Here is a 541,601-nt window from a genome sequence, read left to right on the forward strand (position 1 = left end):
CAGATGATTACAAAATAAGTAAGAAAACTTCAGAGTTTCTGACAAGTGCTAGGGAGAACATGAGCAGGAGTGAGGGCTCATGTCAGGACAGGGTGAAAGAGGGTGCAATTTGAGACTGGGTGATGTGGTGAGGTATCATTTGAATAAAGGATCCTGAGGGGAATTTATCTTTAAATGCTTGTCTTTTTTCGGTTAGTGTAAATATTAGTAGAAAGTGACTGAGGATTACCTCTGAAGTCTTTTTGAAACTTAGAAGGTAAAGCCAGCTTGCCAAAAATGATGAGAAGACAATGTAGCCCTGCTCTTGGATCCTGGTACCACTTGCCTGTGCAGTGGCACAATCATGAAGTTGAGTTCCATGGAAAAAGGAAGGGTACTTGGTATCATGTTGTGCACACAGTGAGTGCTCAGTAACTGCTGTTCACTCGTAGATAAGGTCCGTGGTCTTGGATTCAGATCTAAAAGTAATGTTTTTGACAAAAATACTTTCTCCATATTTTTGTATCTCTTCCAGGGGTCTTTGAGTAGATATAGCATACCAGCAGTCCCCAACCCGTTTGGCACCAGGGACCAACGAGTTTTGTGGAAGACAGTTTTTCCATGGACCGGGATGGCAGGGTGGGGATGGTTTCGGGATGAAACTGTTCCACCTCAGATCATCCAGCATTGGTTAGATTCTCATAAGGAGTGAACAACCTAGATCCCTCACATGTGCAGTTCACAATAGGGTTTGCACTCCTATGGGAATCTAATGCCGCTGCTGATCCTACAGGAAGTGGTGCTCAGGTGGTAATGCTTGCTCACCTGCAGCTCCCCTCCTGATGTGCAGCCTGGTTCCTAACAGGCCACCGACCAGTACTGGTTCGTGACCTGGGGACTGGGGACCCCTGATAGAGACAGATGAGACATCACAGATAGTTTCTGGAATTTATCAAGCCATATCTATCCACAATACCATCCCTAAATTCCCCCATCATCGATGTAAATATCTTTAATCTGTCTTTATTTATGACTGTCCTCAAATATTCAATGTAATATGTTAATGGGCTGTCTTCATTTCTTCTATCACATTCCCTTTTCTCTAAGAGGAGACATCCATCTGTACCATTAAACACTGTGCATTTTTATCCTCTCACCCTTCCTTCCTCCTTCCCTTTATCCCGCCTTTTCTTCTTTCCAATATCTATGTTGTACAAAGCATGGTATATTCCATAGGCCCCATCTTAACTGCACTAAAAAATTAATTATTGAACAGGTACTGCTAGAAGCACTGAAAAGAAGAGCATGGAAAGTGACTCAAGGTGAAGGGAGGATATATCATTTCCTTCTGTCTTTTGTCACCATTGTTGAGATGGCAGCTACTACCCATCATATTTGCTAAAGGGGAATAGTGATTACCAAACTCCTCCTGGTTTTAAGGGTGAAGTTAAAGTAACTGGGATAAAATAAAATAAATTAATTATTGAACAGGTACTGCTAGAAGCACTGAAAAGAAGAATGAAAGGATGTGAAAGTCAGTAGTGTTACATATGAGAGAAAATACATATTAGAGAAAATATGTAACTCTACTGACTTTCACATCCTTTCATTCTAAGTCGAATACCGTATGTGAATACTGCTATTAATGGCATTCCCTTCTATCTGTTGTACCCAAGAGTCTACAGGTCCTTTTTACATGTATAATATCTCATATAATCCTCTAAATCTTTGTTTCTCAAATGTGGTCCTCAAACCAGCAGCACTAGCATTTCCTGGGAGTTATTGGAAATGCAGAATCTCAGGCTCCGCTGCAAGCCTCCTGAACCAGATTGCATTACAACAAGGTCTTCAGGTGCTTTGTGCACACATAGAAGTTTGATAATCTCGGCTTCCAGTCAACCTGAAAGGCAATTAAAAATTCCCTTTCACGTTTTACAGATTAAACACACACACACAAAAAACTCAGTTTCAGAGATGTTTAATTAGCAAGTAGGTAACAGGACGTGGAGTCAAAGGCCAATATTCTTTCCACCACCCTATGCCCCCTCTTTGGATGCTACTAGAAAAAAACTACCGCATACCTCCTTTGGGGTCTGACGTCACTGAGGCCAGTATTTCGTAAGTAGCATTTACACAATAATTATAGCCTGATATTGTCCCCTGGTGGTAAGTAGGCCGATGCTAATCTCTTGCTGGATCATACATTCCTTATATAGGCTATTCTTGTCACCTGTTGCCTAAAAGGCCTCAGGTTAATTACATGAAACAAGTTTCATATTTAGAATGTTATCCAGTTTTCTGTAATTACTTACCAAAGAACATTTCACTGGTTAACAGTTTTTGAGGTTTCCATTGCAAATTTTCTTTCCTAAGCAGACTTTTAAGTGATCTATCTGACCACCTTAAAATGAAAGGGAAAGGCAACTAACGTGTCACACGCATTTCCTTGTGTACCAAGCTTGGTGCTTTGTATGTGTTGTCTCTTGATCTTTACAGAGACTTATCCATTTTACAGATGTGGAAGTCGAGATTCAAAGATGACACAGGTAGCAATGCTGGCCATGAAGCTAAAGTGTCATACCGTGCTGGCCTCTTCCTAAAAGTGAGTCTTGCCTGAATTAGCATGGAAAGTGACTCAAGGTGAAGGGAGGATATATCGTTTCCTTCTGTCTTTTGTCACCATTGTTGAGATGGCAGCTACTACCCATCATATTTGCTAAAGGGGAAAAGTGACTACCAAACTCCTCCTGGTTTTAAAGGTGAAGTTAAGTAACTGGGATAAAGTAAAAACAGAGAGGAACCAACTAGAAGGATACAAACTGAGTATGCAGAATCACCCAAAAAGGATTAATCAGCAGAGGAATGTTGCTGGCTAATATTCTTTGAGAATTCCATATCAACACCATATACATTGGCTAAAATCCAGACATATAATCTAAGCAAGGCCCTCTAAACTGGTGAGTTTTAAATTCCTTATGTTTAACAGAGAAGCAGCAGGAGGCCGCCTTATTCTTTAAGAAAGAGGAGGAATGAATAGATTCCTCAAGCTGATAGAGCTGAGAAAGGCATCTCCTAGGCTCTTGCATCACTTATGTTAATATGCAGGTCCTCAGAACTGCAGCTTTCTCATGAACATTGTACTGGAAAGTTCTCCTGTTACTCTCTGGGAATCTGCAGACAGTTCATGTGGAAGTCTCTCTCCCAGTCTGAAAGAATTAAATAGAATATTATAATTACTCAGAGTTTAATATATGCTACAACTGTTTTTGCCGGCTTGGCGTTTAAAGATGCAAATGTTCCAATCGCTTCTAGAAACATGACATTATAAAAGGGACTACCGTAATTAGGAATAAAAACTGTTCAGTCCTCATTAACCAGAAAAGCAGTTTCTAAACCCAGGGAGGCTCTACTTTTATTCCAAGAAAAGTCAGGAAGATGGCGCCGCAAGAGCCTAATAATGATTTTGGGTCAACTTGTGCTCACTGCAGTTGACTAGGATCCATGTGAAATGATTTTTAAAAGGCAATGAACAACAAATACTTCTAACAGAAGAAAACTAATCAGAGAAAAGCCTGAAGAATAATCTTAAGCACACTCTTCTTTAAAGTTTCACTATTATTTTATTCTTGATTGCCCAAATTCATTCAGCCTTAATGCATTGTTAAAGAGCCTGTCCTATTAGCCAAGGATGTTATGGTAACTGGTTGTAAGGCTACTGTTCTCCTCGTTACAACATCTGACTAGAAAAGTGCTTTCTTAATTGAGGCTGAGAGTGATAATTCCCTGGTGACTCAAAATAGTTAAGGAGTGTGTATAAAACTGAGCACAGGCTAGTCTCGAAGATGATGGCAGCCTTTACTTTGGTTCTTTAATCTCCGCATCCATTTCTGTCCTGCCAGAACTGTCTACACTGAGGCCTCACTGTGGCATTAGTCACGGTAAGAGCCAAATGTGTTCTTAGCCTGTGCCTTTTTAATACCTGTCGAAGGGAATTTGGTCACTGAAATCACAAGTGAGCCATGTTATAAGGTGTTTAACTGTGAGGCAGTCTCCCACACAGGAGGAAGGCAAGAACATTTGGAAGGAATGTGATTTATTTATGTTTTCTGCACAGGTACTTGTGACGTGTCTGCTTCTGAGAAAAGCAACGTCCGTAGATTGCAGATAGATAGCACATTATCTAGCCCTCATTCTTTCTTTTAGCTGAAGTTCTTATCACCTATGTTTCAAAACCTAATTAAGCGATGGTTCATTCATAACTAAAGGATGCTGGACAGGAACTAGGCTCCAGTCTCTTCTTTGTCAATAACGAGCGCTGTGGCTCTCAGCAAACTAGCTCTCCAGTGGGACTCTGTTGCTTTGTCTTGTAATAATAACAGTTCTATTTATTAAAGTTTTTCTCTGCAGTAGGGGCTTTAATAAGCACTTTAACTAGATTATTTCATTTAAACCTCATAATAACCCAATGGGTAGGTTCTATTTTAGCCTCCGTTCGGCAGATGAGGGAGTTGAGGCATAGAAAGCTGAAGAGTTTGTCCAAAGTGACACGACTTGGACATGAAAGAGCCAGGATTTGGTTACGTTTCTGCTGAACCTAGAGACTGCATGTTTATCTTATTGCCAGAATACTCCACCCAAGAATTTGTGGGGCAGGGAGATTTTCCTGCCCCACAAATTCTTAATTGTACTTAGAAATGAGTTGGCTTCACTCATGTAGCATGTCTATGCTGCCATATGTAATTTGATTTTTTTAATTTTTTTAATTTTTCTTCTTGTTTTCCCAACCAGAGTAAAATGTCCAGATGAGTTAGTGGAAAGACTACTTCCTATAGGATAATGAGTGAGGTTATCTGCCCTTATAAATTCCTTCCTTTATAAATAGAGATAATAATGCCTGGCTTATAGTGTTTTGATGCTTTAAGTACAAAATGGCTATAAGATGGATAGCAGCACTATATAAAGAGAATTTGTTTCTCGTATTTTAAAATATCAGCTCTCTTGGGAAAGACTCCTTCTTAAACAATGTATTTGCCAGGTCATGTCGTGTTGTGAGATGCTAAAGTAGAAGCATTGATCATTACTTTGTGGTTTTTCAATTTAGAAAATAATTCTTAAACACGCTCTTATTTATCTTTGCACTATTAATTAACGTAACAGGAAGAACAGTTTAATGGTGAATGTGAAACCTTTATTGAGTATCTAAATTTGTCCTAGATGTTAGCTTATTGAATTTTCACCATTGCTCTATGAGAAAAATGTGAGAAAACCGAGACTCAGAGATGTTAGGTAACTTCCACAGGACATACAGCTTTTTGTTGAGAACTGGCACTGAGTCAGAGTTTTATTTCTCTCCAGAGACCAGTTTCCACCATGTCATATTGAAGATAGGAATATTCTTTAAGATTTTTGTGCTTAAATATCTGTGTGTGTATTGTTCATGTACCATTTTACTAAAATATGCAACTGAATAGCCAACATTTTCATCATAAATATTATGATGATAAAATATTATAACTTAAAATCATAAAAGTACATATTGGAAAAGACCTTAAAATCAGCAAGCTCAACAAGTGATTCATTGCTTTTCCAGCTGGTGCTTGGACATTGCCTGCGATGTAGAACTCACTGCCTCAGGGACAAACAATTTCATCTTTAACATTTACAGAGTATTACCACTAGACTGTCCATCAGGGATCTCAAATGTAACATGTTCAATACTTAATTCGTAAAGTTGTTTCATAATTTTGTTTCTAGTTAATTGAGGAGCTGGGCTTACCAGAAAAGAGCAGGCAGTAATGAGGATAACATTATTCCATCAATAATTAACCACAGATTATATTTTAAGCATTCATTTTTATTTTATTACTAAGGCCAAAGAAAGAGGTCAGTAAAAATTGTTACCTTATCTCCTTGGGATTTTCCAAGATCACCTTGTTAGAGCTTAATGCTCCATTTATGTTAGAAGACAATTGCGTCAGTCAGAGTTCCAAGCAAAAAGCAGCTGGTACATTCAAAAGGGTTTGAGGCATGTTAATGAAGGGACATTTACAAAGGTGTGGGCAGAGTTCAGGGAAATTAACAGAGTAGTTGTTCACCACTGCAAGCATTTCAAGGATATCAATGGTGGAGAACCATCAGCAGCTGTAGGCATGAGAGAGTGAGAAAGGAGCAGGTATCAGAACCCAGGGCAAGTGATGATACAAAATGACACCCCATCCCCTGCCTCCAGAAAAACTGTGGCCTCGGGAGGAGGCATGCTGCCTGGAAGCTCAACCAGGAGAACAGATACCCTGACCCCACTGTCTCCACCACCCGCAGAGCTCCTGTTGGTGGCTGAGTTCTCGCTGCTACTAATTGGAAGACAGAAGACAAGATTCCTTAGTAACACAGCCCAGGACACAGTATTACATGTCGTCCAATACATTACCTGAGTCTTTTCTCTTCCTACTCCTCTCTGGACACTTATCCCTACCATATTCTCCCATTTCTATCTCCCAAATCAGCAACAGGAAGGCTAACTAGTTTGAAAGTAGCCTTAGATAATGAAGAGAAATAATAATCCTACAGATCTAGGAGGTTTTGCCATGTGACAATGTTAGCATGTATCTCTTGGATTGAACAAATTAATTCTAAAAGAAATTTTACGACCTTTCTTCCATATTTTTGTATCATAATTAGCAGACCAAACTGGCTGATATGCATGTATAAATTTTATACGCATACCAATGTGTATTAGAGACTATTTAGTGTTCACACATCAAATAAACTTTTTTCTTTTGCTCTGATTCCTTTCTGAGACTTATCTAACTATTCGTTGTTAAAGCCTTTATTAAGCTTTAAACACTGGTAATGTAAGTTCTAATCTCTGAATTACTAGCCTAATTGCTTTATCCCTATCCTCAATATCTTCAAAGCCTTGCCTTTTGGGAATTATGTCTTGACTAAAAGTTCTCTGAGACTAAAATTTTCTGAGCAAGCAGTCTCAGAACCAGATTTTCCAATGGGATCTGTTTACATCATTGAAGATGAGAGGTCTGATGAACAGAATTTATATCAGATAAGCCACGTACATTGTGAGAAAAAAGGACATCCTTTATTTTATTGTAGAACCCTTGAGATGGAGTTGACACAACTTGAAAGACAAGTTCAAATAAACTTTTGGACCCATTTTTCTTGAATGTTGATGTGACAGTCTCTTCATAGGTGTTTTGAGCTTGAGATAGCTTTTCAATTCATTTAAATCACATATTGGTTTACCCCACTGTGCACATTACAACAGATCTGACAGTGAAACATCAGTTAAAACCGACACACCTTGGTGATAAGAATGACAGATTTTTATGCGCATGAGCAGAATGAGGGCAATGTTTTGTCTTAAAAAACAGCTAAGGCATCAGCAAGTTAGGCAGTGAGGTCTTCAGAGTTTCCTAATTCTCTAACATGTGTTTATTTTTACCCCTTGATGTTAGCAGTGTGGCAGGTACACTGAGAAATAAGCCTTTTAAAGTCATATACTTTATTCAAGTATTTATTGAACCTCTTCTTTGAGGCAAACGTGGCAACAGAGGTGGGACATGAAATTGGAAATAAAACATCATCCCTCTCCTTAAAGAACTGGTAGTTTAGATAGGTGACAGTGTCACAACAAAATGAGGGGAACTTCTGGAAGCAGAATGTTGTCAGAGACTCTGTTCCAATGGCGTCTTTTTATTTGTTTAGTGCCATAGCCACTAAGCAGGCAAGGACCCATGAGACAGTAGGTGAGAAGGTACTGGGGTTATACATGTGCCATGGGCTTAGCAAATCACGACTATTGTGACTACCAATTGGTCCTGTCTCAGAAGTAGTATTACATGCATCTCATTCTCCCATCCTCATGATACTGTGTGGTCCGGATCCTCATTAGTTCTCAGGTTGAGCAGTTGCAACTGACCGCTATCCAGCTTCCTGGTTTAATACTCAAGATTACCTTCTATTTACTCTTCTTAAATCTATTCTCTGCCACCCCTGGAATAATCTTTGTAAAATGTGAATCTGGTAGTCACATTTCCCTTTTTAAATGGCTTTACAATTTCCCATGTCCACCAAGATAAAGTCCGAACTTGCCAATGAGCTCCACGGTGATCTGATTCCTATAGACTGCTCCAACACCTTCCCATGGCCTTTCCATGGATCCTGCCATAGTGACCTAAGGGTTCACCAAACTCAACTTCTGCTTCATGCTTTAATGCCTCCATGTCTCTGTGCATGGTGTTGGTCTGCCTGGGCCAGACTTCCCCTTTCCTTTTTTAACTGTACTCCTGTTCTAGAGGTCTAGCTCAAGTTCTCCCCATCTCTATCACCACCTCTCAAAAACACCATCATCTATTCCTGCAAACGCTTCCTAACTTCTACTTCACTCCCCATCCACTCTTGCCCCTTCCAGTCCATTCTTGACTGCTAGGATAAAGATAACCATTATCCATCCCTACTCCTATCACCCATAGGATAAAGAGCAATATCCTTATCAGGGCCTATGTAGGAGGCCCTACCAGGCCCTGCTTGTCTCTCCAGCCTCATCTCCTCTTTGTGCAGCTTGCTCCAACCACAACTACCTTATATTGCATGTCCTTGAATGCCCTTGAATGTCATATTTCCTCTGCCATAGGCTTTGCACATGCTGATCTCTCTTCTCAGATTGCTTGCCCACCTCTCCTACCCATTCCACAGATCTCAGCTCAAAAATTGCTCCGAGAGGCCGGGCGCGGTGGCTCACGCCTGTAATCCCAGCACTTTGGGAGGCCGAGGCGGGCGGATCACGAGGTCAGGAGATCGAGACCATCCCGGCTAAAACGGTGAAACCCCGTCTCTACTAAAAATACAAAAAATTAGCCGGGCGTAGTGGCGGGCGCCTGTAGTCCCAGCTACTTGGGAGGCTGAGGCAGGAGAATGGCGTGAACCCGGGAGGCGGAGCTTGCAGCGAGCCGAGATCCCGCCACTGCACTCCAGCCTGGGCGACAGAGCGAGACTCCGTCTCAAAAAAAAAAAAAAAAAAAAAAAAGAAAAAAAAATTGCTCCGAGAAGCAAGCCTTCTCTGAACCTTAGTCTAGACTAAGTTTCTTTACTCTGCATTTTCATAGAAAGTATTTCTTTACTTCATAGAATTCACCTCAGTCTGCAGTTGGTTGATGACTTGGTTAGTGTCTATCTCCATCCCAAAATCGTTTCATGAAAGATGAACAGCATCTGTTTTTGTCTATCACTGAATTCCTAGCCTAGCACAGTGCCAGTCACAAAAGGGGCACTCAAAAAATTTTTAAACAATGGATCAATCAGTCCACTAAGGCTCTTGCTCAGTTGCTTCATTTGAAAAGCCTTGATACCATCATCACCACTATCATCTTATATACCTTCTTTGGAAAAATGTCTATTCAATTTCTTTGCCTATTTTTTAAGTGGGTTGTTTTTATCTTTTTGTTGTTGAGTAGTAAGCATTCTTTTATATTCTGGATACTAGGCTCTTATCAGATATATGATTTGCAAGTATTGTCTCCTATTCTGTGCACTCTCTTTTCACTTTCTTGATAGTGTCCTTTGAAGCACAAAAACGTTTAATTTTGATGAAGTTCCATTTATTCCTTTTTTCTTTTGTTGCTTGTGCTTTTTGTGTCATACGTAAGAAACCATTGCCAAATACAAGATCATGAAAATTTACCCCTATGTTTTTGATCCATAAAGTTCTTTTGACTTTTAAAATTCTATAAGATAAGTCAATACTGGTCGCCTATTACACACAAAGAACTATTGGGATTTCAGGGGAAACTGGATATTGGAGACTCAAGCATCAGAATGGATAAGGCATCATTTTAGTGTTAGAATCAGATCCCAAGATGGAAACTTCAGAAATGCCAGGATGTGCAGGATGTGATTGAGTTATATGTAGACAAAGAGATTTGGGATAGAAGTGTTTAAATATAGAGTCCAAGGTAACTTAACAGACCTCTAATTAAAACAATGAAAGCAAAATTCCGAAATACATAAAGGCAAATAATAAGCTCTGAAGAAAACTGGAAAAAGTCTGACAAATTCCAAGCCTTGCTTGAACTAAAGAACACAATGCTATTTGTGTAGAGGGAAAATGTTAACAAATGCTACATAAAGTTGTGGCCTGAATATAGAAAAAGCCATCCTAGATAGTTCAGGAAAAGGAAAAAACTTAGTTTCTAATTTAGCTCTAAGCAAGATAAGAGAAAGACTTGCCTGATACATAGTAAATGCTAAGTAAAGAGTTTGTTGGATGTAAAATAAAATTCCTGAAAGAATAATGGAATATCCTGTGCAGAGTAAATGCTCAATCATGTATTTGTTGAATAAAAAGTAAAACTTATAGAAAATAAGTGAATTTGATGTGACCGATATAAATGCTCCTCCATTGAGAAATGACATTTCAAAGTAAATTGTTAATCAAGAATAAGTAAATAACCACATTTCATAGAGTGGCATCTCTGAAAAGAAACAAAAAGAAAAGAAGGAAGAAAGCAAGCAAGTAACTAACCTACTTGTGAGTCTATAGGCATGATGTTAGGCCAAAAAAAAAAAAAACAACTGTCTTGTGAAAGATAAATTATTCAGACCACAGGGATATAGCCATTTACTACAGGAGGAGGAAAAAACAAAATCATAATAATAGTCTAGTGTTATTCTTATTTAAATATGTTAACTTAGAATAAACATACTATTTCCTTCTCTCTTCCCTTCTCTCCTGTCCTCTCCTACGGGCTCCTCTCCACACCTTTTCTATCTTCCTTTTGTGTTCTAAAGAATCTTTTAGCAATAACAGGACAAGGATAAAGATATGGGAGTGATATTGTTTATTACCTGTGAACAGTAGTTTATACTACTGTTAATAATCGTGTATATATACCAGGTTTCTGTTTTGTTGAATTAATTAAGGCAGAGAAGTCAAATAATAACCCCTTAAAACATTCTGTATCACGACCTTGGTGGTGGTTTCAGTACTCCACAGATTTGTCAGAACTCATCAAATTTTACACTTAAGTATATATTATACCTCAATAAAGCTGACAAAAAGGAAATAGAAAGGTCAACCATAAGCAGCTTAATTGTGCAGGAAGAAGCGGCCTACTGCCCTCCAGCTGGAGAAGTTTTACCAAGCCTAGACAGTCCTGCAGGATGGCATTTACCATGGAAAAAGTGGAGAGATGTTATTAACAAGCACATCACAGAATTCAAGTAGATTTTACAGTCTCTGATTTGGTCTTGGAAACCAAGTCATGTGCCTTAGCATAAAAATGAAAATGGCAGTAACAACCAAAATTCAAGGGATTTTGAAAATTATGAGCATAGGATCAACATGGTGAAAGATAGAAATTTGACATTTAGCTTTCTGCTTAAAAACATTCCAGTTTTTAACAAAGATCAGTAATATAAAAATGGTAGATGATACCATCTCATACCCATTAGAATGGCTACTATCAATTAAAAAAATAAAAACCAGAAACCAGAAAATAACAAGTGCTGAAAGGATGTGGTGAAATTGGGAACCCTTGGGTGCTGGAGGTAGGAATATACAGTGGTATGGCCATTATGAAAAACAGTATGGCAGTTCCTGAAAACACTGAAAATAGAATTATGATATGATCCAAAGATTTCGCTTCCAGGTTTATACCCAAAAGAATTGAGAGCAGGAACCAGAACAGGTATCTGTAAACCTGTGTTCATAGCAGCAGCATCATGTGCAATTGCCAAAAAATGAAAGCAACCCAAGTATTTATTAACAGATGAAGAGGTAAGCACAAGGTTGTATATACATAAAATGGAATGTTATTCAGCCTTAAAAAGGAAGAAAATCCTGTCATATGCTACAATATGCAAGAAACTTGAGGGGATTATGCTCAGTGAAATCATCCACTCACAGAAAGACAAACACTCCATGATTCCACTTATATGATACCTAGAGTAGTCAAAATCACAGAGATGGAAAGTGGAAAGGTGATTGCCAGGGTTGTTGTAGGGGAAGGGGAGACATGGGAGGGAGAAGATTGGAAGAGACTTCTGTTTTCTCTAGAGAGGGAGGATTCAAGCAGGCGGCTTGCATGGGATTGTAGACTCAACTTTTCAATGCCTCTTCCATTCCTCCAATGATAAAAGGAGGCACTTGGTAATTAAAAGACTCCCTAGCTGTTGAACAGAAGTAACAAATAGCAACATGAGGAAAGGAACAACAAAGAAAGTGGCTGAGAAGAGCAGGAAGTTCACAAAAGCAAAGCTACAAACCATTTTATGAGTGGGAGAAGGAAATGGTGAATTCAAAAGTTGTAAAACAAAGGAGTGACAAAACATCTGAGCAAGAAAGAACAAGATATTCTACAGAAACATGCTGGGGTCTGGGGTTTTTAGCTGATGAACAGAGCTATTGACTGGCCAACATTTTATTGAAAAACACCATGTTTTCCATAGGTATCCAACGTTTATTGCCTAAGTGTTAGTTCTGGGGATACACCCAGCAAATTATAATATTCATAAGCAGATATTTTGTAAATGGAAGTCATGGATATGCCCACAGAAACCAAAAAGCAGAAAGTCACATTGTCCAGATTAATATATTTTGAGATTCTTTTTAATGAAAATTCTTATTTATTTTGTGTCAGAAGAACACCAGGGAATAAAATTATTTTGAAAAGAGGCTAGGTGGAGTACAATTCATAGTCTTCCTCAAAATGGGGAAAAAGGTAATTGTATCCAAACAAATTTTTATATCTAGTTATTTGAGGTAGTACTTAAGTCTTTCCTAAAATGATTATTCAGGGAAAATTATTCAGTTGGGATTATCCTTACTTTCTATAACTCCTTTTTTTTTTTTCCTGGTATGTGGCTTTAAGCCAGTCCTCTGATTCTTAGAATGCTCCAAAAAAACAAAACAAAACAAAAAAAAAAAAAAAAAGAATTAAGGAAAAGGAAAGAAAATTCAAATAAGTCAATGGGGCTGCTTGGCAGTAGTGAACAAAAAGCATGTGATTAGGAAGGGGCTGAAATGAACTAAAAGCAAGGCAACTGCTTTTTTCAATAATACTATTTCTATCCTCCATTTCCATAGAAGAAAGCAAGCTAAAATGGTATAACAAAAATAGTGAATATTTATCAGACTAAGTGTATGATGTGCCAAGGCCAGTCCTAAGTGCTTTGTATGTACAAACTCATGTAATATTCACAGCAACCCTGTAAGGAAGATATCCGTAAGAGCCGATTGTTACACTTTCAGGAATTTTGTGAGCCTGTTATTGGTAGCTTGAAATCAGTCATTGTGGCAGTACTTACATCATGGAAATTAAAATATGCTACAAATCCGAGACTTTAGGGTGAGAGCCGTTTGTTAAACATCTTCCAGAACAAAACTGCTATTGCCTTCATTCACAGATGGGTAAACTGGGGCACAGAAAAATTGAGTAATTTGCCCGTAATCATGCAACTAGTAGTTGGTGGAGTTGAAATTTTATCCTAGGCAACACCACCTGGGAGCCCAAGCTTTCAGTCATCATGTTACACTGCTTATGATATGACTAAAATGCATTGGCTAGATTTACAAAGCCTGGGTCCCAATTTGGACTCGTCTGGTACTCACTGTTAAAGCTGTCTGTCTCAAGACATTTCATAAGAGAATGCTTCACATTTATCTCTGCTATATCATAAATAAAATATATTATGTGAAAATGCAAAATAAGCCTTGATTCTTTTCATTCCTTTCTTTCCTTTTCCTTTCTTCTTCTTTCTCCTTCCCTTCCCTTCTCTTTTCTTTCCCTCCCTCCCTCTCTCCTACCCTCCCTCTTTTCTTTCCTTCTTTCCTCTTTTCTTTCCTTTTTTCTCCTTCCTTCGTTCCTTCCTTCCTCCCTCCCTCCCTCCCTCCCTTCCTCCCTCCCTCCCTCCCTTCCTCCCTCCCTTCCTCCCTTCCTCCTTTCCTTCCTTCCAACACTGATTATGTCTATGGTATTGAGTAGGATGTATGTGAATCTTGCGGGACTTTTGGCAGCATTTAAGGAGGACTGGAGTGAATTTTCTCCCTAATGCTTTCTCATTATCATAGAAAGCAGAACAGCTGTGCTGACAATGGGCACCATCATCATTAATAAATATTTATTGAGCGCGCCCTTTGTCCTGAACTCTGAGGACATATTAAGGTAGAAGATAACCGTCTTGGAGCTTGTCAAGCAGAGTGTTCTCTTCTCTTTCTGCCTCTAGCTGCATCTCTACCAACAGTTGGATCTCCATCGCTCTGAGAATCATCATGGTTTCAGGTTTCACCAGGAGACTCTGGTCTCTGGGCTTCTTTAATTATCTCTTGGTTTCTCAAAGCCTAGAGGGGATGACTGACACCTTACTGTTGCTACTCAATTCTTTATTTAAGTTCTTAGCTCTTTCATCATCTATGTAACCAATTCCCTGAATTAAATTCCTTCTGTTTTCCTGGTTGGACCCTGACTGATACAATTCACTGTATAAGTATGTGTATAACAGGTCATGATACATAATACATTTCTTACTTTGAGCAGTTAATAAAAGTTTGCACATTAGCATGCAATGGATGGTGCTGAGCCCATTTCTTTAGTTGGTCACTGACGGCTATCAGTGAGTTGCAGAACATGATCTTGGAGACATTTTTCTTCTTCTTTTAAGGAAAACTGTTATATAGTAAATGGTTTACTGACTGGGAATGTGGACACCACCATTCTAATCTTAGTGGGTGATCTTGGGTAATCCATTCAAACATGTGTTCCAGTGTATTATGTTTACTTTATGCATGGAACCAGAGGTTCTGAGATTGATATGTATTTTTTAAACCAGTGGTTATTATAAGAACTTTCAATGGTACCATTTTAAGTAAGACTGATACATAGTCTGCAATAGCTTAAAGACCAGTGATGATAGCATTTGAAGGCTGTTTAAAAGAATAGTCATTTATTTAGAACATTAAATTATGCTTTCACTATTATTTTCCTCAATTAGTAAGTAGTTATTTATGATGTTAGCATTAGAAATAATAGCTCAACATTCTGGTCTTAAGTTCTTGGGAACATAATTGACATTGATATGGGCCAAGAGAACTGCAGAATATTAGGTAACTGTGGCTACAGGTAATGTCAGTTGATAAATGTCATCATAAAATCTACCCCTGATAAGTGGATATATTTTTAAAGTATTTTAATAAAATATAGGTAAAGGTGAGGTCAACCTCTTTAAGATTCAAATATACCCTCCAACCCTAAGTCCTAAGTATTAAACAACCACCACAAAGTTGTATATTGTAATGTTTTTAATCTGATCAGAGAATTCCTTGTTTTCCCCATATTTAAGGAAAGTCTGCTATTGAAAGGTTCCAAATAGTCTTAATAATAAAATTCCAACAGGTATCACAATGTCTCTGGTTAAGATAAGCAATTGAATATGCACAGTTCCAGATCAAATGTGAGCTTTTCCTTTATGCCCAACACTCACTGAAGTCAGTGACTGTTCAGTTGAGTTTATCTGGAGGGGAGATAAAAGTTTCCTGCCTAGCATTAAACCTTGCCCCATGCAGAATCCAGATGCTTGCAACCCTTTCCTGAAACTTCTTATATTTGTTTTATATATTCATTACTTTCTGGCTGGTAACACCATTGAAAACTAAAATAAAGTCATACCGTTGTGGAATGTATTTTGTCCCTACCTGTGGAGAAACTAACTTTATTTTTCTCCAAAGCAGAATATTTATTTTGGGTTTTTAAAGAGTCATCTAATATAATTTCAATAGCTGTATCTGCTTTGATATATTCCTGGCTTATTTTCTACTCATCTCTTGAATTTACATAGAACTTCAAGTGTAGAAAACAGGACTGAAAAAAGACAATAGTGAATTGTGCTTTTGTGTACTGAACTTGAAGTAAGAATCTGGTGGGTGACATAACATAAGCCAAGCTGGAAAAGGGTCACACACCAACAAAAAGCAATGAATAGTAACTGAAAAGATAAGCCCAATAACAGCTGAAGGTGGTCAAAAAGTAAAATACTATAATAAAATATCATATAACAGCATGGGAGATGAATATATGGATTTAGCTGAGGGGCTTAGAGGTAAGCTACAGTGTTACATTGGTACCGAAGCACATTATCAATCAGAGAAGCACAGCACAGAACAAAGGGTAGCAGGTACAATGGCCAAACAAAAGTGAAAATATCTGAACAATTTACGACAGAAAATTTGAGAACCTGAATTCATGTTCTGATTCCTCATGTACAACTGCCCAAAGATGTGTCAAAACCTCAAAGATATATTGATGACAACACAAAAAATTCTTTCTAGTCTAGTCAACAATATATAATGCAGTATTATTGAGGAAATGCTTTAGAATAAACTTATCCTCAGAAAGCCCATCTCTGGAGATAAATGGAGTCCTTCTTTGGGCAGTTAGAATGCATTTGGTTTACCTAAAGAAACACTGAATTAGGATTTTAAAGGGTAGATATGTTTGGATATACAAAATGTGCACACTTAGTTTTATAAAAGTTATGGAGAGGATTAATTTCTTACCAGAAAATTATCCTAGGTTATTGAGGCTGCTGATACCTCTGGGTCAATGACTCTTACCCCTTTCCGGGAAGATCCCCTTGAGAATCTGATGAAATGTACAGACTCTGTCTGCAGAAAGCATACATTAACACGATCCTAGGATTTTGAACACAGTTTCAGGGGATTCTTAGATGTTCCAAAGATCATTTGTATTCCACCCCCATCAACCCTCCATCACGGATTAAGAACCCTGTACTGATGACAAATTTTGGGGCAGTTTTTACATGAGCAACACAGATTACTCTTGAGTGTGGAGTTCTACCAAGCTTAGTTAAAAATTCTGACTTCATCATTTAGTCATCTCCAAGTTGTTTAATCACATACCCCTTACAGTTAAAAAGCAAAAAAAAAAAAAAAAAAAAAAAAAAAAAAGATAGAGCATGATTTATGTATATTTACTCATAACACATGTATTCATTATTAATATATTATGTGCATTATAAAACATACACAAAATAAAAATTGTAAAAGAATAAGATGAATAGAAAATTTTCAATTATCTTGCTAAGCATGCTATCATACAATCAATAGTATCTCAAGGAAACATACATGCTTAGAACAGAATTAATCATTTATGAAAGTTAATATAAATCCAAATTTCAAATAGTCCTGGAAAATTATGAATGTTTTTGACCTATTTCTTTTTTTTCTCTTCTTTTTTTTTGGGGGGAGATGGAGATTTACTCTTGTTGCCCAGGCTGGAGTGCAATGGCGTGATCTTGGCTCACCGCATCCTCTGCCTCTCAGGCTCAAGCGATTCTCCTGCCTCAGCCTCCCGAGTAGCTGGAATTACAGACGTGTGTCACCACGCCCGGCTGATTTTGTATTTTTGGTAGAGACAGGGTTTCACCGTATTGCCCAGGCTGATCTCGAACTCCTTACCTCAGGTAATCCGCCCGCCTCGGCCTCCCAAAGTGCTGGGATTACAGGCGTGAGCCACAGCGCCCGGCCTGACCTATTTCTTGTTAGATCTCATTAGGCTGTCATTGTTTTAGTCCTCAATTTGGCTGGAAAAGAGTTCTCAGAGGTTAAACTGGCAAATTTGATCCTGATTTTCACCTGTGCTTATATTATTGGTATTATCTCAATTTTCTATTTCCTCACAGAAATTGTTTTTTAAGCCACGTGCTCCCCAAATAAGAGAGTTGATTGATATAGGCCGGGCACGGTGGCTCACGCCTGTAATCCCAGCACTTTGAGAGGCTGAGGTGGGCGGATCACGAGGTCAGGAGATCGAGACCAACCTGGCTAACACGGTGAAACCCCGTCTCTACTAAAAATACAAAAAATTAGCCGGGCGTGGTGGCGGGCGCCTGTAGTCCCAGGTACTCGGGAGGCTGAGGCGGGAGAATGGCGTGAACCCGGGAGGCGGAGCTTGCAGTGAGCAGAGATCAAGCCACTGCACTCCAGCCTGGGCAACAGAGCGAGATCTGTCTCAAAAAACAAAAACAAAAACAAAGACAAACAAAAAAAAAAACTAGATGATATAATCTTAAGAATTTATTTAACGTGGAACCTGTAAAATTAAGGCAATATCAATGCTTAAAAAGATGTCAATGACAATGAAAGAACCAGAAGGTGCCAGTATCACCCCTCTGCCTGTGGCGCTTTTTGTTTTTCAGTACTCTTCAGCTACACTACATGACACATGACCAGTTTACTTAGGGACCATGTAAAACACTCTAGGGTCAAGGGTCAATGAGTATAATAAATATACATAAAGCTCTTTTTTGTCCTTGCATCATTACTTTTTTCAATTATTAAAGAAAAAAGAAACAGATTTTCTTCTGTTCTTCCTATTTCACAGTAAATTGTCTTGGTCACTCCGCTTTGGAGATCCCTGCCTTAGGCAAATTACTTCCTGATTCTCAGTTTCCTCACCTGTAAAATGGAGATGAAGTCATAGATCTCGTAGGGTTAAATGGATTAAACAACATATGTACAAGTCTCTGTACAACTTCAGGCATGTAATTTAAAAGAGAAATAAAAAGGAGCTGCAATTATAATTGTGACTACTGTATTAAACAATTGCCATGTATGCATTCATGTTACTCCTAGCCTAATTTAAAAACAAACAAAACCTCTTGTCGGTGCTCTTTCTATGACTACAAGAGCTGTAGCTTCTCCTCATCTTCCCACATCCCCCCTCCCCAAAACAAAACAAAACAAAACCAAACAAAAACCAAACACATTTTCCAAGCGTTTTCAAGCCTTGGCAGATACTGTAAAGATTCGGAACACTTACTGATGTTGTTCATTAACATGATAATTACTAATAGTGAAGACCGGCTAAATTTTCTATGTCAGGTAATTTTATTATCTATCTCTCATCCTTTCCTTCAACAAAGTTTTTTTTTCTTTTCTTTTTTTAAATACAATGTGCTAGGTATCAGGGTAATTGCTGAGGTTTCAAAGATGAATCGAAACACCCTCCAGGCACTAACCATCTAGAGGACAACACCAAACAAATAATTGCATCAAAGTGATAAGTGCTATAATGGAGGCGCACACCGGTTGCTATGGGAGCAGAGTAGGACAAGCAGCTTCCTCTGCCTGGGGAGAACAGGGAAGACCACTAGAAGGATTCTGGGTCATAGTTGAGTTTTGAGGATGTGGGTTGAGGATCTGCACTTCAGTCAGAGGGGAGAATGTCCAATGTGGTCACTTAGGAACCAAACGGTAGACAGGTTTTCCCTGAGCCCAGGCATTTTTGGCGGCAGGGTCAACAACGCTGGTAGAGACCTGTCTATGCACAGCCTAGGATAACATGCCAAGAAGTTTGAAACTTACCGTAAAATGGATTGGGAATAGACAAAGGATTTTAAGCTAAAGAACGATATAATCATAAAGAGAATTGGGGGTGGTATTTTGGGGGAATGATTGTGAAAAACATAATTTATTGAACATGCCCATTAGAAAAAAAAGAGAGAGCGGGGTGTGGTGACTCACCCCTGTAATCCTAGCACTTTGGGAGGCAGAGGCGGGTGGATCACTTGAGTTCAGGAGTTCCAGATCAGCCTGGCCAACATGGTGAAACCCTGTCTCTACAAAAAATACAAAAATTAGCTGGATATGGTGGCGGGCACCTGTAATCCCAGCTAATCGAGAAGCTGAGGTTCGAGAATCCCTTGAACCTGGGAGGCGGCGGTTGCAGTGAGCCAAGATCCCGCCACTGCACTCCAGCCTGGGCAATAGAGCGAGACTCTGACTCAAAAAGGAAAAAAAGAAAAAAGGAGAGAGAGGAGTGTTTATTTCTGTAATAAATTTACTTGTTAATTCTAAACTATTCTTTAAATTAAATGTCAGCTGATTCAATTTGTCAAATCTTGGTTTCCATTACTGAAGATGAAATACTCACTGCCTAAACGGTCTTACCTGCTCGTGTTTGAAGCTAGGCAACATTTCAGGCAGCATTAACAGTTTGTCTGTTGGGACTAGAAGCTTCCTAACGTTGTGCATGGAATTTTTCTTTATGAGGGTGTTGTATCCAGATACCAAGTTTTAAACCCAGTATCTACTCTATACAGAATGTAACCAAAGCAGACTTACATAACAAGTGAATGTGGCCATACAGACATGAAAAAGTGACTTCTATCTTTTGATACCAAACTAGAAAGAGAAAAGCAAGTTCAGAGAACACATTATGACTCATCAAAGTCCAAAAAGAAAAGCTGCGTGTGAACGTAGCACCCTGTGCAGCCTCCTGGAGTCCTTTTACCCTCCAACCACATTTGCTTTTGTATGATTTTCTGCAAAACAAAACAAAAAAAACCCATCATTTTCCTCCTTAACTTCAATTGTTAAATTTCGTTTTACCTCAGAGGTGAAACTCATGCTATATGTTCTACAATCTTCTTTTTGTACCAAGTGAATGACGCTGCCTTTTCATTTCTCCTGTGTTGAGGCCTTATTTTATAAAATTCGTAACTGCTAGGGTACAAACTACAAACAAGACGAATTTTTAGAGGAACAACTTGAAGGGTGATGGGGGAAGGTGGTGCTTTCTTAGACCAATGCGAAGGGAGAGGGAGATGCAATATCTATATTTAATCTCTGTTCCCAACGATGTATTTTAATTCCCATAGCTGTGTGTATACAATGCGTGGATACCAACGCCTCCAAGGACAACATCAAAATTTTATATGAGCTGAAGAATATACACATATAACAAAGGGAATGTTTTCTTCTTTACTTTCCCTGTGACAAAATGCCAGAAGGAATGGACAGTTTCTTTCTCCAGGGACTTACTAATTGATTTGTTTTTGTTTTTGTTTTTTTGAGGATTTGCATGGCAAGTGGAAGTAGAATCTTAAGGGGATAAAGGGCATTTATTCACAAGGGAATAAAAGTGAAGTTATCAATTTCTGAAAATTGGCATGTGAGGCCGGCATGCCAGAGAAACAAATTAGACCCCAAAAAAATTAAAACCTAATACTCTCAATGTAATAAGCATTGCTATTAGGTTAAATCTCTTTATTAGAGACAGGTAGGTTATCTGGCTATATTATTAGTTGCGACTTATTAGGCAGTTAGAAGTTAGTATTTATGTTACACTTTTACTATACTACTAGTCTTGTTTAAAATTTCTCCCTATATATTTCTCAGTTAATAGTTATACCGGCATATCCTCAGGCAGAAAAACAAGTTCTTACAATGGATCCTTCAGGGCACACTATATTCTATTTCTCTTAGCTGTGTTATCTTTCGTTGTCTTGAGGTTCACTTCAAGATAGACAGAAAATGATGAAGCTAAAGTTAACAAGCAAGTAGCAAGACCTTAGAAAGCTATAGGGTGGGTGATCACCAACACTCCCAGCCATCATGAAAATGCTGCCCTAGTGGGCTCTGCTTCAGCCAGCAGTGGACCAGTGATATAAAGAATTCTTGCTTCTTAATGACTACATGGCAGTATTTGGCGTTCTTTCCATTACTTCTTGTCTTCAACTTATCCAGCCTGAAGTTTTAAGCATCCTAGAACTGCATTTCAGACCCAGTTGCTCAAATGGAGTCAATTTTGCAACAGTAAAATGGTCTTAAAATAGGATTTTACTCTAGGGGGAAGAATCCTCAACCAGATAGTCACAGTGCACTTTGAATGACTAATTTAAGCCATTACATTACGAAATAAGGGATAAATCATACTTTTCATAACACTACTGCATAGGAACAGTTTTAAGAGTCAAGCATCTACATTAATCTGAGTCTAAAATAATAGGCCCCTGATTTAAAGTCTCCTAACATTCTTTCACACTTCATAAAACTAAAAATAAAATTGTCTCACCAAACACCGACCTATTGGTCCGGCCAAAGTACTGTATTTCAAGGAAAATTGGAGCAAAGAGGTCTCAAAACCGCGACTTGCCAGCAAATTACAATTTGCAGCCTTAATTGGTCTCAAATGCGGGGTGAGAGGGAAGAGACTACGGTCTGTAGAAAATAAGAGATTTATTCCCCTTTTTAAATCAAAACCAGATTCCATGCTTCAGCCGCCCCCTAACCCGCCAGCCCCGCCCCCAGGGTTTGTTTTTCCATATTTTTGTATATATTTTAGCGAAGATGGCAGGTGAGGGAAGGTTATAGTGCTGTACCTAGTCCACGAAGTAAACAGAGAGGTTAGGGTGGGTTTACTTATTTATAAGGCGTTCAGCCTCTCAGCTGTTTCTCCCTCGTTGGCATTTGGAAGCTTGCAGTCCTTCAGGGAAGAGACAGATTTGGCAGGAACGTTCTTTGTGCCCGCCTCCCTTTTCTATTTTTTATTTTTTTACCTGGAATAGGGGGCAGATTTATAATGACAGCCTTAGGGAAGGGGGAGAAAAAGTTTCAGCCGGCACGACAATGCCCGTTTTTTCCACAGTCCACACTGTGCCACAAACAGCTTTGGTGCCACTCGGAGCCCGTCCCCCGTCCCCTCCCTCTCTCTCTGCAGGCTCGCACTGGCAGGCGGAGGCACAGTTAAATTCCAGCACCTTCTCCACATACCCCCGAACTACTACGCGCTATTACTACGGCTGCCCTCCGTTTTCGCTTCGCCTCCTCCCCTTCCGCAGTCTCCCTGGAGGAGCCCCGCGGCGCCCGAGGAAGAGGACTGCCAGGGAAGGGACAGCGGGCGCCCAGCTCCAGCAGGGCTTGGGGCTTTCTGCATCCCGCGCAGTTTCTCTGCTCCAGGCACAAACGCGGCCCGAGAGCCGGCGCCTTGCAGTCACACACGGATCCACGCATACAGTAGAGCTGTCTAGATCCACATTCTTGCACACCGCCCCCTCCTCCCCCCGCGCTCCCGGAGTCGCTGAGCTGAGCGAGTGACAGGCGCGTCCCGCCAACCCGCGCCCGGACGGGCAGGGAGGAGCGGCGCGCGGGGCCAACTGCGGCGCGTCTTCCGGCGCCCGCGGAGGAGGCGAGGGTGGGACGCTGGGCGGAGCCCGAGTTTAGGAAGAGGAGGGGACGGCTGTCATCAATGAAGTCATATTCATAATCTAGTCCTCTCTCCCTCTGTTTCTGTACTCTGGGTGACTCAGAGAGGGAAGAGATTCAGCCAGCACACTCCTCGCGAGCAAGGTAAATATAACTTACAACTCTTTTCTCCTCTTTCCCCTCCCTTCGGCCGCCCCGCTGCAGCCGCCGCTCAGACCCCTCCGGCACCACGCCGCCTTCGCCCGGGATTATCCATTATTATCCTAATTATTATTTATTGTGCATGCAAGGAGACCAAAACAAACAGGCGGGCCAACCGCCGCGACAAAAAAAAGCCCGCCTCCTCCCCGCGGGCCTCAGGTGGAATGCTCTAACGACAGCTCCCAGGCGGCGGTGGAAGAAACGAGAAAGTTTCAACCGAACCTTGCTGTTCTAATAATAACAGTAATAATTACTACTTCAAGGGGGCAAAGGAGGAAAAAAATCCCAACAAGCCACAGCCTTGATCCTGAGTGGGCAGTCAGAGGCGCTGCCAACTCAAGGTTGCAACACACACATTGGGCCAGGTTGCAATCCCCCCATCCCCTTAAAAGTGAGGCGGCGGGGAGGGGGGTGGCCGCAGGAGGGGGAAGGCCTGGGGGACAGGGGAGGAGGATGGAAACGCTACTGTTCATCCCGGGCAACCCTCCCCGGAAGAGTTGGAAGGGGAACGGGAAAGGAGGGCGGGGAGCCCAGGCTGGCGGCGGGGCGCCAACGGACGCTGTTGCCACCCGCTTCCCAGGGACTTGTTCAAAGGGCTCCGGCTGCGGAGACGTGAGCGGATCGCAGCGGGAGAAGCCTGAGCTGACGCGCGAAGGAGGTAGCGGCCACTGCCGCGGGGCCGGTGCGTGCCTGATCGGAGGTGTCACCTCCACTTTCCGCGTTTCCTCCGGCGTGGATGGGGAGGCTGATTGGTAGGCAGGCCTTTAGGCAAAGGGGCTGCCAGGGGGCTGCGCCCCGGGCGCTGCGGACGTCCCTGCCTCTGGTACCTGGCGGCAGCGCAGGCTCGGGTGTTAAAGTTCGGGATGTCCGGCCCGGGCCGCACTGCTGGAGGGAAGGGAGGAGGCCCCCAAGGAGGTCGGAGGTGCCCGCCAGCCTCCGTTACCCTGCCCTCCCTCTCCCCGGGTCCGTGTTCTTTTGCTTCGCGTCTTCCCCTTGCTTGCGCCGCGGGAGCTGCGGGCGTGGGGCGCCTGCGATCGTCCGGGTGCTAGGGGCGCGCCGGGACCCAGGAGAGCCACGGCGGCGGCTGCGGGCCCGGGAGGCCATGATCCGGATAATCCTGTCTGCCTGACTGTCACAAACAGGACCCGCGCACCACCGGGCAGCGGCGGTGTGGTTCGCCCGGGAAGGGGAAGGGCTGCGGTGGGGAGGGAATAGGGGGGTGGCGAGGGCGGGAGGCGGGGAGACCGGGTAGGAGCCTCCTCCCAACGATGACACGCACTCCTTCCTTCTCGCTCCCTGCTCAGGAGTTTGCTTTATTCCCATCCCAACCTGGTTTACCCCTTCCTTTGCTCTCCCCCTCCACCCGGCCGTCTTCCCTTCCTCCCGTTTGCGTTGCAAAACACGGCCATGCCATCTGCAAAGGTGTCGCGATGCACTTCCCTAAATAACCGGTCCGGCGCGCCAGCCCCTCGGCGCCCTCCGGCCGCAGGGCGCACACGGAGCACAGTGCTCCCGGTGCCCCGCACCAGGCCTCGCAGCCTGGGTGCAGTTACACGGCGGAGGGCGGGGCGCGGCAGTGCGGGCTCCGGCGGACACCCGCGCCTTGGCCGGGGCACTTGGGCCGGTTTCCGGTACACGCGGGGAAATCGCCTCCTGCCAGTGTCTGATCGCTCGCCTCCGCCTCCGCCTCTGCCGCCTGGATTGCATTATTATTTTTATCCGGGTTGCCGTTTGCTGCGGATGGTGGTGAGCGCGGGGCTGGCTGGGCTGCTTGGGGGGTGGGGTGGAGGGAAGTTGGACGTGGATCAGGCAGGAAAAAAAAAGTTTGGCAGGGCGGCTAAGTAGGGTGGAGGGGTGGGAGGGGGCTGCGAGCTCCCGCGGCTCCAGCCTCCGCGCCCTCCCGGCCGGCGCGAGTGTGTCTGCGCGTGAGTGTGAGTGTGAGTGTGTGTTGTGCGCGCAGGAGCCAGTGCGTCGGGAGCAGCGGCTCGGGCAGCTGCTCCTGCCCGCACCCTCCCCTGGAGCCCGGGGAGGACAAGGCGAGGTTTGGTGGCGAGGGCTGGTGGGGGTGGCGTGTGCGTGTGGTTGTGAGTGTGTGTGTGTGCGCGCGCGAGCGGCGGAGAATCAGGAAGTCACAGCAGCGAAGCGCACACAGCACACAGACATGTTTGATTGCCGTGACATGACGCGCGCGAGGGAGGAAGCGGCAGCGGCGGGGGCCGGGCCGCGGGCTGTGGCGCGGGCCTAGAGCCGCGGCTCGGAGACCGGTTCCCGTCCGCCGGCCGCGCCGCCACCCCAAGCTCCGCGAACCCCGCGCCCCTTTTTGTTCCGCGTCCTCCAGGTAAGGAGCCTGCGCAGCCCTGCCGCCGGCTGTGTGCGGAGCTTTCCAGTTCTTTCCCTGCCAGCCCCCTCCGGTCTCCCGGCTCGCCTTTCCTGCAAAGTCAGGCAGGCGGGGGAAATGGGCTCCTTGTCCTCCGATCGATTGCGTGGAAAACTTTCCAGCGGGAGGCACCATGAGGGGGAAGAAGGCCTTGCTGGCCGCTGTTGCTTGTCAGTTCTTTCTCCTCCGGGTCCGGAGAGTGTGAGTCGCTGCGCCCGGGGCTGTTGCACATTCAAACTTCGGGCCTAAACGTACCTCCAACTCTCGCAGGTTTTACTCCAGCAATAAAATAAATATTCAAAGTCGTCCACTAGCTCTTGCTAGGCGTTTGGATTTTTTAAGGGAATGAGGAAGGCTTGGGAATCGAGGGAGTGGGGGTGTTGTGCAGAATCCATTCCTTATTCAATGTCTGCACCGGGTGTTATGTAATTTTAGTGGCACATGGGTGCAAAGCCTAGACTGGGCTTCTCCCCTCCTTTGTTTATATAACTTTTGGGTGAGTTTTGCAAGGTTGTCTCTTTTTTTTCCTCCTCCCTAACCTGATGGAGGTTGGTGCTTTGGAAAAAGCAAAGCGACCTGGGCTAGTAATCTTTTGGAGAGGTGTCATCATTGTCTCCTTTCTGGTCATTATGTAGGCATGTATGACTTTGTATGTGTACTGTTAGAGCTCAAGGAAGACATTAAGGATACACAGTTTGTTGACTGCACTGAGCGGTTATTTTTAACATTTCTGCGTTACCAATATCGAATTTCAAACTTCCATTTCAAAGGACTTAAAATTTACACCTGGTTGTGTGCCTTGCTTGTCTGAACAGAATGCTTGCATAAATAATGAGATTGTTGCTTGGGCGTTGAGTAGCAGAAAATTTCTATCCAACCACCAAAGACTCAGAAACCATTGAGAACCCTAATAATAATTTAAAAAGCCATACCCAATGTTATGTGTGTGTATACTTACATATTCACATTCAAATATTTTCAGTAGTATTTTCCATCTGTTATCAGGGGGGCCACAACCAGAAGCTTGTTGGCCAGCATTGGAGTTTTAGGCTTCCAGGCTACCTCTAGCACACTGGTGAAGTGTTAAGAGGCGTGGCAGATTTGAATCCTAGTTGCTGCATTGTTATGCAAAATGAGACACACTTTTTCTTTGAGGAATCTAATTGCTCTTTTATTCTCTTGGACTTTCTTTCTTTTTTTCCTCAAATGCTTCTTTACAATGCAAATGTTTGCTATTGTAAAGAGGGGATTTAGAGACACCTGTTAGGTCCAAAAGATACTTATTGCGGTAGACTGAGGGGAAAAAAAAAAACAACCCAGTAGATCAGAGGTCCGTCTACCTTGGGGGCATCAGAGAGATGCCATTTTTGTAAAGAACATTTCAAATGAATGAGGAATGTGGGGTATCAGAACCCTTGAAGAGGGTGAGGGGAGGGAGGGCTTCCTTCAATGCAGCCTTTCTCTTATGACTTATATCAGTAACAGCCCAGCATCAGGACTAGGTGCACTGTGGTGTTTCACAGAAAATATTCACCACAAGAGCATGTTCAAAGCAGCCTTAGATCTTTTCTTTTGTTCGTTTGTAAAGTGGTTTTTGAGCATTTCTCGTCAAGTTTCTTGAAAAGTGCTTTGACCAACACCTGAGGCTTAGAATTGACAAAAAAAAAAAAAAAAAAGTGCCTCGGCTTGTATTATATTGTTAATGCTTGAATTCTATTTAAAGTATTCCTGACATGGTATAACTAGAAAGTGACACTTGTGCAGATAAGTATTTAAAATTTTTTTCTTTTATTAAGTTTAAGATAAATCATTCTACAGGCCAGTATAAAAGCATATCACATCCTTTTCTAAAAGGTAATTGTGATGCTCCTTATATTGTTGTAATATTTTGACATTTATTATTATGTATTACAGCAAGAGCATAAAAAGAAGAGTTTTATAAATTATAAAAGTGGTGCTGTCCTCCAGTGTTTTCTTGTTTTTTTTTTTTCTCCTTTAGAAATCTTCCTTTGTAAACAAGGCCTTTGTCAAACTCTTCTAGGTCAGCAGCTTTTTGATACCCCAGAGAAATAATAAATCACTATTTATGACATCTTGACATGGTGCCATGAGGACAACTGAATTATCACATATGTAATACTAAGGACTGTTTCCCAGCATTTGCAAGTGGAAGGAGTGTTGGTAGGACCTGATTTAACCACTTTAAGATTTGATTCTGTTTCTGGTCAAGATGATTTAAGGGACGATAGGGACAAATTCTTTGGTTAACTTGAGTTACCTTAGAAAACTATATGAGTTACATTTCTTTTCTGCTGTATTTCTTGTGAACAGATGAGAAAATTTCCCTAGTATGAAAGCCACATTTAGGGGCTATTTCTGATTTCTCCTTTTTAATGTAAAAGAATTATCTTCTAAATTGTTTTTTTTTCCCCCTTAAATATTGTGTTTTGGAGATGTCTTTGGCCAATAGAGGATGTGAATTTTCTGTCATTTTTGGAAGCGTTCTTATTAGGGGACTCTAACCTTTAGCCGGTTAATAAAGCCATGGGTCATTCGCTAAGTAGTGAATAGAAAATACACATGGTGGTAATTTATTTGATAGCATATTTAGGAAGGCCTGGAGTGATTATTTTTTCTATATAGAAACTTATGACTTTATACTTACTAGGGACTATAGGAGTCTAAAACTATGTTCTGCCAGAGTCATTATGAAAGAGAGCATATTTATTTACGTAAGATATTTATCATTAAGTTAAATGGGATCTTGCAACCTGGGCTGGCAAAACTGCAGCTTTCTTACTGTTTATTATGAGTTTATTATTACCCATGTTAATATAGCACTTTTCCTTGAAAGTGTAGGATATGTTAAAGAGAGCTTTTAAGTAGTAAAAGTTATAAATATATCGTCAAAGATGCTTGAATAATTGTACCTCAGAAAAACATACAATAGAGCCAATGAAATTCAGGAACAAAATAGCTGGTCTTTTGAATGTTTGATATAAACACCTCATTAATTTACACATTTGGAGTGATGGTTTAGATATGGAATACAAGATTTTGGCCTGAAACTCTGACATAATGTCCTTCTGGACTTCTGGGTTTGTAATACATTATTATATAATTGAAGCCTAGTATGAATTAGGATATTTTATTAGATAGCTACGACTTCCAGAATATTTGAACAATTGTAATCTGGCCGTATACCTGTAAGATTTACAACAGTTTTTAAAACCACAATATTCTATAGTATTTTTAGGTGGATTAGTATCAATTTAAGCATCAATCTTATGCCAGTATGTCATCTACATCTATGCAAGCAGTAATATTTTAGAAACTTTTTAGAAACTGGCCTAATTTAAATATGGGCTGGCCCTTTTGTAAGTTGATGAATGGGACCCACAGAAGTTGAAATAATATTTAAAGTTTGAAAACCATTAAATATAATTGAAACTCCCTCCTTTAAAAAAAACAAAAACAACTAAACTCAGAATTTGGAATTCAAAATTACTTAAAAATGATAAAAATCTCTAACCAAAAAGGAACGTCATATGTTGGCTTACAGGTTATCCAAGGGAAATTCTGTATCAGTTTGCACTTAAACTGTATTTTTCTGGTTCAGGATGATTATATATTTCTTTACCTACTTGATGTGGTATATTTCAGTTTTTACCATCCCACTGGGAGATGCTTTATCACACATGGATATTGGATGTCCAGAAGGAAAGCCCTCTCCCATCTTCCCCCCTGTGCTTTGTTGAACTGGACATGTAATAAATGGCTTTGCAAATAGTCACAATTATTTTGTGGCTTGCTGTTGTGCTATACTAAAAGACCATTAAGCAGAGTCCAAAATTCTGTAAAAAATAGATGATCTGTAATTGATAATTTATGTGTCTTAAAGAATGTACCTGAACATTTAATATTGTATTTATAATAGCATATTGAATACAAGTAACAAATGGTAAACTGCATGGGCCATGTGATACAGAGAGAGAGATCAGGGTGAGCTTTCTTGAGCTGATGGGGTAGATAAGGTCTTTGAGATGGGATAAGGTTGCTGTAGGGGGAGGGCAGAGGTGGGGGTGGTGGCATCTGAGCATCCCAGATCAGAAGAAAGCCCCGAGATCACAGAGACCCGGCGAGATCACAGAGACCCGGCCTGAAGGAACGTGGAAAGACCAATGTACCTGTTTTGACCGGTTGCCTGGAGCAAGAAGTTCCAGTTGGGGAGAATTTTCAGAAGATAAAGTCGGAGATTGTGGAAAGACTTGACTTGCAGGTTAAAGCATGAATATTTTATCCAATCTGTATTGGAGGCTTGTCTCAGAAGTTTTGAACAAGGGAATACATGAACAAAGCAATATTTTAGATTAATCTGGCAAATTGTGGATTCAAGTCCAGAGTGGGAATTGAAGCTGTTAGAAGGATCCTGGCAATAATGCGAGCATATAGTAGCTCACAAGGTGTCTTCATATCTCATATTTTATTTGATTCGTATCAAAATTGAAGTTGTAGTCAGCTACTGTTATGCCTATTTTGTAGGTAAGGAGCTTGAAACTCAGAGAGGTTAAATGAACTCATTTGTTGATTTTTTAAAAGGCATAGTAACATCATTAATGGCTATTATCCATTTTAACTGCAATGAACTTGGAGTTCATTGTTGAATTGTTGTTGCTACTGTGAAAGTCAGGGCCAGTTGACATTAATGAGTGCCTATGATAGAACTTTAGTTCATTCAGCATATGATGGTTGAGTTTTACTCTTCAGTAAAAATGTGCCATTTTAACCACAGGTTTTTAAAGTATGTATTTCAGACTCTTCTTTTTATATGTTTAAAGTATAAATAAACTTATCTTGGCAGTCAGAAAAGGAAGTGGCTGTTGTTGATTCTTATCAACATCCAGAATGAGGTTGCTTTGCAAAAGGGCCTAACCTAGGAGAGACAGGCATATGTGTAAATATACGTGACATATTACCTTTCAGGGTGTCATGATTTGAAACTAACTTTTTTTTGTTCAGTTTGTTAGCTTTTGTTTTGACCAGTTTGCCCAGCCCTTTGGGTTCCACTGAATTTTAAAAGTGATTTTCATCTGTGATTACCTTTATAACTACTAATGGACATGAGTCTCAGAGTAGAGGATGCTTTGCTCTAAAGGGTTTCTAACACTTAGGTTTTCTCGTAAATTCCCTTTTTAAAACAATTTTTCCTTTGTGGGATCACTGTCAGTCCTCATGGAAGAGGCCATGAAATTGCATCGCTGGTAGACTCTTTTGAGATGGCAACTCATGGTATCTATAAGGGTGGTAATGTTAAGAGCCAGGATCCTATTAAGGCAGTGTCTGAGGTTCATGGGGGACTAATTAGCTGCTGCCGAGTTTGTTGTTATCTTTTGTTGTGCACAGAGCTGCCTCACAGCCTTTGCCAGGTCTGACTCTGGGCAAGGACCATTCCCAAGGCAGTTTATTTAAAGTGAGGGTAGCAGCTCACCCACATCCTAATTTGTTGCCCTGATTGAAAGATGAAGGAGAGTTCACAGAAGCCCAAGGAACAGAGCAAAGTTTTAATCTAACAACTTTTAAAAAACATATTTGACTTTGAAACGAATGGGAAAGTGTTGTGAATAACCCCAAGAATGCTGAAGAAATGTTCTCAGTGATTTTCTAGGGTCTTGATGGAGCAACTTATAAGGTTAACTTTAGAACCCGGTGTGATTTGTATCTGACAGATCACATTATGCATTGTTTAAAGTTGCACAGCTCAGACCAAGAAGCAGTGTGGGCCTTGGTAATGTTTCACCGCTTATCCCGACAACCTTGGCCTGTAAAAAGGAAACTTCGGGTAGATTTATTTCCTTTATCTGCATTGCTGTTCTCCTTACCCACCCCGCACTGCTTCCCCATTAAGAATAACAGTGCTTGAGGCCCAGTTCTGAAGATGTTGCTACTTCTTGTGGGTGAATTATCAATTCATTTACAGAGAAAGCCACATACAAAACAAGAGGCAGCCCTTCAGGTCAGGGGAGATGTTCTGAATCAGCAAACAGACATAAAAAGAACTCTTATCTTAACTATCTCCTGAACCTTGCAGTTCTCCTGTAACAGCCAGAACACTTTAATAAGACTGGGATATTCTTGGAGATGTGGACTGGGCCTAACTTTTATTTCTGATATTCCACCTTTAACCTGGACCTCCAAGTTTTTCTGTAAAGTGAGCTGTGAAAAAAGACAGGCTGGAGATCCAAGATTTCCTTGTGCTTTCTTATGAAGTTTGGTGAAGAGCAATTTAAGAGATATTGTCAAGGTTGGTGTGCTGCCCCAAACTCTGCGACTAGAAACCAAAAGTTTCTAGGGAACTTTTTTTCTTTTTTTTAAACTTGAAGGCCTTGCTGAAATGCTACCTTCTCCATTACACTTTACCTAATTCCTTTCTCTCCTGTAACCTCTGAGCTAAAGGTAATGTCTCCCATTCTATGACTGTGTTGGATAGTTTGGCTGTACCCCTCCGTGTCCTGCAGGATCTTTCAATATTTTTATCTTGTTGCTACTTACGCACAAGTCTGATTTCCGTATCAGACTTCCAGAGTTGTGGGGTAAGCCTTCTATTCATTTTTGTACCGCCTGCATGCCTTGTACCTAGTAGATACTCGGTATGGTAACTAAAACATCATCGACCTTTTCAGTTGATGACATGGTCTTCTTTTCACATTCCAGGGCTTCTCTTTACTTCTCTAGCCTGTGGTAAGTTAATATATTATCACAACCAAAGCCTAGTCCTTGCAAGATATCCCTTCCACTGTTTCTGACCTTTTTTTCTTTGGCTTCTACTTTCTACCCCTGCACATTGCTCTGGCCTGGTGAAAACTCTGGTGGAAACATGGCTTGCTAGATCCGTGTCATAGCTCAGTGTTGGGCTGGGAGTCAAGGGATAAAAGATTCTGCCTGCGGTTTCTCTCCTGTTGCAGATGTTACTTTGGGCAAGCCATGTTTTCCCCTTCTGCCTTATTGCCCTCATCTTTTCAATGGCGTTGTGGCAAAATGTCTCTTCAAATCACCAGAATTATTAGGAAACACATGTAGGTGTGTTCAAATATTACTCCACATGTGGGGGTCTTTGGTGTTTCTGTTGGTTACAATTAGACTGTAAGACACAAGTTTTGTCATGGTTGGAGTGGTGACCCTTAAAATTCCATGAAGTTGAACTCCTTTTAATATGCAGATGGCTGTGCTGAGCCTTTCAGCTAAGGGCAGAGGAGATTTGGGCTGAGGGAGGATGACTGTGGTGTTTGGAGCTCTGGCAAGCTCCTCTGGGGCCTCTTCTTTTTAAAAACACACACTCTCTAGTTGTGAATGTAGGAAAGTGGGAAGTAAGGACGAAATCAAGACAGAGTATACTGCTGAGAAATTCTTGCCTAAGAACATAGTGGTTTGGCCCTCGGGGAGTCCTGGTCTGGGGGAGGGTGGGGACCAGCAATGCATGTGTATGGGGAGGTTGCTGTGCCCCCCTCTCCCCAGATACATTTTTGTCATTATGTTTTTAGCCACAGACACATAGTTGTGGAACAGGTCGTTCTTTTCTGTGACAACGGGAAACTCCCTCCTTCTCCTAACACAAAATAAAAATAGATTTTGTGTGTTATTATGTGAGCAGACCTACCACTGCCCTGTGAAGTCCATCTGGGCCCTCTCCTCCAGCCCACCCTACTATGCTTACTGCTGTCGTCACCACCCTATCTCTATTGTCTCATTAGTGCTTTGGAGAAGAAAGGGGTAGAGAGTCCAGGGGATACTGGCAGGGCTGGTGAGGGAGAAGTGGAGTTGGCCAATACTGGACTTTAAACCTTAACCATACTAACTTAGTAATGATGTGCTGCTTGAGACTAGCACCTCTTTCTAATTTATTTCCCCAGGTTTCTTCATACTGTGGGAAAGTTTAATTACATACTTGAACTGTAAAATAAAATTGCCACCCGAAATGTAGAGGAAGAATAAGAGGCCAGGATTATAGGCCTCATCTTAGAGAGTCCTCCCCTTGGGTTTACTTGGGTGATGGTAGCCACAGCAGATCCTAGGGCAGCCCTGATTTTGCCTTGGAAGTCCATTAATGGACTTTCCAACACACAGGTTTGGATGAAGTCTTCAAGATGCTCTGGAGGCAGCAGGCATCAAGTCACGGATGGACAGCTGGAAGGGACCTTTGAGATACTCCTATCCTGAGCCTAGAGGAAGTCAGGACCCCAGACGAAAGGCACTTTTCCCAGGGCCCTAGAGTTGGTGGTGACCCTGAGACCAGAACCCAGGTCTCTCAGCTCCCAGTGAGACATCAGTGAATATCACGTCACGTTCTATGAGAGTCCAGATCTCTGCCATTCATTAGTTATATGGCACAGGGTACATTTCTTCATTTGTTAAACTGTACTGTTAGTCTGAGCCACACACATGCATTGAAGTCCAGGCATCTGAGGTTCTCTTCTTATTAAATAGTTTCCTATATAACACGTTCCTATATTAACATTCCAATTATATGCCCGTAATTTTCCACTTCCCTTCCAACATGTTTTCCCTCTAAGACGTTTTTAATAGTTTCCTTTAGCAAAAAAAACGAGGAGCATTTTTATGGGACTATGTATGAGTAATTACAACATTCTCTGAGATTCCCAGGTGGAAATGATAATGCATGTGGAAAGTAGCATTATGGGCTAATGTATATTAGAATTTCATGTTTAATATACATCAATTATATTAAACGTAGGAATATCAGCCTAACTTCAGTGTTTGTATCTTCATTGTTCAAACTCGTGGTATATTACTTTAATACCTATTGAAGCTGATTTCAGTGTAAACCATAACAGGAAGTAAGCAATTTCCTTTTATTCACTAAAAAATAAAAGGGTGTATTAGTGTGCTCATATACATGAAAGAGCATTGTATCTTGTAGTAGCCCTGAATCGACGTCAGCTTCCTAAATTTAAAATGCTGACTGAACCTGTGTGAGGTGGTGGAAAGCAAAAAGAAAAAAAAGTTCCGTCTGCTTTGTTCATCACAAAGAATAAATAATAACATTGGGCTCTCTAGTGAATTCAAGGCTGTAATTCACTGTTGAGGCTCCCCTGTTGTTTAGAAGCCACTTGTACTGGGTTCCCTTAGTCCTGTTTTGATCCCCTGCTTATGATCACTCTGAAGTAGCCTTTGACTGCTTCCTGTTTCAGCTCTAATTTACTTGTCAAAATGGCCTAAATTCTTGCCTACACTTTAAGGATTTCTTTATGGGAACACAACTCAAACACTGATGACTCTGTGGTTTTTATTTATAAAATTAACTGAAGCTGGCTACAGTGGCTCACACCTGTAATCCCAGCGGTTTGGGAGGCTGAGGTGGGACGATCACTTGAGGCCAGGAGTTCAAGACCAGCCTGGGCAATATAGTGAGACTCTGTCTTTACAAAAGATAAAAAAAATTAGCTTGGCACGGTGGCGCCGCCTGTAGTCCTAGCTACTTGGGAGGCTGGTTGGGGAGGATCACTTGAGCCTAGGAGTTTGAGGCTTCAGTGAGCCATGATCTCTACTGTCCTCCAGCCTGGGCAATAGAGAGAGGCCCTGTCTCTAAAAATATGAAAAATTAAAATAAAGTTAAAATTAAAAAGTTGATTTTATTAATAGTTGGCCCTTGAAATTTACTCTGCAGTTGATTCATCAGATAATTTTTGAGCTATGACTATATGCTGGTTGAGGTGCTGGGAACGTGGAAGGGAAACTGAGCATGGCCTGCCTTCATGGCCCTCATACTCTAGAGATTCAGTGCAAGTGATGGGTCGCTAGGAGTGGAAAGAATGTGTTTTGTGTACTGCCCCTCCAGCCCGCCATTCCACTGTGGGTAAAGAGCCCTGCTATGGTGACTAGGCCACCACGGTCTCATTCCATCTCTGCCACTAAACAATGGGTAAGCAAATCACTTAGGGTATGTCATTCTGTATTTTGTGAGGCTGACAGCAAAAAGTTTCTCCATGTACAGATGTGTGCCTCCAAGGTAACATCATAATATAGAACAATTACTGTTGCTAGTGGAATTCAGCTATCTTGCCGGCATCATTGATCTCTATCAGAATGTGGAAAACAGCTTATTTGCTCATTCTGGCTCATAGCCAAGATGCAGTTGTACCCACTCTATGAGGCATTTCCAATGGGGATGCCAAGAAGCCTTGGAGTGTGGGTGGTGGAATATAGTTCTGCTGAAATTGTAGAACCAGAATTTCCACACCTCATCTGTGGTGAGCTCTGATCCAGTAGTCATGGATGACTTCTCTCAAGGATTCTTGACCAGAGCCAGGTCTGGGACAAATCCCTGGTTTTAACTGTCTGAGGGGGTCTCTGCTTCAATTAATTAGCTGGCAAGAGGATCACGTCTTAAACTGTCCCTCCTGATCACTTCTGGTAGGGTGGAGTTGGTGGGGAAAGTAATGCTAAATAAGGGTGGCCGTTTGTTGTGCTGAGACTACAGCTGTGTTTTTCACACATGTCATTGCATTGAAATCTCAAAAGAAGAAACATTAAATAACGTAGCTAGTAATTACATATATGAGTATTTGAACCCATATTTGTCTGATTCCTATAGCCTTTGCTTTTTTCATGATTGGGACTTCTCTTTCATTCTCAAATTAGAAGATTGTATTTTTCCCGGTTTAACTATCTTGAAGTTTTGAATGCCCACTCACTTATGAAAATGAGTCTTGGTTGGATACTTTTTAAAGGGTTCTGTATTTTAATGGCTTTGTGGGGGTTAATGTCTTGTAAGGTGTCCAAGGTAGTAAGTAATGGAGAGCATCTGTTGACTTCAGTAATAAATTTCAAACTTGTTTAGAATTCTGCTTATGTGTTAAATTTGAGTTTCTCCAGTGAGTCCTTTTGTATCTTAGATGATTTATATTTTTCTGGGGAATCATTTAGTGTGTGTGTTTTTTTTAAACAAGTGGTCTTCATAAAGACTAGGGCAGACGGATGTATATCACACTCACTCAAACATCTGGACTAGACAGGGCAGCTCTGTTTGATGTTTGTTACAGAAATGGCACCATCAAATGCTAACAATTGTTTTATTCTGGTCTTAACATCATGTTTAAAACATGCCTTCCTTTTTTCTGCTTTTCAACTTAGCATTACTCTACTGACTGGCAGAGACAGGAGAGGTAGATGTCCACGCCCACAGACCCTGGTGCGATGCCCCACCCAGGGCCTTCGCCGGGGCCTGGGCCTTCCCCTGGGCCAATTCTTGGGCCTAGTCCAGGACCAGGACCATCCCCAGGTTCCGTCCACAGCATGATGGGGCCAAGTCCTGGACCTCCAAGTGTCTCCCATCCTATGCCGACGATGGGGTCCACAGACTTCCCACAGGAAGGCATGCATCAAATGCATAAGGTAAGAGTTTGTTCTCCCATTCAAACTCAACTTCTGATAAGTGGATGGCTAATATTTCTGATAACCCCATCCCCCTTTCTACTGTTGTTAACAAGAAAATCATGCAAGATCTTTGTCTTGTATATCTCATATATTATTAAAAACGCATATTGTGAGGTACTTTTATTGCTACAGATGTTGCATCAGTTATGAAGATCAGATGTTGGCTTTTTAAAATACTGACATAGACTATGCAGTTCTGATAAGTAGATCCTGTGATTTGTGGGTTGAAGGTATTTTTGTCTTGGTGAATTAGTACATTAGTCTATAAGTCTTATTTTTTCCTATCTGTGTTAAGTAACTTATCCACTAATGAACATACTGAAAATTATTCTTTCCTAAAAAGGCTGACATTTATTAACAAAAATTAGATCCCAAAGAGTAGAAGGAAAAAGTCCTTATCTAAAGGATTTTTTGGAAAGGGCTTTATTGAAATTAAATAGTTTCTAGGGAATCCTTAAAATGCACATTGCTGTCTCTCTGTGAAGCACTTTTATTCTGGTTTTGGAAGAAGGTTCTGATTTTTGCAGAGCTCACGTCCAGCTGTTTATTTCTGGACTAAGGTTGTAATTATCCTTTATTTATGAGGCTTGGATTGTTGCTGTGGGGATGATCATATCTGTACAACTTGGCATTATGCCTTCACAGGAGATGCAAAGAAGAGAGACAGCCTTTTGAGAAAGTAAACAAGATCCTCTGTGACAGTTTGCTTTGAAAGTAAGCAATAGCCAAGAAAAATCTATGAGGACATTACATACTACCTGAAGGTTTTGCCTAATGAGACACGTAGAGGTTTTACACTCCTTGGGATGATATCACAGGTGGATAGGGTGGCAGGGCTGCTTCTTGACATTAAGTAGGTGTATTCATTAGGATTCTCCAGAGAAACGGAACCAATAGGAGATAGAGATATATGTAAAAAGAGACTTATTATGAGGAATTGGCTCACACAGTTATGGAAGCTGAGAGTTCTATTATCTGCAGTCACCAATCTGGATACCCAGCAGAACCTGTGGTATAGTTCCGGTCTGAGTCTACAGGCTCAGACCTGAGCCTGAGAACCAGGAGTTCCAGGAGAACTGATGATGTGAGTTCCAGTGATGTGAGAACCAGGAGAACCAGGAGAACTGATGATGTGAGTTCCAGTCTGAGTCCAAAGAGCCAGAAGAGTCAGTGGAGTAAGTTCAAGTCTGAGGGCAGGAGAAGACCCAGCTTAAGCAGTCAGGCAGAGAGAAAGCTTCTCCTTTCCTCTAGCTTTTTTTTTTTTTTTTTTTCTTATTCAGGCCCTCCATGGATTTTGGGTGAGGCCCACCGACATTGCTGGAGGCAATCTGATTTATTCAGTCTAACAATTCAAATGATAATCTCATCCAGGAATACCCTGACAGACATACCCAGAAATAATGTTTAATCAAATATCTAGGCACCTGAGGCCCAGTCAAGTTGACACATAAAATGAACCATTACAGTAGACAAGCCGTGGAAGATCCTGGCTTAAAACAAAAAGATTACCACAGAAAAGAGCAAGTCTTTCCTCCAGTTACGTAGGACTTTAGGTCAGTTTTAGGGTAGGGCATCAGAGCCCAAAAGGGAAGATCCTTTTGTTAAAAGTGTTGTAATTTGATGATTTTTCAAATTAGGAAAGTAATATATGGTTATTTTGAAAAGGAAAACAATACTGAGATAAACAGATAATCTTACCTTCACCCCAAGTAACAGCTTGTTGTACATGCTTTTTCTATCTTGCTTTTCTGTATGTTCATTACAAATACTGTGTAAGCACAGATATGTATATATTGGTGTTTTTTTTTGGTTACTTTTCTTTTGCTATTATAGAATCATGTTGTCTCTGTTAATTACTCTGTAACTTTCTTTTTTCATTTAACAATGTATTATGGATATCCCTATGACATTCTCTAGTTTTCTGTCTCCTCTTTTTAACAGATACATTTGTTAGCTTGTCAGAGATCTAGAGAAATAAAGCTGCTCGTTTTCCATGTCATATTTTTCAGGGGACCTATTGAACATATTGACATCCAAGTCCTGAAATTGTTTTCTGTTTAGATTAAATGAATTTGGGAGCTATATTCTGGATCTGATCAATGACTTGTAAACCTTCCTCTAAGTGGCTTACATAATTTCAGAATAATTTGAAGGTGTCTCACCTTCAAAATGAAAGATAAAATGTGAGGGAAATACTTAGCTAAACTTTATTGTTCTTTAGCAGTTAAAAATTCAATGTGTGAGTGTTGGGTCAGTGTTATGTTTTTCTCCTGGATTGTTTTTATTAATTGTTATCTCTTCTGATCCCTTCATTTTATGTCCTAGCATTTTTATTACACTTTCTCATATTCTCTCTACCCTCTTAAATACTCCCTCTTTTTGTTTTGCTTTGCTCGCATTCTGTGAGTTTTGCATTTTTTGCCATCCTGCTTCTCCTTGGCCCCAGCCCCTCAGATAGTTCCCTGCGTGAGGACACGGGTGAGGGTTTAGAGCTCACACCTGCTGACCAGATGCCTTCACTTTTTTCTATGCTTTTTATAGGCAGTTTTATTTCTTCTCTTATTCTTCCTTCTTCCTCTGAGGCTTCAGCTTTTTGCTTTTCAACATTACTGGAAATAAATAAACAAGTGGCCTAAATACATCTGCTGTGTTGCTTTGATTTCCTCTCTATTATTACTATTTAACAGACTCAGTGACACTCTTTATACCAGATTCTTCCCATTTTTCTTCCAAACATCCTCTTTATGATACATTTTTTCCTCTTTTCAAGTGCATACTTTTGACTCTGCAGAAATTAACTTTCTTTTCTCCAAAACTGCAAACACTCATACTTTCTTGCTTGAAGTCATTTGGTTTCTATAAACTCCTGGAAATATTTCTTTCAGGCTGTTTTGAAAATTGCTATTACAGTTTGGGGAGGAATAGACTTTTCCTTTTTCAAACACATGCTTCATTGCCCAATTCTGGATTGGATTAATGTCGATTCAATAGCTGTTTATTGCATGTCTGTCACGTATTATGCCTCAAGTTTTGGGTCCAGCCCCTGTGTTCGTTTATTTCCAAACTGTGCCTTTAACCTTTTCCGTTCCTCCTCCCTCTGTAGTACAGCTTTATCTATTGCACACACTTTCCTTTTCAGTATTCACCCCCCATTCACGGCTCTGTCCTGTCTGTTCCTCTCTTTCCAACTGCCATGGAACCCTGTGGTTTCAACTTTCAAACTTTCCATGGTTCCTTCCCTTCCAATGAAGAAAAATTACCAAAAACTGGATCATCACAGATGTGTCAAACAGCCTTCCTTCAGACTTCAGACTAACTTCAACATATAACAGGTTTCAAGATTACTTACCAGGGTATGGAAAAATAGCCTATATTTGTCTACCTTGTGACCAGGACTTCATTTTCATTGCCTGTTCTGATATTACAAAAAACAAACAAACAAACAAACAAACAAAAAAACAACCCTCCACTGTTTAAAGACTTAACATTTGACTTACAGATAGTTTGCTGATCCTTTTGGTCTAGTCTCTTTTTTTAACTCTAGAATGGGTAGTAGATGATAGTGCCACACTTTTAAAGAACTTAGGAAGGGGTCTGAAAACTCCAAATAGAAATATTTTACCTTATAGAGGTGTCTAACTAATGTCCTTTAAATGTTTCAGCCCATCGATGGTATACATGACAAGGGGATTGTAGAAGACATCCATTGTGGATCCATGAAGGGCACTGGTATGCGACCACCTCACCCAGGCATGGGCCCTCCCCAGAGTCCAATGGATCAACACAGCCAAGGTTTGTGTCCGCTGCACACCTGATACTGGTTCCCCAGCATAGTCTTTCAGTCTTTCCTGTTGGATATTTTAATTATGAATTCCAAAGAATGTGTCTAAGGAAGGTTGAACCTAGTAGGTTTCTTTTCCTTATGGAAATCTACCTCCGTCCTCACCAATACAACCTGATGATTTATATGGGAAATTTTATTTCCGAAGTCCTAGTAATTTTACTAGCCACCATGTGTCCAAGCAGTCTGCAAAGAGCTCTATGTACTTTATCTAGAATCTTTATCGTGATCTTTTAGGGTAAATTAGGTTATCCCAGTTTTATAGATAGAGAAGATAAAGCTGGACAATTTACTTTGTTTTGCTAAGTTTACATGTCCAATCGGTGACAGGGCCAGAAAGAGAATCTAGGCCTGCTTCCCAGCAACAGTGTAGATGTGAAGGTAAGGTGAACCACCTGTGTCCCTTGAATTGCATGCTTATCCATTGTCTATAAGGCAGCTTTATCTGGCAGTGAAATTATGTGTCATTTCTGGTGGGTGGCTGGGCCTGCCATAGCAAATTACCACAAACAGAAATGTATTCTCTTATATAATTCTGGAGGCAAAGTCTGAAATCAAAGCATCAGCAGGGCCATGCTCTCTCTGAAGGCTTTAGAGAAGTATCCTTCCTTGCTGCTTCCTAGTTTCTGGTGGTTGCCAGCAATCCTTGGCATTCCTGGACTTGCAGATGCATCACTGCAATCTCTGCCTTAGTATCCACATGAAATTTTTCCTGTGTGTCTGTCTGTGTCCAGATTGTCTTCTTTTTATGGGGGCCATTCATTGGATTAGGGTCTTCCCTAATGCAGTATGGCCTCATCTTAATGTGATTACATCTACAAAAATACTGTTTCAGGCCGGGCCTGGTGGCTGAAGCCTGTAATCCCAGCGCTTTGGGAGGCTGAGACGGGCGGATCACGAGATCAAGAGATCGAGACCATCCTGGTCAACATGGTGAAACCCCGTCTCTAGTAAACATACAAAAATCAGCTGGGCGTGGTGGCACATGCCTGTAGTCTCAGCTACTTGGGAGGCTGAGGCATGAGAATCGCTTGAACCCGGGGGCAGAGGTTGCAGTGAGCCGAGATCGCACCATTGCTCTCTAGCCTGGCGACAGAGCAAGACTGCGTCTCAAAAAAAAAAAAAAAAAAAAAAAACTATTTCAAAGTAAGGCACATTCCCAGGTACTGGGGGTTAGGACTTCAACATATTTGGAGGAGGGGGAACACAATTCAACTCACAACAATGGCTAAATCAGTATATGGCATATTTCTTTTCTTCTTCATACGTAACAAGTCCTCTTTCTTTTCTTCACTGGTGAAAACTATTCACGTACCTCAAAGCCTTTTAATACAATGTAGCCTGATTTCAGAGTCATTATGTGGTCATTTCAACATATGACGGACATGAGTTAATCTAGCACTAATTAAAATTAATATGTAGTTATTCCAATTCAAGGTTTATGGTTTATGCGTTGCTATATATAATCCTGTGTAATTAATGTGTGTGTTTCCTCTATCCATGATCAGCTATCCATCCACTCGAGGGAAGACTTTTGGCTGTGAGGATTTAGAGAAGTCTATGCACAGTTGTTTTCTTTTTGAAATATAAATAGGCAAGTCATGGAGGCATAGGAGTGCCTCCCCACTAGTATTTGAACAGGCTTTTGAACATCCCAGACTCTTATCTGAATTTTGGTGGCAGGCAGGCATAATTGTTGCAGATAACTCATAGAATCTTGACCATGTCAGAAGAGCAGCCTAAAAGCACTGGGAATTTTTGCAGTACAAGAAGAACAGATTTGACTCATTCACGGTTATGAATGAAGTAAGACAATATTTCCAGGCTTATCATTTACATTTGAAGGGGCCAAGTATGTTCATGGAGCTAATATAAGCCTTTATTTATTTATTTATTTATTTATTTATTTATTTATTTATTTATATTTTTGAGGCACAGTCTCCCTCTGTTGCCCAGGCTGGAGTGCAGTGGCATGATCTCAGCTCACTGCAACCTCTACCTCCCGGGTTCAAGCGATTCTCCTGCCTCAGCCTCCTGAGTAGCTGGGACTACAGGCGTGTGCCACCACACCCAGCTAATTTTTGTATTTTTAATAGAGACAGGGTTTCACCATGTTGCCCAGGCTGGTCTTTGAACTCCTGACCTCAGGTGATCCACCCTCCTCAGCCTCCCACAGTGCTGGGATTACAGGCATGAGCCACCATGCCTGGCCTTAAACCTTTATTTTTAATACCTGGGAGGTATAGATGAGTAACGTTTAGTGATTCTTGAAGCCAGGTGCTTACTTTTTCTGCTCCTGTTGTTGCAGTAGCTCTAATAGTGGAGTCCTAGGAAAACCTGAAAACTAAAACCACTTTAAATGCACAAATCATAATTGAGAGCATTTTTACTTTTATTTCTGTGATCACTTGGCTCCCCTCTTCAACTTAAGAATGATGTCTTATTTATCTTGGAATCCACAACACTTAGGATGATATCTAGCTAGCACATGGCTAGATAGATATTAGTAAATTTTGTTCAATTAGGTGTGGAAGTTTGTGTATTAAAGAGTCAACAGTTTAAAATGATCTCAACTTTTATATAATTTCAATGAAGTATAATAACTTTAAATGCAAAGGTCTGCATTAAAGGGAATCAGAATTAACATGTAATATTCTCTAAAATAGTGAAGTGCATTGTAGGCTGAGGAATGAGTTATTTAAGGGTATATTTTTGAATAAAGCAATATTAGTATAATGCAGTCCTATTTTATATAATGATCTAAAAAGAATTTAGACTTGGTAATAGCACGTGTCTTTAAAAAACTCACTGTGAAAAGCCATTTATTAATATAAAAACACAGGAACAGAGAGATGTGGTATTGATTGGAAGGCTGCGAGCTTTTAACTACCTAGCAACCTATTAGGTTATTTTAGGGTATTGGTCAAGAAGGAAAGCCATTTCCTTCAATAAATACTGAATTGTGTACCTTATGGTCCCAATGATAACATTGTTTATTTTTAGTCCATTGGATAGAAACCCTTCAAAAGCAGGTATATATTTAAATAGTGTGTGTGTGTGTGTGTGTGTGTGTTTGTATGTGTGCGTGTAGAGAAAATTCATGTAGAATTGGCACTTAGAAGTTCAAGATTATTAATAGGAGAGAGGTTATTGCATCTCTCTGAGGCAAGGTGAAACTGGGGAGATAATAGCCCTTGAAGACTAGGGAAAGAAAACTGCCACTTTTTGACTACTTTCGAATGAGCAAATCAAAGAAGATTCCAAAAAGAGCAGAATCTGCATCAACACTGTCATCCTACAGACCAATGTATATTCACTCTCAGGCAATTTCTTCACTCTGTTTTCTCAACTAAAGATAATTACCAAAATATGTGATGTTGTATCACTTAGATTCTGTTTTTCCTCAAGTTTTATGGGATGCTATTCATGTAGAAATAAAAATCTCTATTTTTAATACCATACGGTGACAGAATGATTCTATTCACATCCCCTACAAATTCTGGGAAATGATTCTTCTCACTTTCATTTTCTTCTGATCAAATTTGAGGTAAAATTTTGTTGTATTGACTAACTCAGAAATGATTTTTATTTCCCTCTCAATTTTCTGATCAAATTTGAGGTAGGAATTTTTTTGTATTGATTTTCCAGTGACCAGGTTCTTTTTTTCAGTTTGAATTCTTATGTTTAATGTAACTGTCTCACCTTCATAATGTTGCCTTGTTCATAGTTTAAAAGAGTGATTTAAGAAATAGTGTTATACAGTTGAATTTAGACTAGGTTGCCTAATATTTTGGTTCATTGTATTAGGCATCTTATGATTTGCCATGAGTGAGATTGTAATTGATGACCTTAGGAAATAGGAAAGACCGGAAATCAGGAAACATATGACTAATTTTAAGCCCTGGTCGTATCTCTTCTACTGTGAAAATGTTAGTAGCTTTGGTGGAAAGATTTTTCCTCTTATGGTAGACTCAGTGCTGGCCAGAAAGACGTCATAATGAACAGACTGCCATTTTGTACTAGCGTTACAACTAGGGGGTTAATGTAAGCCTTCTTAAAGAAGAATGTATGCTGAAGTTAAGTGTCTGTTATTGATATTCTCTAAGTGTTTATTGTTATAATAACAACATGTCAGGATTTAAATTTCTGCTAGTCTTGCAAGCTTTCAAGGGAATTTTCTTGGCTAATTTATATAACCAACTAAAACTGTAATCACTGCATGGTGTTTGTGCTTCCTCACGGAGTAGGGATTTGTGGAATGAAATTTAGCAATTCTTCTATTTACCTTTAGGGCAGGATTCTCCTGAATAGAGTTCTACTTCTCATCAGTTGGTGGAGCAAAACCCATTCTTGGTTTAGGGGATCACGCTAAATCTGCCTCCCTCTCCAAATGACAATTGGAGATAAAAGTAACTGAATCTTTTATTTTCTGTGGTCTTGTGAATTATGATGGTGAATCCCCAGTTGGTGGCGGTCATATATTCTCCGGCCTCTGTGATTCTGCAGATGCACAGAGCTCTTTCAGTTCAAATTTTTCTTAGGTTCGGGCATGCAGCAGGAATTTAATAAACACTTATGTGATGACCTTTGTGAGAACTGTGACACGATTACATTTATTAAAGGGCAGAGACTTTTCATCTATGTATGTAATGCCATATTCTGGGACACCTTTGACTTGATTAATTGGCACTTTGTTTCAGCTCAAGGACACCTTTTGGATTGCTTTAGGCCACTTTGTTCTTTCCTTCATCTTGGAGCTCCCTCCAACAATGTTCAGTCATATGTCTTTCTAGGAATTCTATGGCCAAGCTATGCAGGTCATCTCCTGAAATAAGTCCCTTGAGGTTTTTTGTGCATTTTGATTTTTCTTCCCCAGAAAAGTGTTCTTCAATTTCCCATTTAGATCTCTTATAAACCAAACAGTTTACTCTCATTTTTATGTTATATCACAAGTGGTTCTAGAAGGTTTTTGAAACTTTCAAGTCCCTAACTTATTTTCATATAACCAAATTTGTATTAGATCATGGAAAGGGCATATGCATTAGAATCAGACAGACCTTTGTTTAAATATTAAAGCTCCCAAAAGTTAATTGTGTGACTTTGGGTAACTGGTTTACTCTCTGAGCCTCATTTTCCTCATTTTAAAAAATGTGGTAACAGTATATATCTTTTAGGTTGTTGTAAGGATTGAAGAAATAATGTATGTTCTACCCATATCTTCTTGATTCCCCTTACCATTTCTATACCCCCACCAGCCTGATTTCCTGTGCCCAGAACCACTGTCTTGGTTCACTTCCGTCTACTGACACCTACCTTTCCCACATAATGGCAAAGTCCCTGGAGAATAATAATCTTTAGGGCATTAGTCATAACCAGTGGCTTAACCAGTGACTGCTGATTGCAGGAGTATAAGTACCCCAGCTTCTTTACCCCTTTCCTGAAATAATTTGGAGGCAAGTTATTTACTATATATTCTAGAGTTTCTGCACTGAATTAATCTTCAGGTACCCACTGCAGCAGCTGGCTTGAAAATACCCCCCCTTTACTGGCTGCCTTCCCTTCCTTATATTACCTTTTCATACCCCTATTAGTGTCCCCTTACCTTCCCAGTAAATTACTAGTACTCAATCCTTAAATAAGACTCTGCTACTAGGGAGAACCCAACTGTGACAGTTGAGTGCAAGTCAACTCCTTGCATAGTACCTACAACATGTAGGCACTCAATAATTGCAAGTTATTCATAACATGCATAATAATAAACCAAGTGTTCGCTCTTCACCTAAGAAATTCTTTATTCCCCATTGAGATATATCAGGTTATGTTCTCGCAGTTGGAGCTACTTTTACCATTCAGTACTGTCCCTTGGTTAGTGGTGAACAACAACCACTAACGGTTTACCTTCTAGGACACATGTAGCTATTGATCACTTGAAGTGTGGTTAGTTCGAATTGAGATGTCCTTTAAGTGTAAAATATTTAGTGGATTTCAAAGACTTAATATGAAAAAAAGAATGTAGAATGTCTCATCAACAGTTTTTACATTTTAAAATGATGTTTTGGGTATGTTGGTTTAAGTAAAATACATTTAAATTAACTTTACCTGCTTTTTTTTTTTTTAACACTTTAAAGTGGCTACCAGAAAATTTTAAATTTTACATATATATAAAGCACATATTGATATGTAAAGATCTTAAACTCCATATAATTAATAAATGATATGTCATTCAAATTTCTGTCAGACAGTGTTGCTGTGGACAATTATTAGAGTATTCAGGGATATCTCTCTTTCAGGGTTGTCAGGGGCAGCCTGTGATTTCCTTTTGTGTTTTATTTTAGGTTATATGTCACCACACCCATCTCCATTAGGAGCCCCAGAGCACGTCTCCAGCCCTATGTCTGGAGGAGGCCCAACTCCACCTCAGATGCCACCAAGCCAGCCGGGGGCCCTCATCCCAGGTGATCCGCAGGCCATGAGCCAGCCCAACAGAGGTCCCTCACCTTTCAGTCCTGTCCAGCTGCATCAGCTTCGAGCTCAGATTTTAGCTTATAAAATGCTGGCCCGAGGCCAGCCCCTCCCCGAAACGCTGCAGCTTGCAGTCCAGGGGAAAAGGACGTTGCCTGGCTTGCAGCAACAACAGCAGCAGCAACAGCAGCAGCAGCAGCAGCAGCAGCAGCAGCAGCAGCAGCAACAGCAGCCGCAGCAGCAGCCGCCGCAACCACAGACGCAGCAACAACAGCAGCCGGCCCTTGTTAACTACAACAGACCATCTGGTAGGTTAATACGCAACCAAATGAATAATGCCATGGTCCAACTCGGATAACAAAGACTGCTCACCAAAACACCGGGTTGTTAAAAGCCCGGGGCTGACGTAGCCTTTTGTTATACCTCACTGGCTCTCTATCCTTGCTCCACTTAGATGGCCAAGATTCTTGGTCTTCCCCTGCTGTTGAGACCTAGGGCAGTGTTTCTTAACCTTAAAAGGTGGTTGTGCAAGCTGGAGACCCAGGGAAAAAGCACCTGTGATTTTGCGTTCTCTTTGAAGCGGTTCAAGGTTTCTTGGAAGCCCATCCACACACACAAGGTTAAGAACCTCTGGACTTAGTGCATTTCATCCCCAGAACTCACTGCTCAGATCAGCCCCACTAGAGCCATTTTATAATTTGTTGATTTGTTTATTTCTATCCCTTTTTGTTATGAAGAACATCTGGAGAGGCTTACAAGAAGCATGCCTGTTGTAAAATAATTATGAGTAGCAAAATCAGCAACAAGGGAAAATAGAAAAAAAAGTAAGAAATTGAGGCAAGAAAGTAGGGCTGCAAAAGTTCTCATAGTTGCTGTATTTGCTTCAAAGATGACTTGAGTTTCTTGACAATCAGAGCCAAAAGGAGACAAAGTCCTGTATCTAAGTCTCGCCCTTTGGAAGGAAGTTCCTTACCAGTTTCTCAGAAAAAGCCATTTCTAGCATGAGAGTATAGAGTTGATTTCCCAGGTGAGATTATTTTTTAAATTATTATCATCATCATTATTGTAAGAGGCACTGCATGACAGAAACATCAATAGCATTTGTTCATAATAGACTAACAGATTCAACATGGCCTATTTCTTATACACCTTGGGATGAAGTCTGAAGCTATGACATTATACAATGGGTAGAAATGATACAATCCTTTGCATGGCCTCTTGGTCTTCTGTCTTGATCCCATTGATAGACTTCAGAGGTGCAGGGGACTGTGAAGTGATCTTCCATGAAGGTTGTTTTCTCTAGGAAGCGTTTTGTTAAAGAACTGGAAAAGCAGAGATTGTATGGGTCTACTCTAATGAAAACTTTGGATTCTAGGGAATGAGGTACTTCCTTGACGTTGATACCATTTCCTCTGAGTGGTTTCCATTCATTTAGGCAAGTTCTGACATGCAGGTTGTTGCAAACAGCTAGTTTGGGATATTGGTACTGTTCCTGGGTTTTGGGCCTTATACCATGGGAGAGAGTTCAGATTAGTATTTTTTCATTAATATTCTGCCTATTGAGTTTGTATACGTTTATTTTCTGGTAGAGGCAGCTCCAAGAGTAGGCCTACCTAAGAGATATCCTCATCTTATTAATTGTTATAGCCTTAAGAATGGATGTCTTAGTAAGTCTGAGCTGCTGTAATGAAAGGTCATTGACTGGGTGGCTTAAAAACAGCAAATTTATTTCTTACAGCTCTGAATGCTGGGAATTCCAACCTCAAAACACCAGCAGATTCAGTGTCTGGTGAGGGCCTGCTTCCTGATTCATAGATGGCTTCCTTCTCACTGTGTCCTCACATGGCAGAAGAGACAAGGCAGCTCTCTGGAGCCTCTTTTACAAGGGCATGAATCCCAATTATGAGGACTCTACTCTCATGAAATAGTCACCTCCCAAAGACCCCACCTTCTAATACCATCTCCCTGGGAATTAGGATTTTAACATATGAATTTTGAGGGGACCATAAACTTTCAGACCATGGCAGTGGGTTTTAAAAGGGCAAGAAAGTATCATTTCATCTCCAGAATTTCTGTGTGGCTACCATGGAGGCATTTGGTAGGTGGAGGATCATAGAGAACTGAGATTTGGGAACAGGAAAGGTTATACAAGAAACTATGCAGAAAATGGCAGTTTGAATCCTAAAAGTATTTAGAGGTTTTAAAACTGCAAAACTCCAGCTCTTGAGAATGCAGCCAGATAGAAGAAAAAAGCACGTATGTATATGTGTGTGTGGCTTATCCTCCCTGAGTGCCTGCTGGCCTACTCATGTGCCATTCTCAGTGATAAGTCCTTTGCATGTGTCACACAACTAATGATGGAGAGTCGGGATTCAGACCCCAGGAATTTGACTTAAGATCTCATGTTCTTAACCACTTTCCCATACTGGCTCCTTCATGGCAAAAAGGCTCATGACAAGGAAAAAAACCTATCACAAAGTCTGTGTACCAAGATGCAAGCATTGTACTTCTGTGTGTAAAGAGACAGTATCTGCACACCTTACTTAGATCCTTTTCCCTCTTACTCTGAGACACAATATCAACAAAATTGGTAATCTTTATATCCCATGTCTCAGTATGTGAAGAGTATTAACTAGGAGAATTTCAAGTAGAGGCCAGCTGGTAACTACCAGCTACATGAAAGGCTGATGGAGAGGAGGGATCAGAACTTGAACTCCCAAAAGGTAGTAGTCTGGGATGATGTGTTCTGGGTATGATCTGCTATACCTCACAGTTGGTCCTGGGATATCATCTTGTCACAGACATCACCAAGCATTGGTATTTTTAAGAACGAGCTAGACTCAGTAATAAAAGATTCGAAGATATCAGTTAAGAATGTAGGAAGCAGAATGATTTGTTTGAGAAACCTTTTTCATCCAAGGTTAAAATAATGTAACTGAACACAGTAGTAAAATTTAAAGGATGAAGTTCCATTTATCTGGATACCTGTACACAATAAATGCTTCATGTCCTAATCAACCCAATCCTGAGTGCCTTTTCTGGATCATTTTCAGGAGAGGGCTCTATTTTTTTTTTTTTTTTAACCTGGCTCCGGTACCTACATCTTTCGTCATCAGGTGCCTGTCATTAAAGGGAATTCACTTTATTACTCACTGCTCATGTCTTTTTAAATTTTCAATAGTCGGAGCTTCATTAGAAATGACAATATTTGGGCAGGTAGGGTTTTATGGAAGAGTGGAAAGGAGACGTGAATGAAGGAGGAAAGAAGATATCTCCTTCAAATAGAATGAGCCCATTTCTGTCACTGAGAGGGCACTGCCATTTGACAGCATTGCTGAACTTGTCCCCACATCTCAGGTTTCATTAGAGAAACAGATAACTTTACTTGCCAAAAATAATTTTTTTTTTAGATTGGCTTTTAGAAAAGATAAAATAAGGCATGATTTTCTTGTTAAAGTTCATATTAGTCTATTTATTGTTTATCTCCTTTTTATAAAATAAATTACTTTTAAACACCCCTGCTAATATTTCAGGATATTATTCACTTACGTAGAGGTAGTTGTGTTCCCATTTTGCTTCTGTTCCATTTCCTGGTGTTATTCATGTGTGAAGAGAATCTTTTTGGCTGGGTTGGCCTGCCTCAAAGCTGCTCCAAACTTATAATTCACCAAAAGTGACATCATCCCAGCCACCACCAAAGAATTATGATTGGAGTCGAGGCATTGCCCATGGAACACATAACTCTGCAGTGGTTTCCCCTACAAAATGTCAGCCACTCTTACGATGGAATGTGCCCTTGCCTGCTGTGGGCACCGCTCAAATCTAACCCATCATTTTTCTTTTCATTTTGATTCACTTTTCCTTTCAGAGATTCAAACAAAAAGAAAAATGGGAACTGAAAAAATTTGGGGTTTTTGAGGGGTGAGGGAGAGACCTTATGGTAGAAAATAAAGTGTTTTTTTTGATATCTGAAATTTTATATGCTCAATTTAAATGTTTTATTGCGTTTGTTTTTTCCAACCTGTGGAAACCCCTTAAATTCTTACTGAATGCATAGATCTTTTATTTGCATGAATGTCCTGTATGCCGGAAGACTAAGTGGGAGCACTGAATGCTTTGAAGTTCTGTGCCTGTGAGACTTGGGTATTTTAATACATTGTTACCCTATTGCATCAAATCACGCCTAGGGATGCATTCAATAAAGACTGCCCCCTCCCCGCTTAGCTGCGCTGGGACTCCCTTCTGGAGGGCCAGAGTTTCTACTTTGTTTCTACTTTGACTCCTAAAATGAGGACTGAAGGGAAAGCAGATGGCATTTTGTACCTCTGACAATGAAGCCTAAATTGTTTACGTTGGAGAGGGAGTGGGAGATAAGCTAAAGAATGTGATTTGTCTTCCATTTGAAGATACCAGGGAAAAGTCTTGTCAAGTAGCAGGCCACCGGTGTCTAGTGTAGAGGAGACGATTTCTGTCGATAGAGAGCAAAGCCAGCCAGGCAAACGAACCCGTAAGCCGCCTGAGGGACAGACAGGCATAAAACCTAATGAATGGGTAGGTAGACTTTGGGCAAGGCTAATTGCAGCAAGCTGTGTTCAGTTCCCCGGCCTCTGTTAAGTAGTCATTTTTATACAATCTGTCGGAGGGAAGAGGAAATAGACCCACACGGTAAATGAACTTGTGGTGTTTAGCTAGGAAGTGGAGTTTGCTCTAAGTAGCTCTGGTAGCAGACTCCAGGGAGCACATGGCAGGCGGACTCATCTGAGTATCTGTGCTGAGGAGTTGTGTTAAACTGTTGAAACACTTAGAAATTGCTATAGAAAAAGAGTACTCCCAAAGTTGCCAGCTAATATGGTACCGAATTTCCTGAAAGACCTTTCTTTTGCCATGTGGTTTTTCTATAAAGCTGAGTCAATTAGGCTTCTTTATCTCCCTGTCCTTGGCAATAAAACGACAAAAGCCGAGGGTTGAACAGGTAGACACTGTTATCTCACTGAATCTTCACCGCTGCCCTATGAGGTGGCTATTGTTACTCTCCCCATTCTATAGATGAGGACACTGAGCCACAGATTGGTTGAGTAACTTGCTCAGGCTCACACAACTAGCAGGTGATAACAGCTGAGGTGAAAGAACATTTTTTCTGGGAAGATACAGGGTGTTTAAAGGTACCTGTTTAGTGCACAGCAAGTTGCAGTACTTTTAAATTGGAGACTGGAATATGTAAGTAGATGTTTGAATCTCTCTCTGTCTTTCAGTGTTACAGGTGAATCAACAAAATTAGAATATCTTTCTATTTAGTGACTGAAGAAGGCGGTCCATGCATATATCAGATCTAGTTTGGAGTCACAGACTAGATTCTGGACCAGAGATGAAAGATATGCTTTGGGTACCTCTTTTTGATTAAATGTAGTTTTTAAAATAGTGACTTGACTATACCTCAAGGAGTCTTCATAATCTTCTGCATGGGTATTTATAGGCAATAATGCTAAAGAAGACAGTGCCAGTACAAGTGAAATGATAACATGATTGCAGTGTTACGGCTTTTGTTGATGAATTATTTGAACTGGGAGGAAAAACACTTTGAGAACTAAATTTAAAGTAATTCTTCCGATATTATCAGTAAGACCTAAAGATGGTTGCTTTTAGAGGACCTAAATGTATTAAATTCCTGATTTAGCATGCTTATAGCAAGGCTTCAAATATGTTTAATTCTACCAGCTTCTTGAGCTTCTTAAGGAGAGTCATAGAATCATAGGGAATTAAAATGAATGTTAGAAATCTGTATCTCCTCTGACTTGACTGGATCACACCTAGAGCAACCCAAATGAAAAATGTACCTTGTTTTAAAGCTCTCCAGGGAAAAATATTCTAAAACTTCCCCTGATAACTTACTCCAATGCATAGTAACCCTGAGACTTAATATTTACAAATTGGTTTCTTATATATGGATGAAAGGAACTCTAAATGTATCGTATTATAAAAGGTATGCATTACATAAAGGACCTTTTATACAGGAAAAAAAGTATTTAGATGAAAAAACTTCTTAATTATGGAGGTACATCTACAATACCTAAAATTAAAAATAAAATGAAGTGCATTTTCCTCCTAAGATTTTCTCATCAACCCCGAGAACCACTGCTGGAAATTACCTGAAGAAGAAATCTTACCTTGCTCTGTATCTTTAGGAAATGTTTTACCTAATTTTAGAAGGAGGGGAAAAGAACGATAACATCACAGACACACACACACACACACACACACACACACACGACACAAACACAGGCACACACTGTAGTTTCCTAAGCAGTTTGTTCTAATTCTTCACATCCCCCTGTCAAAATGTTTGCTTATAGCTTTCTTTGTATTGTCATTTAAGCCCATTTCTAATTGGTGATTGTTGGAAATTGAATAAATGTGTTCAGTTTTTCATAATGTATGTCGTTGTATGGTTAATTATTAAATCGCTCTGAAGTATGTAGACTATTATTTTTGTTACCATTTAATAGCTATTTTTTCTTAGAAAGGATTTAGAAAAAATTGGAAAAATGCTCTGGACTTTAACATCTGCTTACTGAGATTCTTTTAAAAAAATTTAACTCATCTGGTAGCATCACTAAAATTATAATTTTAAGGCAACTGAAAATTCATCTAGGAGAAGAAATGGAACACTTAAAAATTTAAGTCTGTACCTAGTAATTAACTTAAACTCCTGAAGTTCAATGCGGAAAATTATTTTAAATTAACTTAATCAATGCACTTTGACAAGCTTTCAGATTACATATTGTTTTATTCTGGTAACATGGGATAATGCTCCCTTGAATCCTAATATTTGCCAATTTTTATTAGGTGGAATGAGCAGATTTTTTTTGGCTAACAATGAATGTTTTAAGAAGTGTTTTCTAATATGTAGTAAGAAAAAATTTAAGTTCCCAGACTTCACTGATTAAACCTGAAATATGCTTTATAGGCCTTAAAAGAAAAAGTGTGTGCTCCTTGTAGTTCACATCAGAAGACTGATAAACTCGTTGCTCTGTTTGTAAAGCATGGGTTCTGACAGCAGGGCTCTTCCAGATTGCGATAGAGGTCTGTCCTAAAAGGGCTTCAGATTGGGATAGAGGTCTGTCCTAAAAGGGCTTGAGGTGCAATTTGCAAGATGTGATTTTAGGACCATACCCAAATTGCATCTGACTGTTGGGTGACTCCCTTTCTTTTCTGAACTCTCAATGCACCTGTAATTAAAAAAAGAAAAAGAAAGAAACCCATTGCAGAGCTACATTAAAAGCTGGCAGTAGTTTCCTTAATCAATTGTATTAAGTCACCGTCATTTTGGGATCATTTGCACCCGTGTTCGTTAGTGAATGCCATTTCCCGATGGGGATAGATGCCAGATTCTTTTTTCTTTCTGTGTCTTTTTCCTTCTCCGTTTTCTTTTTCCTTTTACCCCGTTCCCTGTCTTGCCCTCCTCTCCCTCCCTCCTCTTCCTTCTTGCCCTCCTTTTTTTTTTTTTCCTTCTCTTCCCTCAGGTGTTTAAGACACTTAATGGTCCCCAGCACTGGGCCCCGGGGGGCGGCGGGCAGGCCGGGTGTGGCCCGCGGGGCGCCGTCCCGCCCGAGCTGCCCATGTCGCTCTTGTCCCGCAGGCCCGGGGCCGGAGCTGAGCGGCCCGAGCACCCCGCAGAAGCTGCCGGTGCCCGCGCCCGGCGGCCGGCCCTCGCCCGCGCCCCCCGCAGCCGCGCAGCCGCCCGCGGCCGCAGTGCCCGGGCCCTCAGTGCCGCAGCCGGCCCCGGGGCAGCCCTCGCCCGTCCTCCAGCTGCAGCAGAAGCAGAGCCGCATCAGCCCCATCCAGAAACCGCAAGGCCTGGACCCCGTGGAAATTCTGCAAGAGCGGGAATACAGGTAACGCACCCCGCCAGCAAGGGGCCCCCTGCGGTGTGCTAGCACCTGCCGCCCAAGCCGAGGGGGGTGAGGCGCCTGCCTCCTTGGTTGGCCAAACTGTGATTTTCACCCGTGCGGTCGGAAAACTTTCATCCACTCCTGGGGCCTTCCCGGTGCTGAGGGGAGGCACCGGGGTTTTGAAGATCAAAAGCCGACGGGGACTTCCTGTGGACCCGAGAGAGTGATCATCTCACACTGCGACTGTGGAATACACTGTCCGTGTTTGTGCTTGTGCGGTTCGGTGATGACGGAGGGGCTGGGACGCTGAGTGTGTTGCGCTGGCCTGATTTTCATGTTAACTGTACGTTTCTACTAAAGCATCCTTCGGTAGCTTGGTATAATCTTTGTTTTAATTCACGTGTGTCTATGCAGTGATCCAGCCTTATGGGTATACCCTGTGCGAGTGTCTTTATACAAGGTCTATACTTAAATCATTAGTCCAGAAGCTTAATTTTTACCTGATTCAGCCATTTAGCAGAATCAGGGGTTTTGGTAAACTCTTCCTGTAAAGAGCCAGATAGTCAATGTTTTATGCACTCTGGGGCCATACCGTCTCTGTCACAACTCACCTCTACCCTTGCAGTGTGAAAACAGCTGCAGACAATAATGGGCTGGCTGCCTTTCGGTAAACTTTACAAAAACAGGCTGGAGGCAGAATTTGGCCTGCAGGCTGTGTTTACGAGACCCCTGATGTAAATGGTTAATGTCAACCCAAAAGGGAGTCCGGCAAGTATTAAGTCAAGATAAAATGAAGCTAAGGTTGTGGATTCTGGAGTCTGCCAGAAAGCATACTGTGTCATCAGTAACTTCTTACCGTGGCGAAGTTATGTCTCTTTTCTGTGACTCAGTTTCCTCCTAGGCTAAAAGAAGATACCTCTCATAGTGTTGGGAAGATAAAATGATACTGAAACATTCAATAAATAATACCTATTATTATTTCCCAAAGACTTTAATTTTAAGGAAAATTAGAGTTTAAAAATTATAGAGAATGTTGGTAAACAGTGTCTGGGCTTCCTTTTAAAAGGTTACCTTAATCTTTATTGAAAAGCACATCACTCATTTCTTATCAGACTAAAATACTAAGTTACCAGCCTAGAGAGGTAATCTGAAAGAAATCAGAATAACTTGCCATTAGATGTGTTTATTTTTTTGGATGAAGAATATAACTTTATTCTCATCACTATTAATAATCATCTGTTAAGAGATTTTATATTGCTATTTCCACCATTTCATGTATTCCCAGAGAGCTAGATACTCATTGTCAATTGATATTTCAGTGCTGATAGGCAGATTCTGCTGGGTGAATAATTGCTGTGTGTTATAAAGTCAAATACTAGCATATTCCTCTATTCATGTGCAATAGACTAATGTGCAGTACATTCTGTATGTTACTGTTGAGTTTTTAAAAAGCTAAAAGTATTGGAAAAAGTCAGTAATAGAATAGAGAAATACAATGTGGATGCTCTAAAATTCTGACTTCCTAAGAGCTGATATTTTTTTTCCTACCCTAGGAAAGGAAAAAGCTCTGTACAAGCTCCCTAGTTAAAACATTTTTTTTTTCCATTTGAATTACCAGTACCTTTGTTAAACTATGTGAACTACCCTTAGAAGAGAGATGCTTTCTATAGCTAGAAATTTTTACATATGTCTAGACTTCTTTCCCTTATTCAGCCTGGTATGTGTGTGTGCACAAGTGTGTTTTAACTTTTTATTTTGCTAACTCCTAAATGTTCTTAATCATTTTTTCTGGAATTTTCATTGCAGGACTTTCTTGTAATAAGTTTATTTTAGGAACTTTTTTGGAGATTACCTTAGTGGATGGTCTTCCAAAGTGCACAGTATTAAGTAGTACTATTTGGCCTATTCCAATGTGTAAAAAGCTTTTGTTCTGCCCTCCTATGTCAATAAAAAATGCTGTCAGTATCTTTTAAATTACATGCATTACAAAATGTGGAGAATGGCAATTTTTCATAGTATTATTATTGCTTTATAAATGCCTACTCTTTTGTAAAGCCATGTGGCTTTTGAAACGACTGATCTGGACAACCCTGAATCCAGAAAGGTCATGGGTCCTTTGGTCTGAATTTTCTCATGGCCACCTGGAGAAGAAGCACAGTTTGGTGGTGACAGCATTATGGGGCATGTTTTGTATTCTTTGGTTACAGAGCAATAGCTCTCTTCTGCCTATTTGAAGGTAAGTTGTTCAACTGCAGAGATTAAATTTATCCCTTAAAAGGGTTAAATGAAGTCCCTTAGGCACTTGCAAAAGACAACAAATGAACCATTTTTTTTCTTCTTTTGACCCTTTGTGACAGAATGGCTTACCAGCCTTTAGCATTGATAACTGTTAGGATCCAGTTCATCTTTATCATCCGATCAAAGATTAGAGAGGGGTCTAAAAAACCTCTTTTACAATTTGATAAACTTAGTTTCAGCAAAAATCATCTGTCAGAAATTCTTGAACAGATGTTAATTTCTTTGGGTCTTGTAATATCATTTACCTTGTCTATGAAATTTGACAGGAAGTTTTCAGCATCTTAAATTTTTTTAACGTTTAAGTCAGTTGGCTGCTTTTCCTTGTTCATCATAAAATCAGAACGTTGACAAATTGACCTTCTTTTTCATTCATAGCATAAATAAATGTCTGCCTATGAGCACTTTGCTGCAGCTCTGTACAAGCTCTCTAGTTCAAACATTTTTCCCACTTAAATTGGATCCTTTCTTTTTGACCATCTTTCTCTTATAATGGAACTTTATTACTTCCATAGTAAGTGTCAGAGAGATGTTTCCCTGTACTGCTTTTTTTTTTTCTTTTTTTTCTTTTTGGCACACTTTTGATGCCTTCTCATTGTGCCTAACTTCGCTTTCTTCTATTTAGAGTTAGATGTCTGATCAAAAGTACCTCAGGAATCATCACATTGGCATGTAAACTAATTCCACACATGTTTGCCTGGAAGATGTATTTCACACTTGAAGGGGTTTATTTGGGAAGAACATGTCTGAATTATATCAGCCCTCTTCGGAATAAAGTCAGACTTTAGTATGAAAAGAGCGGTATATCCTCTTTGTGTCAGGAAGCAGGCATAGGCTGCTTACCTGTGATTTTTTTTTTTTTTTGACCTGCCCTTGTCGCCATTGCAATCCTGAAAATTCCTTCTCAAAAATTACCAGTAGCTGCTTTACCAGCAGAGTTACAAAAAGTCACACACGCTCTCTTTTTAAAGTGTCACTCAGCTCCTTGAAGGAACAAAATGTACCAGTGTCATTTTCTGTTCAGATAACTCTCCTACAGGAATCATAAACTTCTCCTCTGGACCTGAACAAGTATCTGTTGCATTTAATGCAACTCTTTTTCTTGCCAGAACAGTAACCCCTCGTGATTTACTGTTCAATCTGTATGAAAAACCTGTGTGACCTAATTCTGCATCAATTTTCTGTACTCGTGAGGACGCTAAATGAGTCCCCTGCAGTTATGCAGTATTACATCTTGTTGTTGTTTGGGGAAGTTTAGAATCCTGAATCTCTTTATCGGACTACCTGCTGAATCTCACTGATGGGGAGATGAAATTGTCTGGAGAGGAACATTATTTAAAATGAAGATTTCTATTAACAACAACAACATCAACAAAGATATAATCTTCTGTGTTAAAGAAGCCCCTCCTGTACCTTTGCTTCTTCCCCACCATGTGCTGAATCAAATGCATATAATTTTACTATGGAGTCTACCTTTCCTCTTCTCCTAGAGTTTGCGCTTTGTACTTCTTGCCTCCCTTCCAGAAAAGGGATTCTTTTGTGCCAGGGAATCAGATTCACTGACAAATAACTGGGCTCCTTGGAGAAGGAGTCATTTCAGGGAGAGGTGCACCCCCCTCGCTCCCACTCTCTCTCTCCAGTGCCTAAGTCACACAGTGCCCCATCTCCCCGGGGTTCCCACCCCCCATCTCCTCATTTCCGCTCCACTTCCCTGCTTCCCACCTCCCAGTTCAATGTGATGTAATCTCTACCCTATCACCCCAGTTATCTGACGATTACTTATTTAGTCCTAGTTCCATGGTTGTTTGGAAGATTAAGTAGGAATTCCTCTAATTTGGCATCTGACCCACTTTGTCAAAGAGAGTAAATCAGAATACCAAGGGATAGTTTGAGTTCTAGGATATTCAAATAAGAAAGATCTGCAAGGAATCTAGAACCAAGGATGCGGAATAACCAAATCATTGGCCATGGGCTCACGCCACTATAATACTTAATTTTCCTTTGGTATGGCCTTAACCTGTGAAAGTAAAGTTGTCTCAGTTTTATTTTTTCCCTTTAAATTATATATTTCAAAAAAAATCAATAGTGGATTTTTTTCTTTACATCTTAATTGTTAAGATGCATCATCTGTTGCTGTATCCAGAGATTTGGGGCTACATAGATGTTGTAGAAAATGAGTAAATGAAGTAGATGTCTGTTTCATATAGTGAAAATTAAAAACCACGGTAATAATCTCACGAGTATCACTAGTACAAGGAATGTGGAAGAAAGTTGGGAGAATTTGAACAATTTTGCCAAAAGAGTAAAATGATGAGTTTATTATTGTTGCATGAAATACAAAACTTTCAGTCTTTTGAATGATTAAACCACTTAAAAATGCTATTGTTTGTGTTGGTATGCATAGTTAATAGCACGGGCCAGGCATGGTGGCTCATGCCTGTAATCCCAGCACTTCGGGAGGCCGATGCCTGCGGATCACCTGAGGTCAGGAGTTTGAGACCAGCCTGGCCAACATGGCAAAACCCCGTCTCTACTAAAAATACAAAAATTAGCTGGGCGTGGTGGCACGTGCCTATAGCCCCAGCTACATGGGAGGCTGAGAGGCAGGAGAATCGCTTGAACCTGGGAGGCGGAGGTTGCAGTGAGCAGAGATAGTGCCACTGCACTCCAGCCTGGCCGACAGAGCGAGACTCCATCTCAAACAAACAAAGAAAAAACAATAACGACAGCACGGTAGCAGTGATAATATTAACACATTATGATGACAAATCATTTAATAAATTAGAACGAATAACGTGCGTATAGCAAATAAAACAAGAATCAGTCTTAGATACTATTTTTAGTGAAGTCCCTGAAAAATAGTTTTCCTTACCACCATTTTTAAATTTTTAAAAATGATGACATTTTATTTCCCTTCCAAACTAAGCAACTGTAGGTTTTTTAAAAAATCACTCATTTTGATATTTGGGCTATATGAAGTATTAGATCTTCTACAGCATTTAGGTCCAGGAGGTTTCACTTTTTCACGTTAATGAAAATGATGGCTGTCGTCATCAGCATCTTGGCAAGGAAGACAAATGGTCTGGTTGCCTTAGGACAGAACCAGAAGTTAGAAAGAAAAAAGTCTGTCCTCCCAGCTCTGTACTCTGGCAACATCATCATGTTTGGAAAAAACTGTAATATTCATTTTTTAAGACAATTTCGACTTTTATTTTAGATTGAGGGGATTCATGAATAGGTTTCTTAACATGGGTATGTTGCATGATGCTGAGGTTTGGGGTGCAGTTGATCCCATCATTCAGCTAATGAGCATAGTACCTAAAAGTTTTTCATCCCTTCCTGCGCTCCCTCCCTCCCCCGTCTAGTAGTCCCCAGTGTGTATTGTTGCCATCTTTATGTCCATGAATACCCAGTGTTTAGCTGCCACTTAAAAGTGAGAACATGCGGTATTTGGTTTTCTGTTCCGGCATTAATTTGCTTAGGATAATGGCCTCCAGCTGCATCCATGTTGCTGCAAAGGACATGATTTGGTTCTTTTTTATGGCTGTGCATAATTTTTAACAGAATTCTTAATTTTCAGCTTTTATAGTTGAGGTCCAGGAAGGTTCTCGGAAAGTGTATCTTAATTATCTATCATTTTATTGCAGTGGTTTTGGTATCAGGCAAATTGAGGTTCCAATCTTGGCCCCCTTCTTTACTAGCTCTGTGGTATCTCCAGGTGTCTTCAGTTTTCCTCATCAGCAAAATGGGACCATTATAACTTTTACCTTACAGAGGCGTGTCTGTGTGTGTAAGAGAGAGACAATTAAATAACATTGTACATTAAAGGCACTTAGTGCTGTTAATATTAGCCTACTTTAACTTATTACTTATTATTATTCTTTCTTTGTTGAAATCTAGTTCAGTACAGTTTGCCTCAGATTTAGGGGATGTAGTTCTAAAAATAGTCTTAAATGGCATATAATTATTTTGTCAGAATAGGATTCAGGTGAACTCTAAAACCAGCAGTTTATATATCTAACAGTAATAGTATCCCAAGTGAATGGCTAAAGTCAGAGGTCTTTTATTTTCTACTCTGCCTTTATTATGAAGAAGTACATGCAGTTATATTTTTGATGGTGTGTAAAACGAGAATCCTCAACATCCTTTTCTAGAAACTCTTGGTTTTTGAGTACTATTTACTGCTGGCCCTGATTTTTTTAAAACAGCCTCATTTGTATTTTCTTTTCTCAAGCAAGCTCTGCTCACAGAGGAAGTGGTTGTGGCTGGCAGAGCGCTTTCTGAATGTTTAGGGTTGGCTGATTTCTGTGGCATCAGCACCTAAAACTGTTCTTGCTCACTGCGCTTTAATGGCTGTCGTCATCAGCATCTTGGCAAAGAAGACAAATGGTCTGGTTGCCTTAGGACAGAACTAGAAGTTCGGAAGAAAAAAGTCTGTGCTCTCAGCTCTGCATTCTGTCTGGCTGGGAGTTAGAAAGCTTGTCAATTGGTTCTGTCTCTTATATTCTCTCTCTGCTAAGAGTGAGCAAGGACATTTGACTTCCCCACTAGATGCAGGGTGAACCTTCTTTCCCTAGTGTTAGATAGAGGTTATGGAGGAAGCCACATTGTTAAGTAACATATACCTGTCTGCATTAATGCAAAGGTAGCTTTTCTCTGCTTAACATCAAAAATTCTAGTTGGGTGTTAGAGATCAACTATCAGTATCTGGAATATGTTTTGCCCCGGACTTAAACCTAATGTCATTGTTTATCATTTAAGATTAAATTGTAATGTGTTTTTCCCCTGCCCCCTTTTCCCCATTTTATTGTTTCCTTTAGACTTCAGGCCCGCATAGCTCATAGGATACAAGAACTGGAAAATCTGCCTGGCTCTTTGCCACCAGATTTAAGAACCAAAGCAACCGTGGAACTAAAAGCACTTCGGTTACTCAATTTCCAGCGTCAGGTAATACATTTTCCCCAGTGAATCTGAGATGTAGGAAATAAATGTAATTGTTCCTAAAGTGTTATCTGTGTTGCCTTTAGTCTATTCAATATTGTTACAAAGATATAAAGATATAAATATAGTAAAATAGTGAATCTTTTAGACCAACAGCTTACAACTAAAAATGATGAAGATGAACTGCTTATTATTCTGGTTTTCTCTTCTGTATATGGGAAAGAGTTTTTCCTCCTGTACTATGGGTTACAAAGTCAGAGTTATGGCGTTTTGTTACCATGGATGAAAAACCTTGGGAACAAGTGGGGTAGCTCATGTTTGCTTTTATGACTCCAAGGAAAAACCAGAAGGTAGTGGATTGGAGCTTCTTTGTAAGCACAGATGTAAAGTGCTTGCCACGACTGTGAAAATAATTTTAACAAATATGGTAGCCACGCTACTGAATTAGTGGTTCATCATTTATAGAAATACATAAAGCAATGTCTTATAGCTTATTTATTCACCGATGTCTAAGTTTGGAGTGTTTGATCACATCAGGCTCATGTATTGACTAATCAGTAAATTATCTGCTCTTGTAGTTTACAGCAGTTATTAAAAGCCAGTATAATGACCTATTTTCTGATTTCTAAATTAGTAAGAGACAAGTGGAATGAGTTAGAGCTAATTTTCACTTTGGCGAGTTTTGCCTTGTGGACTGAAAAGGTTCAAGTTTGCTAGTCCGCAGATTGCCTCACTAACCCAAAGGGGATAAGGAACGTTTCATTGTTAGTCAGATGGGTTTGTTTTGTTAAAGTCTGGAACATGCGAAATGAATAATTAATGAGTCAAAGTAGTTTGGAAGTATTGACTTGGTTTGTTGGAGGATGTGACTAAAATCACAGGCCACTCCAGTTGCTATTGTGGTAGGAATTTGGGTGTATATTTGCCTTACCGGCTATAATCTCACAGATGGACATTAGTGGTGGGTAGGTGCTACTTGGCTCTTGGTTTGTGAGAGTAGATTTCAGCTTAAATTTTAAAAAGAAAAGGGAAAATTCTCTGAGTTCTGTTTACTTCTTTCTTATTGGTGACCTCATAAGATGAATTAATAAAGTGCTGGATAAAATCTTACTAAATGAATATTAACCAAGTATATTTTCCGGAATATGTTTATGTTCAAATTAGCGTTGCCATGACGGACTCTTATTGATTTCTGATTTTTGTTTGATATTATTTTAAAAATCTGTTATTTATGAAGCTTCCTAATTAAATTAACTGTAACTAATGATATTTCAGATGCAGTGGAATGATTATTTAATGTGTATTCTCCAGTCCCTACCCCCTACCACCACATAACATGCAATACAGATAAAAGTATTACATTTGTGATCTGAAATAAGTTCATGATATAATATAAAATGTAGATCTCTTGGAAAGAAGATCATTATTGGAGTGGGAAGAAGCCAAAACTCATATTTCCCATCCTTTGTATGAGACTATGAATTAACGTTGTTTGAGTACCTGCTGCTACCACACGTGAAAGTAATTCTTTTATTCTTTTTTTGGAGCATCATTAAAATTAATCTTTAAACACAAAGAGAATGTTAACATGACACTTAAAACAAAGCGGAAAATTTAAAAAGCTTATTTAGCTAATTGGTATCATTAGAATAATTAGAGAAAATGAAGTTATTTAAAAGGCAAGACAACATCTTTTCTTTCTTTTACTGTTACAGTACTATAATTGCTTTTGATTTGAATTATTTGGGGAGAAAAATCTTGTACCGTTCTTGAAAATATTGCATACATTTGGCATGATTTTAGTTCCTTCATTTAATACAAACCAAAGGTGATTGAGAAGCTTGTGGAGATTCCCCGCCCCACTCTATTCCATTAAATGCAACCGCGAGAAGGCCAGAGTTCAGGAACCTAGCTTCTGTTAGGGAAGGCTGTCTAACTGCTCTCTTCTTGACAGCTGAGACAGGAGGTGGTGGCCTGCATGCGCAGGGACACGACCCTGGAGACGGCTCTCAACTCCAAAGCATACAAACGGAGCAAGCGCCAGACTCTGAGAGAAGCTCGCATGACCGAGAAGCTGGAGAAGCAGCAGAAGATTGAGCAGGAGAGGAAACGCCGTCAGAAACACCAGGTTCTTAGACCCTGGGCTTTGCTCACCCTCACTTTGGCAGAGCTGTCCAATGAATTCATCAAATGGGGTCAGAATGACTGAAAAATGGACCCTTGTGGGTGGTGGGGACATCACAGAACAGAACGGTTCCTTGACATGTACATAATCCAACCACATCATTTTATAGACAAAGACGCTTAAGCCAGGACGTATAAATGACTGCCCAAGGTCATACAATTGCTTAGCAGCACAATGAGGTTTAGTATTGTCTTAGTTTGTCTGGGCTGCTATAAAAAAATAGCACAAACTGGGTGGTTGATGAGCAACAGAAGTTTATTTTTCACCGTTCTGGAGGCTGGAAGCCTGAGATCAGGGTACTAGCATGGCTGGGCTCTGGTGAGGGTCTTCTTCTGGGTTGCAAACTGTTAACTTCTCCTTGTTTTCTTACGTGGTGGAAGCAGGCCAAGAAAGCTCTCCGGGCTTCCTTTATAAGGGCACTAATCCCATTCGTAAGGGCTCTACCCTCATGACCTTATCACCTCCCGAAGACCCCACCTCCTAATACCATTACATTGGGAGTTAGCATTTCAATATATAAATTTTGGGAGGACACAAACATTCAGTCCATAACAGGTGTCATGTTCATAATCCCATGGGAAGTTTTTGAATGGGTGGGCATAGGTGGATTTCCTAGAGCAAAATTCTGGGAGCAGGAACTTGGAAAAGGAAAGTAGAAAGCAAAAAGTTATTTTCATAACAAATATAATAGTGTCCTGGCTTCTCTGAAGGGCCTAGTTGAATGTTTCACAGAGGCAAATATTAAAAACATTCCTTTCTGGGGGTTTGGAAATATTTTGATGTAGGATTTGATTTCCTGTCATAGTCCTGTAAATTGTATTTGTTTTCCTGTGCTTAATTTAGTGCTTAGCTTAGTTTCCTTTTGAAAAAATGTTGGATTTTAGTGTAAATAGAGTATATATTTAAAAAGTGGATACAAATTCTGCATGGCAATTTTAACTTTGTATAAACTTATTTTGTGTCATACTCTAGGGTAGTTAGAGCAGAAAAACATTACTTTTGTGACATACTTTTTGCTGGAAATACTCATGTTCCTCAGGTTTATTTTGGAGTGAATGAGTGGTTTGCTTTACATTTTATCATTGCCATTTTGTAGGTCTCTTTCAGTCTTCGATCTTTCCATTCTCATGTGGCCACACCCTCAAGGCTAAGGAGGCTTCTCTTGCTAAAGCTTACAACAAAAGGAACCCGAAGAGGCTATCTTTCCCACCAGCCCCATGGCCCACACCTTAACTGCAGAGACACCAGGGCACCTATCCCCAAACAGATTCTAGTCTTCCTATGCTGTTAAACACACACTGAGAGTTTTCTTGGACAACACTGATAGCTCAGAGGACACTGGTCATTGGATTTTAAGTATCCTTTTCTTCCCTTTTTGGATCTTCTAGGAATACCTGAACAGTATTTTGCAACATGCAAAAGATTTTAAGGAATATCATCGGTCTGTGGCCGGAAAGATCCAGAAGCTCTCCAAAGCAGTGGCAACTTGGCATGCCAACACTGAAAGAGAGCAGAAGAAGGAGACAGAGCGGATTGAAAAGGAGAGAATGCGGCGACTGATGGTAAGGAACTCCCTGCAGGAGCCCAGGAAACTACTCAACCCACGTCCGTCTGCAATGAGACCATTAAATATGGTGGTAGTAGAAGGAAAAAATGAAAACTGCTTATCAAAAATTTTAGTAAATTTCTTTGAACCTTAGGGAGATGAAGTAAAAACTTTTTCTCTTTCCTGGAGAATGCATGCCAAAAATCTAGGGGGATGACTGATGCGTATAGTATTTCTGTGTCCTGGGGTGGCATTGCGCGGTACACATTACAGCTTCTCTCATAAAAGCAGGTACTGTATTTTGCATGAGTTTGATAACCAGATCTGGAAGGATGGCAAATGCAGTTCTTTTAAAAATATGGCCTCTTTGAGATGAATGACCACGTTTTTTGGAATGAATAACACATTAAGTCGTGTCTTCAAATCTAAGAAGGTCTGTGTTTTGAAGCCTCTGGTGCTTATCTTTCTTTTTTAATGGCAGAAATTATTCTCTAACAGTGTAATAAGTGATTTTTAAGTTGATTTTGAAATGTTGCCTTTTTTGTGATAGCCTTGTTATGGTCAAAGGCTATTCATGGATTATTACATTTGCACTGTTATTTTTTAATGGGCATATAAGCACAGAAGAGATAGGTTTATATCATTGGCCTGAGTATTTGTTTTTATTGACCATTTATTTTTGGAATTGGACCTCAGAGCACACTGTGGATTTTAGAAAAGCGTGTGTGTGTGTGATGTTATAATTATAGGAGACCTGCAGATTCTATCTAGGACGTAATGCCTGCATAGATGAAGATAAGGTCATTAGTCTCAGACCATAATTATGTTCCTGGAAAATTCTAAGTGACACTGTCTTCCTGGCTGGTATTACAGTTTGCATTTTTTTCATTTTTTGGATTCCAGAGAGTAAACACCATGTTTTAAAAGCCTCTGTGTGCAGGTACTACTACATCTTACTACCCTATCCTGCCTCCCTCTCCATACCAGGGAGAGAGGACTGTCCGAGAGGTTTCTGACTAGACCGTTTTTGTAGTAATTTGATCACTAAGCAGTCAAATTTGTCTGACTCAACTGAAGTGAAACTATATTAGAACTTCAGTAACAGATTGGTTTGACACTAATGATTAGGCATTTGCAAATCATTAATTTTTGCAATTAAGTGATGGAATATACAGATAATAGAGAAACTGAAGTTTTTTATCACTCTTTCTTCAAGTGAGTTCAACCATAACCGAAAGCAATTAGAGTTATAATAGCATTTGAGGCTCTTGCTCATCCACAGGGCAGACGGCAGCTAGACTGAGTGATGAAGCTGCTGTCACTCAGGCAGATGCTAGAGTGACACCCCTGGACAAAAGATCCCAAGTTTTTGTTTTTGTTTTTGCAATGGAGTTGCCTCTTAAAGATTTTGCAGCTTGCTCCTTTTATCGTGGCATTACATGATAAAAATAATTTGGAGTGTCCTTTTATTGGGATACACAAAGAGATTTCTCTCAAAATGGCTTAGAGTACATCAGAGTTTTATTCTGTTTAACCTCATCATGTTGCTTAATGGGAGGTGGAGGTGGGAATTACTGTATCTATTTTATTGCTCAGCAGTACCAGACTTCAGGTGCTAAGTGACTTGTCTCCAGTCACCTGGGCCCATTACTCAGTGCAGATCTGTGGCCAAAAAAAAAAAAAAAAAAAAAAAAAAAAAAAATCCCCCAAATTTGATCTTTCCTGTTAACCACAAAGTTTGTAATGCCAAAAAGAAAGACTTTTTAAAATATAAGACATTATTTGTTAAAAGCCCATTTGATTCCTTGCCTTTAGTAGTACTTTTTGAAATATTTATGAATGAAAGGATATTATGTCTGGAATTTGCTTCAAGACAATTCAGTTTGGGTTTAGAAGAAGAGTAGCAATGAAACAGGAGTCATCACAAGTGAATTTTTGTTGTTTGGGGTTGGTTATAGGAGAAATTAAACTATTCTCTCTGCTTTTGATTATATTTGAAAATGTCTAAAATATAGAGTTAAAGATAAAGTTTAGATCATGAATTGTCAAATTCTAAAATCTTTTTGTACAGTTAAAGCAACACAGAAAACAAAGAGCTTGGCTCAGAGTGCTTAATCACACCACACGTACAGTGTGGCTTTGTGCCCGGACTTTGCTGTAAACTCCAGTGTCCTGGGATGTAGGCGTCACACTTCTGTGTGTTTGTCCCACTTCAGACTCTGTGCAATGGCTTGAACAGCCCAACTCATCCAGTTTGCTACACTCCTACCAGTCAAAATGCAGACTGTCAAGGGGAGGACAGAGTGGAGAGTGGAGTTGTCTGCACGCTTATATTATGCTCTCATCCTGCTCTTCTTTCCTTAATAGGCTGAAGATGAGGAGGGTTATAGAAAACTGATTGATCAAAAGAAAGACAGGCGTTTAGCTTACCTTTTGCAGCAGACCGATGAGTATGTAGCCAATCTGACCAATCTGGTTTGGGAGCACAAGCAAGCCCAGGCAGCCAAAGAGAAGAAGAAGAGGAGGAGGAGGAAGAAGGTGCGTATCCTAGTGGTGGTGGCTGAGTCCAGGGTGTATGGGCAGGGATAAGTTTTTAAGGCGAGTATTGCTCTTTAAGTACTACTTCTTACACTGGTGGAAGGTTTAGATGATTGAATTGTGAAAATTGCATAAATGGGTATGGCATGGAAGTGTTGATTAGGTACACTAGACAACTATTGGAGGTAAGGGCATAATAATGGGATATACTAAACTAAAACAATGTTGTTCATAAATCATTGTTTAATAGAAGATTTTAAATTAAGTACATACAGTCAATTGGGAAAGGAAAAACAGACACAAATAAGTGTTCGCTTAAGTTTAATGCTAGGGTGGCAGGGGATTACTCAATTAAGAATGAAATTTAAGAAGAAAATGCAGTGTACAGGTTGGAAGAAGCCAGAGGAAGATATAAGCAATAGTTACTTGGACAGATGGCAGTGCCAAAGCTGTTCATTCAGTTCTGCTGTCCCTGTGTCGCAGTGAGGTGAGTGTGCACATTGGGGTTTTAGGTAATTACATAAAAAAAGAGTCCTATGTGAAATATCTCCTAATTATCATGAGAAATGAAGGGTAAGATTTAGAATCTCTGCAGCTATTATATCTCAATTCAAGAGTAACCTGCTGAGGATAGGCCTGTGAATATGATCCTCTTTGAAGCTTAAGTCATCCAGTCGTCTAGTTAGTGGTTGATACTGTGTGTTCATGATAAATTCTGTTTAGGCCAGGTACAAACATCAACTGGAAGTCAGAATTGTAAAGGTTGAGGATTGGTAGCATTTAATCATTCATTCTGTATACTGAATAAGTGAACAAAATGCTTTTCAAAAAACAATTAATTTCATGGCTCCTGAATCCTCATACCTGTCTCATAATTAAGGAGGAGGAATAAATGATTAAGAAGGCACCTTCTTGCACTGATTTCTTTAGTATAAGATAGCTTACCTCATTGTGAAGATGAACGAGAGATGACTCAGGGCTTGTGTTTAGACATTTTGTTGGTGAGGAATACCTCATTTTCTTGTCAGTGTAGCATTATAGACTGTGCAAAACTCCAGCTCCAATTCCTACCTTAAAAAGATGTTTTCAGAGTTAGTGAGGAACATATACGTAAGGGGGGAGGGAAGAATGATGGGGAAATAAATCATATAAATGTAGTTATTACCACTGAACTGTAGACTTAAGAATGGTAAAGGTGGTACATTTTATATGTCTAATGACTTCCAGAAAAAATTTTTAAAAATTAAAAAGGAATTACTGACATATTGATAGCAGAGAGAGAGATGGAATTCTGGAATATTCTGTAAGTGGACCCCATTAAATGGCAGTTTTAGTTTTTCCTAATTCAGCCATGTGTTCTGCAGAGGTTGTCACTGTTAGTGTTTTTAGTATTAAAATTTTTGTATTTTACATTTCTTTGTGATTAAAAGCTAATGACCCAGTTTTGAGATTATGGCTTACAATTAATAGATTTCTGCCGTGGTGTTAGATAGTTGCATCGTCGTAGGCAGAGAAAGATACACAATTGAGTGTTGATGATTATGCCTATATTTTTGTGTTCATCTGTACAGAACAGGGACTTGTCACAATTGTTTTTCATGGTGTTATTCTGCATGATCTGTAAGTTGGCACGCCCCTTTCAAACCCTTGCCTTCAATTTGGTAATAGCACTTATTCTTTGTGTCTTATGCTTGCACTCAACATGTGTTAACTGAACACTTACTATGAGCTAGGTCGTGTGCTAGAATGCTGGGAGAAGGAGGGGTACAATGGTGAGGAAAAGCATCCTGCCTTCTCTCACAGTTTAATCAGAGAGAGAAAAAGAGAGGCTAGACTGATATTAATCAGGGAGAGAAAGAGAGGCTAGACAGATATTAATCCAACATGCACCCAACTATACAATGACAAGCTGGGATGAATGTTGTGGAGGGAAACTGTTTCCAGTTGGAGGTGGGGCCTGATTTCTTGGCAAACGCGTAATAGTTGTCAAAGCAGCTACTGTCTACCTTACAGATATCTTTGAGTATCTCCCATTGATTATCTCACATGATCAATGTGCAGAATTTTTACTTTATGGTCAGCCATCTACCCTTCCTTGCATGCTCTTGGGTGCCTAGCATTTGTGCCCTCAGCAGGACTAAGTCGGAGGGGCTCTATTTCCTTCCAGGGTATCTTACTGGGAGAAGTGGGACAAAGAAGGGGGAAGAAAAAAAGAAAAGAAACTGAGGCCCTTAGCCCTTCCTGGTACCTGTCTCTTTTGCGGGGCTTTAAGACTTAGTTCAGAGCGAATTATCCAGTTCCAGATGCACTTTTATTCAAGTGCAAAGGAAGGGGATGCTTTAAGAAGCTGATTTGACACTTTGGATTATCTGTAGTTCTTCTTCCCTCCATTGCAGTGAATGATTGGGAGTTGCTTCTTCTAGCTTCTCTGTAGTGGAGGAAAACTTCTGTGTCTATGAGCATAAAAATCTCTGCTATCCTTTTTAGCACTTTTCCATAGTATTAAGTATTATGCTGTACCTATCAATATTTTTTAAATTAACAAATACTTCAATAAACCTTTGTTTTGAGAAAACCTACTTTACTCAGTGAGCTAGTAGTTAATAGCACTGAGCTGGTAGCAACACTTGAAGGACAACTAAGCTACTGATTACTCTAAGAAATGTGCTATTAAAGATGAATATGGTTGACTTTTTCACTTAATTTAATCTGAAAAAGATTACCTTTTATTTTCAGCGTTAAACTAGTGTACAATTTTTTTTTTTTAATTCCCTAGAAGGACAGAGGCCTCTGTCTTTCTTTGGGAGTTTATTGTGTTGACTTGTTGCTCGTGAATAATAGGGTAGGTTTCCTTTAACATGTTATGACCTTGTTTAATTTTCTCATCATTACAGACATTTTTAGGAAGTACACATTTATAAATCATTTTGTAACTTCTCATTTTCAGCCTGGTCTTCCATTAAAGCCCTTGAAATGGAAGAAGAAGAAGTGAACTACATGTATCTCCTTAAGTGTCAGAGGAGGAATAATTTTTAAAGTATTGAAAACCTAGTTATACGAAACTAATTTCTTTGATGTTACAAGATGAATGTGCTATTATGTGCGTTTAGCGTGACCTTGAGGTTTCCTACAGGGTACAAAAGAGAATGGGGCTAGATCAAGCCACCAGGGCCTGTAGAACTAGGATTGAACATGGCTGAATTAGAAAATTGGACCACTGTCTGAGTCGTGTTAGCAGGTAATCTTTTAAAATCAAAACTACATGAGAAAATATTTATACTAATTTGCTATTATTCTCTTGTAGGCTAGTTCGTTAAAAGATCTATTACCATAGTGCTTCAGTCTCATGATCTGTAAGAAGGCAATAGGAATGTTGTCTACCCCATAGATTTGTAGTGAGGATTACACGGGAAAGTTTATCTAAAGCATGTAGAATACACCCTAACATATAGTAAGTGCTCAGTAAACATTATTTCATCAAGCAATTCTATGATACGAAAGTGGAATCATAATTATAATACGGTTATGTTTTTCTGAAAACAAATGTCTTTTTAAACCTTTACTGCATATTCTTTGTGATGTTGAATCAATAATAATTGGTCACCACTTTTTTTCTAGTTGGAAATCAGTTGAATATTAGTGTGTAGGATATCTTTGAGGACAGTGACAGATTCTTTAAATACTGAGGCATGCAGAAGAAAAATGAGGCTTTATCACAGGTGATAAACTCTGCCTACCACCCTGTTCCCCCAACTCCTACAAAGAGAATTTTCTAATTACATGGCCTCTACTTTACTAGGGTTCCTGGCGATTATGAGGCATCTCTCACAGTACTTTAGGGTACATTTTTCCTTAAGCTGTGGTTAGGAGCCCATACCAGGAGCAGCCCTGCCTATTGCTTAAAAGTTTAGCCATCAGCTGGGTGCGGCGGCTCACGCCTGTAATCCCAGCACTTTGGGAGGCCGAGGCGGGCGGATCACGAAGTCAGGAGATCGAGACCATCCTGGCTAACATGTTGAAACCCCATCTCTACTAAAAAATACAAAAAATTAGCCGGGCGTGGTGGCAGGCACCTGTAGTCCCAGCTACTCAGGAGGCTGAGGTGAGAGAATGGTGTGAACCCAGGAGGCAGAGGTTGCAGTGAGCCGAGACGGCGCCACTGCACTCCAGCCTGGGCGACAGAGCGAGACTCTGTCTCAAAAAAAAAAGTCTAGCCATTTCAGAGGTTCAGTTTCCAGAGCCGTTGACATCAGCCAAAACTAAATATTTAATTCTCCCTTCCACATCTTTCAGTGGGATGTATACCAGCAGAACTATTCTTGTGTTATTTATTTGTGACATTTTTTGGAAACATATGATACTAATGGGCACATACTCAGAATCTCTGAGGCAACACTAGACCAGATATAGTCTTCATTGGAGTGTTCGATTTTCTTTCTGAAAGTTCTTTTATCCTGTCTCTCTCTCTCTCTCTTTCTCCTTACCAACCGCTATTATAAGTAAATCTCAGGACTGTGATATTTTGCAGGTTGAACCTTCCTGGCATAATGTATTGGCCAACATAGTGGTAGGAAATGTGTTTTTATCCTGTTTAGATACCAGAATGTCAGAATAGCCTGCCGTTGGCACAGTTTTCAGTAAAAAGAGCTTGAAAAGCAAAGCAGTAATATTGAGACATTTATTTTAAATACAAGCTACTCCCTGATTCTTCTCATTTTTTTTAATCTCTTACAGTTTCCCCAAAGATTATATACTTTATTACAGCTTTCCTCTACAGGATTTTCATAGATGAAAGAAAGGTTCTAATGTAATTCTGGACATTTGAGTGTAGGAACTATTGTAAGGATAGGCGAACACAATGCCACAGTGATTAGATTTATTTGATTAGTTGAGTGTCAAAATGGGGGAGACCAGAAGTTTCGAGAAAAGTCCTGTTTAACTGGATTGACCAGTTACTTGAGTCAAAATGTTTGAATTGATTTTCTCTATAAGAAACAACCCAAGTAATTTGCAAATGCCTGCTAATTTCATATCCCTGGGCATTTTTTAAAATTACCCGATTACCTATCTTAATGCTCAAAGGTCCCCTTAAATGACAGTAAAAATAACTCAAGTGGTTTTTGAAAGCTTAGGTTTCCAGCAAAACAGAATGGATACTTCAGATACCAGCACATTTGAATGTTGTTTCAGTATATTATAATAACACCCACTGGGGGATAAAGTACATTCAGTTTATAATATAGATTGTAAAATATTTGATTTAAAACTTTATGTAATGAGGCTGTTTATAGCCTATGTTAAAGTAATCTAAATAAAATGGCCTACTGAAGTCTTCTTTTGAGTTCAGCTTACACGGGATTTTCATATTTAGAGATTTCTTTCCCTCCTCAGCCCTGTTGTTGATTACTTTTTATACCTTCTGCAAGGAAGATGGGTAGCCATGCACATACCTTTGCTTGTGAACATTGCTAAATGGAAGATATGAATTGACGTTGGCCTTGGAAATTGGGAACACACACTGTCTTTAGTTTGAGTAATTTTTAGTTATGAGTAATCTTTAGTTATGAATAATTCCTATCATGTCCCCTTACATGATTAGGTTAATTATACTCCTCCCTTCCTACATAAGCATAATTAGTTCTAAACTCTTTTGCATGTAGGAAGAAGCCAGTACAAAGTTTCTTGTTCAGTGTTTTGTTTTGTTTTCAATCAATGGAAATAAGTGCAGGCATCAGCCCTTAATATTGATAGCATGTGTCTGCAATTAAACGATGCAGATAACTACATATGAAAATTTCTCAGGTGGCAGGAGACGCTGTAGCAGCTGCTGCATTCACACCAGGACATTTCTTTAGGTGCTTAGAGACTGTCCGAAGTCAGCTCAAACAGTAGACCAATCACAAACTCTTGGGTGTTAATTTTGAACCAAGAAAAAGGGACAGTTGTGTTTGTTTTGCTTTGTTTTTTTAAGTTTTGAGACACAGCATGAAGTTGATGTGAGTACATGTGCGCACCAACCAGCAATGTCATCAAACTGAAGGAATCCAAAGAATGATGGGAGGAGTTGATATCTCTTGTCATAGAGTAGACTGCCACCTGGCCTCTATCTCTTAGAATAACATGGCAGAATTAGGTCCAAGGACAGGGCATGCTTGCGAGGAAAGTCACACAGAGCACCAATTCAATGGCTAATTGTGTGCGTGCTTTTAACTATTTTATGACTTGCAAATGTATTGGCATCTATTTATGATAGTAATAATTTAATGAGCATATGCTAAGTGGAAAGCATTGTTCTTTGTGCTTTCATTCATTCCTTCAATCACCAAATATTTATTTAGCGCCTTTTAAGTGCCTGATGCCCTTGTAGGTGTGGGAATGCACCAGTGAACAAAACAGACAGAAATCCCTGACCTCATAGCCTTATGAAGCAGTTTTCAGGAAATGCGACAGCCAGTCTTAATTATAGACATAAAAGAATAGTCCTCGGACTATCGTTGACCCTTGTACAATGTGGAGATTGAGGCTGGCAGCATATATATTACTTGTGACACTGGATTGTACATGTCGAAATAGTGACCCAGTCCTGCAGAAGCCCTAGGAAGCAGGCACTGTTTGTTACCGTTCCTATTTTATGCAAGAGGGAACTAAGACACAAGAGAAAATGATTTGCTCAAGATCATACAGCTAAGATCTCTTGCACTTAATTACAGAGAGCTAAGATTGAAACACAGTTTGTCTAATTGCAGAACCAAATGTCTTAAATCTAATATTACTCTGTCTCTCAGATTTGATACCTAATAGAACTTTAAAAAATAGTTTTGGGGATTTTAAGTAATGGAAGGGCCTGACTGTGAGGCAGTTTTTAGATAACAATCTAGCTAGTCTATAGGACATTCATAGGAAAGTATCCTTCAGAATAGTTTTGATTATATTAATATATGATGCTTCAAGCTTTTTAATGTACTATTCATTGAAGTGGTGATCCAATTCCACTTGCTAGATATTTGAAATTGGCTTATTCATTGTCTCATTTGATTTTCTTTGTTGGCCAAATTTGTAGCTTATTTCTGATTTGTATGGAAAGAATGGTGGGATTAATTGACTTTCCCCCATTAATTAAAACAGTCCCCTGAGTATAGATTCTGAGAACTCCAAAAATGGAACCTTCAGTGACTGGTAGCAGGGATGGTTTCTTTTTTGAATTCAAGGGTTCTGTTATTGTTCTCTGTGTCACTAGCTTAGATGTAGAGCCTGATGCTCTTTGAAGCTGATCATTTCTTTTGAGCTTATAAATGTTTTTGCTCTGAGGTGACATAAATAGAAATTTAATTACTTGGAAAATCATAACCAAAGGGAGCATTTTATTTCCTACTGTTTGGTGGAAGCTGCATTTTTTTTTATGCCTTGTGCTTTGGCATACATACATACATGTATTTTTGGTAAAAATTGCATTGTAAAGGAACTTCAGAAATTTCAAATGTTGATGGAACTGCCTTTCTTCACTATGACTAAAAGGCTGATTTTAAACTTTAAGTGTTTTCGTAAAAGCTATTTTGTCAAAAGACAGTTGAGTTATTTTCATAGAAGGCAAAACGTATTATATAATCAATATCTTAAGTAAACAAAGTTGAGTTCATATTGATTCTGTATCGTCATTTTTTATTTTTAATTAACTAAAGAGCCCAAGGGAGGAAAGCTCATTTTCTCAAGCATCTTGGCAAAGGAAATGACTAAAGTTTTTTTTTTTTCTCTCATTATACTATGCAGAAATAGTATAGCTTTCCAGCAGTAACTTTAAAATAGTGATTCTGTAGAGGTGATTTTAAAGATTTCACTTGTCAGAGAGGTTATCGTAAGTGGAAGAAATTTTAGATTATTTTGCGTATATTACAGATGAGACTTTCTTGGATATGTACAAGATATGACATAACCTTTTGTTTTTTTTTTTGAGACACAGTCTCTCTCTGTCACCCAGGCTGGAGTGCACTGGCACCATCTCGGCTCACTGCAAGCTCTGCCTCCTGGGTTCACGCCATTCTCCTGCCTCAGCCTCCTGAGTAGCTGGGACTACAGGTACCCACCACAACACCCGGCTAATTTTTTGTGTTTTTAGTAGAGACAGGGTTTCACCGTGTTAGCCAGGATGGTCTCGATCTCCTGACCTTGTGATCTGCCCGCCTCGGCCTCTCAAAGTGCTGGGATTACAGGCCTGAGCCACCGCACCCGGCCGATATGACATAATCTTAACTTTTCATTTAGGTTGTTTTTGAGGCACATAGAAGTTAATGGACTAAGATATTGGGATATGTAAGAAATGGTAGATAGGCTGGGAGGCCGAGGCAGGCGGATCACGAGGTCAGGAGATTGAGACCATCGTGGCTAACACGGTGAAACCCCGTCTCCACTAAAAAAATACAAAAAAATTAGCCGGGCGTGGTGGCGGTCGCCTGTAGTCCCAGCTACTTGGGAGGCTGAGGCAGGAGAATGGCGTGAACACGGGAGGCGGAGCTTGCAGTGAGCCGAGATCGGGCCACCGCACTCCAGCCTGGGCGACAGAGCAAGACTCTGTCTCAAAAAAAAAAAAAAGAAATGGTAGATAACAGAATTCTTCATCAGATAACAATATCTGCATAAAATTTTCCCATTTACACATGGTAGAAATACTATATGTTATGAAAGAAATTTAGGTGGAATTAAAAACATCCAGGGAACTCATAAAGTTTTATATTATGTTTTTATGCCCATGGAGTGGGTCATAGCTTATTCTTTTTTTTGAGGGTGCAATTTGATTTTTATTATTTCAACTTTTATTTTAGATTCAGGGGATACATGTGCAAGTTTATTACCTGGGTATATTGCATGATGCTGAGGTTTGTGTTACAGTTGATCCTGTCACCCAGGTGGAGATCATCGTACCCAATAATTAGTTTTTCAGCTCTTGCCCCACTCCCTCCTTCCCCCCCAGTAGTCCCCAGTGTCTATTGTTGCCATCAGAGCTTATTCTTGATGGACAGTTTTAGAATGTTGTTCTTCATTGCTGAAGAAAACTTGCTTAGGGGATAGGAAAGTTGAGCTAATTATGTCAGGATATATCTTCCCACTCCCAAACACGAGAAGAACATTTCAGATTCTGACCACTGTCTTGATACTGCCCTGTCTTAAGCTCTTTGGGTCCCTGAAGACACAATCTACAAATCTCTAGTGTGCTGGCCTCAGATCACATCTGACTTTAAGTGACTCTCTACAAGTTGCTAATAAAATACATGTTTTGTCTCAGCAAAGACAAATGAACATAAAAGGCATTAACACTTAAGCTGTGTTAGATAATAATGGGGTAACAATGAAATCCTATTACATACCGGAGAGTTACCAGGAAGTCCTGTACCCCATCATCTTGGTTACTTATAACATTCGACATTGTTGTTTTGCAGAAGGCTGAGGAGAATGCAGAGGGTGGGGAGTCTGCCCTGGGACCGGATGGAGAGGTAAGGGATCGTCATCCTTTCCACTGTGTTCTGCTGAATGGAGTCTGTGCCATACCTGGCAGCACCATTCTTCATGCATACTATTTTATTCTTACTGTGCTATTTATTTTAAGTAAAAATAGTAATACATTAGCATAGTAGAAAATTAGAATGATACAAAAGGGATACAGTGAAAAATAATCTACTTACATGTCAGACTGTCAATCAACTGATATTAAATGTCTTGCATAGTATTTCAGAATTTTCTGTGCACATATAATCGTATGTTTACAAATATATAGGATGTGTAAGAATCTTAAATGATTCTATAATTATATTGCCCAATAAATGATACAGAAGCATAAAATATGACACAGTTTCTCTAGTTTATTATTAATTTGAAATTATAAAAATACATAAACTAAAGAAGTCACATATTTGGTTAACTTATTTTTGAAATTTTTAATGGGCTTGCCATATAGCTTCTATGTGTATGTTCATCAGCCTAGTCCTAAAATTCATTTCCTAGTAGTTCCAGTATTCTCCTGAATTATGAGGATACAATTAATTTATTGGATTTTTTTCTGAAGAATTTAAGGTTCCCTGCCAGCGATTCACAGTGAGGAGGCACACTCCCAGAGCAGGATGGGAAGGGAGTTTGTTTCAAATTATCTTCATTTTGTCTCATAAATTCTGATAAACCTACTTGGAGGATCAGAGTGGGTGGGAGGTTGCCACTTCCCATTCTGGTATCACTCTGCACACAGTTGTATTGTGAACTCAAAACAGTGGAGATGCAGAAAAAAAAGATTGAACCACTATTCTATGCAGAAACCTCTTGAACAATAAATGTTACTTAACCACTATAATCTATCACAAGGAAAGAAAGGATCAGGATAAATATCTGATGTGTGAGAAACTCCGTGGGCTGTTACTGGTTAAGAATACTATATATTAGAGCACTTAGAAACAACTCTAATTTGCAAAAGCCCAGCCTTACCTAAGAATGCCTCCCATTGGTCTATAATTAACAAGCACACAGGGAGAGATTTAACATGTTAGCGTAATAGTGTTCTTATATCTTATTATCTGTTGGGAAAATTAGCTACTGATCTTGGACTTGTGACATACATCTTTTTTTTCTTTTAATCTTAACACACGTGTCCTGTTTGCTAAGGATTGCAACGTGGACATCTTGCTCTATTTTGAAATAATGTTCTTCTGTTCTCATTCAGCGCTTTTGCCAAGGTTCTAATTCCATCTACAGTGATTTCCAGTTTTCTTAGAGGCATGACATTAGCACGAAAACAAGCTGTATTATAATGGTTCATGATAACAGAATATGATTTTTCCAAGGGAAATGATAGCAAATTGTAGATTTCCTTCTTTATCTCTTGAGTATATAGATGACCTTTTACATTAATGAGGAAGAAGTGTCATGTTGGCATGCAAAGTAATGATGTTCAAAACCATTGCTTTAGCACACACAAAAGAAAAAAACGACAATCTGGAGTAAGCCTTTTCTCTTTTTAAGGTTATTTTTGTGGATAATTGCTAATATATTGTTTCTTGTGCTGACAGTGCTTTGTTGAGGGTGTAAGGGGAAAGAACCATTGGGTATGTGTTTTTCATTTTGTTTTGTTTTTTGGTCATCTCCTGTAAGATATAGAAGATAAACGATAGCATACTGTAGGTTATCCTATCATTTCTGCTTAATTCCAATTGAAAGGAATCTAGCAAAAATTTTGGAATTCATGAATTGTCTAAAAATTCAATTTTATCACTTTTCAGGAAATAGATAACTTGAACCACTCACAGACCAAGCATTTCCAAACAAACATTTTACTTAGGGATCTGTTCTTAGAAGTACAGATCACCCTGCAATCAGGAGCAGTCATTCGTTACTGATTATATTCAAGTGTGATTCTTGTGTTCCTTGGATATAGTAGTCTAGTAATGAACTTTAGCTTAATTTTTGGTCAATTTGCCAGATTTCAGAGGAGCAGAGCTTTTTTCTTTGTCACACTCAAAGATACCAATAGTTGGGTTAGACCCCTGGGGGGTTAGTTTTGGAAAAAGGACACCGGTTCTGCAGAGACCAAACCAGCCACTCATGAGATGACATAAGTTATAATACCTTTTCTGTTTTTCATTCTCTCTGAAACCATGACTTTGCAATAGTTGTTATCTGGGAAGTATTAGTTGAGGAATGGGGATTGTTAGTTACAAATGACCAAAATCAAGTCTGCCTGATTTAAATAAAAAGGGAATGTATTGATAGGATACTGGGCAACTCATCAGATCTCCAGGGTTTCTGAAGAACCTGACTCAGGGCTATCCCCAATATTATGCTCTACAACTGGTCTAGTGAGGACAGGCTGTGGCTGGGAGCAGGCAGAAGTTTGACAGAGCCATTACCGCTTTCCTGGCATTGTTGCCACTGTGGTCTGCCCTGCACCGGTGCACCTGTTGGTTTCCACACCCTTGCACTTCTAGCTCTTAACTCACAACCTTGGTGATGTATCTGGTTGCTGGAGCTGAGGTTTGTGCCTGTATCTTAGCTACCAGGGAGGCAGCATTTTCAGTTTCTTTAGTGGGAGGTAGCCTCTCACCTCCCACCAACACTCATTAGGTAGTGAAATTTCCAAACACAGAATAAGGTTTCACATGCTGGGCAGCAAAAACTGCTGAGAAACGTCCAGTACAGGACTGGGGGAAGGTCTTAACATGAAACCGTGACATGATTTTCCCTCCTTTGTAGCCCATAGATGAGAGCAGCCAGATGAGTGACCTCCCTGTCAAAGTGACTCACACAGAAACCGGCAAGGTTCTGTTCGGACCAGAAGCACCCAAAGCAAGTCAGCTGGACGCCTGGCTGGAAATGAATCCTGGGTAAGGCATGAAAGCAGCGTTCATGGTGTTCTTTTAGCTTTTTAGATTTTGGTAATCTTGTACGATCTCGAAACTAAAACTACACAGCCTTTGCTGAGATGGTTGAAGTTGTTACTTGGATTTGTCTTTTATACATAGAATGTGCTATTAAGTCATGTGTGTCTTTATTGTATTGTAATTTAAAAAACTAAGCCCCCTCCTCTTCCTCACTCTTTTTCCTTAGTTATGAAGTTGCCCCTAGATCTGACAGTGAAGAGAGTGATTCTGATTATGAGGAAGAGGTATGTATGTATCTCTGTTTGGGGTTTATTGGTTTGAAAGTTATCAGAGGAAGAAATTCTTCCTGAATGTAAGCCCGGGCCTTGGGTCCTTCTATCATTTCTTCCTCCAGGATTGGCCTTTGGGTGACAGCTGGGGCTAAGGATTTACAAATGCTTTGATGGTGTATGCCTAGTGGTACAGTGATCTCTTGGAAGGCCCTGGCTAATGGGGAAACCTGGCACATTCTAAATTCACTTGAAACCAAGAGAAGAGAAGCTGGCATTAACTTGGGAGATGGTGAAGTGGTCTTTTGGGGGAGAATTGGAGATGGATTACCTTGGGAAAGGCCATACCATACCTCTAAGTGGTTCACATTGAGAATTAACTGCCAAAAAGTTCTGAAGTCCTTCAGACCTTCGAGTCTATTTGCAATTCTGAGTCTGGAAACTTTGACAAAAAGGGCAACGTGGGCTTGGTTTAATGAGTTTATTGATCCTCTTGATTTCTCTCCAAATGTGATTCTTGTTTGAATTCCTTAGATATACTTGTTATCCAAAGAGAAGCGCTCAGTCTCTTGGAAGGAATACTTAGTATAACTAGAACCTAAAATGGGAATCTTGGGTATTTTTAATAGAAATTGAGAAATAATAAAATATTTGTTAAATCAGCCACAAAATGTTTAATTTAATAATTACAAATAGAAGGATTAAAAGAAGATTTGCTCTCCTTTATTAGAGCATTGTTAATATATTGTCATTAGATCTGATATTTTTGAGAGTGCCGTAGTATAGGTGCCGAGGACAAGGTAAAACATCCTTACCCATAATAGCTTACCAGGGTCTCAAGACTATGGCTGTTTTCCTTCTATTTGTGGACCTGTGTTTTCCAAATTAGTCTTCCATGAGCACTTAATGCTTTTGTAAAGAGAAAGAATAATAAAAGTTACATTACAAAAAAGCATAATCATTAAAAAGCAAACATGGTTGGGCATGGTGACTCATGCCTATAATCCCAGCATTTTGGGAAGCTGACGCAGGAGAATTGCTTGAGTCCAGGAGTTCGAGACCAGCCTGGGCAACATGGTGAAACCCCATTTCTACAAAAAACACAAAAATCAGCGGGGCGTGGTGACGCATGCCCGCAGTTCCAGCTACTCGGGAGGCTGAGGTAGGAGGATGGCTTGAGCCCTGGGCAGAGACTGCAGTGAGCTGAGGTCGTGCCACTGCACTCCAGCCTGGGTGACAGAGCAAGATCCTGTTTTGTTGTGTTTTGTTTTTTAAAAGCAAATACTTTTTGGGGGATGCTATTTGTTTCCCCCAGCTACTCTATCTCTAAGATATTTAAAGGTGTCTTGTTTACTTGGATGAATGGGCTTATAAGTGACCTACTGGAAGAAGCTTCTCTTTGAATAAGAGAGCCAGAGAGGGCAGAGATAAGATGAAGTAGGCCGCCTAGCCAGCAGGTGCCATCCTGAGAATGACAAGCACAGACAGCCCTTGTCCCTGGGCCCATCACATGGGTCTGCTGCAGGTGAGCCTGAGTGACATGTGGAGAGTCATGTCCCCTCTCAGCGTTTTATTTCCTGGCCTGGAAAATGAAGGAGTTGTGCCAAGGCCTTAGCTGACTCCCTGCTTCTAAATGATCTGCTATCATAAGGTTTGATTTTTCTCCTTGATAGTTTGTCAATTCATACTTTGTCATTTAAGAGTTATGGAAAAGCATAGTTCTCTTTAAACCTGCTTTTCAAGGAAATTCTACTGGATTGTCTGGAAAGATTTAGCCTTCTACACCAGGTTAGTAGTGGACAGAATGGACACTTACTTAGTGATGCTTTCAAATGGGTCAGCTGGATGTAGCACTCGGTTGAGAAGGGAGAGGTATTGAATCCTTCGCCAAGTTATTGAGAGTTTTTAATCTCAGTACTCTGCAATGTGTGATGTGAATCAGCCACAGAAAGCAGTGTGTTTACAAGATCCAGGTCCTCTACAGTGGACATATATGGGGCCATCCAAGTCCCATGGGCATTATCAGAGAGAGTAGATTTTTTTTGTTTTGTTTTGTGTTTTGTTTTGAGACAGAGTTTCGCTCTTGTTGTCCAGGCTGGAGTGCAGTGGTGTGATCTTGGCTCACTGGAACCTCTGCCTCCTGGGTTCAAGCGATTCTCCTGCCTCAGCCCCCCGAGTAGCTGGGATTACAGGCATGAGCCACTGCACCCAGCCATCAGAGAGAGTGTTTTTATGAGAAGGAGGATCCTAAGAGCTCTACAATCTGGCTTTGGAGAGAGTGCTACTGAGTGAGAGCAGATATGCTCTACAGGACTCTGATAACCAAATAATGATAAACATTTATGTTTCTGGCATGATATTTACATACTCATTCTTGGGAGCAAGGGTTCTAGGGGATCCTCAGAGAGTTCCCTTCATTATCTCATTCATGATTTCAACAGCAGTTGAATTGGGGGTATTACCTTACTTAAGTAGATGTTACATTTACTTCCTCCCTGAATTTTATGATCTTACTTCATTTGTGAAGTTCAATACTAGTTTATGTCTTTTCAGAAAATGTCAATCATAGAGATTTCCTTGTTAAAATATAATTTCCTCCCTATCTTTGTTCCTTTTCCAGGATGAGGAAGAAGAGTCCAGTAGGCAGGAAACCGAAGAGAAAATACTCCTGGATCCAAATAGCGAAGAAGTTTCTGAGAAGGATGCTAAGCAGATCATTGAGTATGTACTGCATTTTTCCCTTGGAAATGCATTGCATGAGGATGATGCTTAATGAATTTTCTTTTAGGAAATTTTGTTCAAGGAAGGCAACTAACTTCACGCCTACACTCTGCTTGAAACTGTGCTCCTAGAGGTCACCACTGAGTTCTGGGTTCCCAGGTCTCGGGGTTTCGTGTTGATTCTCCATCCCTCCCTCCCTTCCTTCCTTCCCTTTCTTCCCTTTCTTTCTCACTTCCTTACCCTTCTCTCTCCTTAATCCCCACCTCCAGCTCAGGCTCACTCCTGAGCCTCACACCTGTCGTCTGCACCTCAGTCCCAGATTGAACTAATGAAACTTATCTCCCTAACTGGCTGCTTCGCTGCCTTTCCTGCCTCCCTTAATGATATCAGCAGTCTCCCTGAAACCCAAGTGAGAGACACCATTCCTGTCTTACTCCTGCTGCCATAGCCAAGTTGACCACCAACTCTCGCCCAGTCCCTGAACCCTCTCCAGCCCTCCGAGTGCCCTGGCTCTGTGTCTCATCCATTCCTGTGGGCCCTCTACGTCAAGGGTTTGCACATTTCTTTGCTTGTATAGCTGTACTATTAAAAGAAAACTGTTGTGAAACAATATAAAAGATGAGGTATTTTAAAAACCAGAAATAGACATCCTAATATTTCTCCCTTTTATTCCATGGTTGTGTGCCCCACTTTAGGGACCCTTCCTCCTAGCAGTCTGCCCTGATCCTTCACTGAAGGTGTTAAGAATCCCCCTCAGTGGTTCCTCATTGCCTGTAGAATAGCAGAGTAGCTCATGAACAAGGCACAGAAGATAGAAGCCTACCTTTCCTCCTTCCTACCCCTTTAATGTTGGGTTGCCCTCTCCCCCTGCCCTCCCAGCTTTAGCCAGTGTTCTGTGAATAGGATTTATCTTTGTATTTAACAGTCTAGGACAGCTTCATCGGCAAAGTATTCATCTGCAGGTGTAGGGTTCAGGCTCCTATCTGTCTTTTGGGTCAAGGGGGCCTGCATTCGAATCCTGGTTTCACTACCTTTTATGTGATCCAAACAAATGAAGTAACCTCTCTAAGCCTCGGGTTCTCCACCTGCATAAAATGGGGATGATCATCATAACGCCTTTTGTGCTTGCTTTTTGAGAGGATTACAGATAGTGTATATTAACTGCATGGCAAGTCGTGGTTGATAAATAAAACACACTTATTGCAGCTATTTTAGGTTCTCAAATCATTTTTTGAGTGAAGTAAAACAACACATGCACGCACATGTCTGTGTGTGATTCTCCACTTTTTCCTTTCCCAGGACAGCTAAGCAAGACGTGGATGATGAATACAGCATGCAGTACAGTGCCAGGGGCTCCCAGTCCTACTACACCGTGGCTCATGCCATCTCGGAGAGGGTGGAGAAACAGTCTGCCCTCCTAATTAATGGGACCCTAAAGCATTACCAGGTAATTGGCATGGTTTCAGTTTCCTTGGCAAGTTGTAACCATTTACCTAATTTTGATTGAAGTATGTCGTGCACATGTTGACTAAGGGCTTTTGATGATATTTTAGGCCACATCACTTATAATACTGAGGTTCCTTTCATTGTGCCTATGATTCTTCTTTTAGAGTACTCCATGTTACCATCTTTACTAGGGCATGCCATACCCATTTTCTCTTTTATGCTTTTGGGATGTATTTTAAGTGATCTCTGCAAAATGGAAAACCCAGCCACATTCTATTAAACTGGAGAACATCCACGCCTCATCTTGAAGTATTTCTTTAAAATTTTTAGGTGTGGCTGTGGTTTTATGCCGTGGATTGAACCCACCTAGGAGTAGCTGTCTACTACATTTATGCTTTTTCTTAAGACACAATAGGCCAGGCATGGTGGCTCACTCTTGTAATCCTATCACTTTGGGAGGCTGAGGTGGGTGGATCACTTGAGGTCAGGAGCTCGAGACCAGCCTGGCCAACATGGTGAAACCCTCTCTCTACTAAAAATACAAAAATTAGCTGGGTGTGGTGGCACATGCCTGTAATCCCGGCTACTCTGGAGGCTGAAGCAGGAGAATCGCTTGAGCTCCGGAGGTGGAGGTTGCAGTGAGCCAAGATCTTAGCACTGCACTCCAGCCTGGGTGACAAAGTGAAACTCCATCTACAAAAAAAAAAAGAAACAATAAAATTGTGAGCATCTGTGCTTTGATTAAAAATTAGGCCATTGTTTTATTTGACCTGTCTGGATTGAGGCTAATTCCCTGTGTTCTACCTTCTACCACTTAGTGACGTTTCCCAAATTGTGTTCCATGAGACATTTGTTCTATGAATTGTTCCTTAAAAATTAAAAAAGGAGGCCAGGTGCGGTAGCTCACGCCTGTAATCCCAGCACTTTGGGAGGCTGATGTGGGCCGATCACAAGGTCAGGAGATTGAGACCATCCTTGCTAACACAGTGAAACCCTGTCTCTACTAAAAACACAAAAAAATTAGCTGGGTGTGGTGGCGGGCACCTGTAGTCCCAGCTACTCGGGAAGCTGAGGCGGGAGAATGGCGTGAACCCAGGAGGCGGAGCTTACAGTGAGCCGAGATAGCACCACTGCACTCCAGCCTCGGCAACAGAGTGAGACTCTATCCAAAAAAATAAATAAATAAATAAAAATAAAAATAGATAAATAAAAAAAGAGGTTTGTGGCCAAATACTGTAACTAAGATTACCATATAAATTACTATTTCTAACTTGAATACTTGTGAACGTGAGTCGAGGGCCTTATTATTGATAATAGGCATAACCCTGGACTGTCCCTGAACAACAACCAGATACGGTCACTCTGGCAGTGACCCCTCTTGTTAATTCACATGCCCGTCAGCACACTTGGGACTCTGCGGAAATCAACATGTAACCATAAGGCACATCAGCATCCTGCAGTAAAATCACTTCTTTAACATTGTTTAACTTCATATTTCCCAAATTTCTTTGACTACCAAACCCTATTTTTATATCACCAATTAACATCCTGTAAGACTAGCGTCTTCTAGAATACACTTTAGGAAGTGTACTTGTTGGCATCGGGTCCTCTCTACTCTTAACACTTGGTACTGTGTCTGCTGCCCTTGCATAGGAGTGCAGAATACAATGACTGCCAGTACAGTACTGCCTTGATGGTGCTGAAGCACTAGCAGTTTTTACCTACCAATGCTTTTGCATCATCAGTGCAGACGTCAACACAGTAAAAATGACAAGTAATGCCTTAGTATTGTCATGCTAATCATTTTGACCTCGTGGATCTCCTTCCAAGATCTTGGGGGGCCCTGAGAACCCCTGGAACACATTCTGAGGACCACTGCTCTGGCCTTAGTAAGATCATGTTTTCTCCAAAGACCATGTCATAGTCCTGAGATCCAAAGCAGGTTTCATCTTGTTTGGCCTACCTGACATAGATGTTAACTCATAGCATGCTCTAATAAACTTTTGTATATCTGCATATGGGAGATCCATCTTTTGAATTATTTGTGAATAACTTGTAATGCCACATGGGTTTTCTTCTGTCATCCAACACCCTTCTAAGCAGTCTTCATCACTCTCTTTTCAAACCTAGCTCCTTCGACTTCCATATGTGAGTTTTATGCCTCTGTGTTGCTGAGCTGCTGTAGATTCCCCGAACATGCCTTGCAGTGTCTCTCTGGATTTATACCTTATGAAGTGCCTTCTTCCTGGAATCTTGACTAGCCATGTCCGCCTGATGAGATCTCACAAACCAGTTCAAGTTGTGGCTCAAACCTTCCCTGATCATTTCTCATAAACCAGTTCAAGTTGTGGCTCAAAGCCTTCCCTGATCATTCTCTCCATGAGTAAGCTTTCTATCTTCTTGCTTCTTGACAGGTTTTTGTGTCATTAATATTTACTTAACCTTGACACGGCTGAGGTCTTCCTGCTACTCCTAGAGAGCCACATAAGCTTGGTTCAATATCTAATCCTCCCCCTGGCCAATTCTGCCAGTTTCCAGCCTGAGAAAATCCAAATTACTTCCCACAATTTTTGTGAATTTCTAGTCTCCTCTGCTGCTAGTTTCTACTTCTGTTTTGTATTGAATTAGCACAAACGCAAAATTCAGCCCCTTTACCAATTTTCTCTAAAAAAAGCAGAAACAAAAATTCATCCTACAGAGTATCCAAAATGTTTCTTGTATTTAGTTGACTTTTCTAAAGCTCTAGTGGTTTCAGGGTCACGTTGCAGGCTGACAGCTTCTCCTGTCTACCACTGTTTGTTTTATAATAATTTCCCCTCTTTCCCTCTATCTTTTGCCCATTCTCTTGGAGGTTCTTCCTGTTTCTCTACTTATCTCTTGTTGTTGTTGTAGTTCTGCAGAAACCTTTAGGATGACTTTGGAATCTTGCATGGTACAAAGTATCTCAAGTGGCTTATGGAAGTATTGCTTCAAACCAATGCGGTGTCTCCCTAAGAAAAATTCTTGTCAATACAGTTTTATATGTATACATATACATTGGCACTGTCAACCACTTCTTGGCATATGTGTATATGTGCCTCATTCATTGTTTTCTCTTTTATTTGAGCTTCTGAAGGGAGGCATGCATCTTACAGACCTTGGTATCTATCTGCTACAGCTCCTTGCATGGCCCCTTGCACAGAATAGTCATTTAATAAATATTTTAAATAAACTAATTGCTTGCTTTGTTCTTACATAAAAAATTAACATTTCCCTAAGCATAACATCATTAGCAAGCTAAATTGACTTTAGCAAACATATATATAATTGATCCTATCATTTAAATCCAGCATCTGTGGTATGATGGTGGAAGGGAATTGTTGGTTGGGGGATGGAGGTTTAACAATTTTGTATTTTCACCCAACCTTACTTTTGTACTTAACGTGGGGAATCTCTGGTACAGTGTTTTTGTACTTCAGAAATACGTTGAGCATGTTTCCAGTTGCCAGCTTCCAGTGTGCAGCCTTTGGGTAGTACTCACATTACAAAGTTCCCATGTGCTGTCTGGGAACTTTCTCTCTGCCAGGAAGAGAAATGTCCTCCTGTGGTCCCAGCAGAGTGTCCCTGGCTCCCTGGTCAGTCCGCCTTTTCACTGAGGGGACCTCACCCATATTACCGAAAAGGCTGTTTTTAATAATCTGTGATCTGTGTGCCAAATCTGCCTTCACATTGGCTTTTTATTCTTGGAGTGGTTGGATTAGATTTTGGTTTGGGCTTTTTTCATTTATAATAATTCTAGAATGTCACATACTGTGAAATACTAAGTGTGGATGAGCGGCAAAGCTGCTTTAAAACTCACCTGTCAAGAAGCAAGAAGAGAGAAAGCTTACTCATGGAGAGAATGATCAGGCTCATATTTTACATTCTTTTTGCATTGGTGCTTCCCCCATTTTCCTACTGTGGGAAACCCAACATACAGCAGTGAGGAGTTAAGAAGTCACACCCTCACTTGGGTTGTATTAGGATTAATTACCTGTGCAGATCTTGGATAATTGAAGCAATTACTCTTCATTTCAGCTCCAGGGCCTGGAATGGATGGTTTCCCTGTATAATAACAACTTGAACGGAATCTTAGCCGATGAAATGGGGCTTGGAAAGACCATACAGACCATTGCACTCATCACTTATCTGATGGAGCACAAAAGACTCAATGGCCCCTATCTCATCATTGTTCCCCTTTCGTAAGTAAAGTCATTTATTCCACAGTCATCGTTCTGTATGTTGTAGAGTGCCCGATTAGTAGCTTGTCCTTGTTTTTTACTTAAGACAGAATTGTAGCATGTACTAACCTAAATCCAGATTACCAAGAGCATGTAATCTGGATTTAGGTTTTAATTTCCCACCCCTCCCCATCCTAGCCTGTTTGATTGGCTATTTAAGCACGGGACCGAGTGATTTTATCGGCCATCAGCATTACAGGTCTGCACAGCCTGAACACTGCATAGTGAGTCTTGCTCATCATTATTCCTTAAGTGGCTCACAAAGGGGAAAGGTGTGTGTGTGTGTGTGTGTGTGTGTGTGTGTGTGTGTGTGTGTGATTTCTTTGATTTTTTCCTTATTCCATTTCCAAAAGATGATATATTCTTAAATCTTCCTTTTAAAAGCAGAACATAAATCAAAATCATAACTAGGAGTTTTGCATTAAAATAACCTTAGTATGTGCACTGAGGTTATGTTTCAATGAGTTTGCTGCTTAGTAAGGACAGGAGTTTGCTGTTCGCCATTACGTTCCCAGTGCCTCACCTGCTAGGTGGTTCTTAGAAGGTCCTAAGTGGGCACTACCGAGTGAGGGCACAGTGATTCACAAGCACCCTCCTGGGAGTTCAGTGTGTCTGCCTGTGGGTGTTAGGTTGCAGTTTTGTTCACCAAGGTCTTGTTATAGATCTCAATGCTGATATGAACTTGGACCTTCAGTAAGAAGAAGGATTCTATTAATATTATTGTGTTTTCTTTGAATTTTTTCTAATGAAGACTATTTGCAGCCCTTTTTGTATGAATTATCTGTATCTGTAATATTTAGGCATCTTTTGCATTTGATCTATATTTTGCGTGTTCTGAATCATATATACAGTGACACTTTCAGGGCTTTAAAAAACGTCATTCAATATTTCTTCCCCTGTTCCCTCTTGACAGATTTATTTTATGTTTTCATGTGGTTTTATAATTTCTTTTTCCTGACTCATCTTTTTTCTGAACCTATATGGCTGTTTATGAAGATTCCTAAAATCATTCTGGCAATTGCTCTTTTTTAATATCATATTACAGTTTAGTTTTTTGCTCTCTATATTTATGTATTCTTTAGTTTTTTTCTTACAAGATTTTTTTATGAACCACAAACTTGTCATGTTTTGTGACAGTTTGTTTTGAACTTATCTCCTATTTCCACACCTTTAAAATAAATATCTTGTTGAGATATGTTATATTCTGTAGCCCCTTTCAAGGTGAGGCCTGAACATGAATAAGAACATCTTTTTAACCATTGATTTTTATACAAATGTCTTTTTTCTGTTGTTTTTTTTTTTTGTTCCATAGGACTCTATCTAACTGGACATATGAATTTGACAAATGGGCTCCTTCTGTGGTGAAGATTTCTTACAAGGTTTGGAATGCTGTATTTATATATAAATGTGGAAAAGCAAAAAATAGACCCTATTTTCTTCATTCCATATGCACATCTGTGAACTGTATTTGGTTGTAAAGTTTTGTCATGTACATCATGTACTAAACCGTGAGAGTTAATCATCCCAAGAAGATTACTGTAATAAACCATAATTACTTTCAGATAGTGAAATCCAGAAGAAAATTGTTAATTATCATATTGCAAGGTTTCTGATGAGAGTAATACAAATGACAAATATCACACATTCTGCGTGCTGCTGACTGGCTCGCTGTGGGCTGCTACTGTGCTGACTGTTCCTGCAAAGTCAGGCAATTACCCGGATGCCCGGGGCTGCCTGCTGTACTTTCTCAACAGAACTGGAGCCTTTCAGCAGAGCGGTGGGTTCTCTACTACCACAAATTCACTGTCATTTCCATTTCCCTTTGCCCTCCCACTGTCTTTGGTGGGAAAACCTTTCTAAAAAAAGATCTGAAAAGGGTCAAGACGTGTAATTTAGCCAAAACTTCCTCGTGTATAATAGATCAGTCTATGAGAATGTGTGTCTGTGCATTCTTCAGTCACATGTCTGGGCATCATTAAGCTATGAAAAGTGAGAAATAATGCACATATATGTCCATAGGATCATGCATGTATTTTTTTCTTTCCATTCAGGGTACTCCTGCCATGCGTCGCTCCCTTGTCCCCCAGCTACGGAGTGGCAAATTCAATGTCCTCTTGACTACTTATGAGTATATTATAAAAGACAAGCACATTCTTGCAAAGGTATGTTTTTAAAAAATTATTTTCTCTCTAATTAGGACCATTGCACTGGAATGTGAAGTATTGCCCAAGTCAGTAGTGTAATTGGATCCTTAGATGGCTTGTCCTTTTCTTTATTTTTCTAAAATTTTTTCAGAGTTTGATATGTTTTGGTCGTGGATTTGATTTCATGCATGCTGTGTGTGTGTGTGTGTGTGTGTGTGTGTGTGTGTGTGTGTGTGTGTTTATGATTGATCCTGGGGCGGCTCTTGTCTATCCCCTCAGAGTTGATGAGTTTACATCTCTTAAAAAAATTCACCTGGTTGCTTCTGCAACTCTTTTTCTCTCTAACAGCTTTGCACATTCTCGGGAAAGAAATAATTGTTTTTGTTGCCCTGAGATATTGTCAGTGTACCTTCATTCTTCTTGTGCCTTTGTTTCTCCAAAGATGAGCCAGACACCTCTCCATATGGTCTCCACCATATGAACATTTATCCAAGCCGTGGCTTTTGTGGTAGTCTTGTTTCAGGTTTTTCCTGGTGAAATAATAGACTATCATTGTTGGAGTTACTTAAGGTTGTTTCTGTGACTATTTATTTGAAACTGAGAAAGAGGTGTTTCTGTGACTTACATGTCTCCTAATTTTTATGTCCTAAGTTGTTCCTTAGCCACAAAGTAGAAATTTTTACTCCCATTTATATCATCTTGTCTTCTAATACGTTCATGTAGAAAGATGGAAGTGCTCTCTTTCGTGGAACAAATAATGAAAACTCTTTTTTTTCCTCTTTAGTAATTTTTTTTACCCCATGACGTTTTGAAAGCACTATAATCTGAAACTAAGTTATGTCCAAAATTGAATAGAACCTCTATTTCTGGGGTCTATTCTACCTCTGCATTAAACTCTTGCTCTGGGAACTGAGAGTTCCCTTCATGGCATCATAGGAAATAACAAAAAGGAAATGTGTTCCCAGGGGAGGTTTAATAATTGAGATGGCACTGGCAACAATGCTGTGTTCCACCTCCTCACACTCAGAGATGAATTTGGCAGTGTCAAAAATGATGTGTTTTCAATATTACTATGGGAATGTGTTTGTACATTTGAGATCCTTTTAAAAAAATTCATCTTGTGTCTTCTGCATATGTATTTCAAGATTCATTGGAGACGCCTGGTAATGAGATGCACTGCTTTTATTTGTTACTGGAGAAATGGAGCTATAGAAAGAGGTAGTAATTTTGTCCAAGTGGAAGACCTAATTAGTAGTAGACCCCATAGCAAAATCAAAGGCCTCTGATTCTTTATTATTTCATAAGCTAAATTAGGCAGGAAAGTAGATTTAGGATATTTATTTAAATATATTTTTTGTCTGCTTGCCTCTTTTCATGCTGTTGGTAAGTCTGAGGCAGTTGATTGTACAGCTTTAATTATCCTTAAACACTTTTCTTAGAGGTGGTGGAGGAAGGAAAAAAAATCGAGGTAGTTTTTTTTTTGTTTTTTTCTTACCTGTACATCCCAGCCTGACTGATGATTTTATTCCTTTTCTCCTGGCACGTCTGATGCTTCTAATGAGGAAGGCAAGGACTGTATAGAATACTTTCCTCATCTCCCTTCTCTCTCTAGGAGCTTTGCAGCAGGATCTGGGGACATCTGAGCACCAGATGTTTTTCTTGGCCATTGCCACTGTTTTGTAGAGAATGGATAGGCTTAGTGGAACATTCCTCATTGTTCTCACTTTAAGAAACTGAACAGTGCTCTTAAGAGGACTGAAGGGTAAGGTATGAGAGAGGGAACGTACTGTGTAGACAGGAAGGAGGACTGGGCCATATAAGCATTCTGGACGTTTTACGCAATCGTCATGTTGGGGAAGTATGCTGTATTTAATTCTGCAGTTTTGGCATAAATACAGGAGTGATATTTTTGCAGTGCGCTTTCTGCCAGTGAGTATATTCTTTTATTTTAGATAAAACAGGGGTCCTAGATCTGGCAGGTAAGGAATGTGCGTGTATTGAGGGAGCTTCGTTGTCAGACCTAATTTTTGAAAAGCCGTATGTACAAATTTAATGTGAAATAGTCCAACTTTTAAATGTTAGCAACCAGTCCAAACAAAACAAAACACACTTCCGGGCCAAGCCCTAAAGGTAGTAACCAGCCAGGCTAATAGAAAAGAAGGCATGGAGCCAAGAATATCTCAGCTGTAGAACCTGCTAGGGCCATCTTGGAAAAATCAGTCATTAACCTCTGCTTCAGGTGGGTACCTATATTCTGTGCCTGTCATGAGCTGAAATAGCATGACCATGAAATCTGGGATAGCTGTCATGATAACGTATTAATAGAAGGGGCATTGGATGGGGAGAGGCAGGATCCACACGTGGAAACAACCATGTCATTCTGGACCCAAATTTCCTTCTTTGTAAAAAGTTGATTTGGAATTACGTGGTCTGTAAGGAACATTGTTCCTTTAACATTCTATTATTATAGGATGTCTTATGCGGCCTATCAGGCATGAGACATTGTTGAGATTCCCTTGTCTCAAAGGTAATCACAGCATATCATATACCAAGGATGGGTTCTTTGGTTTTCCGCACCACCACTTGCTTGTTGGAAATAGTTGTATTTTCCCTTGCTTACTACACGTCCGTCCTTCCTCTTGTGTTATAGATTCGGTGGAAATACATGATAGTGGACGAAGGCCACCGAATGAAGAATCACCACTGCAAGCTGACTCAGGTCTTGAACACTCACTATGTGGCCCCCAGAAGGATCCTCTTGACTGGGACCCCGCTGCAGAATAAGCTCCCTGAACTCTGGGCCCTCCTCAACTTCCTCCTCCCAACAATTTTTAAGAGCTGCAGCACATTTGAACAATGGTTCAATGCTCCATTTGCCATGACTGGTGAAAGGGTACTGGTCTGAGTTCTGTTTTTTCCACTGCATGATAATGACATGAAATGAAAGGCCCTAAAGCTGAGAACATTAGAGCCACAGAACACCCGCAGGGTGGTTTCCACTGTTGTTTATTTTATGAAACCCATCGGTGGGTGGACATGGTCTTGTGGTGGGGTTATTTTCCCCTCCTAGGAAAATGGATCTAGTGGTACATGGGGCATCTAACCCCTTTGTCTTTTGCCAGCATGTTTACCAGGCTACCAGAAAAGGGTCCCAACCGGTGGAATGCTTAACTGCAGTGGGCCACAGGGAGGATGAACATGGAGATATTTTGCTGAAGTAATTTAACCAGACCAAATTAACCAACTAAATACAAGCTTTAAACAAATCTTTCCTTGTTACAAACTTGGAGTTCCCTTTAAAATATTTCCACATAAAGATTTTGTGTGTAAAACAGAACTAGTTTTCACACATTTTCTGCAGACCTTTTTTTTTTCTTTTTAGGTTTTAATGTGATTTTCAGTTTTGTGTGTACATAAATAGTCTTCCTGGAGTAGCCATTTATTTTCCAATTTCTTATTGTTCCTTCCACTGTCTTCTCTTAAGAGCTCATTTATGAAAGGTAGACAATGGGCCATTGCAAGAAAAGAAATGGGCACGTGTCATTTTCATAGTGGTTCCTCATTCATAGGAATGAAAAGCCACTAAAAATGCTTTAGTAAAATTTCGGTTTGAATTATTTGGCCCTTTGATGTTGAGGCACATGGGCCCATCCTCAGTAGTTAACTCACTGGCTTGCCCATTTGTAGAAAGTAGTGTCAATCAACTCTGCCCCCTAGAGGTTAATAGGAGAAGGTGAAAGAGAAAGCCGGGAAATGTATAAGATGGACTAAACTTGAACTAGATAGGGCTGAGAAAAGGAAAGGAGTGAAGTTAGAGGGACTTAGAGGTCCACCAGCATAAACTGGATCAACTCTTGTTCCTCTTCTTTATATGTTCAAGCCCCTGTTCCTTTAGTATGTTTCTGTGTCTGAGACAACCAAGACGAAGGGCCTAACTTAAGGCTGCCACTTTAAATAGGGAACATATTAACTGTTGCCCACCTTCTCCCATTCTATCTCAGTCTTCAGTCTGTCTTCATTGACAGTCATATCCCATACAATTTGAGGCTGTTGACACTACTGATAAAAAACTGGTGGCTTCCGGGCTCTTTTCCATAGAACTCAGCGTTAAGACAAAGACACCTATTTAGAGGTCATTTTGTTACCACTTGGTAGGCAGGTGGGAAGATAATTCAGAGGTAGATATGACAGGCTTAAACTTGGCTTTAATGCATGTAAAATGTCAATCATGTATTGAACCACACATATGTAACATAAAGCTTTATTGTATGAAACATCCTTTTCTTTAAAAAATCAAATTCATAATAAGCCTCTCTTACAGGTGGACTTAAATGAAGAAGAAACTATATTGATCATCAGGCGTCTACATAAGGTGTTAAGACCATTTTTACTAAGGAGACTGAAGAAAGAAGTTGAATCCCAGCTTCCCGAAAAAGTATGTTGCACAACCAAAAGTTGTGGGTTTTTTTTTTCCTCCAGCAAATATATTTGAAGTACCTGCCTCTGAAATTGTGTTTCTGAAACAGCAGACTCATATTGTAGTTAATAGTATCTTGAAAATATCTTAAATTGTTTTTTTGTTTGATAGGGCTAGAGAGAGCAGGGAAATTATAGCATTTGCAGCCTGTTTTCCAAAAGCGTTCGAGCAGATTTTATGAAATTATCAAATTCACTGAGTCTCATTTACATTTTAATTTTAGATTTTTTTTTTTTTTTAAATTACGGACCTCATTGAGTTCACTGTTGCAGGCACTGTAGAATTGTTCTGCTTATAAGTGAATGGAAGATTTGGCGTTGGGGACTTGTATCATCATTGAAGGGGGTGGTAAACATTTACAGGTTTTCTAGAAATTTATTTAACATTTGATGTTTGTGATGTCACCATTCTGACAGTAAGTGAAAAAACAGAGTTCCTGCAAATTACAGACACATCATCTAATTATTCGGGGACATTATTTTTGTTCTGTGCCATAAAAATTAAGTTCCTGTGAACATTTTAAGCCAGTATTTTTCGGACTAACTTTTGGAAACTTAGTCTGCAGTACTTTAGAACACCTTTTGAGCCCTTAGCTCCATGTTTTGGGGTTGGATGTGAGTATTAGTTTAATATGTTTCTGATCATATTTTGGAACCATGCATATTTGAATTCTAAGTTTCATTCTCTTAGAGACAGTTTAGCATTGTGTACTATTTGTTGCATGAGGTATTTTGATTTGAGTTTTTTCTTTAGAAGAGCCAATTCTGAAATGTCTTATTTTTGCATGATTGTGGTTTTTCTGGGTAACGACTCTATTTTTGGACAGATTGGTTCATCCTGTTCATTTTTAAGTGGGAGTTTTCAAGATGGTGTACAACGTTGATCACTTTGTTACGAGAGAATTTTATTCCCTAATCCTTTATGCATTGTCAGAAAAAAAATTAAAAATGACTTTTATACCATGCATATCTCAGTGAAAGTCTACGTATTTAAGTATTTTATTCTGCTGGTGAATGCATCTTGGACGTAGAATGCTATTGATATTCCCTTGGACTTCCTGTGGTCTTGGCCTCTGGGTAGCACCCTTTCTGTTCAAGATGGAGTTTAGTTACTGAGTAGATAAATTGATGAATGGGTATAGTGGCCATGTGGGTGCCTTGAATTACTTCCTAGCATACAGTTACGGTGATTCTGCAAGTGATAGAGATGGAATGTTAAACATTTTAATTTATCCCATAATTTCTTTTTTTTTCTTTACAAGAGGTATAAAATAAAAGGCAATTAACTGAAGCCCTTCATTTATTCATTCCATAAGACTTCTTAATCTTGTTCATTCACTTCTAAGACTGGCTAATACAGATAGATTTTTAAAAATATATTGCAAGTTGAAAGTATGTTATGTTGTAAGAAAATCCACTAGAGAAAAATTGAAATTTTTGCAGCTTAAGAATTATGAGGTGATTAATTATATCACAAAGGAATTCTTTGCTTTACAAAAATATTTATTTTATGGTTCTTTCTACAAGAGAAGTTCCTGAGTATACTTGAAGGATGATAAAATTTTTATGAAATGTATCTACCCTCAAATGATCACGAGTATGTCTCTTGCATAAAGTATACATGTATTTATTAACACCCAGAGTATTATATTTGAGGTATGTAAAATACTCAGTGTGTGGTATTATCTACCTTTAGAGGTATCTGTACCTTTAAAGGCAGCCATGTTATCTTTTCCTTTGGTGGAGTGGAAATCATGGGCTCTGCCTGTCAGAGTAGGCATGGGTTTCACCACATTCTCCATCTCTTACTATGTGAACTTGGGCAAGTCTTCTAACCTAAATGGGTCTTAGTGTTCTCATCAGTGAACTGGAAGATAAATGACTCTGTCTTATGGAGTTGTGAGGATTAAATGGATGTAGGGCTCCTAATACCATGCCAGGCACATGGTGGGCACCCAACCAATGACAGCTGCTTCTACCATATTCCTTATTTTCCACTCATGTTGCTGTCTCTGTTATTAATGGGAGTTCCATTTTCCTATTCTTGAAGCTCTTTCTCGCTGTTCTCTTGTCTTTGCTCTCCTTCCGGTAGCCCCCCCACATCTCTCTCCATAAACTTTTCAAGCACTTTGTGTGTGTATGTGGTTGTTGTTGATATGGCTGGGCTGATGTTCATTTTCTACTTTTTCAGCCTTGTTAGGATTTTTTTTTTTTAGCCTGGGGAAAGTTGGAAATTTCATTGCCATCCTAGGGGGTAAAGAAGTTTCTTCTACCACCACTGCTTACAGCCACAAACAATGTGCATGTCTTACTTAGCCTGGATAAAGAATCCAGAAAGGAACTACGGCAGATGGAGGAAAAGGCTAAATACTTTCACAGCAGTAATTCTCAAATGTTTTTATGAAAAAAGAGCCATATAGGAAAGAGGCTTTTACTTTTATTTTTTAATTTATGTGTAGCAAAATTTGCTTCTTTTGGTGTATAGTTTTATGAGTTTTGACAAATGAAGAGTTGTGTTAACCATGCCCACAACAAAAATTCAAAACAATGTCATCATCCACCGCTCCAAAAAAAATTCCCTGGTATTTCCTGGTACTACTTCTTTTCAGTGAAACCCTCCCTCGGCTCGTAGCCTCATGCAGCCACTCATCCGTTCTCCATCCCTGTCTATAGCTTTATCTTTTCCAAAATGTCGTATGAGTAGAATAAGACAATGTATAACCTTTTGCATGGTTTTTTTTAATTTGGCAAAATGTGTTTCAGATTCATCCATGTTGTTGCATGTATCAATAGTTGGTTCATTTTTATTGTTGAATAATATTCCATTACATGGATGCAGCGCAGTTTGTTTGACATTTGGGTCATTTCTAGTTTTTGACAATTATGAATAGAGCTGCTATAAACTTTTCATGTACAGGTTTTTGTGTGAACATAGGTTTGCATTTCACTTGAGTAAACGCCTTAGGTGTATGACTGGTTGATCGAATGGTCAGTGTATACATAGATTTGTAAGAAACTTCTGCATTGTTTCTTAGACTGTCTGAAGCACTGGGTAGTCCCACCAGAAATATATGACCATTCCACTTCCTCCACATTCTCATTAGTGCTTGCTATTGTCAGTTTTTCAAGATTTTTAGCCATTCAATAGGTGCATAGTGGCGTCTTGTAACTTTGATTGGCATTCTCTAATGTCTAATATTGTTGAGCATCTTTTCATGTGCTTTCTCAGGTGAAACTAAAGCAGGTATATAAAGGCCACGGTTTTGTAAATGCAGGTCAACCGCATAGGAAAATTAGCTTTAATATTGGTCTAATGAAACACTTAATGAGCAAGGGAATATACCCACCCCCCAACCACCAACACCGCTAAGCTGTTGTCATAAAATCCATTTCTTATGCACGGGAAAGAATGCCAAATAGAAAAGGGATTATGTAAGAACAACTTAAGCTAAATAAAAATTGATTTTTCTATTTAGCTCACATTTAAGGTTGTCTGTGCTGACTCTTTTGTTAATTCATATCATCAAGAACCAACTATACTTGCAATTGGCTGGGTATTTCTTTATGTCTAAATATGCTAAAATATGTATATAATATCTGAGGTTAACTAGAGGTTGACCTACCTAAAGTCAATCCTGATTCTGATATAATTTGTGAAAAACACCAACAAAGCTTTGCTTACATTGGCAATTTGTGTATTCATTATATCAAATTTTGGAATGCTTAGCATAATTAATCATTACTTTGTTCCTCTCTCATGCCATAGCGTTTAGAACCTGAGACTTTTCATAAATTGAATCATATTGTTTACAAATCTCAGTTCACAAAGTGGTGATATATCGCATGTAGTTTAGGTTTATTATTCCAATAAAACATCCTTTAGGAAGGGGAATTATAAATGAAGAATAGTATTCAGGCAGAAGCTATGAACAAAGTTCAAATACTTCTACAGGGGTATATAAGAAGAAATGCTGAGCCAGTATAATGACCTGATTTGCCTACTTTTAGGGACCAGTTAGGCCATTTACTAACATAAGAATGCTTAGGAGATAATTACCAGATACATGAGGTCAGCACCTCAGTTTTACATATGATTTAAACAAAAATAGCTCCAGTGGCTCTCACAAACCTAACTTACTGGGAGAATCACCCCCGTGAAGAAGTCACAAGTTTCATTTGCTATAGCACCAGTATATTTTGAGGAGCTTTCACATGCATGCTCTAAACAGATGCCATCACATTTTTTGGGGGATGAACTCAGACTCAACCGAGTTGGAGTTGGCACGATTATTATAAAAACTTCTCTCGTCACTGTGATTCAGTGTGGTGGCTGTATAATTGTTCAGTCCATCCCTTTTCTTGATACAAACCTGTTGATTGCCTGCTCTGTACGTTATACTGCACTCAGGCCAGGTGGGAGGCACAATATACCAGAAATGGGAGGCATGGTGTGAGAAGTCAACAGACTTGGCTGTGGAGATGAGGGCTACTCACACTGAATAATAGTGTGGCAATGCAAGGCAGCATCATCCCACCAATCAGAATGAATGATCCAGGCATTCAGGTGGTTTAGGACGGGGTACCCAGTATGTACACATGGGTGTATGTGTTGGGAAATGCTTATTAGTAATCCATTGGGTGGAGAAAGATGTTAGAACAATCATATATATTGATCTTTCTCTTAAAAAGTCTTCACTGATATTTAACATGCAGATTGACACCGGTACCTATGTGGTAGGTACGTATGTGTGTCTGAAAGCGAGTCATGTGCTGGGAGTACACTGTGTAGGTTATCCCAGGGGAAGCGTGAGAGTGGGTTTCCACCACTGGGAGCATCTGATAGTCCTTTCATCCTTGCTGCCTGGTTCATTTACTTTCTGCCAATGGTGGTGAGGCCTTATGGGTTTCCCCGTGCCCAGATAAGGAGATTTAGTATGATCTGATTTTAACTAAACTAACAACCCTGGTCCCCAGAAGGGCTTAAAAGGATTCTGCAAAGGAGTGCAGGTTGAAATCACATAGGCATAGATGAACAATGGGAAAAAGGCCATCTTGTCTCTTTTCCCATTCCTAGTATTGGTTTTCAACAGCCACATCATGGTACATGGGCTGGAGTTGACCAAAAATATTAGATATCATCAAATTGGCAGCTTTAAATAGGGCTATAAATCAACTTCCTTTAACATTGACCTGTGCCCTGAAAGTAACTCATATCTTGAGACATTAATATTAGTGCATGCATATAGTAATTCATAAATAAATATGTAGATATATGTTGGGAAAATGAGCTTCAGCATGTCTTCTTGTTTTTCTTCTCCATTATCAAAAAAGCTTACTGACAAACTTCTTTGAGAGAAATGAAAGGGAAATTGGCTTTGGCTGATAGTGTGATTGGGAAAGATCTTAAAAAGGGCCCTCAAGGTAGAGTAGAGTTAGAAAGGAGCCTTAAGACTAAGTAAGGATATCCCAGGCCTGGAGACAAGTACAAAAACAAACCAAGTGGCCTGGAGTTGTTTGAGAAGGCTCTGGGAGCAAACATAAAATATAGTTGTGAAGCTTATGTGATTTTTGATCCTGTGTATTAAATGCCCTAATTGTGTGAGGAAAGAGACTCTGCCTTCTAAGAGCAGCCATCAGGTCCTTGAGAGCTGCTTGCCTCTCTGCTGACTTGACCTCGTTGAGAATGCTTGGCATCCCTGTCTCCATGGTATCACCATGCATGCCTCCTGCTTTCCAAACTCCTTCACCTCCAGCCCTTAGCAGTGGCTGACTCATAGGAAGGTGCTTGAGTGTTCTTTCCTGAATTCTGGATCTGCCTTCCCCAAATGCACAAGCATCAGCCATGCCTTCCACATTCAGGAAGGTTTGATCAAGCCAGCAGGGAGGTGCAGGTGAAGGTGAACCTCAGGCAGAGCTAGGAAGCCTGAAAATCTCCTCAGTCGTCCTAACGTGGAGCTTAAAAGAGTGGATTCTATTTCAAATCCTAACTGTGCCATTCAATAGCTATATCTTTGGGTCTGTAGCTAAACCTCTGTGGTGCTCAGATTCCTAATCTATAAAATGAGAAGGCTAAATGTGGCTATCCCAGTACAGCTCTTTTGTGTGTTAAATGAGAGAAGGCTCAGAAAGCACTTTGCACAGGGCTTTTTCTGTGGAAAGAGCCCAGTAATATTAGTCCTTGATGTCATTTTACCATTATACTTGTTAAAGTCTAAAGTTGTTCAGCGTTTTTCTTTACCCTTATCAAATGTCACTGTGAGTTAACAGCTCTTGAAAAAGTAGAAGCCTGGGGTAATCATTTCACAATGTTTATGTATATCAAAATCTCACAGACGTACCTTAAATATACACAATATGTATTTGTATATATTATACCTTTCTAAAATATTATACCTTGATACAATTATACCTCAATACAGCTGAAAAAATTAGAATTTTTTTTTTTTTTTGAGACAGAGTCTTGCTCCGTCACCCAGGCTGGAGTGCAGTGGCGTGATCTCAGCTCACTGCAACCTCCGCCTCCCGGGTTCCAGCGATTCTCCTGCCTCAGCTTCCTGAGTAGCTGGGACTACAGGCACACACCACCATGCCTGGCTAATTTTTGTATTTTTAGTAGAGCTGGGGTTTCATTATGTTGGTCAGGCTGGTCTGGAACTCCTGACCTCGTGATTCGCCCGCCTCGGCCTCCCAAAGTGCTGGGACTGCAGGCGTGAGCCACCGCACCGGGCCAAATTATAGAAAATTTTCATAAAAAAAAAAGGAGAAGTACTTTAAACATATAACATGATCAGTTATCTAAAACACAAAGCCTGTATTAAATGCATACTTATTGATTAATCTTGGAGATTTTTCTTTCACCTGGCCAAGAAGGTCATTAAAGACTAAAGCATGTTTTTGGAGGGTTACTTACACTTCTCACCTTTTCTGTAAAAGAGCGGGCTTTTCTCTAATCTCATTTGATGCATGAAAATGTGTGGCCAGAAACTATTAATTGTGCTTCCATGTGGCCTGACAGATTCCTTCGAAAGCAACAATTGAAGGAATATTCAAGTTCTCTGTGACCTCTTCTCCCTGGCCCTCAGAGCTGCAAATAATGTGATCATTTTACATCAGTTTATTAAACATTAGTCAGCTTGCTGATTTATTTTTAATCACATTCTGCATATTTCTAGGCATTAATCTGATGTTTATTATGAGAATTGCACATTTGTATTATTGGGATTCTTTATTAAATAAAGAAAAACAATGGTAGGAAATAAGGCAGATTTTATGTATTAGGAGTATGATAAAGTACGCAGGTGTGTGATAAACCATGAGCATGTGAATTCCCCTTAACTTTTTAAAATTGGATTTTGATGGTATTTCAACTGGAAGCACAGGAGGCCTTGTCCTCCTTTAGATGACCATAAAGTAGTGTCCAATTGTGGATTAATTTCTCTTCCACCTGTTCTCACTATGTTGTATCCTGCCATTTCTCAAGAGTAGAAGTTAATGGTAGTCACCCTAGGGATGTTATAAATCTCACTTTAAGACTAGTATTAGAGATACCACATGTGACCATTTAAAAATGTTTCACAAAGAAAATCACAGGATATTTGCCAGTCACTGCTTTTCCTAAAACCGTTCTGTTCATAGGAAAGGAAGTATAATTGGGAAGTGAAGGAAATGCTAAAAATATCCCATATTGAACATTTTTGAATTTAAACAGTTTGTAAGCCATTCTCTCTCTCAAATTTGGAACCAAGTCAAGAAATTTCAGAAAACATGACCCTAGCATCAATTACATATAACCTTCAGAAGGCCCCCCCATCATAATGGTACCTTGAACAATGATGACTCTGGTCTCTTCTAACACCCCCATCTCACCCCGCACTCCGTGAATCCAAGAAAGAGAAAGAGAGACACCTTTGTGCTTCCAGGAGTGACACTGACTCAGCAGTCTTCTTAGAACAGGCGCCTTCTCCTTCCTGCTCTTGCCTACTTACTGTTCTCTTTTCTGCAGGTGGAATATGTGATCAAGTGTGACATGTCAGCTCTGCAGAAGATTCTGTATCGCCATATGCAAGCCAAGGGGATCCTTCTCACAGATGGTTCTGAGAAAGATAAGAAGGTACGTTGCGAAAGATGATGCAACTCAAGGTGCTGTGGTATGTCTTCTCATGGCTGTGACATTGAATATTCACAGGAAGCATCCCTGCTAATGCTGATTTGTTAAAGTAAATCACTGGACCTCCTTTGAGCTATTATAGCTGCCAAAGATAATCTCTTCACCTCTTAGCTGCATTGGGGCAGGAAGAAAGAAGGAATATGTTCATATTACCAAAATAGTTAGCTCTGCTTATGTCAATTTTGCAGCAAATATATTCTGCCTAAGTGTGGGGTGGCATTTTAGAAGGTTTTAAAATCCAGTTTCACTCCCTGGGCATCTGTTCTGTGCTTCTGTGTTCCGGAGTCCTACGGAATAGACAGTCATGTCGCAAAGCCATATCCCTCACTGGACATAATCCTTCAAGGTTCACTTTTTTTGTAGCGTAAGTTAATCACAAGAAAGACATTATGTCTAACTCAGGAACTGCTATATAATTAAAGAAGCTTTGAACCACAAGGTGTGTAGGTGACTGAAAAAACCTATGGTCCTTTGTCCTTTGTATAAGAAGCCCAGTGTGAAGGATCTGAAATGTCTGACCAGTTAATAATTAATTCTATTTTTCCCTTTCCACTGGTTCTTAGGGGAAAGGAGGTGCTAAGACACTTATGAACACTATTATGCAGTTGAGAAAAATCTGCAACCACCCATATATGTTTCAGCACATTGAGGTAAGTCTGTATTGTGTGTTTTGAGCCTGATTGTGCTAATCATACTAATGCTAGTTAAAAAAAAACAAACAAACAGGAAAAAAAAAAACCAAAATAGATTTAAAACATGTTGGCGGAAGTTGAGATGACATGATCTGATAGCTCGACAAGCAGAATTAACAAACATGAGTATTCTGGTTATGGGTTCTCATTGGCACCAAGCATTTGAGCATCTGGAATTTTATAACCAAGAGTTTAAAGTGGAGAGAAAATGCTATAAGCAGTGGCTCACTTGTGTGGGTTTGGGTAAGTACTGTGAATTACCTTGTTATACTGGGAGCTCTGAAATTGAAGATAATGATAAATACATTCAGCTTCCTCAAAAGAATGCCGTGAAAAATATTAAAATAATGTATTTATGACTTCTAAAGAGAAAGATTTTCTTTAAATATTTTCTTTGTAAAAGACACTGGCTTTAGTCTGTTACTTTGATTTATATTTTTCCTTTCTTGTTTCTGTCATGATGATGTAAATCCAGGCTTTCATCCTGATGCTCAGGTCTCTAGAAAGCTATTTTGCAGGGAGAGGACATTTTCTGCCATGTTCACTCCATGTGAATAAGTTTCCTAAATTGACAGTGTTTCACCCCAGTGGGCACAATTGACTGGAGCAGGAATGAAAAGGAGCCACAATTGTATTCCCCATTTGTCATTGCTGCTGCTGAGGCAAATGGTCCTGGTGGCAATTATTTGCCAGGGTAGTGCCTACTTGCTACTGCAAAATGGGCAGGAGACATAGAGAACATCACTGCAGGGCTCCAGTGTCTGCACCAATTTATTTTAAAAAATACATAGAAACTTCTGGAAAGTTAAAACTTAATCACAGTATAAAAATTGAGTTGGAGCACTCTTCTTTTCGAATATTCTTTTTTGTCCCTTATTTTTGGCAGTTGTACATGTCAGGTCAGAGTATTCATGGCACACCATATCCACATGTCAGAGTTCTTTCCTAGCTGTGCTGGATAATTGGAAAGATTTCTGACACTGCTATTCAAGGAGTCCATAGGAGAAAGTATCCATAGACACTGGGGAGTGTACCCATAGACATAGGAGAGAGTGTGTGGGCATAGAGGAGAATATCCATAGACACAGGGGAAAGTACCTACATACTGGAGTAAAATGACAACAGCAACAACACTTTAAAAATCTCATGGCTGGGTGCAGGGGGCTCACCCCTGTAATTTGGGAGGCCGAGGCAGGAAGATCACCTGAGGTCAGGAGTTCGAGACCAGCCTGGCCAACATGGTGAAACCCCGTCTAAAACTACAAAATTACAAAACTACAAAAATTAGCTGGGTGTCGTGGCAGGCACCTGTAATCCTAGCTATTCAGGAGGCTTAGGAAAGAGAATTGCTTGAACCCGGGAGGTGGAGGTTGCAGTGAGCCGAGATCGCACCATTGTACTCCAGCCTGAGTGACAACAGCGAAACTCGGTCTCAAAAAAAAAAAAAAAGTCACAGTTATTTACATGTATTGTTGAAGGGGATTGCAATGGCCAAAAATGAGTTCATATCCACCAGGTCACTTTGTAACTGTGAACTGGGGTAAGTCACTCAGATTCTTCATGTTGTAATGTGCTTGATTTGTAAACAGGGGTAATAATAGATTATACTACTGGCAGGAGGACCAGCTTTTAAACAATAACATGTGAAGCATCTTGTAAACTGATGATGTGTTATATCAGATTTAAGGTACCAATGAATTGGTGGTGGGTGTATGTTGGGTTTAGAGGAGCTGGGAGAAAAGTCTAATGATGAAACTGTCTGGGATTTTCTTAGTCTAACCTGTTACCCACTGTCCCATTTCTTCTGAAAACAATTTTAAGACATGTATGGTAATCTATGGGGGCCTTTGGGGACTTAGGAATTTTGAAGATTAAGCATCAATCTTACTTCGTTTTGGTTATCATAAAAGAAATGACCCCTTGAGCCATGCTGGGCTAAGTAGGGAAGGAAGGGAGATGATGCCTTCTGTCCTCCAGCTTCAGTTTGGAGGGTGGGAAAGGATAGAGGAGGAGGGGGAATCATGAAGGAAGCGAAGTTGAAGGTGCATGCCCTTCAGTACCTACATATTGACATTTTAAGTAGCAGTTGGTAGAAAGGCAGACTCTGATTTGCAATTTTTTTCCCTAGAAACAAGAGATCCACAGTTATTGGCAAATCTATTGACAACTATGGAACAGAGATGGTGTGTGAATTTGCCTTTGTTGTGTTTCGTTTGCCACACACCCTTTGTTCATACTAAATCCTGCCAGATGCTGAGCCTCAAAATGGGTCTCACTGCCTCCCTGGGGACCTTAAACTCAAGAAATGGAAACAGTATTTTTAACATGATGCTGTTACCTAATCTCCAACAGCATCCATTGACCCCTCTCTTTGGTTTTGACAATCCTGCTTGGAGACAGGGATGGAGCCTAATGGAGACCATGGGTTTGGTTCTAGGGGATGGAGTTGAGGTATTGGCCACAGTCCATCCTGTTAATTTTGCCACAGGGCTGGAGCCTACCGTAGATCATGAGCATATTTGAGAGTACTGTTGAGCCCAGAGGGAAAGATCTGGTCCCCTTGGAGGAAAAGCTGCAGGGATCCAGGGAGGAGGGAAAGCAGAAAAGGGAGACAGCCGGTGGCTGATGTGAAGGTGTAACCTGCTCTCCATTCCCACAGATGGTTGCCATTCCCATAAAGTCAGAATGGAGAAATGCATGGAGAACAGTCATTTCTCATAAAGTCAGAATGGAGAAATGCGTGGAAAACAGTATTTCTTTCTGTGAATCAGAAAGGACGGAGTTATGTGATTACGTTCTGTATTCTGAAAACAGAAGCTGGACACTTGAGGGGTGCTGTACATCTAGGACCTTATTTGTAATGGAGGAAAGCACAGTATAGAGGAGACATTAGGATTTCACCTAACTGGCCAGGTGTGGTGGCTCATCCAATAAGCCTAGCACTTTGGGAGGAAAAGGCAAGCAGGTCACTTGAGGTAAAGAGTTCAAGACCAGCCTGGCCAATGTGGCGAAACCCTGTTTCTACTAAAAATACAGAAAATTAGCCAGGCATAGTGGCACATGCTGTAGTCCCAGCTATTCAGGAGTCTGAGGCAGGAGAATCGCTTGAACCTGGGAGGCAGAGGTTTGCAATGAGCTGAGACTGCGCCACTGCACTCCAGCCTGGGCAACAGAGTGAGACTCTGTCTCAAAAAAAAAAAAAGAAAAGATTTCACCGAACTAAGAATTATAATATATTATATAATCACAATTATTTTTATTGCTGAATTTTTCCACAATACATATTGTATTAGTCCAGTTTGATGCTGCTGATAAAGACATACCTGAGACTGGGTAATTTGTAAGGAAAAAGAGGTTTAATGGACTCACAGTTCCACATGGTTGGGGAGGCCTCACAGTCATGGCAGAAGGTGAAAGGAACGTCTTACATGGTGGCAGACAAGAGAGAATGTGAGGCAAGTGAAAAGGGAAACCCCTTACAAAGCCACGAGATCTCGTGAGACTTATTCACAACCATGAGAACGGCATGAGGGAAACCTTCCTCATGATTCAGTTGTCGCCCCCAGGGTCCCACCCACAACACATGGGAATTATAGGAGCTATAATTCAAGATGAGATTTGAGTAGGGACACAGCCAAACCCTATCACATATATTTATATATACATATTAATTCTGATTTGCTTGTTTTTGTGCTCTTCTAGTCTAGACTCTGTATTCCTTGAGTTCAGATCCACCCTAGAGGGTGGATCTCCAGAAATAACTATTGGCTCCGCTATGGGCCAGTGGGTGCTCAGTGACTGTGTGATGGGTAAAGTAACCCTGTTACCTGAGAGTCTAGAGACTAGAAGAAACTCACAGGATACTTTTCTGATGGAACAAAAGTCTGCATGCAATATACTGAATTTCTGGTTCATTACGTGTGTAAGTTTTTTGCTTATTCATTAATTATTTTGTTTTAACTATAGAAATAGGTAGGATAACCTCACTAAAAGAGTAATCATTAAGTTAATAATTACATTTTTTAAAATCATTCTTTCTATCTCTCTCTTTTAAAGGAATCCTTTGCTGAACACCTAGGCTATTCAAATGGGGTCATCAATGGGTAAATCTCAAATTTTTTTTTCTTTTAAAAAAAAATGTTGTTGGCCTTACATAAACTCCTCCTCTCTACAGTGTTTCCTCTTGTGCAAATACTTACTTCCAGCCCTCTAAGGGCTCTTCAGTGGAGAAGTTAACCAAAACGGTATCAGCATTCTCTTTTACTTTACTGGCATAAATTATTACTTGCCTTAAGCAAGTGGCTATTCAAAGGACATAGATCTTATTTAATAGACTTAATAGTATCCTAGTGTTCTAAAAATGTTGTTGAAGCTTCAAAGGTTTGTTATTTATAACCAAAAGTATAGCTTGGGCTTGAAGAGAATGTATCTTATTAAATTTCACATTGACATTTGACATTAATGTACATGAGAAGAAATCTCTCATCTGCTGTAAATGTTTACAGTTTTATAGTCATTTGTTAGAGTGTGGTCTGTGTAAGAAATGTTTTTCATTAGCAATGGATGTTAAAGAGAATCTTGACTTGCAACAACAAAAATGAACACTGCATTAACAGAAAGTGTGTGTGTGTGTGTGTGTGTGTGTGTGTGTGGTGTGTTGCAAATTTGAAAAATTTATTATTAGGATGTAGTCATCATTTTTGGATCCCAAGGGCGGACAGTTTCACTGGGCTAAGAACCAGGAACTATAGCCTATCCTGAAGCAGTGCTGCTAAGCTTTCCCTACCTCTCCTTGCCTCTCTCTTCTCTGGGTTCTGTGGTTACTCCTGCTCCCATCAGCTTGGCCAGGGTTGCATGGTGAAAACACAGCTATAGGGTATTTGGAGAACAGTTCTCAGAGTGGAGGATGGATGTCGGGAAGACATACGTTTGAAAATGTGTCTGTTAGAAATAACATATCCTGTGTCATAAAATCAACTACCAGATGAGACATTTCAGTACTATAGATTACATGTGCACTGGCAAGTTTTCCAAACAGTATCACCTAAAATTCGGTTTTAATTGTATAACACAGTCCTGTTGATAAAAGAAAAAAATGGGTGAACTGTAGAGGGAAAAGGCCCTGCTTTAGCCTTTCTCCATATCACAGCGTCTTCTGCATCTCATACTCCCAACGTGTTTTTGACTTGTACTTGTATAGTAATCCAAGACTCTTGTCCTCCCCCAGTCCATTCTTACATGACGTCCATAGTGATCTTATAAAAAGGTACGCCAGACCTCATCACTCCCCTGCCTAAAACCCATTGATGACTTTTCATTGCACTGAAAATGAAAACGTTCAGTATAGCTCATAGAGCCCTAAAGAGTCTGTTCCTAGTCCCATCCTCCACCTCTCTGTCTTCATCTCCCAGTATTCTCTCCTCACTTCTGTTTAAGCCATGCTCCCTGTTTTTTTTTTTTTTTTAATTTCTCAAATCCTTCTGTCTCCTTTACCCCTCAGGACCTTTATGCATGCTCTTTCCTCTCCCTGGAATCTCCTCCTCTCCACCCCAGTGCCCCCGTTCTTCACCTGGATGCCTTTTTACTCATTATTTCAGGTTTTAGCTAAAATGTTATCTCTTCAGGGAGGTCACCTCTGACACTCTAAACCAGTGGTTGGCAAACTTTTTCTGTAAAGATCCAGATTGTAAATATTTTCAGCTTTGTGGGCCATAAAGTGTCTGCCACACCTGCTCAGCGTAGCCTCTGTAACATGAAAGCAGCCAGACAATAGAGATGAGTGAGTGTGGCTGTGTTCTGATAAAACCTTATTTGTAAAAACAGACAGCAGACGGGGCCAAAGGTTGCCAAACTCTGCTCCAATCTAAAGAAGGCATCACATGTTGCTGTGAGTTTTCTCATTGGAACTTGTTATTTTAATAGTATTTATTACAGTTTGTAATTATCCATTTAGTAAAATGAGACTCTGTTTTGCTTATTATTATATACATGGCTAGCACTGTGCTTGGTACATAGTAGGTGATCAGTAAGTATTTAGATGAATCTTAAGTGCCCTGAATTAAAAATTTAAAAAGTTATATACTGAATAAGGAGAAATTTACAGAAACATGGCATATACGTGTGTGTGTACGTGTGTGTGTGTGTGTGTGAGAGAGAGAGAGAGAGAGAGAGAGGGCGAGGAGAAAGAATAAGTTGAGAGAAAGATTGAAAGTATTAAGAACATGAAAGTGGTTCCTTTTCTTTCTAGAACCTGTCATCATACCTAGTATATGCAATGCACTTTTCATGGGTTTTATATGAATATATTTTCCTTTTCTGCTAAATATTCTCATTGCTTTGGAGTTCATATTCATTCATTCATTCATTTCACAGTTACTTATTGAATGTTTACAGTGTACAAAGGACTATATGAAAAGCAAAGCAATGCTGGATTTTTTAAGAAGACAGAAGTAATACTGTCTTCTTGTTTTTGCATTTTTTTGGGTTCAGGGCTGAACTGTATCGGGCCTCAGGGAAGTTTGAGCTGCTTGATCGTATTCTGCCAAAATTGAGAGCGACTAATCACCGAGTGCTGCTTTTCTGCCAGATGACATCTCTCATGACCATCATGGAGGATTATTTTGCTTTTCGGAACTTCCTTTACCTACGCCTTGATGGTAAGTGCATAAGGCATTAGGCTCGGAAGCCATACTACTGAAAATGAAGGGATAATGGGCACTTAGGTCCAATCTCAGCCAAAAAGAAGGGGTAAAATTGAAGAATTGACTAGAAGCATTGGGAGCAGTTTTTCTAGATAGCAATTTTTTGCATCCTTAAGCTTTAAATAAGCTGACCTCATTTGTGCAGCTGCATAGCCCACAAATAAACCAACACAAATGAGTTTAGAGTCACTTTTGAGTACCTAAATAAAATAAAATTAAACTAAATTAAAATTTTAAAATCTTCCTTGCTCTTAAAATTGTTACCTATGTGCCAAAGATATAGAATACATTGACACACCTTTAACTTTTTCAGTTAAGGCATATTTTAAGGGGATAAAGGCTATGTCACTTTTCTTTGTAACAATACAATCATTCATTTAAGATTATATTTATCATTAAAGCCCCTCTCTTCCTAAATAAGACGTATCCACATGTTACATTGTTAAGAGACATGACTTCATTGTTTCCTGGATTTTGCAAGCTATGTAAAATATTTGCCTGGTTTTAAGAGTGAAATTTAAATACCGTGTCCTAAAAATTAGTAAGAAAAAATATTAATGGAAGCAAATATGATTTTAGGGATAATCCCTAAATTATTTTACGATTTGGATATCAGCCATAATATATTAGAGGTTGAAAGTATCAGCATTTATACACAATGGAAGGGCATAAATATGGCATTCAAAGAGTGGTAAGTAGGAATAGAAGTTAATTTACAGTCAGGATGCTATTTAATCCCTGGGTAGAAAAGAGGATACTGCTAATACCAGTATTTATCTAATGCAGTATTACTATTGTTAAATGGGAAACTTAAGGTTTATGTTTCATTAAAAGACTTTATTTTCAATCCAACATTTTGTTTTCCTTTTTGCCTTAATTGAACGTAATTGGATAGATACCAAACTCAGACTTGCCGTATGTTCTCTGACTTAAGGTTTTAGGTGAATTCTCTTTATGGTCTGCCTCTTAGGGTATTGTTAATTAATTTTCAAATTAATTATACCATTTGACAAACTTGATTTTTTTTTTTATTTTATTTTGTTTTTATTGAGACAGAGTCTCACTCTGTCACCCAGGCTGGAATGCAGTGGCATGATCTCAGCTTACTGCAACTTCTGCCACCCGGGTTCAGGTGATTCTCCTGCCTCAGCCTCCCGAGTAGCTGGGATTACAGGCATGTGCCACCACGCCCGGCTAATTTTTTTTTTTTGTATTTTTTAGTAAAGATGGGGTTTCACCATGTTGCCCAGGCTGGTCTTGAACTCCTGACCTCAAGTGATCCACCTGCCTCGGCCTCCCACAGTGTTGGGATTACAGGCATGAAACTTGATTATTTAAACCCCTTTACCTCTCCCCTCCAAATTACGTAATGAATGAATGGTTACGTAAATGTCAATTTTTAGTTCACAAATACAGTCCTATTAGGCACAGTTTTTCTCTGTTGGCAAATTTCCTTTATTGTCTCTTCTCCTTTGACTGGATCCCTGCCTCCGGAAAGTGGAAAATTCGGCACTCTTCTTTCAAAAGACAAACTGTCCTTTACCTGCTGCTCAAGTGAGGGGCTGTGGGGTTGTGGGGCTGTATTTTCCCCTGAACTGACAGCCCCACACAGGCGTCCTGCGTAACTATCACTTGCTACTTTGTGGCATTTCATTTCCAATCTCAGGTCTCTGACGACTGCTTCTTTGGAATATTTGCATCTCTCAAACTGGTAAGAAGTGACTTCCTGGAAACAAATTGCTTTCATGTTTTCTTGTCAGCCTGAGAGGTTCTCTTTAATAGTTTATTGGCTGCTGTCCTTTTGTTAGTAATAGTCACAACAGCTAACATGTATGGAACACCGCTCTGTGGGACTCTGGGCCAAGCATTTCATGTGCATTATTAATTTGATTTTCTCAATAAATAAGCTACTGTTATCCCTGTCAACCAGTGTGCCATTATGATGCCCATTTAAGGATGAGAAAACAAAGGCATATGGTGAAACCAGGTTCTAACTTGGATCTGTTTGATTCCAAATTAGCTGAGTTTTAGCAGATCCAGAGAGGTATACCCCATCTCTGAAAATACAGGCTTCTTCTCTAGCTACAACATTTTAAGAATGATTTTGAACTTATTTAAAATTTTCAATTGACTAATTGCAAACCACCATGCACTAGAGATACAGGATGGATGAACTATTCACTGTTGCTGCTCTCAGAGTCCTTACCATTAGGTGGAAGGAGACAGACAAGCAAATTGCCTAACATGTTACAGATGGAATTGAAAAGGCATCTTTCCGTAAGAAACAGCAGCCGTTCCTTTTAAGGGTGGACAGAACTAATGGACAAACAATCAATATACACACAGATAAGTTAGTACACACACTTCCAGCTGAACCCCCTTCTGTCCCCCATCCCACCACCCAATTATTAAAATGACTTCAGATTTTCATTGCTGAATTTGATGTCTCAGATTTTGACTTTAGGGGAAAAAAAATCACTTGATGAGAGCTAAGCAGAAATTTTCTGCAAAGATTATGGTTGCATGAATAGATTTAGCTAATACTCCATATAGTTTTTGTTTTTACTGGAAATGATTTTTGAGTGAGAGCAAGTGGTGAGGTTTTATCCCAGAAGACAACACTTTCTAAAAGCAGGTGAAACTAAGTTAAAATTAGTCATCATGAAAGTCTGACAGTGTGTTCCTTCTGGTAAATTCTGTAATTTTCAACACAGTTGCCCTATTAATTGTATGCTTATAATTGGTTATGTATCAAAGTCTGAAAGACCATGAAACTGATGTTAGTATTGAGCACGTTAAATCTTGAGCCACTTGCAAGGAGTGTCTGCCTTTGGATAGACTGTTACATGGTAGTTTGAATCTCCCTGAACAATATTAAAAATTTTGTTAAATTTAACAAAAAAAATTTGTTAAATTAAAAAAATATTTGTTAAAAAGATTGCTGATGATCAGCAAAGATCTTGACTTGGAAATCTTTGACAGAAAGGGTTTTCTAGCAAATTGCAAACCTTATGATAAGAAATGCCATAGCTTTGTATGAAAAATGACTTAATCTTTTTTGTTTTTTATAATTTGTCAAGTTCCCAGCTATTTATACAGTTTATTTAATTTAATTTTATTTTATTTTATTGAGACGGAGTCTCGCTCTGTCCCCCAGGCTGGAGTGCATCTCGGCTCCCTGCAACCTCCGCCTCCTGGGTTCAAGCAATTCTTGTGCCCCACCCTCCCAAGTAGCTGGGATTACAGATGTGTGCCACCATGCCCAGCTAACTTTTATATTTTTAGTAGAGATGGGGTTTTACCATGTTGGCCAGGGTGATCTCGAACCCCTGACCTCAGGTGATCCGCCCACCTTGGCCTCCCAAAGTGCTGGGATTACAGGTGTGAGCCACCATGCCTGGCCTATACAGTTTAAATACACACCAGATATATGGTTGGCCTGTTTGCTTGAGGTATCTGTTATAGGGTCTGAAAACTCCTTTGACCAAATAATTTTATTTGGATATTCCTTTTGTTTTTCAGTGCTTTATTTTGCATGTAAGGTTATTTCATCTCAGTAGGCATTGGTTGTATTTATATCTTATGTTACTGGCCAGATCCACGTCTGTTCTGCCCACGTGCAGTAAATCAATCACTGTGACACAGGTTTTGCAAAAGAGAAAAGATTTATTCACAAGGGCACCAAGCATAAAGATGGAAGAACAGCCCTCAACTCTACCTCCCTGAAGATAAGGTTTAGGGATATTTATGGGGTAAGGAAGTGGGGTGGTGTAAGGCACAGGGAAAGGTGATTGGCAGTGGGGAAAAATGAAATCACAGGTTCGTTCTACACAGGCATAGCCAGGGTTCATGGCATTTCCTAGGACATACATACAAAAAATGGCAGAGTCAGCATGATCTGATGGTGGAGTTTTTGGCTCTCCAACATCAAAAGGCCATCTCTTGGGCACTTGCGCTCAGGCCCAGTTTAAGGGCCAGTGGTGTCAACGGGTTTGAACTGGACAGAGCTGGCCAAAGTTCCTGAAAAACAACTGAAGTAACCATTACCATGGTGACGTATGCATGTTATCTGTAAAGTAGCCAGTGAAGGTCAAGTTTGAGCATTCAGCAGCAAGACCTTCAGCTACTGCAGCCTTCAGCTTCATGGAAAAAGAGAAAACAAAAATAACAAAAAGCAAGAAACCAGAAGCATGCAGGGCAGGCAGACCTGATGAGATTAACTGTTCGGTTTCATTAATCCGTGTGATTATCAGCTGGTTCATTTTCAGTTAATCAAAACTGTTGAACTTCTATCCTGAGAGTATAGATGTATAGTTTTGTACCCAGTTTTCAGAAACACAGATGCCATGATCTCTTCTTTCCCCATTTTAGAAGAAATTTTTGGTTTCTGTGGCTTTTCATTCAGTTTAAGGCAGAGGAGAAATATGTGAACCATTAATACATGTAATTTTTAAAAAAATTCTTGTAGCTGGAAAGATGATAGAGAAGGTTTCACAGCAGAAATATCTTCCATTAGCGTCGTGAACAGATAGTTCACCATGATCTCAGAAAGCCAATTCTGAAAATAAAAGAAAAAAGAGCCCCACATTTGAAAGCTCACTCATCAAAGCATGTTTAGTGCTCCTCCTCCAAAATCTAAACTCGGACAGTTGATTGTGTCGGACCTCACCAGTTCACTAAACTCGAAACCTAATGTAGAAAGTAAATTGGGTCTAAAGAATGTGACTCCATGTGACTCAATGAGAGCCCCCAGACCCCTCATTTCTAATCCCTGTTTGCTGTATGCAGGGAAGTGATTTGTTTTCTCCCTCTTCAGGAGGGCATTTGTTATTTTTATTAAATGTGAAAAACAGATCGTCCCCATGTTTGAGAACTTGGCCCTCATAGTAACTTGATTTCATTAGCTATAGTCACTTAAATGTTTTAATCCTCTGAAATAAATTGCTGGTATGTTTTCATCCTTAAAAAATGAACAGCATGTAGGAATAATATTTGAAGAGCAGCTGGTCAGAGACTGTCATGTAACATGCATACATATTTCCCAACAGCCTAAAGCCTTCTTTCAAAATTCAGCATCTAAGCTTTTCTGGTGAAATATGTTCAGATGGAATACTGGTGTTTTTTTTTTCTCCCCTTCCACAATGCATTTCATGAAATGGCTGGGTAAATACATTACACATACATAATATGTGATTGAGTGGCTCATCTGGAATGCAAGAATGCCCCAAAAGTGAGCACCAGACTCTGAGGTTTGGTACTGTCTGCTTATTCACTATTTTGGAGCCTCTTCAGACCCCATGGGGCAAACCACCCCCAAGTATTTAACATGCTGCTCTGTTTAGTTGGTTTTGATTTAGCATGCTTTGAACTCAACAGAGCAGGATGATAACGTGAGAAACAGACTAAGAGATTTCTTGTGGGGGGGGTGGGGATTATTGTGGCTTTAAGTCTTGCTAACAAGGATAAAATTATTCCATTTGCAAAAAAAAAATTACATTCATAATTTATGTTTTTACCAACCAGACCATACTTAGTAGTAATCCAAATGGTAAAGTAGTAGAAAAGAACTTTCCTTTTTTTTCTATTTTCTTGGCATAAAAAAAGTCCTTGCTTTAATGCCTATTGGCAAAGTTTATTTAAGCCATTATTACAGTTTTAAGTGCACGTGTGTGTGTGTGAGAGTGAAAGAGACAGGGCGAGAGAGGAAGTGTGTGTGTTCTTAAAATTATTTGTTGTTATAAATCACAGAAATAAATCCAAAAAATGTTTTCATTGTTTTAGGTGAGAGTAAGGATTTTGTAAAATTTGTGAAGTTGCGAAGATGCCTCATTAGAAATGTTTAAGCTGTTTCTTTCTTTTTTTTTGTAATTGCAAAATGTTCAAAGTTTTTTATCCAGAAGTACAAAGCCCTGGAAATTACCTCACCAGTGTTAGGAGGAGTCTGGGTATATTTCTTGAAGGAAGCAAGCCTTTTTGTCTCATTCTGTGCCATTTTCAGACAAGAGTTAATTGGCAAATTAATTTTTCTGATCCCCTCAGGCACCACCAAGTCTGAAGATCGTGCTGCTTTGCTGAAGAAATTCAATGAACCTGGATCCCAGTATTTCATTTTCTTGCTGAGCACAAGAGCTGGTGGCCTGGGCTTAAATCTTCAGGCAGCTGATACAGTGGTCATCTTTGACAGCGACTGGAATCCTCATCAGGTCTGCATGTCCCACTCAGGTGCCCAGGCCTCCCTCTGGAGAGCAACTAAAAGATGATCAGTTTCATTATTCACATTTACAGGACAGAGCAAATATCTAAACGAGTGGGCTGTTGCTTTCTTGGAGCCAATTCTTCTGGCTGTTTTCTTATCTCCCTTAGAGCATAGATACGAGGTCCCACATATGCCTTTGAAGAGCTGAAGTTTGAGGTAGAAAAACTTAGTTTCTCCTTAGTTTTAATCCCATCTCTTGGGATTGCCATTGAACAAAGTATATTTAATGAGGGATAAGTCAAAAATGTTGCAAAATCATAGCAGTAAGAACAATAGCAACCATCATTCATGGGACCCTTAATCTGTGTCAGCCTCTTGGGCATTTTTTCATTCAGTTTTACGACAACCCTGTCAGACGGTTAATATGATTTGAATCTTTGCAGTCAAGGAAACTGAATCCTAGGCAGGGTAAGTAACTTCCCCAAGGCCAAATAGTATTACAGTAGTTAACCTTTTATTTTGTGTTTTATTTAAAGTCATCATCAAAACATATTCTAATGAGCATTTATTGTTGTAAAGCTCTTTTAGCCAGGTAAGTTCAGGGCTATCCTTTTAAAGCAGTACTTTGATGTTTTGTTTTTTTTTTTTTAAATTGAGCGGGTCTCTCATGGCACTGGTTTTCTAAGTTACTCTGGGAGGTGAGGCATCTGCCTGTAGGATATTGGGTAGGGTGATATTGGTCAAGATTTGATTCATACTGGAGCAAATGTTGAATTCAAAACAGTAAAAATGAAGAGCAGGTGTGGTGGCTCATGCCTGTAATCCCAGGACTTTGGGAGGTTGAGGCAGGAGGATTGCTTTGAGCCCAGGAATTTGAGACCAGCCTGGGCAACATGGTGAAACCCTGTCTCTACAAAAAAATACAAAAATTAGCTGGGCACAGTGGCACTTATACCTGTAGTCCCAAGTTCCTCAGCAGGCTGAGGTGGGAGGATTGTTTGAGTCTGGGAGGCAGAGGCTATAGTGAGCCATGATCGTACCACCGCTCTCCAGCCCGGGCGACAAAGCAAGACCGTGTCTCAAAAAAAAAAAAAAAAAAAGAAAAGCAAAAAGAAAATGGCAACTCTCACGTAGGAGTATGAATTCTACATCAGCTTTTCCTAGGCTCCTCGTTGAGCCCTGGTTTTCTCAACAGTAACACTATCTCACTGGGTTGCGAAGACTGAGTGGCAGTGCCATATAGCGTCACTTTTGGCAGGAAATCACATTCAGGGGTACATTAAAATTCTAAGGGAGCTTTTAAAAAATATGCATGCCTGCTTTCTGTTCCCTGCCACCGCACCCCAGTTTTCTTATTCGGTGGAGCTAGGTGCTTCCTTTGAGCGCTCCCAGGAGATTCTGAAATAGATTCTCATACAGATGAGGAGCACTGATTTAAAGACTCAACTGTGGGCCCAAACCACCAACACTGGGCCACTGCGTGTACTTACCATTCTCTGTAGGTGAATAAATTAAAGCGACTATTAAAATTTTCTGATCTTGAAAAGGATTGGGAGCCACCAGCACAGAATATATTAGTTCTAAGTCTTCAGGAAATATGGTTACGTATTTTTATAAATACATAAAAGTGTTTCATTCCAAGGCTCAGGTAGAATTCATATTGATGTGAGAGATCTGCAGTTTTTCTTTTTAGCATTATGGATTCAGTATTTGTTCCACAAACATTTATTGAGTGTCTGTTATGCAGCAGGCAGTGAGCTAGGCTGGGTATCTAAGGGGGAGGAAGGAAGACGTGATGTGACTCCTCTCCTCCTGGTGTGCTCAATGTGATTGGATGTTTAGATTATCCTTGCTGGTACCTAAGTTTTGAGGACGATCTATAGGTGAATGGAGAGTTTGCTTGTATTCTGTCTTCGGAGGTAAGCATTTCCACTGACTCTTAGATGTTTACCTTCACTGGCACAGTATACAGTATAAATCCTAAAAGCCACTGTTCCAGGAAATGCTAATTTAACATGGAAAATAACTCTGGGACATCTGTATGATGTTCCACCCCACCCCGCCTCTCATTTTTTTTTTTCGTACTTTCTCTCTAGCTCTGTTAAAAACTTTGAACTCTAGAATCAAAGTAAATTGCAGTAACATGAAATAGTCCCCTCTTAACTACATGGGAACTAAAGCTTTGGCAGCAAAACACAGGATCCCAGATTTTCTCTGGTGGAATTTACAACAGGTTCCTCACACTGGGCCTCTGCAAGTATTTCTAGCTGCCATAGGTAGATTCACTTCCACCTGATTGAATAAACTGAGCTGACCAGATTTTTCATCTGTCACTGAACAGGACCATTAGTTTGGTCAAATTTTTCTTTTTCAGGAATCAGTGATTTTATAGTGATAAAGATCCATCTGAGTTTTCATTTAAAAGGTACAGAACTCTACTAAATATTGTTAGGCACTTTGCATACCTCACCTCAAGTAATCGTCAAAATATCTTCTACATAAGGAAACCAGTCAATGTTAGCTTGCTCATGAACACCCCACCAGGATCATTCACACCCATGTCTGTTTAGGTTTCAGTTTGAATACTGGGTTTGAGCTCTTTCTACCTTGCACCCTTGCATATAGATTGTATAGCCCCCAAAATGAAAATTGTGAAGGTCTTTGTATCAGGTTAATTTTAGCATGCATTGAAGAAAAATTTCTATAAGTATGCATTATCATGTTGAATCAAAATTAAGGCACATTGGTGAAAATAGGGGATTTGACATAGGTTGACAGATAGAGGCCTTAATGTTGCTGATTGAGGACCCTACCTAGAAGCAAAGATAGAACTCGTGATTGTGGAATTAACAAAAAAAAATCCCACCAGGTTGCCAAGACTCTCATTTCCAAACTGTTGGTTAGAAACATGGGTTGGTACTCGTGTTTTTTACCCACGGAGCTGCAGCTGTGTTGCTATTACGGAATGGTCGACCACATTTAGCTTGCAGACCCTCTTCTCAGACCAGGCTCTTAGCTTCAAGTATTATCAGACCTAAGTCAGTGTGATGAAGTTTCAGACCACCGAAGTGAGACTTCAGAAACATGGAGTAATCCATCCAATAATTACAGCACTTCTTTGTCACAATATTCCCCCCACATTTTGGCTTAGGGACTCAAGCTCACATTTCGTTAAACTTCTCCAGTCTAGAAATATTAGCTTTTGTGACCTTCCAATTAGATGGGTGATCTGAAACACACAAACACACATCACTGCTACCACCACCAAACGAAACTTAACTGCAGCAAATTCCCAAGGATTCTGTAATGTCTGACCGTGTTCCTATGTTGTCCATGTGCCCTGCTTCCTCACCTGTTCTATTCATATTCTGCTGCCCCCTGCAATTAGTATTTTTGTGGTTTTGTCAGCATCTTCTTGGACAAGGGTCAGCAATCTACTACTCGCGGGCTCGGTCTGACCTGCCCCTTGTTTTTGCACCCCCACAGGTGAAGAATGGTTTTCACTTTTTAAAGTATAAATTAGAAAATGGTGGGGAAAAAGAGTATCAGCCTTCTGGTGAGAACAGTTGTTCAATTTTTGCTTCTGGGCCAGACAGCATAGAACGTTTACTATTGCGCCCATTTTAGAGACTGTTGGCCTCTGTTCCAGGAGATAGTGAAAAGCCTCATGACACAGACCTTGTCATCTTGACTGCTGTTAGCAGGTCTGGTGAAGATATGTGGAGAGGGACGGTTGAACTAAAAGCTTAAAAAGGAACTTTAGGGTGTTTTAAAGTTCTTTGTCCCCTTTGGATTTGAATGATCCACCTTACATTCTCCTCTTTAGAAAATAATCTAATATAGATGGGTCCCAGCTGTTTTCATGGCTTAGCACTATGATATTTATATTAACTTATTCAAATATCTGCTGAGGAAGAAGTTTTGCCTAATTGGCTACTTAATTTTAAAGGTCCCTGCAGCAAAAACAAATCTCCAGGGCAGCCTTTTGTCTGCTGCCTTCTTGTGCTACAACAGGTGACCAGGAGACTTGTCTGGTCAAGAAGACGGGTTTACAGCTGTTGAGCATCAGCTCTCTGCAAATTATGGTGCCAGGGATGTGGGATACAGAAAACAGACTTTTGCCCTAAAAATCTATACAGTCTAATGGGAGACATGTGTAAACAACTAATTAGCATCAGCTCAGATAACATCACCTGGACCACAATGAATAAAAGCCACATGCCAAGAAGTTTTTATTACGTAGCTATAAAATTAGGTAATTCTGTTTCATGGGCTCATGAAGGTTTTTATTTAAAAATTTCATGAAAGCTTTTTTCTTATTATTAATATATGAGTAACATTTAAAGCAGAAAAAAAGCAAAATGTAAGCAAAGTGAAGAAAGTGAAATAACACCTATAATCTTATCACCTGGAGATTTACGTTGTTGGCATGTTGGTGTTTGTCCTCCTACCTTTTTCTTTATATAGATAAATTTGCACATGTAAGATCAGAATGCACATGGTTCTTTTTAACTTGTTTTCACTTATGTCATTAAATCTCCTACAATATAATTTTTATGATACTTTGTTGATACATACATATAGTAGGATACTATAATTCATTTAACTAATTCAGTATTGTTGAATGTTTCTTTTTTTAAAAAAAAAGCCATTAGAGAGAGTAAATTATTCTGAGAAGGTACATCCTTATTTCTAAATCTTTGTGCATATCTATGATTATTTGTTTAGGATACATTTCCGAAGTAATATTTCTAAGTCGGAGACATAGACAGTTTTAACACTTCTAATAGGTAGTGACAAATTTCTGTCCCCAAAAGTTTACCAGTTGACTACCCAACTAGCAATCCTTTTGATTTCCCAGATTGAAGACCGAGTCTTTGATAAGGTTAGGTTCGAGGAAATTGACTACCTGAGCAGTCAGTGTGTGTGTATGTGTGTGTGTGGTAAGATGTATGTATGTATAATACCTGAATGTACAACTCAGTGATATTTTTAAAATAATCTTCAACACATCACGCCAAAGAAAAGGCGTTTCTTGCAACTTAAGGTTAGTTGTAGGTGTTATGTAAGTCATAATTCTGACATTGGACATTGGTGTCTTGTTTAATGTTTTAGATATGGACTAAATCTGATGGGGAACCTAGAGACAGATAAAAACAATATGATACCTGGATTTCAAAACCTGAGATGTATTTCAGTTGGCTTGGTTAATTTCAACCCAGGTTTCTTCAACTAGGAATGACACTGAATTTTTCCAAACGTAGCTTGTGTGTTTTTAAAATGTAGGCAAAATCTTACCTTAGTGAAGGTGAAATACAGAACCCTTCCATATTTCCCTCTGGGGTGGGGTCCGGTTTTGGATGCCTATGCCAGGCATCTCAGTCCTCATAGCATATTGACCCCCCAAACAGGATCTGCAGGCCCAAGACCGAGCTCACCGCATCGGGCAGCAGAACGAGGTCCGGGTACTGAGGCTCTGTACCGTGAACAGCGTGGAGGAAAAGATCCTCGCGGCCGCAAAATACAAGCTGAACGTGGATCAGAAAGTGATCCAGGCGGGCATGTTTGACCAAAAGTCTTCAAGCCACGAGCGGAGGGCATTCCTGCAGGCCATCTTGGAGCATGAGGAGGAAAATGAGGTATTAGAGAAAACCCCAAGTTTATGAAATCAAACAGTGGCCTTTTGTCTCTGAAGGACTCAGAATAATCCCTTTGTTTAAAAAACTTCCTGGGCTGGCGTTAATGAAAATGAAGAAATAAACTGCTGTTTTAGATCCCAACCACAGAAAGCCTGTGAAAGTTATCCAAAATGAGTGTCTTAAGAGCTATGGCTGGAGGAACCTCAAGGCTTGGCCTGTGGGTGCTCCCTCCTTTTTCCCAGGGTGGTAAAACCAGCTGCTTTATTGAACCATCAGTGCTGCCTTCTGTAGGGCAGATGCAGAACTGCAGAGGATACTTTAGGGACAAAATCAGCCGGACGAGACAAGACATAAATGGAAGGGGTCCTCTTTCTCTCATCCTCCAGAGCCCTCTCTCTCTTTTGCCTTTTGATCAGGGATCACAGAGCTTCAACATGTTTGTAGGACAAACCTTCACAGCCATCTTCCGCACATTTAGCTATACTTGCTCTTGGCAAGCATGACCTTAACCTCTACTTTAAATTTTTCTTTAAGAGCTGTCTGAAGGTTGGGAAAAATTCTGGTTAAACAGCCTTTATTTGTCAGGGTTGTATGAAGAATGCTTTGATTAGGTTTTTATTAGGGGAATGTTGAGTTGTCATTTGTATTATTTTTAGATTGCCAACGTTAGTAATTTTATAAATATTCATTCCAAAATGGATTTGAAGTAGATTTTTAAACGTATGTATATAGTGTAGCAAACTACAGAATATCAGCAGAAGTCCTTATCATAAAACTGGCTGAACATATTTTTTGTGTGTGCCCATACTTACAAATTGAAGAGTAAGTCTACCTTACATATTCATGTGGAATACTGTTTTCATTGCATATATTAGATATAATTTGATTTTTGCCTTAAATAGGATATGTGTTTTTGCATTCTTCTATAAATTATGAACCTGAGTCTTTTAAAAGTCTTATAAACAAATACTCCTCAACTTACAATGGTGTTACATCCCGACAAACCCATCATAAATTGAAAATATCAGGACATGGCCCCATCTTAAGTCTAGTGGAGTACTGAATGTGCATCCCTTCTGCACCATTATAAAGTCGAAAAATCCTAAGTCCAGCCGTTGTTAAGCCAGAGACTGTCTGTATATTTTTTTTTTCTAAAATGAATCTAAATGTGAAGTAAAGCTTGATATTTAAAGGTATCCTGAAATGAACCCATTTGCAAATTGAAGAGCACTTTTGTATTATGCCTCCTAATTTGTCCGTCTTATATTTTTGATTAGCTATCCACTGAGTTTCATGAAAATGATAAAAAATACATATGCACATGCACTCACTATCCACACACATTTGAAAAATTTTTATCTCAAATTATTTATAGTTTCTGATTCTAGAAATTGAATATTTGATACAGATATGGAGTCAAATTGTCAGGTGATTTTTTTGTTGTTTATACACTTGGACATTTCCAAAAAAACAATATGGCGAATGATCTATCCTGTGACAAAGCAGATATGAGCAGAGCTGACACTCAGCCAGTCGTCTCCACTACATTTTTGCTTATTTGTTTTGTGTAGGCCTTGTGAAAATAGTACCTGATCTGGTTGAGAATCAAGGAAGCCTGGAGTTTTCCAGCCTTCCTAAGCCGCAGGGAGTTGCTGATCTCCCCTGGGCCCGAGGGCTGCCAGGTGGGGCCTGACGTGCACTCCCCTCCCAGTTGTCCTGCCATCAAGGCTAGCTGTGAGCAGCCTTGCTGAGGCTCCTGTCCCTTCTTGGCTGCCAGTGTGTCAGAAAAATGTTGCCGTTTTCAGGGGGGCTTGTGTCCTGATGTAAAGATGTTTGAAAACACTGAGAGACTGCAGTCAAAGACTCTGGTTCTGAAAGATCAGGACAACATAGGCTGGCATCACCATGGTTGATGCGACCATGAAGTGCTGGGGCAGAGAACCCAGGAAGATGCATTGTGCACTTCCAGCTATTTGGTTTTCCATGAAGGTCATAAACAGGCACTTTACAAGAGAATCTTTTCATCTTGGGCATGGGGTTGTCTGAGCCCCTCATGGTCCAGGTGATGAGAGGGTAATGTGTGGTTCTAGGAAGAAAGTAGGCGAAGCGGGACATCTGTTCACCAGAGGAGACATTACCAGATATTTTGTACTGTGAAGTCTGAACCCACTCCCAGCTAGTCTGTGTCCTTGTCAGATGAAATGTAATATTTAGACAAATTGACTTTAATCAATCTGGAGGCAAACTAGAATAGAAGGTTTTTCAGAAATAATTATTATCTTGAATTGTAGATTTTTTTACTTTATTGGATTGCATTCATTTCTAACACTTATTAAGTTCCTGCAGTGCGAAAGACGTTATCTTGGGAGCCGACACAGTCATCTCATTTGAGCCGCTAGTACACTCATACTCTTTCTCTAAAACAAGTTGCCTCTTTTTGAATATACAGTTTGTGAAATTGGATGTCTGAAGTTCTGTGTTTTCCTCTTTCTTCCCTCGACTGATACACTGAAATTCCCCGTTTGATTTCTAACAAGCCCACTCAGCATATGATAAAAATAATTTGGGAAGATAAATCCTGAAGCATATGCCGAACTTTTAGAATCATTTTTTAAGTGTGGAAGTCATCCTATAACATTGCTAAAAATCCTGAGAACTGTTGGTTTCTGAGGAATTAGCAGAGAGATAATGTACCTTTGTTTGACGTAATATAAAATGAAAATTTTAGCCCATATGTAATTGCTTTCTCTGCTTCATTTAAATTATTTTAATTAAGTATAATTTTGAGGTTTTTTTTGTTACTGATACCTTTTTAGTTATCCCATCCATAGCTCCAATCATTAACAATAATACCCATAGAAATATATTAAGCACACTTCAAAGGCTATATATTTGGCACATATATGTGATTTTTATTGTCTTAGTGCCTAGTAACAAGGTTTCACATACTTATGTCTTTTGTAAGGATTTGAAAATAAGCATTTATATTTGGCATAAGGTAAATGGAATTAAAAGAATTAATGTTAGGTACTTTTTCATATGGATGTCCTTATTAAAATCTTACATCCCCATGTGAAATAGATGTCATACCCATATGACCAATGAGGTCACTGAAGCGAGGAGACATTAAGTAACTTGTTGTAAAAGTAACAGAATCAAGATACACATCCAGGAGAACTCATATTTCTTATAGTGGACCACAGTTTCCTCCCTGAACGGATTTTGCTCTGGGAAGATGGTTTTAATAGCTTGTAAAATAGTAACGTCAAGGACTAAATCCAGCAACCCCTTCCCTTTTCTTTCTGCCTTGAGAAATGGGACCCCTCTGGTCTGGAGGACAGATCACTTACTTGTTTGTACCTTGCCCCAGCTGTCCACTGGTTAAAATCACTCTGTTTTTAACCCCAGGAAGAAGATGAAGTACCGGACGATGAGACTCTGAACCAAATGATTGCTCGACGAGAAGAAGAATTTGACCTTTTTATGGTAATGTTACAGAAAATCATGAACACAAATGCTTTATACCTCTGCCCCTTTTTCTGTTAAGCAGAATGTCTGCAGCCTGCGTGCCTGGCAGAACTTCATACGTAAAGCCTATGCCTTTCCTTCAGTTCAGAGGCTGCAAACTGGCTGGAGTTAGCCTGCAGACATATTTTGTTTGGCCCACGCAGCGTTTTTTAAAATTTCCCATTCATTGCCAACATAAAAAAGAATCCTGATTTCTGGCTTCTCTTGAAAAATGAGATCGGGCAGTACCAGGCCCACATCTTTGTGTGGAAACAGTTGGCCAGGGCTGAGTAGCAGCTGCACTCTCTGGACAGGCCTCGCGGTCTACAGCTTACCATAGACGCCCTCCTGTTCCCAGTTCGTTTCTAATCCCAGGCCAGTGTCATTCAGGAAGCCTACCTGGCTCCTATAGGCATTGGAACTTACAACAGTGCCCTTACAGGATCAAAGCAACATGCTCCTTAGGGAGATAGGTGGACAACAGCTAAAACAACACACAGGTGTGCCTTTTCAGATTGTTGACGAGAGCCCGCTTAAATGAATGGGAACCTTCAAGGTGTGCATAAAGGTGTAGCCTTCATTTAAGGATCAAAATCAGTTGGATTTCCCTCCAGTATCTTCAATCATTTTCATCTTCATCAAAGACTGATTACAGAGAGAGTAAATATAAACCACAACTTTGGTGGTTGAATGCTGCAGAACCCTAAAGTTAGAGGTCCCAAATTTGAGTGCCATCAGATCTTACATGAGTAATTTGCATGTGTGAAGCAAGTGGGCAGAGGTAGGTGTACTGGAGATGCTTTGTCTATGGGGGGACAGAGCTGCAAGGTAGAAATGTGAGACCTATGTCGCCAGAAATGACAAATTTTCAAGGGGAGCTTGAAGTCTAGGTGTTTATATGTGATCTCTAGATTTTAAAACACTGCAACTAAATCCAACTTTTTAAGTTATTATATAACACTGCATGCCAAACAAAACACAACTGTGGGCCAAATATGATCCACAGGGTTTGCAATCTCCACCTTTTTAGCCTAGACAGAATGGAACTCCACCTGTTTGGAGAGGCTTATGTTATTTTGGGGTTTTGTGTGTGTGGCTTTTTTCTGGGAACATTGATTGTATATAATGATCCACAATAAAATTTTCTTTCTCAGGAAAATTCAGGTAGCTGTGGGAATAACTACTAAACTGGAATATGCACTTCCCTTTCTCCCTCCGTCCCCGAAATGAACCACCCTTCCCAAGTAAAGCTATTTCAGAGAGGAATGGTAGTAAGAAAGACTTAACAGCATGGTCAATGTAGGGCATTCATAAATTCTAGATTTCTTAACTCACACTGGTCAGCATAATCAAAGATTACAATATTCTCTATTTAGGGAGGTTAAAGATACCCATCAGAAATAGACATCCCCTCTGTCCTTGAAGAACTAATTAAAAGGCAGATTACTGGGGAACACCCAAGCAAGAGACCCTCAGCTGATCACTGTTAGGCAATAATTCAGCACTGCTAAAGCCGCAGATACTCTCAAGACACTGGAGAGGACAAGCTGCTTGCCATTATACAAATTAGATTAGGCCCAGAAATGGAGAATTCTTTCAGCAGCCCTGAAGTAAGGGGGTGAGTGTACTTTCCTGCCTTACTTTTGGGCTATTTGTAGAAATTGAAAACCTCAGAAACAATCTGAATATCTTGGAAGGCACAGCCTTCTTTTAATTTGGGACTATTTTACCACTCAAAGAACAGGGTTGTAACACAGGTGAGGCTGGCTAGGGAACACTTTTTGTAGGCACTTTGATTTTGTGAATTTTCTGCTGGTTTCTTAAAGGCTGGCTTCTATTTTGAGGATTAGACAGATTTTAGGTTTGGTTTAGTTTCTTCTAATCCACCGGCCGCCTTTGGCCAATTCACTATTCCTTAGCACCTCCACTTGGGGGCAGGAAATAAAATTTGAATCTCTGCCAGCTACAGATTAAAAAGTTTGGTGAGAAACAAGAATGGAATGTGAGCTAGAATAAATCTTTGGATTTTAAATATTTAAACTCTTTATCCATTATTAGAAAAGAGTGAGTTCTCTATAAAATTAATGCAAACTTATTATTTGATTTTGTATCATAGACACTGGTTTACACATGATAAGCAGATAGTTTATTTAAAATAACGTCTTTTAAAAAAAGCATGTCTTGCTTTCTCTTTCTAAAAATGTAACTTCAGAAAAAGTATCTTTTATACCAATTACTTAGGAATTTTACCAAAAAGATCTTTGGCAGCTCAAGATAAGTATCTGAGACATTTTGCTAACATACAAACATTAAGCTTTTAGATGCTATGTTCTCTACAAAGGGAAAAAGCACTTTTAAAACTAATTGTACTTGTAAGCATAAGGTTTATAATCAGATCTCAAGACCAATTATTCACAAAGTAACTAAATAGTAAGTTTGACTTTTGCCATAATGTTGAATTAATTATATTGGTATTTTGTGGGTAGAAATCTCTAGGGAGAGATGCAGTTATTAAGACTTTAAGCTTATCTTATGTAATCGAATCTACCTTTCCTAAAAGAAAAAAGAAACAAGTGCATAATTTACTTTTCTATCAGAAAAGATTTATTTTCTCAATTGTGGACAAATATATTAGCAAGAATAATGTCCATAGAAATGTATTGATTAAACATACCTCAAAGACTATTTTTTTGCTGTAGATAATAGTAGCAGTAAAACCAAAGATTGAAATGGCAGTATTTTGTCATCTCAGTATAGGACATTAACAAAATTTTTTTTTTTCTTATTAGCTCTCTAATAACTATTAGGAGGTTGCCTCACGAAGCCCCTCTTTAGAACTGCTGTAAAGAAGGCAACCTCTGTGTGCCAGTTATGAAGGTTTGGTGGATCCATTTCTCATACCAAAACATTAGAAGACAGGATTAAGCATCGTGAGCTAATTATAGCACATGACAGAGCAAGGTGGCCACATTTATCAACCAATGGGACTTCACCTGTCTCCCAAGCCTACCAGATTCTGGAAATGTAATGACTTCCAAAAATGTGGAAGAAGTATAAAGAGCTTTGACCACTAATTTTAAAATAGGTTCTAGAGGTCATATTTGGGTTTGCGTAGATATTTCATTTACATTTTATCAGTTTTAGCTTTTAAGAAAACATAATATTGAATCCCAATTTCAGTATGGTAGAACCAAAGGAAGAAGGAAAAGGTAAATAACAATGATTGATGGTCCATTTCATTGTGGAAATGACACATCTCGCTAGTGTTTATACATAATGTCTGTGGATATATAGTGGCAGTTTATTTTTTAAAAATCCATCGTATTGTTTAGTTATAGATTAAAGCCAAGTGTGTGGCCCTTAGTTTATTTACAAGTGAACTGGATTATTAAAAAGAGAGAAGGTGGGGAAGTAGGCATTTTGAAGGCTCTGAAAGGAATCCATTTCACTTACAACTAGATCAGTTGGGATGCGATTACCTCTGAGCTCTCTCTGTCTGTGGTATAATATATTCATAAGAGCACAAAGCTTAAAATGTAAAGAATTGAAGAGCATTCCTCAGACAGTGCCCATGAGGTATTGAAAAGTTAGTATATTCATGGCCAATGGACCAGTGAAACCATTTATGTCTCTTCCACATGTCCAACTGTGGGTAGCTATTCTGTACTGATACCTTGGGTCCCCCTTTTTTTTTTATTGCTGATTGTTTAGTTCAAAGCACAAGCCCTATTGAATAAAAGGAAACTTTCTTAAAGATCTTTCTTTTCTTTACTCAAAGAATAAGTTTCTTCCAGGGAAGCAATGAGTTGTATAGCCAAGAGGTCATATTTTTAAAATGCATTCCCAATTTGAATTTTTCCACTATTACTTTAAAGAGGGAGCTTTGCATACACACAGACTAAGAAAAGGAAATTCTTTAAAAGTACTTTTTAAATGTATGAATAAGTTTCAAAAGGTGGGTACAGAAAAAGGGAGGGGATTTTACTTAATGGAATCTCTCCCTAGATATTTAGGGATGAGCTAGAACAAGCCAACCAGGATGAGAGAGGTTGAAAGGGACCCTGCAGCCATAGGAAGTGACTTGGGGAAGTTGTGTAGTGCTGGGAAGTCTGCACCATACAGAAGCCCTGACTTTCGGTGACCCTCTTATTAATGTCTCCAGCGGATGGACATGGACCGGCGGAGGGAAGATGCCCGGAACCCGAAACGGAAGCCCCGTTTAATGGAGGAGGATGAGCTGCCCTCCTGGATCATTAAGGATGACGCTGAAGTAGAAAGGCTCACCTGTGAAGAAGAGGAGGAGAAAATATTTGGGAGGGGGTCCCGCCAGCGCCGTGACGTGGACTACAGTGACGCCCTCACGGAGAAGCAGTGGCTAAGGGTAAGCCTAGCTTTTCTAACCCGCTCTCACTAGGTGGAGGGTTTTTGGTGGCTTGGAGAAACCAGGGGCCTAGAGCTGGGATTTTCTGAGGAGGTTGAGTTCGCAATCAAAGGGAAGGGGCTCTTGAACACAGAAGATAAAGTCATTCTGCTGTTGCATAAAGTCATTGTGCTGTTGCATGAAAAGATAAAGGCGTTCTGCACTTCAAGGCGGTGCTTGGAAAAAAATATGCAGGATTTTTTGCTAGAGCAGAATTGGCCATTGGAAGCACAGGATTATGAGAGCTGTGAGACCCACTAATGTTTTATGACCAATTGCCTGGTCATGCCTCACTCTCTCCAACTGAGAATCAAAATGTGGAAGGGCACCTTAGAGATCTTTGTAATTGTTCCCCCTCATTTCATGGTCTTTAATCGAGGTTTTACTTCTGCAAGGTCTGCACAGATCTTTCAGGGATAGCAGAGTTTTCTAACTGTGTGGTTATTTTGTAGACCCATAGTACTTTTAGAGCTGGAAGGTACCTTTGTACTTGCTTGGTTTGATGAAGAAACTGAGGCCCAGAGAGGTGACATGGCTATGCAGGACACACAGCTGGTTAGAAAGCACAGAATCGGTGGGTGCTTATGTGTCTACATGCTCGATTTCCGCTTGATCTGATCTGTCCATCACAAACACAGATTAGAGCCTGGGACTCGGGTCACCGATGCTTGGAAATGTTATTCGGGAGTTTGTTTATGTTGTTTTTCCTTTGGAAAATGGTGATTTCTCATTTTGATTGAGGACTGAAATCTCAGAACGTTCCTTGGGCAGCACAGAAATATCAAAATGCTCTTAGGAGTCGCGTGTGTGAACACTGAGGCCCGGGTGACTGTTCCATTCGAAGGGTTAGCTCTACTTCCCATTTTTGGGAGTAGACTTAGTACCTAGAAAGGCACAGCAACCTGGGACGTGCATTCCAGACACAGCCAGTAAATGCATGCTGGAAATAGTAAGTGTAGTTGGGTAAAAACCAAGCAAAACAAAAGCTTTGGGGAGTTGTTCGTTTTATCCAAGGGGAGTACAGTTCCCAAGCTTTGTGAAACATGGATTTTAGGACCCAGGTTTTAAGTAGGTAGATGGGTAGAAAGGCAGTGGGCAGAATTTTGAGATTAGATACCAAAGGCAAACAGGTCTTGTCACCGCTTGAGATGTGATTTACTCAGGATGTTGTATGATGAGAGGGACGTGACCTGAATTTTGAAAAGATGGGAGCCTGTGATTCTGAAAAGCACTGCTCATTATTTGTGGTTGAACCGTTGTGTATAAAATAGAACATTTGTGTGATTAGTTTGTCGTATCCAGTCAAATATTCCAGTGACCTCAGAATATGATTCTGTGAATTTTCTTTGTTTCACTATTGAGATTATAGTTATGTAATTAGGATTCATTCTGTAATATGAAGAGTTTTTTGGCTAATATATATTTCTGAGCTTGGGAAAATTTTATTTAAGCAATAAATTGAGTACCTGGAGTATTATTACAGCAGACGGGACAATAATAATCTGGGCCAACCTTTTTTTTTTTTTTTTTTGAGACAGAGTCTCTCTCTGTCACTGAGGCTATAGTGCAATGGTGTGGTCTCAGCTCAGTGCAACCTCTGCCTACCGGGTTCAAGGGATTCTCCTGCTTCAGCCTCCCCAGTAGCTGGGATTACAGGCGCATACCACCATGCCCGGCTAATTTTTATATTTTTAGTAGAGACGGGGTTTCACCATGTTGGTCAGGCTGGTCTCAAACTCCTGAGCTCGGGTGATCCACCTGCCTTGGCCTCCCAAAGTGCTGGGATTACAGGCGTGAGCCACCGTGCCTGGCTGGGCGAAATTTTTAAAGCTAAGCTTTGATATGTTTACTCTCCAGACATTAAAAGCAAAATAACCTTGTTTATTGGGCAAGAATGTAGCTGAACTTAACTTCTTAAAAATAATCATTGGGAATTGCCCTGAAGAAAAACAACATTATGAATCTCAGGAAGTTTTCCAGTTTAAGATATCTGTTTTGTTTTCTCTTTTTCATTCAGTTTCTATCCCTGATGAGTAGCACAGTGCCTAGCATAGAGACTCAGTGAATGTTTGTGAAAATGAAAGTACAGCCTTAAGAGGAAAGGGAAAGTGACTAACTTATCAGCAGTGTTAGGAGAGCATTTCTCTTTTTAGCGCATCTAGTAAACTTCCTTTTATCTACAACATGCACATTTAAAAATGGAAAATTAGTTTGTTTTACAAAACTGCACTGTGAAAATTGGTTTTTATAATTGTAATTCTGAAATGCCATGCAACATACTAAGTCATCCAAGAAGGACGAAACTGTTCTCAAAACAGCTTTATTGTAACGTATCTTTTTGTAATCTAATCTTTTGAAAACTGCATGCCCGTATTTGGTATGAAACTGGCAACTTGTTATTAATCAGGACATGCAATGGATGCAACATGCCCCATGGCCTAAGCATTCAAAGTAGATGCTTCCTGTCTTTGGTGTTCACCAGCAGCAATCCTATTTAATATCAGCCTGTTAAGCTTTTTTGATGATGAAATGATATTGAAGGGGTTCTCATGGGCCTGGATGTGAAGAGATGTTCTCTACTGGCTTATGATTTAACACATTGCATGAACCCAGCCAACATGGCCTTGAAAGGGAGTTTGGCAAGGACCGTCGTGTAAGAAATGCTGTAACAGGGCTAAAATAATTCTTCTTTTTCCTGGCAATGTTGTACAAAGCCTGCTTGGCAGAGACATCCAAGATGCATAGCATCGCAGAGCTGCAAGGCAGTTGAATGGAACAGCTTCCCATCCCTTGCTTAAATCACATTCTCTGCAATCTCTGTGCCAGGAGGCTGGCCACCCCTAGAAGGAAAAACTACCTTTTTGTCTGTGTAGCCCCTCCAGTTCGTGGTCAGCTCTGATTAATAGTTCTTCCTCCCTTTGAATAGAATCTTCTTTCCTTGTAGCTTCTCCTCAGAGGCCTTGATTCTTTTCCCTGGGGTGAAGAGAACAATATTTTTTTCTGTCTTTAGTATCACAGCCCCATGGATAAAATGTTTGCAAACTCATGTTCAGTCTGGATTGAACTTTTCTACCTTCCTCTTTCTCTTGAACTTTCCTCCTCCTTCAAGGCCCAATTCAGTTGCTACCCACTCTGTGGCACCTTCACAGATAAATATTAATTGCACTTTTAATTGTCCTCTTAACATTTCTTTGCTTGTCCTTCAGTCACAGTTTCCTAGTATTCTCGGTAGTTGCCAACCTGCCTGCTTTCCTGACTAGTTGATAAGCTGGCTCTGTATCTTGTTAGAATTTAGGACTTCTGTGTACAAATACTAAGTGCCCATCAGTTGCCAAATTAAAGTAGCACTGGATTGACAGATAAGGGTATAGATAGATGTGGGTAATGTTCACTGCTGCCACAGATGGACCTCAACATGCCCTGTCCATGGACCTATCCAGAAAAATAAACAGAAGTTGATTTCTCCCTTCCCTGAAAGTCCATGGTAGGTATACCTGATTGGTGAGGACAGCTGTTCTCCATAGGGTCATTCAGGGCTCCAGGCTGACAGAGCCTCTGCCGGCTTGGTCATCTCCATCCACTTGAGCTGGAAGTGGGGAAAACAACATGGAGTAGTGGGTATGGAAGTCTAATGGGCCCTGCCTAAATGGTTATAATTCCATTGGCTAGAACTTGGTTATGTGGCCACTCCAGCTGCAAAGGAGATGGAAATGTGGTCTGGCTGTGAGCCCAGGAAAACAAAATTTTGGTGAATATTTAGCCATCCCTGCCTCAGCACACTTAGGTTAAATTTAAGTGTTATGGTCACTTTCTTTGCCAGTGGTGTTTTGGTTTCATTGAAGACAGGTTTTATTTTGTAATCATGGCATGCTAAAAATTCCTACAGTGTCCTTTAGAGAATCTGTTTAGTTGGTGGAATTTAGAATTTTTTTCTGCATTCATAATGTTGTTTTTAATCAGGAGGATCACAATTTCAAACACAGTTCAGTTTTTTTTTTAAAGGTATTTTACATTGTTTTGAAATTCCTATTTCCACTGAGGAAACTTAGATGTCCTTAGTGTTAGCTGGTCTCAAGTTAACGTCATCTTTTTGTGGTAGTCAGTTCAACATTCACATTCTGGGCTGTTTCTCTCTTCCCCGGGGGCTCCCATCCCATCCTCCTCTCCAAGATGGCATCTGGATAAAGACGTGGTGTTTAAGCACGGCATTGGGGGCGAGCATCCTGGTTCTCTTGCTCCCCATGGGTCTCCACTGATCTCAGCATATAGCTGCTGGTCTGCTCCTTTCCTGGGAGGTCTTTACATGCAGCTGGTTTCATCTCATTCTTTTAGAGACCTTGATGACATGTGCTGTTGAAATCTGGAGCCTGGCCACAGGCACTAGTTAGAAGCTGTCCTGCATTCTCACATCTCATAAGACCCCTGGCCTCTTTGGCCTCATGGTGCTCTTAGCTCTTTTGTGTTCTGTTTGGAAGTCTGCAAACTCTCCTTGACTGATTTCTCCACACTGTGCTAGAAGATGCAGGGTGCAGTGAAACTGGCCCCTTCCTCAGCAGTTGCTAAGTCAGCACCAGGGGTTGTCAAACCTGAAGCTTCTAGAATCTGATGGTTGGGTGGGTCCTGGAGCTTTTTAAAGAAAGCAATTCAAAAATGTCTTAAGTTTGCAAATTGTATAAAAGTATGTAACTGTATTTGGGATCACATAGTGAGGGATCCTCCCAGAGCTTTGGAAGGAGCTTGTGAGTGAGAGGCCTAAAGCCTAAGCTTCATTAGCTTTCCAATAAATCCACCTTTAGCAGTTTTAGTGCCTCATTATCTTCCTTTCCACTCAGTCTCTGCCTCCAAACACCCCAGGCTTGGATTCTGAAGGGGGAGTATTGCATTTCAACCCAGCTGCAATTCAGTGCTGGCACAAACTAGCCAGACTTAGCACAGACTCCATAAGTTAAAGTGCATAGTCCCCAACAACACTGCCCTGACTTCAGACACCAGCCACACTTTGGGGGTCCCGAGGCCCCCCACACTTTTGACTGACTACAAATTCAGGGGCTCGTGAACCCTTTAGGCTTGATAATTTGCTAGAACAACTCACAGAACTCAGGCAAGTGCCATTAGCAACGGATTCGGATTGATTATGAAGTATACAAATCAAGAGAACTAGGCCAGGCACTGTGGCTCATGCCTGTAATCCCAGCAGTTTGGGAGGGCGAGGCGGGTGGAACATGAGGTCAGGAGATCGAGACCATCCTGGCTAACACGGTGAAACCCCATCTCTACTAAAAATACAAAAAATTAGCCGGGCGTGGTGGCACGTGCCTGTAGTCCCAGCTGCTTGGGAGGCTGAGGCAGGGGAATCGCTTGAACCCGGGAGGCAGAGGTTACATTGAGCCGAGATCGTGCCATTGCACTCCTGCCTGGGCGACACAGCGAGACTCCATCTCGAAAAAAGGGGACTAGCCAAATGAATGGAAGCACAGCATGCAGTCTGGGAGGAAACCTGGGCTCCTCTGCCTGCTCCTCGTGGAGTCAGCGTCCATCAGTCCTCCAGCTCATCAGTGTGTTCACTAACCAGGGAGTGCTACTGGGCCTTGATGTCCAGAGTTTTCAATGGGGTTTCACAATGTATAGGCATGATTGATTAGATTGTCGGCCACATGCTTGAACTCATTCCCCAGCCTCTCTGCCCTCCCTGGAGGTCAGACTGGCTCACATCCCCAACCCTGTAGTCATGTGGTTGGTCTTTCTGGTGACCAGTGCCCACTGGAGCTGTTTAGGGGCCTATCACACATGACACTTCATTATCAGAACAAAGTTACTCCTGTCACTACGGAGATGTCAAACATAGAAACTCCATGTCAGGAACCCAGGACAAAGACCAGACAAATTCTTTTTTTTGAGGCAGGATCTCACTCTGTTATCTAGGCTGGAGTATAGTGGTGTAATCTTGGCTCACAGCAGCCTTGACCTCCCAGACTCAAGCAATCCTCCTACCTCAGCCTCCTGAGTACCTAGGACTACAGGTACATGCCACCATGCCCGGCTAATTATTGTACGTTTTGTAGAGTCGGGGTTTTGCCCCATTTGCCAGGCTGGTCTTGAACTCCTGAGCTCAAGTGATCCACCTGCTTCCGTCTCCCAAAGTGTTGAGATTACAGGCATGAGCCACCATGCCCAGCCTGACAGATTCTTTATTATATAATAGGTAGTAATATATTCAATCCTGACCTTACTTCTCTTCCTCTTGACTCCTGTTTCCTCCATGGAAGAAGGCTCTCCTCCTTGCCTTCCTGTTACGTGGCAACTTCCTGTTCCCGAGTGATAGCACCATGTGCTGTGGCTTCTTGTGCCATTCTGAGAATCCCGGTCCTCGGCCTTGTCGTGGCCGAGTGGTTAAGGCGATAGATGAGAATCCCAGTCCGCTAGGTTTGGCTCTTGATCGTAAAGGTGGTGAAGGGAATTCACTACCCTATTTTGGAAGTCAAAGATGTTGTCATTTTTGTCTCTGCATACCAACTTTATCCTAATTCTGCTCAAGGCAATGAGTAACTCTCCCGAACAAGGGATGGTTCTTTTAGAAAGTGTGAAAGAGAATATTAACATGGTTAACAAATATTCCATCCATTACAGTTTTGTAACTTTCCTATGGTGTGTGCCCAAGGTGATAACAGTGCTATATTACAGATTACATATATATATATTTGCATGCGCAATTATACATATACATACATACATACATATATATATACACACACATATATATATGTATAATTGCGCATGCACAAGAAATGGCCCATCTTGATAATTTCTTGGAAACATATATTTGCTTCTTTATATGTAAGAGCAGGCATTCCATCTACCTAAATTCTGACAAGCCCAGTGGGCCACGGTTTTCCGGTTTAATGTCAGCCCTGTGTACACTGGCTGTGCTGTTTCTAGCACCGTAAGGCAGTCATCATTATTGAGCCAGGGGCTGTGCAAAATTGGGGTGATTGCAGAGCCAAAAAGCGGGCTGGAGGGTGGTTTCTGGAATGCCTGTTTTACTATTCTTCCTGTTCCTTTGCTCTTTCTGCCAACTTCAGAATCCTTCCTTTCCTTAAAACATTTAGTGATATCCCTGAATTTATTTAATTGCTACGTGAGTGATTTTTGCCCCACAGCACTGGAAGATAATTGGAATGCATTCTAGCTTATGTGCTCTGGATAATATGCAATTACCAGCCAGCTGGAGAGTAGTATGCCTTTGTCTCACAATGTCTTGTAATTTTAAAAAGTTTCTCCTATTTGCTGTTGTCTCTTGTTACCTTTCTTACGGCATCATATATCTACTATGGGGTCCTTATGTCTGAATGTGTAGACACTTCTTTTGGTATACTGAATAAGCTCCTGGCGATGAGGGAAGACACCGCTTTGTTTTGTGATGTCCTGTGCAGTTGGGCCCCAGTAAACGCTACGGAAATGATGGTGATGAGACTTATTTCTTTAGATCTTTAAATTGGGCGATAGATAACAGCAAGTTTTAGAAGCCATAGAATTTCAAGAGGAACTTTGCAGAAAGACAGAACACCCTCCTTTTCCTTGACCAGTCTGTCACCAGGTGACAGCCTGAGCTTCCCATGGTGAACGTGCCTAAATGGGGTTCCCATCATCATGTCTGCTGACTACTAAAATAATTTTGGGGTTTTCTTCTTCCCAAAGTTTAACAAAGTAGAAAAAACAAAATGAGGCCGGGTGCGGTGGCTCACGCCTGTAATCCCAGCACTTTGGGAGGTCGAGGCCAGCATGGCGAAACCCCGTCTCTACTAAAAATGCAAAAATTAGCTGGGCGTGGTGGCGGGTGCCTGTAATCCCAGCTACTCGGGAGGCTGAGGCAGGAGAATCACTTGAACCTGGAGGTGGAGCCCGCAGTGAGCCAAGATCACACCACTGCACTGCAGCCTGGCGACAGAGCAAAACTCCATCTCAAAAAAAAAAAAAAAGGAAAAAAAAATGACATTTATAATACTAGGTGCTAATCAGTAAGGTAAAATGTGATACATCTCAAGAGAATTTAGTGTCTTTAAAAAGCTATGTAATACCAAGCTGCAATAAGCTCTCTGAGTTGGCCTCTCATCACAGGAAGCCAAACTGCTAAACTCTACACAGGAAAAGGCAGACAAATCCATGGTGAATTAGTCACAAAAAACTGGGGAAAATACGAAGAAAGGTTAAAGAACAAGACATTTGAAATTCTATGGAAATACACAATGATAAATAAAATATTTCCTCACAGGTGTAAAGAGGTGGGCTGTGGATTTTTCTCTGCCTAGAGATCTTGCAAGCAAGCTAATGCCTCCTCTGGGCTGCATTAAGTATGATCCAGCCTGAAATCACAGACAGGGGCTTGAATCACTCAGCTCTGTTTCTCCTGACAGCATTAGTGATTCTCGTAGATGTACTTTTCCCCTAAAATATTTTATTTTACACTGGCAAGATTTTTTTGTGGGGGGGGATCCTTTTTCTAAAGCATAATGTGCATCATGTTTGTAATATTTGGCTGCATTTGTTTTGTCATTTAAAATCTTTTCTTGCTTTTTCTGTAAGATGTGAGAAGCTTTGTAAACATGGACCCTTTTTTCTTTTATCAAATGGCATTTTAACTTTTAAAATTGGGTCATCAGATTTACTGGGGCAAAATTTTCTAGCAAGCTGCATTTCCGTTTTTATACACAAGGGAGAGCTAAGGCCCTAGAAAATAGATTTGGGTTTTGCCAAATTCCAAGTCCTTCAATACTTTAGGGTGGAAGTACTGAACTAATTAAGAGTGGTAACAGTTGTGAATTGTTTGGAAAAATACTTGATAGTAATAAAATAATTTTAAGAACTTTGTATAATTTTTATTTTTTTCTGAAATCCAGTGACTAGATTGCTTTAACAGCCCATTGGACTTAACATTTCCCATTTTATATAATTCGGGAGAATAAATTTAATAGAATAGTCCTCAGAGGTCTGACGGAAATATACTAAAATAAATAATAAAGGTTGAGGAGTGAGAGGGAATTGTTTTGATTTTTAAAACTTTGATGCTTGGAATTTCTGGTCTTGAGTTATGTCCTCTGAAATCAGGATTCAGCTCTGAAATCAAACTCACTCATCGAAAGTAACCATGGGAAACTGAATTTGGCCTACAGATACTAAGGAGCCCCAATAATTTCACATTATCTTTTAATGGAGCAAACTATTACAGAGAAATCAGAGAAATAATATTTTAGGAATTTGTATTATATTTTAGAAATAATATTTTAGGAATATGTCTATCTGAATCAAGATTTGGTTTTTGACGTTTTCTGCTTTTTTACTTTATTTTTTTAAGAGACAGGGTCTCACTCTGTCACCCAGGCTTACTGCAGCCTCAAACTCCTCGGCTCAAGCAGTCTTCCTGCCTCAGCCTTTTGAGTAGCTGAGACTACGGGTACGCACCGCCACACCCAGCTAATTTTTGTATTTTTTTGTACAGACAGGATGTCACTCAATTGCCTAGGCTGGTCTTGAACTCCTGCCCCTAAGTGATCCTCCTGCCTCAGCCCTGCAAAGTGTTGTGGTTACAGGAATGAGCCACCGCGCCTGGCCAGTTTTTGTTTTGTTTAGTTTTTTTAATCAATAAGGCTACATGTTTCAGTCAGTGTCAGGATTTAAAAAAAAAAAAAAAGTCTACATGAAGAAAATCTTCATTAATTTTCTTAATAAAGAAATGTAATTATTCATTAAGAGGTGGAGGTGGGGAAGAGTACAGTTTAGGAAGCAGAGACAGGGCAGGGTGGCCTCATCATCATTATGCCTCAGGGTTCGGGTGAGCATCAGAAAAATAACTGTGACTTTTGATGGCTCTCTATATGGAGAATTTAGGATAGTGATTAAGAGTACATGCCTTGAAATCTGATGAACCAAGAGGTTCAGATTCCGGTTCCATCTAATTAGCTGTGTGACCTTGGGGACCTTGTGTCACCTCTCATAGCTTTGCTTTCCTCTCAGGGAAAATCATAGAACCTACTTGATAGGGTATTCTGAGAATTAAAGGTGTGTAACATAGAATCTGGCATATAAGAAGGACTCAGAAATACGTATTAGCTATTAAGAAAAAGTTTCCAATTATTTCGAAGAAGACCTAATGGATAATAGAAAAAGAAGAAAATACGTTCTCTTTTGTGTCTTGATGACAAGACTCGGGGTGACAAGAGAAAGGTAAAATTGGGAATCAAGAAGCTCCTTTCGCTTACTCACTAATGGAATTAAAAGAGAACAATATGTTTACTTGCTGAATATGTTACAGGACCACAGGTTTATTCATCTCAAGCACTCCAGCTTGTACTCATTCAGCCATTAAGTCTCTTTACCCTGGTTTTTACCTAGGTGCACACCAACCCAAACTCGCTCGGCCATTAACTCTCTTTACCCTGGTTTTCTCCCTAGCTGTACACCAACCTATACTCACTTGGTTATTAACTCTCTTTCCCCTGACTTTCTACCTAGCCGCCTGCCAACCTATACCCACATGGCTATTAACTGTCTTTACTCTGGTTGTCTCTGTAACCCTGCATGCCTGCAGGAAAAACAATGGGGCTAGCAGTCAGGAGCCTGGAATGTGAGTTCTGACGCTGCTACCAGATAAATATGTGATCTTGGACAGGTCTCCTGACCTTCCTGGGTTGTTATGGACTGATGTTTATGTCCCTGCAAAATGGATATGTTGAAATCCTAACCCCCAATGTGATATTAGGAGGTGGGCCCTTTGGAAGGTTATTATATCATGAGAGCCCTCATGAATGGAATTAGTACTCTTATAAAGGGGACCCTAGAGAGCCCCCTAGGTCTTTCTACAACAGGAGGTCAGCAATCTGCAAGCTGTAAGAGGGCTCTCACAGAATCCAATCATGCTATACCCTATCCTCAGACTTCCAGCCTCCGAAACTGAGAAATAAGTGTATGTTATTTATAAGCTATATTAGGGTTATCCACAGAAACAGAACCAATGGGATATGTGGAGCCATGTATAAGAGGAGATATATTATGGGCCTTGACTCGTGCAAGAAATCCCATGAGATGCCACCTGCAAGTTGGAGACCCAGGAAAGCCAATGGTATAATTGAGTCCAAGTCTGAAGGACTGAGAACCAGAGCAGGGACCACTGCTGGTATAAATCCTGGATTACGAAGACCTGAGAACTAGGAGCTCCAGTGTCTGAGGGCAGGAGAAGATGGATGACACAGCTCAAGAAAAGAAGGAATTCCCCTTTCCTTTGCCTTTTTGTTCAAGTCCAGCCCTCAATGGATTGGATGATTCCTACCTATGTGGGTGAGGGTGAATCTTCTTTACTCAGTATGTAGATTAAAATGCAAATCTCTTCCAGAAACAACCTTACAGACACATCACAAAATAATATTTTACCAACTATCTGGGCATCCCTTAGCCCAGTCAAGTTGACACCCAAAATTAACCATCACATCAGTCACCCAGTTAATGGTATTTTGTTATGGCAGCCTGAACTAAGACATGCGTTGAGTTATATTATCTTTAATTTGCAGGATCCCTTCCATCTATCTAACAGTAACCTCTAAAGTCACCTGAAGCAGCTATTATGGAGTACAGTGGTGCAATCTTGGCTCACTGCAACCTCTGCCTCCTGGGTTCAAGCAATTATCCTACTTCAGCCTCCCAAGTAGCTGGGATTAAAGGTGTGTGCCACAATGCCTGGCTACTTCTTTGTATTTTTAGTAGAGATGGGGTTTCGCCATGTTGGTCAGCCTGGTCTTGAACTCCTGACCTCAGGTGATCTGCCTGCCTTGGCCTCCCAAAGTGCTGGGATTACAGGTGTGAGCCACAGCACCCAGCAACTTTTACTTTTTTTTTGAGACAGAGTTTTGCTCTGTCGCCCAGGTTGGAGTGCAATGGTGCAATCTTGGCTCATTGCTACCTCCGCCTCCCAGGTTCAAGTAATTCTTCTGCCTCCGTCTCCCGAGTAGCTGGGACTACAGGCGAGTGCCACCACGCCCGGCTAATTTTTGTGTTTTTAGTAGACATGGGGTTTCACCATATTGACCAGGCTGGTCTCGAACTCCTGATCTCGTGATCCGCCTGCCTCAGCCTCCCAAAGTGCTGAGATTACAGGCATGAGCCATCGTGCCTGGCAACTTTTACTTTTTATTGTGGTTTTTAATAATAATTATCCCCTGCTTCTTTTTTTTTTTTTTTTTTTAAGATACAGTTTCAATCTGTTGCCCCGGCTGGAGTGCAGTGGCACGATCTTGGCTCACTGCAACCTGCGCTTCTCGGGTTCAAACAGTTCTTGTGCCTCAGCCTCCCGAGTAGCTGGGATTACAGGCACGTGCCACCACCCCTGGCTAATTTTTATATTATTGGTAGAGACGGGGTTTTGCCATGTTGGCCAATCTGGTCTCGAACTCCTGACCTCAAGTGATCTGCCCACCTCAGCCTCCCAAAATGCTGGGATTACAGGCGTGAACACTGTGCCTGGCCTATTCCCTGCTTTCTCATCTTACATAAATGTACTGTGAGTACATTTATGGAGACTGTTGAAAAGCAAATTCAATTCAACATCCATTTGTCAAACATTGATTAGGTTGAGCAACACACTGTGATTGGCCTGGGGAAAGCAGTATTGTTTGGATTCCTTACAGTCATGGCAGACCCACCTTATTAGTGCAATTAGGAGCCAGGTTTGAGAGAGACTATTAATAGAGGTAATATTGCACAGTTAGCCACCTTGAAGAGCTTGTCAAGAGCAGGTCTCCAAGTAGACACAGATGGAAATTGATAGAGATTAAAATAAACCATGAGATGCTCTGACTTTTAGGGGTTTAAGCTGTTCAGGAAATCAGAGTTTAAACAACACATATTTTACTTAATGCTAGAATTTTAGTGTCATTCCTCTGGATGTTATTTGCAATTTTCCCTTCCACCATCCTCAAACTCCCAGAGGAGGAAAGGGCCACTGCCTCTTTGGCCAAGCAGTCTGGCCTCCAGACACAGCAGGCAACTGGGTTTATCTTCCTGGCTACTGCTAGGAGACTCAAGCCTTCTTAACACCGCCAGTGCTCGTGTGGTTTCTACCAACCCTACTTGGCCCAAAATGAAAAAAATGTACAGCACGGCCCATTCATTCACCTTTGAGAAAAGAAAGATTCAGGGCTTTAGGTGCCAAAGTAATAAGGATCTGGAGTGTGTAACATTTGCAGATTTTTGGCATTTTGGAGGATACCTTTCCTCCTTGTTCACAACAGTTCAGGTGGCTACCCAGAGAGGTCAGTGGGAACTTACCAAAAATCGGCCCTGATGACCACTCCTGCATCAGGTTCTCCAGTGGCCTTCCATTGTAAGTGTTATTAAATCTAAACACTTGAACATGGTCTATAAGGCCACAATCACCAGGCCTTTGCCTGGTGCTGGATTCCCACCTCCTTGCCTTCATCTCTGGGTGGCTGCTCCACTGAACTCTCCTTCTAGTCCTTGGCACTTCTAGAAGTCTTTCTCCCAGATCTTCATGTGGCTGTCTCCTCCTTGTCCCAATGATCTCCTTCCAGAGAGACCCTTCCTGGCCAACCTAGCTGAAATAGATAGCCCCTGGCAACAAGTCATATCACCTATGTTAACTTTCTTCATGGCATTTGCCACTATCTAAAAGTTATCTTACTGTTCCTCTCCACTGGTATAAAGCTCCGAGAAAGCCAGGGCCTTTGCCTGTCTTCTTGACTGCTATGTCCTGGTACCTGCAGCAGGACTTTATGCGTGGTAAGCACTCTTTAAATAGGTGTGGATAAGTGAATATACTAGGCAGAAATGAGGGCTAGGAGGGATTTGGTTGCAGCCCCATATCCTTTTGGCAAAGACAGTAGAATCATGTTTTTGTAACTAAGATGAGTCAAGGTAGAAATTGTCATTCTCTCCTGTTAGATTCCAGTGATCTGTGACTTCATGTAAAGATTTCTTAAAATAATTCTAAAGGCACACATTTTTGATGTAACAGTGCTTTTGAGCTTTAAGAATTTGAGGCCTCCATTCTAATTTCAGAACATATTAATGAAGATTTAAATATGCATTAAAAAGTACAAGCATTGCTTCAACCCAGCTATTTCTCAGAAATTCTCATTGATTTTATAACAGCTGTCTTCTAGCTTGAGCCTTCTAATTTCTTCAGCAAAAAACAACAACAACAACAAAAAAAAAACAGATAAATACATCTAACTTAAAATTAAGACAAAAAGTATTAATTGGATTTTTAGTTTTGTGTGTTTTCCGTATTTAAAATGTGATGCTATATGCCTTTTAGATGGCTTCCCTTCTTTTATGTTAAAGAATGAATTGTCAGAATCATGGAAAATTGTGGATGACACCATGACCCTTTCCTTGAGGCAAAACTTGATTCTTGTTCTGTCACTCCTATTGAAATAAGTATTTAAGGTCACTATGCTCTTAGGAAAGCATATTCCTAACATATCATGCTGTTTTGAAGAATATCTTTCCCTTGGACCTTTGTAGAACCTTTTTCCAAAGATTATTTTAAATATCATCCTCAAAAGTTGAGCTTTACCAAGGCTTCCCATAGTCCGTTCTTCTCTTCCACAGCTGCCTCTGATAACTTATGAAAGATGGGCTCAGGTGTCAGATGATCAGGGTTCTGCTTGCAGATTTGTCACTGATTTGCTCTGCAACATCTTGGATAAATCACTTTACGTCTCAGAGCTTCAGTTTCCCTGTCTCTACATTGGAGTCATGAAATGGGGAAAGGGGTAGGGAAGAGAGCACCATCTCTCCTGCTCTGTCATTCTCCAGCTTTGCCTTTGGCGGCCCTAGAAAGAACCATGTGGGTTTGCCTTGGCCTGGCTCCATCTCCGAGAACTCAGCTCTTAGGAACTGAAACTCAGAGGGGTGTGGGTGAGAGATTTTTCTCCCTGTTCTTAGCCGGAGTTTCTTTCAAAAATGCAGGCTTGACAACTAAGGGTTCCCTAGCATATCTGTAGCTTAGTAACTGGTCAAATGTGTAGAGCTTTTGGGGACTCACCTGTAGCATCTGAAGAGTTGAGATGAGTCCTGTGTGCTGACAGGATGTGATGGACAGGACACCAACATGGTGGAGTCAGTAAAGGGAGCACCTGCTTGCCACAGGGGTTTACTGTAATCACCCAACAGGTCTTCCTTCTGGCTGCACAAAGCCAGGCCACTGAGACCGTGGCATTGCGGTAAAGAAAGAGTTTAATTGACGTGAGGCCAGCCACACCATGTGGGAGATGGAGTTAGTACTCAAATCAGTCTCCCCTAAGACTTGTAGGTTTGGGTTTTTCAAGGATTGTCTGGTGGGCAGGGGGGTAGAGAATGGGGAATGCTGATTGGTTTGGGATGCAGTTATAGAAGTGTGGAAAATGGTCCTCATGTGCTAAGTTAGCCTCTGGGTTGGGGAGCCACAAGACTGGTCGAGTCACCAACACTGGTGTGATATTGTGAAGTCCAGCACGCTAGAGTGTCAACATTCCAGGAAGATCACTAAAATGAACATTTGTTCTGCAAGAGAATTAATAAGTCCAGCATAGGGGTTACTGGTATATATTTTTATTTGCTGCCATTTTATCTGATGATTGACTGTTTTGTTCTATTTTTCTCCATTTTTATAATCACTACCCCCAATATAGTCGCTACTCCAGGTGGAGTCAGCTGGTCGTCAGAAATGCAGAAGTCTGAAAAGACATCTCAAGACACCAATCTTAGGTTCTACGATAGTAATATTGTCTACAGGAGTAACTGGGGAAGTCACAAATCTTGTAACATCAGGGAAAAATACCTGGTTATTGTTTCACTTACATACATCTTAGCAGAATTCAGGCCCCTCTCATAATCCTAACCTGTGGGCTTTCATTAGTTTTACAAAGGTTGTTTAGTTTTGGGAAGGGCTATTATCATCCTTGCATGAAGGTTAAACTACAAACTAAATTTCTCCCAAAGTTAGCTTGACCTATTCCCAGGAATGACTAAGGACAGCTTGGCAGTCAGAAGCAAAATGGAGTCAACTATGTCAGATTTCTCTTACTGTCGTAATTTGCAAAGGCGGTTTTGCTACTTTCCTTGCAAATTAGTTGGGGACTTCAGCAGTTCTGCATAGACCAAGACCAAGAGTTTTCTAGTACTCTCATCAAGAAGTCACCTACTCTGGTCCCATTTTAAATCCCCTGCATACTGTCTAGAAGAATATATAACAGATGCTAACAGGATCCAATTTGTTCATTGAAATATATCAAGTTTTCTCCAAATTTTCAAGACCATATTCATTTGCATTTAATTTTAAAATATCAATACACTGATGTCATGGTATATCATTTGAAGGCACAGGGAAGGATATTGTGAAGTCCAGCAGACTACCGTGTCAGCATTCCAGGGAGATCACCAAAATGAACATTTGTTCTCAAAGAGAATTAATAAGCCCAGCATAGGGGTTCACTGGTATATATTTTTATTTGCCACCATTGTATCTGATGATTGACTGTTCTGTTCTGTCTTTCTGCATTTTTGTAATCACAACCCCCAAACGCCTGAAGCTTTGGGTTTTTATGTAAACTGTAAAGTAGAATTTATTTGGAACCAGTTCCCTGTCATAAAAGCTAATGAAAAATACAGAAGAGTGAAGAAAGAAACTAGAATCACCTATAATCTCATTGACCTTCAGGTATCCAAGGTTGGAGAAGGAGCCAAGAAAAATCATGGACAGAGTTATTTTGGTGCCATTACATTCAGAATTATTTTTAACCTGTTGTGAGGCTCAGCTCTTTTGTAGTAGCTTCAGTAAATCCTAACCCATGATGCACACCGAGCCCCTGCCCGTTAGTGGTAATGTGCATGTCTTTCCATTTGGTTGAGGACACCTTGCTGTACTGGGCACTTGGTGCCAGAGGACTTTTTTTTTTAAGGGCCATTAAGGGATACATGGAGACCTGCATTCTCACACTGGCGCAGTGATTTTTGCTTCCTCTCTGAACCGGCCTTTGGTATTTCACAGGCTGAACCCTTCTCTTTTTAAGTGACCTGTCACCTCTCATGTAGTCAATGCTTTCTTACTGCCACCAAGTTGGCAAGTGTCATGCCATTCCTCTCCCCAGGGGAGAGAATTCTTAATCCAAATTTATTCCCATAGGATTTTCAGGACTTTTCCTGAGCCAAATTAGACCCTTTCTCTCAGTATATCTACTATCTCCTCCTTTCCCTGTATTGGCCAGTGCTAGACTGGAAGCTATAAATAGACAGCACCTTTTAATTCCTTTAAAGATTTGGAGTAGGTATTATTTCTCCCATTCTGCAGGTGAGGAACTAAGCCTCACAGGTAGGGAGTATGGTTTTTGGATTTCGCATTTAGTTAATGACAGGTGTATTTGTTTAGTGAATGTTGAATGTAGAGTTTTACCTTCTTTCATATATTGAAGATGCACATCTATGCAAGTCTGTGCATAATGTAATGGCACAAGGTAATGGCACCAATGGCATCCTATAAATTTTATTTAATAGCCTGTAGCATTGAACGTCTTCAAGCCTTTTAACTCTCAAAGCTAAAATAAGAAGATTGTGTAGTTACTAGTTAAAATAAAGGCAGTTTAAAGAGGTGGGGCTGGAGTAGGGCAAACTGAGAACAAAGATCTTCATTTTGCCCCATTTCTCTGGCCTATTTTTATTCACTATGTAGTTGTGTGGCCCTCCCTTGAGCAGTAATCATCCAAGCCATCTATGCAAGTCTGTGCATAGATGTGCCTCTTCAATATGTTAAAAAAAACTATAGGACTATGGGAGTTTAGTGAAAGTCAATCACATTTTGGTTTACAGCCCCTTTGCCCACTGAGCTGATCTCCTGGCTTGTGAATTCTGGCCTCTTCTTGAAAAGGTGCAGGAGCGCGTCAGATCAGCAACAGGTGGTCTAGCTGGCCCGGGGAGGACTTACGCAGAATTGAAGACAGCCTCCTGGGGGCAGGTGATGAGACCTGCCCGTGAAGGCTGTTAACCTGGCTGCTCCTACAGTAGGGGCCCCTTAGTGGACTTCCTTCTGCCAAGCAGTTAGGACCTACAGGTTAGTTTCCCTCTCCTTGGTTGTCTCTGTTTCTCGAGAAGGTAGGGCCCTTAGCTCCATCAGTCAAGTTGCAGATGCTCTACCTTTGGGCTAGTGGGTGTTGGTCTTCACTGCTCCTCGTCTTGGGTGACACTGGACAATCTTTTTTACTTTGTCAAAAGACAAAATGACATCAAATTTAAAGTTTTTAATTGGCTTTTCCTGTTCTAGAATCAGACAACGTCAAGCAAAGGAAGTTGGCTTAATAGAAAGGGTAGAGGAAAGCAGAAATAGAACAAAAAGCATATTGGTTGTTTCAAAGTTAATTTTCCTTTTAAAGGTTAAAGCAGAGGGAACTTCCTTATGCTTGCTTAAACTGGCCTGTTTGGGGATTTGGTATTCTCTCTCTCTCTCCTGATTTCTCAGAAGGTCAGATAAACAGCTTGGTTTCAGTGGTGTGTAACTTCAGCAAGGGTGATTCCATTTTGGTTTGGCCTGTTGAGTCTAGTGCAGGAGGTCAGTCCAAACCAATGGCCTCCTATAAATGTTATTTAATAGCCTGTAGAGTTGAACGTCTTCAAGCCGTTTAACTCTCAAAGCTAAAATAAGAAGATTGTGTAGTTACTAGTTAAAATAAAGGCAGTTTAAAGAGGTGAGGCTGGAGTAGGGCAAACTGAGAACAAAGATCTTCATTTTGCCCCATTTCTCTGGCTTATTTTTATTCACTGTGTAGTTGTGTGGTCCTCCCTTGAGCAGTAATCATCCAAGCCAGTTGTTAGAACGCGTTTCCCTAGCAAGCTCTGTCATCCTGAGAAAGCAGAGGGGTAAACAATAAAGACTTAATTGTATCTCACCAACATTTTTGGGTCCCATTGGTGAGTAAGGCATCAATTTAAGTGCCTTTGGAAGCAATTTTGATTAAAATGATTTTTTTTAAGTTCTTAAACAGATTTCGGGATGATAGGAGATTCGGACATATTTTAAAACAAAAGAAACTTATACAAGCAGAATTAAACAACCTGGATAAAAGTACCTGTAATGTATTGTGCTAGTACAGGGGAAGGAGGGAACTGCGTAGGATGTTATAAAAGAAATGGTATTTTAGCCTTTTCTTAAAAGATGAGGATGCTTTGGGTAGGAAAGAGGGATCAGGAGAGTTCCAGGCCAAGGGAAGTATACGAAGGCTTGGAAATACGTGACCCCTGCTTACTGTGACTGTGTGTTTGGGACAGAGTTTTTAACAGCAGTAGATGTGGGGAGGAAAAATGAGGCTAGGGCCAGACCCTGGAGGCTATGCATGACCAAAGAATCTGGGCTTTATTCTATTTCACAGAAAGAGTTCAAAGCCTGAGCGTATTTGAAATGAGAGAATGAATGATGTGTCCCTCTGTTTAAGCAGAGAGAAGATACCATTTGCATTGAAAAAGATTAATTGAAGAGGTCAAAGAAAGGGCAGGGAAAACCCATAAGGGAGGCCATTTAAATGTGACCCTGTGGGAGAGGAGACCCGTCTGACAGCAGGGAGACCAGGGGGAAAAGATTGCTTATGAACTATTTCAGAGGTAAACTATATGATGACAAATAGGACTGCAGGGATGTGATAAGGGAAACTGATCATTTTAAAGATTTCCAGGAGAGATAACTGGGAAATGATGCTACCTTTAGATGAGACGGACAGGATCCACAAAGAGAAATATTTGCTTGGTTGAAGGAAAAGTGATAAACTTGATTTGTGATGTTTGGTAGGACAGTGGAATTCCCAATTGGTGACTCCAAAAAGAAGCGCAGGCTAGAGAGATAATTTTTGAAGCCATATGCATTGAGGTTGTAGGGGCCAAGGGAGAACTTCCCCCTTTCCCCTCTGAAGGTTCGTTGAGAATCAACTGACAAAGGCAGATTAATAGGAGAAAAGACATACAAAATGTTAACAGGCATAGCACGGGGAACTCACAGGAGGATGATTACCCAATAACCTAGTGCAATACAGAATCGTACATACCCTTTTCATAGGGGAGCCGGGAGATGGGGGGGGATGTAGGCATTTCTTTTGAGGGGGCAGTCAATCATTAGAGGAAATGAATGGACAGAAGTTAACTTGGAAATGATTTTTTTCTTGAAATTTGAATGAGCCCAAGAGGCAGGTATTATCTTGTGAAGGAGTCTTCTCAGATGTGGTTGCATTCCTCAGTCTTCTTTTCTGAGATAATGAAATTTCAGGGAGGAGAGGGAAACAGTTGTGTTTCTGTTGGCGACCCCTGCGTACTGTGACTGTTAAACTTTCTTGGCCAGATGAGGAAATTCCAGAGCAAGTCCGTTCTTGTGTCCTTCGCTGGATGGGGGTGGGACAAGACCAGGTTAGAAGGACCTCGATTCTGAGGCAGCTTCTAAGGCCTCTAAGCATGTCAAGGCACCAGTCTTTGGGGTATCACTTTCTGAGTCCCGACAAGGTCATGTTTGAAGCCATAGAGGCAAGTAGGATCCCCATGGCAGATTTTACACCCAGGAGGAGGGCTTAGATTCCTCTCAGGAGCCTCCCATCAGTAGTTAGGAGCTGCTCAGAAAGCACTCACCATATGGAGGATTGGAGTCTATGATCTAGGCTGCTCAGCAGGAGTCCACAAAAGAGCCCCGTCTCCAGGATCAGTAAAATTAACAGCCTTCCTGAATTATGGCTTATGTCCCCTCCAGGGGGGCAGTAGTGAAGTTCTCTAGCAGCGAGGCCTCCAGAGGTCATTAAGAGACTCACCTGTTGCTGATCACAACTCATCTCACCTGTTGCTGATCACAACTCATCTCACCTGTTGCTGCTGAGGACATCCAGACTTAGTGGTGCCTGGTGTGTACTCAGAAAGGGTAATTGCCCACATTTGACTGCATATTCACAATCTGTGAATGAAAAAAAAGCCAAAAGAAAAGTTGGGGAATCTGCATTTAAGGAGAGAAAAATGTGGCTAGTAAACTTAGAGAAACGCGCTGGTTATGGTGGCTCATGCCTGTAATCCCAGCATTTTGGGAGGCCTAGGCGGACGGATCACTTGAGGTCAGGAGTTCGAAACCAGTCTGGCCAAAATGGTGAAACCCATCTCTACTAACAATACAAAAATTAGCCGGGCATGGTGGTGCATGTCTGTAGTCTCTCTGAGCTACTTGGGAGGCTGAGGCAAGAGAATCATCCAAACTCGGGAGGCGGAGGTTGCAGTGAGCCGAGACTGCAACACTGCACTTCAGCCTGGGTGACAGAGTGAAGACTCTTGTCTCAAAAAAAAAAAAAAAAAAAAAAAAAGAGAGAGAAACCCAAACACTATAGAAAGGAGAGATATTTTAAGTAAGGAGCAATGGAGGAGAAAGTAAATAAAAGAGTTTAGACAAGACTAAGATGTGGGAATTAGAAAGCTTTTGGCAATTTTTTTAAAATTATTAATGTCCTTCTGGGTGCCAAGGAATTTTATTGTGTGGTCAGGCGGTAGAATCATCCGTAAAGGTGACCCTAGACACCTGACAGTAAAGGGGAGGTGAGGAATGGGTGAAGTAGGGAAGATGCAGAGAGTTTGATGCTAGAGTTTATCCTTTAGTACTTGAAGATTGACATTAAAATACCTAGAACAAATACATTTGGACTTAGTGTTCCATAAATGGATATATATCTAAGAGCAGTTTTCCCAGGGAACCCTATCTAAAAGTTGAATTCGTTCTCAACTGTTTTTACAGTATCTAGTTTCCCTCCCTCATTACTGTGCTATGTACTCTAGGGGAATTGAGAAAAACGAAGGCATTATCTTTGTAAGAAGAAAAAATCAAGATGATCTGGCACACCTGGAGGGGTAGTGGAATGGGAGTTGATCACTGAACATGTATGCAATGTGCATAGGCACAGGGGATTGGGAAAGACATCCCAGGCGAGAAGTAAGAGTAATCACAAAGGTGGGAATAAATATGGCATGCTACAGTGTGGCATGGGCTTTGTGTTCCTATTATTTGCAGAATGTTCGCATAGCTGGGTGTCTTAGTCTGGGATGCTATACCAAAATACCATAGATTGGTTTATAAGCAGTTCTAGAAGCTGGGAAGTCCAAGATCAAGGCACCAGCAGATTCCATGTCTGGTGATTCTGTTTCCTGGTTCATAGACAGTGCCTTTTTGCTGTGTCCTCACATGGTAGAAGGGACATGGGAGCTCTTTGGGGTCTTTTTTAATAAGGGCACTATTCCCAATCATGACCTAATCACCTCCCAAAGGCCCCACCTCCTAATACCATCACCTTGTGGGCTAGGATTTCAAGACAGGAATTCTGGGAGGACACAATCATTTAGTCCACAGCAATAAGAAATATGCGAAATCAGGATGGGTAGGATCAGATCATAGAGATCTCTAGATTCTGTTACCGGATCCCACCACTTACTCAAAGTTAGCCTTTGGATCGGGGGTTTCCTAGGTATTGTGGCTTTGTGGTCACCAGAAAGATGTTGCTGAAAAGGGGTCCGGATCCAGATCCCAAGAGAGGGTTCTTGAATCTTGCACAAGAAAGAATTTGAGGCAAATCCATACAGTAAAGAGAAAGCAAGTTTATTAGGAAAGTAAAGGGATAAAGAATGGCTACTCCATAGGCAGAGCAGCTTCGAGGGCTGCTGCTTGCCCATTTTTGTGGTGGTTTTTTGATGATATGCTAAATAAAGAGTGGATTTTTCATGCCTCCCCTTTTTAGACCACATAGGGTAACTTCCTGATGTTGCCATGGCATTTGTAAACTGTCATGGCTCTGGTGGGAGTGTAGCAGTGAGGGCCACCAGAGGTCACTCTCATCACCATCTTGGTTTTGGTGGGTTTTGGCTGGCTTCTGTACTGCAAGCTGTTTTATCAGCAAGGTCTTTATGACCTGTATCTTGTGCTGACCTCCCATCTCATCCTGTGACTGACAATGCCTTAACTGTCTGAGAATGCAGCCCAGTAGGTTTCAGCTTTATTTTACATAGCCCCTATTCAAGATGGAGTTGCTCTGCTTCAAACATCTCTGACAGTTCCATACAGGCAGGCTTGGAATTGATAGACTGAGGAGAATTTAAGAAACTGAGTAGTGCAGTAGCTCATGACAGAAGTGTTTAAGATCTGAGCAATAGGATACAGCTCATAACTATTTAGAAAAAGTACAGAATCGAGCTATTAAGTATTATTACAGGGAAAAAATGTACTGAGTGACCAAAAAAAAAAAAAAAAAAAGCAAGGTACTATGACCTTCTTTATGACCCCCATTCCAAAAAGATGGAAGAGCAGATGCCTTCTTAAATAATCAGAACCAGTGGTGCATTGGTCAACGAAAACATTCATTAGGGTGAGAAAATAATATGTCACTTATATGTACATGTAATTTTTAATTAAAAGCATATATCTGTTTGCCACATCTTTCATTGTAAGGCTGAGATTGCCTCTTTGAGTAAACTGGCTAGAACACATAAATCACACATAATCTTTCTCACAGAAATAACACCTATAATGTTTCACTTAGGATTTCCAGTTTTGGTGTTCTGGGCGTGGTGGCTCACGCCTGTAATCCTAGCACTTTGGGAGGCCAAGGCGGGAGTATCAGCTGAGGTCAGGAGTTCGAGACCAGCCTGGCCAACACGGCAAAACCCTGTCTCTACTAAAAATACGAAAATTAGCGGGGCGTGGTGGGCGGGCACTTGTAATCCCAGCTACTTGGGAGGCTGAGGCAGGGAAAATTGCTTGAACCCGGGAGGCAGAGGTTGCAGTGAGCTGAGTTCGCACCATTGCACTCCAGCCTGGGTGACAGAGCCAGACTCCGTCTCAAAAAAAAAAAGTAGGGCCTCACCCAGGCTGTAGTGCAGTGGCATGATCACAGCTCATTGCAGCCTCCCTCAAACTCCTGGCCTTGAGTGATTCTTGCACCTCAGCCTCCCAGAGTGCTGGGATTACAGGTGTGAGCCACTATACCCAGCCATGAATGAGAATCCTAATATTAACAAAGCATGCTGAGTTTACACTTGCCTCCCAGTTGTAACAGTCTAGCCCTCACCAAATTCAACAGCATTTCTGTTGCTGCTGCTGTTTTTAAAGAAACTCACCTTTTTGGAGTCTTGTATTGTTCATGCTCTTTATAGAACTAAGAACCCAATTTCTTCTCACAGTTACATTATATTCATTTATGTAAGTACTATCTAATTGAATTAATGTAGCTCCAGTAATAAGTATAACTAACATCAACATGTTTGGGAACACAGCTGATCATTGGTATTTGAGCCAAATGGCAAGAGCAGAGTGGCCTAGACAAGGAAGGTCTGTGCAGTAGGCAGAGTCATAAGTAGTGGTCAGTTGAGTGAGCCTCTTAATTTCCTTCAGATTTATTGACTATCAGTTGTATACCCTCTAAAATTTTCTCTAGATACTCCATTTCTGGAACACATTTTAGGAGATGTTTTCTTTTTTTTATTATTATTTTATTATTATTATACTTTAAGTTTTAGGGTACATGTGCACAATGTGCAGGTTTGTTACATATCTATACATGTGCCATGTTGGTGTGCTGCACCCATTAACTCGTCATTTAGCATTAGGTATAAGGAGATGTTTTCTTTCTTTTTTCTGAGACACACGCACATGCCACCACACCCAACTAATTTTTTTATTTTTTGTAGAGACAGAGTTTTGCCATGTTGCCTAGGCTGGTCTCTAACTCATGGCCTCTAGTAATCCTCCTGCCTCAGCCTCCCAAAGCACTGAGATTACAAGTGTGAGCCACGGTGCCCAGCTTGTTTTCTATAGATCTTGCCATTGCCCATTAGAGCACTTTGTGTTTGTCTCTCCTGCGCAAATCCTTGACTGTGCTTCAGTTGACCTGGTCTCCTGGTGTCTCCTTCTCTGCCACCAACTCTTCATGTTGATTTCAGCCATGTATTACCAGCAAAACGGCTAGTCCTGGCTTGGAATACCAAAAAGCTATGGAAGCCATGCAGGGCCAGAATATAGCTAAGTGTGTTTATTAGTAAAACCTGCCTGTATTAGTCTGTTTTCACACTGCTGATAAAGACATACCTGAGACTGGGAAGAAAAGGAGGTTTAATTGGACTTACAGTTCCACATGGCTGGGGAGGCCTCAGAATCATGGCAGGAGGCAAAAGGCACTTCTTACATGGTGGCGGCAAGAGAAAATGAGAGAGATGCAAAAGTGGAAACCCCTGGCTGGGTGTGGTGGCTCACACCTGTAATCCAAGCACTTTGGGAGGCTGAGGCAGGTGGATCACCTGAGGTCAGGAGTTCAAGACCAGCCTGGCCAGCATGGTGAAACCCCATCTCTACAAAAATATAAAAAAAATTAGCCAGGCATGATGGTGGGTGCCCGTAATCCAAGCTACTCAGGAGGCTGAGGCAGGAGAATTGCTTGAACCCGGGAAGCAGAGGTTGCAGTGAGCCACGAACATGCCATTGCACTCCAGCCTGGGCGACAGAGTGAGACTCCTCAAAAAAACAACAACGAAAAAGGAAACCTCTTATAAAACTATCAAATCTTGTAAGATTTATTCACTACCATGAGAACAGTGTGAGGGAAACCGCTCCCATGATTCAAATTATCTCCCACCGGGTCCTTCGCACAACATGTGGGAATTATGGGAGTACAATTCAAGATGAGATTTGGGTGGGGACACAGAGCCAAACCATATCACTGGCCATGTTCACCTTTGTTCTTATTTTTTTGCGCTTTAGAGATTCATTTTAAAGTTTATTGGATAGCAAATTGTCTTTGCCACATATATGTAGCTCTTAGCTAACCAAAACTCAAAATTTTGTTTGGCATTTTAGCTTTATTAAATAAAGTGGGATAGACATACTTGACAAATAACCTTTTATATACTTAGCAACAGCATACAGACTAGATCTGAAATGAGTGTACATTTCAAGTTGGCTTCTCAAATTTAACTAGAACCAGACACTCCTCTACTGACACTCTAATAATATGTGTATGTGCATCTATGTGTATTTATGTATGTGTACATACATGTATGTGAGTACATGCGTCTGTATCTATTGCTAACCAAATACTTGTGTGTGAGTGCAAGGAATTAGAACCTCCCTGGGAAGAGCTAGTCATCTCCTTCACACAGTATACTTTTTGCATATCTCCTGTTGGCCTCTGCTTATTCATGGCTTCTACTCATAACATCCCTAGCATAATGCTACCTTATGACCTATATTCAACTTCTACTGCCATACCAACTGGACATGTTCTTTCACACCTGCAGCTCAAATTCTTAATAGAAGTGAACTGACTGGCTCAGCCAATCACTCTGGCTGTGCTTGTGCAGAGACCCTCATGCCAGGCCCCACACAAGCTTAGAGACAGGGTACTCTGAGAACAGGGGACCATTCCCATCTCCATCAGGTGAGACTAGGACAGATAGCAGCTGCCTGATACAGAAGATGGCAGCGCAGGCAGCAGATGCTGTGGGTGGGGCAGTTTCCCTTAGATTATAGGATGGCAGGAAAGATAAAGCCTGCCATCGTTTACTCCGAGGGGTGTGTTATATGTGCCTACGAGCAGCGTTGCTTTGCACCATTCCATATGTACACATTCCCATCACTGGATATAGTTAAACACCAGTCCCTCAATGACAAATTTTAGTTACCCTATGTAATAGTTTGCTAGGACTACCATTATAAAATACCACAGATTGGTGGTTTAAACAACAGAGATTTATTATCTCACTGTGTGGAGGCTGGAAGTCTGAGATCAAGGTGTCAGCAGGTTTGGTTTCTTCTGAGACTTCTCCCCTTGGCTTGTAAATGGCTACCTCCTTGGTGTATGTATGCGGGGTTGTTCCTCTATGTGCATCTGTGTCTTAGCAGCCTTTTCTTAGAAAGACAGCAGTCATATAGGCCTAGGGCCATTTTAACTCTTTAAAAGCCCTATCTCAAAATACAGTCACAATCTAAAGTCTTGGGGATTAGGACCTCAACGTATGAATTTTAGAGGGATGCAGTTCAGCCCATAACACTATAGTATAGCAATTCCGAGTCACTGCACATAAAACACAGACTTTGGGGCTAACTTCACAAATCACTATGTACATGACACATGTACATTTTGATCAATAACTAATCATATCACTTCTCAGAATCTGGTGGTGATTTGTTAGCGAGCGTCTGTTCAGTTCATGCACAGACAGCAAAGTATGTAGCTGTGTTGCTGCCTTCTTTCTCAGTGAAAACATGACATTTAAAAAAATAGTTCATCAGGAGAGGGAATTGGCCACCAAAGATGAAAGTGCTGCAAAGAAACAGGTAGTAGTAATGAAGGAAGTGAAATTTGTTGTGATGAGATGTGAAAATGGCAACAGGATAACGAAGACAGTACAAGACCCAGGCCAGCATGAAGCTACAGTACGAACCAGATTGAGGCTGGGCACAGTGGCTCATGCCTGTAATCCCAACACTTTGGGAGGATGAGGCAGGTGGATCACCTGAGGCCACGAATTTGAGACCAGCCTGGTCAACACAGTGAAACCCCGTCTTTACTAAAAATACAAAAAAATTGGCTGGGCCCAGTGGTGCCTGCCTGTAATCCCAGCTATTGGGAGGCTGAGACATGAGAATCTCTTGAACCCAGGAGGTGGAGGTTGCAGTGAGCCAAGATTGTACCACTGCATTCCAGCCTGGGTGACAGAGCAAGACTTCGTATCAAAAATAAAAAATAAATGAATTAAAAAATATGTAAACCACACTGAAAATGTCCAATGAATATAAAAAAAACACAGTAAAGTCATCTCAATATATTTTAATTTAAATTGCGCTAGGAACAGAAAACCACTTATGATTGAAATTGAGTATTTTACTTTAGTTGGAAGACCATAATGATTTTTAAAAATCCTGCTTAGTTTGACTAGTATTCAGGCCAAAGTGTTTAAAAATCCTGCTTAGTGTGACTAGTATTCAGGCCAAAGAAGTTAGTTTCTGAATTAAAAGAAAATGGTAATTACATGGAGACTATAGGAGGACTTTTGACTGCCAGTAAAGACTGGTTTCATTGTCTCAGAAGTCACCATGAACTGATGAATGTTAAATAGTCTGATGACACCACTAGTGTAAATCAGGATGCTTCCGTGAAATTTCACCCCGAATCCCAAGATGGAGGCAGGTTTATGATGATCCTGGAATATTTCATGCTGATGAGATAGATCTTTTGGAAGACAACCCTATCAAGAACTTAAGTGAAGAAAGGCTGGGTGCCATGGCTCATGCCTGTAATCCCAGCACTTTGGGTGGCCGGGGCAGGTGGATCACCTGAGGTCAAGAGAGTTTGAGACCAGTCTGGCCAACACGATGAAAGCCCATCTTTACTGAAAATACAAGATTAGCCAGGTGTGGTGGCTCATGGCTCATGCCTGTAATCCCAGCTACTTGGAAGGCTGAAGCAGAATTGAACCTGGGAGGCAGAGGCTGCAGTGAGCTGAGATTGTACCGCTGCACTCCAGCCTGGGCAACAGAGCGAGACTCCATCTCAAAAATTTAAAAAATAAGGTCGGGTGCATTGGCTCACACCTGTAATCCCAGCGCTTTGGGAGGCTGAGGTGGGCGGATCACCTGAGGTCAGAAGTTCAGGACCAGCCTGGCCAACATGGCAAAACCCCATCTCTACTAAAAATATAAAAATTAGCCAGGCGTGGTGGTGCACACCTTTAGTCCCAGGTGCTTGAGAGTCTTGGGCAGGAGAATCACTTGAACCTGGGAGGCGGAGGTTTCAGTGAGCCAAGATCACGCCACTGCACTCCAGCCTGGGCAACAGAGGGAGCAAGACTGTCTCAAAAAATAAAAATAAAAGAATTTATAAAAAATAAAAATAATTTATGTGAAGAAAGATGTAGGATCACAAAGTGGCCATACAGGAGAGATTCTAGATATTCAGCTAGGGAAATTGGTGAAGGTGAACTTACCCACATAAATGAGGGATGTGGCTATCAAGAAAACGATGAAGATGACCCAGAGGAAGTGATAATGGCAAAAACAAACAAACAACCAAAAAAACAAAGTCACAGTAAAGGAACTCAGCTAATTCACGACATGGAAATGGCAAAGGATAAAATGTTGGAAGCCAACCCAAATTTAGGAGTATGGCAGTTTTCCAAGGCATAGAAAAGACGTGTATTCTATATCGTAAGTTATTTGACAAGGAGAAGAAAAGCACTGTTCAAAGTGCCCTCGATAGGCCAGATGTGATTGCTTGCTCCTGTAATCCCAACACTTTGGGAGGCCAAAGCAGGAAGATCGCTTGCGCCCAGGAGTTCAAGACAAGTGTAAGCAACATAGCCTGACCCTGTGTCTACAAAAAAGAAAATCGCCAGGCATGGTGGTGTGCGCCTGTAGTCCCAGCTCTCAGGAGGGTGAGGTGGGAGGATTGCTTGAGCCCACAAGGTTAAGGCTGTAGTGAGCTGTGATTGATTACACCACTGCACTCCAGCCTGGGTAACAGAATGAGGCCCCGTCTAGAATAAAGCAAAGCAAAGCAAAATACTCTGGATAGAGTTTTTTTAATAGGGAAATGAAACATTTTAATGCTCAATGTTTTTAATATTTTAAATTACTGTACTAAGCAAATGCTTATTTTACTAGTTTTTTCCTTCCCCTCTACATGTATGAGTTTTTAATGTTTAGACATAAATTTTTTAAAGTTGTGGAACAGTAATCCCATTGACTATTAAAATGACTTGTGCACTTTGAACTTGCATGGTTACTTTTATGGTTCCACACGTCTATGCAAAGCTGTGTGTGTGTGTGTGTGAGAGAGAGAGATCTTTGCTGGAAGTGTGTTTATCTGTGTGTGATATTTGCTGAAAGTCTTCCTAAGATGTATCATGTTATGTTTTTACTTGAATTATTCACCTAAGCCTGGCAAGTATAACTTAGCCTTTTCCTGATGGTGCAGTCATCATTAATAATAAGTTATTGTTTTCTGCTATAACGTAGAATAATCTGGTAGTTAAGGGTGTGGTTTATGCAGCCAGACTTTGAGTTCAAATACTGAGTCATCTTCTTACTATGATATGATCTGGAACAAGATGCTATATCTCTCTGTGCCTCAGTTTCCTCATCTGCAAAATGCAGAGAGTAAGAGTGGCTACCTTTTTAGGGTTATTGTGAGGTTTAAATGACTAAATGTACCCAAAGCACTGAGTGGCTGTCAACACAGCAAACGTGTTAGCCAATGTTGCTGCTGCTGCTGGCAGGGACAATGGTGGTAGTAGTAGTAGCTGCATCAGTAGTAGTAGAAGTATTAATGATGCTGTGTATCTGAAGATTTATTAAAAGTTGGGGCTATTTTTTTCTATATTAGACAGCCTCAAACTACTATGCTTTTGATTTCTTCTGTTGCTTTATTTACGTGTTTTCCTCTCTCATGATTGGGCTGTTAATGGACATTCTTTGCATTGGACTCAAGCAGAACAACTACCTCATTCTCATCAGTATCTTATTAATTTGATGTTCTTAACCACGATGGGTGTAGTGACCTTCTGAAAGTCTGACTTGTTGCAGTAGCGTGGAACCCTGGATTGTGGCTCAGTTCCTCATGGACGGCCTATCCCAGGGAAGCCCAGGAAAGAACCATTTATTTTGCTCAGGCCTCACACATTCATGAAGGTGCTTCCAAGTTGCCATTTGACATTATCTCCAAATGAGGTTATGCTCTTAATAGTTGTATTTTATCTGTCTTAAAAGCATTAAGTTATTCTTTGTGAGCATTAAAACTATATTAGTTTGTTACCCTCTTTTGGCATTTCATTTTTAATATACTGAGAACCTCGAAGTACAGAAGTGGCCCAGGCCCTTCTGAGGAGCCCTGCTCAACAGACAAGCGGATGGAGTTCCTGACTGTGTTAAGAGTAGATAGTAACTTGATTGATGATCTCGGAATAGGAAAGCAGAACTGTATTTCTTGCAGTTCTCCATTGTTTCTCTAAGTCTCTTGCAGGGTCTCAAGATCATCTCTCAGGTTTTTTGATTCTACCCCAGGGAGCTGAGCATAGCATGTGCCTAACTTGTAAGAACAAAGGTGTAAATACTTCACATTTATAATTTGGTAGGGTCTTCAGGGCCAGACGTTTTGTGGGCCAACCTCCACTAAATCTAAAAGTCATTCTCCAAATAGAGTATATTGTGTTTAATACTGCTTAAAAGGTATCAGTCACATGGGTTCTTAGTTGAACTTATGGCTAAAATAATTTTTAAACTCATTTTTCTTTTTATTTTTTTTTTGAGACTGAGTCTTGCTCTGTTGCCCAGGCTGGAGTGCAGTGGGGCAATCTCGGCTCACTGCAGCCTCCGCCTCCCGGGTTCAAGCGATTCTCCTGCCTCAGCCTCCCGAGTAGCTGGGACTACAGGCACGTGCCACCACACCTGGCTAATGTTTGTATTTTTAGTAGAGATGGTGTTTCACCATATTGGCCAGGCTGGTCTCGAACTCCTGACCTTGTGATCCACCCGCCTTGGCCTCCCAAAGTGCTGGGATTACAGGCGTGAGCCACTGCGCGGGGGCATTTTCGTTTTTCCAACCAAATTGCTTTTAACTAAAATAGTGTATTAATTGACCTTGTCTCAGATGTGTAAGCCGTAGCTCCCCTTTTCCCTTCGTCACCCACCTCCATGTGCTTATGGCATATGGGGAAAGAGAAAACCTTTTTTTTTTTTTTTTTTTTTTTTTTTTTTTTTTTTTTCAAAAGTGATCTGAAGTTATTGATCAGTAAACTGGAAAACCCACTGTACCAGAAATTCAGTTAAGCTGAGGCTCAATTTTCTTCCCCTTTATGGTCAGCTTTGTACATTTCAGTCCCAAATCAGGGAGAACTGGGAGTGCAGTTGGCATCCCAGTTGCCTGACGAATGAAATACGAAACAGAGTCTGTTGAGTTAATGTCATCAGTTTATTGAACCACAGTCGGAGGAAAAAAACTATATCCAAAAAAGTCCTTACCCTTCAGACCAACTCATCTCTTGAATATGGGAAGCATTTGTTAACAAAAGTATAAGGTTTGTGAATAGTTATGTGCTATACACAGTTATTTTCTTACATCATGGATATTCCCTTAATAACCTTTGAAAGAATAAATGGGGATTTTCGAAAAGTTCTAGCCATTGGCCAGGGCAAGACTGAACGTGCTATCTGTTGAAATGTTAAAAGGGTTGAATTCTGAAGGAAAGCTAGCAAGATTTCGCTAATATGTGCTGTGTGTCGAGGTGGTAAGAACATGTATGAACCTGCAGTTGTTGGGGTTTAATTGGGGTTAAGTTGTTCCTTAATTTAGATAATTTGGTTTCTTTTCAGGGACTTTTTTTTCTTATGGGAAAATACCATAAAGTTTACCATTTTAGACTTTTTTTTTTTTTTTTTTTTTTTTTTTTTTTTGAGGCAGAGTTTTGCTCTTGTTACCCAGGCTGGAGTGCAATGGCACAATCTTGGCTAATTGCAACCTCAGCCTCCCGAGGTTCAAGCAATTCTCCTGCCTCAGACTCCTGAGTAGGTGGGATTACAGGGCATGCGCCACCATGCCCGGCTAATTTTGTATTTTTAGTAGAGATGGGGCTTCTCCATGTTGGTTAGGCTGGTCTCAAACTCCCTACCTCAGGTGATTGACCTGCTTTGGCCTCCCAAAGTGCTGGGATTACAGGCATGAGCCACCGTACCTGGCCCATTGTAGCCATTTCAAGTGTACATTTCAGTAACATGAAGTACATTTACATTGTTGTGCAACCATCACCAACATCCCATCTTCAGAACTTTTCCGTTATCTCAAACTGAAATTCTGACCTCATTAAGCACTAACTCCCCGGCCGTCTTCCCTCAGCCGCTGGTAACCACTGTTCTCTTTTCTCATCTCTGAAATCATACAGTATTTGCTTTTTTGCGTCTAGATTATTTCACTTTAGGGAATTTGATTTTATGTCAGTTTTTCTAACAGGTTGCTTGTGGAGACAGTAATAATCAAAAACTTACTGTCCAAAGCCCTGAGTCTGAAATTCTGCATCCAAAAGTGCTACAGTATGCATTAAACCGATTAAAATAACGTAGCATCTTTGAGGACGAGCTCTATGTTCAACTTTGTTGTTGTTTAATATTTATATTGTAAGAAAATCTCTCATATATGAAAATGTAAATGTAAAATTCCACTATTTTGTTGCCATTGCTTTTCTTGTTTGGGGGATCATTACTGTATTATTGGCTTCCAGGATCTCAGCAGGGCACGAGGGAGGTTTAGCCTGTCTGAATTTTGGAATCAAGTTTGGTGATGTGTGAGCTGTCCCCAGAAAGCACCAGTATAATGTAGTGGTCTTAACCTGCATTCTTTAACGCTTAGCCCTGGGCTCTATAACCCCACCCCCATGCCCAGCAGCATCCCAGGGTCCTCTTCTGGAATCCAACTAGAGTTCCTAAGGGAGGAGGATCCCCAGAGGGAGAAAGAGAAAGTGTCAGTGGACAGAAATATGATACTGAAATAGCAGAGTTAGTGTTTGAGTACTGACTTTTCCCGTTGCACATGGAAGAAATTTCCATGCCTTGTCTGGATATCTTTAGAATTGCTCCTTTCAGTGTTAAGATGGTTTGTTCCACTGTAAGGACTGTGCCACATGGCTTGGTGGACTTGGAGAGGCGGAGGTGGAAACGATGCGCAGGAGTTGGCTTGGGGCTTTTTGTTTGCGTGTCCCTGTTTACCTATTCATAATCATGGATCCCCTCTGCTTTGTGATACTGTGAACCACGCATAACAGCAATTCTTTACACCACCGGGTTGAGAAGAAGGCGCCTGAGGCTGACTTTCTGGACCTGCCGTCACGCAGTAAAGATGTGGTTGGTGTGTGTCAGGATGAGAGGGCCACGACTGGACCCACGTGTGGCTGCTTCCCGGGTCTGCCATGTGCTTTGCTAGCTGCAAAGCGTTTCCTCTAGAACAGCTAATCCTGCATGACTGTCTCCTGCATTTTGCTGTCAGAACGTGCACGCCGCTTTCATAAGAACTAATTGAAGAGGGAGCTAGTTTGCATCTCGTTCTTGCACACCCTGAGTCATGAAAAACATTTTCTTTTAAGCAAAATTGAAAGAAAGAAAAGAGAGAAAGAGGGCCAAAAAAAAAAAAAAAAAAAAAAAAGGTTGCCATCCAGTGGAGGAAGGAGTAATTCCCAGCTTCATTCAGGAAAAACGCAGGCTGAAATATGCTTAACTGTTTTAACTTGACTGGGGATTTTTACCACCATATGGGTTTTTTTTCGTGACATCCGGAGCCAAACGGGTGCAGTGTGCCTTTAAGAAAAGAGGTGCCTCACTAAACTTCGCTGTAGTTGTGTTTCACCGTCTCGGTAGGGAAGGAAAGTGTTAATTTCTTATTTGTACACTTTTTTTCCCCGACTTCCTTCCTATTCACTTCATTAAATCTAGAGGCAGTTGAGCATGGGAGCCGTCTGTATGTTGAATTAGGGCTCGCACTCTTGCGCAACACGTCACCAGTCGGAAACTGGGGGTTTGCTTCTGTGATTTATTTCATTATTGTGCTGGTAAAAGGTTTGGAAGGGAATTCTTTTTGGGGGTAGTACTTTAGCATTGTGTAGCAAGTTTTGGGGTTTTTTTTGTGTGTGACCCCCCAGCCCCCAGCGCTGAGTTTGAGTCAGTTGAGCCAGTTTAGTAAATAATTTTTTAAAATAAAAGAACAGTTTAAAATCTCCATGAATAATTTTACTTACATGCAGGAGTAATCTTACTCTACTCTTTATGTGCGAAAAGCATTGGGAAGTGTTTAGTGAATTGATTTCCATTAGAAAAAGACCCTTAGAAATCACAGAACATAAAGCACTGCATATGGATGTGTTTGGGGTCTTTGGGGAGGAGGGAAGATGTTTTGTAGCTCTCTGCATTCCTGCATAAAACCTTAGTTTGAGGGGAATAATGGTCAGTACTTTGTGTGTTTCCTTGTAATTCCAAAACCTAAATTTAATAAGAATCTGCACGTATTAGCAGTTGTAATAAAAATTGTTTCAGTTGTTCTGTTTGCAATTTAATTTGTTTTCGCTTCTTAGCTACTCACAGATTTAGAGATTTAAAAGTCCAAATATCACAAGCTTATGCTTTTTCCCTCTTTTCAAAATTAAGGCGGGGTGAGAGTAGAAATATCCTTTTTACAACTCCCCCCAACTTCATTTATCTCAGTGAGAAGAAAAACAATGAAAAATTTTACAGCATGAAACTGAAAGTGAAGTGTTACAGTTGTTCTGAATTTTCTTTAAAGAGCAGAATAACATATTATGTTAAAATATTTGAATCTTAGAACATGTACATTGCTTTTATTTACATGCATTTAATTTTCTTAAAAAATTGTCTTCTGTTTTAAAAATCATTTAGACTGCTCCAAACCATGCTGCTATTTTTTAAAAAATAAGGTACAAAATACCAAAAAAGCATACCTTGTTTTAATTTTTTAAAATAAATTTGAATATTAATTTGTTTTCTTACTGGCTTAATTGTTAAAATGCGAGCAAGACTCAGAAACCATCTGAGCTAAAATCTCTAATTCTGCTGCCTGGAATAATAAGGGGAAAAAAATATGATAAGTAGTTGTCAATATTAAAACAGGCTGAAGGAGGAAGCCTTCGGGCCTTGTAGTAGGTAGCATGAAACAGCAGATTTGAGTATCCACAATCCTTTCAGTATTAAATTTTCAGTAAAATAAAATTACTTGTATATGAAAACACAGCCTTTCCCCAGCTCTCTTTTTTTTCCTGATCAGCTGATGAAGAGACTAGCAGCTCGCTGCTTTGCTGGCTTGTTAATTTTATCCCCACTAACTGTGATTTCTGATAGCCGGCCTGCTGATAGTGGTAAGGTAAATATCCTTTTTCGTTGCCGTCTTGAAGATTCAGTAGAACTACATCCCAGGCATGTGTAGGTGTGTAACACATCAAAAGCCGGTGTTCTCCGTATTTCTGTGTGCAACTGGGTGCTTGAGGAGAGCAATACCATTAACTGTTGACAGCCTTGCATGCTGTATTTATTATTAGCATGTTCAGCCTCCAAGATATGCGGGACAATTTCCTTTTCTTAATCTTCGCTTAGCTGCAGTGTGTTTAGCTGTATAGTGGGTGTCCTGCTTTTAGGCAAATGAATATTAATGCAATAATGTGAAGCTTTTTTTTTTTTTTTCCTTTTCCTTTTTCCTCATAACTCATCAGATCTCGCCTCCTTCATAGTGGTTATCTGAACACTGTAGGATCGTGATGGAAATTGTCTTTTGATTATTAAGGCCTAGGCTCAGACTGTCCCTTAGGAATCTGTCTGTGTGCATGTTGCTTCTATGGATTTGCACATTGGAGGATGCGTAGAAAACATATTTTTTTAAAAATCCCACTGGCATTTTTAACATGCCAGGTTGTTTTGTGTTCTGCACCAGGTTTTCTTCACAAAACCTTTCTTTTTCAGGAAGCGTTGTACATAAGTGAAAGAAATTATGTCTGAGCTGTAATCACTCTTTATATTGATTGTTATACTCACATGATCATAAATATTAGCCATGTTTGGTGCTGTGGAGAAATGAAGGTAATTGCCTTATGATTAGAGCTCTTTCAGCTACGAGAAAGGATTGATTATCATTTGCATACTGGAGGCAATATTGAGAGGCAGGAGGAACAAATAACAACATTAGTTATTTTGTGTGAGAGAGCAATCTCAAAACGTAATTTAAAGATCTTTTTTTTAGAAAATTTCTTTTCTATGTTCAAATTTTATGTTCTTTTTTTTTTTCTTCCTTGGCAGTATTTTTCCCCTTTATTTTTCTTCTTTTGAGTTTTGAGATTTACCAGGAAAAAAAAAAAAAGTTTAAACTTCTGGGTCTGTCACATGGATCTTTTAGCCCTTTATGAACAGGTTTCTTTTATACCTGGTTGTTTTTATAGCTATTTTATTATCTCTCTGCATTAGTGCTGCTGGCTCTGGTTTAAAGCAAGCGTTTGCAGGTAATTGGAAAAAAGTGTTTATTGTTTGTGAGTGTGTGTGTTCTTTATCGAATGATTTAAGTGCGTTTACCAAGGAATGTGGCTTTGTACTTTCCCGTTTCCTTGTTTACTAATTGCCACGTTAGAACAAAAATCTAGATGGAATTTTGATTTATATTGTTAATCATGAATAAATTGATGCAAAACCTGAAGAAAAGGTCAAAGCTTATATGATCGTGTGGATGTATTCTTAGGGATTGTTTTTTCATAACCCACCCCTCGTTTTGTTTACCTTTTCCTTCCCTTACAGTAATGAGAACATTAGGGTCTTGTTCTTAAACTGAGCTAAAATTTCATCTGGATTCAGTTATCATCAAACACTTGAATTTATAGATCTTTTAATATTTGTCATATTCTCCTTTACTGTGAGTGTTTTGGGCCTTCAGTGTGTTTTGCTCATGAAACAGACTTGAGTTAAAGATGCATTTATCCAATATGGTAGCATTCCTTTTTTCTTCTTCCTCCACTGATTACTGTTAACTTTTACTTTTTTTTGGTTAATTTCTTTCATTTTATTCTAATTGTTGGAGCTATATATAAATATACACATACTTTTTTTGTCTTGGTTATTCTCTTGTCTTGAATTTGTCTCCTTTGTTTCCAACGAACAGGCCATCGAAGACGGCAATTTGGAGGAAATGGAAGAGGAAGTACGGCTTAAGAAGCGAAAAAGACGAAGAAATGTGGATAAAGATCCTGCAAAAGAAGATGTGGAAAAAGCTAAGAAGAGAAGAGGCCGCCCTCCCGCTGAGAAACTGTCACCAAATCCCCCCAAACTGACAAAGCAGATGAACGCTATCATCGATACTGTGATAAACTACAAAGATAGGTGAGTGTTTGGTTCCTTCACCTTGATCATCTCTCACCAAGACGCCGAGTGGCGCTCCCTGAGGAGCAGGAGTTGTTAAGTTGTGCACTTAGGTTTTATTAAGGTTCTTTCTAGTTTGTGTTTTATGGCTTTCTCTCTTTGTACCTGTTTAAAATGGCCACTGTTGCTATTTTGTATGATGTTTCATCAGGTATTATTTAAGATAGTTGAAAATTTAGTTTAGATTACAAAATGTTTAAAATATCTAAATTAGAAAAGGATTCTTAAGGACCTCTGAAATACCATCTGAAAATGAAGATATTTCAGATGAAAGGGATTGGAATGATGGAGTAATATTATTTTTTTTAATTGAATTGTTAGAGAAAGAAGAATCCTAATATATTTAAGGTAAATATTTCATGTTAAGACTGTTTAAAGCAAAATAGATGCTTCATAGTAAATACAGTTTCTCCTTTCCTTCCAACACTTGAATTTCTGAGCACTTGAATTATCTCTTTCTTCCTAATACCACATAGCATGGTCTTTCAGCAAATTTACCTTTTTTATGGGATTTTTGGATACAGACTTTGAGAAAGCTGTGTGGGACACTCCTCCCAGGCCATTTTAAACAGTGAATAATTATTTGAAAACCAAAGACACTGTAGGGTGTCAGTCAGATCCATACAGTAGATGAACTAGTTAGGCTACGTTTTGGTTAGTTGACTTGGTTTCCACTTTATTATCACGTGGTAATGTTTTTATTTGAAGATGGCTTCTCGTTTCAGTTGAAAAATTGACAGGAAACAGACATTTTCACTCTCTCAGTTGCATAGTGGTATTAATCAGTTTTAAATTACCAATTGAAAAAAATTTTTTCTTAAGGGGGTGCATCATTCCTGGAGGTACTGCAGTACCAGGTCGATGTGTGGAGTGGATGAAGCAAGCTCCTCTTCTAGCTCCCTGCTTCCAAAATCCACTTAACATATTGTCCTCGGATAGAGGAGGAATCAGATATTAAGCATGTAACAACAGATACTACACTTGGTCTTAGCCAAAAGGCTGAGAAGCAGTTAGTTACCAGAAATGTTTGACATTAACTAGTGTTGCTCTGTGCACCTGTAAGTGTTTAACATGAATAACTACGTTGTGTTTTTAGTTTTTCATTATGGCTTTGCCGAATACATCATAGCAGGAAGGAAAAATTATTATAAAAATTAAGTGGTATAAAAAGCAAGAAACTTTCCACCATGGGGTTTTGCTGTTAAGCCTTTCTTATCTGCAAGGAGTTTTCAGAAATGGGGAAAGAGGAGTAGGTGGAGATGTTTGTCAAAAGGCCAGAAATTCTTGCTCCATTTTGCCCACCAGGTCTCTCAGATTTTGTGCTGTTTTCCTTTTTTCAAAAAATAAATTAAGTTCATCCCCTTTAAGGCTTCTGAAGTGGCCAGAATGGCAACCCCATTCTCTTGGGTTTGGACCAACGGTTCATTAATGAAGGGGAATGACAGCAATCCAGGAAGGAAATTTTGACCGCAAGTCCATGCTTTGTCCAGAGTGAACATGAAAACTTCCTTGTAAACCATGAATCAGTAACTCTTACGTTTTTACTCACCCCCAAGCTCCCCTTGTATATTTGCCACAGAAAGGGACAGTATTCTAGAAGCCAGCTTGGATTATTATGCCGTATTTTCTCAGTCCCTGGTTTAAAACAAAATATTACTAAGTAGAGAGCATCACTCTGTATATACATCAAACTTTTTTGCCTTTGTCTCAGGAGAGTGTAACGTCTGTTTCTCTGACCAGATGGGCTGTGATGTGTGACAGGCATTTTGTTCATTACTTGCTGAGTGAGTCAAGGGCTGTTATAACACTGAGAAGGGCCAGGAAAGTCCTTGGAGGTTGAGAAGCTAGGCCTTTCATTCTAAGGTGATGGCTGTGTCTTTCTCTAGTGACATAAAAGAAGTCACCAACAGGTGGATGACATACTGCCAACAGATTCGTTTGGTTTTATGCTTTTTTTTGAGGGGTGGGGGTCAGCAAATACATAAACCTGGAGAGATTTCTTGCAAAAATTTCCCTCCCATCCCCCACCCTTTTGAAAAACCAGAAACTCTGGCAGCACTTTGCCCAGCTCTCCCTAAGGTAACAATCAGTAGGCATGAAGAAGTGGCCATCCTTTCATTGGCAGCATCGCGCTCTAGGTTGTCACAATCCCCGTCACTCTGTATCATCTCTTCAGTATGGAGTGCGTCGCCATTTACCGTCATGCTTTTTACGCCCGACTCACTTCATTCATTTGTATTACCTGCTGGCTCCATAGCCTTTGAGTTTATGACTTCCTGGTATACATGGCTGTGGGCTGACCACTTTCCTAGAAACCATCCAGAAATACAGATTGGTAGGAGATTATATGCCTTAAACCTCAGCTAAGCATTGCACAGTGGTTTAGAGTACAGACTCTTGTCTGTCTTGATTTAACCACCTGCATTTGAATCCTGACTCTGACATTCACCAGCTATGGGACAGTGGAGTAATTTACTTAATCTCCCTGAGCCTCAGTTTCCCCATCCCAGAATCCCAGAAATGGGATTCATTACTGCGCCTGCCTCTAGAGTCCTTATGTGTCATCAGGGATTTAATGTAACTCAGGTTCTTTGAACAGTTTCATTATTAATAATCAGCCTTTCAGACTTTGAGGCTAATCAGGTAGGTGAATGGACCTCTGAGCACCAGAAAGAAAGTGTCCTTGCTGATGCTGATTTCCATGGTTTTATTTCTAGAAACAGAAAATGCCGTTTCAGTGGTACTGTTTATTGAGTATGTCTTTAGTTGTACTGTAGGTAAAGGGTATTTGAATATTTCAGCATGCAGATATTGAGTAGCTTTTTCTTTTTAACTTTTCCTTGTTTTATTTGCTTACTTACTTTTCCTTAAAAAGTGTCCTGGTAAGACACATTCTATTAGCTCCCACATTTAGATGCTTTCTGGGGAGTATGTACTAAATTTCCCACCACTGAATGTTTCATATACATTTCATGTTGGTAATCCTCTAGAAAAAGCACTAACTATTTATATTTTGTATTTCTCTTTAACTTGGTACTCAAGTAGGAGGCACTCAAATTAGGAGAGCCTTAATTAGATACAGTATCATATTTTTGGTTGGTTTTAGAAAATGCTGCTGGGAGATGTACATTTCACTGTGTTGAGATTTTTGCACCATTAAAGTCAGTTATTTAAATAGTAACTCAACCCACCTGTGAAAGAAATACCACCTGTGCTAACCTCCTTCCCATCACTTTGGTCAAATGTTAGGGCTCTGACAGTCATGTAGATTAACAGCATATTAAATAAGAACAGCCATTTATATTTAACTGATATATAAGAAGAATTAATTAGCTCTCATGAGACAGTTGTTTAAAAGTTCATGCATGATTCTGGGGCAGATGTATCTTGATATTTTCATAAAGAACTAAGATCATTTATGTGTGTGTTCGTTGCTTTTTAGTCAGTGATAGGACTTGTTTTTTAAAAAGGAGGGTGCTTCTAAAAATCTGACCCTTAAGAGCCAGATATTGTGTGATTCATAAGTGTAAAATCCTTCTGCAGTAACTGCTGTCTATTCAGAGGTAGTACTGGTCTGTTGCTACTGGCCCCCATCATTTTATTTGCACAAATAGAAAACTTTATATCAAGTAGTACCAGAAGGCTTTGTTTTGACTTGTTAAGCATGCTTTGTTTTCTGCTTATTTAGAAGCTTTTAAAAACTCATATTCTCAATTTATGTAATATTTAACCTAAGACTGTTCTTTGAGAAGGGATTCATCCTGTTTGCATTTGTACCCTTGAAAATTGCCCCTGGGATGAGATGTAGAGTTAGACGGTAAAGAGTAGAGTCTGTGGAGCTATTCCAACTCTAGAGACATGGCTTTCAGTTACTTGGATAAAGAAGAGAGAGAGATTCCTAGAGGCATTATTAACGTTGGAAGGGATGTTTAGCTCTGCCTGGCCCAACTTCCCACAATACAAGTAAGTCCCCTGTACCACCTCTGGCATGTGGTCATCCACCTCCATGTGGACACTGCAGTGTGAGCTCCCTGCTTCAGAGCAGTTCTTGACACCAAAGGACAGTTCTAAACACATCACCGTTTCCTACATTAAAAGGGATGCAGCCATCTGACCCCTAGCTATTTGTTCTACTTGGAACCTCAGAGAATAAATCTGCTCTCATTCTGAGAAATATCCTTTAAAATGTATCAACAAGCATATCTACCTCAGGACATTGTCCTTCAGGTAGGAACACTTCACTTTGCTCTCTGAGTGATGCCTAGACATTGGCCACATTCCAGTCTCCTAGTGTCCCATTTAAAACATGGCGCCCAGAACTCCAATGGGGTATTCTGATCATTAATTACAGGGTGGTTAGCTTCCTTATTCTGGACACCAGAATTCTGTTAGCATAACTCAAGGGTGTGTTTACTTTTTCCAGCAACCTTGACACAGAGTTAACTCATTGAATATGTGACTTCTTGAAATAACCCCCACTCCCCACCCCAGAACACACATACACTGCTCTGATTTCACATGAATACTGCCAAGGTTAGCTTTCAGATAAGCATAATTTTTTTGAACCTATGCCTACTGATTGTATTCTTATCCCTGTGTAGTTCCAGCCTTACTACTTTTCATCCCATCATCCTTGCATGATGCTGTACCTCTAAATTTTTATCTATGCAAAAATTATGTTTACTATGTTTATGTATCTAAGTTTTTTCATCCAAAGATTTGATATAAGCTATTGCTTAGAAACTTAGACAAAGGACAGGTCTCTGTGACATACCCCTGAAAATCACTTCAGGTTGACATGAATATATTAACCAGTAATCCTTAAGGTTGGCTACCCATCAGTGAACTCATATAGCCATGCTCTCATGTCACCCACATTTATCCTTTCTCAGCATTTTCAAGAAAGGCTAAAACCATGATACACCATGGCTAGCCTTTCCAATCTATCACCCTAGAAACCCTGCCGAAAAAGTGAAATGAGGTTAGCTTGCCATGGCTTTTTCTAAGAGACCTCCTGCTGGCACTTAATGATGTTATTTATCTTTTCTAAATAGCCCTGTGGCATCTGAATAATTTCTTCTAAATTTTTACCAAGGGTCAACATGAAGTGTAACAGTCTCAAATTTTCTTTCTCATATTGAAATTGGGACATTTGCTTATCTCTAGTGTTCTGATTCCATTTTTGTGCTCTGTGATTTCCTAAATGTTATTAGCAGAAGCAATCTACATGCTTTTCCAGGATTTAATTAGTTTGCAACTGGACACTTGAACTTACTTGAAGTGGCTTGATATGCTCTTTCTATCAACTCTCTTATCAGGAGCTTTTGTTCACCATTTATTATGCCTTGCTTTTCAAATCTGAGCATTGTTCTCATTCCTGAAGAATCTGGAAACAGAAAGTGAATAGGGTGTCATCACCTCCTCCCTCTCTATCAATTGCTCGAAGACAATTCTTTCAGAAGCAGTCCACAGGAAGACCAGCCCTGCTGTCTGTAAAAGGGTTTGGACATCAGGTCTAGCCTTGAAGATGGATGCAGCAAAGTGATGGAGGAGGCAGGAGATACCTGCCTGGTCAGTGCCTGGTCAGTCCAATTGGTGAACACAGCTCCGGGGCACAGAGGGGTGGCAGCCACGTGGCTCCTGCCTCCCTGACACTCTTCAGTCTCTGCTGTCTTCCCCTAGCTGGGAATGTGTTCTTCTTGCCCCTAAATTTAATAAGCCCTTGTGGTATCTCTGGGAATTGTGGTAAGACTCAGCTTGTCCTGAATTTTTAGTTCTCACATTGGAGAAAATCATTCATTCTTTTTAGAAATATTTCCTTCATTGTTTGCTTATTTCCAGGACTGTACTCTTGAATATAACTATAGGGTAAAAAATTCCAGGTACTTACCCCCACTAGCTCATCATGCAGTGGAAGAGATAGCTTTCCTATGGGATATTACTGAAGAGGTAGCTGGCCTGGGGAATTCAGGGAAGTAGGGGTCGTATGAGCCCCATTATCTGAGGATACAATGACATTACCTGGTACTTATAATCAATTCAGGACATTATAATAATATTTACCTGGGGAAATGAGCTTTTTTTCTTTTTCTTTTTTTTTTTTTTTTGAGACAGTTTCGCTCTTGTTGCCCAGCTGGAGTGCAGTGGCAACATCTGCCTCCCGGGTTCAAGCAATTCTCCTGCCTCAGCCTCCAGAGTTGCTGGGATTATGGGCGTGCACCACGATGCCTGGCTAATTTTGTATTTTTGGTAGAGACAGGGTTTTGCCATGTTGGTCAGGCTGGTCTCGAACTCCTGACCTCAGGTGATCTGCCTTTCTCAGCCTCCCAAAGTGCTGGGATTACAGGCGTGAGCCACCATGCCCGGCAAATGATCTGATATTTTATTACATTATAGCAGCTTTCCAAGAATTTGGTAAACTACAAACCTGTGGACTAATTGTAGTTAATTCCTATACACACTGAAAAGTAATTTGCAGCATTTTTCTCATTTTGAGTAGGGCTGAAACTCTGCTGAAGGCCTACATATAATCAGCCCATTCTCCAGAAGGGCAGGGCTCTTATTTCAAAATATTGCCTTGTTCCAAGGCTTCCTCTGTCTCGGAAGTTCTTTATTTGAAGTGCGTTAGGTATTTACTGTGTCGAAGGCTTTCCCACACTGATTATCATCTCAAGGCTTCATCAAACCAATGGATCTTTACACTGGCATTCATACTGTCTTTCTAAAATAAGTTTTCGTAACAAACATTTTAAACCAAATCTATGTCATTATGTAGTTATTATTTTTTGTTGCTTTGTTTTAGGGTTTTAAAAATTTGTATTTTTTTTTCCCCAAGCCAATCAGATGGCTGACCTGCATGGACTCCTTATCAGAATGATTTGAAATTATTCTGCTGGGATCTTTGGTTGTTCAGAACCCACTGAGTTGTAATCTGCGTCAGTCTTAGATGACAGAGCCATACCTAGCTTCTCTGAGTTAGTTACAATCTACTCTGTAAAGCGTTCTAAGGTAGCACTTGTTGTTTTCAGGTTTTCCTCCCGTCACTCGTGCACATTCGGAGATGACATGGTCTACTTAAGCTTCTGTGTCTCCTTGGTCAGCACCATCATTAGCCCAAGGTCCTAAAAGTGAAATAATGAAGACTTTCCCAATTCTGTGCCTTATTGCTGACACTCAGAGTCCCCTCAACCTGCTCCTAATTGTCCCTACAAGACACCCGTTCACCTGCCTCCTCACCCCCTGTCTTCCTGAGGCCCTTGCACTGCTGGCCTGGCCTGGCAAGCTGCAGGGTGGACTGCGTGCCCTGCCTCCAGTCTCTTCCTGTCCTGGCTTCTTTCTGAGGCACCTAACTTGTCATTTCATATTGTAACTTTAGAACTCTTCACAGCGGCCCCGTTGCCTACCCGATGATGACCAGACTTCTTAGCGTAGGAGAATTGTTATCTTCCACAGTCTGAACCTTCGGATCTTCCCAACTTTTTTTTTCCAACGCACCCCTCCCAGCTCTCCTTATATTTCAGACATTCCAAAGAATTCTGTGTATTTTGAAGCGAGCACATGCGCTTCCACCCCTCTGTTGATTTGTTTATGGGTTTATGCTTTTCCCTCTCTGCAACACCCCGACCCCACACTGACTCTAGAGCAGAATGGGGCAGTGACTCCGAGAAGGGATTTATACATGGACAGGCACAGGCTGTGAATCCCAAAGGGTGCTGTCTACACCTGGAGGGAGATCTAGAGGGTATGGAGGGTCTTCCCAGGATCTGTGAAACCTGGCAGCTGCTTCCCTGCCACCACAAAAAGGGACACCAACCTAGCAGTTTCAAAAATCCTCAACTGAAGAGGCTTTTCTAGAGGCTTGTAGAAGTGCCCAAGACGCCAGGTGGTGGTTTATTTTCATTTCCCACTAAAGATCATGAATTCAGTGATCTCTCGAAAAGGAATAGAGCTCTTGGAAGCAGAGCTGACTAGTTAGATGGTGTTCAGACCCAAATTGGCTGATGCTTGGAATACCTTCTTTGTGCAGGCTACTGTAAGAAAGCACTTTATCCTATTTAATTTTTATAACTTTCTGAGGTAAGTATTTCCCCCATTTTACAAATGAGGGGCTAAACTCAGATAGACTAGCACTACCTTCCCAAGATCACACGCACCTCTAGCCAGTGGCTGCCTGTCTCCCACCTTCTGGAACAGTGAATGGAACATGTAAGAGGGAACAGGGTAACAGGAATTTCTGTGTGTGACGGAAGTAGGAAAATCCCAGAAAGGTTAGGAAATCCACTTCCCCCACCATTTTTAGAGAACTATGTTATTTTTCCGAATGAGGTTCCAAACATAACCCCGTGTAATCTTCCTAACAAGGCAGGTTGGTGAGGAGACTGAGGCTTGGCCAGGTCACCCAGCCTAGGAAGAAGGAGCCGGGCGGGGACGAGAACCCAGGTCTTCTGACTCTAGTGTTCTTTCTACTCTACCGCAGGTGTAACGTGGAGAAGGTGCCCAGTAATTCTCAGTTGGAAATAGAAGGAAACAGGTCAGGATCTGTCTTGTATTCCCCTATCTCTAAATACAGGTATCCCTCGTTACGTGAAACAGATTGAATCATATAATCGGCCTTTGGAAGCAAATTTCTTCGGTCACCTCCTGATCACCCCTACTTGGAGAGCGGGATAGAGGCACAGATACTCTTAAACAGCTGTCATGGCTTCTGAAGTTGTTGGTGCTGTATTTTAATCTGGCTGTGCCAATTCTATACATGCACTCCTTACAAGGGTATTGGGAGCTCCTGGAAAGCCCGCCCTAACTGCAGCATCTTGGAGATGGGTTTCTGTTGCTTCCCCCTCCCTTCCAGCGCAGCTTCTGTTGTGTGTTCCTTGGGCCTCTTTAACTCTGTGCTGTCTTGGTTTAGAAGCTTAATGCGAAGCACCTGTAGTGACTTGATCTCCTGCGAGACATGAAGAAGCGTGCATGTTCACGCTGTGTCTGCATTCCAGAGTTGATCATGGCATGCAGAGGGCAATTGCTGAGTTGTCTCTTGTTTGTGTGATGGGTTGGGTTTCAGGGTGTGACTCCTGGGCCTACCTGTTGTGTGTAGTCCCAAGCATCTAAAGCCAGTCTCTTTCAACCTCTGTGTGCCTTTGCTTCTGTTGGGTAGAAAGCAGAAATGCTTTTCTCCTAGAGATAGTGTGAATATTAGATGACATTGGTTGAGCTGGAGAGATGGATGTGCATGATACGCCAAGGCTAGGAGCTCTTATTAATATAAGAGAGATAACATTTCTTTCTCCATTTCGGTCAACCTGTACTTAAAAAAAAAGTTGATACAGTGCTTTACCATCCATATTTCAATTTTTTCAGCTGACCCAATAACATCCTTTACAACATTTTTTCCACCAGCATAGGATCCAATCTAGGACTGGAGAGAGAGAATTGAGGATGTATCGTGTATTTCAGAATGAACACAGATCACTGGTTGTGGTATTCTTCTTTATATAAGGAGATTAAAAACTAGTGGTGATTTATACTTATACTTATCCATTTTTGTGTGGAGATGAAACTGTCGGGCAAGATTGTCAATTTTTGATATTTCTTATTGCAGTCCAGTAAACAATGACTAATCCTGGAAACCAGGCACATAAACTATAATGTCCATTGAGAAACGTCAGGAATTTTGTTCTGTATTTGCCATTATGAGAAAGAACTCAGTCTGGATTCTGACTTGGAGATTGAAACAACGAATAGTTGACTTCATAAGTTTGGGCAGTTTAAATAATCAACCAACTTGGGTAAATATTTCCACCCCTAATACCTAGAAAGGAGGCCTTAGGGCTAAATGGCATGATGTAAGCTGAATGCCCTGCCCAGGAAACAGGGACAGGCAGGAGCTCCTTTCCCTCTTTGCCCTCTTCCATCAAGATGGTCATGTGACCACGAAAAGTAGATCAATAACTTTAAAGGCTATTTATTGCAAGTCCCCAGTGCCATGCCCAGGCTTTTTGAGGGGAGATGACATGACGGTATATGGTTAGGAACTAGATAAATTCATTTTCACTAAAGACACATTTAAACTGTAATTTCCAGAGACATAGCAGTGGGCTTGGTGTTTGCTTCCTCAGGGCTCTCTGGAGTCTGTCTTGTCCCTTGCTGTCTGTCACACACACTTCCTTTTCCCATAAGCCTGAGCTGACAACATGGTGTTTGGAGATTGTATTATGATGAATTAACCCTTTCTTCAGAAGAGCTTTTAAAAAATCTTTGCTTCAGTGGTCAAAAGAGGCTCTTTGTAAGTACTGAAAATGGAAAAAAAAAATGAATTAAATGGAGTTATTTAAAGCACAATTGGAAAGAGCTATGTCAACAAATAATGCAAGTACCTGGTATGAATGACACATATACACAGGGTGGGATGGGAAGGGATGGGGCAGGAGTGGAGAGCGCTTCTAACTGGCTGTGAGCAGAGTGGGAGTTTCTCAAACAGACGGGTGAAGGGAGGATGGGTGGGGGGGCAGAGCTTGTGGTGGTATGTGCGGGAAGGGGGGATGTAGCCATGGAGGCTTGGAAAGCAGTCCCCCTCTAGAGACTACACCATCTCAGTGTGACCAGCTCATTGGAGACGAAGGAAGACTGGGACAGCCTGGATGAGGCTGGAGAAGCCTGAGAACAGATCCCGGAGGGCCTTGAACACCAAGCTGAGGAGGAATTTTGATGTACTCTTCTAGGAGTGGGGTCTTGAGGGCAACCTGTAGTCATCGCAGTGACTGTTACGAGCACTGTTTCAAGGAGGCCAACGGAGAGCACACCTGAGTTCTGGGCGTGAGCGTGCAGGGACCAGTGTGTGATGTCTGTCATGTGGGAGAGGGGAGGTGACACCCAGGGAGCCGACATCAGCCCTGCAGTGGAAAGTAGATAGCCAAGAGAGGATCATGGGGATACAGTGAGATTTGTGTTCGGAAATGTCACTGATAGTCTGTGAAGGATGGATCGAAGGAGGCATACATTAGGAGAATGTTGTCTGGTAGTGGAGGAAGATAGTCCTTAAAATAAGGAAGTGGCAGTAGGTAGGAAGACAAGGGAATAAATATTCAGAGGTAGGATTGACAAGACTTAGGGGCAGTCTGGATGTGTGAGGAGGAGGAGGAAGAGAACTCACATAGCTCTTGGATCTCTGCCCTGAGTGATCAGTGAACAGCGGTGCCATTTACAGAAATGAAGGTGGCAGGAAAATTGGTGTGTGTGAAGGCACTTGTATGTATGTGTGTGTGCACATGTGCATGTATGTAGTTACCTGGCCCTGCATACACCATCACAGGACAGCTGAACTCTCTACTTGGCCATTAGCAGCCCTTGATGTTGTGATGATGTTGTTAGTATTGACTGCTCTTTCAGGACCAGCCAACAGGCTCTTGTAGGCAAAATTTATTTTTAGTACCAGACATCTTGTATTACTGTAAATGAGAGCGAGAGGCTGTAATGATAGCTCTCAAGCCCAAGCACCTCTGCATTTAGTGGCTCTAATTTCATTATAGAGAAATTACCATGAAATAGCACTGTGACCAATTAGATACACTTCTGGGAAATTTTAGGTGTAGGTGAAGCACCTTTTTTCATTCATTCTCTGTTTCTGATAGTTTGGACCCAGAATCAAGCTGACAGTTTATCGTGTAGAGTAGCAGCCTCCTGAGGTCAGCGCCTCATGCATTGTCTGGTGCATGAGCATTTCATGATGCTTCCCAGAGTGAGTTCTTCCAACTCTAGCCTTCCTACTCCTTCTTGGAGATTCCCAGTACAGCCAGAGGCCCTGGGAAGTCTTGCTGTAAAGTCAGCTGTTTAACTGCTTAACCCAGCATCTCCCAAACTTATTTGACCAAAGAACCCCCTTTTCACGGGACACTGTTACTAACCCATTAAGCTAGTGTTCTGTGGAGCACACTTTGGGAAATGCTGAATTGGAGCCCAAATATTACATTCAGTGCAGAGAGAATCTGCTCGGAGATGTGGACTCCAGTGCTTTATTTTGCCCTCATTACAAATATTGATACTTTAAATGTTTGCTGAAACAGGCTGCTTTGACTCTTGGTGACTCGATACTTATTTATGGTGCTCAGCCAGTTATGCCCACGTACAGCAGGTGGGCAGCCCACAAATAAACTTAGTCCGTCTGTTTCCCGAGACACAGAATGCTTCCCCTTATCTTCCAGCATTAGCCTGGCCCTGAAGCCCCTCTTTCGAGGGTCTCTGCCTCTCAAGCTCCAGGCCAACACCAGCATAAAGGACCCCTCTCTGAAGGAAGGGAAGGAGGCTCAGCTGGAAATAACAAAATGGATTTTCTTACAGGGCTGACACACTGTTTTCCAAACCACTCTATAAATGTTTTGATTAAAAAGGGATTGCTCTGAGAGATCGCAGTTATTTGGATATATATATGTCCTTGTATATTAATGGGGGAAAAAAATCTGTCTCACTCCTTTAGAATCACACCTAATATGTCTTCCTTGAGGATTTATTACAACAGCCATTGTAGGAAAAAGCAGCACTCCGGTGCCTGCCACGACCCACCCATTTAACAAAGCAGCGTGTGGGACTTGGGCACAGATGGAGAGGCATTTGATTTTGTCTGCAGAAGCTTTGTGCTTTTTAATTTGGTCGCAATTCAGCCAAAAGCTTTGAAGCATTTTACCATTAAGAAATGGGGAAGCAAAGGCCAGGCACAGTGGCTCACACCTGTAATTCCCAGCACTTTGGGAGGCCGAGGCAAGCGGATTGCTTCAGCTCAGGAGTCCGAGACCACCCGAGGCAAGATGGTGGAAGCCTGTCTCTACAAAAATGCAAAAATGAGGTGGGTGTGGTGGCATACTCCAGTAGTCCTGGCTACTTAGGAGGCTGAGATGGGAGGATTGCTTGAGCCTGGGAGGTCGAGGCTACAGTGCAGTGAGCCCTGATCGTGCTACTGCAGTCCAGCCTGGGGGACAGAGTGAGACCCTCTCTCAAAAAAAAAAAAAAAAAAAAAAAAAAAAGGAAATGGAGAGGCAGGAAAGGATCAAAGGACAGGATATTCAGTGGAAGGGAACGTGTGGGTTCTTACATTTTGAAAGACAGGGACGCTTTGAGTCATGAGCGCGTGTAACGTCTACAAGGTGGGGTGGGAAAAACTGTAGAAATGGCCGGCTGAGGAAGCTGCGGGTCATCCGGTGTCTGTCTGTCATCACATTTAGTCAGATGGGCAGTGGAGTTCTGTACCTGCACCCACTGTTATGAAACGTCAAGTGAGAAAGAGGGCAGAAAAGTAGCCATCCTAAGACAGTATTTCCGAAAGCTGAGTGATAGCTGACAAATCTACTCAAAAACATTTTTTGAAAATGCTTGTCCCCGCCCCCCCCCAACAATACACACACAAAAACACTCTCTGGATCTTACGTCCTGTTTCAAGCACCTTTGCTTTGTAGTAATAAATGCAATGGGAGAATCCTGAAGAAATGCATAGAAACTGAAAAGAAGATTCTGATGGTTGCAACATACAACATATTAAAACTTTTGTGTAATGATTGTATTCTTTTATTTGTTTGGCTTTATGTGATAGTTAAAAAGTGCCAGTTGGTAAAACGTGCTGCTTATGGTGATAAAAATAAAGGTTGGTCCTATGATCCTTAAACGTAATTTCTTTGGAAAAATAAAATTAGATATTTGACTTATGGCATGTTTTCAATGAAGGTAACCCAATTAAAGTGTTTGTTGGGACCTACTTTATTTATGGATAAAATGGTTCTAAATTACATTCAATCATAAATCTTCATTTTGGTGAATAAGAGTAAATTATTATTTTTCATTATGCTTTGGCATATCTCCTTCTGGTCGTTTTTCAATGCCTTTTTTAAATCCTTGTTGAGGTTGAAGTTGTACTGCACTACAATTTGATATCCTCTGTTTTTTTGGGTTTTTTTTGTTTGTTTGTTTGTTTTTTGAGATGAAGTTTCGCTCTTGTTGCCCAAGCTGGAGTGCAAATGGCACAATCTCGGCTCTCTGCAACCTCCGTCTCCTGGGTTCAAGCGATTCTCCTGCCTCAGCCTCCTGAGTAGCTGGGATTATAGCCATGCGCCACCATACTCGGCTAATTTTTTTATTTTTGGTAAAGATGAGGTTTCTCCATGTTGGTCAGGCTGGTCTTGAACTCCTGACCTCAGGTGATCCACCTGCCTCGGCCTCCCAAAGTGCTGGGATTACAGGCATGAGCCACCGCGCCCGGCCTGTTTTTTTTTTTTTTTTTTTTTATAATGACGTAACAAGCATTTTTTTCTTTAAAATACATAATTTTAGACTCTCTTGCATTCTATTACTTGTTCTTTCCACAACTGTTAAACGTTTTGGCTGCTTTGAATTATTTATTTTAAGTAATCCTGTCATGAACATCTTGATGATTATCTGTTTCAGCCCAGAGTAGATTACCAAAAGTAAAATCATGCATCAGAGTGTGATTGTTTTTAAGACTCTAGACAAAGTCTTGGTGCCTTTCTTATTGAGCTGAGTGAACCCTTTTCAGTCTCCTAACAGGGAACTTTGTTTGTCTTGGTAACTCAGGGACATTATTTATCTGTAGTCCTTTATGACTATTAGGGTGATTTTTTTGGTGGTGTTGAGACAACAAAGTCAGCTCTGTTGACCAGGCTGGACTGCAGGGGCATGATCTCAGCTCGCTGCGACCTCTGCCTCCTGGGCTCAAGCGATCCTCCCACCTCAGCCTCCCAAGTAGCTTGGGACTACAGGCACATGCCACCACGCCTGGCTAAGTTTTGTATTTTTTTTTTTGTAGAGATGAGGTTTCTCCATGTTGTCTGTGCTGGTCTTGAATTCCTGAGCTCAAGTGATCAGCCTGCCTCAGCCTCCCATAGGGCGGGGATTGCAGGTGTGAGCCACTGTGCCCCAACATTGGGGTGATTTTAACAGCTACTGATTCCATGACCCAAACAAGTCTACTCCCATCCCACCCTGTTTTGCTCTTGCTTCAAGGGTCTAGGTGATGATATTTCCAAACTTGTTAGGAATTATCACCAATCAATACTCAATAAGGCTGAGATGAGAGATCTCAGTAGCAAATATGGAGTGCAGATGCTTGTAACACCTGCTTCATGACTGGCTCAGGTTTCTGCAGGCTCTCTTGATAAGTAGGGGCACTAATGTGGTCTAGTAAATTCTTCAATGATATATATTAAACTTCATAGGAACCTGAACCTGAAAAGAAGCAGCACACTTCACCTACTGCCCTGCAGTGTTGACCCAATTTTTAAAGTTTTCTTCCCAAACGACTTTGCTATGTTTGATTCCTTTAGGATTGTGATAGCTTTTCTGTAAAATCCTTCCAACCTCAAGTGAGTATTCTAAATCATGACATCATTTTCTAATTGAAGTAAGATAGTCACATTTTAACCCTTATTAATATAAACAATTTATTTCAGCTATGGTTAAGATTTCTTTCTCAGCACTATCTATTAGCTATTCTGGTCAACAGATCAGCTTGAGCAGGTAAAAAAGAAAAACCATAAAAGACCCTCACTAATTATCAATTTTCGCCTGGTCCTGGAAAAAAAAATCATTAAAAGACATAACCAGTATTCTAGAAGTAGATTTCTTTTTTTTTTTGAAACTGAGTTTCGCTCTCGTTGCCCAGGCTGGAGTGCAGTGGCGCGATCTCAGCTCACCACAACCTCCGCCTCCTGGGTTCAAGCAATTCTCCTGCCTCAGCCTCCCTAGTAGCCGGGATTACAGGCATGCGCCACCACACCCAGCTAATTTTGTATTTTTAGTAGAGAGGGGGTTTCTCCATGTTGGTCAGGCTGGTCTCGAACTCCTGACCTCAGGTGATCGGCCCGCCTCTGCCTCCCAAAGTGCTGGGATTACAGGCATGAGCCACCGTGCCCGGCCAGAGGTAGATTTCTTAACTAGCATATCAGCCTTCAGCATGTCTCTAAGCTTAAAATATAATCAAAGCTAAAGCTGACATTTATGTAAAGTTTATAATGTATGCAGTCACCAGTTTAGAGTCATAGTATAGATGTGGAATTATACTTTTGGTTTGTGGAGGTAATGAGGAAAAAAAAAAACGGTTCCCAGATGAAGCATAACAAATTAAATCTCAGTAGTGTGTGTATATAAGCCATGCATACAAGGAGTTCAAACTACCACTTGCACAGTGGTATGTGGCTCTTTTCCATCTCGTACTCTATGGTCTCATGGCCACGTCGCGGTGTCTGTTCACTTCCATGAAGAGGAGAGGTTCTTGTCCACCAACACCTGTGAACCGTAAGACCAGTGAGTGCCTTTAAACTTGTATTTCAAGTTGTACCCCTCCCCCACTTACCCCATGTCTCATCAGAGCCATACTTTCTAGCCTGAGGTAGATCATTACGTAAAATCCATCCGATGTCACAGGCCATCAGTGGTCTTGGGGAGGGGGTCTCATTTTTGTCTGGGAAGTAGTGTACTTTCCAAGTAGCAATTTATATTTAGGCCTTAAATTGTGTAAAATGACATAATGGAAAACACCTTGGGATAGGATAAGCATTTCAACAGAAACAGAACACCTTCTGTAAACAACATTGTACAATTAGACTATTGTTCTGTACTTAAAAAGGAAAAAAGCAACTTTCTGGCCGGGGGCAGGGTGGTGCATAGAAAACCACCACATTTCAAAAGGTGTATTAAAAAAAAGCCCTCGCTCAGCTCAAATTAGAGAAAGAAATGACAAGAATTCAGAACTGTCAGGCTGCTTCACTTCCTTTTTTGTTTGTTTGTTTAATTTTTTTTTAACCTGTAATTTAGGAAAAAAATAAATTACTCCAGCAAGTGTTCGTGCTACCTCAAGGTATTCTATAGGTAATGTGGAAGCTAGGTACTGCCCAGGACCTCCTGGCTTTGTCTGCCGAAGCTGGCCATCCAATCCCTTGCTCTGGGAGGGAGGGGGATGAGTTTGATGTCTGTAAGAGAACCCCACCCTGTAGGGAGGAGAGAAACAATAACACACATGGAAGAATTAGGTTCTGAGCAATGAGGGGACTGAGAGTAAGTGTAGTTGATATTTAGGAGAATTTCCTCCATTTTTCTGGACAATGGGTTCTTGGTCCTGGAGGGATAAGGAAATACTTGGAGAGGAGAAAAAACCACAGAGAACTTTCCAGCTATGGAGTGAGAGCTAGGTCAGGCCTGGAGACCTGGAATGGGTCATAAAGAGGGGATTGCCCATGAAAGTTGGGGGTACACAGTAGAGACTCTCCTGACTAGAAGAGAAGTGTGTTGGTGGTACCAGTTGGGTTTTTAGAGAATGAGGACATATCCTGGAGGGCTTTGGAAGCCAGACTCTGAGATATTTCAGTGATGATGGAAACAACATATCCCAAGAAGTCTTCCATAGATAACTTCCAGGTCCTCCTTTTGCCTTTGTCCTTTATTCTTAGGAGAGGAAAAAAGAAAGTGGGATAGGTATATTAAGTCCAGTGAGCCTTTATTTTTTAAACAGAATAAATGTGTTTATTTCTCATTTTACAGTATTGGCCCCAAGTCTCAGAGCATTCAGCTCTCTTCTTTATGAGCATAGAGAACTCTGGACTTGTCTCCTTATGGGGTTTAGAATTTTTAGGGTCTTACTGAAGACAGAGATGTCATACCTAGATTGTTTTAGCCTTACCCCTTAGAGCTTTGTTGCACTATCGGTCACAAACTGCTTATTTCTTATTTATTTCACCAGTAGCACAGTTAAAATTAAGAGTGTGTCCATCACAGGTGTACAGAGATGTGCCTGTACTCCATCAATAGAAACATGACACCATCTGTTGGCAATGTAGAAGATGACACCATGAAGATGTGTCATTGAGGGAGAGTCAGGTGTTAAATCCGCGATTACAAAGAGGTCTGACTTTTGGGGTGCTGCTAGCTGATAAAGAATGCTCATTAAGCAAGTTGCTCTCTACAAATTACTCTCACTGCATTTCATAGGCACCTTTTCAAACAGATAAAATGTTTGGGTGTATAAATCTCAGAATGGTAGGAAAAGAACAGACCAGAAATTGTGGCCCTGTGTTGAAGGTGATGGTAAATAAAATAGTTCTTGTCATATACTATGTGGCATAAGTTAGGGAAGGACGAACGCATTTCTCGAAGAGATGTGAGGGGTAGGGGTGGTTGAGAGGGTGAGAGAACACCTTGGTTCTTGCTGCAGTGATCCAGAAATCCAATTCCTGAGTAAAATGCAGTCTTCTTAAACCTCTTGCGTTCACCCCTGATTTTCGTACTCATGAGGCCCATATGTGCATTAAAAAAATAAAACAAAAACGATGACCCAGTGTAGCAGAAAAACTAGCCCATCTCTTTGACAGAGGATTTTCGGTTAATTTATGCAGGCCTCTTTGCACTTCAGCATTTTTTCCACTGGTTGCTAAGCAACTGTTTGAGTTACTGCGCATGCCTTTTTTATGATAACTGTCATTATGATTACTTTTTAATTATACAACTGGGACTGTGGATTAAAACAGCATGTTGTCACTCATGCTTTGCCACTGCCTTCTAGTATTCTCACAAGCTCCTAGAATCACCTTCTGAAATTTTTATGGCAGTGATTTATGATTAATTTTTGATATTTCTGGCTTCACAAAGGAAGTAGAGATGGCATCCTAAGGGGAGTGAGACTTTTGTGAAAAATGACTGTATCACACACCACAAGCTGTTATTGATCTGAGTAGACCAAATCAGATATTAGGATCTTGAACCTAAATTGTGAATCTCTTTGTGCCTTTAACCACATCTGCTTCCAACAGTAAGTGATGTTAAAAGCTCATATGCTTTGTAGCCTGTGTTTGAAAATTACAAAAATGCTAAGCATTTGTTGCTATAGAACCTGCTTTCAAATAAACTTACCATGAATTTGGGGGAGGGTACAGCACTAATCCCAGAAATGTGAAGCATCCACACTTAAGCTTGTGAAACATGTTCTTCTTTCACCCAAATTGCTCTACACACACACAATGGCAGTTAGGCAAGATGAAGGGGTTCCTCTGGCAAGTAATAATAAAGGTATGTGTGGTTTACAGTATGTAAAATACCCTAAAGGAATAAGACCAAGAAAATAGTCAGCCAGTAGGTACGTACGAAGGCTTTTCACTTGAGTTTCCAGAGTATATTCTAACATATTATTTTGAGTTACTTTCTAAATACAATGTGAATTTGAAAACAAAGGAGTATGGAAATACAATGTTTAAATATGTATATTTTTATATATATGTACGTGTATATATATACATATATATTTACCAATTCATTTAAAAATGAAATTTTTAGCTAACAAGGATATTTTAAATATTTCTATCAAAATAAAGAGATATATTTGCTCTGAAAGGGAAATCCACAGTGTATTTCCCATATTGTATGTGTGACAGAAGTGGGGACCAAATTGTATTTTACTGTGATCTTAAAATTATCACAAGGGACATCAATCTCCAATAGAGTTGTGGGATTTTTCCTGACTTAAAAAGCTCCATATCTATATGCGTGGAATATAATTTACTTTGTTGACATGTTCTGAAATAAAAATAAAACCTTTCCTCAGTAATGTTTGATGTGGCTTGTTTTTGTTTGTTTCACCCATCCTACAGTTCAGGGCGACAGCTCAGTGAAGTCTTCATTCAGTTACCTTCAAGGAAAGAATTACCAGAATACTATGAATTAATTAGGAAGCCAGTGGATTTCAAAAAAATAAAGGTAGATATTTTGTTTACCAACTTTATTCTTCAAGTAAATAAAGGAGCAGTGTAAAGTCATTGAAATGGTTGTAGTTGGAGCTGACCGCCACTGATGGGTACCCAGGGCTCGCGACAGGAAAGGTTGGGATGTCCTTGTGCTTTTCCGTGAGTGTTACTTAATCATGTTGAGAGCTCACGTTATATTGCATTTTATTGAAGAGCTTTCAGGCTCCCTGCTCCCCCTGCCCACATTATTGCTCTTCTCATTTCCCATCATATGCTCCTCCTTGGCAAAAGGAATGACAGTGGGAGTGGGAGGGTGGACTTGGTGAATGGCGCCCCCTGGGGTTATGCAGTCCCAGATCCCTGGCAGGGCTTTATGCTGTGAAGACAAAGGGAAAATCAGGCTTTGTTAACTAAGTAATGATCGCTGAATTTTCCTCTCCCTCTTTTTTTCTCCATTTTCTCCAAAATTTCCATCAGGAAAGGATTCGTAATCATAAGTACCGGAGCCTAGGCGACCTGGAGAAGGATGTCATGCTTCTCTGTCACAACGCTCAGACGTTCAACCTGGAGGGATCCCAGGTCTGTCTTGTTAAGTTGTCTAAAAGTTCTTAACTGTAAATGTGCCCGTTGTTCTTTTTAAGTAGAATATTTCATTTTCTACCTCTTGAATCATTGCTACTGGCAGAAGAAAAATAACTAAAAGCCTATGTTCCTTGCTACCTGTGTAAGAAAATAGAGGCTTTGGCATCTGCAGATTACCTTTGTACCACAGCTGTGCTAGCGCCTACTCACACTTCTTTTCAAAGCTTATAGTCTTTTTTTTTTTTTTTTTTTTTTTTTTTCCTTTTTTGAGGCAGAATTTCACTGTCTCCCAGGCTGGAGTGCAGTGGTGCCTTCTCGGCTCATGGCAACCTCCGCCTCCCAGGTTCAAGCCATTCTTCTGCTCTCAGCCTCCCAAGTACCTGGGATTACAGGCACCCACCACCATGCCTGGCTGATTTTTGTATTTGTAGTACAGATGGAGTTTCACCATGTTGGCCAGGCTGGTCTTGAACTCCTGACCTCAGGTGATCCGCCTGCCTCGGCCTCCCAAAGTGTTGGGATTACAGGCATGAGCCACCACACCCGGCCTCAAAGCATATATTTTTTTTTCGAGATGGAGTCTCGCCCAGGCTGGAGTGCAGTGGCATGATCTCGGCTCACTGCAACTTCCACCTCCCTGGTTCAAGGGATTTTCCTGCCTTAGCCTCCTGAGTAGCTGGGATTACAGGCATGCGCCACCACGCCAGGCAAATTTTTGTATTTTTAGTAGAGACGGGGTTTCACCATGTTAGCCAGGCTGGTCTTGAACTCCTGACCTCAGGTGATCTGCCCACCTCAGCCTCCCAAAGTGCTGGGATTACAGGTGTGCACCACTGTGCCAGGCCTCAAAGCTTATATTCTAATTAGAGGAGGGATTCAAGTAAATCATTGAAGGTAATGCTGAAAGGCTGGCAGTACCATTTTTGCTTTTTTGGAGATTGTATATTTGATTACATTTACCTTTATTTTTCTGATTGTACTCTTGGATCAGGAGCTGAAACTACTAGAATTTAAGACAAAACAAACTATAGGAAAAAAAGAAACACTGCCTCTAATTGCTTTTTAATCCTTTTTATCAGCCCAATTGCAATTCTCTTTTTACTCCCCTTCTCCACAGTCAACAATTCTAAGAGTATATAAATGAACTGAATTTATTAAAATAACCAAGGTGAGGGCACTTTCATTTTAATTACACCTCAATTACTGTCACCTTATGTAGGACTTTTTTCCTGTCTGTATCTCTGGCCTGATGCCTTCAGACCCATGAAGAAGAAAGAAAAAGACAAAGATGTACCCCTCAACCAATGCAGTGTCAAGCCACCTTTAAATTCCTTAAGCCTGTTTCCTGATCATACCCTTCTGCCTGCACATCAATTTCAGTCATCAAACAAAGGAATAGAGAAATCTTCAGAATGTGCCTTGAACAGACTTAAACATTTCCAAGTTAATAGTAGTAGTATCTTGACCAAAACAGGAGGTCTTGAAAGCAAGCCTTCTGTTACTCAAGACACTCTCCAAGGAAAAAGTTAAGCTTGAAGCCAGGACATAGAAAGTAGAAGAATCAACAAAGAAGGTTTTGTGAATGACAGACAGTTTGTTTTAGTCTCTGGATAGATATTTGGATTCTTTATGTCAATATGGCATTATTATGATATACATCCAGTCCTTTTTTCTACAACCTTCCTATCTGTTTTCACTCTGACTGTCTCACAACTGAAATAAGGTGTCAAGTGGCCTCTTGACTGGTTTCTCCCCCAGGCCATCTGGACACTAATTTGTCTTTCTCTAGCCACCTTCCTATCCTGTTCATTTACTGCCTCTCTTCCCAACCTTTGAGGTTCCCCTGCACTGTCTAGAATGAATTTCATCTCTGTAGACTGCTTGCTGAGGTCTAAGGTAAGTCTTTAGCTTCATCTGCTACTCCTCAACCTAAACAGCCCATAGTCCATTCGGACTGATACTATGATCACCTGCTTCCCCAGTTACATTTCTTTTACTCTTTAAGATCATTCGAGACTCACATGCAGTTGTAAGATACAGTACAGAGAGATTCTGTGTACCTTTTACTTCTCAAGATGGAAACATCTTGCAAAACATAGGATAATATCTTTTTTTTTTTTTTTTTGAGATGGAGTCTCACTCTGTTGCCCAGGCTGGAATGCAGTGGTGCCATCTCGGCTCGCTGCAAACTCTGCCTCCTGGGTTCAAGCAATTCTTCTGCCTCACCCTCCCAAGTAGCTGGGATTAAGGCATGCACCACCATGCCCGGCTAATTTTTGTATTTTTTTTAGTAGAGATGGGGTTTCACCATGTTGGCCGGGCTGGTCTCGAACTCCTGACCTCGTGATCTACCCACCTCAGCCTCCTAAAGTGCTAGGATTACAGGTGTGAGTACCACACCTGGCCCAAGACAATATCTTAAGCAGAAAATTGACATCAATACAATTCCCAGATGCATCTCTTTTATTCTTGCCTCCTCATCTTTCTCATTTGTTTTCCTTTCTAAAAAGCCCCTCATTTCTCACCGCTGAAGGAATTCTTCTCATCTTTAAGATCCAGCTCAACTCTGATGTCTCTGGAAAATTCTGCCCTGATGGTCCCATCCTCTCTCTCTCTCGCGCGGGTCCTTTGTTCTGTCATACTCATACTCACTGCCTATATTGTTCATTTGGTGCAAACTGCAATTTGCCCAGTCACTTTTTTGAACGAGTAGGTCTTCTTTACAATAAAAGGAATATGTTCCTAAAGAGCAGGGGTTGTTTTATTTTCCTTTAAATTTTTAAAACACTGTGATTAAGAGACATAACAAAATTTATCATAATTTTTCAGTATACAGTTCAGTAGTGTTAAGTATATTCACTTTGATGGGCAACAGATCTTCAGAACTTTTTAATCTTGCGACTCTGAAACTGCGTGCCTACGAACAACTAACTCTCATCTCCTTCCCCCAGCCCCTGGCACCCACCATGGCACTTTCTGTTTCTATGAATTTGCCCATTTTAGATACTTCGTATGAGTAGAATCATAGAGTTACTTGTCTTTTTGTGACTGGCTTATGCACTTATGGACTTAGCGTAACAATCCTCCAGTTACAGGATTTCCTTCCTTTTTAAGACTGAATAATATTCCATTAAATGTATAGACTATAGTTGCTTATCCACTCATTTGTCGATGGACCCTTGGGTTGCTTCCACCTCTTGGCTATTGTGAATAATGCTGCTAGGAACATGGGTGTGCCAATGTCTTTTCAAGACGCCTCTTGTGATTCTTTATATACCCAGAAGTGGGGCTGCTGGATCATATAGTAGTTCTATTTTCAATTTTTTGAGGAAAAGGACCATTTTTGAACTTATATCTTTCAGCACCTACCCAGGGCCATGCTCAGACATGTGTATCCATTAAAAATAGAGTGTTGATTGGATAAGTGTTGGCTGCTACTGATAAACTCAGTAATAAGGAATAGCCCCCACTTGCTAGGGGCACTGCATTTTAAAGAAGATTGCTTTACCACAGTCTTACTACAGCATTTGGTAGAACAATTCAAATAAGAAATGTAGTTTTAAAAAATACCATTTTTGTTGTCCAATATGAGGATATTTTATCTACTATTCTCCTCCAAGCATCCATGCACTTTGAAATAATTTCAACTGCATTTGGACTTTCTGTATGAATGTGTATGTCTGTATTTGGGCTTGGCGTTTTGCTACTGGGTTTTCATGTGGGCATAAAAGCTAACGGTGACATTTCTACTAAAATTCATGTGAATTAAGCTGGTGTATTGCATAAGGAAGAGTTCACTGCCATGGTAACTCAGCTTGCAGTTTTAACAGATGCCCCTTTGACCATTTAGATCTATGAAGACTCCATCGTCTTACAGTCAGTGTTTAAGAGTGCCCGGCAGAAAATTGCCAAAGAGGAAGAGAGTGAGGATGAAAGCAATGAAGAGGAGGAAGAGGAAGATGAAGAAGAGTCAGAGTCCGAGGGTAAGCCCAGACATTCGGGTCCTGTACATCTTTGCCCCTCCTCACCTGCATAGCTGTCTCCACAGATGTTCACAGAAGAGACTTTAGAGTGGGGCAGATCTGGATTGGAGCCCTTATTCCACTTTGTCCTTGCTGGGCAACCGGTGGCCATGTCCTTATCCCTGCTCATGCTCAGTTTTCTCATCTATAAAACTGAGGTCATAAAAATGACCTCCAAGCATGTAAAATGTTTAGCATAGGCTGGGCTCCTAGCAAACACTGTTTTATTTCTTTTATTTATTTATTTTTGAGACAGGGTCTCACTCTGTCACCCAGGCCGGAGTGCAGTGGCATGATCTTAGCTCACTGCAACCTCCACCTCCCAGTAGCTCACTGCAACCTCCACCTCCCAGGTTCAAGTGATTCACCTGCCTCAGCCTCCCGAGTAGCTGGAATTACAGGCGTGTGCCACCACGCCCGGCTAATTTTTATATTTTTAGTAGAGATGGAGTGTCACCATGTTGGCAAGGCTGGTCTCAAACTCCTGGCCTCACGTGATCCACCCGCCTCGGCCTCCCAAAGTGCTGGGATTATAGGCACAAGCCGCCACACCTGACCTGCAAACACTTTCTGAATGTTGCCTTTGAATATTAGCCTACTACACATTTTCTACAACACTGCTGCTAATGCCACCTATCTTCTCTTCTTTACCACGGTGGTTCTCAAACCTGGAGGGCTTGAAGAATATGCCAGTGTTTGATCCAGTAGCCTGTTGTGGGGCCTGAGAATCCGTATTTCTGGCAAATTCCCAGGGGGAACTGATGATGTTGGGCCAAGGACCACACCTTGAGAATCACAGCTTTAGAAAATAATTGTCAAACTGAGTTGGAACTGTGAATTTTGCATAGAATTTTTTTTTTGCCAGGGGAAGAGGGGTGATGACAGGGTACTGTCTTTATTTAAAATGTTGATAGTTTGTTTATCATGGATTTGGGGGGCATTAATTTGGGTTTTTAAAATATTTACCTTTTAGGATATTAGTTGATGACTGGGTTTTGGTGCCCCCTTAAATTTTACACCCAAGGTGCGTGCCTCCATTGTTTGACCCTAGTTCCAGCCGTGACTGATAACCCAAATATTCCAAAGGTTAAGGGTGCTGTCAGAAGTTGAAAATTTCTTCTTAGTGAGGCATGTTGGCTCACAAATATAATCCGAGCACTCTGGGAGGCTGAGGCAGAAGGATAGCTTGAGGCTAGGAGTTCAAGACCAGCCTGGATAACATAGCAAGACCCTATCTCTACAAAAATGTTTGTAAAAAGAAATAGCCAAGTGTGGTGGCACGTGTCTATAGTCCCAGCTACTCAGGAAGCTGAGGCAGGAGGATTGCTTAGTCTAGGTGTTCAAGGCTGCAGTGAGCTATGATCATACCGCTGCCCTCCAGCCTGGGCAACAGAACAAAACTCTATCTAAAAAAAAAATTTTAAATATAATTAATAAATATTTTAAAACATAAAATTTCTTCTTTCCTATGTGTGTCTTCACTGTATACCTCTCAAAGTAAAGTACTAAAACCTATGTTTTACAGTATAAGCCGAGCCCAGTGGCTCATGCCTGTAATCCTAGCACTTTGGGAAGCTGAGGTGGCTGGATCACTTGAAGTCACCAGTTTGAGACAAGCCTGATCAATATATTCATAATAAGTACAAAAATCATGCCACAAAACTGTGTGCTATGTTTTTATAAACAAATTTATGTGTGGAAAAAAAGGTAACGTCTCAAAATATTACATGTATGTAGAGATATAGAATTACACGTTTTTTTACCTTTTCAAATATATTAAAAGTATAGACATGCTTTTAAAAAATTATTAGGTTTCTAATTACATGTTAATACAGATGATTTGGAAAATGTAATGATTTTTGTACTTATTATGAACACTTTCCATGGCAATGAGGGTTTTTCTACAGCAACATATATTAATATGTATAATACATATTAACATTCATTAATGAATGTGAATGTACTGTAACGTGTTAATTATACTCTGTTAATCAGGCTGTTTCCCAATAATGCTGTCCTGAGCATTTTACCCATAGATTATTGAAAAGATGTAAAATGTATGTGATGTATACACATTGCCACAGAGAATGGAGTTTCCATTCTTGCCCTCAACATACATAAGCGACTCTTTCCCAACGTCATTTTCTATTATCTATATTCTAGTTAGTGATTCTGCCTTTTATTTGTTATGAATTTAAACTGTCCCAAATTCATGTAGTTATTCCTTTGTTCTAGCATTTGAATACATCTGCATCATCTATTTTAGCTATATATTTCATTATTTTAGAGCCAGATTTCTAATCTGTTTTCAAAGAGCTGCTCTCTTCCCCCATCCATCAATTTAGTTTAATTTCTCAAGCCTTGGTATATTAATTTTCTATTGCTGCTATAACAAATTACCACAAACTTAGTGACTTTAATACAACACAAACTTATTACCTCTTGTGGGTCACAGGTTCAGCATGAGTCTCCCTGGACTAAGATCAATGTGTCAGCAGCCTGCATTCCTTTCTGGATGCTCTAGATAGGAATCCCATTTCCTTGTTCATCCTGGTTCTCAGCAGAGTTCAATTTCTTGTGTTCGTAGAAACAAAGTTCCCACTTTCTTGCTGGCTGCCAGTGGAAGGCTGTTCCCAACAGTGTTCTTTGGCTCATTGCCTCCCCACCCCTACCCCTTGTTCCAACTTTAAAGCCAGCAATGACAGGTACAGTCCTTCTCATGTTGTGTCTCCATGAATCTCTCTTTTGCGTCTTCCTCTTCCACGTTTAAGGATGCAGATGATTAGACTGGGCCCACCTGGATAATCCACTATAATTTCCCCATCTCAGGGTCAGACAATTAACAGTCTAAAATTCCTTTTGCCATGTAATATAACATATTCAGAGGTTCTTGGATTAGGATATGGACATCTTGTGAGGAGATGATATTCTGTCCACCACACTTGGTAGCTAGAACTTTTCATAGGTGCATATGGTTGTATCATAAAACCTTAGGAAGCTGTTTATAGGGCTCACCTAATGGTCCAGTTTATTAGCCTGCTTGTCCATAGTCTGTCAGGTGGGTTTTTTGGAGAGACATATCCACTGACGCGTGCCTGACAGCATTAGAGTGCGCCACACTCCAAGGCACATTTAGATTACGCTCTCAAGGATACATTTTCTTACCCCTATTGCCTGTCTTCTGCCCATTCATTTCCTATACTCCTGTGTCAGGGAGAGCCCACACCTGTATAAATGGACATATTTCACTTTGTCTTTCCACACTGTTTAGAAATGCCCATTATGACTGGCTTCTTTCATCTATTTCTTTCGACGTCCTACATCTTTCCGTTTTCATTAGTAGGTAGGCCTTTTCATCTCCAGTCTCTTCTTCTTCTCCTAAGTTACTCCACCCAAAGCAAAGGGCCCCACCTTATAGCTTGTCAAGCAGCAGACAGTGGGTATAATAGATAGAAGCCTTGGCTAGGAGTACTATTTTGTGTATTAGGATTTGGAATGGAGGAAAGGCAAATGCTACCACCACACTTGAGTTCATAACAGCACAGCTCTCATCTCTTCTGTTAGCTTATGTTTCTGTGGGAGATTTTAGTTTTGGAAATATTTTGTGGGTCCCTCTACTTCACAAAAGAAGTCTGAAACAAACACTCTCATCTCCTTCTGGAGCTAGGATTCCCTCTATGACAACATCTATTTCTAGATGCCTTGAGACCCACCAAACATGGTAGTCTAGCAAAGCTAGCTTGAATGAGAGACCCACATTTTCAGTGCCTTCATCATCAAATACCAAAAATGGTATTCTGTGGATACCTATCCCAAATAGCTACCATGGAGCAGATTGTCTTTGTTCTTTGGGATATGTACCTATATTTGTGATATTGTACCTTGAACTCTTCCAAGTGTTTCCATTGGTATCCCCAGAATAGTCCTGTGAAGGTGGAAATGGGTGCAGTCTTTCTGAAGGCTAATCTGACAGAGCACTGTTAGAAATTTACCATATGGACATGTCCACCATACCTCCCTCAAATTCTACCAAGATACATTGAAATAGGTTCACAGCAGCTTTGTTTATACTAGCAAAAAAAGCAGCAAACTTCAGCCCTCATCATATGAGACTGATTAAATAAATTATAGTATACCATACGATGGAAAATTTTCAGGTATTTAAAAGAATTAGGCAGGTATGTATGAGGCTTTACCTATAAATATCCCACATATGTGAGTAAACAGCCAAGTGGAGAATATGGACATGTATAAAGATCCCTTTGGGATAACTACATAAAGAATTCAAGTATGTACGTGTGTATATATACTTACTTGAATTCTTTATATTCTATAGAGAGACTTTTATAGAATATGTAGAATCACACACACACACATACACACAGAGAGAGAGAAATGGATGTACTTGCAGGTATGGACATAAACATTTTTTTTCCTGGAAATAATTAGTTATAGGGAAAGAGACTAGGAATGGGGGAAAGGAAGCATTCAAAAGTGTTTTCTTTTTACTTTCCATTTTGTACCTTTATGTTAAAAATATGATTGAACTATTTGAATTTTCTTTTTAAGTCAATGGAGTTATCTACATGGTAAAATTATTGGCCTTTAAACTCTTTACATTTATTTATATTTTTAATGTAAAAGTTCTATTAAATGATTGCCCAACACCTCCACAAGTAGAAAACACTTCCCCTCATTATCCTTGGTCAGCCATTGGGAGACAGGTGAAGGATCCAGCCCCACTGTCCTCCATGAGACCTCGGTCCCTCTTGTTGCCTGTTTAGCGTGACTACATCATTTATCTTCCAAAAGAAGACAGGTTGGCAAGTGAAAGGGGTCGCTGACTAGACAGAACCACACAGAACAGGCATAAACCGGGAATGTTCTGGGCACTCTGGGATGTTTGTGTTGTCTGTAGGTTGGTGATAGTCTTACCACCTATACAAAGATCTCCTTGTGATTACTCACTGGTGTCTATTTCATTTGCTTTGGTTTTAGCAAAATCAGTCAAGGTGAAAATTAAGCTCAATAAAAAAGATGACAAAGGCCGGGACAAAGGGAAAGGCAAGAAAAGGCCAAATCGAGGAAAAGCCAAACCTGTAGTGAGCGATTTTGACAGCGATGAGGAGCAGGATGAACGTGTAAGTGTAGCCGACTGGGACTGAAGGCGGAGACGCCCTCTCCCCTGCTTGCTGGCCTCTTGCATTTCCATGCCCCTTCAGCCTTTTCGCTTTATTACCCAGGACTGGAAATGTCAGGATTTAGTGAGATTTCATTATTGAGGGATGTGAACGGAGCTGTATGATTTAGAACAAAGGATTGGGGGCTTTGTTTATTGCCTTTTTAATAGTCTTCAAAAATGAAAAACTACCAAATCAAGCTTCCCTTTCCCCCTTTTTAATCTTCCCACATGCTTTCTTATAAATATGGTTTTCCCCGTAGCCAGTTAATATTTTACATGCATCACAGCCAGCATGGTGCCTGGTACATAACAGTAGATTAGATGGAAGAATGAGAAAAACTGTTATGACGTCAGAGTTATTGGCTCGAGTTGCTACTTAAGGGACCATGTAAAAACTCAAAGGACTTTTTAAGTACCTAGGGGTGTTATTTTTCATATTTGAAAAATTCAGTGAGCATCTATTGAGCCAGGCCTTGTAATAGGTACCTCCCTGTGTGGTAGCATATTAAATACTGATGTCGGCATCGTGAGATAGATGTCACTCTCAAATAACATGTTATGGAAATGGTTAGGTTATGGGTGTTTTGCTACAGATCACGTCGCAGAGGTGGAATTCGGACCCGAGTAGCATAACTCAGTCTAGTGTGCTATGTCTGACTGGGCAGCAAGGTAGAAGAGTGGGCAGAAGCTCCTAATACCTTGCCTTTTGAAATACCCTTCATTTCATCCATTCACTTTCCAGAGGATGGTTTCCTGGCACCCACATTATTTTCTTTCTGGAAAGATAAATTTCCCTTTTCCTAGTTTGATTTTCCTTCAACACATTACCATTTTGGTAAAATTTCAGAATTATGATCTCACCCCAGCCTTAACCCTTGATGCAAGCATTTTCAAATACATTTTTCTTTAGGAGATGTCAAATGCAGGGTATTTTTTTTTCTCCCATGAATTTTCTAAAACCTGGGGCTGAAAAAGAGAAAATATTAGCCATAAACCTTTCAAGCCAAAGTGAAAGGGCACAAACAATAGCTTAGAGGGTGGGCTTTGCTTTGGGGTTTTTCAGTAAGAAAAACTTCTCAGCTTAGAGACTGTCGATGCCTCTTTAATGTGTTTCTGTCCTCCCACGGAAAGAGATTTGGCGAGTTGTTTCCAAAATGTCATTTTTTCCTACTGGCCTCTTGATGGTTTGTTGTTATATCTTCTTTTTCTTGCATGTGATGTTACTTCATTTTATCTTCTTATTTTTACTTTTAGGAACAGTCAGAAGGAAGTGGGACGGATGATGAGTGATCAGTATGGACCTTTTTCCTTGGTAGAACTGAATTCCTTCCTCCCCTGTCTCATTTCTACCCAGTGAGTTCATTTGTCATATAGGCACTGGGTTGTTTCTATATCATCATCGTCTATAAACTAGCTTTAGGATAGTGCCAGACAAACATATGATATCATGGTGTAAAAAACACACACATACACAAATATTTGTAACATATTGTGACCAAATGGGCCTCAAAGATTCAGATTGAAACAAACAAAAAGCTTTTGATGGAAAATATGTGGGTGGATAGTATATTTCTATGGGTGGGTCTAATTTGGTAACGGTTTGATTGTGCCTGGTTTTATCACCTGTTCAGATGAGAAGATTTTTGTCTTTTGTAGCACTGATAACCAGGAGAAGCCATTAAAAGCCACTGGTTATTTTATTTTTCATCAGGCAATTTTCGAGGTTTTTATTTGTTCGGTATTGTTTTTTTACACTGTGGTACATATAAGCAACTTTAATAGGTGATAAATGTACAGTAGTTAGATTTCACCTGCATATACATTTTTCCATTTTATGCTCTATGATCTGAACAAAAGCTTTTTGAATTGTATAAGATTTATGTCTACTGTAAACATTGCTTAATTTTTTTGCTCTTGATTTAAAAAAAAGTTTTGTTGAAAGCGCTATTGAATATTGCAATCTATATAGTGTATTGGATGGCTTCTTTTGTCACCCTGATCTCCTATGTTACCAATGTGTATCGTCTCCTTCTCCCTAAAGTGTACTTAATCTTTGCTTTCTTTGCACAATGTCTTTGGTTGCAAGTCATAAGCCTGAGGCAAATAAAATTCCAGTAATTTCGAAGAATGTGGTGTTGGTGCTTTCCTAATAAAGAAATAATTTAGCTTGACAAATGCAGCCTCTTTCTTTGAATTCTAGAGGATTGAAACCCTTGTGCCTGAAGTGGCAGTTTCCTGCAGAGGGCTGGGCAGGCTCTTGCTACTGAACACTGGATAGGGAAAAAAAGGGAGAGGTCGAGAGAGCCAGTCTCCTTGAAGTGGTCCAGCTATGTCCACCAGGGGAGCCTGTTGCACCCATGACTTTATTAAACAAACAGCAGAAGAGATGCTGCCATGGGCCAAGCCATATGAAGTCCCTGCTCAGCCTTAAATTCTGTTTCTTAGTTGGAAAATCTCTCTCTATTGCTATTTATGCCTTTTGATTTTGAAAGATTTCAAAAATATTCCATCGAAAGACTGGTTCAATGAACACCTATATACCCTCCACCTGAGATTCAACAATGATTAATAGTTCATCCCCACCCCGTTTTATTTTACCAAACCATTGGAAAATAAGGTGCCGTCAGTCATTACGATACTTCGCACCTAGTATTTCAGCACAAATCTAAGAATAAGCGTATCTTGTAGCCAACCACAGTCCTATATCATACCAAAAGGAATTAACTAACAATAGTTCCCTGATATCTAAGAAACAAGCCATAGTCACATTTTCCCAACTGTCCTAACATCATCTTGTATTTGTTTAGTTTTAGCCAGGATCTTTTCAAGGCTCACACTTTTTGTGTTTGATTGTAACATTTGTCTCAATATCTTTTTTAAAGTTCTCAAAAAAATAGCACAAAGATGGGCAATTTTTTTTTTTTTTTTGAGACGGAGTCTCACACTATTGCCCAGGCTGGAGTGCAGTGGCGCGATCTCAGCTCACTGCAAGCTCTGCCCACCTCCCCCCCACCCGTTTCACGCCACTCTCCTGCCTCAACCTCCCAAGTAGCTGGGACTACAGGTGCCCGCCACCATGCCCGGCTAATTTATTGTATTTTTAGTAGATACAAGGTTTCACTGTTAGCCAGGATGGTCTCGATCTCCTGACCTCGTGATCTGCCTGTCTCGGCCTCCCAAAGTGCTGGGATTACAGGCGTGAGCCACCGTGCCCGGCCGATTCTTTCTTAAGGAACTGGTGATGTGATGATGATAGGATCAAAATGGGAGAGTTTTCCTTCAACACTGCTGGGTTGGTGAAAGCTTCCTTTTTTAGAATGATCTAAGGAGAACTCCAGGATCCTTGCTTTTACATGTGAGGATTTGCCAATGCCGCATACTGCTGTGAATCCTGAAGGAAATTTGATCCACACAGAATACAGTCCTGAGAAACTTCTTTGTCTCTCTAAATGTCAACTCGTTTGTTAATTTCCAGTAGTCTGAGAGTTCAGGAGAAGTTTCCCTTCTCGGTTGGTTTCTCGGATTTGCTAACTGCAATAGGATTGGAGACCTCCATGAAACAGTATACCCATATTAGTTTCTCTTACTGAGATGATTTGGTATCAGTTCAAAGAAAACAATCATCTTTGCTTGCTTCTATTTCTGTATTTTCTGTATTTTTTGTGCTCTTTGCAATCTCTCCTTGGCTTCAGAAGCATTGCTGTTTCTAACGCCCTCAAAACCACTGTCTCCATCGTTCAGGATTTCTATTGTGTGAAGAATGTTCTCTAATCCTTCAAGGAGAATGTGTTATTCTCTTTGGCTATAATGGAAATGAGAGCCAGGGATGATCATTGAGAACAGGAGTCTCTTCTCCTTCGGGTGGGACTGGTGGTAAACAGTCCAGGTGATAATTGAGGTGGCAGCAGAGTGAGCATGCACTAACAAGAAGACGGGCCATCGCGAGGGCTAAGGATGGGGCGGGCCATCCCGAGCATGTGCCTATGCGGACCTGTTTACCACGTTGTGGCAGCCTTCTTGTTCAGCTCTAGTTGCTGAGCCCATCAGCGTAGTTCTTTCCAAGGTCAAAGGTGTTTTAGGAACAGAGGAAGGAATCTAAGAGTATCAGGCTATGTACTGATTGCGTTATTTTATTCAATTACAAGAACGTGAGGAAGGCATAGTTCTTGTTCCCATTTGACAAATAAAGATAATGCAAAGAAGAGATTGAAGAGCAAAGAGCTGTGCACCAAAAGTTGGAAGTTAGATTTGTTTGATTCCAGACCCCATATTCCTTGGAGCTTCCCCACCTCCCCTCAGTGAGTGAGGCCTGGAACTGATCTTGTTGATAAGCTTCAGGCACCCATTTACCTGGCACTTGCTGACACAATTGGGCTTACAGAGAAGTCCTGGCTCAGGTTTCTAGTTCCCGTGAGCCTTTCCACTGAGACCCAGTTTTCTTGGCTGGGCCCTGCTACTCTGGCTCTTCCTTCACAGTCCTCTGCAAGGGCCAGAATGGGGTCCTTAGGTCCCAGCTACTGATGGTTCCTAAAGGCTACTGACTTAGATATCACTACTGCCATCATCCACCCATCAGATATAATGCCATATGTATACGTAGTGACCAAGTTCATGTTTGCCCCACACATTGATAAGACCACGTGTTTTCTGAGAAAGAGGTTTTTACACCCCATCATCTCCATAGGTGCTGGACAGAGTAGGCTTAGCGTGCAATTATATCTTCAAGTCCTCCAGTTCCATATCCAACCAGACTGGAATTCCTAAGCACTTCCCATGTGGAGAGTCTAGAGCCACCACCAGTGCCACCTGAAGGAACAGACGCCTGACTGCCCCCCTATCCAAGCCTGGCCTCTTACTCTAGTGTCAGTCTGCTACGTGGACCCGAGTTGGCACACATCACAGCTGGATCTGCCTGAGTTATGCCACCAGAAACATGATTCTCAGACTATTTTCATAGGTCAGACCCTTAAAATGGGGTGTTTTAAATATGAACCTCTCAATTTCCCATTAGAGATATTATATAGCCAGAATATACTGGAACCAGATGTACTGTAGCAGGAATATAAAGGTTTTAAAAGACCTTTTTCCCTCTAAGGCTGCTTATTTATCTTTAAGTGTAATTATTCAGATGAGAAATTAGGATCATGGCCCTTAATTGGGAGTCAAATGTGTGGGTTATTCTGGATTTTGCCACAGCCTTATTTGAGTTTTGATTTCCTCTATAAAACGTGAAGAATAAGTGAGTCGTCCTGTAATTGCAAGCTGTGTAGTTGAGACATACTGTCGTGTTGTCAAAGGTTTGCAGTATGTTAGAAAAAATTGCTTGTAAATTAAATGTCATTAAAACATCCAGAAAGATTCTCAAAGTCAAGAAATAGACTGGAGATGGCTTTTAAGGGCCCTTCAATCATTGACAGTTTTGAAACCAGTGTTTCTCAGAGTGTGGTCCCCAAACTAGCAGCATCAGCATGACTTGGAAACATTGGAAATGCACATTCTCATGCCTCATCCCAGACCTGCTGAATCAGAAACTCTGAGGGTGGGGCCCCCTAATAGAACATACGCTCCAGATGATTCTGATATATACTCAAGTTTGAGAACCACTAGTCTATTAGGCTTTTAATAATCTCTATTATTTCATTCCTGAGGAACAATATGAGGCCATACTGGTCTTGATTTAGATCATCGGTACAGGCATATACACCCAGCACGCAATTGTCATTCTTCTAAAAAGAAAGTCACCATCAATGGGAATAATAGGAAAAGCTGAATATTTTTTTTTTCTCTCTCTGAAACGGCTTTTCTGTCTCGTACATTACAAGGCAGCAATCTTCATTTGTGCTTGACTTAACCTTCATTGAGAGTGATGTGGTGTAATACTTGGGGGAAATATCTTTGGTTTACTTAGCAGAAAGGTAGAGACATACTCTCCCTTTATGAATAAATGTTTTTCCCACAAGAATTTTAGGAGTCAATCTTATTCTTGAAGAAATGGGCACATCTAATCCTTTTCTTAAAATTTACTAAGAGCCTGCATCAAACTAGATAAAGTACAATTTCTGTTCTTATTTGTATATACTGTCATATAGTGTGTGAATCTGTTTTGCCTGGGGAGGAGTAATGAAAAATGATAGAGCATAGGGTCAGGAATAATGACTGATAGGGCTAGAATCGCTAAACCTTGGTCCAGGTGAACTGTATTCATCCCTGGTGTTGTTTAGGACATTGAGCTTCATAGAAGGAAAGTGACGTGTTCCAAATGCCTGAGCCGCTTTATGCAAGAAGGTGTTTGTGTTCTGCGTCACTTTCCGTAAGGGCTAAGTTGAATAATACAAGGCAACTAAGTCTGGCAACTACAGGGAAGCAAGTTTTCCGTTTCTAAACACTAATTTTGCTATACACAAGAACGAGGCCTCTTTGTGAACCCAAACGCAGTTATGAAGCAAGGCTCACTGTGGGATTATAAACCTCAAAGTGAACAGACTCATAGTCCCTCAAGCAAATACATGTATTTCTTAATTCTCTTGTAAAAATTTTAATTAAATTCCTCTTCTAGGATTATAAAATGGACATGTATCCACCACAACCAGCGAAATAATACAAAGAAAATTAATTTAGCATTCACCTCCCCCACTAGGCAATCAGCTTTAATAGTCTGATGTGGTTACTTCTGCACCTTTCTTCTTGCACACATTAACACATACAAGCATAGAGGCTATCAAATGCCACTTCCCCAGTTATCTCAATACAACCTGAGACTGGTGCAGTGGCTCATGCCTGTAATCCCAGCATTTTGGGACGCCAAGGCAGGTGGATCACTTGAGGTCAAGAGTTAAAGACCAGCCTGGCCAACACGGTGAAACCCCCATCTCTACTAAAAATACAAAAATTAGCCAGGCATGATGGTGCACGCCTGTAATCCCAGCTACTTGAGAGGCTGAGGCATAAGAATTGCTCGAACCCAGGATGCAGAGGTTGCAGTGAGCCAAGATCATACCACTGTACTCCAGCCTTGGGGACACAGCGAGACTCCATCTCAACAAAAAAAACCAACAACATATAACCTGATAATAAGATTAAGTTGAATTTATTGTTTACTGTGGTAAGGGAGGCCACCACCTTGATGGAGTTTGGTAGTTTCTTTGAAGGAGGTCAAGATCAGATTTTATTGAAATTTAAAGTGTGTCAATACAGGGATTTGGCTAGGGCAGGTCATGACACAGTTTAAAAATTGTGGAAATAGCAAGGTGAGAATTTTGACAACAACTTGCCTAAGTAAGAGTCTCCTGGAATAGTAAAATGATAATAAACACAATGGAATAGGAAAGCCATTTTAATGTAGCCAGTAAGCTTTGCGAGGGTAGATGGCTTTAACTCTCAGCTCTACTTTAAGGATGTTTCAAGGTTTTATTCTTTTTTTTTGGCGCTATACTATTCTCTGCAACTTGCCTTTCTCGCTTAACAGTGCATTGAGTATTTTCCTCCAAGTCAACAGATAGAGATTGAACTCATTGTTTTTATTTTTCTCTATTTTAAAGAACACTTTAACTTTTTAATTATAAAATGGATTGTAGAAAAGATGGAAAGTAAGGAAAGTACAAAGAAAAAAATTTACTCATAATATTACCACTCAGAATCATTCATACTACCACTCAGAGAGAAGAGATTGAAAGTAAGAAAAGTACAAAGGAAAAAAATACTCATAATATTACCACTCGGAGAGAATCACTGGCGACTTCCAGTTTTTGGTACAGCTTGTATGGAACTTGGAAGTTATCTGTCACATACAACAAGTACAACCAGAAAAAAGCTGAACGAACTGAAAATTAACAACTCTTGTGAGATTTATCAAAGAACTGAGTTCATAGGGCAAACCACTGCCCCCAAAGCAGAAGAGACAGCCAGGCAGTATATTAGTCCATTCCTGCAGTGCTATGAAGAACTACCTGGAACGGGGTAATTTATAAAGAAAAGGGGTTGAAACTGACTCACAGTTTCACAGGCTGTACAGGAAGCATTTCTGAGGAGGCCTCAGGAAATGTATAATCATGGTGGACAGGGAAGGGGAAACAGGCACATCTTACATGGCAGAAACAGGAGGAAGAGAGCAAAGGGGAAGGTGCTACCTTCCCATACTCTTTTAAACAACCAGATCTTGTGAGAACTCACTATCATGAGAATAGCAAGGGGGAAATCTGCCCCCATGATTCAATCACCCCCTCACCAGGGTTCTCCTTGAAAATTGGGAATTAAAATTTGACATGAGATTTGGGCAGGGAAACAAATCCAAACCATATAAGTCCACCCCCAAGCCCTCCCAAATCTCATGTCCTCCTCACATTGCAAAATATAATCCTCATTTCTCAACAGTCCCCCAAAGTCTTAACTCATTTCAGCATTAACTCAAAAGTCCACAGTCCAAAGTCTCTCTAAGACAAGCAAAACAAAAAACAAGTTACTTACTTAATACTCCCGTTCCAAATAGGAGAAATTGGCCAAAACAAAGGGGTTACAGGACCCATGCAAGTCCAAAACCCAGCAGGATAGTCATTAAATCTTAAAGCTCCAAAATAATTTCCTTTGACTTCATGTCTTACATCCAGGCCACACCAATGCAAGGGATAGGCTCTTAAGGCCTTGGGCAGCCCTACCCCTGTGGCTCTGCAGGGCTCAGCTCCCATGGTTGCTCTCAAGAGCTGCCATTGAGTACCTGTGGCTTTTCCAGGTTCCTGGGGTCTGTAGAACAGTTGCCCTCTTCTCACAGCTCCACTAGGCGGCGCCCCAGTGGGGACTCTAAGTGGGGGTTCCAATCCCACATTTCCCCTCTGCACTGCCCTAGTAGAGGTTGTCCATAAGGGCTCTGCTCCTGCAGCAAACTTCTGCCTGAACATCCAGACATTTTCATATATCCTCTGAAATCTAGGCAGAGGCTCCCAAGCCTCAACTCTTGCCCTCTGTGTACCTGCAGGCTTAACACCACGTGAAAGCCACCAAGGCTTATGGCTTGCACCCTCTGGAGCACCAGCCTGACACGTATCTGGTGCCCTTTTAGCCATGGCTGGAGCTGGAGCCCCTGGGATGTAGGCAGCAGTATCCTGATGTGGGGCAGGGAATCAGGGCCCTGGGCCTGGCCTGTGAAATCGTTCTTCCCTCCTAGGCCTCTTGGCTGCCACAAAGGTCTCTGAAATGCCTTCAAGACATTTTCTCCATTGTCTTGGCTATTAACACTCATCTCCTCTTTACTTATGCAAATTTCTGCAGCTGGTTTGAATTCCTCCCCAGAAAATGGGTTTTTCTTTTCTACTACACGGTCCCGCTGCAACTTTTCTAAACTTTTATGCTCTGCTTCCCTTTTAAATATAAGTTCCAGTTTCAGATCATCTCTTTGTGTACACATATGCACATATGCTGTCAGAAGCAGCCAAGGCACTTCTTGAATGCCTTGCTGCTTAGAAATGTCTTCTGCCAGATACCCTAAATCATCTCTCTCAAGTTCAAAGTTCCACAGATCCCCAGATCAGGGGCCCAAGCCACTAGTCTTTTTGCTACAGTGTGGCAAGAGTGACCTTTACTTCAGTTCCCAATGTGTTCCTCAGAGGCTTCATTTGAGACCACCTCAGCCTGGACTTTATTTTTTTTATTTTTATTTTTATTTTTTATTTTTGAGAGCGAGTCATGCTCTGTCACCCAAGCTGGAGTGCAGTGGCGCGATCTTGGCTCACTGCAACCTCCGCCTCCTGGGTTCAAGTTATTCTCCTGTCTCGCCCTCCTGAGTAGCTGGGACTACAGGTGCGTGCCACCACACCTGGCTGATTTTTTTTATTTTTAGTAAAGACGGGGTTTCACCATGTTAGCCAGGATGGTCTCGATCTCCTGACCTCGTGATCTGCCCGCCTTGGCCTCCCAAAGTGCTGGGATTACAGGCGTGAGCCACTGTGCCTGGCAGCCTGGACTTTGTTGTCCATATCGCTATTAGCATTTTTGTTACAAAAATTTAACAAGTCTCTAGGAAGTTCCATACTTTTCTTCATCTTCCTGTCTTCTGAGCCCTCCAAGCTGTTCCAACATCTGCCCATTACCCAGTTCCAAGGTCACTTCCACATTTTCATGTATCTTTATAGCAATACCCCACTCTCTGTACCAATTTTCTGTATTAGTTTGTTCTCACACTGCTATTGAGAACTATCTAAGACTGGGTTATTTATAAAGAAAAGGGGTTTAATTGGCTCATGATTCCACAGGCTGCACAGGAAGCATGGCTGAGGAAGCCTCAGGAAACAATTATGGCAGATGGTGAAGGGGAAGCAGGCATGTCTCACATGGCAGAAGCAGGAGAAAGAGAGCCAGTGGGGTGGTGCTACACACTTTTAAACATCCAAATCTTGTGAGAACTCACTCACTATCACGAGAACTGCAAGGAGGAAATCCACCCCCAAGATCAAGCCACCTCCCACCAGGCCCCTCCTCCAACATTGGGGATTACAATTTGATGTGAGATTTGGACACAAACCCAAACCATATCAGGTGGATACCGAGAATCATGACCTACAGGAGTGGAAGTCCAAGAGTAGCAAACTCACCAGTACCAGAGGAAGAAAACTTAATCTATAACTAATGAATTGCTGGAGGTTCAGTGTGGACAGTTCGAGAGTAAAAAACTCCAGGGGACCCAGTCTTAAGGGGCCCACCCTTTGTGAATTTTACCCCCAGGAGCCTTATTAGATTCTCACAGGAGATTAGAACAGTATCACTTTGTATTTCCAGCAGTGGGAAGGGAAAAGCAAACATTTAAACATACACCAGAATATTCTGTTCTTCTTAATAGGCCTGCCTTCAAGAGAAACTGTTGTACCAGAGCCTAACTCATGTGGAAGAAGGGAAGTCCCAACTAGAGTATTCTCTAGCCTTCCTGTGTCTCTTACGGGGGCAAAATGAAAAAGCAAAACAGAAGCACTCATGAAGGTCACAACCCAGGTGCACAGGCTCACTAAGAGACTCAGACCTAATTGTAAGACGATCAACTGCTTTTTCTCCTCCTAATACCTCATCACCACATCAATAGGGCTTCTGTATAATAACAGGGCAATACAATGGAAAGGACTATACATAGCAGGTGATATTTTTAAAATCTCTAAGGAAACTCAAAAGCAACAAGAAAGACAAAAACAAGGACACCAGAGGAAAGTTTAGCTTCAGATACTTATAGCTACAGCAAACAGTAAAAACAGCCTAACCCCTAGCCAGATAAACATAAAACCTCACACTAAGGCCTATTTATCTCAGTTCTTTCTACCCTGTACATCCTGTGTGGCTTGAAACAAAAAATTACACTAAAATTTTTTTTTTTTAAAACATTTTGAAGAGACAGAGCAAGCATCAGAACCAGACTCAGATATGGCAGAGATGTTAAATTATCGCCATAAATTTAAAAGAACATAAATTTATAATTAATATGCTAAGTGTTCTAATGAAAGAACAAATGGGTAATGTAAACAGGTAAATGAAGACTCTAAGAATCAAAAGGAAATGCTAGAAATCAAAATTACTGTAACAAAAATAAAGAATGTCTCTGCTGAGCTCATTAGTAGACTGGACACAGCCAAGGAAAGAATTAGTGAGCTTAAAAGAAATGTCCATAGGAACTCCCAAAACTGAAATCCAAAAAACAAAAAAAACAAAAAAAACCTCCAAAAACCAATAAAACAGAACAGAACAACCAAGAACAGTAGCACAAGTATAAAAGGGACAACATATGCATAATGGAAATACCAGGAGAAAGAAAGAGAAAAAGGAACAGAATATGTGAAGCACTAGTGTCTGAGAGTTTCCCATACTAAAGATAAGTACCAAACTACAGATGCACAAAGCTCAGAGAACACCAAGCAAGATAAATGCCAAAAAAAATCTACATCTAGGCATATCATAATCAAACTGCAGAAAATCAAAGAAATAGAAAAAATATTGAAAGAAGCCAAAGGGGGGAAATGCCTTGCCTGTAGAGCAGCAAGTGTAAGAATCACATTAGACTTCTCTTCAGAAACCATGCAAGCAAGAAGAGAGTGGAATAAAACACTTAGTGTTGAAAGAATCACCAGCCAAGAATTCTGTACCCAGAGAAGTTATCCTTCCAAAATGAAGGAGAAATAAAAACTTTCTCAAATAAAAATTGAGGGAATTTATCAGCAGTAAATCTGCCTTGCAAGAAATGTTAAAAGTTTCCTTTAGAAAGCAGGAAAATGCTATAGGTCAAAAACTTGGATCTAGGTAAAGAAAGGAAGTATCAGAGAAGAAATACAGTAAAATAAAACCGTTTATTTCTCTTATTCCTAAGAGACAGGCAACAGTTTGTTCAAAATAATAATAGCAATAATGTATTCCACGATTACAGCTTATGGATAAATGAAATGAATGACAACAATGTTATAAGGGATGGACAGTGGCAGATGGGAGCACTTTATTATAAGGTACTTAAACTGCCCGTGTAGTTGCCTAGTATTATTTGAAAGTGAAGTTGGAAAAGCTGTAAAAGTATATTGAAAATTCTAGAGCAACCACTAAAAAAGTAATAATAAAAAACATATAATTCACATGCTAAGAGAGGAGAAAAGATAGAATCATACAAAATACTCAAAACCAGAGGAGGCAGAAAATTGGAAGACAAAAAAAGAAAAAACAAGAGCAACAACTGGAAAATAGTAACAAATATGGTAGGTATTAATCCACCTGTATCAATAATCACTGAAACATCATTTTTATTTATTTATTTAATTTTTTGAGACAGGGTCTCACTCTGTCACCCAGGTTGGGGTAAAGCGGTGCGATCATGGCTCACTGTAGCCTCGACCTCCTGGACTCAAGTGATCCTCCCACCTCAGCCTCCTGAGTAGCTAGGACTACAGGCGTATGCCACCATACTGAGCTAATTTTTAAAACCTTTTGTGGAGACAAAGTCTCATTTTGTTTCCCAGGCTGGTCTCGAATTGTTGGGCTCAAGCAATCCACCGGCCTCAGCCTCCCAAAGTGCTAGGATTACAGGGATGAGCCACTGCACTGACCTAAAACATTACTTTAAATATACAAACTTAAAAGACACAAACTGTCAAAGTATACCAAAAAACAGGACTCAGCTCTGTGTTGACTATAAGAAACTCACCTTAAATATAAAGACATACACAGATTAAAAGCAAAAGGATGGTGAATGATCTACCAAGCTAACATTAATCAAAAGAAAGCTGGAGTAGCTCTATTAATATCAGACAAACCAGACTTCAGAACAAAGAAAATTATCAGGGATAAAGAGGTGCATTACATAATGCAAAAAGAATTAATTCTCCAGAAAGAATCACTCTTTAATATTTATTTCATTTCCATTTTCTCCTGGTTATGTACCTTTGCCCCAGGTTAAGATATAATTCCCAAACAATAAAATTTGTTTATTGTAAAAGTAGAGTTATGGTACTTGTGTACAGTAACATAAGATACAGAGCATTTCAACACCCTAAAAGGTAGACTCATCCCCTTTGCAGTCAGTCTCTTACCCTCACCCCCAACCTCAGGTAACTACTGATCTGCTTTCTGTCACTATACTATTGCTTTTTCTAGGATCTCATATAAATGGAATCACACATTATGTAGTCTTTTGTGTCTGATTTCTTTCAATTAACATAAAGTTTTTGAAATTCATTTATGTTACGGTATTTTTGTACCTTTTCTAAATGTTGTTTCCAGCTCTTGGCTATTAAAAATAAGGCTGCTGTGAACATTGACACACAAATCTTTGTGTGAACATGTTTTCAATCCTCTTAGGCAAATACTGAGAAATGAGATTGCTATATATGGTAAGGATTTAGCCTTATACGATGATAGCAACTGAATATCTGTATGAGAATAAAAATGAACCTCAACCTTTACTTACCTCATACCATGCACAAAAGCTAACTCAAAATGAATAAAAATGGATCATAAAATTAAGAGATAAAAGGTTACATTTCCAGAAAAAAAAAGAAAATTTTTGTGGTATTGAATTAGATAAAGATTTCTTAAGCAGGACACAAAAACATGAAGCAATAAAGAAAATGTTGATAAAATGCACTTCTTCAAAATTAAAAACCTTTGCTCTTTGAAGCAGATGGTTAAGAAAATGACAAGGCAAGCCACAGACTAGGAAAAAACATTCACAGCATATATCTGAAAAAGAGCTTGTCCCTTGAATTTTTATATGTAAAGATCTCTTACAATTCAACAAACAAACAAGCTACGCAATAAAACCATGGGCAAAAGATTTGAACAGATACTTCACAAAGGAAGATGTATGAATGGCCAATAAGCACATGTAAAGAAGTTCAACATCTCTCATCAGAGAAAAGCAAAATAAAGCCACAATGAAATACCACTACATACCTACTAGAATGGCTACAGGTAAAAAGATTGACAGTAGGGAGCATTAACAAGAATGGAGCAACTGGAATTTATACATTGGGCAAAAGGGTATAATCACTTTGAAACTCATTCTTTTTAATAGCTGTATGATATTCCAGTGTGTAAGTGTGTCATGTTTAGATAACCTTTGCTCTTCTAACAGAGATGTGGGGTGACATCAGTTGGGGTTCTTCTCCTCCATTATAAATAATTCTCACAAATAAGTGAAACCCATTCTTGCTACAATTTTTGTCTCTAGTTTTTAAAACAATAAGCCAATTTTCTTTCTTTCTTTTTTTTTTTTTTTTTTTTTTTTTTTTGAGGCAGAGTCTCACTGTGTTGCCCAGGCTGGAGTTCAGTGTCAGGATCTTGGTTCACTGCAACCTCCACCTCCTGGGTACAAGTGATTCTCATGCCACAGCCTCCCGAGTAGCTGGGTTTACAGGCATGTACCACTATGCCTGGCTAAATTTTGTATTTTTAGTAGAGTCAGGGTTTCACCATGTTGGCCAGGCTGGTCTCAAACTCCTGGCCTCAAGTGATCCGCCTGCCTCAGCCTCCCAAAGTGTTGGGATTACAGCCATAAGCCACCCCATCTGGCCCCGGTTTACCTTTATATCATTGCTGGAAACATTGTATTTCCAATTACAGTGGATTAAAATAAAAAAAAAAAACTAACAATGACTGCCTTTTTTCCTCAATCATGTTTATGCTTAGCTAAAGCTTCCAGATACTTATTTTCTTAAAAAGTCCATCTTCCTCTTCTTTTAAAGACGACCTGCAAAATTACGTTCCTTGTCTTCTTTTCCTTTAAGCCTCTTATTTGGTGAAGGAGATGCTGAGTTTTCTCTCAGCTGCTTCTGCTCCTTAATTTAGTTGCACATAGAAAGGGTTTCTTCAGAAAGCAAACAACCCATATTTTCCCTAGCATTCAACTTTGTAAAATGGTCAGTGTGCTTCTGGAAAGCAAAGTTTTCAAATAGCAGGGCCTTGAGTCTAGTTCCTTGCCAGCTCCCTGAGCTGACAGGAAGAATCTCAAGAAAAAGTACAAGCTTTTTCTTCACCCCTAGGCTTCTGGAGAAATTTCCTCAGGCTGGTAGCTCTTGGGAAAACTGGCCCATAAAGGTGATACCAGTTTAAATTACCTCTCTGTGGTGAGGAGACTAGTTTGCTGTTTGCTAAGGTTTAATAGAAATATCATTATTTCACTCATTTTGAGTAGGTTTGGCATGTGGAATATTTGGAGTGTGACTGCTAGTGAATGTGTCTCTGGAGAGGGACAGCCTGATAGTAATAATGTACATTTAAAAAGTCCAGATAATTTATACTCATTATAACATTTTTAAGCTGTTTGATTTGGAAATGTAGGCTCTATTTAAGAGCATTCAATATTACAGATTCAAGCATGAGCGCCATATATAAATAACTAATGCTTCCAGGAAAGGACCACACTAATGGACTGTCAGAAAACACAATGCAGTTTCTTTGTCCTACAAGAGTATTAGAAAGGGATTGCACTATATTTGCACGCCACGATGCATTCCAGGTGTGTAATTCTGAACACACTTTCATCAGTGGGCATTTGAATCATCCAACCTAGCAGAATTTTTTTTTTTTTTTTTTTTTGGAACAGAGTCTTGCTCTGTCGCCCAGGCTGGAGTGCAATGGCATGATCTCGGCTCACTGCAACCTCTGCTTCCTGGGTTCAAGCAATTCTCGTGCCTCAGCCTCCAAGTAACGGGATTACAGGCATGCGCCACCACATGGGCTAATTCTTATATTTTTAGTAGAGATGGGATTTCACCATGTTGCCCAGACTGGTCTTGAACTCCTGACCTCAGGTGATCCATCCACCTCGGCTTCTCAAAGTACGGGGATTACAGGCGTGAGCCACTACGCCCGACCAACCTAGCAGAATTTCTACAGACTTACTGGAAACATCACTGGGAGTCCAAGTTTTTAATAAATACCAAAATAGGGACAGTTTCCCTAAGGTCGAATACCAGTTTCCACTGCTTTCAAAGTCTATTCCCAACTTTCAGCCTGTTTATCTCCTTTAATGATCTTCTTTTTAAAAATATATTGAAGGTACCTGATGCCATGTCCTTTGCTCAAAACTGCGGAAACGACCAAGGCTAGTAAACTCAGTACCTGCATCTCCTGTGTAGAATCACAAAAACCCTTACCTGCCCATTCCAATACACTCCTCTCCAAAGCCAAAGCCAACTTTTTTTTTTTTTTTTGGAGACAGGGTCTCTGTCACCCAGAGTGGAGTGTAGTGGCGCTATCACAGCCCACTGCAATCGTGACCTCCCTGGGCCAAAAAGGTGATCCTCACATCTCAGCCTCCCATGTAGGGGGACTACAGGAGTATGCCACCACTCTTGGCCAATATTTTTTTGTATTTTTTAGAGAATGGGGTCTCACTATGTTGCCCAGGTTGGTCTTGAACTCCTAAGCTCAAGCAATCTGCCTGCCTTGACCTCCCAAAGTGCTGGGATTACAGGCATGAGCCACCGTGCCTGGTCTCAACATTCTTATTAAAAGGAAAATCTGATGTGGTAACTAACTAGCTTAAGACCCCTGCAGTGGTGTCTCATTACCCAATGAGTACCAAAGTCTTTTACCTGCTTTATAAAGCTGAGCAAGTGTAAACCACAGCATCTGGCCTTGGTTACAGAACGGATGATAATCACAACTTGGATTTGGTTCAAAGTTGTTTCACCTCTGTTAACTTCCAAGCAACCAAGCAAGCAGTATATAAAGGTTGTAGACCAGATAAGGATACTAGTACATCAGCACCCCAGGCAAAGATACCAGCATGTGACACACTACTCTGCAGCCTCCCGTCAGCAGCTTACAGAGGGATATTTATAGTCAGCACAGCCCATACAGAATGAGAAGCCCACTGGGTCAGAGCAGCTCCGTCCCCAAAAGACCTTATACGATGTGAGAACTGGAGATATTCCATATAAGCCAATATAAATACACTAAATCCATATATTTTTACATCTTTGAAAGACATCAATGCCTTTCAATCTATGATGTCATAATTTTAATTGGCAACAATTTTCCTTTCTTAATAATAAATAAAATAAAAACACATTTACAATTTATGGTACCTTAGATTGTGGCTTTCTTTTCCTTTTTAAACACAGATTTTATGTAGCATAATATATGCACTTTCCTGCACCTTACTTTTTTCACATAATTTACCTTATCAAACATTCATATCAGTGCACAAAGAGCTGCCTCATTCTTCCTAACCACTGCATGTATTTCATCATATTGACACTTCCACATTGATGGGACAGTCTGGTCATTTGTAGTATGTGTTTATTTATTGCTGCTGAAAAGGATGAGTGCTATAAGGAACTGAGAGCCAAGTGCAATGGGGACACAGAGACCAGGGGTAAGGACTTGAAGGTTTTGTTGTAGATGTAAAATCAGAATTGAGACTGGAAGGAGGGGGAGACATGAGACAGGACAAACTGTTCTTGAAATTTTCATCTTGGTAGGCCATCAGAAAGTAACTCACCATCTGCCTTTGAAAAAGTGGGCTTAGAATGTGCAGCTTTCAAACAATTCACATGAAATGTCTGCCCAAAGCTTCTCTTATCTGCTCAAAGCCCATTCAGCAATCATGGAAGAGTCATTCTTATCTCACTGTCTTCAGAGGGTATTAGAAATAGTCATTACTCATTTCCTTCATCAGGCTGACAAAGGACACGTGGAAATGGATCTGAAAGGGGAAATAGTGAAGGACTTTATTTGATGATGACGATGATGATGATTTCAACAAGACTGAGAAACTTGCAGTGGGCTCTTGGAGAGAAGTGAAAGCATGAGGGCTGAAGGATGAAGGTTGGGGTAAAATAAACTGAGAAAGTGAAAAAAGTTAAATCAAAGTGGCCCCAGCCTGAAGAAACTCCAGCCATCCTGTTCTTGTGCATTCAGATTCAGGAAGAGCAGCATTTTAAAACACCACCAAAACAGCAGCAGAGTAAAGGCTAGCTAATTCCTTAACTTGGCCCCATCTTCCCACTCTAGTTCCCCTTGGATTGTGACAAAAATGGCAATACACACACACACACACTTATTTGAGTCTATGCAATAGATTTATGAGGTAGACACTATTATTATTTCTCTTCTACAGACAAGAAAATGGAGGCTTAGAGAACTGAAGTCACTTGCCCAGGGTCACTCAGCTAGCAAATAATTGAGCTGGGATACAACTCCAGGAAGACCAGCTCCAGAGTCCTTGCTCCTAACTAGTACTTCAATTAGAACTACAAGCTGCCCCTAAGGGTTTTCTGTACTAGACTATACACTCCTTTGAAGACACAGATTATGTTACTCATGTTTGGGTGAAACTTCCCCCTTCACCCAGCTAAGAAATATGCACTGAATAAATATATTAATTGAATATACAGAATGTCAACGCCAGTCCAGCATCTTCCTGCTGGATTATTCCATCCAGTCTCAGTGTGTATAATCTGGCATCCCTTCATTGTATGAGACATACTCCAGTCAGTGTTTGTCTAAAACACCAATCTGATCTGACTTGTCATCCTGCTTAGATCATTTTGAGGGTTTTTTTTTCCTTGCTCTCAAAATATAGATCTTTAGAGCATGACCTACAAAGTCTTGTAAGGCTTGTTGTTCTCTGCCTTACAAAATAGACTGTAGACTAGCACTCGGCAATGGAAATACAATACATGGAATTTTGAATTTTCTAGTAGACAGATTTTAAAAAATAAAAAGAAACAGATGAAATGAATTTCAATTATATATTTTACTTAACCCAATACATTCAAAATATAATTTCAGCATGTAATCAATATAAAAAATATTATTGAGATAGTTTACATTTTGTTCGTACAAAATCTTTGAAAACCCGTATGTATTTCACATGTGGCACACGTCTCAGTGTGGAGAATCAACATTTCAGGTATTTAATGGCCCATGTACCTACCATATTGAATAGCACAGCTGTAAGCCTAGGGGTTCTCAAACTTCAGCTGCATCAGAATCACCAGGAGGGCTGATTAAATCACAGATTGCAGGGCCATCCACAGCATTTTTGATTCATTAGGTGTGAGGTGGACACTGAGGATTTGCATTTCTGAGAAGCTCACAGGTGATGCTGATGCTGGTCTCTGAACCACACTTGAAGAATCATTGCTCTAGATCAGATATTATCAACTAGTAGCCACAGGTTGGATCCAGCTGGCAGACCATGTTATTGGACCACACTATGTTTAAAACATTTCCTAATAACTAACATTTAAAAATTGGCCAATTTCTCATAAAAATCCAGACTCCAAGTTTCTGTTGGAAAATTTATAAATATAATAATATAGGGCTATCCTTCTGCCTGGCAGTAACCAGCAGGAGCTAACTTGCAGGTGCCTTTTTTTTTTTTTTTTTTTTTTGAGACGGAGTCTGGCTCTGTCGCCCAGGCTGGAGTGCGGTGGCGCGATCTCGGCTCCCTGCAAGCTCCGCCTCCCGGGTTCACGCCATTCTCCTGCCTCAGCCTCCCAAGTAGCTGGGACTACAGGCGCCCGCCACTACGCCCGGCTAATTTTTTGTATTTTTAGTAGAGACAGGGTTTCACACTGTTAGCCATGATGGTCTCGATCTCCTGACCTCGTGATCCGCCCGCCTCGGCCTCCCAAAGTGCTGGGATTACTACAGGTGTGTGTGAGCCACCGCGCCCGGCGCAGGTGCCCTTTCTTGAAAGGTCATGAAAGCTCACTTTACTTATTCACATTACTGAGACCCCTGTTGTAATTGGGCTTCCATTCCAAACCCTAGACCTTCTTGGGCTCCTTTCACTTCCTAAACACATCAAGCTCTCTCTCTTGCCTCTGGGACTTTGCACATGTGGTTTTCTCTATCCTGGCTAACTCACTTAGCCCTCTGGCTTCAGAACAGATACCACTCTCCAGAAAGCCTTCCCTGCTGTCTTCATGATTGAGTGTAAATGCTTCTTCCGTGCGTTTCCACAGAAGCCCTGTGTTTTTCCCATCAAAGCCATTACACCTTACTATAATGTCTCAGTGGCTTACCTGCCCTCCCCATCATTCTGAGTTTTGCCATCATTACGAGTTTTCTGAAGGAAGGGAACCACTTCTTTCTTATTCACCACTGTATATTCATAATACCTAGTCCAGTAACAGACTGGCACATGGCAGGTGTTTAATAAATAATTATTGACCAAATGGATGAAGATATAAAACAGCTAGAAGAGGTCTTTAAATGTTACTGCCCAACCTTTGACTTTCTCCTAGGTGGCTGCAATGGAATCTCAGTTTTAATCCTAATTCTAGAAGCAACAATAACAAAAAGCAAATTGCAAATTTTAATTAACTTACTCTTAAAACTGAAGCTCAAGAAGAAAAATGAATTTAAACTCCTTAATTATTTAAAATATTCCACAAGTTTGAGCTTGAGCTTTATTTCACCCTGCTTAGATTTACTTAAAGCCAGAAATAAAGAAATGAAGTACAATACTATTACATGATCAAGTTGCAGACTCCTCCTGCATATTGGCTGTACTGCACCATCATCTTACCAGTTTAAAATTAACAGAAAATTCTTTCCTCAGAATAGAAGAGTCAATATTATTTTAGAGACCCTTGGAAAAAGTTTAGAGGGGCAGGGGAGATGAAATAAGGGAAAGAAATTGAGATTCTATGTCCACACTAACATAGTCAGTGTACTAAGCACTTAGGGAATCGGGAAGATATGAAAGAAATTTTCCTCTTAAGGAGCTCATTGTCTACTAGAGGTGATAAGACATGGACCCAAGTAAATGTAATATAAGATGGGAAGAGGCAAGTATTATGTGATAGGTGAAGAATGTCTTATGGGAATTCAGAGAGAAAAGGCTCTTCCTGCCTGGGGAGAGAGTTGGAAATTTTGCCTGCTGTATGTCACATCTGACCTGGTCTTGCAATAAAATTTAAAATATACACGTCCTTCAGGAAATTAAATTTCTTGTCAAGTACATTCAAAAATATTTTTTTCAAAATGTAAAGTATATAAGAAAGTAGGTTAGCTTAAGAAAAAGGAGCACTGTACAGAGGCCCTGGGAAGTGAGATTTTTAGACCCAGATCTTTCTGGGCCTGAGTTTTCTCATCTGTAAGCTGAGCTGATAATAAATTATCTCTAAAGTCCTTTCTGATGCTGTCATTCAATGAGTGTCTATATTCTATTTTTTATGCTGATTAGACTTTTGTAGTTAAATGCAATTAGTTTTGCTATGTGCTTCATCATAAATCCAGGTTTTTGGAATCCTTCATTATGCAGAGGCAGTCATGTCTTATTGCTTAGGAGAAAAATGAATTGTCAACTTTATACTGAAGAAAATGATTAGAGATTATGTGTCTGGAGGGGAAAAGCAATTCTTATTCAAAAGTTAAATAATAACTTCAGATCTTGCAAAAATATTGAATGTTTGGAGTCAGGTAATTAAAGAAAAAAGATTGCATGTGTGTAAGTTCCCAGATGCAATGGAAATAGGCAAAGCATATGTCATTAAATACACGGTACTTTATTAGTCTTGACTAGGTAAGCGGAGCAAAGGAAGAAAGAACTTGCTGATATATTTTGTCCAATTTATTAACTCCTGGAAAACGGCACTCAGTCTATTGCAAGAAAAGCCTTTGCTGATGAGCATGACCAGAATTTGCATACTTTCTTGTTTACATAACACTTATTCTTTACTAGTGGGCATATTTGCTTATAAGCTGTTAAGCAGGGTATTGGAAGGCCTCTATGGAACTTCACTTATCAGTGATATTTTGCTTAACCTAACTACATGCCAGGTATGTAGTTCAGTGACACTTAAGGACAAAGGTGGAGTCACTCCCCAAACTTAACATCAAAACAACTCTCTAAGAAGCAAGCCTGTGGACATAAGAAACCTCAAATTGATTTGTTATTTTGAAAAGTCACTTGCTTCACTGAAATTTGGGAACACAGGGAAGATTCCCCAACTATGGGATGCCTAAAGCAATACTGACGCAGCATCTTTCCTTTGGAGCCACAGTAAAAATACAGTCTTCTGTCTGATCCATGGAATGAAAACAACTCAAAGGCAAGAGGAAGTATACACAGCTCAGGGCACACCCAGGGGCCTGGGCTCCCTGTTCTTCCCAGCTCAGGCACTAGTTTAGCTGCTTCACAATGGGTTTGGCAGTTGAAGCACCATGGCCAACAGGGTCCAGGGACAGGGAGAAACAGGACCGACATAGTGAGAAACAGGACTGAGATAGGGAGAAACAGAACCGGGACACTGAGGGGCATGAGTATCTGGAGCTGATCTTAGATGAGTCTCCCCCACAAGAAAAGAAAAGAGAGCTAAGGTGGAAAACAGGAGGAGATAGCGGGCCAGGGAGGTTACTCAAGGTCACGATGACTGAGCAAACTCAAATCCACAGTCATGCCTTCTTACACAGTTTACTGGATAAAGTTGGGCAGGAATTTTGTTATATTTGGGAGGGAGAGTGGCACAGCAAGATTTGGACTGTGCAGATCTGGATTGAATGCCATGAACTGTGTGAGTTAATAAGGTGATTTCCATAAAGCGCCTGGCATGTAGATGACCCTCAACAAGTGGTGGTTTTCTTCTTTCGCCCCGTCAGCCCCATCTATCTGTGTAATGGCAAACCTTACTCATAAGTATTTTCCATTTTCACTACAAGGTTTGAGAATTATCTTTCTTGACAATATACAAGCACATGGAAAAGACAGTCGATGTTTACTAGAGAGTGATATATTATTTTTAGGCTTTTCACCTACTTTTTACTAAATGACGGTAATACTTGCTAACTTTATTGTGCTAAGCACAGGTTACGTGCTGTGCTAGAAATAATCCTCAAAATGAGTCTGCAAGGCTGAATATTATGATTCCTGTTTTACAAATGAGGATAGCAGGCATGGAGGGTTAAACAACTTGTCCAAGGTCACTCAGTAAGTGGCAGTGCCAGGATTCAAGTAGACAGTGTGGTGCCAGAGCCCCTCCTTGTTTTTAATCCCTCTGTAAGGCTGCCTCCCAATGCGCACATGTCATTCTTTATTAAGTGCATAGCATCCAGATCTAAGACAATCAGACTAGAATCAACAGAAACACGAAACGTCTGACTGATTCATTATCAACCTTAGAGACAAAATTTATCCTTGGGAAAGAGGATTTCAGAGCGATTACAAATCTTTAACAGTACAATAAATTAATTGACCTATAGCTGCCAGCATCTCCCTTCTTCCTGCATATTGCTAAGTGTCCACAATTGAGCTTCAAGGGAAGCCAGAATTTAGTAAACCACTTTACCCTACAAAATATCATCAATTCACCCCACAAAAGTTATTTAACTTCTAATATGAACAGAGTACACTTGACCCTTGAACAATGCAAGGCTTAGGGGTGCCAACCCCCACACAGTTGAAAATCCATATATAGCTTTTGACTCTCCAAAAACTTTGCTTATAGCCTACTGTTGATTGAAGCTTTAGTAGTAACAAAAATAGTCGATTAATACATATATTTTATGTTATATTTGTTATATACTCTATTCTTACAATGAAGTAAGCCAGAGAAAAAAAAATGTTACTAAGAAAATCATGTGGCCAGGCACGGTGACTCATTCCTGTAATCCTAGCACTTTGGGAGACCGAGGCAGGTGGATCACCTGAAGTCAGGAGTTTGAGACCAGCCTGGCCAACATGGTGAAACCCCATCTCTACCTAAAATACAAAAATTAGCCAGGTGTGGTGACAGATGCCTGTGATCCCAGCTACTTGGGAGGGTGAAGCAGGAGAATCGCTTGAACACAGGAGGCGGAGGTTGCAGTGAGCCGAGATCCAGCCACTGCACTCCAGCCTGGGTGACCAAGCGAGACTCCATCTCATAAAAAATAAAAAAAAATAATAATAATAATGAGAAAGAGAAAATACATTTACAGTACGGTACTGTATTTATCAATACTGCAAATTTATGTTATCTGTTTACAAGATGAATCGCCTCTCTGACACGGTGGGCAACCGCAGCTGCAGACCTCAATCTATGGTACATATCAAGCAGTTCAAGTTTTTCTTGTAAAGCCATGAGTTTTCTCTGCTTCTTGGAAGCACTCCCAGCATCAGTAGTAGCACTTTGTATGGGTTCCATAGTGTTATTCAAGGTTTACGGTATTGCACAAAACACGATGGAAAATACCCAAGAACTTCAAGAGATCACATTTTACTGCAATATGCGATTTACTGGAAAAGCGAATGTTCACGCAGAGATAATTAGCATCAGGGCATTTTAAGCAGATAGTCACAACACTTGAGCTCACTGCAATAGCAACAGGAGGCGGCTACAAAATTCCTACGGTAGTACAGTATGTACTGCAGTTAATTTTATGCAGTTATGATTTAATAATGCAACTATTTCTGTTTGCATTTCTTTCTGCTGTGAATGGTGTCATGTATGGTCAGTAAGTGTGGAAGTTTTGATACATCTTAACTTTTTATAAGAACTATGGTAGTAAATGATAAAATAAACTAGTATCTACGTATATATTATGCATTTATGACATATCTAATTTCTTCTTAATTTTTTTGATATTTTCTAGGCTGTGTGGTTCATCTGTAGGTTTTTTTGAATTATCACAAATCTCCAAAATATTTTCCAATATGTTTATTGAAAAAAATCCATGTACAAGTAGACCCATGCAGTTCAAACCCTGCTATTCAAGGGTCAGCAGTACTGCATAAGACATGCTAAGACATTGTTAAACTACATAGCAAAAGGCCACTGGCCTAAGGCTATCTCTGTACTTCGAGTTTCTACCTAACAAACTGCCACCCAACTTAGTACATAAGCAAACCAGAACATAACTAGGAGTACATTTTTGTGGTAACAAATAGCCCGGTTTCAGCCAGCCACAAATATCCCATCTTCACCCAATCAAAGGCAGCCAACTCATCATACCATGCACAAAGAAGGCAGAAGCCTACCTGTAGCCAATCAGGTGATTTCCTTACTTTGCTTCCATGTTTGTCCTATAAAAGCTCACTGCTCACACTACTGAGTGGAGTGATCTAAACCTCTTCTGGTCTCCATTTTCACTATAAAATTTAGTAATTGTCTTTTCAACAATATGCAAGCACATGGAAAAGAAAGTCTACGTTTACTAAATAGCACTGCATTATTTTTTAGGCTTTTCACCTACTTTTTACTAAATGATGATAACACTTTGCTAACATTATGGCAACTCGTGTGAGTGTTGCCCAATTCATGAATTGTTCTTTGTCTGAATAAACTGTGTTAAATGTATTGGGTCTAAACTTTTTCTTTTAATAACATGTAGAGAAAGAAAATAAACAGGAAATAATATAATCTCTTGTAGTCTTTCATTACAGTATTAACTGAGTTCTTCCAGAAGTAAACCTGAAAAAGGTTTTCAGGGCAAGTAGTTTGTTTGAGAGGTGGTCCCAGGGAACACTGGCAGAAGAGCGGGAAATTGAAACAAGGAAGGAAAGAAAGCCAATGCAATGTGTGTGGATAAGAAGGTTACTGCTGTGGACCACTGGGGTACAATCCCACTGGGGGTCTCTCGCATATGCCTCAGAGTTGTCCCCTGAGAGCAGTGAGGAGCTGAGTTATTTATCCACCAACTTCTGCCTTCCATTGTTTGAGGCTCCTCTGCAGGGATAGATAACTTCCCAACACTTCTGTCCTAGCCAGCATAGACTTCACATGCTCCTACAGCCAGAGATAGTTCTTAGGTGGACTTTCATTAAGAAGTCATCGGCATGTAAGAATCAGGAATGCTGAGGAAATATGCATGGGCCACTGAGAGCATTTGCTATCCTCATGCATGTCCCTTTACTTCAGCTAGAGTGAGTCTCTCTTGGCAACCAAGCCATCTCTTACGAGAACAGTTCCACTAGAAAAGCCTTTGGTAGCAGAGTTCAATTCATGGAATTTCTTGATATATCTTCACTTCAAAAAACGTGTCTTTTATTCATTCTAACTGGTTCCCCTCCAACCCCCTCAAGCCTCTACAGTCTGAATTAGTGTCATTTTATTGCATTACTGAAAGTTGATTCTATGCCGTAAAAATTTCAATAAAAAGTCACAGGAAGGGAACTGAAATTGGACTTCAATCCAATGGGCCTGACAGTTTTCTTCACTAGAAAAGTCCCCTTTCATTAATTATTTATAGGCTAGTGACAGTACTGTATCACAAATTAGAATAGCTTCACAGGCCATCCGTCTCATAAACTATCTGTTAATGACAAAGCAAGACCAGACAGAGAAGACTAGACACCCGATATGCAAATCTCTAAATGTTTACTATAAAAAAAGAGGGATAGAAGTCAATGAGGAAAAAAGTTGATTTTCCTTCACTAAAAAATGGAAGTGACTAAAAAGGCTAGGGCTTAAGTATTGATAATTTATAGTCTTACTTCAGCACTACTCTTGCTACTAGAATGCAAGCTATCACTTAACACTGCTATGTATTATTAAAGAAGCAGTTATCCCCACTATTAAATCAAGGGACGGACTTTATAAGTCATAGAATAATGATATGATTCAAGAATATGCACGGGGAAGGCTAGGATTTACCACTGAGTAGGAGAAAGAGTTGACTATCCATTTCTTCTGACCCTGGGTTATTCTCTCTACTAGTTAGTAACAGGATTTAAACCAAGCACTTCCAAATGACCTGGAAGAAAACCTTCCATATTCTATCTTCAAGGGTCTCTTCATAAAAGAAACACCCAGTTTCTCCTTCAATGTCAGATTTTAGAGTACTTCATCTTCTAGGTTCTAAGCTTAGTAGACCTTGTTTATGTGGCCCCTCATTCTGTCCTAGGGTCTGGCCTAGTGTTTGGAACTAAGGGCGTAATGATGTGTTTGTTGACTCACGGGATGAATGACAAGTGTTAGCCCTCCAATTTAGGGGAATTTCAATTGTAGCAAAGATAAACAATAAATAAATAATAATAAATAAAATAATAATAAATAAAAAAATAAAGAAGAGGCTTCCATTACATCTTTTGGAAACTGATGTTACACTATTTTAATTCAATTATCTAGAGTCCTCAAGCATCTGAGGATTGATAGGGACCTCAGAGTGCAGAAGGTAGGAAAAATCAGTGGTAAAATGCTAGGAAGAATTTCAAGGTCTTGGGGTTCTAGAATAAACTTTATTTCTAATTATGTGGGTAATCATAGATGCATCACTTCCTCTCTCTATTGTGCTAGTTGAGCCCTATTGATCCTTCCAGTTTTATTTACACCAAGCTGTGTGTCATCCTATCCATTCTTCCCCACCATTCTAGGTTAGAAGAGTCAAACATCATGAATTGAGGTATGGAAAGCCAGTGCTCAAAAGTTTATCACTGACTACTAAACTGCTGAACTGAAGGAGGTTACCTCTAGTTCTTCCCAAGACAGATGGGGACTGAAGAGTCATCTTGGTAGCTATGTCTTCCTTCAAAGAGAATTACTGAAGAGAGAAGTTTCTGGTGGCTTAGGTCTCCATTCAGCCTTAAGGCTTCTAATCACTGCTCCCGAATGAGGGAAAGGGATGCTCTAGTTAAGGCAGTAAAACAAATTTTGAATAACTTGAAAACTAGAAGTGGTAAGAAACAGCCACTTTCAAACTTTAAGCAGGTCATCTCTTTTTCCTGGTAGCTGAGTTTTGGGTTCACAATTGTGAGCCTGCGGGGACTTTGGTGGGAAAATGGAAGGAGTGGTAAGATCATGTTTTGGGCCTTTCAGTCTTACAAAATAAAAACCATTATCATGGCATGGTTTGAGAATGAGAAAAGGTAAGTGTTCTCTAGGTACCACAGTGGAACATTTTTAATTTAGGTCCAGGGGTACATGTATATATATATAGGTTTGTTGTATAGGTAAATAAATTACTCGTTGTGGGGGTTTGGTGTACAGACTGTTTTGTCACCCAGGTAATAAGAATAGTACCTGTTAAGTAGTTTTTCTATCCTCACGCTCCTCCCTCAAATAGGCCCTGATGTCTGTATTTCCCTTCTTTGTGTCCATATATACTCAAAGCTTAGCTTCCATTTATGGGTTAGAACATGTGGTATTTGGTTTTCTCTTCCATCGTGGAAAATTTTATCTATGGGCAGAGCTGCAGCTCTGAAATATGCTTCCTTTACTTTTTATTTTTAAATAAACTTTATCTTTTAAAGGAGTTTTAGGTTCACAACAAAATTGAGAGGATGGTACAGAGATTTCCCATCTACTCCCCACTGCCCCTCCACATAAACAGCCTGCCTCATTATCAACATCTTCCATCAGAGTGGTATATTTGTCACAGTTCATGAACCTACACTGACACGTCATTATTACTCAAAGTCCATAGCTTTCGTTAGGGTTCATTCTTGTGGTAGTTTTCACAAATGTATAATGACATATATCCACCATTATAATATCATACGGAATAATTTCAGGGGACTTCCACCCTGGAAGTCCTCCATACTTTGCTAATTAATTTCTCTTTCCCTCATAATCCCAGGCAACCACTGATCTTTTTACTTTCTTCATAGTTTGCCTTTTCCAGAGTGCCATACGGTTGGAATCATACAGTATGTAGCCTTTTTAGACTGGTTTCTTTCACTTAATAATACACACTAAGTTTCCTCCATGTCTTTTCTTGGCTCGATAGCTCATTTCTTTTAGCACCAACTATCCCATTCTCTAGACGGACCATGATTTATTTATCCATACATCTACTGAAGGACATCTTGGTTGCTTCCAAGTTATGGCAATTATAAATAAAGCTGCTATAAACACCCACGCACATGTTTTTGTGTGGACATAGTTTTCAACTCCTTTGGGTAAATCCAAGGAGCACAGTTGCTGGGTTTTATGATAAGAATATGTTTACTTTTGTAAGTAACTGCAAACTGTCTTCCAAAGTGGTTATACTGTTTTATATTTCCACCGACAATGAATGGGAATTCCTGTTGTTCCACATCCTTGTCTGCATTTGGGGTTGTCAGTGTTCTAGAGTTTGGCCACTCTAATAGTTGGGTAGTGGTATCTCAATGTTATTTTAATCTGTATTCCCCTGATGTCATAAGATATGGAGCATCTTTTCATGTGCTTATTTGCCATCTGCATATCTTCTTCAGCGAGATGTCTGTTAAGGTCTTTGGCTCATATTATTTTTATCAAATTGGTTTCTTATTGTTGAGCTTTAATAGTTCTTTGTATGTTTTAGATAACAGTTCTTTATCAGACATGTCTTTTGCAAATATTTTCTCCCAGTCAGTGGCTTGTCTTCTCATTCTTTTGACAGTCATTCACAGAGCAGAAGCTTTTAATTTTAATGAAGTTCAGTTGGTCAATTTTTTTTTCATATGTTGTGTCTTTGGTGTTATATCTAAAAAGTCAAATCCAAATCCAAGGTCATGTTGATTTTTTCTTATGTTATCTTCCAGTAGTTTCATTGTTTTGTTTTACATTTAGGCCTATGATCTTTTTTTTTTTTTTTTTTTTGGCCATACTGACCAAGGTAATTTATAGATTCAATGCCATTCCCATCAAGCTACCAATGACTTTCTTCACAGAATTGGAAAAAACTACTTTAAAGTTCATATGGAACCAAAAAAGAGCCTGCATTGCCAAGTCAATCCTAAGCCAAAAGAACAAAGCTGTAGGCATCACGCTACCTGACTTCAAATTATATTACAAGGCTACAGTAACCAAAACGGCATGGTACTGTTACCAAAACAGAGATATAGACCAATGGAACAGAAAAGAGCCCTCAGAAATAATGCCACACATCTACAACCATCTGATCTTTGACAAACCTGACAAAAACAAGAAATGGGGAAAGGATTCCCTATTTAATAAATGGTGCTGGGAAAACTGGCTAGCCATATGGAGAAAGCTGAAACTGGATCCCTTCCTTACACCTTATACAAAAATTAATTCAAGATGGATTAAAGACTTAAATGGTAGACCTAAAACCATAAAAACTCTAGAAGAAAACCTAGGCAATACCATTCAGGACATAGGAATGGGCAAGGACTTCATGTCTAAAACACCAAAAGCAATGGCAACAAAAGCCAGAATTGACAAATGGGATCTCATTAAACTAAAGAGCTTCTGCACAACAAAAGAAACTACCATCGGAGTGAACAGGCAACCTACAGAATGGGAGAAAATTTTTGCAATCTACTCATCTGACAAAGGGCTAATATCCAGAATCTACAATGAACTCAAACAAATTTACAAGAAAAAAACAAACAACCCCATCAAAAAGTGGGTAAAGGATATGAACAGACACTTCTCAAAAGAAGACATTTATGCAGCCAACAGACAGATGAAAAAATGCTCATCTTCACTGGCCATCAGAAAAATGCAAATCAAAACCACAATGAGATACCATCTCACACCAGTTAGAATGGCAATCATTAAAAAGTCCGGAAACAACAGGTGCTGGAGAGGATGTGGAGAAATAGGAACACTTTTACACTGTTGGTGGGACCGTAAACTAGTTCAACCATTGTGGAAGTCAGTGTGGCGATTCCTCAGGGATCTAGAACTAGAAATACCATTTGACCCAGCAATCCCATTACTGGGTATATACCCAAAGGATTATAAATCATGCTGCTATAAAGACACATGCACATGTATGTTTATTGTGGCACTATTCACAATAGCAAAGACTTGGAACCAACCCAAATGTCCAACAATGATAGACTGGATTAAGCAAATGTGACACATATACACCATGGAATACTATGCAGCCATAAAAAATGATGAGTTCATGTCCTTTGTAGGGACATGGATGAAATTGGAAAACATCACTCTCAGCAAACTATCACAAGGACAAAAAACCAAATACCACATGTTCTCACTCATAGGTGGGAACTGAACAATGAGAACACATGGACACAGGAAGGGGAGCATCACACACCGGGGCCTGTTGTTGGGTGGGGGGATGGGGGAGGGATAGCATTAGGAGATATACCTAATGTTAAATGACGAGTTAATGGGTGCAGCACACCAACATGGCACATGTATACATATGTAACTAACCTGCACGTTGTGCACATGTACCCTAAAACTTAAAGTATTTAAAAAAAAAAAAAAAGAAATACCTGAGCTGGGTAATTTATAAAGAAGGGAGGTTTAATTGGCTCATGGTTCTGCAGGCTGTGCAGGAAGCACAGTGCTGGCATGTGTTTGGTTTCTGGAGAGGCCTCAGGAAGCTTACAATCATGGCGGAAGGCAAACGGGGAGCAGGCATGTCACATGGCCAGAGCAGGAGTGAGAAACAGAGATGGGGGAGGCGCCACACACTTTTAAACAACCAGATCTTGTGAGAATTCACTATTGTGAGGACAGTAGCTGAGGGATGGTACTAGTAACCATTCATGAGAAATCCACCCCCATGATCCAATCACCTCCCACCAGGCCCCACGTCCAACATTGGGAATTACATTTTAACATGAGATTTGAGTGGGGACACACATCCAAACTATATCACTGTTTACTGAGAGGTTTTTTTAATTTACAAATCATGAATGAATGTTGGATTTTGTCTAATGTTTTTTCTGTGTCTGTTGATATTTTATGCAATTTAAAAAATTTAGCCTGTGATGCAATGGATTGCATTAATTGATTTTCAAATGTTGAGCCAGCCTTGCATACCTGGAATAAATCCCACTTGGTTATGATGTATAATTCTTTTTATACATTGTTGGATTCAATTTGCCAAGATTTTGTTGAGGACTTTTGCATCTGTATTTAAGAGAGATATTGGTCTGTAGTTTTATTTTCTTGTAGTATCATTGTCTGGTTTTAGTATTAGAGCAATGCTGGCCTCATAGAATAAGTTAGAAAATATTCCCTTTGCTTCTATCTTCTAAAAGAGATTGCATTAAATTGGTATAGTTTCCTTAAATGTTTAATAGAATTCAGCAGTGAACCCTGATGGGCCTGGTGCTTTCTGTTTTGGAAGGTTATTAATTATTGATTCAATTTATGTAACAGATATAGAACTATTAAAGTTGTCTTTATCTTCCTGTATGCATTTTGGCATATTATATCTTTTAAATAATTGGTCTACTTTATCTAATCTATCACATCTGTGGACATAAAGTTATTTGTAGTAGCCCTTTATTTTCCTTGTAGTGGCCATTGAATCTGTAGTGATGGCCCCTATTTCATCTCTGATATTAATAATCTTTATTGTCTCTTTAGTTAGTTTGGCAAGAGGCTTTTTTATTTCATTGATCCTTTCATTCAAACAATCAGCTTTTTGTTTTGTTGATTTTTTCCTATTGACTTCCTGTTTTCAATTGTATTGATTTCTGCTCTAATTTTTATTATTTCTTTTCTTCTACTTACTTTGAATTTAATATTTTTGAGACAGGCTCTAACCCAGGCTGGAGTGCAGTGGCATCATCATGGCTCACTGCAGCCTCAAACTCCCGGGTTCAAGCAATCCTCTTACCTCAGCCTCCCGAGTAACAGTGACTACAGGCCTATGCCACCACACCCGGCTAATTTTTTATTTTCTGTAGAGATGGGGCTTCACCATGTTGCCCAGGCTGGTCTTGAACTCCTGGGCTTGAGCTATCCTCCTGTCTTGGTCTCCCAAAGTGCTGTGATTACAGATGTGAGGCACCGCTACTTTGAATTTAATTTGCTCTTCTTTTTTCTAGTTGCTAAGGTGGAAACTTTGATTCTTGATTTTAGATCTTTCTTCTTTTCTAGCATGTGCATTCAATGCTATACATTTTCCCCTAAACACTGCTTTTATTGCATCTCAAAAATTTTGAGGCCGGGTGCGGTGGCTCACGCCTGTAATCCCAGCACTTTGGGAGGCCGAGGCGGGTGGATCATGAGGTCAGGAGATCGAGACCATCCTGGCTAACAAGGTGAAACCCCGTCTCTACTAAAAATACAAAAAATTAGCCGGGCGTGGTGGTGGGCGCCTGTAGTCCCAGCTACTCGGGAGGCTGAGGCAGGAGAATGGCGTGAACCCGGGAGGCGGAGCTTGCAGTGAGCCGAGATCACGCCACTGCACTCCAGCCTGGGCGACAGAGCAAGACTCCGTCTCAAAAAAAAAAAAAAAAAAAAATTTTTGAAAAGTTGTATTTTAATTTCCTTTTATTCAAAATATTTTAAAATTTCTCTTGAGATATTTTTGACCCATATGTTTTTCAGAAATGTTTTATGTAATCTCCAAATATTTCAAAACTTGTGTGCTATTTTTCTCTAATTGATTTATAGTTTATTTTTACTGGGGTCCAAGTGGAGACATTGCATGATTTCTATTATTTACAATTTGTTAAGGCATATTTTATGGTCCAGAATATGGCCTATTTTGGTGATTGTTTTACGTGAGCTTGAAAAGAATGTGTATTCTGCTTATGTTAGAGGGAATGGTCAATAATGTCAATTATATCCAGCTGATTGATGGTGCTATTGAGATCAGCTCTGTCCTCACTGATTTTCTGCCTGCAGGATCTGGTCATTTCTGGTAGAGGGGTGTTGAAGCCTCCAACTATAAAAGCGGATTCATTTATTTCTCCTTGCATTTCTATCAGTTTATGCCTCATATATTAATATTTTGACACTCTGTTGTTAGGAGCACACACATTAAAGATTATAATATTAACTTTTCTTGGAAAATGAGCCCCTTTCTCATGATATAATGTTCATCTTTAACTCTAATAACTTTCCTTGCTCTGAAGTCTGCTCTGTCTGAAATTAATGTAGGTGCTTCTGCTTTTTTTTGATTAGTGACAGCCATGACATATCTTTCTCCATGTATTTACATTTAATTTATATGTGTTTTTATATTATAAAGTGGGTTTCTTGCAGACTACATGTAGTTGGGTTTGATCCGTTCCAATAATTTTTGTCTTTTAATTGGTGTATTAAGTCCATTGCCATTCAAAGGCTTTATTGATATAGTTGGATTGTTATCTACCATGTTTGTTAATATTTCCTATTCGTTGCCTTTCTTCTTTGCTCCGATTTTGTCTTCCACTTTTTGTCTGCCTTTTGTGGTTTTAATTGAGCATTTTAAATAATTCAATATTCTCTTCTTTTAAAAAACATTTTAATTATACTTTTTATACATTTTTAGTGATTTTATACTTCTTTTTACACATTTTTATAAAATATTTATAATGAATCCAAGTTCATACTGAAATAAAATTATACCACTTCATAAGTAGTATACCTGAAGTGAGTATACTATAATATACTAAATAATAAATAATAAAAGTTATAATAAAAAATACTAATAGAAAAAATATCACCCGAATACAGTTTGGGTAAACTTTATGGAAATGTAACACATACAGAAAAGTCATACTTGAAAATTTAGCCCCATACATTTTCACCCGATGAACACACCCAGTGCTCAAATCAAAACTCCCCCACCCCTTTCCAGTGACTATACCACCTCCCAAAGGGAATGGCCACTATTTTGATTTCTAACACATAAGTGCATTTTTATTTTTAAAAACTCCTGCAATTCACTTAAACCATGATTCCCCAGTCTCCTTCCCACAATGAGTTTGGTGTGTTTTTTCTCATTCATTTTTTAAATAACATGTACATACAACGTAAGTTATCTACCTGTGGAAATGTATAGTTTTGCTTTCTGAATACATTGTAACTTTTACATTTATTTATGTACAATTTGGTTTCCTGCCTCTGCCAATATCTGCACCTCGTTTTCTCCCCGGCAGCCATACGTGTTCCGTAAACGTGGTAAATAAATGAACGAGTATGCCAGGTGCTGGGGCTATAGAAGCGTACAACACAAACACGTTCACTGCCCCCACCCTCTTCTGGTTTATAGAATGTGATTGACCAGAAATTTGTCCTAAAACCTCTCCGAATGTCCTAAAGTAAAGTCCTACAGCTACAATCTTCGTCCTTCCCTGAGACATCCCATACCTCAGCGAGCTCTTCTTGCTGGCTGACTCCCTTCCTGGGCTAATAAAGGGGCGCCTGCTCAACTTCCCCATGCTTCCCACCCACCTTCACTGAGCTTAGCCCCTCTGTGTATAAATATTGTCCTTCTACCTTCATTCTACAAAGCTCAGCATGTCTCCTAGAACTAGCTAATAACACAAATGCGGTGAATAGGATTTTGTGCTTGAGAGTTAGAAGACACGGGTTCAAGTCCTAAAGCTTTCACTCTCTGGGTAACCCTTGGCAAATCACTCCACCTGTCTGGTGTAAGTTTTTATGTCTATCAAATGAAGGGGATGAACTGAAAAGCTCTAGGGCTCCTTGTAGCTCTAATATTCTGTGATTTTTATGATGAAAACTACCAACACGTAAGTGCAGACAGCTTATTTTTCTACAGATAGCCTAAGTCCCAGTGATCATTTGTTTCTCCTAGGGGAGGCTTAACACTTCTGAATCTCTGTTTGGCTTCTTCATTACACAGGTCTGTCTCACCCTAGCCCTCTACTTTGATAAGGCAGACTGCAAGTGGCAATAGTGGAAGGCAGACAAACAGTTCTTCAGGAAGGTTGACATGGATGATCAATACTATCCTTGTAAAAATGCCAGCAAGTTTGAACACTTCTTTAAAAAACATCTTCCTTCAGAAAATTGTCTTTTGAAACACCATGACCTGATTTTCAGGGAAGGACTGATTACAAAGCCTGGGGTTTCTTGCCAAGGCAGTGAGTTTTTGACTCCCACTGGATGATTAAAGACTAAGGGAAAAGCAAAACAACAAGTGCCTCACATCCCTACTGATTGCATCATGCTGGGTTGAGATCCATGGAAACTGAACTGCTATCTAGACAACAGGCTGGCCAATCAGCACGCACGTGGGATCAGCTGACCATGGGGACCCTGATTTCATAAAAACACCACTTGGCACCTGGCAACACAAGTGCCCCCTGTTCTGAGCCATTCCAGTGTGTCTGGATCTGCTCTAGTTCTACGTATGAGGACTAACTCTCTAGGAGTGGGACTGGCTTGGTCTCAACTCTATTTACTCGCTGAGACAACAAAGACCCTCCGGACTTTGGAGACTGAAAACATGGGTCATATCATCTTCTCTGGGCCATTTTGAAGTTCATCTGTAAATCACTGTCTAATTTTATTCTAACAAAAACATTGAAATTAGCCATTATTGGCCCCGTTTTACATATGAGGAAATTTAAGCCACTTGTCCAATGTCATTGGACTAGGGCAGAGCAGAATTAGTTTTCATTGCACATCTTAGGCATCTTAGCCTCAAGTTACACTAAAGAAAGCTTCCAGGGACTGCAGTCTCCCCTTCCCCTGACCCCTAAATATTAGAAAATTTAGGGTACATAAAGTTTATCATTCAGGCTGGCCTCCGTGGGCCCCTCAGTTCCCCTTATCTGTTAGTGAGCAGGAAAGAGGCCCATTGGGTACCCCTGGGGGGCGCCAAACCATCAGGTCCTGTGGGCTTTGCACAAGAAACAAAACACATGGTAAAAGCACTTCCTCTGACCCTTCTTCAAAACAAAGGAAGTGATAAAGTTGGAAAGACTTGGCTTTGAGTGGCCCTGAGCATGAGGCAGAAGCACACCTGGAAGTGGTTTCTGGGGAAGGAGTTCAGGGAAGAAGAAAGAGTGGAGAGTGAATTTTTTGTGTGTGTTGTCAGGGGACATCATTTTGTTCCAGAGTCTAGCACTGGCCTAGTGCATAGTAAGGAGAATGGGATAAACCAATAAATCAACGTGCAAACACATGTACTGATACTATGGGAGAAGTACCTTGAAAGACACTGTCGGTTTCTCCTCATCCTCAACATGGCTCTATCATTTACTAATATGCTCAAGCACCCTTACCCTCAGACACACACTATAAATTAATTCTTCACTCAACATTGCACTCACCTGGAGCTACCTTTCTCTTCACCATTAATCTTTTGGGAAACAGTAGTTTACATCTCTAGTTTCTTAGCATCACCCACTTCCTCTTTAACCTTATGAAGTATTATTTACTCTATTAGAACAGCACTGAGTCTTATCATTTTTCCATTCCCAGCACTGGGCACATATCTGAAGATAGGGAGGGTTTGTTTGTTTGCTTTGAGACAGGGTCTTGCTCTGTCACCCAGGCTGGAGTGCAGTGGCACAATCCCGGCTCACTGCAGCCTTGACCTCCTAAGCTTAAGCAATCCCCCTGCCTCAGCTTCCTGAGTAGCTGGGACTACAGGCATGCACCAACATGCCCAGCTAAATTTTGTATTTTTAGTGGAAACAGGGTTTTTCCATGTTGTGTAGGCTGGTCTCAAACTCCTAGGCTCAAGCAATCCCCCTGCCTTGGCCTCCCAAATGCTGGGATTACAGGCATAAGCCACCTCACCCAGCTAAGAGAGAGTCCTTGCTTTGACAGTTCCTACATTTTCTAAGTGTGTTCCTCCTGCCCCACACAGGAACTAGACACCCCTTTGTAATTTCCTCTATATTGTTGCATCCGGATAGGACTAGAAAGCATTTTCTTTTTCGCATGAAGCCAGCTGTCTCCCTGCCCCATTCCTCCACCTGAACTAATTTGTTAGCTTATGGGAGACGCATTATCACAGGTATTAGGGAAATGCTAGCTAGAAAAACTGGAAGGTCTACTAGGGACTGACATTGTGACCACAGTGCTATTTTAAGCCACTGGAGTACAATGGTGGTATCTGTAGGAACTGAAACTATTTGTTCAAAGGAAAAAAGCATTTAGTGACTGTTCTATTTGTATATTCTATGACTTGTGAACATTAAACCAAAGAAAACAAGGTTAAGGAACACTGTTGCCCTGCTAGACATCCTCTACCTTGCTTAGACCACCAAATTGTAAAAACCACACATACTTTGCATTCATTCTTGAACCCTCCACAGTTTGTGTCGAAGGTTCTCAGCTTAGCGAATCAAATCCAAAGCAATCGCCAATCAATTATTTACTAAGTGATAGCTTTTTCCAGAGAATCCTATTTTCTATCCCGAGGCCTAGCAAGGCAAAGGAAGCATGACCTTCCTAAGAGGGAGATTTGAAACTCCTCTCAAAGGAAAAACCTGCTGATTAAAATAAAGTCCAAAATCTTATTCCAGTGGAAAAGCATTTAGCTAAATGACTTAGATAGAGGCCTGAAGCATGAGTACTTTCTTTGTCATGTATGGATTCATTGTCACCCTCTGCTTGGCTTAGCTGGAGGGTGAGATGACCTCCACAATTTAGGAAGGGCAAAATTCTTCAATATCAGACCAAACCCAATACAGGTTTGCCGAAAGCAGGAGTTTCTTCTTTTCCCACACCTCTGAAACAATGACTCATATCTGGAGACACCAAGGGGTAGCTTCTGGGAGAGGCATTATAGCAATTTCTGTTAACCCCCAGCCTCTAAAATCTGCTCTGAATAAGCATATAAGCCAAATACAGCATGCTGGCCATGTAACTGTAGTTTCAAGTTTCCTAATTTTATCTAACAAACAGGTTGCCACTTCTAAAACTCTCTTACACAGAAATTCCAGAGGGTCTCACTGCTTTAGAGGTAGCAAAAAAAAATCATGTCCAAAAATCCGTAGTGTTGTAGAATAGATCCAAAAGAAATTTTAGACGTCACTGATGTTAGCCCCTACTTTTATGGTGATGATTCTAACCTAGAACCTATTTGGTTCACTAACCTGGAGAGGGCACCAAAAGGAAGTTGATCATTTGTCTTACCTTCTGCCAGTTTTTTTTCATAAGTAGTACTGTGTAGTCTTAAGTGAACAATCTCTGTGTTAGAGTGCCAGGATTTGAAGCTCCTCCCTTCTGCTAATTATGTAACCCCTGTAATAAAGTGAAATAATAAAATGAGTTAGTTGTTTAAGCACACTGTTGAGTGCTTAAAAATGTCTGGTATACAGTGAATGCTCATAGGATACTAGCTAATTGATCCCTCAAAGGGCTGTTTCTAGGATTACGAGATGACACCTACCAAAGTTTCAGCATAGTACCTGGCATATCATGCTCAATGAATGTGTTCTTACAGCCTTACAGCAAGGGTGGGAGATAGCTTGCTAGAGCTCAGGCCATTTATTGATTAGGGAGGCTGTAGTACTGAAGACTTTTATTTCAAAGTGAGGATATTTTGATATTTGGAAGTACTCTTGTAATTTAGCTAATATTGAACATAGAATGATTAACAGAAAAGCTTTGAACTACTGCTTTCTTTCTAAAGCATGTTTAAGGGAATTCCACAATATCTGTTATCCACGCTTTTGCTTAGTTGGGGAATCTGGACCAGAACTATCTCTTTGGCCACATTTGTTAGAAATTATTACTATTTAAGAAGGATTGAAATATTCCTACCAGAGCCCAGAGTTTGGCTTTTAGTGCTCAATGAATATCTTTATGTTTAGTAAACTCCATATAACTCCCAAACACAGTGAGAGGCTCACATTCCACTGTCTCCCCCTGGGTGTTGTTTAAGTATGTAGTGGACTGACTGAGGTTGAGCTGACAGTTCAAAACAAGGTTTTGGAGCTCAGAGCAGGGCAAACAAGGCCAGAAGTGCCTTCCTGATGGGACTTCTCTTTTGGTGGGCTTCATGATACACAGGCCATTTAAATGTCATGCTTATAGCTATCAGTCTCAGTGAAAAGAAAGCTCCTCTCTCAAGATTCCAGTAAAATTCCCATAACCCAGTTTCATTGGCCTGGCGTAGTCATGTGTCCATCCCTAATCCATGTGTCTGTGACCAGGCTGGGGTCAGAGTTTGGATAAATTACTCTGGCCAGATTGAGTCATGTCCTCACCCTTGAATCTGGAAGCATCAGTTAGTCCCATCCAAACCACATGAACAGAAGGAGGAGGAAGGAGGATACCCCAAGCAAAATCTGGGTACTATTACCAAAAGAAAGGGCTGCGAATACTGAATAGGTAAAATTAACAGCTACCCACTCCACCTGACTCTATCACTACTCACTCTAGGATCATGAATGAGCCATTGATCTTTTTGGGATGTAGTTTTGTCATCTATAAGATGAGAGATTTGGGCTAATAAGATCAGGGCTTCTCAAATTTTAAAATGTCTTAGAACCCTCTGAAGGCCTTGCTAAAACAGTTTCTTAGACCCCGCCCCCAGAGATTCTGATTCAGTAGGTCTGGAGTGGGGCCCAAGGATTTGGCTTTCTATCAAGTACCCAGATGATATTGCTGCTGCTGACACACGGACCACACTTAGAATAACACTGAGCAGCTACTGGCACACAATAATGCTTTGAGCAATTAAAAGTCTTCATTCTGAAGCTCAAGCTAGAGATTCTGCTTCTGTCCCCACTGTAAGAAGAGCAACATAAACCCCTGACAGAAACACAAGAATGGCAGCTGTGAATTCTCAACTCAGGCCCCATCACTGGAGATACTAAGTCATATCCATGACTCTAGTAGTTACTCATTTGAGGTAGGTCACAATGGCTAGATTGGGTGAGGCTGGACTAGGAAAGTCCTCTGACTTCTCAATTCTAGAGCTCCTGGGGACTCTGTCTTCCTGATTCATGCTTGTCCTCATTCAAATCTCTGCCGAGGCAGCTCTGAGGATATGAAGGTTCCACAGGGAAGCAGAGGGCTTTTTGGTTAAGAACACAGACTTTGGTGACAGGTAGACCTGGACTCTACTGCTTATTCGTTCACTCACTAAAGACTGTGTAACCTTAGGCCAGGCATGGTGACTCACGCCTGTAATCCCAGCACTTTGGGAGGCCGAGGCGGGTGGATCAACTGGGCTTGGGAGTTCAAGACCAGCCTGACCAACATGAAGAAACCCCGTCTCTACTAAAAATACAAAACTAGCTGGGCGTGGTGGTGGGTGCCTGTAATCCCAGCTACTTGGGAGGCTGAGGCAGGAGAAATGCTTGAACCTGGGAGGTGGAGGTTGCAGTGAGCCAAGATTGCGCCATTGCACTCCAGCCTGGGCAACAAGAGCGAAACTCCATCTCAAAAACAAAAACAAACAAACAAACAAAAAACACAAAAAAACACTGTATAACTTTGAGCAGATTACTTAATCTCTCTGTCCCTTAGTTGCAAAATTGGGTGTATTTAGAATGTGCCTCATGGAGTTATTGTAGAGATTAAAATAAAGGAGGTTATGCATAGGTGAAGGATTTATCACAGTACTTGGCACAGATAAACTCAATCAATGCTATTAACACTGTAAGTTTAGGTCCAGGATGCCCCTGCACACTACACAGCTGAACATCATTTAACAAGGTGTACTAGCATCCATCCCTGATTATTAACAGCTTCTCAGTTAGGAATGCCCTGTTCCTCTGCTCTGACATCTGTGTTTTCTCAAGGTATCTGGGTATGTTCTGGGGTCAAATGTGTTTGTAAAATGCTGGGTAAATGGATGTTTTCTTGACTGTAGGACTTTTTAGAGTCTTTACTGTGGTAATTCAAATTAAGAATCTCCAAAAGGGCTATTTGGTATTTGGTGGTTCCCAAACCTCGTGGACCATGGAACCCTTTTGTACACATGTTAACATTTTTTGACATTCTGCATGCAAAATGCAGACTTGGAAACTCTGCCCTGGAGCAAAACTCTATCCAAAAGTCTCCAGTATGCTGATGAACAGGCATATTCAGAGATGTCCTACAGGTCCTGTGAATCAATACTGTGACTATGGAGATAAGTAATACGTCATGTTTAGCTAGGTAGTAGTTGCCATACATTCTAATGGATGAGGATGGAGGATAAAAGCTATATTTTGGCAATAATTTAGAAAATCATTTTCAACTAGAAGAGATAAACGTTTTGAAATTGAGGTGCTCATGTTCTAGTCTGTGCTCTGTTGTGATTCAAGGAGAGGGGTAGGAGTTGGGGAAGTAGTGTGTGAATGTCCTGTTCTCAATAGAAGGAGAGCGTGGAAGAGTGTTAGTGGGAACAGGTAACACTTTATGTAAGAGTAGGGGAGGGCAGCAGTACCTCAGGCGGGCTTGGGCTCAGGTAACAGCTCTCATTGCTGATACCTGTTGTGGGTACTTGCGGCATTACCAGGAGGTTTTTATGCCCTACAAAATAATTTTAGAGCGTTCTAGGTCAACAGCCAACCTTAAGTGTGGTGAAGATTATACCAGATTTATCTGTCACAAAAATGTGATCCTGGTGATTAAATCAGGAGAGAAAGTGGCTGCCCTTCTTAGAATAGCACCTAATGCAACTGGGATCTCTGAAAAATGAAACGTAGCTGATGCTTGGGCCAGTTACTCTGATTTGAAGAGTCTCTAGCTCAGCGAAGCTGCTATGTCAGCATACCTTCGTGAGATTATATGTGATTTGCTGAACTCTCTCAATAATATAAAATCAATTAAATTAAAACAACTGATACCACCATCACAACTTTTTGTTCCATACTTCATAGGTCTGGCTGTCTTACATAATTAGGAGGAGCTGAACTTTAAGGAGACCTTGAGTATGGGAAACAGGCTGCTGGTGTTGAGGTGCTCATCATTAAAAAATAAACAAGTTGGTCTTACTGCCAGCAGCAAGACTGTGACTCCCCCGCCTCTCCCTGCTTCTCAGGCTCAACCAGCTCAAACCAGCTGGCCTGTGTCATCTCTCTATTAGCGTAGGGCTTGAAAGCTCCACCACAGATGGACTCAAGATTGGGGGATCTGCCACTTATATTTGCTGAAATGCATTACGCACATTTTTGAGAGTGTGGCACATGAGGTTGCTGCCTTTTAATTGCAAGGAGTGGCAAGGGTTTTTAAGGCAGCTGGCATGTCTCATGGGAGCCTCTGCCAAGGGAGCCTCCTACAGCAAACTTCATTTACCCCAAGGCTGAGGCGACTCATGTGGCTCTTTATTAAGTCATTCTTTCAGCTGCCCCCTTCTCTCTGTGTCTGGCTTTCCTCAGGCTCTTAGATGTACTCAAAAGCCTGCCAATGCTAAACTGGGCTGGGCATAGACTGACTTGCCTCCCTTCTGCAGCAGGGGCTGTTGGTAACTGGATCAGCGTGGCAGGTTGTCCTCACAGCTGGGGAAATCTTCAGCTCTCCTGCACCCAGTGTGCTGACGGCAGGTTCAGCTCAATGCATTCTCATTTCATTTCTGTGTGTCACTAAATGAGAGTCTTAAAAGTTGCTGCCATGGGGCTTATAGCAGAAGAAGGGGTGAGGGCAGGAGAGCATACAAATACTGGGATGGTGGGGAGAAAAGCGGCAGCCCTGCTCTTCTGTATTACGGCAGGATTTGCCAGAGACAAACCAGAGAGAAGGTGGGAACTCGCCATTTCAGATGAGGGCTTAAGGTGACAGAGTTGGTTAAGAATGACATTGGCATGAATAAGGCCCTGGGTCTGCTGAGTGCTCTGCCTCCCTCACTGTTCAATACCCATGTTCAGCTCCTCTTTCCACCGGCTAGCATGTAATTGGAATCAGGAATCTGTGAGCTCAGCGGCCCACTGAGGAGCCCACAGGTCCTTCCCTCAAAGTGTCTACTCTGAATAAAGGACCCAGCACTGACCAACTGGTGTCAGTGGACAAATGCACAGAGCACAACTGTGACAACGTTGAGATACTGCAGCAGCGCTGCGGTTATATACCATAGCACTGAAGATGCATTGGTGATTCCTAAACCAAAAGACAGTCCTGAACTGCAACTGCCTATTCCATATAATACTCACTGTGTCTGAATATTTGTTACTTGATCCCTATCTGTAAGCTTGTCCACCTCTTCTCCTTTCTGGGGACAAGAATTTACATGTAGTGGAAACCACCAATAAGATGTATCGGCAGGAAGGCTGTCCATGGGATCTCACTGAGACCAGAATGAGTGTCGTACTTATCTTTGGGCTCCATGTGTTAAGGGTAGCAATTGGATTCTAGGGGACTAAAAAATATTTGTTAAGTGGCATCAGATCACCATTATCTTTCATCTGTGTAGCACCTTTCTACTTTTATAAATCAGCTTTGTTGTTGTTGTTAGAGATAGGATCTTGCCCTGTCGCCCCAGGCTGGAGTGCAGTGGCACGATCATAGCTCACCACAGCCTACAACTCCTGGGCCCAAGTGATCTTCCCACCTCAGCCTCCAGAGTAGCTGGGACTACAGGCACACACCATCGTGCCTGGTTAATTTTTTAATTTTTTTTTTGGTAGAGATGAGAGCCTCACTATGTTGCCCAGGCTTGTCTCAGTCTCAAACTCCAGACTCAAATGATTCTCCCACCTTGGCCTCCCAAAGTGCTGGGATTACAGGCGTGAACCACTGTGCCCAGCCAAAGACACAGCTTTATATGTTTATTCTTACTGGAAGCCTTTGTTGTAGCACAAATATTTTTCAGTTCTTCAAATGTGACACCAAGGCACAGATGGGTTAAGTGACTTGCCCAGGATGACAGAGCAAGTGTGCGTCAGGGTTGGCACTCAAGCCAGCTATCAAGACCGGCTAGGGGGACACTTTGGGAATGGACGAGAATCACCTACATCTGCATCCTTACCTTATTTATAAGTCTTTAAATGTGTATTTATCTGACATAAATGATAAAATATTGAGTTTTTTTCAGTTGTAAAGTAAAAGTGAAAATACATATTGAGGCCGGGCATGGTGGCTCATGCCTGTAATCCCAGCACTTTGGGAGGCTGAGGAGGGCAGATCACTTGAGGTCAGGAGTTCGAGACCAGCCTGTCCAGCACAGTGAAAACCTGTCTCTACTAAAAATACAAAAATTAGCTGGTTGTGATGATGTGTGCCTGTAATCCCAGCTACTCAGGAGGCTGAGGCATGAAAATCGCTTGAACCTGGGAGGCTGAGGTTGTAGTGAGCTGAGATCATGCAGTGGCGTTCCATCCCAGGCAACAGAGCAAGACTCCATCTCAAAAACATAACAAATAAAAGTAAATAAATAAAATACATAATGATAAGGATCCCTGTAGCTTATGGATGAATAAATGTCTGGTTAACACTCATGCTAAGAGTTTTTTTCTTTAAGCTGGTGAGTAATAGTAAAGCATCGGACACCACCATAAAGCACAAAGCTCCATCAGAAAAAAAAAAATCAATTTTGTTAATAATAAAAAATAAAAATAATGACTGAGTAATTGGGGATTATTTACCATAGAAGCAGTTTCTTTTGCTAGGAAAGTAAACATTTTCACTTCTTAGTACTTATCTACCAGCAGGGGACTGTCACATCAGATAGTGCCTGGTTCAATTAACAGCACCCCTTAATTATTTCTAACATCTATTAACAACATAATCGAGTGAATCCATGGCCACAGTGCTTAATTTTGTACCTCCACTGCTATGCTTACAATGGCAGTTTTGCTTTCAAAGAGTAAATTATTAACACCCGAATCTCAAACTGTACCAAGTATTATTTTTGTTACTATAAATCATTCTCTAAAAGCTATTTCTTGTTCTCTAGATCATGGATTCTCAACAGGGCCAGTACTGCTTTCAAGGGGGTGAAAATTGATCAAGGGCTGTAGGGTGGAGGGAATTGACAAAATCTTACCCTTTTTATGTATAAAGTACAGATATACCTACAGCACATAAACACATACACAGTATATCTGTGGTATTAACATTTCATGGGGTGGCGATTGGGAAAAAACGTATCTTAAAAGGATCCTGGAAAGGCTGTGGTGATGGAGGGTGTGGCAATAATGAAAACAGGTTTAAGTAACACTGCCCTACACCTATGCATCTCAAATCTGGCCTACTCATTGGAATCACCTTGAGGGTTTTGAAAAAATACAGATACCTGGGCCACTCCCAGAGTTTCTGATGTAGTTGGTTTGGGTGGTGCCTGGACTTGGTATATGTAAAACCTCCCCAGATGAGTCCCCTTTGGGGTAGCCAAATTTGAGAACCACCGCTCTAGATTGCAGATGACAGAACTATTCACCCACACCACAGCAGATGTGACTAAACTGTCATGACAGTCTTTCCTAAACCCAGATGTGACTTTGGAATTTTTTTCCATACATTATTGCAAATTGGAATTCACATGTGAAATGAAACCAATTTGCCATTCCTGTTCTAGATGGTCCCCTGGGCTAGAACAGAACCCAAAACCATATCCCAATGTTTTAGCACCTAGAAGGTTCTCATTAAGTGTCATTATGCCTTACATTTCCTCATTATTCTTTTATTGATCAAGGAGGAGAACACAGAACAAAAATTGGTGGCTAGTGAGCAGAGAGTAAGAAGTTTGCTGAATGCCTAAATATAGTGGTGCAAAGGTGTGTTTGGTCATACCTGGGTCGGGCTGGCTGATATTCTGTTTTCATTATATGTTCATTACACATGAACAGACAAATCTACCAGGCAAAAAAACAAAAACAAAAAAACCCACAAAAGTTTTCATTTCATGACAGGCCCTTTTTGAAGGATATTTGTTCAGCTTCATGCTAGCATCTATGGTTAAGGTGTATGTCACCCAACAGGCATGAAGCAAATAGTTATTTTCCAAGAGCAGGGATTAATGTCAAGTTTTAGTGAAGTTAGGCAGATCTTCAAGTGGAAAGTCAAATGAAATAGTTTCAAGAGTAAGAGTTCCTAATTAGCGCCCAAAGTTTTAAGAAATGATACCTGCTGAGGTAAATATAGATTAAACAACAAATGTATTTGTAAGAAAATTTGAACACAATTTTCCTTGAATTTGGTGGTTGAATAAAACATGAAATTTGATCTATTTATTTTGATCATTTAAGTTGAACTGTTAATATACACACATGTATGTGTGTTTGCGTGTGTGTGTGAGAGAGAGAGAGAGAGAAAGAGAAAGAGAGAAATAGTAATTAGTTTTTGGAGACAAATGTCCAATACAAATATGGAAAGCTGCACACCTCCTCAGTTTTCTGGTAATCGTAATAAAAACAAAGTCACCAGATGGGCAAAAGCTAAAAAGATGAAAATATCAAGTTTGGAGAGGATGTAGAATAACAGAATCTCTCATACTCTCTGTTAGGGCAAGTGGGGCTGTAAATTGGATCAACTACTTTGGAAAAACAGTTTGGCATTGTCTAGTAAAAGTGAAGATGTACATAACCCTATACCCCAGCAATTGTACTCCTAGAGATTTCCCCTGGACAAATTTGATTTCATATATCAGGAGACATAAATAAAAATGCTCATAGCAACACTGTTTGTAATATTCCCAGTGGCAACAATGCAAATGTTTGTCAGGTATGTAATTAATAAATAACTGTGATATGTTTACAAATGGACTATCATACAGCAATAACATGGATAACCTACTTCTATACATAATAACATGGATGACTCCCACAAATGTAATGTTGAGTAAAGACACAAAATCCTCCTTCCTTTCACACAAATGTTAAAACAGATGAAACTAAGCAACATGTGTAGGGATACATACATCAGTGATAAAACTGTAAAGCAAAGCAAGGAAATGATGGTCAAGAATGTTAGCAGAGTAGTTAGGGAAGAGCAAGGTGGTTTTATCATTAAGGAGAGGAATGCAGTGGGTTAGAGAGGGCACCCGGGCTACTGATAATATTCATTTCCCAACCCTGGTAGTAAACACATACGTAACGTTCACTTTATAGTTGTTTGTAATACACTTTAATGAAGTTTTCTGGATGTATATTTCACAAAAAAAATTGATTTCTAAACTTGCTATTTTCTGTATGACTTGTGTATTAATGTATTAATTGAAGTTAAGCAAGAACAAAAAATATTTTCTGAAGCCTGTAAAATGGAGAGAAATGCTCAAGAATATGTTTTGGAAGGTACCAGCAACAGGGCAGCTCCAGGGTTCACAACCCTTGGAACCCTGTCCTTAGGGTGTAGTTACGGGATAATTTGTTCAACCTCTTATATCCTGGGTCTCTCTATTGAAAATCCCAGTTCCTGGAAGAGAGAATAGGATTGGCCTGGTCATATTCCCTATTGGTCACATGTCCTGATTTACCAGAGCCATGTGGAGTCAGAGAGGGGTCATTCTTCAAAGGCCAGGGAATGAGAGGGAAGGAAGACTGCATGGATGAAAATAACCTCCAATCTGGACACTGTCAAAGCCAACAGACAGAAAACACCAAGATCCAAGAAGGCATGCAGGTAAGAAACACTGACAAAGCCAAGATTGTTCTTGAAGAATTCATCCCACAGAAGGGCAGCAGTTCACTTGCTGCATTCTGTTGACCTTTGGATTCCAGGACTGGAGTACATAACTAATGTAAAAGAGTGAACAATGACATATGGATGACACTCTTCCCACGGTGCCTTAACTCGCCATATTCCCTCTGTCTGGGAAATGTGTGCCAACCCCAAATGTCACTCTGATCATCTCTCCTGTTCAGAAAACTAGACTTTGATCATCCTTTATGATCTCTTCTCTTGTGAACTTTATGGTGGTCAAAGTCACAGCAAGGTCGATTAAGAAAGGCCAAGAATCAGTGCTCCTGTTTGCTGGGACCAGGAGGCAGAGGACTAGCCTGTCATTCACAGGTCTTCTTTAGGGGAGGGGGCAGGGCTTGTAAATTGGGGAAGTGGGTGGGGTGGTGGGAAGCAGGAAATATTGCCAGGCCGGCAGGAATCCTGACCCTCTTGGTAACTCATCCTGTACCAAGCAACCAAGATAATTTTTTAAAGTACAGACTTGTGTGTGGAAATATATCCTTCCCACAGCTCAACCTCAGCTTTGAAATGATTCTCAACAGAAACACACACAGGTAAACAGTAACTTTCTGAAGCACAATGAGTGGCCTCTGCTACAGAGACCAGTTTGGAGACTGCCACATAATACAATTTAAATTAAGCATGAGTATCTTTTTTTTTTTTTTTTTGAGACAGAGTCTTGCTCTGTCACCCAGACTGGAGTGCAGTGGCGCGATCTCGGCTCACTGCAACCTCCACCTCGCGGGTTCACACCATTCTCCTGCCTCAGCCTCCCAGGTAGCTGGGACTACAGGTGCATGCCACCACGCCCCGCTAATTTTTGTATTTTTAGTAGAGATGGGGTTTCGCCATGTTGGCCAGGCTGGTCTCGAACTGCTGACCTCAGGTGATCCACCCGCCTCTGCCTTCCAAAGTGCTGGGATTACAGGTGTGAGCCACCGCACCAGGCCGCATGAATATCTTTATTCATGAGCCTGGATCCCTAAGAATGAGGGTGCCTCTGACTATTCTTAATTCGTTCAGCAGTCACATTCATCGCACAACACCCAAAGACATATTTGGTCTGCAGTTCGCACCTATTCCTCTGGAGCTTTGAACAGTTAATAAACATTAGCTCGTTAGCATTAATTAAAAGGCATCTTATTACAGCAGGATCCAGAGTTACCACCTAGCCACTCTAAAAACCAGCGGTCGGCTTGACTTCCAGCAAAGCCTCTTTTATCGATGGCTTCTGTGGGTGTAGTTAACCTCCGCCGTCCCCCGTCTGATCTCATTATTTCAGATCCTCGCATCCTGGCTGGCTTTGCCTTCTCTCTCTCCTCGATCCTCCCTTTACATAAATGCGATTGTTTCGTTGCTTCCTTCCTCGGAGCCCGGGTTTTGTCCGGGCTTGGCTCGGTTTGCGCGTTTAAGAACGAGCGCCTAGGCCTCCGGGCAAGGGTCTAGAGCTCCCGCAGCCCTTCACTGGGTGACCTCCTCCTGTCGGGGCCATTTGTCTTCAGGGCCTCTCTTTGAGGCTCTGAACAGGACGCTCCAAGTGGGGCCCGAGCGCTTGGCAGACAAGCCCCTGGATTGTTGCTAGAGACCCTCAGGTCGCCTTGGGGCGGAGCGCGCCTTTCATGAATCCGGGAGCCTGGGATGCGCATGGCGAGGAGGGGGGAAACGTGCTGGGGAGAAGGCAGGCCTTGATGTACGCCCTGGTGGACAAAAGCTGCTAGTGTCAGCTTGATTTGCAAGATCAACATTCATGAGTTTCACCGCTTAGAAAGGGGCATTATCTGCAAACCGGAGACTGAATGGAAGCCATAAACAAGTGATTTCACACTACCAAGCAGGAAGAATATTCTACCTCCTCAATTATTCTGAACAGCATGTTTGGCCCCTTCCAGGTTCCCACCGCTAGCGAGCCCTCCACCCCTGGTGTGTGCAAACGGTGGACCTTTCGGCGCCTAAGAAACCGGGTGCTGAGCCCGGGAGCAGCGCCTGCTTTTCTTCCCAAGATCCACTCCGGGTTTTGCCTAGCGCTGCTCCGGGAACCCATTCCAGACGCAGGTAACGCCAGGCAACGTTTTCCTTCTCACCCGCCCAAGGCCAGCCCCGAGCCGCCGGGGTTCCAGGCCCAACACAGCACAGATGCACGTTTCAAAATGTGCTCGAATATGCAGCCTGCATCAAAGGCGTTGGGAGGCTCTTTCATCCTCTCAGCTGCCTAAGAAGGGACATGCTCCCAGCTACCCTCATTTGTGGCTGGGTTTACTCTGAAATGAAGATGTACCTCTGGATGCAAAAAGAAAGGGTGGAAGGTTTTTTTCCCCCTACTTCTTGCACCCGATTTCTCATTTTGCCTCGCCCTCATCCTCATCCTTTGTGTATGCCAGGCTGTGTTAACCCTTTGAGAACCCCCGTGGCTTGCTCTTTTCTTTCTTCCTTACGGTTGTCATCCGGTTTGTAGCCTGACTTCTTCGGCCTGTCACGTACCCCTTTCCTTTTCCTGGAAGTGGTTTTGTTGTAGGACAGCCACAGGTGGACGGCTGGACCTTACCAAGCTTTGAAGGGCGAGGACCGGGCGAAGGCAAAACCTGGGAAGGCTCTGGCTGCCGCCAGAGGACCGGGCGGAGCAACCACAGTCACTGTGGTTATCATGTCCAGCCTCCTGGGACCTCCACTTAGCTTGGCTGTCACCCTGACCCCCGCCCGCACCTCCCCAGCTGCTGATCTCGGGGAGGCAGCCCTCCCTGAGGTGCTGAGGGCAGGACCCTGGCGAGCAGAAGTGAAGGGTTTAAGAGCCATCTCCCTACTAGAATGGTGCCCTGATGTTTAATGGCAAATTACCCAGCAAGCACCTATTTTTAAAACTTTCACCCCTTTTCCTTGGGAACCCCCCACTGTTATGGAAAATTTAAGCCTTTAAAGAAAACACGTGTGAGTGTGTGTATGTGTGTGTGTGCGCGCGCATGAGCATGAGAGAGAGAGAGAGAGAAAGAGATAGCTGTCGAGGTAAGTTGAGAGATGGAGGGGAGGGGAAGGATTTCAGCATCATGACGTAGTATAGGAGGAAGCTTTGTTCCTGGAGGATTGATTTTGTGAGGGAGGGCAGAACCAGACAACAAGGAACATTTAGATAATACGTCTGTACTCCGTAAAGGTGAGGGTCTACAACAGTCATCTAAGGCAGTGACAGACATGGGTCTGCACACTGAAACCGCAGGGTGTCAACAAGGCACAGAAAAGAATGCAATGTAGGGCGCAGTCCTTTGGCTGGGCTAGGCGTGAAGCATTCCTGAGAAAGGTCTACACTATGAAGCCAGCTCACTGTAGACTTGGGACTCACTGATCAGCCTTGGCTCTCTGTGGAGACTCAGGTGTTTGCTAAATGAACATAAGATACTGCAGAGAAGGCTGCTAGTCTCCAAAGCTCATGGAAAGCGTTTCTTCCTGACCAACTGCAAAAGAGTGGATGTATACTGTGCTAACCTTTGTGAGGAAAAGGAAAAATGGGAGAAATACATGTACCTGCATATCTTTCAAAAAAATAGAAATATAGGAGGAATAAACCAGTAAAGAATGAAGTGAGATGAAGCAGGTCACCTAACAAGAAGGTGGGAAACAGGGTGGAAGGAATATGAGAGGGAGAAACACTTCTATGGTATAGCTCTTTGTATTATTTTTGATTTTTGGAAGTTTATTAATGTTCTATTTATTTAAAAGATTAAACCAAAAAGTATGGGAAGGGAGAAAAAACTAAAAACCAAACTGAAAAAAATAAACTCAACTGTATTTCAAATGAATAACCACACTGAAAGGGGGAAAAAGAAATCTGAGTAGTTTATGAATACCCATTAGACCATATTCCATTAGACTTAGGTAGCGTGGGAGTCAGGAAGGACTTAAACACTAAACTCTTTTTACTGGGTTTGTTTTTGTACAGCATGGACACAGAAGGATTCTGAAATGATTTTAGATATTTCGTGGTATTGAGCAAATCAGTAAACACATTGTTGTTGAGATCCAGAGTTCTCACTGTGGAGAAGAAAGTTACAAATACAGAAAGAGAGAAGACATGGATGTAAGAAGAATGGACTGCAATTGGAGGTATTGCTGTGGACTCATAATTTCTGAAATGTGTATATATGTGTATGTATTAATGTGATACATATATATGTATATCTATCTCCTGGCTTTGCCCACTGAAGCAGAAATCTTGGTAGCAGTGGCCATACCTAACAGCGACACCTTGCTTTTGAATGTAGTATTCTAACTAAGAGGAATAAGGGATCCTTAGAGAAAAAATGTTTCCAGGGCAGAGGCAGGAAATACGTAAGATAAGCCTGGAACTTTTTTTTTTAATCGAGGTGAAATTCACATAACAAAATCAATCATGTTAAAGTGTATAATCCCGTGGCATTTAGTACATTCCCAGGGTTGTGCAACCACCTCCTCTATTTAGTGAGGGCCTGAAATGTCTTGTTATTCCAGAATGTAAGGAAATGTACAAAACATACTGGGGGCATGTCATGAGGACAGAGGAAGCAGGCTGGAACGGCTTCCCCTGCCCATGTCTGGGACAGTTTGAATACCAAAATAATTATTGGTAGCAACAAAGTATAAAACATTGAAAAAGTGTATAGAATCCATTCTATATACTCATAAGCATAGAAATAAATAAGTAAATGTGTGAGAAGGATGGCTCTTTTTACAGTAGACTACTGTTATAAACAGAATTGTGTCCTCCTAAAATGTGTATGTTAAAGCTGTAACCCCTAATGTGACTGTATTTGGAGATAGGGCCTTTAAGGAGGTAAGCAGGGTTAAATGGGGTCAATAGGGTGGGGCCCACATCCAATAAAACTAGTATCCTTAAAGGAAGAGGAAGAGACACCTGGGGCATGTACACAGAGAAAGACCAGCGAGGACACAGCAAGAAAGCTGTCATCTACAAACCAAAGAGAGAGGTTCAAGAAAAACCTACTCTGCTGGCACCTTGATCTTGGATGTCCAGCCTCTGAACTGTGAGAAAGAAATGTCTGATGCTGAAGGCACCCAGTAGGTGGTATTTAGTTATGGCAGCCTGAGCAGGCTAATACAAATACCTAGTGTCAACTGGTAGATGTAGCAGGAGAGCTGGAGTTGGGGGAAAAAAGTATTATTTTACCACCACTGTGTACTTAAGATTGTTTCTGGCAAGAGTCACCCAATGTTCAATTTAGATAAAATTTTGGTGACGAATGAGCAATTTACATGTTCTTAAAATGTCTCCTCATAGATTGCCTTTTGGTTGCAAGGGGAACAATAATAATTACACAGTGCAGAAATCAGATACCCCTTTGACTAGTGACTGAAATGAACATCACCAATAAAGGACAGACAGACATCATGTGCCTCTGGATACGATGCCCCAAAGAGGAGGTAATACTACTCTTGTACTATTTGACTGGAAATGCATAGCCTGAGTTTAATGATGAGGAAGCGTTATAGAAGCCCCAAACAAGGAACATTCCATCTTACAAACAGGAACTGTTTTTAACATGTCAGTGTCATAAAGAAGAAAAAAATCTAAAGAGATATGTCAACTCACTACGATATATGATTTTAGACTGAATCCTGTACTGAAAAAACATTACTGTGTCTGATAGGCAGCCACTAAAATGGTCCCACTTCCAGATATTTGCCCCTCTGTATAATCATTTCCCTTGAATGTAGGCTGAACTAACGACTTACTGACTTGCTTTTAATGAATAGAAGATGGTAGAAGTAATAGAATGTCACTTCAAAGATAAGGTTACAAAGAAATGCTGGAAGTTTCTACCTGTGGGGCTTGTTCCCTCACTTATTCTAAGGTACTAGCTGCCATGCTGTGAGCAGCCCTATGGAGAGGACCATGTGGTGAAGATATGAGAGAAACTTCTGGTCAACAGCCAGTGAAGTACTGAATCCTGCCAACAACCATGTGAGTGAGCAGGAAAGTGGATCCTCCCCACACTGAGCCTTCAGATGAGACCACAGCCCTAGCCTACACATTGATTATAACCTGGTCAAAGGACCCAGCTAGGCCACATGCATACACCTAACTCACAGAAACTGAGATCATAAATGTTTGCTACTTTCAACTGCTAAGTTTTGAAGTAACTTGTTATGTATCTATAGATAACTAACACACCATGTTCCTTGACAAAACTGGAAGCTGCATAGTAGATTATATTAAAGTATTATATCAATGTTAAATTTACTGAAGTTGGTAATCTTACTCTGGATATGTAACACTAAGATAATATTCTTATTCTTAGGAAATATACACTGCACATTGATAAATTAGGTCAAAGGACATGCTATTTCCAACTTTCAAATATATATTATCTGTCTCAAATGTTATATATTGAGATAGATATTTGACATATATGTAAATACAAATAAATTTGTATATATACATAGAGAGAAGAGAGAAAGGGGAGGAGAGAAAGGGGATGGAAAGAAGAATGGAGGAAGGGGTAAGAAAGAGAGGAAGAGAGCACAAGCGCAAACGATAAAGCAAGTACAGCAAACTGTTAATGAACAGTGTATACATAAGTGTTCTCTGTACTATTCTTATACCTTTTCTGTATGTTTGAAATTATTTCTAAGTAAGTTTTTTTTTTTTTTTTTTTTTGAGACAGAGTTTCACTCTTGTTGTCCAGGCTGGAATGCAATGGCGCAATCTCAGCTCACTGCAACTTCTGCCTCCCGGGTTCAAGCAATTCTCCTGCTTTAGCCTCCCAAGTAACTGGGATTACAGGCATGTGCCACCACCCCGGCTAATTCTGTTTTTTTAGTAGAGACGATGTTTCTCCATGTTGGTCATGCTGGTCTTGAACTCCCGACCTCAGGCAATCTGCCCACCTCAGCCTCCCAAAGTGCCAGGATTACAGGTGTGAGCCACTGTACCCTGCCCTAAATAAGTCTTTTTTAAAAAAGGATCAGACTCTGATATGTGTTTAACAAGGCATTTACAAATAATAATTCCATGCCTTTAAGTTATCAAAGTAAAATGACACGTAACACTCCATTTTCACCCTTATTTCAGGTCTATCTTACAGGATTTGTTTTTAATTCTTTGCACAACATTAAGAGAAACAAAGCTCCAGAGAGAATCTTGTTTCTATGAATCTCCTATATTTTTTCCATTTATGTTCTTCATTTCTCAGGTGTCTGTTTTGTAATTGTACTCTTAGGAACTAGCATTCTTAGCAACTTTGAGAGAGCTATTCATTCTAGGCTTTTTTTTTCCTTTAACAACTTTATTAAGATACAATTAATGTACCATAAAATTTATCTTTTTAAAGTGTACAATTCAGTTATTTGTTTTAGTATATTCGCCAAGTTGTGCAACCATCACCACTATCTAATTTTGGAACGTTTTTATCGCCCCCCGACAAAAAACCTCATTTGAACCTGTTAAGCAGTCACTCCCTGTTCTCTGCTCTCTCCAACCCCTGGGGATCACTAATCTGCTTTCTGTTTGTATGGATTTGTCCATTCTGAATATTTTATATGAATAGAGTCATGTAATACGTCATGTTTTGAGTATGGCTTCTTTCACTTAGCATAATGTTTTCAGACTTCATCTGTGTAGAGTGTGTGTCAGTAGTTAATTCCTTTTCCTTGTTCAGTAATATTACATCGTATGGGTATAATAATTTATTTATTCATTCATCAAGTGATGGACATTTAAATTGTTCCCACTTTCTGGCTATTTTGAATAATGCCACTATGAGCACTCATGTACAACTTTTTGGGAGGACATATGTTTTCAGTTATTTTGGGTATATACATGTGAGTGAAATTGCTGGGTCACACATTAACTTTATCTTCAATATTTAAAAATTCTTGCCAGGGTTTAATATACTTTTAAGCTATGTTATTTTTTCTAGCAGTGCCTTGGCCCATTTTATAGCATTGCTGTCCTGTGTATACATGTTTGCCTACATTTCTCTTCATGGATTTATGGTAAGTAAACTTCATCGTGAATTAAAATGGTTTATAAACAAAGACCCACAGGTACTATCATGTCCTTCCTCATCAATGAATCCCATTGCAGCCCACCCTTGTTTTCCCGTCTGACAAATGACTGTTTAGACTCTGCAAACCATTCAGACACTTACATTTCCTGCCTGGGAATATTTAAACATTTTAAATATTTCAAGAGCATGTCTTTCATTTCCCACAAAACCATGAGGTCTTGGAAAGCCAGGTCCATGTATTATCTTCCTTTCATGTCTTTCACCACCTTTAGCCAAATATCTAATTTAATTAGATGCTGAAGGCTAAGTAGGGACTATCTGTTATACTTATTTAATGTCCTTCATAGCACTTAGCTGAGGGATGGGTATCTGGAAGGTGTTTATTTAATGCTAAATAAACAGATTTTAAGTTCCTAAGACTTTACCCTAAAATTATTTTTATTTTTGGGTTTCTTAGCATGACTTCTATTTGACAAATATAGGTATGGCAACCAGCATGTTCCCTCCCCCGGTACCCAGAAAAGATGTTCATTTCTCTACAAAGACACTGCCAACACATTAAATACCAGTCTTTTAGTATGTTTGGAGGGGAAAAGAGAGAGAAATGGGCAAAGCACTTCCCTCTTTTCTCCTGATCCATAGCAACTTCTCTGAGGCGGATCTGCCTCCTCTTTTCTCAACTTTTTCTCATGGTACCATTTCTCAGCAAGATTTTCACCATTCTGCTGGGAACCAAGAAAGAGAAGAGGGAAAATATTAAATAAAAGTGGTATTCTGGAGATTTAAAAACAGGGACTTCAGCTCTAAAACTATCATGTCCAAATGAGCTCTCATATATCCCCTTTTCCTTTCCCACCTATTTCAAACCAAGACATCTTGTCCTGGTATCTAGAAAAAAAACTTACTTGAAAAATTATTTGTTCTGGTGTATCCTAGTTAATGATTATTTAGATTAGTCAAGCCTTACCACACACACACAATACCTGTCTCATCGTTTTTAAAGAACTAGAATACATAATATACTCAACACCACAGCTGTCCTGACATAATTTCAGCCCCTTTTGATGATTCAAAGTATTTTAGGATTTCCATGACATTTAATTATTTCAGTGCATATGTGCAAGAGTGCCAAAGAAGAGAGCCTTGTGGGGAGAGGAATTCCAGATCACAGAAGAATTCCCATATTCAAACAGGATGTCCATTATACATTCCTTGCTCATCATGAAGAACAGAACAATGACAAGGACCAAGCAGAATCAGAAGGTGGGAATGGGACAGCTCTGCCAATCACCATCTTTTTTTTTTTTTTTTTTGACAGAGTCTCGCTCTGTCGCCCAGGCTGGAGTGCGGTGGCATGATCTCGGCTCACTGCAACCTCCACCTCCCAAGTTCAAGTGATTCTCCTGCCTCAAGCTCCCAAGTAGCTGGGTTTACAGGCACGCACCACCACACCCTGTTAATTTTGCATTTTTAATAGAGACGGGGTTTCACCCTGTTGACCAGGCTGGTCTCGAACTCCTGACCTTGGGTGATCCACCCGCTGTGGCCTCCCAAAGTGCTGGGATTACAAGCGTGAGCCACTGCGCCCGGCCCACAGTCACCATCTTTAAAAGTCGTACCTTTCTTATCTCAGAGTTCCCAGTTCTCCCTGTAATAAGATTTCTTTCTGTCCAAACATAAAATAAAATAAATCGGTGAAACTTGGTTTGTTTATTGAAACAAAATACAGTGAAAAAGCATAAGACAGTTTCCTCTGGGTTTTGTGATTTATATTCACAAAGTTATTCTTCACATTGACCTTTGCAAAGATCCTTCTATTTGAATCACTCACTTCTCTTTAGAATTGTGCGATAGCTTGTCAAGCTTCAACTGCACGTGCCTCAGTCTAACAAAGGCTATTATCAGGGACGATTTGTTTCAAGGGTTCCTCCTCTAGCGGGATGATTATTTAGACAGAAGTTGTCCCCCTGAATGTCTCCTCAAGAAATTTGAAACATAAAGACTATAACAAGGTTGAACTTTGTCTTCAATCAGCTATAAACTTTCTTTATTCCTCTTCCATATGCAAACTGTTTACATGTCAGCAATTTGTCTATTTTTATTTTTAAAGGGACTATGGGAATGTATCTGTGTTAAGACTGGATTTGAATTCCTTACTCATTAAAAAACCTTTTTTAAAAAAAGTAATCCACCATTCAATAAATTGGACAGCCGCATTCTCAAATGCATTTGGCTATTGAAGTCATTAGACAATGGAAACATTTAGACCAGGTTTGCAAACCTTATCTGCATGGCTCATTCTCTTGCTGCATTCAGATCTCTGTTGAGATGTCACCTGCTTTGAGAAACCTCCCTTGATCATCCTCTCTAAACTAATTATCCTCATCACACTTTATTATCTTATTCCGCTTGATTGTTCTTTCTAGTGCTTATCACTATCTAATATAATAGCATATACGCAGCCTGAGCAACAAACCAAGACCCCAGCTCCACAAAAAAATTAAAAAACCAGCCAGGTGTGGTGGTGCATGCCTGTAGTCCCAGATAGTTGGGAGGCTGAGGTGGGAGGATGCTTGAGTCCAGGAGGTGAAGGCTGCAGTGAATCATGATCACACCATGCACTCCAGCCTGGACAACAGAGTGAGACCCTGCCTCAAAAAAAAAAAAAAAAGTATATATGTGTTGATTTATTTGTCATCTTTATCTCCCAGAATGGAAACTTCCTGAAAACAGAAATTTATTTTGCTCGTTGCCAATCCCTGGAGCCTAGCGCTTAGTAGATGCTCAATTAATTTTTTTTATTTTTTATTTTTTGAGACAGAGTCTTGCTCTGTCACCCAGGCTGGAGTGCAGTGGCACAACCTTGGCTCAATGCAACCTCTGCCTCTCGGGTTCAAGTGATTCTCCTGCCTCAGCCTCCCGAATAGCTGGGATTACAGGCATCCGCCACCATGCCCGACTGATTTTTGTCTTTTTAGTAGAAACAGGGTTTCACCATGTTGGCCAGGCTGGTCTCGAACTCCTGACCTCAAATGATCTGCCCACCTCAACCTCCCAAAGTGTTAGGATTACAGGCATGAGCCACCATGCCCAGCCAATAAACATTTGTTGAATGAATGATTATTTCAGTCTTATTAATAATACAAAATTAACCTACATTTCAGAAATTCCTAGTTGACGCTAGAAGCAGCAATTTCGTTTTTAAACACCAAAGTGTTTAATTGAAAACAATGTGCTGGCTAGTAGAAAGGGTGCAAGAAACAGGCTGAGGCCTCCAGGCACTAAAATCTAATACATGACATGTGATAGATCTACCTATCAATATGATCAATAACAAAGCCAGAAGCCATTTCCCAAATACTGTAAGATAATTACAGGTGAGCCCTACACAATCTAAGAATTCAGAGGAAGATTTTTTTTTTTTTTTAATTGAGGTGGTCAGGAAAGGTTTCCTGGAGGCAGGGTGTATTTTCATCTTGAATGGAGGTGCAAAAGTTAACTAACTGCAAAGTTAGGGGAACAGCTCTCATAGGAATACACTCTTCTGAAACCAATTGTGAGTTCGAGGTGTTCCCAAAACCACCCTTGGTTTTGATAACTCATTAGAAAGACTCTCAGAGGTCACTGAAAGCTATTTTATACTTGTGGTTATGGCTTATTATAAGGAAAAGATGCAGATTAAAATCAGCCAAGGGAAGAAGTAATTCATAGGGCAGAGTCAAGGAAAGGTAGCTGAAAGTGGAACTTCTAATTATCTTCTCCCCCATGGAGTAAGGAAAGTGCTGTTTTGCAGCACTGATGTGTGATAATGTGCATGGAGTATTGCCAACAAGGGAAGCTTGCTAAGCCTTGATATCCAGAATTCTCACTGGGGCTCCATCATGTAGGCACAGTCAACTGCCCACATGGTTTTTCTCAACATTTAGCCCTGCAGGAAGTCAAGCTGATACTACATGACCCAAAACTCCCACCCTAAATCACAGTGTTGTTGTGGCTCAGGGCTCCAACCTTAAAACACATTGTCACTACATGGCTGACCCAAGACACCCAGACAAACAAAGACACACCTATCCAGCATGATACTTCAAGGACTTGGAGATTACCTCCCACAGTCTGTCTTTGGGCTGGGTTAAATTCTTTACTACACAGGGAAAGAGTTTAGATAAACCTATGATCAGAATAGTAGATCACCCAATAATAAATGATCAGTAAGCCTGTGACTATATTGTTCCAGGATAATTCTGACTGTCAGAATTTGTCAGTTTTACACATAATTTTTATAAAAATAACTGCTTTTGAGAAATGAAGGTGGGTATTCAGAGTGAGCATTTATGAGGGATTCAAATTGTTTGACAGACTGTTCACATTTTCTAAGTGTCTCCAATCCTCTAATGTTGTCTCAAAGATTTAGTAAATGGGAATACTTCATTGATTGAATATTTTTTGTAATTGAATATGATTTTCTTGATTTCTCAGATGAATCAAGCACTAAGCTAGAAATGAATCCTATGGCAGTTATCTATTGCTATGTAACAAACCACTCCAAAATTTAATGGGTTAAAACAACCAAGTATCTTATTTGCTTATGATTCTCTGGGTCAGTGCTTTGGGCTAGGCTCAGGTAGATGGTTTGATATGGTTTGGCTGTGTCTCCACCCAAATCTCATCTTGAATTCCCATGTGTTGTGTGAGGGACCCGGTGGGAGGTAATTGAATCATGGGGGCAAGTCTTTCCCATGCTTTTCTCATGATAGTGAGTCTCACGAGATTCAGTGGTTCTATAAAGAGGAGTTCCCCTGCACAAGCTCTCTCTTTGCCTGCTACCATCCATGTAAGACATGACTTGCTCCTCCTTGCCTTCTGCCATGATTGTGAGGCTTCCCCAGCCATGTGGAACTGTAAGTCCATTAAACCTCTTTCTTTTGTAAATTGCCCAGTCTTAGGTATGTCTTTATCAGCAGCATGAAAACAGACTAATACATGGTTCTGCTGCTTTAGCCTGGGGTCACTTATGCAGCTGCAGCCATCTGTGACTTGACAGGGGCTGGGTGGTCTAAGAAGGCCTCACTCACATTACTGGTGGTTGGTGACATTAATCGGGGTGCCTCAGTTCTCCTCCATCTGGCCTCCCCAGCAGACCAGCTCAGACTTGTTCATATAGGGCAATATCCAAGAGGGTGAGAGAAGAAGCTACAGGCCTCTGGAAGCCAAGACAAAGAAGTCTCACAACTTTACTTCCAATGCATTCTGTTAGCCAAAGGAATCTTCAAGACCAGCCTAGATTTAAGAGCAGGGGAAATAAACTTCACCTCTTGATAGGAGTAGCTACAAAGAATATATAGCCATTAAAAAATGTCACAAGTCCTAAACACAACTTCTTTTTCTTCATTCTTTAATACAGCTTTGTAAGTAGATGGCTAGGCCCTCGCTTTCCTATAAAAAGTTGAGTGTTACTCCTGCATAAGTAGAAGACGACATTGGTTTGACTTCTCTAAGTTGCCATTTAAAAACGTTTTCAAAAGCATTTGAATGACTGTTTAATTTGTAGTGGTATTTTCTGAGTTGTTACTAATTGGTAAAAGGTTGTTTTTCTTTTCTTCTTCTTTTTTTTTAATTTGGTATTTTACTCAGGCAGACTTTTCCATGGTAGAGAAACTTGCATCCTTTAGATCTTCTATAAAACGACTCCGCGGCCTGTCCTCAATGAACACACCCACCTTCAGAGCCTGGCTAATGCGGCTGCCCTTAAATGCTGAACACCTGTGGGGAGGCCACTTCCCTGGAGAACAGGCTTCTGAAAGTAATCCCCTTCCCTGTGAGAAAGGCTTCCTGGAAACAACTGGAGCCACTCTATAGAGAAAAAATATTTAATAGATGTTGCAGCTGGGCTGTCAGAGGAGTTTAATTCCAAAGGAAGGAGAACTGACTTGAGGATGAAATAGATGCACAGAGATAAGTGAGGTGCTGGGTTGTGCTGTGGCTTTTACCAAGGCTTTGTGCACTGCGAGTTCCCCCAGTACCTTGAGACTTGCATTTCTGGAGAAGTAAAAATTAGTCACTCAGAGAACAGAACTAAAATTTCAAATAGTGTAAGTTGTCACCAGTGATCTTTATCAATGCAGACCTGAGTCTTATAACAAAATACTTTATTCCCTCTGTGGTTATTAAAATTTCATTGCTCCAAATGACAGTTCCCTTTTCTGGCTCCCCTGGGGAATCAACTGTATTTGACTTCATGGTCAGTGGTCAGCTGGATGGCTATGTTTTCGGATGTCTACTTATTCAGATTTTTCTTTCCTGCTGCCTGAAAGCAAGGCTCAACATTGGCGCAATCTGCCCTGGTGCAGAGGAAGTGATTGGGAATGTAGAGGAACCACCCTGCTCATATCAGCAGTGAAATATTTTCAAGGAATTGACCTTGGAGTTTCTGCCAGTTGGAAACCATGGTAACCACTGCTTGCCCCTGGAAAATTATTTCTCCTCACAGCATCCCTGTCAATCAGTATATGCTTCCTCCAACCTTCAAAGCTGTGATCCTTAAAAAGGATATCGCAGCTAAAACCTATGATTCAAAAATGTGGATGACCCTTGGTGTTTGAGACCCAGGGAGGCCCAAGTCCTTCGTGCTCCAATTCAGAGGCCTTAGGCAAATAATAGTAGCTAGTATTTATATGGGACTGAATATCCAGCAATAACTTTTTAAAGAATTTTATACATGCTGTATTAGCTCATTTAATGCTTACAACCTCCTAAAAGAGGTGCAATTATCTTCATTTTGCATGTGAGGAAACAAGGCACACAGATTAGAACACTGACATGGGATCAATGAGGCAGGCTATCTAATCCAGGCAGCCTGCTCTGGAATCCATGTAAAAACCACTGTTTTGCCTATCATTAAAGAGAGTAAACTCTTTCTGGGTTGAGAGGAGATAGCAACCCTTTGCCGGTGAGTTTTCCCCTTTGGAATATATCACTCCTTGCCACCTCATCATCCTGGCTGTTAAGGCCCTTGTACTCATCTGGGTCTAAATAGAAAAGCAAAAAACACTTCAAGTATTTATAAAAGAAGAAATTTACTACAAAGCCATTGGTTACCCAGGTGATGGAGGAGTTGAGAGCCAAATATGGGATGGCAAAATCACCTAAAACTAGTGACAGCAGGCGGCAGAGCCAGAGGAAAGGGGTTGTGTTTCAGAAGCCCAGCCGCTGATGTCACCTAGCTAAACCTGGAACCACAGCAATATCTTCTGGAGGCAGACGGAGCCACAGGGGAGTCTCTCAACTCCTTCTTTCCAGTTCGTTCTCCACATTGCTGCCAGGTTGGCCCTTCTAATCTCAGATCTAATCCTGTCGTGTCCTGACGCCATAGTGTACAAACATCTGACACTTCTGCCCCACCAGAGAGCGCCTTATACCGCAGCATCTCTGAACTCTACAATGGCTCCCAAACACACTGTACGTTTTTCCACTCTTTGTCTCTGATCTGTCTGTCCACGCATTCTCAAATGCTGTATCAGCCAGAGTACCAACTGGGAAATTGTAGCACACCCAAAATGTTGTCCAAAGGGATATACGTATAAAGGGAAACTTTCACAGGAGGGGGAATGCAGGCAGGAGAACCTCAAGGGCTGATGCAGTAACATAGGGTCAGCCACAGTGGAGACATTACTACTCGCGTGCTGGAAGGCAAGAGGGGAGAGTATTTACTGGGACTCAAAAAGAGAGGTTCCCGTAGGGTCACTTTGAGAGGAGCCATGTCCTTTGATTTAGAAACGGCCAGCCTGAAGCAACTTCTCAAGGAATGAAACCAGAGGAATAAAATATCCTGACCTCACTCTCCTCTTCCACCAATTGCCTGTTTGGGCTACCCATTGACCACCATAACTTAAAGCCAAAGGGTTCAAGAACCTGTTGATATGATTCATCCAGGTCAGAAGTGTGGGATTTGGAGGGGCAAACAGGATGTCTAGCACACATGCCTTTTCCTGACATTTCCACTGCACATTTCTGCCATCCATTCTGGAAGACAAAGCCCACATGTTACCTCTTAGTGCTACCTCCAGGTCTCCCTAGCTAAGACAGTTACTCGTATCTCCCATAGTCTTTCTCACCCCTTGTGTCTGCATTATAGATGGTGTACACTCAGGGTATGTTCGTCTCCCTATTTATTAGACAATTAGTCCCTTGAGCACATACACCATCTCTATTCATATTCACAATATCTGCACCTAATGCTAGGGCATTTTTTGCACTGAAAAACATTGTGGTTGAAGAAATAAGTGAATGAATGAGCCATCTACAATAATTGGTTCCACATAGATGACACTTTCCATTAGCTCTGAGAACAGGGCATCTTCTTTCACACAGGGGTGTCACATCTTTATACAGTTTTTTATGCACTCAATTAAAAAAAATTTCAAGAACCAGACAACTAAATTTTTTTCTATGTAAACTCATCCAGACTTGATTAACCATGAACATCATCCACCTTAACTGGCCATTATATTTACAGAAGAAAGGCTCCAATAACAACTCCCATTCTTACTCCTCATCCTCCTAAGGAGATGTCAGTGTTTCAAGATGAGATTTCATGTCACTTCTCTTCTAGAAGCCTTAGATAACTGGGATATGTAGAGTTTAATATGATTCTCATGTGCAATTAATAATGTTTTTTCAGGCCGGGTATAGTGGCTCACATCTGTAATCGCAGCACTTTGGGAAGACGAGGCGGGTGGATCACCTAAGGATAGGAGTTCGAGACCAGCCTGGTCAACATGGCAAAACCCCAACTCTATTAAAAATACAAAAATTAGCTGGGTGTGGTGGCGGGAGCCTGTAATTCCAGCTAGTTGGGAGGGTGAGGCAGGAGAATCGCTTGAACCCAGGAGGCGGAGGTCAAGACTCTGTTTCAAAAAAAAAAAAAAAAAAAGAATTTTTTCAACAAAGCTGTGGATTCAGCTCTAGCATAGGTATCTGTTCAAAGCTACTTTTCGTTTGATTTAACATTACATATCAGTAAACCAGCAAGTTAGGAGCAAGATTTGTGGCCACATTACAAACAAAATCTTTCCGAGGAAGAGGATTCCAACTAAGAACCTGGGCGTTCCTAGTGTCCACCAGTCAAATAAAAACTGTATTCTCTCCTTTTTGCTGTGCTGATTAAGACAGACCACTAACGAAACAAAATTATGAGCTTAGTCCCAACGTGAGGCAGATGGTTTTGTGTTTATAGATTTGAAATGTCTGAGCTAGAAGGGGTCACAGAGGTCATCTAATTCAATTCCTTCATTTTATAAATTGGAAATAACAAAAAAAAAAACAAAATGAAAGTCAGAGGGGTTAAGTGACTAGCTCCTTGTCATAATTATGTCTGCAGACTGCTTTTAACCTTGGATCATCACACGCCCATCACTTTTGGAGAAAAAAAATGTCAAAGCACATCTCTATAATGGTGTGCATCCGATGTTTCATCATTAAGCGAGAAGGATAATGCATTGCTCTGGGGAAAGATTTTAAGGGCTTACATACAATGGAAAGAGGTACCGAAGCAACATCCTGACCATGTTAATTTCCTTTTGACTCCCTTACATCTTGTTTCTTCAGTATGTCTACTAATAAAGGGGCTCATAGCCCCCACACATTGTGTCGCTTTAATGCTTTGAGAGTTCAATAGTAAGCAATGACAAACATGTGATGCCCTGGCTCTTTCCTCTGAGAGTGCATTGGGCTGGAAAAAATGTTCAATCATCAGCAAGCTTCCTCTTTCCTGCACCTGCTGACAAACCCCAGGAGCACCTGTCTGCTGATGGACGCTAACATCCACAGATAATGCTTTAATCTTACTTTAGCTACAAGGAAGCATGGCTAGGTACTCTATATATCATTCATTTTATTCATACTCTTTGCTTAAGGTGATTTTAATGAGAGAGAAGAGAGGATAGGAAGAGAGGGAGAGGGATAGAGGATTTGTATAGAGGATCTGGAAAAGGAAACGGGGTTGTGAATTAAATATTTTATTGTCCTGGTCTGTCAGTTTTGTAATTTTGAGAATTTTTTTAAACCATTTGTGTCTCAGTTTCCCTATCTATAAAATGGGACAGATTGGACTAGGTGAATTTAGTTAAAACCCTTTTATAATTATAACACTCTGTATTTTTCCTTTAGAAAAGAGGATAGCAGCAATAAGTCAGATTCTTCCATAGGTTGCACTGATGACCTGGAGGAGCAAACACCTTGACTCTAGTTTCCATTTTAATAAAGGGAACTGTAGCTATTCTGCAGTCCTTCTCTACCTCTCTTAACCAAGCACTAGGTACATATGTTTAATGACTTTTGTTATTCTTTTAAGGCTATCTTCACACTAGAGTAATGACTTGGACAGCAACAGAAGCCTATCAGATGATAGAAGAAAACAAGGAGTGACCTGCAGAAAGACAATAAAACCTTGGCTCTATAGACTGCAGTGTCTACAACACACACTGAAAAAAGTAAATGTCAAGTGCCATATTTTGGGCTGCTTTGCCTTGTGCATCATCTTGCTCACCATGCAGTTTTTAGCAATTGAAATCAGTTGGCCTTTTCTGTGGAATACCTACGTTTCCATATCTGCTATCTTGGCAGGCCTCAGTCTCTTCTGGCGAGTAGAACTAGGTATCTTCCTCCCCACCGCCCACCCGATAACTATTTGTATCTACTCCCTAGCCATGGAGACTTCTGGTCTTTGGATAAGGAGGAAGGAGACATTTTGAGGTAGAGGTGCCTGGGGAAGAAAGAGAGATAGGATGAAGGCCACAAAGAAGATGACATGGGACAGGCCTTTCTGAGCCTGCCCACACTTGTCTTCACTTCTGTGGGACAGAGTAAGGAATTGAGAAGACTTAGAAAGACACTAGGAGGCTCTAGGCACAGCACTGGCACATCCATGCCTGAAGTCAAGTATAATGCAGAGCTGAGGAAAGGGATGTTTTGCCCACTCTTCCCAGGATTCTGCCTGTTTGGCACCCTGACCGTATAGACATCCTGTCACAGAAGACAGCCTTCATTAACACCAGGCACACAGGCAGCTACAAGGCACCTCATGAGCCCAGGAGAGAAGAACATGGGCACATTACTCGCAGAGGATTCATGGAGATAACGGCCAATGTGCGGGCTGTGCAGCAAGACTGAGGTGCTGCCATTAAACAGGTCTAGGCTCAGAGCTACTAAAAATTGGCAACTAATGTGATCTCATGTATACACGGAAGCTGCTTAGTGCTTACCAAATGTTCTAAGAGTGCCCCTACATTTCCCAGTTTTATTTGTAGTTTAGTTGCACCACAGGACTAGTTTAAGCCAGTGAGCTGTAGGCAGAAGTGAGATGTGCAATTTCTGGGTCAAATGTTAAGAGCTGGTGTCTTTCCTCCATCTCTGTCTTCCCTTCCTGTAGGAAATCATAGAGACCAGGCATTGGAAATGAAGGATCAGTAGATGGATTAAGGCTGCTCTGCTTGAATCACATGGGACTTAATGTGAACCCAAAATAAGCCTTTCTTGTGTTAAGCCATTGAGATTTAGGAGTTATTATAACATATGCTAGAAATTAAACTATTACAACTGGGTGCCAGGCCTGTAAAGGCAAGATCCTCTTCTCTTTGGAATGTAATTCCTGCCTCAATATATCATCGGTACCCAAGTGCCACCAATTTTACCTTTCCGGAGTCTCCTCTCCCATGCCACAATGTGTTAGGGACCTCATACAATAACCTCCTAAAACTATTCTCCCTACCTCCAATCTCCCCCTACCTGTAAGTCATTCTTTATCCCACTATTGGAATTATCTTTGTAAAACATTGCCTATAGTGTAAAACACAAACCCATTAGATACACAAAGTCACCCTGGAGGAGCCCAGGAATCAGGGTGGCAGGTAGATGGAACAGCCTCTCAGCACGTGTGTCACCATTGTCTCTGTGCATGTCTGCCGGTGGTCCTACTCTCTGGATTCTGAAGTGACTTCCTTGATCACTGCAAATAACTTTCTTGAGTTCAGAGATCAGGAGTCCAAATTCTAATTAAGTGAATCAAGACAATCTCATATTCTAACTCAATTAAATATTTAAGAAAATAACTTCAATTCCCTGTCTCTTCTTTACATGAATATTTTTCTCACTGAAACAAATTATATTCACACTTGGTATTTAAACTTTTAAAAGTGTTTTTAAATAACGATTTTGGTTTTTGACACAATCATCAAGCATTTGTCTGCATTCGAGTAGCTTCAGACAGTACGCAAAGGGGGAGGGCAATCAACAGCTTGTTTTCAAAAAATAGGTCTATATGTATATATATGTTTGTGTGCATGTATGTACACAGGTATGTGTGTATACATCCACGTGTGTGTGTTAATTATTGCCATGCCAGCATCGATCTTGCTCCTCTCTGTATAACCTACTGTCCTGCCAGTGATAGTCCTTCATAAGACTGCATTTCATTAGCATATGTTTAAGAGATGACTAAAATAACTCACTGTGCTTCTTCTCACACTGCAAATGTGTGTGGCCTGCCTCTGTGTAGTGTCCCCGGGGGGCATTTATGGGCCATATCTGTACTTGTGGCTCTGCCTCTTTGTCCCCTAGAGCTTCTGATGTGCTTTTGCTCAAAATGGCTGATGGCCAGCTAAGCCAGTCCACCATTGTCCCTCCTCAGCTGCCTGTAGCCACAGCCACTTGTCATGTGGCTTAGTGTTCTACTTCAGTGCATCCTTGCACTACCCATTTGCCCCCTTTGATTTGGCAGTAACTGGCTGTATTTTATCAATTAAATATAGCAGGGCTTTACACAGCACTTTCCCCCCTTCTGAGTCACCCTGCATGAAAGAAGGGATGAATCAGAGATGGCAACACAGTTTCAAGCAGGAGCTGACTGGCACAGAACAAAGGGACCATGCCATACTTTAGGGAGGTCTCTTTTGCCTGGTGATTTGGCCCCTTGGGGACAGCCTGTTTCTTGTTTCTGAGTCAGTGACAGTTATTTTGTTGAATGAGAGGTGTTCTATTCAGTCCCTGGTGACATGAAATCAATGAATCTCAAGATTTGGGGCAGGCTCTAGGGCTTGCCACATCAGAGGAAAACACTGATTAAGGATTAATGTGATCTGGGGAACACCCAAGTCCAAACAATGGCATTGACACAGTGCCAATATATGGCTGGGCTACCCAGCAGCATTCTGGGATCCACTGAGAGCCGGGGCTCTTTGATTTCTAACCTTTGAAGGGTCGGGGGAAAAAGACTTGCTGGAAAGCCTTGATTCATGCTGTGGGTGGTGGTAATAAGTTCAGGATCAAATGACCACTTCATCTTCAAAGACTCCTGAGGCCACGCAGCACTGAAGGAGACTAGGGTAGGAAGTGTTATTTTAATAGTGATTCGATCAAGGGCTCAAGTAGCTTGTTCTAAGTGCCTTGTGCCAAGTGGACAGTGGATCTATCTTCTTTGTATAGACCCCAGAACTGTCCAGCTGGAGAAATTCCAACTCAATTTATCAGGAATTGTCCTAGGACTCAATGAAGAAGCTTCCCTATTGAATATGGACATGCTTGTGAGCACCTAAGTAACATGTCTTCAAATATCTGTTATGCACACCAAAGGTGTAAGATCACATATCAAATGTCCTCTCTTCCTCCTTCCACGTGCTTTTGAGGTGATGTCAGATTCTTTGGAGATCCATGCTTTCCTTTCTGACTTTTGAACAGCTATAAGTGAACGATAGAGGTCTCAGAAAATGGTCCTGAAGTGGCATTCAGGATACCTTTTCGTTCTGAGGTGGTGTATCCAGGCCTTCACTGGAAGATAATTTTATTGACATAACATTCTTCAGATAAGTTGCCTTCATTCTTTATAGAAGACTCTTAGTGCTTTTTAAATTCTTGATATTATGCCAGGAGGAAAACATCAGATAGATGCTTATATCTATTAACATCCCTCTTTGATCACTTGCTAATCTCCTCCTCCAGCTCAAGACTGTCTGTGGACATCAAAGAACAAGAAATAGTAAACACTGGGATCTGGTAATCCTGACCCCTGTGCACCAGGAGGACTCTTTGAAGAATTTGGAACGGATCTGAGAAATGTTCTTTCTCCTTCTTTTTCTAATTTCATTACTTTAAGAAAGCAACTATTTACTTGACTTTCACTCAGTTTTCTCATCTGAAAAATGGACGGGTTAGGCTGGAAGGTCTCTAAGTATCTTTCCAGTTCTAAACATTCTTAGCATTTTCTACTGAGCATTATTCCTCAGTTGTCATGATCTGCAATATTTACAACAGTCTTAAGGCAAATAATAAAAACTGAAATTGTCCTCAGGACTCTTCAATTTAAAAAAGCTTATTTATACATGTTATTTCATTTGTTCTTCCCCCAGAGTCATGTCCAGTAGGTTGCATAGGTATTACTATCTTTCCCACTTACAGATGGAGAAAGTGAGGCTCAGAGAAATTAAATGATTGGCCTCAGATCCTGCCTCTGAGAAGCAGAATAAGAATTGGAATCAAGTGATCTAACAGGCAGAATTGAGGCCGGCTCTTCTCTGTGCAGCTGCGTCTTGGCTGACAGAGGTTGCCTCTATCAATCTTGTCTATTCCTTAACTTTGTGGGAGAGCATGATGACCTACTTGATCATTTATACACATGAACTAAAACTTGATTGTTAAGAGCCTGGGAAATTATAAAAGGACTGCTAAAATATTCCATAACATCAATTCACTGTACAGTCTGTCAATGCCATATTGCATCTTCGATGCCAGCTCTTTTTGTTAGGTTTTGTTAGGTGGGGGAGGTGGAGAAAAAGCTAAAGCTATCATTTTATTCCCTCCCCTTTAGCAACTGCCTGCAGCCTCCTGGGCTTTCCCTTTAAAAACAAAATCATCCACAAGGCAGAAGCGGTTTGTCATCTTAAGACCTTTGGAAGAATTGCTTGGAAAATGAACTTTGACAGCTCTGCAGGCACACTCCTGCAACAGGCTGCTGCACTGTTCTCCTCCATCAACCTTGCTTTCTTCCAGAACAAAGCCTCAACAGTTGGAGAAAGAGGGGCTTGAGCCAATATAAATAACCACCACCTAAGCACAGGCCTAGGAGGTTACTGTAGGTTTCTCAGTGCTTTGCCACTTAGAGAAGATTATTTAGGGAAGAGAGGTAGAAAGTGATTATACCAGGGCTTCGATAAAAGTTGGGCACCAGGTGGGTCAGCATGCAGAGAACTGCCCTGGGCTCAGCCTCTTGAAATAGGGGCTAAGGTTTGATCTCAGGCATGCTTGTAGAATAGAAAGTAGTCTAAAATGTCACTAGTCCCTAAATAGTCTAATTGCAAATCTGGACTCTGAAGTCAGCACCAAGAGTTCTGGTCTGCAAAAACAATCTGTGAGCTGAGCACAGCTCTGCCATTACACTTATTTTTCTGGTCTTCCCTTTTCTCCCTCTCATCTGTGAAAGAAGGGTTTTCAACTAGCATTCAAGCAACAACTATAAGCATTCAACCAACCACTGTAAGACACTGTGCCCTTCATTGTGCCAAACACTGATGATACAAAATGGATAATAAATAAGCTCATTTGTTAGTGAATTAATTCCTGCATGTTTTGTTATTATCAGGCATTTTGATTCCACATGTGTTTTAAACCCCACTATCATCATTATTGTTTAAGACAGTCTATTGTAATTTAAAATTGTCCACATTTTTTTTTCGTTTTCATTGATCTTTATTGCAGCCTGCATTTCTGTAATTCCTTTTGAGTTCCTCTTTCCTCTTGCCGAAGAAACCTCCCTTCCTCTTTTTCTCCCTTTTCTAAGTGCAGTTCTGCAAGGGTTGAAATCCTCTCTATTTTTATTTGACTAGAAAGGTCTTCATTTTACTTTCATTTTGGAAGGCTGTTTTCTCAGGTGATAGATGCTAGAGTGGCAAGCATTTTCTCTCTGCACTTTAAAGATGTCATTCTTTTGTCTTTTAGCTTCCATTGTTTCTCTGGGGAAGTCTTCTGTCTGCCTAATTTTTGCTCCTACGGTGTAATGGATCTTTGGATCAGGCAGCTTTTAAAATTTCCTTTACTGTTTGGTAGTTTTATTATGATGTGTCTAGGTGTGGTTTTCTTTATATTGAGCCTGTTTATTAGAATATAGGATTTCTTGAATCTCTCAAAAGTCTTAGAAAATTATCAAACATTTTCTCTTCCAAGACTGCTTCTTTCTCATTCTCATATCTCCTTCTGTTACCAGGGGTCTTTGCTCCCAGAGCTCCCAAGATGGTGGCGGGCCATGGCAGTGGCGGCAGGCCACGTCCAAGATGGTGGCAAGCCTCGTGTTCTCTGACCTGGGGTTCTTGGCCTCACGGATTCCAAGGAATGGAATCTTGGGCCATGCGGTGAGTGTCATAGCTCTATTAGAAGCCTTGGGTCATTGAAGAGAACCGTGGAACCTAGTGACTAGTGTTCAGCTGGATTAGGACGAACCTGGGCACTTAGCCGGGCAGGAATAATGGCAAGCCTTTAGCCTATTCGGGAGCGGCAATGGGCGCCTCGCTGGATCAGGAGCGCAGCAGACACCCTGCCGGATCCGGAGGGGTGGAAGTCAGCAGTGGGTCTGCGACGGAGGCAATCAGCAGCAGTGGATGGTGAGCAAAAGCTCAGCTCCAGCCGTAACAAACACGGACCAGAATAGTGTATAGTTGAAAGATTCAATAGAGTGAAAACAGAGCTTCCATAAAATGGGAGGGGACCCAAAGTGGGTAGCTGTTGCTGGCTGGAATGCCTAGGTTTATATCCTGATCAGAGCCTGTGCTCCCAGGCGATAGATGATTGGCTATTTCTTTACCTCCTGTTTTTGCCTAATTAGCATTTTAGTGAGCTCTCTTTACTATCGGATTCATTGGGTATGAGCTAAGTTGCAAGCCCCGGGTTTAAAGGTGGATGCAGCCACCTTCCCGGCTAGGCTTAGGGTTTCTTAGCATAGAAAATCCAGCTAGCCCTGTCTTTCACTTCCGGTATTGCAATTATAAATATATTAGACGTTTTCCCTGTATTTTGTCTCCTGCTTTTTTTATATTCTACATTCTTTCTCCATCCCTGATTTAGCTTGGATATTTACGACTGACCCAACTTTTAGTGAAGTAATCTTCAGCAATGTCAACCATCTGTTAAATACACTTATTGAGATCTTAATACCATTTATATAATTCTCATTTAATTATTTTAAAAAATAGATTCTAGTTCTTGGTAAAATTCTCCATCTTATTGTTTTCCTGAACATGGTCAAACTGATGTTTGATAATACCGATATCTAATTCACCTGTGGGTCTGTTTCTCTTTTCTTTCTGCTTTGTCCTATTTTTTTATTCCTAGTAAATTTTAATTGCTTGCTAGACACATTGCATATGGAAAATTGGAGAGGCTCTGAATGATGTTATCTTCTTCCAGAGAGAATTTACCCTATCCTCTGGCAGGCTGCTAGATGAGGGACACTTCACTTCAGTACAATTAGGAAGTAAGCAAACCTCACGTTACTCCTGATTTTGCCCTACTCCTAGAGGTTTCCTTCAGATGAGATCTTGGGATGCCTAATAGGGTCTATCCTGGACACTGATTTTGGTTTCCCTGGGACTAAGAGACTGCTAAAAACTCCACTTTGATTTTCAGATGGTATTAACCTGGTTTTTAAGCCATTCATTCAGTCATCAAATGCCTTGCAGGGTAAACCACCTCCACTTCTTTGCATGTCCCCTCTTTCAGAGCCTGGCCTACACAAGTCCTGGATGCACTGGAAGCCACAAACTTGCATTTTTTTCCTTCCTAGTTCCAGAAGGTTGCTGAAAGCTCAGCTGGCTCCTCTATCTCTTAGATGCCACCCTTTGCCTGGCTTCTGACCCATGACAAAACATGCCAAAAAACTACATACATTCTGAGGTGAATGTTGGGGTCACATCAGCAAACTCCCTTCTTCCTGGGGTCTTGGCCCCTTGAATCCTAATTTTCTTGGTTATTCTCTGATGTTTTCAAGCAGATAAATATTTTTAGTACAACATTTCTTGATCCTTGGTTTTGCTACAAGCTACTTCATAGAAGGAAAACGAAAAGCAAAGGAGTACCTAGAAGTTTCCAAAATTAAGTATCAGGAGTGTGTGTCAGATTGTGAAAAGCAAGCATTTCTATAAATGTTTCTGGAAAACACAAATTTTAAGCAGGATTTTAAAGAAAAGTAGACTACTAAGCGCAAGCCATAGGAGTCTTCAGTAAAGGAAAGCATATATGCACACAAGTAGATGCTTGTCATTCATTTTTCCAAGAAATGTTTATCCAGATTTTGCTGTATGTCATCCACTGGGATAGATGCTACCTAATACACAATAAACATTTTGGAGCTTACAGGTCATGGGGTAATACAGAAGTAATCAGGAAATGACAATATATTGTAATAAACTAAGACAAGGATCTGTTTGGTTGAAGCAATGGGGCTAGGTAGAGAAAAATACAAAAAATGAGAAGGTTAATAAAGTATTAGTGAGAGCAAGATAGCAAGAAATGCAGCTGGGTGGTGGGAAGAAATAGGTGATAGACGATTATGCCCGGAGGATGGCTTGGATTTGTAAGGCAGGATTTGTAAGGCAGGCAGTACAGTTGCATTCCAGGTTGAGTAGGGAAGTGTATCATAGCATCATTGTCTTTAAGAAAGGCTATTCCTGATGTAAAATTTTTGGATAGACTGGCAACCAAACTAGAGAACCTAGGGGTGAAGCCCCTTTGATGTTCAGAGTACAACAAAGGCATATCCTGTATCAGCACTTCCCCTACCTAGATTTGTGTGAATACTTTGGGTCCTATTCTATTTTAAAATGATGCTAGAAGGTCCAGAAGTGATTAGGTCTCTGGCCCCACTAGAGCTAAAAATTGTGACCTTCTTAGTCCTTTGCTTCTCTTTCTCTTCTACTCTCTACTTCATATTCCTTTCCCTTTTCTCTGTCCTCACTTCTTCCCTCTTTCTTCCTCATTCCTCTTTTATTTTTTTCTTTTTTCTTGCTTTATTACTCTCATTAGAAGCATCATCATTTGAGTAGTTTGAAAACCTCTAAGAAAAAATATTCCGGGAACCTTTTTATCACTCCTGGATCTTTACGAACAGCACAGGCATGGGTTAGTTCCAGCCCTCAGGATTTACTGTCTTTCGCACTCCATTTTCTTGCTTGGCTAAAAGAACAGCTATTTTTGTGGTGCAGGTTTACCCTGTCTCCCTTTTTCTGTATCCCTAGAGAGAAAGTCTGATAACCGAGGCCAGACTGCGATCCCTTCCGAGGACTGACTGCAGCCAAGTTTTGAGAATGTGTCCTCCTGGGTCTGTGTCAGCAGCTCACTCAGCTCTGCTGGGAAGAGCATGCCAGGGTCACTCACTGTGCATTAACCTCAGTGGCTTGCTCGCTCCATCTCTCGTCAGCTGTTTCTTTTCCGTGAAAAGCACACACAGTTCAGATAATTAAACACTTGTGGGGCATTTTACATTTCATGAATCAATCAGCAGTGAATTATTTTTGAATGTGCTCATGCAATGTACTCCAAGTCTCTTAGCTATATTTTGCAAATGAACAGGAGTGGATTTATCATGAAGCAAATGAGGCTTAAGTTGGCCTCTTACGTACAGGGGCCCATTTCAAGGCCCCAGGAGAATCCCTGGTGATTTCATATTTGTAATTTATATTTTTTCTTAATGATACTCTTCCTTCATCCCCAACACCACTTTTACAAGCTTGAGATCCCACAGTAACTGAATCTACCCCTGGGAAAACTAAGACTCTCTTTCTTGTTACCAGGCTAGGTCTTATCACCATGTGCATCAGATATTGCTTTGCCTTTATCACTGATTTCAGATGGACAACTTTTGCTTTGTGGGCAGTTTGTTTCTCATATATAGGCCAGCTCACTTTTTCTAAAGATCTGTCTTCAGAGTGATGGTGACAAAAATGTGCCTTCTGAACCCAAACTACAAGGAGCTTAATTGATCAAGGGGCCAGCAGCTGAACTCTGAAAATCCATCGCCTTATTTGTACCAAGGCAGTGCTTCCCAGGAGCTGGCTGCTCATGCAGCAGGAATACTAAGGCAGAGCTAGTCTGGGGAGATGTAGGATTCTTCTGACGGCTGGTTTTGACATAAGGACTCCCTGACAGTATTGCTGAAAACTCCTTAAACTTCCTGGCAGTTTAGTAGATGCTTCTACTTAATTTTCCTTCCCTTTCTCCTTCACTTGGGGTCAGACTTGTATAATGGTCTGATGGCTTTCCCTGGTTTGTCCCCATTTTCTGTCACACAGGCATTTCCCTTAATAAAATTCTTATACTCTGAATCCTGTCTTAGTGTCTGCTTTAGAAAATGCAAACTAACACAATGAGTTAATAGGAAAAAATAGGACTGGATGTTAGAATGCATTAATCAAGTCCCACTGAATTTTCAGGGATCTTAGTAAATTAAAATTTGAAAATTAAAATACCCATTGTCATGACCTCCCCATCTTTCACTTTTGCCCACACTTGAAATTTCCTTTTTTTGCATCTAACTAAATCTTGTTTATAATGTGAATCCCAGCTCCAGTCCATCTCTTCCATAGAACCTTGATTTTCTCTCTTCTGAGTTCTTATGGTCCTGGCCCTATGAACTTAAACATCATGGTAATTCTTGATTAAAGGGTCAGTCAAATAGTCAATCTTCAAAATCCCCTAAGGGCTAGCTCAGGCTAACAACTTCTATATGCCCTTCTTCTGTAAAGCTTATAGACTAGTATTTTAAAAATTATGTTCCAGTAATAGCAATAGACTATGTATATTTTAGAAGAGAAAGGGTCCATGGTCAAATAAATTTGGAGGAAATACCCACCACGTATATGGCCATTTCTCAGAGACTTAACTGCACGCCAGTGCACTAAAGACTTGGAAACAAACTATGGGAATGGTTTCAACTAACTCCGAGTTCCCCAAACCTATTTGATATTGCAAACCTTTTTCCATAAAATTACTATTAACAACCACATGGATTTATTTTTTAACAACACAATTTGAAAATATGTGTTGATATTTCTGAAGATATTTCTTTCAGAGGTGCATTTGTATTAAGTCACTCTCTGGATATATTGAATAGGGGTAAGGAGGAGGCAAGTCAATTGGCAACATTGGCAGGTGGGGGAGCTTCTGGACCTCAGCCATGAGATCAAAATGAAAGAGGGCAGGGTAGACTAACGCCAGGTGTGCAAAGCAGGAGCTGGGAAAGCAGGTCCAAGAATGGCCTGAGCTTATTCTTACCAGTCAATGTTTAAAGGGGACAGTGACAGGTTATTTTTCTTTCTTTACAGGAATCACATAATTAGCACCCGTAGGGAATACCCTTCAAAGATGACCCAAGAGCTTCTGGTCAACTGCTTTCCTTTGCAGGCTTTCTTACCATTTATACAGTTTCCTTTCCAGCTAGATTACAAGCCAAGATTAGGGAAAACGTCTTACCATTCTTTAATTTACCTCGGTATTTAGTATTCCTTCATTCTTCCAATAAATCATTATTATGCCACTACTGTGTGCCAGACAATGTTCTTGGTGATAGAGATGCAGCAGTGAACCAAACCCAACAAGGTTCCTGTCCTCATGGAACTTACATTCTTATTGGGTAAACAGATAATAAACCCAATAAGCTGAAATACAACAAATATTAGTGGCAAGTGCTATGAAGAAAATAAAGTGGGATAAAGGATTAAAGAGCACACCAGAGACAGAGTAGATACCGAATAAATATTGACGGATTATGTAGGACTTTTGAATTGCCTCAGTGATTTTCTGCAGCCCTCAAAGAGAATTTAACAGGAGGAAAGTGCCATTGTGGCTTGCATAGGTGTGATCATTTTTTAAATGGTGACAAAACCTCAAAAGTGGGCAATAACATTGATGTCTTGTTTCTGCTATTCATCAGCAGGCAAACGTTCTATCTGCAACTGTCAGAACTACATATTTAGCACAGTTCCTCTTACTATTAGCGTCTTCAACATGCTGCTACCTTCCCCACATCTTCCTACCCATTACCCCCTTGTAATTACTGCAATCATTTCAGATTAAGATGTTAAAGTCCAAAATGTTTGTGAAAAAAATTGGCAAGCTGTCACCTCCAAATACCCAGCTGAGTTGCCAAATGAATAATAATGCAAAAATGCTTGCTGGAAAAATAATAAATAAAAGCTTTTTGTTGTATAATAAATCCTTTTCTATAAACCACCCCTGAGGAAACTGGCTCTAGGCTAGTTTCCTAGTAACATTTTCCTCCAAGTAAGCAGGCCATTTTATTTCATTCTTTTCTACACTTTATTTTTTTCCAAGAGCTGCTGTATGGTCCTACCCCATTGTTCTTCATGAAATATGAATGCCACAGGAGTGTATGGGGAGAGATGCCAGCTACATGGCTGTGGATAGGAGCCACTAGTGACTAGAGTAAGTGATTAGTTCAGAAAGTGGCAGCTGAAAAGGAAGTGTGCATTGTGGGAAAACAGAGTTATTTTATTAACCATTAGCCAAAAGAGAAGACTTAAAAAAATAAAAAACCCCGAGAGGCTGGATTTAAGGGCATCCATCTTGCCCATTGCAGAGCAGCTCTGTTCATGAAAAAGGGGAAGAACAACACAAACCACTTGGGCTGGATTTGGATATTCATGGAAGGCTCCATTATGCTTGGGGCAGACCGTGGGCAAAACTGTACCCAAGAGCTCATTGTCACATTTGAGGAATTGGCGAGGCATGACAGATAATTAGGCAATAACTAACACTCTGCATATACTACGTTGTCTATGTATATAGGATTGCCACATATGTTGTCATCTCATTTGATTCATCAAATAATCCTAGGAAACAGGATTATTTTGCCTACCTTAAAGATGACGCCATTGAAGTTTAGAGATGTTAAGTAATTTTTCTAAGGTTACATAGCCAGCAAGTGGCAGAGCTAGAATTCAAATCCAGGTCTCTCTGACTCCCTAGGTGGGGCTTTAGCCACTCTTCGAAGTTTCCTACTCTTCTTTCCCAGACTCAGAGAAGGAGGCAGAATCTGGCAATAGACAATGCACATCCTCCTCCTCCCCAGCTGCCCCACGCTCCTACACGAGGCAAGCATTGTGAGCCATCAAGGCCACTGACACTAGGTGAGGCCAAAGAGGCCTGGGTGAACTGCTCATCACCTATGGGGCATGTTCACCTGCAGCCACAGTACTGGTATGCTCAAAGACACAAAAGGCCCCAAAGATCCAGGAAAGTTTAGCATCGAAGAAAAGTAGATGTTAGAAAAATCCATGGAAAGCCAGGTTAAAAATTCTACTAAGGAGGATCGTTGACGGTTAGTGGAGTGCTAGAGTCAAGTATGGGAAGAAAAGAGGATGGTAGGAACCCGTCCTAAAGAATGTTTAATAATAGTTTATTGGAAAAGTAACTTTGGCATGGGACCAATAATTGAGGTTTAAAAGCATAGTGTACAAAAACAAAACAAAACATAGTGCACATGAGAACGGAGACATGCTGGTAGAAAACAGGAAGTTCAGGCTTCTGAAATGAGACATCAGAACTGGTGAATTGTGTGTAAGTCAGGCTGGCAGCCAAAGAAACAGCCCGGGAAGGTTGTCGGGGGAGGGGGGAGATACTTAAGCTCCACCTTCCTCTCACCTGATTGGGCCTTGAGTGGCTGGGGGTGGGACTAAATTGGCAGATGGGCATCAGCCTGGGTGTGTGGAAACCAACCCGAATATGATTTGAGGCAGATTCTCTCCCTCCTTCTTTCCCCCAGGTAGGCTATGTGCTCTAGTTTCCAGAGCCTCCACCTCTGTGCCATGCCCAAATCTTTCCTTCTACTGTGAGTCCTAAAAACTCCCCAGGTCTAATGCTAGTAGAAATCCTACTTCTTCACTGCAAGAATTTTTTTTTTTTTTTTTTTTTTTTTTTTTTTTTTTTTTTTTTTTTTTTTGAGACGGAGTCTCCCTCTGTCACCCAGGCTGGAGTGCGGTGGCGCGATCTCGGCTCCCTGCAAGCTCCGCCTCCCGGGTTCACGCCATTCTCCTGCCTCAGCCTCCTGAGTAGCTGGGACTACAGGCGCCCGCCACCACGCCCGGCTAATTTTTTTTTTTGTATATTTAATAGAGACGGGGTTTCACCGTGTTAGCCAGGATGGTCTCGATCTCCTGACCTTGTGATCCACCCGCCTCGGCCTCCCCAGGTGCTGGGATTACAGGCGTGAGCCACCGCGCCCGGCCTGCAAGAACTTCTCTCTACGTTAGCAAGAAACAAACACTTGAGAACTAAGTTACACTGCTGGAGGAACGATGAACGTCTCCTTACTGCCAATTACGTTAACCTTCCCAATGACTTGTTTTCACTTTTTAAATAGAAGCTTGTTAAATTAAAAGAATGCTTTGCTAATAGTGGGATTATAGGAGAGAAGTTTTTTTGAGATTGTGGTGATGGGGCAGGAGCTGTGATGTAGATGGGGTCCCTTAAAACTATTTGTTCTTCTTGTTCAGATTTTGATTCAGCTCATGTCTGTCAAGCCTTTAATAAGCACCAAGTCCCAAGCTACTTGTCATCCTCCCCACCATGATCAAGGTCTAGAGGATAGAGGTGGTTTCTTGAAAGTGAGAAAATGTTTATTTCATATTGTTTTCAACAAGACTAAATTGGAAAAAAAACCCTCAACATCCTTTTAGTGATTTCTACAGTGCTGGGAATTACTGGCTTTTTAAGTCCTTGTTCTCTACTGTAGAAGCTGCCTACTCATTCCAATTGCCTGATGTTTGCTAATTAAGCATCGTTAAAGGAAGAAATTAACTCATTTGTTAAATGCCACCTAAGTTTCTCTGTATATTCAGAAAAAGCATTAAACCCAATCCTGAGATGGTAATTTCAACCTAATTCAAACTCTTGCTTGCTTTAGGGATCAAAATAGTTATGCTGCAGGTTTACTAATATCAACAGTGGCACTGACGACAATAACGAATGATGACCCTGACAATGATCATGATGCTGAACGCTGTTTGTTACTTTTTAAATCCTTTGTTTCAAAAACTACCAAAAATTCTCCACATTTTTAGAAATCTTGTATTGAAGCATCGTCATTAGTATAATTTCTGATCAAGTAAATCCATTGCTGAGATGTTTATGCAGTATTCTCTGTGCAGAAAATAATACATGAATATAGGTAAGAATCTGATACAGATATTCAGGATGAGACACTTTTTAATTGAGAAAAATAATTGGACAGATTTTCATTCATTGCACATCTGTTTTCAAATCTATTTACTGTATTTGTCATCTCCCTTTCTCCTTTCATCTCCTTCTTCTCTCCATTGTCCTGCTTTTTTTTCTTTGGTTCTCCTCTCATCTTTCACTCTCCTTTTCAGCAAACAAATCAGGGAAAGAAACAGCTTCCTAGATAATGAATGGTATTTTAAATCTGGTTTGTTTTCAGGGACTCTAGTCCTGACTTAATGTATCAAACGAAGCTCCAGGATTTAATCAAGAAAGGAGGCCATCAGGAAAAAGAAAATCAACTCTGAAGCTTAGCTGAAAATAATTTGCATTTTGGGAGCTGTGCGTTAGGGATGTTTGGTCCAAGCTCTTTCATGGGGAGATAAAATGAAAATGATGTGCTTTATTACTTTGAAAGTCATACCCTTCTAATAACAGGGAGAATAGGAAGCTTTTCTGATTTATTCTGCTGAACCATCACTATCTGGAGTCATTTGCACTCATGGACCATTGGGAGAACATTAATTGACCAAAAAGAGGCTGCTGTTATTGTCGAGGCAGCATTGTGTATCCTTCTGAAATGGCTGATCCTGACCTGGGCTCTTGACTTTGCCCCCTCAGACTCTAGCTTTTATGGGACTGGATGGATCTACTGCCAGAGGTCAAGTAGTGCCAGACTGAAAAGCTTTATCAATTCCAGAACCTCACCGAGTACCTCCTACTAGGAAATTTGAATGTGAACACCTTGGTAACATCTCAACCACGCACTTGGGAGCTTTTGCCTATAATTCAAAGCAAACCGAAAAAGAAATTATTCCCACCATGTTGCAAAAATTGAAATGGAAAAAGAACTGTTGATTCTAATTCCTCAACCCAGGACTTCAGATGCCAATAATGATTGCAAAGAATAAACACCCACTGAGTGCATCTCAGAAACCGAATTGTTTTCTTGTTATTTAACATTTACAGTAGTAAGAGTGTGTTGGCACTGCTGGGCTCCTGTCAAGAGCCATTCCTGAAGTCCTCAGTGTTCCCACAGTGATGGCTGCACGTGTGAAAGGTTAGGAATCCAGGAATACTAACATGGAAAGTAAATTGTTCCTCCCGTTTCTTTTCTGTGCTGCCCTAGAAAGATCTTACACCTCTTGTCCTTTAAGGTAATAGCACTAGTTCCCATTCTTTTGGGTTCCATGTATATTAGGGCATCCACATCTACTGTTAAAAAAAAAGGAAGAAGGATTTTGAGGAAGAGCTTAAAGGAAAGGGGGTATTCAAAGAAGAAAATGCTTCAGGGCAATTGGGGGTTTCCTTCAGAGCAAAAGGGAGATTAGAGGAGAGGTGGGAGAGAGATAGAGAAGGATTTACCTGATGAATAACCCAGAACTTGGAAGTGATTCTGGGTAGGTCTCTCAAAACAGGAGAAAATTATTATATTTAAAAAGTGGGTGGCCCTTGAAGAAGAATCATTTGAAAATTCAGAAGCTACCTGGGTGCTGAATCATTGCTCTTCTCACTTCATTTTTGCAAGAATGAATAATTACACATTCGCCCCATTGCCTGTGCCGGGGAATGATGTAGTGAAGGACTTCATTTTGTTATATGCAGGACTGACCCTGGCTGTGCACTGGGGCATCTGCTGGCTCCTTCAAATTTATTCCTTATGCATATGACCCACCCTTTCCACACCCAACTTTGCTGACTATGCATAAAGCCAAAAAAGGAAGGGGCCCTAGTTACCTGAGGTCTGTGTACGTATGGGAGAGTGAGGGGTAGAAGGAAACTTGGCCTCATCTCTATCTGGGGGCTGCTGAATGCTTATCACACCCACAAGGGAGGGTCAGTAGCTAATGACCCCCATGTTAAAAATGAAAAAACTGAAACCCTAGATTGTTAGCCCGTGACTTGCTTTACCTTTGCCTTCTGTTCAGGAGGGATTTAATTCTGCTTAAAGTAAATGGCAACCACATAACCTGCCATGTTTTTGGACCCCTTGGTCACCTAATTTTCCCATTAGGCTTCAGCCCTGTTGGCACAATGAGGCTGGACGCTGAGAAGCCACAAGGGCCGGTGAGAGAGAATGGGAACCACAGTGAAATGTGCATTTTTGGGGAGACTCGATGGAGTGACCCAGAGCCAGCTTATTGCATCTTAGAAAGTTATAGGACAGAAAATTTATATCTTGTAGTTTAGTTTGAAAGTGGGGGAACAGACTATAAACTAGGAAAACAACGAAGTGCTTTTGAAAAAATATTTGCTGAACATCTTAAGGCATAGGTTTCTGAGCGTAGGGTCAGTGTTTTTATTTCTTCCCAGATACTCTGCCTTTAAATACAGATCTAGCGTCTGCTGTATGCCGTCTGAGACAAAGGTTAATTTCCAATGCTTGAATTATCCACACCACTTTCGGCCCTTATCCTGTAGGTGGAATTTGTGAAACATCCAAATAGTCACTGTCAGGCCTCTGAGCCCAAGCTAAGCCATCATATCCCCCGTGACCTGCACATATACATCCAGACGGCTTGAAGTAACTGAAGAATCACAAAAGAAGTGAAATTTAAATGGCCTGTTCCTGCCTTAACTGATGACATTACCTTGTGAAATTCCGTTTCCTGGCTCATCCTGGCTCAAAAATCTCCCCCACTGAGCACCTTGTGACCCCTACTCCTGCCCGCCAGAGAACAACCCCCCTTTGACTGTAATTTTCCTTTGCTTACCCAAATCTTATAAAACGGCCCCACTCCTATCTCCCTTCACTCTCTTTTCGGACTCAGCCCGCCTGCACCCAGGTGATTAAAAGCTTCATTGCTCACACAAAGCCTGTTTGGTGGTCTCTTCACACGGACGCGAGTGAAGTTTCGTGCCGTGACTCGGATCAGGGGACCTCCCTTGGGAGATCAATCCCCTGTCCTCCTGCTTTTTGCTCCATGAGAAAGATCCACCTACGACCTCGGGTCCTCAGACCGACCAGCCCAAGGAACATCTCAGCAATTTTAAATCGGGTAAGCGGGCTTTTACTCTCTTCTCCAACCTCTCTTACTATCCCTCAACCTCTTTCTCCTTTCAATCTTGGCGCCACACTTCAATCTCACCCTTCTCTTAATTTCAGTTCCTTTCCTTTTCTGGTAGAGACAAAGGAGATGTGTTTTATCCCTGAACCCAAAACTCCGGCGCTGGTCACAGACTTGGGAAGACAGTCTTCCTTGGTGTTTAATTACGCTGGGATGCCTGCCTGATTATTCACCCGCGCTTCAGGGGTGTCTGACCACATGGGGACACCTGCCTTGTCCCTTCACCCTTAGTGCCAACTACCGCTTTTCTGCGGGGCAAGAACCCCTCGACCCCTTCTCTCCGTCTCTACCCCTTTTCCACTTTTCTGGAGGGCAAGAAACCCCCAACCCCTTCTCTCCTGTCTCTACCCCTTTTCTGCTTTTCTGGAGGGCAAGAACCCCCCGACCCCTTCTCTCTGTGTCTCTACCCCTTCTCCACTTTCCTGCGGGGCAAGCACTCCCCACCCCTTCTCTCCGCGTCTCTACTCTCTCTTTTCTCTGGGCTTGCCTCCTTCACTATGGGCAGGCTTCCACCCTCCATTCCTCCTTCTCCCTTAGCCTGTGTTCTCAAGAACTTAAAACCTCTTCAACTCACACCTGACCTAAACCCAAACGCCTTATTTTCTTCTGCAATGCCGCTTGACAAACTCGACAGTGGTTCCAAATAGCCAGAAAATGGCACTTTCAATTTTTCCATCCTACAAGATCTAAATAATTCTTGTCCTAAAATAGGCAAACAGTCTGAGGTGCCTGACGTCCAGACATTCTTTTACACATTGTCCCCTCCCTAGTCTCTGTTCCCAGTGCGACTCGTCCCAAATCCTCCTCCCTTCCCTCTCACCTGTCCCCTCAGTCCCAACCCCAGGCGTCGCTGAGTCTTTCTAATCTTCCTTTTCTACAGACCCATCTGACCTCTCCCCTCCTCCCCAGGCTGCTCCTCGCCAGGCCGAGCTAGGTCCCAATTCTTCCTCAGCCTCCGCTCCTCCACCCTGTAATCCGTTCATCACCTCCCCTCCTCACACCCGGTCTGGGTTACAGTTTCGTTCCTTGACTGGCCCTCCCCCACCTGCCCAGCAATTTCCTCTTAAAAACATGGCTGGAGCTAAAGGCATAGTCAAGGTTAAAGCTCCTTTTTCTTTATCCGACCTCTCCCAAATCAGTTAGCATTTAGGCTCTTTTTCATCAAATATAAAAATCCAGCCCAGTTCATGACTTGTTTGGCAGCAACCCTGAGACGCTTTACAGCCCTAGACCCTAAAAGGTCAAAAGGCCGTCTTATTCTCAATATACATTTTATTACCCAATCCGCTCTCGACTTTAAATAAAGCTCCAAAAATTAAATTCCGGCTCTCAAACCCCACAACAGGACTTAATTAACCTCGCTTTCAAGATGTACAATAATAGAAAAAAGTTGCAATTCCTTGCCTCCACTGTGAGACAAACCCCAGCCACATCTCCAGCACACAAGAACTTCCAAACGCCTAAACCGCAGTGGCCAGGCGTTCCTCCAGGCCCGCCGCCCCCAGGAGCTTGCTACAAGTGCCAGAAATCTGGCCACCAGGCCAAGGAATGCCCGCAGCCCGGGATTCCACCTAAGCCGCATCCCATCTGTGTGGGACCCCACTGAAAACTGGACTGTTCAACTCACCTGGCAGCCACTCCCAGAGCCCCTGGAACTCCAGCCCAAGGCTCTCTGACTCCTTCTCAGATCTTCTCGGCTTAGCGGCTGAAGACTGACACTGCCTGATGGCCTCGGAAGCCCCCCTAAACCATCACGGACGCCGAGCTTTGGCTAACTCTCACAGTGGAAGGTAAGTCTATCCCCTTCTTAATCAATGCGGAGGCTACCCACGCCACATTACCTTCTTTTCAAGGGCCTGTTTCCCTCGCCTCCGTAACTGTTGTGGGTATTGACGGCCAGGCTTCTAAACCTCTTAAAACTCCCCAACTCTGGTGCTTAGACAATGATCTTTTAAGCACTCCTTTTTAGTTATCCCCACCTGCCCAGTTCCCTTATTAGGCCGACACACTTTAACTAAATTATCTGCTTCCCTGACTATTCCTGGGCTACAGCCACACCTCACTGCCGCCTTTTCCCCCAGTTCAAAGCCTCCTTCACATCCTCCCCTTGTATCTCCCCACCTTAACCCACAAGTATAAGACACCTCTACTCCCTCCTTAGCGACCGATCATGCACCCCTTACCATCCCATTAAAACGTAATCACCTTTACCCTGCTCAGTGCCAATATCCCATCCCACAGCATGCTTTGAAAGGATTAAAGCCTGTTATCACTCGCCTGCTACAGCATGGCCTTTTAAAGCCTATAACCTCCCCTTACAATTCCCCCATTTTACCTGTCCTAAAACCAGACGAGGCTTACAGGTTAGTTCAGGATCTGCACTTTATCAACCAGATTGTTTTGCCTATCCACCCCATGGTGCCAAACCCATATACTCTCCTATCCTCAATACCTCCCTCCACAATCCATTATTCTGTTCTGGATCTCAAACATGCTTTCTTTACTATTCCTTTGCACCCTTCATCCCAGCCTCTCTTCGCTTTTCACTTGGACTGACCCTGACACCCATCAGGCTCAGCAAATTACCTGGGCCGTACTGCCGCAAGGCTTCACAGACAGCCCCCATTACTTCAGTCAAGCCCAAATTTCTTCCTCATCTGTTACCTATCTCGGCATAATTCTCATAAAAACACACGTGCTCTCCCTGCCGATGGTGTCCACTGATCTCTCAAACCCCAGCACCTTCTACAAAACAACAACTCCTTTCTTCCTAGGCATGGTTAGATACTTTCAACTTTAGATACCTGGTTTTGCCATCCTAACAAAACTATTATATAAACTCACAAAAGGAAACCTAGCTGACCCCATAGATCCTAAATCCTGTCCCCACTCCTCTTTCCGTTCCTTGAAGACAGCTTTAGAGACTGCCGCCACCCTAGCTCTCCCTGACTCATCCCACCCCTTTTCATTACACACAGCTGAAGTGCAGGGCTGTGCAGTCGGAATTCTTACACAAGAACTGGGACCGCGCCCTGTAGCCTTTTTATCCAAACAACTTGACCTTACTGTTTTAGCCTAGCCCTCTACTCTGCGTGCAGTGGCCGCCACCGCCCTAATACTTTTAGAGCCCTTAAAATCACAAACTATGCTCAACTCACTCTCTACAGTTCTCATAACTTCCAAAATCTATTTTCTTCCTCACACCTGACACATATACTTTCTGCTCCCCGGCTCCTTCAGCTGTACTCACTCTTTGTTAAGTCTCCCATAATTACCATTGTTCCTGGCCCGGACTTCAATCCGGCCTCCCACATTATTCCTGATACCACACCTGACCCCCGTGACTGTATCTCTCTGATCCACCTGACATTCACTCCATTTCCCCATATTTCCTTCTTTCCTGTTCCTCACCCTAATCACACTTGGTTTATTGATGGCAGTTGCACCAGGCCTAATCGCCACACATCAGCAAAGGCAGGCTGTGCTATAGGACAAGCCACTAGCCCGCCTCTTAGAACCTCTCATTTCCTTTCCATCGTGGAAATCTATCCTCAAGGAAATAACTTCTCAGTGTTCCATCTGCTATTCTACTGCTCCTCAGGGATTATTCAGGCCCCCTCCCTTCCCTACACATCAAGCTCAGGGATTTGCCCCCACCCAGGACCAGCAAATGGGCTTTACTCAACATGCCCGGAGTCAGGAAACTAAAATACCTCTTGGTCTAGGTAGACACTTTCACTGGATAGGTAAAGGCCTTTCCCACAGGGTCTAAGAAGGCCACCACTGTCATTTCTTCCCTTCTGTCAGACATAATTCCTCGGTTTGGCCTTCCCACCTCTATACAGTCCTATAAGGGACCGGCCTTTATTAGTCAAATCACCCAAGCAGTTTCTCAGGCTCTTAGTATTCAGTGAACTAATGGTCTTTTAAAAAGACACCTCACCAAGCTCAGCCACCAACTTAAAAAGGACTGGACAATACTTTTACCACTTTCCCTTCTCAGAATTCAGGCCTGTCCTCAGAATGCTACAAGGTACAGTCCATTTGAGCTCCTGTATAGACGCTCCTTTTTATTAGGCCCCAGTCTCATTCCAGACACCAGACCAACTTGGACTGTGCCCCCAAAAACTTGTCATCGCTACTATCTTCTGTCTGGTCATACTCCTATTCACCGTTCTCAACTACTCATAAATTCCCTGCTCTTGTTTACACTGCCAGTTTACACTGTTTCTCCAAGCCATCACAGCTGATATCTCCTGGTGCTATCCCCAAACCGCCACTCTTAACTCTTAAAGTAAATAAATAATCTTTGCTGGCCAAGGCTATGCTGAACCTTCTAAGGCACTCTCTAATTAGATGTCCTAGGTCCTCCCAATTCTTAGTCCTTTAATACCTGTTCTCCTTCTCTTACTCCATTTACTTTTTCTATTCATACAAAACCGTGTCCAGGCCATCACCAATAATTCTAAATGACAAATGTTTCTTCCAACAACTCCACAATATCACCCCTTACCACAAAATCTTCCTTCAGCTTAATCTCTCCCACTCTAGGTTCCGACGCTGCCCCTAATCCCACTCGAAGCAGCCCTGAGAAATATCGCCCATTATCGCTCCATACCACCCCCAAAATTTTCACCGCCCCAACACTTCAACACTATTTTGTTTTATTTTTCTTATTAATATAAGAAGACAGGAATGTCAGGCCTCTGAGCCCAAGCTAAGCCATCATATACCCTGTGACCTACACGTATACATCCAGATGGCCTGAAGTAACTGAAGAATCACAAAAGAAGTGAAATTTAAATGACCTGTTCCTGCCTTAACTGATGACATTCCTCCATAAAACAAGTGAAAATGGCCAGTCCCTGACTTAACTGATGACTTTGCACCACAAAAGAAGTGACAATGGCCGGTCGCTGCCTTAACCGATGACATTATCTTGTGAAATTCCTTCTCCTGGCTCATCCTGGCTAAAAAGCTTCCTCACTGAGCACCTTGTGACCCCCCATCCCTGCCCGCCAGAGAACAACCCCCCTTTGACTGTAATTTTCCTTTACCTACCCAAATCTTATGAAACGGCCCCACCCCTATCTCCCTTTGTTGACTCTCTTTTCGGGCTCAGCCCGCCTGCACCCAGGTGACTAAAAGCTTTTTTGCTCACACAAAGCCTGTTTGGTGGTCTCTTCACACCGACACGAGTGAAAGTCACCTGTCCTGGAGCTAATGTACCTGCCCTGATGAGGGAGACAGGCAAAACAGGGTCCGCCCTCTTCCTGCATGCGAAGCCCTGAAAGTGTCACCAGGCAACTATTTGGAGAATGTGCGGGTGAGGGATCAGTGTTTTGACTCCTTTAGTTATTTCAACCAGAGCAGAAAAGAAGGACCCATGGCAACATCCAATTACAAGCATCTATGTTCTTATTTGAGACTGATGGCCATGCCTTTTCTCAATCTTTGATAGAAACATATTTCAAAAAGCAAGTACACAAAATTCTCCGTTTTAACAAAGAAACTTTAGAAATAGTGTAATTTTCCAAAATAACTTTTCATCCCAGGAACTTTAAACATTGTGAAGTTTTTCTTCCGTAATCAGATAGGATGATAACTGGAATGAGCTCATAGCCTTATCTTTCCTTGCTCATGAATAAAAGACAAAAGTCTGTTGATCTGTTGATCTAGTGGTTTCCATGTGGGGAGAAGAAAAATTCCTATATGGATATGTCAGGGAAGTAGGCCTTAGGACTCCCTCCATCCCCATCCTGAAGACAATTCATTTAGTGCTAGAAAAATCACCTCATTGCCACCTCTGCACCTTGGGCTCTGGGTGCATAAATGCTCATAAAATTATTAGGATAAGCACTGATTCACTGTTAGGCTGAAGTTATAGAGCCAAATTTAATATCAGATTCAAGGTTTTTATTGCCAGGGTTCAAATGCTAAAGTCACATTCCACTTTCTGTTAATTTAGAGAAAAAAAATAAAACCTAGTATTTTCTACAAAGTTGGAGGAAGGAAACATTAGATATGGCCTAAGGCCTTTTTATCAAATGCAATTAGGCTCAGCTGAATATGGTAGAAAATCCAACATGGCTTAAGATAAGGGTTTTAATTTTTTCGCAGAAAAAGGATATCTAGGCAGGTAGGATGACTCGAAGCACAGAGTGGAAACCCAGATTCTTCTGTCTTTATGTTCTACAATACTTAGGGCTTGATTTCTACCCTGAAGGTCATATTCTAGTCACAAAATAGCCACTGTGGCTCTAGCTAAACGCAGTGGTTCTCATAGTGTGGTCTCCAGACCAAGAGCCACAGCATCACCCGGGAACTCGTTAGAAAAGAAAATACTCTGGCGGCACCTCAAACCAACTGCATCAGAAACTGCTGGGTGGGACTCACCGATTGGTGTTTTGAAAAAAGGTGCCCACCGCACCAGCTGAGGCACCTCCCTTGAAAGCCCCACCAAATGACTTCCAGATACTTTTCCCTGCACCCTACCCCAGCCTTCCCAAACCTGGAGATGTTGGCTTCAGTTGGTCACATTGTCACCGACAATGTAGAGATTCTGTTAGTAAAGAGAAGCAGCAATAGACACTTGGTAAGCAACTAGCAGAAGAATCATAGCAATAAAGTGCAGGGCTAGGCACATTTTCATTCTCGAGGAAAAGAGTCAAACTCTGTAAAATATTCGAATAGATTTATTCTGAGCCAAATATGAGTGACCGTGGCCTGGGACACAGCCCTCAGGCGGTACTGAGAACATGTGCCCACCCAAGGTGGTCAGGATGCAGCCTGGTTTTATACATTTTAGGGAGGCATGAGACATCAATCAAATATGTTTGAGAAATACATTGGTTTGGTCCAAAATCAATAGAAAGGAAATGTTCAGATTAAGATAAAAGATTGTGGAGACCAAGGTTTTTTGTTTGTTTGTTGTTTGTTTTTTTTTAAAGACAGAGTCTCGCTTCATTGCCCAAGCTGGAGTGCAGTGGCATGATCTTGGCTCACTGCAAACTCCACCCCCAGGGTTCAAGCAATTCTCCTGCCTCAGACTCCCGAGTAGTTGGGGCTACAGGCAGGCGCCACCACACCCAGCTAATTTTTGTATTTTTAGTAGAGGCAGGGTTTTGCCATGTTGGCCAGGCTGGTCTTGAACCCCTGACCTCAGGTGATCTGCCTGCCTTGGCATCCCAAAGATTAAGATTCTTTTGCAGTCTCACAGCGGCTGTCCTTAGAGACAATAGATGACAAATGTTTCCTTTTCAGACCTTTAAAAGGTGCTAGACTCTCAGTTAATCTCTTCAGGATTGGGAGGGCCTGGAAGTAAAAGATCTAGCTATGCTAATAGAGATTCTTTACAGATGCAAGTTTTCCCCCACAAAGTATGGCTTTGCAGGGCTATTTCATAATGTGGCAAAGAAACATGGTTTGGGGTAAAATATTTTGATTTTCTTGTCACATAATGGTATGCCAGAGTCAGATTGGAAAGTAAGTCAAGATATATAGGGTTAAATAAAACCCATCTGATGAGAATTTGTGGTTTGTAGGGCATGACTCCCCAGACCCCTTAGGTAGGAATTTGGCAAGATAAGAAAAAATTAGAGCTTAGTCCTCATCATTATTGTTTTGAAATCAGGTATATTGGTGGTCAAACAAATTATTTTGGTGGGTAAATTATCATATGCTTTCAACTTTCAATTTTTTACTGTGACAATAATATCAAATGCCTATATAGATTATGTATGACAAGATTTAATTCAACTGAGCAGGAACACTCAGTGGACCATTTATTAGTAACAGGAAATTCTTTAAGGTTCAGTAACATTTTCTCTATGTTGAGCATTTTATATTTTTCAAACATAGGAAAAGTGAATAATCAAACTCCTAGAAATTTCTCGTTTTAGCCTCGCTCTGTCACACAGGCTGGTGTGCAGTGGTGCAATCTCGGCTCACTGCAACCTCCACCTCCTGAGTGGCTGGTACTACAGGCATGAGACACCATGCCCAACTAATATTTTTGTATTTTTAGTAGCTACGGGGTTTTGCTGTGTTGGCCAGGCTGGCAAACTCCTAGAAATTTCTACTTTTGGACGTTTATTCACATGTAGTCAAATATTGTTAATATAGTCTCTATATCCTTAAATGAACTAATTGATTGACTCATGAGTATTAAAGATAACTAAATTAGAGTAAAACCAGTTTCTAACTCATCAGAATACTCTCCACCTCCTCCACCTTTCTTGTCAGTATTCCACTTTTAAAGAGCCCAGTGACAAAAAAATGATTAGCCTATGCCAGGAATTTAATTAAAAAATTAACTCATTGATCAGAATAGGTTTGTTGTCATCTTGTACTTCTCTATGTACAGATACGGGCCTATATAACATAATTTATTGTTCACAATTGCCTTCAGTTGAGTTTACCAGGGTAGAGACTCTGATATTCTAAGATTTGTGTGCAAGAGTTTTATTGGGTACTGCTCTCAGGATCAACACCTGTTGTAAAGTCAGGATCAACACCTGAGTAAAGTCCAATCCCTCACTGTGACCGACAGACCCTACAAGATCTGGCTCTGGACCACTTCTTGATGTTACCCCTAGCCTCTCAAACCTGTCCACCCCTGCTTTCTGCTCCTTAAGCATGTTGAGCACCTCAGGGCCTTTGCACATACTGTTCCCTGCCCTGGACCATGCTTATCTCTAGATAACCATATGGCATGCTGCCCCTTTCCATCCTATGTCTGTTCAGATGTCACCTCTGCTGAGAGGCTATTTTGACCAGCCTTTCTAAAGTAACTCCATCCTATAGTTTCTTGATCTTTACAACACTTAATCACTACCTGACAATATTAATATATATTTCTTTTCAGTTTTTTGTCTGTCCTTCTATAAAGGAAAATCCATGAAGTCAGGGCCTGATATGTTTGGTCAATGATATGTAACACCCCTAAAATAGGTGTTACAGGGCCTGACACACAATGGAAATTCAGTAGTAAGTGGTGAATTAATAAACTAATTCATTCAAATAAATTTTCTGATGAATTTACTGAAATGGAAGAGGTTAATTTTAGGCAGAATTGAAGAAGGTGAATAATGAGCTTCAGATAACCAGATAATTTTAATTAGTATATCACAACCTCACCAACCAGTCTTTTGAAGGAACTGTTACTGTGATAATTTGCATCAACTTGTAATGAATATTGACTAAGTTAGTTTACCTGTAGTGAATCATCTGCATTTTCCATTTGGGATAGTTTCATGTTTCAACAGGTTTTATGCCTCTGTCACGTTAACCAGGTCCAAGAGGGAGAAATAGCTGTGACGAGCTGGCAGGTGTTAAGTATAGACCACAGCTAATTCCTCTTAAAGGCTTAATTTACATTCCAAATAGAATGCATCTGTTTTTCAGATTCTAATTATTTTAATGTTGTTTTTGCAAAGGGTGATTTCCATAACTTGAATATTTGAAAAATTCAAATTGTAACTATGTAGAACTGAACCAATATAGAATGAAAGGAAACCCAATGCGTTCGTTTGTGAGGCATTGCCCTCAGGAGATATATATAGCTAGAATTTGCACTGCCCTTATTTTAAAAATGTCCAGAACCTCTAGGCTCCTACTGTTTCCCTGGCTCACTCATAAAAAGCTGCCTAGCAGTCTACTTTTTGCCCTTGTAGTAATGCCTAATTTTCTTTGAACTAAATGCTTTATGCTTATCTCTTTTAATTGTAACCACCTGAAGTAGAAGAGGGTTTTTTTTTTTGTTTTTTGTTTTTTTTTTTTGTTTTTTTTTTGAGATGGAGTCTCACTCTGTCATCCAGGCTGAAGTGCAGTGGTGCGATCACAGCTCACTGCAACATCCGCCTCCCAGGTTCAAGCCTGGGAGTAGCTGGGATTACAGGCATGCGCCACCACGCCTAGCTATCTTTTTTTGTATTTTTAGTAGAGACAGGGTTTCACCATGTTGCCCAGGGTGGTCTCGAACTCCTGAGCTCAGGCAATATACCCGCCTTGGCCCCCCAAAGTGCTAGGATTACAGGCGTGAACCACCTCACCTGGCCTAGAAGATAGTATTGATCCCATTTTATAGAAGAGGAAACTGAAGTGCACAGATCAAAGCCACACAGTGAATGAACAGGAAAGTGGGACTCTAAGGCCCCTCCCTAATGTGCACTGTGTACTACATCCAATCAAGAGCCTTCTGTATGACAGACACACCTGACAGCAATAACATAACTTAGGCACACTCTGAGAATGACCCTATGGTCTAAGAAGAATGTGTGTTTGTAGCTGTAAGCTAAGGAATCCAGAAGTAGCCAACATGGAGATTCATTCCTTATCCCTTGGCCCATCCTGTGGAGCACAGGCTGTACAGAGGATCAAGGCTCTTTGTTTTGGGTTAAGTGAAGGTTAATGGGTAGAGGTTCCTAGGAGGAGGGTGTTAAGTGAAAACACTATATAAACTGCATGCTTTATACAAGTTGTTACAGTTCTCCTGTCTAGTCCACCACCACTGGACGGGACTGCCCTGTATGTAAGTTCCCTCAATAAACCCTATGTCTTGTTCACTGGTGCCAGGTCTTTAGCCTCTCAAACACGATGCCATTCCTATTGAATGAAGTCAACAGGGGTCCAGCATGATACCTGCCAGTCTTGAATTCTTTTTACACCATTTTGCAGCCATCCCCCTCCCCCATTCCATCCTTGAGTTCTAACTCCAAGGACACACAGTAGCTGCTCAATGAGCTTTGGTTGTGTTGTCAGTTAATCATTAACAAAATGACCCTCCAGCTCCCTTTTAGAGTATCACCAAAAAGTGTTTTATGAATACACCATTTGCAAACGTTATCATGAATCTGGGCTGGATTCAGAGCCTAAAGGAGGGTAGAGTGCCCGCCTGGCTACCTGCAGGGCACTCACCTGAGCTCTTCAGGAATGATTTCACATGTTTTTGCCAATTCTAGAGCCATTGAAGTCCACAGCAGGTTTTTTTTTATCCCAGCAGTCCCTAGCCTACCTGATATTCTGACAAGCAATTTGATTTATCTCTTGGCTTTTATGTGGCTCTATCTGGAGTAAAAGTGGCAAGGTATTTGAAAGTAAGTTAGAGTGTACGGTTGCTTTTCTTGAGCATGGGAGAACCACTGGAACTGATTTTTTAATTAAAAAATTAAAAAAGGCTGGCCAAGGAGGTAAAGGGCTCAAACAGCCTGGCTTTGGGAAACTTGATTCCTGCTTTCAGCTTGATGGAGTCTCTCCTGAGCATTTCAGACTGTACAGCTGTCCACAGTTTGGAGGTAAAAAATGCCATCACCCTCTTAACCAAGCTTCTCTTTGTCAGAAATTCGGTTTCCAGTCCTCAATGACTTTGCATTTCTGTCTCCACAGCCTTTTTGATATTTCATTAACACACATGAAAATCCTTCTGAATGATGTTCCTGTGCTTTGTAAAAACGCATCTAGCATCCCACAGGTGATATAGACAGGAGACAGGGAGATACTGAGTAGAAGAGGGTGGTTTCCTGGCAAGAACCCCACCCTCAAGCCTGAAGAACCTTGGCCCTAAATGAGGACAGGCATTCCTGTTTTTGCACTCAAGAAGTTGCCTTTCGGCCTGCTACGTTCCCTATCCTGCACCCATATAAACCTCAAACCCCAGGCTCCAGGAGCAGACCAGCAGATGAAGAGAAGCAGAGGGACGGCAGAAGGACACAGCAGGGAGACAGGAAGAGGAACGTTCAGCTGGGGGTGGTTGGAAAGGAGTTTGGCAGCTGGACAGCCCAACTCCAGGGGAAGATCATCTTCCCACTCCATCCCCCACTTCCGCTTTCCCATCCATCCCGCCAAGAGCCACCTCCACCACTCGACGAAACCCTGCGTTGATCCTTCAAGCCCGTGTGTGACCCGATACTCCCGGGATGCTGGATAAGAACTCGGGATACAGAAAGATTTCACACTGGCCCTCTGACCTTGCAAAAAGGCAGAGGGTCCATAGAGCTGGTTAACACTTAAAGCCATCTGTGGACAGCAAGGCTAAGACAGCATTGTAGCACTGGGATTGCAGGCGCCCACCTCGAGACCCTACCATGGGGCTGGAGCCCAAAGTGCTCGCCCCAGCTCTGCATCTGCCCTTCTGCGTGCTCCCTTTCCCGCAAGGGGTTTGAGAAGCAGCAGGACGGTGACCTGTCAGTCACTCCACACCCCTGTCACAAGTACTGAGAGGGGGAACCGGGAACTCTCCCATTTCACAGGGACTCTAACTTACTTCCTCATCACTAAGTTTAGAGTTGCTCCACACTTGCTTTTTTCTTCTGTGGGTATAGGGGAGTTGGAGTTGCTAAAATGTGCTGCAACCCATGTTTTCCCTTTAGCCTGGAGTACTCTTGCTTGGTCCCTTCCCTCATCCTACTCTCACCCTACAGTCACACTCCCAAAAGTTTGCCCGGATATGGCTTACTTACTGTACCCATTCTTCATGTTACCTCCTCAAAGCCTTCTTTGAAACTTTCCACCTTCAAGATCAGGTATCCTGTAGTACTGATATATATGTAGTTGGTGCTAAATAAATGTGATTGGGTGGATTAACGAATACATGGACAGTTGGATGGAGACCAAGCAAGGTGGTGTAATCCCATTCTGTGAAAATTTTAAAAAATAAGAAATTGAACTCACAAAGGGACAACAAATATTTTGGTTTCCAGGGAAGATAAAAGAACATTCTATATGTATTGTGATTACTTTTTTCCAGGGACTCTTTAATTCCTAACTTCCTAGCAAGGAGTGACCAAGACAGCTTTTTGAGCTATCATCTGGCTCTATGACTGTGGTGTGAGGAGGGTTTGCACTTGGTGCCAACACAGAGAAATCACCCTGTTTAGAGTAGAGGGGATGAAGGACGGGGGGAGAAATCACATCCCCTGAACTCTCAGCTATGGAAAGGCCTGGCTCTTGGCACAGTTACCGGGTATTACCAGGTACCAATGTCTGTCTTGGATGACTCCAATACTCTCTCCCTCTACTCTTCCCTTGTCCCTCACTCCCTGACCCTCGCCTCTCTGGGCATCAGCAGAGGGAAGCAGGGGCCTCTGCCATCCCATCAGCCTGTACCTTCCTGCCAGACAGCCTTGGAGATGATTGTCACTGCAGTGGCATCTGGGGAACCCTGCTTTCCTCTGTCTTGGCTCATAATTTTTCAGAGCCGGAGGAGCAGCCACTCTAAGCAGCTCTGCACTGCTGTGCTTGGATGCTCACAGTTCAGACACGTCATCTCCCTCCTCAGCAGAGAACAAGCTCACATAGCTGCTGCACAAATTTATGGCTCAGCCTGAACATCCATTAGCTATGCTTCCCTTTTATTTTTTAAAAATGTTAATTATACAAATAATACATGAACACATTTTAGTTGTAAAATTTAAAATCTAAGCATAAAAGTAAAGCTAAAGTCTACTTTGACCATACGCTTTCTAGACCATACCCCTTTCTAGAGGTAACTGTTGTTACCTTCTTTTGTGCATTTAGGCTCTTATACAGAAATACAGAAAAAATGGTTTTCATATTTAAAAAATTTAAAAATCATGTTATATATAGTGTTCAGTAAATTGTTTTCTTATTTCACTAATATTTCTTTTCCTATTAATATATACAGATTAACCTCATTCTTCCTAACTGTTGCATACGGAATGGCTATGGATATAGTAGCATTTATTAACCCATTCCTTATTCATAGATAGACTCATTAGAGTTTTTTTTTTCCCACTAGAGACAACACAGCTACGAAGATCCTTGTGAACTCTAGTTTGTGCATGAGTGGTTCCCTGAAACAGCATGGTAGGCACATATGAAATTTTAATGCATACCAGCAATTGTCCTTTAAAAGCGCTAAAGCAATTTACATTCCACCAGCAAGATATTTAAGGACAATTTAATACATCCTAAGTAACACTTGATTATTTCATATATTAAATTCTTCATATTTGGTATACCTTTATTATTATTATTCATTTAATCATTCATTGGCTTATTCAACAAACGTGTATTGAGTTTCAGATATGTTTCACCCACCAGGCAACAGAGTTGTAAAGCTAGCAGCTCTGCAAACAGCACCTGCATGATGATTTCAGTGTCAGGAAAGCCTCTACACCAGAGCAGCCCCCTTCTTCTGCTTGCTGTAAGTGTCTTTAGCAGGGGATCTCAGATCCCCTTGCCCAGTGAGCCATTAGGCTGTCAGTGCAAACCTGCTCATGGGAAGTCACATTCACTGGAGTCACTCACACCACGCTAGAGGCCCCATGGGCTCATTCCTGAGAGAGGGCTGTGTTGGAGGAGTTAGGAAAGGAGGAGGGAAAGCTGCCAATTGTAGGCAGGGGTGAAGATGGGAGATCTTGTCTACTTCAAAGCTCCTCCTTGAATCAGCAGGTTGCTACTATATGTGTGGTGGCACATTAGTGTGTTTTTTCTTACATTTTAAAGATAATTTACATGGACTGTTATAAAGGGTCTAGTATAATAATGAGGATGATGATGAAAATAATAATGTTTCATTGACTCTTAACACTCTATTGATTGTGACATGAGCCATTATTTTGTGAGCCACTGAGAAAAAAGTCCGGAAGAGAAGCAGATAATCACCTCTTGCAAACCAGTGAAAGCTGACCCTAGAACAACACTAGATAGATTTCATTATTATTACCATTTTAGAGATAAGATAACTGAGGTTTAGAAAGATTAGATAATTTGTGCAGGACTATATAGCTAGTAAATAGCAAAACTTGCCACTTCACCACTGCATCCTTACAAAACCCTCACTAATAGGGGCATGAGTAGTATGGATGAAGGACTTGGAATCATTCTTACAACAGCCTGCTCTGATGAGCAGTCAACTTCAGCTGACTCCTAAATCCCACTGCTGGATCATTCTTGGGGATTACGGGAACAACTGAGTTCTGTTCTCATATAGTCCCCGCCCTTTTCCCTCTGTGGATATATTTGTTCCTTCTTAATTCAACACAACAAACATTTATTGAGCACTTACTGTATGCAAAACATTGTCCTAGGCACCATCCTCTTGGCTTCCAAAGGACATGGGAAGGCACCACTCTAACTTCCCAGTGGAATCGGAAGAATAACTGCCTACTAAATATTAGAACTACCTAGAAAAACACATGAAATCATCTCTGAAAATTTTGAAAAATAAATCAGGATTCTATTAGTGTTGAGATAGAATAATAGAACATTTTTAGCTAAGAAAGAAAATTAAAACCTGCTTCTACCATATACCCTCCTCCTTCCTCCTAAATACTTTAATTAAGCTCTCCATGAGAGGTCACCAGGATGAAGACATAGCAGCTCTGACTTTTCTCATTATCCATCTCCTAGAGACTAGATGTGATTAGACTGACTGAATCTTTTGAGCCCAGGGAAGCATCGTGAAATTTGTGGTGTCCCTGAAAAGATATATCTGAAAAGATATTATCATTAGTTGTGCAAATATCCCAAATAAGGGAGCACTATAGAGAATTTAAACTTTGCAAGTTCACTGATGGATAAAAATTCTGTATGTGTGCATCTGTCACTTCTTGGATATCTGACTCTGCTTCCAAAGAGTAGATTATATCCAGATGGGCTTCTGTCACCTGGCTACAGCAACAGCATGCAACATTTTAAATTTATTTATTTGCAGCCATACCCTGTGTTCTTTTGTTTTCCCTGGCTACTTCCCGCATAGCCCAGAGGCAGGTGTTACAATCCCAGTGGCCTGATCCTCTTGTAAGAACACCACCAGCACACCAGGGCATGACTGCCTAGGCTGCTGCCAGATGGGGAGATCTTGAATGGAAATAGTCACACATTGAAATGGTGCCAAGTAGCAGGCAGTCTTGCAAAACCAACATGGCTTTGGAGACACAATACCTCTGATGAGTGAGAGGCGTGGTGGTATTTGTGGAAACCCAGCTGTTGCAGACGGTGGCATTAACTTGCCCAGCTTTGGCGACAGTTGTCTGAGTTTGGGATCACTGAACCTTAATATAGAATTTTTTCTGGCCCTAGTATTATCTGCGGGTAAACCGTAGCCTTGGGTCTCAGCTGCAGCTGTATACAATATTTCTAAAGACAGACTTTTCCAGTTCGACTAGCGAGAATGTATTAAATCACATGGCCATGTGTTCACTTCTAAACTGGAAATTCAACTTTAGTTGGGAACTGGCCTAGCAGGAGAACAAAGGCCATATAAAAGTTTCAAGGAAGAGGAAATTGTTCTCTTACATGACTGTGGACCTACTAAATGAAGCAATATTGCAAGATTCAGCTAGGAGGTTGAGTGAAAACAGAAGCCTTGGGCTGCCTTCTGGCCACTTTGAACAAAGAGACATAAAGCATGTTTAGGAGGAAGGAGTGTGGATTGAGCTTTGATCTTCTGGACACTGTTAAACCCACTCTTACATCCAAACATAAGAAGGGCTGATTATCTGTTAACTTTCTCTAGTTTCCTTCCTCGTTCCATCTTCTCAGTGGGAAAATGAGTGGGTTTATTCTCAACTCCCTTTCAGCCTCATGACTTTACAAATGATTTATTGGATGCCTGTCCTTGTGCCCAGCCATGTACCAGGAAGACTGAGTGATATAAAGGACTTCTATTTTTGAGAAGTTGAACAATGAAATATGCACTCACTGTACAGCACCAGTAATAAAAGTGAGGGAGAGAGGGGGAGGCTCACTTAAGTGTGGTCTAGTTTTCTCGCTGTAATGATGGCAGGCTCTGATCAGCCTCTTTTTCTTCTCTCTTTAATTCCTCTGTTCTTTCTTTCTATGAGACAGGAGCAAGAATTAAATGAATGACGTGAGGTAGGATCTAGAGAACTCCAGAAAATTGAATTGTCTGAGCTGTAGTGGCTTGACTGGCTGGCTGAGATAATCAGTCCTCCAAATTGGTCCTGCAATCTTAAGCTAGGCATTGGTAGACTGTGCCAAACCCACACATGGTTTTCACTGATCTCTCTATTTGTTCTCAGTTTCCACCTACCTCCCAACTCCTAAGCCTTTTCCCCCAGATGTCCATGCCCCAGGCTCTTTAAAATTACTGTTTAGCTGCCATTTACCAAGCTCTGAAATGTCCCATGTGCTATGTGGGTGCTCCATGATGTTCCAAGGGAGCAGTGTTGTAATCCATTTCAAAGGTGAGAAATACATTCTGCCTGAATATCCAGTAGGTGCTGGAGTTTTAATGCAAACTTGGAATTGCCCATTCTTAGAGCCTGTGCTCTTTTTCTCTTGAAGTTTGTACAATGTGAGTTTTTGTAACACAGGGAATGAATAACGCTAAAATACTCACAGGGCACATCTGAGACTTTGCCTGGCAACTTACTAGGATGATAAGCTTCCTTTGTTGAAGTTTCTTTAGATCTCAGATTCCCTAGTTATGAAATAAGTGGGGTTGGACTGGCTGATCCCACTCCAACCTCTTAGAGTCTGTGAGAGCTCAGGACAGAGCAGTTATATTTCTGTTAATCCTGGGAATTCTGCCTCTTAGGCCGGAGTCCTGGAAACTTAGCTATTGGAGAGTAATCCGCTTCAGACAATGAGCCCTCTAAATGAGATTTTTTCAGACTAGATTGTAGTATTTCAGCTCTTTGTTCCCATGAACACACACATGCTTGGAGGTCCATGAGACCAAATCTGTTCTTTGGGAAAGATGATATCCCTCTTTCTTTGGGAAAGATAATATCCCATCTTTGGGAAAGATATCAAATGCAGGAATGTAAGCAATTCCTGCATTTGAAAAAGACCAAATTTGGGGTATGTCCTGGGGGAAACTGTATTTGAAGAAGAAAGTTTATTACAAAGCTTTATGGAAGGAAAGAAGCTTAAGCGGTTCATGTAGATGAGCTCTAAGGCACTGCTGAAATAGGGGCCTAGGAAAGAAAAAGTGATTTAACCTGATCATATGGAACAGAGGTAAAGCAGCAGCACTTTTACTGCCAAGATAGATGAAAGGGATGAAGAGAAAAAAGCCAAGGGCATATTACAGTAGGCTTGATAAATGTCATCCTGAAATCTAACTCAGTATTTGAATGCTATAAATTGTGTTAAGAAATATAAGGCCAAATAAACCTTTGGGACTGTTTGTGACTGATTCAAGGCGACTGAGTTTAAACTGCTGCTGATGAAATGGATGAGGGTAGAATAATGGTATTAGCAATTTAACAAAATCCTAATAAATCAGAGACGAAACTTGATTTAAGTTACACAGAAAGCCTTGCCAGAGCACATGGCCTCAACTCGGCTGAAGCCTGTGATTAGGATGGGAGCTGAAGTTGGAGCATGGAATCGCTGCTATTTTGGATTCACTTCTACATCCTAAGGAGGTTCCATCAAGTGGTAACAGGGAAAGCATCTGCTCTGAATTCACTCACCACATTTGCAAGCCTTGCGTTTTTGTCACATGTGAATCTCACCTGTGTACTCCCATTTTATCAACTCTCTGGTTTGAAATCATCTCATCCATCCCTCAGTTACCACCTTAGGAGCAAAGGTTTCATACCCAGTTAAGAAAGGACCTGGGAAGAAGGTAATAGGAAGTGAATATTTTATCAGCATAAGAAAGAGCTTTCATCTTATTTCTTAACCCCTGAGAGCCCTGTAATGTCAATATTTGTATAAAACATGAAAACAATGTTTGTAACATATATGCATATGAGGGCTAATAATTTAACATACAATTTCTGAAGTGTTCCATCTCCTAGAATGATGGTTGCCCTGGGGCCTTCCAGTCATGAAGCAATGGATTTAAGATCTTCAGGGAAAGGGTGGAGGCCAACTCTAGCAATGGAGTTATTTCTCATCTTTGACTAGCAAATAGGATTTTTGAGTCACTAGCAAGATAATAGTCTTCAAAGTCAGGCTTTGGTGAAGAAAAATAAATTTCTAAATTCCTTGAGCTCCCATTAACATGTCAGGAATCATTGCTGGTGGACTGGCTCATAGAGTTTCTATAAACCTTGATAGAGAAAACTTAGCATATAATGTAAGGGAAGCCTTGGCTACACCGGAAAGGCAGGGAGAAATCTTGCATCTTTAGGGTTGAGGAATTGTGGGAAGAAGAAGATAGGAACCAGGGAACAGCCAAAGAGTTAAACACATGTGTTCACAGTTTCGCTTCTTGGGAGAATCTTGAGTGAATCCAACACTGAGGTTGGTGGCCTGCTACCCTCACTGGAACCTCTGTGCTTTGCAACTGCAGGGGCACCAGTTACATTGTATTCTTTGTGAACGGCCATTCCTGGAGTTTTGTAATGCTGTGGCCCTTTTTTCAAGCAAGGCCTTATGAGGACTTCAGGTCTCTAGGAAAAATCTGGTAGAAGGATATGGGGCAGCACCAGTAGAGGAAAGTGGCTTGAGGGGCGAGCCTCTGGAAGCTCTCTTGGCTCTGCTGAACTTTGGTGTGTTGGGTAAAAGGTCTGAAGCTTGCTTCATGGCCTGGTGAGAACTCACAGAGCTGCCAAGAAGGGCCTGGCATCAGAAATAAGCAACTACCAAGGACAGGAAAGTCAACAACAAATGCCAGCCATGAGCATCAGATGATAAACTTCATGCCACGAGGCCAGGTGAAATTGTCAGAATTGGCAAATGCCAATCCTGAGATCAGATCGACACCCCATGCCAGGTTGGCAGAGAGGGGCAGTACCCAGGCCAGCTTTCTCTCACCACCTCAACCCCCTTCCTATGTCTCCACTCCCCCAGTTATCAGAAATACCCTCAAGCTTTCACCTCCACCCAGAAGCCATCTTGAAAAGCAGGAAGAAGACGGGGGTAAACAGCTCTGTTCAAAGAGTTTAAGTTAAAATTATATGAATGTTTGTTCCCAAAAAAGCATTTGAATATGTAGATACTATTAATTTCCAAATTCTGCCCTTATTCTCACCCCATCTCCCTACTATCTAGCAAGATTGGGAGGGAGACTGGCAGTTAATAAGGAAGACTGGATCAGTTAAAGACTATAAAGAAGCTTGTATTTTGTTTTGTTTTGTTTTTGCCAGCTTAGTGAAGTATGCATTTGCAATCCTGTTCTACCATGTTGGTGCATAGCTCTTAGTCCTTTAGACAAACAGCTCTTAAACAATTCTACTGTGATTTGTCTGAGATTCCTAGAAATCTCCTACCTTCCAAGTAAGGAAGGGATTAATGGCTGAGTACACACACTCTGGGATGGAGTTAAAGCATCAGACTCTTGGGGCTGGAGCCATCTGGGAGACCATCTCATTAATGAAAGGTTTTATTTTCAGACAGAAAACTGCAACCCAAGAAGCTTCTACTTCTTGTCTTCTGGAACTCTATCTGGGGTCTCTGAGTTGCTGAAAAGAAGCCTGACTACCCACCTACACATGCTAGAGAACATCTAGACACTCCATTCCCACCAATGTGTTAAACATTGAGTGAGCTGTCTTAGACCATACTTACTCATTCACCAGATGAATTCCACCTAGTGACTTCAGTTTATATCACGTGAAGAAGAAAAATTGCCAACCTGAGCCCTTTCCGAATTCCTGATCCAAAATCATTAGATAAAATAAAATGCCAGTTGTTTTAACTGGTTACAGTTTGGGATGGTCTGCTATCCAGCCATAGGCAACTAGTGTAGTAGAAAGAAAGTGCAATAGAGTGTTAGAAAAGAAGAAATTAATGCTAATTTGGGAGATCTCTGGGATAGGGGGAGGTAGGGTATAAGTATAGCTTTAGAAATGGCCAGACCTTGGGCAAGTGGTGATGGTGAGAGGCATGGAGAGGAGAGTAAGAAAGCTGTGGAAGTGGAAGCACATAGAGAATGTTCTGAGCTTGCCCAGAGTGACTGGAGTGAGGCTGGCATGAATGGGAGCAGCAACAGGGAGAGATTTTTGAAAAAAGTCACTGGTTAATGCCAAGACTGTGCATGACATTAAGGATGCTTGTTACTACCAAAAAGGAAGTTTTAAAGTGAAAGCCTTGTCTCCGGTTATTGCTCCAGTGTCAGAAGCTGTCTATTGAAATATGTCACAGTGATAAACAACTAGGTTCATGTGTTCAGCCTGAACCCTAATGTGAGTTTTCTTTCTCCAGTGGAAGTACTAAACTGTGGCTTACACTAAATCTATATGACCTTTGGGTGGTTCCCTGGTAAGGAGTTAAACCTAAAACCTACATCCTCAAAAGTCCCAGAAAGAAATTCTGATTTACCCTTTATCAGTCTATTCTCACACTGCTATAAAGATACAATCTGAGACTGGGTAATTTCTAAACTAAACAAAAGAGTTTTAATTGATTCACAGTTCTGCATGGCTGGAGAGGCCTCAGGAAACTTACAATCATGGCAGAAGGCAAAGGGGAAGCAAGGCACATCTTACACGGCAGCAGGAGAGACCGAGCAAGCACGAGGAAGTGCCACACTTTTAAACCATCAAGATCTCACGAGAACTCCCTCACTGTCATGAGAACAGCATGGAAGAAACCATCCCCATGATCCAATCACCTCCCACCAGGTCTCTCCCTCAACATGTGGGGATTACAATTCAAGATGAGAGTTGGGTGGGGACATAGAGCCAAACCATATCAGAACCCTTGGTTAATCTCCCTGCAACATAGGGATGGCCATTCCTAGAGTTGTGCAATTTGTGCAATTCTGAAATTCCAGCTATGTGTGTAATTCTGAAATTCCTGTATTAATGGCCCTTCCTTTTCAGGTTTCAGAATCCCCTTATTAAATCGTCACCATTCTGCTCATTTATTTGTTTAACAAATGTTTCTTGATGGCCTACTCTATATGCCAGGCACAGCTTTAGATACTTCCCAACATTGAGTAAGATAGACAAGCCTGTGGTTCTGGGAGGAACACCATTGGAGGAAACCAATGGTAAACAAGTAAACAAGCAAGCACACAGGATAATTGCAGGAGGTATAAGAAAAGAAACTAGCACATGTAACACAAAACCAGCACATGTGGAAAGAGAGTGTGGAATAGTGAGTGAAAGGGGGACAGTCAGAACAGATCAGAGAGTCAGGCAGTGTTGGCCATGGAAAGTCTGTGGGGCCTGGGCAGAAGCTGGTTTTCATTTCAAGCGTAGAGGGAAGCAGTAGGAGAGAGCATGAGTAGGTTTATTTTTAAGCAGATCTTTGGCTGATGAAATGAATTGTCAATATTAGTTATGAAGTTACTGGGGATTCAACCAGAGGTTGGCACACTTGTTTTCTGTAAAAGGCCAGAGAGTAAATATTTTAGGCTTTGGGGCAATTTAGTCTCTGTTGCAACTACTCAATTCTGCCTCACAAAAGCAGCCACACACAAGATGTGTAACTTTAGTTACAAAAACAGGTGGTGGACTAGATTTGTCCCAAGGGCTGTAGTTTGGAGACCACTATATTGGATAATGGGGTGTGGGAAAAGTAGGCAGTTGAGTGCACCAAGCAGAGTGGGGATGTATGGTTAGTGGGAGCATGGAGAATTCTAAGAGGCAAGGCCACAGGCTCTGAGAGAAAAGGCAGGTGGAGGAGAAGGATGTCAGTGACAGATTCTGCATTTTCTAATTTCGCAAGGGCTGACCCCCATGAGCACGTGTGTGCATGTCTGCGTTCAGCCTGGTGGCAACATGGACCAAAGGCTCTGGTGTACTGGGGTGGCTGGTTTTGTGGGCCATGAAACCTAACAATATGGGAGTGCTCTTTAAGAAAGTGAGTATAAAATTACAAATACAAAATTGAGGACAGGGCCTTGGAAGAAACGTAGGCAAGTGACAGGCCGTGAAGCGTGAGGCTTATTAGCTCCAGGGTAAATTTACCTCTGCTTGTGTATACCTACTCTCTCCCCACAAGCTCACAGCAACAATCTGAGCCTCATTAAGTCAGACTGTTTCAAATAAAACCTCTTTTAGTGACATCTGGTGCATGATCGATACTTCGAAACACTCAGAATCCTAAACAAGGAAAAGGGCACCTGCTCTGGGTCCTGCTGTGTCTGATTTGTCATCACCAGGGTGCAGGTGCTCAGGCCTCGCCCCACCCCGCTGTCCTTAGCAACACAAACAGCAGTAACTGGAAGCCACACTGCAGCTTGTGTGGCTGATGTTTGCTTTATGTCCTCATACTTCTATTGCTGGAAATGACACTGGAACCCAGAAAGAATGTATGCTGGTGCTTTAGGTCATGAAATGGGAGAAATTTTGTGGATTGTGTTTATTCTATCTTATCCTGAAAAATTTTGTCTGTGAGACAGCCCCTCCTCTGGATTCCACAGATCTGTACGGGGAAAATACTGTAATAAGCACCTGCAGTGGGAGCTCAGTCTCCAGTGCATCTAGGCATGAGTGGAACTGCCCTGTGGAAGGTTGGAGGAGAGGGTGTGCTTGGTAGCTTAGGAGAAAGAGAGAGAGGTAAGGGCAAGGGGGAGAGAGGGATGGAGCCAGTGGATGGTGAAAGGCCTTGCCCTCTGCAGTGTGAGCTCCCTTCAAATCTCTGCTCTGTCCTTTCCCTATTATGCAAATTGTCAGTTAAATTTATGAAGTCAAGGAAGGAAGGAATGAGGGACATAAAGTGCTTGATGCACATGATTTTCTTTAGAAACAATAGAAGTAGCTGAATTCTTCAGCAAGCATGTGGAGGAGGATGTTGGAAGTGGGTGAGTGGTAAGCAAAATGGATAAGGAGGATGGAAGCCATGGAAACTCGTGGGAATTGTGCGGGAGGCTTAGGTTGCCACAGCTCTGGATTTAAGGTTGGTTCCAAATTTAACCACATCTATGAAATACAGAGGGGCCCTGCCTGAGAGCTCTGGTGGTGGCAGATGGCACGTGCCTGGGTCGCACAGCAGCCAGCAGGCACAGCCTGTTGATGAGCACATGTGAGACATCCCTTTAGGCCTCCAGAAACATTGGGCAATTTAGCAAGGGGCTGATTTTCTGTGTGAGTAGATGGGTCTATGGAAATCAATGAGATGTGGGTATAAAAGTCCTGTGACCTCATTGGAGACCACAGGGGAGAGAGGCCTGGGGACATTTAGGCTGCCATGGGTTGCATATCTACCTACATCACCTGATGTAAAGTTACTGAGACCACAAACCTTGTCTTATTCATTGTCATAACTCTTCCTGTCCCCCAATCACCTTTCCCAACTTACCCAGTGCCTAGCATAACCCCTGGCATATATGGTATTCACTCAGTGAATATATGTGCAATGAATAAATGAATAAAGAATGCATGAATAAAACACTCTTATGCAGGAGTCTGTACCCTGGCCCATGCTATCCTTCAGGCTTGATCAACTCTAGCTTCTTCCTGGACTTTTGGTCTCTATCTGCCATGAGAGAATTAATGGTGCTATCACAGCATCATTCAGGCTGACACTTAGAATTATAGAATGGCAGAGCTGGAAAGGACCCTAGAGCAGAGTCCAATGCTTTTGATGAAATCTGAGCCCTTAAAAGAAAAGCCAAGTGACTTCCATTTATCTGAAATCAAAACAAGCAAGAAATGCGAATGACTAGAATATTTTTTATACACCCTATTTATAAGAATACCTTATATATGTGAAGGTTTTTATGGGATATCAAGTTCTCTCACTTACATTATCTCACTGGATTTTCATAGTATATTTTTAAGTAGTCATTGATCTCCGTTTTAGAAAGGGTGAGTGACTTAACCCAGATCATTCAGCTGGCTAATGACAGCCGGTGTTCAAAGTGGTTGCTTTAGTTCTTTCTCACACAGCTACAAAGAACTACCTGAGACGGGTAATTAATGAAGAAAAGAGGTTTAATTGGCTCACAGTTTTACAGGTTGTACAGGAGGCATTGCTAGGGAGGCGTCAGGAAACTTACAATCATAGTGGAAGGTGAAGTAGAAGCAAGCACGTCTTCACATGGCTGGCAGGAGAGAGAGAGGGAGGGAGGGAGGGAGGGAGAGAGAGAGAGAGAGACAGAGAGAGAGAGAGAGAAGGGGGAGGTGAGACACACTTTTAAACAACCAGACCTCATGAGAACTCTATCATGAGACAGCACTAGGGAATGGTGCTAAACCATTAGAAACCACCCCCGTGATCCAGTCACCTCCCACCAGGCCCCACCTCCAACACTGGGAATTACAATTCAGCATAAGCTTTGGGTGGGGACACAGAGCAAAACCTTATCAGTGGTCTACCGATTCCAGGTCCAATGTGATATCCACCATCTGGCAGGAAGCTTACCAGTTCATGGATAACAAATAGGCAAACTGATCTCAAGCATCTCCTTGGTAAGAAACACAGCTTCTAGGTGCTCTCAGTCTCCTATTTCTTAGATAACTCCAGAGCTATATGGCAAAATTCTAGATAAAAGACACATGCTGTTCCACTAATTCTGCCAAGCTGTGAGAGAGTCCGAGTTTCCCATTGCCCCTGTAACAAATTACCACAAACTTAATGTTTTGGATGTCTTATGGTTCTGGAAGTCACATGTCGGAAATGAGTTGTACAAGGCTAAAATCGAAGTGTCAGCAGGGTATATTTCTTCTGCAGCTCTCAAAGGGGAATCTGTTCCTTTCTCCTTTCAGCTTCTAGAAGTTGCTGGCATTCCTTGGCTTGTAGCCCTCTCACTCCAATCTCTGCTTCTGTCCTCACATAGCTTTCTCCCCTGACTCTCTGACTCCTCCTGCATTCCCTTTATAAGGACTATTGTGATTACATTAGGCCCAGAATAATCCAGGATAACCTCCCCATTTCAAGATCCTTGATTTAACCATCTTGACAAAGACCCTTTCGCCATGTAAGGTTAAATTCACAGGGTCTGGAATTAGAGCATGAACATATTTAGGGGATATTATTCAGCCTACCACAGGGAAGAATTTTACTTTTATAATGTGTCAGGTTCAGCAGTTTTCAAAGAAATATTTAAAAATTATACTTGCCAAAGGGTTTATCTGAGAAGAGAATGGGAAGATTATGGTATAAAAGCCACTGTACTCCCAACAATGAGGAAGAAGCTATCTTCCTCAATTTCTCTAGGGCATGGACTGTCCTCCCATGTACCCTCCTTAGTCTCTGAGTTCAGAGTAGAGATGGAGGTAGCCAGACTGGTATCTATGAATAGAGAAAAATTTTTTCAGTCTTGGCTTTTGAGCCTCTACTACCTATAGGTATGAGTGCCAAATGCCAGTATTTACATGCATATTAATCAGTCTTTGGTATCAATGTGTTTTTCAGTGTGAGGTTGTGGGTCTCAGCTTGAGAACCTGGGCTGTCTCTATCCTAGGATTTAAACCTGTCTGAGCATGTCCAGAGGGCCCAGCAAAGCCCTCTTTGCCTGTGGGACCCAGGAGCCTGCAAGATGAGACAAAAAGAGCACGGAAGCTGCGTGCTTGGAGCAAAAAAAGTCTAAAGGCATTGGAGAACAAGGGCCATGTCTCTCACTAAGAGTACCCCTTGCTCCAGCTCTATAGGCTCATAGCCAACAAAGTTAAACAATGAGTACAAGCTAAAAGGTCTGTTTCTCTAAAATCCCTGGGGGACATTGAGAATGCAGAAAAGCCTTCACTGACTTGGCAGCATGATGCTGCTGGTTTGAGCAGCAACAGGAAATGTAATAGGCAGCTTTTATAGTGGCACCTCATGCTTTTTAGGGTTTAGAAGGCAGTTAGTAGGTGTATTAGTCCATTTTCATACTGCTATGAAGAAATACCTGAGACTGGGTAATTTATAAAGAAAAAGAAGTTTAATGGACTCACAGCTCCACAGGGCTAGGGAGTCCTCACTATCACGGCAGAAGGCAAAGGAGGAGCTAAGGCATGTGTTACACGGTGGCAGGCAAGAGGGTGTGGGCAGGGGAACTGCACTTTATAAAACCATCAGATCTCATGAGACTTATTCACTGTCATAAGAACAGCATGTGAAAAACCTGCCCCCATGATTCAATTACCTCCCACAGAGTCCCTCCCATGACACATGCGGATTATGGGAGCTAAAACTCAGGATGAGATTTGGGTGGGGACACAGCCAAACCATATCAGTAGGGGAGGAGAACAATAGTAAGAACACATTTTAGAATTCCCCAAGGATGAGTTGAAGGGCTGAAGAGCTTTGAAGATGAGCTGAAGCTCTTGAAATTGCTAGTTGCAACAAAACCAGAGAATATTTGTGGCAGAATAATATTTTTAAATATTAACAGGAATCATAATTTTCCTATTATTTTCTATTACCCTGTAATCCCATGACCCATTTTTGTTTCAAGCCCAGACCCAGACTTGGAGGTGTTGATTACCACGGACAATTGATGTTATTACAACAGCAGAATAAAGGCTTTGAGTTTCATAAGCCTAGCCTTGAGGGCACTTAAGGCATAAACAGTAGATTTGCATTAATATCTGATGAGTTAGAAAAAGGTGGTTTACTTCCAAACTAGAAAAAGATTCCCTGAATCTGGGGAGAAGGGGATGGTGGTGGTGGTGATGGTGGGGAGGAATAAAGGGGAAGCCAGTAATGAATGTATGAGGTGGATTTGGGGAAGAGGATATGGGAGTTTATTCCATTCTATTCTATCTGTTACTAACCTGGGAGGTGAAAGCACCTCCAATTCGATTAGGGATATCTGAGAACAAAGATCCCTTGAGCCTCCCTGTCCTAAGTAGCTCCCTAGGAAAGAGACTACACCCCACACTACGCTCCTGCATGTTGTTTTGGTACATGGGGTTCTACACAGCCTTGTGGATCTTACCATGGCTCAGCGTGGTGTGGGAGCCCACAGAATTGTGCCCCGTCCCTCAGTGGAGCATGGCAGTAGGCATGAAGGACAACCCAGTGATTGTTTTCATGTGCAATTGATGTACTGTTGGAAATACGAATGTCTCAAAGGATGTTGATCTGGAGAGACGATGACATAGAGTGCCTCCTTCTCACAATGATACCACTTAAACCCCCTCCCCAGACTTACACACAATCCCAGGGAAAAGGTAAATCCAAAATAGAATGTGATTCAGTCTATGCTATTTTGGCATAAAGGGAAATCAAAATAGAAATCATATTGTTCAGTTGCAGAAAAATAAATACAATCGTACTTTGTTGACATCTGAGTGAGGGGACCACACTTTGCATTCTCTACATTCTGTAGTTGCATTTGCAGGTGACCTGAAACTCCCTGGTGTATAGCAAGGTACCATTTTGATGAGGCAAGAATTTCAATCCTTCACGTATGGTAATGAGATATTTATCTGAAATGTGCTTCTATTTGATCAGCAGCATCTCAGTGTTGCTCTTGCATATGAAGTTACTCTCAGTGAGGGTCTGAGCAGATTACATAAAATTTAATTTTTATTTACCTAATATATTGCCCAGGACTTGGGGGAATGTGATCACAGCAAATTCTATGCTGTAATGATTTTGTTAATCTGAATATTTGGAACAGCTTTGGGATATATTTAAGTCATTTGTGATGTTTGATGTCTTCAAAAATTGATCAGCAGTAGAGAATATTTAGAGAAAATAGATTATTTTTTGAATGTGTTATGCAAAGTTTTGAACATATCCCAAATAAGAGAGAACAGTATAATGTTCCCCCATGTTCCCATTCCCCAGCTTCAACTATTAATATTCTGCCAATCTGAAAATACAGAATTTTAAAATGGCAAATGCTTCATTTGAAAAGTGAGGAAACAGAGGGGAGGGGTACAAGGGATCTTTCCAGTCACACATCAGTGACCTTTCTGCTCTGAAGTGAATAAAATTATGCACTAATCAATATTTAATAGCCATCATATTTCATAGTTCAGCCATTCTGAATATATGGGAGATTGCCCCCAAATCTTGATTGAGCCTGAATCCTCTGCAATTTCTGAAGAACTCCCAAAGTGAAGGTGGTTAAGCACAGGGTTGCCAAACACTGGGACTAAGCTTAGGCAGTGAGGCACCTAGGACACAACATTTAAGGGGCCCTGAGTCTCAGGTTCACCCATACACAGGGCCAGCACCTCATTCACTCCATCCCATCCCTTGGGCTACCACATGCTCATTCCAATTTCTGACTCATATTAACCCCAGGATCCCCAAACTAGCTGCTCAACCGCCTTGACTCTTGGGATCACACACTTTTGTGAGAAGAGGTGGTCGACAAGGCACGACTGACTCCTCCTGCACTCACAAATTCACTTGATGTGAAGTGACTCCTGGATGCCAGAAATGAGGCTAGATGCCTGGTGTGAAGATAAGTCAATGGCCTTGACTTTGAGGACATTGCAGTCTGCTAGGGATTCTCTCTAAATGGTTTATTTTTCCATTTGCATTTGAAGCAGTAAACTCTAAACCAGTATTAATTCCAGGGAGCACATGGACTATGGCTGAATGGAAACTATTTATTCCTGGCAATTTAGAGGATGCTGGAGGGGGTAGTAGTAGTTGACAATACATTTTTCCTATAGTTGTTTATACTTGATTCTCACAGCAATTCTATGAGATGGGCATTATTTCATTCTTTTAGAATTGACAAAATGTTGGCTTAGCAGTATTGAGTAATTTGCAAAAGATCCAGCAACAAATGTTTCCCATTGGGATCTGAACGCTAGCCTAGTGCCTCAAATTAAATGTCTTATGACATGATAACTACAACAGTCAAAAGGTCCCCACTAGAAATGACAAAGGAATATTGCAAAACTGGGGACTTGGAAGGAACATGTTACAAAGCAGCTACCAAGGTGGTGAGAGAGGCCCTCGGGATGGCACAGACACGCCCAAATTCTCATCCTCACCTGCAGTTCTTCCCTCGCCATCCTCAGATTATGATCCATAAAGCCTCTCTGAAGAGGCAGCCGACAGCCCTGTGCTTGCTAACAACCTGCGTATCCTCTGAATAGTATCTCCATACTCTCCTGACAATGGGGAGTTCCTGTTACTGTCTGCTGTTAGAGGCAGGAAGCCACAGAAGAGAATGGCTTCTTCCTAGCTTGAATGCTTCAGTTCCATAATGGAGCTGACTTCCAGGCACTGATGGGGCCTGGGCTAAGAAGCAGTGTGGAGTGGGGACTCTTTCCAGGAGGCAAAGGATGCTGGGATTTCATATTTGAAAGTGAATTCAATTCATCCCAGCGTCACTGATGACTAGTAAAAAACCAATTTTGGAGTCTACTGGGTTGGAAGGGTGGGACAGTCCTCACACTCTTGTGGAGCCCTGAGTTTGGTGTCAGAGATCTCTGAATGAGATCAGACATAAAGCCATAGGGGTATGCTAGCAGACTCAGAGGAAGGCTATCATACAGCTCTAACCTGCATCCACATTGTTTGTGGTGCCCTGTGAATTAAAAATACATAGAAACTCTGTGTCTTTAAAATAGCACAGATATGTGTATACTGTTAACTTTAAAAATAGCAATATTTACTGCATTTTGTTACCTTCTTTTGACATTTCTTCATTTTAATCTTCAGAAGCATCAAAATGTGAAATTGGTCTTTTATGACATCTGAAGGTCTTGCCTAGCCTTAATTTTTTAGGAGGCCTAGTCCCAAGAAAAGAGTATTGTTTCATAAGCCACTGATGTGTTCAGGGTCTAGATTTTATTTAACGTCTTCAAACCACATCAAGAAATTACTTAATAAGCTGTGTCTACCACCGCAGAGTGACTTTGAAGAGTTTGAGGCAGTTGCCTGAGTTATTATAGTCCTAAAAGCTGTTCATCTCAAATATGCAGGTAGTAGACACAAGGATGACTTCACCTTTATCTGGGTAATTGTATCAATTGCCCTGTAAATCACAGTAAATCAATGTATTATATAGGTGTGTATGTATAACACTATAAAATATATAACATGGCCTGGCTCAGTGGCTCACACCTGTAATCCTAGTACTTTGGGAGTCTGAGGCGGGAAATCACTTGAGGTCAGGAGTTCGAGACCAGCCTGGCCAACATGGTGAAACCCCATCTCTACTAAAAATACAAAAAAATTAGCTGGGCGTGGTGGCGGATGCCTGTAATCCCATCTACTCAAGAGGCTGAGGCAGGAGAATCGCTTGAACCTGAGAGGCGGAGGTTGCCGTGAGCCTAGATAAAGCCACCACACTCCAGCCTGGGCAACAGAGTGAGACTCTGTCTCAAAAAAAAAAAAAAAAATTATATATATATATGTATATAAAACATTGAATAAAATATTTTTATACTTTAGTACTCATGTTCACAATCAGTTCTTAACGTTTAAAAAATAATGCATTGTAGGTTATATAAACATTTCTCCTACTTTCGTTTACATCCTGTTTTCTAGTCAACGTCTTCCTTGTTTGGTTGTTTAACTTTGGAACATGTGCTTTGTTGGTTCAGTTCAGGATTCACGCGCCCAGTACCTAACCTAGTCATGCAGTGATGTGTCACAGTTTCTACATCTAGGTCCCTGTGATGGTCCTTGGTGCTGTTCACCAGCTATTTCCAGGCATTTCCTGTTTGCCTTGTGTTGGGGAGGCCATGTGACTTTCTCTGGCTGAATTTTAAGTGGAAGCACATGTTCCTAGGCCAGACCATTTAACTCCTGACATAATACCTCTGGAGCTTTCTTTGCCATTTCTGGGGTAACCAGGAATCTTGCAGACTATGGCTGCTCCATCAGCTTAAGTGTTGGAGTTAAGATGATCTGGAACATAAAAGAGAAATAAACTTTTGTTGTATTAAGCATCTGAGATCCTTTTTTTCCCCATAACATAGCCTACTCCATCTTGACCAGTAGAGAATGTACTACATTTCTTTTAATTTTTTAAAAAACATTTTTATTTTGTGGATACATAGTAGGTGTACGTATTTAGGGGGTACATGCGATATTTTGGCACAGGCATGCAATGTGAAATAATGGTATTATGGAAAATGGGTATCCATCCCCTCAAGCATTTATCCTTTGTGTTACAAACAATCCAATTATACACTTTTAGTTGTTTTAAAATGTGCAATAACATTATTATTGTTATTATAGTCTCTCTGTTGTGCTATCAAATAGTAGGCCTTATTTATTCATTCTAGCTATTTTTTTTTGTACCCATTAGCCATCCCCACCTTCCCAGCAAGGCTCCCTTCCCCAATACATTTCCCAGCCTGTGGTAACCATCCTTCTACTCTCTATCTCCATGGGTTCAATTGTTTAATTTTCAGATCCCACAAATAAGTGAGAACATGCAATATCTGTTTTTCTGTGCCTGGCTTATTTCACTTAACATGATGATCTCCAGTTCCATTCGTGTTGTTGCAAATGTTCCAAATGACTGAATCTCATTCTTTTTTTATGGCTGAATAGTAATCCATCGTGTACAAGGACCACAGTTTTTTAATCCATTCATTTGTTGATGGACACTTAGGTTGCTTCCAAATCTTGGCTATTGTGAACAGACCTGCAAGAAACAAGGGACTGAAGACATCTCTTCAGTATACTGATTTTCTTTCTTTTGGGTATACACCCAGCAGTAAAATTGCTGGATTGTATGGTAGCTCTATTTTTTATTTGCATTTCTCTGATAATCATTGATATTGAGCATGTTTTCATATGCTTGTTTAGCATTTGTATGTCTTATTTTGAGAAATGTCTATTCAAATCTTTTGCTCATTTATTAATCAGATTAGATTTTTTCCTGTAGTGTTGTTTGAGCTCTTTGTATATTCTAGTTATGAATCCCCTATCAGATGGGTAGTTTGCAAATATTTTCTCTTATTCTGTGGGTTGTCTCTTCATTTTGTTGATTGTTTCCTTTGCTGTGCAGAAGCTTTTTAACTTGATGTGATCCCATTTGTCTATTTTTGCTTTTGTTGCTTGTGCTTGTGGGGTATTACTCAAGAAATCATTGCCCAGATTGTTGTCTTGGAGAGTTTCCCCAATGTTTTCTTGTAGTAGTTTTATAGTTTGAGGTCTTAGTTTTAAGTCTTTAATCCATTTTAATTTGATTTTAGCATATATCAAGAGACAGGGGTCTAGTTTTATTCTTCTAGGTATGGATATCTGGTTTTCTCAGCACCATTAATTGAAGAGGCTGTCTTTTCCCCAGTGTGTGTTCTTGGCACCTTTGTCAAAAATGTTTGTTGTAAGTGTTTGGGTTTGTTTATGGATTTTCTATTGTGTTCCATTGGTCTATGTGTCTATTTTTATGCCACTACCATTCTGTTTTGGTTACTATAGCTCAGTAGTATAATTTGAAGTCAGGTAATGTGATTCTTTCAATTTTCTTCTTTTTGCTTAGGATAGCTTTGGCTATTCTGGGACTTACGTGGTTTCATATAAATTTTAGGATAGGTTTTTTTCTATGTCTGTGAATAATGTCATTGGTATTTTGATAGGGATTGCATCAAATCTGTAGATTGCTTTGGGAAGTGTGGATGTTTTAACAATATTTATTATTCCAATCCATGAACATGAAATATTTTTCTATTTTTTACTGTTCTCTTCAATTTCTTTTATTAGTATTTTATAGTTTTCATTATAGAGATCTTTCACTTCTTTGGTTAATTTCTAGGTATTTAATTTTATGTGTGGCTCTTGAAAATAGGATTACATTTTTTATTTATTTTTCAGACTGTTCCCTGTTGACATATGAAAATGGTATTGATTTTTGAATGCTGAGTTTATGTCCTGCAACTTTACTGAATTTGTTTATCAGTTCTAACAGTTTTTTGGTGGAGTATATAGGTTTTTCCAAATATAGGATCATACCATCTGCAAACAAGGATAATTTGACTTCTTCCTTTCCAATTTGGATACGCTTTATACCTTTCTCTTGTCTGATTGCTCTAGCTAGGACTTCCAGTACTATTTTGAATAATAGTGGTGAAAGTGGGCATTCTTACTGTGTTTCAGATCTTAGAGGAAAAGCTTTCAGTTTTTCCCCCATTCAGCTGTGGGCCTGTTGTATATGGCCTTTATTATGTTGAATATGTTCCTTCTATATACAGTTTTTTGAGGGATTTTATCATGAAGGGATGTTGAATTTTATCAAATGCTCTTCAGTATCAATTAAAATGATCATATGGATTTTGTCCTTCATTCCTTTGATATGATGTATCACATTGATTGATTTACATATGTTGAACCATCCATGCATCCCTGGGATAAGTCCCATTTGGTTATGATGAATAATCTTTTTAATGTGTTGTTGAGTTTGGTTTGCTAGTATTTTCTGAGGTTTTGCATCAATATTTATCAGTGATATTGGCCTATAGTTGTTTTTGCTTTTGTTGTTGTTGTTTGATGTGTCCTTTGTCTGGTTTGGGTATCATGGTAATACTGACCTCACTGAGTTTGGAAGTATTCCCTCTTCCTCTATTTTTCTGAATAGTTTGAATAGGACTGGTATTAGTTCTTTAAATGTTTGGTAGAATTCAGCAGTGAAGCCATCAGGTCCTGGGCTCTTCCTTCTTGGGAAATTTTACTTATGGTTTTGATCTTGTTACATGTTATTGGTCTGTTCAGGTTTGGGATTTATTTATAGTTGAATCTTGGTAGGTCATATGTGTCTAGAAACTTGTCCATTTCTTCTAGATTTTCCAATTTATTGGCATAGAGATGCTTATAGTAGCCACTAATGATCCTTTGAATTTTTGCAGTATCAGTTGTAATGTCTCCTTTTTCATCTCTGATTTTATTTATTTGGATCTTCTCTCTCTTTTTTCAGTCTGGCTAAAGGTTTCTTAATTTAGTTTAAGTTTTTGAAAAACTAAATTTTAGTTTCATCGGTCTTTTGTATTGTTTTCTTCATTTCAATTTCATTTCTGCTCTGATTATTATTGTTTCTTCTATTAATCTTGGGTTCAGTTTGCTCTTGCTTTTCTAGTTCTGTTAGATGCATTGCTAGGTTGTTTATTTGAAGTTTTTCTTCTTTTTTGATGTAGGCATTTATAGCTATAAACTTCCCTCTTAGTACTGCTTTTGCTGTATCCCATAGGTTTTAGTATGTTGTGTTTCCATTATCATTTGTTTCAATAAATTTTTCAAATTCCTTCAACCCAATTATGCCTAGTATTCCATTATTGGAATGCTAAGCATGTGGAATTATTTATATTCTACTGCTCAAGGTCATCGCCAAAGTCTGATTTTTCAAATTAAAAAAATTGCAACCTCTGGCATAAATGGGTTAATTTCTTCATGAATCTACTGCTCATTCAGTACCATAATGTTTAATTTCCACTTATTTGTATAGTTTCCAAAATTCCTCTTATTATTTATTTCTAGTTTTATTTCATTGGGTTTAGTGAAGATGCTTGATATTTCAACTTTTTAAATGTTTTCAGACTGGTTTTGTGACCTAATATATGATTTATCCTTGAGAATGATCCACGTGCTGAGAAAAAGAATGTGTATTCTGTAAGTATTGGATGAAATGTTATGTAACTATCTATTAGATCCATTTGTTCTATAATGTAGATTAAATCCAATGTTTCCTTGTTGATTTTCTGTCTGAAAGATCTGTCCAATGCTGAAAGTGGGGTATTGAAGTCTCCAGCTGTTATTGTATTGGGGTTTATTTCTCTCTTCAGCTCTAATATTTGCTTCATATATATCTGGGTGCTCCAGTATTGCATGCATATATATTTAACATTTATATCCTCTTGCTGAATTCACCCCTTTATCATTATATGGTGACTATCTTTGTCTCTACTCATAGTTTTGGTCTAGAAATCTATTTTGTCTAATATAATTACAGCTAACTCTGCTCTTTTTTTTGTTTCCATTGGCATGGAATATCTTTTTCCAACCCTTTATTTTCAGTCTATGTATATATATCCTTATAGATGAAGTATGTTTCTTTTAGGCAACAGATCATTGGGTCTTTTTTTTTTTTTTAAAATCCATTCAGCTACTCTATGACTTTTGGAGAATTTAGTCCATTTACATTTATTGTTATTGTTGATAAATAAGGACTTGTTCCTGCCATTTTATTACTTGTATTCTGGGTGCTTTGTGGTCTTCTTTTCCTTTCTTTTTCCTTCCTGTCATTCTTTAGAGAAGGTGATTTCCTCTGGTGGTATGATTTAGTCAATTGCTTTTTATTCTTTTTGTATCCATTGTATGATTTTTGGTATGAAGCTACCATGAGGCTTCCAAATACTATCTTATAGTCCGTTACTTTAAGCTGATAACAACCTAACACTGTTTGCATAAACAAACCAACAAATCAGCAAAAAGAAAACTAATAAAGACTCTATGCCTTAATTTCATCCACACAGCTTTGTTAATTTTTGCTGTTACTATTTATATCTTATTGTACTCTGTATGTCTTAAAAAGTTGTTGTAGTTATTTTTTGTTGTATTTCTTATTTTTTGTTGGTTCATTGTTTAGTCTTTCTACTTAACATAAGAGTAGTTTACACACCACAGTTACAGTGTTATAATATTCTATGGTTGATACGGTTTGGCTGTGTCTCCACCCAAATTTCATCTTGAATTGTAGTTCCCATAATCCCCATGGGTCAATGGAGGAATCAGGTGAAGACAATTGAATCATGGGGTGGTTTCTCCCATCCTGTTCTCATGATAGTGAGTTAGTTCTCATAAGATCTGATGGCTTTATAAGGGGCCTTTGCCTTCACTGGGCACTCATTCTCTCTCCTGCCATGCTGTGAAGAGGTGCCTCCCACCATGATTGTAAGTTTCCTGAGGCCTCCCCAGCCATGCGGAACTGTGAGTCCATTAAACCTCTTTCCTTTATAAATTACCCCACCTCGGGTATTTCTTCATAGCAGCATGAGAACAGACTAATACAGTTAATTGGTACCAAGTAGTGGGGTGCTTCTGTAAAGATATCCCAAACTGTAGAAGTGACTTTGGAACTGGGTAACAGGCAGACGTTGGAACAGTTTGGAGGGCTCAGAAGAAGACAGGAAGATGTGGGAAAGTTTAGAACTTCCTAGAGACTTGTTGAATGGCTTTGACCAAAATGCTGATAGTGACATGGACAATGAAGTCCAGGCTAAGGTGGTCTCATATGGAGACGAGGAACTTGTTGGGAACTGGAATCAAGGCGACTTTTGCTATGCTTTAGCAAAGAGACTGGAGGCATTTTGCCCCTGCCCTAGAGATCTGTGGAACCTTTGAGCTTGAGAAAGATGATTTAGGGTATCTGGTGGAATAAATTTCTAATCAGCAAAGTGTTCAAGAAGTGACTTGAGTGCTGTTGAAAGTATTCAGTTTTATGCTTTCACAAAGATATGGTTTGGAATTGGGACATATGTTTAAAAGAGAAGCAGAGCATAAAAGTTTGAAAAATTTGCAGTCTGATGATGCAATAGAAAAGAAAAACTCACTTTCTGAGAAGAAATTAAAGCGAGCTTCAGAAATTTGCATAAGTAATGAGGAGCCAAATGTTAGTTGACAAGACAATGGGGAAAATGTCTCCAGGGCATGTCAGAGGTCTTTGCAGCAGTGCCTCCCATCACAGGCCTGGAGGCCTAGGAGGAAAAAATGGTTTTGTGGGCTGGGCCCAGGGCCTTGATGCTTTGTGCAGTATCAGAACTTGGTGTCCTGTTTCCCAGCTATGCTTAAAAGGAGCCAATGTACAGCTCAGGCCATTGCTTCAGAGGGTTCAAGGCCCAAGCCTTGATGGCTTACATATGGTGTTGGGCCTGCAGGTGCACAGAAGTCAAGAATTGAGGTTTGGAAACCTCCACCTAGATTTCAAAGGATATATGGTAATGCCTGAATGTCCAGGTGGAAGTTTGCTGCAGGGGTGGAGCGTTCATGGAGAACCTCTGCTAGGGCAGTGTGGAAGTGAAATGTGGAGTCAAAGCCCCCACACAGAGTCCCAACTGGGGCACTATCTAGTGGAGCTGTGAGAAGGGCAACACCATTATCCAGACTGCAGAATGGCAGACCCACCAACTGCCTGCACCATGTGCCTGGAAAAGCCGTGGACACTCAACACCAGTCTGTGAAAGCAGCCGGGAGTGGGGCTGTATCCGGCAAAGTCCCAGAGGTGCATTTGTCCAAGGCCATGGTAGCCTACCTCTTGCACCAGCATGGCCTGAATGTGAGACATGGAGTCAAAGGAGATCATTTTGGAATTTTAAGGTTTAATGACTGCCCTATTGGATTTAGGACTTGCATGGGACCTGTTGCCCCTTTTGGCCAATTTCTCCCATTTGGAAAAAGTGTATTTACCCAATGCCTTTACCCACTTTGTATTTAGGAAGTAACTAACCTGCTTTTGATTTTACAGGCTTATAGGCAGAAGGGACTTGCCTTGCCTCAGATCTTGGACTTGGACTCTTGAGTTAATGCTGGAATGAGCTAAGACTCTGGCAAACTGTTGAAAAGGCATGATTGTGTTTTGAAACGTTGGGACATGAGATTTGGGAGGGGCCGGGGTGGAATGATATGGTTTGGCTGAATCCTCACCCAACCTCATCTTTAGTTGTAGTTCCCATGATCCCCACATGTTGTGGGAGGAACCCATTGAGAGGTAATTGAATCATGGGGCAGTTATCTCCATGCTGTTCTTGTGATAGTGAGTGAGTTCTCACAAGATCTGATGGTTTTATAAGGGGCTTCTCCCTTTTGCTTGGCACTTCTCCTTTCTGCCATCATGTAAAGAAGGATGTGTTTGCTTCCCCTTCTGCCATGATTGTAAGTTTCCTGAGGCCTCCCCAGCCATGCGGAACTGTGAGTCTGTTAAACCTCTTTCCTTTATAAATTACCCAGTCTTGGACAGTTCTTTATAGCAGCATGAGAATGGACTAATACGGTGGTTTTCTGTGTACATACTATTACCAGTGAGTTTTGTACCTTTGGATGATTTCTTTTGCCTCATTAACATCCTTTTCTTTCTGATTGAAGTATTTCCTTTAGCATTTCTTTTGGACAAGTCTGGTGTTGATGAAATCTTTCGGTTTTTGTTTGTCTGGGAAAGTTTTTATTTCTTCTTCATGGTTGAAGAATAATTTTTGTAGATACACTATTCTAGGGTAAAACTTTTTTTTTCCTTTAGCACTTTAAATATGTCATGTCATTCTCTCCTGGCCTGTAAAGTTTCCACTGAAAATTCTGCTGCAAGATGTATTGGAGCCCCATTGTATGGAGCTCTTGCTGCTTTTAGAATCTTTTCTTTGTCCTCAACCTCTGGGAGTTTGATTATTACATGTCTTGGGGTAGTCTTCTTTGAGTTAAATCTTGGTGTTCTATAGCCTTCTTGTACTTGGGTATTGATATCTCTAAGTTTTGGAAGTGCTCTGTTATTATCCCCTTGGATAAACTTTCTACCGCATCTCTTTCTCTACCTCCTCTTTAAGGCCAATAACTCTTAGATTTGCCCCTTTGAGGCTATTTTCTAGATCTTGTAGATAAGCTTTATTGTATTTTATTCTTCTTTATTTTGTCCCTTCTGACTGTATTTTGTAATATCCTGTCTTCAAACTCACTAATTCTTTCTTCTGCTTGAATAATTCTGTTATTAAAAGACTCTGTTGTATTCTTCAGTATGCAATTGCATTTTTCAACTCCAGAATTTCTGTTTGATTCTTTTTATTTCAATCTCTTTGTTAAATTTATCTAATAGAATTCTGAATCCATTCTCTGCGTTATTCTGAATTTCTTTCAGTTTCCTCCAAACAGCTATTTTTAATTCTGTTTCTGAAAGGTCACATATATCTGTTTCTCTAGGATTGGTGCCTGGTGGCTTATTTAGTTCATTTGGGGAGGTGATTTTTTTCTGGATCATCTCAATACTTGTAGATATTCATCTGTGCCTGGGCATTAAAGAGTTAAGTATTTATGGCCAGGCATGGTGGCTCACACCTGTAATCCCAGCACTTTGAGAGGCCAAGGCAGGCAGATCACAAGGTCAGGAGTTCGAGACCTCCCTGACCAACATGGTGAAATCTCATCTCTACTAAATATACAAAAATTAGCTGGACATGGTGGCACACGCCTGTAATCCCAGCTACTCAGGAGGCTGAGGCAGGAGAATCGCTTGAACCTGGGAGGCGGAGGTTGCAGTGAGCCAAGATTGCACTACTGCCCTCCAGCCTGGGCAACAGAGAGAAACTCTATCTCCAAAAAAAAAAAAAAAAAAAATAGGTATTTATTGTAGTCTTCTCAGTGTGGGCTTGTTTATACCCAAACTTCTTGGGAAGACTTCCCAGATATTCAAAAGGACTTGGGTTTTGTGATCTAAGCTGTATCTGCTTTAGAGGGAACCCCAAGCTCAGTAATGCTGTGGTTCTTGCAGACTTGTAGAGGTACCAACTTGATGATCCTGGTTAAGATCCAGAAGAATTCTCTGGATTGCCAGGCAGAGACTCTTGTTCTCCTCCCTTACTTTCTCCCTAACAAATGTTGTCTCTCTTTTGTTTCTAAGCCACCTGGAGCTGGGATTGAACGGACACAAATACCCCTTTGGCCACCACCTCTAGCACCATACTGGGTCAGACCTGAAGTGAGCACAGCCCTGGGTCTCTCTCAAGGCCTTCTGTAACCACTCCCTGGCTACCACCATGATCACTCAAAGCCCTATGGCTGTACAATCAACAAGTGGCAAAGCCACCCAAGCCTATGTCCTCCCCTTCAGGGCAGCGAGTTCCCCCAGTCCCTGGGTAGGTCCAGAAGTGCCATCCAGGAGCCAGGGACTAGAGTCAAACATCTTAGGAATTTACCTGGTGTTCTGTTGTACTGCAGCTGAGCTAGCACTCGAACCACTAGATGCAGCCCTTCTCATGCTTCCCTTCCCTTTCAAAAACAGAGAAGTCTCACCAGAGTCAGAGGAGTCTCACCTCATGGCCAGTATCACCTCAGGCCCATCAGGAGTACTGCCAGACTACTGCTGATCTTCCCTTAAGGCGCAAGGGCTCTTCAGCCAGACTGTGGTAAATACTGCCTGGCCTAGGACTCACGCTTCAGGACAGTGGGGTCCCCTCTGGCCCAGGGAAGGTCCAGAAATCCCATCTGAGAGCCAAGTCCTGGAATCAAGGACCCCAAGAGCCCACTTGATGCCTTACCCACTGTGGCTGAGCTGGTACTTAAAACCAGAAAGTCTCAGTGTCTCATCCAAGGCACTCAATGTACCTGGGTATTGCTCCTGGTTATTCAGGGCCCAAGGGCTCTTCAGTTAGTAGATGGTGAATTCTGCCATGACTGGGTCTTTTCCTTCAAGGAAGCAGGTTCCCTTTGGCCCAGGGTGTGTCCAGAAATGTCTAGGAGTTAGGGCCTGGAAAGGGGGCCTCATGACTCTGACTAGAGCCCTATCCTGCTGTGGCTGAGCTACTATTTAAGATGCAAGACTAAGTCCTCCCCACTCTTTCTTCTCATTTCCTCAATCAGAACAAAGGAGTCTATTTTGAAGTTGCAAGCTGTGCACCCTGGGGTTAGGGATGGGGTGATGCCAGCACTCCCTGAGCCATCCAGGCTGGCTTAATCTTAGTACATCATGTGTGTCTCCCCCACAACACCCCACCCAGTCCACTGTCTTTGGGCCTAGTTCAGCCCGAGGACTCATCTAGGTGTTACATTCCTTGTGGCCTAGACTGCCTTTCAAGTTTATTTGGAGTTTCAACATACTTTAGTCCATGTTGGTAAGGCTTGTGGGAACTCAAGTTCTGACCCTGGGATCAGCTATTCCCCTCTGGCTAGGGCTGGTTTAGATGCTTCCTCCATGGAGGAGTGTCAGCTAAGTTTGGTCTGATTTTGTTTTCTGCCATAATAAGGGCAGCACTGAGTTCAATGCCTTACAATTGCTGGCTCTCCCCAGGGCACAGAAATGCTCTCCATACCATGCTGCAGAGGGAGGGATGGCATGAGTGAGTCAAGACTGTCTTTCCTATCTCTTCAATGCCTCTTTCAGTGATACAAGTTAAAACCAGGTACTATGAGTGGTCATCTGATTTTTGGTTCTTACGAAAGTTTTTTTTTGTGTGTAGATGATTGTTAAATTGTTGTCCTCAGAGGGATGATTGGTGGAGCCTTCTATTCTGCCATCTTGCTCCACCCCTCCAGTGCTACATTTCCTAACGAAAACATTTAAAATCACTTAGGTGGCTTGCTAGTCTGAAAGATTACACAATTTTACATTCTTTTTCTATATTTTTATCTCTATCACATCAGGACAATCATATAATATCACACTAATACTAATGAGCAGCTTTTTCTTATGGATAGGAATAATCACATTTCCATCTACATTTGAACACCTCTCATCAATATTCAAATAGGGTCTACATTTTATTAGCATTTCACTTGTTTTTAAAGCCACGTGCCTCAGTTTCCATCAGAGCTAAAGGGTGGGAGATGAAAAGGTTTTATGGGGGGAGGTAGGTAGTTTTAAATATGGGCTGTGCTACCGTAACCAGAGAAGCAGGTCAATCATCTCTGTACATTGAGCTTCTGTGTAAATTGTTGTTGAAGAGAATATTCTATTGTGTGAAATAATCGCATCACATGAAACAAAGTTTGAGGTCTTTCTGATGACTTTGACAATTATAATTCTTAATCTTATGCTTACAGAATATTCTAAGAAACACATCGTGAATTAAGGATTGTGTACAGTGGAACCATACAGACCTGGGATCAAATTCCAACTACTAAACTGGCTAGTTGTGTGGTCTTAGGCAAGCAGCTTAATTCTTTTTTTTTTTTTTTTTTTTTTTTTTTTGACGGAGTCTCACTCTGTCACCAGGCTGGAGTGCAGTGGCGTGATCTTGGCTCACTGCAACCTCTGCCTCCCGGGTTCAAGTGATTCTCCTGCCTCAGCCTCCTGAGTTAGCTTGGGACTACAGGCGCACGTCACCATGCCCAGCTAATTTTTGTATTTTTAGCAGAGACGGGGTTTCACCATGTTTGCCAAGATGGTCTTGATCTCTTGACCTCGTGATCTGCCCACCTCGGCCTCCCAAAGTGTTGGGATTACAGGCGTGAGCCACTGCCCCAAGCCTGGCTTAATTCTTTTATCCTTACTCCAACATCTGTAAAAATTGAGGTAATAAGACCCTATTGTAATGATTAAATGAGAGATTACCTGTAAAATGCTTAGCACACTAGGCAAGTGTTTAATCAGTGGTGTTACTTGTTGTTGTTATTACTATTATTTGTCAGATTTATGAAATGAAAGCAATAGTAAGGTAGAAAAGTCATTTGAAGAAAACAAAGGAATAGAGCCTGGGTAGAATCTAAACCTATTTGTTTTGGAATGATTGAGATATCCAATATCAGCATTGGGGTGTGTAACACAATACAATCTTCTATAATGAAATAGCTTGTTTCAGCCCGGGGGTGAAAAAAAATAGAATGAAGCTGTGTTGGCTCTTCTCTTGCATCCAGTGAAACACATTTGTTGAGCACAGAGGAGGAAGAGACAGTGTGGTAGACAGAGGAAGGTATGCAGAATTTAGAAACAAGCAGGACTCCTCAGTTTGAGTCATAGCCTTTCCTCATCCCAGCTGTATAAAGTGGAAGAATATAGTTAATTTTCTTTTCATCTCAGTAACTCTCATCTGTAAGGAGGTATTGGCAGTCCAATTGGAATGCATCCCTCCAATTTAGCCCAATTTGATTGGGATATTGGGAGTATTAAGAATAGCCAATATAGAGGAAATACTTACTAAGTACTTATATGTATTACTGCATTCACTGTGAACCCATGAGGTAAGTTACTACCCCAATGAGACAGGTAAGATGATTGAGGTACAAACATCTAAGGAGTGGTAGAGCTATGCTTTGAGACTGAGACATTTCCAGAGGCTGTGCTCTTAACCACTAGCCTACATTGCCTCTCATGGTAAGTGAATGCCAGGTCAAGTATCCTATACACAGAAGCTCTTCCAGAACTATCCCATGACTTCTCTCTCATGGGAAAATCACTTTGCCTGTCTCTCAAACATTCTAAACATCAATCAGGATGCAGTCAAAGGCCACTTTCTTTATGAAGTCTTCTCATATTACCTCAGCCTGCTCAGCTCTCAGCTTCTGTTGAACCCCTGTGATACTCACTAAAATGCTAAAGAGATCTATTAGTCAGAACTATTTCTATTTAAAGAAGCTTAAGATCTATAGGTCAAAGCCATTCTAAATATTCAACATGTAACACATAAATTTGGTATTATGAATGACTCCAACCTCTTAACAGCTAGAGGAAGACAGTCTCATCCCAACAACCGAGGGTGCACTTTCAGTCTGACGTGGCACCTAACAGAAAGTTCTGTGACCTTTGGAATGAGTACATGCTCGTGCCGTTTCAGGGGCTTCCAGCCTGGAGTTGATGGAGGCTCGGATGAATTATTTTTTTGATATTTTTTAAAGTTCTAAAGGAGCCATAATGAGTTATTGGCTCTCTGACCCAACAATTTTTTTACGTTTTTGGTGGGAATTATAGCCATTAATATCTACATTGGACACTCTGATTGGCTGTTGATGACTGGATTTTTGAAACATGAATGATTAGTAGTCTTGACAGGGTTATTGGAGCCAGGATCAGGGAGTGACGATACCTGACAGCATGCTTCCAGGACAGGTCAAACTTGGACAACACCCCAAATAAAGGAAAGGGTAACAGTGACTGCCCAGAGTTGGTTTGCTTACTTGACTTATTGCATACTAACCCCACAGTCCAGCCAGGGTTTACCTGATTTCACAATGTATCACCACTTTCTTGGTGTCTCAGTTGTTTTGGCTGCTATAACAAAATAGCCTAGACTGGGCAGATTAAACAACAGAAATTTATTTCTCAGTTCTGGAGGCTGGGAAGTTCAAGATCAGGGTGCCAGCCAATTTGTTTCCTTGTGAGGGCCCTTTGCACGCCAGCTGTCTTTTTGTTGTATCCTCACATGAGAGGTAGAAAGTGTGGGGGAGAGAGAGGGGGAGATGAGGAAGGGAGGAGGGAGAGAGGAACTGGAGGGAGAAGAGAGAAAGAAAGAGGGAGAGGAGTAGAGGGAGAATGAGAAGGGGTAGAAGAGGGAGGGATATGAGAGGTAGAGGAACACAGAGAGATTAACAGAGTGAGGGAGAAAAAGAAAACGCTAGTCTCTTCCTCTTATAAAGACACTAATCCCATGATGGGGGTTCCATCCTTATGACCTCATCTAAACCTAATTGCATTAAAAGTCCCCACATCCCCAAAACCCCCTCATCACACACATCAACATATGAATTTTGGGGGGACACATTCAATTCATAACATTTTTTAATTATGAATCCTTATTGAACATTGAAATTATTAATTGCATTATACTGGTTTTCTCTCTTTTCTCTCATTCCCTGATCCCTGAGTTTCAATCCTCTCCCTTCTTTGCCCTACTCTTGCTCTGAAAGGCCAACCTTAACAACTGCAACACCTGGGCACCCTGAATCACCAACAGAAGATTAGAAGGTGGAAGGAGAAAAAAATGTGGTATTTTTTCTACTTCCTCACCCTCTTTGTGCTGTTCTGGGAATGCCTACTTCCCTCTTTGACCATAACTTCTGTTAGGCAGTTCCCTTTTCCCTCACCTGGATCTCACTTGGGTGTTTGCAACACTGCTTCATTTCCTCCTCCTCAGACCTAGGGGTGGTAATGGCTTCCTCCTGTTGCTAGGTCCTGAGCACCTTACCATCTCTTGTCTGGTACCTTAAAGCAGGATTTCTCAACCTCAACACTACTGATATTTTGGGCCAAATAATTCTTTGTTGGTGCAGGCTGTTCTGGGCATTGCAGAATGTTTAGCAACATTCCCAGTCTATGCCCACTAGATGTCAATAGCAACCACCCCAGTTGTGACAATAAAAAATGTCTACAGATATTGCCAAATGTCCCTTGAGGGGCAAAGTTGAGACCCACTCTTTTAAACTCCTCTATATTTCTGTAAATGGTCCTTTCATTTAAAAACATGTCTAAATATTCCAATTGTGTTATCTAGTTAAATATTCCAATTGTGTTTTCTAGGATGCAGATGAAAACATGGGTAAATAATAATAGAATAAATGGAATTTATTTATGACTTATTACATGTTGATCAGGATAAGAATCTTTCAAAATGTGGGATACAAAACTGAAAACAACGTGAAAAAGGGTATTGTTGGTGGCAAGCCTAGAAGTACTGATCATCTCAGTGGCACAACAGCCATTGGTGGTCTAAATGGTTGCCACACTGGAGCTGTGGTTTCAAACAGGGGCCACAATACAGGGAGGAGGTACATGGTCTAAGGCCTTGGTTGCATGGTGATTACGATCGGTGCTCTTGGATTAGACTGCTCAGATTCAAATCTTCATCCTATTGCATGCTAGTCCTGTGATGGTGGGCATGTTAATCTCTCTCAGATGGGATGTAGACAGTTATTGGTGTCAGTGGTTATTTTCTTATCTGAAAAATGCATATAATATTTTCTCATATTTTTGTGAAGATTAAGTGGTATAATGTTTGTAAAGTGGCACAGTGCCTGGTACATTGTAAGTTTTGCAGTAATGACCATAATAGGATTATTTCTGAATTATACACATACACATATACATACCACATTAGGTGCACACATATTAATCACGCAGACATATATCACAAGGTAAGCAATTATTACTCATAACAAATATGTCAAATCTGGAGTTTTACTTTTAAGACATTAAACATTTTATTCCATGATACATAAATGCATAACCCCTATAAAGACTTAAAGAATACTATAAAGTGTGTTTCTTCTCTTAAATATACCTTCTGTATTGTATGCCATTTAATTATTTTAATAATATCTTGAACCATATGACATTGCCATTTTTTAGGTCAAAAACTGTCAAACATTGCAATATCACGTAATTCAATCTAATAGCGCCGTGTCTTTCTCTAATTTTGTTCCACGCATTTACACACACTTATAGGTACATATGCTACATGACTTTCAAAAACATGAATGGCACTGTAACTACTTATCTTTTTTGTTTTAGAGATAGTGTTTTGCTCTGTTGCCTGGGCTGCCCTGCAGTGTCCTGATCCTGGCTCATTGCAGCCTTGAAATCCTGGGTTCAAGTGATCCTCCTGCCTCAGACCCCTGAGGAGCTAGGACTACAGGAATGCACCACCATATCCAGCTAAATTTTAATTATTTTGTTGAGGTGGGGTCTCACTATGTTACCCAGATTGGTCTCAAAATCCTGGTTTCAAGTGATCCTTCTACCTTGGCCTCCCAAAGCGCTGAAAATAACTACTTTCTTTACTAATAATGTGCTGTGGCGGTCTTTCCATGTCTATCTTGCTTTTTTGAAGGTTGGCAAAGTATTCCATCTTATGAGTGAACTAACATTTATTTAAATTCTCCTTTATTGATATGAATTTTCCAAATTTATTGCTGTATGCAAATTATAGTACAATCAACACCTATTACATAAATATTTGCACATATGGGTGAGCATCTCTGTAGAATGGAATCCTAGAGTAGAATTGAGGGGTCAATTTAAAATTGAAATATTTAAAATAATAACAGGTTTACCAATCTATATCTAATACTATATCTATATTTATACTAATCTGATTAGTTGTTAGTAACCCTCCATTTTCTTACATGTATAATTCTATGTTAAAAGAGTTTGATACTGTATAAAAGTGCCAGGTCCTCAAACTTTTAAATTTTTGCAAATGTGATAGAGAAAAAGATAGGTTATTATGGGTTTAATCTGCATATCTCTGATTACTAATAAGGTTGAAAATCTTTTCATGTGTTTATTGAGTTTTTGCTTTTCGTCTGTGAATTGCTTGTTCATTTCTCAAGCCCATTTCTCTGTTGGGACATTTGTCTTTTTCGCATCAATTTGTAGGTGCTTTTTATAGATTCTGGATGTAAATCCTTTGTTGTACATGTTACTAATATCTCTGTTTGTCATTTGTCATTTAGCTTTCTTTATAGTATCTTCTATCACCCAGAAGTTACAATTTTTATGTAATTGCATGGCAGACATTTCTTTGTTAACTGTGGGGTTATCAAGCCTGACTTCTAGAATGCTAGGGTGTTACACCAAGGGAACACTCAAGTCAGAATCTGGATACTGCCTTGAACTGAATTATTTATGGTTTTTTTTTTCCTTCCTATTATTGATGGTATATTTTTACTTGGGAAAAATAATCTATTATATATAAGCAAAACCAAAACCCAGAGCACTAATACTTGTTTACACCAACTGAAAAATAGACTAAAAATGGAGACTTGTAGTCTCATAGCAGAGAGTCTTCTTACAGAACAATAACAATAACCACACACACATACATACACACACACACAGAGTTCTCTGTGAATATACAATTTTTAATTTGTCCACTTCACCATGTCAAAAGCTCCAGATAAAATGGGCACACAGTAGAGCAAGGATGATAACGCAGAAGCACTAGCTAATTTATCATTATAAAGATAGGCAACCTACAGGCAAGTCTGGAGGGACTATAAGTTAATGAAACTGATTTTCTATTGAGTGGGAGCATTTTTGGGGTCAGTGAGTATTCTTCTATTTGCTTTGTGGGAATTGGGATTTGCAAGGTTATAGAGTTACTGTATGGTTGACCTGGTCAGGTTTTGATGGGGTTATCTCACCTGGCTCAAGAGGAATACAGCATTTCTGGTCCTGATAGTAAGGAAATGTACAAGATTGCTGCTCATCCCTCTGAAGAGAAGGAGGCCTAGACAAGGAGGTAGCCAAAGGTGCAGACAGGTTGTACACTTAGGCCAAGGGATGTCTGCACGTATGAGGTCAGCCTGGAAAGAAAAGCCATCAGCAGGGAACAAGATGGGAGGGCAAGGTGGAGTGATGAAACATGTATTTCATGTCTACCAGGTTGAAGGCTTGTCATACATCATGCCTCCCACTTCTGACCGCACTGACTGATTCTGAATCCATCCTTTACACTCAGCTCAGGTTACCCTCTTCCAGCAAGATTCCCCTTGTCTCCTTATCACTGGCCAGGGGTCTGTTTTCTAGGCTTTCGGATCTCTCAGTGCACATCCCCCCTTTTTTTTTAACCACATTTAACTGTGTTAGATTCTAAGTGTCCCTTCATGCATCTGACTCCTTCACTATGAGCTTCTCATTCATCTCAGTATTTCCAGGACAGACACAACTGAATAATAATACTAATAGCCATCTTTTATGTAATGGATTCTGTATGCCACATCCTCATCTAAAGCTTTACATATTTGAATGCATTTAGTGCTCACTAGGATCCTGGGAGGGAGATACCATTAATATCCCCATACAGAAAAGAAACCGAGGCACAGAGGAATGTAACCAAGGTTAAGCACTTGCTCAAGGTCTCCTAGCTGGTGAGCAACAGAGCTGGGTGTAGGATTTCTGCTGTCTGGTTCTTACTAAACATACGAGGCTATACAAATGTAGCATGAGGGATGAAAAATATTTAAGTAAAGGAGCAAATGACTTATTTCATCCTGACAATGATCCCTCAAAGAAGGAGAGCATTAAGAGAAGAACCACATAGCTAGGAAGAGGAAAAGCCTGGGTTCTTACTCATGTCTATACTCTGAAGTCCATGTTTTTCCAGAATTATATTAATACTAATATCTGGAAGGGATATCAGTGAGTTAGCCCAAGAGCTGTGTAAAGAATCTCCATTGCATGTACATTGGGTAAGAAGTGACCAGAGGGACAGGCTGATGATATTGGAGTGACGAGAACCCAACCAGGCCAGGAACTATACTCTGTACTGGGTCTTTTCTAAGTAGCCTTTTAGAAAACCTCAATATTTTATTTATTTATTTATTTATTTTTGAGACAGAGTCTCGCTCTGTCACCCAGGCTGGAGCGCAGTGGCACAATCTCTGCTCACTGCAAGCTCTGCCTCCTGGGTTCATGCCATTCTCCTGCCTCGGCCTCCCGAGTAGCTGGGACTACAGGTGCTCGCCACCACACCCGGCTAATTTTTTGCATTTTTAGTAGAGACGGGGTTTCACAGTGTTAGCCAGGATGGTCTCTGTCACCTGACCTTGTGATCCACCCGCCTTGGCCTCCCAAAGTGCTGGGATTACAGGCGTGAGCCACTGCGCCCGGCCTATTTATTTATTTATTTTAATGGAAAAGAGGTTAAACCCAGGGAGGAATTTTTCTTGAGGTTTCTTGAAAGCATGAGATGGTGATGATGATAATGATAGAAAAGCACAAACGGAATGGTTTCAAATTCTAGCTCCATATTTTTCTAGCCATGTGACCTTTGACAAGTTACTTAACTTCTCTGTACTTCAATTGTCTCAGCTTTAAAATGAGAACAATAAAAGTAAGCATCCACCTCACAGGGCTGTTGTGAAAATTAGGCAGATTAATTCATATGAAGCACTTAAGATAATCCCTAGCATATGTAAGCACTCAACAAATGTTGCTACTATTATGTTCATACATCCATGTGGTATTAGGAAAGAGCACTAGATTAGGAGTCAAGGCCCTTGGGTCCCAATTCCATCTCCCTCGCTAGAGGTGTGACGTTAGCCATATCCTTCTTTTCTAATCTGATTAGTTGTTAGTAACCCTCCATTTTCTTACATGTATGATTCTATGTTAAAAGAGTTTGTAAATAAACTTCTCCTGTTTTAGGTTTGTGAACATCCACGTGCAGAGATTGGATCTATGGAAACGGCACTGCTCCAGAGACTGCGCTGAACCAGCAAAGAATGAACTGTGATAACAAGCAGGGAGCTCTGTCCCTGAGAACGCCTCACAGAAAGACTGAAACCACAGTTGCTGACCTGAGAGGGGAGCAGGAGGTGGAAACTGGAAGGCAGTAGTCTAACATGAGAGCTGAAGAGGCTACACAGAGATGGGAAGATCTCCTAATGCACTGATCATTTGTTGTCTCACATGGTTAGGTAGATTATCATACCACCTGCAAATAATTACAGTTTTGTCTTTTTCTTCCCCATACTTATACCTCTCATTTTAAAATTTATTTTGTATCATTTTGTCTAGGGACCTCAGTACAATTTTAAATAATCATGGTTACAATAACCAAATGTATCCAGCTTAGATGGAAATGTCAGTGTTTCAACATAAAGTATTTATTATAGATTAAGTATTTATTATAGATGGCAGCAGATACCCTTATCAAATTCAAAAAGGTTGGTTCTAGTGCCAATTGACTTAGAGTTTTTCTTTCTTTCTTTCTTTTTTGTTTTTGGTTTAAAATTAGGAGTGTATCAGTTTGTCAGGGTTCTCCAGAGAAACATAACCAAGAAGATGGATGATGGATAGATGGATGGATGGATGGATGGATGGATGGATGGATGGATGGATGGATGGATAGACAGGCAGGCAGGCGGATGGATGGATGGATAGATAGATAGATAGATAGATAGATAGATAGATAGATAGATAGATAAATTTTAAGGAACTGGCTTACACCATTGCAGAAGCTGGCAAATCCAAAATCTGCAGGGTAGGCTTGCAGGTTGGAGAGTCACGGAAGACCCAATGCAGCAGTTTGAGCTTGAAAGTGGTCTGCTGGGAGAATGTCTTCTTCCTCTGGGGAGGTCAGTCTTTTTTCTCTTAAGACTTCCAACTGATTGAATGAGGCCTACCCACATTACAACAGGTAATCTGCTTTATTCTAAGTCTATTGATTTTAATGTTAATTTCATCTAAAAAATATCTTCACAGAAACATCTAGAATAGTGTTTGACCAAATATCTGGGTACCATAGCCTAGAGAAGTTGACACATAAAATTAACCGTCACAAAGAGTTGGATTTTATCAAGCACATGTTTGGTATGTATTTTATGATTTTTATCCTCTGTTAATATACTTAATTTTATTAATACATTTTGAATATTAGACTCTCTTTGCACTCCTAAGAGAACCCACACAAATTTTCACCTAAATATTTTTAAAGATTCTATATATTTTACCCAAATATTTCAAAAGGTTCAAAATAACAAGTTTTGGCATGGATATTTCATATGGATGTAAAGTGGCAAAGTCTTTTTGGAGAGTACTTTGACAGGATCTATAAACATTTAAATGTATACCTTTGACTTATTGGTTCTATTTTTTTCTTCTGGATCCTCAAAAATACCTTTGCGTATGAATAAAGAGGCATATGGCAGGCTGTTCATTATAGCATTGTATGGAAAGTAAAAAATTGGAAACAGCCAAAGTGTCATTAAGAGAGGAATAAATGAACAAACATCTAAGAAATACTGGCAGCAGTCAAAATTAATACATATATACTAGCCAGACACGGTGGCTCACGCCTGTAATCCCAGCACTTTGGGAGGCTGAGGCGGGCAGATCACAAGGTCAGGAGATCGAGACCATCCTGGCTAACATGGTGAAACCCCATCTCTACTAAAAATACAAAAATTAGCCAGGCATGGTGGCATACGCCTGTAATCCCAGCTACTCAGGAGGCTGAGGCAGGAGAATTCCTTGAACCAGGGAACTGGAGGTTACAGTGAGTTGAGATTGTGCCACTACGCTTCAGCCTGGGTGACAAGTGGAAATTCTGTCTCAAGAAAAAAAAAAATCTATATGAATATATTTATTTAGAACTCTATAACATATTGATATTTGTTTTTATAAAAGCAAGTTTTAGAACAAAATCTCAAAATGACATGACATACTAAATAATCAAATTTTTGTATATACATTATGACATAAATGCAAAGAAAATCATTTAAATTATACTTATTACTCTGATAATAATTGTTACCTCTAGAGGCTCAGGGAGGACTGCTATTTATCTGTATTGTTTACATTTTTTTGCAACGAGAAGGTACTAACAAATTACTTGTCTAATTTAAATTTAATACCAAAAGCTATAAATTAACAAGACATTCTTTTATCTCGAATATTAGAATTTAGTCTAGAACCCTGATGTGTTAACTACATATATTAAAACTCATTAGAAAATACTTTATATCATGTTTAAAATTGAAATTTATATTGAAATGTTAAATACCAGATTCTTACAATATTACTTTAATTTACAACATACAATGTGTAATCTCCAGGCAAAAAGTGAATGCATTTCATGTAAGTTGATAATGGTACTTTGGTAAGAAGTCTCTTCTAGTTTGGTTAACACAAATAGATATAACACCTAATTTTAGCTCACATAGTAGTAATTTGAAAAGCAAAGATATATTACTGTTTCATAAAATGTTAGCTTTGTTACAAAACAATCCCCAACATACTAGGTGTTTCGCTTTGGAATTTTACAGTAATAACCAAGGGGAAAAAGAAAGTAGTAACAATATGATTTAATAAACATGGTTTCATATAAAAAAACTTACAAATAAGTGGAAATATTTCTTTGTAATTTCATTAAAGAAACTAAAATATCCTCTAGGCACTCGAGGCTGAAAATTATCTTCCGGTAACTTTCATTATACTGATCAATAACATACATAGCTTTTATGAGATGGTTTCTTGCTTTTGAGAGAAAATATAACACACGAAAATAAAATAATCTCATATTTACCTTGAATCTTATGTATGAATTTAAGCTATATTTTTAATAGAGAAAAGGGGGGACAAAAGGCCTTGCCTCATGATTGAGGGTACTGTTCTCAAGAGAATAAGCTATTCCCAGCCAGCTAGATCCCTGGACCTTGGATCCACTACATAGGTCTACATATCACTACATAGGTCTAACAGAAAGGAAGCCTCTTTTGAGATAGAACATGGGTTTCCCCTACATTTAAAAAAATTTTATTTTATTTTAAGTTCCGGGATACATGTGCAGGACGTGCAGGTTTGTTATGTAAGTAAACGTGTGCCGTGGTGGTTTGTTGCACCTATCAACCCATCACCTAGGTATTAAGCCCAGCATGCATTAACTATTTATCCTGATGCTGTCCCTCCCCCTGCCCCTGACAGATCCCAGTGTGTGTTGTTCCCCTCCCTGTGTCCCTGTGTTGTCATTGTTCAGCTTCCACTTATAAATGAGAACATACAGCGTTTGGTTTTCTGTTCCCACGTTAGTTTGCTGAGGATAATGATTTTCAGCTTCATCCATATCCCTGCAAAGGACATGATCTTGTTCCTTTTTATGGCTGCATAGTATTCCATGGCATATATGTGCGACATTTTCTTTACCCAGTCTATCACCGATGGATTTCCCCTACATTTTTATGGCACTGAATGTGTGCCTCCCTCCACCCCCTCCATCTCACCCGATCCTCTGTCTGGAATGCCCTTCATAATTTTATATTTTCTGCGTCATCATTCTAGCACCCAAATAGGCTGGCTTTGCGGGTATGCAACCCATGCAGGGCACAGGGCCCCATGCTCAGAAGAGCCCTATGCATGGTTTAATGCTCTGTGCTCCCTGTCTTGAAATTCTTAATAAGTTTATTTTTGAACTTGTGTTTTGTAAGTGAAGCCTGATGGGACAGTGGAGCATGCACATGAGCAAAGGAGATGCACAAAAATATGAGTTTCCTTCCTTCTTTCTTCCCCTATTCACATAAAGTGTTCAAGATATTCCATGAGCACAGGATTTTAGTGGGCCCGTCATGCATGGCACTTCAAAGTGAGTTAGCACAAGGAAAGCATCTTAAGTATGCTCAAGTAAGAGGGGTGCTGATATCCTGCAGAAGCCCTGATTTCTGCTCTAACCAGAACTTCCAACATGGAAAGAAGGCAGTGATGATGTAAGAAAGACTGACAACGAGATCTTATACCCATTCTTACCCATGTTACTTCCCTGTATTAGCTAACCACTTAACACTGAAAATGGTAACACAGAAGGCAAGGGAAAGATAGGGCAACCATAGTTTCTTTTCCTTCAATCTTTCCTTACTGATCAATAAGCTGAAGGTAGAGAGCGTTGATGGAATGTGCACATGTAAAGAAGTGAAACAAAAGAAGCTCGGTTTTGTGCAGTGTTTTTCCTGTTTTGGTAAGAATGAAATACACACGTATGTAGGAACTCTGAAATATAAATTGTGTTATATCAGTGATTTTGCATATGAATTAAATGCTCTCAAATTTGCATTCAAAGCTGACATTGCACAACATAAAGATGAATGGTGGCCTGGTGCGGTGACTCACGCCTGTAATCCCAGCACTTGGGGAGGCCAAGGCGAGCGGATCATGAGGTCAGGAGATCGAGACCATCCTGGCTAACATGGTGAAACCCCGTCTCTGCTAAAAATACAAAAAATTAGCCGCGCGTGGTGGTGGGCGCCTGTAGTCCCAGCTGCTTGGGAGGCTGAGGCAGGAGAATGGCATGAACCCAGGAGGTGGAGCTAGCAGTGAGCTGAGATTGCGCCACTGCACTCCAGCCTGGACCACACAGCAAGACTCTATCTCAAAAAAAAAAAGAATGGTAAATTTATGCAAACAATTCAATTTTAAAACATTTTGAACTTCATTAAATAGCAAGTGAAAATCAGCATAACAAGTTGAGAGACTGAGAAAGAAAGGAAAATTTTATACTTTAGTGCCATTAATATGCTTTTCTTGCCTTTTGAGAAAATGACCCCAAATTTTCATTTTGCACTAAACTCTGCAAATTATATGGCCCAAATGCGTCACTGAAGTCATCTTTGGTTACTGCCATTGCCCATTAAAAATTAATTGCTGGCCCGGTGCAGTGGCTCACATCTGTAATCCCAGGACTTTGGGAGGCCGAGGTGGGTGGATCACCTGAGGTCAGGAGTTCGAGACCATCCTGGTCAACATAGTGAAACCCCGTCTCTACTAAAAATACAAAAAAAAATTAGTTGGGTGTGGTGGCACGTGCCTGTAGTCCCAGCTACTCAGGAGGCTGAGACAGGAGAATCGCTTAAACCCGGGAGGCAGAGGTTGCAGTGAGCCGAGATCGCACCATCCAGCCTGGGCAACGAGAGTGAAACTCCACCTCAAAAAAAAAAAAAAAATTAATTGCTGTCTGTCATTCACATCTAATTATTTTAAAACTTGTATTTAGCACTTCATTGTGCCATGCTGTTTGGAATTATAGATACTATGCACTTACCTATAGCTACCGTTAGCTGACATAATTTATCCCAAATATCACCTGTGGGTCACCTACATCAGAATCACTTGGAAGTGCTGGTGGCAGGGGGACCCTCCTAACAAGTTCCCTCTCAGGTTGGAGGGCATTGATACGGTGCAGTGATCTGAGGACATCACCTGGGATCCTGTTAGACACGCAAATTTGTGGGCCCTCACCCCTGGGGTGGGAAGGGGACTGGCAATCTGTGTTTTAACCAGTCCTCCAGGGGATTCTGATGCATGCTGTAGGTAGAGCTGATAGAGCTGGAAGAACATAAGCTCTTGAAGCAGCTAGACTTGGGGTTGGGTCCTGGCTGAACCACTTACTACCTCTCTGACCTTGGGCAAGCTCTCTCTTCCTGAAGCAGCCTGAGTAAGAACCTGAAACAAGGGAAAAAAACTTGTAATACCTGCAAATGCCCTGTTAAGAGTCTTTGTTTAGAAACTATACTTTGCCTTTTCTCTTTTTTTTGAATAGGGAGAAACCTAATCCGAATGCACTGAAAGAGTTCTAATTAGACATTTCATGGGCCTCTGAGGCTCCCTGAGGAAAGTAAGAGAGAAGGTCAAAACACATGTCCCTCTTGGAATGGGGGCCTGAGTCCATGCTGCAGGGAGCTGGCTGTGGAGAGTGAAGCCCTTTCAGAGGTCAGCACCCACTGACCTGAGCCACTGAGTAAGTCGATCCAGCTCATAGGCAATGAACTGACGATGGATGAATCCCTCTCTCAGAGGTGAAAAGGAAATCCATCATGTATGACTACTGCTTGCACTGCATTTATTAAGGGCTAAAACAATGAAACCCTTTTGGCCCGTCTCTAGCTCCTGGTATCCTGTAATTTCTATTTGATTGTGACATAGGAGCAACCACAGTATGGTTTTAACCAGATTGAGATGACAGTCCTCATTTTGAGAAGCTCTGAGAAACTTGTTTAGCATTCAATTTAACAAATGGTGGAAATCGGAATATAAGGGGGAAAGATATAGAAACCAGTTCTATGCCTTAAATGTTCCCTCTGCATCTATATATGTGTATAAATGTGTGTGTATTATGTGTATAATTATGGGCTTTTATTGTTTTATTATTTTATTTATTATTGTTTTACTGTTTGATTTATTTGATTACAATACCAAAGCAAAATGCCAGTTTCAGTAACTTGATATTTATTTTGCATAACATTAAAATACTACTATTGATACTGGCATTTTATGTTTTTTAATGTATTCAGAGTTAGTGAAGCAAAAAATTAAACCAAATATTTAATGTGTTAACAACTAAAAATTCAATATACCTTAAGACAAGTAAAAATCTAAATTTTTAAATGTATGTGTACTAAACATACATTGTTATTGCAAAATTGTTTATTAGCAGTAAATTAATAAAATTACTAAAAACTTTATATAAAATAAAAACTTTAACAATCCCCAGAAAGTTGAAAATTTAAGTACTAAATAATTAAGTATTAATTAACTTATTAATAAAGTACTTAAAAATTTACCAAAAAAAAGGTGTCATAATGAGAGTTTACTGTCCTGCAAATTTGTTCAGCTGTTGAAAAATCTTTGACATTTTATTGGAATGTAAGACATCATGCATGAATGGTGACATTAGGGTTATAAACTAACTCCAAATATTTTCCTCTGGCTTAACATTTTCAAATAATCCCTCCTTTTATTTAGCAACTTTGAGGAAGTGTTTCTGCAAAGCTCTTCCTTTTTCAAGGATCTTTCTGTGGCTCGTGAGCTATAACCTTGTTTTAAAGAGAGCACTGCCAGTTTATCTTGGACTCTTCCAGTGTCACCATCTGTAGATGGGGTATCTGATGCAGTTACCTGCATCAACTTCAATTTTGTATTGTTTATATTCCACTTTTTCAAAAAGTCTTTGAACTAGAATAAGAAATATTCCTTGCAATAGATGCTTGGTTTTGATTGTCATTTTCATTCTCCTCTTGAGGATTATGGAGGTATAGAAGAGTATTTTCTAAACGAGTGCAGTTTTGTTGGATTAGAAATTGCAATGCAGCAAATAGCTCTCTGGGTATATCTCAAGTTGTAAAAGATTCAGATTCAGAATTTCAAAAAATATTTAAAAAATTGTTCCAAGAAAAATATAAGTATTTCAATACTATGATTCAGAATCTTAAAAAAAATTTCAAAAATACTGCTTCCAGAAAAATGTAAGTATTTCAATACTTAAAAATCATCCACTGGGCTGGCTGTGGTGGCTCATGTCTGTAATCCCAGCACGTCGGGAGGCCAAGGCAGAGGGATCACTTGAGGTCAGGAGTTTGAGACCAGCCTGGCCAACATGGTGAAACCCCATCTCTACTAAAAAATACAAAAGGAAATGGCTGGTCATGGTGACAGGGGCCTGTCATCCCAGCTACTCAGAAGGCTGAGGCAGGAGAATTACTTGAACCTGGGAGGCGGAGGCTGCAATGAGCCAAGATTGCACCACTGCACTCCAGCCTGGGTCACAGAGTGAGACTCCATCTCAAAAAACAAAACAAAACAAAACAAAACACTGCAATTATTTACATAGACATAAATAAACAGTATACTTGTACACATACTAACACATCTAACTATTTTTTAGTAAAGTTTCTCTCTATTTCAGTCATTGCATGATGACGTGAACTCAACATAAAATGTGGGGAGTGGGAGTTTCTTCTGAGAACAGTTCCTGTGATGTCTGGCAATAGGAGCGTTGACTGGAACATGTGGATATACCTTTTCCACCATGAAACATTTGAAAAACTCCAAAGTTTGGACTCAGGCAAGTGCAAGTCCAAAATGTGTGTTACAGTCCACTCTGGTTTTGGAGGTAGTTGTGGAGTGCCCCACAGACCTCTAGGGAGTAAAACATACTGGATTTTACTCCAGTGGACCACTTGGAGCTCCTGAGCCAGCTGAGAAGCCTGTTCATCCCCAGCAGAGGCAAAGCCAGTTTGGGAGGCCTCAGGATTGTCATTTCTCCTGTTCACAGCATGGCTCTGGGCAGCGCCACTCAGTGCCATCAAGGAACCATGCACCTGAAGTTTGGAACCCAGCTGAGTATGCAATACAGAGGAGGAGAAGACTGCAGTGGGGTTTTGTAAGGTGCTCCCAGCACAGCGTGCATCCGTTCCTTAACTCTGTAAAGCAAATGTGGAAACCACTCACAGTTTTCTAGCTTCCTTACCCTTTATTCAACTCCCCTAAGTGCTGAGGCCTAATTGCTGACCCATCTGGCCTCTGGCCTGATTTCCAGTGGATATCTGGCCAGTGGTGGCTAGGTCCAGCATTTCCTCCTTCACGATAGCCAAATCATCCAGGGCAATCTCTTGGCAGCAAAGGAGGCTAGAGAAGTTGCTTTTTCAGCAGGTCAAATCAAAAGCATACGGGGAGAGGAAGTTCAGGGCTAAGAGGCTTGCTGATTCTCCATGACTTATTTTCCTCTGGGAGGCTGGATCCCATCCAGAACTGCACACCTCCCAGAAACTATGCTTTCTGACTTTGTGTCTCTGTAAATGACTCTTTCCTGATTGAATTGATAACCAACTTACGAGTCTAAAATCACAGTATGAAATAAACTGAAAAAATCTACAGACAATATGAAATTTAATTCAATAAACATTTGCATATCTTTTTATATCAGGCATTATATTAGAAGTTGGGGTATAAAGACAAGTGGAATAAAAATCCAAGAGTTCAGGAAACTCATGCTGCAGAATCATAAACATTCACATGGCAATCAATGAGACAGAGGCATGGCTAAGATGCTTGGGAACAAAGAGGAGGTCATGTAAGGCTTTAGGCTTCTGACACAAGAAAGGTGACCTTGGCTGGGTCTTGAAGGGTTAAGCAGGACCTCAGCAGATACTAAAAGGGAAAATAATGTACATAGAAAAATGAACAGATACAGGTAGTGGGCAAGAAAACCCGTTATTGTGTTTAGAAGACAACAGGAAACACCATGGGGTTATGCATTTGAGCAGGTAATGAATGACCTGAAATAGGTTGGTAAGTAACGCTTGGACTCAGCTGCAAAGGGCACTCAATATCTGGATGTCTGAGATTAATGGAAGAATGCCATTGCCAGATTTCCAGCAGGGGGTGCAGTAACAGCTTATGTTTCAAAAAGTTCACTTAGATGGCAGCACAAAAGAGAAATGCAGGCAGACAGGAGATAGTTAAGCATTCCAAACGAAGGAAACTGGGTACTCAAATACACACCGAACCCCTTTGGGCAGTATGCTTAAGGGAGAACAGGATTGAAACCAGATTTTTTTTTTAAGATGGAGGAGATCTGAATATGCTGTAGGCTGAAGGTCAGTTGCCATTGGAGATGGAGAGATTGATAGTACGGGAGAGAAGTGGAGATAATGGATGAAGACCTTTACCCATGCTAGCCTAGCATGCTGAGTTTCTTTTAACTGACTACATGCAGTGCATTAGCATCGGTCACTTTGTAAAAGAACACATGAAATACTCAATATCATTGCATAGTAATACAAAAATATAACGAAAAGATAGCAGAAGTCATTACAGAAATACCTTAATCTCAGGGTACATGAAATGACATGAACTAAGATAGTCTACCAAGAAAGGGCAAAATGATGAATGAGACAACGTTGTACTACAGGATAGTCAAGTTAGCAGTAAACCTAAGTAATGTCATCGGAAGAGAGAGGGAAACTGGGGAGAAAGAGAGATAATGGAAATCAGACAGCACAAAGAAGAAAACAACAGTCAGAGGAGAAGAGAAACGGTCAGAAGAGTCCATGTATTTGTACAAAGGAGAAAAATGACATAGGAAGTTTTAAACAGCCCATAAATCCTGCTGTCTCCTACTTCTCACCACTCTCACCTAAGGCAAACGCTGTAAAAGAGCTGCCAGCTGTGGCTTGTAGCATAGGAGGCTGGGGATCTTTGGAGATGGTTTTGCAGCATCTCTGGGTCTTTTTTATCAGCCCACAGTAAATGGACTGCCCATATTTTCAGCCTGGCTGACTACTACCCAGTTATAAAGAGAGCTGTCTGCAGGAGGAACTGGCCCTGAGATCCTTGGACACACGATGGTTTTCCCTTCACCTTCAATCACCTGTGGCCTCCTAAACAATGAATAAAGAAAGTGCAATACCTCCTGGCTCAAGGAGTGTTTACCTTTCCCAAAGTGTCAGATGAGGACCGTGGTAGGCAAAGCTGTACTTATACTAATGAGACTCCTCCATAAGATGTGTTCAGAGCCCAGCTCAGTGCTTCTCAAATTTTCATGTCTACATGTATCACCTGGGAATCTTGCTAAACTGCAAGTTCTGATTCAGCAAGTGTAGAGAGAGGGCCAAGATGATCAATTTCTAACAGGGTCCCAGGTGATACAAATGCTGATGGTCTTTGAACCACACCTTGAGTAGCAAGGCATTAGGAAATGCTCTATTATGAACTGAGAAGGGTGTTAGGTTAAAAAAAAAAAAAAAAGGAAAGAGTTTTTTTGCTGTCTTTGTAGAGAATCCACATGGAAATATGGCAGGATGTCATTTCTGCCTTACCACTAGCCGGATACTGCCACGGAGCTGTCCTTGGCTCTGGGTTCAGTTTCCCAATGAACTTGGCCTAAGTTTTCCTGACCGCAATCAAATGAGTCTTGGCTTAAGGAAATCTCTAAGTACAATTCCCTCTTCTGTCTTAATGGCACAGAAAAGGCAGGAGGGTGCTCCTGGGATTCACCCACGCAGCAGAGCAGAATAGATGAGCCCACAGAGAAATAAGATTTCCAAATGACTTTTGCTTATGACCTGATTTACATCTCCACAAAGAGTGAGAGAAATGAGTTACTTTCCCAGTCCAGGCCCTACTTACTTGCTGAATAAACTCTGTTTAGGGAAAAAACCCGAACAACCCAAAACTTGAGGCTTTGTGCAAGGTTCACTTGACTAGTGAAACAGATGAAGGCAAAAGTTTTCTAGAATGTTTATATTTAAGTTCTGCCTAAGGGGAGCTCTTTTTATCACCTGAATATGTCACTGTAATTTGATAAACAGCAGGAGAGAAGAGGCTGGCATTGAAAAATGTTTAAAACACTGCACGATGTTTCAGTTAGCTCTGGCACAATGGATTCTCATAAAAAGGAAGTTTTATTTTCAGTGCTGTCGCCCAGCTTTGCTCAGTTCAACAAACACGCATTTGAGTGTCTGTTATGTAGCAGGCACTGTGCTGGGTGCTGAGCACACAGTAGTAAAAAGTGGTTGCTGTCCTTGGGGAGCACCCCGTACTATGTGGGAGATGGACAAGTGGAGAGATAATGTCTATGCTGTATTGTCTATGCAATAATGGAAGTAAGTGCCTGAAGTCTGAAGCACAGGTGGGATCTTCTCACCCACTCTGCAGGTGGGGAGCATGACACAAGGAGGGTCTCTGAATAGATAACATCTGAGCTGAATCTACAAGCTCGAATAGGAATTAGGATGGTAAAAAGATTTTAGGAAGGTGCTAGTCATTAATGCTAACCATTAAGTATTTCTGATTTTTCCCTCTTTCATGTACATAGAATAGCCTGTCCCTGACCTCTTACATGTAAGTATAGCCACATGACATGCTCGAGCCAGTGACAGGTGGGTGAAAGCAATATATGGCATTTCTAGGCAGAAGCTTTAAACACGTATATGTGATTTACCATATTCCCTTCCCACTGCTACAGAAATTGTAGAAGCTTGTGTTAAAATAAACACTCCATCAGTCTGGGTCCTTGAGTGACTACCATGAGCAGAAAGAAACCTTTGTTGTTTAAAGCCATAAAATTCCAGAGTTGATACTGCAGTGTATGCTAGTCTATCCTGACTCATACAGAAGAGCAGGAAATTCTATTTGCAAAATCTCAGATGTGTAAAACCTTTGATTTGGAAAGTGCATGGTTAATAACACTAGAATATGTTATGCAGAGTGGGATAGATGGGGATTGGGATGATGTTTAACTTCTCTGGGTCTCAAGATAATAGAGGCTTAATTAGGTGATTGAATAAAGGGCTAGCCAAATGAACTCTTGTTTCCTTTCTAACTACAGACTTTGGTTTTACAAAATTGAACGCAGTTTATGATCTTTTCCTCCAGGAACTTGTCATGCTGGACTCCTATTGATTTCAATAGGGATGGCACCATGTTTGAGAGGCCAAAGAAGAGGCGCAGAGCCAGCAAATGAGGCACGGGTTTTTTTTGAGGGGACTCACATACAGGGCACTCCAGTGGCAGCAGGCTGGACAGGAGAACCACTGCCATTTGTAAAAATCATGCAGTTCATACAACATTTTTGCTTAACATCTTTCCCCTAGCACCTTCCCCCTAGCAACCTTCATTTAACCCAAAACAAAGGGCCTTGATTCCCTGTATGGCCTGCATTCCATGGCTTGGGCCAGGGGTTTAGATGTTCCTCATAGATGAGGAATGAATCTGCAGGTTGGTCACTCCCAGATTCCCCCGCTCGAAACTCCCAACGCACATTATGTTTAGACCATAGGGTCATTCTCAGGGTATCTTAAGTCATTGTTGTCAGGAACATCTGCCAAATTTCTAGACATGACTGAACTTTCGTTTACCTCTAGGAAGCCATAGCGTTTTTTAAAACCCATATTATAGTAGTAAGTATTTTACAAAGCGTTTATTTTTGTTATCTTCACTAGATGAAGTTTTTTGATCACAGAAAATATTCCTATTGTATTCCCAAGACCATGCACAATGCCTAGGGGTGTAATAAGTGTCTATTAGACCTAAGCCACTCTTGTGGCGAGGTGTCTCCCTGTTAGCCCGTTTGGCTCCACTGCCTGAGGACAACCAGTCACAGAGCGTCCAGCTCCTATTGTCACTTCCAGACTCTGATGAAGTACACACTGCAGAGTTTCCCAGACACCTGCTGAAAAGACTAAGAAAAACAACTCAGAAACGAGTCTTTGTAGCAATGTTTTAAGAGTAGCAGATGGGAAGGAGCCATTAGATAAATTCTCCTTTCCTCCCTACAATAGGTTGTTCCAAGGAAAAGCATGTATGGAGGTTTCCTGCATGATTGGGCAGGTGAAGCTGCTGAGTAATTGGCTAAATCTCTTCATGACTCATTGTGAACTATTGTCCAGGTGGTAACACATTACCTTCTATTGCTTACCATCCTTGTGTTTCAACTCTGTATTCCATTATTTTCACTGCCCTGGGCTCCAAATAATATATTCGCACATAATCTTTGGTACAGACTTTGTTTTCTAAGAAACTTAGGCTAAAACAGTTTGTTTCAGAAATGGTTATGGAAAGCAGGCCCTCAGTAAGATTTGGAGTTTGACTGCCCACAGATCAGAAATTAATAAGGACTGCAATGCTGGTAGTAAATGGATTGTTAATAACCCCTGGTATGCAATGATGTTGCAAGTACTTAGGCATTCACTTGCAGCTGGTTGAGGTGAGCTGCATGTGAAAAGCAAGGCATTGAGAGATCTAGTAATTGTGGCATTTCATCAGTATGAGGACAATGATAATTATATATATTTTGGAGTAATGTGACTGTACTGTACTCCTTGCAAAAAGAAAGTGTTTGTCCCAGGGCTTGTAATTGCACACTGTGAAAATCTCTCTTTAGTGTCTTTAAAAGAAACTCTTAGCTTCTTAAATTTCAAGGTAGACTGTGATGAAAATCAGGCCTAGGATCTAATTATAAAGCACAGTTCCTGCAAAGTATGCTTATATAATGTGCACAGGCCTCTTGTGTGAAAATTAGGGCCTTGATTGAAACATAGAATGAGGATATCTGCATGGGTGAACCTGACAATTTTAAACTCCCAAGTTCTTCTGCGCTTTCTCTATAAGCCCAACAGCCCACTTGCCTGGATACCATTCAATGATGCTTATTCTTGTCAGTATCTTCCCTATCACCTCTCATGGTTTCTAGGCCAATAAACAGAGTCAGGAGTCAGCGCAGCCCAAGCGAAAAAGTACAAGCTCTGCTTTTGGAAAAGAATAGTTTACATACTAAGAGAATTATTTGATCTGGCTGATATATACGGACAGGCTCCAGAAGAACACATGATATGAAAATGGATCCTGAGAATGTTGGGCTGAGAGAGAGACGGAGGGAATAGAATATACACTGGATAGAGAAGAATGTATTGATATGGGGAATGCACCATGATTTGAGCTTCAGTGCTTTGGCAAGGATATCTGGAGCTTGTTCAATATTCTGTAGAAAAGGATGTGGAATATTGAACATGATGATGGCTTCTATAAAAATGAAGTTAAAGATGTCCAGATTTCCCTGGTGTCGTGTTAAGGAACACATCAGAATACTTAGGGAAGGGGAGTATCATTAACTTAACCAAGCAATGTCACAATCACAACTTTTAGGCCAGATGTAGTATATTCAGTAGAGAATTTCAACATAGCCTTTGGTCCATAATCTACTGCTATGGATTTAGTGAATGCTTTCTTCTGGATATGCAACAATAGGGAGAATGAAAAGTAGCATGTCATTACATGAAAAGGATATCAGTATATGTTTACTGTATTGCTGTAAGGCTATAATGTAGTCCAGAGAACTTGATCATCTTGACATTCTACAGAACATCACATTGGTCCACTATACTGATAATATCACGTTAAGTGGACTGGATGAACTAGAAGTGGAGCTTACACTAGCTGCCCTAGTAAGAAATATGCATGCCCAAATTTGGGAGACGGGAAAAAAAGGAGATTTAAGAGTCTGCCCCATCAGGGAAGTTTTCAGGTGTCCAGTAGTTAAGGACGTGCCAGGGCATTCATTCTAATGTAAAAGACAAGTTATTGTACCTCTCACTTTCTATCATTTGTGATGAGGCACAACACTTGTATCTCATTCTGGATTTTGGAGGAAGCATATGGTATACTTGGGAATCTTTCTGCAACCCATTCATGGGTTGACTCAGAAGACTTCAAACAAGGCCCAGGGCAAAAATAGGGTTTTGTAACAGCTCTAGACTCAAAAGCTGCAGTTTCAGTGGTGGCTAATTGTTTGGATAGATAGAGGTAACGTATGGAGTTTCTGCAATGCCATTAAAAATGAGCTGTGGGCAGATCCATAGAGTTCTGGAGAATGCCATGCCTTCTTCAGCAGAGAATTATGATGTTTGCAAAACAGCTCCTGGCATTTAAATGTTTCCTACTGGAGACTGCACACCTCATCATGGAGCACCAAGCGCCTCTATGAATGGAGGTGCTCTTTATGGTCTGGATATCACCAGGTCCACTGAACCAAGTAGTAGAGCAGGCACAACAGCAAATCACTGTATAATGAAAGGGGTTTATTGGGGACAAGATTCCAGTACCTCCGAAAGAATGAGTAAATTACAAAATCAGATGGCCCAGATCCCTGTATTAAGTACTTAAGTTACATTGATGCCTCTCCCTCACTCATCATACCTTTGACCAATGAGATTTTTTCCACAATTGACTATTGAAGGTCTAAAGGGTTCTAGTCCAATTCACTAATGAGTCTGAGCAATATGTTGGTGCTAGTTGTAAATAGGCAGCTGCTACACTACAGCGCCACACAGGTTTGACCTGAATTGATGGTGAAGGAAAGGGGTAAAGGGAAACCCTCTAGAGGGCAGAGCTGTGTGCAGTAGACTTACCATCATTTCATATGGAGGAAGAGGCAGCTTGAGGGATAGATATACACTGACTCAAGAGCAGTGGTGAATGGGTGCTTGAGGAGGAGACTAACAAGACCAGAAAATCATTGACTAGGAGGTCTGGGAAAAAGGTATGTGGATGGGTCTGTGAGAATGGGCACAAATTGTACAGATATTTGGATTTTGTATTAATGCCTACCAAAAAAAAATCAACTGCAGAAAAATCTATCAACAGCCAGGTAGTCAGAATGTTTTATCCTATGGGTACCCATAAGCTTTTTTTTTTTTTTTTTTTTTTTTTGTCTTTTCTAGGGATTCTGCAATGGACTAACAGAGTGGCCATGGTAGCAGGAATGGAAGCTTTGTATGGACCCAATGGGCTCCCTTCTTCAAGGATTGTGTAGCTAGTGCCACCAATAAAGGCCAATCAACCACCAGCAGTGATCAACACAGAGCCCGCAGTATGACACCGTCCTTGGAAAGACCACCAAGATACTTTGTGGCATATTCATTATTTTAGATCTTTTCCACTCTGGAGAGGGTAATGATTTACCTTTGAAGTGACTATTCCTGGTGTGGATTTATCCACAGTGCCTTCAACCATCTGAGGGCTTATAGAATGTCTAGTCTATTGGCATCAGATCCTATACAACACTGCCTCAGACCAACATGCATAATTTATGGCAAAGGAGATGACAAATGGACTCAATCATAGGCTTCACTGATTTTATCACGTACACCATCATCCTGAAATTTCTAGATCTCCCCACTACTTCTTAATTTGGATGAAGAATTACCCTATAGGACAGGGGTCAGCAAACTGTGACCTGTGCCTTGAATCCAGTCTGCTGCTTGTTTTGGTAGATAAAGTTTGATTGGAACACAGTCATGCCCATTTATTTATGTATTGTATATATTTGCTTTCACAGTATAATGTCAGAATTGAGAAGTTATGAAAGAAACTGCATGGACTGCAAATTTACTAAAAGCGATTCTCCTGCCTCAGCCTCCAGAGTAGCTGGGATTACAAGAGTGCACCATCACACCAGCTAATTTTTGTATGTTTAGTAGAGATGGGGATTCACCATGTTGGTCAGTCTGGTCTCAAACTCTTGGCCTCAGGTGATCCACCCACGTCGGCCTCTCAAAGTGCTGTGATTACAGGTGTGAGCCACCCTGCATGGCCAGCATCTGTCTTTTACTTGAGCATAGGTCAGATTTTTCAGGTCTTAGTATGTCTAGTAATTTGGATTTTGCCTGGACATTTTGTGTATTATACTGTGAAGCTCTGGGTCTTATTAAAATCCTCTGGAGAAAATAGATTTTCTGTTTTTGTTTGTTTGTTGTTTTTTAAGCAGATAATAAACCCATCTTGTCTTCTGTGAACAGTGGTTCCAATGTCCGTTCCATATTCAAAGTCTATTTGGATCTGCTTCTCACATATGTTACAGGAAGGGTTAATCTTGGATGTGGGCAGTGGCTTATATGGTAGTTCACTTCTCAAAGCTCGTGCTTCTTTGGGTGTGCACATGCAGTTTGGGGTGAACCTGGGAATTGTATCAATTCATATGTGGAATTGGGGGATGTCTTTCTCCCATTCTCCCTTTTGCAATATTGTTTCCACTCTTTGGCTCCATGGGGTATATTTTTCCAATTTACTGGCTGGAAAGACAAGGTTTCTCTTGAAGTTGTGGCCACTATTACTACTGCTCTCATGGAGAAATGAAGAGAACAAAAAGAAAAATATCAGGAATTTATCTTACGTTCTTTGCACCACAGGGACCCATTTTCCTAATTCTTCTATTCAGAGAGATGGATGGATACTTACAGTATCAGGTTATATCTATATCCCTTCACTCCTACCCCAGATTCCTTTTGCATATTTTTCTGACCAGATCAACTAGAGGCTCATTTGTTTTTTGGAAGAGAGATTACACAGGTCATGGAGGAGGGCACAGAAAGTCTACAGGATGGGAAATGAACTGGGGCGGATTAGTCTTGTTCTGTGGAGTTCAACCTGGAAATTCCTCCCAGTTGCCCCTGGTATTTTCAAAATGATTAGTGTCTGAATGAAAAATTAGTCAGGGTATGAAACAGACGTGGATAACAAAATTTTTATTTGACACAACCTTTTCCGAATAACTAACAGACTACTAAGAAGAGAGGAGATCTCAGAAGGATAGCTCAGGTGAACCTGGGGTATGAAATGCAAAGAAATTGTATAAATAAAGGCAGTTCCCCACCCTAAAAATGCTGCATAGCTGAGTGATCATTTACAAAGGCCTGAGAAGTAGATTCCCTCTCCTCAACCAGAAGCACGTTCTTCTAAGGGCTTGAAATCTGAAAGCATGGCCTGTTTTTCAGTTCTCTGTTCTCAGGAGGCCACTGCAAAGGGTTGAGTTCTCCTGTGGCCATTGCTGACACTGAGCTACAGTCATGGGCGTGCCTAGCCTTGGCCTTCTGTCTCACTCACACCTACAGTGAAGTGCAAGCAGAACTCGACATTGGGTTGAAGAGGGCCAAGGGCACGTGCCTTGCAGCAAGCAGACCCAAAATGTGGTTGTTTACTGTTCAGGGAGACTTGAGCTAGGCCCTCTCTTTCTAAGCCCTTATCTGAATTGCCTATAAAGCTGGAATAATGACAGCCAGATTGAAGGGCTGTGGGAAAAAACAAGATAGTGCATAAAACTAAAACTTCCTCATCTCTAACTGATCTCCCCCTCTAGGCTCCAAATAAGACTTGAATTAGACATTATATTATTCAAAAGTGAGATTTGTATATCCAAATGTTAGTTAAACTTTGCCTATAAAATATAGCAAACACGTTTAGATCTCCCTTATTGAACAGATAAGAATGATTAATAATTGACATGCATTATTTATGTAAAATGTAACTGGGTGTTTCAAAAATTGTGAAGTTCACTATCTAAAGTGGGTTAGCATTCCCTGTCTCTACTTTATGATATAAAGTGTTGGCATACTCATATCTTTCTTCATAGGAAAATTCTAAATTGAAAGGACTGGAATAAATTACATCTTATTTCCTTATTCTAAGTATTGGTTTACTTTGTGTTATTCAGTTTTTAAAGTAAAGTCATTACTTTTATACAGTTTTTCTTGTGCCATGCATAGAGACCAACATCATGTTTTGCACTTAGCAGGCACCTAATAACTATTGATCAAATTAATTAATGATCAATGACACACTCTGAGATATGATTTCTCCTTAGATTGAAGTAAGAACATCCAGTCAATGCAAACATTAACATCAAGAAGGGAGAAAAAAGGAGAAGCTAAAAAGCGTTGGTTAATTAATTAATTTGCATATCTCTTGAATTTTGGTCACTTAGAAATTAAAAATTACTGAGCATAATTGTTAATGTGCAACAGAATTTGATCATTGAGATGCCTCAGCTGCATTTATAATTCTACTGTCTTCTAGCTGAGCAGCTCAAGACTAAATCTGTGGTTTACAATTATTAAAGAAATGTAGTATAAGGAGAGTAAATGGCCTTTGAGACAACAAGTCATTTATCACTATTTACATCTTTTAGGTGTACTTGCTTTTATCATGGCACACTGTCAGGAAAGATGATTCTGAAACTTTGTTGAGAAGACAGGGAACATTTGCCAGCAATGAGGGCTATTATTAGGTAGGTGATACGGGAATTGGAAGAAGAGACAGAGAAGGACATGCACATTCATTGAAGGCCTGCTCTGCTTCAGTAGCTTTAGGTGCCTTATTTCATGTACTGCTCTCCATAGCAGTACTGTGAGGGAATAATAAGTGATGTTTATTGAGGGCTTCCTCCAGGCCCACCGTTGTATCTTCTGCCTGAGCACCTAGGCTTTCTGACACATTGTCTGAAATCTAAGTAGAAGCTTCCAACCCCCCCCTTTACTCTTGCATGCCATGTGCCTGCAGGTTTAACACACATAGAAGCCACCAAGCCTTATGGCTTGTGACCTCCAGCAAAGTGTCCTGAGTTGCACCTGAGCCCCTCTGAGCTGAAGCTATACTTGGAGCAGCCAGAATGCAAGGAGCAGCATCCTCAGGCTAAGCAAGACAGCAGTGCCCTGGGCCTGGCCCCTAAAACCATACTTTTCTCTTAAGCTTCTGGCTCTATGATGGAAGGGACTGTCCAGAAGACTACTAAAATGTCTTGGGGCATTTTCCCCATTGTCTTAGATATTAGCACTTGACTCCATTTTAGTCATGCTAATCTCTCTAGCAAGTGGTTTCTCCCCGGCCTGCTTGGATTCCTCTCCTGAAAGGGACTTTTCTTTCTCTGGCACTTGGGTACTTTTTAAATGTAAGTTCCATCTTTAAGTCATTTATATGCTGTCACATCTGATCCAAGGCTTTTAGAAGCAGCCAGGCCACATCTTGAACACTTTGCTGCTTAGAAATTTCTTGCACCCAATACCCTAAGTCATCAGTCTGAAGTTCAAACTTCCACAGATCCCTAGGACATGGACAGAATGCAGCTGAGTTTTTTGCTAGGGTATAACACGGGTGACCTTTACTTCAGTTTCCAATAAGTTCCTTATTTCCATCTGAGACCTCCATCTAGCCTTCACTGTCCCTACCTCTATCAGTATTTTGGTCACAACCATTTAACCAGTCTCTAAGAAGTTCCAGACTTTCCCATATCTTTCTGTCTTTTTCTGAGTCCTCCAAACTCCTCCAACCTCTGCCCTTTCCCTTATTCCAAAGCCACTTCCACATCTTCAGGTATCTTCATGGCAACACCACACTCCTTGGTATTAATACAATTTTTGTTGTTAGTCCATTTCTGCATTGCTATAAAGGAATACTTGAGGCTGGGTAATTTAAAAAGACTAGAGGTTTAATTTGCTTGTGGTTCTGCAGAGTATATAGGAGGCATAGTGCTGGCATCTGCTCAGCTTCTGGTAAGGCTGTAACCAGTACCCCCATCTTTCTCAAAGATAGTTTAATTATTTTTTCTCTCTCTTTTCTCTTTCCTCCTATCCCCCACTTCCTACTGAGATAACATGGTTTGGATCTGTGTCCTCACTCAAATCTCAGGCCAAATTATAATCCCTAATATTGGAAGTGGGGCCTGGTGGGTAGTGATTGGATCATGGGGATGGATTCTCCATGAATAATTTATTGTAGAACCATTCCCTTGGTGCTGTCCTCATGATAAAATTCTCACAAGACCTGGTTGTTTAAAAGTGTGTAGAACTTCCCTCCCCACTCTTGCTCCTTCTCCTGCCATATGAGACACCTTGCTTTCCCTTTGTCTTCTGCCATGATTGGAAGCTTCCTAAGGCCTCCCTAGAAGCACAAGCCACTATGCTTCTTATACAGCCTACAGAACAGTGAGGCAATCAAATCTCTTTTCTTTATAAATTTCCCACTCTCAGATTTTTTTTATAGCAGTGCAAGAATGGGTAAATACAGAAAATTGGTACCAAGGAATGGGGCATTGCTATGAAGATACCTGAAAATGTGGAAGCAGCTTTGGAACTGGGTAACAGGCAGAGGTTGGAAGAGTGTGAAAGGCTCAGAGGACAGGAAGATGAAGGAAAATTTGGAATTTCTTAGAGACTGCTTGAGTGGTTATGACCAAAATGCTGGTAGTTCTATGGACAGTGAAGGCCAGGCTGATGAGGTCTCAGATGGAGATGAGGAACTCATTGGAAACTGGAGCAAAGGTGACATGTGTTATGCCTTAGCAAAGAACTTGGCTGCATTGTGCCCCTGCCCTAAACATCTGTGGAACTTTGAACTTGAAAATAATGATTTAGAGTGTCTGGTTGAAGAAATTTATAAGCAGCAAAGCATTCAAGAAGTGACCTGGCTGATTCTAACAACTGATGCTCATCTCTGTGAGCAAATAAATGACCTAAAGTTGGAACTTATATTTAAAAGAGAAGCAGAGCATAAAAGTTGGAAAAATTTGCAGCCTGGCCATGTGGTAGAAAGAAAAGTCCATTTTCAGGGGAGAAATTCAAGCAGGCTGCAGAAACATGTATAATTAAAAAGGAGCCAAATGCTAATAGCCAAGATAATGAAAAGGGCTTGAAGACGTTTAAGACCTTAAGACCTTCATGGCAGCCCCTCTCATCATAGGCCCAGAGCTCTAAGAGGACACAATGCTTTCTTGGGCCAGGCTCAGGGCCCCACTGCCCTGTGCATCCTCAGGGCACTGCTCCCTGAATCCCAGTTTTTCCAGCTGTGGCTCAAAGAGGCCTAGGTACAGTTTGGAGAACAGGCTAGTACATTAGCTCTTTAGAAATGCAATCATAACCTTTTACCTCTTCTTTACCAGACACCCTACAGGAGAAGCTCATTATGCTTAGAAGCTCCAGGGCAGAACTTTCTCCCACCAGGAAACTGCCTCAAGAAACAGTCAATTTACAATCCAAAATATGCCTGCTATAAAACTTTCTTCCACCTGGAGAGTTTTGGCCACTTTTTCAACCCAGTTCTGCCCACAAAGATGCCAGCAGTGGCTAGCTCAATCACCCAGTGGGGTATAGCATCAAAATGAGTTCATGATCCCCCACCTGCATTTCCCTCCTCTAAGTGCCATTCATGCCACTCTGCCTTTTAAAAAACCTAGTTTCTGCTCCAAAAGCCTGTAATTTTTCCCCTAAGCTAGCTTTGGAACAGAAAGGCACTTTCTTTATACTAGAATTTTCTTTTGTTAATTGGGCGAGAGCTCACTCGTTACCATGAGGAGGGCATCAAACAATTCATGAAGGATCAGCCCCCATGACTGAAACACTTCCCACCAGGCCCTATCTCTAACACTGGAAACTACATTTCAATATGAGATTTGGAGGGGACAAGGATCCAAGCCACATCACTATTTTATTAATTTCTAAAATTAAAATTTATAATTTACTTTATTACTTTCTTATTAGTGGGCACTCAAGTTGTTTTCATTTCTTTGCTCTTATAGAGAATGCTAAAATAACCCCTCACGTGTATCATGTGTCTTTAAATCTAAGCACTAGTATATCTGTCGAATGTATTGTTGGGTCAAAGAGTAAAGGCAGGCACTTATAATTCTAGTAGATACTGCCACGTTGACCTCCATGGATTGTGTGAATTTGTCCTCTCACTAGCAGAGTTTAAGGGTGACTGTCTTCACATAGCCTCGCTGACAGTTTTTATTAAACTTTTGGATCTTTGCCAATCTGATAGATGAAAAACTGATGTCAGGTATTTTGAGTTATATGTCTTATAATTAATGAGGTCAAGCATCTTTTTATATGTTTGAGAAATGTTTATACTAAATATTTCCTTTCTAGTGCATTATCTATTTGTACTCCGTTCATTTTCTACTTGTGCTTTTTCATATATTAGGGAGTTAGCGTTTTGTGATTTGAGTTGCAAAAAGCTTTTCTTAGTTTGTCTTGTAGCTTTTGACCTTAAGCACTGCATATTTCCCATGGAGAAATTTTTCTACTTTTTTTTTAAGAGCCAAATTTACTAGTCGTTTCCTTGATCACTTCCAAATTTGAGTCCTAATTAGAGAGACTCACAACTCCAATGTTATGAGATAATTCTCCCATGTTTGCATCTAGAACTCTTCTGTCGTCAGTTTCTTTTCATTTAACCCTTTGATCCTTTTGGAGACAATCCCACTGTTTGGATGGAAGCATACATCCAATTTGATACATATCTCTAGATAGACTTCCAATTCTGCCAATACCATTTATTGAATCATTCCATGACTGACTTAAGATAACTTTTTAATCATATACTGCATTCAAATCTCTGTATAAATATATGTCTGTATATGTGTCTTTTTGGATTTTTTAGTCTATTCCTTCAGTCTATCTATTCATATATTATTACCATACTGTTTTAATAATAGAGGATTTTAAATATGTTTTAATATCTACTATGGCTAATTCCCTGTGTCTCACCATTTTTTTTTTTTTTTCAGAGTATTCCTGGTTATTCTGATTTATGTTTCCATGTGACTTTAGAATGACACTATCTAGTTTTTGTTAAAATAGGCTTTTGGGTATTTTCCTTGGGATTGCATTACAATTATAAATTAGCATGAAAAATTCACATCTTTGTCATGGTGTGTGTTTGTATTTCCATTTTTAAAAAGTTGTTTTAGGCTTCAGAATTATTAGAAACATTTTTTCTTATGGGTCCTACTTATTTTTATTAATGTAATTCTTTTTTACATTTTATTTATTTATAAAATTATTTATGTAATTTTATTAATGTAATGTAGTCTTGGTTGCTATATTGATGTGGTCTTTTCTTACATTATATCATCTATGTGGTTATTGCTTATATGTACATATGTATGGGTGTGTATGAAAGCTAATGTTTTTATCTATTATTTCTATACCCCTAATACCTTTCTGAATTCTCTTACTGATTGTAATAGCTTTTCAGTTAGTTTTCTTGTTTTCCAAGTATGTAGTCATAGCCTCTGTAAATAATAGTATTTTTTCCTTTCTCTTTTCTAACTCTTTTCATAACTCTAAGAATTATGATTTCTTTCTCTTCCCCAATTTTGTTGGCTATGACTTCTAGTACATGTCAAGTTCTATTTCTGACTATAATGGGACTATTTTAGTGCTTCCCATTAAACATAATGCTAGTTTTGGGGTTATGACTGAATTACTTGATTTTGCTATAGATTTGATTTGTCTAACATTATTTTGTTGCAATTTAAAAAAATTAAGAATGAATATTGTATTTTGTCTGGTGACGTCATTTAATACATTTCCCCCCATGCTTATATAATCTCAAACACAGGGGGTTTGTCATTGACTTATAGAAATTGTTTTGTGTTATATACACCTACGTTTATCTTATTGCTCATTATATAATACTTCGTGGAATTTTTTTTTTCCAAATTAGATTTAGCTCATTGTTTTAATGGCTGCATAATAGTCCCTGGTTTGGATATAGGCCATTTATTCAGCCATTCCTCTATGAAAAGCATTCATTTTTTCATTTTTCCCCTCTACTATAAACAAATCTGAAGTAATTATCCTTGTATTGTAGTTTTATGTGATTGGCCCTTTTATTTCTAAGGACCATATTCCCAGGGATGGGAGTGCTGAACTGAAGGTTGTGTATAATTTTATATTAATTGCCACTTTGCTATACTGCTCAAAATCTCACAGCTAGAGCTGGACTCAGTGAGCACTCTCTGACTCCAAAGCTCATTAAACCAAATTGCTGCCCAAATCAGAACCATAGATAAAGCAAATTATATAAAATCACTGTGCTCATAGTGAGATTCCTGCTACACTTCACCTAGTGGACAGGGTATAAACATCAGATTATTCCCTAATAAGAATCTTCACCTCACGAGGATTTGTCTCTGTGAATCTTTGAAGTTAGATAGGCCTTGGTTTCTGCAATCTTGGACAAGCTATTTTGTCTTTCTGTGAATCCATTCTCTGATCTGAGAAATGGGAATAACAATAGTGCCAACTTTACACAGTTGCATCTAAGGTCTATTGCCTCTAAAGCCCAGGGCAAGGTATCTGGAACAAATTTTCTTAAAATACAGAAAATAGCAATTCATTTGAAGTTACCAGGCTCAGGTAAAATTTTTGCTATGTGCTTTGAAGTTGTCCAGGGTCCAGGCTGACAGGACGTTGGGCATAGAGAGTTAGCTGTTGCAGGGCACCTGGACCCTTGGTCCTGAAGAGGCTTTTGCAACTGTGACCAGGGTGAGCATCCACAGGCTAAAGGGACCACACAGCACTCTCCTCAGGGCAGCCTCTGCCAATTCATGATTCACAATAGCCAGAAAGCCAGTGGGGAAGGTTGAGAAGAAGGGCTGAGTGGGTAAGGGAAAAGGGGGAGGGGGTTTGGTAGTGAAGAAAAGAGGACAGGAGGGAAGGGGAGGAGAGAGGAGAGGAGAGGAGGGAAGGGGAGGGGAGGGGAGGGAAGGGAAAGGGAGGGGAGGGGAGAGGAGGGGAGGGGAGGGGAAAGAAGAGGACAGGAGAGGCAGGGGAGGGGCCAAAAGTATTGTGTTAGTTTCCTATTGCTCCTGTGACAAATCACCACAAACTTAGTGGCTTGAAACAGCACAAATTTATTATAGTACATTTCTGGAGGTCGGAAGTTTAAAATCAGTCTCTTTGGGCTAAAATAACACGTTGGCAGGGCTGGTTCCTTTTGGAGGCTCAAGAAGCGAATCTATTTTCTTGCCTTCCCTGCTTCTAGAGGCTGCCCACATTTCTTGCCTCACGGCCCCTTCCTCCATCTTCATAGTGCATCACTCCAACCTTTGGTTCTATTGTCACATTACATTTTCCTTCTGTGATTCTCTTTCCTCCCTCTTATGAAGACCCTTGTGATTTCATTGAATCTACTTGAATAATCCAGGATAACTCTAATCTCAAGGCCTGAGTCCTTAATCACATCTGTGAAGTCCCTTTTGCCACTTAGGTAACACATTCACACGTTCAGGAGATCAGGACACGCGCATCTTTTGAGGGGCACATTACTCTGTCTACCACAGACATGATGTGTATAACCTGTGGCACCAATGCATCCCCTTTCTGCTCTTGGGAGGTCATCTTAACACTGAAGGTACCGGCTTTGTTCATCTGCCTTCTCTCTGCTTCCCTAAGAACCTCCTTGCTTAGTTGAGTCCTGCTGTCCTGCTCACAGAGAAAAGACAGGATCTATTTTATTGCACATGGGATGGGAAAAGTGTACATTCGACTTGGTAGTTTTTACTGTCATGCCCGTTTAGTAGAGGAAGAGCGTGCTTCATAAGCCGAAGGGCTGAAAACTGTGGTCAACAGAATTTACCACCTGCCATACTTCATGGCTGTCTTCTTGGCTGCATCTGATGATTCCTCAGACATTGGACTTCCTGTTTTGTCTCACTCGATTCCCACCACCTTTCTCCTTGTGTGCTTGTTTCTTATCTCTATCGCGACGTGGCCTTTTCTCTGAGTGTGTATATCCCCGGTGTCTCTCTCTGTATGTCCTAATCTCTTCTTATAAGGACACCAGCCAGATTGGATCACAGCAAAAGGCCTCATCTTAACTTAATCACCCTCTTAAAGACCCTACCTCCAATATAGTCACATTCTAAGGTACTGGGAGTTAATGCTTCAACATATGAATTTTAGTGGACAGGCAGGTGTGCTGGTGGCGGGAGCACAAGTCAGCGCATAATAACCTTCATGGACCTTTTTCTTCCCCTGCTTAAAGTCAGGCCACACACAATGCATGCCAACCCTGGTGTCTTTAACCACCACCTGCCTCCATCTCTCCTGGTTGCCCGGTGGAACCATGGACAGCCCAGCTGAGGTCAGCTGCAAAACACAAGGACCTAGTAAAATCAGATTAGGTAAACCCAGAGGACTTATTCATCAGGCTAAGCCATTGTAGGTCTTGGAATAATACAATTTGGCATTTGTTAGTATAACATTTTGGTTTCTACAAAGATAAGTCCCACCTTCTTAAAGTAAGTATAAACACTTCAAAACACAAGTAACAGCCTAAGAGCTAAAGGATACATAATGGCAGAAGGTCCCATGATTTCACCCCCCAAAGGGCAGCTACATCAGGTGACAGTTCTGGAGAACTGGGACCCTGGCTTCCGGCCTCAGGCCTGCAGCCAACAATGTAGAAAGGGGAAGTCTCAGAACCTCTTTGCAGTTCAGGGTGTCCACCAGTAGAAGAGGAGTAACCACATTTTGCAGATAATATAAAGTAAAAGCTTGGGAAGTTCTTGGGATCTGAAGTAAATGTGTAACCATAAGATTTTGTTTAAAAGCACGCTATTGTTGCCCAGATTTTATCCTGTGTTAGTCGTGTCTCAGTCTACGCAGTGCCAAGTGCCTTGCTATTGTAACAGAGAAAGCCTGGAAGGCAATCATTCTTGTTAGCCCCTAATGCTAGAAGTGGCCACATACAAGTCCTGGGTCATTTTTATTTTCAACTCCTTACAACAGAAACATTAACGAGGCCAGAAAAAGGGAGAGAAAAATAAAACAAAGCTTTTGAAATCATAAAAGAAAAGGAACTTGGGTTTTGATTGTGTTTCTAGAAAAATAAAAACAAGGCATAGATTCATCGATTCTCCCTCAAGTATTTCCTGTAGTGCAATAAAGCAACCCCAAGTGTGACCCCCAGAAGCAGGTACGGTGAGCTGAGAAGCTCAGGGGCAAGGTAGGGAGGGCATCTGTCCCCATAACAATCTGCAGACTTTAAACACACAGGGAGAGCCTTGCAGTTACCCTGAGGCGGTGGGTTGGGTGGGGAGGGTAGAGTCAGTGCCCATGCCCTGTCCTTCACCTGAGGGAACGTGGCTTCTCTGCGGCTCTCCGTGTTTTGGAACTCGTTTGAGTTGTTGAAATCAGCTGGGTGCAAGTGAGTTTTGTTTTTGTTTTTCTGGGGAGAGGAAAGATTAGAGTGGGAAAAGGGAGAACAGGAGTGTCAGAGAAAGATTTTTCATGGCCCAGCCCTCGGCACATGTTGAAAACATCTTATAGGCTGATTTTAATTAGAACTCTCTATCTGGAGGGAGAAACTGAATACAGGTTCCAAAAACCATAACCTTTTTTAAATGGCATTCTTTTCATGGGCCTTTTCCAAAAAAGTTTCTATGCATTTACTATCAGTCTAAAGACATTTCCTGTTTCCCCTCTTCTCAGTTTACATTTTGGCATTTTCACAGTTTCTTCATTCCTGTTTCCCATGGCCCTTTACTATGCAAAAAGGGTGTGTACCTGTGCAAATGTGCAAGAAATGAAGGAAAATTAATAAACTAGCAAGAGAATTGGAGGGCAAGTTATGAAAAAAGAGTGAAGAGCTAAATTTATATAACCTAGAAAAAGAGAAGGCTCTGGAGGAACATGATAAAGTTACACTTCACAGAAGCAATGTAAATGAAGGGAGGGAATTATTCACAGTCTCAGAAGATGGCAGGACAGAAGGGCTGGCCCCAAGCCAAGGCGGGAAAACAGAATAATGAAGGATGATAAAGGCGAAGACCAGAGGGAGCGCCTGCTGTGGGGCCAGTGACCCCACCCTTCCAGTTCATTTCCGACAGACACGAGGGATCCAGCAGCATCGAGGTCAGCTGAGCAGTTCCACGTGGAGCTTTCCCACCCACAGCTCCTTCCTGGTCTGGTAGAATCTCCTGCACTGCTGTGGACAGTGGGGTGAAGGAAAAAGGATATGTTTTTCCCCAACATGGACAAACTTCCTCTCAAAGTAACTTTAAAGAACCAAACTTCCCTCCCTAAACACAGAAATAATTTCAAGCATAACACTCCAGTGACTTGTGTTCATTTTTTAATTCTATCTTGCTCTGTTTAATTTTTGATCAATTGGAGCTATTTTAATGCTTGTGAAGTCTTTCGTCTGGACTAAAAATGAGGACGATCCTTTTACTCTGGGCATAATAGCACAGACATTTAGTGATGGATTAACAGGGCTCCATGCCATCAATATCTACAGTGCATTGAGTGATGAATAGAAGGCCGGAGGTTGAGGTTTTACTGCTTACTTTGCCATTGTATTTGTTTAGAAGGCTATTAATATACAACAAATTTCCACAAAGGTAACACCTTAAAACAATACACTTTTATTATCTCCCAGTTTCTACGGGTCAGGAATCTGGGTATGGCTGGGTGGGGTCATCTGCTTCAGAATTTCTCCACTGCTGCAATCGAGGTGTCGGCCCAGGATTTCTTAGAAGGCTGTTATAAAGACGCAGGCTGAGCCACAGGCATCTCGTGGTTTGACTGGGGCAGAATTCACTTCCAACTCATTCAGTGGTTATTGGCAGGATTCAATTCCTCATTGGGTGTTGGACTGAGGACCTCAGTTCCTTGCTAACTGTTGGCCAAATGCCACCCTCAGTTCCTTGCTTTGTGGGCCTTTCTAACATGAGAGCTTGGTTCACCAAAGTGAGCAAGCCAGGAGGGCAAAAGATTGAATGAGAGAGTGCCAGCAAGACAGAAGTTACAGCTTTTTCTTTCTTTCTTTCTTTCTTTTTTTTTTTTTTTTGAGACAGAATCTTGTTCCGTCACCAGGCTGGAATGCAGTGGCACAATCTCGGCTCACTGCAACCTCCGCTTCCCGGGTTCAAGCAATTCTTCTGCCTCAGCCTCCCGAGTAGCTGGGACGACAGGCACGTGCCACCATACCCGGCTAATTTTTGTATTTTTAGTAGAGACGGGGTTTCACCATATTGGTCAGGCTGGTCTCGAACTCCTGACCTCGTGATCTGCCTGCCTCAGCCTCCCAAAGTGCTGGGATTACAGGCTTGAGCCACCATGCCTGGCCCAGAGGGTTTTTATAACCTGATCTTGGAAGTGGCTTTCCATTATTTTTGCTGTCTTCTATAAACATATAGAAGCAAGTCATTAGATCCAGACCCCATAGAAACAGCAGGAATTACACAAAGAGTGGATAACAGGAGGTGGGGACAACTGGAAGCCATTTTAGAAGGCTGCCTACAGCATTAACCAGATAAGTGGCCTTGGGCCTTAGCTCTTTCATGTGTTTAATAAAATAATAAAAAGACAAGTTTAAAGGTGGTTTAACTGATCATCGTGCAAATTTGACTGCCTGCCAGAGTCTTGTAGGTCACATTAATTTGTAAAATGTATCACATGTGAGATAATAGGCAGGGTTATGGGGACTCCAATGAGCTATACCTGCTCTACTGGACCTATAGCATTCAAAATCAAATCTCTTAAAAATACATGGGCCCATCAAAGGTAATCTCAGTCCAGGTTGGACCTGCAGATCACCAGTCTGACACCATTCAAGCTAACATGTTGTTACAGATGGATGACACATAGTAGGGACTCTAGATATTTTTGTTTCCTTCCATTCTTCTATCAGCTGCATCACCTTCCATTTGGCCAAAGCAAAGGGCACAGGCCGTTCTGTAGGTCACCGTTCCTAACTCCCGTGAGGAATCAATGACATTAATGACTGTAAGAAGAATGTTTCTTTAAAACTCAGAAATGGTTCTTGCTAAAACAAGTGAACGCTGGTTACCAGAGGGAAGACAAGCTGGCTCCAGGTTCTTCTAGCCCTACTTATACCCTTCTCACCAAAATAAAAAGAATGGCATTCACTAAAGTAGATTATGTTGAGTCAAATCAATACCTTTTGATAATAGAAATGATGGGCATATAATCACTTCTTCAACTAATATTTCTTGAGCTCCCACTGTGCCACCAAGATGAATAATATATGGTTCCTCAAGTTCTCCCAGTGTCTTGAGGACACATTGACAACATGCTCTGATGACTGCCAGAGAGAAGTGTACGCAGGTGGTAAGACCACAGGGGAAGGGACAACAGGGTCTATGTGGGATTAGTTATGGCTTTGCAAAAGATAGAGTGATGGGCCTCCCTCTCTCAGGGGCATGATTCATGACTCCCAGTTTTGTTTTTGATGGTCAAAATGTTTTACAATGGGATTATCTCACTAATCCTCCTAACCTGCTGGGACTGCAGGAAAAACACAGGTGCTATATTACTCTGCCTGATAGATAGCCAAATGGGAATCCTACAACATAAAGCAGGAGTTCCCCTAAAGACTACTCTAGTGCCTAACAAGATCTCAAGGTAGGGGTATAATCCAGTCTATGGCAACAATTGGATTACTCAGCTCTGCTGAGCCAGAGAGAGGACCTGATTTGAAATCATACTATTATTATTATTACTATTTTTGGAGATGGAGTCTTGCTCTGTTGCCCAGGCTGGAATGCAGCGGCACAATCTCGGCTAACTGCAACCTCCATCTCCTGGGTTGAAGTGATTCTTCCTGGCTCAGCCTCCTGAGTCACTGGGACTACAGGCACCCACCACCATGCCCAGCTAAGTTTTGTATGAAATCATATTACTTATGGCATTTACACATTGATATTTTGGGATTAGCTATCTACATTATTATCATCGATGTGGCTAGTAAAACAAACAATTATAACAACCTTATACTTTGTCTTTGTATAGTGTTTTAAAAACTTCTCACTTGATAGCAGCATAGAAGTCTGAGTTTAGAAAGAAAATGCATCCTATTCTTTCATCAAGCCTTAAGTGGCCTGAATTCAAAGTTTTTAGAGAAATCAATGAAATATTATTGAAGTGCCAAGTCCAGGTTAAAGACAGAGTTTTTATGTAGGATGTACAATTATTTAATATTAGGTCTAAGAGATTCACATTTTTTTCTTACAATATGCTATTACAAAAAGTAAGAAAGCAGTGATTTTTACCCTTTACCTTACCCAAACTGTCCATAATTCAGTTGTTTCTTTGCAAAGCTGTACTTTGCCATTAGATACCTGGATATTTCCAAAAAGAGCATTTGTGTATCAAAAATTACAGAGGAAACTACTTCAGTTCCCCACCTTAGTTTAGGTCTATCAATGCATCCGAAGTGCTGCTTTTTTTTTTATGATCACAGAGAAGGAAAAAGTGCATTTATTCATCTGGGAGGTGTATAATCAGTCACTCTCTCCATCAGCCCCCAAAAGCAGTTCAAACAGCATCTATTTAAATTGAAGACCAATTAAATAATTATCAAAAGCATCAAGAAGACAGCAAGGCTAAGACTCAAAGGAGCACATGGAGTCCGGTAGAAAAACATAGTTGCTGTTGTGAATTTTTCCCTCACCATTTATTAGACCATGTGCTGCCAGTGACCTCCGCATATCAAACAGGGCCTTGGGCAGCTTCTTTTGAGTGTATGGACCTCCCTGAGCACAAAAATGTTTCCTAGTGTTTTGCAGATTTAGAAGGAGATGTATTTTTTGTTTGTTTGTTTGTTTGTTTCCAGCTAAGCTGCCAGGCCATTTGGCTTTGCAGAAATGAGCCCTTTGGTTCAGGACTGAGTGAAGCCTGCACTCTGGCCACTACGCATGAGGAGTTTTCTCCTTTGAACTCTGCCCAGCATACCCACTTGGCCAGCCCGATGTATCTGTAATCTTCAGAACGCTCAAGAAGAGTGCTAAATTCAGATCCTTGTTTTCCATGGATAATTTGCTTCTTCTCTGACTCCTTTTCATTGTTTCTGCCTCTTTCCAAGAGGCAAACCCAGGAGAATGTAAACCAGCACCTTCTGAAAATAAACCCAAACTGGCCACCTCGAAGCCATGCACCTGGCTGGTGATCTTCCTAAGGGCTGCCCCCGAGGGCTGGCCATTGTCTTGCTGCTGTCCCTGTACTCAGGCAGGAGTAAGACAATGTGCAGCTGTCCTGCTGCAAACAAGCCCTACGCATTCACCCTTGCTAGAGAAACAAATGTCAGCAAATGGCCTATTCACAGTGGGTTTGGAACTCATCATCTGTCTCTGAAAACCAGAAATCTCTGAGGTGGCCTAACACAAAAGGATGCCAATGACAAAGGGTTAACAGCAGATGCTGAATAATGGAGTGGGAACAAATTGCATTCATGGGCTTCTTGTTTTTTGTGTCTCCTTCAGATAGTGCCTCATTCTTCCCATGTCATTTTCAATTTCAACCATTCCTATTTTCATCACCAAGGGAGTCACTTGAGGGGCATCTGGATGGATTTCTGCTTGAGGTTTTCTGCCTTTGGATTGAAGTGGGCCTCTCTGCACTTCAGTTTTTTTTTTTTCCTTGCAAAACAGTGACATATGTCTGCAAAAGCTTTGTAACAGCCACTTCATCCTGCCCTGTGTGGCAGAGTTGGCTATATTGTCATGCTGGGCGGAAGTAATGCAGTTTGCAGAGCAATTTAAAATCTGGAATGAAGAAACTATAGGCTTGCCAGAGTTTTTGCTGACATTGAGCTTAAAGATAAAATACTGGATCTATAACTTTTATTAAAACCAGGTCATTCTTTGGTGTCAAAAATCATGAAGGAAACATGTATACAAATATACACCTACAATTCTCACCTTTCTACAGGTAAGGAGGAAACAAAGGCTACTAGCAAGAAGCTCCCTCTTCATCTGTGATGTAAGACTCAGATGAGTAGAACTTGAGCAGTTTTCAATGAAACAGTAGATATAACAACACTGAAGAAAGCCAAACAATCAATATACAAACAGGTGTTCTCCTTTCATGTGTAATGATAATACTGGTAATAACAAAAATAACATTTATTTAACGAAGATTGTGCCAAGGACTATTCTAAGGACTTTATAAGTATTATCTAATTTGATCCTCTTAATTACTATGAGTAGGTGCTCTAATTATTCTATTCCTCATATGAGGAAATTAAGCAGGCACAAGGAACTTGAATAAATTGCTCAAGGACACAAGGTAAGTATGGGGCAGCTGGGGATAGGATCCCAGGAAAACCTGCTCCAAACCCAGCTCACCACAAGAGGACTTCATCAGTTCTAAGTAGGAAAAGGTGCCAACTAACAGAAGACTGAAAATAGCAAGAGCCAGTACAATTACAGGTTTATTTTTCTGTCTAGTAATCAGTGTCTGGAAGTAGCAAGTCCAGGGCTGATACGGCAAATCCTATCACAGGAATCAGATTCCCTCTTACCTTTCTGCACTGCTATCCTTGCTTAGTGCCTACCTGCAAACCTTAAGTTTACGTCAAGGTACAAAGCACTTTTAGAACCTTGGCCATTTGTATCCAATTCCAGGACCTAAGGAGGAGGGAGGAGAAGGGCAAACATGTGCCTGAGCTTGGGTCTCTTTCTACTTTAAGGAGAGTTCCTGAAGCCCCACCCACTTCTACTTCCATCTCATTGGCTGGACCTTAGTTGTATGGTCACCCCTATCTACAAGAGAGATTAGGACACACAATTTTTAAGCAGAATACATTGTCACTCTGAATAAAATTAAATTTTCTTTTTCAAAAAGAAGAGGAGAGTAGATATCGATGGGTAGTCTGCAGGGGATACCAAAGACCTCAGTTGGGCTTAACCCAAGATGTGGATACAACAGTCATAGAGGAAGACAAGTGAACCTTAATCCTTACTGCCTACTTGACTACTTCACCCTCTTGTTATCATGGGAGCCAAGGAGCCTCCTGGGAATACTTCATACCAGCCTGAAACTGAACTTCAGACATACACCACCTGGCATGTCACATGGCCTGGGCAGAGTTAGGTAAACAGGTCCTCAAAAGTCTGTTAGAAAAAGTCAGGGTTGGGCCAGGCACGGTGGCTCGTGCCTGTAATCCTAGCACTTTGGGAGGTCAAGGCGGGTGGATCATCTGAGGTCAGGAGTTTGAGACCAGCCTGGCCAACATGGTGAAACCCCGTCTCTACTAAAAATACAAAAAATTAGTTGGGCATCGTGGTAGTCACCTGTAATCCCAGCTACTCGGGAGGCCAAGGCAGAAGAATCGCTTGAAGCCAGGAGGTGGAGGTTGCAATGAGCTGAGATCACGCCATTGCACTTCAACCTGGGCAACAAGAGTGAAACTTTGTCTCAAGAAAAAAAACAAAAAAAGTCAGGGTCCTTGAGAGAGAATTCACCATGAGGAAGAAAAAATTTGCACGTCTGAGTGTGAGGTAAGCATGACTCTGGGTAAATCTTGGCAGCTGGTACTAAGATCCACCCTGACTCACCTACCTGTGTGTTAGTCCACACTTTGCATAGAAACTCAAGTGGCTATATTATTAAACTCAGTAACATGTCTGGGCATAAACAATCTTGCCGTGGCACTCCCTCTAACTGAGTGTGACAGAGGGAATAAGGCATTCTTATTATTGTGATTTCATCTGCTGAATTAGTGAGGTGACTTGAGGATTAAGCATATGACAGCCAGGCCTGGTGTGTTGGCTCATAGCAGTAATGCCAACACTTTTGGAGGCCAAGGAAAGAGGATCACTTGAGGCCAGGAGTTCAAGGTTGCAGTATAGCTTGGATGACACAGCAATACCCTGTCTCTTAAGAAAAAAAAATGGCAGTTAAGGATATCCACAGGATGTCTACCTCATTGCAGCTGACAAGAAAGGCAGCATGGTAAAGATAAAAGGGACAGAGAACAATGTTGAGTGATGTATGTAGGATAATCCTGGATACTCTTCCAAGTTACTGGTACGGGGTTCTTTTCATGAGGTTGGAAATTCTGTATGTCGTGGTCCAGATACTAGAGTTTGTAACGTTCAGATTTAACTGTAATATGATGTTATTTGTTCATAAACATATTGAGACCTGGGGTTATTTGGGTTACTTTAAGTTCACATAGGTTTCAGCTGAGTTCTATGGGTAGCTCAAACACCAATCCCTGAGCCCGGAAAACACAACTTGAAACTAACTTAACCTCCTCCCTTACCCTCTCCTAAATCCCCCTGCTCAATTTCATTCAAATGCAAATGGAAAGCTCTGTATAAAAAATAAACAAGAAGAGAGAAAAGAAAGAAGAAAAGCACGACAAGAAGAATACAGTAAAACAAGAAAGAAGGGAGGGATATAGCGAAGGAGATGAAGAGAGAGAAGAAAGAAAAGGTGTGAGGAGAAGGAAAAGAAAGCCAGATTCTTAAACTCCTAATTATTAGTAGTAGAATGAGTGGTGATGGTAATAATAATACAAATAATAATGGTGACGTTCGTTTTTATTTTCAGGATGGGAAATTGCGTAACTTGTGAGAAGAAGGGCTGTTGACAACTGTTAGAATGTACACTCTCATTCTCACAGCTCAGTTCGTAATATTTGACTATTTATTAAGCAGTACAGCTTTCACAGTTTTCATTTTGAGAATATTCTATGTTAGAGTTGTGCTGATGCTGAGCATTGTGGCTGAAGAGTGCTAAATCAACAGAACAGCCCTGGCTCGTAGGTTCCACCTCCCTCCTCTGTGGAACACTAGCCTCCTCCTTGGAGCACTTTCCACAGAGGAGGGAGGTGGGACCTAAGAGCCAGGACTGTTCTCTTATCCACTATCTTATCCACTTGTTAGTGAGTAAGGAGAACAGTCCTTATCCACTATCCTTGCCTTGCTTAGCTGACAAGGATGATGTGAGGGTTAAATGAGAAGACAATGCTTAAAGTGCTTTAAAAACTCAAAAGTTTTGTAAAGATATAAGTTGTTGCCTTTAGCAAAGATTTTTAAGACCTAGTACAATCAAGCCAAACTCCTTAGAGTTGGAATTCATCTGATAATCAGTTTTGCTTAAGGATTTTGTAGGCATTGCTGAGCTCTACCAAAAGAAAGGGACAAAGCATGATTCCTACATTCTGAGAGAAATGTAGCATTTGGGGAGGCAGAAGGCGGCCTTATGGATTTCAAGCCTGACAAGTGGGTCCCAAAATAATATCCCCTGGCCATGTTAGGATCTATCATTTCAGAGGCTCAACCATATTGTATGGGACACCCCCAAAACATTCATACAGATATACATACACACACATACATGCATAGATGTGATTTTGAGAATGGAAAATTAAGTTATCTAAACCAAAACTTTAAGTAAAAGCAATTTAATTTTTTAAAAAATCTTTAAAATATCAAACAGGTCACATGATAAAAATGAACTACAGTCTAAGTGAAAATAGAACTTGGGAAATTAAGAAGAACCCGAACGAGTTTTATATACCATGTTCTCTGACACGTTGCAATTAATCTGGAAATCAATAGCAAAAAGAAAATTAGAAAATTCTTGTTAATATAGAAACTAGGAAATCTACTTCCAAATAATCTATAGGTCAGAGAACAAATTATAAAATGAAAATAGAAAATATTTTTAATTGAGCAATGAAAATGACTTTATTGCCTTTCTGTAAGGGGAGAAAAGTGGCAGCATTTGGAGATTTATAATTGTAAATTCTTCTTTTAGAAAAAAATAAAGGCTGCAAGTTAATGAAATATAATTTACCTGAAGAAATCAGAATAAAAGCTAAATGAACTCAAAGAAAGAAATGAAGATAAGATTAGAAACACTTTAACAGTTACACACAAAATAAAAAGAATCCACAAAGTTAAAAGTTGGATTTTTGAAAAGATTAATAAAATTGAGAAATTTCAGGCAAGACTGATAAAAAAGAAACAAAGAACACAAATCATGAGTATCAGAAATGAAAAAATAAATATTTAAAAGGTGTTGCAAACATTTAAAAATGTAATAAGTGGATACTTATTATGTAAATAAGTAAATGATTTATATAAGCAAATAACTTTATATAAACTGGAAACACTTAACAAAATGATCAAATTCCTTAAAAATGTCATTTATCATTATTGTCTTAAGGAGAAATAGAAAAGCTGAACAATTCTACAACCATTAATGAAATGGAATCAGAAGTCATATATCTTCTTACCAAGAAAGCCATTGGTGGATTCCACCTCAAGTCTTAAAAAAATAAGTTTTAAAATATAATACAAATTCTTTTTTACAAGATAATAGAAAAAGATGGAACACACTCTAGGGGTAATTCATACTATACCCCACTGCTTCTCTGTCTTGGAATTACACCATCTGGAATGCAAATGGCCTACAAGAGAAAATATGGAGAAGGTGCAACCACTCTTATAGGACGTAGGCTATAAGCACATATTCTTTGTACCCATATTTCTATTGGTTAACATAACTGCAATGGAAGTTGAAAAATACTGTCTCATATATAAAAAATGTCAAAATGGTATGGTATAAACATAACATGTTTTCATCACATGATACTTACATTTTATGAAAATAACTCTCTTACTAGAGCTTTACAAGGACAGTAATAAGAAAGGAACACTACAGGCCAACTTCCCTCACTAATATAGTTGCCAAAATCCTAAACAAAATACTAGCAAACTGAATCTAGTAATATATAAAAAAGATAATGCATTAGGACCAAATTGGGTTTATTCCAGAAAAGCAAGGTAAGTTTAAAGATTGGTTTGGAATTAATGTAATTAGCCACCTTAAGATATTAATTTTAAAAATCAAATAATCATATCAATGAATAAAGAAAAAGCTTATGATAAAATGCAATATCACTTGTGATTTTTTAAAAAATCTTTTAACAAATGAGTAGTAAGAAAGGAACTACCTAATTCAGAAAGAGTATATAGAACACTGTTCAGCAGATACCATGCTTAATTGTAAAATGTTATATTTCCCTTTGAAATCAGAAGCAAGAAAGTAACTGTTATGACTACTGTTATTTCAAATTGTACTGAAGATCGTAGTCAGTGCACTAAGTCAGAAAAAGAAAGTTTTAACAGTTGAAAACAAATCTCCCACCATTGTGGGTGTTATAATCTTTATCTCTAAAATAAAAAGATACATAGAAAATTTCCAGAATTAACTTGAGACTCTGGCAAGTGTCTAGATACACAATTTAATACAGAATCATTTATAGTCCTATAAATCAGCATCCAAGATAAATTTTTAAAAAATAAACCAGAATAACAAAACACACATAGCACCTATAATGAGAAAGGAATTAAGCTTTATTGAAAAATTTTAAAGATGATAATAAATATAGACATACTATGATCATGGAGTGAATGACTCAATACTGTAAAAATTGTCAAATCTCCCCAAATTGATTCACAAATTTAATAGAACTTGTGGAATTTGGCACGTCAATTATAAAATTTATATGCAAGTACAAATAGCCAAAAATAGTCAAATAGACTCTTGAAGAAGAACAATGGAAGGTGTTTTTCTTCAAGAATGGGAAGAATTGTTTTATTAGTTTTCACAACTTATTTTACACTTATTAAGACAGTATTATATTGGTGTGGAGATATACACACCAATAATACCGATATGGTGATTCTGTGCCAATGGAACAAAATAGACAACCTAGAAAGCACATCCGTGCATACATGGTCCCTACATATATGAAAGAGGGGCCCTGAAGAAAAACAGGAAGGAAAGTATTGTCAGTAAATTCTGTTGGGACGAATGGGTAGCAATATTGAAAAATAAATTATTGGATCCCTATGTCACAACATACACAAGTAAATTCTAGTTGAAGACCTAGTATGAAAGTCAAAGCTATAATGCTTTAAGGAGATAATATAGGAGAGTGTCCTCAGGGTAGGGGAGAACTTAAGACACAGTAAAGCACTAATCATAAAATAAAAGACTGATAAATTTGACTACCTTAAAAATCAAGAACTTTTCTTCATCAAAAGGCAATATAAAAGGAGTGAAAACAAAAGCCATAGAATGAGAGAAGTGATTTGCCTTACATATAACTAACAAAAGGCTAGTATCCAGAATTTATAAAGAACTAGAAATCAATAAGAAAAACATAAATTGTTAGGAAAAAGGATAAGAACTTCAGATAATAAGAAAATTCAAGTGGACAATAGGCATATGAAAAAGTCCTCAATCTGTAATTACGAAAACACAAGTTAAACCACAGTGAGATAAGTTTACCTCCAGGCATCCTTAACAAACTGACAAATAAAACCTCATATATTTGACAGTATCAATGTTGATGAGAATGTGGACCAACAGTTGGAGTATAAGTCTATAAAACCTTCTGGAGACAATAGATAGAGTGATGTCAACAAGAAGGTTTACTCGAGATGCCTGGCATTTGTCCCTCTCACAACAAAGCAGCAAGGCAATGAAAAAATAGCTAAGCTTTGACTGGAGTGTTGACGCCAGAGTGCTGGAGTGCATCAGGTGAGTAGAGACACACCTGTGGTGATCAGAAGTCCAGGACAGCAGTATGGAAGCACCTGAACTGTGTAGCCCCATCTCCCTCACCTAGATCAAATCTGCCTAGAGTTAGGAGGCACTTTCCTTTGGGAGGTGTGGAGGAAGGTAAGCAGAAGATCTCCACCAGCCCACATTACCACCACAAACACCTACAGTCCTTATGACAGGAGAATCCCACAGTCGCCCAGTTTGAAGAGGTGCTGAGGATTCATGCAGTTGCATTACTCTGGATTGGGAGGTCAAGGTTTAACTTCTCTACCCCTCCACCCATTCCCTGTGGGCCATGCTGCTGCAGCATGGTGCTATCTTGAGACCAGAGCCACCTCTGGAGTGTGCCCTGCTCTAGAGACCAGTAGGCACTGTACTTCTCCAGCACTGGAATCCTATCTTCATACTACTGTGCCCATACCAATAGCTGAACACCACAATCCCAGCAGTGTGGAGCCTAGGCCCAGGATTGAGTATGAGGCTGATCCTAGACAGCAGAGAAACCAACTCCTGCCACCCTTACTTCCAGCCAGAGGAACAGACTGGCAATCCTGCCCAGAGTAAGGCTGCCTTTGGGCAAGAGAGACTCTCAAGCCTCCAAGCTGCTGACATGCTCCCAGGCCAGCAGAATGGTAATGCACCTGGGCCCAGAGCCTGAGAAACAGCCCTGAGGTACCCCAAACCCTGCAGACAGGCCTATGACCAGTCCATCAGCCCTGCATCTACAATCAGTCTGAGAAACAGATCTGTGGGCTGCCTCTACCAGAAACTCCCTTAGGCTGGCCAAGGAGCTGTGCACACACACCCTAGGACTGAGAAATAACTCCACAGGCTGCCCCTAGTGGTCAAGGCCCCAGGCCAACCAAGCAGTGACACACCAGCATCCTGGACCCATGAAACAGCTAGGTGGGCCACCACCCACAGACAAACCTCCTAGACCAGCCAAGTAGTCATGCAGCTATGTCCTGGGCTTTAGAAACAGTCTCGTAGGTTGCCCCCAGCAGACATGACCCCAGGTTAGCTGAGCAGATGTATGCCTGCATACTAGGCCTGAGGAACAGTCCCACAGGCCACTCCTGGTGGGCATTCCCTTAGGATGGCCAAACAACCATGGACCTGTGCTCCCAGTCAGAGTAACATGCCCATGGCCACAACTCCAGTGAGCCAGACCCCAAATTGGCTGATGCATCATGTGCACACCTGTGCTCCTAACCTGAGAAACAGCCTGGTGAGCCTACCCTTGGAAAAGCCACACCACTTCCATCACAGATGCTCTCAGCCTAGGTCACTGAGAAACTCACAAACATCACTACTGTGGATTACAACTAAAGACACTACTTGAAGACTAAACTACTGAGTCTACCTAAAACCAAGACCAACACATGCCACCAAACTGACACCCCAAGACCCATTCATCTGAGTAAGTCGTTCCCTATGAAACCTCCTCTGCAAAATTGGAAGAGGTGACTTTTCTCTTAGATGTGTAGAAATCAGTGTAGCAATATGTCAACCATGAAGAAGCAAGGAAGCATGTAACCTTCAAAGGAAAACAATAATTCTCCAGTAATAGACCTCAATCATAAGAAAATATATGAAATTCCAGAAAAAGAATTCAAAATAATAATCTTAAGGAAGCTCAGTGAGATACAAAACAATTCAGAATTCAGATAAACAATTCAATTAAATCAAGAAAATAATTCATGATTTGAATGAGAAATTTAGCAAAGAGATAGATGTCATAAAAAAGAACCAAACAAAAATCCTAGAACTGAAGAATTTAGGGAATAAAAATAAAAAATACAATCAAGCACCTCAACAATAGATTATACCAAGCAGAAGAATTTCTGAACTTGCAGACAGGTTTGAAATAACACAGAGAAAAATAAGTAAATAAATGAATAAAAAGAATGAAGAAAGCCTATGAGATTTATGCAGCACTATTTAGCAAATAAATATTCATATTATGAGTATTCCAGAAGAAGAAGAGAAGAAATAAAGGTGAGAAAAAACATATGTAATGAAATAATAGCAGAAAATTTCCCAAGGTTTGGAGAGAGATGGACATCCAGGTCTAGGGAGCTCAAAAAAACCCAAATAAATTCAACCCAAAGAGGTCATCTCTGGGACACATTATAGTCAAATTATCAAAAGTCAGAAAGAAACAAGGAATTTTGATCCAGTAAGGCCAGATTTTTTTTTAACAAAAAAAAAAAAAAAAAAGAAGAAGAAGAAACAAAGATTTTTAAGAGCAGCAAGAGAAAAGTTTCAGGTCACAAATAAAAGAATCCTCATTAAACTAACAGAGGACTTCTTAGCAGAAACCTTAAAGGCCAGGAGAAAATAGGATAATATATTCAAAGTACTGAAATAAATAAACTACCAGGCAAGAATATTATACTTAGCAAAATTATCCTTCAGAAATGAAGAACAAAATCTTTTGCAGACAAGCAAAAACTGAGAGAATTCATCATCACTGAAACAGCCTTATGGAAAATGCTCAAGGTAGTCTTACATCTGGAAGTATAAACACCATCATGAAAACATGTAAAACTGTAAAATTCACTGGTAGAGTTGACACACAAAGGAGAAAGAGAATCTAACCTTATCACTACAGAAAAGACCCAATAACAAAAGCAAACAATAAGAGGAAGTAAGGAACAAGCGATTAATAAAATATCCAGAAAATAATCAATAAAATGACAGAAGTAAGTGCTCATCTATCAAATTTTGAATGAAAATTTGAAGATATAGATTGGCTGAGTGGATTAAAAAAAGAAGAACCAACTATAAGCTGTCTATAAGAACTTATCCCACCTGTAAAGACACATATGCTGCAAATGAAGGAATAGAAAAAGATATTCCATGCAGATGGACACCAAAAACAAGTAAGAGTAGCTGTCCTTATAGCAGATAAAACAGACCTCAAGTTAAAAGCTGGAAAGAGACAAATAAAGACATTATATGATAATACAGTGATAAATTCAACAAAAGAATATTTCAATTATAAATATGTATACAACCAACACTGGATTGCCCAGGTATATAAAGCAAATATTATTAGATCTAAAGGGAGAGATAGACCTCAATACAATAATATTTGGGGACTTCAGCACCCCAACAGATCATCTAGACAGAAAATCAACAAGAAACACTGAACTGAAACTGCACCATAGACCAAATCAACCTAACAGACATTTACAGAACATTTCACCCAATAGCTGAAAAATGCATATTCTTTTCATCAGCACACAAAACATTCTTCAGGATTGACCATATGTTAGGACACAAAACAGGTCTCAAAAAATTTTTCAAAATCAAAACCATATGAAGTATCTTATCTGACCACAATGGAATAAAACTAGACATCAGTAACAAGAGAAACATTCAAAACTACACAAATATGTGGACATTAAACAACAAGCTCCTGAGTGATCAATAAGTGGAAAAAGAAATTGAGAATAAAATTTAAAAATTCCTTGAAACAAATGAGAATAGAAACACCACATACCAAAATCTATGGGGGCAAAGCAAAAGCATTATTAACAGGCAAGCTTTTAGCATTTAATGTCTATATCAAAAGCCTAGAAATATTTCAAATAAACAACCTAATGAAGCACCTTGACTAACTAGAAAAGCAGGAACAAAACAAACCTAAAGTTAGTAGAAGAAAAGAAATAATGAAGATTAAAGGAGCAGAAATAAAATTGAGACTAAAAATTGCAAAAGATCAATAAAACAATAAACTGTTTTTTAAAAAAGATAAAGTCAACAAACCATTAGCTAGACTAAGAAAAATTAAAGAAGGCCTAAAAATCAGTAACAAAAAGGAGATGGCATACTGAATGGCAAAATGAATACTACAGAAATACAAAGAACCATTAGAGAGTACTATGAATGTACATACCAATCAATTTGAAAATCTAGAGAAAATGGATAAATTCCTGGACACATACAACCTACGAAAATTGAACTAAGAAGAAACAGGAAACCTGAACAGACCAATCACAATTAACAACATTGAGTCAGTAATAAAAAGTCTTCCAACAAAGAAACATTCATGAATGGATGTCTTCACCACTGAATTCTACTGAAACTTTAAAAAAGGATTAGTACCAGTTCTCAAACTACTCCAAAAAATTGAAGCAGAGTGATTTTTTTTCCAAACTTATTCTATGAGGCCATCCTAACTTTATTATCAAAAGAAGACAATGACACAACAACCAAAAAAAGGTCCAATATCCCTGATAAACATAGATACAAAAATCCTCAACAAAATAATAGCAAACCAAATCCAACAACATATCAGAATGATAATAACCATGATCAGATGGGACTTATCCCAGGAATGCAAGGATAATTCAACATTTGCAAATCAATAAACATCATACATTACACCAATAGAATAAGGGACAAAACCCATAATCATCTCAATAAATACAGAAAAAGCCTTTGATAATATTTAACATCACTTTATGATAAAAACTGATAATAAATTACATATAGAAGAAAAGTACCTCAAAATAATAAAGTTCATATATGATAAATTCACAGCTAACATCATACTAAAAGGAGAAAAATTGAAAGCTTTTCCTCTAAGAGCTGGAAAAAGACATATTGCCCACTCTCACCACTCTTGATCAACACAGTGCTGGAAGTCCTAATCAGAGCAATTAGGCAAGAAAAAGAAATAAAAGATATCCAAATTGAAAAGGAAAAAATCAAATTGTACCTGTCCACAAATAACATTGCCTTATATATAGAAAAATGGAAAGATTCTACCAAAAAACTCTTAGAAAAGATAAATGAATTCAGGAAAGTTGCAGGATACAAAACTAGCATACAAAAATCTGTAGCATTTCTATACATGAACCACACAATGGCTGAAAAAGAAATCAAGAAGGCAATTCCATTTACAATAGCTATAGAAACAATAAAATACCTGGGAATAAATTTAACCAGGAAGGTGAAAGACCTCTATAAGAAAAACTACAAAACACTGATGAAAGAAGTTGAAGAGCATATAAAGAAAATACTCATAAACTGAATCCAGCAGCACATCAAAAAGCTAATCCATCTTGATCAAGTAAGCTTTATCTCTGGGATGCAAGGTTGGTTCAACAAATGTAAATCAATAAATGTGATTCATCACATAAATAGAACTAAAGACAAAAACCACATGATTATCTCGATGCAAAAAAGACTTTCGATAAAATTCAACATCTCTTCCTGTTAAAAACTCTTAATAAACTAGGTATTGAAGGAATATACCTCAAAATAAAAGCCATCTATGACAAACCCACATCCAACATTATGCTTACTGGGCAAAAGCTGGAAGCATTCCCCTTTAAAACTGACATAAGACAAGGATGCCCTCTCTTACCACTCCTATTCAACATAGTATTGGAAGTCCTGGCCAGAGCAACAGGCAGGAGAAAGAAATATAGGGCATCTGAAGAGAAAAAGAGGAAGTCAAACTATCCCTCTTTGCTGATGACATGATCCTATATCTAGAAAACCTCATAGTCTCAGCTCAAACGATCCTTCAGCTGATAAACAACTTTAACAAAGTCTCAGGATACAAAATCGATACACAAAAATCACTAGCATTTCTGTACACCAACAACAGCCAAGCCAAGAGCCAAATCAGGAATACAATCCCACTCACAACTGCCACAAAAAGAATAAAATACCTAGGAATACAGCTAGCCAGGGAAGTAAAAGATGTCTACAATGAAAATTACAAAACATTGTTCAAAGAAATCAGCAATGACACAAACAAACAGAACAACATTCCAAGCTCACGGATAGGAAGAATGAGTATCATTAAAATGGTCATACTGCCTAAAGCAATTTACAGATTTAACGCTATTCCTATCAAACTATCAATGACATTCTTCACAGAACTAGAAAAAACTATTTTAAAATTCATACAGAACTGAAAAAGAGCCTGAATAGTCAAGGCAATCCTAAACAAAAGAAGAAAGCTGGAGGCGTCACGTTACCTGACTTCAAACTATTAATATACTGCAGGGCTACGGTAACCAAAACACCATGGTACTGGTACAAAAACAGACGCCTAGACCAATGGAACAGAATGGGGAGCCCAGAAATAAGTTCAATATTACCGATTTTTAGAGAAATGCAAATGAAAACCACAATGAGATACTATCTCACATCAGTCAGAATGGCTGTTATTAAAAAGTCAAGAAATAACAGATGCTGACAAGTTTGCAGAGAATAATGAATGTGCATACACTGTTGGTGGGAGTCTAAATTAGTTCAACCATAGTGAAAAGTAGTGTGGTGATACTTCAAAGAGCTAAAAACAGAACTACCATTCTACCCAACAATCTCACTCCTGGGTATATCACCAATGGAATATACATTATTGTAGCATAAAGACACATGAAAACATATGTTCATTGCAGCACTACTCAAAATAGCAAAGACATGGAATCAACCTAAATGTCCATCAACAGCAGATTGGATAAAGAGAATGTGGTACATATATGCCATGGAATACTATGCAGCCATAAAAAGAATGAGATCATGTCCTTTGTAGGAACGTGGATAGAGCTAGAGACTATTTCCTTAGCAAACTAATTTAGGAACAAAAAATCAAATACACGTGTTTTCATTTAAAGTGGGAGCTAAATGATGAGAACACATGGACATAAAAAGGGGAACAACAGACATTGGGACCTACTTGAAGGTAGAGGGTGGGAAGAGGAAGGGTATCAGAAAAACTAACTATCCAGTGCTAGGCTTAGTACCTGGGTGATGAAATAATCTGTACAACAAACCCCTGTGACATAAATTTACCTGTACAACAAACCCGCACTTGTACTCCTGAACCTAAAATAAAAGCTTGAAAATATAAAATAAATAAATAAATAATATAAAAGAAATTGAAGAGGACAAAAGCAAGTAGAAGGACATCTCTTGCTCATGAATCAGAAGAATTAATGTTAAAATGACCATACTACTCAAAGCAATCTACAGATTCAATGCAATCCCTATCCAAATACCAATGACATCTTTCACGGCAATAGAAAAATATAACTCTAAAATTTGTGTGGAACCACAGCACCTTGAATAGCCAAAGCAGTCCTGAGCAAAAAGAACAAAGCCGGAGGTATCACACTTCCATACCTCAAAATATACGATAAAGCTGTAGTAATCAAAACAGCATAGTACTAGACTAAAAACACACACATAGAATAATAGAATAGAACAGAGAGCCCAGAGATAAATTTATGCACCTCCAGCCAACTGGTTTTTGATAAGACCACCAAGAACACACATTGTAGAAAGGACAGTCTCATCAATAAATGGTGCTGGGAAAACTGGATGTCTATGTGCAGAATAATAAAACTAGAACACCAGCTCTCACCCTATACAAAAATCAACTTAAGATGTATCAGAGACCTGAAACAATAAAACTACTAAAAGAAAACATAGGGAAAACGCTTTAGGACACTAGTCTGGGGAAATATTTTATGATTAATGCCTCAAAAACTCAGGCAACAAAGGCAAAATAAACCAATGGGATTATATCAAACTAAAACCTCTGCACAGCAAGAAAACAATCAACAATCAACAAAGACAATCTACAGAATGGGAGAAAATATTTGCAGACTATTCATTTGACAGGGTATTGATGCCCAGAATATATAAGGAACTCAAACAGAACTCAACAGAAAAAAAATCCCAAACAATACAATTAAAAAATGGACAAACCATCTGAATAAACATTTCTCAAAAGACATACAAATGGCCAACAAGTATATTAAAAATGCTCAACATCACTAATCATCAGGAAAGTGCAATCAAAACTACTACGAAAGAACATCTCACCCCAGTGATGTTTAGTATCAAAAAGACAAAAAATAACAAATGCTGCCCAGGGTGCAGAGAAATGCAAAGGCTTATACACTGTTGATGGAAATGCTAACTAATGCAATTACTGTGGAGAATATGGAGAACAGTATGGGAGTGTCTCGAAAAACTACAAGTAATTCTACCATATAATCTAGTAATCTCACCACTTAGAATTTATCCAAAGGAAAGAAAATCATAATATTGAAGAGATATCTGCCCTCCCATGTTTATTGCAGCAGCAGCACTACTCACAATAGCCAAGTTATGGAAGCAACCTAGATGTCTAACAAGAGAAAAATGGATAAAGAAAATGTGATATATACACAATAAAATACTATTCAGTCATAAAAAATGAGTGAAATCCTGCCATTTGCATCAACATGGATGGAGCTAGAGGACATCATATTAGTGGAATAAGTCAGGAACAGAAAGATAAACACTGAATATTCTCACTCCTATGTGGAAGCTAAAATAAGTTGATCCCAGAAGTAAAAAGTAAAGAAGAGGATACTAGAGGCTGGGAAGGGTAAGGAGAAGGGAGGGATAGGGAGAGATCTGTTAAAGCAGGGCTTCCCAACCTTTTTGGCACCAGGTACTGGTTTTGGGGACAACAGTTTTCCACAGATGGTGGGTGGGGGATGGTTTCAGGATGAAACTGTTCCACCTCAGATCATCAGGCATTAGATTCTCATAAGGCACACACAACCAAGATCCCTTGCATGCGCAGTTCATAATAGGGGTTGGCTTCTATGGGAATCTAATACCACCACTGATCTGACAGGGTGGAGGTCTGTTGGTAATGCTTGCTCACCCACTGCTCACCTCCTGTGTGAAGCCCGGTTCCTAACAGGCCACGGATTGGTACCAGTCAGTGGCCCAGGGGGTGGGGACCCCTATTTAAGGACAGAAAATGACAACTAGATAAAAAGAATGCGTTCTACGCCACTGTAGGATGACTATAGTCAACATAATATATGTTTTCAAACAGCTAGGACGATAGGAGGATATTGCATATTTCCAGCAGAAATAAATGATAAATGTTTGAGACGATGGATACGCTAATTGTCCTGATCTGATTACCATACATTATATGTATCAAAATGTCATTATGTACCCCATGAATACGTATGACTACTGTCAATTAAAACAAATAAACAAACAAACAAAAAAACAGACGAACAAAAACCCTTTGGAAACAAACCTGGAATGATCTATTAAAGTTGAAGATAACATATATCCTATGACCCAGCAAGTCTATTCTTACATATATACCCAACAGAAACCCATGTAAATGTGCAACAGGACACTTGGACAAGTAATCTATTATAATTCTTTCTTATACAGTAAAAAAAAGAGGCAAATCTAAACTATACTGTTTAACAGCATGTAGGAGAAAAAGAAAATAAGGACCACAAAAGGCAGGATAGTGGTTACTGATGGAGAAGAGAGATGAGGCTATCAGCAGGAAAGGCATAGGGCAGACTTCCAGGATGCTGCCAATGTTCCTTTTTCTCATCTAGGTTGGGGCCAGCATATCAGTCAGGGTTCTCCAGATAAATGGAAATAATAGAATATCTATCTATCTATCTGTCTATCTATCTATCTATCTATCTATCATCTATCTAACTAGATATGGAGAGAGATTTATTATGAGGGAATGGCTCACACATTTATGGAGCCTGAGAAGTTCCACAATATGCTGTCTGCAAGCTGGAAACCTAGGAAAGCCAGTGATGCAATTTCAGTTTTAATCAGAAGGCCTAAGAAGCAAAGAAACTAATGATGTAAGCATCACTTCAAGGATAAGTGAAGATGGATGTCCCATCTCAAGCAGGCAGGCAGGAAGAAAAAGGAACAAATTCCTCCTTCCTCTGCCTTTTCTGTTCTATTCAGGCTCTCAGGAGATTGGATGATGGCCACTCCCATTGGAGAGACCATCTACTCCTCTGAGTCCACTGATTCAAATGCCAATCTCATCTGGAAGCTCCCTCACAGATACACCCAGAAACAATGTTTAATCTGGACACCCTGTGGCACACTGAAGTTGACACATAAAATTAACCAACACAGTCAGCAAATTTCTTCTGAAAAGGGTGAGGCGGTAGTTATTTTAGGCTTTATAGGCCATATGGTTTCTGTCACAACTACTCAACTCTGCCATAATAGCCTGAAAGTAGACATAGACATTATGCAAAAGTATTGGCACGGGTGTATTCTAATAAAATTCACTCACAAAAAATGGCGGTGGGGTGCATTCAGCCCATGGGCCATATTTGTCAACCCCTGTTAAAGGTAATGTGGGTGTGCTGTATGCAATTTGTATATGTCATATGTCACAAAAAGAAATGAAGGACTCAGATCTAAGAAAGAAATTTAGCCCAAGTGCTACGTTTGAGGGTTGTAGAGTCAGAAAGCCAGAGTGTGACTTGTGCCTTATCTACTCACAAAGTACTGGGCCTTGGGCATAATGTACACCTGTGAACTAGAGTCATGGTAGCACCCATCTGTTTTGAGGATTAACTGATGGATAAGGTTAGGTGTTTAGTAAAACTCCTAGCACATATTAGCTCAAGATTTTTTTTTCCTCTCAGATAAGAGGATCATTAAAGTATGTTCAACCATACTTACCAAGACTTTAAGAACGTACTAGTTTCTTGCTGTAGGCAAAAATTAGCTCTTACAGAAGAAATTTATGGAAGAATAGAAAATATACATAATCCCTTCTATACATAATGTGGAAAAAATCACAAGTAAACATAGTATGCTGCCTACTATTTCTTGGAAAGCATTTTTTCCTTAGCATACTTTGGGTGCTAAGCAAAGGACTTGTAAAAAAATATTAAAATGTATTCCATATGTAAATTATAAGAGGAGAAAATAGTGTGAAGGGAAAAGTTCACTCCTGATTCTCAAACCAGAATGACTATGCTTTATTCCTCAGGGAAGTCTTATTGAAGGGGTAAAACCTGACCATTTACAAAAGGGTAGGCTTTCATAGTAGGCAGAATAATGGTCCTTGGGGTTTCCACATCCTAATTCCCTGAAGCTGTGAATATGTTACCTTACGTGGTAAAAGCTGTAATTAAGCTAAGGATCTTGAAATGGGGAGAATAGTCTGGATTACCCAGGTGTTTTCAATGTAATCATAAAGCTCTTTATAGGTGAAAGAGTGACGCAGAATGGTTGGAGCCAGAGAGAAATTTGAAGATGCTATGCTGCTGGCTTTAAAGATGGAGAAAGGGGCTCCAAGCCAAGGAACATAAGGCCTTTAGAAGCTGGAAAAGGCCAGAAATGGATTCTCTCCTACAGCCTGCATAAGAAACACAGTCCTGCAGCTATCTTAACATTAGCCCGGTAAAAATCATTTCAGACTTCTGACCTTCAGAGCTCTACCATAAACATGTGTTGTTTTAAGCCACTAAGTTTATGATAATTTCTTAGAGCAGCAATGAGAAACTAATAAAACTATATAATGGATAGTGTGTTCAGTTGGGCTAAACGTAGCTCCTTAAACTGCCCTGCCATTTTATTGTGCATTTTTATAATTTATTCAAAAAGTGCTTATTAATGACCTCCTGAGTAACAGGCACTAGAGTTATAAAGATGAATAAACTTAGCCCCAGTCCCCAAAGAGCCTACAATATAGCAGAGTTGGAAAACTGTCTAGAGTTTCTGTACATCTTGTGAGCAGAGGTACTGGTTGCCTTTGTTCAAGACTATCATTTCAAGGATTTCTGTCTGTATAATGAACAACTTTGAATTGTAAAGATAGTATCTCCCTCCAGAGCAAAGGGCAGACATGCTTACAGTTCAATGGGAAAGCTTCAGGATCCCTAAGCTCAAGGTTCCTGTCTTGACAGGCAACCTTGACAAGACTTGTGTGAATATATCATCTTGTCCTCTTTGTGTCACCCTGTGGAAACTGGGATTGGAAAATCATCTCAAGAGATTGCTGACACCCTGGCTGCTGCTATTGCTGCGTAACAAACTTCCTATTTTTCTCTAATCCAGCTATTTCATGTCTTCTTTTAGCATCCATGATCTGTAGTAGGTTAACTTGTTAGTTTGCAAATGGAAAAATCTCACAACCTTCACAGTTCTTAACAAATAGTAAACAAAACAATGCACACATCTTTATGAACATCATGGGTCAGGGTCTCCTAAACATGTTTATAATAGAAATGGAAAAGAAACAGGTACTATGTGTATTAGGTACTTTATACATATTCTTATTAAGTTTTCATACTACTCTGTAAGATTTAACAGCCATCTAGATATCCTGTTTACTTATGATTCAGATAAGAATGGCCCACCACACTCCAATTATCTCCCCCATTACATGTCCTTAAGAAAATCCAGGGCACCCAGAAGATTCCAGAGCAGTGGTTTTTTAAGGGAAGTAATTTACCCCCGATATGGTTTGGATGTTTGTCCCCTCCAAATCTCATGTAATGCGATCCCCCATGTTGGAGGAGGGGCTTGGTGGGAGGTGTCTGGATCATGGCAGCTGATCCCTCACGAATGGCTTAGCCATCCCCTTGGTGATGAGTGAATTCCTGCTTTAGTAGTTCATATGAGATCTGGTTGTCTAAAAGAGTGTGGCATCTCCTCCCTCCCTCTCTTGCTTCTGCTCTAGCCATGTGATATGCTGACTCCCCCTTTGCCTTCCACCATGATTGTAAGCTACCTGAGGCCCTCACCAGGGACAAATGCTGGTGCCATGCTTCCTGTACAGCCTGCAGAACCATAAGCCAATTAAACCTCTTTTCTTTATAAATTACCCCATCTCAGGTATTCCTTTATAGTGACACAAAAAAGACAACTACACTCTCCATTTGGCAATGACTGAAGATGTTTTTGATAGTCACAACTTAAGGTAGGGGTATTAGAGGTATCTAGGGTGTCAGGAATACTGCTAAACATCCTACAATAACTATGACAGCCCCCATAAATACTCATCTAGTCTGAAATGCCAGTAATGCTGAGGTTGAGAAACTCTGCCCTGGAGTAATATCATCTCTGACTCTCATTTCTGCCTCCATTGATATCTTTTGCCTGGTTTTTTATCCACTAATGTATTTATCTCATCTTGGCATGTATCCAAATTTTCATCTCTCCCTCCCTAAAATAAGGTCATTACCAATGTAAGCCTATTGCATGGAGGAGAAATTTTACTAAAGATTTGTAGGTATGAGGTAGGAGGTTACAAAATTATATCAAGAGCAAATAAATTGAAGAGCATATTAGACAGCCCTGCTGTTAATGTCCTATTAGTCCCTGCACCTCTGGACTCGGGCTTTCTCACTGCCCATGATAACGGTTGCCCATGTCAACTCATGCAACGCCTTAGGCTTTCACCATCTTACTGGTTCCAGTCTTCATATATCCCCTTCCTAGATTGTACCTAGGAACTCCAGGTTCCTCTCACTCTATTATGCAGCAACTATTCAATTCTCTCAATTCTCTGCATCTAAACTCAGCTTGAAGCCTTTCTTTAGGCTGTCCAGTGGTTTTCAAATTTGAGCATGCATCAGTCATACACAGCTTGCGGGCAGGGGCAGATTTGATTCTGTAGGTGTGGTTGAGAATTTGCATATCTTAAAAATTTCCAGGTAGTGTTAATTCCTCTGGTCTGGGACAACACTTTTAGAACCACCATGAAACAAACAAACAAAAAACAAACAACAACTAAACAAAATACACAAACCCATCCAAACAACAGAGCCATTATTTCTGTAGCAGGATAAAAAAACCCTACAGAAAACTTGACATGAATGCCTTTCTCTTACCTTGATCCATGCACTTCAGAAGACAGTAGTAATTCTGTATAGCGTTTGCCACCCTTCTCAGTTACACACAGAAGAGGAATTGGGGGCTCAGAGAGGTTAAGTAACTAGGAAACTATGACCCAGAGCCCAGGTCTGTTGGATTCTGAAACTCCTGCCTTTTGTAAACGAAGATTAGGTGTTTGCAAGTGGTTAAATGGGATGTGAGAAACATTCCCCACTTCGGATCATGCACAATTTGTTCAATGGTATGAAGCAGCTTTTGTGGTACAATTCACAAATATATCTCAGGAGTTTATTTAAAAATAGTTCATATTCAGTAATAGGAATATGAACCTTCACTGCAATGTTTCATTATAAGTAATTTCTCAGGAAAATTATGATAACAATGCCATCAAATGAATGGCACTTGACAAGAAGCTGTGAAGTTGTCCTCAATGACAACCAGTAAATCTATATATGCTATAGCATTCAGAATACCTATAACTAGTAGATCTATAGATGTTAGTGCGTGGGAGAAACCCGGCCTGAGATGATTGATGCCCCTACAAAACCTTTGGGAACTGAGGCATAATTGCCCTCACAATGAAGACTGAAGGAGTTACAAGATGTCGAGACTTCAGGTGTATTTTTCAGAGAGAAGAGCCTACTGATGCTCCTTCTTCTTGTTCCCCGAAGAAACAAAGGTGAAGTTTATGTTTGCTACTGGAGCTTTAAGTTTACTGCTTGGCTAGTGTGGTCTAATCCTGGCTGGGAATGCTGCTGGTGAGATCTCATCTTCACAATTCAGAACACGGTACTTCTTGGAAAGTACTGGTTTCAGAACTGCCCGAGATGTTGCTTGGGGGTTGTTTTGTCTTTATTCCTGACAGATTGCTGTATCAAATCAAGCTTATACACAATGTTGACTGCTAAGATAAAAAGCAATTCTTGTGATCACAAAAAAGTCTGCCTGCTGGGCAGAAAGTAAAACAAACAGCACAGAGGTGCTTGACGATCACAGACGATGGCCAATAAGTGATCATTTGTATGAAGTACAGAATGCAGTGTTATTTGATGAACATGATGTTCTGCATGCATCCGGCCATAATTTAGGAGGTATTTGCTCAGGTATGACTTCGGATGTGCACTATATGCTACATAGAGTCAAACACGCTGGCTTTGGTAAGGCCTGAAATATAAATTAAACAAAAACACATTGACTAATAACAGTGATGCTCCCAACAGGCTTTCTTCTTCTTTGGAAATTTCTTAGGGTCTGGCTTATTTCAGTGAACACAGGGACCACATTTTCGACTAACCAATAAAACCCAGAGCGGAGGAGAGGATTATACATGAGTTTCCACGGACAACAAAAGTCAGAGAGGAAGTAGGGGAAAAAAAAGGCATGGAAAGATAAAAATTGAGAAAAGTTCAGGGTAGAGGTGGGGGCATATTATTTTCCTGTGCTTGCCATAACACAGTACCACAAACTGGGTCGCTTAAGCAACAGAAACTGTCTCACAGTTCTGGCAGCTAGAAGTCTGAAATCTAGGTGTCAGCAAGGGAGGTTCTATCTGAGGGCTGTGAAGGAGAATCTGTTCCATGTCTCTCCTCTAACTTTCTGTGGACCTGGCCGTCTCTTGCCCGTTACATGGTGCTTTTCCTGTGTCTTCACATTGTATTCCCTCTGTGCATATCTCTGTGTCCAAATTTCCCCTTTTAATAAGGATGCCGGTCACATTGGATTAGAGCCTATGCTAAAGACTTTATTTCAACTTGATTAACTCTGTAATGACCCTACCTCCACATAAGGTCACATTCTGAGAGACTGGGGGTTAGGACTCCAGCATATCTTTTTTTTTTCTGGAAAGTGGTAGAGAATAGAATTCAACCTATCACAGGAAGAAAGAAAGAACTGTGGGTAGGCAAAACACTGAAGTCACATTGCACCTTTGTGCAGGGCCCAGTCTGCACAACTGAACACTACAGCCCTACCAAAAAAGTTCTTTGAACTCCATGTCCCCAGTTTCTTATAAGACAGAATTCTCCTTTTTAAAAGCTGGTAAAATAAATGGAAGAGCCATGAAGAATTTGCTAGGTTTTGGGTTACTAAAATTATTGACCTCTGCAGATTTTTATTTTGCTTTGTATGTAGCCATAGGGGACACCATTAAATGAGATGAACAGTACTATTTACCCATCAGTCTCATTTCCAAAAGTAAAAAAAATAAGCCAAATTGACAGATTTTTAACATTCATAGGTCCTATCATCTCCTATATGGTAGACATGTGTATTAGGTCATTCTTACATTGTTATAAAACCTAAGACTGGGTAATTTGCTTTTTACAAAAGAGGTTTAATTAGCTCACAGTTCTGCAGGCTGTATAGGAAGCATAGTGGCATTTCCTTCTGAGGATGCCTCAGGAAGCTTCCAGTCATGGTGGAAGGCAAGGGAGAGCAGGCACATCACACAGTGAAAGCAGGAGCAAGAAAATGAGGGAGGAGGAGCTACACACTTTTAAATGACCAGGTCTCATGAGAACTCATTCACTACCATGAAGACAAGCAGGATGGTGCTAAACTATTCCTGAGAAATCCACCCCCATAATCCAATCACCTCCCACCAGGTCCAACATTGGGAATTACATTTCAATATGAGATTTGGGCAGGGACACAGATCCAAACTACATTAACATGTAAAATGAAGGGAAGTCTGGGATTCCAAATTAGCTCTTCTTGGCTCCCTGCTTTTCAACTACACTGCAAAAATGGAGAGAATTTTATGGAAAAATAAATATTTGTTCTTAAAATGTACTTGAAATAATTAAAAGGGTCCATAACCTGACTGAGAGCCCAGACTGAAATGGTAGAGCCACACAACAGAAAATAATCTTCCTCTCTAGGTTCCAAAGGAAACATATGTGAAAGAGTGCAAAGGAAACAGCTGAGACCAACCTAGGTTTGTCAAGCTTTTCTTGTGTTTGTTTTATTTTCCAATTTCTTTGTAAAAATTACTAAAGTCATAGATATTTGTTGCAAAACATCAAACAGAACACTTGTGTCAATGAAAAAAAAAACAATTTTTCTTCCTCTCTCATTTTTAGTCCATCTTCCCAGGAAAAGATCACTTTCCCAGGTTAGTCCAAATACTTCTAAACATTTCCCTGCAAAATCTATATATTATATAGGTATGCAATTTTGTGTTTTACAAGCGAGATCATGATATATGTATCATTTTCTCGTGCCCATTTTAGAAAGTATGGCTAACACCCTAAGAAGAAAGTAAGAGTAGAAACCTATCCATCCCCTACACTATGTCCCAGAGAAAACCCAGTAGTGGTGGGTATATTTTCTCATTGTCTATTCTCTGTTCACACACATTTGTTTTGTTTTACTTATTCTTGATGTTCTCAAGTGCTATCCTTTTTTTTTCTTGTTGTACAAGTAATATATGCTCATAGGAAAAGTAAAATTTAGAACATGAGCAAAAGAAGAAAATAAAAATCATCTCAAAATCTACCTTTCCTAAACTTTAGTCATTGTTTACATTTTTGTGTATACCACAAAGACATTTTTCAAGTACTTCAATTTAAACAGAAAAGGATAAATACCACGAACAAATCTCAATAGATTTGTTAAAAGCTCAATCCAGTTTGGGTTATGTATACAAGACATCTACATGTGGCTTTATTTTTGTCTTGACTCAAAAGGGGAGAAAGGGTAAAGGAGTTTTCACAGCTTAATATTATCACAGAATCAGCATTTAGGGAAATTTGTCATTTTCTTCCCATCTCTTCACTTCCAGCTCCATCATCCCCTTCCCCCCTCCAAGAGCTTTTCAGAGAATGTGACATTTGCTGCCTTTTCATCCCTCAGAGTTGTGGTTTAGATTTGTTTTTTTTTTTAAAATCAGATTAAAGCAAAACGTACTTAATAGCACTTCCAGGTCAGAAGTGCAATTTCTTGCTTGAGAGCAGGGTGATGTCCTCACTGGCATTTAAGAGGCAGATCTCTGTTGAGCCTCTCATAACACCCAGAATTACAGTCTTGAATTTTCCACACACATCTTGTCAGGAAAATGTTTCAGGGGCATTAAATAATTACTACTGATTTACACCAACATTTTTCTGGCTATAAATATTTGTTACTTAAACATTTTCGGAAAATAAAGAAAATATAGGAATGAAAATCAAAGTCATCCATAATTCCACTTCCTTGTGATAATCATTGTTACTTAACATTTTAGTGTGTTTCCTGTCAAACTTGCTTTTATGTGTATATATATATATATACACACACACATTTTAATCACAATCTATACGTGATTTCAACGGCTATATGGACTTTTATGTTATAGCAACTACTATTGTGAATGCTATTGTTTAAATAAAAATTTTAAAACTCAGCCACATTAAAAAAATCTCTCACCAAGTATTAACACGTCTTTCATCAGTTTATTCCTATCCTGATTACCTTGATTCAATTATTCTTATGCTCCTCATCTTGGCTTGTAGCCAAAACCCTAGAGCCCCCAGGTAGGGTTTCAAAGACCTCAATAGACTCTCCCTTCCATCTTTCAGACACAGACTTTAATTTTTTGTTTTTTGTCTTACTCACAGTTTTGGGAGGTTCATTTTGTTTTTCTTCTGCTTTTTAGCAACACCAGCCAATCAAAGGTGTGTTTGCCTTTGCAGGGGTCCCATTAAACTTCTAGTTCCAAAATGAACTGCCTCCATGCCATGACCTGCAAGGTGGCAGAAAATAGGGAAAGCTTAGCTTATCTCTGGTCTCTTTATCTCTCAATTACCTATTTAATCCCAACAAATTTTATTGCGTGTCTATGAACCACAGGTTTCTGTAGGCACAGGGCTACAGCAGTAATTAAGGTCCCTACCAGCCTGGTGCCTCCTGTCCAAAACGCTGTGCTGCTTATTCCACTGTAAGCTGCTTAAAAGCAAGATCTATGTCTGTCCCATCTGCGCATCCATCAGCTCCTGGCAAAGTTCCTCTGTCACGGTAGTAACTTAATTCAACAGCAATTGGCCAAATTAGGGAGTGAAAAGCATATTGCTTAAGAAAATAAATCAGTTGGGCCGGTAACAGTGGCTCACGCCTGTAATCCCTGCACTTTGGGAGTCCGAGGCAGGTGGATCACGAGGTCAAAAGTTCGAGACCAGCCTGGCCAACATAGTGAAACCCCGTTTCTACTAAGAATACAAAAATTAGCCAGGTATCGTGGCATGTGCCTGTAATCCCAGCTACTCGGGAGGCTAAGGCAGGAGAATCGCTTGAACCCGGAAGGCAGAGGTTGCAGTGAGCCGAGATTGCGCCACTGCAGTCCAGCCTGGGCGACAGAGCAAGACTCCGTCTCAAAAGAAATCAGTTTTGCCACAATCTTCATAGATTTATTTCTTTGAATGTGGGCAAATCAGTTCTGGTAAAAATACAAACCTCTCTAGCAGGAGTAACATATGAAAAACGTCTCAGCCATTAATAGGTTAGTGAGAATACATTTTCCGGCCAACTGACTTCCAAATTTGAAACGGGAGAGAAAAAGGAGAGAACGTCTGCTTTGGATCATGAAGGGGTGTTTGGGACAAATATGGGAGTAATTTGGAAAACCCAGGGATCAAAATGTGGTGCCTATGAGGGTCAAGGTGAGGGACAAGAGAACTTAGAGAATCAACTTTACAAATTTCACAATTTCTATTCAAAATTCTTACAAAAAGACAGAAACCAGAAAATATGAGATATGTTTTCAAAGAGCTTCCAGCAGTAACTAAGGAAGTGACAAATCACATGCCTGGATCCATTTGGGAGCTGGGAGACAAAGACAAAGTGAATGAAGTTTCTTCCCCTCCAATCCCACTGCAAAGATCCTGCCCTACAAACACATATCCTCACATTGTAGTATATTTTCAGATTTACAGAAAGTAACCTAGTGGGAAATTCTCTTTTAAGCAATATTTAGCTGCTTGAAGTCTTGGTTTTATGAAAGCCAGAATGTTGGCAAACTGAGAAATATGATCAATGGGGTAGAAGCCACAGCTTGGAGGTAAGCTGAAATGTGATGGCCTTTTAAATAGTCCCTGTAATTTCTCCTTAATTGAGATCCTATTTGTTAATCATTCATGTAAACGTTAACGGAAAACATGCAGAATCAATTTGCAAGTACTGGCATTCATTTAAAAATCTATAAAGGTAATTTTACTATAGTGACAAAAACACACAATTCACAATTACAGACCCTAAATATATATAGTTTTTAAATTTGGAACTGAATTGACGTGAGAACTAAGAGTATTTAAAAAACTAAGTAGAACAAATTTCAGGCAGTATCTGGTAAATTTCCAGAGGATTTATTGACTTGCCAACTTAAAACTGGAGTTTCTTAGATTTTACGTTCCTTTTGGAAGTGTTTGACCGTCTTTGGCTGGTTTGTAGCCTTTCGTTTCAAGTGGCCTTATCTCAGTGTCCAAAGCAAGAAAACAGATAATGAAAGAAAAGCAACATCTAGAATTTTCTAGAAGACATATATGCATGTACATTCATTCACACAGGTATGATAGACAAGCAACACAAATAGTTTTATATTGCATTTATTAAAATAACTTAACATAGTTTAAGTAGGGTACCTATTTAGAGCATCAGACTATCTAAAATTCATATTTAATTACTTTGTTTCCCTACTTTAAAAATATTATAGGGATCCCCATTGAATTTGGATTAAAGTTTAAATAAATGGCATACTATATCCATCATAATTTATTATTTAGCCTTATCTCCTAGGCAACCACCATCCTTACCATGAGCCCTAGGTGCCCTTCTTTTCCTGGCACAAAGGGCACTTCCTTCAGAAAGTCTACCCTGAATTTCCATATTGGGCCTAGGGCCTCTTCTCTCTATTCCCCCATTACAGTCTGTATAGCTGTCTTATTCATTAATGTTACTAATTATACTATAATAATAGTAATTAATATTATTCAATAGTAATCTGGTTCCATGTCAGTCTTTTTCTCCAAACTGTATGTTCTCCAAGTATGTGGACACAATGGCTCTAGGACATAGCCCCTCAAAGTGTAAGTTCAAAATAATTACTTGTTAAACTGAATAGAACTACATTTATTAAAACACTTATTGTATATAAGTGGATAAACACTACCCAAGTGGAGTGGACACTAAGACGATCTTCCCAACACTGGGCAAATTCTCATTTGGATAGGCCACCTGTCAACATGTACACCTGAGCTACAATAAAGAAGGACTGGGGACAGGGCAGAACTGGAACTGACAGGTGCCATGTTTTTCTGTTTCTTCTCTTGTGTCTTGCCCTTTTATCTCTCCTGCTTCCTGTACCATTTTTCACCTCAACACACATGCACTCTCAGGTACCCACCACGGTAAAATGGTCAACTGCTCATTAGACCAACTCTTGTCTTGAAAGTGGGAAGGATTTAAAGGCTGACTGGCTTATATGCAGAGCTGGCTTAGATTAGGGGGTACATTTAAATACCTTCAAGAGCTAAGGAGGAGAGGTAACTATGTGAAGAGTATTTGTATTAGTCCATTTTCATGCCGCTGATAAAGACATACCCGAGACTCGGCAATTTACAATAGAAAGAGGTTTAATTGAGCTAACAGTTCCACATGGCCGCAGAGGCTTCACAATCATGGCAGAATGCAAGGAGGAGCAAGTCACATCTTACATGGATGGTGGCAGGCAAAGAGAGAGCTTGTGCATGGGAACTCTCATTTTTAAAACCATCAGATCTTGTGAGACTTATTCACTATCATAAGAACAGTGCAGGAAAAACCCATCCCCATAATTCAATCATCTCCCACTGGATTCCTCCCATGACACGTGAGAATTGTGGGAGTTACAATTCAAGATGAGATTTGGGTGGGGACACAGCCAAACCATATCAGCATTGAACTCAGATTAAAAAAACAAAAATGTTTGCAAACCAAGCCAAATAGGACTGACTATATTTCACTGGCTGGCTGCTAGTTTGGGACCTCTGGCTTTAACTATTAGTGAAGCTCCAACAGTGGACTCAGGAGCCAACGGCTGGGAATTCACATCACAAATGTAAAGAATTTTAAGGCAGAATGCATTGAAAGAAAGAAAAATGAGGCCCTGGCATAAATATGGTTGAAAAGATATGCCTCCTACATATCAAATAACCTTCTGTTGAAGGTGGTGGTGAAACACACACAAATACATACCATCTCAAAGACCAAGGCTTCTGGGCCCACATGCTTGTAGATCCAATCATGCTGGTTCTCTCTTTTGTTAATTCTTGATTGTCTATGTTTTTTTATAGGGCATCATATGTAAGCTGAATGGGCTAGACATTGGGATGGAGAAATGAATAGAAATGATTACTGTCCTCAATGACTTAATGGGATTGTAAAGGAAGACAGACATTTATATTTTAAAATGTACTAAAATGTTAGAGGGAATAGTAAGGTCTACAGAAGAGTGTCATTTCCACCTTAAGAAGCCTCCCTGAGGGGATAAGCCTTCTGCTGAATTTTTACAGATGAATGAAGTTTACTAAGGAGATGGGGGGGAGGGCACACAGAGACAGAAGTTTGAACACAGTTGCTTAAGCATGAAAATGCCTTAGAAGAATGTGGGGGAACTATGAGTAGTTATGCAGAGCATTAGAAATGTAGAGAATGATAAAAACTAGAAAAGCAAACAGAAAACAGATAATGCAGGCCTTAGAGTTCAGGCTACAGATTTTGAACTCTATTCTATTTTTTTTTTTAAATGAGACTATTTGAAAGTGTGGCAGTATAATTTTATGATTATTAATTTGCATTTTCCATTTATACCTATCCAATCCACTGCAGTTTCCTTTCAAGAAGACAGCCTGAGCTTTTCTCTTCCCTTGCCCTGGAGCTTTGGCAGGGCCAAAGGAGAAGTTGTTGGAAGAACAACGTTCTTTGTGCATGTGTTCAAAGACTCTGTCTTTGGGGGAGATTGTGCTCACTATCCTGGCTGGGGAGAAGAGAGAGAAGAATGCCTGGGAGCAAGACAAAGACTCTGTCTTTGGGTGAGATTGTGCTCAGTATCCTGGCTGGGGAGAGAAGAGAGAAGAATGCCTGGGAGCGAGAGACAGGAGAGAGAGACGTTTCTTCAGGTAGAGAAGGGACTAAGGTTGGCAGTTCACCAAGGAGTCAGGGATGCGAACCTGGTGACCTAGATAGTGAGAACTCAGAGAGGTGATTCAGAGAAGCCTGCCCCAGGCACTGCTGCTTCTTGCTAGGCAAATGCCTCAGTTGGCACAGTAGCTATAGAGATGTCAACACGTCAGATGCCATGTAGGTTTGGAAAGTGAGGCTATCAGTGGCATCTATGACAGCACATTAGAAGCTATGTTCATTTTTTATGGGCATCATGTAAGGTTTCTGGACTACTCTAGGCAGAGGGAAGAACTCCCATTAAGTACTGATGGAATTTTCTGCCAGCTATAAAAATTGGGTCTTAGAGTTAGATTTAATTTGATTTTTAAAAATGTGATATCTTTAAAATCTGTAGGATAAAATGTATGTATTCACCACAAAGTCTTTTATAAAGGAAAATAACATGAATGGGCTTGAGTTGTGACAGGATAATGTTCGAGAAAATTCACCTGGCATCCATGAACTTTATTGCAATTTGGGAATCAGATTTTTCCAGAAACTGAAAAAGGTGGATGAGGGACCAAAGGTAAAACCCACAAAAGAAACAGAATGTCAGTCTTTAAGAAAGGTCAGCCCCTCCCAGATGGAAGAAGTATATTCTAAAGTCTGTGCTTAAGGAATGAGAGCTCAGAAATGGAGACCAGCATTGGTCCCACTCTCAACAGCTAAGGAAATGATGACACTAGTGCAGCCTTCTCCACATCAGTTCAATCTTACAGACATCTGTGTCCACTAAAATACATTTTAAAAGTCTTACATGTGATAATGGATCTAAAAAAAAGCACCACAGTGTCCTAATCTATTTTCTGTTGCTATCACAGTATATCATAGACTTGGTAATTTATAAGAAAAAAAAGTTACTTAACTCACATCTAAAGACTAGGAAGTTTAAGACCATGGTGCCTGCATCTGGTAAGGGCCTTCTTGCTGCATCATAAGATGGCAGAGAGCACAAGGAAGACAGCCAGTGAGAGTTCACTTTTATAACAAAGTCACTCCTGTGATAACAAAGCCATTCCTGTGATAGTGACATTTATCCACTTGTGAGGGGCAGAGCCCTCACTAATCCACTAATCCACTCATGAGGGCAAAGAGATTAAGATTCCAATACATGAACTTTTAGGGGACACATTTAAACAATAACACTTAGTATTATTGGATCCAATCCATGCTTTCAGGGATAAAGTACTGTTATTCCTATTTTAGAGCTAAAAATATGAAATCCCAAAGAGATTACAATTTTTTAATTAAATTATTTTTTCAATAAATATGGACTGAGTTCCACCATATTCCAGACACTCTGATAAGAAGAGTTTGGAGAATTCTAATGATGGGAAACAAATATATAAGTAAGTATTTATTACATATATTGATAAGTGGTATAGCATGTTTTCCACTTTTCCTTTGAAGTGTGTCTTCCCCACATAACCTTGTATCTCTGAGAACTTTTCACTCTCTGCTCAGTACTGACCTCTGGCAGACATATTTTTGTGATTTAATGCAACATTCTTCTTTTAATTGATTGTGTCTGGCATCATCACTAAACTGAAGAGTAGCCAGCTAAATTCTCTCTTCAGACAATTTAGAATTGGGCTTGAGAAACAGTCAGTCTGAGCTGGTCTCTCAAGTCACAGACAGTTCTAGTTAATGATTTATTTCTATGAATTTCATCAAAACTTTTAAATTAATCACATAAAGTTGTTCAGAATAACTTATCTTTTTAATATCTGTAGCATCTCTGGTGGTGACCTCTCTCATTCCTAATATTGGTTATTTGTGCCTTATCTCTTTTTTTTCCAGATTGCCCTTGCCAGAGATTTGTTAATTATATTAGCTTTAAAATAAAACAACATTTGGTTTTTTCATCTTCTTTATTTGTTTTTGTTTCTATTTAATTAAATTCTGTTCTTATCTTTATGATTTCATTTCTTCTATTTCTTTGGGTTTATTTTACTGTTTTTCTTTCTGAAGTTTTGAGATGGATACTTTGCTCATTAATTTTTAACCTATCTTCTTCTCTAATACAAGCATACAAGGCTATACATTTCTAGGTACTGTTAAAATTGCCTCCTGTATGGTATGAAACTGTTTTGTTAGAATTAAGTTGAAAAGGTTTCTAATTTCCCTTGTAGTTCTGCTTTGAACTTTGGGCTATTGAGAAGAATATTTCCTAATTTACAAATATATAGAAAAATTTCCAGATATCTTTTTGTTACTGACTTCTGGCTTTATTTCACTCTGGTCAGAAAACACAGTTTTAAATGCTCGGAAATTTGTGAAGACATGCCCAGACTATGGTCAATTTTTGTGAATGTTACATGGTTGTTTATAAAAAACAAAGGTATTCTTCAATTCTTGAGTACTATATTCTATAAATATGCATTAAGTCAAATTTCTTAACCATGTTGATCTTCCATATAGTTGGAGCTTTGCTTTTTGCTTTTTATTTTGGTCCTTTTTGTTTTGCAAATTCCCAAATGAGGTGTAATGTTAAAAACCTCCCAATATGATGATAGATTTTCTTATTTCTCTTTAGATTTTGTTTTTTTCTGTTGGGAACAGGCCCCCCAAAATCTGGCCATAAGCTGGCCCCAAAACTGGCCATAAAAAAATTCTCTGCAGCACTGTGACATGTTCATGATGGCCATGATGCCCACACTGGAAGGTTGTGGGTTTACCGGAATAAGGGCAAGGAACACCTGGCCCACCCAGGGCGGAAAACCGCTTAAAGGCGTTCTTAAACCACAAACAATAGCATGAGTGATCTGTGCCTTAAGGACACGCTCCTGCTGCAGATAACTAGTCAAACCCATCCCTTTATTTTGGCCCATCCCTTTATTTCCCATAAGGAATACTTTTAGTTAATCTATAATCTATAGAAACAATGCTTATCACTGGCTTGCTGTCAGTAAGTACGTGGGTAAATCTCTGTTCCAGGCTCTCAGTTCTGAAGGCTGTGAGACCTCTGATTTCCCACTCCACACCTCTATATTTCTGTATATTAAATGTATATTTGATTTAAAGATAATTTTGTCTAATATGAATATACTTACACACTTTTTTCTGATTGTTGTTTATATGATACATATTTTCTATTCTTTAACTTTTTAACCTTCTATATCCTTTTATTTTGGGTGCATCTCATAAATAATACATACTTGGATTTTATTTTTTAGTAACCCAGTATGACAATCTTTCTTTTTTAACTAGAGTAATTGGTTCATTTACAATGAATATAATTAGTCACATACTCAGATTTATGTACCATCTTATTGTGTGTTATTTATCTTCATCTGTTTTGTTTCTTTTTGTCTTCATTTCTGCCTTCTTTTGTATTAACTAAGCATTTTATTCTTATTTCCTTTTGTTCCTGAACTTCCTTCAAGGTTATATACTCTACTCATTTAATGTGTAGGCTACAATTTACAATATACATATCTATTTACCTTATCAAAATTAAATTTAATCAATACCTTTACCATTTCCCTTACAATATTTTGGAACTTATTAATTCAAGTAAGTACTACCATCTCCCAACTAAAATGTTATTTTATATCGTCAATTTTTTTGAATGTTTTACATACTACTACTTTCTTTTCTATTCTTTCCTACTTGCATATAATACTTTCCATTTTAGGTCACTCTTTTCAGACTAATGAGCATCCTTTAAAATGTCCTTTAGTGAATATCTATCAGTGACAAACTTTCAAATTTTTGTTAGAATTAAGTTTAAAAGGTTTCTAAACCTTTTGTTAGAATTAAGTTGAAAAGGTTTAAAACCTTTTCAGGAGGTGAATTAGAAACCTTTTCAACTTAATTCTAACAAAACAGTTTCATACCATACAGGAGGCAATTTTAACAGTACTTAGAAATTTATAGCCTTGTATGCTTGTATTAGAGAAGAAGATAGGTTAAAAATTAATGAGCAAAGCATCCATTTCAAAACTTCAAAAAGAAAAACTGTAAAATAAACCCAAAGAAATAGAAGAAATGAAATCATAAAGATAAGAACAGAATTTAATTAAATAGAAACAAAAACAAAGAAGATGAAAAAACCAAATGTTGTTTTATTTTAAAGCTAATGTAATTAACAAATCTCTGGCAAGGGCAATCTGGAAAACAAGAGATAAGGCACAAATAACCAATATTAGGAATGAGAGAGGTCACCACCAGAGATGCTACAGTTATTAAAAACATAAGTTATTCTGAACAACTTTATGTGATTAATTTAAAAGTTTTGATGAAATTCATAGAAATATATCATTAACTAGAACTGTCTTTGACTTGAGAGACCAGCTCAGACTATTTCTCAAGCCCAATTCTAAATTCCCTGAAGAGAGAATTTAGCTGGCCACTCTTCAGTTTAGTGATGATGCCAGACACAATCAATTAAAAGAAGAATGTTGCATTAAATCACAAAAATATGTCTGCCAGAGGTTAGTACTGAGCAGAGAGTGAAAAATTTTGTTTCCCTTACTGTTGAAAGACATTGTAGATTGGTAAAGAATTCTAAGATTGGACATTATTATTTTTCTGCACCTTAAGGACATTGCTCCACTGTATTCTAGCTTTGATTTTTATTGTTCCTAGTCAGCTGTCACTCTGTTACTCCTAGAGGGTAATATATAATTTTTCTCTGGATGTTTTCAGATCTTATCTTTGTCTTTAGTATCTTACAGTATTTCTATGCTGTGCCTCAGTGTAGATTTATTTTTATGCATTCTGTTTGGAATTCACTGGGCTTCTCAAAAACAAGAACAAACTATAGATTAGGCATTCCATCAATTGTGGAAAGTATCCCATCATTATACTTTCAAATATTGTCACTATCAGATTCTCTTTCCTTTCTTCCCTGAAATAGAATTAAAAATGTTTTTTATGTATTTTAAGCTTTCTTAAGTTTTTCTTCAAGTCTTTTAATCTCACCTTCCTTTTCCTATTTTATATTCTCTCTATACTTCATTGTGGATTTTTTTTTCACATTTATCTTCCAGTTAATTAACACTCTCTTCAGCTATAACTAATTTACTGTTTAACCTGATGACTACGTTTTAAAATTTCAAGTATTATATTTTTCACTTCCAGAATTCAGTATGGTTCTTTTGAATATCTTCTTGGTTATTCTTTATAGTTTTTTTGTTCCCTATAGGTAGTTTTAATTTTATATCTTATAATTTAATCAGAGTAGGCCTATTTATTTACATTGTGTCTGTTAATGCCAACATCTGAAATATTTAAACATCTTTGCTGTTATTGCTGTTCTTCTTTTTCATGAAGCATTATTTGCTTATGTGCTTAAATTTTTGTGTTTGTTGCATACTTTCCTTGGAAAATTCATTTCTAGGAATTCTTTTAAGATTGTGATAAAGGCACATTTTTCTCAGAGAATTTGCTTTTCTTTTGCTATGAATCCGTAAGTCCTACCAATTTGAGATCCTTTTTTTTTTTTTTTAAGAGGAAGATAATGGTTGTGATTTCTTTGGACAACCTGGGTGATTTTAGGCTTCAAATCTGCATAAAGTAGTTTACTTCTTACCTGTTCTTATTTGAAAGTATAGTCATTGGGGGTGTTCTGGCATTATAGGAGATTACACATTAGACTTCCTAACTTGAGAAGGTCTGGCCATTATCTTCTATCCCTATTGTATGTGATCTCAAAATACTTAGACTCAAGTTTATCATATGTGGAAAGTGACATCAGCGAAATGGCAGAATATTTTCTCTGGCTCCAGTCTAGAGAAATTGAACTAGCAACTAACCACAGACAAGAGTACCTTCGTGAATATCCCTGAATGTGTGAGAGAGGCTGAGACACCCACTTGGACCACAGAACTGAGAAAGGTACATTCAAAAAGTAAGAGTTTTCACTTTGACTACATCATCTTTCCCTCAAGCCAGCACAGCATCACCCAGCACATCACTCCTGGGCCCATGGTTTCTACAGTGGGAAAAGAGAGTGGGAAGTAGAAATTCAGTTTCCTCACCATTTCCCCCATGAGAAACATTGAAAGTTTTGTTGGGGCTAGACTAGGTGGGTTCAGTTAAAAAACAAAGAATAAGGGTAAGGCTCACAGCAACCAATGTGCAAATCTTGGCAGTGGCTCTGCATTATGGCAAAAGAAGGCATTCCACTAGAAAAACTAGCCAATAGCAGCACTCCAGAAGAAGCACAGCTGACAAGTCTGCCAGACTCCAGTCCCTACTTAGCTTCTCCACCCAGCCCTGGTGCTCTGCATAAACCTTCTCTAGATTGGGGGAAAGTGCACATTCATGAATATCTGTAGAAGGGAACATCTGGCCATGCCAAACTCCAGTGGCTGAGCAGCAATCCTACATACCTCTGGTGCTTTTCTTAAGCCTTTCTCAGGCAAGGAGGCAAGTGCAGGTCCTGGAATATCTGTGGAGGGGTGCAACTGGCCTGAACAATGCCAGTAGCTGAGTAGCAACCTCACTTAGCCCCCAGTGCTCCCATTAAGTCATCCCTAGGCAAGGAGGCAAGGGCAGATTGCAGATTAGTGACTATCTGTGGAGGGAAGCATCTTGCTTCGCCCAACCTCTGGCCCAGCACATCCCAAGTGGCCAAGGGACAACACCATCAATCTTCAGTGCTCTCTTTAAGCCTTCCCCAGACAGGGAGTCATGTACAGGACCTGGAATATCTGCAGAGGAAATCATCTGACCCAACATAGTTTCAGCAGCTATGTAGTGCCCCACCAAGTATTGGCACTCTGCTTTAGACTTTCCTGGGCCAGAAGGCAAGTGCAGGTCAGCAATTACCTGCAAAGAAAAGTATCTGATCTTGCCCAACTCCAGCTGCAAGCAGTGACCACACAAAGCCTCAGTGTTCTGCTTAAAGCTTCTCCAGACCAGGAGACAAGTATGCATATATGCACATCTGTGGAGCAAAGCCTCTGGCCTAAATCTACTCTTAATACATTCAGACACATAAGATACTAATTTCATCTTCCTGAGTAAACATTCCCTGGAGACTTCCAACCTCTTTCAATCTGGACAGATTGTCCTTACTGCTCAATTGTCCTTTCAAGAGCTGTCTTTACCATTACCCAGTGGATTCTATTTTCCCTCAATCCTGTATGAATCTTCTGTTTCCTAATCTTGTGTTCATTTTGGTGGAGTACATCTTTGATTAATTTTCTGAGAAAAAGGGCGGGTAGGTACATATTTTGAGACCTTGAATGTCTAAAAATATTTTTAACCTAACCTCATATTTGATTCATAGTTTGAGAGGGCAAATAATTTACAGGTTATTTAAATATTTTTTCAAATATTTATGGCATTTTTCCTTTGTGTTCAATTCCTATAAATGCTCATATATTTTTGTCTCATTCTTACTCCTAAGGAGTAACACTTTGGGTTCCGACAGAAAATCTGGAGTGATTACTGCAATCTCTTATCTTTGGTGAACTATAACTTTTGTCTCTTGTGACCACATGAAACTGCTAAAAACTCTGCACAGCTTCTCAGCCTCTCAGCTACTTATCTGTACTTAGGTTTTCAACTTTTAGCTACCATTTTCTTTTTTTTTTTTTTTTAATTACACTTTAAGTTCTGGGATACATGTACAGAATGTGCAGGTTTGTTACATAGGTATACATGTGCCATGGTGGTTTGCTGCACCCATAAACCCGTCATCTACATTAAGTATTTATCCTAATGTTATCCCTCCCTTAGCCCCTCACCCTCTGACAGGCCCCAGTGTGTGATTTTCCTCTCCCTATGTACATATGTTCTCATTGTTCAACTCCCACTTATGAGTGAGAACAGGTAGTGTTTGGTTTTCTGTTCTTGTGTTAGTTTGCTGAGAATGATGGTTTCCAGCTTCATCCATGTCCCTGCAAAGGACATGAAATCATCCTTTTTTATGGTTGCATAGTATTCCATGGCATATGTGTGCCACATTTTCTTTATCCATCTAACATTGATGGGCATTTGGATTGGTTCCAAGTGTTTGCTATTGTGAATAGTACTGCAATAAACATGCATGTGCATGTGTCTTTATAGTAGAATGATTTATAATCCTTTGGGTATATACCCAGTAATGGGATGCTAGGTCAAATGGTATTTCTGGTTCTAGATCTTTGAGGAATCGCCACACTGTCTTCCACGATGGTTGAACTAATTTACACACCCATCAACAACATAAAAGTGTTCCTATTTCTCCACATCCTCTCCAGCATCTGTTGCTTCCTGACTTTTTTATTATCGCCATTCTAACTGGCATGAGACGGTATCTCATTGTGGTTTTGATTTGCATTTCTCTAATGACCAGTGATGATGACCTTTTTTTCATATGTTTGTTGGCTGCATAAATGTCTTCTTTTGAAAAGTGTCTGTTGATATCCTTCACCCACCCTGTGATGGGGTTGTTTGTTTTTTTCTTGTAAATTTGTTTAAGTTCTTTATAGATTCTTGATATTAGCCCTTTGTCAGATGGATAGATTGCAAAAATTTTCTCCCATTCTATAGGTTGTCTGTTGACTTGGATGATAGTCTCTTTTGCTGTGCAGAAGTTCTTTAGTTTAATTAGATCCCATTTGTCAACTTTGGCTTTTGTTGCCATTGCTTTTGGTGTTTTAGACATGAAGTCTCTGCCCATGCCTATGTCCCGAAAGGTATTGCCTAGGTTTTCTTCTAGGGTTTTTATGGTTTTAGGTATTACATTTAAATATTTAATCCATTCTGAGTTAATATTTGTATAAGGTGTAAGGAAGCAGTCTAGTTTCATTTTTCTGCATATGGCTAGCCAGTTTTCCCAACACCATTTATTAAACAGGGAAACCTTTCCCCATCGCTTGCTTTTGTCAGGTTTGTCAAAGATCAAATGGTTATATATGTGTGGTGTTATTTCTGAGGCCTCTTTTCTGTTCCATTGGTCTATATATCTGTTTTGGTACCAGTACCATGCTGTTTTGGTTACTGTAGCCTTGTAGTATAGTTTCAAGTCAGGTAGCGTGATGCCTCCAGCTTTGTTCTTTTGGCTTAGGATTGCCTTGGCTATACGGGCTCTTTTTTGGTTCCATATGAAATTTAAAGTAGATTTTTCTAATTGTGTGAAGAAAGTCAATGGTAGCTGGATAGGAATAGCATTCAATCTATAAATTACTTTGGTCAGAACGTACATTTTTACAGTATTGATTCTTCCTATCCATCATCATGGAATGTTTTTCCATTTGTTTTGGTCCTCTCTTAATTCCTTGAGCAGTGGTTTGTAGTTCTCCTTCACATCCCTTGTAAGTTGTATTCCTAAGTATTTTATTCCCTTTGTAGCAATTGTGAATGGGAGTTTGCTCATGATTTGGCTCTGTGTCTATTATTGGTGTGTAGGAATGCTTGTGATTTTTGCACATTGATTTTGTATCCTGAGACTTTGCCGAAGTTGCTTCTCAGCTTAAGGAGATTTTGGGCTGAAACGATGGGGTTTTCTAAATATACAATGATGTCATCTGCAAACAGAGACAATTTGGCTTCCTCTGTTCCTATTTGAATACCTTTATTTCTTTCTCTTGCCTGATTGCCCTGGCCAGAACTTCCAATACTATGTTGAGTAGGAGTGGTGAGAGAGGGCATCCTTGCCTTATGCCGATTTTCAAAGGGAATGCTTCCAGCTTTTGCCCATTCAGTATGATATTGGCTGTGGGTTTGTCATAAATAGCTCTTATTATTTTGAGGTATATTCCATCAATACCTAGTTTATTGAGTGTTTATAGCATGAAAGAGTATTAAATTTTATCAAAAACTTTTTCTGCATCTACTGAGATAATCGTGGTTTTGGTCACTGGTTCTGTTTATGTGATAGATTACATTTATTGATTTGCGTATGTTGTACCAGCCTTATATCCCATGGATGAAGCAGACTTGATCGTGGTGGATAAGCTTTTTAATGTACTGCTGGATTCAGTTTGCCAGTATTTTACTGAGGATTTTCGCATCAATGTTCATCAGGGATATTGGCCTGAAATTTTGTTGTTGTTGTTGTGTCTCTGCCAGGTTTTGGTATCAGGATGATGCTGGCCTCATAAACTGAATTAGAGAGGATTCCCTCTTTTTCTATTGTTTGGAATAGTTTCAGAAGAAATGGTACCATCTCCTCTCTGTACCTCTGGTAAAATTCGGCTGTGAATCCATCTGGTCCCGGGCTTTTTTTTGGTTGGTAGGCTACTAACTACTGCCTCAATTTCAGAACTTGTTATTGGTCTATTCAGGGATTCAACTTCTTCCTGGTTTAGTCTTGGGAGGGTGTATGTGTCCAGGAATTTATCCATTTCTTCTAGATTTTCTAGTTTATTTGCATAGAGGTGTTTATAGTATTCTCTGATAGTAGTTTGTATTTCTGTAGGATCAGTGGTGATATCCCCTTTATCATTTTTTATTGTGTCTATTTGATTCTTCTCTCTTTTCTTCTTTATTATTCTGGCTGTTGGTCTATACACTTTGTTATTGTTTTCAAAAAACCAGCTGCTGGATTCATTGATTTTTAAAAGGGATTTCCGTGTCTGTGTCTCCTTCAGTTCTGCTCTGATATTAGTTATTTCTTGTCTTCTGCTAGCTTTTGAATTGTTTGCTCTTGCTTCTCTAGCTCTTTTAATTGTGATGTTAGGGTGTCGATTTTAGATCTTTTCTGCTTTCTCTTGTGGGCATTTAGTGCTATAAATTTCCCTCTAAACACTGCTTATCTGTGTTCCAGAGATGCTGGTACATTGTGCCTTTGTTCTCATTGGTTTCAAAAAACTTATTTGTTTCTGCCTTAAATATGTTATTTACCCAGTAGTCATTCAGGAGCAGGTTGTTCAGTTTCTATGTAGTTGTGCGGTTTTGAGTGAGTTTCTTAATCCTGAGTTCTAATTTGATTGCACTGTGGTGTGAGAGACTGTTTGTTATGATTTTCATTCTTTTTCATTTGCTGAGGAGTGTTTTATTTCCAATTATGTGGTCAATTTTAGAATAAGTGTGATGTGGTGCTGAGAAGAATGTATATTCTGTTGATTTGCGGTGGAGAGTTCTATAGATGTCTATTAGGTCCACTTGGTCCAGAGCTGAGTTGAAGTCCTGAATATCCTTGTTAATTTTCTCTCTCATTGATCTGTCTAATATTGACAGTGAGGTGTTAAAGTTTCCCACTAAGATTGTGTGGGAGTCTAAGTCTCTTTGCAGGTCTCTAAGAACTTGCTTTATGAATCTGGGTGCTCCTGTATTGGGTGCATATATATTTAGGATAGTTACCTCTTCTTGTTACATTGATCCCTTTACCATTATATAATGCCCTTCTTCGTCTTTTTTGATTTTTGTTGATTTAAAGTCTGTTTATCAGAGACTAGGATTGCAACCCCTGCTTTTTCTTCTTTCCATTTGCTTGGTAAATCTTCCTCCATCCCTTTATTTTGAGCCTATGTGTGTCTTTGCACGTGAGCTGGTTCTCCTGAATACAGCAAACCGATGGGTCTTGACTCTTTATCAAATTTGCCAGTGTGTCCCTTTTAATGGGGGCATTTAGCCCACTTACATTTAACATTAATATTGTTATACATGAATTTGATCCTGTCATTATGATGCTAGCTGGTTATTTTGCCCATTAGTTGATGCAATTTCTTCATAGTGTCGACGGTCTTTACATTTTGGTTTGTTTTTGCAGTGGCTGGTACTGGTTGTTCCTTTCTATATTTAGTACTTCCTTTAAAAGCTCTTGTAAGGCAGGCCTAGTGGTGACAAAATCTCTCAGCATTTGCTCGTCCATAAAGAATTTTATTTCCCATCACTTATGAAGCTTAGTTTGGCTGGATATCAAATTCTGGGTTGAACATTCTTTTCTTTAAGAATGTTGAATATTGGCCCCCACTTTCTTCTGGCTTGAGGGTTTCTGCAGAGAGATCCACTGTTAGTCTGATGGGCTTCCCTTTGTGGGTAACCCAACCTTTCTCTCTGGCTGTCCTTAACATTTTCTCCTTTATTTCAACCTTTGTGAATCTGTTAATTATGTCTTGGGGTTGCTTTTCCTGAATTTGAATGTTGGTCTGTCTTGCTAGGTTTGGGAAGTTCTCCTGCATAAAATCCTGAAGTGTGTTTTCCAACTTGTTTCTATTCTCCTTGTCACTTTCAGGTACACCAATCAATTGTAGGTTTGGTCTTTTCACATAGTCCTATATTTCTTGGAGGCTTTGTTCATTTCTTTTCATTCTTTTTTCTCTAATCTTGTCTTCATACTTTAAGTTGATCTTCAGTCTCTGGTATCTTCAATCGATCTACTGTTTGATCGATTTGGCTATTGATACTTGTGTATGCTTCATGAAGTTTTCGTGCTGTGTTTTTCAGTTCCATCAGGTCACTTATGTCCTTTTCTAAACTGGTTATTCTAGTTAGCAATTCCTCTAACCTTTTATCAGGATTGTTAGCTTACTTGCATTGGGTTACAACATGCTCCTTTAGCTTGAAGGAGTTTGTTATTACCCACATTCTGGAGCCTATTTCTGTCAATTCATCAAACTCATTCTCTGTCTAGTTTTGTTCCCTTGCTGGCAAAGAGTTGTGATCCTTTGGAGAAGAAGAGGCATTATGGTTTTTGGCATTTTCAGGCTTTTTGCACTGTTTTCTCCTCATCTTTGTGGATTTATCTACCTTTGGTTTTTGCTCTTGGTGACCTTTGGATGGAGTTTTTGCATGGTCATCCTTTTTGTTGATGTTGATGCTATTGCTTTCTATTGTTAGTTTTTCTCCTAGCAGTCAGGCCCCTCTTTGCAGGTCTGCTGGAGTTTTCTGGGGGTCCACTCCAGAACCTGTTTGCCTGGGTATCACCAGAAGAGGCTGCAGAATAGCAAAGATTGCTGCCTGTTCCTTCCTCTGGAAGCTTCGTCCCAGAGGTCACCCGCCAGATACCAGCTGGAGCGCTCCTGTATGAGGTGTCTGTTGACCTCTGCTGGGAGGTGTCTCCCCATCAGGAGGCATGGGGGTCAGGGACCCACTTGAGGAGGCAGTCTGTCCCTTAGCAGAGTTCAAGCACTGTGCTGGGAGAACCGCTGCTGTCTTCAGAGCTGGCAGGCAGGAATGTTTAAGTCTGCTGAAGCTCTACCCACAGCCATCCCTTCCTCCAGGTGCTCTGTCCCAGGGAGATGGGAGTTTTATCTATAAGCCCCTGACTGGGGCTGCTCCCTTTCTTTCAGAGATGCCCTGCCTAGAGAGGAGGAATCTGGAGAGCATTTTTTTTTTTTTTTGATGGAGTCTCACTCTGTCACCCACACTGGGGTGCAGTGGTGCAATCTCAGCTCACTGCAACCTCCACCTCCCAGGTCCAAGCAATTTTCCCACCTCAGCCTCCCAAGTAGCTGGGATTACAGGCACCTGCCATCATGCCTGGTTAATTTTTATATTTTCATAGAAATGGAATTTCACCATGTTGGCCAGGCTGGTCTTAAACCCCTGACCTCAGGTGATCTGCCTCCCTCAGCCTCCCAAACTGCTGGGATTATAGGCGTGAACCACTGTCCCCAGCTGAGAAGTGATCTTGAGATCTTGCCTAATCTCAGAGCTTAGCACATGGCTTTGCTCATCTACAGATTCCAAACAGCAGTATTACCTAGTGAGAGAAGACAATCTGTAACTCTGCTCAGAGGCAATCACAAAACTTAGCTAATAGCTCTGCCTAACTACAGAGTCCAGCCAGTGATCTCATCAAACTCTAGAGCACAGCCAGCATTTCCATTTGACCTCAAAGCGGTCAGCAGTACAGCCCAGCTAGAGAATCTGACAGCAAGGCCTGCCTGCCAGGACTTGCCACCAGCTGGGCCATCCAGAATCCCAGGCTAGACTAAACAGTGAAGGTTTATTGCTACTGAAGAAAATTAGCAAAGACTGGAAGAGGTAGCCATTTCTTCAAATGTGTAGACACTAGTGTAAGGTTTACAAAGATCCAGAGAAATATCACACCAAAAAAAGCAACTAATAAATCTCTAATAATGGACCCTGAATAAATGGAGATCTATAAAATGACTGACAAGGAATTTAGAATGATTATCTTAAAGAAGCTTTGTGAACTAAAAGAAAATATCGATAGAAAATTAAATACAATTTGAAAAACAATTTATGAAGAAAAGTGAGAAGTTTTAAAAAGAAACAGAATCATTTTTAAAAATCAAATAGAATCCTAGAGATAAAAAATACAACAACTGAACTAAAAAAAATTAATAGAAGCTTCAACAGCAGACTTGATTCAGCAGAAGATATTATTGTGAGCTTGAAGGCAGGACATTTGAAATTATACAATCAAAAGAGCAGAAATAATGAAAAAAAAAAGCCTATGTGAATTATGGGTCACTATCAAAAGAATGAACATTTGCTTAAGATTTTCAGAAGGAGAAAAGAGAAAACAGAGCCCAGAAAGCATATTTAAGTAAACAGTGGCTGAAATTTTCCCATATCTGGGGAAAGATGACAACATTCAGGTAAAGGAAGCTCAGAGGTCTCTAATTAAATTCAACCCAAAGGGAAGTTCACCAAGACACATCATAATTAAATTATCAAAAATCAAAGACAAAAATTCTGAAAGCAATAAGAGATAAGAAAAATATCAGATTCAAGGGAGTCTCAATACATCTATCAGCAGATTTCTCAGCAGAAATCTTGCAAGCCAGGAGAGAGTGGGATGACATATACAAAGTGCAGAAGGAAAAAAAACTACCAACTAAGATTACTTTGCCTGGAAAAGCTGTCCTTCAGAAATGAGGAAGAAATAAAAACTTTCCCAGATAAACAGAAACGATGTCAGTTCATCACCATTAGACCTGTCTTACAGGAATAGTTAAAGGGATTCCTTTAGCCTGAAACAAAAGTCCAAAGTGATATTCAGAACACTAATACTGTAAGGGTGATATATAAAGCAATTTTATCTCTATTACCAGGGTTGCAAAACAAAACTATCAAAAACAACAGTAGCTACAATAAATGGTTAAAAGATACAAATTACAAAAGTATATACATATTGACACTTAAATCATAAAAGTGGGGGAGGCAGTAAAAGTGTAGCATTTTTGTATGATTAAAGTTAAGTTGTTATCAGCCTTAAATAGCCTGTTATAAGTATAATATATTTTCTGGAAGCCTCATCGTAAACACAAAGCAAAAACCTGTAGTAGTTGCACTAAATATAAAAGGAAAGTGTTCAAAGCATAGCACCACAGAAAATAATCAAACGACAAGGGAAGACAGCAAGAGAGGAAAAGAGAAACAAAAGATCTACCAAACAACCAGAAAACAAATTACAAAATGGCAGTAGCAAGGTCTTACCTATCAATAACTACCTTGAATGTAAATAGATTAAATTTTCCAACACATTAAAATTTCCAAATTTTCCACAGAGTGGCTGAATGAATAAAAGGAAAGAACAAACTACCTATATATTGCATACAAGAGACTCACTTTACTAGCAAGAACACACATAATCTGGAAGTGAAGCAATGAAAAAAGATATTCCAACACAAATGGAAACCAAAACAGGGCAAGGGTAGCTATACTTATATAAGACTGATACTTATATCAGACCAAATAGATTTTAAGTAAAAAAACAGTAAAAAGGGACAAAGAATGCCATTATGTAATGGTAAAGGGAAAAATTCATCAAGAAGACATAAAAACTGTAAATATATACGCACCCAACATTGGAATACCTAAATATATAAAGAAATTATTAAATTATCTGAAGGTAGAGATAGGCCACAATGCAATAATAGTAGGGTATCTCAGTACCCCACTTTCAACAATTGACGGATTATCTAGACAGAAAATCAATAAGGAAACATTAGATTTGAAGTTTATCAGATTTGATACATGCCCTCAAGGCAGAAGCAGCTTCCTCCTTTCTCTTGAATCTCTCTGAGTTCTGGGCTCCCAGCTTCCCTTAGATTTGGTCCTGATAATTATTTTTCCTTTCCTCTTACCTCTTAAACATTTTCAAAAGATGTTTTCTATATTTGATCATTCATTTTTAGTTCTCAGCATTATAAAGGTTATTACAGATACCAGAAAAAGTCAAATGTATTACCAGAAAAAGAAGTCTCACTTTAACTCTTGAACGGTAATGGCGGCAGTGGCGGAGCATCTGCAGCAGCTGCTGCCATCACGCCTGCAGCAGCAGGGAGGCATGGCCAGGGCTGCACACTCCGTGGAGCTGGTGGGAGGTGGGCACAAGTGGGAGCCCCGCCCCTTCCAAGTTGGGGTGGGATGTCCCCTGGGGCCGCTGCAGCCACCCAAACCATGGCTGTAGAGCCGACCTCCCACTCCAGGGAGCAGGCAGGAGCCCTGCCCTCTGAGCGCGGCTGCAGTTGCCCAAGTCATGGATGCAGAACCAAGTCTCGCTGTGTTACTGGGGGGCCAGGAGCAGGAAGGAGCCCTGCCTTCCCAGGTACAGACGCAGCTGCCCAAACTATGGCTGCAGACCTGGACCTCCCTGCACTTTTGGGGGCCCAGAAGGTCCCCATGCCCTTGCAGGCTCAGAGGTGCCAGCTCCCACTGCCTGGCTTCTCCCTGCTGTCAGTACCTGCTCCATCAAAGCAAAGTCTGGCTCAGCCCAGGTGCCATGAACAGCAGCAGAGGCAGACAGATTCCTGGGTGGAAGGGGGCAGGTTCCCATGAAGCCCCACCTTCAGGCAAGGGAGGGCCTGAAGGCTGGGGGCTGGGCTGCCAGTCCCACCAACGGAATGGGAGCTTGTGGTGCCTTTTCTGGGCACCGGTGGCTGCTCATGGACCAATCAGTGCACACTTCCTCCCCTCTGAGGCCATATAAACCCTGGGTTCAGCCAGAGCTGAGCAGATGTCAAGATGACCAACAGCAGAGAGGAGCTACCCACTCTAAGGCCTTCTCTCTGCTGAGAGCTTCAGAAACTTGCAGAGACGTCGGGACTACCAGCTGCAGAAAGGCATAACCCACTCCAGGGCCTCCTCTCTGCTAAGAGCTAAACATTCGTCAGGACACCCTGACTTTGGAAAGGAGCTACTCGTTGCGGTCTCCTCTGAACTATTCTATAACTCAATAAAGCTCCTCTTCATCTTGCTCACCCTCCACTTGTCTGAGTGCCTCATTCTTCCTGGTCACAGTACAAGAACTTGGGACCCGTTAAATAGCAGGACTAAAAGAGTTTTAATACAAACAGGGCTGAAACATACCCCTTCCTCACCATGTTGGGGGCAAAGAGAAGGAGAGAAGAGCTGCAGCCCTTTGGGGAGCCCAGACCTGGGAGCTCCCTGAGCCAGGGATGCGACTCTCTCTTTGTAGCCCTGCAGTTCCCAGCATCTCCAAGCTTCCAAGCACCACTGCATTCCCCAGTGCCAACTGGCGAAAATGCTTGCAATGCACCTGGTTCTGCTGCAGCCTCACAGAGATCCAGTGCCTGTGCCGGCACCTGGAACTGCCCACACATGGCAGCAGCCAGTGTTTCTAACCATGCGCAGTGGCTGGACCTCATGCTTGCTCACACACCCCTTGCCACTCTGCCACATGGTTCACCCGTGGTAGGCGTGGGATCCAGGCCAGTAGCGTAAGCTGAGTGCAGCCTGTTAAGCTGAGTGGGCAGAATGAGCCCAGCAGGCCCAAGCAAAGGTTGGGTAAAGGCATCACTGGCCACAGAGGTTTCCGGCCAGAAAAGTAACACCCAAAGATCCTGTTACAGTCATTTAGCTGTTATTTCTTGAAGGTAATTTTTTGATGTCTTTGAAATCATGGGATAACCATTATTTCCTTAAAAAATTTCAGATATTACTTTAATATTTGTTTAGTATTTATTTATTGAATTCTATTGTTGCTATGTCTAGTATATTGAAGTTTTAAGGTTCATTACTGCATTCTGTGCTTAGTTGTTCTTAAGATTGTTTATCTTTAAAATTATATTAAAACACAGCTTTAGCTATATCTCCTTAGTTTTTTTATTATTATTATTATTTTTTGAGATGGAGTCTTGCTCTGTTGCCCGGGCTGGAGTGCAATGGCGAGATCTCCACTCACTGCAAGCTCGCCTCCCAGGTTCATGCCATTCTCCTGCTTCAGCCTCCTGAGTAGCTGGGACTACAAGTGCCCGCCACCATGCCCAGCTAATTTTTTGTATTTTTAGTAAAGATGGGGTTTCACCGTGTTAGCCAGGATGGTCTCGATCTCCTGACCTCGTGATCCGCCTGCCTCGGCCTCCCAAAGTGCCTTAGTTTTGATATGTCCACTTTTCATTATTATCCAGTTAAAACATTTTCTAAAATTCATTGTTTTTTTTTATCCTGTGTGATATTTAGAAGCATATTGCTTAATATCAAAAGATTTAGGGACAATAAAGTTATCTTTCATGATTGATTTCTAGCCTAGTTTCACTGCGATAAGAAAACATTATTTAAATTGTTAAAATGTGTTCAGGCTCACTTCATGGAGAAGCATAAAGTTAAATTTGGTAAACAGTTCATACGTGTTTGAAAATCATATATTCTATGGTTGTTGGATACAGTATTTTATACATGCTCAAGTTTGTTAGACTTGTTGTTCATATGTTCACTAATCTAAACTAATTTATCTCTGCTTGTTCTATCAGCTATTGAGAAATGTCACGGACAGTTTCTATTCATGGCTATAACAATCCTCATCTCTTGGTACTCAGGTCCTTCTGTGATCATCTCCCCCTAACTGTGGATTCGACCAGTGACTTGTTTCTAAGGAATAGAATATGGTAAGTGATAGGATGTTACTTCCAAGATTAGGCTGCTAAAAGACTCATGCTTTTGCTGGGCTTTTGCTTGCTCATTTTGATGGACGTAGGCCCACCATATGGTGGGCTTCTTTTTGTGGGGGTTCTTATGGCAAAGAACTGAAAAAGGCTTTTGGTCAACAACCAGGGAAAAAATAAGATCCTAAGTCCAGCATTATTCAAGGAGCTTAATACTGCAATAACCACACTGGAAACAGATATTTCCCAAGCTGAGCCTTGAGATAAGATCGCCCTTGGAGAGACCTTAAGTCAGAGGATGCAACTAAGCTACTACAAGACTCATGATCTATTGAAACTGAATAATCAGTATTTATTGTTTTAAGCAGCTAAGTCTTGGGACAATTTGTTCTGCAGCAATAGATAATTAATACCAAAGAGATTCAATTATAGAGTTTTCTGTTTCTTCTTTTATTTCTTTTTTATAAATAACTTAATTGTGGTAAATATTCATAGGAGAAATTTCCCATCTTAACCATTTTTACTGTACAGTTCAGTGGTGTTAAGTACGTTCACACTGTTGTATAACCAATCTCAAGAACTCTTGTTATCTTGCAAAACTGAACTCTATACCCATTAAACAATAATTCTCTAGTACCTTTCCCCCCGGCCCCTGGTAACTTTTATCATGGAGATACAAAGAGATGTATTCACATATATACAAAGTAGCAATTCTACTTTGTATCCCTAAGAATTTGACTACAGTAGGTACCTCTTACAAGTTGAACCATACAATATTTATCTTTTTGTGACTGGCTTACTTTACTTAGCATAATGTCCTCAGGGTTCATCCATGCTGTAACATGTATCAGAGTTCTTTTCCTTTTTAAGACTGAATAATATTCCACTGTATATAAATATCACAATTTTATGGATATATACTTGTATACACCACATTCTTCTGTTGATATGCTCTTCGGTTTTTTTTCCACATTCTCATTTTTGTGAATAATGCTGAGATGAACATGGATGTAGAAATATCTTTTCAAGATCCTGCTTTCAATTCTTTTGGGTATATACTCAGAAGTATATTTAATTCTTGAGGAACCACTATACTGATTTCCACAGTGGCTGCACCATTTTACATTTTTACCAACAGTACACAAGGGGTCCAATTTCCCCACATCCTCACCAATGCTTGTTATTTTGTGGGGTTTTGTTTTATAGTAACAATACTAATGAGTGTGAGCTAAATTCTGTTACTTTTTTCTTTATATATTTTGAAAAAAAATTTTTGAGACTGACTTTCTCTCTTATTGCCCAGGCTGGAGTGCAATGGCATGATCTCGGCTCACTGCATCCCCTGCCTCCTGGGTTCAAGTGATTCTCCTGCCTCAGCCTCCCGAGTAGCTGGGATTACAGGCGTGCGCCAGCATGCCCAGCTAATTTTTGTATTTTTAGTAGAGACAGGGTTTCTCCATGTTGGTAGGCTGGTCTCGAACTCCTGACCTCAGGTGATCCACCCATGTCGGCCACCCAAAGTGCTGGGATTACAGGAGTGAGCCACCGTGCCTGGCCTTGAAATTCTTAATAAGAGCATACACATTTAAATTTTCATGAATGATTGACTCTTTCATAAACATAAAATATCCCTCTTTCTTTTTAATAATATTTGTTGCTTTAGAGTACACTTTGATAGCTGTCTGATAGTAATAATGCTATACTAGACTGCTTTTCATTGATATGTGCATGTATATATTTTTGTATTCTTTTACTTTCAAATTCCCTTTCCTTATGTTTAATGTACAGCAGATAATTAGGTTGAAATTTAAAAAAAAATAGAATCTGATAATCTTAAACTTTTATAGTTGAATTTATTTTTATTTTTATTGATATAGATGGGGTTTTGCTATGTTGCCCAGGCTAGTCTTGAACTCCTGGCCTCAAGTGATCCTTCCACCTCAGCCTCCCAAAGTGCTGGCATTACAGGTCTGAGCCAGCATACCCAGCCTCCATTAATATTTAATGCAATTATTGATATATTTTTATTTTAATCCACCATCTTCTCTGTTTCTCTCTGTCCATTTTATTTTAAATTTTGGTTTGTTTAATGTTATTATTTTCACAATTTCTACTTGATTCTTTTCCAAATCTGCTTTGTCTTTTTTTTTTTTTTTTTAAATAGCATCCTCTTCTTTCACTATGGGTTTTTTGCTTTAATTTTGTAATCATTTGAAACATATTTATTTATAATTTCTTGAAGCTTGCTATCTCAGTTTGGGGAAGTGGTTACTAATTCCCCATCACTCTGTCAATTCTTTTTTATGATAGATGAAGTTTTTCATTATATTATTGACTTTAATGCATTTACATTCATTTAAAATTCTTGTAGTCCTTACCTGCTATTATTTTAACACTAGAAAAGTTTATTATAAAAATTTCCTGAGAGCATTGTATTTTATGATTGCATATTCATAAAGTGCTCAGCTCAAGCAGAGTTCTATACAAGCTTCTCTGTTAAGGTATGAGAGTGTGACCAGGCTCTTTGTCTATCTTCCTTTGCAAAATATAATCTCATATTGATTATCACAGTCATTAAGTTTGTGCGGAATTATTTCATCTTCCTCTTCTGTGAAGCATATGGTAGGACTGTCATTCTCCTTTTTAAATTTAGGTGTGGCCACGTGGCTTGCTTTGGCCAATAAAATGTGAGTAGATGATATGCCTTTGCGGTGGAAGCTTTAAGAGCTAATGTGTGCTTCATCACATTCTTTCCATTCTCCCACAGAGACTGACAGCATTCCTGGTGGTGTTGCTTTTTTAAGCTTAGATCCCAGAAAGAGATTATGCAGAGTAGAGTTTCTAGTTGATTTATGGTTGAAATGGAGTCTGAGAAACAAATCTTTGTCATGTAAGATTGTTTTTTGGGGCTGCTCGTTATTGTAACATAATGTAGTCTTTTTTGATTGATACAAGGATCAGCGGCACAGCTTATTTCTTACTGTATTCCCACATGTTAGCACAAGGCCTGGTACAGAAAGTATTTGTGATTTGTTGAATCAAATTTTAGAATCAGAGTTCTTCAACGCCTGTGGTGACAATGCAAAGATGGGGGCTGATATTCTGTGCCATTTGGTCTTGAGTTCTCAATACATTCCATTCATTTTTCCAGCTGGAGGGACGAAGAATGACATTTGACTTAGTCGCAAATGGAAATCATTTTGTTTGGTACAAAGCCCATTGGAAAAAGGAAGACAAAGGGCATTTCTTTCAGTGGTAACCTGCTACTGCATTTCCTGTAAACACTAAATATTCTCCTCTGTTAGCCTATGAGAAATGGTGCTAGGTGGGAGAAGAGGCAAGGGTTTTCTTGTTTGTTTGTCTCTTAGCTCAAAAGAATCAGGGGAGAAATCTCTTCTAATTACAGAGTTATGTGCTTTGGAAGGACTTTTTTATTCATTAAGTCTGCCCACTGCCTATAAGTAATCTATCTTGGAAAAGATGTTTTATTCTTAGAAGTATGAAACCATTTTTGGTCTCTGAAGCAAGATGATTGGATCCACCAATAGAAAGTCATATTCTCTTGGTCAGATAAATATTTTATGCATTTTATTTTTCAAATAAGTAGAGCAGTCATGTTATTTACTATCTAAGCATAGAGACATTTGATCATGAAAGAGGGCACTGTTACCATTTATACTAGGACAACTAGCATAAAATGGTATTTTCCTGGGCAAACTATATGAACACCTTACAAATAAGGCCACTTATGAATGTAACTTTCATAACATGTAATCAAGTCATTAAGTCCCTTATTCTGAGAAGAGCCAGCTGACCAGGAGACCAAAAGGCCAAGAGAAAGAATGTCATCCTCAATTAAGCATTTCAGTGAGTAAATCATGATTCCATTAGTTGATTGTTACTAAACTTTCTTAAGACATGCCCTTAGTGAAACCTTTTACACCAGCGTACAAATGCATGGACTATTTGCCTGAACTAGAAGGTCCTTCCCCGTCAGCAACCCCTGACTATAAGACCCAGACTAAATGTTATTTCCTCTGAAATGGCTTCTTCACCATTCCTGGATGTGGCTCGTCTGTGATAACTAGGTTTCCCCAGCACAGTGTAAACACTTCTACAGTAGTACTTTTCACATTATATTATAATTCTTCATTTATGTCTGTCTTCCCTCATGCGCTGTTCAAGGGTAAAAACTGTGTCTTATTTATTTTTGTGTCTTTCTAAGAAAAGCTTTTTTTACTCAGTGTAATTGTTCAATACATTACTGAAAGAATGAATGCAGAGAACTACTTATTTAGAAAAAGAAGTTTATGCTAACAAGGCCTTCCCAGCTTGAGCTTGAGATAGAAGGAATAAAAAGAATGAACTGATTTACCAGCTGTTTCCTGATTCATAAGGAAAGAAATATGGAGTAATTCTGAGGTGGGAGGCAGGGGAGAAACAAAGCATAGTTCATTTTAATTACATTTGGCTGTGGTACCGTTTCAGGATAGAACTCACAAAGCTGTAACTGCTAGGAGCTGTGTATGTATTGCTTAAGGGAAAACAAGATGATGTACTAATCTTTAAGATATTTTAAAAAGACTCTTTTGTGGTACATTGTCTAGAAGTGAATGTAGGTTATATCCCCTCCAGTGGTAACTACAGAAATTAGAGATGCTGAGAAATCATGTGGTCAACCCTCCCAGCATCGTACGCACAACGTCACCTGAGCCATGTTTATGTAGCTCCTGTGACTTCCCAGGAGTGTGCAGAGCTCCTAGCAGAGCAAAGAAGGCTGCTTTGGAAATCTAAAGCAGACACTTGGCTCCTACTGCTAGATGGCCTTGGTGAGGCATTGGGAATTGACAGATGTTAAATTGGCAGCACAATTCTCCAACCTGGGAGTTAAGGCTAAAGCCTGAAGTATTGAGAAGCCATATATATTTATGTAGAGAGGAGGGACCTCTCTTGAGCCAAAAGGAAGTGGGTGGGTAGGGGTTCTGTTTACTTTATTAAGCTGTTTTGCAGGATTTGGGGAACCAATTTCATTGAAGCATGTGTCAGGACAGGGCAGTCATTCTCAGAGTCAAGTAGTACTGTCAATAAATAATCGCATGGGGCCTGAGACTGGTGGGATTACTTTAGGTTCTAATTCTGGACTGACACATGAATAGTTAGAAGCATGAAATACCCATGTTTCTCCCCAGGACTAGAGTTTTCATAGCTCTAGGATATAAGGAGGAGTTCTGGTGACTACAGGAGGCGGTGACAGAAAGAGATACATAGAAACAGCAACATACATTTCTCCCTACACTGAGTCTGTCTCAGCCTCTACCATTCTTTCACTCTATTCCTTCAAAAGTATGTTCTAAGCCCATAGTACTGTGCTTAGCAGTGCAACATTAATGGTAAAGAAAGCATTGGCTCTCAAGATCTCCTGGCCTAGTGGGGAAGGCAGCCACATAAACAGATCACCATCATTCACCATGATATGTAGGCTATTGGAAATGTGTATAGGAGGTTATGAAAATATAATGGAAGGAGTTGCTGATTCTGTGTGGTTATAATCAGGAAGAACTAGAGTTTAGGGAAGGCATCACATATGGCTCCCCATTATAAAACCCAACCCTCTTGGCGTGGTATTCTGGCCCTTCAATGTGTGTCCCTGCCAGTTGAAATCTCACCACCCACCATGCCTGACACCAACTCTGCTCCATCCAGAGTCTGCCTGAATCTCAGCTTTGTCCTCTTTGTTCCCTGGCTGGAATGTTGCATTTTTCTCTACTGACCTAATCTTATCTGTTAAAAGTCAGCTCAAGTCCTACCTCCTCCGTAAGTCCTCTTCTGAGTATTCTAGCCCATAGTGAATTGCCCATTCTTGACTCATTGTTTGGAATTCTACCTTGACACTAGATTTTATCTTGCATTGTGACATCTCTTATATTGCTATATAGTGCTTCTAGTATTGATTTAATACACACATGTTTCTCTTCTCCCAAACTAAACTTAAAGACATTCAATGGCAGAATGCATTATCTAATATTCCGTATATACCAGTGATCCCCAAACTTTTTGGCATCAGAGACTGGTTTCGTGGAAGACAATTTTTCCATGGACCAGTGAGGTGGGATGGGATGGCTTCGGGATGAAACTGTTCCACCTCAGATCATCAGGTATTAGATTCTCATAAGAAGCACGCAGCCTGGATTCCCTGCCTGGGCAGTTTACAATAGGATTCCCACTCCTATGAGAATCTAATGCAGTGGCTGATCTTACAGGAGGCAGAGCTCAGGTGGTAATGCTTGCTGGCTCCCTGCTCACCTCCTGATCTGTGGCGTGGCTCCTAACAGGCCACCAACAGGTACCTGTCTGTGGCCCAGGGGTTGGGGACTCCTGATATAGGCCTTAGTAGAGTGTAGGGCACAGTACTCAGTAGATACCTGTTGAGTAAATGAACATAAGAATTTTGTTACTTGGGAGAGATTCAGGATAAAATTGTCTCTCTCTCTCTTTTTTTTTTTTTTGCATCCAGATTCAATATGGAGTGTGAAACCTCTTCCTGTGGCTACGAATTTGGGTAACATTAATTTTTCTTTAAGACTATCCATGCATTCCTCCATCTACCAAATATTTACCTAAGAGTTTACTATTAACCACTACTTGGTGCCGAGAAACAGGTGAATTTGCCAAGAGGTGGAGTTCTCTGGAAGTAATTTTTCCCCAAACTTCTTTTTTTTCTTTTGTTTTGAGGCAGTGTCACCCTTTTGCCCAGGCTAGAACGCAGTGGCGTGATGGGAATGCAACCTCTGCCTCCTGGGTTCAAGCGATTCTCCTGCCTCAGCCTCCCGCATAGCTGGAGATTACAGGCATGCACCACCATGCCCTGTTAATTTTTGTATTTTTAGTAGAGATGGGGTTTCACCATGCTGCCCAGGCTGGTCTTGAACTCTCAGCCTCAAGTAGTCTGCCTGCCTCGGCCTCCCAAAGTGCTGGAATTACAGACGTGAGCCACTACGCCTGGACTGCCCTCAAAATTCTGAAGGCATTGCCCAATTATTTCTATTAGTTTGGCGCAAAAGTCACTGTGGCTTTTACCACTAAAAGTAATGGTAAAAGCCACAGTGACTTTTGTACCAACCTAATAACTTTCACTGTGACCGAAGTCAAATGCTATTTCTGGTTCTTGATATTTTATGTGAGTCCTCTTTTCTTCCTAATTGATCCTCAAAGTTTTGGGGATCCTCTATGTGTCGCTGGTATCAATGACTCTCTACCTTGGTGGTTTTTTTGTTGTTGTTTTCATTACGGTAAAATACAGATGAAATAATTTACCATCTTAACCAGTTTTAAGTGTACAGTTCAGTGGCATTAAGTACATTCACACAGGTATGCTGTTAATTTTAAATTCACAGTTTTAAGCACTTAGTGGGACCTTTCAAACTGGAGATGTATATTCTTATTTAATAATTTCATCCTCTATTTTCTCTCTTTTCTCTTTCTGGAATTTCTATTAAACAGATGTTTGATCTTCTGCACTACACATCTAACTTTATGTCCTTCCTATCATCTCTCTAATCATTTGTTCTACTTTCTGGGGTTTCTTTAACGTTTTCTTTCAGTTATTTACTGAGTGTTTTATTTCTATATTTTACTTCTCTGTTTTTCTTGCTTTGAATGTATTTTAAAAATAGCATCCCATTATTGTTTCATTGATGTAAAATGTTATATTATTCTCCAAGAACAGTAATCACATTTTTTGAAATTTTCTTATAGGCCCTTTCTTTCTTCCAAGTACCTTTTGCCTTTTTTTTGTTTGTTTAGTTTGGGGTCTCTCATTTTAGAAAAGTTTTCCTTAACTATTAGCCATCCCTGGCTATCTCTTTTTGGCTAAGAATCTGTCACTACGAAGCTGAATGGATGATCTATGTACATTGGACAGGGATGGTTTGATTAGTTAGAAACCAATAATTTTCTTGGCGAATTGCTTGCAAATATCCGTGGGTTTTCTGTTAAGTCAGGATGTCAGCCATCTGAAAACCCAGCGGCATAGGAACAGAAGTGGGGATCTCACCGTTTACAAGGTAGGCTTTTATTTAATTACTGTGTTTTTTAGCACAGCATTCCACTATCTCCTTTGCCTCATGTGCTTAACTCTGGGAGCTCTCAGGTTCATATTCCCAGTAAACCTCTCACCTCCTCTAAGCATGATGTAGGGAAGGCATCAGGCACCACCCTCTTCTTATATAGATTTTCGACTAATCATTCCCCACCTCAATGTCTTCTAAGGATCCCAGTGCCCCTCATTTCTGAGACTTTCCATATTTTTGCAGCTTAATCAGCTTCTCTCCTCTTCAATCTTTCTCCCCTATGCTAAGTAGGTTGCCATGTGTGTATTACTTTGTATCTCCAAATTTTTTTGAAATCTATCATCTACTTTCATGTTCTATTCCCATTTCCTTCATAATTTATGTTTTTTATTATCTATTATTTTGGAGATTTTCTGGATGGAGTTGACATTCACCTGTGTCTTTATCTGCTGTATTTAACTGGCAGTCCTTTTCCTTATATTGGCCTTTAGCTTTCCCCTACAGACTCTCCTGAAAGTTCCCCTCACCCTTGTCTTCCACCCTACAGCCAATGCTATGGTATAAGGTTACCATATTTAGCAAATAAAAAAACAGTTATTTCAAACTTCAGATAAACAAAGACTACATGCAACATACTTAATCTACAAAAAACATTATTCATTGTTTTTCTGAAATTCAAGTTTAACTGGTCATCCTATTATCTTATTTCAACTTGTCTTTGTTCAAGCTGTTTTAACACCATACAGGCTGGGCAGCTTATAAACAATAAAATTAAGTTCTCCCAGTTCTTAAGGCTGCAAGTCCAGGATCAGGGTGCCAGCATAGTCAAGTTCAGGGGAGGTCCCTCTTCTGGGTTGCAAATAGTCAGCTTCTCATTGTAACTTCATGTGGTAGAAAGACAGCGAGAGAGCTCTCTAAGGTCCCTTCTATAAAGGCACTGATCCCATTCATGAGAACCACACCCTCATGACGTAATTACTTCCCAAAGATCTCACCGCCTAATGTCATCACCTTGGGCATAAAGATTTCAATATATAAATTTTGGGGGAACACAAACATTCAGTTTATAATATAACTCTTGTTGGAGAGGAACTTCTCACCCTAGCTTTGGCTTCATAGTACCATAATTCATACGTCTATCACACATAATTCTTATGTCTAACCACATAGCCAGCACCTGAGTAGCCCTTCTCTGTTCTCTTACCACCACAAGAAAATAGTACTAGACATTACCTGTGGTTCAAGAGCTTCTACACTCTACCAAAACAAGATGGGTAAAATGTCTGCTCTTCACATTTTGCTTATGCTAAGCTAAAGGCTGTGAACTGCATCATTAAAGCTTTGGAGCATTCTCAAATATTTTCAACAGTAAACTGACTGTTTACTGATCAGATTTGGATTTTTAAAAAGTCATGCTGTGGCGTAAAGGGTGACAAGCCTAGGAGCTGAGAGACCTTTGGATGACTACTGTAGACAGTAATTCAAGCAAGAAAAGATAGCATCCTAAACCAGGGAAGAACAAGTGAGAAGGGAGAAGAGAAAATGCAAGGAATATTAAAGAGGTATAAACCACCACCAGATTCAGAAATTGAATTACTGTGTTGAAGGGAAAGGAGGTATTGAGTAAGTGCTGAGTTTCTGGCTTAGGCAAATGATGGTAGGTAGAGCCTTTCACAAAAAAAAAAAAAAAAAAAAGAAATTCAGGACGAGAACAGATTTAGGGGAGGAGATTACCATTGTTTCTCTCCTAAATGGTTCTCATTTACACAGCAGGAGGGTGATGTTCTTCCAGGAATTATGAATGTCTTTGGCCTTGTTCCAAACTCCCAGCAAGAAGAAACCACAAAGATACATCCAGCTTACTGAAGTCTTTTTCAAATGGTTGCTCCTATTCTGACCCTGAGCTCAGCTGCTGGAGGAAGACCTTGCATTTCCCACATGCAAGCAAGGGAGGGGCCTTCTCACATGACGGTCCTGTCTTTTCAACCAGGGGGTGACAGCTATTGGCAACTGTCAGCTCAGCAACACTGGAAATAGGCTGTCCTCATTTTGCTCTGGTGCATGGTGACCAGCAGGAATGGCAGGGGCTGTTTTGTGCTCAACCTGAGTTGAAGTAACCCATCCTGGACTGAGATCTGATAGCACCAAATGGGATTGACTCTCTGGAGGGACCATTTTCTTACCAATTGAGGAGTTTGCCCCTTTGCTTTCTCTCTTAACTTTCAGATGACATCATTTGCATCAACTTCTCTTACTGCACTGTCTTCCACTTAGAATAATTGTCAGGAATAGTTCATCAGCTGTAAGCAGCACATCTCGCTTCCTGGGGAGCTGGAAATAATGTAAACTCCTCTGTTTTTAAATTTTTTTGACCACGCCAAATCTCATTATTGAATCAATTGAGTTGATTGAGAGTTTAACATTAACTTTAGTGCTAATTCTTTGCCCTGTTAATACTCAAGTCAATACAGGCACCTGCTATCTCTGTTAAGCTAATGAGGCAGGAAAAAGGATGGGAAAGATGGCAGGTGAGGTCAGTTCTTCATCCCCTGAGTCTCTGTGTTGTCCAGGCAACTTTCCTGCGACTGTAAATGGCAGTGTTTTGCTTTCCAGTGTTTCTTTCCTTTGTACTGTGTTAGCAGACTGCCATTCCTTTGGGAATGGCCCCTCTACTTTGTCTTTCAAAGAGTGTGCAGGATGAACTCGAGCAAACAGTCTTATGGCAATTGCAGACATAGCTACTCCATCAATTTCTATTGTTTTTGATTCAATCTGTTTTTGAAAAAGTGTGGAGTTGGAAACACAACTTGGTGTGTTGCACAAAGCAACAAACGGTTTTAGTGCCTGGGAAAAGGGAAGGCACAGGTTTCAAGGCACATTTAAAGAACTTGGGGGGTGGCGGAAGGAGTAGGCCATTCTGAAGCCCATACCTCTAGCTGAAAAATTCTAATCTAATGAGTCTATAAAGAAGCAAAAAAAGAGTTTGTAAAAATTGTAGCACTATGAATTCAAACAAACATTATTATGCCTAAGTTTGCCTTATCAGGGGAATTGTTAAACTCAAGTCAAAGGACAGGGAAATAATATATAATCAACCAAATAGATTTTTTAAAGTGGATAGCTTAGAATACAGGATATCAGTGGAAGCAGAGACATTGCACCTTACTTATAGGAATACAGGAGAAGAATAACATTCATGCACCAATGTGGGCTTGTTGCTAGTATGTTTTTTAAACAGCCCAACTTTCATGAAGTATTTAGGGAACATAACGAATTAAGTTTAGCAGTCAAATTCTTTCTCTCCGTGTGTGTGTGTGTGTGTGTGTGTGTGTGTGTGTGTGTGTGGCGGGGTGGGGAGCAGAATTATTCATTCTCTGAGCCTCAGTGTAGTCCTCTGAAAAGTGGGTGTGATTCAAAGAGAAAAAGCCGTGAAGTACTGAGCATAGTGCCTGGCACTTCCTAGCCACTGCATTGGTATTAATTTAGGAAACTTGCCTACAAAGACCACGTCCTTTCTACTTCTTCAGTTCACCAGCTGAAGCACATCACACACCATTCCAGCTTCCTTTGTTTCCTTCTGGGTGGTGTTTCCTAGATCTTTGCCTCCCTTGTTTTTTGTTGCGGGCCACGTACAAAGCCGCCTGGCTCTGGATGGTGGAGACTTGGTTATTTTCCAGGCTGCTTTGAGGATTCCCCAGGAGGACTATGTCAGAGGTGCTAATGAGTCTCTGTTTAACCATGACTGTGCACTCCCCTGGCAATTGGGACAGAGAGAAACACCTTGCACAACAATTAGCTTTTCACAGCCATTAGCAATTTGCAGTCATTAGCACCATAGAAACACTGCAAATAACACCCAGGAAGCAAACACCACTGTAAGGTGCCACAGGGCTCCTAAGCTGCATCAGCCCTCAGCAAGGCAGGAGTCTGAGAGCCCTAAGGTCCCCTGTGCCCACTTACTCCAGCAAATGGGTTTTGTGATTCAAAGCGCCTCTGTTCCTTCCCGTCCTATCTTTGAAAATGGCTCTATCAAGCCCATTATTTGTTTCAGTGGGACATAAACCTTTCAGAAGAAAAGTCCAGAAGATGTAGTGCATAATAAAGCGATTGTGAATTCCCTCAAGACCAAGAATCCTAAAGGAGTCTGGAAGGAGTGGTGTGAATAACTGAAATTTGAGCGGAGTGAAACTCCAATGCAATGCAATGATTTAGCTCCAAAGCTGTTCATGGCAGCATTGCTAAATACCAGAACCATCTATATCTCTAACGGTAGGGATTGGTTAAATAATTGTGCTATACCCATTGAACTGAACATAATGCAGCCTTTAAAAACAATATTCTGGAATTTACAGGCAGATTATATCAAAAGGTTATAAAACTTTATTAACATTATTTCTTTTTTATTGTAAAATATGATATGCACCTTCTAAAATAGTAGTGATGATTGTCTCTGTGTGCTGGGAATGGAAATGGATAATTTTTAATTTTTAAATTTTGCTGTTCTGTGTTATTCTTCTAAAACAAGTACAGATGTATGTGTAATCCTTTTAATTAGAGAGAGGGATAAAGACAGCAGAGTGAGAAGGTAAGCCCTGTCTGGTGTAGTGAGTTTAACATACCTAAAATAATTTTAAGTAAATATTTTATTGAAGCATAACATATATACAGAAAAAAGACACCAATAATAAGGACAGTTTGATGATTTTTCATAAACTGCATAAATCCAGATACAGAACGAATCTTAAATACCATGATGGTTATGCTTGTGGCTCCACAAATGTCTGCATGGTGAACAATTACAGTAGGAAGTCAGCTGCGTGTTGAGGAGTCAGTGATGCAAGTTCATCAATTGAAAGCCCATTATGGTAATTGCATTAGTCTGTTTTCACACTGCTACAAAGAAATACCCAAGACTGGGTAATTTATAAAAGAAAGAGGTTTAATTGACTCACAGTTCTTCATGGCTGAGGAGGCCTCAGGAGACTTGCAATCATGAGAGGAGGAGAAGCAGGCACATCTTACATGATGGCAGGAGACAGAAGAGAGAGCGTGTGAAGGAGAAACTGTCAAACACTTATAAAACCGTCAGCTCTCGTGAGAACTTACTCACTATCACGAGAACAGCATGGGAAAAGCCGCCCCCAGGATCCAATTACCTCCCACCAGGACCCTCAACAGGTGGGGACTATAGGGATTAATTTTCGAGATGGGATTTGGGTAGGGACACAGAGCCAAACAATATCAGTAATGCTGGAACGAAAGGTGGTAAATCTCCATTTTACAGGTGCAGAAACTGAGTCCCTGGGAGTAAGAGTAACTTGAATCCCATAACTGCTAAATGGAGGAGCTGAGATTTATTCCCAGTCAGGCTCTGGAATCAACGCATTCCCAAGAAGAAAAAATACAGCTGGGGCAACTAGAGAAGGCCAGGGCATCTCTAAAAGCTTGATGACCAGAGAGTAGGAGATAGGGAAGAGCTGTGTCAGGGAGGGCTGGAAGGCTTGTCTGTTAGGAAGGAAGGGCAGAAAATCAGTTCCTGGCAATTTCTACAAAAATCAGACCAGTGGGGGAAACTAATAATGCTAAGTCTGGTGCCTTTGTGCACTTATATTTCATGTGGACCTGAAAGGTGGCCTTGAGGCTGATGGAGCAGAGATGCAGAGCACAAGAGCTCTGACCTCCTTCAGAAGTCATGGTTATCTAAGAAGAATGGGGTCTAAATTATTTTTATTTTATTTTATTTTTTTGAGACAGAGTCTTGCTCTGTCACCCAGGCTGGAGTGCAATGGCACAATCTCAGCTCACTGCAACCCTTGCTCCCAGGCTCAAGCAGTTCTTGTGCCTCAGCCTCCCGAGTAGCTGGGACTAGAGATGTGTGCAACCACATCTGGCTAATTTTTATATTTTAGTAGAGACGGGGTTTTGCCATGTTGGCCAGGCTGGTCTCAAACTGCTGACCTCAAGTGATCCGCCCACTTCGGATTCCCATAGTGCGGGATGACAGGCGTGAGCCACCGTGCCCAGCCAGAAAGGGGGTTAATTTATGTTTTCTTTATATTTACTAATACATAGGGGAGGAAGGTAATACTCATAATCCTCCCACGTAGAAAAGTGGCCCCCCAAATCTTCACTGAATGATCCAACTTCTTTTCCTTTGAAATAGGTGTTCTGGGGGAACCATGCAGAGGGCACACTCTGGGCAAGGGGTGCCTCCGGAGAACACAGGATACGTGTTAAGGACCTTAGGTGATGAGAGCAGAAAGTCACCTTCCAAAATGAACTCAGCCGGGGAGGGACCAAACTTGGAAAGTTTTCATGGAAACCGTTTCATCAAAGATATATATCTAGGAATTTTGTTATCTTAATTAACTCAGAGGTAGCACCATACTATGCTAAGAAGACTGAGTGTAAGACTTGTAATTACCTCTCTTTAGGCCGTTAACCCTATTTGGTTACTGTAAGCTTTTCAAGGATTGAGGCCGTGTGGTTGGTCATCTCTATATGCCCAATGCATAATAATGTGCCTGGTAGATAACAGACATTAAACAAACGCTTACTGAATGCATAAAACATGGGTCCTAGATATTCTAGGCTAATACCACTTTAAATAGTCCACTGCTTATGTACACTGGTTTGAGTTCAGAAACATTGATCATCAGAGAGTTAGGTCTGAATGTGACTGATGGAATTTCCGGGAATTTCCAAGAGATACTTCTCAGCAGTAGCCACTATACCAGCCATTTTTCGTATTTCTCAATCATTCATTCATTTTAGTAAAGGTAGAATCAGACAGAAATGAAGACTACTCCAGAAGTGAAGGAAGCGAGAAATTTATAGAACCTGAAATTGGTTCCTGGTCTTCATATTTCAGCAACTTCAGAATTTTTTTTAAATCCTCTAAGACCTTTTTAAACAGTCATTTATTGAAGTCTTACTAAGTAGCAGCCTTATACTCAGTGCTAAGAATACAAAAATCAGTAAGACAGAACACACAGATCTGAAAATAGATAAATTACAATCCAAGTTGGATAGTGTTTGTATTATGTAGGATGTCTTCAGTTGCAAGTAACAGAAAAGAAATAATGGCTAAAAAAAAGAAATGTTTAATCATCTCACAAATCATGAAAGACTAAAAGTAGATGGTTCCACATTGGTCCAGCAGTTCAATGATATCATAAAAAAAATCCAATACTCTGTCTTTTCACTATTCTATCCTTTGTCCTTGGCTTATTGCCTCATGGTCACAGAATCGTTGCTGTAGCTCCAAGTAACATGTTTGCACACAATTGCATTTAAGTCAGGCAGGAAGGAACTTACTGTTTCTCTTTATAGCAGGAAACAAAAATCTTCTGAGATAAGCTGACCAATAGACTTTTTCTTTCGTCTCATTGGTTAGAACTGGGTCACTTGCCCATTCCCAAATCAATCATGAGAAAAGGGGAATGGGATTGCCATGGTTGGCATAAGCCAATGATGCTTTATTCTCTCAGGCTGGAGGAAGGGGCTGCATCTTCCTTGAGCATGTTGCTACCACCTAAAAAACTGGATCCTATAACCTAAAGAAGGTGAAAAGAAGAGCAGAGGAGAAGTTAACCAACGTGTTTGCCACAGGGTTAAGCACAGAGTTGAGTGAATCAGTGTACCTTATTTTTTCTAATTTGATGCCAAATCTTCAGCTCCACCTCCCTTCCCTAGCATAAGGCCAACAGCCCAAGGCTACAAGAAAACCTGGCCTTTCCCTGACACTGCCTTGGCCTTGATTGCCTCAGTGCGGAGAGTAAAACAAGCTGTCAGACTCAGCTCCTGCCCTATCCTTGAGCTCTAATAACCTCAAGCTTTTACAATTCCAACCAAGTTTAAAATTCTAGCTTGTTGATGTGAGTGGGAGTTTGGAATGCTGGAGGGGAAGGGTGAAAGTCAGGTCAACAAATGAGATTTGAAGTGGTTTTCCTTCCTCAAACGCAAGCCTCACATCAGGACTCTGAACTCAAATGGCCTCTCCTGAATGAGAGGGAGGGGGACACATGTAGGGAAGGCCAGGAGAGCCCAGCCATGGGTGTAGCTGAATGTTGTTTCAGAGAAAAAACAAGATTTCTCTCCCTGAAGACCACTGGGTACTACTTTCAGAATTTACATAAGAGAGAAATAAGGTGCGATCTCAATCTGGGGAAGAAAGTTAAGGAGGTGATTGGAGGAGGACTCTGTGGAGGATGTGGCTTTGTTCAACACATCCGTAGACACTGGTTTTACAAGGCCACGATCGATATGCTACTGATATATAATAGATGATATGATTGATATGATACAATATGATTTAATGTAATACAGTAGTATAGCAATTCAATATAATGATACCAGTAACTAAAATTCATTGATCATTCACTGTGTGATTAACACAATGCAATGAATTATCCTTACAGGACTACTCATAATCATACTTACAGGCAAGTTTCATTATAATCCACAGGCTGAGCAAAGTCACTCTGTTAAACGGTGGACTCAGGACTCAGGACTGCAGGGCTCTCTGCCTCTAGAACCCTCCTCTTCACCATTTTGCTATTTTGCTTCCATTTGTCTCTTTCCTACCTGGGTGTTAATGCATATAGTAGTGAAAAGGCCAAGTGGTGACTACAGACAAAGACACTAAGCAAGGTTAAGTGAAAAACAGCTCATTGGGATAAATATTTCACTGGCTAGAAAAAACGAAAGAAATAACACCAAAAAGTTATTTTAAATGTTCAGAGAACAAAAGAGTTAAAAGTTTCTTGTTTTAAAGAGTTCAAGAAAGTAAAAAACATAAGAGGAAATACAGTTTTGATAGGAATTATATAAACAGATGAACTTCTTTCTCCATCATAGAATGCATGAACATTTATGTGTGTATTATGGAGATTTTGCAATGCCCTTGTGGTTTTTTTGGCAGTCATTCTCTAGCCTATATAGTTCACTCTTTTTCTAACTAACTCAAACACTCACTTTATTCTTTCATTCATTCATTTACCTAGTCATCCGTCAGATGTTTATTCAGTCTCTTCCACGCACTGGGTACCAAGGAGGATAATGGAAGCTTAAGAATAAAGAGACACTGTCTCCTGCCTTAAATGGGATGGAATTTAGTATGCTCAAAAGGCAATTTTCCCCTTCAGATCCCCCTCAGACTCACTCCATTGCCTGTGAATGGTCCTGTGCAATAGAGAGAACTCCTTTAGCCCTCTGGCATGTGGTATCGCCGTACTGCAGGGAGTTGCCTATCTCTGATTTAGGACTGGAAGTGGAGGTTCAGAAGATGAGAAAATGTGGAGAACAGAGGACAGTAGATATGTTCCCTGTCTGTCTGATTGAAGCGAATTCTGGTTCAGGAACCCCCTGGGAAGTTCTATGACTTCAATATCCTATGGGATTTTGAAAACATCAAAGCTTCCTGGAATTGATCAACCCATCTTGGTTCCTTAAGATTTCCCTTCCACCTACTGGGAGGCACTAAGCTAAGGGTAGGGTAGGTACATGGGGCAATGTTTATTTCCGGCCCCACTCTAGAGCTAACCTCTGCTACTGGATGCCTGAAACCACATGCCTGATTGTAGCCTTTGGCTTGACTCAAGAATCCTAATGAACCTCTCCAGCACATTTCTCTGTGTACTGGAGAACCAGTGATGAACACTATTCTTGAAACATCGCTAGAATTGTCCATACTTCTTTTCTGTATGACACCTCTTTTCATTTGGTTGTTTTCTTTTAAATTTTATTTTGCTAAAATTCATAGTGAGGTAGGTTTACATTCTCACAAAATATAATACAGGCAATCAAGAGATAGTCTAGGAGCCTCTCTTAAGGCTCCTATTACACACAGCCCCCAAGTACTGGGACCCCTTCAGACCATCTCATTTTTAGGAGGTGTTCCCAATCACTAACAATGGCCTGTGTCAAAATGCCTCCCCATAGTGATAGCCAACGTCCTGAGCAGGTGTCTATGTCTCAGGCAGCTGGTCTCTGTAAGGGGTATCCAATTATGATGAGGCTCCAGGAAGACGTATATGGGTGTAATGAGAAGGATGACGGAATGGGACCCAGGAGACACCCCACAACCACTATCACCAAAGCCTGGACATTTGTTCCTGCCCATTTCTATGCCCATATTTCCTCCTTTGCAAAATAAATAGTTCAGACTAGAAGAGGCCTCAGGTGCTATCGAGCTTAGACGATTTATGACCTTCTGAGTACTGTAAGTGTTACCTGCTTTGGCAGTTTGCACTAAGAATCGGACTTTAGAGATTTGGCACACTCTGATGTTTGTTCAGTTGGTAAGTGTGCTCAGTTTTTGTGGCATGTGTCTACAAAGCACAAAAGCCTTGGTTTCTCTGGACTTCTGAAGTGCAAGAGATTGATAGCAATCCCAGCCCATTCCCAGGGAGAGACGCAGAAACAACTCTGTGAAAGGTTACTTTGGTCTCTATGGGAACCACTCTGTGCCCTTGACAGAGAAGACAGCTTGGGGAAGGGAGGCACATCCGAGAGCTCTGAAGCCTGGGCAGAATGCCCCATGGGCCCACAATGCCACATACCTGTGAATGGAGAGAAGGGAACAGGCAGTCCCAGTGTGCATATTTGGAATCCAAAGTCCTATTTGACCTTAGATATTTGGAAGTAGGTGGGACCTGGAAATGCTAACACCCAGAGGCCGTGCAGTGTAGTGGAAAGAGAACTGGCTTTGGAATCAGAGGTTCTGGTTTGACTCTCAGCTCTGCCCTTACTAGCTACGTGACTTGGAGAAGGTCTCCTAACCCTGCTGAGTGTGGGTTTTCTTGTCTGTCCAGTGAGAAGCATTAGGTCTTTCCTGATGATCTCATAGGGCTGATGTTTCTGGTTACTTTTCCTGCACACAGTGTACAACCCCCGCCCCCCGTGATGCGTCAGTCACAGTCTAACAACAATATTAAGGAAGGATAATGATAAAGTTAATTTTTGTGGAGAATATAACATTGATGATATTGCTACCCACTGTTGCATTCTTAATATGTACTAGGCACTCTGATAAGGACTTCAGAAACATTAATTCATCACCTGAGATCACATGGTTGGTAAATCACATGGCAGAACTAAACTCAGACGCTCTGACTCCAGAGCCAAGGTCTTAACCCAGTGCGTGGTTCATCCCTCCTAAGCCAACAACCAGATTTCTTCCAGTCCTGGCTTGTAGAGAGTGAGAAAGATGTGCTGGCTTGTCTACTCACATATTAACAAACAAACAAACAAACAAATAATTAAGCAAATCAGTCAAATCCTTTAAAAGAGTCAAACACAGCAACTTTGGAAAATCATATGTTAAAAGATATTTATGGATCAGATTAAATAAATAAATAAATGTATGAAAAAAATGTGATTCTATTTTCACTAATGGTTAACCAACATTGCTTATTGCCTATGTATGACCTTTTCTTTGGCTTGTATCAAACAGGTATTTGTCCCACCCATCCACCCAGCTAAAAAACAAGCAAAAAAAAGTACTGAACATCTTCTCTGTACCAAATATCCATGAAGTGCTCAGATTTAATGGTGATTGAGGTGTTTCTGCCCTCAAGCATCAGTCTAACCAAAGATACAGACAGAAAATTCAGTAGAGTATGACAGTGCTTTGATAGGGAAATGAACAGGGTACTAAGGACAGACAGAAAATAAGAAGTTAATTCAGTCTGAATATGTCAGAGAAAACTTCCCAGAAAAGGTGACAGCTAGGTTGAGTGGGAGTCAAACTGTTGGTAGGAAGGCACATGGAGAGGAGAGAAGGGGAAGGACATTTGGGAAGTGGGAGTGTCTTATGTGATGGACAAGAGGCAAGAGAAGTGTGACCCACTCAGAGAGCCAAAAGAAGTTCACAGTGGCTGAAACACAGAGTCTAAGGACTGGAGAGGTGACAGCTGAAACACAGGCCATATCATGCAGGGCCACATAGAGTTTTGAATTTTATTGTAATCACACTGAGAATTAATTGAAGGGTTCAAGCCAGGGCCTAAGGAGTGGGTCATAATCCCATTTGTGTGTTAGGAAGATGATTCCGGCTGCAGCATGGAGAATGGATCTGTGAGGGGAAAAAGGGGTGACTAACAGAACATAGGACTAGTTACAGAGTATTGAAATAATCCAGCCAACAGATGAAGATGACCACCCAGGTACTGCCAGTGAGAATGGAGAGAAGTAGATACCACCTGAACACTTAGCAGAACGAGGCACGTTTAGCAATTGAATGAAGGCAGGGTGAAGGAGGGCATGGTGTGAAGGATGCTGTGTCTGCTGGTCCCCTCAGTCCCCGAGCAAAAGGACTGATTTTTTTTTGGTTCCAGGTTCTTTTCTGGTTCAGATGACATGGCTGTGTGTCCCCTAACTTTTGACCCATCAATCCATACTTTTTGACATCTCTCATCTGTTCTTTTGCCCCGTATTTCCTTCCACCTCCCAGTACATTAACTAGGGCAATGTGAACTGCTGTATCAAAGCCAAAACTCAGTTGTTGACACAATAGAAGCACATTTCTTGCTCATGTAAGAGTCTTCTCTGGTCAATCAGAGGCTTTCTTCCATATGTGGGTTTACATAGGAGGCTTCCTTCTGTTGCATGGTTTGCCATTCCCTAGGACCTGAGTTCTCAGCATTTAGATGGTAGAGGGGCAAGAAGGTGGAGAAAGTATCTTTATTACTTAAAACCCCACCTACACCTCCATTAATAAGAACTTACCACATGAGGGAGGGAGCAGGAAGTTTTGCTTGACAGCAAGCCACCTCTGTCACATCCAGCCTGCCTATGTCTTAACTCCTTTTTTTTCTCTTGTCTTTATTTATCTCCTTCTCCTACTATCTGACAGTTGATCACTGGAATGGTTGTAAACATCTTCATTCATCTGGTTTTGATATAGAAGGAGGATGACACTTCTCAAATGCATCAACAACGGAGAAAGAATAATTCACAAACTACTTATCACAAGGTAAACCCACGATCATTTTTCTTCTACTGAGCAAAGAACACCTAAGAGACAGGAGACCTGGCTTCAAATTCTGGCTCCATCAATAACTTACAGCATGACTTAAGCAAGACACTTCACTTCTATGGACCCCAATTTTCCCATCAGTAACATGGATGGAGTGTGCTACACCAATATTTCTCCAAGTGTGTTCCAAAGAACATTAGGTTCATGAGGTGCTCTTTGAAAAACTCTTCTATGGTCAAATAGATTTGGGAAATACTGTGAACTTTAACCACTGCTTTGAGGACAGCTGAGGCTCATAACAATAAGAGAGGCTCTGATAACTCCTATGCTAAGGAAATCTGCTAGACTTTAACCTGACATTTCCTAATCTTGAGAGGTGAAATTTATATATTCAAGTATTAATCTGTTATTAAACTGTTTTACCACTCATGAATTGGTCAATGGTACAGAGAAGCTCAGATTCCAGTGAGAAAAATGAATTATCTCAGTAACTAAGACTCAGAGTAAGGGAAAAAGAGGGAGAGCTGAGGACTGACATGGGGAAAAAGAAACCTTTTATGCATTGAGAAGCTGCAGGAAATCTTTCATGCATCGAGAAGCTATGAGAAAGCTCTGCACCAAGCCAATGTGTCCCTCTTCTATGTGGGTGACCTGCAAACTGCTAGCGACTAACCCATGGAACTTTGAGAGTCTGGATGGAAGTGATGTTTATCATTGCCCATGAGATTCTGCCTAAACCTCTCACCTGTTCCAGATGGACCATCTCCTGTAGACAAGCTGCTGATGTAAAGGTCCTAGACACTCATAAGTCACTCAGAACAAAAAGGGATTTGGCCACCTTTTGAGGGGAGGATGATAATGAGAGGAAACGCCTTCAGATCAAGGTGGGGCAGGTACGGCCAGTTGGAAATTCCCTTCTGAGCCAGGAAAATGGTGGTGATTTCATTTCCATTTATGTTGTTTAACCATGAGACATCGTAGTAGATAATGCTTCCTTATACCATATTCTCATACTCACCTAGATCGTTTGCAGCTATGGTGTCAGTACCAGAAGCTGGCAGCTTCTCTCTCAACTCTCTCTCTTTTTCTAAGCCTGAGGATATTTTTTAGCAGAAGCATGTTCTACAGCAAGCAGACACAGCTCAGAAGTGTAGGAAAATTAATACCTCCAAAGGTAGTCTCCAGCCAGAGGGAGATGCAAACTGGTGGATACAAGCCTCAGTCCCCCTGTACTCGTGTAGGGTAATTTTGAAGTATACTCTACTTTTTTCGGAGCATCTTCAGCAGAGCTGAGCTCCAATAGCCTATATTAGTAGTTCAATTTTTATTGCACCTTTCCTTGGCTTTTCTCCTTTCTGCGTCTTAATTTATCCATTTCTCCACTTGTATTTCTTGAGATAAACACCCAAGTAAACTACCTGAAGCCAAAACTGTGTATCAAGTTCTGCTTTGGGGGAAACCCTCACAAAAATAAAAACTTTTTCATGTGGCACTCCTTAGGTAATCATAAAATTCCCTCTTGCCCTAAACTTCAATGCTCACTCCTTTGGTCACTCTCAGTGGCCAACTCTGAGCCAGTCCCCATTTCACCAGGAGTGAGAGAATGAAGACAAGTTTGACCACATTTGGATTTTTTTTTAAAATTATACTTTAAGTTCTGGGGTACATGTGCAGAACGTGCAGGTTTGTTACATAGGTATACATGTGCCGTGGTGGTTTGCTGCACCCATCAACCCGTCATCTGCATCAAGTATTTCTCCTAATGCTATCCCTCCTTTAGCCCCCCAGCCCCTGACAGACCCTGGTGTGTGATGTTCCCCTCCCTGTGCCCATGTGTTCTCATTGTTCAACTCCCACTTATGAGTGAGAACACGCAGTGTTTGGTTTCCTGTTCCTGTGTTAGTTTGCTGAGAATGATGGTTTCCAGCTTCATCCAAGTCCCTGCAAAGAACATGAACTCATCCTTTTTTTTGCTGCATAGTATTCCATGGTGTATATGTGCCACATTTTCTTTATCCAGTCTATCATTGATGGGCATTTGGGTTGGTTCCAAGTCTTTGCTATTGTGAACAGTGCTGCAATAAACATGTGTGTGCATGTGTCTTTATAGTAGAATGATTTATAATCCTTTGGGTATATACCCAGCAATGGGATCGCTGAGTCAATGGTATTTCTGGTTCTAGATCCTTGAGGAATCGCCACACTGTCTTCCACAATGGTTGAACTAATTTACAGTCCAACCAACAGTGTAAAAACATTCCTATTTCTCCATATCCTCTTCAGCATCTATTGTTTCCTGACTTTTTAATGATCGCCATTCTAACTGGCATGAGATGGTATCTCACTGGACCACATTCTGATTTTAGCTCTCCTTCTAATTACTTAAGGTTAAAAATAGTCTTTACTGCAGTGGACCATTTTTCCAGAGAAGCCCAGAGCTTGTGAGAAGACCAGGGAGTTGTGAGCTGGTTTCTGGGACATTTTAATAACTTAAAACAGAAGTGCACATATTTTATTAAACATCTTCCAATTATCTTTAATTTTTATATATAACAGCTTTGCTGAGCTTTAACAGCTTTATATAATTCATATACAGAACAGTTCACCTATTTAAAGTGTAGAAGTCAAATATTTTTAACATATAGAATAATGTACAACCATCATCATAATAAATTTTAGATCATTTTCATTACCTCCAGAAACCAATTAACCAAACAAACAAAAAACCCATACAATTCACAGTCTCTCTCCATTTTTCTGCAAGTCTCCTAGCCATAGGCAACCATCAAGTGACTTTTCATCTCTATAGATTTACCTAATTTGGACATTTTATATAAATAAAATCATACAACGTGTGGTCTTTTGTGATTGGCTTGTTTTTCTTAACATAATGTTTTCAAGGTTCATTCATGTTGTAGCATGTATAGTACCTTATTTCTCTTTATGGCCAAATAGTATTCCATTGTACAGATATACCACATTTTATTCATTCCTTCATTAGTTTATGGACACTTCGGTTGTTTGCACTTTTTGGCTATTATCAATAATGCCGCTATGAACAGTCATGTACAAGTGATTGAGTGAACATATGTTTTTATTTTTCTTGGATATACACCTAGATGTCCAATTGCTAGGTACCATGGTAACTCTATTTTTTGACCTTTTTAGAAGCTGCCAGACTGTTTTCCAAAACGGATGTAACATGTTCTATTCCCATTAGCATTGTATTAGGGTTTTAATTTCACCCACACTGTTTAAAAATGCCTTTTTAAGGCTGGGCGCAGTGGCTCGTGCCTGTAATCCCAGCACTTTAGGAGGCTGAGGTGGGCGGATCACTTGAGCTCAGGAGTTCGAGACCAGCCTGGCAAACATGGCAAAACCCTGTTTCTATTAAAAATACAAAAAATTAGTCAGGTGTGGTGGTGGGTGCCTGTAATCCCTGCCATTCTGGAAGCTGAGGCAGGAGAAACGCTTGAACCTGGGAGGCAGAGGTTGCAGTGAGCTGAGATTGCACCACTGCACTCCAGCTTGGGTGACAGAGCAAGACTCCATCTCAAAAAAAAAAAGCTTTTTAATTATAGCCATCCTAGTGGGTATGAAGTGGTATCTCATTGTAGCTTTGATTTGCAATACCCTGATAACTAATTATGTCAAGTACCCTTTAATGGACTTACAGGCCATTTGTATATCTTCTTAGGAAAAATGTCTATTTCTATTCAATTTTTAAAAATTTTATTTATTTATTCTATTTCAATACCTTTTGAGAAACAGGTGGTTTTTGGTTACATGGATAAGTTCTTTAGTGGTAATTTCTGAGATTTTGGTGCACCCATCACCTGCGCAGTGTACACTGTACTCAATGGGTAGTCTTTTATCTCTCACCCCTTCCTACCTTTCTCCATGAGTCCCCAAAGTCCGTTATATCATTCTTATGCCTTTGTGTCCTCATAATTCAGCTCCCACTTATAAGTGAGAACATACAATATTTGGTTTTCCATTCCTAAGTTACTTCACTTAGAATAATGGTCTCCAACTCCATACAGGTTGCTGCAAATGGCATTATTTCATTCCTTTTTAAGTCTGAATAGTATTCTGTGGTACATATTTATCACATTTTCTTTATCCACTTGCTGATTGGTGGGCATTTGGGCTGGTTTCAAATTTTTGCAATTGTGAATTGTGCTGCTATAAACATGTATGTGCAGGTATCTTTTTCGTATAATGACTTCTTTTCCTCTGAGTAAATACCCAGTAGTGGGATTGCTGGATCAAATGGTAGTTCTACTTTTAGTTCTTTAAGGAATCTCCAAACGGTTTTCCATAGCTGTACTAGTTTACATTCCCACCAGCAATGTAAACGTGTTCTCTTTTCACCACATTCCTGCCAACGTCTATTATTTTCTGATATTTTGATTATGGCCATTCCTGCAGGAGTAAGATGGTATCACATTGTGGTTTTGATTTGCATTTCCCTGATCATTAGTGATGTTGAGCATTTTTTCATATGTTTATTGGCCATTTGCATATCTTCTTTTGAGAATTGTCTATTCATGTCCTTAGCCCACTTTTTGATGGGATTGTTTGTTTTTTTCTTGCTAGTTTGTTTGAGTTCCTTGTAGATTCTGGATTTAGTCCTTTGTTGGGTGCATAATTTGTGAATAATTTCTCCCATTCTATGGGTTGTCTGTTTACTCTGCTGATTCTTTTGCTGTGCAGAAGCTTTTTAGTTTATTTAAGTCCCATCTATTTTCTTTGGTTTTGTGGCATTTGCTCTTAGGTTCTTGATTATGAAGCCTTTGCCTAAGCAAATGTCTAGAAGGAATTTTTCAATGTTATATTCTAGAATTTTTATGGTTTCAGGTCTTATATTTAAATATTTGATCCATCTAAGTTGATTTTTATGTAAGGTGAGAGATGAGTATCCAGTTTCAGTCTTCTACTTGTGGCTTGCCAGTTATCCCAGCAGCATTTGTTGAATAGGGTGTCCTTTCTCCACTTTATGTTTTTGTTTGCTTTGTCAAAGATCAGATGGCTTTAAGTATTTGGCTTTTGTTCTGGGTTCTCTATTCTGTTTCATTGGCCTAGGTGCCTATTTTTATACCAGTACCATGCTATTTTGGTGACTGTGGCCTTATAGTATAATTTGGAGTTGTGTAATGTGATGCTTCCAGATTTGTTCTTTTTGCTTAGTCTTTCTTTGGCTATGCAGGCTCTTTGTTTCATATGAATTTTGGGATTGTTTTTTCTAGTTCTGTGATGAGATGGTGGTATTTTTATGGGAAATGCATTGGAACTCTAGATTGCTTTTGGCAGTATCTCTAGATTGCTTTTGGTAGTATGATTATTTTCACAATATTGATTCTACCTGTCCATGAACATGGGATGTGTTTCCATTTGTTTGTCTCATCTATGATTTCTTTCAGCAGTGTTTTGTGGTTTTCCTTGTAGAGATTTTTCACATCCTTAGTTAGGTATATTCCTTGGTTAGGTATATTTGCAGCTATTGTAAAAGGGATTGAGTTCTTGATGTGATTCTCAGCTTGGTCACTGCTGTTGTATACACAGCAAAGCTACAGATTTGATTACCTTAATTTTGCATCCTGAAACTTTGCTGAATCCATTTATCAGTTCTAGGAGCTTTTGGAGGAGTCTTTAGGGTTTTCTAGGTACACAATCATATCATCAGCAAACAGCGACAATTTGACTTCCTCTTTACTGATTTGGATGTCCTTTATTTCTTTATCTTGTCTGATTGCTCTGGCTGTGATTTCCAGTACTATGTTGAATAGAAGTGGTGAGATTGGGCATCCTTGTCTGGTTCCAGTTCTCAGGGGGAATGATTTCAACTTTTCCCCCATTCAGTATTATGTCAGCTGTGTGTTTGTCATAGATGGCTTTTATTGCATTAAGGTATGTTCCTTCTATGCTGATTTTGCTGAGGATTTTAATTATAAAGTGATGCTGGATTTTGTCAAATGCTTTTTCTGCATCTATTGACATGATCATGTAATTTTTGTTTTTAATGCTATTTTTGTGGTGTATCACATTTATTGACTTGCACATGTTAAAGCATCCCTGGTATGAAACCCACTTGATCATGGTAGATTATTTTTTTGATATGCTGTTGGATTTGGTTAGCTAGTATTTTGTTAAGGATTTTTGCATCACATTTGTCAGGGGTATTGGTCTGTAGTTTTCTTTTTTTTGCTATGTCCTTTCTTGGTTTTGGTATTAGGGTGATACTGGCTTCACAGAATGATTTAGGGAGGATTCTCTTTTCTTCTATCTTGTGGAATAGCATCAATAGGATTGGTATCAATTTTTCTTTGAATGTCTGATAGAATTCAGCTGTGAAATCATCTGGTCCTGGACTTTTTTTGTTGTTATTGGCAATTGTCTTATAATCATTTCAATCTCTCTGCTTGTTATTGGTCTGTTCAGCATTTCTATTTTTTCCTGGTTTAATCTAGGAGGTTTGTATATTTCCAGGAATTTATGTATCTTCTCTAGGTTTTCTAGTTTATAGGTATAAAGGTGTTCATAGTAGCCTTGAATATTTTTTTGTAATTCTGTGATATCAGTTGTAATATCTCCCATTTCATTTCTAATTGAGTTTACTAATGTCTTCTGTCTTCTTTTCTTGGTTAATCTCGCTAATGGTCTATTAATTTTATTTATCTTTTCAAATAATCAGCTTTTTTGTTCCATTTATCTTTTGTTTTCTTTTTTGTTTCAATTTCATTTAGTTCTGCTCTTACCTTTGTTATTTCTTCTGCTGGGTTTGGGTTTGGTTTGTTCTTGTTTCTCTAGTTCCATGAGAAGTGACCTTAGATTGTCTATATGTGCTCTTTCAGACTTTTTGATGATCATTAAGGAATAGGTTATTTAATTTCCATGTATTTGTGTAGTTTTGAGGGTTCCTTTAGAAATCAGTTTATAGTTTTATTCCACTGTGGTCTGAGAGAGTACTTGATGTAATTCCAATTTTTAAAAATTTATTGAAACTTGTTTTGTGGTCTATCATATGGTCTATCTTACAGAATGTTCCCTGTGCTGATAAACAGAATGTATATTCTGCATTTGTTGGGTAGAATGTTCTGTAAATATCCATTAAGTTCATTTGTTCTAAGGTATAGTTTAAATCCACTGTTTCTTTGTTGACTTTTTCTCTTGATGACCTGTCTAGTGCTGTCAGTGGAGTACTGAAGTTCCCCACTATTCTTGTGTTGCTGTCTATCACATTTTTTAGGTCTAGTAGTAATTGTTTTATAAATTTGGGAGCTCCAGTATTAGGTGCATATATTTAGGATTGTGACATTTTCCACTTGGACATTATATAATGTCCCTCTTCATCTTTTTCAACTGCTGTCGCTTTAAAGTGTTTTTTGTCTGATATAAGAATAGCTATTCCTGCTCCCTTTTGGTGTCCATTTGCATGGAATATCGTTTTCCACCCCTTTACTTTAAGTTTATGTGAGTCCTTATGTGTTAGGTGAATCTCCTGAAGAAAGCAGATACTTGGTTGGTGAATTCTTATCCATTCTGCCATTCTGTATCCTTTAAATGGAGCATTTAGGCCATTTACATTCAGCATTAGTACTGAGACGTGAAGTACTATTCTATTAATCATGCTATTTGTTGCCTGAATGCTTTGGGTTTTTAAAATTTTATTGTGTTTTTGTTTTACAGATCCTGTGAGATTTATGCTTTAAGGATGTTCTATTTTGACGTATTTCAAGGATTTGTTTCATGATTTAGAGCTCCTTTTAGCAGTTCTTGTAGTGCTGGCTTGGTAGTGGCAAATTCTCTCAGCATTTGTTTGTCTGAAAAAGACTGTATCTTTCCTTCACTCATGAAGCTTAGTTTCACTGGATACAAAATTCTTGGCTAATAATTGTTTTGTTCAAGGAGGCTGAATATAGGGCCCCGATCCCTTCTATCTTGTAGGGTTTCTGCTGAGAAGTCTGCTGTTAATATAATAGGTTTTCCTTTATAGATTACCTAGTGCTTTTGCCTCACAACTCTTAAGATTCTTTCCTCATTATGACTTTAGGTAACCTGATGACTATGTGTCTAGGTGATGATCTTTTTGTGATAAATTTCTCGGGTGTCGTTTGAGCTTCTTGTATTTGGATGTCTAGATTTTTAGCAATGCTGTGGAAGTTTTTTTTTTGATTATTCCCTTAAATATGCTTTCAAAACTTTTAGATTTCTCTTGTTCCTCAGGAATATCAAATCAATTATTCCTAGGTTTGGTCATTTAACATAATCCTAAACTTCTTGGAGGCTTTGTTCATTTTTTATTCTTTTTTCTTTGTCTTTGTTGGATTAGGTTAATTCAAAAACCTTGTCATTAAGCTCTGAAGTCCTTTCTTCTGCTTGCTTGATTCAATTGCCAAGACTTTTCAGTGCATTTTGCATTTCTATAAGCATGTCCTTTATTTCCAGAAACTGCTATTTTTTTATTTATGCTATCTATTTCACTGAAGATTTTTTCCTTTGTATCTTATATCATTTGTTTAAATTTCATTAAATTGGACTTCACCTTTCTCTGGTACCTCCTTGATTAGCTTAATAATTGACCTTCTGAATTCTCTTTTTGGCAATTCAGAGATTTCTTCTTGGCTTGAATCCATTGCTGGTGAGCAAGGGTGATCTTTTAGGGGTGTTAAAGAACCTTGTTTTGTCATATTACCAGAATTGTTTTTCTGGTTCCTTCTCATTAAGGTAGACTATGTCAAAGGGAAGACCTGGGGCTCAAGGGCCACTATTCAGATTCTTTTGTCCCATTGGGTACTCCCTTGATGTAGTGCTCCCCCAATTTCCCCAGGGATGGGGTTTTCTGAGAGCCAAAGTGTAGTGATTGTTATTTCTCTTCTGGATCTAGCCATCCAGCAGAGCTACCTGGCTCCAGGCTGGTACTTGGGGGTGTCTACACAGAGTCCTGTGATGTGAACCATCTTCAGGTCTCTTAGCTGTGGATAGCAGCACTTGCTCTGGTGGAGGTGGCAGGAGAGTGAAATGAACTCTGTGAGGGTCCTTAGTTGTAGTTTTGTTTATTGCACTAGTTTTGTGCTGTTTGGCCTCCTGCCAGGAAGTGGAGGATCAAGAGAGCATCAGCTGTGGTAGTATAGGGATGATCAGGCAGTGGGCAGTGCCCTAGAGTTCCCAAGGGAGCTCTTTGTTTTTGGCTACCAGGGCAGGTAGAGAAAGACCATCAGGTGGGGGCAGGGTTAGGTGTGTCTGAGCTCAGACTCTCCTTGGGTGGGGCTTGCTGTGGCTGCTGTGGGGGATTGGGGAGTGGGGGTGTGGTTCTCAGGCCAATGAAGTTATATTCTCAGGGGGATTATGGCTGCCTCTGCTGTGTCATGTATGTGACCAGTAAGGAAAGCCGACAGTTATAGGCCTCATCCAGCTGCTATGCAGCCCAAAATGCCAGTCTCACTCCCACCATACCCCCTCCCCAACATCACTGGGTTGTTTCCAGGCAGCAGGTGAGCAGGGCTGAGAACTTGCCCCAGGCTGCCAACCTTCTGGCTATGAAAGTGAGCGGGGCTTTCAGGTTTCACACTTCCTGCCTGCCATGGCTTCTGTGCTGTGTCTGCACTCCAGATTCATGCCCTCTCCCAAGTTATGCCCAGGAAAATTTGCATTCAGTTGAAATTGTTACAAAGTTCAGCTGGAAGCTTCCCTCTCTCTGTGGTCTTTTTCCAGTTCCTCTGGCAGCCCTCCCCAAGGACCTCTGTGAGACAAAGTCAGACATGGCTTCCCTGGGGACTGTGAGAGCCCACGGGGCTCTTCCTGCTGCTTCTTCTATCCCTGTATTTTGCTTGGCTCTCTAAAATTGTCTCAGCTCCAGGTAAGGTCAAATCCTTCTCCCCTGATCTGGACCTTCAGGTTCCCCACTGAGGGTGTATGTTTGGGAGCAGATGATCCTCCTTTCACATTTTGGGCACTCACAGTTTTTGGGCTGTCTCCTAGGACTGCAGGAGCAACCTGCTCCCTTCAAAGTGTCTGTGGATCCTCTCGGCTTTCCTGGTACGTTCCTGCAGCAGTTCTTGGAGCAAAAGTTCATGATGTGATTCTCCACATAGTGCTCTGTCTCTCCAAGTGGAAGCTGCAATTTGGTCCTGCCTCCTATTCACCATTATCCTAACCTCTCTGATATGAAGCTTATTTTTGCTGGATACAGAATTCTTAGCTGACAGCTATTTTGTTTCAGGAGGCTAAAGATGGAATCCCTATCCCTTCTGGCTTGCGGGGTTTCTGCTGAGAAATCTGCTGTTAATCTTATAGGTTTTCCTTTGTAGGTAATCTGATGCTTTTGTTTCACAGCTCTTAAGATTCTTTCCCTTGTCTTGACTTTAAATAACCTGATGACTATGTGCCTAGGTGATGATCTTTTTGTGATGGATTTCCCAGGTGTTCTTTGAGCTTCTTGTATGTGGATGTCTAGATCTCTAATAAGGTCAGGGAAATTTTCCTCAATTATTCTTTCAAATAAGTTTTCCAAACATTTAGATTTCTATTCTTCCTCAGAAACAACAATTATTCTTAGGTTTGGCCACTTAACATAATCCCATTTTTTTGGAGGCTTTGCTCATTTTTTAAAAAATTCCTATTTCTTTGTCTTTGTCTAATTGGGTTAATGTGAAAGCCTTGTTTTTGAGCGGTGAAGTTCTTTCTTCTACTTGGTCTAGTCTTTGTTGAAACCTTTGAGTGCATTTTGTATTTCTCTAAGTGTGATTTTTATTTCCAGAAGTTGTGATTGTATTTTCTTTATGATATCTATTTCTCTGGAGAATTTTCCATCCATATCCTGTATTTTTTAAAAGTTTCTTTACATTGTTTTTCACCTTTCTCTGGTGCCTCCTTGAGTAGCTTAATAATCAATCTTCTGCATTCTTTATCTGGCAATTCAGAGATTTCTTCTTGGTTTGGATCCATGGCTGGGGAGCTAGTGTGATCTTTTGTGGATGTTATAGACCCCTGTTTTGTCATATTACCAGAATTACTTTTCTGTTTCCTTCTCATTTGGGTAGACTATTTCAGTGGAAAGGTCTGCAACTAAAAGCCTGCTGCTCAGATTCTTTTGTTTCACAGGGTGATCCCTTGATGTGGTGCTCTCCTTCTCCTAGGGATGGGGCTTTCTGAGAACAGGACTGCAGTAATTGTTATTGCTCTTCAGGGTCTAGCTACCCCGCAGGGCTATCAGGCTCCAGGCTGGTACTAGGGAATGTACAAAGAGTCCTGTGATTGATTCGTCTTCAGGTCTCCTAGCCATGGATACCTGAATCTGCACTGACAGAGGTAGCAGGGGAGTGAAGTAGACTCTGTGAGAGTCCTTGGTTATATATATGTTTAGTGTGCTGGCTTTCTCAAATGCTGGCTGTGCTAGCAGTGAAGTTGTCATGTGGACACACTCAGGACCTCTGGTTAGCCAAGATGTTTCAGACAGTGAAATTAGCTATTGTTTTCTCCTTCCTGGGATCAGGGTTATTCTGCCATGAGGTGCTGTAATAGCCTGAGTTGGTTGGCCTCTAGCCAGGAGGTGGTACTTTCAAGAGAGCACCAACTAAGGTAGCAGGGAGATCCAAGCTTGCCCTAAGTTGGCCAGGGTAAGTCTTTTGGTTTCTCAGGCAATGGGCTGGGCCATAAGGCTCCCAAGAGTTTCTATCTTTTGTGTTCAGCTATTTGGTCTAGTAGCAGACCAAGAGAATTCTCTGGGTCAGAGCAGGTAGAGAATTACCATAAGGTGGGGACAAGGCTAGGCAGTTCTGAGCTCAGACTCTCCTTGGGCAGGGTTTGCCATGGCCATTGTTGGAGAAGGGAGGTGGTTCTCAAACCAATGGGGTTATATACCAGAGGGGATTTTGGCTGCCTCTGATGTGTCATATAGTTTGCCAGGGAAGTAGAGGGTAGCCAGCAGTGAGAGGCCTCACCCAGCTCCCATGCAGTTGGTGAGGCCTGTCTCACTCCTGCAGCGCCCCACTCAGGCCTTGCTCCATGCTGTCAGCTTCCCCATTGAGAGAGCAAGTACAGCTTTTGGACCTCCTCACTCCCCATCTGCCCACTCTGTTGGCAGCAGCTCCTGCACCCATATCTGCAGAAGTTCCTGCTTGTCGCCTGGATTCTGCTCAAGAAAATGTGTGCCCAGTCAAGAGTATTACTAATTTCAGTTGGAAGCTTCTTTTTCCTTGTGAGCCCTCCCTAATTCCACTGGCTGCCTTCCTTGTGGGTCCCTGTGAGATATAGTCAGGAATGGCTTCCCTGAACTCAAACTGGAGACTGGAAGTGCCTTCTAGGCACTGCTTCTACTTATTTTTATTTTATTTTATTTTATTATTATTATTATTTTTGAGACAGAGTCTCACTCTGTCACCCAGGCTGGAGGGCAGTGGTGCAATCTTGGCTCACTGCAACCTCCGCCTCCCGGGTTCAAGTGATTCCCTTGCCTCAGCCTCCTGAGTAGCTGGGAAGCTGGGATTACAGGCATCCACTACCACACCCAGCTAATTTTTATATTTTTAGTAGAGACAGGGTTTCACCATGTTGGCCAGGCTGGTCTTGAACTCCTGACCTCAGGTATCCACCTGCCTTAACGTCTACTTTTATATTTCATGAGGTTCCCTAAATCTGTGTCAGCTCTAGATAAGGTTAAATTCTTCTCCTGTGATCTAGATTTTCAGATTCCCCAGTGGGGATATATGCTCTGAGGAAGGTTTTCCACCTCTCACACTTTGGGAACTCACAGTTTTTTGCCTGTCTTGTGGAATTTGCAGTGGCGTGCTACTTCTTTCAACTGATCTGTGAATTCTTTCAGTTTTCCTGGTACATTCCTGCTGTCATTCTTGGAGCAAAAGTAAGTTCATGATGTGAGTCTCTACACACTGTTCTGTCCATCCAAGTGGGAGCTGCACATTAGCTCTGTCTCCTATCTGCCATCTTGTCTCCTCACCCTTTGTCTATTTTTAATTTTTTTATTATTGAGTTAAGAGCTCTTTATCCCTTATCAGATATATGATTTGTGAATATGTTCTACTATTTAGAGGATTATTTTTTAACTTTCTAATATGGTTTGGCTTTGTCCTCACCCCAATCTCATCTTGAATTACAGCTCTCACAATTTCCTTGTGTTGTGGGAGGGACCCAGTGGGAGATAACTGAATCATGGGAGCAGTTTCCCCCATATTGTTCTTGTGGTAGTGAATAAGTCGTACGAGAGCTGATGTTTTTATTAGGAAAAACTCCTTTCACTTGGCTCTGACTCTTCTCTTGTCTGTCGCCATGTGAGATGTGCCTTTCACCTTCCATCATGATTGTGAGGCCTCCCCAGCCACGTGGAACTGTAAGTCCATTAAATCTCTTTCTTTTGTAAATTGCCCAGTCTCAGGTATGTCTATCAATCAACAACATAAAAATGGACGAATACACTTTCTTAATGGTGTCCCTAGTGGCTCAAAAACGTTTCTTTTTTAACTTTTAAGTTCTGGGGTACATGTGCAGGATGTGCAGGCTCATTGCATAGGTAAATGTGTGCCACCGTGGTTTGCTGCCCATCATCTAAGTATTAACCCATCACCTAAGTATTAAGGCCAGCATGCGTTAGCTATTTTTCCTGATGCTCTCCCTTCCCCTGCCACCTCCTCCAACAGGCCCCAGTGTGTGTTGTTACTCTCCCTGTGTCCACGTGTTCTCATTGTTCAGCTTCCACTTATGAGTGAGAACATGTGGTGTTTGGTTTTCTGTTCCTGTGTTAGTTTGCTTAAGATAATGGCTTCCAGCTCCATTCATGTCCCTAGAAAGGACATGATCTTTTTCCTTTGTATGGCTGCGTGGTATTCCATGGTGTATGTGTACCACATTTTCTTTATTCAGTCTATTACTGATGGGCATTTAGGTAGATTCCATGTCTTTTTCATTGTGAATAGTGCAATGAATATACATGTCCATATATTTTCATAACAGAATAATTTATATTTCTTTGGGTATATACCCAGTAATGGGATTGCTAAGTCAAATGATATTTCTGGTTCTAGGTCTTTGAGGAATTGCCACACTGTCTTCCACAATGATTGAACTAATTTACATTTCCACCAACAGTGTAAAAGCATTCCTATCCCTTCATGGCCTGGAGAGCTTTTGTTGCTTCTTGATTTTTCAATAACTGCCATTCTGACTGACATGAGATGGTATCTCACTGTGGTTTTGATTTGCATTTCTCTAACAATCAGTGACGCTGAGCTTGTTTCATATGTTTTTTGGCTGCATAAATGTCTTCTTTTGAGAAGTGTCTGTTCATGTCCTATGCCCACTTTTTAATGGGGTTGTTAATTATTACTTAATATATAATTTTATGTCTTTTAAAGGAGCTGAGAGAGGAAAAGAAAGCAAGCATATCAACAGAATATACATTCTTCACAGCACCACACCGCACCTAATCAAAAATTGACCACATAGTTGGAAGTAAAGCACTCCTCAGCAAATGTAAAAGAACAGAAATTATAGCAAACTATCTCTCAGACCACAGTGCAATCAAACTAGAACTCAGGATTAAGAAACTCACTGCAAACTGCTCAACTACATGGAAACTGAACAACCTGCTCCTGAATGACTACTGGGTACATAACGAAATGAAGGCAGAAATAAAGATGTTCTTTGAAACCAATGAGAACAAAGACAAAACATACCAGAATCTCTGGGACGCATTCAAAGCACTAAATGCCAACAAGAGAAAGCAGGAAAGATCTAAAATTGAAACCCTAACATCACAATTAAAAAAACCAGAGAAGCAAGAGCAAGCACATTCAAAAACTAGCAGAAAGCAAGAAATAACTAAGATCAGAGCAGAACTGAAGGAAATAGAGACAAAAAAACCCTTCAAAAATTCAATGAATCTAGGAGCTGGTTTTTTGAAAAGATCAACAAAATTGATAGACTGCTAGCAAGACTAATAAAGAAGAAAAGAGAAGAATCAAATAGACGCAATAAAAAATGATAAAGGGGATATCACCACCGATCCCACAGAAATACAAACTACCATCAGAGAATACTATAAACACCTCTATGCAAGTAAACTAGAAAATCTAGAAGAAATAGATAAATTCCTCGACACATACACCCTCCCAAGACTAAACCAGCAAGAAGTTGAATCTCTGAATAGAGCAATAACAGGCTCTGAAATTGAGGCAATAATTAGTAGCTTACCAACCAAAAAAAGTCCAGGACCAGATGGATTCACAGCCAAATTCTACCAGAGGTACAAGGAGGAGCTGGTACCATTCCTTCTGAAACTATTCCAATCAATAGAAAAAGAAGGAATCCTCCCTAACTCATTTTATGAGGCCAGCATCATCCTGATACCAAAGCCTGGCAGAGACACAACAAAAAAAGAGAATTTTAGACCAATATCCCTGATGTGTTCATCAGGGATATTGTTGTTTCGATGCAAAAATCTTCAATAAAATACTGGCAAACCGAATCCAGCAGCACATCAAAAAGCTTATCCACCATGATCAAGTGGGCTTCATCCCTGGGCTGCAAGGCTGGTTCAACATATGCAAATCAATAAAAATAATCCAGCATATAAACAGAACCAACGACAAAAACCATATGATTATCTCAATAGATGCAGAAAAGGCCTTTGACAAAATTCAACAACGCTTCATGCTAAAAACTCTCAATAAATTAGGTATTGATGGTACGTATCTCAAAATAATAAGAGGTATCTATGACAAACCCACAGCCAATATCATACTGAATGGGCAAAAACTGGAAGCATTCCCTTTGAAAATGGGCACAAGACAGGGATGCCCTCTCTCACCACTCCTATTCAACATAGTGTTGGAAGTTCTGGCCAGGGCAATCAGGCAGGAGAAGGAAATAAAGGGTATTTTTTTTTCAATTAGGAAAAGAGGAAGTCAAATTGTCCCTGTTTGCAGATGACATGATTGTATATCTAGAAAACCCCATTGTCTCAGCCCAAAATCTCCTTGAGCTGATAGGCAACTTCAGCAAAGTCTCAGGATATAAAATCAATGTGCAAAAATCACAAGCATTCTTATACACCAATAACAGACACACAGAGAGCCAAATCATGAGTGAACTCCCATTCGCAATTGCTTCAAAGAGAATAAAATACCCAGGAATCCAACTTACAGGGGATGTGAAGGACCTCTTCAAGGAGAACTACAAACCACTGCTCAATGAAATAAAAGAGGATACAAACAAATGGAAGAACATTCCATGCTCATGGGTAGGAAGAATCAATATCGTGAAAATGGCCATACTGCCCAAGGTAATTTGTAGATTCGATGCCATCCCCATCAAGCTACCAATGACTTTCTTCACAGAATTGGAAAAAACTACTTTAAAGTTCATATGGAACCAAAAAAGAGCCTGCATGGCCAAGTCAATCCTAAGCCAAAAGAATAAAGCTGGAAGCATTGCGCTACCTGACTTCAAACTATACTACAAGGCTACAGTAACCAAAACAGCATGGTACTGGTACCAAAACAGAGATATAGACCAATGGAACAGAACAGAGCCCTCAGAAATAATGCTGCTTATCTACAACCATCTGATCTTTGACAAACCTGACAAAAACAAGAAATGGGGATACAATTCCCTATTTAATAAATGGTGCTGGGAATACTGGCTAGCCATATGTAGAAAGCTGAAACTGGATCCCTTCCTTATACAAAAATTAATTCAAGATGGATTAAATACTTAAATGCTAGACCTGAAACCATAAAAGCCCTAGAAGAAAATCTAGGCAATACCATTCAGGACACAGGCATGGGCAAGAACTTCATGTCTAAAACACCAAAAGCAATGGCAACAAAAGCCAAAATTGACAAATGGGATCTAATTAAACTAAAGAGCTTCTGCACAGCAAAAGAAACTACCATCAGAGTGAATAGGCAACCTACCACGAATGGGAGAAAATATTTGCAATCTACTCATCTGACAAAGGGCTAATATCCAGAATCCACAATGAGCTCAAATAAATTTACAAGAAAAAATCAAACAACCCCATCAAAAAGTGGGCAAAGTATATGAACAGACACTTCTCAAAAGAAGACATTTATGCAGCCAAAAGACACATGAAAAAATGCTCATCATCACTGGCCATCAGAGAAATGCAAATCAAAACCACAATGAGATACCATCTCACACCAGTTAGAAAGGCTATCATTAAAAAGTCAGGAAACAACAGGTGCTGGAGAGGATGTGGAGAAATAGGAACACTTTTACACTGTTGGTGGGACTGTAAACTAGTTCAACCATTGTGGAAGTCAGTGTGGCGCTTCCTTAGGGATCTAGAACTAGAAATACCATTTGACCCAGCCATCCCATTACTGGGTATATACCGAAAGGATTATAAATCATACTGCTATAAAGACACATGCACACGTATGTTTACTGTGGCACTATTCACAATAGCAAAGACTTAGAACTAAGCCAAATGTCCAACAATGATAGACTGGATTAAGAAAATGTGGCACATGTACACCATGGAATACTATGCAGCCATAACAAATGATGAGTTCATGTCCTTTATAGGGACATGGATGAAGCTGGAAACCATCATTCTCAGCAAACTATCGCAAGGGCAAAAAACCAAACACCGCATGTTCTCACTCATAGGTGGGAATTGAACAATGAGAACACATGGACACAAGAAGGGGAACATCACACACCAGGGCCTGTTGTGGGGTGGGGGGAGGGGGGAGGGATAGCATTAGGAGATATACCTAATGTTAAATGACGAGTTAATGGGTGCAGGACACCAACGTGGCACATGTATACATATGTAACTAACCTGCACGTTGTGCACATGTACCCTAAAACTTAAAGTATAATAAAAAAAAAAGAAAGCAAGCATATATTTTGGGGGGGTTGTAATATTAACCAGCTAATTTGCTATTTCTTGTTCATCTTTTCCTATAGTTTTCAGTGAGCATATGGTGTCCTTTCCTTGCTATAATACAGCTTTGTCCACCTACCTCCTTTCTGCTGTTATGATCAAGTATATTATATTTCTACATGTTATAGGTCTGCAATATAATTACACACATATTGCTTTATACCATATTTTTTTAAGTAAGTTAAGAGAAAGGAGAAGAAATATGCATTTATGCTATCTTTCATAATTACATAATCACCTCTCTTAGTGCTTGGTTTCTTTATGTAGATTTAAATTACTGTGGTCACTTGCTTTCAGCCTGAAGAACTTCCTTTGCTATTTCTTGTAAGGCCATTTCTGTATTGTAGCAGCTTTAGATAGTGATTTTCCTCCGTTTCCTGTGCTTGTTCATGTTACTTGCTTATTTATTTAGTAACTTGGGTAGGGTATTTTATTAAGTCCATTTCCCATGCAGTGTGAAGCCTCTGATGTCATTCTTATGAGGGTTCAGTCTTGGGCATGGGCATAGTCACCCTGGGATGACCGGTTTTGGCAGGCTCTCTTTGTCTCTATTTCTTATCTGTCTCCTAAACTGTATGTCTCTGTAGCACCACATCCAGCTGTTAAGTTTCATTAATTGCTGGCTGATGACTCCATTTTTTAAAAATAATGTGCTGGTGCATAAATTGCTTCACACTCTGATCCAATTAAATTTGGGTGTCTTGGCAGGGCCAGGCTTTGAGGGTTTCTCTGACCACAGAAGGACTCATCTTAGAGTTATCTCTTCACCTGCTTTGTCTGGTAATACAGCTGGCTTATAGTTTTGCTTGTTGCTCTCATGGAGCTACCAGCCTCTCCTTAATTGCTTATTACCAAAATCTCCATGGTCCTTGAGAGTTCCTTTAGGATTGAACTTACCCGCACTTTGTTCCAAATAAATTCAATTTCTTCGGGGGAAGTTTCTGCATCTTATGTTATTTTGACTTGCCTCTTCATCTGGCAAAATCTCTGAACCACTGCTCTGGAGATGACAGCAGGCAAAATCACCCACTTCTCTTGGAATACCATGTTTCATGAACTGAGCACTGAGCTGGGGCAGTAGCCTCTGGTCTTCTCAGCTTGCCTCTTCCAGTATGGAATATTCTCCTTATGAAAAGATTGGGGTTAAGATAATTTGGCCCAAGTTTTATTACCCTTCTGTACCTAGAGTAGAACCAGTGAAATTGGAGCTGGGTAGGTGAATGAAGTTCCTGATGTCTTGGCCACACTTGCCTGGAAACTAGCCTTCGTAACATGCAGCTAGGAGAGGATAAAAAATGTTGGCAATCTCTTTATCCCAGGAGAATACCTTACCACTTGACTGGTAGCTTAGAGGAAAGGGAGCCCCTTTGGAGTGGGGCGTCTATCATGCTGAGCTTTAGGGGTAAGGGTAAAGGAGGGAGTGGATAGTGGCATACGTGACACAGGATCTCACTGTTACTACCAAGATTTAGTAGATTTTATTATTTTCTTTTTTTTTAAATTTCAAAGTACTTAATTGAGAACTAAAGATTATATGTATTCAAGGTGTGCAATGTGATTATTTGATACACATGTACACTGTGTAATAATTGTCACAATGAAATTAATCAACACATCCATCACCACTTAGGCTGTGCACTAGATCCCCAGACCTCATTCATCTTTTAACTGAGAGTTTATACCCTTTCATCAAATATCTCCATTTCCTCACCCCCAGCCTCTGGCAACACTATTCTACTCTCTGTTTCTCTGAGTTTAATTTTTTAGATTTCACATATAAGTGAGATTATACAGTACTTTTATTTCTGTGTTTAGCTTATTTCACTTAGCATAGTGTCCTCCAGGTTCATCCATGTTGTCTCACAGATGGCAGGACTTCCTTATTTTTTATGGTTGCCTAATGTTTCATTGTATGTATACATACACATACACACACCACATTTTTAAAAATTAATTTATCTGTCAATGGACAATTGGCTTATTAGGCCAAGGGGATATGCAGAAAACAGAACCCCCTCATGTGTAACCTTCTGCAGGCCTAAATTTTTGTGGGATGGACAAGAACCCCATTGTGATGGTTAATACTGAGTGTCAACTTGACTGGATTAAATGATGCAAAGTATTAATCCTGGGTGTGTCTGTGAGGGTGTTGCCAAAGGAGATTAACATTTGAGTCAGTGGGCTGGGAAAGGCAGACCCACCCTTACTCCCGGTGGGCACCGTCTAATCAGCTGCCAGCATAGCTAGACTATAAAGCAGGCAGAAAAATGTGAAAAGACTAGACTGGCCTAGTTTCCCAGCCTACATCTTTTTCCCATGCTGGATGCTTCCTGGCCTGGAACATCAAACTCTAAGTCCTTCAGTTTTGGGACTCAGACTGGCTCTTCTTGCTCCTCAGCTTACAGATGGCCTATTGTGGGACCTTGTGATCATATGAGTTAATACTTATTAAACTCCCCTTCATATATATATACATATATATACACATACATATATACACATATATACATATATATACATATATACACATATATATTCACATATATACATATATGTGAATATATATGTGTATATATGTATATATATGTATATATATGTGTATATATGTATGTATATATATGTATATATGTATATATGTGTATATATGTGTATATATATATACATATACATACACACACACACACACACATATCTGTATCTATCTATCTCCTATTAGTTCTGTCCCTCCAGAGAACCCTGACTAATACACCTATCTTTAGCTGAACTAAGGAAAAGTCCTGCAACAATATGTTTTGCAAATATTTTCTCCCATTTTGGAGACTTTCTTGTCATTTTGCTGGTTGTTTCCTTTGCTGTGCAGAACTTTTTAGTTTTATGTAGTCCCACTTGTTTATTTTTGCTTTGTTGTCTGTGCTTTTGGTGTGCTATCCAAAAAACTATTGCCATGGCAATGTCAAGGTGCTTCTCCCTGTTTTTTTTTTTTTTTCTAGGAGTTTTATGGCTTAAGATATTACATTTAAGTCTTTGATCTATTTTAATTTATATATATAGTGTAAGAAAAGGGTTTGATTTTTTTTTTTTTTTGCATCTGGATATCCAGTCTGCCCAACACCATTTATTGAAGAAACTTTCCTTACATTGTGTGTTTTTGGCGCACTAGAAAAATATTAGTTGACCATATAGATTTTCTTGAATAAATATGTCTTCATTTCCTGTATGCCCTTAGGAAATTTACAGAGACTTTAAATAGGTGCTAGTTTTTAAAAATAATTTTCACCAGTTAAAGCTGTTTTGTATGGGAGCAGCTTTGAGCTCCTCACACTGTCATTCCAGAAGTTGTATCTCTCCAATTATCTGTAGAAGAAATTTAACTGATTAGGGTAAAATAAACAAATTAATGTAAATGCAAAGAGAACAAACCTGAAGTCTAACTAATTTGGTCATTACCAGTAATTATTATTTACAGATAGATTTATTTGTAGTTCATTAACTGCAAACTTGCTTCATTTGTGTGCTGTAACTCATTAATCAGAAAGCTGCATTGAGTGATGGGACTCTAATGTGGTTTGACTTTTTAAATAAATTTCAAGATTTGAATATCAAATTTCAGTGGAGCATTAAATAAGCACTTTAGGGGATGGAAGAATTGGTGATTATATAAAGCAAATACTTCAGTATCTTAAGTTTCAGTGTGCTTATATACCCAGGTTTTAGTATGTCTGCACTGTACCATATCTTATGTTTGCAGGATTAGCATAGTAAAAAATTATGTTATTTTATAGAACACACAGCCTCTGGTTTAATTAACTAAGAAATATTTATAGAGCGCCCTCGGTCTAGAAATTCAACAAATGTAATACAAGATACCTATCTCCAAGAAGCTAATTATTGAACTGTTAATATATTCTCCAAACACATCAAAAATAATTTCTAAGATATAATAGTTTAAAAACAGATGAGTAGTGCAGATGGATTAAGATGAAGTGAGGCCCTTAAAAGTTGAAGTATTTTCTGTTAAATCATTGGCTTAAGATTATAGCAATCTTTTTTTCCCCTTTTTGTTGGAAGTCTTCAGTTTTGATGGGGTACAGTGGGGAAGGTTTGTTTCTGCTCCATGCAGTGTTATCTGAGGAGTGGTAGGTAGTGGATAATGATTAACTGACGACTGGAGAATTTGCTTCCAATACAGCTCCCTCATGTAACTATTTAGAATTACTAAGGAATTTCTTGGATTCTACGTGAATCTTGATTTGTTTAGATGCTCCTGTGCCCCATGAAGGGAGAGTCTGAGAGTTTGCATCATCTCATCTTTATATAATCCGAATCCAAATACTTCCAGAAGAGAGAAAGTAGTTTTCTTTTTCTGTCTCCTTGGGAATAATCCACCTTGGAGATTAAGAGAAGGTTGAGTAGTTCCTGGCTTCAAGCAATTAAAACAAGGCTGAGGGGGCAGACAAAATTATCACACTGAGTGGAAATTTTCATACGAATTACAGTAATTTCCTCCAAAGAACTATGTGGCTTTATTAATAGTCACCTATTAGGTAGCCAAAGCTACTAGAGACTGTAGTCCATAATGGACTATGCTGATGATTTGCCTCAGAAAAAGTGTTTGCTGCCAAGGGGTTGCACTGATACGAGAGAAGGCAAGGGGTGTCAGGAAGGTAATTTAGATGAAAGCCACCACTTCTGAGAGCAATGACTACTAAGGAGAGTTCCTCCTGTAGAAAGCTCCAGGGTATAGCCTCCAGTGGGAACCAACTTTAGCTCCTGACCATCAGTAGTAATGGAAGAAGTTCCAGCAGGGCTAAAGATGCTACTATCTTGGCTGGAAATGTCAGCAGGCACTGCTGTGAGCCCCTGAAGGGAAACTATCAAAGAAGCTAAATTTGGATTCAAAAATAGGGAGCATTCTTTGGAGGTCAATGGCCCAACCTTCCCTCCTAGTGAGCATTGACCTTAACATTTATTGGAAGAGTAGATTGACATTTAATAGACTTCAATCAAAAAGCATATAGCATAGCGGAAAGAGCATGAGCCTTGGAGGCTGTTTGACATGGATTTTCATCCATGCTCTGCCACTTACTAGTTTGTGCCCATTGGTGATTTGTCTCAGTTCTTGTCATCCACTAAAAAAAAAAAAAAAAAAAAAAAAAATAGGGTGCTATAGAGAGGGCTGAATGAGATAATACATGCAATAGAAACTAGCACATTGCAGGTACTCAAAATATAATAGCCAATATTGTTCTTTCCTGTGTGAATTAGAAACTGATGAAACTCCAAGGCCTCTAACCAATTATTGAGCCCTTGAATTATGTCCTGCCTCTTGTATTCTTCTAGAAATCATCTAGGGGAATGTAGTATGGGAAAGTTATTAAATAAGTACTAGAGGCAGGCCCTGTGCCTGTGAAAGCCAGCACACTGTTACATAGAGAAGGACTTGGAATCAGTCCTAGCAATTTCATGAGCTCTAGAGACCAGCATTCCCATTTTATGTATTTCCAGTGATAACTGCAGGACACATCATTAATACACCGGTGAAAGAATTGTAGTCACAAAAGATTTGGTTTCTGCAAAAGATTTTCAACATAAGTTTCCTTTACCTCATGTATAAAAGATGTAAGCCAAATTTCTCTTTTAAAAATCCTCTGCTTGGTTTATTTCCCCTTGCCCAGCTCTATGTGTAATAGCTAATGTTTTGGGGATCACTTTGCAATTCAAAATCTGAGCCTTTCAAAGATGCTTCTTGATTTGATGTTCCAGGTGGCTGAAGAGGAAATGGACTTCAAGTGATTGTTCGTGGCTTTGAAAGGTCATGATCTACTTCCTGCAGTAGGTTTAATGTGCACCTGAACTTTGGCCCTCACATTTTTCTGATTATGGAACAAAATCATATGACAGTGGCAAGTAGCTCATTCTCACGCGCATCCAATGTTCAATCAAGGCAGGGTTCAAAGCTGATGGGCACTTCCGTGATTGGCATTTCAGAAGTGCATTTATTTCAGTCCTACACTGCATTTCCTACTTAACTCCAGCGTCAAAGGAATTTGAACAATTTGGCTGGTGGGCACAAGGGAAGGTTACGCCTCACTGTATGTATAATCATTTACACACTTAGTGCTCTCCAAAATGGGTCATTCTTTCACAACGCAAATTTTGCATGATTTATCTATAAAAGATAAAGAAATTGACATATTTCAAGAAAATATTGCAAGAATTATGGATGTGAGCATTTGAAGCATCATTATACATTAAAAATCCATAAAGTTTTCAGACATACTGCTATTTTGGTATAGCATCAAATCATTGTTCTAATAAGGAACACTTTTGAACATTATGAAATATTATTGGTATCTAGAGTTTGGTGCAGATAATACAATTAAAGTGTTTTTATATTATCATTTATACACTCAATCTCAATGATGTAAATTCTTTTTATTATATATCCTGTTTGTTTGTTTTTTTATTTCAACAGGTTTTTGGGGAATAGGTGGTGTTTGGTTCCTTGAGTAAGTTCTTTAACGGTGATTTCTGAAATTTTGGTGCACCCATCACCCAAGCAGTGTACACTGCACCCAGTGGGTGGTCTTTTATCCCTCGCCCCCCTCCCACCCTTCACCCCAAGTCCCCAAAGTCCATTGTATCATTCTTATGCCTTTGAGTCCTCATAGTTTAGCTCCCACTTATGACTAGGAACACACGATGTTTGGTTTTCTAGTCCTGAGTTACTTCACTTAGAATAATGGTCTACAATTCCATAATGAAGTAAATTCAGATGTTTAATTACCAAATATTTATTAAGAGTCTGTTTTGTGTCAGGCCCTGGACTAGCACTGCATTTTAATAAGGTCTCATTCTAGCTGTATGTACAGACAACAGATTTTATACACACAGATGCGACAATTAGATTGTTACACATGCTATGAGGGAAAGAGTGTGCAGGGATGACAAAGCTTATGAGGTGATCTACTTTAGATAGAACAGTGAAGGAAGAACTCCCTAGGACTAAAGTGAAGTCACATATAAGGTGAGAGCTGAAGAATGAGAAACCAGCCAATTTTTTCACTTTGTTTTGTTGGCTTTTAATTTTTGTCGGTATACAGTAGGTGTATATATTTGTGGGGTACATGAGATATTTTGATAGAGGCAATGCAATACATAATAATCACATCAGGGTAAATAAGGTATCCATCACCTCAAGCATCTATCCTTTGTGCTGCAAACAATATAATTATACCCTTTCAGTTATTTTAAAATGTACAGTTAAATTATTATTGACTATAGTAATCTTGTTGTGCTTTCAAATACTAGTTCTTATTCATTCTAATTTTTGTACACATTAACCATCTCCACTTCTGCTAACCCCTTCACCCCCACTACCCTTCCCATGGTTCTATGTTTTCTCACATATTATATAGGGGCAATCATAAAATTCACTTAGCATCATTCTGACACTCCTCCTTGCTCATGCTTCTCTAGTTACATTATGTAGTTCCTCAGCATGCCAAACTCTTCCCTTGCCATGATTCTGTGTTGTTTTTCCTCTGCCTGAAACACTTTTCCTGCTACTCTTCAAATGGCTGGCTTCTCCAAAATATCAATGAAATAAAAACTTCATTTTTTGAAAAGATAAGCAAAATTGACAAACATTAGCTAGACTAAGAAAAAAAGAGAGAGGATCCAAATATGTAAAATCAGAGATGAAAAAGAAGGCTTTACAACCAATACCACAGAAATTCAAAGAATCATTTGTGGCTTCTACAAGGAACTGTAAGTCAATAAATTTGAAAATCTAGAAGAAATGGATAAATTCCTAGACACATACAACCAAGACTGAACCATGAAGAAATCCAAAACCTGAACAGACCAATAACATGTAATGAGTTCAAAGCCATAATAAAAAGTCTCCCAGTAAAAACAGGCCAGGACCCGATGGCTTCACTGCTGAATTCTGCTGAACATTTAAAGAACTAATGCCAATCCTGTTTAAACTATTCCAAAAAATAGAGGAGGAAGGAATGACTTCAAAGTAATTCTATGAGGCCAGTATTACCAGGATACCAAAACCAGACAAAGACACATCAAAAAAAGAAAACTACAAGCCAATATCCCTGATGAATATTTATGCAAAAATCTTCAACACAATACTAGCAAACTGAATTCAACAACACATTGAAAAGATCATTCATCATGACCAAGCATGATTTATCCCAGGGATCCAAGGATGGTTTAACCTACATAAATCAATCGATGTAATATATTTTATATCAACAGAATGGAGATCACAAACCATAGGATAATTTCAACTGATGCTGAAAAAGTACTTGATAAAATTCAACATCCCTCATGATAAAAAAAACATAAAAACTGGGTACAGAAGGAACATACTTCAACATAATAAAAGCCATATATGATAAACCCACAGCTAGTGTCATACTGAATGGGGAAAAACAGAAAGCCTTTCTTCTAAAATCTGAAACATGGCAAGAATGCCTACTGTTACCACTGTTATTCAACATAGTACTGGAAGACCTAGCTAGAGCAAACGGACAAGAGAAAGAAATAAAGGGCATGTAAATTAGAAAGGAAGAAGTCAAATTATCTTTGTTTGTAGATAATATGATCTAATATCTGGAAAAACCTAAAGACTTCAAATTGAGCCTTCTCTACAATTTGACTCTCTCTCAGTTAGGTCCTGGGACTAATTTTTAAGCCAATAGGCCTTCTGCCTATAGTAATAAAGGGTCTCTTTAAGTGCTGTCAGAGAGGTCTTTTGGTTTTGGGTACATTATGTCCTGAATTAGTTCATTATTCTTTGCCTAAAAATATTACAGAGGTATCTCTTGAGGCAGATACTTTGCAAGATGATAATATTCCTTCCTCAAGATTTGTCCCCCTCCCATCATGGCATTAACCTTGTTGGACTGGTTAATATTAACCATAAGCAAACTGATGTAAAGTAACTTTTCAAATACTGTTTCCAATTTCTATATCCAAAATGTTTCCATTGCTCAACACATTTTTGAAATTCCATTTATGAAAATATCTCATATTTGTGCAGTGCTTATGTGGCTCTGAATGTCTATAATATTACTTTTTGTGATGGATGAATGATTAAAAGATTTTTGAAGTCCAGAAATAAGATTAGATTTGCACAATACTTACTGTGACCTTTACTCAAATAGGTCCTTTCAATGACAGTAAAATTTGGTAATTTAGTTCTTAAATGTCCTATTCATGTCAGGTCATTAAGAAGTCATTTTTTTTTTTTCTTTCTGACCCACCTCCTAGCTCTGCTGTAATACTGTCAAGGTCTCCTGGGATAGTTGCTGTGTTTTACTTGTAAGGGCTGTACATTTTATTGGTGGATGAAGTGATTCATCCACATGCCAAATACAAGCAAAGTTCTTTAGCATGACAGATATTACACAAAAAGAGAAAACACTTGGAATAAACGGCAACATACAGGTGCAGCTTCCTTTGGAGCTTTTCAAATCCGGAAAATATTGAGTTAGGGAAAAAAGAGTTTAGTGCACTCAGTTTGTAGTTCAACCCGTTTACTAGATTATCCTTTTCTATACCAAATAATATTGAATAATCAATCTGCATAGCACCAAATGGCTTCAGAGAATAATGGAAACATATGTGGGTCACCTGTGGAGTAACACTTTTTTTATGTAGCATCTTAGAATTAGAATTGTCCCAACTTGCTTTGTGAGAGCAGGAAGCACTCAATAAATACTTGGTGAAATGAATCCAGGTCAGACTATGTCCCCGGTGCTGGGATACAAAGGTAAATAAGACACATTCTACCCCGGAGGAGCTCAGAGTTTGGCAGAAAAATCGGAGATGCTAACAAAGGAGGATAATAAAATATGATATAAGCAAGGTGCTATAGGAATCTAGTAAAGGGGAAGATTGTTAGGTGGAATCAGGGTTTGCAGGAAAGGTGATACCCTTCAAGATCCGCTAGGTAGAGAAACAAGGGGAGATAGGAAAGAGAAGAGGGATTTCTAGGATGCAACTATGACGTTTCAATGAGTAAAAGCACTGAGTATTTTCATGAGATTCTATATAGTTTGGTTTCAAGGAAGCATGAAGGTGCTAAAAGGAGGACAATAAATTCGGTCTAGAAAGCAGGTTGAGGTCAGGTTGTGAAAAGCACCATATATGATTTATGGTGCTTTTGTGACCATACCCAAAGGAGTTTGGATTTCATTTTCTCCATGGAAAAGTCAGTTTTTAAATTTCCATATTGCCTACAGGACTAGGTTTTCCAAAGACTATTCCTGGCATGCTAGTTTTATAGGATGTTAGTAAGAGTTATACCAAAACACCTATGCAGGTTTTAGTTGAAAGGGGAAGGATGATTGTCTGGCATGGACAGTATGATACAGTGGTTATGAGAAATAACATTTATAGAGAATTTTTTTCTGAAACATGCACAGTCCATCCAGCTCTTAGATAGCGTAAGTTAAGCCAAACTCAACTGCATACTTAAACCCAATAGTCTGCCTCTTCCTAGAATGGATTTTACCATTCTACTCTTCCACAAGATGAGAATGGCCTATGTTGAGAATTGTAAGAAGAAATGGTTTGATTCAACATTTGTGAGTGCTATCTTCAAATAGCTGGTTCGTCTTTATCTTAGTGTGTAGGTGCTGTAGTTGATTGTGTATCTGTTTTTGCCACAAACACTAGGAATCTTAGAGCCAAATTTGTGTCTCCCTACCAACAGAGGATCCTTAGAACATTCATTTTGGGGTAATAACTAAACCCAGGATTTTTCTGACTTAAACCAGTTATATTCCCTTTGCTACAATGCCTTCATCTATTTATTTGATTCTATTGCAAGCATTTTGCAACCTCTCTCTGATCCTTTTGTGGGGGAAAAGCTGAGCTTAAGAAATGTAATGAACATATATCACTTACCACAGCATCTGGCATACAGTGCCTACTAACTAAGGATTTGTTTTTAATATGATGATTTTTTATCAACCCCACCCATTTCATTTCACAGTCCTCCCCTATTGACAGAAGATGAAAAGAAGCATATCTGACTATCAGAAATGTTTTTCAAATTCTACTTTCATGGTCTCAAGTTCCATTAAGCACATTAATAAATAGACAAATATTAGCCAAGCAATTACTGATTGCAAGGCCCTGAGCTTTGTGCCATGAAGGAGACAAATCAATAAGTCAACGAGGTAAGTGGAGCTTCTGATCTGATTAGGGAGGTATGATATTACTATGTGTCTCAGGATCCTCATCTGTAAAATGGGAAAAATAATATAACCTACCCCATGGAGTCACTGTAAGAATTCTGACTTCATACATGTAAAGTGCAAATATAGTGCCTGGCACATAAGTACTCAGTTAATGTCATTTATTTCATTAGTTTTTATTACTGTAAATTATCTTTGTGTGCAGGCAACACCAGAATATGCAATCATTAGGGGCTCTGTGTTCAGACATAGGGGAAATTACTTCCAGCTCAAGCCATTCAGGAAGGCTTCCCAGAAGTAGTAGGATTTGAGTTAGTCTTGAAGGATGGAGAGAATTCAACTAGGCAGAGAGAAACGTGGACATTGATCCTTGTGGGATCTCAATTTAAAAAGGTGGAGGAGGGGGAATATCCCCTTGGAAGAGACCTCACGAAGGCAGGGGATTCATGAAGGGGGCTAGTAGGTGGCAAGCCAGGCAAAGGCTCCTGCCTCCTCTTCCCTAAAGGCTCACACCATCAGCAATGACATCCTGCCTCTTCATGGGCCCTCCCAAACCATCCCCAGAAAGAAAATTGGGTGCTATTTTCTGAAAAACCTCTGAGCATCCTTCTGCATCCTTTAAGTACCTTTTAGTCATTAGGAAAATTACTTCATGGTGTGGTAATTATAGGGAGCTACAGACACCCTGTCCATTCTCCCACTAAATTCCTACACGCAGACTGAAAAAAACTATGATTCTATTTCAGGCAGGCGAGTGCTTTGGAAAGAAAGTGCAGGAAATGTGAAATGAGAAGGTGGCAGCAGAATTCCCATCTGTGCAGACACTGAAAGTCCTTTATTACAGAATGTGAGAGAGAAATCCGGCAAGTTGTGGCAGTGAAGGCTGGACTGGCTCCAATGTGCAGGCTGCAGAAGGCAGCTGCCAAGATGGCTGAAGCTATCTCAGAGACAAGGGTTCCAGGCTTCTTACCCACATTTATCTGTTTGTTTAAAGAGAGAAAATGTATATTTTTTAAATATCCCATAGTCTGATATTTATAGACCTCTTAAAATTTGGAGGAGAAAAACTTCACCAGCTCAAAGACGTTAATTTGGATAATTAAGCACAATTCTTGTAGCAAGAAGAGGAAAACCAATTTTAAACTGCAACGGTGATATGTGAATCAATAAGGTCTGTGACAGATTTGATTGATGTGTGCAAGCCAATAAGCTTATACCCATTGAAGACAGAAGCCTTAAGAGCTGACGGATGGAGATAACAAGAAAAGAGGAAAATTCCAATTCTAACTTGATTATTTATACCCTGAATTATTCCAAATTATTTGCACTTTCTGAAATTCAAGTTGAGAAATCAAACTATCCAAAGAACACCTGCTGACACAATTGAGCATCACCTTTCTTAAAGCAAATGCTAAACTCTGTCTAGGAAGATGGTTTTTCTTTTACTTTTCTTTTCTACCATCCAGCACCATTCTGAGTGGGGAAAAGAGCATCAATCAAGCTGGCGACGGATTTGAGTCAAACTCACACTCTCCATTTCCATCACTATCCTAAACGCCACAGAGAAATATGTTTCACAAAGGGAACTTTCCTCAATTAAAATTTTACGGAAGTATAAAATACAGACACATGCATAAATCATAAACATACAACTTGATGAATTTTTACAGTGTAATGATGTCCATGTATCCAGCACCCAAATCAAGAAATAGAACATTACTGGGGTCCCAGTTGCCCCCTATCAGTTACTCTATACCTTCAAGGTAACTACTCTCATGATTTCTAATACCATGGATGCGACTTTTGCCTGCTTTTGAGCTTATATGAATGGAATTATACATCACTGACTCTTTTATGTCTGGCTTCTTTCACTCAACGTTATGTTTGTGAGATTCATTCATGTTGTTGCATGTAGTTGTAATTCATTCAATCTCATTGTTGTATAGGATTTATTTAAAGTGACATGATTTACTATCCATTCTACAGGTAGTAGACATTTAGATTATATTCTGTTTGGAATTAACTCAAGTAATGCTTGTGTAAACATTCTTGAACATATCTTGCAAATATTAGGATTATACCCACGAGCAGAATTGCTGCATAGAGTTTTGAGTGCTTGCTATTTACTGAGCTAGGCTAGATGCTAGAATAAAACCACAAAAAGACCCAGTCTCTTCTTGCAAGGACCTTAGGATCCAGGGAAGGACAGAGATGACTGACAAATACTATTCCATGTTCATAGGAGCTATGCACAAGAGTATCTTGGGCTGGATGGGGGTACAGTGGAAGGTGGTGGAGTCAGGCGAGGCTTTCCAGTGGAAATGACACTCAAATGGACTTCTGAAGGATAAGGAGGCATTGGCCAGGGCACAAAGTGCAAGGGCAGAAGGAACAGCATGTAGAAAAGCAGAGATGGGTGAGAAAGCAGGTCAAGTCCAGAAACCTCCTGTTATGCCATAGAAAGAGGTGGGAAATATGTGGTAAAGATGAGGGCTGAGTAGATAAGTTGGAATCCTATCATGAAGAACCTTGTTCACCGTCTAGGAAATACATACATAATCCTGAATGTGACGGGAGCTACAGAAAATTCAAGAGACATGGAGTGACCAGATCCACTCTTTCTGGTGGTTATATGGAGTCTGGACTGGAGAAGGAGAGCCTACAAGCTAGAAACTGACGAGAATGCATGCTTTGTCTGGAAACAGGAATGAGGTATGGTATCTTAGCAAATAGAAACTAGGTGATTCTTTGAGGAAAGTCTTGCTTTGGCCCAATATCCAAGCCAAGAATCTGGATGGCTTCTAATGGAATACAGAGTGTTGCGGGGAGAGGGGAAAGGAGCAAGGGAGGTGTGTGTATGTGTGGGTGCCAAGTTTCAATGTGCAGAAACCACACACAGTAATTCATGCAGAAAGCTTTTGGGGCCAGCAGGCCACCTGCTGACATCCAGACTGGTGCAGGCAAGGAGCCCTCTGCTTGAAAGCGGAAAGGGAAAGCATATGTGTGGGGAGTTCAAGCCAAAAAGCAAATTCACTACAACATGAGTCTGCAAAGTGGTGCCAAGATCTCATAGCAGCTTTCCGTCCCCTCTGGAGACCGAGATGGAATGCTGAGTGGAGATGAGCAAGGTCTAATCCTGCCCAGCTCCCTGCTGGAGTCACAAGAGGATTCTAGAAAGTCTCGTTGTCACTGATTGAAATAATAAATTCAGTAGGAATATTTTATGTAAATTTTCCTAAAGTGGTGGCTTGGTTGCAGTCCAGAAAGTTGATGTTAGGACTAAGAATGGAAATTTGATACAGCAGAGAAGTGGGTAAAATAAAATATGACAGAAATATGCTACTTTATTAAGTTCAATTTTACATTTAAAAAATAAAATTATTTCTAGTTTTTATAAGTATAAAATTGGTAATATATTAGAAAGTATAAAAGTTCATGAGAGTTGAAAATATTTGCCCCAAATTCTACTGGCCAAAGAAAACAAGTTGGAAGAGATGTCTTCTTGCCTGCCTGCCTTTCATCCTTTATTCCTTTTCTTTCTTCCTCCCTTTTTTTCTTTCTTTCCTTATTTTAATGTATACATTCCTACATAGTTGTAATTGTAAAGCAACATTTATCTTTTGCCATAATTGGCATAATCTCATCTTATTAAAAATTTGTTATGACCTAAGTTTATATTTTATTTTTATTAAAATATTACAATTTCATTGCAAAATGTAAAAGAAAATGCTATGCAAAAAGCAAAGAAAATAAAAACCACCATTGTCTCTACTACTCAGAGATAATCATTATCAATTCTTACTACATTTCTTTCTTGACATTTTATGTGTTCTTGTCAACAATTTAACAAAATTATTGTTTTTTATATTTAATTTTGTAATTTTTATTATTGCCTATGTATTATGGACATCTTTTCTAACTGTATCCCATTGTATAGCATCACATTTTATTTAAATAATTCCTATTTTTGGACACTTAAGATATCCCAATTTTTCATAATATAAGAAATGCTATTCTTGTCCTAATTTTAAAATATATAAATATAAATACACACACATACATACACACACACACAGACTTCCCATGGAATCGCTCAGCAAAAAAAAATTTACATGAATTTTTAGGGCTTTGGCTACATACTCTCAAGTTTTTATCTGGAAAGTACATACCAACTTATACTACCAGCAGCAAAGTAATACCCATTTCTCTACAACTTCACCAACACTGGCTATTACTAATCATTAAAGAAAAACTATGTGGTATTCTGGTGGGTGACAATGAAATTATGTCCTTTATTACTAATGAGGTTAGATATTTCTTTATGTGTATACGGCACATTTTTATTTCTTCTTTTTTTGAACTGCCTGTTCAAAGCATAATTTTTATACTGGCATAGTTCTGTCATGTGGATATACCATTGTTTATCTAAGCATTCTCTATTCAAAGGGGAAAAGCAAAGTATATGTTCGAGGAGTTCAAGCCAAGAAACAAATACATTACTATATGTGTCTGGAACAATATAACAAGATCTTACTGCCTTCCAACCCTTCTAGAGACTTCCAGAGTTTTGCTCGTCATATATAATTCTGGAGTGAACATCTTTGAATACAAAGGGTTTTTGTATGTGTATGTTTGGGGTATTTAAGATAGATTCCTGGAAATATTGCTACTAGTTCAAAAAGTATGGCTATTATGAATATACTAATTGTACCCAGTATTACTTTAATGCAGAATTATCCTTTATTATAGCAATTATATAAACAACCATTAGTCTGAGAACAGATGTCTATAAAGGCAAAGTAGACTAAATTCTGGTACTAGCAGGACAAGGTGTTCTTTTGTATTTGATATGAAATATCAAGTAAGATAGGAAGCATATCTTGCCAAAGGTTCCACAAGCATGGGGTCATTCATTCATCTCATCATACAAACACACAGGATTCTGGAGTTACTAGCCAGAACAACATGTCTTTCAATCCTAATCATGCATATGTTAGTGAAGACGGAAGCAGAAATGGAACTGTGAGGTCAAAGATGTTTGTACTAACTCCTTTTCCTTGTTCTTTTGGGATCAACTTCTGGCACTATGTAGCATGGTTACTCTAGAAATTATTGGGAAAAAAATGCTTTAGAAATTATCCCTTCATTTTTTTAATGGGAGAGGCTGGGAAGTAAATTTAATTAAAGCCTTGAGATCAGTGTGTGAGTATACGCACATATATGTGTGCTTATGTACATGGTGGTAAGGAATAAAAGAGTTTTTACATTGTATTTTAATGTGCTTTTCAGGTGTTTCTGATGTTTGGTCAGACTTGTCTTCTGGTCGCTATTGGGCTGATGTCCCCTGTTATTCTAATAATTGTCCCTTCATATATTGTCTGTCTTTTCTCTCCACTTGCTCTTCAACTAGAATTCCCTTATCTTCACTGTTCTGCTCTTCATATGATGCATCTAGCTGTAGATTTATATATTATGCACAGGACTCAGTGTGCTTCTTCAATCTGAGAATCTGCTTCTGCTTTTTATAATTTCTGGAAAATTCAATCTGCTTCTGCCTTTTATAAGTTCTGGAAAATTCCCAGCCATTTTCGCTGAAAATATTGCCCCTTCACCATTTTCTGCTTTTGCAATTTCCATTAGACCTAAGTTGTAACTTTTAATTTAATCTTCCATATCTCTTGATTTCCCTTTCGGATTGTAGCCCTCTTTATCTTTCTCTGCAGCAGTTTGGGTAATTTCCTCAGATACAACTTTCATATCACCAACTCTCTCTTCAACCATGCCTGATCTGCTTTTAAAGTTGGCCACTATGTTTAACTTTATTCATGATTTTTCATTTTGAATTGTTATATTTGGTTGTTTTTCAGATGTTCCTTTCTTTTTTAGTCCTATTTTTTTCATGAGAGTTTTTATTCCTCTCTTTATCTCTTTAATGAGTGTAAATATATTTAATTTCTAGACAGTTTTAGGTTGTTACATTATCTCAGGTTCTTGGGGGTGCTATTTCTCTCACATGTGTCTGCTGACTCTCCCTTATTTGGATCTTTTTTTTTTTTTTTTTTTTTGGTTTGTTCTTTTTCATTGTAAACTTATTTTCAGCTAGAGTATTTTTTCCCTGTGGCACCCCTGTGTACTTTAAGATGTGGTAGTATCATTTTAGACAAGTTTTACATTTGATTCTTCTGGAAACTCCAGTAGTTTTACTTGCTTGAAGTAATTATGACATCTACATTAATATATTCATTTGAGATTCCTGTACTATGCAAATAGTGTAAAATTTGGATTCAATACCCATGCACAGCACAGATTTGTTTTCAGAGACAGAGTCTTGCTCTAACACCAGGCTGGAGTGCAGTGGCTCAGTCATAGAAGTCTACAGCCTTGAACTCCTGGGCTCAAGCAATCCTCCTGCCTCAGCCTTCCAAGTAGCTGAGACTATAGGTGCACCACCAAGACCAGTTAATTTTTTTATTTTTATATTTTGTAAGGACGGGGTCTTGTTGTGTTGCCCAGGCTGGTCTTGAATTCCTTGCCTCAAGCTATACTCCCACTTTGGCATTTCAGAGCTCTGAGATTTTGTAAAGATTGGGTCTTGCTATGCTGCCCAGGCTGGTCTGGAATTCCTGGCCTCAAGTGATTCCCCCATCCTGGCCTCTCAAAGCTCTGGGATTACAGGCATGAGCCACCATGCCCAGCCAGCACAGGTTTTTAAATTTCCATTTATTGTGGGGAACTTTTTCTCATCCAGATATCTAATCAGTGAGAATTTTACCAGTTGCTTTCTAGTACACGAACAATGTGTTTTGTAGTCCCCTTGTATGAGGGAAGCAGGTCTTCAGTTCTAAGTCCTCACCTTTCACAGGCCCAAGGTTAAGTCCTTTATTGTGTATGTGTGTTAAAGCCTAACCCATAGCTGTTAGATCCTATAGCCATGTCTAATATCCTCTGTACTGTTCTGGTATCAGCTCATGCATTTACCACATTGACTATAAGATTCTTCCTTCTCTGTGGCACATGGACATTTCCTCTTTTTTTTTTCTTTTCTTTCTGTTTACCTGTCTGTCTCTGTTTCAGCTACGTATGCAAAATAGTTTTGTTTTATCCAGCAGTTCTGTGTGCCTCAGCACATAGAAGAATTTCAGTATGCTAAGGAGGTGGAGCTAGAAAGCTATGTCAGTCAGGTTTGTAGACTACTGACTGGTGCAATAGAAATACATGACCTTTGGAACTGAAACCTGAGACTGAGCTGTGACTTCACCACTTACCATCTGAGTAAGCTGTGCCTAGTCATTCAACCTCTCCAAGCTATATTTTTCTCATCAATAAAAAATAGATAATGTTAGTATTGATCTTCATTACATGGTTTTCCTTATTGCTCTAAATTCACTTTTATTTAAATTCAAACCATTTTCTCCATCCCACTTCCTAGAAAAGCTAGAGAAGATTGCAATTTTCTTATATATCTTATTCAATATTTTCCCTTATTAAACAAATATGTTATGAAGGAATAAAGCAGTTATTGATTGAATGATCTTATTACCTTTCCTCAATGTACTTTTCACATACCAATGGACTGAGAAAATCTCTGACAGAAAAAAGACCTAAAATAGGAAAGAAATGATAAATTCCATTTCTTGGTAAATATGCAAGGATGGGGTTGGGGTGGAGTTACATTTCTGTGGAGTTTCACCCCTCACAGTTTTCATCTCTCTTTCTCTCCCTGGAGAGTGCAAATGAGTGAAACCTTATATTAGTTTAGACGTTCTGCTTCGATACATGTTTAAGAGCCAATAAACCTGTCAGAGTAGATTTCAGGCTGAGACAAGGTGAATGGCCTCACAGTAATTCTGCCAGCGCCTCAGGGTACCAGGCAACATAAGCAGAGAGGTCACCAAATGCCTGCTCACCCCATGCCCAGGCGCAGAGATATTCCACATAGGAATATAAGGACCTTTCCCAAAACGTTGTGTTTGGCATGTGGTAAAATTCTTTGTCAAACAGCAGAGCAGTCCGATAAGAAAACAACAACAACAACAACGAAGAAAAACAGAGCAAAAAATGAAGGCACATAGAAATAACAGGTCCTCTTAGTGATTCTGGTGGTTTGTAAACTCCACGTGAAAGTTATTATTTATCATGGAAGGCAATGTGGAGGTGTACACACCCAAAAGCTATCCACTTTTACCCCACAGACAGACTTACACAAAAACACTAGGTTGTCCATGGCAGTTTAATTTTTTTGTTTTTACTTTCTATAGCTTGTTTCTAGTAATGAAGACCTATAGGTACTGATCTATAGGGATTGCAAAATTAAGAAGCCAATTCCACCAATTATTCCACAGTGTGCCCTATAGGCAACAAGCCAAGTCCTACTGCATAGGACTTCCTATTGGCATTTTTTAATATCTAACTTTTAAAATATGAACAGATAGCCAAGAATTATCTGACATTTCAAGAAAGCCTCCAGCAGAAAAGACAGAGACATCAAATCAGAAGAAAGGAAGAAAGGAAACTCAAAAGAAACAGAGACAATATACTAAAGAAGAAAACTTTAATCAAACTATGTTTAATGATCTCAGAGGTATAAGATAAGCTATTTATCCTTAAAGTTAGGATGCTAGTAAGAAAAAAAGAGAAATAAATGAAGCTTATTGTTTAAAAAATAAAACGTTCTTAGAAATTTAAATATGATAACTAAAATTATGTGTGCATGTGTGTGTAAGATTTGGAAAATAAAGGTAAGGAAATATCTCAAAACATTAAGAAAAAGTAGAAGGCAAATCAGAAGAAACTAAAAGTCCAGTGCAGCAGGCCCAACATCCTACCAATAGGATCTAGAAAAAAATATGTCAAGAGAAAGATTATGGGAAAATTTTTTGGACCTGAAGAACGTGAGTCCCCAGATTGAAAAGTCCTATTCAGCAACTAGCACAATAAATGCAAAAAGACCCAGCTCTGTCATAAAACTTCAGTACACCAGGAAGACAGTAAAATTTTCAAGAAAGGAAACAGTAGGTCACATACACATGATCAAGAATAAAACGGCAGTCAATACTCAGTACTAGCAAGGAAAAATACAAATGTTTTCTGACATTTAAGATTTAAGAAATCTTGACCCATGCACATTTTCTCAAGAAGTCTTCTAAAGGATGAGCTTCACCTAATGCAAGAAAGACAAAACAATATCCAGAAAATAAGGAATCAACACAGGAGGAAGATGAAAGAAATTCCCTGGACAATAATGAAAATAAGTCTTAATATGATAACCGTACACAGGTTTAGAAAACAAGCAACACAGATACAAGAGTCCAGAGACATATGGAGGAAGAGCTCCATTAAAAAAAAAATTCAACTAATTGGATTAGGTGGTACAGCTGCTAATATAGGTAGTTATACATTGAGATACTGTATGTCTTGTGCTTGGGAACATGAGTGCAGGAGTCAGACTGCCTGGGTTCGAGTCCTGGCTCTGCCACTTACCATCTTATGTGAGCCAATTAATTTCTCTGTGCTTCATGCTTCCCATCTGTGAAATACAGATTATAGTTACCTACCTTATAGAGTTATCATAAAAAAATTAAATGCGACACTGATACTGTGATGAAAACAGTGTCTTGAATATTGCTGGATGTTAGGGGAAGCAAAGACAGTAACACGTACAGAGAAAACTAAGTCATTTTTTTAAATGAGTAAACTATCAGCTCTAGGAAAAAGGATAATTGAACAAGAAAGGAATTGTAATGATAGTATGCTCCTTGGCTCAGCAGAAAATATTTCCATTGTTGGAATAATGCAAATCCTGAAAATTGTGATGTAATAAACTGGAAGGATAAAGGGAGGAAAACGGGACTTAAGGGAGAAATCGTTATTTACCATAATAGAAGTGCGTAGAGGTAGTATTCTATTTAGAATATGGAATTAGATATTAAAATAAATGGCTAAACACATCTGAATTAATCCTCAAGGAACAGGACTTGGTTAACTATGGCATTTGGTTAGCATAAATAAAGAAAGAAGGAGGCAAGGAAGGAAGGAGTACAGGAGAACCGGCGCTGCTGCAGTGATTCTGAAGCACGAAGTTCTAAGAGAAGCCTCAAGATTGTAGGTCATGGTGGAAGTGCCCACCGTGGAGTCTGCACTGCTAGGAAGCATTCCCAGGAAGGGAAGAACCTTCTATTCCACGAACCCATAACATGGGTCTCCATTACCCTGAAAGGGTTTTTCCTGTCTGGAAAAGGAACCTGCAGAGATAATCTAATAGTGAAGGAGGGAAAACTTTTTGTTTTTACCTCTTCTACCTAGAACATGAGTTAAGTTTGGCTTGACACTACAATCACCCATTAAAAAAAAAAAAAAAAAAGAAAGAGTACATTTTGGTTTGAAATAGTATTTCCTAAAACAGCAAGTCACAGTACTAAAAACTGACATTTAATTACAGGTAACTGACATATAAATAAAGGGATAAATATCCCTGTTGTGCTCTGAAATTAAATGAATAAAAAAGGATTCTGCCAAATAATCATTAAAAAGATGAAAGAGAAGGCATGCAGGTTGCCCGCATAAGGATAACACTTAAGTGAGGCCTGAATTTGTCTGAGCTGCACATGATGTTTCAAAGCCATGGCAAGCTGTGAACAGCCTGAGGGTTGTGAACATCCGGGTGTCATGACACTTTTCTACATTAGTGACCCATCACCGGGTGGCGCCTCCATCCTTGGGCAGGACCTGTTGAGGTCCTCAGCACTCACACTGTCTTTAAAGGCTGCACAAAAACCACAAGACGAGCCAGCATGGAGGAAAACAACTCATTAGGCATTTTCCTGTCTGGGGTACAGATGTGTTTGGATTTCAATGAAGGAGCTGAAACTTCAACAGCTGAGCTAGAGACAGCTGTTCCAGAAACCCAGAGGGAGACCTAAAGGTCTTATTTTGTGTTGTGTCTTGGCAACACTCCTTGCTATTGCTGACCCGTAGCAAAGGGCCAGTCCTTTGTGATAGGCCTTGAGGCGATCATATTTCCAGCTGTGTCAAGAAGAAGCAGTGTGACACAGTCACAGGAACTCCTTGCTTGGGTCACAGAAACACCAAGACACCACCTAAGCATGAAATCTCACACAAAATATAAGCAAGTAGATATTTTATGACAGCTATGGGAAGTGACGATTTTGTAAGAAGCAAAATAAATGCAAATGAATTTTTTTTTAACATGTAAAATTCTGAGCCAAATGGCTTTGGATTTATAATTCCCAGGGATTTTGGTGCTTTCAGTAATGAGCAGGAGCATGGAGTTTTGGGGGGGTTAAATCCTTTAAGTGTTTCTCTATAAAACCAATTCATGCCATGCCAGCTTTTCTGTCCTAAAAAAGTATTTCAGTTTACTTTCTCACTTTTTCCCCTAGGTTAGAGCAATGTTTTTTTGTTTTTGTTTCTGTTTTTTTAAAAAAAGCAGGGGCAGGGGAAGGGGAGAGATTGAGGAAGGGAACAAATACTTATGAAATTCCCATCCTGTGTGGGCATCGTGGGAGAAACTTTGTCCACATAATCATAAAAATTCTCATAATTCTAAGCCAGGAATTATTATTATGATACCCATTTTAAACATAAAGAAACTGAAACTCACTGTAAAACATGTTTAAAATCACAAGGCTAATGTGAAGCAGAGCTGAGATTAAAAATGAGGTCTGTTTGAATATTAAATCTATACCTTTTCCCCATATCTGCATCCCAGTGTTCATTGCAGCTTTATTCATAGTAGCCAAGAAATGGAACCAACCTAAGTGTCCATCAGTGGATGAACTGATAAAGAAAACATGTTCTATATACACAACATAATACTATTCAGCCTTAAGATAAAAGGAAATTTTGTCATTTGTAACAACATGCACAAAACTCGAGGACATTATATTAAGTGAAATAAACCAGGCACAGAAAGACAAGGCACCATCTCACCTATGTGTGGAATCTAAAAAATTGAAACCCCTAAGAGCAAAGAGTAGAATGGTAGGCACTGGGGGCTGAGGGAAGGGTGAGTGAGGAGATATTGATCAAAGGTTATAAAATTTTAGTTAGACAGGAGGAATACGCTCAAGAAATCTATTGAATAACATGGTGACTATTGCTATTAACAATTTATTGTATACTTGAAAATGGCTGAGAGTAGATGCTAAATGTTATTACCACATACAAAAAGGTAGGTGAGACAATGCATATGTTAATTAGCTTAATTTACCCATTCCACAGTTTACACATATTTCAAAACATCATGTTATACGTCATGAATGTATACGATTTTAGCATACATATATATACATACTAAAAATTAATAATTATTACTAAAGGAGGTATAAATAAGTGAAGAAAGAAAGAAAAAGAACTATGCTCTTTCCTTTTGACCATGTTTCTTCTCATAAATGTCAAACACAGACCTTTGCTTTCTCTTATGCAGTAAGGCAGCGCTGTCACTAACAGAGGTAATACATTCCTTTTATTCATGTAAGCCATATAGGATAGTCCATAAATTAAAACTGTGAGAATAAATGTGCTTATCTCTAGTTTATCAGTTAAGATTCCTGCTGTGACATATTTCTCTTTTGCCAAATATTCTAAAATCTTCCTTATTCATTGCTTCTCATCTTGCCCAAGTAAAATTGGCAAGCACTGTTATCCTCACTTAATAACACAAGTTACCCAGGGAATAGCCTGGATTAGAAGCTATGATGCCCACAGCTTATGGATAAGCACTCCGAGTCTTCTATTTGGACTCAGTGAAGAATTCAGAGGTCTATTTGGTAGAAATTCAGTTAAGAGTCTGGCAGATTTGATTATTTCAGAGCCACGGTTTCCAGGACACACTACCTTTGCCTGTTTTCCTTCTCTGATTGCTTCTTTTTAGACGGAATTTTCCTATTCCCCTAACCTTTTAGAATTGGTATAACATACAGTTCTGGTCCCAGACTTCTCCCTGATTATTCTCTTTCTTCATTTAGCCAAAAAGTATTTGAGCTTCTATTACATGTACATGTCAACTGCCTTTTACTTACAGGCCTATTTCAGCTCCTACTGTGGGTCTATCTCCTGTTAAACAACAAGCTCTTCCTTCAGTGTCCCTCAACCCTAAGGGTGATAGCAGCTTCTAGCTGGTACTAATCGCTAGGCTACTCCCTGCTTCTTGTAGGGCTTTCCAGCTTCTCCACCATCCTTTTAACCAAGTATCTGTATTAAATCCAATCTGTATGAAAGACCTAGGAGGCTATTTTCCTGGCTGGATCCTGATGGGCACAAACAAACAGCATTCTTAGTTACAAACTATAGAAACAAACTTTAGCATTTTGGCAGGAAAGAAATATAAAGATATTGGAGAGCTCAAAGAATCTCTAAGAGGATCAAAGAAGCAGGCTGGGAGACCACAAAGGAAGGAGCAGTGCTCAAAAATCTCAAAGTAGAACTGTTCCGGCAAAGCCACCATTACTGCCATGCTCCACGTCTTCGGTTGCACCACATGTCACCAACACTGGATTCTGGAAGCTACCATTCAGATTGTTGTATCTTCCACCATCTGTCAACAGAATCAATTCTGGGCTTTCCTACCTCTTCACGACATTAGCTTCCAGTTTAGAGACTGAGGTGGGTATGCCTGATTGGCAAAGTACGGGTCATGTGCCTAATCCTGGCTGCAAGGACAGCTGGAGATGCAAGTGTATCTGACATTTTCAGTTCCTATCATGGGAGATGGGCTCTTCATAGGCAGTGACATTCCCTAAAAATAGCACAGGGATTTAGATGCTTAGGGGACATTTTATTTTCAACAGACCCTGAGACAAGGATTGAAGTATAAATGGAGGAGGGGAGATCCCAGGAATCACTGGTAAGGAAGTGGGGGAAGTGAGACAAAAGAGAAAACAGTCAATGGACAGTAAATTATTCATCAGGTTTCCACTATGGGTGACTAGAATTAAATACCACTGGGGAGATTCTGGGAGTCGGTGTAGAACACACACCTTGGAGCGGTCCCACCCAAGGGCCAGGGAGCTGGTGTACTTATCCATCACCTGTTATCTGACACTGTTGAAAACATCTGGGAGGCAGGGTTCATTCCCTCACATTCCCAGCCTCTCTTCCTCTTGCATGAGCTGAATGGGCCTCAACATTCAGAGGAAACTTTCAGACAAATAAATGTAGGCACTGGCAGTTGAAAGTTGGGCAGGTGTGATCTGGAAAAGAAAATGGAGGTGGCAGGACACCCACCACATCTGCTGCAGGAGATAAGATCCACAGGGACCTGGAACCTGGGAGCATCAAGGGTATATCAGTAAGCAAGAGAGAAGCATTCCTGGCCTCACTAAGCTGGTGGCCTCCCGGTTCAGACATGTGAAAAGGAAGTCCAAACAGTGTGCAAGAGCAACAGAGGCAATACAGGGAACCAGAGCTACACTTCTGGCCTCCAAGACCCACGAGCATGGGGTCAGCATCCTAGTCATTTTTCAACCCCATTGCCTATAGTAGTATATATTCAATACATGTTTTCTGGCCCTACACTGAATAGTCAGGCACATTCCTGATGCATTATATTTATTGTCTCTGACTATTACCCAATAAGGAAGGTGTGCCCCCATTTTACAGTGGAGGAAGTTAAGGCACTCCTAATTCCTCCTAACTGCCTTACTACTAACATCCTTCATATCTCAGCTTTGATGTAATCTCTCCAAAAGGCCTGCCTGCACCATGTGCCTCCATCTCCAAGCTGAGGTTATCTTTATCACAGAACTTATCCTCTGTTTTGTAATTGGCAACTCATTCTCATGAATTTTCATGAGCAGAGCTCTTTAAGAGCAGGAACTGTGTCTGTGTTGTTTAGCAATGTATACTCAGCATCTAGGCTTATGCTGGCACATTTAATTTGCACCAATCATTTTTTGAATGACTTGAATAAGTGACTAAGGCTCAGAGACATTAAGTAACGTGACCAGTCACAAAGCTAAGAGGTGACACAGCTGAGGTTTCAACTATAGTCTGTCTGACCCCTAAATCTCTCCTACATTTTGCTGAGGGGTAAGCAACTTAATCCATTTACAGCAACCAGAAAATTTAAGTTGGATTAAATGCTTGTATTTTAAGCTCAAAAGTAACGGGTAGGGAGTCTAAGAACTTCTCATAATCATCGGGTTGAAGAATTACCAAACAGAACTCTGGACCCAAAGCTAGAAGAAGGTTCCTAGAGGACAAGACTCCTTATCCAAACTTTGCCTGGGCTGGACAACATTTAAAACTCTCCCTTAATTTAACATTTTAAGATTCTAAGGTTTTTAACCTAATCTCGCGGTAAAAGGAAAATTTTTCCCTCTAGCACCAATAACTAATCGACCTCATCAGCTTACTAAAATAACTTTAAAATATTAGAGATAATTTTAAGGCACCTGATATGGTTTTTTATGCTCCTTTAGACATTGCAGAAAAGTCGTCTCAAACTCACACTTGTCAGACATACACAGAGCCACATTCAAAATAAAGAGGATGGGGGAGATACTGGTTTGGAAATCAAAGGAATTCTTTTTCTGCCTTATTTATCCAGACAATATTCTCACTCCTTCATTTTTGCCAAGTCAATGAGAGCTATCCATCCTCTAAGCATGCATTTCCCACAGACCCTCAATTCTAAAATGGCCAAGAAGCAACATCGATTCAATAACAGCCTTTTGGTACTGGGGGTGGGGATGGGAGGTGGAGGTAGGGAAGCGAGAGATGAAACAGACAGGAAACATTCAATGAAATGTTCACTGAAATTACAGTGCACAAATCCTGATTTCAGAATGCTAACATGCAGCACTAAGAGAGCCTTAGAATTGAAAAAACATGCTAATTAAACAGAAAATTGTCAAATGATATTTATAAAGTGCCTACATATTTTGTCCAGATGATATTTCTAGACATAACTAAAAAATAGTGGGAACAACAAAAGGAAGTTTCACATAAATTACATGTTTTGAGGAGGTAAAATGCATTTTTAAAGTTCCTTGAAGAGTTTAAGGTGTTCAGATTTGTTTCTGAAACTAGCAAATTGAAAAATTACCAAACTAATCAATACATATATACATATATAATAATGTGGGTGCTTGGATAATCAGTGTGAGCTTTCTTGGTAAAAGCTGAAGTAGGGGTTAATTTCTACTTTAGCTCTTTTTCTTCTGGAGAAAAAATATGTCTGTGCCCCATCAGCTTTCAAATGAAAATCCCTACATGCAGCAAATCAAATTAACAGTTAATCACTCATCCCTTTGACTTGATCACTGATTCAGAAACTCAGAAGTGAACACTGCGTTGTATTTCATCTGTTTTTTGCCACTTCACTAGTTTCTAGCCGAGTCCTGCCACAGCACTTATCAACAAGACTGAAATAACAGCCAATAGCAAAACACCCTTGTGAAAGGATCAGCATTTCATGAATCCCTCAAGGATCTCAATATACAATCCAAGATATCACAATGAGAATCAAGAGCAGGAGAAAAACATTTTGATTACCAATTTAAAAGAAGGTGTGAAAGAAAACACTAAGATCAAGAATACATATACGAAACTTACACGGTGTAGCGGAGGGATACAAAATGTATGGCACTGATACTCTGGTGCCCACTCTTATGCCCACAGCTAAGCCCCAATCAACCCCAGAGCCAGATGCAGCCTCAGAATCTATCTTAACACATTTCTTCAAAAAGCCACTCCAGATAATTGGCCCTAGAAGCAAGATAGAATTCTTTGCTCCTGCCACTGAAAACTGAATTATTTCAAGCCATGATGGCTCTCATATATATTGGAGCCTGGCTACACTGAGCTACTTAGTCATCTTTAAATGTACTGTGAAACTTCAAGCCCTGTGCCTTTGTTTTTTCTGTGTCCTACCTGGAAATATCTTTTCTCTACTTCTCTACTGGTGGAAATCTTATTTTTTGTGGCTCCATGCAACAATTTCCTCTTTTGTGAAGTGTGCCTCATTCATTGCCTCTAACCATAATGAATTGTTTGTAGTTGTTTATTTATTCCACGAGTTTCAGTGAGAGGTACTTGGGCAATCTGAAAGAAATATTATGACCAAATAATGATAATAATAATCACTATTATTATTATATATAACATATTTATATAAAAAATTCATTTCGGTCAAAACACAAAACTAAAGAGGAAAATGATAAAATTTATGAACTGAAATTCCTTTCCCTATTTTTAAAATAAAGCTGTGCTTCTACTATAAAGTCAGTCAATATATAAAAGTTTAGTGTTAACCTGCATCCCTAATGTAAAATGTAACAAGCAGACAAATTCAAATATAATATCACTTTGTCCTGGGGTATAAAAATGTCTATCAGTGCAGAATATCTTACACCACAAAAATTATGTCAAGGGTTAGCAAATATGTCTAGTTCAGCTGTTCCCACACTGGACTGATAACTCAGAAGCGTTAAGATTCTGTATTTGAAGAATATAGATTTCCTAAGTCTCATACTTAGCATATGAACAAGATCTTTAGGGTGTAGGGCTCAAGAATCCATACTTTTTTTTCTTTTTTTTTTTTTTTTGAGACGGAGTCTCGCTCTGTCGCCCAGGCTGGAGTGCAGTGGCAGGATCTCGGCTCACTGCAAGCTCCGCCTCCCGGGTTCACGCCATTCTCCTGCCTCAGCCTCCCCGGTAGCTGGAACTGCAGGCGTCCACCACCACGCCCGGCTAATTTTTGTATTTTTAGTAGAGATGGGGTTTCACCGTTTTAGCCGGGATGGTCTCGATCTCCTGACCTTATGATCCGCCCACCTCGGCCTCCCAAAATGCTGGGATGACAGGCGTGAGCCACCGCGCCTGGCAAGAATCCATACTTTATAAAAGCTCTCTTAGGTGAACTGGCGAACTGCTAGGTTGGCTATCTTAACTGATGATTTTTATAATAAATGTCTGAGCTGGGGACATTAGTAAACATTCCTTACAAGCATAACATAAATGAATATACACATTCAGGCACACAATATTTGGATTCCATTTATGTTGTTAATTTCAGGGAAGACATAGACTGTCAGTTCATTCGTTTTGCTATTTTGGCATTGTAATTATGGGAGAAAGGCTGCTAAAGGTTTCCAGTCTGACAAATTTCTGAAGAATCAAAAATTGATTTATCTTAAGATAAATGTTTCATGTTTGTCTTCAATCTAAACAAGAAAACATTTGGGGGCAAAACTTTGTTAAAATTCAATTTAACTGATTTATCTAACCATGTATAACAGCTGTTTTTCACATGTTAAAAGACAGTGTGAAAGTATGGGTTTTTCATTTTGTTTTGTTTTACATGTCAATATTAAAAGAGCTTAATTTTTAAAATTTCTGCTACATGATGACCTTAACTTCTTAAGGAAAACAGGAAAAAAACCATGTGTATGTCCAAAGAAATAAAAATTTACAATAATAGTGTTCTTAAAAAGTAGAATCCCCAAAGACGTAATTTACAGCTCGTTTTGGGCTAACAATTCACACCATAAAATAAAGGGAAATTCTAATCTAGTGGACTCCATTAACGATGTTTTCTGACAATCCTCTAAGCACTACTCTATGGCTAATCAATAAATACAGGGTGATCAGTCTCCTGTTAATGGTCTAGCACACATGCCCTAGTTGGAACCAAAGACATCAGGGATACAGATGAATGAGTTGACTCCAATTCTAATAAATAAATAATATGAGAAATGAATCCGACTTTCAGACAACACAGTAAGTTCCACACAGCCTGTAAAAAGCACAGCTGGTACACAGGAAGGACACTAATGTGCATTGAAGAGAACAATTTGAAATTCCATTGCAAACATTCATTTTCATGAATTTCCTTTCTGTGCTTTATCTTTGTTTGCATTTGAGGAGTAAGCTTAGAAACAAAAACAAATAATAGAAACCTACCAGCTTCCTGGGTCAGACCAAGCAAAGGCAGACTTTCACTATGCCTGGAAAGTGTCAATTTGCCTTTTAGGTTAAAATAAATTTGACAGTGCACTGGGAAATTAATTTTAAAATCATCACTGTGCTAAGCATGGGAAAGATAATACTCCATTACTAAAATTATTTGGCTTACTATGTAAAAATACAGCTCTCATAATGTATGAATGTGGTTTTGGAGTAGAGTTGCAATTCTCACATTCAGCTGTGGCAACTAAGAGAATCTGCATAATTTTTTATATTTGCACTGCAAAATTGTGGCACAGATAACACTGGAAAGGAGGACTTATTTTGGCTATTTGCATTTTCCAAAAATGGTCACGTTAATATTTCTGATTCCACATGCTCTTCCAGAACTTGTTACTTGTTCATCAAGAAGTAGAATCTACTTTTTCCCTCCTTGGATCTGGGTGATGCATTGTGACTACCTTTACTGAGAGAATGTGGAGGAAATGATGCTGTGTGACTTCCAAGAATACATCATAAAAGTTGTCTAACCCAAGCATGGTGGCATGCATTTGTTGTCCCAGCTACTGGGAAGGCTAAGGCAGAAGGATCACTTGAGCTCAGGAATTCGAGGCTGGCCTGAGCAACACAGGAAGAAATCATCTCTAAATAAATAAGTAGGCAGGGTGTGGTGGCTCATGCCTGTAATCCTAGCACTTTGGTAGGCTAAGGAGGGTGGATGGCCTAAGTTCAGGAGTTTGAGACCAGCCTGGGCAACACGGTGAAACCCTGACTCTACTAAAATACAGAAAATTAGCTGGGCGTGGCAGCATGCACCTGTAATCCCAGCTACTCTGGTGGCTAAGGTAGGAGAATTTGCTTGCAGGTGGAGGTTGCCGTAAGCCGAGATTGTGCCACTGCACTCCAGACTTGGTGACAGAGTGAGACTCCGTCTCCAAAAAAAAAGAAATAAAAATAAAATAGAAAGTTGATACAGCTTCCACCGGGCTCTCTTGGGACACTTGCCTTTGGAACTTAGCCACCATATTATGATGCAGACAAACAGCCACATGGAAGGGCCACATGTAGATGTTCTATATAGCCACAACCACATGGTGGTCCCAGCCAACAGCCTGTACCAACCACCAGACACAGGAACGAGTGCCCCTGAAGATGATTTCCCCCTTTAGCCTTCTGGTCACTTCATCTGATGTCATATGGAGCAGAGACAAAATGTGCCCCTAGGCAAATTGCAAACCTGTGAGCAAAATAAATATTGTTGTTTTAAATTACTGTATTGGGTGGTTTGTTGCGTAGCAACTGAAATACATATCAAGTGTCTTGATTTTGTTTTATCTTCTCTACCATTTAAGTAACTTTTTACCAGGAAAACAATTCAACAATCATTTCACAGTGATTCTATCTGCAATAATTCATACATGGCAGTACCTGACTCTCAGAGCTGCCTTGCATCCACTATGTGTTTGGTCACTGCTTGACCAGCATCATGTGAGAGCTATGTTTGTTCAACTTATGCAATGTAAATTCATTTTCCAAAGAATTATAAAAAGAATGCATACTCATGAAAATTCAAATTTTACAGATTTTTAGTTAAAAAAAGCCGTGTTTGTTGCCTGACCCCCCCTCAATTCTACATCTTTCAGAGGTAATTTCATCAAATCTACTATGTATCCTTTCCAAGCCTTTTGTACTTATCTACACCTTTGCACACACACAAACACAAAACATACACACACAGACATACACCTTAAGTATATATCTTAGACATTTTCCCCTAAATATTATGAGTTTCTTTTTGATACATTGATAAAGCAAGCCTATTGATAATAAATATTAAGTAATTATAATCCAGATATTAAGAGAAGAAGCAGCAGCAGGAGGAGGAGGACGAGGAGGAGGAGGAGAGGAGGAGGCGGCGGCAGTGGGGGAGGAGGAGGAAGAGACCATTTTCTGAGTTCTTACTATGGGCCAGGCACTATGCTAACCAGTTTGTGTGCACTACTCTAGTTAATATACTGCCAATTAAGTGAATACAAATCTTTAAAGAAAAATAGTTCAGAAAATAAATTCAGTACTCCCCAAATCTTATTGAGTTGCCTAGATGCATTACTATCCCCTTATACAAATGAAAAAGAATCCCAGAAAAGAAAATTTAAGCCATGTTATATGTGCTTGGAAGATGTCTGCTGCCCAGAGTAGGGTTAATGACACGGGATTCTTCAATTTTCTTTTACATAAAAATTACTCCAAAATCTAGACTCTAGGCCAGACCTCTACTCTGAATTCTAGGCCTATATATTTAACCTATTTGACACATCCACTTAGATGTCTCAAAGATTATCCAAACTCATTATGCCCAAAACTTCTGATTTCCCCCTGCTGCATGTGCACACGTGCATACACACACGCAATGGTGTTCTCATACTTTCTCTCTGGCATTACTACCCAGCCAGTTGTGCAAACTCAGGACTTGGCAACATATTATTGGACACTAACCCTTATTAACTCATCTTAATTTAGAGTCATAAATATCTCTGAAATCTTTCCCCTTCTCTCCATTTTTATTGCCAACACCCTAGGCCAATTTACGAGCATCTCTTACATAGACTACTGTAATAGACTATTCATCGCCTCCCAGCTTTCCATCCAGGTCAACTCCAATCTTTTCTCTTGCTGTAGCCAGAGTGATATTTTCAAAACACAATTTCATCATTTTAATCCCAGGCTTAAAACTCTTCAATAGATAACCTCTGCTTTTGGGATAAAGATCCACATTTTTCTCATAGCTTTTAAGCCAAGAATGGTTCATGCCTACCACTTCAAACTCAGCACATGCTCCTTTTCCTCTCACTGTTCAGCCACAAAGCCTTCTTTTATTTTCTTCAAATACACCAAGTTTTCTCCCACCACAGAGCCTTTGCATGAGCTATAACTTCTATCTGAAATGCTCCTCCTTTCCACGAGTAATCTTGTGCGCCTTCAGCTCTCAACTTAAATATCAGTTTTCCAGTGAATACTTCCAATAATTTCACAAACTAGTTTATATTCACTTATTACAGTCTATCGTAATGCCACATTTCCCTTCTTCACAGCCCTGTCATAGTTTGAAGTTGCACTTTTACTAAAGTAATATTTTAAATGTATGTCTTCCCAATTTGACTGTAAGCTCTTGGACAGCAAGGACCAGAAGTGTGCTGAAGCCAGCTCATGCTGGCTCACATTTGCTTAATGCCTCCATATCTTCTTACACTGTAGAACATCGATAGCTTGAAATTGGCTGTAGTGGGAGTATTTACACCACAGAAATGGACAAATACCAGAAATCAGAGTTTTTGTTTTTGTAAAGCCAGGTGTTAAACATTTACCAGCAAGAACCATGTTTGCCTTTGCTTATTAACGTATCACCAGCACCTAGGACAGTGTCCAGTACATGAAAGCCTTTCAATAAAAATGCACTAAATAAATGAATGAATGCTCTAATTATAAGTTCAGCCAGCATTCCAGTGGATGCCCTCTTGCGATGAATGTGACCTCTTGGTTTTATGAATGAGAATACTTCCAAAATGCAACTGCTATTTGTTGTTTGTTTTCAGACATTTCTTTATTTGAATAACTACCCTCTGTCTGAGTCTCCAGAGTCAATGACATAGTTGAAACATGCAATTCACTGAGAGCACAGTTTCCCATGCTCTCATGCTATAATACATTCCCATGGGAATGCTCTCATTCCCATGCTGATCATGCTATAATACATTTAAACCTTATAACCAAAAAGGATCATCCTTTCTCCCTCACCCTTCCCTTTTTCCAGGATTCCTAGAATAACTGAGTCAATAAATGGAATAATTGAGTCAAGAAAATAAAAGAATATATCAGGAAGCGTAAATGTACTATAAGTATATGTGTGTATGCATGTGCACATGAGCACACATGGGCATATGTCAATCTTTTTGGAAGAATCTACATATATAATGAATAATATATTATTAAAACAAAAATGGTGGGAGGGTTGGTGGGAGATAGAGGACAAAGTATGTAAAATGAAACATAAAAAGGATAGCCATCCAGGGTTTGTCAACTATGAAGGAAGAAAATCATACCTGCAAGATGGCTGCCGCCAAAATTAACCAACTACCCAGACAAATATAAGCAACTCATGCACTTAGGCCTAAAACAGCCAACGCAGTGTGACAATGATCAGATAGGGAACAAGACAGTCTGAAGAGTAAAACTGTGGACATTATTTAACCCTTAAAATCTGCTCCAGGCTTCAGGTCACTGACAATAATCATGATTTATAGAATGATAGATGTCTACATGGCACTTCCCCAAATTCCATCTCTGCGTAAAATATAGATGTTTTCCAAAGCAGACTTATCTTTTCAATTAACATTTTGTGGGCTCCAAGAAATTCTACTGGGTAAGGCTGAATATGAAGGAGATGAAGGATAGCAGTATTGGTACTGGTTGATTCTCCAATCGTTCTTTAAGACTGGTGAATTCCAATGCTGGGCTAACAAATGAGTATTTTGTTGAATTCTTTTTTCTTTCTTTTCCTTTTTTGTGAAATCCCAGGAAATGTTAGAAATCTCTGTTCTGTTTATGTGAAAAAACTCATTAGTGTATTATAAATAATGATGTGGCTTTTGCAAGAAATATACATCACTGCTGGAAAGTAGATACTCCATGATTGCTTGCTTCTGAGACATATCAATAATTTCTACCACAGAAAATGCAGCTTTCATTCTGGTGGCATTTCCAGAAGCAAAGGCACTAGAAAAATGCAAGGAAGTCAAGAGAAGCCTTGTATTCTTCCGTAAAAGTCAAAGAGAATGAGTTAAGAAAATGTCTAAGAAAATTTCTAGCATTCCAAATCCTTTTCAGGTCAGCAAAATACATTATCTAGACATCTTAAATAAAAGAGTAGAAAAAAATCAAAGCAAAGCACATTTCAAAGTCCAACGGTGAGTCAATATTAGAGAAACCTATTAGTATAATTCACTAAATTATAAGGCAAAAGAGAAAAACACCTTCTTCCTCCCACTCCTCTTCCCTTTCTGAACAACTCAGCCCAAAAGTCATTAGCTAGCTCCAAGAAGGAGTTGGTGGGGAAAGGGGGCATGTTGGAACATGAGTGGCATGAGAAGGGCATGTGCAGGGTATAGGACATAGAAGGTGTATAGAAAATTGGTTTTGTATAAGGCTTTGATCACATAAATACCTATCTAAAGGAAAATGGAAGTTGAGTTTCTTACTCTCAGAGAAGAGTTACAAATAAGGGAAAGGGGAGAAACTAGTATAGACACATAGAGTTGTATTAGAGTAAAAGTACCAACATTAAGGCATTTTTAAAATATATTGAAGGATGGATAGACAAATAATAGGTGGTTAGATATGTAACATAGAAAATCACCGACACATGAGTGTGTACACATAAACCTATACCTATTCTTTAGCTCAGTCCAGTAGGAGGGGCCTGGAAGCAATGACACCTAAAGAACAGTGAGCGTACCTTAGACATTAAATTGTCGTTTCTAAATATCATCTCTATTGAAAAGACCAGGGCTTTTTGGAAAAAATAGATGATTCTAGGGCCGGGGTAAGCGGAGTACAAGATAAACCCGGAGGAGCATCTTCTTTTACCAGAAAATAAGGAAGTGCTCAAAGAATGAAGGGGACATACCACAAGGACACAGAAACCAGTTTGAAGGTGCTCCCACTGGCCTAATCTAGGATAATTTGAACACTAAAATAGATAATTTCAATAATGGATCATAACTTGACAAATTAAATATGAAAGTATGAATTCATACCAATATAAATGAACAAATTTTTGAAGAAAAGTGGGACATTTATACAAACTCAAAGTAACTTTCCACAAAACAAAATGATTTCAAAGGGGAAAAATTAACTTTATGGGACAGAAACGTGACAGATAACATCTTAAGCAAGCAAATTGAATATCACCAGTAATGGGATAAATCTAAATCATAAACCATTTGGTAAGATACAATGAGAAGAACACTGTATCCATCCTGTGATATTTGGGCCAAAATGCAGAACCTGAATCTAATAATGAGGAAACATTAGACAAACAGAAATTGAAGATCCATTTATACAACAACGGGCATGTAATTCTTAAGTGTCAAGGCCGATAAAGTTAAGAAAAGGGTGAACAATTGCTTCATATTGAAGGAGACATATGACAACTAAATGCAATATACAATTCTTATTTTTGAATAACAGATTTATTGAAATAAAACTTAAGTCGCAGAAAAGTCACCCTTTCGAAGTATACAATTTAAAATTTATTGACATATTTGCAGAGATATGCAGGAATCCACACCATCTAATTTTAGAATATTCTCATCCCTCCAAAAAGAATTCCCACACCCAATGGCCATCACTCTCTAGTTCCTCTCCCAACACCCCCTAATCTATAGGCAACACTAATCTACTTCTAGTCTCTATGAAATCTTAAAACATACTGTCAAATTGTTCAGAAAAAAACAGGTTTTTTTGTACTGTACTCACAACTTTCCTCTAAGTTTAAAATGGTTGAGAGATAGAAAGAGACAGAGAAACATCACATTCACATAAACAGATGCTGAAAGATTTTTTTAAATAAAATTCAGCATCTACTGTTGATTTTTTAAATTGTGAAAATGTCAGAATAAATGGACATTTCTTTAACAAATATGTATTTACTTTGATAACTAAACCAAAAAGCCAGTATCATGCTTAATAATAAAACACTAAGCTATTCTTATTAAACTCAGGAACAAATCAAGATGCCCATTATAACCACTATTATTCAGCATTGTTCTGGAATTGCTAACTAATGCAACAAGACAAGAAAAAAGGATGGGCTGGGCGCAGGGGCTCACGCCTGTAATCCCAGAACTTTGGGAGGCCGAGGCGGGTGAATCACGAGGTCAGGAGATCGAGAGCATCCTGGCTAACACAGTGAAATCCTGTCTCTACTAAAAATACAAAAAAAAATTAGCAGGGCGTGGTGGCGGGTGCCCGTAGCCCCAGCTACTCGGGAGGCTGAGGCAGGAGAACGGCACGAACCTGGGAGGCAGAGCTTTCAGCGAGCTGAGATCGTACCACTGCACTCCAGCCTGGGCAACAGAGTAAGACTCCACCTCAAAAAAAAAAAAAAAAAAAAAGATGGGATTCAAATATTAGATTTAAAAACTATTTACATGAATATGAATGTTTAGCAAGCTCACCGTTAGGTAATACATATTAGATTGGTGCAAAAGTAATTCCGTTTGTGTTTTTCTCATTGTGGCAGAAACCAAATTACTTTTGTGCTTTTGCCATTATGGCAGAAAGAGCAAGTACTTTTGTACTAATTTATTACACAAAAATATATAACTTTCCTAAAATCAAGAATAATCTAGTAGTGGAATCTCAAAATCAAAGCAATTAAATTCATGGAGATGGAGAATAGAAGGATGGTTAATCAGAGACTGGGAAGGGTAGTGCGGGAGCTGGGGCAAGGTGGGCATCGTTAATGGGTACCAGAAAAAGTAGTTAGAAAGAATGAATAAAACCTAGTATTTGATAGCACAACAGGGGGACTGTAGTCAATAATAATTTAACTGTACATTTTAAAATAACTTAAAGAGTATAATTGGGTTGTTTGTAACACAAAGGATAAATGCTTGAGGGGATGGATACTCAAGCCTCCGTGATGTGATTTTGACACATTGCATGCCTGTACCAAAATATCTCATGTACCTCAAAAATATATACATCTACTATGTACTCACAAAAATTAAAAACAAAACAATGTTTAAAAAATAATAATCTGATAGGAGACACAATCCAGAACACATTCCAGTCATAATGAAATAAAAAACTAAAAAGAAAATCATGCATTGGGAAAATTATTCGGGATTAATAGCCTTTGCACTTAAATAACTATTACAAATCATTAAGAAAAATAAAAATGTTCTGATAGAAAAGTTTATTCCCTCAAAGAAGAAATTTAAATGGCAAAAGACAAATTTTAAAATGTTCAATCTTACTAGTTATTAAAATGCGAAATAAAACAATGGAACTCCATTTGTTTTTGTTCATCAAAGTGTCAAAGGCGTTTTTTAATGAATGTGGGTGCAGATTGGTCCTGTGAAATTACTGTTAGTGATAATGCATTCTATTATTAAAACTTTCCTAAAGGACAATATGACTGATTATAATAATAAGCTCAAAAACCTTAATTATCCTGTCTTTTAACACAGTAATTTTACTTATAGGAACCTACCATTTTCAAAAATGTATATAAAATTTAGGTACCTGGTGTTTACAAACGCACTGATTAATAACAAAAAACAATCAGAGACAACATGAATGTCCAATAATAGGAAACTGGTTGAATAAATTGCAAAAATTTCAATGTGATTAAATATCATCTAGCTAATAAAAATGATGTTGTTCGAAACATGTTCACAAAAGATTGTTCAAGGCCCTTATAAAATGTAATCAATAATCAATGCAATCAATCATCCCTATGCCTAGAAAAAAATTGATTTTTATATTTCAACACATTAAGAATGGTAATTTTGCTTGCTCATAATTTCTAAATTTCTAAATATTTCATAATAAAAAAAATCACAGCTTCTTTAAAAAAAAAATCATCTCCACAATGCTAGATGAGTCTATGGCAACCAGTGAGAAAAAAACTGGGCTTTTTTCTTATCAACCAATTTCATTCTGAATCTGAGGTTTAATGTAGCTGCCAAACAACCAAGATGCTTGAGGATTCTCTGGCAGAAGTAGGGAATCAATAGCTAGATAAGTAACAAGCCCATTTTATTCTTTCATGTTTGGAGAAAGCTTGGAACATTGTGCTCAATTAGAAGAGGGGCACTTAAGGCACATGATTCCTGGGAAATGCCAGGGAGTTCTGTGTTTAACAGCTAAGTTGATGAGTAGATTTAATCCACTGAAAAGAAGGGTTAAGAGTAATATAAAAAATTTTCTTCAAATTTCCAAATGACTGTCAAGAGAAAGAGGTGTTAGACTTATTCTTAGCAGTTCTAAAAATAGAACAAGAACCAATGTACAGAAATTGCCCAGATAGCTTCTAGGGACAAGACAAACTGTTCCAACAATAAGACTCACTCCACAAAGGCAGAGGAGGTGAAACACAACAGAGGTCTTCCAGCAGGGGCTTCTAATGACTCATTAGGGCTGTTGCAATATAGATTCCAGCCTTGGTAAGAGACTGTAGTAGACACCAGGTCTCTAAGACCTGGCAACTCAAAGTGCAGTCCATGACTGGCAGCACTGACATCACCTGGGAACTTGATAGAAATGCAGATTGTTGCCCCATCCTTACATCTAATTCATCAGAATCTACATTTCTAAAGAACATGACTTATATGCACATTAAAGAGTGAAAAGCAGATGTGGAAGAGGTCTTCTAACTGTAGCCTCTCCATCCACTTGGGTTCTTGGGTTCTCCTGTTGCTACCCCTCTTTCACCTAATCTTACATGACCTACCAAATCCCCACTGAATACATAATTCATTAAAGGCAGAAGACCTGTGGGTGGTTTGGAATAGAATAATGAGCTTCCAAACTAATGTAATCTGATGAATGACTACATTGCTTATTAGTGAGAATTTGGGAGGAGAGGGATTCCACTGAAATCCATTGACAGGTAAATGGATGTGAATGCAGCCACGTACAGTCTCCTTGGGCCCAATGATTCAGACCGTGTGAAGGGCTCCCACCTTCCTATGATTCTCATTCATCATTCTTACTCACCTCCTGGCAGCAACTGTAGGCTGCCCATCTACTCTTTAGGATTATCTACAGAGGAAAAATGACATTTTGCCTGCCAACCAGCAAGTGTGCATACATCAGTCCTATCCTCTAAGAAAGTCTATCCTCGTAGATGTAAACCTCCAACTGTCGGCAGCTGATAGTCCAAAACGTCAAAGAAATAAATAGTGGAAAAATAACCAGACGTCATGTATAAGTCAAGGACCAGAGCATTTAATGGTAGCTAGATGTTAAAGAATTGCAAGACCAGGCTTCACTTCTCTTGCAGCTTCATCTTCTGCCAGTCCCTAATTCATAATGCTTTATGAAGAACCAAATGCTTCCAGTGCCTAGAAATACCATGTCTTTCATGCCTTTCCTGTTACCTTCATCTGGAGGGCCCTTTAGACCTGGCTCTGCCTGGACAACTTCTGCTCATCCTTTAACACTCAGCACAGGCTTCACCTGCTCTCCCGGGGAGGAGGACAGGCTGCATGACCTGCTGCTTCTCTGAGTTCCCCCTGTACCCTGTTTTAACCTCCACTGTGTCACATAAGACCAGTTCTGTTCAATAGAAATAGAACAGGAGCCACTGGGCTCAGTAATCCCGGCACTTTGGGAGGCCGAGGTGGGCAGAACATTTGAGGTCAGGAGTTTGAGACCAGCCTGAACAACATGGTGAAACCCCATCTCTACCATAAATACAAAAACATTATGCAGGCATGATGATGTGTGCCTGTAGTCCCAACTACTCAGGAGGCTAAGGCAGGAGAATCACTTGAACCTGGGAGGCAGAGGTTGGAGTGAGCCAAGATCGCGCCACAGCACTCTAGCCTGAGCAAAAGAGTAAAACTCCGTCTCAAAATAAAAAAGGAAGGATATATAACAGGAGCCACATAAATTTAAAATGTCCAGTAGCCACATTTTTAAAAAAAATCTAAAGAAACAGGTGAAATTAATTTTAATTGTGCACATATATATATATATATATATATATATATTTTTTTTTTTTTTTTTTTTTTTTTTTTTTTTTTTGAGACGGAGTCTCGCTCTGTCGCCGAGGCTGGAGTGTAGTGGCGCGATCTCGGCTCACTGCAAGCTCCACCTCCTGGGTTCATGCCATTCTTCCGTCTCAGTTTAATTGTATATTTTATATAACTCGATATCTAACTGATCTAATTATCATTTTGACGGGTAATTGACACCATGTTAAAACAATTAATTAGATATTTTACATTATTTTATCAATAATAACTTGTTAAAATCAAGTGTGTGTTTTACACAAAGAGCACATCTCAATTCAAACTAATCACATTCTCAGTGCTCAGTAGACACATGTGGCTGCTGATGACTATGTTGGACAGTACAGCCTTATACTGAAATAATCAGTTTCTGGGTTTGCCTTCCCTTCTAGAAAGTATGCTGCTTAAGGGCTAGTCAATGTCACATGTGTGATATCATCAGTGTATCTTCAGTGCCTTACATATATGGAGCATTCATGAAATGCTTGCTGAACTTAACTGACCTGAAGGTACTTTGAGAGAAGGTAGAATTTTATTTAGCACCTGCTCAAACGAAGAGCAGCTTATGCATACTTAGGATAATTATGATGACAGAAATGACAGATATTTTTTCTTGAATGATGTTCTATGCTTTTTAAATATATTATCTCATTTAGCCCTCACAATGACCCTACATACCATATACCATTATTATATCCATTTATGAAAGACAAAACATTCCCCAAATTATACAGCTACTAAGTGAAAGAGCCAGAACTTTTTGAAATAGAGAAAAACAAAGTAAATAATATTAATTACATGTACACTCACCCACCACAATAAACCAAAAGTTGAAAACAAGCTACTCCACATAAATTAAAAGCCCTCTCCAATATGGAAGACTTCTCTTAAATTTCATTCACCAACTCCTGCAATATCTTTTCCAGAGCCTGGTGATCTGCTGAGTTTTCCCTTATGCAGGACCTACTTCTTTACAGATTTCTGAGCCAGACATTTCTGGCTTGGTATTTAATACCTTTCATACTCTCCTTCTATATTTGCATTCTGCCTGTCTGGTCAAAATGGCAGAGCTTTTCACAAACCACTGCAGTGACTAAAGTCACCTTTCTCAGGTCCTCATCTTCTCCCAAAATAGTGAGAAACAGCAGTGTATAAACTGCTTTCCTCTTCCTGCCGCCTGAAGGACCCTGCAGTCTCCCTCACATGGCCTGTGGGGGAGGTAAGCAATAATTGTTCACATGTGCTTTTGTTTAAGGGAACTGGGCTGAACTGTGCCTAAGAAAAATGACGCAGATCTTAATTTTTTTTTTTTTTTTTTTTTTTTTTTGGTGTACAAAAATCCCATTATCTCTAAACCACAGGAACCAGAGCCACATCTGGCAAGGGAAATAAAGCTGGAGATGTAAGGAAAGAACAGATTAGGAGAAGCCTTGAAAACAGGCAGCTGAGTTTAGATTTGAAATGGTGGGAAATAAAAATCCCTTAAGGGTTTCTGAGCATGGGAGTGATGTGATGAAAACAGTGATTAAAGAAGATGAAATACAAGCAGGACAAATTGAAGGGAGGGACTAGAGTCTGAGAAGAAGCAGTGATCTAGGCTCAGGGGAAGTGGAGAAGGCGAGGGTATTTATTAGAAAAGGGGTCCAGGATCCTATACAAATTAATTAACATATGCCCACCCCTAATTCACTTTACTACCAAGTTGCTACCCCATCTTTTGGTGGGGTTTTTTTTTTTAATGCTTTTCCTATATTGGGAAGGCAAAAATAAACCCAGGAGGAAGCAAATATTTTCATTAAAATGATAATAAAATGTCATCCCTATGAATATAAAGGTTTAACCGAGTACCCTGCTGAGCAAATGAGCTTTATCATAAGCATGTGGAACAGTGTGCTGGGCTGAAATGGATTTCAGAAAAATTTATATTAGAGCCTTATTCACAGAATTAAACAAACACAATGAAAACAAAGTAGTTTTTTAAAGCAGCTTCCTGCCATGAAGGCAATACGACGGCACAGAAATGGCTGCCCTCAAAGGGGCAACTCCAGCCCGAGGGCGCACCTAACTCCTTGCCTTCAAGGATGCCAAAAGCATCCCATCCAAGCCAGGTTCTACGTGGCAGGAAGAGAACATTGACACTCAGATAAACAAACACTGTTTGCCTAGCCCCTACTCACGAAACTTTATACCATAAGCCATCTTTAATTCTGGCTGCAATTTTAAATGGTCCAGAGACTTAAAAATTACTTCCATTTGTTTAGATCTGGAAAGAGCCTTGGAAGACATCTAAACCCACCATTTAAGAATACTTTTAAGCTACACAACCCTTTTGCCAATTCAATCTAATGGATACAGAATGGATCAATATTAAAATGGAGCTCCTTGGGTAGGGACTGTGGTAAAAGACCCAGAACTCCATCTACTCATTCTCTCCCGTTCCCTGTGTCTACCTCTACCCCACAACTTACCCACACTGTGGCAGACCCCCATAACTCTCCCCAGGGCTGCAGAGAAAGGACCCTACAAAATACGGAAGGGTCTACTACCTTTTGTGTGTGTGGTTTCTTGTGACAGATAAAAAATTGAAACCCAGAACGTTTAACACAGGACTTCCATTTCCAGCAAACTAAATAACCTGGAAAGCCTCCTTCTAGAAATACATGGAATGCTAGCTAAATACAAATATCCATTTAAATTCATAAAATGAACTCACGTAGACAAACTTATCAGTTTGAAAATGGGAACAACCTATGATCCAGCAGGTCCATGTCTATGTATGTATCCCAGAACTGTTCTTCAACTTGTCAGTGAAGATGCATCACTGGGTCATAAAACCCTTTCCTAAATTAAAATGGTGTATGAAATAGTCCAGGTTAAACTGAATTAGAGGTTAAGTGTGGTGGCTCACACCTGTAATCCCAGCCTTTTGGAAGGCTGAGGCGTGTGGATTGCTTGAGCCCAGGAGTTTGAGACCAGCATGGGCAATGTGGTGAAATCCCATAAATTAAAAAAAAAAAAAAAAAAAAAAAAAAAAAAAATTAGCTGTGCGTGGTGGCACACACTGGTAGTCCCAGCTACTCAGGAGGCTGTGGTGGGAGGATCACTTGAAGCTTGGAGATCGAGGCTTCAGTGAGCCATGATTGCACCACTGCACACCAGCCTGGGTGACACAGCAAGACACTATCTCAAAAATAAATAAATAAGTAGGCCAGGAGCAGTGGCTCACACCTGTAATCCCAACACTTTGGGAAGCCAAGGTGGGCGGATCACTTATGGTCAGGAGTTCAAGACCAACCTGGCCAACATGGTGAAACCCTGTCTCTACTAAAAATACAAAAATCAGCCGGGCATGGTGGCATGTGTCTGTAATCCCAGCTACTCAGGAGGCTGAGGTAGGAGAATGGTTTGAACCTGAGAGGCAGAGGTTGCAGTCAGCTGAGATCGCACCACAGCATTCTAGCCTGGGCGACAGAGCAAGACTCTGTCTCAAAATAAAATAAAATAAAATAAAATAAAATAAAATAAAATAAAATAAATAGAATTAGAATTAAGTAGAAAATAAAGATAAATATTATTCTGAGAAACTTTTGTTCCATATATGCATACATGTACATAAATGTAGCACATGTATGTGCTGGGTTTCCATGTAGCTGTGTGGACAAAACATTTTGAAAAATGCTATTGTAGAGAAGCTTTTGTATGTTAGGAGAAGGAAATGTACAAGAACACTCACTGAAGCATTGTTTATAATTGTGTAAAATTAAAAGCAATCTAAGTGTTCATCAACAGAAGAACAGATAAATATATAGTGGTCTGTTCATGAAACAAAGCAGTTCAAATGAATGAACTAGAGCTAAATCGTTGAGATCTTATGCTAAATTAGATAACAAACAAATGGTAGAATATGTGTGGTGTGCTTCCATTTATTTTAATTTTAAAAAAATGCAAAATGACAGTACATATTGTGGAAAGGTGCATGTGCATGCAGAAAAGGTCTGAAAGCATGTACCTGCAAGATAGTGTTTATCTCTGGATGGAAGAAAGGGAAATGGGATTAAGAAGTCTGCAAAGAACTTCAACTATGTCTGAATCAAACCCATCAAAATGTTAGGATTGCCTCAGACTGGGTGTTGGGACACAGAGTTTTGTTATTTCATTCTATTTTTTTGTTGATTAACTTCCTATGTCACCTGTGTCCATGAACTACGTGAGTTCATTTTATGCATTTGCACATTTAATGTCTTTTAAAATCACTCACCTAGGGCCAAAAAGCTGATTCGCAGAGTATTCTAGACTAAACCGAGGGTGGGATCCTAAGTGATTCGCAGTCTAGTCTTCTTTCCACATGGCTGCCAGTTCATGATCTGTTTGCAAATGAAAGGATTTGCATCATTTGGTCCTAATCTTAGTAATTTATTTTTACCTGAGAGATGATGCTCCCCACAGTCCACCAAGGCCACATCTGCTCTGGCAAGGAAGTGCACAAAGCACATTTGCTTTGTGAAGGCTGAGCTGTTACTTCACAGCTTGTCACTTGGCTCTGTTTCCCAACTTCACTTGTGCATTGCAACAAAATGCTAAGCCACTAAAAGGTCAGTAGAGAGATGATCTAAACATGCAAAAAATATCAGCAGAGACAGAGAGAAACACAAAAGGGAGGGAAGGGAGAAAAAACAGCTTTGAATGGGAAAATACACAAACATAAAAAGCAATCAAATTAAAATCAGAATATTACTGAGAAACCACAAAATAAGCATCAGGTGTATTTTAAATGATGGGAGTAACTTGAAAGAGTAGCATTTTTATAGCCTTGGATCACAGATACACAAACTAACAGAAGGAAGTTCGTTAACGTTTGTTTTCGTCTATCTGAAGACAAAAACAAAAAGACAAATGATACCTTGGCAACAACTGGAGAATCATAACAGAGAGATTTATGGTGCTTTGGAAAAGTTCAGGGCAATGTTTTTTATCATTGGCTCCTTTACACTCTTCAAGTTATATAAAAGGCTCTTCTGTTCCTTCTTTCAGACTAAATAAATACATAATCATAACTTCCAGCTCAGCTTTAGCTTTTCAGGTGGGTGAGTTAAAGCCTTCTGCTTTGTTGAGGGGGGTGGGGGCAGAGGGGTGATACTGGCAGAAAATGAAGATAACCCTTGTTGTATAAGGTCCGAGCAATCATTCCCCGGAGTTAAGTAAACTGGGCCAGGTGCGGTGGCTCACACCTGTAATCCCAGCACTTTGGGAGGTCAAGTCGGGCGGATCACCTGAAGTCGGGAATTTGAGACCAGCCTGACCAGCATGGAGAAACCCCATCTCTACTAAAAAATACAAAATTAGCCGGGCATGGTGGTGCATACCTGTAATCCCAGCTACTTGGGAGGCTGAGGCAGGAGAATTGCTTGAACCCGGGAGGCAGAGGTAGCCGTGAGCTGAAATCACGCCACTGCACTCCAGCCTGGGCAACAACAGTGAAACTCCGTCTGAAAAAAAAAAAAGAAGTAAACTGTATGTGATTCTGTCTTTTGGATACCTGTCACCCTGGCATGCCCACCGAGTCCATGAACTATGAACATATTCCTTTTGTACTCCTGGTGAAAACTCAGCTCTGTGACAGAATTCCTTCGGTTGTCTCAAGAGCAAATGCAGCAGCAGCTAGTATTTATTGAGCACTTTACTCTCCTAAGTTTTTTACCTCGTTTAGTCTTTACCTTCTCAGGAAGGTACTATAACTAGCTCCCTTTTATAGATGGAAACACTGAGATGCAGGAAATTTAAATAATATCGCTCAGGTCATCTAAAGCGACAGAACCAGGAATTGGAGTAGCCAGCAGATTCTAACAGCTTGAGCTTTTCAGTGCCACACTATCCTGGGAGGTGGTATTTAAGATAAGGAAAGGCAGCTGCTGAGATGACAGCACCAAATTATGTTAGCAGCCATGAGGCCCTTGCTCCAGCTACAGTGGTTCTAAGAGGGAAGTATTTACATGCCAATGAAGGTGAGTCACTAAAACTCAGAATCCTTTCTTTAGAATTTCTAGCAACCCACAGTATCTGCATCCAGAATAGGGTAGAGACTTTTAGAGCTCCTATATATCTTGCCCTACCCAAGTTATGGCTAATTTCCACTATACCCTCAATCCCCAGAGAATCAAAGTGGAGATGGACTTGGAAATGATATTGAATAAAAGGCAGAAGATTGAAGCCTGAGCTCAGGATTGCCACTTACTAACTGAATGGACTTAACCTTTCCGGGCCTTGTTTTCCTTGTGTGTAAAATGAGAAAAAATAATGCCCACTACATAGGATGGTGAGAATCAAACCAGACAGAGGCATGGAGAACTTTGATGGCACATATTGTTGACATGCAAGGATTTTTTTTCTTCGTCCTATAAGTCAGAGGGCACATTACAACCAAATTCTATAAACACCTATGACAGGGCCATGTGAATCCCAAAGAGCCTTCCTTTGCAGTATTATTATTAACCTTGGTCAGGTCATGTTCCTTTTTTTTTTTTCATCTGTAAGAGGAGGGATATTAATCACTAAGGTTGCCTCCAACTTTGGTATTTTGTGGTTTTGTGTTCGGGGTGTAGGAAAACCAAACCCAGGATTTCTAAATGGCAGGTTGGGTACTTCTAGGCAACCTTACTCTTCTAAGTGGAACAATCACGTTCCTCACATCCCATCACTCACACAAGAAATCTAACATCTATTATAATTATAGTGGTTCCAATGGCCAGCAAGTTCAAGTGTTAGAGAAAAGAAAACTGGATTGTCTACCAGAGGTGAGTGGATATCCCATTTCACAGGCAACCTGTTAGATGTTGGGGTGGTAGCATTCTGACACTTTTGCTCTGGGTTAAGCCAGACATACAAGGAATGCAGGACATTGTGACCTTTGAGGGATCTTCTAGCCCTGTGATCTCATGTGACTGCTTCACTGATAAGTATCACTTGAAACTGATGTCAGGTATGACCAGCCCAGGGCCCTTGCAGGCTTCCTGCCTCTCTGCAGGGTCTCTACACAGGGGACTCTCAAGCACTAGACAATGTCAACAGGGGCAGTCATAACTTGAGGGGGCAACTGGAGCGTGGTCCTGTAGCATTTGTGTGCTAGCTGAATGCTCTCCCAGTCCCTCCAGAGCAGGGCTGACCCCATTCCAAGGGAAGCTAGTCTCCTGGAGAGTGTAGGAGCTGCAGCTGAGAATGATGGATCCATTCTCAAAGGGAAAGAACACGAGGGAATTGGTCACTCTGTTCAGAGAGTCCACTACATAGACCACCCCCAGTGGTCTCACCCCCTGGGCTCTGCCAGCCTCAAGCAGGTGGCGGGACAGTTCACCTATGCAACATGAAGCCCAGTTAGCAGCCCGGAGATTCATCATGATGCCAGTAGGCTGAGTTGCTGGCACATTACCATGAGATGAGCATGGGTAGCCTCCCCAGGCCCTGTGCAGTGGGAACCCACTAACAGTTCATTCTCGGTCTCCAGCAGGCCATGCTCATTTCTGCCTTGGCCGTTCCCTCCTGAAATATTTGGTCCTCAGCCTTGCACAGCTGGCTCCCTTCTGCAACTCAAGTTTCATTTCAAATATCACTTTCTTAGGCCTTCCATGGTCACAGCCTCCCCAACCCTCTATCACACACCCTGTTTTGTTTTTCTTATAGACCTTTTCAATTTCTGAAGTGATCCCATTCGTTTTTCGTGTTTATTTTCTATTTTCTCTTTTAGAATGTGAGCTCAGTTAGAACCAAGACCCTCTCTGTCTTCACCAATCAATCCTCAGCACCTAGAAAAATGTCAAGCAGATAATGCAGAGTCAATAAATATCAGTAGAATTAGTTAGTTAATTCTATCTAGGACAGGTGTGCAGTGGCATGAACAGGGTTTCTCTCTATGCTCTAAAGCAGTGGTGAGATTTCAAGACTCCAGGGTGGCTTGGTAGATACTTTTGAATATCTAACCGTTGTAGGTGCCATCCCCTGTTCTTCTATCCCATTAAAGATCTGAGAATCATTCTCTGAGCCATAGGAGTTGGCTCCTGGCACCCGTTTTTACTATATAATTTTCTCACTTAGGAATGTTTTTGGTTGCAGGTAAAGGCAACAATAACAACAACCTATTAAAGTACACTGTGATGTCAACAAATAGGTTTTCATTTTTCTCAAATAAGAACAAATCAGGAGGGATGCTGTCCAGTGTCAGTGCAGCAATTCAACCATACAGAGACCTTGGCTCTTTCTCCTTTGCACCCTCTATTCTTAGCACACAGCTTTCCTCTCATACTTGTCACATCATGGTTACAAGATGGCTGCTGAATCACCAGGCATCATGCCTGCATTCCAGAGAAGGAGAAAAGCAGAAGGAGACAGAGCCATGCTTGGTAAATCTGTTGTTCCTTTTTATAGGAAAGACAAAAGCTTTCCCAGAATCATATCCAACTAACTTCTATTTATAACTGCTACATTAGAATTGGGTCACAATGCCACTGTCAACCAATTACTGACAAAGAAAAATGGGATTACTATGACTGGTTTAGACTATCACAATTCATCCTCTGGGACTGCAGTGGGAATTTATCTTCCCTGAGATCAAGCTGTTGTCACACTCTTCTGAACAAATTGGGATTCTAACAGAAAAAATGAGAGAGACATGGCCATTAGCTATGCTATAGCTAAATGAACTAGAGTGGGGATTTGACCAATAATTGGGCCTATACAATTCTCTTTGCCAAGAATTACAGCTGAGACACAGACACAGAGAAAAAGGCAGATCCCCTGCACCATTGTGTTTCTGAACTTTGAGATGTGGTTGCTTAAATTCTTTAAACTTTATCAGATGCTTAAGTATTTTACTACCCTAAAAGTGTCTTCTTTTCCCAAAGCAAGTTCAAGGTGGTTTCTGTTGTTTAAAACCAAAGGGTCTTTGTTATAGGAGCATCTAACTACAAACATTCTGTGTGGCCCAATCAGGCTGTGCTGCAGGGTTTATATAGGGTGTCAGGCAGTCATTCACACCTCCCTCAGGAACAGCAGGGTCCTTTGCACCAAACCTTCTCCTCCTGAGGTGACCGGAACATTGTAGACATTATGTCATCAGCCCGACAACATGCTCCTTTTCCCTTTCACCTTCAGACAGCATTTGCTGAGGTCCCAAGTGAACAGAGAGGCCTTTGGACACTAAAGGCCTGTGTTGCACAGAGGGATGGAGGTTGTACAACAGCATCCACACTAACTAGTGGAGCGCTGGGACTGCTGAGATGTCACATCACAAGTCCATGATAAAGGCCAAAAACACACCGTACCTTGTGATCATTAGGCCAGTGCTCTATTTCTTTTCTAAACCACCTGATTATCTAGGTCAAACACAAATACATTCACACAGTCATCCACACCCCCTCACACAGTCATCCACACCCCCACAATGAGGAAAGACTGTAATGTGAAAAGCCTGCCCAGCCCAGCTTAGGATTCCCTTCCTGCTAATAGCCACAAGGAATATTTTGGGGCCGATTATAAGGATTATCACTCACCTGTTCTATAAGGATATCTCCATAGATCTCTTGCTCTGTCATCTCTGAACCTGATCTAAATTATTTGTTAATGTATATGTTTCCCTGACTTACGCAAATTTTAGACAGGGTTTCTCAAAATGTGTTGCTTGCAACTTACGGGTTTTATATGAACAAATGGTTCTGTCAGATAACTTTTGGAAACTCCTGGTTAAAGAAAGTTAAATGGCTTTTTCATTGCCAGACATTGCAAAGCTGTCAATATGCTAACATGCGTGATGAATATCTAAGAAAGGGATGCAGTACGTGGCATTTTCCAAATTTGTCTAATCACTTAATGAAAGTTTTTTTCTTGACATATATGAAAGGCTGATGATCTAAGAGGTGAGCATTGGGAGACACTGCTGGTGGGGAGGAGTGCAGGGGTACATCCTAAAACCTCCTACCTCTAAGTACCAAGAGACATATTCTGTGACTTGGTTTAGTAGGTAAGGCCCAAACTTAGGTGTTCCCTAGTAAATACTGCTAGACAGTTAGAACTGCCACTTAGCACACAGCACCTGAGTCCTGCATTACACCTGCTATACTGGGCAGAAGCACATTGCTGTATGGGAGGAGTATACTGTGTTCTTGGACTAATCACGTTATTTCTCTCAGCATTAGGTTCCCCTCCTTGAAAATAAGCATTTTAGGCCATGTGAGAATGGGAAGAATGAAGTCATTATTGAAGAGTTTAATACCCTATTAGTTTTCTTCTGTTCCAACCTTTAATCCAAGCAATTTTGGTTGATGTGAGGGTGATAGGCCACATTGGCTTCAGTGACCTGACATGAATTAAAAACTTATTTGTCTTGTCTAGACCCATTTTCCTGAAAAGACCACTTGGTACAACATAAAAATATCCTGCCTACCTACATGCAAACATATCCCTAAATATCCGGCACTGATTCCGTTGCCTCCTAAACTTTATATGCTTCAAGCATCCCTGAACTGACAACATGATTTCAGGAGAATTAAATGCCTGGATTGACAATGGTTCTGCCAAAGCTTCATCTGTAGGACATCCAGAAAGAAAACCTCCTTTCCCTGGTAGGCTATTTTTCAGAGGTAGAGAAAGTCAAGTCAAAGAAGAGAATAACTGAGCAAACTCATTTATCATCACAATTTAATAATATAAACTGCAGTTCATAAAATAAGTCTGAGAGAATTTTGTGTCTAACTCTAAAAGTTCAACATTAACAGCCATGTGATCATAAAAAAAAATCATTGTTTATCTTTATCCCCAAGAGGAGTATGTTCAGGTTATATTAATAAGGATCATAACTTCTCTAAATTTACTTTGGCCTTATATTCCCCTAAATGGAATCATTTGAAGTGTCTGAGAAAAGTTCAGGTTTTAACCACATCCCTGTCTCTTAGTTCTGTGAAAGAGGGAATGGTCTCTGTAGCAACGGGAACAAGAATATTAAAAGGCACAGTAGTGTAATAGGAAAAAAATGAACAAGAGCATCAGAGGACCAAGATTCTAGTCAGTTTTCAGACAGTCGATGTGCTTAGGGGTTGGACTGTGTCCACCAAACAATTCATATGTTGAAGTCCTAACCCTCAGTACCTCAGAATGTGATCTTTAGAAAAGAGGGTCTTTACAGGGGCAATCAAGTTAAAATAAGGTCATTAGAGTAAGCCCTAATCCAGTATGACTGGTGTCCTTATAAGAAGAGGAAATTTGAATACAAACATGCAAAGAGGGAGGATAATGTGAAGAGACACAGGGAGAAGATGGCCATCTACAAGCCAAAGAGAGAGCTCTGGAACACATCCTTTCCTTACAGCCATAGAAGGAACCAATCCTGCCAACCCTTTGACTTGTGGATGCTCCATCTCCAGAACTGTGAGACAGTAAAGTCCTGTTGTTTAAGCCACCCAGTTTGTGATACTTTGTTATGGCTACCCTGACAGATTAATACAGCTGTTTTCCTGGGTAAGTCTTTTAATATCTCAGGGTCTCAGTCTCCTCATCTATAGCATTAGGGGGTAGATGGCCTTTGAAATTGCTTTTATCTATAAAGGTTAGTGATCAATGATGCAGGTAGCCTCTCTCCAATTCTCTTGAGATGTACACAAGTACCATCTTCTGAGACAAGCTTTCTGTCTTATCTATGGATCAACGGATTATAGATGGGTTGAAACCAGCTTTGATTATCCCATCTGGCCACCCTAATTTATAATTCAGTAATGACTTTAATAGGCAAAATAAGGAGGAAAGGAGGCTCGCAGTTACAAACTGTGAGCTACAAACTCACAGTTCATCTCTTTTCACAAGGAATTCATCATCTGGAAAAACTTACTTCTAACAGATTCTAATGGAGGTATTAGGGTGGGGCTCAGGCAAAAAGATCAATAACAAATGTAAATTTTATGATGTTGTTCTCCATGGCGGAACCTCTGCCAAGCAAACAATAAAAGCACACACTTTGTGCTCTCTTCACAACCCATTTCTGGACTCTCTGTCACTCAAATGTTTATCATGAAAGAAAATGTGTTTCAGGCACAACTATTAAACTTCTGAGTGTTACTATCCTGTTCCATCTCAGCAATAAAACAGTTAATAACAAGGACTTTTTGCAACATTTATCAACCTCTCATCCGCATGTATCATCTTGGTAAAATCCCAAACTATTAATGCTTCTTCAAAGCCTGGAATATAGTATTAATGTCAGAATCATAATGGGTAAGAGGAACATTTTGGCAACAGAAATTGTAATTCTAAATGCTGTAAAACAGAACTAATGTTCTAGCTCCCCTTCTCTGTACCTCATTGAATATATACTTTCCTGCCAAAGGAAATAGGGAGATAAGCATCCTACTCTATAATAGAATTTTATCATTGCAAACCAGGGTCACCTTCTTAAGTAGCTGAACAGCTGGCTTAGCATCAAGTATACTAAAGCAAAACTCAACATACTTTGCAAACATATATCCACCATTTACATGGAAACTGCTTGTATCAGTCAGGATCCCAGTGAGACAGAACACTCATATTAGGATAATTCAAAGAAGGTTTATTTAATAAGGAACTTTTTACAAGGGTGTATTCAGGATGTAATAGAACCACAATGGTTTGCAGGCAAAAAGCAAAGATTAGAAGCTGAAGTGCTTACACCACCCTTATGCACAAGGAGACAAGAAGGAGTTGCCAGAATTGGGAAGAAGAAAGTCATGTTGAGAGGACTACCTAGAAATGAGACACAGCCCAAGGTGGGCTCCCAAGGAGTGAGCCAGGTGAATCAATACCCTGATTTTACTTACCTCCCTCACTTCAGTTTCCTCCCAGGACACCCCGTTGTTCACACCCGATTACAGATGGAAAAAAGAGTGCCCATTAATGTGTTCCATGAGGGTCAGCCTCTAAAGACCAGAGTGAGTAGATTTGGAGGGGGTGATTGGACAATATACAGCATAGTGCTAAATAACCCAACAGACTCACTGGGATACTATTTGTAAATTTCGAGAGTAGAAAGATGTCTACTCTTGTTCACCACTTTATTCCCAGCTATGTCATCCCAATACCAACGAATTCTCTGATTCTCTTGTTACCAGTGGAATGTGTCCAGGTTCTGGGCATCTTGAATGAAGAATTGGTCAAAATGCACAAAACAAGGAAGGAATGAAGGAATTTATTGAAAATGAAAGCACACTCCACAGAGTGGGAGTGGGCCTGAGCATAGGGGCTCAAAGGCCCCGTTACAGAATTTTCAGGAGTTTAAATACCCTCTAGATGATTCCATTGGTTACCTGGTGTACGCCCTACGTAAATGGAGAGGCTGAAGTAAAGTTACAGTCATTTACTCAGTGTACACCCTATGGAGAGGATATTTCCTGTGATAGCTGAAGTATGAATCGGCCTATGTCCCCTGCCTCTAGACCCTGTTTTCCTGCCTAACTCTGAAGCCAACTGGGTGGCAACAATTCAACTTGATTCAGACACTAGCTACCCAGAGTTAGCCTAGACCACACACAGTAAGGCTTCAGTTCCATAAGAAACCCTCACTTTAGATGCTAGCTGTACATGATGTCTCCAGGCTACCTGCACTTCTGCCCAGTCTACCACAAATTTGGGGGTTTCCACAACCACTCCCCAGGTTCAGTGGTTTGCTAGAATGACCGACAGATTCAGAAAAGCTATCTACTTTCAATTACACTTATTATAAAGGACACAATTCAGGAACATCCAAATGGAAGTGATGCATCGGGCAAGGTATGGGGCAGGGAGAGGACACAACTCTTCCATGCCCTTTCTGGGTAAGACACCCTCCCAATATGTCAATGTAGTCACCAAACAGGAGGCTCCCTTAGCCTTATTGCTTCAGTTTTTATGAAAGCATCATTACCACATAGACAGTATTTACTAAATCATTTCCCACTGCTGATTGAACTCAATCTCCAGCCCGTCTACCCTCTCTGGAGGTGGGGAGGAAGGCAGTGCAGAGCTGACAATTCTAACCCTATAATCAGGTGGTTGGCTTCTCTGGTGACCAGCCCTTATCCTGAAGCTATCTAAGCATGGCCCTCTTTAGTCACCTCATTAGCATGCAAAAGACACTCTATCACTCAGGAATTTCCAAAGGTTTTAGGAGCTCTGTGCCAAAAACTGGGACGAAGACCAAATACATTTTTTTTCTCATGTTACAGCAACACATTGTACCACACAGGGCCTGGCCCATAACAGACACTCAATATTTTCTCATGGATGATGCAGTCTTCAGTAGGGCCACTCTAGGGTTCTTTCTTCATTCTTTCCTGCCTTCTTTTCAAGGTATTAGTGCATCCGTTAAGCCTAAATTCTACATGGTTTTAAGATCCACGTCCCCCTCTAGCTGGATACCTTAAGAAGACAAACCTAAATGGCTCCCTGAACGTTAGGGCAATTCATACCTCTTGACATCCCAGGCATAGGTAGACTCAAAGTAAGATCTTTTAGAAATGGAATCTTAACTATTGATAGATTAGCTTCTTCGGTCTCTTCACAGTTTCATCTCTTCCATCATCAACCACCAGGCTCTTATGTCCTTAAAAAGAGGAGGAAGCTAAGGTTGGACATTTTCTGGGGGTGGTAGGATATTTTGTCCTAATGTCATATGTTGTACATCATGCCACCAAAAAGAATGTACATTCTGGATGGTTACACAATGATATGAGTTCCACCTTATTCTTCAAAAACTCCAAATGATCAACATTTTACATATTATGGGGGGAAATTACATTTCTACCAGGAGAAAATGTGAAACCAGGAATGAGGAAAACAAAGGATGTAGCAAGGCTATTCTAAATCAACTTGAGAAAATGAAAGTGAAAAATATAAACCCATTCAGGGCTAACATATCTTGAAAATATGATGTGAAATTTCGAGACTTAATTAGGGGTAAGGGGGAAGAGTGTTGAAGTTTTGTACCTATCAGCAGAGCAAGGTGTCACTCTGATGGACTGATAGGTTTCCCTATGGCTAGTAATGGCTTTCTAACATTAATAAAATGGGCAAAGCTCTATTACCAAACTCTGGGTTCTCTACCTGAAGAGTTATCCAATGGCTTGAATGGGTCCTTTAGGAGAACATTTTTAGCCCTGCTCACACACTCACAGCCAACCTTTCTGTGGAAGTGGGGTGCCTTTCAGCCTGAGCAAAAGTAGTAAATGGATTCCTGAATTTCTTCAGTTGAGTGTCCTCTCTGGGTAATGCACCCTTTGTGCATGAGACACTTGCTTTGATCAGTAAGCACACATATCATCACTTCAGGCACTGATCAAAAAAATGCAGCCAAGAATAGACTGTGATATACAGCTTGCAAAAGTTTGCTAGAGACTCTTGATACTGGGAAAAATTGCCTAAGGCCATTGTTCTAAAGCCAGTTGATCATCCTGGTTATTTAGAACAATAACCAAGTAGGGAAGGATAGACAGGTAGGTCATTGAAAGGAAAGACAGCAAGAGAGAATGGAGTGAATATCTAGGCCCCACTCAAAGTTGTACTTAATCAAAATTTCTAAAAAGAGGGACTTTTAAAAGTCGCAGCCTTTCCGCCTCCCTCCAATCATACAGCAGTGAAAGGTAAATCAATTATCCTTTGCATATCTCTAAACTATACTTATCTGGATTGGGTACATTAAAATAACATGGAGAATCTTTTCCAAATATTCTGAACCTCTTCTCTTCCCTTCGTCCTACCTCTTCTTCAGTTGAGATCCACTGAGCACTACTTCTCTATTACACTCAGCTACTAAAAAGAAATATATTTGGGTCACATATCTTAATTCCCTGCTGACATACTTTAATGGAATTAATATTTAACAACACACACTTGACTTAGATCAGAAATGCCTTACAGGAGTTACCTATTTGAATTTTACGTTGTTACATCTTCTGGAAAATCATAGTTTCAATCATCTGACACGTTATCCCATGTCCATTACATAAACCCTTCACAAAAATTCCATATCAGAAGAGAGGTGGTCCCCCCAGCAGAACATGTCAGTTCCTTTCTAACAGACAATGATAATGAGATAATGCAAAGCATTGCCCCAGTGTCTCAGCTGCTAGGAAACAAGCCTTTTTTTTAAAGAAATAACTGCACATATTGATAAGAATCCTTTGAAATGGAGCCTTGTAAGACAATGTTGTCCAATAGAACTTCCTGTGATGATAGAAATGTCCTACACCCATACTGTCCAATTCAGTAGCCAGTAGTCACATGGCTAGTGATCACTTAAAATGTGACTAGTGCAACTGAAGAATAAATTTTACATTTTATTTAATGTCAACTAATTTAAACAGCAGCGTGTGGCTAGTAGCTACATTGAACAGCATGACTGTAAGGTTACTTCTTCTTTCAGACTTTGCAGTTAGTACTTACACAGAAGTAAAACAATAGAATTTTTTTATGGCAGTTTCAATTTAGGTGCAAATACTATGTTTAAATTATAAGAGTGTCACTGTCTTTTAGTAATATTGTTTGAAAGGATTTGTGCTTAACTGGCCTTGACTATAGAAGCTTGGCTGCTCCCAATAAAGAGGAAAAGTATCACGTCTTCTCTCTAGGGCAGACTTATTTAACAGGACATGTCTCTGGTCTGGGCTGATGATAGAATTGCTGACCTTCTGCTGAACAGTGCCACCACCACATCCCACCTAAGTGATGGTGGGGAGTGGGGATAACATTTATTCTCCCCTCAGCTAGGGAGGGACCCTTCAATATTCCAAACCCACCTAGTAGAGGGAGGGCAGGAGGTGGCTTTAAGGCTTGCTTTGTTTAATTCACACACGGAGAATGTGCTCTCTGTTTAAGGAAGAGCCCAGTGGGTTTGCCAGATTTCTCAGCCTCGACACTATTGACATTTGGGTCTGATAATTTCTTTGTTGTTGGGGGCTGAATTATATTTTATTGGATGTTCAGCAGCATTGCTGGCTTCTACCCATTAGATTCCATTGCAGCCTTCATCCCTCCTAGTAGTGGTAACTGAATATTTCTCCAGACGCTGTCAAATGTCCTCTGGGGGGCAAAATCACCCTGGATTGAGAACCATTGACCTAGACAGTAAGATTTTAGACTGCAGACAACTTAAGAAAGGAGACCCAATCTAGCTTAGTTTTTTTTTTTATGTTTGTTTGTTTTGTTTTGTTTTATTATTTTTTAAAATATCCAGTCCCTAGCAGATACCTGGTGCATGATATGCATTCAAGTAAACATTGCTTGGATGAATGAATGAAAAGCCACTGTTATATATTTTTAACCTTTAAAATATCTACTTCAGTGCCTAATATAGTGTAACAGCCAATGAACAAATGTTTTCTGGTCTCTCTTAATATTCTTACAGGTGTTAACAAAGAGCAAGAATTCCTACTAATGAGTACTTGAGGAAGAAAAATCACAGGAAAAATAAATCTTTTGCATGCCTTAATGTGCATGAAGCCATCTTCCTGGCCTGTTAGGATTTTAAGCTAATAATATAAGTCTAAAAATATAGTCTTACCATTTCCAAAGGAAATGCCGTAATTGCAAGTGAAAAAGCAAGGCTCATTGACTTCCTCACCTCCTCTCCTCACCAAAGTTCATCTGGATGCTGGGTCAGTAAAATTCCTCCCTCACTGAGTGTGGGAGCCAGTCCTCTCCGGCACCAGATACAATCTCCAAGAGCCCAGGCTGCCAGCTTCCCTGCAGGAGAAAAATAGATGGCTCGGTTCAGTTTGTGGTTACTGAACCTTTAAGCTTCATTTGCCAGCAGGTAATGCTTTTATCTCACTTGTCACAATCAACACCTGAAGAATAAATCTACTGCCTAATTAAAGCTAAACCCTTTGCACCTAAAATTTAGGAGATGTCTCATCTCCAAGTACATACGGAATAGCACGGCAGAGAGAAAAAGCCATTCCCACCACGCACAGATTTAAACCGACAATACATATAGTATAATCTGCCCTTCACTGTCTCTTTACCTAAACTCTTTATGGCATTTTAAGCTTCTTGGACAAGATTTTCTATTTAATGGGAAATATCACTAAGTTCCATATCACTGGCTGTACATTTAAAGAACTGCTGCATTCAAACAACCAAAATCGTTAAGGCACACTGCTATTTTTATCAGGGATAAGGTCAGAGCATTTATTATAATTAAACAAAAGAGCAGAAGGAAGGAAGAGTAGTGGTTTGCCGGAGACAAATTAGAACCACCTGGGAGGTGTTTAAAAGTCCCAAGGGTCAGGCCACACCTCAGATCAATTAAATCAGTATCTCACGGCTGATACCCAGGCATTATAAGTTTTTAAAAATAAATGCTTTGGCGGCGCGCGGTGGCTCACGCCTGTAATCCCAGCACTTTGGGAGGCCGAGGCGGGCGGATCACGAGGTCAGGAGATCGAGACCATCCTGGCTAACACGGTGAAACCCCGTCTCTACTAAAAATACAAAAAATTAGCCTGGCGCGGTGGCGGGCGCCTGTAGTTCCAGCTACTCGGGAGGCTGAGGCAGGAGAATGGCGTGAACCCGGGAGGCGGAGCCTGCAGTGAGCCGAGATCGCGCCACTGCACTCCAGCCTGGGCGACAGAGCGAGACTCCGTCTCAAAAAAAAAAAAAAAAAAATGCTTTATTTTAGAACAGTTTTAAGTTTACAGAAAAATTGAAAAGGTAATAATGAAGTTTCCATATATGCCACATCCATTTCCCCTACTAATAACACCTTATATGAGCATGGTACATTTCCTGCAATTAATGAGCCAATACTGATACCTTATCATTAACTAAAGTCTATAGTTCATTCATGTGTCCTTAGATTTTCCCTAATATCCTTTTTCCTTTTCCAAGATTCCATCTGGAATACTCCCGTACATTTGCTTATCATGACATTTTAGGTTCTTCTTGGCTGTAACAGTTCTCAGATTTTCCTTGTTTCTGATGACCTTGACTTTTTTGAGGAATACTGGTCGGATATTTTGTAGAATGTCCCTCAGTTGGGGTTTGTCTGATGTTTTTCTCATTATTAGACTGGGATTATGTGTTTTTGGGTAGAATACCATAGAGGTAAAGTGCCATTCTCATCACATCTGATCAAGGGCACATACTATCAACATGTCATTGATGTTAACCTTGATCACCTGGCTAAAGTAATCTATGTCAGGTTTCTTTAGTATAAAGTTACTCTTTTTTCCCCCTTTCCATATTGTACTTTTTGGAATAAAGTGACTATGTTTAACCCACACTTAAGGAATGGGGGAGTTATATTCTACTTCCTTGAGAGCAGAATATCCACATAAATTAGAAGTATTTAGCACAGGAAATTTGCCTATTCTTCATTTATTTATTTATTCAATAATGTACTCACATCAGCATGGATGTATATATATTTATTTCATGTTTTGGGTATAAATTCAATATTAAAGTATTGTATCTATTTTGTTGCTCAAATGTTCCAGCTTTGGCTACCGGTAGTTCTTCTAGTTGGCTCTATGACCCTTTGACATATCCCCTTTGTTTTGTGTGTGTGCATGTGTGTGAGGGTTTTTTCTTCCTGGAACTTCCTTACTTTTTGGCATACAAGACGCTCCATGCACACCTTCTATATTTTCTTCTGTCATCCTAGAATCAGCCAGTTATCCAAGTTGTGGTTCATTTAGTTGGAGAATAATATTAGAAACCAAGATCTTGGTGCTAGGTATACTCATTGCTACTGGGGTGTCATTAACTCTACACCCTCTCAGCTGACACAGCAAGGAAATATGTGTGCATTTACTAACCCATATCTATATAAATACACATATCTATAAATATTTCTATATGTAACCATCAATATCTCTATTAAGCTAATAGGAGTTGATATGATGTCTTCAACTGTTATCCATTACCTCGTAGATGATTCCAGCCTCCTCCTTTTGCTTATCTGTAACCTCCCACACCAACAGCGAGAAACTTAGCTCTCACCATTGTCCATCTATTTACTTAACTGCTCAATTCCAGTATGCATGTATAGCAGAGTCAGAATTGCTAACCTGTACTTCCACAGGAAACAACTTTATCAGCTAGGGTAGCATGCTTATGTTATAGGCTCCTTTATAGCCTTTAGTCTCACAGTCTCCATTCATTTCTAAAGTTGTTTAGGTCAACACCATCTTTCCTTCACACTCCTCAGTGAGGTTGTTTTAATACATTTGTAATACAGTTAGCTTATTTTGTCATAATTTTGCATTTCATCTTGGAAACCTCCAATCCCCTAAATGATTTGTTAAAGATTCGCATACATTAAAGTTCACTCTTTGTGTTATAAAGTTCTATAGGTTTTGACAAATGCATAAAGTTATATAACCATGATTACAGTGTTATATAGAATAGCTTCACTGTCCTAAATAATCTGCTGTGCTTCACTTATTCAACCCTCTCCCCCTTTCCGTAAGCCCCTGGAAACCACTAATCTTTCTATTATCTCTATAGTTTTGCCTTTTTCAGAATGTCATTGAATTTCAATCATATTTTCAGAATGTCATTGAATTTGAATCATATAATGTGTAGCCTTATCATACCGGCTTCTTTCACTTAGCAATATGTACTTAAGATTCGTCTATATCTTTTTGTGGCTTGATAGTTCATTTTCTTTTACTGCTGAATAATATTCCATTGTGTTGATATGCCGCAGTTTGTCCATTCATGTACTGAAGGACATCTTGGTTGCTTCCATCCATAATTTTAGCAATTATGAAGAAAACTGCTATAAACGTTCACATACAGGTTTTTGTATGGATATAAGTTTTCAAGTCAATAACTTAGTTTTCACATTAGTAAAAATATTTGATTACTAGACAGTATGTTAAGACTGTCAGGCCTCTGAGCCCAAGCTAAGCCATCATATCCCCTGTGACCTGCAGGTATACATCCAGAAGGCCTGAAGTAACTGAAGAACCACAAAAGAAAGCCAGTTCCTGCCTTAACCGATGACATCTCTCCATTGTGATTTGTTCCTGCCCCACCCTAACTGATCAATCGACCTTGTGACATTCCTTCCCTGGACAATGAGTCTCATGATCTCCCCACCCTGCACCTTGTGACCTCCACTTCTGCCCAAAAGAGATAACCACGTTTAACTGTGCTTTTCCACTGCCTACCCAAATCCTATAAAACTGCCCCGCCCCTATTCTCCCTTTGCTGACTCCTTTTTCGTACTCAGCCCGCCTGCACCCAGGTGATTAAAAAGCTTTATTGCTCACACAAAGCCTGTTTGGTGGTCTCTTCACACAGACTCATGTAACATTTGGTGCCAAAGACCCGGGACAGGGGGACTCCTTCGGGAGACCAGTGCCCTGTCCTTGCCCTCTCTCCTTGAGGAGATCCACCTACAACCTTGGGTCCTCAGACCAGCCCAAGGAACATCTCACCAATTTTAAATTGGGTAAGCAGCCTCGTTTTATTCTCTTCTCCAACCTCTCTGGCTATGCCTCCACCTTTCAATCTCTCCCTTAATTTCGGTTCCTTTCCCTTTCTGGTAGAGACAGAGGAGATGCATTTTATCCGTGAACTCAAAACTCTGGTGCCGGTCATGGACTTGGGAAGACAGTCTTCCCTTGGTGTCTAATCACTGCTGGAACACCTGCCTGATTATTCACCACATTCTAGAGGTGTCTGATCACGGCGGGGATGCCTGCCTTGATCCTTCACCTTGGTGGCAAGTGCCACCTGCCCTTGGTGTCAGGTACCACCTCCCCCTGGTGGCAACTACCACCTCCCCTCTCTCCGTGTCTCTACCCTCTCTTTTTTCTAAACTTGCCTTTTTACTATGGGCAACCTTCCACTCTCCATTCCTCCTTCTTCTCCCTTAGCCTGTGTTCTAAAACACTTAAAACCTCTTCAACTTTCATCTGACCTAAAACCTAAGAGTCTTATTTTCTTCTGCAACACCGCTTGGCCCCAATACAAACTTGGCAATGGTTCTAAATGGCCAGAAAATGGCACTTTTGATTTCTCCATCCTACAAGATCTAGATAATTTTTGTCGAAAAATGTGCAAATGGTCTGAGGTGCCTGATGTCCAGGCATTCTTTACACATTTGTCCCTCCCTAGTCTCTGCTCCCAATGCCACTCATCCCAAATCTTTCTTCTTTCTCTCCTGTCTGTTCCTTCAGTCTTCACCCCAAGCTCTGAGTCCTTTGAATCCTCCTTTTCTATGGACCCATCTAACCTCTCTCCTCCTCCCCAGGCTGCTCCTCACCAGGCCAAGCCAGGTCCCAATTCTTCCTCAGCCTCAGCTCCCCCACCCTATAATCCTTCTATCACCTCCCCACCTCACACCTGGTCCGGCTTACAGTTTCATTCTGTGACTAGCCCTCCCCCACCTGCCCAACAATTTCTTCTTAGGTGGCTGGAGCTGAAGGCATAGTCAAGGTTAATGCTCCTTTTTTTTTTTTTTTTTTTTTTTAGCCGACCTCTCCCAAATCAGTTGGTTTTTAGGCTCTTTTTAATCAAATATAAAAACCCAGCCCAGTCCATGGTCCATTTGGCAACAACCCTTAGATGCTTTACCACCCTAGACCCATAGGGTCCAGAAGGTCATCTTATTCTCAATATGCATTTTATTACCCAATCTGCTCCCAACATTAGAAAAACCTCCAAAAATTAGATTCCAGCCCTCATACCCCACAACAGGACTTAATTAACCTCGCCTTCAAGGTGTACAATAACAGAGAAGAGGCAGCCAAGCGGCAACATATTTCTGAGTTGCAATTACTTGCCTCCACTGTGAGACAAACCCCAACCACTCTCCAGCACATAAGAACTTCAAAATGCCTAAACCGCAGTAGCCAGGTGTTCCTCCAGGACCTCCTCCCACAGGATCTTGCTTCAAGTGCTGGAAATCTGGTCACTGGGACAAGGAATGCCCACAGCCCAGGATTCCCCTTAAGCTGTATCCCATGTGTGCAGGACCCCACTGGAAATCAGACTGTCCAACTTGCCCAGCAGCCACTCCCAGAGCCACTGGAACTCTGGCCCAAGGGTCTCTGACTGACTCCTTCCCAGATCTTTTTTGCTTAGTGGCTGAAGACTGACACTGCCCAATTGCCTCGGAAGGCTTCTGGACCATCACTGACGCTTTGGGTAAATCTTATATTGGAGGGTAAGTCTGTCCCCTTCTTAATCAATATGGAAGCTACCCACTGCACATTACCTTCTTTTCAAGGGCCTGTTTCCCTTGCCTCCATAACTGTTGTGGATATTGATGGCCAAGTTTCTAAACCTCTTAAAACTCCCCAACTTTGGTGCCAACTTGGACAACATTCTTTTATGCACTCCTTTTTAGTTATCCCCACCTGCCCAGTTCCTTTATTAGGTTGAGAGGTTTTAACAAAATTATCCTCTACCCTGACTATTCCTGGACTACAGCCACATCTATTGCTGCCCTTCTCCCCAAACCAAAGCCTCCTTCATGTCTTCCTCTTGTATCCCCCTACCTTAACCCACAAGTATGGGATGCCTCTACTCCCTCCCTGGCAACCGATCACACACCCATTACTATCCCATTAAAACTTGATTACCTTTACCCTGCTCAATGCCAGTACCCCATCCCACAACAGGCTTTAAGGGGACTAAAGCCTGTTATCATTCGCCTGCTGCAGCATGGCCTTCTAAAGCCTATAAACTCCCTTTACAATTCCCCCATTTTACCTGTCCAAAAACCAGACAAGTCTTACAGGTTAGTTCAGAATCTGTGCCTTATCAACCAAATTGTTTTTCCTATCCACCCTGTGGTGCCCAACCTGTACACTCTTTTGTCCTCAATACCTTCCTCCACAACTCACTATTCTGTTCTTGATATTAAAGATGCTTTTTTCACTATTCCCCTGCACCCCTCATCCCAGCTTTTACCTCGTCTTTGCTTTTACCTGGACTGAACCTGACACCCATCAGTCCCAGCAGCTTACCTGGGCTGTACTGCCACAAGGCTTCAGGGACAGCCCTCATTACTTCAGCCAAGCTCTTTCTCATGATTTACTTTCTTTCTACCCCTCTGCTTCTCGCCTTATTCAATATTTTGATGATCTTCTTCTTTGCAGCCCCTCTTACTAATCTTCCCAGCAAGACACTATCCTGCTTCTTCAACATCTCTACTCAAAGAGGTACCAAGTATCCCCCTCCAAGGAACAAATGTCATCCCCTGGCGTTACCTATTTCGGTATAATCCTCCAACAACATACACGTGCCCTTCCTGCAGACCATGTTCAGTTAATCTCCCAGACCCCAATCCCCATCACCAAACAACAACTCCTTTCCTTCTTAGGCATTGTTAAATATTTCTGACTCTGGATACCAGGCTTTGCTATCCTAACCAAAACCACTTTACAAGCTCACAAAGGGTAACTTAACTGATCCCATAGACCCTAAGTCTTTTCCCCATTCTTCCTTTTGCTCTCTCTCAAAAAGGCCCCGGAGACAGCTCCCACACTAGCACTCCCCAACTCATCCCAAACTTTTTCCTTACACACAGCTGAAATACAAGGCTGTGCTGCTGGAGTCCTCACACAGGAGCCAAGCCCATGACCTGTTGTCTTTCTATCAAAACAACTTGACCTCACAGTTCTAGGCTGGCCCTCATGTCTGTGTGGGGCAGCAGCCACCACTTTAATACTTCTAGAGGCCCTCAAAATCACAAGCTATGCTCCACTTACCCTCTACAGTTCTCACAATCTTCAAGCATTAATATCCTTCTCATACCTTTCACATTTATTGTCTGCCCCTCAACTCCTCCAGCTCTATTCACTCTTTGTTAAAACTCCAACAGTAACTATTACCCATGGGCCTGATTTCAGCCCAGCTTCTCACTTAGCACCCAACACAAGTCCTGAATCACATGACTGTATTTCTTTAATACACATAGCATCTTCCCCTTTTCCTCATATTTCTACTCTTCCAATTCCAAACACAGACCACACTTAGTTAATCTATGGCAATTCTTCTAAACTCAATCAATTTTCACCAGCTAAAGCTGGATATGCTGTCATGTCCCATACCTCTATTATCGAAGCTGCTGCACTTCCTCCCTCCACTACTTCCCAACAAGCCGAACTGATTGCTTTAACTCATGTGCTCTCTCTCGCTAAAGGAATGCACATTAACATTTACACTGACTCCAAATATGCTTTCCACATCCTCCATAAACATGCTGCCATTTGGGCTAAAAGAGGTTTTCTCACCACACAAGGCTCTTCCATTATCAATGCCTCCCTAATAAAGGCCCTCCTTAAGGCTGCTCTTCTGCCAGCCGAGGCTGGAATCATTCATTATAAAGGACACCAGAAACCTACTGATCTTATTGCAAAGGGAAATGCCTACGCTGACAGGACAGCTAAAAAAAAAAAAAAAAAAAAAAAAAGCCAATTCCTCCACACCCACTAATATTTCAGCCCCCACTCCAGAGGGCCAGTATTTTTCTTTCTCCTCTATCATTCCCACCTACTCTTCTTCTGAAAACCTGCTCTACCAGTCTTTTCCAACTCAGGACAAGTGGTTCTTAGATCATGGAAAATTCATTCTTCCTGCCTCACAAGCTCAGTCCATTCTTTCTTACCTTCATGACCACTGCCACGTGGGATACAAGCCTCTGGCTTGCCCTTCTGCAGCCCTTCATCCCCTTCCCTTCATGGAAATCCATCCTTAAGACCTTCACCTCTCAATGCTCTGTCTGCCACGCCAGCAGCCCCCAAGGCTTTCTCAGGCCTCCTCCTTTTCCTACACATCAGGCCCATGGATTTACTCCAACACAAGATTGGCAGATTGACTTTACTCCTATGCCCCATGTCCATAAATTTAAGTATCTCCTGGTTCAGTCGACAACTTCAACAGATAGGTCAAGGCCTTTCCCACTAGCTCCAAAAAGGCTACTGCAGTCATCTCTTCCCTTCTAACAGATATGATTCCCTGATTTGGCCTCCCTTCTTCTATTCAATCTGACAATGGTCTGGCTTTTATTAGTCAAATCACCCAAGCAGTTTCTCAGGCTCTTGGTATTCAGTGAAACCTTCATACCGCTTACCGTCCTCAATCTTCAGGAAAGGTAGAACAGACTAATGGTCTTTTAAAAACACACCACACCAAGCTCAGCCTCCAACTTAAAAAGGAAAACTCTGTATATTTTTAAATGAAGAGTGTTGTTTTTACCTAAATCAATCTGGCCTGGTATATGACAACATAAAAAAAAAAAAAAAAACTCAAGGGCAGAGCCCAAAAACTCACCAACCAAGCAAATAATTACACTGAACCCCCTTAGGCACTCTCTAATTGGATGTCTTGGGACCACCCAATTCTTAGTCCTTTAATACCTGTTTTTCTCCTTCTCTTATTCGGGCCTTGTGTCTTCCGTTTAGTTTCTCAATTCATACAAAACTGCATCTAGGCCATCATCAATCATTCTATACAACAAATGCTCCTTCTAACAACCCTACGATATCACCCCTTACCATAAAATCTTTCTTCAGTTTAATCTCTCCCACTCTAGGTTCCCATGCTGCCCCTAATCCCACTCGAAACAGCCCTGGGAAACATCGCCCTTTCTCTCTCCATACCACCCCCAAGAATTTTCACTGCCTCAACACTTCACCACTATTTTATTTTGTTTTTCTTATTAATATAAGAAGACAGGAATGTCAGGCCTCTGAGCCCAAGCTAAGCCATCATATCCCCTGTGACCTGCCTTATAGTAAGTCTTGAAGTCAGGTAGTGTGACTCCTCCAATTTTGTTCTCCTTCTTTATTATTGTGACAGGTTTTTTTTTTTGTTTTTTTTTTTTTTTAGTATACTTTAAGTTCCGGGATTCATGTGCAGAACGTGCAGGTTTGTTACATAGGTATACTTGTGCCGTGGCAGTTTGCTGCACCCAACTACCCATCATCTACATTAGGTATTTCTTCTAATGCTATCCCTCCCCTAGCCCCACACCCCTGACAGGCCCCGGTGTGTGATGTTCCCCTCCCTGTGTCCAAATGTTCTCATTGTTCAACTCCCACTTATGAGTGAGAACATGCGGTGTTTGGTTTTCTGTTCCTGTGTCAGTTTGCTGAGAATGATGGTTTCCAGCTTCATCCATGTCTCTGCAAAGGACATAAACTCATCATTTTTTATGGCTGCATAGTATTCCATGGTGTATATGTGCCACATTTTCTTTTTCTTTCTTTTTTTTTTTCACAAGACAAAAATCCACTTCACATTTTCTTTATCCAGTCTATCACTGATGGGCATTTGGGTTGGTTCCAAGTCTTTTTTGCTATTGTGAATAGTGCTGCAATAAATATACATGTGCATGTGTCTTTGTAGTAGAATGATTTATAATCCTTTGGGTATATACCCAGTAATAGGATTGCTGGGTCAAATGGTATTTCTGGTTCTAGATCCTTGAGGAATTGCCACACTGTCTTCCACAATGGCTGAACTAATTTACACTCCCACCAACAGTGTAAAAGCATTCCTATTTCTCCACATCCCCTCCAGGATCTGTTGTTTCCTGATTTTTTAATGATCGCCATTCTAACTGGTATGAGATGGTATCTCATTATGGTTTTGATTTGCATTTCTCTAATGATCAGTGATGATGAGCTTTTTTTTTTTTTCATATATTTGTTGGCTGCATAAATGTCTTCTTTTGAGAAGTGCCTGTTCATATCCTTCACCCACTTTTTGATGGGACTGTTTGTTTTCTTCTCGTAAATTTGTTTATTTGTAGATTCTGGATATTAGCCCTTTGTCAGATGTATAGATTGCAAAAATTTTCTCCCATCCTGTAGGTTGCTTGCTGACTCCAGTGATAGTTTCTTTTGCTGTGCAGAAGTTCTTTAGTTTAATTAGATCCCAGTTGTCAATTTTGGCTTTTGTTGCAATTGCTTTTGGTGTTTTAGTCTTTGCCCATGTCTATGTCCTGAATGGGATTGTCTAGGTTTTCTTCTGGGTATTTAGGGTTTTAGGTCTTATGTTTAAGTCTTTAATCCATCTTGAGTTAATTTTTGTATAAGGTGTAAGAAAGGGGTCCAGTTTCTGTTTTCTGCATATGGCTAGCCAGTTTTCTCAACACCATTTATTAAATAGGGAATCCTTTCTCCATTGCTTGTTTTTGTCAGGTTTGTCAAAGAGCCGATGGTTGTAGATGTATGGCATTATTTCTGAGGCCTCTGTTCTGTTCCATTGGTCTATACATCTGTTTTGGTACCAGTACCATGCTGTTGTGGTTACTCTAGCCATGTAGTATAATTTGAAGTCAGGTAGCATGATGCCTCCAACTTTGTCCTTTTGCTTACGATTGTCTTGGCTATATGACTCTTCTTTGATTCCATATGAAATTTAAAGTAGATTTTTCTAATTCTGTGAAGAAAGTCAATGGCAACTTGATGGGATAGCATTGAATCTATAAACTACTTTGGGCAGTATGGCCATTTTCATGACATGGATTCTTCCTATCCATGAGCATGGAATGTTTTTCCATTTGTTAGTGTCCTCTCTTATTTCCTTGAGCAGTGGTTTGTAGTTCTCCTTGAAGAGGTCCTTCACATCCCTTCTAAGTTGTATTTCTAAGTATTTTATTCTCTTTGTAGCAACTGTGAGTGGGAGTTCACTCATGATTTGGCTCTCTGTTTGTCTATTGTTGGTGTACAGGAATGCTTGTGATTTTTGCACATCGATTTTGTATGCTGACACTTTGCTGAAGTTTCTTATCAGTTTAAGGAGATTTTGGGCTGAGACAGTGGGGTTTTCTAAATATACAGTCATGTCATCTGCAAACAGAGACAATTTGACTTTCTCTCTTCCTATTTGAATACACTTTCTTCTTTTCTCTTGCCTGATTGCCCTGGGCAGAATTTCTAATACTATGTTGAATAGGAGTGGTGAGAGAGGGCACCCTTGTCTTATGCCAGTTTTCAAAGAGAATGCTTCCAGATTTTGCCCATTCAGTATGATATTGGCTGTAGGTTTGTCATAAGTAGCTCTTATTATTTTGAGATCTATTCCATCAATACCAAGTTTATCGAGAGTTTTTAGCATGAAGGGGTGTTGAATTTTATCGAAGGCCTTTTCTGCATTTATCAAGATAATCATGTGGTTTTTGTCATTGGTTTTGTTTATGTGATGGATTACATTTATTGATTTGCATATGTTGAACCATCCTTGCATCCCAGGGATGAAGCTGACTTGATCATGGTGGATAAGCTTTTTGATGTGCTGCTGTATTCAGTTTGCCAGTATTTTATTGAGGATTTTCACATGATGTTCATAAAATGAGCTAGGGAGGAGTCCCTATTGTTTGGAATAGTTTCAGAAGGAACAGTACCAGCTCCTCTTTGTACCTCTGGTAGAATTCAGCTGTGACCCTGTCTGGTCCTGGGCTTTTTTTGGTTGGTAGGCTATTAATTACTGCCTCAATTTCAGAACTTGTTATTGGTCTATTCAGGGATTCAACTTCTTCCTGGTTTAGTCATGGTAGGATGTATGTGTCCAGAAATTTATCCATTTCTTCTAGAGTTTCTAGTTTATTTGCATAGAGGTGTTTATAGTATTGTCTGATGGTAGTTTATATTTCTGTGGGATCAGTGGTGATATCCCTTTTATCATTTTCTGTTGTGTCTATTTGATTCTTCTCTCTTTTCTTCTTTGTCTAAATAACATTCTATCTATTTTGTTACTTTTCAAAAAACAAGCTCCTGCATTCACTGATTTTTAAAGGGTTTTTTGTCTCTATCTCCTTCAGTTCTTCTCTGATCTTAGTTATTTCTTGTCTTCTGCTAGCTTTTGAATTTGTTTGCTCTTGCTTCTCTAGTTCTTTTAATTGTGATGTTAGGGTGCCAATTTTAGATCTTTCCCATTTTCTCCTGTGGGCATTTAGTGCTATAAATTTCCCTCTAAACACTGCTTTAGCTGTCCCAGAGATTCTGGTACTTTGTGTCTTTGTTCTCATTCGTTTCAAAGAACTTATTTATTTCTGTCTTAATTTCATTATTTACCCAGTAGTCATTCAGGAGAAGATTGTTCAGTTTCCATGTAGTTGTGCAGTTTTGAGTGAGTTTTTAAATTCTGAGTTCTAATTTGATGGCACTGTGGTCTGAGAGACTGTTATGATTTCCATTCTTTTGCATTTGCTGAGGAGTGTTTTACTTCCAATTACATGGTCAATTTTAGAATAAGTGCGATGTGGTGGCAAGAAGAATATATATGCTATTGATTCGGGGTGGAGAGTTCTGTAGATGTCTGTTAGTTCTGCTTGGTCCAGAGCTGCGTTCAAGTCCTGAATATCATTGTTAATTTTCTGTTTCATTGATCTAACATTGACAGTGGGGTGTTAAAGTCTCCCACTATTATTGTGTGGGAGTCTAAGTCTCTTTGTAGGTCTCTAAGAACTTGCTTTATGAATCTGGGTGCTCCTGTATTAGGTGCATATATATTTAGGACAGTTAGCTCTTCTTGTTGCATTGATCTCTTTACCATTATGTAATGCCCTTCTTTGTCTTTTTCGATCTTTGTTAGTTTAAAGTCTATTTTATCAGAGTCTAGGATTGCAACCCCTGTTGTTTTTTGCTTTCCATTTGCTTAGTATATCTTCCTCCATCCCTTTATTTTGAGCCTATGTGTGTCTTTGCACGTGAGATGGGTCTCCTGAATACAGCACACCAATGGGTCTTGACTCTTTATCCAATTTGCCAGTCTGTGGCTTTTAATTGGGACATTTAGCAAGTTTATTTTTAAGGCTAATATTTGTTACGTGGGAATTTGATCCTGCCATTATGACGCTAGCTGGTTATTTGCCCATTAGTTGATGCAGTTTTTGCTTAGTGTCAATGGTCTTTACAATTTGGTATGTTTTTTGCAGTGGCTGGTACCAATTTTTCCTTTCCATATTTAGTGCTTCCTTCAGGAGCTCTTGTAAGGCAGGCCTAGTGGTGACAAAATCTCTCAGCATTTGCTTGTCTGTAAATAATTTTATTTCTCCTTTGCCTATGAAGCTTAGTTTGGCTGGATATGAAATTCTGGGTTGAAAATTATTTTCTTTAAGAATGTTGAATATTGGCCCCCACTCTCTTCTGGCTTGTAGGGTTTCTGCAGAGATATCTGCTGTTAGTCTGATTGGCTTCCCTTTGTGGGTAATCTGACCTTTCTCTCTGGCAGCCCTTCACATTTTTTCTTTCTGGTGTTCTCTGTATTTCCTGAATTTGAATGTTGGCCTGTCTTGCTAGGTTGGGGAAGTTCTCCTGGATAATATCCTGAAGAGTGTTTTCCAACTTGATTCCATTCTCCCCATCACTTTTAGGTCCATCAATCAAATGTAGGTTTGGTCTTTTCACATAGTCCCATATTTCTTGGAAGCTTTGTTAGTTCCTTTTCATTCCTTTTTCTTTAACCTTGTCTTCATGCTTTATTTGATTAAGTTGATCTTCAATCTCTGATATCTTTTCTTCTGCTTGATCGATTCAGCTATTGATATGTGTGTACGCTTCACAAAGTTCTCGTGTTGTGTTTTTCAGCTCTATCATGTCATTTATGATCTTCTCTAAACTGGGTTTTCTAGTTAGCAATTTGTCTAACTGTTTTCAAAGTTCTTGGCTTCCTTGTATTGGGTTAGAACATGCTCCTTTAGCTCGGAAGAGTTTGTTATTACCCACCTTCTGAAGCCTATTTCTGTCAATTTGTCAAACTAATTCTCCATCCAGTTTTGTTCCCTTGCTGGCGACGAGTTGTGATCCTTTGGAGGAGGAGAGGTGTTCTGGTTTTGGAATTTTCAGCCTTTTTGTGCTGGTTTTTCCTCATCTTTGTGGATTTGTCTACCTTTGGTCTTTGATGTTAGTGACCTGCAGATGGGGTTTTTGTGTGGACATCCTTTTTATTGATGTTGATGCTATTCCTTTCTGTTTGTTAGTTTTCCTTCTAATATTCAGTCCCCTCTGCCGCAGGTCTGCTGGAGTTTGCTGGAGGTTCACTCCAGACCCTGTGTGCCTGGGGGAGGCTGCAGAACAGCAAAGATTGCTGCCTGTTCCTTCCTCTGGAAGCTTCTTTCCAGAGGGGCACCTGCCAGATGCCAGCTGGAGCTCTCCTGTATGAAGTGTCTGTCGACCCCTGCTGGGAGGTGTCTCCCATTCAGCAGGCACGAGGGTCAGGGACCCACTTGAGGAGTCAGTCTGTCCCTTAGCAGAGCTCAAACGCTGTGCTAGGAGATACACTGCTCTCTTCAGAGCCTACAGGCAGGAACGTTTAAGTCTGCTGAAGCTGTGCCCATAGCTGCCCCTTCCCCCAGGTCTTCTGTCCCAGGGAGATGGGAATTTTATCTATAAGCCCCTGACTGGGGCTGCTGCCTTTCTTTCAGAGATGGCCTGCCCAGAGAGAAGGAATCTAGAGAGGCAGTGTGGCTACGGCAGCTTTGCGGTGCTGTGGTGGGCTCTGCCCAGTTCGAACTTCCTGGTAGCTTTATTTACACCGTGAGGGGGAAAACTGCCTACTCAAGCCTCAGTAATGGCAGATGCTCCTTCTCCCACCAAGCTCGAGTGTCCCAGGCCAACTTCAGACTGCTGTGCTGGCAGTGAGAATTTCAAGCCAGTGGATCTTAGCTTGCTGGGCTTTGTGGGGGTGAGATCTGCTAAATTAGACCACTTGGCTCTCTGGCTTCAGCCCCCTTTCCAGGGGAGCAAACACTTCTCTCTCACTGGTGTTCCAGGTGCCACTGGGGGTATGAAAAAAAACTCCTGCAACTAGCTCAGTTTCTGCCCAAATAGCCGCCCAGTTTTGTGCTTGAAACCCAGAGCCCAGGTAGTGTAGGCACCCGAGGGAATCTCCTGGTCTGCGCGTTGCAAAGACTGTGGGAAAAGCATAGTATCTGGGCCAGAATGTACCATTCATCACGGCACAGTCTTTCACAGCTTCCCTTAGTGAGGGGAGGGAGTTCCCCAAACCCTTTCGCTTCCTGGGTAAGGCGATGCCCTACCCTGCTTCTGCTCGCCCTCTGTGGGCTGCCCCCACTGTCTAACCAGTCCCAGTGAGATGAGCCAGGTACCTCAGTTGGAAATGCAGAAATTACTTGCCTTCTGCGTTGATCTTGCTAGGAACTGCAGACCAGAGCTGTTCTTATTCAGCCGTCTTGCCCAGGTCCTGGGCATTTTTTTTTTCTAGCTTCCCAAATGACTCCAATGTGTAGCCAAGGGTAAGAATCACTGCCTTGGAGACAGCTGGGAATAGAAATAAGAACATAGATTTTAAAGTCAAGCAGCCCTTTGTTCAAATTCATGGTCTGTGTTTCAAGCCATTTGAATTATTGGGGCTTTAGTTTCATGTTCAGAAAATGGAAGATTAAAGGGCTTACTCAGGGTGTTTTGTCAAAGCGACATTTTGGAAGAACCCAACGGAAGGATGAGCATGTAGCAACTGCCCAGTCAAGACAAGTTCTCTTTCCTCTACTTTGAGTGCTTTCTTGACTGTTTTCTTAGTGTACTCTGCTTTGACCAAATATTATGAAAGATTGGCATAATTATTACCATGAAATATCTCTCCATAGATGCATGAACACACAAAATGGGTTATAATCCAGCATTTTGCTTCTCCTAGAAAATGGCTGCATAGATTAAAGAAATAAGCTTGTTTGACATTTTTTTTTTTTGGAAGGGAGTGATTCATGTTAAGCCCAGGGGACTTAACTGGTCTATTTTTATTAATGATTTGAGGAAGGGAATAATCTGACTACATGAAAACATTAATAGGAGAATAAGAAGCAAATAGCACAAGTGATTTTTAAAAATAAGGGTGAAGACAGTATTTGCTTTTTAAAATAAGGCAAGCAGCAAAATGATCAGGAAGGACATATTTGAAGCAATGATGGATTGCTATGACTATAACTCTGTACTTTTTTATTTGAACCATTATATTAGCACACATTTACATAAAGAAAATTATTAGGTAAAAAGTACAGTTTAAAGATTTTTGTATAAATGCCGTCTTGCTTTCTAAAAACTAATCCTTTGCTCTACAGAGTAAAAAATTACATCTACGAGCAAGCAAACAACAATAAAACACAAAGTCAGAAAAGGCAAAAAGAGAACTAACACTCATCAAGTTACTTGCTCCAGGTTTCATGTTAGGAATTACATACATTTAAATTACTTAATCCTATGACAAATTTAATACCATTCTCACTTCACAAAATCTCAGAAAAGCTAAATAACTTGCCATGAGGCATACCTTTAACATGGCATGGCCAGGACGCTTCCCAACTGTGCCACAAATCCAGGCATTCCATTCCCATTCCAGGATTCGTTCTGCTATAATGCTCTGGTTCTTTCATTTCTGAAGAGGAAAAAGAGTGTGGGGTCACAAAAATATCTTCAAAGTTTCTATATATCTTATTTTTTCATTTTTATTTTTAAAATGGATTACCTATTGAAATGATAAAATTTTGGAGACATAAAACTTTCAACTTTGGTTACGAAGTACACTAATAAAATTTTCAGCAATTTCTTTTTGTTTTTTATTTTTAAATTTTTATTTTTTAAATTTTATTTTCTATTTTAGATTTAGGGGGTTTGTTACATGAGTATATTGTGTGATGCTGACATTTGGGTTTCTAATGATCGCCCAAGTAGCGAACACAGTACCCAATAGGTAGTTTTTCAGCCCTTGCTCCTCTCCTTCCCTCTCTCCCTCCCCACTTTTGGAATTCTCACTGGGGATTCTATACATTTTATAAACTGAATTTTAAATCCTGCTTATTTTCCTGTATGGATATCCCAAAAATTCTGGTTCTAAGCAGTTATGAGAGGAAAGAAATCTGTCATTACTTGCAGGACACAGGCACGCACACTTTCACAATGATGCCCCAAGACAGTAAACTCCTGTCGCATCTCCTCAGCTGTCATTAGTGAATCCCAGAGGCCTCCATTCTGCTTTCAAATGATCTGCCAGCCCAGCAGCAATGGCCATAATGAGACTCAGCCGCAGCGTAAGAGATGCTGGCTTCTCACAGGACCGTGGGACCAGGCCCACCTGTGCCTCTCCCTCAGCCACAAGCATTAAGCCCAGACAAATTCCTCACAACAAAACTGAAGACAAAACGCAAATGAAAATATCAGGAGGTCAGAACTGGTCACAGAAAGCATGGAAGAACCCAGTTAAAAGTTGCTGTTTCCCAGCTTCCCTTATGACAGGTACTTTTGTGCATAACCCCGCTTCATTTCCCTGAGGCGAGGTGATGAGACATAGACCAACAGCATGGAAGACGCAGCTCTAAGAAAGGAGCTGTTAGAGAACTCACAGCAGCTAGCAGGTGTGAAGCAATGCAGGAGGAATTAAAGATACTCTAAGAGAAAACAACCTTCTGTCATGTAAACTAAGAGGGAATGGGGAATTGGTGACTTAAATTTTATGATATTTTATTCACAATAGAGCTGAATGGCATTACCCTCATACGCATGCTGGGAATTCCGGGTGGGGTGATTTGTAAGTCATTTGTCTAGGATCTGACTGTCCATCTGGAAAGCCAGAAATTTAGCTTTGTCCACCTCTTCAGAGCTACTCATGTTCTCCAAAACTTTCATGCTAGCTGACTTATAAGATCCTACAACACATACTAAAATGCTCAGGTTTTTGTTTTCAATTTATAATATTCTTGTTTTTATTTTAATAGGACAGAATTTTCTATTAGTTATTACACTCACATCAGGATACCATCCTAATAGCAGCTAGCTCTTGCTGTGTAACAGCCACGCAAAACTCAGAGACTTTTTTTGTACTTTAATGGATGCAAATCAGAGACTTAAAACAAGGTATCATTTGTTTTTTACTCACGTATCTAAGAGCAGCTGGAAAATGTTGACAATCTGAGCCAGGTTCAGTTAATCTCTCCTGGGCTTTCTCAGGCCTTTATGGTCAGCCAGTGGTTGGACTACAGGCTGGCTGATCAAAGAAGGCCCCACATACGTGTCTGGTGTTGCTTGGCCATCATCCAGAGTAACAGGAGTCAACAGGCCTCATTTCTCATCACTGAACAGGTTGGCCTGAGTATGACCCCATGGTGGTTGTGCAGGGTTCAGAGAGAGAGAGAGTTAAGCATTCAAGGCCTCTTGACGCCTAGGCTTAGAACTGACACACTATTCTTAGTTACTCCATCTTGAATAGGGGCTAGGTAAAGTGAGTAACTCCATCTTGAATAGGGGCCAGGTAAAGTGAGGATGAGACCTGCTGGGCTTCATTCCCAGGAGGTTAGGCATTCTTAGTCAAAGGATGCTATAGAAGGTTGGCAGGACGGGTACCACAAGATGCAGGTCATAAAGACCCCGCTGATAAAACAGGATGTGGTAAGGATTCCAGCAAAAACCCACCAAAACCAAGATGGGGATGAAAGTGACCTCTGGTCATCCTCACTGCTCATTATACATTAATTATAATATATTAGCATGATAAAAGACACTCCCATTAACGCCATGACAGTTTACAAATGTCATGACAATGTCTGAGCTACTGTATATAGTCTAAAAGGGGGAAGAACCCTCCGTTCCAGGAATTGCCTGCCCCTTTCTTGGAAAACTCATGAATAATCCACTCCTTGTTTAGCATATAATCAAGAAATAACCATAAATTTACTCAGTCAAGCAGCCCATGCCACTGCTCTGCCTACAGAGTAGCCATTCTTTTCTTTCTTAATAAACTTGCTTTCATTTTATGGACTCACCTCAAATTCTTTCTCGCACGAGTCTGGATTGGGAACTCTTTCTGGTAACACCATCACTTCCACCACATTCTATTGGCCAAAACAAATTACAAAGCCAGCCCAGGTTCAAGGGGGTGAAGAAATAGTTTCCATCCTCTGATGGGATGAGTTGCAAAGTCATATTGCATGTGGGCCTAGATACTGGGAGGGAAATAGTTACAGTTTTTAGGCATCAATCTATGACACTACCCATTCTCAGGCTCTTGGAAACTGAATTAATAAGCAGAGGTTGCTTGATGAATACAAAATCAAATATAATTGAATGATGCTCAGGGATTATTTCAACCAAGCGTCAAAAGAACTTAATGAGCACCCTTGCTCCAAAACTGGAATGTACCAGAATACCAGACTCACACTTTCTCTCTTTCTCTCTCTCTCTCTCTCTCTCTCACACACACACGAACACACACACGCACACACACACCTTACATGTCCCTTTGGAGATAATCTCTCAGTGTGGATTCCTTCTTCAGATGTCTGCCACTAAACTCTTCTACTATGCATTGCTTTTTGCTGGTTTTACTCTTAGGGTGACACCTGTTTTCACATAGTAGATTTACTTTCTGTGATCTGTATATCAATGACAATGTTTGTTTTTTAGTCAGTTATGGCTACTGAAATTGTTTCAGGAAGAAAGGAGGAAGACATTCTCTCCTTAACTACCACCTACCTCCTCAGGAGTATAAAGGCAGTGGCACTCCTGGAATCTGGAATAATAATCCCTCTTTTTTCTTTCATTCTTTATGACTATGATCAGGAATTTCTGGCTCAGTCAAATGGAAGAGCCCAATCTCTGTGGGCCATAGCTTTATTGCACAATTAGGAATGTTTCCTGAACTAATTTGAAACTGAAACCTGGTAATTTTGTGGAAATTCAAGGAGCCCAAAATCTGTTAGAATAAATTAACATTTTGGTTTTCCATATTGCTTTGGAATGAGTCATTCTGTAGAAATTAGTTTTCTAGGTCGCTATTTCATTACACAGTGCCCTCCTTATAAGATCCCAAGGGAGAAATTTCTCTCTGATCTCAGAATGGGAAATGCACGCTGCTTTCTAGTACTTAGAATGGTTTGGTGGTGACTCTTATTACAGATAATGAGGATCATGGACATAAGGGCATTGCCTTCTTTGCATTTCCTGCTGGACAGCTTAGCACCAAACCAGAGACCCATTTATAGCTGACTGACAGGCCTTTTTGGTGTGAATTTTAGATGTTAACCTTGTGCTAGCTTTGCCTTATCTTTCTTATTTCTATATACAATCTGTTCTGCTTCCTCATTCAAATATTTTTATATTTATATTTTTCTACTTAAGATACTTATTAAGCAGCCTTAAATATCCTTGGAACCTCAAAGAGAATAAATAAATTAAATATATAAATACTAACTTCACAATCATCTATTTTGGTGGAACCCTTACTTTTTGAATTCAGATACTAAAGCTGAGTTAATCACCCTTCTCAATGGTTTATTTCATAATCTTTGGTCCAACAAGATCTCTATCATTTTATTTATTTTCCCTTTATCCCACTCGAACCCCTCTGCTGCCCCAAGGCAATCATTCAAACTATGTCCTTTTGTTAGTAAGTGTTCTTATAAAGCATATAGTTTTATATAAACATGGACCTTAACTATATGCAAATGTCATTGTTATCTACCTCAACCTGTTTCTTTTTTCATCCAGCTTTCTGCTGAATAGTGTGAATCGAATGCATTTTGCCTCTCCACTCCCCACATTGCCTCTAGTTCCCCACCACCAAGAATAGCCTGCGATGACCAGCCTTAATCACAGGGAGAACACTTTTGAGAATGAAAGGGTGATATTAATAATTACACTAGGACAGCAGTTGTACACTATGACTGTCCCAGGCAAGTTAGGATGCGTCATCACCCTATTCCTATAGGGCCCTTGGAAACTCTTGGATAATTTTTTGTGATATGGTTTGGCTGTGTCCCCACCCAAATCTCATCTTGAATTGTAGTTTCCATAATCCCCATGTGTCATGGGAGGGACCCGGTGGAAGGTAATTGAATCATGAGGGCAGGTTTTCCCATGCTCTCATGATAGTGAATAAGGTTTTTCCATGTTCTTGTGATAGTGAATAAGTCTCATGAGATTTGATGGTTTCATAAAGGGCAGTTCCCCTGCACATGCTCTCTTGCCTGCCACCATGTAAGACATGCCTTTGCTCCTCCTTCACCTCCCACCATGATGCTGAGGCCTCCCCAGCCATGTGGAAGTGTGAATCCATTAAATTTCTTTTCTTTATAAATTATCCAGTCTTGGGTATGTCTTTATTAGCAGCATGAGAACAGACTAACACATTTTGTGGTATACATATGCAGGAATGGATTTGGCTTGCCAGGTCAGAAAGTATACATAGGTCTAATCTGCCCTTACCAATAGAGTCCTCTGTAGAATTTCTACACCAGTCTACAATCCCATCAGCGGTGTGTAAGCATTCCCATGGCCCCACATCCCTGTTAACACTTGGCATTATCCAGCTTCCTAATTTTCGCCAGTCTAATACATGTAAAGGAGTATCTCATTGTTTATTTTACATTTTTCTGTCATCTAAGTTTGAACAACTCTTTACAGTCTTGCTAGCTTTTTGTATTTTCTCTTCTCTGAAGTTTAACTCTTCATTATCTTTGCCCATTTTCCATTGATTTGTCAGAGATGAAATTTTTCTACAGTGAGTACATATTTCGTTGTCTTAAATGGTGCATAGCAAGCATAACTATACTTTCTTGAAGAACTAGGTCACATGATGATGATATAAGTAACAATGCTGTAATTATAAGATACTATAGACCACACCTGTAATCTCAGGACTTTGGGAGGTCAAGGTGGGTAGATCACTTGAGGTCAGGAGTTTGAGACCAGCCTGGCCAACATGGTGAAACCCCATCTCTATAAAAACACAAAAATTAGCAAGGTGTGGTAGCAAATGCTTGTAATCCCAGCTACTCGGGCAGCGGAGGCAGGAGAATCACTTGAACCCAGGAGGCAGAGGTTGCAGTGAACCAAGATCACGCCACTGCACTCCAGCCTGGGCAACAGAGTGAAACCATCTCAAAAATGAATAAATAAATAAAAAGATACTATAGAGTCTAGAGTTAAATGGGTAGCAACAAATCAACCTCTAGGAACACTTTTCACATTTAGCCATTTTTATCTTTCTCTTAAGATAAAATGAAAGATGCTCAGCTCTATGATCTACTAGATAGTATAACCTGGCTGTCTTTCCAGAAAATTATTCACTGAGTCAACAACTAAGGAAACCACATTCCAAAGGATTTCTTTAGACTCTAGCAAATTTTTTTAAATTGCAGCTATCAATGTCATCTGTCTTAGCAGCATCTTCCCAAGAAGCACAAAAAATAGATTATGGGTACTGCCAGTCAACTTTTTTTGTCTCTTTTATATAACTCACCCTGCTTAAGGATATGAGGGATGATTATTTTGCATCATTTAAAAGTTTGATTGGGGCTGGGCACCGTGGTTCATGCCTATAATCTCAGTCAGCACTTTGGGAGGCTGAGGCGGTTGGATCACTTGAGGTCAGGAGTTCGAGACCAGCCTGGCCAACATGGTGAAACCCCATCTCTACTAAAACTACAAAAATTAGCTGGGCGTGGTGGCAGACACCTATAATCCCAGCTACTTGGGAGTGTGAGGCAGGAGAATCACACGAACCTGGGAGGCAGAGGATGCAGTGAGCTGAGATCACACCACTGCACTCCAGCTTGGGCGACAGAACAAGACTCTGTCACAAAAAAAAAAAAAAAAAAAAAAAAAGTGTGATTGGGACTTCAATAGAGGGGTTTTACTTGAAAACCTATACATTTTTTATCCTTCAGGGAAAATAACACCTTTAAAGAGATGACAGTGGAACAAAGATGGAAAATAAGTTTATTTCACATAATACCAATCAAACTGACAATGCTTGCCCAGAATATTATGTTGAGAAAAATTCAGAAGCTGAGTGTAAACTCAGTAGGCAAGAAAGCCAAGATGGATTAATAATGTCTGCCACAGTCCTGTTGTTGGGTGTTAGTATGTATGTCATGTAATTGTTATTTCTACCTAAATAGACCCTCACTTTGTCTTTAATGTTTGACTATGAAAAAGAATTCTGGCATACGTATCCTTCAGCATTTCATCTTGAATGTTATGAGATTCAAAGCTCAGTATATTATTTACAGGATGAAGAAAAATGCTTCATGGTATCACCTCTTAACTTCATTTTCTTTTCTGGGAAATGCTTCATTAACAGTACAAGTCAATGACCGTGAAGCACTGAATACTTTCTATGTGCCTGGCACTGATGTGAGCACTTCGTTATCTATTACCTCATTTAAACTACACAGAATACCCATTTTACAGATAAAGGCACCAAGGCCCAAAGAGGTTAAACACCTTTTTAAGGTGCCAGTAAGTGAGGATTCAAACTCAGAAGTCTGACATTGTAATTATTGCTCTTAAATATTACATCATGTTGATGCCTATAAACACCTTATCAAAAATGAATGCTGTTTTTTGAGTAAGCTACTAATGAAAATGGTTCCCAATCCCTAGGCACTTGGGTACTGAGTGGGTACTCAGGTTCGAAGCTCATGGTACTGATGTGGAAATTAGAAAGACAATATATAGAACTAATTAGAAAAAAATGTTGCTTATCAATCCATTTGTTTCTGGAACATTCACAATGTTTATTTTATCATTCCCTGTGATGAGGTTTACAAAGATTATTTTATTTAATCATCAGGATCATCCTATGAAGTAATTATTCCTATTAAATGAATGAAGAAATGGAGGCAAGAGAAGTAGCTTGCCCCTAGATCACACAGCTGATGAATGATGGAGCCAGGATCCCAAGCTAGGTGGCCTGACTCTAGAAACCAAGTCTTTCTCTTTTCTTTTTTTTTTGAGATGGAGTTTCACTGTCATCACCCAGGCTAGAGTGCAATGGCACCATCTCGGCTCACTGCAACTTCTGCTCCAGGTTCAAGTGATTCTCCTGCCTCAGCCTCCCAAGTAGCTGGAATTACAGGTGTGTGCCACCATGCCCAGCTAATTTTTGTATTTTTAGTAGAGACGGAGTTTCACCATGTTGTCCAGGCTGGTCTCGAACTCCTGACCTCAGTCCACCCACCTCAGCCTCCCAAAGTGCTGGGATTACAGGGGTGAGCCACCACACCCGGCCTGAACCCAAGTCTTAAAAGTACTCTGTTACTCTCTACTCAAAATTTACAAAGCTTTACTTTAGGTTTACTCCAGTTTAGATACAGGTAAATATCTGAAACTCACTTCAATTGCTTACCTCATCGTCCAGTTGGAAGCATCAAAACTTGCTGTGTAACACTTTGAATGCTTATTAAAAATCAATCAGTTACATCATTTCTACAAAATAGTTCAGGATAATGACTGTTCATAAATCAGGTACTTCTTTCCCTGCAAAAGTCACTGAATTCTTCAACTTTATGACTTCTACTTTTAAAAAAACTTGTTTTCCAACATGATGACCTCCTCTGATAGCACCAAGTCCCCTAGAGGAAAATACACATAGCTCAAACACCTGTGCTGCTCTTATAACCCTTTCTCTTCTGCAATTAACAGTGGGCCAGAGATAAAGGGGCGAACCTAAGATTTTTCCAATGGGCACAAGTTTGTCATAGATCCCATAGGATGGTTGCAGGGATGGTGCTAATTACTTTGCTGCTTGTAGGCATCTTACCAGCAACTCATATAACCCCAAGCATTATGATCTGTTCCTGTGAACCTGTGGAGAACTAACTGTGATTTTTCCAAAGCCAGAAAAAACAGAAGCAGGAGTTGAACCCAGATCTGTCTGGTATCCAAATCGAGGCTTTTCTCACTGTTTCAACGGACTCAAGATAGTGTTTGGTCTGTTATGGATATGCCTACGTAACAGTTTCCCACAATTCTTCTATAGGTGTCCTTCGCTATTGGAGCCTCAGAAAACCCCTTTTAAAGCCACATCTCTCTCCCGCTTAGCATTGTGAATGCTTCCTGAAAGAGTCTATTCTCTCAGCAGCTGGTGATATTTGATTTGACTAACACCCTGGGACCTATCACCAGACTTAAAGATGATGCCTAATTAACTGCTTACATTAAAGAGCTGGCACTTTCTGCATTTGGTTCACACTTCCAGCCTCAATCATGTTTTCGTTACAGTAATAATATTTACATGATTAGCAAATAGTCAATTCATACTCTGGTGTGGACCTAAGCTGTGTTTGGGACTTCCCAAAGCAGATGTCCTTGACAGGTGTAAAGATATAGGCTTTTTTCACAGTAAGAGTCATAAGCAAGATCTTCTGCTCATTTGTCAATGAAAAATTATGTTTGGATCAACAAATATTAGTTGAGCACTGACCTATTCTAAGTGCCAGTCATTATATTTCCAAGGCCCCCATACACCCTCACTAGTCATGTTAGACATCTCAGTTTTGTTATCCTTTTTCTTTCTTTCATTATATATTTCTTTTATATACAAATTTATCTATTTAGATGCATAGATTAGGAAAAGTCATTCTACATTAGACATTCAAAGTTTTAAAAGGCATTTACAAAGGTCTCTCAAGTGATTTTCATGCAAAAACCAGAAATACATAGCCTTAATGATACTACAATTAAGTAAGCTTGGGATGTTAAATGACCCCCAAGATGTGAAAGGACATTGAAGGAGCACAGAGAGTTTCACCCCAAAATATGGCTCCCTGATATAATGAATATTTTTAATTGGAAATCCTTTGAAATCAACAGGCCTTGGAAGAGACTTTTTCCCTGTCTTCATAAGGACTGGATGCAACCACCAAGATGAACAATTGCTTTTCCTTTCTTTCCTTGTAATCTTATCATCTATTTCAAGAAAGGAGAGGAAGAACGTAACCAGACCAGACCCAACCTTTTTACAAAACAATGTCTGTCTCTCAGGTTCATTCAACTTCCAAAGAGAACCACAAGTCAATCTGTCCACCACACACCCCCTCTGCAATCCACTCATTCTCCCAAGTCTCTATTCATTTTCGCCAGTAATCATTTAACGGCCCTCAACAGAATTACCTGTATTCTCGATGTTCCTTCCCCCTCGCCTCTAAAAGGTTATATAAGTGTTTGGGCCTCATTGGGAGATAGGGAAATCCTCTGATTCTCCCTGTGTGCATGATTAAATAAATTTGTATGCCTTTTCTCTTATTAATCTGCCTTACTATAAGTTGATTTTTCAGTGCACCCTCTGAGGGCAAGGGGGAAGATTCCCCTTGGCTCCAACAAGGTCAAACTAGAAAGAAGCAAAGTGCCACAGGGCTATTCTATGCTTTACTTACTTATTTAGTTATTTAGTTATTTATTTATTTTTGAGACACAGTCTCGCCCTGTCACCCAGGCTGGAGTGCAATGGCACGATCTCGGCTCACTGCAACCTCCATCTCCTGGGTTCAAGCGATTCTCCTGCCTCAGCCTCCCAAGTGGCTCCAATTACAGGCACATGCCATCACGCCTGGCTAATTTTTTGTATTTTTAGTAGAGACGGGGTTTCACCATGTTGGCCAGGCTGGTCTCAAACTCCTGACCTCATGATCCTCCCGCCTCGGCCTCCCAAAGTGCTGAGATTACAGGCATGAGCCACCACGCCCAGCCCTATACAATATTTTTAAATCAAGAATTTGGGTAATGATATAGAAAAGCAAGATTATGTCTTCTGGTAACAGGAATTTGGAAGGGAGAAGCCAGCATTTTGGATGACAAAGTTCTTGACAGACTGGACAATGGGTTGAATCATAATGTCATGAAATTTAGTAGGAACAAATGCCAAAAAACCACCAGCACAAGTACTAGACGGGGAAGATGTGGCTTCATGGCAGCAAGGCTGGAAAAAACTTGAGGACTGCACTTACACGAGACAAGCTTATATGAGACAATGGTGTGACGTATGGACCAAGTCCCTAATGCATCTGTTTGGCTGCACCTGTAGTGTACCAAGGCTTAGAATGGTGAGAGCTCTGCCCTCACTTTTGCTAGTCAGCTCACTCTTAGATATTACATTCTGTTCAGTTGTATGTAGGTTAACCAAAAATGATATTCTAATGAGAACACTTTTGAGAATGAAAGAGTTGCTAGTAATAATGAAGCTCAGAAAATAGCCATAAACTAAGATCCCTGGACACATGGGACCTATGCTAGCTAGTTATAAAAGATGTAGACAAGTTGGAGGATATTTGGAGGAGAGGCTCAAGGAAAGGAAAGTTCTCAAAGAAACAGACTAT

The 541,601-nt window shown here is 40.2% G+C and overlaps 1 protein-coding gene, 4 long non-coding RNA genes and 2 pseudogenes across 22 annotated transcripts, besides 23 other annotated features; 3 read left to right on the top strand and 4 right to left on the bottom strand.

Moving 5' to 3' along the window:
* Nucleotides 20,237-20,366: an enhancer, noted in NCBI's record as "active region_28132". NCBI's record gives its function as "activates an Ori minimal core promoter by ATAC-STARR-seq in GM12878 lymphoblastoid cells {active_cell/tissue: GM12878}" and the evidence as "EXISTENCE:reporter gene assay evidence [ECO:0000049][PMID:35858748]".
* Nucleotides 22,577-22,626: an enhancer, noted in NCBI's record as "active region_28133". NCBI's record gives its function as "activates an Ori minimal core promoter by ATAC-STARR-seq in GM12878 lymphoblastoid cells {active_cell/tissue: GM12878}" and the evidence as "EXISTENCE:reporter gene assay evidence [ECO:0000049][PMID:35858748]".
* Nucleotides 22,687-22,736: an enhancer, noted in NCBI's record as "active region_28134". NCBI's record gives its function as "activates an Ori minimal core promoter by ATAC-STARR-seq in GM12878 lymphoblastoid cells {active_cell/tissue: GM12878}" and the evidence as "EXISTENCE:reporter gene assay evidence [ECO:0000049][PMID:35858748]".
* Nucleotides 22,787-23,126: a silencer, noted in NCBI's record as "silent region_19728". NCBI's record gives its function as "represses an Ori minimal core promoter by ATAC-STARR-seq in GM12878 lymphoblastoid cells {active_cell/tissue: GM12878}" and the evidence as "EXISTENCE:reporter gene assay evidence [ECO:0000049][PMID:35858748]".
* On the top strand, nucleotides 23,077-201,350 carry SMARCA2 (SWI/SNF related BAF chromatin remodeling complex subunit ATPase 2). Of its 7 annotated transcripts, none has more exons than NM_003070.5 (34): nucleotides 23,077-23,134; nucleotides 36,717-36,977; nucleotides 40,682-40,811; nucleotides 47,196-47,630; nucleotides 54,959-55,214; nucleotides 62,327-62,453; nucleotides 64,402-64,575; nucleotides 66,021-66,194; nucleotides 68,546-68,716; nucleotides 78,148-78,201; nucleotides 80,942-81,072; nucleotides 81,296-81,353; nucleotides 83,959-84,059; nucleotides 85,359-85,506; nucleotides 89,562-89,725; nucleotides 91,077-91,143; nucleotides 91,816-91,926; nucleotides 94,559-94,801; nucleotides 96,230-96,343; nucleotides 104,387-104,494; nucleotides 105,115-105,201; nucleotides 109,300-109,346; nucleotides 111,733-111,899; nucleotides 117,984-118,147; nucleotides 123,552-123,779; nucleotides 127,188-127,265; nucleotides 131,449-131,667; nucleotides 169,416-169,633; nucleotides 178,149-178,202; nucleotides 189,301-189,406; nucleotides 189,871-189,972; nucleotides 193,826-193,958; nucleotides 198,996-199,138; nucleotides 200,434-201,350. In NM_003070.5, exons 2-34 carry the CDS (start codon nucleotides 36,753-36,755, stop codon nucleotides 200,467-200,469), a joined length of 4,773 nt encoding a protein of 1,590 aa, NP_003061.3. In that variant the 5' UTR covers nucleotides 23,077-23,134; nucleotides 36,717-36,752; the 3' UTR covers nucleotides 200,470-201,350. The 7 variants fall into 7 exon arrangements, with proteins under 7 accessions (NP_003061.3, NP_620614.2, NP_001276326.1 ...); NM_001289396.2 differs by lacking the exon at nucleotides 23,077-23,134 and adding an exon at nucleotides 29,675-29,847; NM_139045.4 differs by lacking the exon at nucleotides 178,149-178,202.
* Nucleotides 23,523-24,079: an enhancer, noted in NCBI's record as "H3K27ac hESC enhancer chr9:2015793-2016349 (GRCh37/hg19 assembly coordinates)". NCBI's record gives its function as "activates a minimal SCP1, AML or CMV promoter by ChIP-STARR-seq in primed H9 embryonic stem cells {active_cell/tissue: H9 hESC(primed)}" and the evidence as "EXISTENCE:reporter gene assay evidence [ECO:0000049][PMID:30033119]".
* Nucleotides 24,267-24,436: a silencer, noted in NCBI's record as "silent region_19729". NCBI's record gives its function as "represses an Ori minimal core promoter by ATAC-STARR-seq in GM12878 lymphoblastoid cells {active_cell/tissue: GM12878}" and the evidence as "EXISTENCE:reporter gene assay evidence [ECO:0000049][PMID:35858748]".
* Nucleotides 24,737-24,846: a silencer, noted in NCBI's record as "silent region_19730". NCBI's record gives its function as "represses an Ori minimal core promoter by ATAC-STARR-seq in GM12878 lymphoblastoid cells {active_cell/tissue: GM12878}" and the evidence as "EXISTENCE:reporter gene assay evidence [ECO:0000049][PMID:35858748]".
* Nucleotides 24,997-25,186: a silencer, noted in NCBI's record as "silent region_19731". NCBI's record gives its function as "represses an Ori minimal core promoter by ATAC-STARR-seq in GM12878 lymphoblastoid cells {active_cell/tissue: GM12878}" and the evidence as "EXISTENCE:reporter gene assay evidence [ECO:0000049][PMID:35858748]".
* Nucleotides 26,703-27,301: an enhancer, noted in NCBI's record as "OCT4-NANOG hESC enhancer chr9:2018973-2019571 (GRCh37/hg19 assembly coordinates)". NCBI's record gives its function as "activates a minimal SCP1, AML or CMV promoter by ChIP-STARR-seq in naive H9 embryonic stem cells {active_cell/tissue: H9 hESC(naive)}" and the evidence as "EXISTENCE:reporter gene assay evidence [ECO:0000049][PMID:30033119]".
* Nucleotides 31,284-31,333: an enhancer, noted in NCBI's record as "active region_28135". NCBI's record gives its function as "activates an Ori minimal core promoter by ATAC-STARR-seq in GM12878 lymphoblastoid cells {active_cell/tissue: GM12878}" and the evidence as "EXISTENCE:reporter gene assay evidence [ECO:0000049][PMID:35858748]".
* Nucleotides 47,489-48,038: an enhancer, noted in NCBI's record as "H3K4me1 hESC enhancer chr9:2039759-2040308 (GRCh37/hg19 assembly coordinates)". NCBI's record gives its function as "activates a minimal SCP1, AML or CMV promoter by ChIP-STARR-seq in primed H9 embryonic stem cells {active_cell/tissue: H9 hESC(primed)}" and the evidence as "EXISTENCE:reporter gene assay evidence [ECO:0000049][PMID:30033119]".
* Nucleotides 51,080-51,309: an enhancer, noted in NCBI's record as "active region_28136". NCBI's record gives its function as "activates an Ori minimal core promoter by ATAC-STARR-seq in GM12878 lymphoblastoid cells {active_cell/tissue: GM12878}" and the evidence as "EXISTENCE:reporter gene assay evidence [ECO:0000049][PMID:35858748]".
* Nucleotides 143,521-143,788: a silencer, noted in NCBI's record as "fragment chr9:2135791-2136058 (GRCh37/hg19 assembly coordinates)". NCBI's record gives its function as "represses an EF-1alpha promoter that drives an FKBP-Casp9 reporter gene in an ReSE screen in phorbol 12-myristate 13-acetate-treated (for megakaryocytic differentiation) K562 erythroleukemia cells {active_cell/tissue: K562(+PMA)}" and the evidence as "EXISTENCE:reporter gene assay evidence [ECO:0000049][PMID:32094911]".
* RNU2-25P (RNA, U2 small nuclear 25, pseudogene) lies at nucleotides 170,493-170,683 on the bottom strand (annotated as a pseudogene).
* Nucleotides 179,615-250,349, bottom strand: LOC107987043 (uncharacterized). 2 transcript variants are annotated; one of them, XR_007061395.1, is made up of 5 exons: nucleotides 250,157-250,349; nucleotides 238,311-238,418; nucleotides 188,567-188,752; nucleotides 182,751-185,950; nucleotides 179,615-179,958 (listed from the first exon to the last, which is right to left on the bottom strand). It is a non-coding gene; the product is annotated as an uncharacterized LOC107987043 (long non-coding RNA). The 2 variants fall into 2 exon arrangements; XR_001746600.2 differs by having other exon boundaries at nucleotides 182,751-188,752; nucleotides 250,157-250,345.
* Nucleotides 208,162-208,738: an enhancer, noted in NCBI's record as "OCT4-NANOG-H3K27ac hESC enhancer chr9:2200432-2201008 (GRCh37/hg19 assembly coordinates)". NCBI's record gives its function as "activates a minimal SCP1, AML or CMV promoter by ChIP-STARR-seq in naive H9 embryonic stem cells {active_cell/tissue: H9 hESC(naive)}" and the evidence as "EXISTENCE:reporter gene assay evidence [ECO:0000049][PMID:30033119]".
* RN7SL592P (RNA, 7SL, cytoplasmic 592, pseudogene) lies at nucleotides 236,691-236,971 on the bottom strand (annotated as a pseudogene).
* Nucleotides 248,666-250,563: an enhancer, noted in NCBI's record as "VISTA enhancer hs1743". NCBI's record gives its function as "enhancer in: neural tube[4/4] | hindbrain (rhombencephalon)[4/4] | midbrain (mesencephalon)[4/4] | forebrain[4/4] | trigeminal V (ganglion, cranial)[4/4] | cranial nerve[4/4]" and the evidence as "EXISTENCE:transgenic organism evidence [ECO:0001131][PMID:17130149]".
* Nucleotides 248,857-249,731: an enhancer, noted in NCBI's record as "NANOG-H3K27ac-H3K4me1 hESC enhancer chr9:2241127-2242001 (GRCh37/hg19 assembly coordinates)". NCBI's record gives its function as "activates a minimal SCP1, AML or CMV promoter by ChIP-STARR-seq in primed H9 embryonic stem cells {active_cell/tissue: H9 hESC(primed)}" and the evidence as "EXISTENCE:reporter gene assay evidence [ECO:0000049][PMID:30033119]".
* Nucleotides 268,297-269,496: an enhancer, noted in NCBI's record as "P300/CBP strongly-dependent group 1 enhancer chr9:2260567-2261766 (GRCh37/hg19 assembly coordinates)". NCBI's record gives its function as "activates an origin of replication core promoter dependent on BRD2, BRD4, P300/CBP, MED14 and CDK7 cofactors, with strong dependence on P300/CBP, by STARR-seq in HCT116 cells {active_cell/tissue: HCT116}" and the evidence as "EXISTENCE:reporter gene assay evidence [ECO:0000049][PMID:35650434]".
* Nucleotides 288,145-288,769: an enhancer, noted in NCBI's record as "OCT4-NANOG-H3K27ac-H3K4me1 hESC enhancer chr9:2280415-2281039 (GRCh37/hg19 assembly coordinates)". NCBI's record gives its function as "activates a minimal SCP1, AML or CMV promoter by ChIP-STARR-seq in naive and primed H9 embryonic stem cells {active_cell/tissue: H9 hESC(naive and primed)}" and the evidence as "EXISTENCE:reporter gene assay evidence [ECO:0000049][PMID:30033119]".
* Nucleotides 288,770-289,394: an enhancer, noted in NCBI's record as "OCT4-NANOG-H3K27ac-H3K4me1 hESC enhancer chr9:2281040-2281664 (GRCh37/hg19 assembly coordinates)". NCBI's record gives its function as "activates a minimal SCP1, AML or CMV promoter by ChIP-STARR-seq in naive and primed H9 embryonic stem cells {active_cell/tissue: H9 hESC(naive and primed)}" and the evidence as "EXISTENCE:reporter gene assay evidence [ECO:0000049][PMID:30033119]".
* Nucleotides 290,646-291,270: an enhancer, noted in NCBI's record as "OCT4-NANOG-H3K27ac-H3K4me1 hESC enhancer chr9:2282916-2283540 (GRCh37/hg19 assembly coordinates)". NCBI's record gives its function as "activates a minimal SCP1, AML or CMV promoter by ChIP-STARR-seq in naive and primed H9 embryonic stem cells {active_cell/tissue: H9 hESC(naive and primed)}" and the evidence as "EXISTENCE:reporter gene assay evidence [ECO:0000049][PMID:30033119]".
* Nucleotides 291,271-291,895: an enhancer, noted in NCBI's record as "OCT4-NANOG-H3K27ac hESC enhancer chr9:2283541-2284165 (GRCh37/hg19 assembly coordinates)". NCBI's record gives its function as "activates a minimal SCP1, AML or CMV promoter by ChIP-STARR-seq in naive and primed H9 embryonic stem cells {active_cell/tissue: H9 hESC(naive and primed)}" and the evidence as "EXISTENCE:reporter gene assay evidence [ECO:0000049][PMID:30033119]".
* On the top strand, nucleotides 296,830-304,633 carry LOC105375955 (uncharacterized). 2 transcript variants are annotated; one of them, XR_929426.3, is made up of 4 exons: nucleotides 296,830-297,023; nucleotides 297,809-297,876; nucleotides 298,114-298,216; nucleotides 304,329-304,633. It is a non-coding gene; the product is annotated as an uncharacterized LOC105375955 (long non-coding RNA). The 2 variants fall into 2 exon arrangements; XR_929427.2 differs by lacking the exon at nucleotides 297,809-297,876 and having other exon boundaries at nucleotides 296,946-297,023.
* Nucleotides 369,531-370,730: an enhancer, noted in NCBI's record as "MED14-independent group 3 enhancer chr9:2361801-2363000 (GRCh37/hg19 assembly coordinates)". NCBI's record gives its function as "activates an origin of replication core promoter dependent on BRD2, BRD4, P300/CBP and CDK7 cofactors, and independent of MED14, by STARR-seq in HCT116 cells {active_cell/tissue: HCT116}" and the evidence as "EXISTENCE:reporter gene assay evidence [ECO:0000049][PMID:35650434]".
* On the bottom strand, nucleotides 392,885-514,266 carry LOC101930053 (uncharacterized). Of its 10 annotated transcripts, XR_001746603.2 has the most exons (6): nucleotides 501,910-501,951; nucleotides 500,805-501,155; nucleotides 460,679-460,721; nucleotides 433,127-433,270; nucleotides 432,002-432,240; nucleotides 392,885-393,466 (listed from the first exon to the last, which is right to left on the bottom strand). It is a non-coding gene; the product is annotated as an uncharacterized LOC101930053 (long non-coding RNA). The 10 variants fall into 10 exon arrangements; XR_001746602.3 differs by lacking the exon at nucleotides 392,885-393,466 and having other exon boundaries at nucleotides 429,310-432,240; nucleotides 500,805-500,910; nucleotides 501,910-501,953; XR_929428.2 differs by lacking the exon at nucleotides 392,885-393,466 and having other exon boundaries at nucleotides 429,310-432,240.
* LOC105375956 (uncharacterized) lies at nucleotides 415,513-437,664 on the top strand. Its single transcript, XR_929433.3, has 3 exons — nucleotides 415,513-415,607; nucleotides 416,550-416,618; nucleotides 437,541-437,664. It is a non-coding gene; the product is annotated as an uncharacterized LOC105375956 (long non-coding RNA).
* Nucleotides 419,179-419,473: a silencer, noted in NCBI's record as "tiled region #8982; HepG2 Repressive non-DNase unmatched - State 24:Quies". NCBI's record gives its function as "represses a minimal TATA promoter and a strong SV40 promoter by Sharpr-MPRA in HepG2 cells {active_cell/tissue: HepG2}" and the evidence as "EXISTENCE:reporter gene assay evidence [ECO:0000049][PMID:27701403]".
* Nucleotides 514,267-541,601: the final 27,335 nt, after the last annotated feature.

The sequence above is a fragment of the Homo sapiens genome, chromosome 9 (genome assembly GCF_000001405.40).
Source record: "Homo sapiens chromosome 9, GRCh38.p14 Primary Assembly".
Classification (NCBI taxonomy): domain Eukaryota; kingdom Metazoa; phylum Chordata; class Mammalia; order Primates; family Hominidae; genus Homo; species Homo sapiens.

Coding starts and splice junctions, on each gene's coding strand:
- SMARCA2 (NM_003070.5), top strand. CDS start 36,753: ATGTCCACGCCCACAGACCCTGGTGCGATGCCCCACCCAGGGCCTTCG. Junction 62,454..64,401: donor TACTCAATTTCCAGCGTCAG/GTAATACATTTT, acceptor TCTTCTTGACAG/CTGAGACAGGAGGTGGTGGC. Junction 104,495..105,114: donor GTTCTGAGAAAGATAAGAAG/GTACGTTGCGAA, acceptor ACTGGTTCTTAG/GGGAAAGGAGGTGCTAAGAC.